Source organism: Excalfactoria chinensis, chromosome 8, assembly GCF_039878825.1.
Source record: "Excalfactoria chinensis isolate bCotChi1 chromosome 8, bCotChi1.hap2, whole genome shotgun sequence".
Taxonomy (NCBI): Eukaryota; Metazoa; Chordata; class Aves; order Galliformes; family Phasianidae; genus Excalfactoria; species Excalfactoria chinensis.
In genome coordinates this window covers 19,607,581-20,150,313 of record NC_092832.1, presented here as the reverse complement: position 1 = coordinate 20,150,313, position 542,733 = coordinate 19,607,581, and the positions used below count along the sequence as shown (strand labels likewise).

The window sequence follows — 542,733 nt, the reverse complement described above, 5'->3', positions numbered from 1 at the left end:
TTTGAGGTTCCTTCCAATCCAAGACACTCCTTGGTTCTATGAGAAAACTAAAAGAAAGGCAAGAGAGTTCATGTTGGACCAGAGGTGTCTGAAAACCATAGTGAAACAATATTTGGTGTATAATATAAGGCTGAAGAGCTGATTACCTCTGTATTTTATTTCCAACAGAGGCAGTAGCAGATGTTTATGGGAGAATACAACCTGGCAGGATTCTCTCTTTGGCTGTGCCATTAGTTGGCAAAAAGTTGCAGTTAGCCCATCAGTAACTGGCCATCAATAATTTCATAAGCAGTTCATCCTCTTCTTGATTTCTGATGTTCTTTCGGTCTCCACACTATCCAATGGCAGCGATCCCTACAGTTTAATTGGGCAGCAAGTAATGGAAAGCTCTGGTATCACTGTTTGAGCATATGCTGCCTGAGATGGTCAGTAATCTGCCTTCAGTCCTGTTCCTCATTGTTTCTTCCAGTTCAGCAGTGAGAAAAGAAGTTTGTTATTCTGTTTGTTTTTTCATTGCCTATAATCAAGGGAAACCTGAGTTCAAACATTTCAATGGCTCAGTTTCACTGTGAATACTTCCAGCTTCACTGTGAATACTGTATGCCGTCCTTGACCTAGCCATTGCACTCCAGGTTTCCTGTTCCTCTTATGTCCAACACAATATCCTGGCTGTAGGCTTTGCTTTGATCATTCAGGAGAATTTTAATAAGGACTTATATCTGCTTACTTTTTCTTTGCTTTTGCAGGCTAAACTTTGTCTTGTCACAATAGTGGGAGCACATAAAGCTCTCCAGAAGAACTGGTACCAGCAGGACATACATACATTGTTAGGACAGGTCACTGTTCTCTTACAGTATCTGACATAGGTAGGACTGCCTGGTGTAACAGAACGTGGCAGGAGATATTAGAGACGTGAGGGCCAGTGTTCAAGTGAGGAAGTAACTGAAAGCAAGTGTTCAGAAATAGGTGAAATGAGCAAAAATTAGAACTAATCCATCTTCCAGGATGAGACATTGAAAAGCAGACTTCTTGCAGTAAACATTGGGCCCAGCTGTGGAGCACCTGGGCACAATCTCATCATTCTCCATCATGCTGCTGAAGTGTCTGAACTCATTTGTTCGGTAGGGTCAGACCTGTGCGCAGTGGCATGATGGAGAACATAGGAATGCTGTGGGCTGAAGAACTGATCAATCTCTGCATCACCTTGGCTGACAGGAGATGTATAGCTGGAGGAGTTGTGAGCAGGATCCATACAACCCATTTATAGTAATGGGAAGTTTCTGACAGGCTGTTTCATTCCGTGCCTGTTGGCTAATGTTGTTCTGCAACTGCTGGTGGATATTGACTGGAATTAAAGCATGTGTTTTGATGAAAGTGTGATGATTCCAATAGATATTCCAGGCTGAAATGAGTCACTAACTGGAGAGTTCCCAGAAAATATTTATTCAGCCCTCTTGAGTCAAACGGAACAATTCTAGAAGAGACCAGCCCATTTCACCATGACCTCAGCAGCTTCTGAAATGCCTTTAAAGCTGTTTCAGGACGATATAGTCAACATATTTCATGTTGGAAAAACACAGCAGAATGTATGGATCCAAAAATCTTGAATATGGGATAGAGTCCTCAGGGTTAATTCTTTGTCTTTTTGCTCAAAATGGATTCTTATCTGATCTGACTTTTTAAAAAGAAAGAAATAAATAAGCAGATTGGAGGGAGGGTTGTTTATATAAAGGTTCTAATGAAAAGCAGCCAGCTTGAGAGCTGCAGGTGTTGGGTGGAGGCTGATGACAGTAAGCTAGAAGTGCTACTTCAAGCAGAGATGATGCAGCCTTGCTGGGAATAAGAGCAGACTGCCTGTGTTAGTCTGCTGCCTTTTTCTGTGTGAGGCATAGTGAAGGAGGCCTGCAGAAATAGGAGAAGCAATAACAGTGCTGTCTGCCTCAGGGCTCAGATGAGTACCAAAGGAGTAGGGATTCTTCCATTTCTTTTTTGGCTCTGTCCTATGACCCACTTCAGTGTACTTCCTCTTATTCTCCCTGCATTGCTCAACATCTGAAAGCCCCACATGTAACCAGGTAAGCATTTTTATTTCTATCTCCAGCACCAGGATAACAGCAAAAAGAGGAAACCACTGAGTGGACAGCAAAGAAAGTCAATTGGGTGATTATTTCAAAACTTGCCTCTTCTACATCACCAACACCAAGCATCGTGTCATTTATAAAACAATTGTAGATGTATCTGGGGTCTTTGTGCTGGGACTGGGTCAGCTTTGCCTCTTATAAGCTGATGCACCTGGAACTGTACATTGAATTAGGAGAATGTCCAAAAATGAGGCAGGTAGATGCCATTGAAGAGTCAGTATCTATGATTTTTCTCAATTGGACATTATAATAGTGTCTCAGCAGTGATCCTGAAGCTCCTGTTAAAGCCTAGGGTAGGTGCTTAGCAATAAGTGAAGCACAAACCTGTAGTATTGCCTGGCATCCCATGTCAGCACAGTCACAATTACTTTGACGTTGTGACCTTAGACCTGGATTGAGTCAAGTGAGAACATCATTGCAGAAGTGCTGCACTTGGCCTTGATTGTTTATCTTCAGCAATAAACTGAACTGGGAGTTAGACAGGCTGACTCCTCCGCTAGGGACTTGAGATTTGATCTGGGACATTCCCTGCCTCATCTTCCCACAGGGACAGAGGTCTCTTTCTCACCAGACTTCCAAGCACCCTTTTTGCTTTTGAATCCACATGAAGCTCAGCTGGTCTGCCTCTATGTAGCTGCTCCTCTCCTTGTTAGGGACTCTCATTTCACATGGCTTTTTGAGTGCCTCAGCAACCCAAAGGTCTTACTCAGAAGGTGCAAAACAAGTTTGGATTTTGAAACCATCCCATTCATCGGTATGGATTCAACCCTCACTCCCCTCTGGTCACTTTTTGCTGCCTGTGTTCCCTCTGCAGGCTGTGGTGGAAGAGATGTGCCTCCAGTTTACAAGGGAGGTGAAAGCGTTTGTCCACTGATAGGAAAAGGGCTTCCTCAGCAGCATCCGGCCATCTGGAAGTGCAGCTGTTCTCACTAATAAAACTGCCCTTTGAAACACCGAGTTGGTTTGGACACAGCTGGCTTTGTCTCTGTTAAACATTTGCAGCGTCTAAAGGGCAGGATCAGAGCACGGGACCCAGAGCATTGAACGGATGTGAGAACCCAATGCCCCGATGCCTCTCAGCATGGGGAATAAACTCCCACATCCGCTCAGCCCAGCGCAGGGGTTGTGTCACAGCTACGTGCAAAGAGCACACCTCTTCCTTAGGAATACTCTGCATGGATCCCAAGAGACTGGGAGAAGGTTTGGGTATTCACAGAATCATAGGACCATTAAGGTTGAACAAGACCACTAAGTTCAACCATCCACCCATCACCACCATGCCCACTAAGCAAGGGTGCCACTGAAAAAGAGCATGGTAGATAACCAGTTTAGTTTGTTATAGCACCATGTTGGGGTTGGACTGGGTGATCTTAGTGTTTTTTTTCCAACCTTATTGCTTCTGTGATTATTTGATAGGGCTCTTGAAGCAGCCTTTGACAGCTATGGGAGCGGGAGGATTTAAAGAGCTTGGTAAGTACCCCACAGACGTATATCCTCTCATCACACCATCCTCTGTGCAGGGAAATCTTGTGCTTTCAAACTGCTTTTTCCCCCCTTTCTTCCATTGTCTTCCTAGGCTACGCAGGAAACAGGAGTAAAGCTGTTTCCTTGCTTCTTTTGTTCAGCAGATCCCACAGCTCTTCCTCCCCAGCTGAGAACTTCCTGCAGTGCAGACAGCCTGCATAAACCTGATACAGACAGGGTTCACTAGCTCTGCATGCTTAACCTGTTGCACTTTTCGGTCAATCATTCTCCACTTCATGCCCCAATGAAGGCACCTCTGCAGAGGTCAGCTTTGGGTTTATAAGCTATTTGCTGAGCTGCAGCGGTGGTTCTGGGAAGAGAAACTGATCTGGGGAGACAAGGAAGCACTCCCTCCTGTCTTGCTTCTCATTCTCAACCCATCCTCAGAGACCAGAGTTGCACAAAGCGATGAGACAGATCCCATCAGAGACAGAGCTGGCTCCTGCTGCTGCCCTTGCCCTTCTCTGCAGTTCAGCAGCAGCCGTAGTGGTCTGGAAATGGCTGGGCAAAAGGCACATCCAGAAGAAGATGGAAGAGACTCGGAGGACCCGGGATGAAGGTGTGAAGAAAATGGCAAAAGCTGTCCAACAGTTCAGGGAGCAGGTAACCCATCCTTGTGGGGAGATAAGACCCACTGGGGTGTCTGCTCATGTTCTTCAGCTCCTCCTGCTAGCTTACCAATCCATAGCTTTTGTAACAAGGATTGCAGGGGAGATGTGCTGGCAGGATTCAGCAAAAGGCTGCTCTTGGAGGAAGGGAGATCACATCTAAAGCTGGATGAGATATGGTGGAAACCTACAGCCAGGGAGATACAAATTACACTTGGAAGAGAGTTGGGACAAAGGTGATGAAGCTTTTGAAGACCTAGAGGATCTGGACCAATGAAGGTCATTAACAATGAAGGGAATCGGCACTTGGTCCAAATCCTGTAGATATTTATGGGTATGAAAATGTGTTTTGCCTGTATGGGTGGAAGCAAGAACTCCTCCTGAGTCTAAGGTAACACATCTGTCCACACACCTATATACTTGGCTGTAAAACCTGGGTCCTGAGTAGCTCTTGGAGTGCCTTCAAAAGAAATGTAACCTGGGTTGCCAGCAACTGAGGCCTCTCAGACTGCCCAGAACCTGACTTACCAAATGAAACACGGGGCACTCAGTGTCACCTGTGAGCTACAAGGAGGTGACAAGTGTATGAATGAGACAGGCAACCACCCAGCCAGCATGGATGTGGCCCTGAAATCTGCAGTACTCATTTCTAACCCCCTTCATTTCTGCCCTATTTACTTCTCCACGTGTTCCAGCTCAATCAACTCAAAATTTACAGCGGTAATATACTGGGAGATAAAGCATACCAGCTATAAATATGTATTTTTAAAACTATCTCCTTCATCTTTCTGTTGCAGGTCCCCAATGACAAGACAGATGCCATCCTGTCCCTGCCCTTGCTGGAACTCGCTGGGAAGCTGCAGGAAGGGTCCCTGTCCCCCAGAACTGTCCTTTATACTTACATACAGAAGGTGAGTGCCTATTTGCATCCTGAAGGACAAACTGCTGTGATGTGTGGGGTGGTGACTTGCTAGAACTGCTGATTATGGCACATCTTTAATATAGAAGATAGCAGAAGAAAGACACAGAAGGATGGGGATATCTCTATCTAATGGGTCATACCCATCACCAAAGAACCCTTTCAGATTGTTTGAGCCCTTTCAGATGTTCTGAGGGATTAGCATTCAAACCAAGCTTCTCACTTTGAAGATCTAGGTAGGTATTGAGTGCAGCCACATCATTTCATTGCTCTTAACTAACACCTCTTTCATCTGTCTGGAAAAGGCCCTGGAAGTGACCCAGCAGACAAACTGCGTGCAGTATTTCATCCCAGAATGTGAAGAGCAGCTCCAGGAAATACAACAGGAGAGGGAGAAAGGACTTCTCTATGGCATTCCTGTCAGCATCAAGGATCACGTTGGTCACAAGGTGCTTCCCTTAGTGCCCATGAAACATCCCATCATGAGCTGGGCTGGGTGGTGAGGTGGATGAATACAGGAATCTCTGGAGGTGCTCAAGGCCAGGCTGGATGGGGCCCTGGGCAGCCTGATTTGCTGGGGGCAACCAGCCCATGGCAGGGGGTGGTCACTGGATAGGCTTTAAGGTCCCTTCCAACCCAACCATGTTATGGTTCTATGATTATGATATTTCTTCCAAAACAGCAGGGAAACCGTGCTGACAATATCTGCTGTCACCTCTCCTTTCTGCAGGGGCATCTATCAACCTGTGGGCTCGTGAAGTTCCTTGACACTCCAGAGCAGGAGGACAGTGTCCTAGTCAAGGTTCTGAAGAGACAAGGGGCCATCCCATTCGCTAAGACCAATGTGCCACAATCCCTCTTCAAGTAACATACATCATTAGAAATCTCTTTTCCTGAACCTAAAACCCAGCCTGTAGGGTGGGTTCTTCCTGTCTCCCGAGATGTTCCCAGACAAATCTGTCTTCCATTTGTTACCAACAACCTCAGTTCAACTGAAAATTGCTTTCCAATAAGATTAAGGGGGAATAATCCCACCATGGCATAACAGAAAATCAAGTGCACATGTGTATGGGAGGTGGCTTAATGGGAATGAGCCACATCTGAAGGATTTACAGGGTGGAAGGAGGGGTTGGCTACATCATGTGAGTCCACTGCAAGGGACAGACAACTAACTGGAGGGGCTTGGCTGCTCCTTACAGCCTACTTGCTGGTTTGCTCCACAGCTATGACTGCAGCAATCTCATTTTTGGCCAGACTCTGAACCCCCTCAACCAACAGAAGACCCCCGGGGGCTCCTCAGGAGGGGAGGGAGCTCTGATTGCAGGGGGAGGCTCCCTTCTGGGCATTGGCTCAGATGTCGGTGGTAGCATCCGTCTTCCATGCAGCTTCTGTGGGCTGTGTGGGCTCAAACCCACAGCCCAAAGGCTCAGGTAGGTTGCTAGGGTCTGTGCTTCCCACTCTGCTAGGAGACTCTTAGCTCACATCCACCTTGTGCACCTACCTGCCATGTTCAGGGAGGGGTCAGCAAGAAGATGGATCTGCTGCCTGGTTATGTAGGGTGTCCTTGGTGAGGGAATGGGAATTCAGACTGAGTCCTTCCATCTCTGAAAGCTCCAAAATCGAACAGTTTTTGGTTAAACAAAGATTTGTTGGGGTTTGGGATTTTTTTGTTATCCTTTTGATCAAGACTTTCTGTTTTACTCAGCTCAGATTTATTCTATTTCGGGACCTGAACTGAAGACTCTAACGATCTATTCAGACACATTGGGAATATTTTGCTGTTACTGAAATATCGATGTACTTTTTTTCTTTCCCTGCAGTCTGTCTGGAATTAATGGCCCAGTCGATGGCATTGTGTCAGGTATGTGAATTTCAGATTGTTTTTCTCCAGGTGCTGTGAAGAGCAGGGAGGGCGGAATGTGGTAGAGGCTGAGGTTTACTTCTATCTGTCTGCTTTGTAGGACACTGATCTGGGTTCAGGAAGCCCAGATGCAGATTGCCATGGCTCCCTGGGGTCACTTCAGTGAGGCTTTGTCATTTCTAAGATCTTCTGTCATCCTCCAGGCCTGAGGAGGGCTGAGATAGCCAAGATTCGTGTGGGGGGCCCATCTAGAACATCCCACTTCATTGCCCAGTGGTTCCTTGCATGATGGCAGACCAGTGCTTGGCACATCCCTTTGTTTACCACAGACATTTTCTCTCATCCCATGCCAGTTCCATGTGCACTGGGGCCAATGGCAAGGGATGTGGACAGCCTGACCCTCTGCATGAAGGCACTGCTCTGCGAGGAGATGTTTCAGCTGGATCCCACCGTGCCTCCCATCCCTTTCAATGAGGAGGTGAGCCTGGTCCTCAAGGGTCCTGCCCGCCTCAAGGGCTGTTATCTTGACAGCACTGGTGTGGTTGTGGTTTATCAGACTGAGACACCCCAGCATGGGAGGAAGGCAGCACCAGACTGGTGTCTCCTTTGCTCCAGGTGTATTCAAGTTCTGCTCCCCTGCGGGTCGGATACTACGACACCGATGGTTACTTCCCACTGCCTCCTTGCATGCGGAGGGCAGTGCATGAAACCAGGGAGGCTCTTCAGGCAGCTGGGCACGAGGTGAGCCCCGCTGTGGTGGTGGGAGGGGAGATGGTTGGGATAGCAAAGGGACTGCCCAGAAGCGTGAGGAGCCCAAGGAGGCTTCTATTCCAGAGGCATGTAAATATACCCAAATATACCCACAGTCAGGCCATGGGAATTATTCACATCCAGCCACCACATGATCTTATGTTTTGATGCAGCTGGTGCTCTTTTCTCCACTTCACATCCACCGTGTCATGACCGAACTGTTTTTGAAGACGTTTTTTGCTGACGGAGGCCGTGCTTGGTTGGATGCGTTGTAAGTAGAAGCGTTCCCCGTGCCCATGAACACAACTCACAGCAAAACAAGCTCTTTTCACAACCCAAACAGGAGATACTCAGCTTTCTGAGATAGGGGCAACAGCTTCTCTGGCACGATCTCCTCTTCTTGTCATCTCTCAGTACAGGAAATATTGTAGATCCGAGCTTAAAACCCCAGGTGAATTTCTGCAGGATCCCAAGGCTTGGGAAGAAGATTCTGGCTCTGATTCTTAAACCTCTGGTGAGTTCCTGGCTTCATTCTCAAAGCTGAGTGGTGTTGGCAAGCCCTGAGATCCTTGAAAGTGTGATAGTACTGGCATATGCCTCCAACTAGCAACACTGGGACTTCAGGGTGAGGCACATACTGTGATTTGGGAAGGTCTTTTCTAGGATCATGCTGGGGTTTATCCAGTGCAAAGAAAAACAAGAACAAGACCAGAACAAGTCCTCATATCCCTAACAGCAACCCCTTTTCCTTTCCAGTTTCCCCGCATGGCCGACTATCTGAATGCCTTGTGTGGCATGAGGTGAGACAGCATCCTCTGCAGGAATGTCTATGGAAATGAACTTTACCTTCTCCTCTGTCCACAGTGGGGTGGAGGGTGCTGGCTTTACAGCAGGTTCTGACCCACTTTCTGCAGGACCTGTCCTTCTGCCCTGGACACTTTAGATTCCAAGAGCTTGTTTTCCTGCTCCTCTGGTATTACACCGTCCCCAGTGTTACACCAAAAGGATTAGGAGACTTAGGTGGGGTCACTATAGAAATCTTCTATCACTTCCAAACACTTGTTGTTTAATGGCCAAATGCCAAAGGAAACTTTGGAGAAATTAGAGATCACTTTATGTAACTGCTAAAATCTCCAGGTTGATAAACCTTGGTGAATTGCTCGAGCACTTTCTCTTCCTCACCGAAATGCTTTAAAATGGCTGTAAAAAGTTGCTGTGATTTCCACTCGCAGGTCAGCGAAGGAGATGTGGGATCATCAGCACCAAATAGAGGTACGTTATGAGGAGTTTTCTCTCCAGCATCATGTTATGAGTTGAGGTTTAAGGGCGAATTCCATGTTTGTGGAGGTGTCAGTATTTAAGGAAGTGGGGTGCTGGGAAGACAGAAAGAAAGGCACAAAAGAGAGCTGAGAATGGCACAGTTGGGACTTTTGGGTCAAGCCAGTCAAGACTTCACTGGCTGCACAGTGCTCAGTGCCCAAATGCCAGTGCTCAGTTGTCCCAGTGCAGTAGGGCCAGCTAAGGAGCAACCTTTCCAATTCCTGTCCATGTTTTGTCCATGTGCTGTGGAGACAGATGCTTATACACTGGATTTTAGTGCATATCTCCCTTTGGGGATATCAGCACTAAGAGACTGCAAGAGCTGGATCCATGGAGTGGGACTTTAGGACTGGGTCAGTAGTGACCTCTACCTGCCGTGGCAGCACTGTGACCTAGCAAGGGTTCCCCCACCATTCGTACTCCAAAGAAACTGAAATGTTCCTGGCATGTCTCCCCTTTCCTCCTACAGGTGTACCGCTCCGAGTTCATCGCCCAATGGAGGGACCTCCAGCTGGATGTCATGCTGTGCCCTGTGCTGGGGCCAGCCTTCACCATAGGGTTCCCTGGGAAACTCCTCTGTAAGTGAACCATAGGAGGGGAGAGGGCTGGCCTTGTAGCAGGACTGGGACTCACAGATCATCAGCCCTATGCAGTCTCATCTCCAAACAGCAGCTGCTTCTCAGGGCCTTTAAAAACACATATAACTGAAGGAACCCAAGCCTGTGGCCACGTGTATTGTCTGTTTTGCTTCTCTCAGCTGCCATCTCCTCCACAATGCTGTACAACGTCCTCAACTTCCCCGCCGGGGTTGTACCCGTCAGCACAGTGACAGAGGATGATGAGGAAGAGCTGAAGCTTTACCGAGGATGCTGTGATGACCTCTGGGACAGGACACTGAAGCAGGTATGTGACACGGGAAGTGCTGGATGTTCAGAGCGAGGGTGTCACTGAAAACAGCAGCTCCTAAACATCCCCTCACCACCCGTGTCCCCATTGCAGGCTGTGGAAGGAGCTGTGGGGCTGCCCGTGGCCGTGCAATGCGTGGCTTTGCCATGGCAGGAGGAGCTGTGCCTCCGGTTCATGAAGGAGGTGGAGACCCTCAGCCGAGCGAAGAGAGCAGCGTAGCCCCTCCAGTCCCACCTCAGCAGGGTGGGGACAGCTCTGCATCACTTCTCCCTTTTGCAATCTGAAGGACACAGAATTACAGTAAGGAGGGAAGGAAGAAAGAAAAGCCATTTCCTGCCCTTCTTCTTGCTGACAAGCACTGATCCTGTTAAAGGACACAGCCATTTCCTCAGTAGCCACGACAAGGGCTGTAAGTCTGCCTTCTTATCCTGTCTTGGCTGAGACACTGCCGGACTTGCCTCTAAATAGTGCAGCAGCTGAGACAGAGTCCAAAACACCAGCATAAAGGCTGCAGCACTTCATCACACTGATGAAGACTTCATAGCACCAAACTTCTTTGTTAGAGGGAATCTTTGACATCACATTGATAACACCCAAAGACGCCACCTGGACACTGCAGCTCCACACCTCACCTGTCCCCCACTGCTCTGCTTCTCATTCCCCTTTTCTCCCTCCCTGCACCAGAGGCTGAAAGCAACCAGTCACTGTTGCTGCATTAATAACTCTGCAGCATTCCCCACCAGCACACTGTGCAGCCACACTAATGCACTAACCAACAACCCATGAACTGCACCTTCCTGAAAGGATGGATGTGGATGGGTGGTCACTTTCATTTCCATCTACGCAGCCTCATGCAAGAAGCAGGGCGAGGATAAGGGAAAAGGATTCCCAAACTCAGTAGCATTTTCTTGCTGGCAGAGGATGCAACTATAGGGCTAACAGCCCTGCATGGAACACATCTGTGTCTATCTACTACTGCACCACTATTCTGCCCACAAAAATAAAAATGTTATTATAAATTTGAGTAACCTTCCACTGATGGATACAATCACATGAGTGCAAGTATTACCCAAAATCATACACTTTCCCCCTGGCCATTACACAGCACCATGAATGCATGGCCAGCACTCACACCCTCTCAGCCTCTCCACCTGGTTGTGGGAGATGGCAACGCATCCCTCTCTACAGCACCGAGCTCTTTCCACCAGCACATCTCAAGCATCACGAGTGTATTTCCAACCCCAGCACAGGAACATTCATCAGAACCTCTTCTTTCAGGATCTTAAGCTGCTTTTTCTAAGAGCAGACAGGAGAGTAGAGACAGACTATGCAGACCTGGAGAGAGCTGGAGATCCATCCCCAGCTAATATTTATTATCCTGAACCTGTTCACGTAAGATGAAAACAATGTAGCTCATCTGAGAGGTTTTAATAAGAAAAATAAATATCCTTTAAAAATGCTTTCTCTGGACATTCAGGGTATTTCATGATAACCAGCAATGGGGAAACAACATCAGTTCCAAACGCGATTAGCCCAGAGATGTACAGTGAGGAAAGCTGAGCTGCCCCAAACCCAGATCTGCCATCCTTTATGCTCGGCGTAACTTGCAGAAATACATGGGCCCAAAGTTGGCTGTGAGGTGAGGGAGAACGAGCTCCCCCAGGCGGCAATCTGAGAAGAAACTAAACGTGTCCTGGAAGAGCGTTCGGAAGTGGCTGAGGTCCTCAACGTGCACAGTGATGTTGAACTGAGTTTCTGCAATGTCTATCGCTCTCTCGACCACGTGTTCGTTCTGCAGCGGAGACAGGGAGCACGTGGAGTACACCACCTCTCCTTCTGGTTTGGCAGCAAGGATCCCGGCCCTATGGACAAGATAAAACAAACATACCACCAGAGGAGGAAGAGGAAAGCATGGGATAACAGCACTGTAATAACTGCGTGTGCCAGCACATAGCCGATATGGAGTGGGGAGAGCTCTTGACTAGGCACGCGTGAAGTAAGAAGAGGTTTCAGTGCTAATACATACAGCAACAAAACAGCTTCAAGCTCACTCACATCAGCAGCTGTAACTGCAGCATTGGCAACATCTGACGCTCCTTGGTTCTTGTTTTGTGGAAGATGTTGTTCTCCTCCTCCATGACGGAGTGCCTGTCTGTTGTGCAGGGCACATCCACAAGGACCTGGAGCAGCACAGATCCCACATCAGCTTTGGGCCCTGCTCTGTCTCAGAAATCCCCCACCATCACCTCACCCAATGCTTCCACCACACCAGACAGACAAATGTAGCCCTCTGTACACTGCCTAACTTATGCCACCAGATAGAAGGACTCAGGATACCCATACTCTCAGATCCTGGAGGAATGGTATAGCTAGAGGAAATACTGCTCTATCATTGGCTTAGCTTAAGCTCTTGTTCAGCATATCAGGCTGTGTAAAACTACACAATCACCCTGTTGGGTAAGCTGCTGTCTCACTTTGAAACAGGAAGAAACTAAACTAGATGTGAGGTGCTGACACAGGCTGTGTCCCAGGTCAGATGGGGCCCTGGGCAGCCTGAGCTGGTGGGGGCAACCAGCCCACAGCAGGGACTGGAACTGGATGGACTTTGAGGTCCCTTTCAACCCAACCATTCTATGATTCCCTTCACTGGTTTCCAATCGCTCACCTTATGAAAAGTTGTACCTTGCAGCTCCCCCCAGTCCCTTCCATCATGCGATGTAACGCTCACAGCCTCCCTGACTTTCTTGGGAATGTAGCTATTGAGAATGTGGTACAACCTCTTTGTTCGGGAAATGGAGACATCATTGGCTGCCAGATGCCCTGAGGTGAGAGATGGGAAACAGCATGCTGAGAAATTCACTCTGGAAAACAAAACCACACCAACCCATATAAGCAGAAAGGACGAACGGAAAGGTATCGCCATGTACCCTGCACTCTCAGTCTCAGCTTTACTAACTACCCCTCCACTTACCACAAGCCCCAGTCTGCAGCAGAGCCAGCATCTTGCCACCTGGAGCTGCACAGAGGTCCAGGACGAGGTCATCCGGCTTCACATTGAGGGCCAAAACGGGTAGGACGGATGCTGCATCCATGAGATAGTAGCTGAGGATCCCAAGAGAGTCTGGCCTGGAAACCACCATTTTGCATATAGAAAACAAAGAAAAATACACAGTTGGAAGCTACGATGGGTATGAGCAAAAGGAGCTGGTGCTAACAACCTGACACTGGTGTAGCAGGAATGATACGTCACAGCTTGAAGCAGTGATGGAGCACCTGGTGGGAAGGCAGGGCCAACCCAGGGGAGCTCAGGTGCGTGCAATGCGGCTGAGTGACTGGAAGGGTTGGAGCCAGGATCTACTCCTTTACAGTCCTCATTTAAAGGTTGGCAGTGGAGGTGAGGGTCTCTCTAGAGAACTTCTAAGGGTAAGTAGGTTTTTTTTTTTCCCTTTGTTTCTGTGTTTGTGGCTGCTGCGTTTGGGCTTGTTCTCATTTGCTGCAGCATAGGACTGTGCCACCCCGCTACTACCACTGTGCTTTCTATCACATTATAGATTACAGTATTACAACTAGCAATGTTGGTTCATAGCAGGAACAGTTATAGAAACACGGACTTATGGAATCATAGTATAGCTGAGTTGAAAGAGACCTTATGGATCGATCAACCAGCTCCAGCCTTTGCTGTGGGCTGGGTGCCCCCCTACCAGCTCTGCCTGTCCAGGGCCCCAGGCGTGGGGTAGTTAATACAGCACTATCAGAAGCCTGGCTGGATATAGGCCGGCACTATTCAATGTCAATAGCAGGAGAACCATCTCACCATGCAGGATGGAAGCGTGAGATGTCGCCCCTGGGGAAGGTGTAGCACTTGATGTTGGAGCTGACAGAGGCACGAAGCAGCTGTGGCGTCTCTGCCAGCACTGTAGCCCCATCTCCATCAGACCCCTCCAGGGTTTTCCTCTTCTCTGCTTCTACCCCCGCGCTTTCCTGCCAACACTGCGCCCTCCTGGCAGCTTCAGAAACAAACTCGGTGGCACCGAGCAGCTCCAGCTGCTGGCCGATGAGGTCGGCAGAGGTGAAGTTGTTGAGCAGGGCGCCGTACTTCTGCTCGCACAGCATCGCGGCTCGCACGGCCGGCCAGAGCTCCTGCAGCTGCAGGCTGTACGTGGTGTCAAAGTGATGCAGCGCCAGGCGCGTGGCCGGGATGCGCGGGGAGGTGGTGGCCTTTGGAGAGAGAGATCCAATGGGTGAAGGGGCTGGGAGCCCAAAACACGGAGCTGGGGGCTGGTACGTAGGAGGGGAAAGGCAGGAGGGCTCAGGGAGAGGAGTATGGGGTGTAAGCTGGGATAAAGGGGTAAGGGGTGTAGGAGGGTGCAATGAGAGCCGCGATGAGTGTAATGGGGAGGGGGGGAAAGTGCATTAGTAACAGAGCTGGGGGGGGTAAAGAGGATGAAATGGAGACAGCAAAAGGAGGTGCGATGGGAGAGGGACTGACGGATCGGAGGAAAGAAAACAAGCGCGGAGCTGCGCCGGTTCTCACCCACTTCTTCTTGTAGAGGTACCGCCGAGGCACGGAGCTCAGCCCACCGCCCCTCCGCAGCAGCAGCACCGCCCGCCCGCTCGGTGCCGCCATGGCTGCGCTCAGCAGCGCCTTCCGGGGCGGGACCGGAGCTCCCAGCCCTCCCCCTGGGTCGAGGCTGCCGGGGACACGCGGTGACGTTCCGGTGCCGGTCGGATGGGGGCCTTACAAGCTGCACGAATAGAACTGTTTGGAGCCGTTAGGGATTGAGCTTGAGAACCCCCAGCAAAAGGATCGCATTGCTGCTGCTGCTCACAGTGCTCCTACAGCAGCAGAGCATCACTCAACAGCTCAATCAATCCCATTCAGACTGGGATGGCACCGCCGCCGTGCCCACCTGCAGCCCCAGGGACAGTTGCTGTGGGCCACAACACAGAGGTGACAACAAGAGGCTCCTCCAACCTCCACTAGCAATAAGGGCAGCTGAGGGCTTTCCCCTGAAGGCACAATAAACAGGAATGGCTTCACCTCATAGCTAATGGGTGAACTGTGTTCTAGGAATCATATTGCCTCCTAGAAAAGGGTCATCCCTTTGCTTCTGGGTGGCAGTGTGTCTAGAAAGACCAATTTAGTCACAAGGGAGAAGGAGTCTCTCCTGGATCCAAGCAGGTGGGGTGGGCTCTGAGCCTCCCATCGTAACTCCGTACCAGTACAAATGAGCACTACAAGGACTACGAAATAAACCGAGGGCACTTCCACAAGAACTTTGTATGTTTAATATGGAAAATTACAGAACATCCGTATGGTTTTTGTGTAGCTGCACATCTTCCATGAGAACAGACACAACGACATTCTGGTGCTCGGTCAGTGCCAGGAAGCCACTTTGTTTGTACTTCACATTGGCGATAAAGAGGCAGAAGCAGCACAGTGAACTGACGGGGCTCTTCTGATGGGCTGGAAGCAGACGGACCATCACTCCTGCATTCACTTCAGCTTGTTGAAGAGTTTGTGGGCAACCTGAAAGAGGAGACACAGCGCTCAGTGCCTTTACGCTCAGCAGCGCAACCAAAGGCCCTTCAGCTCCCGGCGCCGTTGAGCTGCAGGCAGTGACTCACGCAGTGGTCCCGGGCATGCAGGAAGTCAAAGAGCTCCTCCGTGCACTGCTCCTCCGTGCGGGACCGCGAGGACACCCGCGCATCGCACAGCTCCAGCCGCTCCCGGGCCTTCACGCACTTCTCGCTCTGCTCGCAGTGCTCCCTGACGGTGGTGAGGGGATCCTGCGGTGTGAGCGCACACAGCCCCACAGGCGGCGGTTTAACCCCGATTCCTTCGCCTTAAAGGCCCGCACTGCAACCCGAACCCACCGCCTGTCCCCAGCCCCCCTCGCTCCCCGACTCACCACCAGCTCCTCCTCCTCTTCCTCCTGCGGACAAAGCAAAGCACAGCCGTTACCGCTCGCGCTGACCGCAGCCCTCGCCCCGTCCCCGCCCCGCCCGGCTCCGCTCACCTCGGGCTCCCCGGCGTGAACGGCGGCATCCCGCAGCCCCATGGCGGCACCAGAGGACTAACCAGGGTCACTCGCCGGAAGTGCCGCTCTCCGCTCCGGAAGCGGAAGTGTACCGACGGCGCGCTCCTTGACCTTTTTCCGCCCTTAGCGCTTTCCCCTCCCAACATGGCCGCAGCCCTGACCGCTTCAACGTGACTGCCGGTTTTGAGTGAGATCACAGCGCCGCAGCCGGCCGTATTCCCCTCACTGCAGCACTCTGCCTTCTAGCTTACTTTTGTTCTGCCGGCTTGCCCGGCCCTATCGTGAGAAAGAGCAACCCCCGATGCCACCTTCTCAAGATGGCCGCCCGCTCTTCCTCCCCCCCCCCCCCCCATAATGGCGGTGGAAGCGAGGAGGCGTGGCTGGGCGCTCCCAAGATGGCGGCGCGGCGGGAGGCGATGCTGGCGGAGGGTCCCGACACGCTGCAGGCGCTGAGCGCGGCGGCCGTGAGCCGCAGTATGGCCGCCTTGGAGCACGACGTGTGGGGTAAGGCGCGGGGCGGGGTGCCGCTATCGGAGCCGCCCCGCACGGCGCTGCCGTCTCCTTCTCGCTCTCCTCAGCGCTGCCCGGTCACCTCCTGCGGGGGCTCCTGCCGCTGCTGTCCGTGTTCCGGCTGGAGCGAGCCGAGGCCGCCGCTCGGAGGGCAGGTGAGGAGTGAGGGGGGTGGTGGTCAGTGAGATGAGCCCCTTTACTGCACCGCGCTCTGAGCGATGGCTGTAGGACGCGTTCCTTGTCCCACTCTGACCCGCATCCCCTCCGCTTCCATTGCGCGCTGTGGGAGCGCTGAGCAGCACCTCCAGCTGGGGAGGAAGGCTGAGAGGAGCTCCTGGTTTCTTTCTTTTCCAGGGCTGTCCACGCAGCCCATCTGGCGCAAGCTGTGGGATGACGTGATGAAAACCAGGCCCTCCAACTCAGAGGTGAGGAAACTGCACTGACACACACACACAGGTTCTGGTTTTACTCAAGCATGCCACGCTGCTGCTGGGCACTTGTAGAGCTTGAGACCAAGGCACAGCTCTTGTGTAAGACTAATTATGGGTAATAAGCATCTATTGTGAGGGATGAGCCTCGATATCACGTCAGTGAATGTGCTGAAAGAAAACTCTTTACAGATGCATTTCTTTAGGGGAACAAAAGGTAAAACCAGTATCTTGTATCGGGGTTAAACCTCCATGTGTTGAAGCCGTGTGTTGGATACCTGTGTAATAATTTGATTCAAAGAGAGTGAGAAAGATGGTGGCTGACTTGTTGTTAGCACAGCCCTATTGAGTACTTTTAGCTCCCGGTTGACTCTGAGGTGATTTAATTGCAGAACATACGCTGCTGGAAGAAGAAGTTCTTTGAAACGTTCTTCTCAAATGTTCTTCACGGTGTCTTGGATGTTTCCTCTGACTGGCGCCTCAATGACCATCACTTCTCACCGCTGCTCCACAGCTCACCTCACGTGAGCCAGCTGACTCTGTGCAACATGCTGCAGGGCGCGGTGGAGCTGGTTGCAGAACACAACCAAAAAGTGCTTGAGAACTTGGCCGGCTCGTTGCGGATCCTGAAGTTCCAGCACCTCCTTTCCTCTGACCAGTCCATCAGGCGTTCGCTGGTTTTACTCCTTCACCGGCTGATTCACCATGGCTCTGTTAGCCACGTCTCCATGTGTGCCTGGCCTGTACCCGACACGGTTCTTCTTGTTCTCATTTTGAGTATGAGCGCTGGGTTTTGGCGGTCGGGAAATGCTCTTATGTATCACAACAGCCCGTGTGGCCTGTGCAGAGAGGAGGGCGATCCTCAAAGCCAGAAGTCAACACAAGAGCGATCCGAGAAGGGCTGCTGCAGTGAGAGGGAGCGGAGTGATGGTGTACACCAGGAGGAATCTCCTCGAGCTCTGGAGCAGGCTGATGGGCAAGCAGAGGTGGATGGACAGGTGGCTGGCACTGGCCAGAACACTGCCCTGTCTGGACTGAATTGCTTTCCTTTGGAGAACCAAGCGTGTGAGGAGGCAAGCAACAAGGTGTGCTGCGATCACATAAGCAGACAAGGATCTTCTTGCTTCTCAGAGCAGCTGCCCCATCGCTCTGTTCTTCGAAAGACACGCAGACGGATGAAATCTGCGGTAGGGAAGAAACGCCGCTGCCTCAGACGAAGCAGGGGGCTTTGTGCTGACCTGGATGACCTGTATGATTTTGTCTTTACTGTTGCTAGAGAGGACAGCTCAGTGTCAACTGACCAAAACACCACAACAGAGGGAGAAAACGCTGATAACTCGAGTAGCTCCTCCACTGGATCTCTGTGCTGTGGCCATGCTGGTTGTAAAAGAAGAGGAGGATCCACTGGGATCTTTTCTTTAAAAGCTGCTCACCGCTTCCGAAGTGTCTCCACGCTGGAACTGTTCTCCATTCCTTTGACTGGTGACATGTGTCGGACTCTGAGTAACCTGCTGAGTTCCTGGGTGTCTTTAGAAAACCTGGTTCTGTCTTACAACGGTTAGTGGTGCGAGCAGGACGTTTCTTTTCAGCTGGGATTCGGTCTGATTGATTCATTTTTTCACTGAAACAAACATTGTAAATATTGATTCTTGATCTTGAGAATGGCACTAGCAGAGATGTTCAGTGAGAGGGAGAACTTGCTCGAGTGCTAGAAGACAGTCAGGAATATAAGAGGAATCTTTATGTCTGAAATGGTGCTGAGATGAAAACACGCAGCTGCAAAAGCACAGCACATCGGGGGTGCAGAAAAGAGATGCAATGGAAGCCCAGTAGGATGACAAGGACAGGTGGGGTGGCTCAGAGACAAAACAGGTGACAAAACAAACTGGTCAGCTACTGGCTCCTCCTTTGTGGGGAACTGTGGCAGGGCCTGAGCCTGCGGGTTTGTCCAGGAATGTTCGAAGGAATCTGCTGAGCAGTTTTCCATGTGGATGCACAAACCCATTTGGGTGAGTGACAGGATGAATGACTGATAATGGACAGTGGCAATGTGCAGAGAATGAAGCATAGGAAGTTCTGTGGGTATTGAGCTGGGGAAAATAGACCTGTGATAATTTTATATGTCTGTTGGTCTGGACACAAATCTGTCACTTACTGGTTTTGTGTCTCTAAGTGTTGATCTGTGCAGAAGACCAAAGCAAAATACTTAGAAGCCAAATGCTAACTGCATAATTCTATATCCTTGAAGATGTTACAGTCCATTCTAGCAAGAGAGAATGGACCTCATCTGTCTGAGAATAGCCTACAGCCTTGTGCTGAAAGACTGGCCAGAGTAGGAAAGAACTAGATCTCCATCTTCTGTGTAGTCAGTCTTGTGACTTAAGCATGTATGGACAGAGTACCTAGGAGGAACCTGTGAATTTAGCCTTTGACTCCATTGCTTGGCACTGGGCTGGAAGTTCCATTGTTGAATGTGCACCGGTGTCTGTACAGACACACCTAACTCCTTTCTCTATAAATGCTGTTCCAGGCCTGGGTGCTAACATCTTCTGCATCCTCTCTGGGCTCCAGGCCCTCTCCCAACACTCAGACTGCTGCCTCCATGTGCTGCGTGTGAGTGATGTCTTTTCCCACATGCCCTGCATGGAGCTTGTTCGCTGCATCCTGAGCGTCTTTCCCCAGCTCTGCACGCTCTCAGTCAGCTTTGACCTCAAAAACCAACTGGAGGGAAACAGGCCAGAGGGGAATCCAAGCCGCAGTGATTCAGAAATCCCAGGTAGGAAATCGATTCTGAGCAATGAGTGGGATGTGGCACATAAATGAGAGCTGAAGTCTGTATTGTCACAGTGGCATGTAATTAAGTGATTATAGCCTCCCCTTTCAGACTGAGATGGTGATACACTCTGACATTCCCAGTCCATGACAGAGCATCTTACTGTTGCATGCCAACCTGATACAGAACAACTTTGTACAAGGCTGAGCCTAAACTGCTAGCCACGACTGTCCATGCAACCCATAGGGATTGTCCCCACTAGGTCTTTAAACTGTTAGGAGCTTCTGCTCTTCTTATCAATCTAAATGATAGAAAGGCGCACGGATTTTTGGTTGCTCCACAACACAGCTGTGCTGAAGACAGGTACTCCAGACCAATCTCTTTCATTGTTGTTTTTTCTCTTGCCTTAGAGTGCTGCCTGGAGCAGCTGGAGATCCGATTCCCCAGGGAGCCTCTGCACACCGCATTCCTGCTTCCAGTGCTTAAGGCATCTAAGTCCCTTCAGCAGTTGTCCCTTGACAGTGCCACGCTGCCTTCGTCTCAGGAGCTTGGGCTCCTTCTACAGGCACTCAAAGGTACTCTGCTAACACGTAGGTAGTGTCACTTTGATACACAGAATAACTTCCTTGCTGCAATCTCCCATCCCTGCAGCATTGCTGCTTGTCAGTTACCTTGGATTCTGCCAAGGCCTGACTTAGTTAGCCCTCGTTGGCAATTCTGCTGTGCCCAGCTTTAGTCTGGAAGTGTTTCTACCGCACAAGCTGCTGGGGCACATCTGCCTTTAGTCCTTAGTTGCTCAGGTACCTGAGCCTCCTCCATCTACACTCTGAGCTCTTGCCCCATCCATGTCTTTTTAGTTTGGAACCAGCTTGGATGGGTCTGTTCTTTCAGTGGGGAAATCCTTGGAATTAACTGAGAAAATGGGTGCCAGCCATCCTAGTTTTTCTGTTGAACATGTGGATGATCCTGTACAACAGGATGGTTTCTTTTTAATTACCCACAATCCAGCAGTTTATCCACGGTCCGGTACAGTTTCTTGGTGTTAGCTGTTAGTTGCATCAGTTGTTTGTTTTTTTATGCTAAGGCCAGACAGCACTTTACCTGAGAACTTGTTTTGCTTTTAGAATGCAATCCAAATCTGAAGAAGCTGAGCTTTCATGATGTGAACCTGGCTGACCATCAGAAAGAAGTTCTGCTTTTGCTCCAGGATCCCATGCTGCAAGGTACAGCTAACGTCTGGGCACAAGTGCCTAGAAAGGTGCTGCAGGTTGCTGTGTTTTTCTGGCTGGTTGACGGTTGGGAGATGATATTTGGATGTGCAATGTTAAACAAAAGGTCAGGTGTCCCAGGGATAGATCTGTAGATGCTGAAAGAGTGAGAATGTCTGTCTCTCTGCTAGCAGGGCAGAGAGGATCAGCTGCAAAGTCAGCACATGTTTCATAGGAGAGTCCATCAACTTGGCTATAAAACAAGGATTTTTAACCAGCGGAGCAGATCAGCCTTTAACTGGGTCAGCTGGCAAAGTCACCTCCCTGGTGTGAGGATTGTCATCTTTATACTGATGGAACAGCAGTGCTCTCATACATGGTCTGCTGCCAGGGAAGCTTTGTTCTTGCAAATGGATTAAAGTCTGGAGCCGTCTGAAGGATGTAATTGTGGAATAATTAAGCACAAAGGGAGTACTAACATGTACTGACAATCCTTTTCTTCCATAGAAATAACGTTCTCTTTCTGCCGGCTGTTTGAAAGCTGCACTACTGAGTTCTTGTCAGAAATAATCAACACAGTAAAGAGAAATTCATCTTTGAAGAGCCTCAAACTGCCTGGGAATCGCCTTGGTGCGTACCATAGATGTCAGCCTTGACTTCAGACCAGCGTTGTAGGGGGTAGCTTCAGAGTTGTTGATAGGACCATTGCTAGCCCAAGATCTTAGTGTTGAACTTAATGTATTGCATGAACAGCATCAATTTTGTCACCTAGTTCACCAAATGTGAACTAAGAACTTCCCAATTTAGGAAGAATTTCAGTTGCATTCAGCAATGTACTAAGAGCCCAGGTGCTGCATGAGCATTACAGGTGCTTATCTCTGTGGCAAAAGCAAGTATCAGCATGACTCCAGATGCAGCTGAACAGTGAGTGATCTGCTTCAGATGCTTTAACAGGAGCAGACCCAGGAGCAGATGCGTCACCAGATACACTCATCCTGAGGCACAGATTTTTGCTTAAGTTGGGGTATTTTGTGTCTCAAAAGCTTTGAAAACTCTTGGTAGCCACTGAAAGGACAGGACCTAGTAAAGGAAGTTTGCATCAAAGCTGTGGGACCCTTCTACATGATATTAATCTCAGCCCCTTTGCCATTCAGATAGTTAAGATAGGTGCAAGCTGAGAACTAACAGCTGCATTTCTCCCCTCTTAGGGAATCACAGGCTGGTTGCTCTGGCAGACATTTTCTCTGAAGACTCCTCTTCTTCTCTTTGCCAGCTGGATGTCAGGTATTCTGCTGTTCTAAACACACTAAATTCATTTCAGGATGTCCAGAGCTCAGTTAGGCTCAGAATAGCAATGAAAGCCTGAGTACAGATTTTTTTCTCTACTTAAAGGAACCCATGGACAAGAAAAGTTTAAAGAATGCTGCAGTGAGCACTTAAAAACCTTAGGGAACTCCAGTGACTAAGGCCAGGCCATGCTCCCTGAGGTGCTGCACTGTCACATTTATAAATGAATCAAAGTTCCATCTTAAAAGCAGTTTTCATTTTGTGCTCCCCTGCGAGGCTACTGCACACCTTCCTTGCTCTTAAGGCTAGAACTGATGTATCTATCTACACTTATTCATAGCCATCAGCGTGAATAGCTCTTTTCCCACTGCTCCAGCACAGGGAGAACACTGTAATTCCCCGTCAGATCCTGTGAATGCTTCTGTATTCCTTTCATCTTCTTTGGTTTTCAACCTGAATCACTGCTGCTTTATTTGTTTATTGAGCCTGAACGGCCATAAATGCAGGCAGTAACCTTCACAAAGCAGGTGGAAGGTGGCATTTTTGCAATACTGCTTTACTTGATTTTAATCCCATTTACATCCGAACAGCTCAGCTTACTGTGAGTACATAGGCATGAGAATCCAACCATAGCCATTCTTTCAGCTGACTGGCATCCTGAAATTGTCATCTCCACTTGGCTATTACGTGCTAAGATTTAGTCTTGTGAAACTTTCTATCCATTTATGCATCTGTGCAAGAGAAATGATCTTTTAATCTAGAAATATGGGGATCTGACATCTCCTCTCCACACTTTCTAAGAGAGAAATGATCCCTTATTGCTGAGGGCTGCATTGAGAGCTGTGGACTCAAGCCCCTTGGGTCCAGTAAGTTGCTCTGAGACTGAAGGGTGATGACAGAAGCTTGAGTCCAACACGATTTTAAGGTCATAGTGAGGACTAGTCCAGTTATTCATTAGGAGGCCAGGAGAGCAAGCTTCATGGTTTCTTCCCATAGTTTATAAAAGCTTTCAGCCCTTAATACCATTGTGTTTCAAGAGCTGTTGGTTTTTTTTGTTTGTTATTTTCTTTTTTCCCAGTTTAAATTAATGGTTCATTTGTACTCTGTATTGCTGAGGGAAGTTTGCATTGAAACATCCCCACATAGGTGGTTATTAGATGGAGCAGACACTGCTCAAATTACAGCCTAGACTCTTAATGACTTTTTTTGTCCTTTTTTTGGGCAGCTCAAATTGCATCAAACCTGATGGGCTCCTGGAATTCACTAAGAAGCTGGAAGGCTACATCCAGCAGAGAGGGGGGAAGATTCAATTCACCCACTTACGCCTCTTTCAAAATTGGCTGGATCAGGATGCTGAAACAGCTCAAGAAGCACTTCGGCGTCTCAGAGCGGTGTGCAGTGTGGTCAATGACTCATGGGACTCTTCTCAGGCTTTCGCTGACTACATCAGTGTCATGTAAAGGACACAGGGCAGGAGAAAGCTGATCAGCATGAACTAAAACACTTCAGTCCATGGCCACTAAAACAGCACAGATGGGGGTTTTCTTCCTCTGGTTCAAGCAGGAGACAGTTCTTGTCACTTTTCTGTTCCTTTGAATAGATACCCAGTGAAGTGATATAGATGACCATATGGGTCAACAGCTGTATTTCCAGTTAAAGTGGAACAGACATATAAAATAAGCTTCTATGATATCCTGCAGGACTGGGGTTTTTGTACAGATTTCATGTTGGTTTACCAAATATCATATACATAAATATCTCCACCCTTAGAGAAACTTGAAAGCTGCCTGAAAATAGACCCTGACAAGCACACCTAAGTGATGCAGTTTTTGAGCATTAGAGTTGAAGAGGATGGCATCCAGAGGTCCCTTTCAACCTCAGTCATTCTGTTAGTCTGTGATCCTTCAAATAAGAACTTCTCCTTCCACTTAAAATGAGTAGGGAAAAAAAAACCACAACTAAATAAAGCTCCCCACTTTTTGACCTTTTGTTTACCTTATAAAAAAAGCTGCATACAATACAACATGCTGTTTGTTAGCAATCACTAATCAAGGTATCTGGGAAAATGACTGGTCCTGCCCCCATCCACTGTCTGCATCTTTTTTTCAGAGGCTTTGTATAGTCGGGTTTTTTTTGTCATATTTTTATAATAAAAACAGAATTAAGACAACCTACTGAAATGTGAATTTTATTACTGGGTTTTAATGTGATCTAATTAAAATACTTTGCCAGACATGGGGATCCCACCCATAATACAGAAAGTAGTGACCAAAATGGAGCCTCGTTTCCCACTGTCCACATGTTCTTGAAGGTGAGAAGCCTAACATTAAATAGGATGTTTTTGGCACAGATTCTCTTGATCCTGAATAATGAACCAAGGTTTATATTTTGTGACAGAAATGGAACCTGCACGTTTTCAAATGAAGCTACCAATAAAAAACGTGACTGCATAGCAAGTGCTTTAAAACTGCAGGCTTAACATAAACCTGAAGGCAGAATTTTGCTGAGTAGAAGGCACAGCATGGGAACCAGCACCGAATCTGATCAAGCACACAAGATCTCGTTATTCCCAAGATGTTGTCTCTCAGGTTTAAGACACAGCAGCAGAGACAAAGCGATGAACTCACCGCTGTTGCAGCAGATACTGACCAATGCTAAGGGCCTTCCAGCCTCTTAGGAGCCATGCTGTTCTGCTACCCCACAGCCACAAAACAAATCCAGCACGTTCTGCTATCCACTGCCTTTCCCTGAAAGGGATTAAAGACTGCCACAGCAGCCTGCCCTTGCCCCCACAGGGGACAGTAACCTGTTAGGGAATCCCTCGTTGCTCCTCATGGGAGTGGTGATGAAAAGTGAAGGTGACAGCAGCATCCCATGCAGCCTTCAGCACAGAGTCCTGCAGGCCCCGCTTATCGGCACAGTGGTTCCACTGGGAGAGGTCAGAGGTGCAGTCAGACCCTTCAGGAGGTGGCCGTACTTGGTGGCCATTGACACAGCGACGACACTTGATCCTGGAACAGAGTCAGTGCAAGGTTTCTTCTCTGCTTAAGTGTTAAAAATACAGCCCAATAACATCTGGATTGACTCCCTGTCACCTACATCACTGCTAACTGGATTTTCAGACAGGCTGAATTGCTACCACACTTTACTTAAACACACAGCCACTCTCTGGCATGTCTGACAGATAGGAGAAAACAAAAACATTTAAGAAAAACCCCATTTTGTTTCTACTAACGGTGTTCCCCACTACTTCAGGGCAGTTTTTCTAACACGACAAAAAGGAAGACAGCAAGGAAGTGTTAATCTTAAAATGATTAACAGCTTCAGAAGCAGAGACACTTGAGGCCCTCTCTCTTGAACTTCCTCCTGCTAACTAAGGAACCTCAGTAAACCAAGCCTGGAGTTCTTTGCTGACTCCATCCATTACCATATCATATACTCACTTATCATGGGTGTCACTCGTGGTGCTTTCATTCAATGCAAACAACTCCTTGAGCTCCCCGAGTGAGAAGTGTCTTTCTACATCCTGCTCTTCATCCACCACACAGCTGCTGAGTGCCTTCTTGTGGGTCTGGCGTTGAAATATTTTCTCCTCTATGGTCCCCGTCTACAGAAGAGAAGGTCAGAGATGAAACACAGTTGGGATGCCAGTGCAGAACACTATACTAGGCAAGCACTACTGATCAAGCAGCAGCCAGACCATGGAGTGTCTTATCAGACCGGTTCAGATAAGAGGCAAGTGCTACTAGCTGTACTCTGATCACTTCCCTTTTCATTACTCATCTAAACCAACACTGCTTCTCTTGTCTTTCACTGTGGCCACAGGAGTGAATCCAACTGAGATTTGGATGTTTTGTCAAAGTAAAATAACAATTTATCAAGGATCACAAGCTTAAAGAAGAAAAGTTATCCTTAACTAGGTGAACTGAAAGGGGAAGATAAAGGCATGCAGAAGACATTTCTGAGCAGTAATCACTCCTGACACCCCTGATCAACTGTTAGAGTGATAGCCTGAAAGTACTAGTCATCTTCATTGTTCTCCTTACAAAGCAGCTATCTATTAACTCAAAGCCACATTCCAAAAGCTTCTGTAGTTGGTAATGGGGTCATTTTTTACTAAGTAGATACATACTCAGCAATAACAGATCACAGCCAGACTGGTAAACAGCAACTTCAGCATCAGACAACCCATGAAATTAAAGAAGTCAGATGCCTGAGTGATTTCAAAGAAGTAAATATACATTTCAAAAAGTAAACATCTGGAAAGCCTCAATTGTTTCTATTTCTCAGAAGCCAATTATCATTAGAAATCAAGGCCTGAAATAATGACCTTCCAGCTTAAATCTCATTGTTTTCCATGGCAATATATCTAAAGGTAGGAGGCAACCAAGCTCCACTCAGTCTTTGTCACTGACACAAAAGGGTTGTCTCCCTTCTGGTCCCAATTACATCTGCTGCAGCCTGAGCTAGTGCCAAGAACCCCAAGCAGAGGAGGAGAGGATAAAGACTCACTGAAAGCAATCGATAGATGTAACAGGTCTTCTTCTGGCCATCCCGCCACACACGAGCCATGGCCTGTTCGTCATTAGCTGGATTCCAGTCTGGGTCAAACATAACCAGTCTGTTAGCCCCAATCAAATTCAAACCACAGCCACCTGCTTTGCTGCTTAACATGAAGATAAAATCAGGGCTCTGTGGAGAAAAGCAGGCTTGGGTTAAACAACAGAGGTATCCAACACTTTTACTCACGCTCCAAGAAGAGGCAGGAAAACTGCCCATATCTGTTAGGTTCTACTTACTGAGGGGCTGTTAAATCGCTCCACAACCTTTGCTCTCTTCTTAATGGACATGGTGCCATCCAGCCGGACATATAAATACCTAGAATATACAACACTTACTACAGTCTGACTGCTCTGACCTTTAAAGCATCCTACTCGTAAGAGAAAAAAACCTTCCACAAACTGCCTTGCAACAAAGCTTTAGGAGCTTTTGCACAGGGCCAGAACTTTTCTGCCAAGTGATCTCAGTAGCCAGAGCACGAGCCACTTTAATTCCAATTCAGGAACATCTGAGGTACATTACAGGTCAAAAGTTCCTGCTGACAAAAAACTTTAAAAATAGCCATTTTCTTTTGCAGTGTAAGCTGCAAGTACAGTCTTGCAAGATTAGACAAATAAAGCCCAAAGACAAACCTTCTGCTCCTGCAGAGCTTTTCAAATAGGTCCAGTGTCTGAGTGTAGTTAGACACTAAAACCACCTTGTCGTTACTGGTGCTTTTTGTAACAGCGAGGATGTAGTCCAAAACCAGCATCTTTCCTAGATAAAAAGGAAAGAAGAAAAGCAAGCTAGAACAGAAGTTCCCAAATTCCTGACCTTGGAAGGGTCACTTAACAGTATACTAAGCATACTCTCATGGTTGCCTATTAGGCAGAACATCTCTACTATTAAGCTCCACAGTACCTGAAAGCTGGGGCTCCACAGATTTGGTACTGTAGCCAGCAGGGAACAAATCCAGGGCTCCCATAAAACCTTCTTCTTCTTCCACACACTTATCATAAATAAGAGCAGGGTCTGGAGAACAAACAACTCGAAGTCTGTGGAGTGCACATTGAAGACCCAAAAATCCACCAATAGCATTAAAGCCAAACTCTTCATACGAGTGGAACAACTCACGATTGCAGAGCTTCTTCAGGGAAGTGATGGAAGACAGAGATGACACATTGATCTTGCCCTCCTTCAGCTCCTCCACTGGTTTGGCTTGCTTCAGGAAGTTCTTGTAGAGCTCAGCCTGCAAGGGTGTCAGTCTGAAAAAGAGTAAAAGCCCTGCAGTCACTCTACCACCAGATCAACACCATCTCTCCTCCTCCATACTGTGGCTTCATTTTTAGCTGGAGCACACAATTTTTTTTTTAGCTACATCCCAGGCAACCTAAAAACTGCCTCCATGATTGATGGTGCAATCAATGTTGTTATTTTAGCCCAGAGCTGGAAGAAAAGTTCACAGATACTCCGCACAGCCCAGGGATCTGCTGCCCCACAGCTGCACGAAGCATCCCAGTCACTTTGCAAAACCATCAGCTCTGTTGACTACCTCTGCTTCAGGAGGAAAAACAACAGAATGCTGATAGTTACAATCTCATTCCTAGAGCAAAATGGTCACCGCAAGCATAGAGCCTGGGGCTTCTTACAGCTATTTAGTTGTTCCTTCCCTCTCTCAGGCAAGGGCACATGCTTTCCAGTACCTGCAGCAGACCACCTGCTCTATCTTCACAGGCAGGTATTTGGAGAGAATGTCTGAAGTTCTTCGGATTAAACACCTACAAGAAGGGAAATGAAAAATCAGACGCTTAAATGACATTAAAACTCCATTTAATCAGTGTTATTCATTCTTAACACAAAGTTTTGACATCTAACCTCCAAAATCTGTGACAGTCAAACACATGGCAAAGGCTGGACATCCACACTAAGCACCTGTATTATACAGAAACTGGAATAGCCTGTCACCTTCACGACACTCCCAGCTGCAATTCATGAGATTTGGAGGGGTAAAGAATGATCACAGCTTTCGAAGTCCAGTTCCTTAGCAGAGAAATTCAGCCCTTCCTCAGACTACCAACAGTATTCTTAACTGCTGAGCAACACCAGACCAGTGGCGTGGACAGCAAACAGGGAAAGGATTTAGCCACCACACAGAATGCACTTAGCACACAGTACAAGCTGTCAGATTCCCAGGTAACTTATCAGCCATCTTCTATCAAGATAGATTCATTCTGGTCCAAGATTTGAGCTCAGGGCACATCCTTTAGGGCTCTAAAGGTGCCCTGCAGAATAGTTCTACCATACTTCAGAAAATATAAAAAGGACTAGGGGAAAAAAGAAAGAGCAACCAAATAAGAAACAGATGCAAAGACCCAGTTCTGCCAGGAGACATCAAATACGTGAGGTTACAAAATCCACAGAAATCACCGGGGATATATGACAGCCCCCAAAACTGTCAAAGGTTGTTAAAGAAATGAATAATCTGGTCTCCAAACCCGTAAGCAGTAGGATGAAAAGACACAGGCTTATACTGCAGTAAGGAAGATTTAGGTTACATATTAAGAGCGTTTTCTAAGTGCAAAGACAGTGATGCCCTGAAAAAGGTGTCCTGAGCATTTATGAGGTCTCCAGCGTTCTGTGGGGATCATGCAAACAGATGCTTTAGGTCTAACATCCTCTACTTCAATACATCAAGATGGATTATGTGCCTTATCCAGAGCCTTTCAGCCCCAACACCTATGATTCCACATATCTTTGGATCACTATCTCACTTGAAAGCCCCACTTAGTTTCCACCAATTCTCTTGATATTGCCAGTGTGATTCATCTTCTCTATTTGTACGCTGAGATTGTAGGAGAGTAAAGAAAAGGACACAGACCTCAACAGTCAGGTACAAGCAATCCTGAACACACTTTTACACCCTTGTTTGATAAACTAAAGAAATAACCTGCCTCAAAAAAATATAACCTCTTCTCCAAAACTGTTTTTTGTCATAAGGATTTCACAAACCAATCTGAGTCAAGGTCATGGCTATCTCTACAGACAGGCTATACTCAATGTGAAATTCAATTTACCATGACTATGAACTGCTGGATTGTATTTGTGATGGTTGCAACAGCTCAGATTCAATTAAAAAAAAAAAAAAAAGGAAGAAAAAGAAATGATGTCACCCACAATGCTAAGAACTCAAAGGAGTTTCTAATAAGAGTTCTTTGGGGTCAGTGACTGTCAGCAGATGTGGATGCACTGGTTCTATTAATCAACAGAAAACAAAACATAATTAAGCAAATATCAAAAATCAGAGAAGGTAGATGACATTGTACTTAACAGAGTTGCTCCTTAGGGGTCAGAAGTCACATTTCTGATGCTAGTGTTATAATCCCATTAGCCCTACAAAGCCAACACAGCGGTGAAAGTATAAGCTGGACTCTTTTGTGACCTGGATATCATCAATGAACTGAGCAGCACTCCTCATCCTTTGCTGCTCACACCTGGACTGAATGGATCCGTAGTCCAACCCAGTCTACACACACTGCAGTTATGTTAACACAAATAAAAGAATGCTACCTGGCTATTAGATACCGAAACAAAACAAACATAAGAGTCAAACTGTGATTCACATCTGAGCACGTTTGCTTGGGAGTGACTGCAACTAACTGTGCCATTTTAATATGCTACTTTTCAGACTAAGGCTACATACTACGTAGATTTCTTAAGGCAATAAACATTTGCACAATCACTTGCTAAACAGATTTAACTGGCAAGATATTTGCTACAGCTATAACCTGAATTTTAGAAGACATTCGTGCATCAAGGGTTTATGCAAAAGCTTTTCAAAGAGAAGAGGGATGAAGTTCACCTGTTCACGATGCTGATCAGCTCTTTAAGCCTCTCTTCTCCTTTTTGTCGTTCAGCTTCACTTGCGTCTGCATCTCTGCCTTTCAAGATAGGCAGTTCAAAATGTCTTTTAAATTCTTGTGCAGTCCCTGCACAAACAGAAATGAAAAATGAAAAAGTGACAGCTACTACCAAATAACCTTCGATCAACATCCCCACAGCCCCAGCTATCAAACCATAAGGAAGAGGCCCAGCAAATAATACAAACTCTCACCCCACCAGTAGGATTTGGTTTTCTTTCTAGCCAGAAAAGATGTAAACAAGGCTGGCAAATCTGTACAACAGGAGATTGTTTTTAATTCCAACAATGCTGCACTGCCAAAGGTCATACAGATTTTAGTTAAACCTGAGTCCTATCAGGTATGTATTGTTTTTGCTTTCATTCCAGTTACAGTTTTACTCTCAGAATTTGTATCCTTTTCAGCAACAGTGTGGAAATTATGTGCCTGTTCCAAAACAGTCTCTAAACACTTGCTTATTACTGGTCACAGGCTGAGAGAAAAAGTGACCACTGCATGCATATGGCTCTGGTAGAATTATTTATAGTATTAATGTCATCTCAGAGAGAAAGAATTGCAAGTACAGGGAAGCTAATCTGTGCCCAAAGCACAGGTCAAGAGAAAAAAGTCACATCAAATAAGGAAAGGAAAAAAAAAAGCTGAAAACAAGGAAAAAGCAGATGCAGAACATGTACCACTGCATCTCACCCTTCCCTTGAGAAACAGCCCAAGTGTTGTTTTTAAAGCTAAGATTCTGGCAACTAGGTGTTTAACGAGAGTTCTACATGCACTAGAATTAATGAGAAACCTTTTTGACAGGATTCCCAAGTCTGACACAAAGGTGGGTGACAAGATGCAGCAAATAAATGATTTACAGGTCAGTTTATTTACATTCCTTGACAGAAAAATTACTTCTCAACAAAGACAAGCTGCTTCACGCCAGAAAGCAGTAGACCTGCTCCTATCCCAAAGACATAGGAGAGAATGCAAAAGCTACTCTGCTTTTCAAGAAGAAACAGAGCTTAGGAAACAGAGACAGAATATCCTAGTCAGCTACCAGCAACTGTAGAAGGTGTTTGATCCTGAATCATAGAATTGCTTGGGTTGGAAAGGATCTTAAAGATCATCTAGCTCCAACTCCCCTGAAAACTCACACTAATCAGCATCCCTCTTCCAGGTTCTTTTCAAACCCAGGCTCACAAGCCTCCCTTATCAAACAAAAATAAAGCACCGAACTGCAACATTGTACAAACAAAGCACAAAAGCCACGGTATAATCTTGACTCCAAGTTCTAGACATCATCCTTGAATTTCTCTCAATATATTTGAGAGCAGGATGGCAGACTGCCAAAGATTGGGCTTTGTTTGCTCTGTCTTAAGGTACATCATTCTACCTTGCACCAGTCAGTTCAAACTCCCAATCCAAATGAACACAGTGAAGAGAGAAGGAAAAAGCACATCTTCCAGGCTACCTCTGTACAGAGTGCAAGGAGTATGTCATGTAAAACCCTTTTCCCCAAAGCCTCTCCCATAAAGGAATTGTACCTGGCTTAGATTTCTGAATTTACTGTAAGCTGTAAGTGTTGTGGGGAGTACAATTTTGAGCTCGATCTTCCTGCTCAGCAACTCCTGCAGTACCTCAAAATGCACGTTATCAGAGACACTCCTAGCCCCAGACATTCTGGTTGACCATTATAGCTACGTAAGGAGATCAACCATACTGCACTCAGCACCACATGTTCATCTTAATAATTAACACTCTTAAAACATGTTTGGCATGCATACTTCAAATTGAATCAGAGCTCCAATTCTGTACAGCCTCTAGAACAGGAGACCATGACCTAGACTTCCTGAACTCTCTGAAGGAGATTAAGTCTCCAATCTTTCCTTTCTTTAACTTCTTGATTGCTCGTTTCACTAGCACTGGTAACCAGAGGAAGCCTTGCCATTAATTCCCCCTTTCTCATGCCTCACACATTCATTTTTCTTACCTAGTATGCCAGAATTGACGAAGTGCACCAGGCTGAAATATTCAAGCAAGTCATTCTGAATGGGTGTACCCGAAATAAGGACTCGTCGGGGTGTATTTAAGCTGTTGAGAGCCTGGTATGTTTGATTTTCAGAGTTCTTCAGTCTATGACCCTTTGAAAAAGAAAAAAAGAACAGAGCTGAAAATCCAGTGGCCTTGATTGGAAACAGCTTGGAGACCATCATCAACACATATTGTATCTGTCACAAAGCACCTGACAGCTTTCCATTTCCTCATAAAAGAATAAGTGCTTTTCCTGTATTCAGGTGTTGTGACTTCCTTTAAAGGCAAGAAACTGGTGGGAAACCTAGAGCAATTATGTGAAGAGAAATACCATTTCCATTAGAAGCTTCCCAGGCTAGGAACATATGAGTCATACCCAAGGAAAAGAACCTGCCATGAAAACACTGACAATCACAAGTTCTAATTAAAGAATTGTTTCCTACTCAACGGCAACAAACAAGACACCAACCCCACAAACAAGAATGAAACAAAAGTAAGAGAAGAACATTTAAAATCTGCTTTATTTTCCAAAGGCAAACTGTTATATCAACGCTCCATATATAAATACTTGGGACCACTGATACCTCTGATTCCTAAAGGACGACAAACAAAACTCCCTGAAGTGCTGCAAAACACTACCTAGGAAAAAGTAGCCCTTATTTCTATGCTACAGGATGAACTATAAGTGGAAAGATGCTTATTACAAGTGCCACACCACCTCAGAGCTGAAACACAGGGAAGATGCAGAGCCAAGGACCTGTACTCTCAGCACCCCCAGCTGCTGGTCCGGTCCCAGGGGCACTGAGAAGTATAGACAGCCACAGACATAGAGCATAAATAGTGAATGGGAGCAATCACACTCCTGAAGATGATCACTCAAGCCCCTCTCAGTGCTACACCAGCACATAAAGAACCAAACCACTGGATGGCACCACTTTCTAACAAATTTCTTCTAAAGAGGCACGGTTACCTGAGGCCTCCAGTTCCATTATTTCAAAGAGGCACAGGTTTTCTCCTCAAGAATATCTCTGGCTCTCACTACCTATAATCACAAATATAGAATGATAAAGCAGAAAGAAAAAACTCAATTTCAGACAGGTGAAAGCTTAACTTGAAAACCCAGGCATGGCAAAGGTAGATCCCAGCAGTCAACAAGCAGGGAGTCAAGCCAGGTCAGTCCTTGAACAGGTAGCAGAAAGGGTCTCCTTATCCAGATCTCCTACCTCCACTCCAAGCAGTATGCTACACTATGGGAAGAGGGTCCCGCTATGGGTGAATCCTTCAAATTCCCCTACAAGCACAAAAACAAGTCTCCTGAGTTTGTGACTCTAAAGTCACCCACTCTATGCTAAGAGAACAGATGCCTTGGGACTACTGGACAACAAACAAATATCAGCAAGGATCCAACAGAGCAAGGGCTTTTTCAGAGTCACAGATAGGTGGTGAATCTTCTTTCTCTGCATATTTCACTCAGGTAGGTCTTCCAGGAACCTGAGACGTGACCATACTTTCCAACTTTTTCCCTCCCCCATTTCAGCTTCTGAGAACAGTTTCTCACTCAGGCCCACCCAGTAAGGATAAGCTGGATACCCATAGCCTCTCAAACTGGAATGGGTGCTCACCACAGGCAAACCTTGTTTGACACCTCCGTCCTAACTCCCTCCCTCTTAAGAAAGTTGGGCCACTTCTCCCTAAATTTCAGGAAAACATCAGAAATATATTCTCCTTAGAGATTTAACCATACCTCATCACATATGACCAGACCAACACTGCCCTTCTGTAGTGCCTCAGCATGAAGTCGAAAGGTCTCATAGGAGATTATCAGGATAGGTGAAGGCACTCGCAGGCCACGCTGGTTCATAAAGCCAACTGTGGATGGAAAGTAGGAAAAGGATGATGAAAACAGTAACAGAAAAGGATCCAAACTCTGCAGTAAAAATGGTCTTCTAAACATCCAGGAAGACCTTTCCATTTGTTTCAGTGCTGTTGGTTGCTGACAAAGAGCTGATTTCTCTATTAAGAAATTCCAAATATGTCCATGCTTCATTCCCCACAGCTGTTCCCATTTCCATCTCCCTCCTACTTCTGCCCACTCCTACTCTAGCTTCTGTCTGGGAGAAAGATGACACATAGAAACTGCCCTAACTTAAGGGCACAATTGGACTTGGGTTATTCCAAAAGAGCAATTATTACCAAAATTGCAAAGATCTGATCTAAGCATGTTAGAAAAGAGAATTTCAGTCTTGTCAGCTTCCAGAGCTCTAACAACCACTAGGAAACATTCACTTCAGCTGCTGTAAGCTTCTTCCAATGTGAGGTTTCACCCTAAACCAGCCAACCACACCATTTGCAAACATTTCTGTACCTAGTTTCCGGTCAATCTCTTCTTTGGAGCCTCCATCAATGGCCAGTGGCTGAATCCTTCCCCCAAGCCATTTCTCTACTTCGTTGTACCAGTTTCTCACCAGGCTGGAAGGAGACACCACCATGGCTTTCTCGATTTCAGGCTTGCAGTCTGGACTCTGCCGGAGAAGTGTCCACATCAGAGTGATGCACTGCAGGGTTTTGCCCAGCCCCATCTCATCTGCCATGATACAGCCATGACTTCCAGGAATACGCCGGCTTGTCACGCAGTCCCAGAGGAATTTCACTCCCTGCCAAAAAATTGTTCTCTTATAGCAGGATGGGAACATTCACAGAATGACAACTTCATTAGAGCTTTATTACTGCAGTGCACAGGACCGATATTACAACAAACAGCAAATTTGTATAGCACATCCCAAGAGACATGCAACATTCTAATGAGACAGAGGGAAATCACCCAAGACACAGCTAAAATATGGCCACATCTGGTCCGGAAAAACATTGCTGGTGATGACATATGCTTCAAAACACAGACAAAACCATACTGTGTATTAACCGTACTGTTCTAACTAGCTCCCTGACTTAAAATTCCCAGGAATTTCTACCCTAACTAATTTAGTTAGGCTGAAGCCATTAGCTAACCTGCATCAGTCAGTGCAAACATGTTAAGCATCTTAGAAACACCCAATGGAATATCCAAACTCATTTCTACTCCTTGATTAATCCTCCAGCAAACCCTCAGCAGCTCTCATTGTTTTCACCTAGAAGCAGAGAACCACTGTGACTCACCTGAGGACTCAAAGACCAAACCAGATCCAACGTCAGAGAAGAAACAGGGCTGAGGTTATTGCTCATCACATGGCAGAGGCACTCAGCCTGGCTGCTAGGCTCTGACAACATCACCAAGACAGATAAAAGTAGAGAAAAGACTGCAAGGTGTTCCATCATGTGATGATAGTCAAAGAAAACCTGGGGCACTGTCCTGGCAATGGATGAGATCCCCATACTGTCAGCCAAACTAGGAGTGATACAGCCCAAACACACCCTTTATGTTGTACTATACAAGACTAGAAGATTCCAAGTCATTTCCTTTCTTTCTTAGGCTCATTCATTTAAGCCAGCTAAACAATCATCAAATATATTCCGAACTTAAAAAAAAAAAAAAAAAAGAATTTGGCTGGGGATCTAGTTCAGTAAGCTCCCAGTGACATGACAAAGAACAAGGCCATATAACAGCCTGGGAGCATCAAACAAAGGAAAAAAAAAACAGCACAGGAATCTCAGCAAGCAAAAAGACTGACCAGTGACACTAAAACAGAGACTGCTATTTCAGGTATCTAGCTGTCAAAAAACAACGTGCCTAAGACACCAACATAACTATCATCACTTGACAAAATTGCCAGCAGGCACTATCTTACACAAAACAGAGTCCCTCCAGCTATGTAGCCAGAGGCCAGCATTATAATGGCTCACAGGTTAAGTATCAACTCTGAGATAAAAGCATAAACCAGGAGTCCCGTAGGCTGCTGAAGTGCCATCTGAAGATCTGCCATATAGCAATACATACAGCTTGACCTGCTTAGCTCAAAGATCAGCAACAACAGCTTTTACCTGTGCTGCCTCTAGGCTTACATGATAATATACTGCATCTGTGACAAACTTAAAACCCTGCAGATATCCACACTAGACATTTGTGGATTAGTTCCAACTGCTTCTGTATTGTGATGTTCTGTTTTATGACAGAAAATATTTTTAAGCACACTCCACTGGTAAACCCCAAGTCTATGCAGGTCACTTAACAGTTTTCAACTATAAAAGGTAAGCTCTCAATAAAACACACTGAAGTAGGACACCACCTCATAACACATTAGGAACCATGGTACCAGAGAGAACTTCATTGTGTACCAAGGCAGACATTGCAGGTTCAGCTGATTCTGGTGATCATCAAAACAGTGTGGAACAACCTGCCCTGCCCAATGCAAGATAAGGCCTCAAGAAAAGCTATTGCAACTACATCTCATCAGCTTTCACACAGAACTCCAGTCAGAAGAGATTTCAAGTAAAGTCTGGACTTTTAACCCTTACGCTGTAAAATCCCATCTCTCTGCAGAATCTAGTAATTTCCTAGGGCATAAGTGCTGACATAAAAGCAAGCCCACATGCTTCACAAGACCTATGCAACTAGTGCACAAATGCCCACACATTCCTAGATTTCCACTACAAGCTAATCTGCCCTACAAGCCTGCAGAGAACAAACTTCTGCATTAGGCAGTATAATGTGTAGGCTGGGAATGCTCTGACTCTGCTAGATCAGATGCAAGAAAAGAGGAAAAAAGTTCTTACCAACTAGAAAGCAATAAATTCCCACATTTTTAAAGCACCCTCTTGCTTAGCACAGGACAGAGAATATTTGCAGCGTTTAGGCCTCCTAAGATCATGGTTAGAACAAATGTTCACCATACATTTGCAACATGCTAGTCTGCTAGACTGTCTATGTAGACCGCAGTTAATGGGTTGCAATTCCAGCAGAGGACTGCACCTTTCTGAAATGCATCACGTTCTCCAGCCATAGACTCATGTTCCAACAGAACACTTACTTCTCTCTGATGAGGCCGTAAAACACGACTGAGGACAGGATCCACCACAACATGGACAGGTACTTTATCCCTGCAGGAGGTAGTAAAGAGAAAGGTACGATTAATGCACTCAGCCCAGCATATGCTTAGTTGAGGGGTTTTGTTTGTTTTTTACATCTCACTGCTATTCTTAGGACTTTTCTGTGGAGTAAGAGAATCAACTACCAATGAAAGTGAAAAAGAGGATCAATTCAATTCTGAGAATGGAGTTACACAGGACTGATGTACAATCTGAAATGTCAGTGAAACCAGTAGCCGAGTTGTGGTTAAAACAAGGGCAGAACATCTTTTAGAGAGGTATTTTAAAAGCCAGTATTTCCTTAGTCTCAATAACATCAGTGTAATTGCATCAATGAAGAGAGCAAATCAAGGAACCCCTCTCTCATCTAAGATTCAGCTAACAGTCCCTTTCAGTAAAAAAAAAAAAAAAGACAGCACAGAATAAACTATTTAACAATAAAAATTATTAGGCAGGTTAGCATTTGACTGTCAGTCATCTCCTGCCTGTCTCTAGATGCTGACGTATTCTGACTTAAAACTGATCCATATGATTTCCTAAACAGCTTATCCATGCATGCATCCTTATTCTGTGCATCAGGTTTAAATTTTTGATGAGTGGAAGATCAAACAACCTGCGGAAGAAAGTAAACCATTTGGCATGGGTGCAAGCTTTCCTTTGATCATTACCACACCTGAAACAATTCAGTGGCAGAATATTTGGAACCAAGTTTCCCAGCTCAAACACATGTGGGAAGAAAGCACACAAGCATACACATACAAGGAGGTCAGAGCTGAAGCATTTGCGCCAGGTAATGACTCACTTGTCTATTTTCAGCTGCTCGTGGGCACTCAGCAGTGGGGGCTCGTACAGAACCAGAGCTCCTTCCTCAAAAGGATCATGGAGAGGACTCCTCAGCCCTGCCCGTTTAATACCCAGTGCCCGTAAGCCCGTTGGCCCTGAAAGCAAACAAAAGTACAACTTAAAGAACAACATCCTGCTGGAAGAAAGCTGAGACGTGCAGAAGCATCCGATTAAGTTTAGAAATGCTGAATTAATTGCATACAGTGCTGAAGTGGAGAAGACAACCATTGCAGACTGCATTGTCAGCACGCAGTGGATAGCAATGTGGAGAGCAACGGCACTGTCCATCATGTTGGACGCAGCAAAGTGGGAACAACTAAGTGTAGCAGATGCCAGAAATGCTGGCATATAGGAGTATAAGCTAACTGGCAGGATGATGGATCAGGCTGTGGGCAACTTGATCTAGTTGTGGGTGTACCTGTTCACTGCAGGAGAGTTGGACTAGATGGCCTTTAATGGTCCCTTCCAACTCTAAGGATTCTATGATTCTATGTCATGCTAGATCCAAGACACAGTGTTACCACATACATTGTACATACTGGGTCAAAAACTCTTTTTGGATTATCTAACCCAGGCTTTGCAAGAATTCTATCTTTTATATAATATCAGAAAGAGGCCTGTAAATGTAATGGAGTTCTACAGTATCATAGTTAGAATCACATTGCCATTACCTAGTCTAGAGAATTATTCACTCTCTGCTGAGCAATGGCAGACATTTGGCATGACATCAGAGCAGACATCAGAGCCAACCACTCTGAAAAGGATGAGTCTCTTTTCCTTGCGTTATATTTTGATGTCACAGTTTTGGAACGGAGATGAACATAGAAAGAACGTGTATAAAAATGGCTTGTGTCAAAACCCAGCTCAAAGATACATCTGAGTCTTAAGAGGCAACCATGCTCCCAGGAGTGATTTTGCTTGGGGAAAAAAAATCAAGCAGAGTTAATCCCCTGCCACCTGCTGAAATTCCTTGCAAAACAGCAGCATACCACAAGCTGGGACAATGCCTCCACATGAAGAAAGTAAATGAAACGGTCTCATCTCCCAGTTAAGAGAAAAATGTAACAACCACAACAAGAAACCTCTGCAGTTATGGTTCTGTTTCAGACTCCAGACAAATCTACTTTTCCACCAAACAAGAACTAAGCCAAACAAACTCTTCTGTGACCAGCTTCATACTCAGCACCTGCTGAATGTGTCTATAGACGTATCTTAGGATTAACGTTGGAGTGAAACTGACCTGCTCTTCAGTTTTTCAGCTGGAGGGTGAAGGGAACAAATGAGACAAGAAAAGTCCCATTTGTTTCTAGGACCATGAGCTGCCTGATTCAAAACCAGCCGAGGCTCTGAAGTTCAAAATTACCCTTGTTTTGAAGATCACCCTGAGACTCAACAAACCAAATAAAGTAGAAAAAGAACTGGCACATACTGCCTTCTTCACCCTGGCCTTCAGCACAATTTGGGTATTTTTTAGATGATGTGCTTTCATGGCCTAGAATTCATCTTGCTTCTATATTTGTGATGTAGCACTACATCAAGTACAAGAACACAAAACCCAGTTCTGAAATGTAGGATTATCCTAACAAAATACTAGAAAGAAACACAAAGATTTTGCTAATCTGCTGGTATTTTTCTATTGGAATTAAGTCAGGATTTCTGGAACATATGCATCACTCCAAAAAACAACAATAATCCCCACAGATACATTTGACAGGCTAAAGCATCATGTCTTCCCAGAGTCAGACGACACAGATAATTCTTAAACCTTATCATCTTACCTTTATAATTTGGAATGGGAACTTTGAAGGGTTTGGACAAAATGCTGCGGATAAAAGCCTCCTAAGAATTCAGAAAGAAAAAACAAAAACACATCTTCATTAGTTTGAAGTCAGAGATTGCTCAAGACAGCAAGCCTAAAATACATTTTAAGTACTCATTTTTGCCTAGTGCTGAGAGTTCCTCTATTCAAACTGCTCGAGCTCCATCCAACCCCAGCTATTTTCTATGTGCAAAAGGAAGAAAGTAACGAAACAGAACAGCTCCTGGCCTTTACTCCACTTTCCAAAACTGTTTTTGCTTAAGTTTTCTAATGTGTAAAATGTATTTTCATAAATCCACCTACTTAAATCCACTGACAGTATTCACTTCTTTAAATGCAGCTACTTTCTCTTTAGCATTAAGTAATTGAGTCTAGCAATTCTCTCCTGTAAAAGAGCTAGGTCAGCCCTACAGTACAGTACATCCCAGCAAGCCCTCACACAACATCATCTCTACCTTCTCCGGGCTTCTTTGGAAGCTCAGAGAACAAACAGACAGGACTTGAGCCATCAGTGTGGAGAGCTTCCCACATCTGTCAACACAGTCCTTCACCCAAGGACTCCCACCATGCTTGCTTCACAACAGCTGTTGCAAGTGAAGGTCCTTCCAAAGAACCAAGTGTGACCCTTCTGTAACACCATGGATAAATGGGCCCGCAGAAGCGAATGGACTCTCCTGATGAACAAGCTCCATGTGCAGCTCAACCACCACCACGTGCCAACAGCGATGCCCACTCACATGCTGGCTGCTGTCCAGGCAGAGAGGCCTGTTGGTCAGTTGGGTCAAGGGCTTCCGGAACGGCGACCTGTAGCAGTCCCCACTTTCCGCCTCGCTGCCAGCCTTCTGCCTCTTCTGAGTCTGAAAAACAACAAGCAGGCAAAGCCCGTGACCAGATCGCGGTCACGGTCTGTGAGCGCCCAGACACAGCTGAGAGGCGGCTGAGCATCGCGGGGCAGCCCCAACCATCGCTCACCTCAACCGCCCAAGGCCGGAATGAGCAACACCCAGTGCGAGCCCGTTCAGCTGCCGCCCAGCACCCCCCGACACGGCGGGGCCCGACACCCCAGAGCCCCTCACTCACCGCCGGCGGCCGCCACTCGCCGTCCTCTTCCTCGCCGCCCGCCTTCCTCTTGGCCAGCTGGCTGGGGGCCAGGCTCCTGCGCTGTAAGAAGGGCACAGCACACCGCGTGAGGGGGCGATCGGAGCGGAGGGCTGAGCCGCCATCACGGCCGCACTCACCATCGCCTCGCGGAGGGGCTGTGTGTGGTAACGGCCGGCACAAGGCCGGCAGGGCAGGGGAGCAGCGGGCCGCCCGCGCCGCTCCGAAGGCGCGAAAAGCGCGGGAGGTTCCGCCCCGCCCCACTCGCCCCGCCCCTCAGGTACAGCACCAGGCGTGACCAAGCGAGCGCCGAGCGCATCCAACCGCATCGACTCGCTCCGGGTGCCGCGGCGCGGTTAATGTTAATGCATTTATGCCCCTTCAAAGTACAAGCACGGAGCAGAGCGGACCAAAGGCACTGTCTCACGGCAGAACATGGAGGCGGAAGGGGCACAGGCTGCCTGCTGCCACTTGGGAACTCAGCATCACATCCCTCAACTTTATTTCCCCGTCTTTTTCTCCACAGCCCAAATCCATTTGCCAGCATTTGGCTCCTGAAGTGCTCTGAAAGCTCAGTGATGAATGTCAGACGCTGCAGTTATCGGCTCACTTGAGGCGATGCTAACATCAGGGGGCAGCCATGCCACGAGCCTGGAGCACCATGGGCAGCTGCAAGGGTAACCCCTTGTGCTGGGCACAAACATGCTGTGAAACGTTCCTGGCCATAAAGATGTTATGAGATACAGCCAAAAGGCTTTGCTTGGTATTTGGGTTTTTTTGTCTTGTTTTCCTGAGGGGAAGGCTGAAGGAATTGCCTGTGACAAGGTCAGAACAGCAATTCCCAGCATGGCAGATCCCACCACTCTGCACACACCTCCAACCCTTCTCTCCACACTATCACCTTCAGGCAGAGGTTAAACCATCCTCCCCTCTCCCTGCCTAATTACACAATTTACTCCTCCTCTGGCTGCAATCAGCTCCCATTTATCCAACCCAGAGAGATCATAAGATAATCACCACAGGGAATAACCCTGTCATTTCCCTTGCTGTCTCTGCAGGGTGCTGAGTCCCTTCGGTACAAGCAAGGAGAGATAGCAAACATCTTCCCTGGGAACTCTGCAGGATCAACCTGTCATCCTCCTCCTACCTCCTGTTCCTATCCCAGTCTTTGGTGGATGCAATGATTTCCCAATTTGTGGGATCCTCTTTTATTCTTCACCTCTTCCCAGCCTCCTGTCCTCTCTGTGGAGCTTGTGACCTCAGCAGCAGGCAGAAAACAGCATGATGGAGAGGTAACGTGACAGAATGTCTCCTGATGGATGCAAACCTCAGGCCTGATCAAGCATCTTCAGCAGTGCCACGCGGATCTTCCTAGCGAAGCTCTGAAGGGACCAAGGTCTGCAGGATCAAGACCTCAGCCCCACCGGTTTAACTGGGACATATTGAGCTGGGAAGGTAATTAGTTAAATCTCCTTCCAGTTAGTTCCTGCAGAAACCACAAGAGGGAAACTGAGTACGGCCACACCAAATTGCTGTCAGCTGGAGTTGTAATCCCCTTTCATCACTGTCAGAGGCAGCTCAAATGCCCTTCCACCAAAGCCACTTACTGTGAGAGAGGAAATGCTAAGTGCTTTAAAAATATATTAAATTCAAGGAGGAAAAAAAAAAAATATATATATATATACATATATATCCTTTCTCCTTCCCTGAGGTCGGATGCCACTCACACGCAGGCAGGCTGCATGCTGCGTGCAGGATGTAGGCAGAGGTTCAGCAGCAAGGACTCAGTGTTGCAGCTGCTTTTGGCACATTTACATAAGTACCACCCAAAAGAAAACTGAATCATGAGCCCAGCTGGGTTCAAGTTGTGCAGCTGATACAGTTCACATCCCAGCAGTGAGCTTACAGCTGCTGCACAGCACCCATTGTGCAGGTGGGTGCAGCCAAGGCACAGCCCTGGTGTCACCCAGCCTGAGGACATGGCTGCTGCTTGCTTCAGCCTCAGAGCTCTTGGCAACCCTGCATGAGATTTCATGGTGTCTTTTGATTCATTTATGACTGCTGTCCTTTGGCCCAAGTGGTACCTAATCCATATTACTGCTTCTCGAGGAGAAATAAATCTCTGCTAATCTTGTTTATTTACTTAAAAACAAAAAAAACAAAAACCAACCCTATTTCTTAAAGCAGCAAAGACAGAAGAAGCAGGGGGATCTGAGGCTGAGAAACCTCCAAGATGCCTCTCCAGCAAGGTTTGAGCCCCAAGAATGTTGCATTCTCTACCACTATGGGTCTGGTACTTCCTTCTCCAAACCCTTTATTTCTGTGATCACACCAGCCACCCGCAGCTCGTGGCTGGGAAGGGAAAAGGGGCCAGAAGTACAGAAGGAGGATGTGGACCAAAGGGATGAAGGGGACAGCTTACCTTCAGGTAAAGCAGCAGCCTCCTCAGGGGACAAGGGGGTCTGGGTCAAAGCTTCAGTCTTTCTCCTCCTGTATTGTTGCTGCATCAAGCGCTGATCACAGCTCTGTCACTAATATGACACAAAGCAGCCTATTTTTTTCAGGCTTACGATACTGGCTGAAAAGTGATTTTTATTTATTTCCCTCCCCCCCAAAAAAGTGCATGAGTCTGTCTCAGGGTTTGAATCAGCCTAAAGAATTTCTATTCTATTTTGTTTACAAGCTAATTAACCACTCTTATCTGCTTCACCTTTATGAGCACAGGCAAGTCAATAACACAACATGCAAACGTTACAAAGGCTGGATTTAAGAAAGGTTAGACTCCAACTGTATTAGCACTTCCAAAAAACACATCCCTCAGTTTTCAAGAGGAGCTGATGAGGGTGAAATGACTTCCCAAATTCAGCTTTTGATTTTGCAAATTGGTTTAGCCCTTCTGAATGTCCTTTTCTGCAAGAAATTCACAATCAGATGCTATTTTGCCAAGCTCAGACATTTACAGAGCACTCAGCCACAGGAAAAAAAAAATCCAAGTGCAAATCTCAGCCTCGTGAACCAGGAACAGTCCCTGATCACACTGGGTTCTCTCCAACCAACCAGCATTGCTGCTAGAGTGCTCTGGGGGCTGTGTTCATGCCATGGGTACATGTTCATGAGTACAAATGCACTTCTGTATCTGTCCTGTTGCAGGATCAGGATTGAACAAGATGACAAGCATCAGCCCATAACAGCAACCTCCGTCATGTAACTCCTGTGACCCAGAAAGAGTCTCATCACTGTCAGCCTGAAACCAGAAAGCTGAAAGAAAGAACATATATGAATGTATCCTATATATACGTACAGTATAAGCAGTTAGTCTACCAAACAACTTCCACTGTGTTTAAAAGTATTTAAGCTGGCACAACCAAAAAAAGACATCCCTGCAGAAGTTTTTCCCCCTTCAAAAAAGGAGGAAATTCTTACCTCCTTGCTGTTTGAGCCCTGCAGAGAACAGGCCCTTTTCCCCCCTTGGCAGAAGAGTTTGATCTCTGTTTATCACTTCTGTGATGCATACAGCTCCAAGGGCTAGAAGCAAGGCTGACCAGCAGCAGAGATTCTCTCTACACCCAGCACCATATTGGTTACCTGGAAGAAATCATCTTGTTGCCTGGTGGAGTTGCGCCTCTTGAAAGATACCTTTTAAAGTTCACACAGTCCCCCCTGGTGAGCACTGAAGCCAGCTGAATGATCACAACATAAATCACGCAGCCTGAAACTCTGCAAGGTTTACAAGACAAACAGAGCATCAGTTGCTTTGCTAGGGACTGCTTAGCTGGGAAGGGATGTGTCACCCCAGCTTCTGTGCATTGGCTTGGAAGAGTCCTTCCCTTAGTAAGAGACAAAATGTTATTCTCTCTGCCCCTTGATTAAATCTCAGCAGAAATAAAAATATCTGGCTTCTGTAAGTAATGGCTCAGGACGGAGGAAACAGCATTTCATTGGGGCAATTAGTGCATTCTAATTAAACCCTAGTCTTCTGATCAGGCTCTCCTGATTAAGTGGGTTGCAGACACTCTGGATTACATTAACAAAATGAATCAGTTAATTACATGACAATCAATAAGAACCCAAAAGTAGGACAAGCAATTTGCCTTTAAATGACCATCTAAATTCATCAACATGACGAGTGTTTGTAAGCGCAAAGGGAAGGGGCAGATATGACAGATCTGTTAGGCACTGGGATAACTGTATCTGATGACTGCAATTCATGAAATGCAGAGCACTTACAGCACCTTACTGGAGAGAAAGAAAACCCAAAACATTTTCTATACTAGTTTACAAAACAATCGAGGCACAAATAAACTCATCTACTGGGAAAAGAAAAACCTGCAAAAACTCAGCACTTTAATAAACTGAAAGTCTTAGTTTGGAGTTGTGACTTAAAATGATCAGCTTTGCTTTAAACCGGAGACATTGTGGTCTTGAATGATTATCTGACTTAGAGCTCCCATCCAAATTGAAAACCTGGGTGAAGTGGAAGCTGTAAAGTGACATTGTTAGAGAAGCAATTTCTGCCCTGAAAAGCTTAGAGCCTGAATGGAAAGACTTAAAAAATAAAGGGGGGAATCTATCTTTGTGAAATATCTGTTGTTGTCATTTTGCAGGGTCCAAAACAGGCAGACCATGAGGGATTCTGAACTCTGCTAATGAGCGATTTTAAACACACATAATAAAAACAAACAGACCACAGCAGCAAATAGAAAGTGTTAACATGATGGCTATTGAGAATTTCTCCTCTCTGACTCTGACAGCAGCTTTTCAGTCAAGCTAAAAGGCAATAACATTTTCAAGAAGAAGGAAAAAAAAAAAAAAATCAGCAAAAATGTCAGAAAAAAATGAAATATCTGACAAGCACAACAGCCTCTCCAACCTTGACGAAAGGGTTTGGGTGTTTTTTTTATTATTATTATCATTTTTTGACTCCTTGCTTTATGATTTTGGCTGCCTGGATAATGCAGAATTTGGAAGGTGAGTCTTCCTCCTTCCAAAGGTGGAGACCTCAGGACCAGAAAATAGTGCCTGCAATCACAGACTCATCTGGGACCTGAATGAGGAGGGACCTCTGGAACCCTCTGGTCCAGCCCCATGCTCATAACAGTGCCATTGTCAGAAGTTAAGTTTGCTCTGGGCTCTGCCTGATTGAGCTTTGAGGATCTCTAGGGATCAACATAGGGCAGCCCCTAAGCTGTACTCCAAAACTGTCACACCTGGTTTCTCATCCTTGTTTGGTTTTCCTCCTTTCAGCCTGTTAGCAGTTGCATTTCTGAAGGCACAGGGATTGCTTATTGATAGTAAACAGTAAAACAAAAAGGCAGAACTGCACAGCCATAGCCTGCCAAGCAAGAAATCTGCCTGACATGTGTGGGCAATCACTTGCCACGTGCCATCTGGTTTACCTTGCATAGGGAGTGGATGAAACTACCAGGGGATCTTCAGCTCCAAAAACTGCTAGAAGGAGATTGAAACTGCCAGGAAGAAGAGCACATTACAGTGAGATGGCTCTGCTGTCCCAGCGGCAGCTCTTACTGACGCTAAGAGCTTCAGGCTTTTCCCAAAGCCTCTCCAGCCAGCTGCCGAGGTGGAGCCTGCAGGGAGTTGAGGCAAATACCTTTTATCTTTTTCAAGCTTCATTTCTGAAGGAAGCAGAATTATGCCTTCCTCCCCCCCCCCCCCTCCCCCCCCCCTTTTCCTTCCTAATAACTTTTAAATCCTTTGGCTGCTCACACTGATTTTTCACAGAGGTACTGGAGTAAACAAGCATCCAGGGAGAAAAGAGAAACTCTGCTGGCACGAAGCACCTCCTGTTGACAGTCACATTAAACATTCCATCTTCCAAGCAGAACCTAGCCTCTAGAATTACTCTGTGGGATGCACAAGTTCAACCTGGCTGAGTCCCATGCGAGTTGTTCTGCTTCATGGCAGGGCTTTGCAGCTTGCTCTGAGCAATGCTGAAACAAGCTTATGTGCAAGCAGGAGTAAAGAGGTGATTCGTAGTGTGGAAGGAATTTGCACTCAGGGCTTTTTCAGCAATGAACAGCTTGAGACACCCTGCGTGCAGCTGCTGAAGAACTCTGCTATGTCCCGTGTTACACCATGAGACCTCAGATGCACTGAGACATAGTCCTCCTCCACACAGCTGCAATACTGTGCCTGCTTCTGAATATCCAGTTTTAGAAGGCAAAAAGCACTGAGAAATATAGAAAGAAACTGGGAAATTATATGATTGTTTAGTCTTAGAAAAGGGGAAATACGAAAGCAATCAGCAAATTTGCAAAAAGTCCTTGTGAAAAAGGACTTCCCTTTCATCATTACGTGTAGGAAAAGCAGTGGTAGATTTCAGTTATAACCATGAAATATGAGTTAGAAATTAAGGAAAACCTTGCCAATAGGAAGAATAATCCCACCCGGGCAGGGAGGACATCCAATTTTTGCAGTTTTTAAGGCAATGCACTCTGAATCTAGGGCCAAACTTTGGATGGAAGCAACCCCTGGACCTCTTTCATGGCATAATTTCTAATTACCAACCCAATGTCCACATTTCCATAAGGCAGCAACCAACACTGAAGAGACCATTGGCAGGTTTGTGTACTGTCTTAATTAGATGAGCAGGTGTAAAGGCAGCAGAATCTGTCCCAGATATGTATAACAAGAAGATATGACTAAATAAATAAATAAAATTGCTCACCCATACCCAAAGATGCAAGCTCACAGACAAACAATGCAAATGAAGGATTTCCAATGAGAGATCCTTTCTTAATGGCATCAGCCCTTAAAATGAGGTTTAAGAGGGGTGGAGCCTGGCTCCTGGTCACACAGGTGAACTGCCTTCACCTGTGCTTCCAGGGCTGACCGGGTCTTTTCTCCAGGTGCTCAATCAGTGGTTCAGGTCACAACCTAGCAGTTCCCACATAGCAGGATTTGAGCCTTCGAAGAGAAGAAGCCAGTGTGTCAGATTCCCCTGTGTGCATGGTGCTGTGTAAAGCTCATGACAACCCCTTCCTCACTGCTCTAAGCTATGAAGAGGGTGCAGGTTCCATGACTAAGTTCATGCCTAGATACACGCATGTTCTGGATAGTTCTGATGCTCCTCTGAACATTGAGAAAGATTTTCCTTTTCAAAGTCATCCTTATTTGTCTTAGAGAGTCTGCTTTGAAGGTACAAGGACCCTAAGTCAGCTGATGCTGCCACAAAAGGTCTAATCAGCAAACCCGGCACGTTCCTGTAGAAAAGAGATAAAAAAAACCAAAACAAAACAAAACTCAATCACTATTTGCTTTTTGCTTTAACCAAGCCTGCCTTGATCTCACAAAACCCAGGGTGCTTGCAGTACAAAGGCACAAGTTCAAAGAGACAGCAAAAAGTTAATCTGAAAGCAAAAGGTGCTCTTTTGAGCAGGTGGGAAGAAGTAATTAGAAAGCATAGCAATTCCAGTGCTTCAAAATATATCAGGTCAGCCATTATACACTCAGTACAGCCAGAGCACCCTCTACTTTTGTCAGTCAAGAGAAGAAGGCAGACTGTAGACCTATGGACAAGGCTGCAAAGGCGGAAGCTGGTGGGGCTGCTTGTGACACTGCTCAGATGGGCAAAGGCACAGACGCTGCGGGTGAGTAAGGGAACCAGGGGCTTTGGGAGACTACGTCTGTCAAGCCTTTTTTTCATTTAATTGTGCTCCTCATTCCCCTCCACCGTCAGCATCCACTATTGCCCACAACTCCATGAGCTTCCCCATTCAGTAACTGATGTCCTATTTTGATACAGTCCTCCAAAATGAGCTGACAATGGCTTGGGTTGGAAGGGACCTTAAAGGTCCAGTTCAAGCCCCCAACCCTGGGATACCCACATGAGTGTGAGGTGCCAGGCCCTGCTGTCAGCTCCCTATGAGCCTCCCAGTATAGAGCCAGGGCAGCCAGCAACAGTAGGAGCTCTTTCCCCTGCTGTAAGCACTGATCCCTCCTAAAACCTGAAGCGATTGCATTAATCAGTTTGCTTCGAAGTAGGCCATGCTGAATGTGTTTGAGCCTGGCTGATAAAATGGGGAGAGGAAGAAGTGCAAGGAGATTAGAAAATAATCGTGCTTAATTTGGGAACGTCTCTGAAGATTTAGTCCAAAGCATGAAAGCGATGGAGAACGCTCCCGCCCAGAGATTAAAGATGCTCTGACTCACGTCTCAGAGGCCTGACAATAGCTTATTCAGGAGAGCTGCCTGCAGCCACGAGACAGAGGATGAAGTTTTCCCAAAGCATTTCAATTTGTGTGAGAAGAAAAAAAAAGGCTAGATTTCATTAGTTTCACCACACAGCATGAGATGCAGCGGTCCCCTTCAATCCTGCAGCTGGCTGTGGATGTCTGTCCTTTTGTGGGCTGAGGAAAGCCACAGACAGCAGTTGGTCACAGCTTCTGGATTGCCACTTTCTGATGCTTGCAAACTGTGGCCTCCAAAGGAAAGCAGAGCTGGAGAGTGAGCAGAAAGCCATGTGCAACTGGAGTGGAACCCAGCAATCACCATCTCCTACAGAAGCTAAGTCCAGGGGTTGCAGGTGTACAGAGGTTTTATCCAGGTCTCTTACAGGCTGTGGGGTTCTCCTTGCTCTGCAGGCAATGCACAAGCCCCACACAAGTGTGGGTGTGCATCCTCATTCTGCCATCCCATGGCTGGCCTCCTGAGCAGGGGGTATGTGTGAGTGGTACCAGGACCTCAGCATCTCTACCCAGTCAGAACTTGCTGGCTCCATTGTCTGTGCCAGCTCCAAGAGAAACTAAATGCCACCTGCAAGGCATGTGAAGGAACATGGTCTCATATTTTCTCCTTTGCTTTGAGTCTGGGAGTGATGGGATAGCAGCATTAGGGATCTGTGGGATTGCTGACTGCCTGTGCTGCAAGTTCCTGTGGGGTGTTGGTGTTCCTGAGCCTTGGGGATGAGCAAGGCATCTCCACAGCATTGGGTTCAAAGAATTAGTCAACACTTGGCTGATGTGGGGACAAGTGAACATCACCTCTTGCAACCACTGTAAGCACAGCCCCATGTTTTGGTCTTTTGGTAGATAACCCAGTGGAGAGCTTGTAGCTGATGTCATTAGCACCAAAACCACTGGGGCAAAGGCTGGGGTACAGCGGCTTAAGCTGCATCTAGGAGGTGGCAGCTCATTTTTAGGGAGGCTGTGCTGCAGCTGCAGTAAGTGCTGCCCATGTATGGAACTACAGCTTGGGACACAACACTTCACCAAAGAGGAGAGAGGGCATGGCACTGAGCTGCCTGTGCCTGAGAGGTTCTCCTGCATGCTGTGTGCCAGAGCATCCTCAGTACAACAGCACATACAGTCCTTTCTGAGCAGTGATCACTGCTCCTTGTTCTGTTTTCCAAGACAGCTGGAGCAGAGACAAGTCCAGCATCATCAGACTCTCTGCAGAGTTTGTTTTGATCTTCGTGCTGATGGGGAAGGACAGCCAGAGCCTGCTGAACAAAAAAAGGCTGTGTCCCAGCTCTCAGCTTCCAGGTAATTGTACTCATCTTCCATCCATCATCCCAGGGATAGCAGGCTCTGCTGCAAGACCTAATGCCCTTTATGCCATTTCTTTCATGGAATGGGCTTGAAATTGATTCTGAAACAGAATAAAGCATCTGTATCAGTTTTCCCCTTGAAGGTGTGACAGTGTCTGCTTTCAGCCAGGTTCGTTTATTTTTGTTCTCTGCTGTGCGTGTGCTCCCCTCTCTTTATTCACTGAGACAGGTAGAGAGGAGCCCATCTTTCCTCGGTCACACTGCTGGTGAGAGGAGGTGACTGATAACATGTGACAGTAGAATGACAGCCACCCCCACGCTTCACACAGTGTCCATCACCTCCATCCTCACAGGTTCTGTTTCCTGGGGGGAGAAGTTCAAGGAGGAGATCTGAGGCAGATCTGTTCTCTGTGGCTCGGTCAGGTCCTGAGAGGATCTGTAAAGCTGAGAAAGTGCAGAGAGGTGACAGCCATGCCCACAGGACTTCTGTGTGCAGCCATGGAGTGAGGCTGTGATCTCCTGGCTGGAGACAGAGCTCTGAGTCCCAAGAATAGGGATGTACAGCCTCTAGATGCTGAGGAGATTCAAAATCAGGAGGGTAAAGTTTTTTTTTTCAAGTTCCCTGTTGGATTAAATACCAGGAAACAATCAAAATTTCACCCATTCTTCAGCAGAAAACTTTTAGCACCATCTGATCTTGAAGATCACAAACACAGCTGCCAGATCTGAACCCTAGCATCATCACACTTGCTGACGGTATAAAACCCATGCCATTTCTAAAGGCACTGAACATGACTGTGGCCAGTACTGACCCTGGGGCACACTGCTAGATGCTGTCCTCAAAGCAGACCTCATACTACTGACCACCAACCCCAAGGCACGGACATTCAGCCAGTCTTTACAGTAACTTATTCTGCTCATGTCCAGCATTTGAGAGATCTTGCTTTAATCTGCAAATCCATTGTCATCCTTCACTGTTTTTCTCCTTGGGTTTGTTGCTTGGGTTTTTGGTTTTTTTTTTCCTTTCTTTTGAAGCTTCCTGTCATTCTGTATTTACACCTGGCTGGACCTTGGTGCCACATGTGAAGGAAAGCCAGGAGAGATGTTGATTTCATGATTTGCTGTCACTGGAGGGAATAGCCCTGGCTTGTAGCACAGGCTCATTCATCAGCGTCTCACGTCTGTGAATCTGAACCTCTTGTTTTCAGATTACTCTGGGGCTGCCTTTAACAGCGTTCGACTGAGAGGTCTCAGCATGGCTCTCGTAGAATGCTCATGGAGCAGATGGAAATGCTCTCAGTGAGACATTCATGCATATGCAACATCTGTGGGGGGAGAACATCTCAGATCTTATTGCTGCTGCCTGCAATGTTGCCTGTCAGCTTCTGGATGAACTCGTAACGGGATATTTATTTAGGCAGGGGCAGAAAGCAGAATTGGTGGAAAACTCTCTAAGTGAAAATGCCATTGCTGCTTCTGGTAGGAAGTCTTCAAATGCTGTGAATGCCCTATTGAGGCTGCTCTTTTTTGTCACTGACTGTTGAAATCCTGACAAAATGCTTGGGAAAAAAAAAAAAGTCTTGTGGAATATTTTGACCAGATTAATAATGGCAAAGGATGTCTTTCCACTTGAAGAGCACTTCATACCTGCTGGAATCTTAAGGTATGAAATTAAGGTCTGAAAGACTTAGGGAACAAAACTGAGAATATTTTCAGAAAGGACAGGGATTACATCACTGAAAGAAATGGATGTTTGAAGCAGTCTTGAAGTCACAGAGTCATGGTTCTGTTGCCCTTATGTTAGGAGAAAGGAGGGAGCGAGGAAACCAACTGCAAACCTCTCCCACAAGCTGGAAATGGATGCTTTGTCTGATGCACCTGCCCAGCACATGGATTTATACTTAGGGCCAAGTGAAGGGAGGCCCTGCATATCTCCAATTATCTGTAATGCAATAGGCCAACTCTGCTCTCCCTTTTGCCCTTCTTAATTTGTTATTTTTATTTATACTAAGAAAGACATGTTTGCCATCAGTTGTGACTATTCTTTAACCATCATCCTTGATCTAGCCTGACCTTCCATTGGCCGCAAACAACCCTCAGTCAAAATCCTGGTATTCTCAACAAGCCCCCAGGTCCATAAATGTTTTGATTCAGTAGAATTAGAGTTTTTCTGGGCCTTTCACATGCAGGCACAAGTTTCTCTAAATGCTGTCCTGAAGTCTGTGAAGTGCTGAATGCCCAAAGAGCAAGGCAGAGGGCTCAGACGGTGCTCGCATTGATTAGCGTAGCCCTGACTGATGTGTGGATGCTTTATGATTTGTTCTCTAATGTACTTTCAGTGGTGCTAATAAAATTTCCTTTGAACAAGCGGGAACAGGTGATCACACAATTATGTGTGTCTTGTCTGTCTGGATGATTCAGCCTCATGTTGTTGTCATAGCAGCGTGTCCCCATCGCTGGCTCTCACACTGAGGTAGGGCTTCTTTGTATGTGCTGCTCAGCAGTTTGCAAATAATAAACAAAACCCGATCACCTGCTTTATTAGGGGAAGATTTGCTGTGTTGTTAGAATTGTAACTGCATTTGAATGTGGGAGAAAAAAAAAACGAAGCTGATTGTTAGCACCCCTAGCACACTCCTGTAAGGATTTCCAAGGATAAAAACATAGTCTGCTTTTTACTTCAATTCTCAGAGCCAAAGCAAAGAGCTGTTAAATTTGTTGTTGAATCCTCCAGAGTGAGCATCTTGTTCCCTGTATTTCCTATGGGGCCAAAGCACAATGACTGGCTGTGCTGTGTTGTTGCCCATGTAGCATGGACACAGAGCAGACCTTGGTTATTCAGCCAGCTCTGTCTGACATGTGGCTCCCTCCAACACAAGCCACAGACCCACACCTCACAGAGCAGCTAGGGAAGAGCAGAGTGGAGATCCTAGAAGAATACCTAGGAGCAATTGGAGTGTCACTGATTCTCCTTTATTTGCTCCAAGAGACAGAGCTAAATTCAATTCAGATTCTAAGGAAATTTTTGATCATATTTTGAAGAAAGATTGAGGAAATGAGAAAATTGAATGGGGCTGCACTGTGGTGCTGTGACCTCTGTGTCCAAAGCTCTGCCATAAATTGGAAGAAAAGTGCCAATTAATCTGACACTGAGGAAGGCTCAGGCAACAAAAACGTTTCATGTCTGCTCATTTCCCCCCATGACATGCAGTGCTCTCCACCTTGCTAATTGGAGAACACTTGCTAACAGCTTTCTGATGTGGGTTTAATTAAATACCTTTTGAATGCCTCTGAGCTGTGGGGAAAAGCAGTGGAGCCATTCCAAGTGTGGCAGACTGAGGGACTGCTTCAAGTCTGGGGCTGCTTTCTTCATTGCTGAAAAAACACAGATGCTATGGGAGCAGTAGAGGAGTCTCTAATAACAAGCTAGAAACTAAAGGATGATATAACATCTGACTGGGGAAAGAAGAGTCTTCTACATCCCAACAACTATTGTTATGCTGCAGAGATGATGCTTGGTCATCCAGGGAGAGCTGCAGCAAAGGAAGAGTCTGAAGGAGGGAAGAAGACACGCCTATGGGGGATAGCTCTGAAGTGAGGATGCTGCTGTTGTGGCCCAAGAAGAAGGGATTCAGGTCAGCAAGGGGGGTAGAGTAGTGAATGGTGGAAGACATGGTGTTCTTGAAGCGCACAGCCCCAGCAGTGAGATCAAACCCTCAGCCGAAGCCTCAGCCATGAAATAACTCTTCCAATTTCTTTAAGTACCCATTTTCCCCTTCATCCCTGCTGCTTCCTAGGCTGAGTGCTGCAGGAAAGAACTTACAAATAATCTCAGAGCAAAGGAAAGTGTCTATTTAGCTTATCAGAAAGGAGGTCAAGAGGTGATTTGATTACAGTGCATAAGAGTCGTCAGCGGAAGAAAACACCAGTTTCTAAAGAGCTTTTTAATCTATCAGAGAAAGCCAGAACAAGAACCAATGGCTGAGAGATGAAGTCAGACAAATGCAAATAAGACATAAGGCACATATCTTTAGCAGAGAGGGAAATAAATGAGAAGAGCAGTCTCAAGGAGAATGGTTCTCAGTGCCTCTGGGTGCCTTCAGCTCAGAGTTGAGTAGCAGACCTAAGCCAGGGAGAAGCCAGACTGGTTTCAAAGTGGCGTTTATGGGTCTATAGGATATGGGTATGTTTGTATAGGGTAGTCTGGAGCTTCTTTCTCTCTTACAAGCAATTACAGAAAGTCTATATTCCCTGCTAATTGTGGGGTAGAAAAACGCTTGATATTCATGGTTTCGAAGTCAAAACCTTATCTTTGGGCCTGGGATTTCCAAAGGTTTGGTAGTCTGAGTGTTTGACATCCCTCCTGTCAATGTGCCAACCACGTCCTGGTGAGAAATTCCAGCTGAGTGGAAGGAAAAGTTCTGCCATGGGTAGAAATAAAAGCATGGACACATAACACAGTTGAGCCATCTTCCAGGGTTGGATTGGAGAGGGCAAGGAAAGTACATACAAACAGTATGCCAGAAAATATGTCTCATAGTGCTAATCCCAACATCTTTGGGCATCTCTGGCAGAAGGGACAGAAAGCACAAGCCCTAATTTCTATGTTTCTCATCTGAATTCATCCTATTTGATGATAAAGAGTTTCTATGCCTGGATCCTCCAGCAATGACCACACAACTACCTCTTACTGCCACGTTTTCTCCTTTTTCTTTGTACAGCTGCATTCAGTTAAGGAAAAGTTCTAACAAATAAACTGAGCAGGCCCTTTTTGGCTCTGAGGCTATTTCCTGGTGAAACAGGTATTTAAATATTTATCACTTGCATGTGAAAGAATATCCTGGATTGCTCTTCTGGCAAATAAGATAGTTTATTCAGCATCAAGTTAAAGCCATTGTTAAGACGTGGCAATAGTTTCATAGCAGTGATGGGTGCTTACTAGCAATTAGATAAGTTCTACAACAACTGAACCTGTCTTCATTCTCCTTTGCTCTATGGGCTGTCATAATCATAGAATCACAAAGGTTGGATCCTCTAGGATCATCCAGTCCACCCAAATCCACCACCACCATGCCCACTGACCATGTCACTCAGTGCCACATCTCCACAGTTCTTGGACACCTCCAGGGACAGTGACCCCACCACCTCCCTGGGCAGCTGTGCCACTGCAGCACTGCTCTTCCTGAGATCAATTTTTTCCTAACACACAACCCAAACCTTCCCTGGTGCAGTGAGGTTCCATGGGTGGGAAAAGTGGGCTGAAATTGGGTCACCCTGCAGAATGCTTTCCAAAGCCTACTAAAGGCAGATATCTTGGCTCAAACGGAAAAACACATGGAAAAACATTCTGATTCAGCCCACATTCTTTTTTTAATGTGATTCTAAAAATAAAATAATCCAGCCTCGTACATCAATATTTCTTTAATTTAAACATTTAATCTTTTTAATTGAATCAATTTAATTTACACAATGTCGGTTCAAGTGAAGGCTAACGAGTGAAAGAGAAAATAAAACATCTGACTATCTAAAGGAAACATATTGCTTGAGCCACTCTGGGAGTGAAATAGTTTGGGGTGCAACAAAAGTCAATGTTTGGATTTCCAAGGAAAGATTTGTCAGCTCTTGAAAGATACGTTGGTTGTAACAGCTGCTTCCTGTATTTGTCCGGGTGGCATGAACAATCCTGCCTGGATCATTAGGGACGTATGGAAATTTTCCTTACTGTACTTTGCAAAACAGCATGTGCAGAGTTTCCATCTGAAAACAAGACCACTAATTCCCAGCCAAGCAAACTAGAAGATAGTCTTGAGATGGAAGAGGTCTAAATGCGCAGACCAATGATTATTAGTCTTGTTTTAATAAGCAGAAAATAAAGCCCAGAGCCTTAAAAAAAAAAAAGAACATTAATAATTTTAATATTAATTTTCTAAACCAAAACATGAGCTCTAAGTAAATTAATAGTTCATCTTTAATTTTCTCACTTCAGATCTCCTTCACTGGACCAGCCTGGTTGGTTTCCAACTGCTTCCAAACATCAGGGAACATCTGGAATCCTCCTGCAAACTACAAAGCTGGGTCTCCATCAGCAGCACCCAAAACCGAGCAGTTAACAGCAAGAGGCTTTTTAGCAAGCATAACAAAAAAATAAAGGGCTGGGCTTTGGTTTTATTTCTTTTTAAAGGATGCTATTAGTGTTCTGGAAAGAGCCTGGGTTTATATTCATTAAGTCTGTGGTCTCCAAAGCTTTTATGGAGAGGAGAGCATAACTGGCTGAAATTCTTATTGTCGTAGCGAATGATCAATGCACTTATTCGTAGTGCTGTAGCGCCTGCGATTAATTCATAGACAGAATAATAGCAGAGAACCCGCTGTGTTGCTATTACCTTATCGCTACCTCACTGGTAGGATCTCAGGCATGAGTGAAGCCAACCATTAATTACTTGGTTAAAAACCCATCGGCTGCTGGGGAGCAAATGGAATGATGCAGCTGCAAGTCTCAGCAAGCCTCTGATCCAACAACCCTCAAAGCAAGACCTCTCAGGTTAGGCTGCACAGGACTTCATCCAGCCAAGTTCTTATTTCGAGACTCTCCCACCTCCCTGGATCCCTGTGCCATCATCTGACCATTCTCAGGGTGATTTTTTACCTAACTTTTAATGTGAAACTTGTCACAGCTTGCGTCCATTGCTCTCTTCCTTTCATTTGGCATCTCCAAGAAGAGCCTGGCTCTGCCTTCTCTACAATTCTACCCAATTAGCGATTGCACATAGCATTCATTTTTTGTAGAATCATAAAGGTTGAAAAAGGCCTCTAAGATCACACAGACCAACCTCCAACCCACTCCCATTAACCACATCCTTCAGTGCCACGTCCCCACAGTTCCTGAACACCTCCAGGCATGATGACCCCACCACTTCCCTAGGCAGCCTGTGCCAGTGCATCACCACTCTTTAGGAGAAGAAATTATTTCTAACGCACAACCTGGACCTCCCCTAGTGCAACCTGAGGCCATTTCCTCTCATCAGCCACTCATTTCCATGAACTATTAGCCTCATCAGCACCAGAACAGTCCTCTGGTATGGTCATGTGCCTGCAGTGTGCTTCTCCAAGTAGGCTAGGGAATATTCTGAGAGCTGTGGCTCTCAGGGCTGTGCAAGGAGACATTCAGATGTCCTTGGTGCGGCAAGCAGACAGGTTGTTCATGCTGCAGTAGAACATGCTGCGGGATAGATATGATTGCTTCTCAGCCACTCTCTTTAAGGACACAAGCAAATAAAAATGCAGAAGAAAATCAGCCGTGTTACATGGTGATGCTTTTAATTGCCTTAGCTAAATGGGAAATTAAACACTGAAAACTTCAAGTCCTGTTTGATGTTTAGCATTTGTGCTCTGAAAGGATGGGCTCTCCGAGCACAGCTTTGGTACACCCAGGAAGCGTGAAATCACTCCCAAATTGCTCGACGTGTCAGGTAATTGGCCTCCAGCGCCTGCAATGCTCAGGCTGCAAACTGGGAGAGCAGTCATCTCCTCCTGAGCAGGACAGAGTAGAGACCACAGGGCTGTCCATACGCACTGTGGGCAGAGCAGAGCAGACACCATCTCTTACCCAAGTGAGTAGCTCAATACTGGGCAGGGTAGGGGAACCACATTGCTGAGAAAGAGCAAGACAGAAATTTCCTATCAGCCCCAGGCTACTCACTTTGCATTTTCTCTTTGCTATGCTCAATCAAGATACATTTGATGTGAGATTAGGAGGATGTCAGAGAGATTTTTCTTACCAGAAGGGAAAAAATAAAGGGAAAAACATGGGTTGAATGTGGCACGTTTCTGCTTGTCTCTGCCCACAGACTGTCCCACACTGGGAGCTTTGTTCTCTCAAATAGGATCTGTAACAACACCTCACCTGCCAATTTTCTTGCCCACTGGCCACTTCCACCTTCTGCAGTGACAGTGTCCTGTTCACAGGATGTTTATCTCAGCAGCGATAAAGAGCAGCTCATCATCTCCAGAAAAGACAATGCAATTACAGAGCGTCACTGATCAGAGAGGTGATAATCACTAACGTGAGCTCAACTCCTCCAATAGCTCATCTGTTTGTTTGGAAGGTTTCTTAATATACCAAGAGATGGGGGAACTGGTGCTAATCCAAGTCCCAGAAGGATCTTGGCTAGGACTGATGAGCTGTCACCACTACCACATCCTTCTAGACAGACAATATAGAGATCAGCAGCTTTGATAGCACAGGGAGGTTCCCCCAGGCATCACAGTCACCTGCTTCATCCAGCTCCTGTACCCAAACAGTCACCCTGATAAGCAAAGTGAGGAGACCTGCATGTCCCATGCAGATACCTTGAATCAGAGAATGGCTTTGGTTGGAAGAGACATCAAAGATACCTAGTTCTAACACCCTGCCGCAGGCACAGTTGTCAATCTCTACCTTCCCTGAGTCCAGCAGAAAAAGAGCTGTCAGGGCTGCATCGAAAGTCAGAGAAACACAAATGTGAGCAAGCTGTCCAGCAGAGCAGCAGGGTCTCCAGTTTCTGATGGTTTCAGATCACGGGCAGATGCTACTGTTTGCATTTATGCTGGAAGAAATACTCTAGCTGGTCTCAGATGACTGGCTTTAGCAGAGCATAAATGGGATAAACAAAGCCTCCAGCTTGGATGGCCTCTCCAGCTCTGGAGTCACCAGGGCTTCCCTCTCCATGCCCTCACCCAGCCTGAACGCTTCCAAGAGCAGGTGGGCACATCACATTGCAGCATATGTGCTGCAATCCAGCACTGAGCTGGCATGGGTCATGCCCACCAGGCATTCCCAAAAACCCGCACAGTTTTTCTTCTCTTAGCTTTCTTTCTTCCCCTCCTTTTATTTCTGCAGTCACAGTGAATGCAGGGTGTTTCAAAGAGCTCTCTGCCAAACTCTGGCACTTTGAAGCCAGCTGGTAGAGCAGCCCAGGGTGATAGAGAGAGGAGTGGGGCCCAGCTGGGTGAATTCCCAGTAGAACTGAATCAAAGCTAGAAGAGACAGCAGCATGAGCTGCTCTAATTCAGTCTAACTGGAGGTTCCCCCTTTATCACTGAGCCCAGCCCCATGGCCCTTCAGTTTTTATATTAATGCAGCCTTTGCTAAGCTTCAGATTATGTTCCTGGGTAGCCAGTGAAGGTGGCTTGTAGCAAAGCCCAGGTTTCAGCTTAATTACCAGCAGGATTTCTACACTTCTGCAGAAAGTGAGCTGAGAAAAAGCCAACATCTGTGATCCCTGCTGGGGAGCTGAGCACTTGCTCAGGGGAAGGCTGGTAATCAGGGAGGGAAGGGTCAACAGAAGACGATCTCAGTCTTTCTGTACAGACCGAATCTCTAATGTTTACTTAGCCAGATGTCAAGGGTAAAAGCAAGCGCAGAAAATTAACAAAGTGGGAGCATCGGTCCTTTGTTGATCACCAGTAAGAGACTCTTGGTGTCTACATGGGAGAAAGAAAACATTCTCCCTCCAGTGCCTGGGAGACAAGGCACTATGTTTCCAGCAGCATTCTCTAGCTCTTACCAGGGGGTCTCATCCAGAACCTTGCAGCTTTGCTCTCACTCCTGAGCCCCTCAGCTCAGAGTCCTGCACTTGCCCACACAAAGAACCAGAGATGAGGCACTGAGGGATGTATGTGGTGGTGATGTGTTGACAGTTGGACTGAATGATCTTGGAGGTCTCCAAACTTAATTATTCTATGGTTCTCTCGCCTGCTAGCTGGAGGTTTTCTTCATTATCATGGGATTCGAGAAGCATCCCAGTGACCACTCCCCATTGGAGAGGAACGCTCACAATTCCACCCTTGTGCCCACTGTGGCAAGCACAAGTGTCAGCTAGAAAGCAGGGACACCATCTGCACACGGTTACTGGGATATATTTGAACTATGGCAGGGAGCCCAAGGAACTGGAAGCCAAGCCTTGCTGAAAGGTTTTGGAGCAATCAGGAATCGCCTGTATGACATCCTGTGCTGGGCTGGAAATGGTGCCTTTGTTGGGTGATAGGACTCATAGAGGAAGACAGAATGGTATGGGCTGAGCTGCTCACAGCACAAAAGTCTCTGGCAGATCCATGTATTTGCACACCATTCATTTTTCTTTCTGCTCTTGACAAAACATACTGGTCGGGGTGTGCAGTATTCTACAGGTCCAAGGTCACCTTATATTCAGCTCAGAACAGCATAACCTTAAAGGAATGGGGTGTAACAAAAGATCTGGGTGGCTCTGAGCCCTGAGGAATGACAGGTCCGCAAACATCACAGCTACCTTAAATCTCAAACAGCTCTTTGTCAACCACCTTTACAGCTGGCTCCCTGCAACACTTTGCTCCTGCAGTGCAGAGAGCTGGGGAACCCCTCTGAGCTGATGGTGACAGCTGAGGAGGAAAGAGAGCCTGTGTAATGCCATTCCCACTCCAGCCAGCCCAGTCAATTAAAAAATAAAGACAGAGGCGTTTGGTCCGGGGCTGCTGTTCCTATCAAATCCATTATCTCCCCATACTAACATAAAGAGGGCAACCATTCACGTAAGACAGCTAATAATATCTGAGTACAGGACATTGCTGCTAAATTATAGGGAGGGTTTGGGAAGGGAAATTAGTGTCATTTGCAAGCCCAATAATAGGGGCTGTGCAGCATGAATGCCTATGCGGGAGCTGGAGGAGGGTGTATGGCTTATGCAACTGTCCCTGGCATCAGGACACAGCCACCTCCTGCCTGAGCAGGCATCTCCACCAGCATCCCATCTATGGAGCCAATGTGCCAGGGGGATGCAGCATCCCTCTTTCCTCCAGCCTGGTGCACCCAAGTCCTGTGCAGGGTGGTGGGTCCCAGCCTAAGGGATGCAAGGAGGGCAGTGCGAGGAAGTCTCATCACTCCTGTCTCCCTTCTCATCTCCATCACTCACAGACACTTTGACACCAAATATCCCCTACAAACCCCACACTTGGATGTGGACACCTCAGTGTCTGGTCCCCATGGCTCCCACCTTGCCTTCTCCACAACCCCTCCACCCCCCAGAGAATGCCACCTCCAGCCTGCATGCCCATGGACGGGACAGCTCCACATCAGCCCCCTTGCTTGCTCCTGGGGCATGGTTGTCCTTTTCTTCCTTCATCATCCTATCAGTCAGGCTCTGGCATCAAGGTTTCCTCCCACAGCAGCCACACTGGCTTTAGAGAGACACAATTAAAATGAAACCCACTTATTTAAAACTGCTCCTCTCCCAGCACTGCTCTGATGTCATCTTTGATCACTGAAACCAGCCTAGCCCATGGATTTGCAGGGATGCATCTTTTCAGTTTTCTCCCTTTTACCCCCCCTCCATTCAGACAGAGCTAGTTTCTTTCTTCCTTCAGCACTTCCCAATGGTGCTCTAAGCATTTTACAGAACAAAGGATGCCCTATTTTCATGCTGACCAGTGGGAACCTGGAGCCAAATGCTGGGCTTGGACTAGTGAAAGACCAGAGAGGTCGCACACACCATGCTGAGTGCTTGACTCAGGTTTGGCCCAGGGCTGAGTACAGATTGGGATGAACTGCAACAGGACAGGAACACCGACACCAGCACATCGCAGAGGGAACTTCTTAAGGTTACCATGGTGGGAGGGAAGCACTGCTGGGGGATACTGGGCCATCTCCCTTACCTACAGTAGCCAGCTTAGCTCACTCCAGCACCAGCCTGGCTCTAGGCCCCCAGGCATGCCCTGTTTTCACATGTATACAAGAACTGCGAAGATGAGAGTCGTCTAGTCCTCATCGTCTCCCCCTCATTGGATTGTCAGGCATTGAAGCCCCAGCTCTCTCCTGCACTGCACGCATCCATCACGTTGCATTTTCTATTAGACAGGAGGTTTCCTGCTTGTCAGCGCTTCCACCCACGCACAAAGCTCTCTCCTGAACTCTGTCTCCATCCCTCCTCACTTTGCTTCTCTTTTTGGTTAGGGAAATGAAGAGCAGATCCACATGCATCTCCACCCCCCTTCTCCCAGGGTTATTAGGGGTGCCATTTACAGAGGTCCCCGAGCAGACAGGCTCATCTGCCTGAGCCCTTACTTCAGTACAGTTCATTTTGCTCTCCAGGAGAGATGGAACAGAGAGAAGAGGGTGAAGCTGCCCTGTTACAAAACACACCAGTAATTTGCAATTCATCATTAGCCCAGGTGCACTCTGCTGCCATTACAGGATGACACTTTCCTCTAATGCTTACAAACAGCAGCTGTCATGCCACAGGTCTGTGCACAGAAGCTACAGGCTGCTCCTGATCTCTCCAAAGGGCTCAGATGTGGCAGCGTCTGAGGATTTCTGAGCTGGGTCTTGGCTGGAGATGGAGTGAACCAACCACAGCAAGGGTTGGAAATGGATGGGCTTTAAGGTCCTTTCCAATCCATTCCATTCTGTAATTGTAAGATCCTCCCTGCCCTCACATCCTATGGGACCGGCTCTTGTCACTTACAGGTGTGATCAGGAAATGAAAGGTTTTCAAAAACCCTGCTATTAACAACAATAAAAATAATAGAGCAGGAACATATCTCTCTCTGCAGGCCCATCACTTTCTGCTTGCTTGGATTGAAGTGTTTTGCCATCAGAATGTGACAGCATGCTGATACATCACCAGAGCCATAAAGCTGCTGGGTTTATTACTATTATCAACCAGGTTTTCTAGAGAAACAACAGCACACCACATGTAACTGCCTGTGTGTCATTCATTTCACACTCTGCTTGGGAACTGGTCAGCTGCTTTCAACCCAAATGTCTCTGAAGGTGGAAGGTGCCGGAACACTGTTTGTGTGCTTCTGGAACAGAGGAATAGGACAGAGCCCCAGTGATCACTCTATGGATTGACCCTAACCCAAGTCTCCTGCCCAAGGACTCTGTACTCAACTGTTTTTATGGTATTTCCTCCAATCTCACACACAACTCAGCCTCATTGCTAACACCACCATTCCCAGTGAGACCTGATTGGGCACTAACACTAGAAGTCTTTAATTCCATCCCCATGTACTATATTCTGTTAGTGCCCCCCCCCCCAAGAAGTGTTGGTGTTCTCATGGGCTGCTCAGGGAAGCAGGGTAGCTCCGCTCTGGGAAGGTCAGGGCCATCCATCTCCTTCACCAGGGATGTCACTTGCCAGCGCAGGGGGACAGCAGGGAATTTGTCATTTGTTATTACTGCCATGAATTAGCCTTTTTTCCCCTTGCTGGCAGCAAGAAGCGATGATTTCACCCTGTTCAGCAATTTAATCCCTGGCCCATATCAAACTGCTGTTTGCTGTGGCAAAACAGTGGTGTGCACAGATTGACATTTCCTTCTGGTGAGAATCCAAATACTCACATCACCCCCAGGGTCGGGCATGGCCCAGCACCAGACTGCTCAGACAGGCATTAAGAAAGAAGTGGGATCTCAAAAATCAATCTACACCAAAAGGCTTAGAACTGGACTTATCTTCTGGCCAGCGTTCGCACTGGACAGCAGCAAATCCTTAAAGCAAAGCAGCAAAATAAATGAAGTCACCACAGCAGTCACACTTCCAGCATCACCAAGGTTGGGATTTTCACACCTCCCCCTCCTGTGCATTGGATTCAGAGTCCATTTTTTACAAGTACAGACAGCTTGTGAGAAGAAAGCAGGGGGTGATCTCAGCTGTTGCTGTTCCCCATCTCCCAGCAACCACTGCATCTCTTCCACCTTGCTTCCCTTCCACATCTCACAGCTGGCAGAGATCTCACCAGGAAGCAAGACTCCCCACAGTGAGCTCTGCCGGGGAAATGAAATGCTTCAGCCTAAAACCAGGACAAGCTCCCCACCTGAAAAATGGCTCTTGGTGTGCTTCCAGCCCAGAGGAAGGGGTCTGAGAGCTGTGGGGGAGGAGGCACTTTCCCAGGGCTGACCCCAAGAGCCATGAAAGCAGCTCTGAACAACCCAGGCATCACCTTGGGACAGAAGGTGAAACATAGGCATGCAAGACACCATCACGTCACCCTGACTAACTAGTGACAAGATGAGTTCCCTGGGTTTGTTATCACAGTAGTCACAGCTATGCCGAAGAAAAGCTCTCCAGGGAGTTGATTTTGCTTGGAGACCATTCCATGCCTGTGTCAGGAGGGAAATTAGCAGTCTGAGCCTCCTCCAGAGCTTTTCTTTCTTCCAATTAATATATGAGTAATCAGCATAATTTCCTGCCAATTGTTTAATGCTCCTACACCAGGGGCTGTGCTCTCCTAAGCCAACCAGCCCCACCAAGGGGACCACTAGCACACTACCTAACCACTAACTAAAACAACTCCTACATCCTCAGAAAGCACACACACCTGAAAGAACACTGTCTGCAAGTTTATCAGGACCTATTGAACCAAGAAGAGGCTGAAGGTGTATGTTTGTGTGTTCTTCACAGTGAGATTTCCTCTGAGTTTGTGTCAGCATCCACAGGTAAGTACAGAAATATTTCTATGTAGTTAGACTTGTCTATGAGCAGCTGTCCATATGGCCAGCATGCACTACCATCATCAAAACAAAGAATAATAAATATGAAATGCACCCAGTGTGCACTAGTGATTCAGTGTCATCCAGAGCAAGGATATCAGGATCCCTGTGGAATGGTTGTGTTGTCACTAAGCTGCATTCAGAGCAGTTCTAGCCCATGCTAGATTTAACCACGAGAGCTCCAAGTATTTATAGACCACAACAAATATGTGGTCATATCAGAGTTCACTGTCATCCTTCACTGTGGGTGCCCTGTCCCTGGAGGTTCCCAAGATCAGTTTGGATGGAGACCTGCGCAGCCTGACCTGCAGGGGCACACAGCCCATGGCAGGGGTTTGGTACAGGATGGGCTTCAAGGCCATCCTATGATTCACAGTCTTGCAGAAAAAGCAGATTTGGACTTGTTCATACATGATCCGTGATATCACACTCAAGGGAATGCCTTCATTGTTATCCAGGGATGCTGGATCAAGGCTTCTTTGGATGCAAGGCTGCCAACAGAATGCCAGGAAAGTAAGAAGGTTGAAGCAGCCCTGTGGTGACCTGGAGCCATGGCCACCTGCAGGAACAAGTCTTCTGGCCCTGCAGAGCAGCAGAATCTTCATTAAAACACCAGCTGGGCTGGCAGAAATCAACCTCCCAAATCATCCTGCAAAGCCCAAGTAGTGCAGGAGGACTCTTGGCTGTCCACTGGGTGCCCCTGTGAGCATTAGGGCACCTGCTGTCCTCCTTCCCACGTGGGTTTGTGGGCATATCCTCAAGCTGTGTTTACAAAGGGATTTCAGCCTCTTTTAGGCTAAGAGGTTGCTATAGAAACAACAGATAAGAGATTGAGCTCGCTGGGAGAAGGCCTGGGCTCTATTGGCTTAAACAATAGAAAAGCCCAACAGGGGAATACATCTGGCTGGAGTCTGAGTGCAGAGCACAGTGTTGTGAGGAACACATTCTGTTCTTTGGAAAACTGGATTTCTGCAGTACTGGAAGTTTTTCTGTCTTCTGGAGGGCAAGAAAGTCTACTAAATAAGTATTGCAAAGAGACACATGCATCTAAAGTGGGGTTTGGCCACCTAGGAGATTTATGGAATCATTAAGTTTGGAAAAGACCTCCAAGATCATTAGACCAACCCACCCCCCACCATGCCCGCTAACTGTGTCCCTCAGTGCCATATCCCCACTGTTCTTGAACACTTCCAACAATAGTAAGTCCATCTCCCTGGAGCTAAGGAGGACCAGATTTGGGATGCAGATAGATGAATGAAACCAGTGACAGACTGGTGAGGGCCCAGAGGAAGCCAGAGCCAGGATCATGAAAGTAATCCATTCCAATACAAGCCTGAATCATTTAAAAATGCAAACCAAGACAACAGTATGTCACCCCAGGGGTACATTGTCCCAGGAGAAGAGCCTGACCACAGATATTTAGCTGCTGGTTTCCTCTTGCAGTCTACTTCAAACAGAAGAACTCATCACCTGAAAAAACCTCCAAAGAGAAACCTCTGTGCAAAGCCCAGCCAGAGCTCATCAATGCTAGGCTATGATTAACTGCTGAAATAGCAGGGCATTTCCATTTCCAAAGGCAGAGCCACCACACAGTCCTGACAAAAACTCTCCACAATCAGCCTGTGTTGAAACAAACCCAATCAGTTAGACATCAAGAATGAGTGTCCCTCTGCAGATCTCTGCGGGGAGTTGATCTGATTATAGAGTGAGCTGGGGAGGCACTGGGAAGCACCCAGCAGGGGGGACCAGAAGGAAAATCAGAGAGGAGGCTCAGACTGGAGAGCCTGTCAGCAGCAAGCTCAACTGGCTGCAAATAGAGATGCAGGGAGCCTGCCCTATAGCTCTCTTATAGCCTCCTGAGCCTGCCTAGAGCTAGGTTTGTGCACGGGAGCAGTGCTTTGGATGGAATCCCTCTTCCAATATTAGGGGCAAACATCAGCAGAAAGGGCCAGGACATGGTGACTCAGTGCTCAGCCTCTGCTGTCACACTGCAGCTAGGAGCTAAGAAGGACTTTATGAGACAGGCACCAGAGTAAAGCTGTGCAGAATCATCCACAGCTCAACATCTAATAGGAGGAAGAGACATAACCTGAATCCAACTGTCAAAACAATGCAGTATGGATAGAGAGTGGGTTCCTCCCTAGGTGAGGGTCACTGGTTTAACCTTTCTGTTCACCCTTCCCCCCTACCCCCTCCTCACTTGAGCTACTTAACATCAAGAAGAAAGGGAGAGCAAAGGAGCTGCAGCATCCTCTAGAAGTAGAGATCAAAGGACACTGCAGGACAGAAATAGATGCAAAAGAAAGGCAAGGACTTTGGGGAGGAAAGTGTGCTCTGCTGCTGGATCAGGACACCTTCCCCTTGGCCAGTTCCTATTATAGGCAGAAGGACTCAGAGATATGTAAAGACAAACTGACAGTAGTAAAACAAATCCTTCTGGAGTCAGGCAGGAGCTTCCTCCTGCTATTCCAGGGGTCATAAGCAAATCCACAGCCAATTGACCCTTAAGTCAGAAAATGTGCTGCAATCATGTCATAGAATGACTTGGTTGGAAGGGACCTTAAAGCCCATCCAGTTCTAACCCCCTGCTATAGGCAGGGCCCGCTAGAGAGGTTTAGATTCAGGCAATGGGATAGGAAGAATCCAAATAAGGGAAGTGAAAGGACCTTTAATTCCTTCAGTGAATGCTCAAGCTAGCACCTACATCTGTGTATTGGCACATCACAATTCAACTGAAAACAAACAGATTAGGTATCAAGGAACAGCAAGAGCTGAGCTGGAAAAGGTGAGTAGTGGAGGAATAGCAGGTCCATTGACAGATCCAGCAGAAGCAAGGGGCTGAATCAGGCCCAGCGTACACCCAGGAACCTCCAGCAGGAACAGGGGAAAGCTACTTACAACATGAGTCCAAGTAGTATCAAGGGAACAGGTCAGAAACAAAATTAGAAAGAAAAACATCCCTAAAAGAGAAAAATAAAAGTTCAGCTAGAGCACCAGGACCAGAGAGGCCCTGACTTTAAATAGAACCCCCAGACCAATATGGGGTCCCATCTGAAGCTGCTCAGGGCAATTAAAGCATCTTCATGCACAAGGGGGATTTGTTTCACAGGGAAAGCAATTAGGACTAGAAAGCAGGTCCTTGAGAAGCAGCCAGGGACCAGTAAAAGTAAATCTAAATTAGCAAGAGGAGTTTCCCCATCCCTTTCTGTTAGCGCTTTATTGCCGTCTAGCAATGGAAAGGAGGAAAGAATTAACTTTCTGACCATTTCTTCTCAGAGGTGTTGGGTGAGGTAAGGAAATAGAAAATCCATTTCCAAAACACACTCAGCTGAAACCTGGATGTCTCTCCCTGGGTGCCTGTAGGGGAGGGGGGGGGGGTGTTGTGCAGAAGAACTAAAGGAGGCAGGTGAATTCCCTAGGAGCAAAAGCTTGCTGTAGGGATGCTGCCCTCCCTGAGCCTTCACTCTTTGGCACGTTTCTCCCCTTTCATGTAATGCTGCATGTTTCTCCCCTGCTGAACGTATGCTGAAAGGTCCATCTGTTTGCCGGTGGACAGGCAGCTCTTGGCAGATGAGCTGCCAGCATCCACACTTCCATCATTCTGCTGTCTGCCACTGTCTCTCGGATATTAAAAATCACTCACAGAAATGATTTCTCATTGCTCTGTGCTCCCTCCTTTGGTCTGTCACCTCCAGCCACTTGGCAGGTGATTAGCCGGACACAGGAGCGGGGAAGCTGGACTGGAGGAAATGACTATCTCCCTAAATAAACACACAGGCTGAATTAGAGTTTCTCTTGCTGGACAAGCTATTTTGGGATCGCATCACTAAGCCGCATTGGGGCTTTGTGGACTTGGCTGGCCTGCTGGCCTCTTCACTGCTGCTCCATCCTGCTGCAGAGCATCGCTGGCCCATAGCCATGGTTTCTGCAAATCTCTTGGAGTCACACAGGCTTAGGGCCCTGGTCTTGCCTATTGATCCTTCCAAGCTTGATTTTACTGTGGGACAGATGCTCTATCAGACCCCTCTATGTTTGTGACTGTCTGTACTCTGGTGAGACGTCCTCTTCCATCCCTCAAAAAACCCACATAACAAAGAAGATCCAAGAAACCACACTCTGTGTGTTTTTCAGGCAGCTTGGCATTTGGTAAGTATGCTTTACAACCTGAAAGGTCAACAGGATCCATACTACAGCTGTGGCACCTCCTTATGTGTTTAGAAAACCAATTAGCAACATGAGTACTATGGGGGAATTCTCTTCTGTCCCCATGTAGCTTAATCTCTTGTCCTCTGAGACACTCAGGAAAAAATATAGATGGCTCTTGAAAGAGCAGTACTATGAAGTCACGGTGTCAGAGAATCATAGGGGTTGGAAGGGACCTCTGGAGATCATCTTGGTCCTACCCCCACCAGCCCACCCATTAGCCAGCATTAAGGCAATGCTGCAGACGTCAGCATTGTAGGGGAAATAAAGGAAAAAAAAACCAAAAACAAACCAAACACAAAACAACAAACCAACCAAAACTGTTTCAAAGGAAAATCAGCAAGTAAAGAAAAATAACTGTGATATATCCTGCAGACATAAAGTTTTCCTGCTAATGCAGCTCTGCAGAGACATGCTGGGTGAGCAGCAGGATGAAAGGGAAAAGATTACTTCTGAGGCTATGAACAGGCTCATTGGAGCCAAATAAACACCCTCTTTCATGTTCCTTTTCCATACTACTAATAGGTGGTGGGAGAGATGACCAGTATCTCTCACCTGCTGCTCCCCCCACTTTGCCTCCCACTCCTCAGGCCTCCACTTGCATCATTCTTTGTATTATGACCCCATGCACACACTTGCAACGTGACTGATGGTCCCCAGAGCTGGCAGAACATCACACAGCCTGGGTGCACATCCCTACACTCAATGTCCCTCCCGTAACCTGGTGCCATCTGCTTCTGCATAGTCACACTTTAATTTCTTCCTTATTTATAGCATCCCATAAGATTTCCTCAGTCCAAAGTCACAAAGACCAGGACAGCTCTTCAAGAAGGGACAGATTTTATCCTTCAACATAAACACAAAGCAACATCTGGATATGGCCAGTACCTTAAAAGGCTCTGAGCTCCAGCTGGAGCTGTAGGTGTCCTTGTTCATTGCAGGGGAGTTGGACTGGATGATCTTTAATGGTCCCTTCCAACTCAAATGATTCTATGCCTCTATGATTCTAGGTCCCCTTTGAACCCTGGAGCTGGCACACCCTCAGGAGCCATTCAAAGCGGATTAGCTCCAGCTGCTCTGGATGGGTTCAGGATGGATTTCCAGCCTGCTGCCTGTGCGAAGATGTACTAGAAATGACATGAAAGTGAGCTTCTGACTTGATGATCCTTTAAATAACAACACTGCAGAGGGCCACGATTACTGTCTCGCACCAGAGCTCAGATCAAACACGATCAATTTTCAAGTGAAAAAGATGGCTTTCCTGACCATGCTGCTAACAGCACTGTGTCTTGTGCCCATCATTTAAAAATATCATAAAATATGACACAGATTTTCCCATCCTCAGAGCTTTGCACCAGCATCACGCAGGCTGCAGGAGCAATGCCGTGAGCAGGAGGGTTTCTACATGAGCCAGGTATCCAGGCGTGAAGCACAGCAGCAAAGCTCCTGCACACCCTCTGTGCCCAACAGTTCCTTGCTCCTCATTTCAACCCACCCAGTTTGTTTCACTGCTTTTTGTTCTCTGCGGAGAATTTCCTTGCTTGGTGAAAATATTTTGTTCCTTTCCAAATGACTGCGCTCCCTGGCAATAATCATCTGTGTCAGGCAAAGGTCCTAATAGCTGGGATTAAGGAGCGGGGATAAAAAATACCCTGAGTCATGCACAGTGGGGATGCTGACCTGCTTGCTGCTTCAGAGAGAGGGGTTTGCAAGGAACCCCCAGCAACACAGGGAGCTGGTGGGACTCCTTGTCCAGCACACATCCTCTTGCCCCTCCTCACCCCTGCTCTGATGCTCACCTTTGCCATCCATCATCCTTCATCCCGAATAATCCCACATCTTAAATGATGTCAAGCTTGTGCTAAGCACTTCATCTCTGTACTCGGCTTGGCCACATTTCTTCTCTAAGCATGGAGATACTCAAGGTGCTGTACCTATCATCAGGTTTGGAAACTTCTGGGGACTGAGGCCCCACTGGACATGTCAAAAATGAAAGCATGGCCATGAGGTGCCTCTGCACAGAGGAATCCCAAAGGTTTGGAGGAAACTCCCTGCTCTGCAGAGAGCTGCTTCTCTTCTCATCCCATAGCAGGTAGGTATGCAACAGCAGGGAGCATGTATGATTGCTTCAACAGAAGTTCCTGCCATCATGCATGCATTCTCTAGCTAATTGGAAAGCTCAATGGGAGCTGAGGAAAACAAATAGCTGCCCCTTAACACACTCCAGCGCTTTTCTTCTTCAAGGAAGGCTTGGCATTCAAATGAGCTGCTTATTTACAGCTGTCGTGTTTGCTTGCACTGAGAGCTGCACTGCACACGCTGGGGTGAGCCCAGCCAAAGGTTGTCTGCTGCTTCTTCACAGGGAGTGCTGCTGGCAGCCCCTGAGTTCAGCAATCCCCACACATGAGCACAGCAGAGAGTTTCAATTTGTGTGTTCTGAGCGGAATAAGCAACATAGGAATCCAGATTAAGGACCTTTCAGTGTTGCCCTGACCAACCCACCTTCTGCTCTGGGATGCGTCCCCAGCCCTGTGACAACAGCAGCCAACTGGGACAAGTGGCCAAGCCTCATCCTCCCCAGCTAACAGCAATGTGTGCTTCCTTGCAGGAGGACATCCAGCTGAGAGCTGCAATTCTTATTTATCTGGAGGAGAGAGAGGCTTAGGGAGCTCAGTGGCACAGAGAGACAAGCCTTTCTTCTGGGTATGACTTCACAAAGCTTCTGGAGATTTCTTCTTTCCCCTCCTGTTCCAGCTGAAGATGAAAGGTAAAATCTCAGGCTTCTGTGAATTGAAAACTGAAACGAAATTAAAACAAAACCAACTGGTTGGGGTCAATTAAAATGTTTTGTTTCAGTAGTCTCTGAACATGCTGTTAATAATCAGCCTAAATGGTGGAACAAGGGTGTTTCAAATTGCAATCTTGATTGTTAAAGTGGGACCTTTCAAGAATTTCAGGGCTGTTTTTTTTTTTATCTGAGCCATTTGTCGAGCCTGTTCTCTTTTTGCCCTCTGAAAGTTTCAGCTTCAATAAATCTGCTCCACTTCTGACACCAAAAGAGAAAGGCCCGGCTGTCCTTGCTGGCTCAGTCATGTCCAAAGCTGGTGGGGATCCAAGGTCACACTCAAGGACACTCCCTCAATCAGCATCACATCAAAGGCTTGAAACTATCAGATGAGTCCTGGATCTCTCACTGGGTTTTGCTATTAGCTTTCACCAGGATTTTGTTAATGCCTTGAAAACTGCAGCCCAAATTTCATCTCCAGGCATTACGTGCAATCCACATTAACTTCTTAGGAGGTGAATGGGACTATATCATAGAGATGGTGAACATCCCTTCTTCATTTGCACTGCTGATCCAGGTGCCTACTCCATCATGCTCTGTGATTGCCCTACCTGGGCAGCTTGGTTGTGGCTGGAATGAGAAGTGTGTGGAAGAAAACTCCTCAGCGCTGTTTTTATTGCTGAAGCAGAGCACAAGACGTGGTCTAAGACCATTTCAACAAATGATGCTTCAACACCTGAGTTATTGCAAGGAGCACAGTCAGCTCCCTGAGTGAACAGCAGACGTTCAGGAAAGAAGCTGGAGAGAAACTCAGAAGCAGCATGGCAGAAGGAAACACCAGATCTGGCTGCTCAGTGATGACAAGAGAACAGCAAGGAAAGGGTTCCCAGGGCTGCCATAACAAGCACAATTCCACACAAAATCTGCAAGAGAAATTATCATAGAATCATAAAATCATTAAGATTGGGAAAGACCTCTAAGATCCAGTCCAAGTAGTCACTTACCACCAATACTGCCCACTAAAACAAGGCCCTAAAAAAAGGCGAGAGGAAGAGAAACTCCAGGTAAACAGAAAGGGGAAATTCCTAGAAATCAACAAGAAAAATCCTAGGAAACTTCTTGGGGGGTTCCTAAAAAACATCTCAGGACATAAGCAACATAGGAAATTCCTTGGAGGTACTTGGGGATGCTCTCGGAAGGGGACATGGGACATTCCTCAGAAAGGTCCTGGGGTGCTCCTGAAGAATAATGGGGAAATTCCTAGAAAGATGCCAGGGTTTTTTCTAGGAAGTGATGTGGAGATCTGGTGCTGATTTTGAGGGAGAAGAGGGTGAGGGAAGGGGGTGAGAAGAGGACGAGAGAGGTCCGACTGCCTGACAACCTCATGACTTGCTGTTTTTTCCATGCCATTCTCAAATGCCATTTCTCAGCCCACTTCTGCTCAGGGGGAAGAAAAGATCAGAAGAAAGCTGGTGGCATCACTTTCATAACACTCTCCAGCCCAGCCTGCCAATTATCTCCAATAGCCCTCCACACATCTGATTGACTTGCCTTTGCTTTCATGTCTCACACTTCAAACATCGGGAATGGTAAGGCAGGGAGAGGATTTGGTTACTCAAATGAAGCAAGGGCTCCAAAAACTAAATCAGCCTTGTCTGGAAAGCAGAGTGATGCTGGGCGTGGAGAGAGACCTGGAATCTGCAAGAGAAAAGGAGCTCCTACCTTTGCTACTGACCCCAGGCAGCTCCTTTGGTTTGTGCCTCAGCTTCTCCATCCATTCCTTTTATCTAACCTATGTTCCAATGCAGGTCTTCTTGAGACAAGAAGGTACCCAACACAACAACCCCCCCCAGTTCATCAAGCTATGGAAATAAAGCAGTCCTGGTGCTGGAAAGTGGTCACGTAACAGTGCCTCTGAGGATCTAAGCTAATGCTCTTGTCCACTACTGTAGTGCCAGAGGCACCTCACAGGGCCTTGGTTTCAGCATCCTCCCAGCATCACGTGCTGGGCATTTCTGTGGAGCAATGGCTGCTCTCCAAGGGAATTCCTGCTCAAGCAGCCTGTGCAGATCTGCCTGCAGGATGACAGCTGCTGCTAGGGCAGAGCCATGCACGCCCACGGGCTGGCTGCATGATGAAAACAAAAATGCCTGGCTCCTGCTGGATGTTGTTTTTATTGCTTGGCTTGTGGCTGCTGCCATGGGAGTCTCTTTCAGAGGAGCTCACCCAGCATTTCTGTTGCAAAAACAGGAGAAGCAACTGTGGAGCTGAGCTGCTGTGCAGTTGGGAAAGTGGATCGATGCATCTTTGGCAGATCAATCACTGTCTTGGGCAAGGGAATTCTAGCTGGAAAAACTCCCCTGCATTTGCTGGGCCATTATTAGAGCACCATGTTCTAAATCAGGGCCTCCATCTAACAGCAGTACTCTACTTGATTAATGCTGATTAGCCCAGCTTTGCATGGTATGTTGATTAAAAAGCAAGGTTCATTTCCCAGGTTTCCTTCCCAATCACATTCCCTAATTTCTTTTGGCACTTCCACAGCCTCTTAATTCTTCAGCCCTCCAAGAAGCTCATCAGGCAAGGACAATGCTGAGGTACCAGCAGACAAAGGTCAGATGTGAACAGTATCATAAGGGAAGCTCTCTCCTGTGCTAGATTACTCCAGATGGCAGATTGGCTTGTGGCATCTTGACCTTAAGGTCTAACAAAATCCAGCGCCACTCAGGAATTCCTTATGTCCCAGCAGAGCTCTCCTTTTCAGGCCTTCACCTACATGTCTATTTGGTTCTAACTAGATCTGGAAGCAAAGGGATCCATATTGCCCCCTCTCCAAATTGTCAATCAAATTGCCATAGGAGTGGCTTTCTGAGATTAAGATCAATGGCCCACCCAGTTCTATGGCTACAAGAGATGCATAAAAAGCAACAGAAACAGGGAATGTATGAAGTGGTCTTGACACAAACTTCTCAGCTTTGGTGGTGTGTGGTTTTGGAGCTTCATTAGAATCATAGGATCATAGAATCATTTGAGTTGGAAGGATCACTTAAGTGTCATCTGGTTCAGCTCCCCTGCAATGAACAGGGACACTCGCAGCTCCATCAGGTGCTCAGAGCCCTGTCCAGCCTGTCCTTGAATGTCTCCAAGGACAGGGCTTCCACCAGAAGATGCATTCATCTCTTGAAGTTTTACAGCCACCACAGTCCTGTCTAATCCCTCCCTGAACTCACACCAGACACCACAATATCCTGTGGCAATAGACTGGGCAATTCGATTGCACTTCATGGAAAAAGCAACTTACTTGTGTCTATGTCAAGGCTACTGCTTGTTTGCTTTCAGAAACATCTAGTTATGAGGAAAGACAGTGATACTTCCCTCTCAGATATGATATACTATGGTAGATCTCTGTCATTGCCCCTTTAGGCACTGTTTGTTCTAGCCAGGGAGTCAGAAATGATACAGAAATGATTTTGAAGCTCATTGGAAGTTGTTTTAATAAAACAGCCAGAGCTCAGGAAAGCAACGTTCCCATTACTGCTCCACAATAAAAAAAGTGAAAATTCAGAGTATCTGTAAAACACAACCAAGTAAATAATAGTTGGCACCAAGAGCAATGAGTTAATCTAGCATCTGAATATTCACTGCTATTAAATAAGATGAAGGCTTGCCTCCTTCAGCTCTTATGTAAATAGAACTCATCTGTGATGCAGATTTTATTAATTAACTGGCAAATCGAGAAAACCCCAATAGGCTGTAATTGAACTTCATGTTGATGATGGATGAGGAGATGCGTACAGGCCATCCGCTGTGTCTGTGCAGCCGCTCTGGAGCTGCTGCCACCTCCACCATCCTCCCAGCAACATCCTGAGCAAAATCAACAAGATCCCAGTGGCAGACATCTGGATCTGATGGGATGCCTGCCACACTTGCCTCCTGAAACACCCTCTTTGGCAAGGCAGTGCATGGCAGAGCTCAGTGGGAAGGAAATTAATGTATCACTGATGCAGGGGGTGAAGGGATGAAGAAAGGAGCCTCCTGTGAGGATGCTTTGTACGATTCTTGTTGGGGAAATAATTTTCCTTTTATTTTGATAGAGAAACAGTGAGGTGGCAGTGAGGTACCCACCCTCAGAGCCGCCAAAGCCTGGGTTTCTCTCTGCACATAAAGAGGAAGTGGCATTTGAAACAGTGAGATACGAGAAGAGTCTCATTATTGCTCTGGATGGCCCCTTCATTAGAGGAAAGCACAGTACTTAATGAAGGGGAAATAAAACAGGAGCTCCCCACTGTGTCCAGAAAGTCTTCTCTTTTCAGCTCTGTTTTTTTCTTTGTTCTCCTTATTTTTGGAAGTGAGGAAGGCTGGACCTATCTATCCCCATAGCACCCCACCCCTGAGGGATGCTTCAAGGTCACAACAAACCAAAACAGAACTATAGAATCATTGAGGTTGGAAAAGGCCGCTCAGATCATCCAGTTCAACCGTCAACCCATCCCCACCATGCCCACTAACCATGTCCACATGACATTCCACAGTTTTCACCATGAAAAGACAGAATCTCCTTTTTCTTCCTCCTCTCCTAGCAATTGGTTTGTTTTTTAGCAATGTGTCAGTAGACTTCAGGAGCAGAACCAGCCCACATTCCCTTCGCTGGGATAACTCTAGATTTGCTAGGAAGTGAGATGAAAGGAGCTTGCTTTTATCCTAGCGTAAGCAGACAAGAAGTGGAGCATGTACAGAGAAGATGAGCAGAGAAGTAAGAGCTGTGATTTGACTCTGGGTTTCTGCACCCATATCTGCCCTTTATCTCCACTCATAGCTTAGGTCTGCAGTTCCGATTAGGTCCAGAACCCCACAGGCATGTTGGCTGGAAGGGACCTCTGGGTGTCTCCAGTCCAGTGGCTCAATCTGCTCCCAGAATTTCTCAGGATCCCTCATGACTTGTTCTCTTCCCAAAGAGAGGATGTGCCCTGTGGTGAAAGAGCATCCTCCTAAATCCCATTTCCTGGACCTTCCGGAGACTTGGAACTGAAAGAGCACATTTCTTGTAAATTACATTACCAGCAACTACCTCTACTAATTAAAGATTATGAAACAAATTTGCCATTGCTTCAATTAAAATCCATTCACAGCTAATGTCTTCCTCTTTTCAAACGTTATTTATTTATTGAGGGTGGGGAAGGAAGGAACCGTGCTCGGAGTCTCCAGAATTCCTCTGGATTTCGAACAGCCTCAGCTCTGCTTCGTTACAGGGAATAGGTCCCTGGAGAATGCAGGCTGATTGCAGTCTAATTTATGGCATTCATCAACATACGAATTAATGCTGGGGTCTCAGATATGAGATCTCTCTATTTTCCCCCTCCCCCTCCCCTTGGCATCCACACTTCCTTCCATCTAGTACTGCTTCCCTCCTTTGGTAGAGAAGGTTTTGCTTAGAAAATGGATGATTTGAGCAGTTCACCTGCATTTATGAGACCAAATTAAAGCCCAATGAAGCCAAGGAGGATCCAGTCCCTGTTTTGTATAAGTTTGGGACCTGCTGCTCAGTTGCCACATGCCTCAGTTTCTCCATCTGCAACAGGGGGATGCTGTTCTGGTTTCTGTCTATTAATGGGAAAATAAAAGTGTTCTTATGCTGCAGAACCCTGAGTGGATGTTTGCAGAAGGCTTTGCATGTTTTATAGTGGCTCACCTGTATTGTTCTTCCCTTTGACCTTGGAATGAGCCACACAGAAGAACAGTCAAAGCCACTTACATTTTGGGTGCTTGTTGGACACCTGTTTTAGCAAGCCTAAAATCGCAAGGTCTTCCCTAGGTGGCAACTGTTAACCCATAGAGTGACAGGGAGCCCTCAGGCTTTTGACAGAGTGATAAATCAGAAGAGCTGTGTATGGAGGGCTGCGTGCTGCTCCCTGCCTGGAGGCTGGTGCAGGCAGAACGCAGACAGCAAAACAAATATGAGGCCAAGGAGTCAGTCTGCAGCATGCCCTGGGGCAGGAGAACAGGGCTGGGAGCAGAATGAGACATGCAGGGAAGCAGAGCGTGTTCAAGAGAAGAGTTTATCTTTGCTGATGTGGGGAGGTGATAGCTGTCTGCACCCCATACAGGCAACAGAGACTGCAGGTATTGTGTAGGATGGGAGCTACAGACATGTAGACCTATATAGATCTATATATGGTGTCTCATGGCCAAGGTATCTTGGTGAGCTATTAACAACATTAGAGGACACTGAATGCCCTCCAGCAATAGCAAGCAGGAGCACAAGGGCTTTGTCAGGAGTTGCCAGAAGTTGGACTCAGTGATCCTTATGGGTCCCTTCCAACTTGGGATGTTCTATGGTTCTATGATTCTATGTCTCTGTATGGTTAACAGCCTACTAAACAAAACAGTGCCTTGTTCATGATGAATTTCAGTTTTACTTCTAATTTAGCTCTCTTCTGGGGTTTCAGCTCCTGTAGGGAAACATTCATTTGGTGCTATCAGTCAGGCAGACTGGAAAATACAACACACAGCACTATAGTCACAAAATAAGGCAGAAGGGGTGCAGTCCCACCTCTGGCTGCAGATGGGCTGAAAGCTGTTTCAATACTTGTTACGTACACATTTTTGTCTTCTGCTGGGTCTGCTCCTGAGTTTGTTCTATCCTAAAGTCATCAGGCGTTTTGCTGCCACTGCCAATCACAGCTGTCTGCTGCTGACAAGAGAAACATTGCTGATAGAGGTGAAGCACCACGGGGTGCTCCAGGCAATGTCCCTGCTGAGACTGCAGAGCTCAGTCCAGTCTGAAGCTCTGTCACGCTGCTGTCACTCAGTCTGGGGCTGCTGCAGCTTGCCTGGCCTGAATGAAGAAATGGGGTATTGCCATCGCATCCCAACCTTCCTCCAGAAGAGCTGTGTTCATGTCTTCCCTGGGTTCCAGGTCCACTTGCCAGTGGATGCTCTCACCATGACCTGTTTGCACTCATTGCCTTGGAGCACAAGTTGAACTCAATTATGTATCCCTTTCAACTCAAGACATTCTATGATTTTACGTCCTGTGGTGACCACTAGAAGATGAGCATAGGGTAAAACTAGAGCCCCCTCCCTCCACCATCAGCTCCCGTAATGTGAGCATGCCTGGCACCTACAGGGTACTGCATTGGGAAGCAGCAGGTCAGGGTTATGGAAAGCGATGGGGAAAGGGCACCATCTGCAATGCAGAAGAGAGCACTGCATCACCTCTCGGATTCAGCAGGAGATTGATCACGAGTCATGGAGGGTGTTTGCAACCTGTCTGGCATCGCAGCTGCAGTTCACCCCACTGAGATCTTCCTCCACACTTGGAACATGCGTTAGAAGGTGCCAGCACGGAAGCAGGTTTTGCTCTTGGAGGAGAACACAGGAGCAAAGACTTTCTAAGGAATGGTGAAGCTGTGAGCAGAGTGGGAGAGTTCATGGAAAACCCATTGCTCTTTCACCTCCTGTGATGGAGCCTGTCTGTTCTGCTGCCTCTGGGTATCAGATTTACCCATAAATAGGCCCTGCAAATAATTTCCAGCTATTTTTATCTGTGCTGTGGCCAAGCAGTGCTTTCTGGGGCTGCGAAAAGAACACATATCTCACTCCTCCCACCTCACCTCCACCATCACCCCAGGTCTGTTCACCTGGTGAATGTTTCTCTTTCCTTCGTGACTCTTTTCACACCAGGTATTTCTGTGCATGTCCTCAGCCTCCAAATCCAGTGGCATGTTCAAAGGTGGGGAAGTGCTGCAGAATAAGCACCAAGCTGGCCATGATACAGTGCCACATGCAGTTAAAACCTTACTTAGTTTACAATAGGCAGCAGATAGGGAAGCCCCTTCCCAGGCACTGCAATGGAATGTTCATTTTGGTATTTATTATTCAAATCTGGATGGCTTCAGCTTTGGCAGCATGAATAACACAGCATTAAAAAAATAATAATAATAAATTAAAAGGTATTTTTGTATGTAGATAAAGATAGCTCGTTCTGATTCTTCTTGTAAGATCTGCTATTGCTCCGTGTTTGTTTGTTTGCTTCAAGCAGGTGGCAGCTTTGATGAAGATCAGGGCAGATGCGCTGGCAATTGGGCTGGATGATCTTATAGGTCTTTTCTGACCTTAGTCTATGATTCTGTGAGTGGGCATGGTGATGGTGAGCTGACGGTTGAAGAGGATGATCTCAGTGGTCTTTTCCAGCCTTAATAGTTCCATGATTCTCTGTTGGCAGCCAGCACAAGAGAGACGCAACCAAACTCTACGTGGACACAGCAGCATCATCGATGTGTCAGTGTGATTCTACCCGCATGCAAATAAAACACCGTTCTATGGCCGCAGTTACACTGAGAGTAAGCCATAAAGTAAAAACACCATGGAAATAGCTGAAACAAACACTGAACATCCATCACAAGGCATAACATCTTTCGTGATCTTTCATGACTTAAACGTTATTTATTCTTGTTCTCGGGGGCCAAAACACCGCTCTTCTGCATGAGATGTGTGTGTCGTTGTGTATGTGTGCATCCCTAAATTCAATTTCTCCAATTGCATTAGGACAAGCAGCTAATTCTGAAATTCATTTTGCTCCCATAATCAACCCCTCTGCCAAATGGCACTTGGGTGGAATTGTGGAGATTGTGATTTTTATTTAAGGTGATTTATTGATATCATTAGTAATGTTCCCTAAGTGGAACCCACAGCAATCCTTTTAATCTTCCCACCATCACCACAAATGCAAACATTTATTTTTTTAATAACGGGGAGTTTGAAATATCAGGTTATTAAAGCCTCCACTTTTATATTTCTCCCTGCTCCCTCCCTCTGTAATGGGATGGAAATGATAATGATGGAAATAAAGCCTCCCCTTCAGACGAGATTGGCAGAGGGCATAAAATGAACAGTTAAGCATCTATTCTATCGCTTTGAGCCAGCATGGGCCTTAGTGTAAATGAAAGAGGCCAACTTCACTTCCTGCAAGGAAATACAGGAGGAAGAGGGTGTGGGTGTTATTTTGATCCCAATAATGACTTCAGTGCCTGCAGCAGACCTTGGAGAGCTGTTCCATGGTATCTGGGAAGCTTCAGGGGCTGATCCCTGTCCCACTGCAGCTGTCACCACTTGTCTCCAAGGCTGGATGTCCAACAGCTGATTGCTTACTGTGTCATGGGTTTTTTTACCCCATGTAGCACAGGGCAGAGCCCTTGCCTCAGCCATCTGGGTCTCCAACCCAGTTTTACCGGTGTAGGACCTTAAGCATCCCTCTGCCCTGTCTATGCACACACCCCCATGCAAATACTTTGCCCCAGATCACTCTGCTCCATCCCCTCCTGGGCATGGGACAGTGGCACCAACAGCCCCAGGCAGAAGGCAGCACAGGGATGGCTCAGCCCAGCAGGATGCTCTCCCTTTCCCTTGGGTTGACGCTGATGGTGCCATGGCAACTGGTGAACACACAGCTTCAGAGCAGCTGCAGTCCCTCATGACCAATGGGAATACCCTGGGGTCACTCTCTCCCCATGGGGACCCCACTGAATATTGTGTGTCTGAATGGAGAAAAGCCAGGCTGCACCACAGTGCCGCTGCAAGAGCTCAAAACTTGCCTAGTGTTAAAAATAAATAAGTCTTGTCACATTTTCTCTCTTGAACAGACAAGTCACTGCGTTGTGCTCCATGTATGCTGCAAGAATGGGGCAGAAAACCATTTTCTTCCACGTTTCCTTTGCTACTGGTGCTGGACAGTCCATCCACCACTTATGTGAGCGCTGGGGATTCCATTGTAAGGGTGAGATGTTTCAATTTGTTTACTTTCCTCCCATCCTAAAGGCAGCTGGCAGGGCTGCTGCTGGCTGCTGGCACGAGAAAAAATGTGAGTCTATTGCAATAATTCCTCAGAAGATCCGTTAGTCTGCATTCAGGCTAACGTGGTGATTTCTTTGCCCTCATAAGAGCTATTTCTTACATGGGGGAACTGTAGAAACAGAGAGAAAAGTAGATGTGAGAAATGGAGCCGTGATTTATTTTCCCCTCCAAATATAGCAAGACAATTTCCCCCTCTCTAAGGTTCCTTCTTCCTCCTTTAAATAAATCCCAAAGGAGCCAGCATCCCAAGCAAAACCCCACTGCTGAAGTGAATAAAGGTGATGCTCTCTGGACCGGTTTAAAACCAGCATCAAGGTGGCTCTTACCGGCTTTCACAGTGTGGGGAGCGCTCAATTCCTGCAAGCCGGGCATCCAAAACTTGCCTGGGCTGGGGCTCGGCGGGGGAGCACTGCAGCCGGAGATGGGGATGGGGATAAGGATGGGGATGGGGATAAGGATGGGGATGGGGATAAGGATGGGGATGGGCACGGGGATGGGATCTGCTGCCCTCCTCCCGGCAGCGCCCGCGATGTGATCCCGCCCGCCGGCAGCGCAGCACCCGGAGCCCGGCAGCGCTCAGCCCCGGCTGCGGGCGGGCGACGGGGCTCGGCCCCGGCCCGTGGGGCACCGGGGCACCCCCAGCTGCCGCCGGCTCTGCGCCCACGCGTGCACCCGCGCCCACGCGCGCCCTCGGGCTGCTCGTCGCCGCGTCTTCTCCTCCAGCCGGGAGCCCGAGACGAGCACAGCGCTGGGGATTAACTCCACCGAAGCACGGGGCCACGCGGGACGGCGGCACCCACGCAGATCTGGCAGGGAGCTCCGCAGGGAGCACGGCATTAAGCCAGGCGGGGCATCGCGTAGCCGCTCCCTCGCAGAAGTCCCCAAGGTAAAAGCCGACGCTTGGTGCCTTCCGGACAGCACAGGGCTCTGGGTTCTTGGTTTTAATTTTTAATTTCTATTTTATTTTATTTTTTTTTTCCGGGATTTTGTTTTTAAAGGCATCGATCGGGAAATGTGGGCAGAAATTGCTGTTGCTGCTGCTGGGGCCGGGAGCTGTGCACCTCCCGAGCGCACCGGGAGCAGTTGAACTTTGGCACTGGGGAAGATCCATTTCTCCTCTGTAAACACTTTGGGGACGACCACAGCTCATCACCGCGCACCCAGCGCTGCAGCACCCGGTGCCGGAGAGACATTGGGGGGCTCCTCTCTCGCCAAGGACGGACACCTGTATAAGGAGCTGGGGAAGGGCAATTCGTCTTTCTTTTCCTGATGACTGAAAATACCGGCAGAATCGTGGCTCTCTGCTTTCTATCAGCAAGTGGCACTAGGGAGAGGCGGCTGAGGAATGGAAATGATGTTGCTCCAGTTCATCCTAGCATCTACTTTTTCCCAAGGGACTCCATGCCCGTAGGGGTTTGCTTCATGCATGTCCAGCAGTGAGGACAGCGGCACCACGGATGCATCCCAACCAGATCATGTAAGAATTTGATACCAAGAAACCCACCCCAGTGAGAGTTTTCCTGCTGTAAGTATATGGTTTGGTGTAAGCACAGCAATTTTTGCCTATTTCTCTCCATTTTACATCTCTTGGGTTTGGAGATCTCTGTCCTCATTGCAACTATGCTCATTTGCAACATCAGTGCCATCAAAGATTGGAGCACTTTCCTCTCCCAGATCCTCCCCAGCGTGAACAAGACCCTGAACTTGGTGCAGCAAGTGGAGGCCACCACCAGCTCAGTGGTGAGCGTCCTGCAGGACCCTGAACAGGACAGTTACCTGGCTAACAGCCAGCCTATGAATTCCAGCAACTTCACGGCTGGCCTAGACCACTTGTTTCAGTACTCTTACTCTGACAATGACCAGCTGTACAAGGAGTACAAACCCCCTCCTCGTGATGCCATCCCTCTGCCCAAGGCTGTCCTCTACCTCCTCATGGCAGCCCTAGTGGTGGTGGCAGTGGCGTACGCCATTGTTGGGCACCTCATCAAGGACCTCATTCACGACTTTATAGGTGAGTGCAGACCTCGTGCCTTATTGCATGTGCTCAAAAAGATCATGCAAACCATTTTCTTGGTTTTGGGTGGATGTTAGACCAAGCCCTGACCCCTTTTATGTTTTTGCGTGTGAATGTAACCCATGCACTGGGTTCTCTGCATTGAGCTGTAGATTGATCAGCTTTCCAGAGCAAATCCTTGGGCTTAGTCTCTTCCTAAAGAAGTGAGGCTTGCGTGTGCATGTCCGTGTGTATAAATGTGTGTGTGCATACGTCTGTGCTGCCAAATGCTTTTAAAACCCATTTGCCAACTTCATCCGAGCTTGGATTAAAGGCCTCTGACACAAAAAGTTTCATGGCAACAGACACCTGAGCACAGGGTAGCAACCCAACAAGAAAACCTGTGATGTCAGCTTAGCTCCTTATTATCATGGAATAATTGAATCATTTGTGTTGGAAGGGACCCTAAAAAGTCATCTAGTCCAACTCCTCAGCTATTAGACACCAGCAGACCTCCTAGGAAACACAGCTCAGGCACATTGCTGCCTTACGCAGCACCCAACATGGTGATCACAACCTCAGGGGCTTCTGCAACAACTATGTGAGATGACAGTACAGAGAGTGCATATTGCTGTGAGATGTGACCTCCCAGCTGCTTCACATCCTCCTGTTGCTGATGCATGAGGTCCCTTGGCATCAGCCACATGAGTTGGACACTGTTGGCTGCTGCCACTGTGGGAAGGCAGCTGTACTTGGCTGGTTGTGGTTAGCCCTCAGCAGTACTGTTGGGTTTTGCCCCCACATTTGTTTATCAGGTCATTCACACATCCCCTTTATTTCCCCCTTAGTCCCCTTTATTTTTCCTTTTCAAAGCCCCTGGGGCAGGGGACAGGAAGGGGACAAAACCCTGGCAAGGGCTTCAGGGGTTCATGTGAGGCTCAGCTATGGTGAGGGCATGGAGCTGATGCTGCAGGCTGCCCTCACTCCAGCTGGGGGAACAGAAACAGCCTTCAAGTGCTAAATCTAACACTTAATCAGCAGCTTGCTAGGGTTGTTATGTTTTCCACTCTGGCACTCATCTTACTTAGCACTGCCTTCCCAACAGAGGTGGGCATCAGGGGCAGCACCTATAAATACACGCACTGCTGCCCCAGGACCGGGTCAGCCCAGCACCCTATGTGCTGTCCCCACAAGGTGAACTCTGTTGAACTCCATCCTCCGCAAAGCCCTTTGCAGAGGGATTTCCTTTGGATGCTCCAGGGCCATCCCAGGGCTGGGTGGGCACAGAGACAGCACGTTGTGTCTCTTCAGGATCAGCCCCTCTCAGGTTGGATGGTCCAATGCAACCATTCTGAATGCAACTCCAGCCTGTACTGAGAGGGCTGCATTCCAATGAGCGTGCTCCAAATGACTCCACGGACAGAGCGGAAAGACCGGGGCAGTAAATAAGAAGCTGCTCTATTAGCTGCTCAAACACAATGACCGGATTTATACGCTCAGCAGCAGCTCAAACCTCCGCTATCAGCGTTTCTGTGCTAATCATATTTAGAAGGATACAGAGACAGATGGAAATAAGATGCCAAAGGGCTGGAGCCTGTTTCAGAGAGATTAAAGTATGAATAGTTAATCACTGCTTTAAACATTCCCTCAGCGACAGCAGAGAGGATTTTGACTCCCCGATACCTGCACAGCTCACAGGGACTGCGCACAACAGGCGCTGAGGTTTGAGTTGTCCAAAGGGCTCACTGCTCCTTCCCCATGCTGAATCTGAATGGGCAGTTGAGCCCTTTGCTGCTGCTTTTTAAGAATTCAGTGAGAGCTCAGACCTCGTGGGCAGGCAGCCCCAAGGGGAGAAGTGATGCTCTTCACATAGAACTGGCCAGCAGAATGCCCACCAGGGATAAGCATGGGACAAAATCACTGCAAGGGCAACAGCAGCCCCAGCAGCTGGGGCTTCTTCCAAGAATCCACACCAAGCGAGGATGGAGGTGAGCACCTCGAGGCGGGAGGAAGGCTGCATGCTGGGTGAGGATCAGAGCTGGCTAAGACAAATTAGAATGAAGTGTTCGGAAAGCAGCTTAACTCAGAGCGCTGCTGGAGACAGCAGGTGCTGCCTTGGCAGATGAGCAGCCTGTCACCAATGTAGGAAGTGCCTAATTACTGCAATCCTGGGGAATCAGCCTGCCCTTCCTCCTCCCTCCCCAGTTCACTGCAAATTGCCCTTATTTAAGCACAAAGTAAAAGAAGGAGGAGGGAAAAGGGGTTAGAGACAAAATATAAGAAAAGTTTGATTCAAAACAAAGCAGTTGCCATGGGGATGCGTTGCATGGGTGATGGCCGGGGAACACACCAGGCTGTCTGCAAGGGACCCGTGTGGGAAGGAGCTGTTATTTGCGTGGGAGCTGATGCTCCACAGCATCCCCAAGTCAGCCCAAGTCTCTTCACATCACTGATACACAGTGCCCTTCCCCATATCACCCCTTGGAACAGTCCCATGCAGAGCGGGCTCTGGTGGGACAGAGCTGGGTGCTGGCTTTGGGGCTGCTCAAAGCCCTGAGCTGTCCTTGCAGTGGGGTCTTCTTTCTCTTCACCCTTTCACCCCATTGGCTGTATTTTTATTTTTCAGCCTTATCTCCATCCACCACATTTCGTGTTTCTTTCAAGGAGCCGTCTCCTTGAACAAAGAAACTGTGCGTGAATGTATCATTGCTGAAAATAGCTGCTGGGTGATCCTGCAGGGAGCTGGGATCTGCTTTAATTGCTCCCACGCAGAACTGCAGGGCCTTTGGATGCCTCATCCCATGGCTGTGTCATGAGGCAAGGACTGCAAATGGTGTCAGCCCCATCAGAGAGGACTCGTGTCTCCTTTTCAGGATCTACTTTGCAGATGATTCATTTGCCTATCAAAGTTGTCGGAAAAGAATAGGCCATGTCAGGCCCCCCTCTGTGTCCCCATCTCAGTGCTAACCTACCCTCGCCTCAGTTTCCCTTTGGAGCTGGCTGTGCTGGTGCAGAGCAGGCTTTTGAAGTGGAAAAATCTGGGAGATATCTGCAGACCTGTGGGTCAGGACCTGCTTTACACGCGGTGCTTCTGCTCCTGCTGCTGGAACAAGGGCTTTTTTAGCAGCCCTTTTCACACCTGGCTCCATTTGAATCAAATAAAGCACGAGCACGAGGGTGGTTGTTCATCTAACACATTTCCCCTTCCGCTGCTTGTTGCCAGCTCTGCAGGGAGTGTGAACATCTCGCTCACTGGGCTGCATTTAAATTCCAGCCCTTCACTGCTCCCTCTGCCCCTCTCATGACCGCAATTCTCACTCCTGAAGACAAATCCTTGCTCTATCGAGGTCGCAACCAGATCCGTTTTCTTGGCAGCTGGGCAATTCTTTGCTCCAAAACAAGATTTCATTCTTCTCTTGGTAGCAGTTGTGTCCATTTTATGTTGCTTATGTGCCCGCCCGTCAGATTTATGAGATGGAGAGAGAAATACCCATCACGATGCTAAGGGCTTTATCTGCTTTCAGCTGGTAACCACTGTTCTTCTTCTCCTGGCTGCTCTCACTCTCCATTAGCTGGTTACAAATCCTTCTGCAGCATTTGGCACTGGAGGTTTCTAACTCATGCTTCAGTACAATGTGAGGTGCAGTGCCTATGCCTGTCCCTATCCTCATCCATGTACCCATTCCATCCCAATTCCTTTCCATCCCTATCCCATCCCCATCTTCATCCCATCCCATCCCCATCCTCATCCTCACCCTCATCTCTATCCCCTGCAAAATTTCTTCCTTGCCAGAGCAAGTTATCATTGCAAGGGGGCTAAAGACACACATTTCATCCCCTTCCTGGTCCCTGCAGAAATGGGTACCCCATTTTTTCCCTTTCTGTAATTCAGTGCCCACATCCCATCCCAGAGCAGACAAGGATGCACGATATGGGCTGACAGGGATAAGGGCATCAACATCTTTATGGCTGTATCTTCATGAACCTGATGGCAGAAAATCTGCTGCTGGTTCCATGTGGGGCCTCACTGCCCTCCTTGCCTCCCTTCATCCACATACAGCACCAGACTGCAGTTACGGGCCATAAATGGCCACAAATAACGCATAATTGCGTAATTACTTCACTCCTTACTAACAGAGTCAAATCATAAAGGCATTGCAGTAAATGCCCTCTAATGACAACCTAATTACATCTTCCTGCAGATTACCAGGTAATTAGATCCAGCAGGCTCCAGCAATAATTCCCAGGGAAACAGTGGTTGGGATTAGCGCACACAATCCAGTCCTCACACACTCAAGAAGCAGCCAGCAGCCACCTTTCACAACCAGGCAATATTCTCCTAGATGTGACATTTTCTCAAGGAAATGGCTTTTGCTGAGTCTCCCAGTGCTCTCCCCAGAGATTCATCTCTGCACTCCTTCCCTTACCACTGCCTTGCCACGTTGTCCTTTTGCTTCTCCAAGCATGCATCCCCAAGGGCTCTCCACCTGGGACCAATTGCCACCTCCCCTTGCTCAAAGATGTTGTCTTCTCTTCCCATTGCTTTGTGCCCTCTGTACACTGCAACCCTCATCCAACCACTCCTGGGATGTGGAATCAAAGAATCATAGAATATCCCAAGTTGGAATGGACCCACAAGGATCATCGAGTCCAACTCCTAGATAGATATATGAAGACCCATCACCCATCTTTCTGCATCCTCCAGGTTATTCCCCCTTTTCCCAACCAGACCATCTCCCATGGGAGTTTTAGCGCTGACGTCAAGGAAAAAGCCATCCGAGGGCTGTAATAGTGTTTGTAGGAGCTGATCTCTTTATTGCCTTCTGATTCCTCATCATGCCAAGATGCTGAATGAGGAGTACCAGCAGCCTGGGTGCTGATGTGCACCGTGCCCTTGGGGGTGACACAGCCATCTGGTTCAGGCTGGAGAGAAAAGGTAAATAATTGCGTTGCACCAGGCAAATTGGACTCTTGATGCTAATGGGTCCCTTCCAGCTTGGGATATTCTATGACTTTATGATTCTATGATAGCTGCATCAAATTGTTATCTTCCAGGAGACTTTTCCATTTTTCCCAGCATGGCAGTGACACAGTTGATCCCCTTCCACCCCCTATGGGTGGTCAGGCACTGCAGACCAAAACCCACCCCAGAAAGGGTCCCTGTATGACTTGAAGAGGTTTACACTGCCTCCAGCTCCAGAAACAACTCTCCTCTCACCTATCTCATTTTTTCTCATTGCTTTTCTCATTTCTCATTCCCCAATCCCCAGAGCAGCACAAGGAGGGTCCCAAGCCCCACATGACGGCAGTGCATTCTCATAGTGGATGCATCCCCAGCCACCAGCTCAGGCCATTTTTCCTTATCCCAGCAGCAGATGCACTGGGATGTCACACGGTTACTTAATCATCCCCTCCATTCCTGACAGCCAAAAGCCGTGGCACAGAACACATTGCTTGCCTGTGCCGGAGAGCCCAGATGCGCGCCTCGCTTCAGAGACACTTAATTTTAATTTTCAGGATTAGCAGCATGATTTCATTTGCCTGAGCCGGGAGGGCCTCCAGAAAGCAGCAGCCTGAGAAATGGGAAAAAGAAGAGGGGAAAGCACGGGCTGTGGCACAGCACTGTGGTGATGGGATGGAGATGGCACAGAGATGGGGACAGGGATAGAGAGGGCAAGGGACGCTCCTGGGACCTCATACTCAGAGCTTAAGATGCGGTGGAGGATGGGTTTTGGATCTAGGAACGACCAGAGATAACTGTATTTTTTCCTCCTCCACTCCCAGACTGGATCTTCGGCCCCAGCCCAGATGACAACAGCAACAAAAGTGACATCAACTGCATCACCAACAGCGTCAATGAGATGAGCGAGATGCCCGAGGTGCCGCGCCACCGTGACCGCCATCCCCAGGACGTGGTCATCGCCATCGGCGAGACCTGCCACCTGCCACAGCAGACGTGAGCAGCGTGACAGGATGGGCACGGCGGGGAAGGACCAGGGGAAGTCTCCTTGTTCACCTCTACCGCCGACAGAGGATTGTCTGCTGCTGAGTGACCGGCACTGCAGGGATGGGGGCAAAGGGAAGGGGCTGCGGGATGGGCAGAGCCCGCAGGGCAGAGCCTTCCAGGCTCTAAGGACATTGGCAGGGCCACGGGCTCATCAGTCCTGCAGGTCCATCAGCTTCCTTTTTTCCCCCGTGAACAGCAAAAAAAACAAATGGAGAAATACAGTGAGCAGAGGCGAGGTGGAGAGAAGGGTGGTCCTTTGGCATGCGGCTATCCTACATGATGGGAATGGGGCGGTGGGAAGAGCAAGAAATACATGTCCCTCAAACCTCCCTATGCAGGAGAGCATCTCCCAGCACACCCATGCAATTGGAAGGATGATGCTGGAGGGGAGGGCAGGGAGAGGAGAGGCACAGCTCTTTGGGTCCCCATTTAGCTGCATCCCAGGCTCATCCCCTTTGGATTCCTTTTGTCACCTCCAAGCTGGTTGACTCCCTGAGGGTGTGCTAGTGTAATCACAGCCACACATGTGATATTTGAAGCCAGGATCCACCACTTCTCTGCACAGCACAGCGCAGCTCTCTACATCTTTTCCAAATTCATAAAAGGCCGGAGGGGCTGATCCCAGGCAGAAGCAATTTAACCCAGCCCCGGGTACCCATAGCAGGGGCTGGAGCATCATCTGCCTCCTAAAAGAATTTCATGGGGCTGTGGCTGTCAGGAGGGGTGGTGCTGCAATGGGGAATTCCAGGGGAGATGGGGAGCAGTTCTGTGTTGGTGTACGGAGCCAGAGGATGACATGAGTCCCAGTTAATTCTCTGTGTATATGTGTGTCTGTGTGTAAATGTGTGTGTCCCTGCCTGGCGAGGTGGGGGCTGATCCCACCCCTGAGGCTGCTCTGTCACAGCATCTCATTTCTCTGCCCACTGCATTGAGCTGGAGGAATGCTTTGGGGCCAGGGGCAATGCCTGCAATTTTGGGCCCTGGGAGTGCGGCTGCAGCAATGGAACTGGGATCTCAGTTCCTGGGGGGCAGAAGCTTTCCTGGGAATTGCGGGTCTCCTCATTGCCCTGCCTGCGCAGGATCTGCGGATTAGCATCGGGTTCTCCAGGGCTCTCAGCGACAGTGTCCCTCTGTCACCTGCTGTCCTGGAAGGAACACGGCTCCCTCCTGTGGCCGCTCTTCCCGAGCCTCCGGCAGCCGGGACCCCTCCGTGCCTACATCGCAGGGTGGTGGGACATGGCTGAGACCCCAGAATGTGGTGGGAGAGAAAAAGGAAGGGCTCATCCTGCAGAAGGGCACGGCTGCAAAGCGGTACTGCAAGAGCACAGAGCGCAAACTGTCGTATCATCAGCAACTGATGGCAGGAGGGATGTGCAGAGCTCCGCAGCTCCCGGTGATGCCATGTCTGACCCACTGAGACACACATACAGGTTTGGTGAAGCACAGATCCCCTCCAGGTACTGAAGGATGCCACCTGGGTCAGCCTGGAGCTGTGCACGGCTTTGGGCTGAAAACAGTTCCCCAAGAAAGCAATGCTTTTCAATCCAACCTCCCCTAAAGGCTGGGAAGGGCCTCAGCACAGCTCCCTAAGTCCTGCTTTCCTCCCATAAGCGCCTTAGGGAGCAGGGTGAGAGGTGCCAGCACCTTTTATAGCAGCCGTAATCCACACTGCTCACACCACGTGCTCCACCTGCCTCACAAGTGGGAGGTTCCCAAACCCAGAAATAGCCTCAAACCCCCACGGTTCCCAGTAGAGAGATGTGCACAGGATGAGCAAAGAGGGAGACATGAGGGGGACACATGAGGAGCCGGTTGAGGATGGTGGGTTCTTTCCTTCCTAATACCTCCCCTGATAAGAGAGAATCTCTTGGCAGGTGAACCATGCCCTTTCCCATGAGCCTTAGGTGCTGGTGGTGCTCCATGCTGCACATCTGGATATAACACCAACACCTGAGCTTTGGTATTTTATTTGGCCAAAATCAGCCACCAGTCCCAAACTGCCACTGCAGGATGTGGGACTGCAGTTATGCCATGGTCACCTGTGGGCTCCCCACTGCATGTTTCATACCAGCACTGTGAGGGCGCCTGGGCTCTGATCCTGGGGATGAAGGACATGAAATGGAGAAGCAAGAGGCTCCAGGTGGTGCCAAAGGGTGACTGGAAGAAGTGTATCAGTGGCCCCATGCAGGGGACATAACCGGACATCACCATGAGAGGTGACCATGCAGAACAGAGCCACAGGTTCTGGGTGGGTAGGGGTGACTTGACACCCCAATTTCCCTGGGTATGACACCGATCAGTCCTTCCCCAGCCCCCTTTGGCAATCACACCATCTCCCCCATAAGCAGCTCATTTCTTCTCCCCAGCCAAAAGCCCCCAGGCTGGGGCCTGTCAGCAGCACCCAGTGTGTTTTAACCTTTGGTTGTTTCTGAGACCTTGTGCTGCTCATGATGATGCCCTTTTCTCCAGCTCTCAGGAGCAGAGCAACAAGGGAAATCCTGCCAGTTGCTTTGCAGAGATCGCTGTGCCAATTTTTCCCTGCTGACAATTCAGCCCTTATCTCCCACAGCCTCTTTGCAAAGTGTTTACTGTAATTTTCCCTCTAAACACCCCATGGAAAAAACAACAGAGTGGTTCTGTGAGGTCAGGCTGGGCTAAGACGATAAAAGCAGATTAATTTTTCAGGAGAGCAATTCTGATTTTTCCTCCTCCCCATCCCAAGAGAGACCTGAGCAGGGCTGGTGGGCAGAAAACATTGGGGTGAGCAGCGGCGTCAGCCCTAGGATGGCACAGAGTGAAGTGTACCCAGGAACACAGGGGGACACTTCCTAGGCAATGGGTCACAGAGAAGAAGAGGGTGGCAGACCTGTTGTGTAACCCTCAGAGGAGAAAAATGGTAGCAGCAAGCATGGGGATTGTGAATGTGAACGCAGGACCTGGCACCAAGCCTTCCCCCTCCCTGGGAAAAGGTGGTTTGATAGGAGCTGTTATATGGCTGCAGCACTCCAGGGACAGGCCCTTTCAGGGCATGCAGGGAGGGGAGAGCCCAGGGGACTTTCCAATAGCTCCCCTTGCCAGCTATTAAAGTGTTTTACTGCCTTGTTAATACGGCCTAATCTCTGTGTATATCTAAGAGGAAGAATTGGCAGGCAGTGTTGTTGTAACAGCAGTGGGCGTTTTCTGGCACTGCTCAGCTGCTTTATCTGCTTGTTTTCCTGCCCATTCCCAGTGCCCAATAGCCCCGTGACACAGCAAGGGCAGCAGCTCTGCACCCACTGCTAAACCTAAACGCTCCACCAGCAGACAGATATTTCCCCAGGGAAGCTCTGGGACACGACAGCTCTCATCTCCCCAGCTCCAGATCCGAGGTCTGGATTTGAGGGGATGTTCCTATTCTGGAGGGATAGAACCATAGAATGGTTTGGTTGGGCCTTAAAACCCATCCAGTCCCACCCCCTTGCTGAGGGCTGGTTGTCCTTCATCAGATCAGGCTGCCTAGAGCCCCATCTAGCCTGCCCTTGAACTGCTCCATGGATGGAGCACCCACAGCTTCTTTGGGCAACCTATAGAAAAGCTGGTCTGAAGAATGGGCAGGACATTTCACTTCTATGGGTTTTCCTCTTTTTGTTTTATTTTTTACCTAAACCCAGCAGTACATGGGGAAACCCTTCCCCATCCTACTGGCTTCAGCATCTGCCTCAAGAGCTCAGGATGCCAAGGTCAGTGGATCACAGGATCATAGAATCATTTGAGTTGGATAGGTCTCTTAAAGGTCATCTGGTCCAACTCCCCTTGCAATGAACAGGGACACTCACAGCTTGACCAGCTGCTCAGAGCCTGATCCAGCCTGACCTTGAATGTCTCCAGAGGTAGGGCATCCACCACCTCTCTCAGCAACCTGTACCAGTGCTTCTTTATCCTTATTGTAAAAAACTTTTTCATTATATCCAGTCTAAGTCTTCTCTCTTTTAGTTGGAACCACTTCCCCTTGTCCCATCACAACATACCTTGCTAATGAGTCTGGATCAGTGGCTCATGCTCACATTGGATAGGCTGCTGTTCTCAGGGGTGGCAGCTCCAGATTTCTTCTGCCCCTAAACCTCTGCAAGCCCAACAAAGCACTGACAGCGTGGCCTTGGAGAAAAGTTACCATTTATTAAGCCACAGCTATTGTTGCCGACAGCAATTTTAGCAGCACTGGAGGACTTACCCTGTCCTCCTGGGGACTCTCATGCAGAGCTAGAAGCGAAGCCTTGGGGACATGGTGGCCATGCATAGAGCCATAAGCTGCTGGCAGGCAGATGGGATGGGGAGGATTTGAGATGCCCCCAAGTCCTCAGCAGATGCCACCTCTGCTCTCCTGGCCACATCCATCACACTCTGCAGCCACTCCAGGAAGGTGTTGTTTTCCCACTGGCTCCAGGGGATGATGAACCAACTTCCACCACTCCAACAAGGGCAGAGCCAGGATTCAGCTCTCCACGTGTGTGGAAGAACCCTTCCTTGAAGCTATGGAATGCCAGTGTCCTTCCCTGCAACATCCCAAGAAGGGCGCAGATGCTGCCCAAGCAGGCGTACAGCTCAGTGCAAGCCATGCTGTGCAAGCCGGGGGTGCTGGGTACATAAGGGGCAGGCAGTCAAAGGCACAGTGAGAAGCCAAGGCTCAGAGGGCAGAGAGGACATCTCCAGGCTGCAGATCCACACCAGTGGAGGAGCCGTGAGTCTTGGGCCACTCCACCACACAGGGCTTGGTCAGATGGTGGCACAGTCCTCAAACAAACCCAGGGAACCTGGAGCTCCGTGTCCCACTGAGTGGTTTCACAGAGGTATCTCAAGCACCTTCACCTCCAGGAAAGGCTTTCAACACTGACTACCAACCAAGCCCCAGCTCCTCCCAACCCCATCTACCCTTGGTGGGCAATGCCTGGAAAAATACAGTGGAAGTGATGAGTTATGCCCAGCCCATGGCCCTGCCCTGTAGCTCACACTGCACATGCTGGTGGCACCAAATGGGACATATAGGAGTTGCTCCCATTCCCAGCCACACCACAATCCTGAGCAGAGCCCAATGAAGCAGAGCTGGCGGTGCGGGGAGCACAGAGCCACGGGCTACAAGAACGTCACATCGTCCTGAGACTGCAGCCAGAGCCAGTGGGCATCGTACTCCAGGTTCAGTTCACTGTTGAGTTTGCAGTTCTCCAAGTTGGCCTCAGCTTTCCGAACCTTTCCACCCACATTCCCCTTCTCCAACCTTTCCCCAGGCCCCAGTTTGGGCTCTTTGCCCGAGTAGCCATTGGCCACCTGGGGCTCCTTAGCAAAGCGCTGCGGGTCAGGGCAGCTCCGATCCAGGCTGAGGTCTGTGTGGGGCCATTCGTGCTCCGCTCTGCCCTTCTCCTGCTTTGTGAAACCCCGCTCGGGGTCCAGCCTGCCCCAGTCTTGCTCAGCTCTTCCCAGAGCTCTGGGGAGCTCGGTGGCATTTTGGGAATACTCATCCATGTCGTCAGCCAACGTGTCCAGGTAGCTGCCAATGGAGATGCTGTCCAGCTTGTCGGGGGGATCCTGCAAGCTGTCCCAGCTGCCCCGCCGTGAGGCCGTCTGGCTGCCCGCCAGGCTGTACTGGCTGCTGGCCAGGCTGCTGCAGCGGCTGGTCAGTGTGCTCTTCTCCTCCAGCAGCCATTTCACCGCCTCGATGCCCTCGTTGACTGCCACCAGCTGCTGTAGGATCTTCACGTCCACCGCGCGCAGGTATGCCTGGTGGGGAGACAGAAAGCGCGGCTCAGCGAGATGGATGTGCTGTGCCCTCCAGCCCAGGAGAACCCCAAGTCTCAGCTGTATAAGGAAGGGGTAAGGCGGGGACCTGGGGACGTGCTGCCCACCTCCAGATCCAGGTTCCCACTGGGAAGTACGTGTCCCCTTCCTTCCCCTTCCCCTTCAGTCCTATCTGAGACTTGCAGGCAATACCATCAGGGGCATATAGCATTCACACAACCATCCCCAACCACAGCCACCCACACAGGAACAGGGACAAGGGAACAGCTGCAGGCACTGGGTCCAGATCTGAGCCCAGATATACTCCCAGACCCTGGTGGCATTGAGCAGGGATGCAGTAGGACAACCCCCAGAGTAAAGTCCAGTCCCACCTCTGTATTGTGGGCACTTCCCAAGTGATTCCAGATCTCCTCCATACATTCAGAGACCATAGGACAATGGTCCTTTCCCCCATAGGAAGGAAACATCATGGAAGTCTTTGGAGCCCAAGACCCCAGTCACACCCGAAGCTCCCAACCTTTCTAGAAGGTGAGAAAAGAACAGAGGTGGCACAAAGGGCCTGCCCGTCCTGTTGAGCCCATCCTGGAGCAATCCTGGACAGGGGCTGGAGTCCCCATCACTACTCCCTCCCTGCACAACCAGTTCCTGCCCTGCAAGGCCGGGAGAAGCTCTCTGCAGAACCGCAGCTGCTGCACAAACATCTGTTTTCCTAATGGAAAGCTCAGCGTGCCAAGACATTCCTGTCTGTATGATGCTCGCCGCTGAAAGCCACTGGATTTCCCCTGCACGGGAGGAAAATATTTCACCAGTAAAGGGAACAAAAGGGCAGTGGGAGAAGGGAGAAAAAAAACACACAGTGGGACAGGTACAGGTGAGGGGAGATGAGGGGACAGCCCATTGGCTGCTGTGGGCACCATATCTCCAAACACAACCCAAGCTGTATGTGACAAGCTGTATATGACAGTATGCAGTACTCATGCTTTGGGAGCTCAGAGAATGCAGCCCTGAGCATCACTCCAGCCAAGCCCAATGGGAAATGGCAGCATCCCCTCAACAGGTCTCCGGGGAGCCCCGTCTGCATCTCACAGCAGGCACCAGAACAAGGCCACTGGGAGGAGGATGGAGCATGGGAAAGTTCTGTCAAGGTCTTGGCACGGGATGCCTCTCGAGTCAGAGGGTACAGAGAAAATGGGCAGATACTTGCAGGGATCTGAAAACAAACCTCCCTGACCCTCTTCAAAGCCACCAGGCTGGACTGGAAAAAGAAAGAAGAGATGGGAGAGCTGCTGACAGCCCAGATTGGGGCAGCAGCCAGCTCTGAGCTGCAGAAACTTCCTTTCTAGGCAAGTTATTTCACAAACTGCTCCAGCAGGCTTCTCCACACGTTCCAACGAAGCACTGGCCCTGGCACGGAGGGAGTGTGGGACCTCCTGACATTGTCTCCAGGCCCTGAGCAGTGCCATTATTCCCCAGCACATGGAGTGGTTCTGTCAGAGGGTAGGGAAGGAGCAAGGATCCAGATTCAGATGTTAGGGGCTGGGTGCCGATGGGAACACACTACCTGCTTTTGGTCCCCGTTGCTGAAAAGTATCATTTGCACATCTCCTCCCCACAAAGCATCCTTCCCAGGATCTTTCCCAGAGAGACCCACCGGGGCTTCTTGTTCTCAGGGCACCACATCATGCCTCAGTTTCCCTGTTCCATCCCATCCTCCCGGCGCTGCAGTCTCCTATCTCTGCTCAGCACCCAAGAAACCCAGTGGTACTTTTTTCCCTTGGAGACTGCCAGTTTAGGCATAATGTGGTGAAAAATGAGCTAATGAGTGTCAGGGGACGAAGCTGGAGTCGAGATTTCCACCTTCACAACAACTCTGCCCATCTCCTCCATCCCCGCTCAGTCCCCAAGGGCACTAAAGGCTCTTTGCCCTGCACGGGGGCAGAATCCACTCCCCCGCCCCATTCATGCTTCCCTCCTTCCCGCAGAGAGGAATTTGCCCCCAGGGACACAATATCCTCCCTCGGTCAGGGAAATCGAGTGGGAACGCGCCGTCCCCTCCCCGTGCCGCCCACGCGGAGCGAAGTGCCGCTGCGGGAACGGGGTTGCGCGGAGCCGGGTGCGGTGCTGCGCCACATTTCGGGTCCTAATGGCATTTTAACCCCGACATCCGGCCGCAATTGAAAGTCAGGGCCCAAAGGTGCGGGGCAGGCGGCCTTCCTCCTCCTCTCCCTCCTCCTCCTCCCAGCAGCCCGAGCTCCGCACCTTCCTTCCGCGGTCAGAGTGCGGCCGGGAAGCGGGGATGGAGGCGACGTGGGGACAACCAACGGCCAAGGACGGGCCCCCACCCCGCAGCCGCAGCGAGGCCGTTTCCCTATGGAAATGCAGCGTTCGGTGCCCGTGCGTGGGAGAGGAGCACCCCGCGACTCCCGGGGGCGAGCGGCAAAGCGGAGATCCGCTGCCTCAGAGCACAGCGAGCCCCGGGACGGCCCCGTGCCCCCACCCCCGGCACGCTCCGGGCCCCGGCACTCACCAGCTCCAAGCGGAGCGCACGGAGGCGATCGGCGAGCGGCGGACGGGAGCCGCGAACCGGAGCCGGCAGCGGGGACGGCGGGGCGGGGGCGGGCTCGGAGCGGAGCCCCCTCAGCAGCCCGGCGGGCGGCCGGCGGCCCACCTTGCCCGCCAGCTCCCGCAGGTCCGCGGGCAGCGCATCCCCACCGACCTCCATGCGGGTGGGGCGGCGGCGGCACCGCGCGGGGAGGAGGCGGTGGGGCTGTCACCCCGGCCACGCCCCCTGCGCGTTGGCCACGCCCACATCCACTTGGCCACGCCCCTTTACCGACCACCCGCCCCGCCCCCTGCCCACGTACCAGCGAAGTCCTCCGGGCAGCGCAGAGCGGCGCGCGGTGGGCGGAGTTAACGCTCGCCACGCCCCCTCGCGTCTCTGCGGCGCCGGAAGCGGCGCGGCCCCGTTGGTGCTGAGGGGCTGCGGCGGCGCCCGGCCGGGCTGGGCCCAGCCCCGCTCACCGCCTGCCGGCACGCACCGTGAGTAGCGCGGTCGGAGCGCAGCTTCTGGGCCGCGCTGAGCTCTGCGGTCCGCTCCTACGTCCTCCCCGTGGCTCCCCGTGTTCCCCATCCCTTCGGCCTCCTCTTCCCTCTGGCTGTGTGGGGGAGGCCCGGCCTTCTCGCCGGGCCGCGTCCCGGTCCTTTTACCCAGCGGTACCCGGGCGGAGCCGCTGAACGGCCTCTCCCGGCCCCGGGAGCTGCCCGCCCTGTGTCCCGCTATGTACCTGCGGGCTTTCCAGCTGCAGAGTCCCTCCTCAGCGCTGTGGCAGAGGTCCTTTCTGGGCCTTGAGATCGAGGGCTTCCCATTGCCCTCCTTATGGGGTCTTCCAGCGCAGCCTTGTGTCTCTGTGGGGCTGGTGGGGAGGGAAGTTTCATGCAGCTTTCGTGTCGTGTCCTCGTTCACAGCCAGCCCTGGTGACAGGCTCTGGCTGTGTTAGAGAGAGGCTCTACGCCTCACCTTGTATCCACCCCATCTGGGCAGGGTGCCCCGATGGACACACAAGAGGAGCTGAGCGCATCCTGACCCTCACCCCATGCGGCCCTTGTGACTATGGACGAGTGGAAGCACAACCCCATCATCAAGCCCCACAAGAAGCGGAGCTGGTACCTGGCCTGGAAGTACAAGCTGATGAACCAGCGGGCGCTGAGGAAGCTGTGCCAGGTGATTCATTCGCAAGCCTGGGGTGGATTAGAGAGGATAATCTGGGCTTTACAAGCTTATGGAGCAGATGTGGGGGTGGAGGTGGGTCTGCTAGGAGTCCTATGTGACCTAACATGTCGGGGATATATAACTTGTCCCTAGAAGAGCCATCTCATTAGCTTTGTGCTTGTTTGTGGCAGGTTCTGCCATATCTACCAGCTCCTTCTATTTGCAGATGGACTGGTTATGACTGGAGATAAAATTATGCAGGCTTTCCCAGGAGACTTTCAGATGAAAGTGTGCCTGGTCCTATACCTGTGCTGCATGCAACAGGACTCTGCCTGCAGTTAGGGACCATCCATGGCAAATATGATTTGCAAACCAAGCCTGGTGTAAGGCACAGTAGATGCTCAGAGAAAGTAGGCTGAGGAGTGGGATCTTGTGCCCCAGAGGCAGCTGGTGTCTGGGGGAGCTCCAGTCCTGCTTGACTGTGCTGTAAGACAGCTAATCCTCAGCCAAGCTGGCATCTCAGAGGGTGTAAGGACAAGGGTGGGTTTGGCCACAGGGCAGCAAGCTGCAGAAAAGGAGCTGTTCCTGAGATGAGCAGAGCTTGGTGAAAATAGGCAGGTGGTGCAGGGTAGACTCACAGGGGCTCCCTGGGGAAGCAGTCTTCTTGGTCCTGCATCCCCTGGAGTGCTAGAGCCTGTTTGCCCTGTGCTCTGTTGTGGTACTGATAGGAATTAAGACACAGATGAAAACTGAGCTTAAAATGTATAGACCAGAGCTGCAGCTGTAAGTCTAAAGCAGCAGGGCCTCTATCAGCATCTCTAGCTGAACCAACCGTGCTAGACCTGGCTGCTGGTCCTGCTTGATGCTGTCTCCTTTAGCCTGCCAGCTCTGGGAGCATGGACTGCTCCCCTGGTATTAACATGGCTATTAACAACGACCTCTCTGCTGGCTACCGCACACAGCCTGCTCCTAGCAACAAGCCCAAGCTCTGTTCTTGGCCAATTAAAAGCTTTTTGTGCTCAGATCTTGAAAGGTGATCATAATCCTGAGTCAACAGCAAGCTACTGAGCTAAAATGCCATAGTGATGTTTATACTGTCACATTATCTATATGCCCATCTGTTGTTTTATTGCTGTTTTTTTGTCTTCCTCAATTACTTTTGAACCCATTTGGCTGCATGGCAGAGATAGCAGCAGCGTGCAGCTTTGAGGCAGTACATGACAAGGTAGCAGGCCAGTGTGTGTGATCTCACCTCTATACCAGACCTCAGAGAGTCAGCCTGAAGAGAAGGTGTTCATACAAGGTTCCTTAGGAGTAAAGTCATTGGGTGTTTGGGAGCACAGGGAAACTTCCAAAACCAGTCAAGATTCCACATCCCAGGCCAGCACTGCAACTCTAAGACCATTCTGTTGGCTGTGTCCAGCACTACTCTTGCATCTTTCACCTGCTTCCCAACACTGGATGTTTTTAGTCCAAGTCTTCCTGTCTCAAGAGGCATGGAATAGTTTCTGCTTTACTCTGGCTATGAATACAAGGGAAAATACTGCAAATGGGGAAGAGAGGGCAAGATGCACCAGGGCTGTGGGAAGTGGCAGTGCTGCCTTTGGGATTTCTGTGGACTGCCCCAGTCCTTCCTATCACCCCAGCATCCTTGTGAACCGCTACATAGTTTGCTGCAGACTGTAAGGCTGTGAGCTGTTCTCTGCAGCCTACGGCACAGCACAATTTCCTGAAGTTAGACCTGAGCTTTTTGCTGTGTTTTGATCACACAGCATTTCTTCCTCCTTGTGAATATCCTGGATACCTCCTATGGTTGCTGAAGGAGAGGCAAGTATACTGATGCAGCAGTAAGGGCAGAGGCTGAGGTTACTGTGGGAGCTGCAGCTTGAATCACCAAATTCTCTGCATTCAGAGACCTTCAGCCTTAGTATTTTAGTAGCAATCTGCGTGCAAATCTGGAAGCAATAGCACAATAGAAGTGGGTTAATTATCATATATCATATGTTCAGTACTCTCCAGCTGAAGAAGCACCTCACCCTAAAACTGTTATCTGTATTTCCTTCTTTTTCTCTTCCCCTAGAAGAGAGAGGGAAATGCCAGGTACTGAAGATTCCTAGCAAAATCCCCTAGCAAAATACCCTGCAGACGGTGCCAGGGAGGAGGCCTCATCTTGGGGTTGTTACTTACTTGTTGTTGCTAACACAGAGCATCCTGCATTGCAGACAGGTGCCGTTCTCTTCTTGCTTGTAACTGTGATTGTGAACATCAAGCTGATCTTGGACACCAGGAGAGCTGCTTATGAGGAGGAAGAGGAGTCTGCGCAGGACTATGGTGAGGGGCAGGATCTTGTTTTTCATTGAAGGGATAGAAATCAGAGAGAAAGGAGCAATTTCTTTAGGTCAAGTGACACTTGTGGTGAACTGCAGTGTGAAAGACAGGTTTGTGCCTATGTGTTTAACAGAAATTATTAGAAAATGATGCTTCTTGTTCTATCTACTCAAGACTTTAACATATGTGGCTGCAGAGGTCTGCATGGGGATAGCTGGGATAAGACCTGCTGCTGGTTTGGATTTCCTTTACTTGCATTCCCCTTAGATTCTGACCCATGGTCTCATGGACTAGAATGCCTGATGGGCATCGCGTCCTAGAGGTTTGGTTGGGCTAGGGACAAACAGATAAACCAGAGGTGTCTGGACTGGTTCAGACTGGGTGTTCCTTCCCTGTAGATGATGAGATGCTGAACGTGGAGGCCCCTAGACACCCTGTGAACAACAAGAAGGTTTTGGATGTCGAGGTGTACTCCAGCCGATCAAAGGTCTACGTTGCTGTGGATGGGACAACAGTAAGTGATGGGTGCTGGCTGTCCCTGTGGGCAAATGATAGATTGGGGCTGAGTGGGTAAAACCTTGAACTGTGGGCAGTGAGAAGCAATTCTGTAGTTGGCAAAGAAACTGGGAATCTGGAGGACTGTGGAGATGTTGTCCTGCATTGTCTTCTACCCTGGCATTCATGAATACTGTGAGCAAAGCCAAAATCTCAACAGGAGGGATGCTAATGTTTGGGGGCCCTTCTGGGTGTGCAGGGAATAAGGGATGCTGGCTTAAGTTCTTGTCAATTCTCCACTTGCAGGTCCTGGAAGATGAGGCTCGGGAGCAGGGAAGAGGGATCCATGTCATCGTCTTAAATCAGGCTACGGTAAAGCATCCCTGCACATCTACGTGTGTCTTCCTTCCTGAACTGTTTTTGTCCTTCCTGTTTATCTGTTTGATGTGTGAGACAAAGTCCCTGAATGTGTTCGCTTTCAGTTGCCAGAGTATGACATGGTCACCCAAAAGGTCTTTGCAGTGTTTCTCTTGCACTGGCCTAGCTCAGAGAAAGGCTTTTATGGGTTTCTCAAGTAGTTTGGACTTGGTCCAGAAGACTTGTCAACTGCAGTAGAGCTGATGCTGGGGAACATGCAGAAGAAGAGCTGTGGGGTGTAGAGTAAAGCTGTCCTGTGGACCTCAGCATTTTGTATGCTGTGTGAAGGCTGAGTTTGTCTGGGTACTTGCTCCCTGGCATACCAAAAAAAGAGTTCATGTTGTTTTGGGGCTGAGGCTTCCAAGGCAGATTTCTGTAATTCTACTTGTCCTGGTCATATGGAATTTAAGATGCGTCTGATGTTTGAATACCAACAGGGTCATGTGATGGCCAAGAGGGTCTTTGACACCTATTCTCCTCATGAAGATGAAGCTATGGTACTTTTCCTCAATATGGTTGCCCGGGGCCGGATCCTGATCTTCACCATTAAGGTAGATATGAGCTTAGTATTAGAAGAAAAGTTGCTTCAAATCAGGACACCCTCAAGCTCAACTCTTGAATGTTATTGAGCATTTCTAAGGCTAACTGTCACATTTCCAGCTGTGCTGTGTCTCCCTGGTTGGATCACCTGCCATGTCTTCTCATTCTTCCTTGTTATTGCTGTGTGCCCAGCGGGACTGTAGGGCAAAAAGAACAAACAAGTATCAGAGCTTGCAGCCATTAATGAGGTGGAGAATGAACACAAAGAAATGTAAGGGTGTATTGAGACCTGGCCAGGAGATGCTCTGTGCCAGTCCTAAACTATTCCAGTTCCAGGCTGTTTTGGCAGGAGCTGTAGACTGTTGGCTCAGGGCTACTATGTGAGCAACAGTGTGCTTTAAAGCTGCAGGTTCACATGTGTAAAGTATTGGTAGATATTCTGTCCCTGCTTGCGAACAATTTGGTCTCAAGGAAACAGAACTCTTGACTCCTTTGACCTGCACATAGGGTCACAGTGGGGGAAAAAAGACATTAATGGCATAGAAATCTTGGGAACATGCTGTTGAAGGTCTCTGGCTGAGCTGATTTCAGGACATATGGGCTCTGTACCTCTTTGGTATTGATGGTAGGATCTCTTTGTATGAAGACCTCATCTGAGGGGTTGCTTTATTCCAGGACGAAGGCTCCTTTCACCTCAAGGACACAGCCAAGAATGTCCTGAAAAGCCTGGGGAGCCAAGTTGCACCATTTTTAAGCTGGAGAGACATGTGGACATTTGTAGGGAAGAAGGGAGGTAAGTATGAGTCTCACACTGCTTGGGAGATGGTTCATAACCCCTTTTGGGGAGAGAGTGAAGGTAGAAAGTCACAGTCCATCCTCAACACACTGTATGAGAACCAAGTCACAAAAAGTAAGCTGCTCTGTTCTTGAGGATAAGGGAGGGGGATGAAGTCAGGGCATGCCCCTTCAGCAGCTTCCCAGAGGCCAGTGGGGAGAAGATGCTAAGCCACTACCCTGATCTGCAGCCTCTGGTCATGTCTTAGCACAGTTCAGATGAGCCCTTCCAGGCAGTTCTGACCATTTGTCCCTGTTCCAGGGGAAGTATATGGGGAGAAGCACGCCAAGTCACCTGCCCTCTCAACGTGGGGTGACCCTGTACTGCTGAAGACAGAAGTTCATCTGACCTCTGTGGAAGGTAAGGAAGTTAGATTTGCATCTCTGGATGTCTCTGGGGGATGTCTGCATGCAGCTCTTGATGCTTTTGAGTCAGAGCCATGGGTCTGTTAGCAGCATCCCAGGATTGATTTAAGGCTGTTTGTGATGAGATGCTGACTTACAATGTCACCAGCTATCTTTCTCCTGCTTCCATGGCAATTGCAGGCATGATTATAGAGAGAGGTGAGGATGAGGGGCTGAGGACATGATGACCTCTTCAAATTAGGCCTGGTCCAATTGTTTGTGATTGTTGATCTTGAGCAAGGCCCATTGCTGCTTAGAGAGGCTATGCAGATGCAGTGGTTTCTAAATGGCTCTTGTTATGTCCCGTATCCTGCAGTGATGCTTTTTGTGGCAATAACTTGTTCACTCATGGCTGAGTTCAGAGTGGGCCATCTGCATAGCAGCTGGGAGTACACAAGGTGAAGCCGTGGGGTGATCAGTCTGTAAGTTTTTCTCTTGGTGCCTTCAGATGCTGAGTGTCATTGGCCAGATACAGAGCTGAACCGCCGCCGTAGAAGATTCTGCAGCAAAGTGGAAGGTTATGGCAGTGTCTGCAGCTGCAAAGACCCCACGCCCATTGAGTTCAACCCTGATCCTGTGAGTACCAGGGCAAAGTACATGGAAGGCACTGGGAGGAAGCTGGTGGGGTCTCCAACAGTGCTGAGTGGACTGTGTCCTGTATGGTTGGTGTGGCATAGTCTCGCCAAGCCTCACTCACATATTTTCTCTTCCAGCTCAAAGACAATAAAGTCTTCGATGTGCCTGTAGCTGTTATTGCAGGGAACCGCCCCAACTACCTGTACAGGTAACCACTTCAGGGGTCATGGTTTCTCTGCTCTGGGCCACAAGACCATACATGGCTAAGCCTTCTGTTGAGGGGAAAAGTCCAGGGCACCAGATTCTGTTCCCCCACGTTGCTTTTACCCCAACCCAAGGGATCCATACCCCCATGTAGGGTGTCCTGGACTCACTGGGACTGTGCTATGCTCAGACCCCTTGTCTCTCCCCAGGATGCTGCGTTCCTTGCTGTCGGCTCAGGGCGTCAATCCTCAGATGATCACTGTCTTCATCGATGGGTACTATGAGGTGAGAGTGCTCCTGTGGATTGCTGTAACCAGGTTCTTGTTCCCACAGCACTGACAGCACAGTGTGCTCCAGGACAGGCCTTTGGGATCCCAGTGAGTCTAAGGAGCTTTCTAGCTCATCTGTGCAGCAGCTCATAAGGTATTGTCCAGTTACTCTGTGATGAAGTTGAGGAACAAAACAGGCTTGTTCCCTTGCAGGCCTTTCCCACCACTATCAGACTGGGGCAGCTGGTGTGTTTATGCAGGCTCTTGCTGCAGTGCATCAGAGTTGTTAAAGATAGTAGCATCCATTGCCATAGCAACTAGAGCAGTATCCCTCATCTGTGAGGGGGCAGCTTGGATGTTCATGCTGCCATGGTGGATATGAAGGAAAGAGGGAACTGCTGGAGTAATGGGAGCTCCTTCCTTCAGCTGCTACTAGGGGGTAGGATGGGCAGTGTGAAGATGGAGAAGGCCTTGGTGGGACCATCTTGAAGCAGAGGATTTTTAGCCCAAACATGGATTTCTATGGAAGGGGAGACTGGAACTAGATGATCTATAAGGTCCTTTCTATGATTATTCCTTACCCCACGAAGGATGAGGGGGTGTTTGGACAGAGATCCTTCTTGGCAGTTGTGGAAGAAAATTTAGTGGTTTGTGAGCTTGATACTAAGCAGCTGAAGATGTTCCTGGATACACCTGTTTTCTTTCTGCACTGTCCATGGGGGACTAGAAACTTGAAGCCTTTTAGAAATTCTTTGGATACAAGTCTGGGTACAGAAATTAGTGGGGCTAGCAAGGTTATGGCCAGGGGCAGAGATATTTAGAAGCTGAAAGGACCAAGGTGGTTCAGTGAGTTCCTTGCCATGCACAGTGCTGGTTGGAGCCTCACCAGTACACAGGATGACAGCCATGCAAAGGAAATCCTATGGGCATGTTGTTGGTGTTTAAGGGAGCTGATGCTGTGGCAAAGGGTAGGGAGAACATGTCCAAAACCACATATTTGAGCTCTGTACATTGCCATTACAGGAGCCAATGGATGTTGTGGAGCTGTTTGGTCTCTCGGGAATCCAGCACACTCCCATCAGCATTAAGAATGCCAGAGTTTCTCAGGTGAGATACCCTTATCAGCCCATGGGGGAATTATTTCCTGGGATATTTGAGGGAGGCATGCTTAGCCCCACAGTGGTGCCAGGCTGCCCCTCCCTGTGGTGCAGGAGTTGATGCTAACACAGGCAATTATGTGTCTATTCTTGTAGCACTACAAAGCCAGTCTGACTGCAACCTTCAACCTGTTCCCAGTAAGTGAGACCTCTACCTGGACCCTTGGGAATGAGACAGGGTGTCTGTGGGAGAGCAGTGTTTGTGACAACCTGTCTCACAGGAGCTGGAATCTGTCCTGTGGGGCAGGGAGCAGCATAGCTAGTGGTGGATGCTCTTTGGTGTCTCTACGCTCTGCTGGGCCTCTCTCATTCTGACATTTTTCTCTGCCCTACAGGATGCCAAATTTGCTGTGGTTCTGGAGGAAGATCTTGACATTTCTGTTGACTTCTTCAGGTAAAGCTGTGGATCACTGAGCTTCTGTTTGGGTTGGGCATCTGAGATTTTGTGGACTTTGTCCTTCTTTCATTTTTGGAGCTACTGTTCTTGCATGTTTTGCACACATGCTTTTGCCAACAACTGCCACGTCAATTGAAGAGATGGGTTAAACAGTCCTAGTAGTTGTGGATGGCTCCTCCTTTGGTGGGGAACTTGCCTTGGTTTGTCTGTGGGAAGGATGTTTAACCAGAGACTGGGCAACTCTTTCCTCAGCTTTCTGAGCCAGTCAATACACCTGCTGGAAGAGGATGAGAGCCTGTACTGCATCTCAGCATGGAATGACCAGGTGGGTCAGAGAGGATGGTGGTGGAGAGACAGCTCTGCCCTGTGCTGTTCCCAAGTCAGGGTGAGGTTTGAGTGCCTTCTTAAAGCAGGGTTGCCCCCAGCTTTATCAGCCTGAGTGTGTTTCCCCAGCCCTGGAAATGCCCCTGCAAACTGCCATCTTATTGCTGCCTTGTGCTTCCAGTGACTGTCCCTACTTTGTGAGCTGGGAGCCAGTGTAGGATAGGGCGAGTTACTTTGGAGGGGTATGGGGGTGCACTTGGGGTGCTGAATGCTTCCCTTAATGTTGCAGGGCTATGAGCACACAGCTGAGGATCCCTCACTCTTGTACCGTGTGGAGACCATGCCAGGCCTGGGCTGGGTTCTTCGGAAGAGCCTGTACAAGGACGAGCTGGAACCAAAGTGGCCAACCCCAGAGAAGGTGAGTATCCTGGAGGGGCCCTGTCTTCAGCAACACATCTCTGCCCATCAGCAATCCCTGATCATCACTTGGTCCTCATGAGCAGAACTCTTGGAGGATCCCTCCAAGCAGAAAGAATTTAGGATAGGTGTCAACTTGAGGACCGTATAACTAGCCATAGAGTTGGCTGCAGCAGCTCAGGCAAGCTGGGACTGTGTCAGCTAGAGCTTGAGTGGGCATCCAGAAAGTCCCTGTATAGCCACGCTGCTAAATGATGTCCTCAAACAACACAAGCAGCACTTTCTCTTCCCCAGCTCTGGGACTGGGACATGTGGATGCGGATGCCTGAGCAGAGGAAGGGCCGGGAGTGCATCATCCCTGACATCTCACGTTCCTACCACTTCGGCATCGTGGGCCTCAACATGAATGGCTACTTTCATGTGAGTGACTTCCCTGAGCCAGTGGCTCTGCCAGACCCTGTCAGGGTGTCAAACTCTGACCTGCACACCTTTCCAGGTGGCAAAGATACTTGAGGTGACCTCTGAGTACTGTTCGCTCCTGACTGAACCCTGTTTTCTTTGTCTCTTTCCTCTCTTCATACCAGGAAGCTTATTTCAAAAAGCACAAGTTCAACACCGTTCCAAATGTTCAGCTTAAGAATGTGGAGAGGTAAGTGCTAATTGGAGAAGATTTGGATAAAGCAGCTGCACGATCCAATGATTTCTCTTTATGCTGGGAACTTGTCCCTTCCGAACAACAACCATCAGTCACCTCCAAACACCACACATGTGCTCCACTGTGGGAATCTTTGCAGTGCTTTATGGGAGGTTCTGTGCAGCTAACCCATCTTCCAGGAAGCCCAAAAGCAGCCTGAGTGCAAAGTATCCCTTGTTCTTGTTTGTAAGACCCCAGTGACAGTGAAGAACAGACACCTGTCCCTAATTACTCCCTTTCACTGTTAAGGTGCCTGATCCTCCAAGCTTGGCTTGAAACTTAGAGCTCTCAAGTTGCACACAACTAGCCCTGTGATTTGTTGTTGTTTTCTTCTGAAGACGTGGAGTCTTTGTAAGAGGCAGTTCAGAACAGATCTGGTCACATTTTTGCTGCCGCATCCTGCTAAGGTGTATGGCAGTCTCTGCCCTCCATCTACAGTCTCCAGCTTGTCTTTTAGTGTTACAGTGGGGTAACCTTAAGCAAGGATCATTCCAAGATGACTGAAATGTATTGTACTGGCTCTGCTCTGATCTCTGTGCTCTTTTCCTCTGACAGTTTGAGGAAGGATGCCTACGAGGCTGAAATTCATCGGCTCCTGGGGTAAGTGCCAGCAAGAAGGATGGGAGTCCACAGAGTTTTCTGGATGGACCAAGTAGGACAGCAGAAGGAATGGAGGTGGCCCTACCCACTGCTTGCCTCTCCTCATTCTGTTTCCACAGTGAGGCTGAAGTCTTGGACCACAGCAAGAACCCCTGTGAGGACTCCTTTGTGCCTGACACTGAGGGCAAGGTCTATGTCATGTTCATCAAGATGGAGCAGGAAGCGGACTTTACCACCTGGACTCAGCTCGCCAAGGTAAGGCCCTAGCATAGCTCATTCTCACCCCTTCACTGATCTTGGCATTGCTGGAAAACACCTGTCTGCTTTTCTTGGTTGCGTCCATGGCATGGACACAGCTCAGCAAACAGGCTCATGCTTATTTTGGGTGATGGTTAAGCTCTGTGTTTACAGAGGACAGTCATTTTTAGACTGATTCTCGTCTTTATGGCCTGAGCTGTTTAGAATCGCTTGCCTGGAGGTGCTGGTCAAACACACTGCCCTGAAGCAAGGATGGGAGTGGAGCAAGCTCCCCATCTACTCTTGCCAATGATGGTGGGTGGGAGGTGTGTTTCCCTCAGCTGCCCTCATCAAGCTGATGTTCTTGTTCTGCTGTGTCTTGGTGAGGGCAAGGGTGACGGTTCTTGCTGGAAGACACTTGACTGTTGTTTATCCCTAGGCACTGATTCTTCTTCCCTCTCTGCCATCCTAGTGCCTCCACATCTGGGATCTGGATGTCCGTGGGAACCACAAGGGGCTGTGGCGGCTTTTCCGCAAGAAAAACCACTTCCTCGTGGTGGGGGTCCCTGCCTCCCCTTACTCGTGAGTATCAGGGCATAGCAATTTGGGTGATGCCCTACATCCTCATGGCACTGCCCCCTGAATAGGTCACTGTGTCTTCTGCTTCTGTCCCAGCTCACACTTGGGACTTTCTGGCACTTACCTGTGCCATCTCCCATCCAGCCTTCTTACCTGCAGGTCCAAGAAGCCCCCATCAGTGATGCCAATCTACATGGAGCCCCCTGCCAAGGAGGAGGGGGCAGTGGCAGTGCCAGCAGTTGCTGCAGCAGAGCAGACATGAGACTGGCAGCTGGGAAGTAAATGGGGCCGGAGAAGACAGAGACACCCATGGTGCAGAAACCGAGTTGGCAGCAGATCTTGGAGGCTGGTGACTTAACATGGACATTTATTTCAGGCTGCAGAATGAGATCTTGGGCTGCCTTCAGCCCCCTGTTGTGGTCTCCCTCTCCCTCGCACAGAGGCAGGGTCCTTCCCTGTAGATATGCCACTTTCCCATCCGAGGACCTTTTTGTTTGTTTCTTTTTAACACAGACTCTTTACTAATGCTGCTCCCATTGCTCCCCTGGCTGGGCAGGATTGGAGGAAGGCGATGCTCGGCTGGGGGCTGGAGGAGGCTTTTGGAAACACCTCTGCTCCCCTTTTTTGCCCCCAAGTCCTGAGAAGGCAGCATGCTCATGTACAAGTGCTGCAGCCCCCTAGCTGGGTGTTAATTAACTCTTGCCCAGCTGGATCCTTGCCCGGTGGTGAGCTCAGTGGTGAAGAGGGGATCTACCAGCCTTTTTTCTTTTTGTTTTCTCCTGTACAATGGATGCACCTTGAAGACTGCACTGGGTTGGACATCTCACTGTGGACCACCACAGCCGATGCAGCCCAGCTCATGGGCAAAAGGGAATACTGAGGAGGAGCTGGATTTGCTGTGGACACATCGACGATACCCTGTCCCCAACTGGAGGACAGTCAGGTGCCACTTTCCCTGCAGTTCTGGGAGCTGGAGATGACCTGATGGAAGAAGACCAGGCTGTGTGGTGCTGCTCAGACTGTCCTCACCCACTTTCTCCATGGGAAGCAGCTCTGCCTCCCCTGAGTCATAGGAGTAGGGGGTGAAAGTGCCTTGCAGAGCGAGATGGGAGCAGTGAGCGGGGATCCCGCAGCTGCAGAGTCTAGTTGGACCTGAGCTCTCCAGCAACCAGTACTGGAGAGAGAGATGCTGCATCCTGGTACGTTCCTTGCCTGTGGTACTGTAGCCCTGCCTCTCCCTCCTCCCCATCTGGGTAACCCTAGCTCTTTCTAACAATGGAGTGGGGAGATTTGTTCTCTTCAGTCTCCACCCTTACTGTGGTACGAAGCAAGCAGGGAAGCTGTGAGCTGAGCCAGGATGGGCAGCCTGGCTCTCCTAAGGTGGTACGCCTTCTGTGGAGTGGGAGGGGGTCCTTATCTTCCTTCCTGTGCCTTAGGAAGCACCCCAGACCCCCTCTCACCCCATCTACTTGGTACTAATACCCTCCTCCCAACTAGGACCAGTCCTAGTCCCTTGCTCAGTGCACCTCTCTGTCTCATCTGTGCAGCGAGAGATCAGTTCCCTGCCCAGGTCCTACATCCTCAAGTAGGGGTGTGCTCTCTCTTGTCCCTGTGAGCAGAATTTGCTGCTTAGCCCCTTCCCTGTGGTCACAGGGATTCATGTATGTGAGGGCTGTCCCCTAGGGTGCAGCACTCTGGGCCAAGAGCTCATCCCCTTCATTTTCTCACTGTGAACTGAGCATCGGGGTCTCTTGGGAGCACACGCTCCAGCACCTGCTGGGGTTTTACACTACACTCATTTCTTTATTTATTGTTTGGGAAGAAGGGAGGATAGCCAGAAAGCAGCGTGGAGAGCCAGCAGCCCTCAGCCTGGAAGGTTTGTGTCTCTCTTGTCACCCTGGCTCCATCCTCTGTTCTTTTCTCTTCCTTGCCCAGGATGGGGAAAATACATGTTGAACCCAGCAAATCTGCTCAGCAGAAGGATCAGTGCTGCTGGGCATGCACTGCCTGGGACAGGGCGGGAGCAGGAGAGGGATGCCAGGTGCCACATCTGTCCTGAGGGTGCAGGCTGGTGGTGGCACCCTTCAGGCTTCACGGTACCAGCCCTGGGGCTCAGGTTCAACCCTTCCCTGCTCTGCCACCCCGTAGTGCTGCACTTCTCAGGAGCTCTGGTGCGGCATCCCACAGGCGATGGATCGCCAGGCTTTTATTTTATTTTGTAAGCATTAAAAAATAGGTCATTTACGTGCTATGGGAAAGGGACTTTGCCTCCTCAGTGAGAAAGCCAGTTGCTCCCCAGGCACTGCTTTGGAGGAACCTGTGACTCTCTGCTGTGATGCCCTTGGCATCTCAGTTTCCGAGCCCCTGTATCCCTTCCTTAACCCAGTGCCCCCTTCTCTTCTTGTTTGGTGGAGCTCAGGCTGGGCCTGCTTCTCACCCCTGGGCTGAGGGGATGGCAGATCCCATGGGCAGCATCCTCTGCTCTCCTGTGTGCTGCTCCCCATCCTGCAGCGATCATGGAAAACAGCAGGGCTCTCCCCGTGGGCTTGGAGCTCCTCATCCCCTCCCTCTCTGCTTGCCACCTCGAGCTGCTGGGTGCTCTTCTCCGTCCATCCCTGTTCCCTGAGTGAGGCTCCCATTTGGCAGCTGTGGTAGTGCTGGGGGTGAGGGATCCCCAGGGCTCGCCGCTTTCCGAATTGAATTATTTTTTCAAGAATAAACATTGCACAGCTGTTGAGCTGCGTGTGTTTCATCTCTGATTCCGCATACCTTGGGCTCGGATCCCCAGCCATGGCCAGTCTGCCTGGAAAGGATGGACCCACATCCTCCGTGCTGCCTACAGAACTCCAGCCAGGAGCCTGCACTCAGAACTGTTGGTCCAGATATCCTGCTCTGGGTATGTATTTCCTAAGGAGCAGCCCTTAAGGGCTCTGTGCCCCCTGGTATGGTATTTCCTCTGCCCATAATACACGTGGTGATGTCCTGGGAGCAACCCAGTGAGACTTCTCACTGAGCATCACTGGAGCTGTTGCAGCTCAGGTGCCAGCAGAGGTCCTCCAAGCCCTGCCCGGGTGGCTGCTGCACGTTTGCTGCTTTCTCCTCAAGCTTTATTATCTGCAATTCAGTAACCGACGGAAACTCTGCCTATGGGCTCTTGTGCATAAGGAGCCACTACCATCCTCACCCCTGCTTTTCTCCTCAGCTCCCAGCTCTTGTGTCTCTGAGGTGGGGACGGTGAGCAGCCAGCACCAGTCTCTGCTCTATTCCTGCCTGCTCCGTTGGATTTGGGCTTCTTTCCTCTTGGTGAAATAGGCAATGAGGGATTTTATTTTACTTCTATGCCCAACTTCTGCCCAAGGTCACAGCACAGGGAAGTGGTAGCAGGAGGGGACGTGAGGCCAGCCCCATCCTGAGCTGTTATACCTGAGTGTTTGTGAGGACAAAATAAAAAGGGGATGCTCAGAGCCCTCTCCCAGCGTTGCATCCCATGGAGCAGGAAGCTGGTAAAGGCTGGGCTGGGATCTGCGCTCTGGGAAGAGCAGGGCACAAAGGTGGCTGCTGTCAGCAGGACCCAAATGAAACTGGGATGTGGAGGTGGCCACCACCAGCCCCAACCAGCTCAGATCCACCCCCCAGGGTGAGGCCCAGCCTACTCCCATTGCCTCCCAGGGTCCAGGCGCAGCCTTTGGGTTGGAGGTACCCTGATGCTAGAGGCTTTCCCTCAGCTGCAGGTAACCTGGGCTTTTCTTGACAGTGCTGGGACAGAAAAGAGCCGTCATCATACCTCCATTGCATCCACCTTCTGCAGAGACCAATCTTTGCACTGCTAGGACTCCACCAGGTCAATGCTGTGGGACCAGCTGAGCCCCATGGGGTTACAGGGTACCAAATCCCAGCCCTTTGGGAAGGTAGGTGAGTGTGGGTGAGACCACCCCCCTTCCACATACACCAAACCCCAAGGGAGCTATTAGGTTCCTCAGAGCTCCGCTTACATGAGCATGGCAGGGATGTACCAGCTCCCGTACCCCGACCCCCCTCAGCCCTGCTGTCACCCAAATCCTGGTTCCCAGGTCTGAGCCCCGCGCCCCCCCCGCAGCCCGGCCCCGCTGCCTTTGTGCAGCCTTACAAAGGAGAACCTGTCCAGGCTGCTCCATGTCCCAGGAGCTGGCTGATAATTAAACAAAAGCAAAATAGCCTTGGCATGAAATCTGACCTTTCCAGAACTTAGGGGGGGGGGGGGGGGGGGGAAGAGTAATTTTGCATAATTTCTGGCGGCTTTTCTTCTTCTTGCATTATGTTTGTTCTGTAGGCATTTCAGTGCACACAGGTGCTGGGAGAGCATGGTTTGCCCTCACTGTGATGCTGATTAACACTGCCCTGTGGATGGAGGGAGGTGTCCTCAAGGCAAGGATAGGATGATGAAATGATGTCCTGATCCTCCCAGGTGAAGACTTCTCCATGCTTATAGGGGTGTCAATGCCTGGGACAGGCTGACCTTGTCCCCATCCTTGCAAGAGAATCACCCAAACCAAGTTCATCCCAACTTGGAGAGCAGACTTCCCATTTTTACACCCTCTGCTTTACAGAGGGCGCTGGCACTGAGCTCTCAGGGTGGCAAAGTGCCCAAACTGCCCCTAAGAAAGGACTTTTTCCCTTGATTCCAGTAGCAGGGGCCTATCCCCAAGCACCCAGCATGGTCGTACCCCTCCCATGGGCCACCTCCCATCCATATACAACAAAGCCTGGCAGCAAATTAATCTTCAAACCGGGCACTGAGGATTGTTGCTGAAACTTTATTACATCGTGTCCTGCCCAGCGCAGCGTTAATGATTAACCCAGCAGCTCTGATATCAGCTCCAGCACCCTGCATTTCGGCTATCCCTGACAGCATCTTATCTGATAGCCCGGCCATAAATCTGGGTATGGAGCTGCCTGAAAGCACCCACGCCTGCAGTAGCCCCGGGGGGTTATCGGGGGGTGAGAAGGAGGAAGAAGGAGCAGGTGAAGGTGGCAATGCCTCACTTCTCCCATGCCCTTCGAGGGTGTCCTCTGCTCTCCAATGGGAACATTAGGAGGGAAAGGCTTTATGGCTGGCACTTCTTTGACAGGCCTGTGATATGGATGAGTTTGCTTTGTTTTCCATTCACACCCTTTACAGGCACAATCTGTAACAGCTGCAGTTCTTCCTTCTCCTGACAACTGTCACTGACCCCCACCAAAGGTAATTAGAAAGGAGAGGAAAGCTCATTTCCTCCAAAGCCCAGCCCTGCCTGGCACCCTGCCCCAGTGCACGTGATGTTGGTGGCAAACGCATCCAGAACTTCTGGCTGCTGTGCGGCACCTATTTCAGTAGGTGCACCAGCTCCACTCTGGGGCTCCCAGGTGTGAAAGCAGCCCTTCCCCAGTCCGAGTGTGTTCTGTCTTGCTTCCCAAGAAGAGCCAAATTCCCCATTTGAGCCCCAGAAAGCAGCTACCAGGGACAAAGAGGGCGTCAGGGGATGGTTTCTCTTGTTCCAGGTCTTGGGGGATGGCAGCAGATGGGAAAAGGCAGGAGAGAATCAGAACTGGTGGGGTCACCATCCCTGGTAGTGTTCAGGAGCCTCAGGTGGAGCTGTGACACTGAGGGATGTGGTCAGTGGGAATGGTGGGGCAAGGTGAGGCTGGTCTGGATGATCTTAGAGGCCTTTTCTTCATGATTCTATGGTTTCCTTGCAAAAAGCAAACCCTGCTCACATCCCCACCACCAGCTCACTGCTCAGAGCCAAGCGGCCAGAGGGGATGAATTATACATGGCTGGAGGAGGCTGTACCCCATGGTCCAGCCCCATGCAAGGCAATGTTGCTGGTAGCAGACACACCCAGACACACGCACTCACCCCATCAGCTGTCCAGAATACGAGTCCAAGGACATCACATTGGGACAATAAGGAAGATGTGCACCAAAGGTGTATGGCCTCACCCGCTGATGTCACAGCACTGCTGGGGGCACTGGCACAGCTGCCCAGGGGGGTGGCAGAGTCCCCATCCCTGGAAGTGTTTGAGAACCATGGGGATGTGGCACTGAAGGATACAGTCAGTGGGCACAGTGGGCATGGTGGGGTGGGTTGGGACTGGGCTGCGTGATCTTCATGGTCCTTTCCAACCTCAGCGATTACATGATTCTATGATAATCCTGTACACGGGACCAGGGCCTTCAGCCCACAGCTCTCAGGGATGGAGTCCCCACCTTCCAACAGGGACACTCACCCCTGTGGCAGGTTCACACCTTCTGCCCCATGGCTGCCCCACAATGGCGGGAGGAGCTGAACCCCAAAGAGTGAGGGGAGGAACCGGACTCCTCCTCACCTCCAGCCACATCCGGGAGGAGAGACTGGTCTTTCAAGTTCCTGCAGGCAGAGGAGGGGATCACACATCCCAGTGCCACAGAAACTGCATTGCCCGCAGAAACCTCCTGCACCGACACGGCAACGGGCAACACCGGCACCTCCAGGAAGGGTTGGGGCAGCGCCAGCTCTTCCATTGCTCGGCATGGGAGAGTATGAACAAAAAGCGCTGACGTCAGCCCCGAGATCACGGGGTTGTGGTGAAACTGGGACCAGCACCATTGCTGAAAAGGAAGAGGAAGAGTGGCAGCCCTTCCCACGGGGCATGGCCACAGGCTGAGTCATCCTGGGTGGGAGCAGGTCCTGTGCCTGTCCCACTGCCCCACAGCTGGCCCTGATATGGGGACAAGGCCAGCAGCTTGCAGCATGAAAGCCTCATGGGATGGCAGTGAATATGGGTTGAAATCCCAGTTGGGGGGCAGCTGGAAGAGCACAGTTTGCTTCTCATTTGGGGATGCCAGACCCTCTCCCATCCCAGTGGGCTCAGCTCCCAGGAGCAGGGCTGTACCGAGGCTGCTTGCAGGAGAGCGTGGGTTACACAGACACCAGGAAAATCCCTGCAGCTCCAGCCCTGCTTAGAACACAGAAGGACTCTGGCAAAGGGCAGGTGAGCTGCACGGCTCCCAACCGTAACTGTTGTGCAAACACAGCCCTGCTCAGTTTCAGCACTAAGAAGGCAGAGCAGGCACAGGTGAAAGGAAGCTGCAGGAACAGGAGTTTATTGAACACAGCAGAAAGTGATTTATATCCAAGATGATTTTTTTTATTACATTTTTTCTTTTACAGCACAAATCCACACTGAAATGGCAGCAGGGTACAGGAGTAGAGCTATGCTTCATGTCAGGGCAGGGGCAGCACAGAGCAGCGCTCTGGCCAGCAGCACACAGGTGTCAGCCCTCGGGCAGGTACCAGCCCCATGCACAGGGCTGGGGCCAGGGAGGTGCCAGCATGGCACCACAGCCACCTGCCCACAGGGGTTGGGCAGGGCCAGGCCAGTGTCTTTTTCACAGCCCTGAGCTCAGCCTGTGCCCTACCTCCTGCTGGCCTCAGCGAATCAGACCCAGTGCTTCCCCTCCAAAACAACAAACATCTCTATGTACAGATGCATTGTGTCATATCAGTACAAAAATATACAATGTATAAACTCTACAGATCCCAGCTCAGTAGATCAAACCACAGCTATAAATCACAGTGCACGGGACAGCATCAGGCCCAGGGAATGGTGGGGCCCTCAGGAGCACCCCAATACAGGGCAGGGGAGGGTATGGCTTCTTGCTGCCTCACAGGGTCACTTCTTGTCCAGGTAGCAGTACAGATACATAGAGACCACCATGGCTGCAACCTGGGAGGAAAAAGGAGAGTCAGAGCCCCATGTGTGCCTCCAGCATGGGGACACAGCCCACAGCACCCAGTCTAAGCACCCAGGAGGAGGAAGAGGTAGGTATGCCCAGGGAGGAAGGCTCTATAGCCACCCTAGGGCAGATGGTGGCCCATAGGGCTGCCCCACAGGAATAAGGAGGGAGCAGTACAGCAAGGCCTGGGGACTCACCTCCAGGGCAGCAATGCCAGCAGCCACACCACCCACCACGTCTGCGTTTGTCCTGATTTCGTCTAGGATCTGATCAAAACAACCCTGCGGAAGGCAACCAAGTGGTGAGTGTGAGCAAGTGGCTGTGATTCCCCATCCACAGATACCCACTGTCCCCAGGAGAAACAGCAAGTTCTCCAGCCCAGAACTGCATGGCCATGGAGATGGCCTGGAGACTCCAGAGGACAACTCATCTCATCTCCCTGGGGTAGGGAAACTGGAGGATTTAGAAGCAGGCAATGCGAGCAGCACGTTCATCTCCACTGCAAACAGGCCAAAGCCACCACATCCCCCAGGGACCCAACATAATAAAAGGGGCTCAGGCTGGAGGTGAAGGACAGATTCCCCTCCCCCTGCTCCCCAAACTGGGTGCTGCTGGAAGGCCAGAGCAGCTCATGTGTTCATACCGAGACATTGCTCTTTGCTGCTAGATCAGCGGTGCACGGGTCCAGAGATCTGCAACAGGGACCTGGGAAGGTGTCGTTGTGCTCCTTATACCATTGGGAGTCCACAAAGTCTGTGTAGTTTTTCAGGCCACAGCAGTGGAACTAAAAGGAAGAGAGAAAGGGATGGTGAGAGCATCCAACAAGTCTCTGTCCTCGTGGCCCCACCAGACTCTCCCTCCTAGGCCCTCTTTGCCCCATGCAGGAGGTCGCCCCCCTCAGCCCAGCTCACTGGGAGCTCAAGGAGAAAGATCTCACACCACATTCTGGCACATGCAGCTCTCACCCCAGCCTTGGGACCTCTGGACCCCAAGCAGGGTTGGAACGGAATACATCCATCCCACAGACCCACCTGGGGCACCACCAGGCCTATGGCTGGAAGCATCACAGCCCCAATCCAGGGGTGCAGGGCCCTGTGCTCAGCGTACCTCATTCATGGTGACATTCCAGATCTGTGTGACAGCATCATCCTCCCCATACTTCTCCTTCAGGACAGGAGTCACCAACTGGGTCAGGAATGTCTCTGCCTGCAGGAAGAGGCACAGAAACGCCATCAGAGAAAATCCCAGCAAGCCCCATGGAACCAAGGGCTGCCCATGTCTATACTGGTTTCAACCCACAGGGATGAGGCCAACCGGACCACGAGCACGTCACACCACATCCCGTCAGCCCGAGGGCAGCTGGACAACCTCCCTAACCCCACGTTTTGGCAGCGAGGCCACGCACGGTGAGTGAGTCACACAACCCAGGGAGCCAGGAATGACGTTTGCCCTGTGGTTGACTTCTCCTGTGTCTAATGAGCCAGAGTGCATGGGCTGGCAGTAGTCACTTTTCTTCCCAGGTAGATTTTCCAGTGCATAATAAGGGGTTGGTTTGCTTAGCATGAAGCATTAGGGTCGACATCTCCTGCGTGGCTTCTACCATGAGGTGTCCAGCCTTGACTGGTACTAGACTGAGGTGTTTGAAGAAAAGAAATGGGCAAAACTTATACAATAACCCATTTCTTTAGGGCAGTGGGAACCCCCATTCCCTGCTCCTTGGATGGCCCCTCCACATGGCCAGGCCATCCCCACCTGTCCATGCAGGCAGGTGGCTGGCGTCCCTTTTGTTTTCCCAAAGCAGCCCAGCCCAAGAATTAGGTTTGCCACTCACAAAACCTGTGTAGACCAGAACCACCACAGCAGCAGCAATTTCAGCAATGAAGATGATCAGCACCACGGAGAAAAACTAGGATACAGCAAGGGGAAGGAGGTCAGAACAACAGCTGCCCCCTCCTCCCATTTCCCAATGCCACCCATTTCCCAATGGTGAATACCACCCTTCCCAGGGCAAAGCTGGATCTCAGCATTGCCTTTGCAAGGCTCACCCAATTCTCCATGATATGGGAACACCCCAGAAGGGCATTACCTTGGAGAAGTCTATCCCCCAGACCTCCCACACCAGCAACCCACCTCCAACGAGGATTGGTAAAGCATAACTAAGCACTGGCAGGTCCTTACCATCATCAGGAGACATTTGCTCTCCTTCTGGGCACCGCAGCACCCAAGGAAGCCGATCACCACCAAGATGGCTCCAATGACGATGAGGAAGTAGCTCACATTCACAACCTGCATGACGCTAGATGAAAGCGTCCCAAACAGATCCATGAAGGACTTGCCATCCACTGAGACCCAGATACCAATGCCCAGGAGGGTCCCACCACCGAGCTGGGGAGAAGAGAGATGTGTCAGCTCTTGAGCTTGAGGAACTGGGGGGTTCTTGGTGAGAGGAACAGCCCTGTTGCTCCATGATGTTTTGTTGGAGGACCTCAACCCATTGATTTGCATCAGCCAGGTGTGTTTCGCAGGAAGCAGCAGCTCAGTAACTCACATTCCTCACAAGGGCTGCTTCCATCCCAACCCCCTCCCCCCACCAGGCTCATCCTCCTCACCAACCCACAGAGCCCTGACTTCTGAGCCACAATCACTACATACAGAGCCCTACATAGACAAAGCTTAGCAGGTGGGACCCAACAAGACTGCAGGTCCTGGGCACCCCACCAGTGCTCAGCACAAGGACAGACTCGGGTGGCTGATGCAACAAGCACTGCACCCAAAGCCCAGCACTGTCCCCTGCTTCCCCTCATCCTGAGGTTTGGACACGCCGTGGGAGGAGGATATCCCACAATATTAAAGCACGCATGGAATCATTAAGGCTGGAAAAGACCACTACAATCATCCAGTCCACATGGTATCCCAATCCCAGCTGCAGGGGCCCAGCAAGCCCAGGTCACTCTGGTAAGGGACAGCCACCAAAGCACTTACAAATATGGCCAGGTTGAAGAGGATCATCATGACCTTGATGAACGTGAAGCACCCCATGTTTGCACCTGGAGAGAGCAGAGGGACGTTACCAGCGGGATCCCACACGAACACCAGCCTCCCCCCTTGGGGCTTAAAGACATACAGAACCCCACCGAGCCCCTCGCAGCCCCACCAGAGCCCATCCCCGCCGCGGCTCCCCCCACAACGCCCTCCCCCGCCTACCTGAGCAGCGAGCAGCCCCAACAATCCCGACCCAGCGCCACGACTCTGCCGCCCCGCACCACCCCGCCGCCCTTTAAGCGGGGTCCGCCCAAGCAGCGGCCGCCTCCTCCTATGGAGCCCCCCCCACCACCATAGGGCCACCCCCTGGGGCTGGCAGAGCCACGAGGGCCCTCGACCAGGTGCTCGGTGCCTTGCTGCCCTCTGCTGCTCGAACCACCTTGCCCGGCTGCTGCCTGCGCCCATCACCGCCTCCCCTGGGCGCTTGGTTGGGTTGGGTTGGGGGGGAATTGAGGCTATCGCTAAGCGCTGCTCGGGGAGCAGACTTTTGCTGGCACACAAATAATTCTGGCAATTCCATAAACGTTTGCAATGAAGGAGTTCCATTCACAGCCCCGAGGAAAATCCCAGGGTGTGCTGCTGTGGCTGCTTCCTCCCCACAGCTGCCCACGCACCTGGAGATGGGCACTCCCCACTGTCCCATTAGGGATGGGGCTGGATTTTCTGGCTCTCCTGGCCTGCCCACAGCAGGACGAGCCCAGTGGCATTCCTGTGTCCATTCCAACCAGCGAGGCTTGATTGGATTAATGTCCACGGGGGCACTGATTGAGCCGTGCCTCAGTTTCCCTCCTTGGGAAGCACAGGGTAACAAACCCCACGTGGGGCCATGGAGAGCAGGGCACACAGCCTGGGCTTAGTGTGATTTTGGAGTGGCCCCAGCTCAGTGAGCACCAGTTTGTGGCTGGGAGCCCATCTGTCCCAGTACCTGGGGTGCAGGGTGGGCAGGACCAGGACTGGCATCAGCTGGTGTGCAGTGGGAATCAAAGGCTGTTTCTCTTTAATTTCTCCAGCTGGGAACACTCAGCCCCATGTTTGCAGCCTCGTTCACCCCACCACTTTAACAGCCAGGCATTTATGCTCCATTTAGCTGCAGCCGTGGCTGGGATCACACCAGGGTTGCCCAAAGCAAAGTGGGGAACAAGGAGAACTGAGTGGGATGTTGAGGTGGGAGCCATGAGGACATCCCCTGGTGATGCTCACACCAAGGGCCGTCTTCTGGTTGTGCTAATTCCTGTTCTGTAGGCATGGCCCCAGGGAAGGAAGTGCAGAAATTGATGGGATGTGCCTACCTGGCAGCCAAATATTTGCACATCTCAGCCATACCCAAATGTGTGTTCCCAGGCACAAAGAGCTGAGATCTGGTGCTTTCATTGCATGTAGAAGCAGTGCTCTGGGTATGGGCTGCTGTTGGGCACAGCCCTGCATGGCTGAGCTAGGAGCTTTGCTGTTCCAGCCCCCTCCATTAAGGTCTGCCCTATTAAATCTTTATCACTGCCTCGTTCATTTTTAAGGAGCCTCTCTGCATGCAGGAGTGCTGCCTTGTGTTGTTTCATGGGGTGCCTGGCCCTTAACCTGGACTGGGAAACATTTCTGGGTAAAAGGGAGAGAAGAAGCGGAGCATCCCTGGGCTGTGGTTCTCCACGGCAGCTCCCCATGGCTCCTGCATGGCTGACAGGTGAGTACCCAATGGATGGGGTCCAAAGGGTGGAGTCCAAAGGCTGAGTGCCATAGGGATGCGTGTCCAAAGGGGTGGGTTCCCTAGGGGTGGGTGATCAAGGGATGGATACCCAACCATGGACAACCAACAATAGGTGCCCAAAGGAGTTGCCCAAAAGATAGATGCCCAAGGGATGGATGTCCAAGGTGTGAATGTCCATGGGGAGAACGTCTGAAGGATGAGTGCCTAAGGGGTGGGTGCCACTGCATGAGTACCCAAGCGATGAGTGTTCAAGGAGTGAGGAGCATCAGTGTCCAAGGCATAGATACCCAACAGTGGGCGTCCAATTATGGGTGCTTCAAGGATGGGTGCCCAAAGGAGAGTTGCCCAAGGGATGGGTGTCCAAGGGATGGGCTCCTAAGGGATGGGTACCCAGAGCATGAGTTGGATGCTGAGACATGCAGACCCGCAGCCCATCACCCCTACACCCCTAACACCACATTGCCCCCCTTGCTCCAATATTAGGGCTGCCATCAGCTCCAGCCAATCCCGAGGGGACTCTCCGGCTCACCCCATCCCCAGGATCACCTCCTCCCATCACCGTGCGGGCAGGCAGGCGGCATCCCGCCCCCCCCCTCCCCATCATCCACCTTCACCGGCAGGCCGGCCCCCCCCGCCGCGCTGCGGTGCCGGCGGGCGGGAGGAGGGGACGCTGACATCACCGCCCGGCGCTGCTCGCAGGGGCCGGGCCGGCTCCGCTCCCGCTCACCGCTCACCGCTGCCGCCCCCCGGGACCGGGGCAGCTTCAGCGCCCGGTAAGGCGAGGGGGGGCAGCGGGCGAATGGGTGGACGGATGGATGGATGGATGGACAGACGGCTCAGTAACCGCCTGCATCCATCTCCCCGTAGGCAAGGAAGGTGGGGGGGGGGGGGGGGGGAAGGTTGGGGATTTCCCTGCTGTTATCTGCCTGAGGGATATTCGTAAATAAAGAAATAAATAAGAATTAGTCCATTCATATATAGACAAATAAGTGAACTTTAATCCTAGAGGCAGAAGGGGTCTTTCCCTGCCGTCATGTGTCTGAGAGATATTTAAAAGCCATTAAGGAAAAAAGACTAAAAAGAAAAAAAGAAAAAGAAAAATTAACAAGAAGAACAAAAAAATGCAATCACTAAAATCCCGTATTCCTGCACAAGCCGTGTGCTGTTACGAGGCTGCAGGGCGGCTGCTCAGCCCGTGTGTCTATTTTAAAAGCACGTTGCTTGATCTCTTGCCCTACTTTCCAGACTTGCTGTACTTTCTCGGTACAGCAGTGCTGGCCCGACCGTGGCTGTGCCCAGCGCTGGGTGAGGGTACGGCGTGGGTTGGGGGCACTGATGTGCTGCATTTTACCCCAACAGTGCTCCCCAGCACCGGGAGGATGAAGGGCAGAGGGAGACCAGGCTGAGAAGGGGACAGAGTGTGCGTCTGCGGCGTTTGCTCACCTCCACAGCGATCCCTGAGCCGACCTCACTGAGCATCAGCGTGGAATTTTGGGACTGGAGGAGTGCGGGTACCCTGTCTGAGGCAGCGATCTTTTCTTCCTCGCTGGCATTCCCTGCTCCATCCCCATGGCCTCCTCGGAGGGGCTGCAGTACCGTGCGCTCTATGAATACCAGAAGGAGCGGGACGAGGACCTGGCACTGAGCCCCGGGGATGTGCTGACTGTCAGCAGGGCTGCACTGCTTTCTGCCCCCAACTACAAGGATGGGGATGAGCGCAGCCCCCAGGGCTGGCTGCACGGCCTCAATGAGCGCACCAAGGAGCACGGACACTTCCCCGGCACCTACGTGGAGTACCTGGGTCCCGTGTGCATCACCACCACCAAGGCCAAGGCACGGCCATTGCCCCCGCCGCCCACTGGGACCCCTGCGCCCACCGGCCAGCCCTGGGGTGAGTGTGGGGATGGGGGAATCCTAGGATGAATTACAGAATGGCTTGGGTTGGAAGGGACCTCAAAGATCATCTAGTGCAACTCCTGCACGCCATGGTCCTCTCTTCCTCTGGGATGTGACAGAGGAAACATTGCTGCTGTGCAGGGCTGTGGGAGCAGCATGGGCACCTGCTGGTGAGGACTCCATCCCCCTCCAAAATATGGTTCCAGACAGCAGCAGGGGACCACTCAGCCCTTGGGTTGAGCAGGATGTGGGTCTGGGGGTGCACCCACTAGAAGATGGACCCCAATAAGATGCTGGGAGCTGCTTCTCTGCATCCCTCTGAAGCAGAGGGATGGGATCAGGAATAGCATCTACTGCAGGTTTCCAGGCTTTACTTTGCAACTGTTCCCAGTTGTGTGGGATCCAGCCTGGGATCTGGGCATGGAGCATCCCCCAGCTGCCCCCATCCCTCCCCCTCACAGCAGCACTGCCGTTGATGCCATCCTCAGCTGCCATCCTGCTGCCCATGGGCTTTGCCATGCGGTTCCTGCAGCTCCCTGCAAGCAGGGAGGCTGGGAGCCACCTCCATCTTCCCTTGCCAAAATGTGGGTGACCGTCCCCAGTTCATGTCCTGAATGCACCAAGGCAGCCGCAGTCCTGCTGCTCCTGCGGCACTGGTAAGGAGGAGTGAGCAGCTGTGTGCTGCCATCCTGGATGGGCAAACACGGCTGTGTTCCCTTCCCAGCTAAGCCCAGAGGCAAAGAAGCAGCCCTCTCCCCCAAGCTATTCAGAGGGCAGAGCCCTATAGAACTCAGTGCTATAGGGCAGATATCTTGGGATCAAACCTGGTCACAGAGAGGGCTGTGGTCATCCATCACCAGCCTCTGGGTAATGAGAGCTGCCAGCCCACATGGAAACAGCAAGCAGGGGCTTGGCTGCACATCGGGGAATCCAAAACGATGGCTTTTGCCCCAAAAAATCATTGCCTTGCATGTGAAGCCCAGGTGGGATCTCCCACTGACCCCCCCCCAGGACCCAGCATGTCCTCAACCTCCCCGCAGGCCCCTTCCCTCCCACACTGCACATATCAAGGTTTGGGCAAGTGGGAGATCAACTAAAATGAACGACATAGGAAAAACCAAGATGATTTTGCTAGAGCAAAGCCCGCTACCGGCAGGGTTTGGGGCAGGGGTGCTGCCACCTATGGGCACTCTCTGTCCCTGTCCCCACGGCCAGTGCCACCGCATGGGGATGTGAGCGCTGTCTCCTGGCACGGGAGCACTGCGACAGGGGACATCTCTCTGCTGGGCGATGAGTGGTACCATTGCGTGTTGGTTTGAACTCAAATCCTCCAGCTGACGGGATTTTCCCTATAATGAAAACTTCCAAACTTCGGAGGTTTCTTTTGCGGGGCCAGCTGGGGACCCTGGGACCCAAACAGGGTGCCCTGGGTTTTCTCCAGCCAGAGGAAGGGCTCAGCTCACAAGGAGGGAAATGCATTTCCAAGCCATGCCCCAGAGCCAGGGCTGGAACCACAGGAAGGAATGGTCTTCTTAAAATTAAATAGCTTCCTTAAAATGGCTTTGGTATGGAGCCAGGTGCTGTTTGGTGCATGGGGTCTTCCTAGGAGCTTGGAGGCTGTTTTGCCCCTGCCTGGCTGTCCCATGAACATCACCTCCAGGACCTTTCAGTCATGTCTTCTGAATGAAAGAGGGAATAAATGCAGAAAGCGAGCTGGCCACGCTGAGCTCAGCTTCTGTGGGAAGCACAGCACCTTTATTTAATTAACCATTATTTTTTAATGCAGTTCCACTAAAAACAGATCAGCTGGCTGCATAAAACAGGCAGGGGAGCTCCTGAGACATCAGCTTCTTCAGATGTTGTATATTCCCCAGTGGTGGTCCCAGAAGGGACCTGGCATGGCCAAGCCAGGGGTGACAGCAGCACCTTCTGTGCCATCAATGATATCTCATTGAGTCACCCTATATGGCAACTTCAGGTGCATAACCTGCCCAGGTAGAGGTGTTCATCAGAAGGACTGATCCCAAACCAAGCAGCCTGGAGGGGAGAGAGAGATGGATGGATGGTGGATGGATGGATGGATGGATGGATGGATGGATGGATGGATGGATGGATGGATGGATGGATGGTGGATGGATGGATGGATGGATGGATGGATGGATGGATGGATGGAGGGATGGATGGGTGGGTGGGTGGATGGATGGATGGATGGATGGTGGATGGATGGATGGAGGGATGGAGGGATGGGTGGGTGGAGCATCCACAAACAGACTGATGTATCCTCTTGGGAAACGTCAATTACATCATCAGTTGGAAGTGAGAGATTACTAAAGACAGAAAAGGAAGTAAAAAGGACTATGAAGGCAGTTGTTATGGACTCACCTTCTCTCTGGGTGGTGATACTGTGAAAAACTGGGTCAAAACATGTACAGCTGGGGTTATGGTTCTTGTATTACCTAAGGACTCCATTCCTTGAATACTGTTTGAGGAACAAAATCTTGATGTTTAAAGCAGTCTCAGATGTCTCCAAAATTTCTGTACTGAGTACAGAAAAGGCATTTAAATTCCCATTAAAGGATTACTGGGGGAACCAATAGGGAAAATAAATTTGGATGGAAGGAAGGAAAGAAAAAAGGATAGAAGGAAGAAAGAAATGAAAGAAGAGAGAAGGAAGAAGGGAAGGAAGGGAGAAAGAAACAGGGAAAGGAAGGAGAGAGGGAGGGATGGAGGGAGGGAAGCAATGCACACAACAAACAGGAGTGGAGGAAGCTCGCTTCAAGCCCCTCTCCCCATCTCTCCCCAACAGGGCTCTCAGGGCAGGCAGAGCACACCGAGCAGCCAGCACTCCCTGAGCAGGCACTGCTGACCATGGCCAGACTCATCGAGGCACTCGAAAAGCAAGGTATGGGCAGCCAAGGGGCAGCCACCCACTCGGCCCACTGTCAGTGGTACTCCTGGTGCACTGACAGAGCTGTCCCTCACTCTGAGTATGCTGGTACCCCTGCAGTAATGGCAGAGTGAGGGATCCTGCAGTGTGGATCCCTCCTTGCTTCTATCACAGGCATGTCAGAGAGAGGATCTGAGGTTCTGTGACTGATCCCTGTCTCTCTGCTGCTCCACAGGTCTCGACAGTGAGCTGCTCTACCGATCAGACCCCGGTGTGCTGGGTGACGCTGAGCTGAAGGAGGCTCTTCTGGCAGGTGAGTCCATGCTTGCATCCTTCCTTGCATCCCACGCATGCTTGACCCCATCAGCATGGGCTGGGTTAGTTTCCGACCTTTTTAAGGCCCTATGTCCAGATCAGTAAGGCACTGCCCACACTGAGCCCCCCCCCGCACTCATCTGGTCCTGCTGGGATGCTGCCCATACAGATGCAACAGTGGGAATGGGGCAGACTGCAGGGCGCTGGCACCCAGTGTCAGTGGTAGAAAGTAAAAGATTGTTGGTTTTGGCTAGAGCCCTTTACTAGAAGCTGGTTTGCAAACTTCTGAGGCTTCTATTTGAGAAACAGGGAGCGTGTGGGTGCAATAGAGAAAAAGGAAGGAGGAAAACAAAGTTCCTATTTGAGGAGATGGGGGACATGGGGTTTGCTGCTGGAAGTGGGGTGCACCGAGGCACCCCGTGCCCTGCTCCTGAGGGCGGCACTCAGGCTCCAGGCACAGCCCCGCAGTGCCTGAGCCGGCAGCAGCCGGACCGTGTTGCTGGGGAGAAGGGCTGTGATGAAATCGCTATATTAAGCAACATGACCTCATCGCTTCCCTGCTCTCAGCTGCAGAGTCCGTGCCGGGCGGGGGAACAGGCACCGCATGCCCCCAGTGCTCCCCATAGAGAGCGGCTCCACAGGGGGATGTTGGGGGTCCCCCAGCTCACAGCTGGGGGGTGATGCTCAGCCCCGTGCAGGATGCAGACATCACTCCCCCTGCATCTTCCTGCAGGGTTTTGTGGCATTTGGGCTGTAAAACATCAGTGCTTGAAAAGGAGGTTGGGAGTGGGCACGATCTGCGTGTGAAGGTCACACTTGGCCCCGTGCTCCCCATGGTCTCCATCCCCATGGTCTGGATCCCATCTCTGTTGGCAAAAGTCAAGCTCAATTTTAGGGAATGGAGAGAAATGAGATATGGGAACGAAAAACTGCCTCAGCTGGGGAGAAAAGCAGGTCTGGGGAAGAGGTATTGGGGTCCCAGTGAATGCCCTATTCATGCTGCTGTTTGGCAGATGGAGAGGAAAAACTTCTAGAAACCACAAAGAAAAAGGAGAAGGGGCTGCAGTAGTTGGCTTTCAAACTCCCAGATCTTAATGTGTCTGAGAAAATGAAGCATTCCCTACACTACAAGAGCATCTCACATTTGGATAAGGAGGGGGAAGCTCCTCTGGTTGTGCACCCACAGCCTCCTGGCTGCCTCTGTGTCTCCCCCAGAATGGCTCCCATGGGGACTGGTGGTGTCTGCAGTTCTGGGGATGGGGACAGTGATGGGGGTGGGGGTGGAATGGGGATGGGATGGGTTGAAGCAGCAAGTGCAGGTGGGAAGCGGGCAGGGTGGAAGGGGGGACATGTGTCCCCCAGCCCCAGGGCTGCCCCACTGCTCCAACACACTGAAATTTGGGATAGTGGAACTCAGCCCGGTGCTGTCCCCACTGCCACGGGAGTAGGGCAATGTCCTGCAGGAGGGGGACATCTGAGCACAGGTGAGAGGATGGCTTTAGTACAGCTTTCAGATCAGAGATGTTGTGCACTGAACACTGGGGTTGGGGTGATGCCACTGTTTGATGCCACTGCCCATGGGCACGAGATGTGCAAGCCCCTCCTGCTTTGACAGGTGACGTCCTCTCCCCCTGCACTGTCTCCGGGTCCCAATCTGGAGCTGCCTTCTCCTCGTGACTGCTCTGAAGCAGCCACTTGGCAGGAGCTGCCGGGTGCCAGGGAGAATCCCGCAGCAGCAGAGTGGATTGGAGCCGCTGTCTCCAGGCGAGCGGTGCCGTTCGGTGCCATACTGCTGTCCTTCCTGCTTTGATCTCCGGCCCCAGCACAGCACAGTCTGCCTGGAGACACGCTCACGTGCCCAGGAATTAGGTCAGGGCTCGGTGGGGATTAGCGGTGGCGGTGGGCTCTGCGAGCTGCTGCTGGGCAGAATGCAGTGGGTCGGAGCAGGGTGCTCGCATCACTCCCCAGCATCAGTGCGTGGTGGGGGCTGTGTCCCCCCATTCTCTTCTCAAAGGGATGGAGCCTCCAAGAACTCCAGTGTCCCCACACCATGCTGTCAGCCCTGTCATAATGACTTCACTCCATGCACCCCAGTGCCTGCGGCTCTGCTCTTCATTTGTACCTGTAAATAAACCCTGCAGCGGTCAAAGCCTGGGAGGATGCATGAGTTCATCTGTTATATTTGGTGGGGATGAAAGAAGGGTGAATTAGTGGCAGTGGCCGCCCGTGACTCATGCCTCACGCCTTCCCCACCTCGGCTCCAGGGAGGGGTCCCAGCGCTCCAAACCGGGGTACACGGTGGGGAAAAACCCAGCCAGGGCTGCAGGAGCTCAGGGCAGGGCTGTGCCGCAGCCACCAAGCTCAGGGTGACCACAGGGCTGGCACAGGGACGGGACAATAAGGCTGAGTCAAAGGCAGAGAAATTCCACAGGGAAATCCCCCAAGTGGGACGGATATTTGGGAGGCTCCGAGATCAGGTCCTTGGGCAGGCACGGATGGGAAGAAAGGTCCTGATTTAATCTTCATTCAGCTCTAGATGTCAAAGTTTGGGGTACCACTGTGCCACGGGGACCTCAGACCCAGAGGCATCACACTGCAGCTCAGCCCATGCCATTCCCTGCAGATATTGAGCACATGGGATCCCTGAGCTGGCAGTGGGATATGGGATGCAGCCGTTACCTCTGGCCACATGCATGGCACAAATGGGGCAGAATGGCTGCTTCCCAGGCTCCATTCAGTCCTCTTGTTTCCATAACCTCCAGCCCCTTCTGGGCCATGCCAAGCATCCTCCTCCTTTCTTTTTGCCGCAATTTAGGCATGCACCATGGGGCTGCCTTTCTCACAGCTCCCTGCTGCAGCTGCTGGGAGAGATCCTGTCATTTCCCACCCAACCTGACTCAGCCTCAGCCCCCTGCCCCACCGGGGGCTTCCCTTGTCCTGCAATGCAGGGTCTCACATTGCACAGGAAACAAAAGGGAGCCCCCAGCCTTTCTCCCTCTCTGGGGTGCTCCCACGTGCATACTATGCCCTGTACTTAGGGGGTTGGTATAGGGCTGAGGTAGGCTTCTGGGGGCTTGGGGGGTGTTTTCCTGCTTTGTGGTACCAGATGGGGTCCCTCTGTCCTTGCTCATGTGCTGGGGAGAAGACAGGGATCTCCAGGAAAGGGCTGGAACATCTGGAGAGCGTGGGGGACCGTGACTCATTCTGCAGCATCATTAGCTTCTTACGGGGTTATCATCTCCCTGTGATAGCAGAGCGGGGGCAGCTCCCTGCCCACTCTTCTCTTTAACCCTTCCCAGCTGCCAGCTGAGCATCTCAAGGGGCACAGCTCCAGGCACCCCAAAGCCCGCACCAGGGACAGGAGTTAGGGCAGGGGACATGCCCAGGAGGCTGCGGGCACCAGGGTAGGGCCATTTCTATCTGAGCAACTGAGACTGAATGGGAGCAGTCCCACCTGAAAGTAATTGCTGGCAGCAGGGTAACCCCCCTCCGGTCTCCCCTCTGCAGCTCTCTCTGGGTGCAAGGATGTTTTCCAGTCTTGCTTTGATATCAGCTGAGCCTTCCCTTTGAACACACCCCTAAGCTCATGCCCAGTTATGCAAATGAGCTAATTAGGCCACGGCAGAGCCACAGGCTAATTGCCTCGGGCAGCACCCGTTGGCATCCCCTTCCCTGCACAGAACAGGCGGCGGCTGCTCTCCCCAATCTGCATAAGCATCGTTTGATGGATCCCCAGTGAGACCTCCGTGGTGGCATGTGCCCATCCAGGGCAGATGCAGGAGGGATTTTGGCATGGAAATGATGTCTGAGAGCAAATCAACTGGAGGGGTGGAACAGGTTTGGGGTTTGGCTGTTGCTGCCCATTTGCCCGCCATCCTCAAAGCTGAAGTGTTTCAGCCAAACACAGGGGTTGGAGCACCTCATGGGACACTGATGGCCTGTAGGGAGGCTACAATTGTGCAGTTTGGTGATGGGAACGTGGCAGACAAACCCTTCCCATGGGCACTTTTCCACTTCTCCCCATTTCTCCTCTCCCTGCTGGCATCCTGCACATGGTCCCATCCTCATACTATTTTTGACCTGGGTCATGATGGTGCAGTAGCTTTTGTCACAGCCACCCTGTCAGGCTCAGGGCTGGTTTGTGGCTAGCAGAGTGCTCGCTCCTGAAGATGAGGTAGCGTCTCCAGCCTCTGGGTTAAAGGCTTTGCCTTGGGATTGTTCAATCTGTTTGCTTTCCGGTCACTGAGCCAAGAGCCAGGCACTGTAGCCCTGTTGGTAAGGGACTTGCCATGGGTTGTGTTCCTGGAGCAGCTGGATAGGGAGATGGGCACCATCCTGGTGGGGATGTTCTGGGGGAGCTGCTCTCCAAGCACACTCTAAGAGGGGAGATGGGTAGAGAAGACCCAGCTCAGAGTGCTCAAATCCTGATAAGAGTTTGGGTTCCATGGCCTGCCCTTAGGAAATACGGTTTTCCACCATTCGGGGCTTACAATCTATGGCTGGTTGAAGTGGTTGGAGGCTCAAAGCACTTATTTGCTTGAAAATGCTGGGGGTTTGGAGATGGAGCACCTCCCCGAACACTCCTGCTTTCCACAGAGCTGCATCTGGGGATAAAAATGCAGAGAGAGGGGAAAGGAAGGGTGTTCAGGACATGGCAAACCCAATGCCTTGCTTCTAGACCACTGCCATGTAGGGCCTGGAACACCATCATCAAGAAAATGCACAGTTCCTTTTTCTGATATTCTCCTTCAGAGGAGAGCAGTTCAGTTCCTATAAATGCACCGTCCCAATTGGTCCCAAATACCTCGGGACTTCCTCCCCACCCCGCTCCAACATTTCTTCTGTGAGGAACATTTCAAAACCTTCATGTTTGGCTCCAGTTCGGATCGGATCCAGATTTTGAAACCTCAACATCTTTGCCAAAGGGGATGCGTCCCCCCCAGCAGCTGGCTGGGCTGGCACCTCCAAGACAAACACATGAGGCAATGCCTGGACGGACAGCTGAAGTAATGTCCCCTTGGTGAATCTGGCCATGGGGCTCCAATGGAGCACGGGACACGTTTCCCAAGGGCTGACCCCATTTTGGGATGATCTCAGCCTTCCTCACATGCTTTGCCGCAGTCATGGGGTTGTGCAGCATTGCATCATTCCATAGAATCACATTAAGGTTGGAAAAGACCCGTAAGGTCATCCAGTCCGATCAGCAACCCATCCCCACCATGCCCACACACAGAGCCACAGAATCACAGGATCATTAAAGGCTGGAAGATGATAATCAATTGACCCATCACAACCATTGGTGCCTGATGTCTGTAGTGGACTTAGACAGGGGCTCAGCCCACCCTATGGGTGCTGTCCCATGACGGGAGGCTCAGAGCTCCTGCTGGGTCTCTTGCAGGTGTCTCAGATGTGGACATGGAGCTGTATGATGCCCAGACATTGGCAGAGACCCTGAAGTGGTACCTGCAGGAGCTGCCAGCCCCCCTTGTCCCTCCCACACTCTGCAGCGACCTGCTCTGTATGGCTCAAGGTAAGCAGAGCTGGGCTTTCCCTGTGTTTTATGGTGTGGAGGAGTTTTGAGAAACCCCTAGCATTTATTCTCCTCATTCTCCGGAGGCACTGCACCAGGGGCACATCCCAAGGTGGGCAGCTGGCAGCATCCCATCCTACACATGGCAAATTGTGAGGAAGCAAAGTGAGAGCAGTAGGCCACAGGATCCCCAAGAGAGAACCACCTGAGTTGTGAGTCATGGGGTCGCATATCTATGACACTAATACATGCCATGGCCCCCGTGTCCTGAGTGGGGGAGTTGTTTGTGAGGGCAGAAGGGATCATGGGGAAGGCTCTTCCTGAGTGAGGATGTGGATGGATGGCACAGCCCCGTGCAGGAATGGTGCCAGCAGAAATACTGCTGAGTTGGGGGCACCTGGATGCTGCCTTCCCATTCCCCTTTGGAGAGGAGAAATCAAAGGCTGCCTCCATTCCAAGGATAAAGAAGCAATTAGGAAGCAATTAGCTGGGTTAAGCAATTTCAAAGGGAAGCACCTTCCCTCACAGCCCAATATTTCTCCTTGCAGTCCAGTCCTGCAAGGAGCAGAGGCAAAACTCCAGGGCTTCCAGAATACCAAAAAGCAAAACTTTTGGGAGAGGGGTCCTGTGCTCTCCAGGATCCATCCCCAAAATGTGACAAGTGGGAAGGTCCTTTCATCGTGCAATATCTTGCATCCTCATGGCAATGACAGGAGGTCTTTCCTCTGCTACAGAGACCCTGAGCATGGAGGAGTGTGGGCAGCGTGCCCGAGCTCTGCTGGCCCCCCCAGCCCTGCCACAGCCCCACATGCTGCTGCTGCAGGAGCTCATCCAGCACTTCATCCACCTCTGCCAGTCTGCCTGCAAGAACCGGCTGTCAGCACAGCTGCTCGGGGAGATCTTTGGGGAGCTGCTCCTCCGCCCTGCATCCTCCAGGTGAGACCCCTCGGCCATACATGTCCCACAGGTGTCAGGGATGCTGTATGGAAACATGTGGGTTGGGAGGCCATTTCCTAGAATCATTAAGGTTGGAAAAGACCACTAATATCACCCAGCCCAACCCGCCCCACCATGACCACATCCCTCAGTGCCACATCCTCATGACTCCTGAACACCTCCAGGGACAGTGACCCCACCACCTCCCTCAGCAGCCTGTGCCACTGCAGCACTGCTCTTTCTGAGAGGAAATTTTTCCTAATATCCAACCTGAACCTGCCCTAGTGCAACCTGAGTCCATTATCTCTCCAAGCAAGCATCACCTCCTTACGTGATTTGGGGTGGTCGACTCAGGGACCTTTGGGGACACCAAGCTGCTGCCACCCTCACACTCACCCTAATGTCCTTGCAGCACCGAGGCAAACCCTGAGCTCTGTGCCAGGATCATCGAGTCACTCATCGTGTCTAGCGAGGCGGCCGAGGTGCCAGCAGCCCCTGGTAAGTGATACCTGGATGAGGGGACAGAACTGGTGGCATGGCCTGGGGACAGGCACACGTGGTCCTGTCCTCTGTGGGTTTGGGGGAAGGAAGGGGCTCAGTGTGCTGCTTGTCTGGTTATGATTTGTGGTTGTTTAAGCCCCAGCCCTCGGCTGGCCACATCCCAGTGCTGTGACTATCCTGCCTAGTGGCACCTTGTGCTCATCATAGCAGGTGCCACTGATACTGGTCCAGCACCCAAGATGGATGGATACAGTAGGGAGGAAAGGTACTGGTGACCCAACCTGCAGACCCTGAGGACCACAGAGGTCCATCCCTGTGGGATCCCCGTCCCCACACTGAGCCACCCAGCAGCCGCAGCTGCTTCCAGCCTTCCTGCCTTGTAATATGTCTGGTCCCTGTCATCGCCTCAGGTCCCTGCAGGGTGGCCAGGCCAGGCAGGATTACAGCTCCTAATATTGCTCATAAATCAGCCCTTCAGACTTGTCAGCTGATCTCTTCCCTGCTGATCCAGATGTTGGACAGCTGCTGCTGTCCCTGGGCTCTGGGCAATGGTGACATCCCCATTGCTGTCCCTGTACCCTGAGGTGGCACTGATGATCCCTACCCTGCACTGAGCAGGGGGTGGCTGAGATTCAGTGGATCCCCATGACCTTTTTGGGTCCACTTTGCCACTGGGGACACGTCATTATGAGCCAGGACAGTCATGCCATCGTGCTGCGTGCCACCGGACAGGTCCTGCTGCTCTCCATATCCAAAAGGAGGAGGTCATTACCCAACTGTCATCACATTAGGATGTTGGGAAGCTTAATTAAATGCCTGCAAAGCACTTTGGGGAGCTGCGGTGCTATATATAAAGAGCGAAGAATTATTATTAGGCAGGGGCCGTGCACCTTGGCCCAGGCCGTGGCCTCACCCCCTACGTCCCGGCACCGATATTATTTTGGGGTGTATGTGGAGCCGCCGCTTTCTAATTCTCACTGTCAAATGGCTATAAATACCCAGCAATAACACGGCAATGTGTGCAAACAGCCCGGGAATAGGAGCCGGGAGCTGACATGGAGGAAACCACGCTGTGACCTCATCCTGACTCAGGCATAAATATACCTGGTGGCAGCGGGGCGTGGGGCCCCACGGGTATGGGGACAGTGGCAGTGAAGTCACCTATGGAATAGGTGACCCTGGGGGCTCTGCCAGTACGTGGGCTGGGGCTGCATCCAGAGCTCTCCACTGTGCCCTCCAGCATGTCCCCAAAGCCATACCCAGTGCGGGGACATGGGGATGTTTTGGGGCCTGGTGGGCACACAGAGCCTCATGCAGGACCCCAAGCCCTGGGGCTGGTTCCCAGTCTGGGTGAGGGGGAGGGAAGGCAGAGGGAAGCAGTGATGTAAATACCAGCTCAGCTGAAGGAAGATGACTTCATCTCCTTTTCCTCTCCTGCTGCTATTTATAGGCACTTTAATTTACTCCCCTTTGCTTTATTATCTCTCCAGCAAGCCGTTAGCCCTCAGACAGCAGGATGCCTTTACTCACCATGCAGCAAAGACTTGAGAAAGAAAAAAAACAACACAACAAAAACAAACAAACAAACAAAAAACCCCACACATAGAAAAGCCAAACATGGGGGCAGGAGGCAGGCAAAGCAGAGCATCGGGAGCAGGAGCACCGCCATTCCTTGCCCAAGCTTTGGAGAGAAAATGTGACCACTTCAGTTCCTTTGTGAGAAAAAGCAGGGATGAGGTGTCCCCATTCCAGAGCAGGGTTTGGCAGAGTGCAGCCTGGGAAGTTTCCAAGCCCAGGTCCTGCTTGGGGCTGTGCTGCTGGCAGGGGACAGGGCCAGCTGTCCTGGTCCATGGCAGTCACCCCTTCGTCACTGTCTATGTGTCAGTCCTGCAGCCGCGACACACTGCTCAGTGTGCCAGGAAGGGGAGAGGAGCAATGGGCAGGAAAAGGGATTGGAGTTATAAATACTGTGGGGGCATCTCCTGCTGTCCCTGAGAGTGTGACGGAGTGGTGGCAGGGCAGCAAGCGGATGGCAGCGGGGACGCTTTGCTTTCAGGCGGTATTTTGGGATGCAGCCATGAGCAGCCAGAACTTGGCTTGGGAAATCAGCCTCAAAGTGCCTGTGAGACAGCCAAAAGGAAGGGGGTGAGCCTTCCCCTGGCCAGAGCATCTCCAGGCTGCATTGTCCCTCCACTGCCCCTTCCCATGTTTCAACCCTTGGGGTTGGCGGTGGGGAGTCCCTGAGCAGCAGAGAGTGTTAAAAAAATGGGGAAAACTCATCCTAAAACTGCACGGAGTGGGCAAACAGAGGCAGCTTGTCCCATGTGCAGATGTCTGGTTCTGGCTCCCGTCATCTGAAGATAATACAGTGCAAACAAATTAACTCTGGGGAGGGGGGGGGGGGGGGGAAAGAGAGCAAGAGCCTAGCTAGCAACATGAGATAGGGAGAGCAGCTAAAAATAACAGATCCCCCAAGGCACGGGGAGAAACATGACAAGGATGTGCACACTTGCAATCCCAGAAGGAGCCTCTCGCCTCTCCAGCTGCTCTGGCCCGAGTGAAGATGAGGCAGTGAGAGGGGAAAGCCTCTGGGTTGGCCAAGCCTAAGGGATGGCCAAACCTATGGGATGGCTGAGCCTAGGGGATGACCAAACCATCCCAATGCTTCCCACTAGTGCTGGAGATGGCCCCGTTTCCTACTCAGAGTGTGGGGATGAAGCAAGGGATTTCTGCTCACTACCCTGAGAAGCTGAGCTGGGGGAAGTTGTCAGTGCTGTCATTTTAGTGGCTGAGCTGAGCTGAGGTCTCTGTTAGCACTCCCTCTCCTCCATTTTGTCTCAGATTCTCATGCTGTTCCCACAGTATCCTCACAATGTGGATGGAGCCCGAGCTCTGCCAGCATCCCTAAGGATGCAGCAGAGGATGGGGTATCCCAAGCACGCAGGATACCCTAGGCTGGGAGGCATGCCTGACCCACTTGCTGCATTCTTCAGTCAGATGCCAGTGGGAGATCCCAGTGGTGCTGCCTTCATGGCTAATTTTAGCCTGTGTTTAATTAATGATGGAGTGAGGACAGTAGCAGCAAGAAGGTGAGCCCAGCCCCTACATGCTGCTGGAGGAGAGGAATGGGGGTAATGTGCAGGGACGTGGTGTGCGACAGCAGGACCAGTTACCAGCGGAAGCATCACTCTGCTCAGATTGAAGCCCTTTTCCTCCTCAGCCATGTGGCCAGGGCTGATAAGGGGTCAGGGAAACCCACAGTATTGTGCTGCCAAACAATAATGCTGGGGAGGAAGGGGCTGGGGTGAGGGCTGAGCCCCTCCATGCGCTTGGTGGAAATAATTCCCCGCTTTCTGTCTAATGTTTTGGGATGGCTCAAGCAAGTATCACCCTTCTGGTTTGGGGCTGAGCCCAATGTGATCCTGGTGGTGTCAGCGGGGTGGCAGTGGCTGGTGGCTGCCGGTGACACAGTTATTCTCCAGGCCTGCCCAGCTTTAAAATCTATTAACGTCACTTGGCCGATCGAGCCGGGAGCCGTACAGGCAGCTGAGATGCTGGGGCACAGATCAGATCAGAGCAGGATTTCAATTACAGTAATCAAAGGTGACACAGATAAGGAACCTCTGCTCTATGAAACCACGACAGCTGTCCTCTGGCTCAAACCAGTGTGCATTGAGAGCGGCTCCATCAAAATCACTGAAGTGGTACTCGGGTAAAATTGGATTGCGAATCCATTTTCATCTGGCAAGGTGGAAAACGTTTTCCCTGTGCTCCCTGGGGAAGAAAAGCAGCTTCCTAGAGGAGAACAAACATGGCACAGGGGACATTGCCCCACATCCCTGCAGTACCCCCAGGACAGCTGATGCTGGAGATAACCAGAGGCTCAGGTGCATTGAGCTTGGTGCTCTCCAGGAAGCCCTGGCCATGTTTTGGGGTCACCGAGCAGAAAAATCATAGAATCATAGAATCATAGAATCACAGAATGGGTTGGGTGAGAAGGGAAGTTAAAGCCCCCAAAGTTCCAAGTCCTGCCACGGGCTGGATGCCTCTCTCCTGGATACCTGAGGCTCCATCCAGCCTGGCCTTGGGCACCACCCGGGATGGGGCATTCACAGCTCAATGGTCAGCTGTGCTGGCTTTGATCTGTTAGGTAGGAGTCAACTAGAAACAAAGTTTGGGCCATTCTGGATCTTGGTAAAAGCTGGACTCACAGGTTAGGGCACTGCAGAACACCCAGACCGCCCTGCTAGCTTTTTGGTCCAGTGGCTCAAAGGTCCTCAGTGTTGGCTGCTCAGCTTCTGCTCTCTTGGCCGATTTCTTCCATTTGAAGAAACACTGGGAAGGGATCTGCAGTGGTGGGGGTTTTGGTAATGACCCACCTGGCCAACCCCACTCTGTGTTTAGGGACCAGCCATAACCTTTCATCCTCTGCGCATTTATCAGCACAGCTCTGCACCGCCGCCTCTACCAGCTGTTGCCATAAAAGCATTAAACTGAAACATCTGGAGTGCTTCAGCATGAGAAACCCAAGTGTTCTGGGGTCCAGAACAGCATGGATGATCCAAGACAAATTCCTGAGCCATCAGGCTTGACCTGAGCCCGTTCCTTCCAGCCAGAAGCCTATCCAAGTGGCTCCATCCCTGCTGTTAGTGGAGCATCCAGCTCTGACTTTTCCCTTGCAGAAAGAAATAGAACCCCCCCCCTGTGTATGCAGCACATCCCTCCCTAGAGCTCAAGAGTCCCTTTATTTTAAGAAGGGTGGATGCAGGATAAGGGGTTTTGCTATCCGGATTCCTTCTGGGCACCTCCTGCTTGCCCGTGGCCCCGCAGTGCTGCCTTTCGGCAATTAATCCGGGCATGCTTTACATTAACGAATCTCCCCACTTTAAATTATAAATGGCCCTCGGCATGTGTGCACACAAATGCACGTGTGTGTGTGGAGAATCCTTTAAGGCCATCATTAGCCGTAATTAGCGGGATCTGTCACTCATCTTTGGCAGTTAACGATGAAGCCCCGAGTCACAGGGATCCGGCGGCGGATAAAATAAACACGATTTCAAACAGTTTGGAAATAACAAGCCCTTATTAATCAGACAAGCCCCAAAGGGAAGTGCTTGGAAAAGCAGCAGCATCTCTGCCATCTCCACACATGGAGCTGGGGGTTCTGATACCCCATCCTGCTCCATCCCTAAAATATGGGTTTGGGATGTGCTAAGGCTTGATGATTTTGAGCAGGCAAAATCCACCCAAAAAGTGCTCCTGCACAGGTCTTCTCTGGGTGAAAGGTTTGGAATCTGGCCTTGGATGCATTACAGGAGCACACAGGAGGCAATGGGAGCATCCCCAGGGTCCCACGGCACAAAGTAGAGCAGGATCTGGGGACAGGGCTGGCATGAAGAATGTTTCATAGGGAGCAAGGGGAGCTGGGGAGGTTTTTAGCTGTCACAGCTGCAGCTAAATCACAGCAAATAGGAGGGGAATGGGACACACGAGGCTGGATTATATTACAAAGGAGCAGTCCATCATGGGGTATTTAAAATAATCCGCTTAGATGCACAGTAGCAGATTTGGAGTGCTAAGGGAATTGAAGGCGCTGTGGCTTTGCAAGGCTGGATCAGATCTGGTGAAGATGCCACTTAGGACAGCACATCCTGTCCTGCTTCGCAGCTGCAGGGGACAGGCACATGGCCCCATAGCCCAATGAGGCAGCTACCAGGCCGTGTTCAAGGTGACACTGGTGATGCTGGGATGGGTGACGATATCCCATGGCATTTTCCTGGGATGCACAGAGGATTCGGTCCCTGTATGGGTGATGCTGAGCCCCACACATTCAAGCACAGTGAAATGGTTCTACAGTGGTAATGCCCAGAGGAGAGCTGTACCTGTGCTACTGTGGGATGCCAACCTCATCCATGGGCACCTGTGACTCTGCTGGGACTGGGCATGCCCGGACATGGGTGTCAGGGGGCTACATGGGATTGTCAGTACTTCTCTCTGATTAATGGGGAAGTGGGGAAACAGATGATAATGCTTTTCCCCAGCGTGGGCATGCAAGCCCCATTAGTATACTTAAGGATGGACCGCTGATGTCAAGAGCTGGTGGGTTCTCAGCTGGCATGCAGCACCCCAGCAGATCTATAGGCTCTGAGCATCCCTGTGCTGCTCCTCCAAGTCAAGCTGAAAATTCAGCCCCAGGAAGAGGCATTTCCCAAAAGAGCATCCTTCCAACAGCAGATTTCCATCCAGGGCTCACAGCCCCACACCTCTAGACTGATCTCAGGGTTTCATGAAGACAGACCCTGCAGCACCGCTCTGTCACTCATGATGCCCCAGCCATCATATTGCCTGTCCCTTTGGGCCCAGCACCATGCCCACAAAATCCACGGCCACGTATGATTAGGCTATGGGACCACCTGCTCCTCTCCTTGCCCTTCTCCCATGCCCTCTGTCCCCTCCTCACCCCAGCGCTGTGCTCCTGTGCTGCACTCCTGTGGGTTTAACCACTGTCCCCAGCTCCCCTCGGTATTAATCCAGGGGAGGATTAAGGTTAACAAGCTCCTGGAGCCACCTAGCCCTCGTGCCTGCCCAAGTGGACTGATGTGTCCTGGCCACAGAGAGGGCACGGTGCCCTGAGTATTCCTGCAAGCCCAGGAGATAGGGATGGGGATGGGGTTGAAGATGGTGTTCAGGCTAGGGCTGAGAATGGGGTTGAGGATGAGGATGAAGACAGAGGGGCCTCAGGCTCTCCTCCATTTCTTCTCATCCTCTGGTCTCTAGATAGGTCTGGACTCATGATATCCTCACGGTGCTGCCCACCTCAGCCCCCTACTCCAGACTTGAAACCCAGGGGTATACAACCTGTGGAGATAGGGAGGACAGAGTACTGAGGGTGCTGCTGCCATGGGGCAGGATGGTCCAAGCAGAGCTGCCTCCCTCTTGTGCCCACTCATTGCTAACCCTTTTGGGAACAGGGCTTTTAGAAAGAGCAGAGGTGAAATGTTTTTATAGTCATGTATTTTGCTATTTGTATGTGGGATTCCTGTATGTATCACACCCAGCGTAGCCCCCATCCTCTCATATGTTGTCTCACTGATCAGGGGGGCATGGATATGGCTGCTCCCTGGCATGGTGGGGTAGCAGAGTGCCCTGTTCCTGTTACCAGCCCTTTTCATATCACCAGGAGCTGCCTTCACCTGCCCTGACCCACGAGCCATAATCCCCCTCCTGCTGCACCCGCAGGATGCAGACGGGTTATCTCAGCAGCTGGTCTCAGCTGGGTGAGCTGAGGCCAGCACTGGGCCGGTGGCCAGTGGCTTCAGGATAAGGGATGAGGAATGAGTGGTAACAACCTCTGCTGAGGAACCAGGGTGAGTGAGCTCCTACCTGTGCCAGCCCCAGGCTGCCAGCACTGAGCCCATCCTGTAGAGAAGGGGGCACTGGGCGGGGGGAACACAAACAGCACCCAAATTGGGGAGGAGGGAGAGGAAGAGAGGCTCTGCCCCATCTCTGGGGTCTATAAATAGGCCAAAGGAACCAAAAAATGCTGTCCGAAGCTGTGTCTCCTATAAGAAGCAAAGAAGATGCTGGGATAGTGGCTGAGCTGAGCTTTTAACCAGGCAGATTACACTTAGCAGGAGCATTTACCTCTGCCTCTAATCCGCCTCCACAAAGACTTGCTAACTCCTTCCCGTATTTAACTGGAAGGCTTGAACTCTTCGTGCCGCCTATTGCTCCCTGAGCACCCAATGCCCACTCAGGGGACTTCCTGCAGGAGTGGGCACTTCCCTCATTTTCCCCATGCTTTTGCTTTATGTTTGTGGGTGAACACTTCAGTGATGCTGATGATGAATAGCTCTCTGCTGTCAGCATATTCACAGGTTGGGATTGCTGCTGGCTTGTTATGCTGGTGGCATTTCCACTGGGCTCAGCTGGTGCCAGATGGGACAACCAGTCTCTGGCCCCTGGATGGATGAGGTCCTCCTTTGATAGGCCTTTCTCAAAATGTGAGGTTGGACAATGACACCAGCTGTGACCTGCAAAAGGCAAGGACAGGGGGTGGCCATGGGTCACTCACAGAGTGTCTCTGCCACAAGGCACTGAGGTCCTCTCGTCTGGACTTTGCTGAGCAAAAATCACTGCTGCTCACAACTAAAAAGCAAGAGAAAAGCTCTGTCTCTTTGGCAAGCGAAGGCAGTCTTATATTCAGCTGGATTTCTGTAGGAACAGAAAACATTCGCAGCCGGTGTGGGACAGCGGGGGCAGCAAGGGGCTGCTGCCAGGGACAAGCGTGGGGGCTGGCAGGGTGGCAGGAGCCCAGCACGATGCAAAGCAGGCAGTAATTCTGTGCCAGGTCTGCAGGCTGGGATGGAAAGGAAGCATGAGCCGAGGCAGCAGAGCCAGGGCTGAGATGTCCTCTGGCTTCTGGGAAGCAGTAGCTATGGGAAATGCAGGCTGCCCTAGCCAAGGGAGTTATGAATACTTATCCTATGGGATTGCTGCCATGTTGGTTGAAATGAAGGGCTCCCTGTCCCTGCTCCTAGTGTGGGGCTGAGCAGGGATGCTCACAGGCAGCTCTAAATCCCTCAGGTCCAAATTCTTGGCCAATCACAAGCTCAGGCTGCTCTGTGCTATCCCCACATCACCATCCCTGTCTCCATTCACCATCTCATTCATTGTAACAATGAATTAGTTATTTGGGCAGCTTCTTTCTCCCATCGTTGCTTCCATAGGTTGCAGTCTCCATCAAAGGGGCTGGGGGGATTTCTTCTTACTTGGATGTGAGATCAGTGCCCTGCTGAGGTGCTACCCAAGCTATCTTTTAAGGGCAACAGTAGGTGAGGAACATGCCTGCTCCATCCCTTTTCTTGGATGGGTAACCCCAAGCACTTGGAGATGCCAAGAGCTGGCTCAAAGAAGAGTTCCTCTGAGCCCTTGGGATCATATTTTGCATTTACCTGTCCCTTATCAAAAGGATTTTCTCCCTACCCTACCAGAAAGCACCAAGAGTCCCATGTCATCGGTGCATATGAATCTTGGGGCTGCAGACACCGCTGAGACCCCAACAGCCTTCCCATCCCAAGAGCATCACACTGCAGTAGCCCGGGGTGACAGTGATGTGGTAGTTTCCATTCCCACCAACCCTTCATTTAGGCACTCATAACTCTGTCTAATATGTTTTTCTTTTCCTCACTCCTTTGGGGATGGAATTTTTCTGGCTTTGTGCAAAAATGGTTCTGAAGCACTTTGGGAGTGGAAACCTCCCATTACACTGTTGAAAAATAATATTAATCTTCTCCCTCCTTTTATGAAGAGCTTTCTCCCAAATGGCTGGGGACTGAAGGCAGCACTTGATAAGGAAACAGCCCTTGCTGAAGGGATATTCCCCATCCCTGGAGCTGCTCAAGGATAGGCTGGATAGGCAGCTGATCTGGTGGGACGTGTCCCTGCCCATGGTAGCAGGGGTTGGAATCGGGTGGGCTTTCAGGTCCTTTCCAACACAATATATGTTGGGGCCAGTATCAGTTTCTTTACTTTATCCCACCTAACCTCCAAGAAATTAGAATCATAGAATCACTGAAGCTAGAAAGGTCTTCTGAGATCACCCAGTCCAACCCCCCCCCACCATGCCCACTCACCACGTCCCTCAGTGCCCCATGGTTCCTAACACCTTCAGGGATGGTGACCCCACCACCTCCATGGGCAGCTGTGCCAGAGCATCGCTGCTCTTTCTGAGAAGAATTTTTTCCTAATATCCAACCTGAACTGATGCTCTTCTCTTGGAAACTCGGGATTATTCAACCAAATTATGGTGTCCCATTCTCTGGCTGCCCAATGAAGGCATCACATCCATGCAGTGGTTTATAAGCACTAACCCTACATAGGACTGTTCATTTTACTTCTCTGCTCGGCATTGAGAGGCCATTCTTCCTTGCACTTATTTACTGCTAAACAGAGAAAGCCAGGGAAAACGATCTCCAAAGCAAACAGAGCCATGTTTCCATTTGGGAAAAGTGACAGGGAAAGTGCACGGAGCGAGGAGCAGCACACGATGGATTGCATGCATGTAACTGCAAGGAGAGCAGCAGCCAACAAGCCGCCTGCACTGAATTCCTGGCCTGGATTGATGGCCAGATGGACGGCTTCTCACACCCCCAGGAGTCCCTGCCCTGGGTCTATCCAACAGCAGTGAGAGGTGCTGTGCTGCACCATCTCCAAACATGGGGACCCTGAGGTCCCAGGGGTGGCAGCAGTACAGGGACATCTCTGTGTCCCCAGATTTGCTGTCGCATTCTTCTCTCTAACGCTCCCACTGCGATTAAACGACGTGCTGCTCTGTATATTAAAAGGAGTTACGGCAGGAAGGGATTGGGATTATTCCTCTCCTCCATGAATAAAGTTCTACAGTTCCTCTTAAAATCAGACCTGAGGAATTTACAGAGTGGTTATTGTACATTCCTTGCAAAAATAAAGAAATAAATAAAACTCCGAGGGAGCAATGCCAGTGCATTAAAGTAATGAATAAAGGAAGTGAAAAATATTTTAAATTCCTATACAGTGTTACATTTCAAAAACGTCCTGGTTGCAGAACTGTGAGAGGGTGGCTCTTTTCTCCCTTATTTCTCTGAACTTGTTACCAAGTCTCCTTCCATTTTGCTCACCATTTTCAAGCAAGGCCCTGGCAGGGTGACAGAGATGCGAAGTGTACAAAGGGACCGGAGTGTGGTCCGATCCTTCTGTAACTGGAGCTGCCCGAGGCAAAACCTTTTTTCAAGCCAGTGTAAATGGGAATGGGCTGAAACCCTCCACAGTCGGGCTGCCAGGGCTTTTCTGTAACGGATTGCTCCGTTTAACTCTGTTTGTCGCTGGTGAAATGACAAGAGGAATTAGCGCAGGGGGAGATAGAAGGCGAATGGCAGCTTCACGGCCCTGCAGTGCCATAGCGCAGGGTGTGGGCAGCCCTGCCTCTGTGCAGAAAGACCCCAAGTGCTGGCAGTGTGTGGGGAGAAAGCTTCCCACTGCAGGGCTGGGGGTCCCTGAGCATCATGCGTGGCTGCAGGCTGGCACCGGGTTGGGGACGACCCAAGCGTCCAAGTTGCAATCCTTTTAAACAGGATTTGCATTCTGTGTTGGCGCTGCGGTGGTTTGGTTTACGTAAGAGCTGTGTGTTAGTGCTGGTGTTCTGGGGGAGCCGGGGGGGGAGCACTCGCATGCAGAGATGATGCTTGGGGTGGCTATGAGCACATGAGCGTGTGCTGCTCCGGAGATGGTCGGACACCTCCTCTCCTCTGAAATTTGGCCACGATGATGCCCTGAGGCTAGAGATGTACCTTTCGCTTTTCCCATGAAATTCCAACTCTGGTTTGGCTGAGTTATTAAATAAAAAAAAAGTTTGAAAATGGCCATTTCCCTTCTGCTGCCTGCATTCCTCAGGAAAACTTTGGCAGCCTGTCAGCACAATAACTGAACGTGAACTTTCTGAAGAGCTGGCCCGGCACTGCCTGCCAAAGCAGCACTCCGGCGCGCCGTGTCCTTTCCCTCACCCCCTGCCCACCCCTCGTGCCCCCATCCTGGGCACCCCTCTCCTAACCTACACTGCAGTAATTGATTTTAAAGACCTTGTGCTCTTTTTATTTTACTTTATTAATGTTAAAAGAATGTTGTTTACAATGCAAAGCCAAGTGCTTTTAAGTTAGGAAACGCCTAATGTATGATTTCTTGCAAGTCCAGCTCTGTGCATGCATTGTGCTGCAACCCCTGTGTACGTGAGCCCATTTTTTGGCCCCTTTCATTGCAGCGTGCCCAGCACAAGGAAGGGGATGTAGGCTGCCCAGCCAGCTGTAAATAAGACACTTCCTAACATAGAAGTGTTTCATTTAGATGCTTTTGTAGACCGCATATTATTCTTTAATACAGGTTTTTCATGCGATATATAATTTTCAAACCAAAGCACCCTACTTGGGGATGCTTGCCGAGCTTTTCCTCACCACAGAAATGTGGCCACAGCTGGGGTGGAGCAAGGCAACACTTCTGCAGCCTACAACGGCACAAACCAAAGCTTTAAATCATCGAGGAGGAGGTGCAGTCCCTGTTAGAAGCAAGGGAACGTGGGGAGGGAACCTGCTGTTGCTTCGTCCCGTCACCCCAGCACGGCACAGGGGTTAATACCCTTAATCTGGTGGCAAATGCTTTGCAGTCACTGTGGTATTTCAGGGGCTGGGTCTGTGTAATTGCAGGGGAAGACAAAGTCTGCTCCATCCTGTGTGGGATGCAGCCATCAGTTCAGTAGCTCGCAGATCCCAGTGCTTGCACAGTGCAAGTCTGGTTATGGAATGGAGTATGGTCAAGGCTCTGCTTTGTGCCAGCAAAGCCCTAGCAGGGTCTGAGCTTCTGCTAATAGTAGCAATTGTGTTCAGCTCTCAGGAGTGCTCAGCCCACCCCAAAGTCTCTCATCTTTGAGTGAGTCAGGCTGGCAGCACCGTGGGCTCAGTCCCCTTTCCTCCTGCAGTCCTCCAGCTATAGCAGCCTGTTGTGGCCCACATTCAACTGTTGGAGATCACACTATCGTGGCTCAGTAAAGTGGGAACCAAGTGGTTTGGCACAGATGGCTTCTCTGTGTTTGGTGCCTTCCCGTTCAGGGCAATTCGGCATAGCCTGAAGCACAGGGAAGCGCTCAAAACTTCAACATTCAATCTTGACTTGAAATGCAAACTGTCAGGTCCACTGGAAGGGAGCCATTGACACTGGGATGGCAGATATGTTGGAGGGACAGTGCGCAGCGCTCAGATCTTACTTTCAGTCTTGCTTTGCAATGCAGACCTCATGGAAAAGACCGGTATTGCGTTATTTTGGTCTTTGGACACAGCTTTTCCAGATGTGGGGTGACCTATTGTTCAGCCAGAGCACCTCTGTGTGCTCAGAACTCCATCTTGCTCATTCACTCCAAAGGCACCGTTGTGATGTGACACCCGTGTGTCCCTCTGTCCCAGCACGCACACAGCCACTTGCCCCCAGTGCTGGGAAAGGGAGAGCCCCATGTGTCTGCCTTTGGTGCCAAGCAATCCTGGATATATTATAAGCTCAGTTTTGAGAAATAAAAGCACATTAATATTCTGTTCTCTCAAGGCATTATCCTACTGTTTACCATTACACGCAATCCTATGCCTTAAATTGCGTCTTTGATTAAAGCAGCAATGAGAGAAACCAGTGCTAATAACAAAATGTATTCTGCTTTAAATCACTAAAGTGAAAACATCAATAAGCTGTAACCATCAGTGCCGCCATGAAAATGAAGGCAACCATCATGGGAAACGGCAAGAATGAAATCCACTTTGCCAGCATAAAAGCCAAGTAATTAGGTCTTATGTGGGTGGAACTCATAACGAGGTGCAGGAAGGGGGGTGGGGGAACAAATTTCAGCCTCGTCCTCCCTCGTCCCCAAGAGCTACTTTCCAAAGTTCGGGGGTGGCAGTGGGGCCAGCAGCCCCTCAGCTCAGATGGGACTGCAGCAACACAACCCCACCTCCACCTGCACCCTCAGGCTTCCTGCACCCACTGCAGCATCACTAGGGGGAAAGGAGGCTGTTGACAGGAGGGCACCTCACTCGGAGCGAGCTCGAGATGCTGTCTTGCATTAGCACGAGCATTTAATTTAAAAACGAGAAGAAGGAATGCTATCTGCTTATCGCAGATTAATCAGCGTCTGGACGGGGATATTAAATTAATCTATCTGCAGAGGGCTGCGTGAGCCTCAGCGCTGAACGGCCCCTCCAGGAGCTGCCGTGGGAGCAGCGCTGAAGCCGTGGGCAAACCACGGCAGGCCGTGCACAGCCCCGGGCTGGGTGCCACGCCAGGCTCGGCCCCACTTGGCTTTGGGAGCCCAGCAGGGGCTGCGTGCGCTCTGGGTATCGCTAATAACCCAACTGTCTACGTTGATAGCGCAAGGAGAGCACAGAAGCTCGGTGCTTTTTGAGGCTTTTTCCGCCTCCGGTGCGCGGCTCTCCCTGCGGAAGGGCCTTCCCCCCATTCCGGAGGGGCTCTCGCTCTGCCGCTCCTTAGGCCGCTTCGGGCCCAGGCCGAGATGGCCACCTTCGCGCCCCCCGTAGCGCTGCGCCCGATCTTTTTGATGCTGGGGGGCACCGGGGGCACCTCATCGGCCCTCAGACACTGCTGCGTCCCACACCGGCACCCCGGCCGGCCCGCGGGGCTCAGCCCCTCAGCGAGGAGCGCAGCGCAGCCTCTCCCGCACCCCCTCATCCCTTCACCCCCTCTCCCCCTCGGCGCTCGCCTCCCTTTGTCCCGCTTAGTAACCGGGGCTGCCGGCCAACCACCATCGAGCCGGCCGGCTTCGCCTCCATCCGATTGGGCGAACCGCTCGGAGCTCTCCACCAATCCCGGCGCTCGCAGCTCTCTCAGACAAAGGCAGCAGCTCCGGCAACTGGGCTCTGCTCCCCCCGCCCCTCGCGCATGCTCCGTGCCGGCAGCCCCTTGGCGACAGGCCAGCCGCGGGATGCACCACTCGCCCTCGTCCCCTCAGAAGAGGGGGCACCGCTGTGAGAAGAGGGCTGAAAAAGCGGCCGGAAAGGCAACGGAGAGCCGGTAAAAAAAAGCTTATAAAGTGAAGAGACGTTGTAAATGTTCTTTGGAAAGCTCGCTTTCGGGTGTGTTCTGACGGAGTAAAGGCAGCCACTCGCCCTTTTTATTGGCTTCTTCCCCCCACCCCCCCCTCCGCTCTGCTGTGGTACCACCCGCTCCCCGACGCACTTATAAAGCCTCCCTGAGGCCCCGCCCCCTCGCCCCACCCGCGCGGCGCCGTGGGGGGGGCGTGGCCTCGCGCTCGGCAAGAGGCGGTTGGCGACGGTTGGGCCCCACAGAGCCTCTTAAAATGAAACCTAGCGGGGCCGGCGGCGGCGCGCAGAGCGAGGGGCCGCCAGCAGCAGGAGGAGCAGCGGCAGCAGCACCCGCCGCAGCAGCAACAGCCTTTCGGAGCCGCCGGCTGAGTCAGGCCGGGCTGCACGCAGGGCACGGCGGGCACCGCCGCGGGCTGCACGCCCAGCGCTGAGCTCGGTGCCGAGCGCTGCCCGCCCGGCTTCGGCTGCCGGTATTGTTCCCGCAGCCCCCTCCTTTCTGCTCGGCTCGGGGCTCCATCCGCCAGCGGAGTCGCCTCCTCCCGAGCAGCCGCTGTTGCCCCCCTTTTGTGCGGGGTTTTTGTCTTGCTGTCCGCCAGGTGTTTTGAGAAATACCCCGAAAATGGCGATTTTTAGAGAGAATTCAGGAAAGTGGCTTTTCTGTGGAAAGGTGTCTTTTTAAACAAGCAGCGAGAAGCGCTTTATATATATTATATATATTACCTATATCTATCCGTATCTCTACCTGTCTGAGGTCCTGCAGGGCAGCCCTTTTTTTTTTAATTAACTTTAATTTAGCGATTTATTATATATTTTTTTTAGCTTTAATTGTTGTTTTTTTATAGCCGAAGCGTTATTTTAGAGCAGGTGGGTTATTCTCGGAAGCTTTTTTTCCCCACCTTTTATTATTATTTTAAAATAATTAACTGCAAAGAAAGCCCCGCTGCCGCCCGCCCTCCGCGATGTACAACACGGTGTGGGATATGGACCGCGATGACACGGACTGGAGGGAGGTGATGATGCCCTATTCCACTGAGCTCATCTTTTACATTGAGATGGACCCTCCAGGTACGGGGCTGAGCGGGTGCCGCCTCCCGGCTCTGGGTACACGCGGGGAGCGGGAGGGCTGGATGTAAATTGGGGTAGAAGTGGTTTGGAAGTTCGCAGTGATGAGAGCCCGCTGTCTGTGAGTGCCCCAGTGCCGGGATTGGGGTGTGGGCTGCCGTGTGTGGGGAGGTGGGAGAGCTGCGTTCAGCTCCTGAGCTGCTTTTTGTTAAGAAAACCACCTTTTATTGGAAACCGTATATCTGAGCTGCGTGCGTTGCTAGAGCGGCGCTTTTATTAGCCTCTTCACCTGTGTGCCTTTATGTGCCCGTAACACTTTGATGGGGGTGATTTACCAAGCTCCATTCACTTTCAGTTGAATAGTTTTTACGTTTTTAGAGACCCTTTTTCTCTCTCCAGCACGGACAGATTCAGTGTGTGTTGTTTCTGGGTTCCGTCCTTGTGGCCGGGAAGGCTTGCAAATAGGTTGGAAGACTTTCCTTGAGGCAACGTTATTTTCACAACTCTTTCTAAGCTCATTCAAAAGGCTTCAGTGCAACTTTTTTTTTCATTGCTTGCCAGCAATGAATGCGGAGAAATGCATCGTCTTCTTCTTGCCTGAAGTTTTTAGTTGGGGTGGAAAGTTTCTGCCAGAGGAAGGTTTACAAGTGCGAGGAGAACAGGCTGGTTCTGCCTTTGGTAATGAATTAAAATACGCATATGTGGGTGGTGAGGGGGGACCATCTCTGTGCCTCAAGGAGTGTGAGTGGCTGCGAGCAGGAAGGTAACTGAAGAGTCTCTGTGTTCTTAGCTCTCTCATCTGATGTTAAGAATGTATGGCAAAACAGGCATCAGAAATCCCAAATAAGAGCTTGTAAAGTAGAGCGATCTGCATAGCGTGCACCATCAGAGCTTCAAAACATACTTTATAACCCGTGCTTGAATTGTGGCGTCTATCTCCAACGTATCCAGCCTGCTTCAGCCCAGAGAGCTCTTTTTCTCCATAGGTATGTGGGTGCTTGAATCAGAAGGGGAAGGATCAGTTCTTTGGATCTCCGGACCTGCAGTCATTTCCTCTGCTAACTCTGACGCTTTAAAAATTGGACAGATCTCTCAGTGCTGGCCACTGCTCATTAAATTCTTGCATAGCTGACACTACCTATTTTTAGATGCTTCTCCTGAAAGCGTGAAGTTCAGTCAAATCCTTTTGCTCGCTTCTATGAATTTCAAAGGCTATCTTGGTATTTCTTTTGTAAGAGTTTGTAACTGTTTGCACGGTTAATGCTTGTTTCTAGAAGAAAAAAGAGTTCAGTTGTAGGTGACTTCCAACAATTGGGGTTGGGATTTTTTAATTAAAGAAAGGGGGGGAAACAAGCGTGGTGTGAGGAGGCTGCTGTAAGGGGCTGACGTGACTGAACTGGACAGAAAGCACTTGTCAGTATTCCTGTGGAAGCTGCCGTGCAGGCTGGGAAAGGTGAAAGGCAGAAACGGTGCTTCTGTCATTAATAATGCCAATATTTGTATTGTTGTTGGGGATTGAGACTCTGCACGTTCCAAACAGCGGCTCGTGAAGGGACGCAGCGTTACGTGCAGATCCCCTGAAGTGTTCAGTAACTCTGTACTTTTAAATGAGATGAGTCGGAGCTGGAAATGATGCTTGGGATGGTCCCCGTGTGCATGTCCTGATTTGGTACAAGTGTAACTTTTAAATTGCAGAGGGAGGGAAGGAGAGTGTGGCCTCCTCCAGAGGTGAGGTGGAAAAGCATTCTCTGGTCTGAGCTGATAGGTCATCTCTAAGGGGAACGTGGAGGAATTTATTTGGAGGACTCAGACACTGCATACCTTGGGATAAAGTCACTGTGTTTGCACCCAGTAACAACCACAGCTCCATTTGGCCCACCTCCAAGAAAAATTGGTGAAGGTTTTCAGTATAGAATTCCCCCGCGCAGTGACTGGGGCTCCTGAGCAGCTGAACGGCAGCAATATATTTTCTCAACAGCACACAAACTAACAATATGCAGTGAATTACCTGCTGCCAAAGGAAGGCAGTGTGTTCTTTTGTTCACAGAACTTGCATGAAGAGTTCCCCAGCTGGTCTTTATGCTGCAATACTGGGCATTTACTGATGCCAGGAGCCAAATGTCTCAAATCATGCATGACTGCTCGTGATTACGTTTTAGTATCTCAGCTGCAGGCAGAAGACAAAAGCAAGGTGAGCCTAATGTGCGGTGTCACCTGTAACCTCTAAGTCAAGGATGGGGATACTGTTTCTTGTTAAGAGCCAGTCGGCCTTTAATTTATCTTGGCAGGCTGTCTGAGTACCCACCTTAGTGTTGCACAATAATAATGCAGAAATTAAACCCCATGATAGCAGGCAGAGTGGAGTCGTTCCTGTCAGACCTCAGTGCACCTGCAGCAGCTTATCAGCTTGCTCCTGCTTTCCATCAGATGTTGGAGGTGTAAATAGATGCTCAGAGCAAGTCCTGAAGCATGGTTGCTCAAAGGCTTGCTCAGAAGTTTAAATGTGATCAAGTTGATACTTCTCCTGCACAGGAGTTTTCTCCAGCTCCAGCAAATATGGGGTCAGGCAGCAAATGTGTGCTGTTGACTCCAGCAGGCAGCTCAGCACCATGTAGCTGCTCCCTTGCTCTCCTCACATGAGATTAGGGGTGGACCTGCTCCTCTGAAGCTTTACCATGTGCTACAGATGTACCTACTGTTTTGTGGGTTTACCCACAGTTGCTTTGAGGTGTCTCAGCATTGCCTTATCCACAAAGATGCATTAAGGTGTACATTTTCCTGCTTGGCCTTGTCTGCAGCCGCAGTCCTTTTGACTTGAGTTTCCATTGGCATTCCAGCCTGCCCTGAACAGCAGCAGTGCCCTGGCCATCTGTCAGCCCAGGTGCATGGCCATTGCTGATATGAAAATGTTCGCAGGCATAGCAGAGTAAAATGGTAAAAACTATAGGAAAAACAATAAGCAGCCACTAACAAGGACTGCAGTCCAGTATACTGTAAGATAGGCAAGCCCTGCAGCAAGTGCCAGTTAATAGCTAAGTAGATATAACATCTGTAATTTCAGTCTAGCATTCTCCAATCAAATTTATTGTTATATGGAACCCTTTGAGCCCCGTGTTGGGTGACAAAAAGGGATGTTATGGATTGACCATGGCTGGCAGCTCAGCATCACACAGCTGTTCTCTCTCTCTCCCTCCAAAAGCTGTGCATGCTAGCAAAGCAAAACAGGGGATTCACAAAATCAGAGGATACCGTGAGTTGAAAAAGACCCATAAGGATTATTGAGTCCAACTCCAAACTCCACAGAGAAAAAACTGAGAGTTAAACAACGTATCTGGGATCATTGTCCGAGTGCTTCTTGAACACTGCCAGTCTTGGGGCTGTGACCACTTCCCTGGGGAGTTTCCAGTTCTGAACTGCCCTGTTGGTCAACGGGTAGCAAATCATTCACTGTTTCCCATTGGCAGGCAGATGGACAGCCATTTCCAGGAAGGCAGGGCTCCATTGCAAATAACTCTTACCGAGGAAGGCAAATGCAGTAACTCTGAATGTCCTCCCGGCCTTTATTGCTGAGTGCAGTGTCACGTGGCATGGAATATCTGTTTGGCCAACTGTCTGGGCTGTGCCCCATCCTGGCTTCTTGTGCATCCCAGCCTCATAGCTATGAAGGCAGCGTGAGAAACAGGAAAGACCTTGATGCTGTTGAAGTGCTGCTCAGCAACAGCTAGCACAGAAGGGTGTTATCAGCACTATTTTTCATCACAAGTCCAAAACAGAGCACCATATGAGCTACTATGAAAAAGAAGCAATGAAAGTAGAGAATAAAAAGTAAAAGCCAAGGTCTCTACAGATTTCTGGCTTTCAGTCTGTCTCAGGCACAGGAGTGGGACTGCAGATGCAGTCCTCCCTCCTTACAAAACACTCCTTAGAGCAGTACAGCTAATATAGTAGCTAAAGCAAGTGACAGCCAGCAGGGTGACTGCTGCTTCCTTTGAAGTACTTGATACTTTCTTCTTCTTGCTTGTCTTTTGGCATAATAAATGGTATCACTGTTATACGGTAGTAGCTGTAGGTAGCAAATAATGCCAGGTGCAACTAAATAATTTTCAGTATCTACTAAGAAAACTAGAACCATAAATTGCAAATAGCTAATGTAGCTTCTGAACTTTCTGTCAGGATTGCTATAAAATAATATAGCCATAACAGCACAATGCACTGGCATTAGAAAACAGTGTCTGTGGTTCATTTGTGTTTGTTCCTGCTACAGGACGTGTCTGAAAAGACAAGAAAATAGGTTGTTAGATTGAGCTTAGATTTTTTGGTGACATCTCTTCAGATCTGCAAAGGGTATTTACTGCCAGATGTCCAGGTTTTGAACAGAGAATTGACTGCAGAGTTAGCAGAGTACCAAAACCATAACTACTTATGCTTTACCTCACTTCCAATTAGTAGGACTGAATTGTGCCTTTTCCTCTGTAGATCTGGGATATATTATCAGTTGTGTTGATGATAAAAATGTGTGATCACTGAATGCATTTTATCCCAGTTGGATGAAAATCAGTGAGAGTGTTCTGCTGGGATTTCAGATACAGATGTCAGCAAAGATATTTGGCTCAACGATGAATTAGAGGTTAGTTTCACTCGTGTGGATTATGAAGAAAGTCACAAGTTTAAAGTTGGCTTACTAGTGTAGAATGGGCTCTGCTCATGGGCAGGTAACAGAAGAAGTGTCGTGAAGCTGTGTAAAAGCTGCCTTTTGAAGGCTGTTGGGCCAAGTATGGCTGGCTGTGTTCATAACTTGACTCAACCAACTTTTCCAAGAATATTACTTTTCCTTGTCTCCTGTTAAACCACCTGTATCGATTTTCTTATTACAACATCTCTTAATAATGAAGATAGAGAAGGGGAAAGTATTATCTACAGACTGCTTAGGTTCCTCTGTTTTACTAAAGCAGCTCTGCCCTTGTATGAGTGAGACAAGTATCCAAGAGAGAACATGTATTTACTCATTATAGTTTCTATTTTCTTCTCATATACAGTTTGACAACCCTTGTTTTAGGGGAGTGATACTATAATTGTAACTTGGAAAACATAGGATTCTGATCTGAAGGGCAGTGTTTACTTGGATACCAGTAGCACTGTATCATTATCAATGTTATTGTGGAAACTGAATGTGGCTTCTCAAGTTGGGTTTGTGGTATACAGTAGCCAGATGTAGGTGAACGCTGCATGTCTATGCCTGACTGGTTTTCCAGTGGGAGAACAGATGCAGATTTTAATAGCATTGTCAGTATTGTCCTTCAGCTTATCTGAGCTGACTCCAGAAGCTTATCAAAGAAAAATTCTGCTCTTACACATCTTAAAAAATGGGAGTAGTTGTACCAGTACGTGTCATCAACAGCACGGCACTGCAGCAGCTGCGGCTTCATTACAAATTGGAGGTTTGCTGGAAGTCCAGTTTCCAAAATACAGGTGCTGGGGGATGAGAGTTTCTTTATTGCATAAAGGAAGTTTGTGCAGACTGAGCTTAGGGTAGAGGAGGTAAGAAATACAGTTCCATCACTTACAGTCCTGTAGATCCTGGAAAAAGGCTTGAAACAGAGTCTCATCTCCTGTACAGAACATGACATAAAATGCACGTATTCCATTTCTGTTATACTTAGATTTCTCTACCAGCCTTTTTGCTTAATAACTGCAGTTAGCATTTTTAATTTCTAAACTTCCAATTGCATTTTCAGGCTTGCTTTTACATTCCTCGTGCATGGTTTTCATTTTGATGGCTCTAACTGTTAAAGAATATCACTCATCAGCTTTCAATTAAATACACGAATGCAAAAAATAGCATCATTAATATAAAGTAAAACGATACTTTGCTTGAGATGGGAGGGCCTGCTTTAAAAGGCTCACATTTATCTGTAGGCTTCCAGATAGTGTACAAATAGTTGGAGAGGGGAAGGTTACTGAAGGTCTGACTTCACGTTCTGAAAAGGTGTGTGCTTATGCAAAGTAAAACATAGAAGAAGCCATGCTTGTTTGTAATCAGAGCCTGTTCTTATCCCAGCAAATGCTATTTCTGCATTGCTCTGAACAGTTCTGTATCTCATTATGAAACCTAACAGGAGTTAATTGCCATGGTGCTTCCTACTAACTCACCTGCTTAAAAGAAGAAGATTCTTGGAGTTTCCTTTGGGGAATATCATTTTTCCAAGCAGCAGAGTTGACTTCTGTCTTCACCATTGCCTGTGTGATATCTTACTCCAGAATGAAGCTATTCAGGCTTATCTTTGCTCTACAGCTTGGGAAAACTGAGAGGCATAGCTGGTCGTACACATCTGCGCCCGTTACTGAGAGCAGTTGGGTGCCTTACATCATCTCACGCTGATTGTTTAGTGAGTCACTTTTTGGGCAGAGAGCTGGAGAACGCTGGAAACTGCAGCATAAAGAAAACTTTTATCAGCATTTCCCCATATATTTTAATGGTTAGGTTTTATTATCATCAAAAAGACTGTTAGACTGTAGTAACAGGTTGCCCTAAAACTTGGGCTTCCATGGAAGCAATTGGTGCATTCTAGCTGGGTTTTTTGGAAACTTGCTTTTATAAAGTAGGTTGGTGAGTGAAGCTTAAAGAGCAGACTCTGCTTGCGTACTAAATGCCCCTATGGAAATGAGTCAGGTTTTCTTTTTTCTTCTGCTTTTTTATCTCATTCCTTGCGACATTGTGCACAATAGCTAAGTAAGCAAGAACTCTTTTCTGTGCATAATCTGAACTGCAGTATGTGAGCTGGTGATGAGTCCCCTCACAATGTATGTGGATGTTACCTCCTCAGAAGACATTGTTTGAATTGGCCTTCATCCTTGCTGTGTCCTCCACTCAAAAGACAAGGTCTCGCAGTGTTTTAGTGAATATATCCCAGTGGTTTAAGTGATTCTAGTGTATTTCTGAAGAGAAGTAGCTGCACCCAGGGAGTTTTAGGAAAAATTCGTATAGTTCAAAGAAAGCAAGGAGCAAGTGGTGCCTCTTCCAACAGGCCCCCAGCTGCCTTGCTGGATGTCCACCAGCTGCCTCGTGAACCCTGATGCCAAAGCATAATGTGTTCTGAAGCTTTCCTGTGTCTGAACAGAATCCCAGTTCTTCTCTGGCTTCGAGTCCAGCCGCACATTCTAGATGGCTACCTTCCATCCAGCTATCTTTTTGTAAGAGGAGACAGAATACTTCACATGCTTCAGCCTGTGGCTGCTTCCAACATTCATCCAGATTTCATGAACTGAAAAAATGTTATTTTAATGATAGTTCATATATATATGTTACTGTTTCTAAAGGCAGATAATCCTTAAAACTGACACCTGGTTGTGTAGGAAAGGCTTAAAAAACATCATGTTTCTCAGCACAAAAATTGTGTGGGTTTGGACAAATCAAAAGCATCAGTTTGTGTTCCCTTCAACTGTTTGTTCTTCCACTGTAAAATAACTTCAGTTTTGCATTGGCATCACTGTGGGACTCCTGTACTTCAGGTCGGATTTCTCTTCCAAAGCATAAACCTCCTGTTCCCTTCTTGTAGCTACCACCCATGGTTACTTTCCACAGCTTCCTCATGAAAGAAAAAATCTACAGGAGCTGGACTTGTTTTTTAATGCTTATTTTCCACAGCATTATCCTGTGCTTCAGCCTCTATAGGCACTGAGGTCTGATGTTACACCCGATTGTCTTTGCTTTTGGAAGAATTCTTTCCTTCCTTTCATCCACCCTCTCAAAAAAAAAAAAAAAAAAAACACCAAAAAACCCCAAATTTAAAGCCTTGCACACAACTGCATGGATTGGGACTCCTGCTTTGATGCAATGTGCTTCTGGAACAAGGTTCTTCAAAATAATGATGTGTGAATACTTTTCTAACTTCAGATTTGGTTTGATTTGCATCTTCTGATCTAGATTAAAATGGCTCTCTGTCAGCAATTTAGGTGGTGTTGAAATATGTCTACTTCAGTAACTGTAGAAAATATTTGACATATGGCAAGGACAGGTACTGTATGAGAAACTTTTCACATACTGCTGTCAAAGATCTAAACTAGTGGTAAACTGGAAAAAAATGCTGCTCGGAGCAGCAAGAGTCACATGTATTTACAGCTGTATTTTTATTATTTTAAGTTCTCACTAGCACCAAATTATTTCTGTTCTCCAATGAGACCCGGTTTCTGTCTTTGTACCTGCCATCTGGATAGATGGTTAGTCTTTGAAGTAGCTGGGGATAGCAGCCTTGAGATTTTCTTTCATTTAAAATTACTTTTATTTTCTTTTGGCTTTGGTATGTCTCCTAGCTGTAGTGGTACCACACGGCAACCTCACTGGCCGTCCTCTGCAATGAAGACTTTATTCTCTATTACTGAACCTCTCTATCCTTATGCAAGTCACTGTGCTTTCCTTACTCTTTTCCAACATCTATCTCTATGTAGTGACCAAAGAGTCTGTCCCAAAGAGTAACTCCAAAGAGGCTCTTAGTGGTCAGCAGGTAAGGCTGTTCCTTCCCGAGGTGAGCCAAGCCTGTTGTCCAGGTAGCAACAGTCTTTCTGAGTAAGTGAAACATGGCAAAACTTCTAAAGCATTATTATTAATTTGGTGTCTAGGTGTTGATTATGTGCTAATTATGCTTGCTATGTGAAAGAGAGCATGTCCTTTTCATCTTCCTTATGCTGACTTTGGGGCAGCCACCTCAATGCTGTTGGTCGTGGAACCTCTCGCATTGCTGGAGCTTTGCAGCCTTTCACTATGAGCTGGGTTGAAAGGTAAACAATTTTTCATCAAGCAGTGAAAACTGGGAAGCTGGGCCTTTCTTACTTTGTCATTTCATGCAAAGAATGGAATGAAAGGGAAGCACCATATTACTTTATAATACAGAAAAAGATCCCAAAGTCACGTGTCTGACAGTGCACATCTCCCAGTTCTTCCAGCTCAGCCAGTGAAGGGTCAAGCCTCGTGAAGTAGTGATGGGTGCTTGTCGGATACCCCAATGAGAGCTGTGAATGTGAGCCAGCTCCTTCACACCTTGTTGTTGTCTGCAGGTGTCCAGTACTGAGTAACCTTTAACCTGGGCAGTAGCTGTGGATGCTGATGAAGAGCTGAGTGCACCAGAAATTTGGCAGACTGTAGAAGGAGAAACTGTGGTTGGGAGGTGTGGGAGCGGACTGGATGGTTGGGAAGTTTTCAAACAAAACAGATCTTTATCAAAAAAAGTCAATTAATCAAAACTGAAATATTTCTTAAAGGTGTTGGTTTTTATGAAAGTTCATAGAAACACAAGCAAAGCTATAATGGGAGTGTTTTAGTTGGAAACCTGCCTGGCTTCCTGCCAACTTGTCTGCTGTTTTCTGTAATGAGATATTGAAAGACTTCAATTCTCTGAATATGTTTTAGCCTTTGGCGCCTTGCCTGTTTTTAAGGGAGTAAAGCAAAAATGTGAGCATGTATGAGATTCTGTGGCCAGCAGTAATGGGATCAAGTAGCTTCCTTCAGTGTCCCTGCGGAATTTCCCGTGCATGTTAGCTGCCTTTTGGGGAAGGGCAGCTGAGAAGGGACTGATGTTTGGGGCTCAGAGAAAGGGGTCTTGGCAGGAGAACTGACACGGGAGGATGTGCAGCTGCCAAGGTAGCATACCTGTCAGTGCAGGCTGAGCTGCTGTCAGCAGGTGCGTTCAGTTCTCCTCTTTGTCGGCTGGAAATCTCAGCAAAAGTGCAGCACATCACTGCTCTTGCTTGCACTGGGTACACACTTTCATCAAAACCAAGTGCAAAAAGCACCTTTGTTCAGCATATGCTTCTTTCTGAAGTTGTAACTGCCTCGAGGGGGCCTTGTGCGGTTGTGACAAGTACAGGGCTATTGAGGGAATGGAAGATTATTATTGAGTATTATATATACTGAGTATTTGTGTTAGAAGTGTCTGAGAAATTGGGAAAAGAGGTTGAGAAATTGAGTAAGACTAAAACAGTTCAAGATTGGGAGGTTGTAGCTTTTGTTTCATTCCAAGTCCTCATCTGTACCTCCAAAGAGAAAATCTTTGTCCTTGAGGACTATGTCATTATAGTGTTAGCTGGTCTAACCATGGATTACCTGCACGTTTCCATAGTAATGATACTTTCTGGAGGTCTATGTTACAGTCTGTAGGGCACTTACTGTATGTCAGCCTTCCTGAATCTGAATGGCTGTCTTCAGAAATCCTCTGATCTGCCGTCTGCTTGTCAGAATGTGTAGGGAGAGGAGATTGAACGATTCAGAGAGAAGTTTACTGAACAAACTCATGGAAGTGCTGAGTGACTTAAAATCGACTCTATCACAACTTGTAATACTTGTAATTATTTGTAACTGTAAGGTAGAGTTAACCCTACATTTGAACTTATTTTGCTTTTACTTATCTGACCTGCAACCCTTGGAAAGTGCTAGAAGAAGAGTTGCATTCTGGTGGCATTCTTAGACTGAGTGGCATCTGCCTTAGAACTGCATATGAGAGCTTAATTAACTGGCAGGTTCGTCTTGTATGCAAATACTGCCTGACTGGGTGCTATTTGGGATGCAGCTCTTGGAGACTCAAGGCATTCTTAGTTTTAATTCTCCCTGAATTACTGCCATTGGAAACTGTGACGTGTAGGGCTCACTGGCTCTTAAATCACGTAAACCTGAAAATTTTGATTAAAAGCCTAACTGGGAAAAGTATGTATCTCACAGAAGTCCCAGTGTGCTTTACTGAAGTTAAACATGGGATTAGTATAGCCCATTGTTTTCTACAAGAGTCCTTATTTGAAAATAGAAATATACACGGGCGCTAATCCTCAGACCCTTGCCAGTATTCTTTGTTGCCTTGGTGTTGGAGGTGAGCTGAATTTCAGGGAATCATGTCTGTTAAATCTTGAGCAGCCTTTTGAAAAGAAAAGCAATTCCACGCAGTCAAGAAAGCATGAAAAACATTCCCTTGGCACAGGCCAATCGATAGCTTGTCTCTCTGAGGAGCTGCAGCTCGGCGCTGCAGAGCGGCTTGGCTGAAGCTACCTGAGGAGAGGGCACGGCAGCCATCTGGGCCTGACGTCAGCAACATCCGATCCCGGGCCCCACTGGCATTGGCCACTCCGCTGTCTCCATCCCACCGTCAGCTCTTTATTTCCCCCTTCTAAGTAACACTGATCTGAGATTGGGATTTAGCTCAAGAGAGGCTGCTTGGGGAAGCTGGGAGAGGGGCTAGGGATGCTGAGGAAAGGAAAAACAAAGGTGCTGGCTGCCATAAGAGGGGCACCGTCTCCTGCTGTGGCTGCATGCCAGCCCTCAGGAGCACCCAGGAGCAGGTGTCCCAGTTGGCTCTTCCCTCTGGGTTTTGGAAAGGACCATGTGGTAAAGCTGTCCTAGAGACACGGGCACTGGCATGATGTTTCTCTATCTGACGCTCACAATAAGTTCTTTATTAGAACAAATAGGTCCATTGTGCTGTTAATCACTTTGGGTCAGCGTTCTTTCTCTCCCAAGAAAAAGGAGGAAAGAGAACCATCAGGATGGATCTAATCAGAGATTGTTGCGAGATGCATCAAGATTGTGTCTGGGGCTAGATCAGAATTGGGCCCAGTGACATGGAAAGAAACACAGCTGCTCTCGAAGGCATTTCTGTTGACTTCAGGACAGCCTGACTGCTGCAAGATTTTAGCACTCTAATGTTCATCAAGCAAAGTGCATCAAACTGCATGTTTTAAATTCAATTCAAAATGTGTGGAGTCTTTAAGGCTCTTCATCATTTCTCACAGAAACATGATGCGATCTCTCCTAGTGGGGTTATTAGGACTGTGTAGGTACCAGTAAACACTATGCTAGGCTGCCTTTGATAATGACCCTTTGCTCCAGAGCACGGGTTCTGCCCTGCTACAGCAGCCTTGTCACGCTGCCAGATTCTCCTCTTGTCATCGCAGGTTCTGGGCTGCAGCGTCTAAACTGCCTTCCTCCTCAGTTATCTGTTCAGACAGCCCACAGTCATATCAGGCTGAGACGGAGGCAGAAACCACTGAAATAGATGGGCATATTGGCTTGTTGGCAAGGACCTGTGTCTGTAGCCAGGACAGGGAGAAATCTATTACTATTCAAAGAGCTCAAAGTACAGAATTGGATCCATAACTCTTTGGAAACAAAGTATCCGCCCTTGCAAATACTTCTTTTTATTTTTAAAATGTGCAAGCTATTAAAGAGCATTTTTAAAAGTCTATTGTGAGAAGGAGACTGGCTTCCATGAGTCAGGTTTTACAGGAACTGCTCCAAGCTTTATTCTTCTCCCTAGGAGAATTTCCTTCCCATTTCCTCACACAGAATAAAGTTCTGCGCTCAGCCCTGATAGCGAGAGCTGCTACCACCTATTAAGGAAAAAGAGGAAGGGCCCCACCTGTCGTGTGGGCTCTTGGTTTAATGTCTGGGGCTCTGTGTCCCTCTGCAAGCACTTGTTCCTTACCTTTCTGGGCTTAGTTTGCTTCTTTGTGCCCAGTGCTTTGGAGTGAGCCCTGACAAAGCTGCTAAATTATTCCACGGTATATGAGGGAGCAAGGTTTAATCTTACAAGGAGGGCTAGAGGAGTTTTCAAGTACTCTGGAGAATACTTGAAAGCTTCTTCTGGAAAGCCCCTATTACTAGCATAAAACAGGCCCTTACGCTGTAGAATGCCTTGAAGTTTCGGGTCCAAGCTTTAATTTGCTGGGCCCAGTGAAATCATTGCTGGTGCTGGTACTATTTGTGAAGAATTCTCCACGCTGTCATGCGTTTTTTCACATTAATTTTCATGGACTTGCTGATGATTCAGAATCTACAAAAGATTCTGGAATAAATACAAAACAGGTTTTTGAGCTCAAGATTTATTGCCATGTGCAGATACTAATGAGACTCAGAACCACTGCTTCTGTCTTGTTGCTTGTGTAGAGTACGTGGAGTAGCAAAGCCCAAAGGGGAGGAAGAGCAACATGAAGCTCCTTTTTGATTCACGAGCTTTGAATGAGGAAGGTGGAGTAACACAGGACTCCGCAAGTGAAGTTGCTTGCATGGGCTCAAGGCCTCAAGCAAAGCAGGGCTAGAACCGTGTCTTGCTCTCAATGGTACTTTATAGAAGTGGTTAGGTGCTGTACAAACAAAACAACTGCGGTAGTTGAGCTGGGAGTAAATGAAGCCTCCTAACCAGGAAGCTACTTCACTGATTCCGAAGGTTTTCACCTTCCTGTTATAACAAACCCTGTTATTGCCTAGCTAGATAGGCACACACCTGAAAGTTCCCAGCTCACCCCATAAAAAGAACCTGTATGCTTGGCTTTAATACCCAATACCGCAGCATGAATGCTGCTATCTGAATCAGGTGTTTGGTCAGCAACCCCAGGGTGCAAACGTCTGGGTCAAGGTTCAGGTTTAGTTTAGATTGGCTCGATGAAAGTATCTGCTGGTTTGTCTGAGAACACTGAACTTACTGTGTTGGATATTCAAGATGAAATGGTATTTGGAACTGCAGTTGAAACAGTGTTTTTTCTTCTTTAATGTGGGAGGTGTGGCTCGGAGGTGAGCAGATGGCTGGTGCCAAGTAGCACACCTCTCAGTGTTAAGCCACTCTGCACTGGAGCTAGAGATCAAACTCTCCTTTCTACTCGTTTTATTTGTATTTCTGCTTGTACACCGGGCTTGTGGACATCTGAAAGCTAGCTATTGTCAGCACACATCAGCCCTGCTCTCTGATGCTTGTGTAATCTGATGGTGAGAGCGCAGAGCTGGGAGCACAGATGTTCAGGGTCTGACTTGAAAATGTGCTGGCAGACCTGTGTGTGTAGCTGCTTTCTTGCTCTGAATTCAGATGTCTCTGTAAAACACTCCCGTAGTCTCCTGAAATGCCTGACAAATGCTTTGGTTCGGTGGTGGTGTTGTGAGAAGCTCAGTCTCTGCAAAGCAGGGGAGAGCACTCAAGACATCTTTTGTAAGGAAAATAGTGTAATGCGTTTCTGCTAGCAGCCACATCTCTACCAATCTATTACCATGCCTGTGGCTGCTGACTTACTCCTGATAGAGAATTTAACATTCAAGATCATGAAGAAGTTATTTACATAACTGCAAAAAGTGACCGGGCAGAGCATCAGTGGATTGTATGCTGCTATGCTGCACAACGTATTTTGAGCACAGAAGTAAAAGCCAGTTTGTGCCAAACTCGGAATAGGGCATTCCAGGCAGTCATGCAGTGGGCCTATATGTGTGCCTCTCTTTGGGGGACTTGTAGCAGCCCCATTCTTATGGTAAATGATTCAGCTGTGTGAAAAGGATCTGACACTGGTAATGAGCTGATGTCCCATTTCCCCATAACTATCTGTTCAGAGAGTCGTAGCTTTTGTTCCTAGTGGGGAACATGAACCTAGGGACCATGATGGATGTGCTAGTGCCCAGCTCTTGCTAGCAGCATATTTCCCTCTGGAGAAGCACTCACCTGTTTGCTCTCGTGGGTTGCCATAAGGATCTGTGATGCCTTAGCAACTGCAGCTTTTCCATAGCTGTGCGTAATGTCTTGTATGCTGCACCTTTCAGACACAATACACCTCTGTAACTTATTTTGGGGGGTTTAGGCAGTAATAACATTTGTAGTCTCGCCCGAGCCAGACTTCCTTTAGACCAACTCATTCTTTCTCTTACTACTTCCCCTACTTCCTCTGGCATGTTTGGTTAAAGCACTGGAAGGCATAGTAGCACAACACAGAAGTTGACTTCAAATTTCTTTAAAAATTCCAAATTAAAGATGCATTTTCTTCTTACTTTTTCACCATCCTGTTCACCACCGTGTTTCTTAACATTCTAGTGATTGATTTCCCCTACTTACCTGTCTTAAATCTGTTCTTAATTTTCAGCTCTTCCTCCAAAGCCCTCCAAACCAACGACTCCAGTGAATACGAATGGAATAAAGGACAATTCCAGTTTCTCTCTGCAGGAAGCGGAGTGGTACTGGGGGGACATCTCAAGGTAAGCAATATTTTTTTACTAAAAATGGAATGATCCTGTTAGACTTCAGGAGAAAAATATCTATATCTGTTTCAGACAATGTTTTACAGGGTGGGAGTGCTTCAGGATTATGCTTGGCAAAGCACCTAAATGCTAGTGTTCAACTGGATTCAAGGCTTGTGTTTCAGTTACTATTGTGCTGGTATAGATGATGTCAGTCCTGCTGACAGTTATTTGGGGTTTTTAACTTCCTACAGATATATACAAACTCTTTAGAAAAGAATAAATAGAAGAAAGTGCTTCTGAGTGTGCTAGCTAATAATAAGGTTTTGTAAGCATACCGTGCTGGGATGCATGATGCAGTTCAGCAAACTTTCAGTCGGAGGTTTGTTCAAAAGACAAGAATTTGCATTTTTATATTTGTTTTCTTGCACATTTGGTTAAAATTGCATGTGCATTAATTTCTATTACGTGGTAGTATATAAATAACTCTTCCAAGTGCTAACTATCACCAGCTACGTGGAGTCAGTGATACAGGCACGTACCAGATAAACTTCTACCTCCTCAACAAACCCTTTGCTGTGGTTTGGGCATTCAGAAAATGAAGACTGGGTTTTTATGTAACTAATTGCATAAAAAATCAAAAGGATTAAGTCATCTCTTTCTGTCTTAAGGTGCTTCTGAAAAACCCCAAGCTTGGAGCTGCAAGGGGAGACATGATTGTGCTGGGAGTGTGATCAGGAATTGTTCCAACTTCTGCACATAATACTTTGAAACACTTTGTCAGATAAAGGCAAGAATGGCAGATTTGCCGCAGTCGTTCACTGAACTTCTGAAGGGGGAAATAAAGTTTTCATATCTTTATTGCACCACCCTTATCTCTATAAAGCAAACCTGCGTAGATCTTGTTTTTGAAGGGCCTCAGCAGTGATATTTTTCTGTTAATACTAAATCAAAGCAGAGTGGCGATACCTGATCACACTACCCACTAGGCAGGGTTTGTTTAAAGCAGCTCAATAGTGGTAGTTTATTGACTGTGGGTTTGTTCCCTGTTTACCAGTGCACGTGATGGTGGGAGCTAAGGTAGTACAAATCACATTGCAGTGACTATTGGATTAAAATGTGATACGCACACACATAAAGCTGGTATTGTTAGTGGCCTTAAGCCATCAGGTACAGACTGCGTTGGGCTGCCAGGTCAGAAACCATGTTCTTCAGTCAAGAGCTGCATTGAAAGTTTTGTCATGAGCTCCTGGAAGCATTTTGCAGGCAGAAGCTCAAGCACTCAGACTGTCTCTCTCTCTTCCAAAAGGAACAAGCCATTTGAGTTAACTAGGCCCAAGCTGAGTGAAGTAAGCTGATCATGCACACGATAGTTAGTAGGAATCAGTCTTACTAACAGAATGGTTTTCTGCAGGTGGCCAAATCAAAACTAAGGCTTTTTGGTAAGAATGCTTTTGTTCTTTATTGTTTGAACAAAAAAGCCACTGTTGATTTTTCTTTTTCAAATTCAAATAGAGTTTCTATTCCACTTAGATAATGTTGAGGCTACCTGATAAACTTGAGTTTCCAAATGATTGTATTAAAAAGTGTATTAAAAAGAACCTGTAAGGAAGCTGTTACGCAGCGTGATACGCAGTCTGCATGAAATGCTCAAACCTGTCTACAACCTTAACTCTTTAACTGAAAGCATTTTCTTAATGCTTACAGGTACTCGCTTTTGCTAGCAGGTGTCTTGATTTAGCCTAAAGCTCTGCACTGAGTATTCCTTTTGCTTCAGTTGTAAATAAGTAAAAGTTGCACCGAAGCTAGCAAGGTTGTAGTGGTTTAAAACTACTGTAAATAAGATCAGAGTTAAGCCAATAATGAGTCTCTTGAGACAAGAACTGTGCTAAACTCTGGGGACCTTTGAGAGATGATGGTAGAGCCCATTTCTTAAGAGGTCAGGTCTGGCTTCTCAAAGGGCACCTGTTTCCAGTGTGGACTTTTAAGACCTGAGCAGATTACAGTGAAAGGTTGTGAACTCTGAGACACAGCTGCTACTGTTGCTTAAAAGCAGACTCTTTCCTAAGCAGCACTTCACTGCTGCTGCTATTTTTTCTTATAACTACACAAGTTCAAACTTCTTTTTGATGGGAGGGGAGACCAGAAGACCTGAGTGTGAAGAAAGATTGCCTGATATTTTGAAGACTGAACTCCTCATGCATACTGATGTTACTGGCCCCCAGTGGCAATGATGGTCATGTCCTTAACGTTTCTAATTTTACTTTCCATTCTCCAGGGAAGAAGTAAATGACAAATTACGAGACATGCCAGATGGAACATTCCTGGTACGTGATGCATCGACCAAGATGCAGGGAGACTACACTCTGACATTGCGGTAAGCACTGATTAGTTGTATCTCACACAGTAAGACCCCGAGTAGCTGGTTGTGATTCCAGTGGCATCAGTGGCTGTGTAAAGCTGACATGGCTCAAGTTGAGAGGTGTTCCTGAGATGCTGCAAATCACAGAATGAGCACATGAATAACCAGGTCTGATAATCTGTTCTGTGCATGGAATCTTGTCCCTCACTAAATAGTACTGTAAATATCTCTTTGTAAATGAGATAGGACTCAGGGAAGAGAGACACTCGGTAGGGTTTTATACTTTCAGAACTCCTAAAGGAAAAGGTATTTATAAACTAGGACTTTAATTACTGGGAGTGTGTTGAAGATCTCATCAGCATGCAGCTCTGGAGAACTGAACACAGTGTCTTTGTAGGAGTGTCTTGTGCTTTCTGATCTAAAGTTTAGGAAATATTGAACTAGAGCCACGTTCCTTTCTTCATTAAATTTCTTCTGCAGTTAGGTGGCTGATCTCACATGACATGTTGCTGGCCTTGCCCAGCCTGTCCAGCCACTTGACTCTGCCAAGCTCTCAAGACTGGTTGCTGGAGGCAAATGGGCAAGATGCATCCACCTCTGCTGCTACAGAACACCTTTGGGAGTGTACTGTGATGTAGCAGATAGTTGTTCTTGCTTTGAAATTCGGTTGTATTATGGCAAGTTTGACCCCAAGAGTGTCATTTAAATTCTGCTTTGATTTCTGCTTTGACAATCAAGATTTTTGTGCTAAGGTCTGGAATGATTTGGTTATTTTACTGAATGCATGTGTCTTTAGAAACCAAACTGGAGAGAGCATGAAGCACAGAATATTGTCTAAAAAGTCTATTGGTTTAAAAAAAAAAAAAAAAAGAAAGAAAGAAAAAAAGGAAGAAACTGCTGGAATGTGTAAATCTGGATAATGTAATGTCCTAAACTTACAACTGTGTTGTAATCCTCAGGAGATTTTGTTTAGGTTCATGTCTCCTGTGTTAGCATCCATAACTCAGGAGCCTTGTTAATCACTGTATGACTGTATATGCAGTTGTATGTTATTAGTGACTCCGAGTTGAGGGAAAGTTTGGTTTGGGTTCAGTATGGCACTTTTACTCAGCCTTTTGGCATCCATCTTTTCCTTCACAAAACTTTTGGCTGAGTTACGTCTTAAGGTGACTCCAGAATGAACACACAATGAGATAATTACCTTGGTCTTTGCTCGTGTTCAAATAATGGCCAGTGATAATTCTGAGTCTATTGACTCTTAAACTACTGAATATCTGCTAGTATATAAAGAGCCATTATAAAGGTGTATGTTAATCTGTTTGACTTCAAAGACTTAGCCAGGAACTTCACTGGTGTCTTTGTTAGCAGCCCCAGTGCTGAGGAGGATAAGAGGTATGCAGTAAAACTTCTGAATGACTGTACTGCTTTACAGGAAGGGTGGCAACAATAAACTGATAAAGATCTATCATCGGGATGGAAAATACGGCTTTTCTGACCCACTGACATTTAATTCAGTTGTGGAACTGATTAACCACTACCGCAATGAGTCTCTTGCTCAGTATAACCCGAAGCTTGATGTGAAGTTGATGTATCCAGTATCCCGATACCAGCAGGTAAGATCTTCACTGAACCCCAGCAATCATTAGTGCAGACAAGAAAAAAAGTGGAACTCGTATATTATTCCATTTTCTCCACGTGAAGCCTGACGTTTTTTGTTTCACACAAGATTCTTTTCCTAAAAGCTTGCAAAATAGGAGTTTTCACATTTGACCTCACTTTGCTCATTGTAATGGGTCTTTCAAATTGTCTAGCTGCTTAAGCTGCTGCTTCTATCAAGCTTCCAGTCTGCATCTAAGCAGTCCAGCCAAGAAGTGAAACCCTAGCACGTAGCATATTTGAGTCTCTGAGAAGCGTTTTATTTTTCCCCTTAAGCCCATGTGGCTCCAAACAATACTGTTCTAGATGGTGTTGATCTTGAAGCACATAAGAGCTATGCTGCTGCTTGCTCTGTACGTAGCTATGTAGATTTTTTATTAAAATATATATATATTTTATTCAGTAGCCTGAGACATTGCCCTGTTTTAAGGGGAAAAGGCTGCATTTGGAAATGCCCATAATTCCACTTCCCACTGTCTGTAGACTGTGGAATTTGCTGTGTGGAGGAAGGGATTTAGATGGGGATTTTGTGTGTTTTGTGGAAACCTGATTATAAAAATGCTGCAATAGCAAAAAAAATGTGAATATGTACGAGTGACAAATGAATACTTGTAAGGAAAAGCTGCTTTGTTTGAAGACTAAATAGATTTTTGTATATACAGGATCAGTTGGTGAAAGAAGATAATATAGATGCAGTAGGTAAAAAGCTTCAAGAATACCACGCTCAGTACCAGGAAAAGAGTAAAGAGTATGACAAATTGTATGAAGAATATACCAGAACATCACAGGTTGGTTCCTTTTCAACTATCCATAGAGACTCTTTCCAGTTACATAAGAAGTAAAGAAAGTGGTTTTAAACTGCTGTGGCTAGCAAAGTCAACCCAAGGTCAGAAAATACAGGGAAAAAACCTTTATAAATTGTGTAACAGAGCAAAGTGGTTTCAAGCTTAATGGAAACACAATGAATATTACTTATGGCTGTTGGTCATAGAGCTGTGGCATGGTGCAAGGAAGGAATAGGAGCTGAACTTCCCAGTATAAGATAGAGCAATGGCCATCACCTACAAGCTTTGTGTTGCAGACTTCTTGCTTTGCTGTTGAATATTTCCAGATGCTGTATGTGGCAGTGAGAATTGTAGAGAGGTCTGTCCAAGTTCTGTAAGAAGTCAAGTTCAAATAAGATTTCAGATATTATGCATTAAGGAAGCGCGAATACAGAATTTGGACTGATTCTTGTAATGTAAAATAGTTCGTGCAGGGGTAGGAGGTTTGCTGGCAGTCTTACTGCATGCTAAGATGGAAAATATGAGTAAAATGTTTCTGAGGGGTTTGCAGCCTAATAGAGAGCATCATCTGAGGGAGAGAGCTGGACTTGCAGGGAGTAAGTCTTCCCTGTACTTCCGTGACACTACTCAGATGTTTGTCTAAACTTAAACCTGAGTAATTGCATTTTGACTTGGGGAGAGAGTAGTTCGTCCTTTCATTCAGTTCAGGGAACATAATAGAGTCACATGTTGTCTCCATCATGAAAAAAATGATCAAGGACTCTCTCCTCACATAGGAAATCCAGATGAAGAGGACTGCAATCGAAGCGTTTAATGAAACTATTAAGATATTTGAGGAACAGTGCCACTCACAAGAGCGATACAGCAAAGAATACATTGAGCGATTTCGCCGAGAGGGAAATGAGAAAGAAATTGAACGGTAGGCTCTCAAATCATGTTTCTTTCTGAGGAAGAACTGGTGTCCACACTGGCACTCCTGTGAAGTCCTTCTATATTGCGTTATGCAAAACACTTTGTCAACTAAGTATTTTCACTGAGGCCTCTCCCCAAAGTATCTGAACCTTCAGTAAAGCCTTCTTCTGTTGGAAAAAAGAAGGGCCTCATTTGAATTTGCTTTTCTGTGAAGTTACTAGAGAAAAGTGTGTGTGGACCTTTGAAGGAATGCCAAGTACAGTGCCTAACTTGACACAGTGCTTAACGAATCACGGTAGAGGAGCTGAAAACACTTACCCATAACAATTATATTGTACCACACTGGTGCTTCATTCTGACTGGGTTGACCTTACCACTCAAATACTACATTTGTTTGTAGGATAATGATGAACTATGAAAAATTAAAATCACGCCTGGGTGAGATCCATGACAGTAAAATGCGTCTGGAACAAGATTTGAAGAAACAAGCTCTGGACAACAGGGAGACCGATAAGAAAATGAATAGCATCAAGCCTGACCTAATTCAGCTCCGCAAAATCAGAGATCAGTATCTTGTGTAAGTAAAGCTGACCTGTTCTTCTGAACAGTGTCTCTGGTGAACCTGATGAATGACTGTTTTCATTAGGGAAATTATATTTTCTTTCCTTAACTAAAGTTCCATGAGTGCTTAACTACTTTACTGTACCAGAAAAGAGGGCATTGCAGAAGATTATGCGAGGAAGCAGAAGCGCACTTAGGAAATCTGTGGTCCTTCTGTGCCTTTTGCTAATGGAGAGCAAACTAAGCTACCAAGTGTTTATCTGTGGGGTTTTGTGTCTGAACTTAAGCTTGCTCAGTGTGAAAACCCCTGTGCATACTCTGAAGTAACATACTCATGTCCTCTTCTTTTGGCAGATGGCTCAATCACAAAGGGGTGAGGCAGAAGCGAATAAACGACTGGCTGGGGATCAAAAATGAAAATATTGATGAGTAAGTGTCATGCGTAAGGATTTACTGAGAAGCGCTCCGTTGGTAAACAATGCCTTTTGTGGAGGGTGGTAATACAAAGCACCAATTTCTAAGTAGAGGAGTGCAAACAAAGGAAGGAATTCTGTAGGGAGCTGCATGTCACTCGAGGCAGCAAGTCTGCTGAAACATTTAGGATTACATCTAAATTGGAGCAATTAAGTACTGAGTTGAAACTTGCAATCTTAAGGGCTGTCAGCAGATACCAAATGATTGTTAAGAACCTGAACTCCCTATTTTTGTGAGCTTTCTTATATTTCTGCAAAAATATTAACTTATTTTTGAGTTTATTAACTCTTCACTAAGCACTGGCTAGGTTAACAAATTTACTCTCTCTCAGCACTTATTTTGTGAATGAAGAAGAGGAAAACCTGCCACATCATGATGAGAAGACTTGGTTTGTGGGGGATCTCAACCGCATCCAAGCAGAAGACTTGCTCTGTGGGAAACCTGATGGAGCATTTTTAATTCGAGAGAGCAGCAAGAAAGGATGTTACGCTTGTTCTGTGGTGTAAGTGTATTTTCTTTTTGTTATAACTGCTCAATTTGTAAATCTCTACAACAGTTCTTTATTCAGGAGAACAAAAGCTAGGCATATCCTACACCTACCATTGAAATGTGCTGCCTGTTTGCAGGCAGTCTAGCATGGTAAAAGCTTTGTTGCAGAAATCTGTTTTCAAAGTGCAGTAACTGCAGTCCAAGCTGTCTCTTCAGTCACCACAATTACCAGTAAAAAATTCTGAAGTATCCCAGCTTGAAGCTGTACAATCATAAGCAAATCAAGGCCAAATTCTCCAATATTCTTCCCTGCCAAGGAGTACATGAGAAGAATCAGAATGAGATTGTAAAGCTGCAACATCTTCTGTTCTCATTGTTAGACATGCCAAATTTGAGGTGCTTTCTCTTCTGTGTTTAAGATAACAGTGATGCTTCGGAGGAGGCATAATTTGTAAGCAGTAATTTTTGACATTCACACAGCCTTGCATTGATTTCTTGTGTTTCACTTTGTTTTATGCTGGTGTAATGGAGGTCAGAAAAACTCTGATTCCATTATCTAAAAATCCTTCAAGCCTGTTCTCGAGTGCAAAATGGCTTTCACTGATTTATTTCACATGAGGTTAATTGCATCTGAAAGCAAGTCTGGGAAATGAATATGTGAAGGTATATCACCTCAAGGTAACCGAAGACTGTAGTATCTGCTGTGTTTGAGATACCTGTTTGTCACAGTCAATGAAGTGACATCAGATACTTTCACTTGGTTGGTATCACACTACACTATAGCAAAGGAATGGCTTAGCATAACCTGTTCCTACATGTGACTTGGATTGTAAAAGGCTTCAGTATGGGGATTACATAATACTTGATCTTTTTGGCAGATGAGTTATTCTAGCAGCCTTGGAAATACCGTGTTCCAGTAAAAGCATTGCCAAGTTAGGGACTCTGTAGCTATGACTTCAGATAATGAACCAACTTGAACCTATGCCATGCTCAACATTAGAAAATGCACACTGAAAATTAGAGCTGTATTTCATGAAATATTCTGTAGGTCCTAAGAACGTGTGGGCTTTGGCTTGTGCACTTACTTAGTGGAAAGGTTTCCAAACAAGCTGAGCACAAAGTCATTGCTATTTTCAGGTGCTCATCTTCTTGGTTAAAGTCTTGACTTTTTTTCCCAAGAAATGTTTGGAGAACAATGCAGCAGGGAATTGTGCTGCTGGGACAGAGGAGGCTTCTTGGGTGGATTCTTATGCAAGAGTATTTAATCACATGCCCTGAAGCACTGTTTCTTCGCAGACTATTAATCTCCTCTGCTTGCGTCTACTGAGTCCTCCATTATGTAATTTAGTGACTGGCAGTGTTGCTGCATTAGTTAATTGTTAATAGACTGTCACTTCGGGTTTGTTCCTTGGTGTCAAGCTCTCCTGTTTTCTTTCCTTGCAGAGCTGATGGAGAAGTGAAACACTGTGTGATCTACAGCACTCCAAGAGGTTATGGGTTTGCAGAACCATATAATCTGTACAGCACACTTAAAGATCTGGTTCTTCATTACCAGCAGACATCCCTTGTTCAACACAACGATTCCCTCAATGTCAGGCTTGCCTACCCTGTCTACGCACAGATGCCCCCTTCTCTTTGCAGATAAATTTTGGGCAGGAGGAAAGTGTTGGCTATCTTGGATTCTTTTCTACAGTTTTTATTAGAACTCGGAGGGCATTCTTTCTCCTTAGACTGCTTGTTTTGCACAAGAAGTGATTCTGTGAATGTGAATCAAAAAGAGGCCTAGCAGCAACAAGACGACAACTTGGGTGTAGGTGTCCTGGTGCTACCTTAAAAGCTCAGCTGTGCTTTTACACTGATACTTTTGTTTCCTTATGAGGGGAATAGACTCAACAAAACCCATACAGAAATACTGGAAGCAAAACATTGTTTTCTGGAGATGATTTTTGGCCAGGCACCTTCAGTGGAACTTCTAATTGGAGTTTGTTTTCTCTTGTTCTAGTAGAGACAATATGAAGCCTCTGTTTGAGGCATCAGTAATGTCTTTCAGTCTTAAACTCCCAAGAAGCTAGGGAGGAAACTACCACAGCAATTCTTCTCTGTTAATTTTAGCAGCTTCACTGCGATTCAGACGAACTTCCAAAAGAGGGCTTGTCTTGAGGTAGCGTGGAATTTGGTGAGAGAAGACCAAAGGAATAATGAGAAAGCTTCAGGTTTTTATTTAAATGGAAAATGCTTGTAAAGAAAAGTTGCTTTATTTTTTTTTTTTGCCAACAGTGATGAAGTTTTGGTTTCAATGGCACTACAGGTCTTCACTTAAAGGAAACATTTATAACCAAATTGAACACACCAAAACTTTGTTGCTAGATTGAGCACTTATGGGGAAGGTTGCGTTGGCATCCGCACATAATTTCTACACCAAAACTTGAAACAAATAAAAGGAAAAGCTGAAATGTTGTGTGGCTTCAAAACACTAAATTTGTCTGATCTGATGTAACTGCTCACTCCTCTCTTTTATCATCCCTCCCTTCCTCCCACTCCTCAGCATGGGATTCTCTTGTCTGTTGTTAAAGATAGGTGCTTCAGAATGTAAACTAGAATGAAGCTTGCACTCACATGTTGCAGTTGTCTTGCTGAACAATGACAGACTCTTGTAATGCTTGATTTTGATATAGAAGAGGCAGGTGCAATCTCATGCTTCTGGATGGCTTATTGGACCAAGTGATTTCTTGAGGAGTAGCCACTGAGGTCTGTGTAGAAGTGAGCACGCTGATTATCATTTGCAAGCCAGATTCTGAACTTTCGCACCACTGCTGTCAGGCAAGATGTTACAGTGGTATGATCTAAATTCCCTCGTAGTTATTTTGGACATAGGGCAAAACGCAGGAAGGGAAGGAACAGAGCTGTACTCCTCAGTCATTGCGTGTCTGGTACCATCCTTTGGCAAAGGCTGCTGTCAAATACTGGAGAAGGTAGTCCTGGGCTTTGTCAAGTATAGCAATCATCCAATAAATCCCCTCCTTGGACACCATACAAAGCAGCTTATTTCCATTCCTTAAGCTTCTAAAATGAAAAAGAGCTAAGTTTGGCAAACTGAGCCATTTGGCATCAAAGCATAACCGGCAAATTAATTGTTTAGTGTGCAACCTTGAAAGTTACTTTTGTTCCTATTACTGGAAACTGTTCTCTTGAAATGCACCCATTGTACAGGACAGGAAGCAGACAGTCATGCAGATCTGGGAATGCTGTAGACCTGTTTCTGACCCTGTGGCTGATTTCCTGTTTAAATGTGGGTTTTCTGTAATGCGTGGGGAGGAATGCCAGGCCTGTTGATATTTAATGTTTACACGATAAGTATTATTTAACTGAATGTTGTGAATTTGCAAGCAGGGAAATGACAGGCCTGAAGCACTGACAGCCGTTGCAAGGAAGGCAGTCTGGTTGCCTGGCATGCCCGTGAGATGTTTTCTTTTGCACTAATGACTCTGACACGTCCCAGGCACTTTCTAATCAGCCAGCAAGTGTAATCTGCTGGCAAAGAATTGCGTAGATTCCACTTTTCTTATTCAGTGAAACGCTACAAAACTTAACCAAAGCTGAGAAACAGAGAAGGAAGTTCATGTAATCTGTCCTATCAAAGTGCCCCATGTCTGCTCGTGTTCCTTCTGTCCTGCTTCCCCAAGAAAAGGGAAATTGCTGATGTAGCCTTTGCTCTGGGTGAAAATCTGGAATGGAATCCTCTGTTGTGTATGGATGTGGACAGTTTTCTTTTGAAAGAACCTTGCCCCACCTCTTGGGCAATTAGTAGTTCAAATCTGGTAGCTGTGGAGCCGCCGTTCTCACACCTCTTGTGCATCTGATGTTCCCTCAGTGCTGGATTCGGTCCAAATGCATTACATGGGAAATCAATTCAAAGGCACAAATGAGAGCCAGGTGCCTCATTCCTGGGGAAAAGCCTTTGCTACAGGAGTTTGTGAGTGTTTTCTGTGCCCCTGTGATCTCCGGGCTCTCCTTTTACAGTGTTACCATTCAGAGCTGGTGGGCCACGTAATTCTCATCCCTGCTTTTGTCCAAGGGACATCTGCTACCTTATTAGATCGCGCTCGGGCTTGGTTTTGTTCTAAAAATGCACAGGTCTGCTTTCAGCCCATAAGTCCTGGCACACCCTCTCAGTACTGACAGCAGCGGGGTAGAAAAGCGGGGCTGCCTGAAGTTTCCCTGTTGTGGAATCTCACTGATCCTGTGAGGTCTTGGTCCAGGCTCCGGCCCCGGCCATGCCAACGCAAACACTGCGTAATCCCACTGGCGTCTCTGGCAGGATCTTGGCTTTGCAGTGGTGTGAGTGAGTTCAGGTGCTGGCTCGTCTCTCTCAGAGATCTCTTTGCTAATCACAGGTGATGCTTTTGCTGTGAACGCTGTGCTCAGAGCCAACAGCCATCTTGAAGCGTTCTTTGAAATCCTCTTTGGCCCAAACCTTTGGAAGAGGTCTGTACGCAGATGAAGGCTGTGCTGCTTGTATTCACTCCTCCCTATGTTTTGCCCCCTGTGTCTTTTTGTATTTGTTTTAGGCACCCGAAGCCACGCTGCCGGCATTAGTGCCCTGCGACCCTCACGTGCCATTGCACTGATTCTTTTCGCATCAGATTTGCACTCGTATGGCAAGGGAAAAAATGGGTACGAACCAACTGACACGGGGAGCTGCCATCATCGGCTGAGCAAGGGCTTGGTCCTGCTGCCTTTGTGCGCTCAGCCTGCTTCTGTTTGCTCAGCGGCATTGGACCGGGGAGACAAAGCATTGCTTCCAGTAGTTGTGAACTTGCATGGCTGAGAAATCAGAACCAGGCCAGCGAGGTACGGGATTACACCCTCGTACAATAGAACAGCTGGTAAGCCTAAAACAAATACAGGAAATGTGAACATAAAGGCAAAACAAAGGAACTCGAGTTCTTTTAAAGCAGTAAAATGCAAGAAAGCTTTGGTTTCAAGAGTCAGAATGTCAGGAGGAAAGAGGGGGAAGGTCTCACCGGTGTGGCAGCAGCTTCATGTCAGTCTGTGGTCTGAGGAGAACTGATTTCATTGACCCATGTTGTATTAAATATATATGTAGGGTTAAATAAATAACTTTTGCACAGTATTAAATGGGGGCGGGGGGTGGGGTGGGAACGTCGAAACTCTGATATGCACAGTTTCTTCTAATCTGTTTTGAAGTATATTTGCAGGGATCAGGGGTGATTCAGTATTTTGTATTTGGATGGATGGGAATTCGGGCCGACTTCCACAGTTGCCATTGGCCCCGTTACGTCAGCCAAGAGTGCCATGTTTTGAAGCTTGTAAGTTATGATCTTTTCCCACTCATTTCTATACTGGTTTTGAGTAATTTTAGAATGGAAGTAACCAACCCGGTAGCAGAGGGACGTCTCAGGGTGTGTGGAGCAGGAGCAGCCTATGCCCACCCCCCCAGCTGGGATGTTCCACATTCAGGGCTCGTATTGTGTTGACTTTTGTTACAGTTCTCAGCTGCTTTGCACCGCTGGGTGGTTGCAATGCAGAGTGTAGATCCAGTACATCCCTCTGTCTCATGCCAAAAACAAAACCGCTCTTTCCACACTCCTCTCTCTTGATGTGGCAGAACATCAAGAAGTTTTCCATTTAATGTGATGGGCCTGATTCTTTTCTCGCTGACACTCATGTAAGCAAGAGTCCCACAACAGAAAGCCGTGTCCAAGAGAAGAGTTTGTACTTCATCATATCCCAATCCAAGTCATAGCGAGGCAAAAACCAAAGTTTGTCCTTTGCAAAGCCAGGCAACTGTAATGGGGACTGTGGAAATGCAGGGTGGCACTCGGTGCGGCTCTGGGGAGGACAGGGAGCGAGGGCTGCGTGTCCTGAGCCCAGATGGAGTGCGGAATTGCTGCAGGAGTGTCACAGCTTTGGGTGGGAAAAGCCCCTTATTTGGTACTTGAACAATCTCTCTTCTGTTTTTGAATGTCGTGTTTATTTGTTATTTTTGTTACGCTACCAGGGAATAAAAATCTGAACTGTTAGTGAGTCTCGTATGTTTGCTGCACTGTGCAGACATGAAACAGGTACTGCTTGTGGGCCGGGAGGGGTGCGAGGCAGGTTCAAAACGCAGTTTGACAAAGCATTAGGATGGGGCAGGGGTGGTTTTGTTCGGATCATCTTTCAAGTCAGACTTTTATATGCGTAGTTTCCTTCTGTTAATTTGCAACATCTGCTTTTGAATCAGCAAAGTCAAAATACGTTCCCAAGGAATGAAGCAGGGAGGGGAGCAGGTTACGCTTACTCCACTTTAGCATGCGAACAGCCTCGGAGTAGCTTTGAAAAGGGGAAGGGTCAGCATCCCAAAGCTTCCCTGGTTGTGACGTGGCGGAGCAGCAGCAGGTGCTGGTGTGGGAGCTCCGTCTTTGACCGTGAAAGAAAGGGGATGCAGAGCAGAGCCACTCCCACAGTGCAGGCCGAAAGCCTGGGCTTCTTTGTTGTCCTCTGTGTGCACTGCAAGGAGCGGTCAGGAAGTTAATAGAAGTTGTGAAGGATTGCAGCTCTGTGCTGGAAGGAAATGCAGCCGCTGATCCCTGGTTTCCTTTGGCACAGCTCGTGCTGCCAGGAGCGGAGCTGCTGGCCGAAGGAAGGCTGTGCGAGGAGCTGCGTTCTGCTGGGCTGGGGGGAGCTTGGCCAACATTTTTGTCACTCTTGCATTCTGTGGGCAGGAATGTTTTCCACCCAACGGGAAGGGAAAGAATTTCTTTTGAAACCTTTTCAATTCCTTCCTGTTTGTTCACAGATAGCGCCGGGCCTGTTAACTGTTGGGATGGTGGCGGTGCTCCAGGTGTGGGGCTGGCTCCATACAACTGATGCAGAATTTGCAGGGTTGGTTGGTTTTTTTTTTTGAATCCCTGTACTTTAGGACAGCGTTTATTCCAAAAGCTGCCTTTACAAATACAGAACATGGAAAATCCCAATGAAGAATCACCATTAGACAAAGCAGCTTTAGTTTGACCCTTCCCCAATGCTGTTTTTGGGCTGGTGGTGCTCAGCCCAGCCCCGCTGTGCTGTCCCTGCACCAGGTCAGGGAAGGGGCTTTGGGTTGCTTGGATAAAGAGGATCGTGTCCAGCAATGGGAGCGCCAGGGGCGGCCATCAGCCTGCTGCCAGGCTGTGACTTTGGGCCCGCAGGGCTCAGCTGCAGTGCGGCTGTGCGGATGGGTTTGGGGCTGCGTTGTGTTCCTAAGTGTCGGGCAGAGGTCGTTTTGACTAAACCTGTTAATTTTGTATATCTGGCTGTTAATTGCACCACGGGATTGTAATGGTCTGCATCATCTGTGTGTGTGCGTGCGCGTGCGTATCTGTACTGTATGTATATAGATAAATGTACAATATATTCCCATACACATTGATATGCATTAGCTGTAAGTGGCGCTGCCCCCTGGAAACCTTACCAGAACCCACCTCTAGCACGTCCTGCATGGGCAGAGCTGGGCTCATTTCCGCACACGACGAGGAGCTGGTCCTGACCACCTCCAATCCGTGCTTCTGAACTGCAGGACGGGTTTCCTGGGGGGTGCTCCTCCTGTAAGCTGAACTGCACGTGGGTTCCAGCTGTTTGCTCCGAGACACCGCGCTGAAACCCACCGAAAGCAAAAGGTCTGGGGAAGGAAACCCCCCGTGCTGCCGTGAGGGGCAGCGGCGCTTTGTGTGCGGGGCGTGGGGCTGCAGCAGCAGCACTGCTGGTACCGCCTGCGCTTTGATCCTTTTCATTATGATTTGACTCCCATTTTCTTTAAGGGAAACCGCCGCCTCTGTTGGGAACCCGCTTCGACTTCTTTTCTTTCCGTATGAATCCCCAGCATGTAACTTTGGTACAACTTGTTTGTTCTCCGTGTAAAAGCCGTTCTTCTGTCGTTGATGGTGTAGTCAAAAAAAAAAAAAAAAGAAAAAAAGAAACAAAAAAATAATAATAATAAAAAGGAATTCATGTAGTTTAACTTCTAAGAAAGAAACAAAGCGCTTCCTAAGGAAACCAATTGTACGTTGGTGTGCTCGGACAAGTCGTGCTGTAGTTCCTAGATCAGTAATGCGACACTGTACTTGTCACCGGATGTGTTACGGTTTTGCTGTACTTTCTTTTTAATAGATGGTTGGGCTTTTAAATCCCAGACACTAAGCATCCTGGGCCTACTTGCTCTAGATCAAAATGCAATAAAGAATTGCAATAAAGCACATTGAGATGTAATGTTTGAGAAGGACGGACTGGTGGCTCTTTCTAATGAATGCAGAAACGCAGCGTGGTTGGGATGTGCTGCTGCTGGCTGCTCCTTCGGGCAGGACAGGCTGAGGGCTGATCTGCTGGGGCTGAGCCACATTCCAGCCTGCACTGCCCCAATGGGGGATATGGGGACAAACCTGGTGACAAACAAGGGGAGTGTGAGCACCCGAGGGCTCGGGGCCTGGCCTGCACATGCGTGTGCACGAGCACAGTTTGCAGACTGCTTCCTCAGGGCATCGCTGAGCCCACGGCTCAGCATTTCTACTGACCATTTCCTAAAAATGCTGCGCTGGCATTTCCCAAAGCGCTGAGTCAGCCTTTCTGACCGCTGAGTCAGCATTTCTGCACTCCATCATCAGCTCTACGTGGGGGGATCCAGCACCAGAAGGGGCCGCAGGGCAGCGAGGGGTACGGCCATGGGAAACAGCGGGGAGGAGCAGGAGGCGCTCCTGGGAACCTCTCTTTTATTTCATTATCTGGTCGTATTTTATAAGAAGGGCCGATGGGGCAGCAGCACAGGAAGGATGTGAAGCGCTGACGGGCAAATCACTGCTCAGGGCTTTGCCGGGCGCGTCGTTTCATTTAGGAAAACACTGCAGCCGGGAGCCAGCGTAGGAAATTTCCAAGCGGCTGTGCTGACTGGATGGAAAGAAAAACAGCACCCGCAGAAAGGGCACATCCCGGGGTTTTTCCATCCCCAGCAGCACCGCGCCGCTTCCTGCGGGTCCCCGGCTTCACCCCGAGAGCAGGCAGGAGCTGGGGGCCCCGCAGGGCAGGGGCGTGGGATGGAGGGTCGGACAGACAGACAGATGGACAGACAGATGGTCACAGGATGCTGACGCAGGATGTCCCCCCAGGGCTGGGACCGGCGCAGTGACAGATAAATGGCAAGGCTCTTCCCTATGGGGAAAGAGGGCTGAAAACAAACGTGTCAATAGACGGCCCTCCTCAGGCGACAGCCTGATACAAACACAGGGAGGGCTTGGGCTCAGACCTCAGGATTTGGTTCAGCTCATTGCGGACAAGCTCAAACCATCAGGGTTTACTTTGAGAGCCACCATTTGTTGCCACGACCGAGCCACAACATGTTCCCCTGTGCTCTCACACACAGCTGGAATGGAAATACGGATGTATGGAATTGAGCACCTGAGCCCCCCAGCTTCACACCACTCCCAATCAACGGGGCCAAGCCCAGCCCTTGTTCCTGGTTTTCTTCCTGGAGCTGCTGCAGACAGAACCAGCCAGAAAGGGTCCAAGAGCGGGATGGGGAGCCCTGGGGATCTTCCCCCACCTCTTCCCACTCTAACAGCTCAAGGGGCTGTGGTGTGCAGCAAGCAGAGCCCCGCTGCCCCGGGCAGGTGCTGTGCACGCTCCTGCTGCTGCTGAGCCAAGGGAAACACAAACATCCTACCCAAAGAAAGCACTTTTTCATCAGCAACACGGTTCCCATTTTTGCACAGGGCCGGTCTGTTCTCGGCAGCCTTCCCCACCAAGCTGAGCCAAAGCCCGGCCGAGATTTCCGGGCTGGGGCTCGGCCAGAGGCAGCCTTCCCAGCCCAAAACGGGCAGAGGGAATGCCTTGGGGGCTGGGGGGGACTTCAGTTGACCCCATGGGAGATGCTAGAAAGCTGGAGCTTGGCCTGAGAGTCCCTGTGCCCTGGGCACCAGAGCTGGGGATGGGGGACATGGTGGATGTGGGACTCAGGGATATGGCTCATGGAGAGTACAGCATCCGGGAGATTTGGGACCTTGGGATGTGGCACTTGGAGGATGCAGGATCCCAGGTCCTCAGGATTTGACCAGGGGGACCTTTATCCAGACCCAGCTGTCCCAGCCAAGCAGAGCCCACACACCCCTGAGCCTGCAAGAAGTTATCAGAGGGAAATTCCTCTTCTGTGGAGTGGTGCATCTTGAGAAACAGGCCCAGGCAACAAGAATAGCTCTTAAAAAAAAAAACCCTAAACAGGCACATAAGTTTGGCCTGAAGTTTGGGAAGAGATGAGAAGGAAAATCAAGGTGCGGAAGAGGGGCCAACAGGGACAGCAGGGCACTGGGACATACGTCCTTCAGGGTTGGCTGTGGGGACAGAAGCATCACAGTGAGCAGCACCCCGCACCTGCAGCACCCGGTGGCGACGTCGGCCCCATTGGACCGATCCCATGGGGGCGAAGGCAAGGCTGGGAACAAAGCGGCCTTTCACTGCCGCTGGGCAAACACACCCGGGAAGGTTCCTGCCGGAGCTTCCAGCTGCGCGGGGCTTTGATGGCGGGGCTGGGGCTGTTTTCTTCTCTCACTGTGTCACACTTACATATATTTTTTTCTTCCTCTTTCAAGGCGTAATTTTCCTTCACGCCTGTAATTTCTAGGAGGAATTTCTCAGCGCTGGGATCAGAGCCAGATCCCCCAATGGGGGCTGCGAGCGCTCAAAGCACACGGGGCTGGGCAGTGCCTTCACCCCAAAGGCTCCAACTGCCATCACCCCAACCCCCCCATAGAGCACGGGGTGCATAACGGGACCCCCCGTCTGCCCTCATCCCGAATATTTTCCGGCAGGAAGCACGGCCTCGCTGCTGCCAGCGGGAATGGGAGGGGATGTGGAGAAAGAGAGTCAGCGTCTGGAGAGAGCCGGCAGCTGAGGATCAGCCTCCTCCTCCTCCTGGCCCTGCGGATGTTGGCTTTGGACGGGACCCTCTTGCAGCTGCTGAAAAAATGCACAGGGCTCAGTGAGCACCCAGGGGCTTTTCCCCAAAGGAAAGTGTTGGTGCCTCTGGAGCACGGGGGGCTCCTCACCGGGTCATGTTCCCCAGGAGGAGTGAGCGGCTCATCCCTACACCGGGCTGATACAAGAGTAAGGATGGGTGCCAGCACTGACATCCCCAGGGGCAATCAGACCCCAGAGCAGACCCCAAATCCCCACCAGCAGCGGGGATGCCCCACAGCTGAGCTCAGCAGGAGGAGGTTCGGGACAGCTGCTGACACAGGCGCAGCTCGGGGATTAATGGGCAGAGAGATGCGACAACGGGGCTGTCACCAGGGCTGATGGCAGCAGGGTGGATCTGAGCCCATTATCTCCACATTTTGCACAGTTTTATCCCTTTGCCTGCCCAGAACAGCCCATCGCGGCGTGCCCAGGCCATGACACAGCACAGCGGCACAAAGCAGAGCAGGAGATGGTAGCGAGCAACAGAACCCGAGGGCAGCCCCAGCCCTGGCTCAGAGCTTCCTGTCAACCGCAGCCTCAGAGCCATACGGGCACCGGGTGGAGCTGATTCCAGAGGAATTCAGGTGGAAAATACCACATTCCTATTTCCTTTGCAGCCCTGGCTCCGCTGTGGCAGCAGTGAGCTCTGTCAGCCCAGCAGTGTCACCAGGCCCCTGGGAGCCGTTTGTACCCACCACCCAGTGACCGCTTCATTGACAGCACACCCAGCTGAGAACACTGACTGAGCCCTCGTTTGCTGATTGCTAATTAGCTTAACATTCTTAATCCTTCATTAGCGACTGCAAAGTAAGCTCTGGAATATGAGGTCAGCCCTAATCAGTGTTTCAAATCCAAAGCACGCTGGCACGGGATGAAGGTGGGGGTGGCTGTGGGCAGCCCTGGGGGTTTCCAGGGCCAGGGACGTGAGGGCCTGCCTGAGCCCCGTCCCCATCCACCATCACCACAACAGAGATGGCCCTGGGGGCAGCCCAGCTGTCACAGCTCTCACCGTCAGCATTTGCCTCCATCAGGTCAAGCCAACACAACCCAACCCGGCCCAACTCAACCCAACCCAAAACAGCTCAACCCAACCCAGCCCAACCCAACCCAAGCCCCGTGCCGTGGCACGCGTAGCTCTGCAGGGTGAAGAAATAAGAAAGCAACACAACTTTGAATTTATGTAAAAAAAAAAACCAAAAATGTATTTTGGAGGAGGATTTGAACATCGACATGCAGGTACAACATGAATAAAAATTATTGCACCGCTATTATGTGGCAATTGTTCAAGTTTCTAAGAACACAGAGATTCCACACTTCCTCTTATCTAAGTGCTGAGTGAGGCGGCGCGGCGGGGCCCACCCGGGGTGCTCCCACAGCCACCTGATATGGTACCAACACAACGCACGCGCTGCTGTCCAACCTCCCACCAGAAGTACAGCATTATCCTTCACGGCCAGCAAGAGAAAACCAGAGAAAGGCTTCATCTTCCCCTCTTCGGGACAAGAGAATAAAATACTTCAAATCACACCTTAATGCAAAAGTGTGGCAGCCAAACCACGGTCATCCCACCCCGTCCCACAGCGAAACAAGCAGCCAAAGGCCTCCAACATTCAGACCCAGGAGTGGCCGTGACAATGCTAATGTCTAATATATACAATAAATACCATCCATTCCTCTTGGTTTGCAACAGTAAGAGACAAAGGGAAGAGTAACACTGATGTGCTGGTGGGGAGCAGCTCCCGCGCCGCAACCCCACAGCCAACGAGGCAGGAAACACCCAAACCCACCAAACAAATGGGAAAATCAACGGGGAAACATCAGATCTCGATGGCTGTCCGCAGGGCTCGGACACCACGATGCACTCACACCCTGCCACCTCCCTCATGGCCAACCCTGTGCTGCTGTGCATCTCAGGGCACGGTGCCTCTCCTTCCCTCCGCAGCACAGGAATTCTGCCATCTGAGGAGGTATTTCAGCAATTAGCAAGGAATAAATCTTGCTGCCTCCACCTACTTTTCCATCACGGTTTCAGAGGAAGTATCTTTTTGCCCAAACTTTTGAGCTAAGGTGCCCCAGTGTAAACTGGACCAGTGCTGCACCGAGGGGAGCTGCAGGGTGGGCAGGGAGTGGGGACCCGGCTGTCACCAGGATGGCTTTGGCTTTTCCATTGCACCGATCACTCTGTACCACAGCCACAAACAAGGCAGCTAAATGCACACCTCACCTCCTCGTCGGCTCGTTTGGGCTAAAGCAGCAACAGCTGTGACACCAAAGTGGTTTTACAATGCCTAAGAAAGGGTAACTGTACCATCGTGTTCTGGAGCTGAGGAGTAGAAGACAGCAGCAAGCACAGCTAGGGCCTTCCACGGCCACCTCCAACCTGCTCAGGCTGACACAGCCCAGCAGATGCATTTTTCAGCTGCTTTTTCACCCATTTACGCTACACCAGCTCAGGGCCTGGGCTGGGTGCTTGGAACAACCCAAGTTGCAAAGCTCCCTGGTTGTACGAGTTTATCTTTCCCTTGCAAGAGGGAACCAAGAGCACACGAGCAGCCTAACACCTCCAGCAAAGAGAGCCGACAGACAGAACAGGCCCTGCTCTCAATGCTGTCACAGCAAGATTTATTTGTGTGTTATGTGGGAGCTCTGAGGCTTTGGCTAGTGTATTAACAACACCATACATGTTCACACAGACACACAGAGTAAACACTCATTTAAAGATGGTTTTTTAAACAAACAAACAAACAAACAAAACTCAAACCAAACCAAAAGTTGGTCCAGAAATGAAATCCAAGCAGCCAAAATCTCATATATGATGGGAGAAGTACGGTTATGCAGAAAGAAGCAAGGCGAGATTTCAGAGTTTTGTGAACTGGGATGAAATCAAGTTGAAAGAGATGGAGAAAATACATTCCCATATAAAAACATATTTACATTTAGGGAAAGTGAACCAAAACTTGAAGCTCAGAAAAGGCCAAGACAACGAAGAAGGCAGCGCATGATGAAGTCAGACCGCGAGGTGCAGGCTTTAGCTTGAAATACTGCTGCACGGTCATTCAGCTTCTAACAGAGAAGAACAGTGAGCAGGGTGCTAGATCTGCAGAGATACACTCAGACACAACTAGGGTAAAAGCTGAGCACAATCTGGGACAAATGACGGGAGTGTTCATTGACAGTAACCTTGAATTGGATGAACAAATGGCTTACAGTGCTGTAGGTGTCAACATCCACATTACCGGTGTATAATCATGGATCTAATCCTCAGCAAAGAGCACTGTTATCCAGAGTCAGTCACGCTCAAAGCAAAGCAATGCCTAAACCTAAGAGCCAAGAGTGATGTTTAATGCAACCAAGTGGAAATCAACTAGTTATCGAAGCTGAAATCTGAACGTATCACATGTGTCTTGAAGTTTGCTTGCAGCTTGTCCACAGAACTCAAGGAGTCAGAACTCTTTGTAGTTTCTTCCTTTTTAAAATGGGCAGATTTGGAAAACTCTGCAAATTTCCTACACCCCAGTTTAGAAATGGCAAGGAACACCTTAAATCCCAACCTATGGAGACTCATCAAGAGAAGGAAAAGTCTTGAAAGGTCATTTACCATTGAGATACCTTGGCCCAAGACATACCAGTCTACACATTTCCCTACTTTAAAATCAGCCCTGGAGGCAGCCCTGCCCTGGGGTTCCCTTTTCCAAGGCAGGGCAAGGTACAAATTGAAGGCAGAGAACAGAAAATGATGAAACACTGTTAAAATGTTAAAAACAAGGAGAAGTTGCCACGTGTCCTATAAAGGATAAATAAAAAGAATCTCCCCTCCACAACAGCTTACAGATTTCTCTCTGAAAGAAGAATAAAACACTTTCACTTGGTTCAAGGAGAAGACAGAGCTACCTCTCCATCCAGCTCCTCCATTCCCTGCCTCCACATCCTCTAAGGATGAGTGCGTGCCCACGGTGACAGAGGTCTTACTTGAGTTGGAGAGGATTTCTTGCTCTGGAGTAACTTATGGACCAGATTGTATTTTCTTCTCCTTGTTGAAGAAAACCTGATTGTAAATCCAAGGAAATAATTCAGTACCTGGGAACGTCAATGGAATTTGAAAGGGAAAACTGAAAAGCAGGAGATTTTTGAAGTAAGCTGCCTTTTTTTGTGTTCAGAATTTTGGGGACCTCAATGCAGAACTGGAAGGAAAAGCACAACAAGGCAAAACGAAAGGGCAGGGGGGGAAAACCAGCAAACTGCTTCTTTAGCCCTGCTTTAACGATACCCTGTTCTAAAGAGACCTCAAACAGCAAGCATTACTGTGTACAAAAATAGAATAGCAAGGATGAAAAAACACAAAAAACAGTATGAAAAAAACCCTCCCAAAAATAGATGTACACAAGTTCTATTTTATATTAGTGTATATTACAAAATTCAAACATGCAGTCTCTATTTTGAATGCAGAACGCTTCAGTCCACGTGTACCGGGGATGCTGCTATGTTTTCTTTACAGCACCATCATGTGACAGGGGAAAGTCTTGTGTTTTTAGCTGACTTCCAACCTCTTTGCCTCTTGCCGGTGTGAGAGTCCCTTCTTTGCAGGGCCTGGTGCTGCCATCTGGCACAGGAGAGGCTCTCGGAGCTGCTTGTCCCAGAGCATGCGGCAGCTCCTTTGCTGGGGCCACTTTGCCGCTACCTCCCAGTGCTTCTGATGCTTTAGTGCTGCAGGAAGTTGCCTCTTTTTTGGCCACCATAGGACACGTTGCCTCCCAAGGTTTAACTGAGCTTAGTGACTCCGTGCAGGATGCGCTCCTTGTTGTCAAACCATCAGCACTGGATGGTTTGGCCTTCTCCTGGCACACTCCTGCTTGTGAAGCTTCCTGCTTTTTTTGCTTCCCATCTCTCTCTTCTTTACACGAGGCACCCAAGTGGGGGAAATCCTTTCTCTTTTCTGCCTCTCCAGAACCAGCCATACTGAGCTTTAAGGGGCCCAAAACACTCTGTGCCAGTGGCACCAGCTGGGACACAGAGAGTGCCCTCTCAATAGCAGAGGGGACGAGCAGCGTGGAGGTCACGGTGCCTGCTACCATGCTCTGGTTTGCTTTGCTGGCAGATGGAGCACTCTCTGCCTGGGATGAGCTGGGACTTTTTTCAGATGTGTCACCTATAGGAAGCAGAAGTGAGGTGCTGTCTTGTTCTGCAGATGGAAGTGTGCCCTTGTGGTCCTTCTCACCATGATCCGCAGGGCTCACTGAACAAGGAGAGCTCACACTTGCTGTGCAACAAGATGAAAGTGCTGGCAGAGGTTTGGAATCTTGTGTTTTCTGACTGATTTCTGACAACGGGGGGGTTTTCAGGTCAAGTTCACCACTGGAGGCCCCTGCAGTGTCACCCTGTCCAAGCTCAGGGAGTTTGACAGATGGGCACTTTATATTTTCGGTGCAGTCCACTGGTTTTTGAGCACTAGTAGTTCCCCCCAGCTCTCTGACTGCTTCAGAAGATTTGCCTTTTGGACCAAAATGCTCAAACGTTTGGTTTTCTACCAATTTATGTTCCTTTGAAGTGGTTTCTGGCCTTAGGAATGGTTTTGTTGAACCAGCTACGTTTTCTGGAGAGGTTTGTGGAAGAACCTCTGATGGGGAAGGGCGCACACCAACTTGCAGCATCTCAGAAACGGCCTTGGTTTGTTGACTGTTTCCTTTCTGCAAATCTTCTGTACCTTTTGGATCTTCAGGCAGAAAGGCATCATCTTCCATACTATCCTTGCTTTCCAATTTAGAGGAAAATTTATTATCCTCGTTATAAGAATCTGAGCCTTGATCTCCGCTGTCCGGGGGCTTGTCCAGTCTTCTTCCATCCTGACTATCCTCTGAACCATCATCTGTTTCATCTTCAGAAGAATCTACTTCTCTTATGGCCTCCTGCTTCTGCAGAGACTCCCTTCTCTCCACTCTGTCCTGTCGGATTGCACCCAACTTTCGGGATCCCGGCTTCTGCAACATCCCTTTTTCCGCTAGCCCGAGTTTGCCACCCACTGTTTCATTCACAGATTCCTGTAAGCTCTGTAGACTCGGATCTCTCTGTAGCATCTCCTTCTTGAACTCAGAGTGAGAGATATCCAAGCTGTGCTTCCGTGAGGACGCCAGCTTCTTCTCAGAAGAGGACAGTGAGGCAGCTAGTTTCTCAGCTGACTGCACTCTCTTTAGCAAAGGAGATCGAGGCGGCTCAGCACTTTTGGGGCGAGAAATCTGTCTCACCAGTGGTGGAGAGGAGTGTAGTTTTACTGGAAAAGACTGAATAATACTGGAGCTGCCAATTGAGTGTCCTGGTAAAGGAGATGGGGAGCGCTGAGGTGATGTGGACTGTGGTGTTGGTGATGGAGTGTGAGCTAGTGGTGACAGAGGGATATTTCCTGCAGACTTACGCCTTGGAGATCTGTACTGCCTTTGAAGCTTTGGTGCCAGTCCATGCAGTGAACTTGGTCGGATGTGCCCAGAGCTGGCTGGAGAATTGGGAACGCTGGAACTGGGAGAGCTGCTCTGGGAAGAATTGCCACCAACTAAAGAGAGGAAAAAAAAACACAACAAAACAAGACAAAAAGATTAATACATATTGATCATTCAAAAAAGTTATTGAAAACAAGATATGTAAAGTCAAGAGAAAGTGTCACGTTATCATCAAGCAGTGCAGTAATATTAGGAGATAATATTCCACGGTTTATGAATGAAAATTCACACCATCGTCACAACACCAGAATATAGCAAAAAACACCACGCTATCACAATGTTTTTCTGTTAAAAAAACCCCTCTAAATAGATAAGCCACATGTTCCAATGCTATTCATGTGATGTAAATCTCTTCACTGTCAGTAGGCTCAAAATAAGAACACCAATTTGTTTCCTTTTTTTTGCAAAATGATAGAGAAAATGTGTCAAATGGCTACAAAAACACTGCAATTTACAATACATGTTTACATCAAAGTGAAAGGATGCTATAATTCAGCAAGTACGTTCTTAAAAGGGTGTATGGATTTTCATTTCTAAATGACTAAGCGAATGAGAACACATCCATTCTCGAGGTAATCACAGCTGTCGTTTTACTGCAGAAACAGATTTGCTACCTGCTGCTGCTGGGTATTTTACTTCAAAAATTTATCAATGCAAAATCCTTCCCCGAGTTTTGTTTTGTGGGGTTTTCTTTTACCTGAATGTACAGACTCGGGAGTGGATCTATAGCTCTGTGTGGGTGACCGGGGTGACAGGTTGTGAGTTGGAGAGCCAGGCACACTTTCTCCAGAAGACAGAGAGCGGTTCAGTGAAGATAAACTACGGCTGGTGTGAAGCAGTGATGCCTGTTTAGTGATCTTCCTCAGCAGAGAACTCTTCTTCTTACTGTGGAAAATATTAAAAGTTGTTTACAAGCCCTATTTTATATATATATATATTTTTTATCTCTGTTGTCATATTTTGGTTGATTTCATGTCCAAAGAAGAAGAATCAATACAACAAACCTTTCTTGACCATCCTTAGTTTTGCTCTTCTTGTTCCTACGTGCCATCTTGGATTTGTAGCTGGCCTTTCGAGCTGGCCCAACTTTGATGGATGTGTTCTCAAATGGTGTAGTGGAGATGGATACTTTATTTCCACTCTGTCAGAAACAAGAGATGAACACAGCTGAAAGCTCGGCTTTTTGAAGCACATCTGCAGGCCAAGCAGGTAGGCTGCTCGTTCATTACTGCCTGCCATTTTGTAAGTGTTGTAAAACTCCATTTTGGGCACCTCAGTACAGAAAGGACATTGAGGAGCTGAAGCAAGTCCAAAGAAGGGCAATAAGGCTTGTGAAAGGTGTGGAGAATATGGCCTATGAGGAGAGACTGAGGGAACAGGGGCTGTTCAGTCTGGAGAAAAGGAGGCTGAGGGGAGACATTATTGCTCTCTTCCAATATCTGAAAGGTGCTTACAGTGAGAGTGGGCTTGGTCGCTTCTCACTGGTGAGAGAGGAGAAGCGGCCTTAAAGTGCACCAGGGTAAATTTAGGTTGGATATCAGGAGAAACTTCTTTACAGAAAGAGTTACTAAGCACTGGAACAGGCTGCCCAGGGAGGTGGCTGAGTCACCATTCCTGGACGTGTTTAAAAACTGTTTGGATGTGGTGCTCAGGGACACGATTTAGCGGAGGGTTGTTAGTGAGGGTAGTATGGTTAGGTTGTGATTGGACTCAATGATCTTTAAGGTCTTTTCCAACCTGAGCAATTCTACGATTCTATGATTTCCTTCTTTGCATTTCCACTTATCAGTGACTAAGGAATTGCTGAGAGAGGGCCCTCTTTAGTCAGGCTGTCACAAATGATTAGATCAGACCCCAGCTGGTGGCCGGTAAAGCTTCCCAGAGCAGAGGGAACACAGCACCTGACCTCTCCCACTGCTTAATACTTGTTATCCTTGGAAAGTTGAACAAAGTGATATTCTGCCACCAGTCCTATTCCCTGTGCTCTGACCGAAGGCAGGTGTGAGCACAGCAGGCATCTGAAGCTGCAGCACAGGGCACGGCTTGTCTCACTCTTAAAAAATAATTGAAAAAAAAAATTCTGATTGCTCCTCCCTGAGAATTCTGTCTCTTGGAAAGGTCCAAAACTTTGGGTTTTATTTCCATAAATGGATTCAGCCCAGAGGAGGTATCAAAAAGCAAGTCATTTAACTGGATAATTTTAAGACCAACCATTACAAAGCTGCTTTTAAATACCACTGGGAATAATCCTTGAGAAAGCAGTATTAAGAGCTAATAACATTAGCACAGCCTAAAGGCAAGGAAAAAATAAAAAGTAAACTGGAATTTTTTTAAGGCACTTGTTTTGTAAAGTGTTGAGGAAAAGTACACTTGAACCTTATTAACCTTTGTCCTCACTGCTGTCCGAAACATTGGACAGGTTCTTAAGGTCAAAGAGGATTCATGAGTTCAGCTTTAATGACATCTAGTCCATTTTGGAGACTTAGGGATCAAGCTCCAGCAAAATGTTTTTGCAAAACAAAGGCCAGGTGCGCTGTACACATTTGTATTTCAGACAACGCCAATTAGATATCTACAGTGTTTTAGGTAATATGCAAAATATGAGACAGCTTGTTTATTTTCCACTATCTAACAGTGCCGAGTTCCTACCTTCAGGATCAGCTCCACCACTTCAGTGTGCACCAGCCCATGGACCGGTTCCCCATTGACGTGGGTTATCAGATCCCCTTCACGCAGCCCTGCTTCGTTCGCCGGACCACCTTCCTCCACGTGCTGCCAATGAGAAGGGGATGACTGATTTGAGGAGAGGAAAGTACTGGATTGCTGGCCAGATCAAACGCAATGCCAACCCAGCTCATCCCTTGCATTACCTGCTTCAATGGAGGGTAAAGGGAACCACTGACTGGCACAGCCCACCCTTCCATTCCTTCCCTGCTTCCCGACAGTCTCGCCTGACCCAAGGCTGACAGCCAGGATGGTTAGCCTGATCAAGAGACCAGCTCCTCCCAAAGCAAGAGACCTAATACTCTTCCCAAACTTTTCAGTGCTCAGGAATGTTAACTAGATACTCTTGATTTCCAGGCAAGACTTCAATCTTTTTCAGCTTCTTTGTCATTCTACCACATACGTGCTGGAATCCAAGGCTGACCGACTTTTAACTAGGATTGTGCCATGTATCTAGGCTGCCTGTACTGCATTTAATCCCAAACAGAGTGTCATTTTCCACTTTCCACCCTTTACTGACCTATTCAGCTCATTGCCTTTCCTCATCACAGTTCAAAAAGGCAAACCTCCTTTACAGTGAGGTGACATTCATGCTCAAGAATTCTGCAACTCTCCCTCTAACAGCAAAACAATATCAGAATCTTGGTAAAATCAGCATTTTCCCAGGACAGCCAGGAGAAGTAAGGGAAAAATGCAGCTTCAGATTACTTCTCTAGCTAAGAATGAGTGTTAAACAATGACCAAAATACATGAAGCCTGAATTGTCTTAATGAGCAGACAGAAAAGGAAAGGGATGAACCACCTTTCCCCTTACTCTGTTCTCTCTAACTGCAAAAGTCAAATCACACCATGTCAGGGAACAGGTCATTCCTACAAGTCATATACATTAACAAAAGAGGAACACAGAGATCAAGTACCAGCAGTAACAGGGAGAAATAGATACAGACATGGAAACCAGACCTTTTAGCATAGCATGCAACTAAGCCAAGTGCTAAATCCCTCGGCAGTCAGCATAGCAGCAGTGATGCTTCAAGGCTTGTAATCAATTCCAAGTGACTGCTTGGAAAATCCCAGCAGAGTGAGCTGATCCGAAGCAGGCTACAATTGCTAACACAAGTCTGAACAAATTAGCTGTAACTCACCCACATGCAACAACCTCACTAAAGAGAAAGACAGTATGTACATAGAAACATGCTTCAAAGTATGTGCTAGAGAGAAAGAAAGTGAATACATGTAACCAGGGAAGAAAGAAAGAAGAAAGGTTGCTATGGTTCTGTGATGGGCTTAAAACCTGCCACAGTCAAAAGCGTTTCCCCCACCCAAAAAAATGATAACTTTGGGTCCAGGGAAGGAGAAAGAAAACAGGGTGGCAAAGTGCAATTTATAAAGCTAAATCCCATGCTCCCAACTAACTACGTTTCCGGACCCAGGGGCACTCTTTAGAAAAGCAGAGACATACCCAGACCATGTGATGCACAGTGTAGATATCACTGTCACCCATATAGACGCGAATGGCACGCAGAGTGAAACCGTATTTCTTTCCAGCCCGATGGATGATGATTGGTGGTTTCAGGTTTGCGATAGCAGGAGAAAAGTCGCGGCTGGGTGAGGAGTCCCTCGAAGATGGGTTTGAGGATAGAGAATGAGGTGACATTGGACTAGCCAATGGGGAACACGTGTGGTGATCTACAGTGATGACACAAAGGTGTGCAAAAATTAGGAAAGCAGGCCTCCAAAAGAGAGAAAATTCTTGTTAGAGAACAGCTAGGAAATCATCTCTCCCAATGCTCCTAGAGACGGTGATCTTTTCCTGCAGCTTCAACTAATTCATGTTTCAAAATACAAAACCCAGTGAAGTTTCCAGACAGTGTGTTTAGGAATGTGTACCTTGCTTGCCTACAGTTACAGCTGGGTCACAGAATTTACTTCTCCTGTTTCCTGGATTTACAACCTATCACAGTTACTGACTCTAGATTCAGTGCTGAAATACTCTAGCCCAAGGCTGTGATTTATTACCCCACCTTCCAGAAAAGATCAGATTGTTTCTAGATTTTGGTGCAAATAACACATTGGTGCTGCCACCAGTCAAAATCAGTAGTTTTTAAAGAAAAATCGGTTTTGAATATGACAACTGCATGCAGGTTAATTTTTGGTAGTGTTTTAAAACACTCAGCTCTACAAAGCAGTCATTGAAGGACTTTGCTACTAGAAAGCAACATTACAGGTGTATGTCAGAGTACCATTTCCCTAACAGCTGAGGAGCCAGATTCTCCCTGATGTGGCTCAGCTGCCTAAATGTGCCACTTATGTGGCTTAGCCAGGCTGAAGCACCTGGCTGCTCACTAGTACAACAGCATCCTCTTCCGAAAATACAAAGCAAATATGGAGTTCTCACTTCAGAGTGAAACTGGTCAGTATCAGTAAAATAATCCCAAATGGTAGGATTATTAAATGCAGCTGTAAAGGGTAATCCCAGACTCACTAAGAAACACCTGCTGAATTACCCAGCATGTTATTTATCTAGCAGATGAGCACAGCTTTTGAAAGACTTTTGCTGGGTGATTAAACACATATCTTGAGATTTTTGTGAGTCTGTGGTTCAGAAAGCAACCGGTGCTCAGTCAGCAAGGAATGAAATGTGCACCACCACGAGGTGCCCAGAAGCATTTCGGTAGCTGCCTCCAGCTCCCAGTGGGACAGGTAGGCAGTGCTCTGCGGACTTGGCACAGTGGGCCCACTGGAGCCCAGCCTATCAATCTAAGGCAGGTACAGCCCTGGTAATGCAGCAAAGCCTTATGCTCCAGAAAGGGGGATAAAGTCCTTATACGGGGAGAGGGCTGCCAGACTGGTCTGTGGGAGCACTGCCTCCAAGCGCTGTACACCAGTAGTTGGTGCCTGGCACTAGGAATGATCGTGTTATGGCTCTATGTAGAGACAGAGCCAGGACAGCAGCATCAGCTTACACTGTGAGTTATTTACACCATCAAATTCTTGAATGCTCAGTTATATGAGTCATCGAAACTCCCCTGATGCACAAACAAGGCACATACGCACAGTTCCCAAGTAGGATGCCCCCCCACAGATTAAAGAATAGCACCCTGAGGGTTAAAAGCCATTCCACACTGACACACTCCACACTGCACAGGAACCAGTTTCTGCTGCTCCAGGAGCTGCTTCAAACAGACTGGCTTGCAGAAAGCGGCTGGTGCAGAAGCTGCTCTCAGACCACACAGTACTTTGTGGCAGAGCAGCACTGCAATCCCAGCGAGCACTGAACAGTCACCAGCAGCACGGTCAGATCGCTCCCCTCCTGCCAGCGAAGGCATCACTCCCACAGAATGCAAAGGGAAGGATCTGCCTGTGGATCTGTTGAGTGTGCCGGCAGATTCTCACAACTCCCAGCCCGAGGCATTTCTTACCTGAGGGAATCATGAGAGACAAGGCAGTGGCAGACGCTGATTTAATCACTTTATTGACCGGTCTTGAGGTGCGTTTCTCGCCCGATTCCCCGGAGAGCAACCTGTGCCGTGCGCGCCGCACTGCCAAGTCGCTGATGGCTTTAGGAGTGGTGAAGTCTGGGCCTTCGTTGCTGTTACTGCGAGCGCGTGGATCAGAGAAGTCTGCAGTGCTCCCAGCTACGGTTTAAATTAAAACAGATTAGAACCACAGGGAATTCCTAACAGTCTATTCCCCCTACAGGCAAAATACATTAAATCAAAGTCATGTTTACATGTAGTCCAAGAGTAAATTTTCCTAAGAAGAAAGCCCAGGGCTTGAATTTTTATTTACAGAAATGGTGTTATTCTGAACACAGAAAATTAGAGGCTTCTATTCTGCTGGAAAAGCTTGCGAATGAAATCACGCTGCTCAGTGGTGGAGTTACACAGATCCTAAACCCGTGCTGCAGTTCTGCAAGTGAGCCATTTGGATGGAATTGTTCATAGATGAAAACAGCTTTATGGAAAGTGCTCCATTTTTACAATCAGCAAGAACTGTCACTCCTGAAGTTAAGACCTGCCTGTAATAGCTGAACCAGGTTTTATTGGAGCTTCCACATAAAAAAGCCACTTTAAGAGAATATGAAGGTACTAAAGCCAGGGAAAGCAAGAATATGGTTGGAAAGACAACCTTAATTTGCCCCCTTCTGTGTACCACTGCAATGTAGTCTTGAATTACTTAACCTTCTATAATTATATATAAAACACAAAGTAATCTTGAACATCAGCCTGGGCATGCAGCATCAGCAGATGCTGGGGGTGTACATGAGCTCTGTGCCTCAGTTCCCCATCCGATACCTTCAAGGGGCACTGTGAAAAGACATTAATTAGAATTTACAAGGTGCTTGGAAATTAAAGGGGTGAGCATCACTGCAAGTTCACATGGGAAATTAATCATTCTGTCTTCAAAAGCAAGTTTTGAACAGCGTGCAATAAATAAAGCCTAAGGGGCACATTTTGAACAATGAGGACAGAACAAAACATTGATCATCGTTCTTTAAGTGGGCACTGCTGCTCTGCATACTAAATAAAGCAGGAAGTACCACGAAAACGAAAATTCAGAGCACCAGTCTCAAAGACTACCCAGTGCCAGTTCAGCATTTAACAGCCACAGTTAGAAAGCTAAGGTTCCTATCCCATGGTTTTGCTATGGGAGTCACAATGGGTTTCAGAATGTCATTCAAATAAGTACGTGGTGGGTTACTTCCTTCATCCCTACACTTTCTCTCATGAGTTAATGGAGAAAGCGATGGTCTCTTCTGGATGGATGAGCTGTAGAGACAAATGGGAGAACTCTGGAGTAATTTTAACAGACTGCATTGCAGAAGAGGGATAATGAGAAATGGGAATCTTGGGCCACACTCCAGTCTGGAAGCAAATCTTCTTTAAGGTCTCTCCACCGCCAAACAACTGAACAACACATCTTCCCAGTGCCCCTCAGCTTGTCCTTGCCTAGTCCCGCTCTGACTTCATGCTCAGTCACCCCTCCCTTTACAACCTATCCGCAGTCTCTTTGCCTGCTCACTCCCAGCCTCTCCCAGCAACTGGTTTCTTGTAAGGCACCATCACAAAATTCTGCTCAGCCCAGCACTGGGAATTGGCTCCAGGAAAGACAAAGCTTCTGAGTAGTCACATGCTGATTTCTAACACCACTTTGCCATTTTTTAAGCCTGCAACTTGGTTAAATTTAGAGACAGCAAGTAGCACACAAACCCCACATCCCTAGTAAATTTCACAGAATCACTGAGGTAGGAAAAGACCTCTAAGATCACCCAGTCCGACCCCAACTCACCCCACCATACCCACTGACCATGTCCCTCAGTGCCACATCTCCGCAGGTCTTGAACACCTCCAGGAACAGTGATCCTATCACCTCTCTAGGCAGCCTGCGCTAGTGTGTCACTGCTCTTTATGAGAAGAAATTGTTCCTAAAATCCAACCAGAACCTCCTCTAGAGCAACTTAAAGTCATTACCTCTTGTGCTATCACTAGCTCAAGCCTCTACTAAAAACCTTCAGACAAATAATCATAGGAAGTGGGGATCTTTCAGTACAGCCAAACACCCATATTCCAGCCCCAACTCAGCAGTCATCTGCTCTGACTCACACACCACATCATTTTAAGCAGGCACTGATCACATGGATCTCAGCATGGGGAGATCTTTAAGTGACGGACTGAAATAAAAGATAACATTTTGAAGAGATTGGACTGATGTTATATTAAAGGGAAGCAAAGCCATGAAATAGAATAGGATAGAATGGCTTGGATTGGAAGAAACCTCAAAGTTCACACAGTTCTAAGCCCCTGCCACAAGCGGGGCTACCAACCACACTGCAGCATGAGACATGCACTTCACCCAACACCTAAATCCAGTTTCATGCAGTTAGCACCTGTAAGCTAACACAGCACGGTGGCAGAGCATGGCACCATCACACAGGACACATACCTGTCAGCATCGTGGTGCTGCTGACGGCTGTGCAGGGGGTGGTGGACCCAGCATCACCCTCCATCTGCAGCTCATGCTCCACGGGCTGCTCTGGAATGGGCACCGGTGACTGCACGGCTGACAGAAGCATCCCCTCTGACTGAGGCCTTTTGAGCACGGCTCCCTCGTCCTCAGTGGAGATGGCGAAGCGGGGCATGTCGAGGAGCCCCGAGCAGCGCCGGCGGACGGTCAGGGGTGGGCTGGAGTCACTCTCTGTGTGCGAGGATTCGGACATAGACAGGCGCTTACGCAGTCTGAGGGAGAACACAAGACAGAGACCCTCCGTTAAAGCAGTGGGATAATGAGTTTTAAAGGACAAAAGTGCGCAGTCCCAGCTCACACCTCTGAACCCAATTAAAGGTGAAATTTCAAGACTGAGCTGCACCATTAGGACTCAAAATAGCAAAGCTTTGAGGGCATCAACGGAGTTTAGATTTCCAGTATATTCCACTGGTAAGCTTCTAAGAAAGCAAGGAATAAAACTGAAGAAAAATATAGTGCAATAAATATGATAACAAATATTACAAAAATTCACAACTGCAAAATACAAATCACCATCCACGTTCATTTTGGTATTACATTAATTTTTCTTTCAAAGCAGCTGGGAACTTCAAGCCAGGAAGGCCTGATTCAAGAACACCAGTTAAAAGCATAATCTATAAAACGGTTTCTGAATGGAGTCACACAGACTAGATCACAACCACATTTTATGATCTCTCCAATGCCAAATTTCAGTGTAAAAGCTTTACAGAAGTTGTACAAAATGAGAGAGCCCTTTTTGAAGACAAGTTTGACAATTATTTCAGTTATGCTGGAAACATGGTGGCTATCCAAATCCTGCGCATTTGTATGTTTTCCTGATGTTTTTTATTAGAACAAAAGAATTTTGGGGGGATATTCTGAACTTTGGAAACTTTGGACTGTCCTAACGGTTTCTCTAATTTGTGACAAATGACAAAAAAGAACAGACTTTGGATTCTCTGATGTTGAAGAAAAATCTGCCATTGGTACATCTCCAACGCAATGAGTATTTCCACAAATGAAAGTTAGAATTCCTTTAAATTCACTTGAAGCACTCACTGTAAATTTAGGAAAGATTAGTACTTAAATGGATACATATATGGACATTTGTTATTCCACACATTGGCTTTCGCCTGTGGAAATGTATCACGTGAAGCATTCCTGACCTAACAGAGGACACAAAGCTTTGGCACAGGTCGGTCTTTCTCATATACTGCAAGAAAACCAAATACTGAGTCCTGCTGGACTTACATTTCAGGAGACCCAATCACCCAGCTGCGGTCCCGACTTTTCAAGCCACCCAGGCTGTCCAGCCGGTCATCCTTTTCTTCACTCAGACTCCGCTTAGTTGGTGGTGGAGTTTTCCTCTCTTCATGGATGGAAAGGCGTTCCATGCTGCTGTACACCTACACATAGCAGAAGAGCCTTCTGTACAGAGAAAGCACACTTACGTGGCCTCTTCTGATCAAGGGGCACAATCATCTCTCAGAATGGAAGACCTTCCCTGGAAGTATGACTGTGGCAATGCTCTTTGACTAAATAATGCAGTGCAGACATGATGTGCTCAAAGTGTGCCAGGGAGAAAAGGAAAAAGGCAACCTTCAGAAACATTAAATAAATGTGCTTTTCTACAGCAGCACCCAACACCTGTCCTCCGAAAGCAGCCCAGAAACACTAAGATTTTTAAGGAAACTATTTGATGTTTGCTTATAACAGCTCTCGAATCTATGGAGAAAAACTCCACAAGCAGACTCCACCAGTCTGGAAGGCCGGCATCTGAATCTTGAAACCTTACTACACAAATTCAGTTCAGTGATAGGCATCACGCTCATGACCCCATTTCATTATCAGCAGTCTATCAGCGTTGCCCCGAGCTTCTTTCAGAACAAAAAAGTCCTGCCCTCCTCAAGGAATCTACTATAATGCTGACAGCTTAATGAAAGTGCCTTTCTTGGTTTTACAGCCGTCTTTAAATAATTAAATGATTAAGCAAAAAAATTCCATCCTTTTAAAACTACACTTGACTGTGGACCTAATTTACATAAGAAGAGATTAATGAAAATAATGTTATTAAAAATTCAGAGCATCAACAAGATAACTATTAATAAATCATATGGCTGAATTGTCAGACAAGAATTTCAAAATATAATGAGCCTTTTATGCCTCCCACATTACAAATGCTGTATAATTTTCCAGGTCTTAAAATAAATTCATTAAAAGTGAACTTTTTCTCTTTGTGGCAAAAACACTGAACCCTGAAGAAAAGCTTCATTCTAACAGAAGAATAATACTCGTGGTGCGAAAAGACAGAAAAAAGAAACTCTTACATGCTCACGAGAACTTTTTCAAAATCCCAACTAATCCTCAGGTCCAATTTTAAACACGCTTTTGGTCGTGCAAATCAGGAGCAACTCTATAAAATTAATGGTAACTGCTACTTAAGCTACTGTAGCCCATCTGAAGACAAAGAAGAATGAAACAGTGCTTCAAAACTGATTTCAACAGTGAAGACCTGGAGGAACCATCACGAAGAACTTAAATCTTTCAGTGTCCCTCAATAAAATGCCTAATTCCTTCTCCCTAAGAAGCTGGAATACTGCTCATAGAGCAGGCTGGCCTCAAAAGAGCATTTCTCCGTTCTGCCTCTCCCCAGACATAATCTGTTTGATCCAAGCTAATAGTGGAGTTGTACTACTTTGAAATGTCTGGAATAGTAGTTTTCTATTTCAGATCATCTGAAACAGAGCGAGAGAACCGCACTGAGTTCTAACTAACTAACTAACTGAGTTAAAGCATATTGAATCCAGAAAGCATGGCTAGAAGGAGCATCCTTGGGGCATCCTGTCCATTCCCCTGCCTCAGAGCAGAACCACTCTTTTTTAAGCACCTGGCAGATGTTTCTCCAACCTGTTCTTAAAAAACACCAGCGATGGAAATTCTAGCAGTTCCCCAGGCAATCCAGTGCTTAATTAATTTTCAACACTGGAAACTTCTTACCATCTATTGCACAACTCCTCTGCACCCATGTTTCCATACCTATTTTGGGTAGAAGAGGAAGAGCAACGTACTCCCCTTACTCTAGAACATAAATATTTGGAAATTTTTTAGGTTTTATCCTCTGTAGACCTTGGATAATCCTTCTTGCTTTCCTCCTGACTCTCTTTACTGGTCCACATTTATTTTTGAGAACATTTCCCAGAACGGGACAAAGCACTCTAGCTAAGCTGCACCTAAGCACATAGAAAGGATTACTTCATTTGCCTTGCAGAAAACATTCTTTCTTGCTCCTTATAATAGCTGCTTTTTGCCTCAATAGCCTGGCATATTTAACACACGATCCTTTTCTTTCTAACTGTCACCTCATCTTTTGTTCAAAACAATGAATAGCATAGGTGTAGAACCTTGCATTTATTCTTACTGCATGGGATCCCTTTGATATTAGACCACTATTCCAAAATGTCAACATCAGTTTTCATCCTAAAACCACCTTGTCTCCTACTAGAATACACTTTTTAGAATAGCACCGTTCAAAGCAAACAAGCCTTGGACACTCCCTATGCCAGCATCCAAGACACTAGTAAAAACATCACTCAGACACATAAGAGACCTCTGCAATGTCCTGCATATTAGCAAAACACTAAGAAACACAAAATGCCATTCTCCAATTAGCCTTGCACCCACCTTCTAACAGGCCAGAAATTAGCACAGAACTAACACATACAGAGTTCTTTCCTTCCTCATCAAATACTAAACACTGTGTGGTCCCCACATATCATCTGCATGACTAGCCAAAGCCTCTGAAACAAGTGTTTCTCTCTAGATTCCTGTTTTCTACAAGGCAGCATGCTCCTACCTTGCTAAACCTTGGTGAGCAAGAGGAAAACTGCCGAATTTCCACATGATCATCATCATTAGTGTCCTCCTCCTCTTCTGAATCCAGGTGTTGGTACCGTTCGGAACGGGCTGTGAACCAGACATGGCAGATTTCATCAGTGCATGGAGTATCAATTTACTTCAAACTATGTGTGCTTACCCCAGAATGGCCTTTGCATCAATTCCTACTTGTCTGCTTACAAAGAACTTTAAATGTTCATATGCCACGATGTGGATTCTTTATAACAATGAAACATATTCAGGCAGTTTTGCTCATCCTGTACAACTAGCAGCAAAGAATACCCCCTTCCTACTGAATTTATCTTATATCATCAGTTATATTATGCTCGAAATGCTGATACTCAGCACAAATTCTCTGTGTGTCTAATCCTGCAGACCCTTTGTAGTAAGAATATTTCTTCCCTAAGGCATACATTCCTATGGAAAGAAACAAGGAAATAATTCACTGCCCCAATTTCCAATCAACAGCTTTATGATTGTAAAAAGCCTGCCCTGCATACATAGATGCAAGTCTTCTTTTAAAAATAAAAATATTTACCCCTCAAAATATTTCCTCTTCTCCCTTCCAGAACTAGAAAAGGATTAGATTTTATGAAAGAAAATGGGCAAGCAGCCAATATGCAAAGCTATTTTTAATGCAAAAAATCTAAACTGCCTCCAAAGAGATTTTGTGCTATGAGATTTGCAGCACTGTAATTCTAAGCCAGCCACATTAGATTTTGCAGAGGGGGGACGTTAATAAGTTTGGCTACAGAAAGCCGACAGCTGTACCGAGCCAAATTCACTGCACTGTATCAGCCAGAAAGCTACTTTTATAAATTCTAAAATGTTCTGCAATGGGGTTTATAACAGCAGTGCCAGCCTTTATCAGTATCTGTGTGAGATACTTCTTGATGTGAGACTCCCAGCCTTTATACAGTGCTTGCATCAAACTCATCCCATTAACCTGCTGAGCAGGCCCCCTCATCTACCTGTACCCCTAGCCTAAAAGCCTCTCCAACAAACTGGGTTGAGTTTTTTTGTTGGGTTAGCTAAAAATAGTTGATAGGGAAAAACAATACAGCTCAAAAACTCAGGGAAGTTGGATAGACCAAACGCTTTGGAAGTATTGAGATAAACCGAGCACAACAAATACAGCATCTCACTGCTGGGCCACAGCTGGCAAGTTCACAGGCACCACCGAAAGGCCGATCGACTTCAACAGCAATGTTTTTTCATTTAAAACCCATTTGCTTTCAAAGAAGCCTTACTTGGCATTCTACAGAAACTTTCTGAAGTAATTTCCATCCAGCGCTCTATTCAATTTCTAACAATGACTTATCTTTGACAATTTCAGAAATGAAGCAGGCACAAAAAGTATGATGCAGTTTATGCCTAATCTTCAGTCTTACTGTCAAAATAGCTTGTGTCATCCTCGGACTCCAACTGGGGGATGAATTCAGCTTTCTGCCGAAGTAATCCATTCCAGTCCAAATCTTTAAAGAACCGATGCTGTTTCACTTCAAAGGCACTACCTGAAAGAGGAATCTTTTATTGCAGAGTATTTCTTTCAGCATTTGCATAGCAAGAAAAACAAACCCTAGAAAGATCAAGAGTCTACAAGAATGTACCTGAGTACATTTCAGTCGTGCTTTTTCCAGGAATTTTGAGAAACAACTCATCCTTTACCAAAGTGGTTGTACAGGGTAAAATCTGAATGAGATTTCCCCCTTCCTATCTCCTCTTCATATTAATGAAAACACGTGACTAAACTGGCTGGAAGACAGCATCTGCTATTACATTCTACAGCAAATTACAAGATTAGGAACTAATTAACATCTTAATTTAAAATTTCCAAACTCTAAATACCACCTTGTTCATAGCTAAATATAAAGAACAAACTAAAAGATACTTAGCATGTGAGTACCTCCGCTTTCACAAATAAATTCATCCATTTGCTTAAATCAAGGCAGGGGTTCACATATCTTTCTGAATTAGTATCTTTTAACTACTATCTTCTGAGCTATTAACCTCGTGAGTACACAAAAGGAAAACTAAGAAGGATTATCTCCCTGCTAGCATGTGAGCTTATTCTTTTCCAGATGAAATTAATATTCATTAAAGATGCCACTGTCTTTTTTAAAAAGAGAATAGCAGAGGAAAGGAGATGAAAGGTTTGCCGAGTGCCAGTGGCAGTAAGAGATGCCAAGTGGAACAGCAATCTCAGCACTACAGGTATATAAGAAATCAGAAAATCAGTCCATCAACTCGTTTTGTAAGGCAAGAAACTCTACATCTTTTCTATGACAGAAACACCTTTCAAGTACATGGTTTGAAGTAGAAAAAAAACATGTGAAAATCATGTGATTATATTATTAATTCATGACCTATTCATCACCCTCATATGCACGTGTTAGGTCTGCTGAACACACGCCTTTTGTAAATGCTATACATTTTGGTTTTGTTTTATCCTTAAATTTCCAATCAAAAATCCAAAATTGAATCAGACAAATCAAGTCTATGAAACAGACAACCTGTCCTGCAAAGCCACCACGTTGGACAAATGACTTTAAAACAAGAGGGCTGTTAAAGTTTGTTGATATTTCTTTACTACCAGGAAATGAGAAGCACTGGCTTGTAAAACTTCAGATCTGATATTATAACACAAAAAGATTAACATACATATCTGACTTTGCCAAACAGATTATCAGACTTTGTCGTATGTTTGGAGGATTCTCTGGTGCAGCCCTCTAAGAACACAGAAGTTTTCATTTATTTTATTACACCCACGAGTTCACTTCATTGTAGGGGATTAAGCCCCCAGTCGAAGGAATTGCAAAGAAATCTGATTATGCACTGCTTGAATCGAGGCAAAATCCTCAAGCCTTAACTAGAACAGCAGAGATTTGAGAAGTTACGTTGCAAACTTGATGGTGCCTTTTCCTTGTTTTCCAGACAAGACAGTAATATTTCTTATAATCATAGAAAGGTTGGGTTGGAGAAGACCTTAAAGATCATCGAGCTCCAACCCCCTGCTTTGGGCTGGCTGCCCCACCAGATGAGGCTGCCCAGGGTACCATCCAGCCCGGCCTTGGGCACCTCCAGCAATGGGACACTACACTTCTCCAGCAGCCTGCCTGAACTGCATGCACACTACTTTTCAGAGCTTCATGAAATCCAGCATAAGCCTTTCCCCAGCTCTATACCAGCATTTTTCAACATGGATTGGTGTGTCTCACAGCCACGGTAGCTTCTTTTCATGCTTCTGGCTATTTTTTTTCCTATACGCTAGGCCCCTACCTGTCCCCATTCTTTCCAGAGGATTTTGGCGGAGGAGCTTAGAAATGAGGTCCTGGGCATCTGGTGGCAGTGCATCATCGCCTTCTGGCCAGGCAATTTCATCTGAGGACAAAAAAAGACTTGACATTTTCTACCTGCTTCACGACCAATTTGAATAACCATTCACATTCCTACATCATAAAATGCAGTGCTCAGTACTTCCCCAGAATTGCAAATACCTTGAATTCAGCAGCTTGCATACTTAACATAATTCAAGCATTGACATTTTCCAAAATGCATAAAATCCAGCCTCAGCTAGAGCTGCTGTCAATCCAAGCACTGCTTGTGGAGGGAAAAAAAGCATTAAGAACTCTATTAATAAAGTATGAAATGGGACTTCCATGACAATCCATAAACAATGAGACTGACAATACTGTGGCTGTATCTCATGCCCACATATTCCACACTAGTTAGACTTGGAACAGAGCAAGCAATTTGCAGGTAAGCATTTCATACATTAAGTTTATTTCTTCATTGAAGTTTGCTTTTTACAAAGGACATTTGCCAAGTGTGTTAAAAACATACTGTTTCAGAAAGCATTCCCAATAGGAAATGTGTTCAGTGGCATGTTCATTGAGAAATGACAGAACTATTTAGCTAGACAGTACTTAACAATTTTCAATAGCTGGAATCAAGACAGATGTTACTTTGACACAGAGATAAATGCTTGCAAATTAAAAAGCCTTTGCTTTACACCTAGTCTTTCCTGAGCAAACTACTGAACCTCAATATTTTCAAGGATTTACTTTGCAGCAGAACAGGATCAGAACAGAAACATACCACTGATCACTTGTCCAAACAGCTCCTCAGGTGTGTCACCAAAGAAAGGAACGCAGCCAACCAGAAACTCATACAGGATGACTCCCATGGCCCACCAGTCCACTGGCTTCCCATAGCCCTGTCGGAGGATCACTTCTGGGGCAATGTATTCTGGAGTTCCACAGACCTCAAGAGAAACACAGAAGAAAGCAATCAGCCTACAGATCGCCAAATTCAAATCATATTCTGTCTGTATATGTCTGTCTGCTTGACGGATTGTGACTGGTATGACTATATGTATCAGGGACTGAATTTTGACAGAACTTCCACTTCTCTGCATAAGCAGAATTTAGTTCCACAGATGCAGAATTAACAACACAGCATGGTGATAAACGTCATCATTAAAACTTGGGATGTACAGCTGGCATAACGGCTAAGGACTTCATGCCTTGGGCTTCAAAACAACAACAGTAGCAAAACATCCGTAAAAGATATAATACAGCAAAATGCAAGACCATGAACTAGTGACCAGAGAACACCTGCTACAAAAAATACCATGATTCAGAAGCAAAGGAAGACATGGTCCCGTGTGTGCTCTTAGTTTACCACAGGATGATTATGAATTAACACTTGGCACAGAAAAACAAGAAAATTCTGCTGTGATCCTAGGTATTTTCAGAAGAGATAAGCATTTTTTTAATCCCATTATACATGGCACCAGAAACCTGTATCCAGAATATACTATATAGTTCCTGTTAAATGTGTCTGGGGAAGATCAATTCAAGCTGAAACGGGTGCATGGGAGAGCTATTAATTAATCAAATGAAAATCTATCCCAATATCTAAAAGAACCTGGCTGGTTGAGCCTAGTAAAATGAAGGCTAAGGAGGAAAGAGACCCCTAGTAAACACCATGGCAATGAAAATCAATTATTAACCCAACAGACAAACTTACAAGAACCTATAGGAACCTGCCAAAAACTTTTTAAGCACCAGAAAGGGGAGACTGTGAAACAACCTTCCAGCAAAAGCTGTATTACATCCCTAAAAGAACTGCTGCAGCACAGGGCACACCTTTGATGTCCCGAACTAAAAGCTGAAGTACACCACTTCAAAACAAGAATTTGAAACAGAAAAACAATACCAATTTGCGCACAGGTAGAAGAAAGAACTTGTATCTTTTCCTCCCATTGTAAAAACAGTAAGCTCAAGCTTACCTGCTTGTCCAGAAATTCCCTGGTATCCTTTTCAATGTGCCCCTCATAAAGGTTAGTTGTAAGACTCATTAACCCAATTTTAGACAGTCCAAAGTCTGTAAGTTTAATGTGACCCATGGAAGTTATCAGGAGACTAGAAGAAAGAGAAGCAAAATAATCCAACATTCAATTAATTGTTTCTCAAAATGAATTAAAAATATAACAAGGCAACGCTAAGCATGTTCTCAGTGTTCTCTTAAACTCCTGAAATGAACCTCCGATGAAACAGAGCATCATGGAGCAGCTAAGGCAGGCAGAATTCAGGCTGCCTCCTGCCATATTTCAGCAGTGCAGTAACATCTCTGAGGTAATATTTGAAGATGTTCCTCCTATTCCCTCTCTGTGTCTGCTTGGTTCTACACATCAGGAGCAAGAGACTCCCTAAAACCTCCTGCATGTTAGATGTCATCAAAAATCTCTATTGTCTCTAGCCACCGTGTTCTCTTGCCCATGGAGAAAGTCTCTGAAGAACTGGCTCTCATCCTAAAGCTTTGGAAGAGTTCAAGACTTACTTGTCAGGTTTTAGGTCACGGTGAACGATCCCATAATTGTGTAGGTACTCCAATGCCAGAACAGTCTCAGCAAAATACATCCTCGCCATATCAACAGGTAGGGCACCGATGTTCTTGAGAAGTGTCGCACAGTCACCTCCTAGAGGTAAGTTCCAAATATGGCACAGTGAAATGGCAAGTGTCAGCAACAAAAAAGAATGGCTACAGCACTACAGCACTAGATAACTACAGTGAGTTAACTAAAATCTGCCTCTTTCAACCTTGTTATATGGAATTCAAAACTATCTCTCAACTCCCTCTTGAGCTTCAAAGAAATATGAAAATCTTAGTGTTATGGATTCAACTCCAGCCCAAGTAGTCCATATACTCTTCCCTAAAAGAGCATCATGACCTCCTTTGTAGCTGCTGGGTTGACTGATCTCACTCTACATGAAGAAAGAAACAGCACACACCTAAGATATTCTTCCCATTTACTGAAGTCAGAGTGGTGTGCTCATCAGTATTACATCCAAAAGTACATTTCTTATAAATCACTTGGAAACGGCATCCTTTATGATGAGACACGCTGTATATACGCTACGTGTACATTCTAAGAGCCTTTTGCTCTTTGCAGGCTATGACAAACATACCTTCCACATACTCCATAACCATGCACAGATGGCGCTTGGTCTCAAAGGAGCAGAACATGCTGACTACAAAGGGGTTCTCAGCAAACGTCAAGATATCTCTCTCAACAAAAGCCTGCTGGATCTGGTTTCTCAAAATTAGGTTCTGTTTGTTGATCTTCTTCATGGCAAAACGTTGGCGGGTGGTTTTGTGGCGCACCAAATACACCGCTCTAGAAAATAACACACCAAGAAGGAAAGTTCCATGGTCTGTTTGAACTGGTTTCAGAAATATCATGAACATCCCTAAGTGTCAGTGCAATGGGGCTTGTATTTTTCAACCCTATAGTCACCATTTCACTAAAAAAAACAAAAAGTCTAAAAAATGTATGAAATCAGCATGATTTCTTTCCAAACTCCATAAAATTAACTTGATGCAACATCGTCACCAGGGATTTCCTTCAGTATCTCTCACATTTCTATCATTTGCAGATCATTAGATTCCTGCACATTAATAATGCAGTCTGCAAATAAAATTTTCATCCAGTTTCCCTGCCTGATTGAATCAGTACTTGCTTCCTTTTCTCTAGAGTATATTACATTTAACATGGTATTTTGTCTCACAAGCAGCTGACTATAAAACACACCCAGCATGGAGACAGGAATGAGTAAGAGCAAAACTACACCTCTCCCCACTTTTTGCAAATTTATGTTTAAACCATGGGGTCTATGAAGACATATGACTGAAAACATACAAAAGCTTCTCATCTAACAACAGCGGAGCTTCAACATGCTCCATCGTGTCTTTAAAGACCAAAAAATGCACTTTTTCCACTGTTTTCATTATTATTTTTTTTAATTTGCTGTTAAATATGCACTCACTCCAACAAAATACTCAAGCACATGCTTAAGTTTTGTTGGTTATTACCTACCAAATCACTGCTCTTAGTTATAGCCTAATGAATATCCCTGGTAACAATAAAGAGTCAGGAACCATCTTTACAGTTCTGGATAGGTTTGTACAACTAGTTCAGATTTCAACTGACCAGTAGCCTCATCCTGGATTCTTTAATGAATAACAAAATCTAACAGCACTCTTACAGCATGAATTGTTACTGCAGATTCGCACCAATGTATTTCAACAGCTCACAAACAGCCACAAATACATAATAATACGTGGAAGAATGGAAAACTATAAACAAAGCCTTCCTCAATGATCCTGCTGTTTGATTGAGTCACTAGTAACATTTACAACTACAGAATGTAACCCACACCCACTCAGGTAGCCTTCATACAAACAGCAATTACAGGACTTTAATACTCTGCACCAAAGGAAATTCAGGCAGGGGGCCTTGATAAGCAGTAAAGAAGTGGGTACAAAATAATTTTCTCATTCTCTTGAAACTGCCTATTGCTCAGGAAATCCCAAAATAAACTAAGGGGGTGGGTGAACTACCAGTTAAGTACAATGTTAAGGCTGTCATAGACAGGAACTACTTCCAGATATGGGGGTATAGGATAAGAAATCCTGAACACATAAAAGAAATGGTATCTCAACCAAGAATGCTGAAGACATCACAAGTGTGGAACCCAAGGCCACTGCATTCATTTATACTCTGGACTCAACAAAATCCATTCACTTCTCTAGCTTTGCTACAATCCTTTGCTGAGTACAATGATAGCAGTATTTTCTTCTAAAGCAAAGCCTAAAAAGCCTTACCCATAAGCGCCATTACTGATCAGTTTAATAGTTTCAAACTCCTCTTCGGATGGAGTTTTCTTTGACTGGACAGAGGCTCCACGGCTCTGGGGAAAGAAGACAAAGAAAAGGAAATGAGGACTGCAGGAACAACGTCACTGTACATATCACTTCTTTCTGTCCATTTCTTCTTTAAGCATCATTCGTCCAGTCTCAACCCATTTCTAAAGCTCAGGAGCTCTCAGCTTTGGGATAACTGTGAGTATTCCCAGCAGCCCTGCAGATTCCCCCCACAAGCACTGGCACGGTAAATCAGGGGGTTTGGACCTTTCCCCAATATTACTTATTTTAAATACAAATAAACTGAAAAACTACAGATGTTTGAAAATCAATGAGTGATATAACTAGGTTTTTCCACCAGCCGGTATTAATGTCATCTCTCTTCAATTCTCGTCATGTTTTACAAATGCAAATAAAGTTTCTCCTAATGATTCTTATGCGCAACTTGAAGAAACATCAACAAAATCTGATGCTAACGCCTGTTTGCATCTTCAGTGATTTCACCTCCACACAATTGAGATTTGCACGTTTTTACAAGTGTATACTTTAGTTTTAATGTGCACTTTTGAATGTCAGCACTTTTTCTTCTTTTAATTAAAATTACTTTGCATTATCATTAATTCTTTATTGCAGACTACCTTTCTGCAGAGAATGAAAAGAGCGCCAGACAGTATTGAGTGTATTACTGCTTTACCTCGACTGAATCATCTGTCTCAGGAGTGTCTGGGCTGTCATAGCTATTCAGCTGGGCCATTTCTGAAAAGAAAGAAGAGAGATTACTCCTAATGATCTCAATCAAACACTATTCTCTTTGTTTGTACAAGACAAACAGAATTTCAATGGGTGCTTGTAGATTATGAAGGACATACTTCCCAACTCTGTAAAAAGTCACCCCAATTATACATTTCTAACCTTTAACATCCTGTAAACTGCAGGCAATCTTTTATATAGAGGTGAATATAATTAATTGCCCTAATCTCAGCATCACTTATTCTGGATAGTTTCTAAAATAAGCAACAAATGCAAGTTAGGGCAAACTGCTGGCGAGGTAATGTTAAACCTATTCCAAGCATGTTGCCCTGTGGCACCTCTATACTCCAGAAAAGAAAAAGAATTACATTTCATACAGCCTCTCTCCATGAAATGTGTCTGAGTCTGCAAAACGCTGAGTAGCAGCTAACTGTGAGAAATGCAGTTAGTTTAGGCAACTCAGCTGTCTTAGGAGATGCTATAAACTTTGCAGAACCAAATCCTACATTAACTACTGGTCTCTGAACAGACATCACTGACATTTCTGGGTGCCCTCCTTACAGAAAGGAAATAAGGCACCTTGACATCTCCACACATTTCTAAAGAAAATTTGACTTTAGTAAGGGGAATTAGTGATGGAAAGGTTCTCTCCCATGACAGGGATCAAAGAAAATTTCCCTTTAATGTCAGATTTCAACAAATGCTATTAAATTGCATTTAGCAATCTTTGGTATAAATTTTCCTGAAGAGCTCTTCACATGAAGTCAACCTGTCACTGTCATTCGGGTAAACACCGTACAAGTTAAACTAGACCCATCCAGACTGCTAATTTATGTTAAAATTATGCTCTCTTGAGGAAACAAAAAGTACGGTTCAATCGCTGAAATATTCTGCAGCAATCTCCAGTCTCTGTCACACTTTCTATTGTTGCTGAGCAAGCCATGCATGCTCGTAAAACTTGCCATAGGAGAGAGTCGGTTAGCAAAGTGCCAGACAGAAATATTAACTCACAAATTCCAAACTCAGGATCTTATGGGGCTCTCTACATTTACACTGTGTTCACGTTACTGTTTGCAATTCTGGGACCTAGCAGAAAAGCTGTTAGTTACTTCTAAAACATTACTCATATGGGGCTCGAACAGTGCTGTGATCTCACAGACCTGGTCAGACTTGGGTGTAACAGGTAAAAAGCAAATTTTTATGACTCCTTAAAAGTGTATGAAATGTTGAAGTGTAATATCCAACATTTATAAAAGCTGGAAGGAGTAACATAAATCATCTTCATCATAAACTAGACTTGCTCTGAATATAAAATCATGTTAATTATCATAAACTGTCTGAAAAAATATCTTTTGGTAACAGAAAAAAAAAAAAAACACTTTTATATCCAAGAGAAATCCTGATTAACTGACGTTCTGTTTGTAACAGACCTACTTTAGAAAATTCAGAATATATCAACTCTTTGCTGAATCATGCATCAATATTGCTGCTATTCTCGCATGAAGTACTCAGTTATCAGACAATACAATGAGGTACTCTTCCTCCCACTCTGATGACACACCGTGTTGGATATAATTTAGTCTTTTTGGTTTCACTGCTATATAAGATGTAAAAATACAGACACCTCCACTCAAAAATCTGCACGAGAGCTGGCTTCTCATGGAAAGCCACAACTTCTCTCAGAGAGGACAACAAATGGGATGATTGAACCCAACTCACTAGCATTCCAGCAGTGGCAGAACAGAAATAATACATACAATTTTACTGCCCAACAGCCCAGAGAAAACAGTTAAATCATAAAGCCATTTTCTATCATTTTTTTAGCTGTAATATGGGGAGACATTATTAACACCATAAGTAAAGAACTGTCACTTCTGATGCGTGATCCTTAACCCAGCAATACTCCTCTGAGATGTGGGGATGGAAAGGACAGTCTGGAATTTGACAGCAAACAGGAAAATAAGGAAAAATGGCCTAGAAATTAAACTAATAAAAAGAAGAACTCCTTGAGCTTGTGATGACCAGGAGTCAGTGTCTGGAGATTTGGTTATTCTCTCAGTAGTGTGGTGAGTACAAAACTGGAGCTCTCACCCTCCAGGGGATCCCTGGTGAGTCCCAGCTGGCTGATAATGTAACGAGGAATGTCACACTTAATTCCTTGTCCTTCCTTGGCATGGCCTTCTGCTGCTTCTAACAAATGGTAGAACTCTTCTGGATCAAACTCCTAAAGCAAGGTGGTGAGACAGACAAAGAGAGGGGTACATGATTCAGCTTTACAGTTACAAGACAATGTACAGCAAGCAAGACAATGCATTTCATCCTGCTCTGCAAAAACAGCCTACATCTATAGTCTACTGGCTGTGTATCTGCCATTCAAAACATGACAAAGACAGCAGAAACTTTTATGAACAAAAAAAACCCTATCAGATAATATAGTCTTTATAATGTAAAAGCATTAACCTGGACACACAGCCTACTTTTGCCATTGAGATGTCCTAATGAGGGGTCTAAAGAGGGCTGAAGTGCCTTCTGCCCTGTCCAACAGGTGAGATAAGCCAGTATGAAGCTCTCCTGCTTTCAAATATCACTTCTAATCAAATCGTACACCGATTCGCCTCATTTTATAATTGTCCCAATATTAGAAATCACTAATAGAATTGTTAATAAAATCATTAATCTACCAGCAGAGAATATTTCACCCTTTGTATAAGAAATACTGTTACAGGGTAGGGAGTGGGTTATCCTATCAGCTCAGGTTTGGTATTCTTGATTTTTAAGAAAAGCAAAGATTATAAACAGGTGTGATCTCTCTTACCGCACCAATAGATACAGTTAGAAATATAAAACAACATTTGGGTGCAAAAGCACCATTGCAAGATCACAAAATTACTGTAATTCTGTCCTACAGCCCTCATCATTTGCCAGCAATGAGCAAGATTCTTCCAAAATATTTTAGTGAAATGTGAACTCACTGGACAACACTTCCATATTAATGCCAAAGAGTTCACATTTCTTCATTATCTTAATTACAAAAAACAAACAAACAAAAGTAAAACAAACAAACAAACAAATAAACCTATTTAAATTCCATGAGAATTTAAAGCCTTCTCCCGTGTTCTTCATCTCCTCAGGTGTGCTCCCCCAAGGCCCAGACTCACCAGGCACTCCAGCAGTCGAGCTGGTCGTGCTATGATGATCATCAGCTTCTTCACCAGTTGGGTAACAAAGGCAACCTCGGAGCTCTCGGATCGCTCGTGGGCCTGTGGAGAGCAACACATCGCATTATGGTCCTAGTAGAGAACTCTCCATTTATATTTGTCAAAGCTCAGTTGCTGTAATTCAGCAGCAAAGTCATGACGGAGTCAGGCCAGGCAATGATCTCAGCTCACTCAAGGATGCCAAGTTACATATAGCTTTCCCATTCCAACTGACTCTTTTTATCATGCAAGAGCTATTTCAAAGGCTCTACTTGCATTATATCACCTATATGTTATATTTGACATGATGTGGCCTTTTTTTTTTTTTTTAATGAAAACAGGATTACTGACTTTTTCAATTTTACCTTGCACACGATGCTGAAATCTAGACGATGACCAACAGCTACACCTATTTTCAGGCTGTGCATTCAGCTGGAATTCAAACTACTTCTGTTCACCGTCATGAAAAACCTGAACTTTATTTTCCCTCTGTTCCATTTCATAAATCCTGCCTAACAACTCCAGCACTGTACTGCATGCTCTGGTGTACAAAGCACACCAACAAAGAACGTACAGAAACCTCATTTAGAGAATTTACTCTTGTCCTCTCCTTTTAATTTGCTGGACTTGAGTATAAACTCAGTGTTTAGTTTCAAGGGGAAGGAGGGAGATGCCTTTTTACAACAATAAAAGCATTAAAATGGATGAAGTAGAAAGTGAAGTCAAATTTAACCACCAATACCCATCACCCCCAATTAACTCTTCTTTTGCTCAAAACCACTATGGTTATACAGGGAGTTCTGAAGCACAAATAAAAGAATATTTCATTGCAGGGTGATATAAGATGGTTCCAATGACATGAAAAAAACCTCTGAAATGAAGCATAGCGTTTTCTTCCCAAGGTCAAAAAATAGGCTTCAGCACACCCACAAATACAAAGTCCAGAACTTAACCAATGTGCTCATGCTGGCAATGAGCCATTAGTTGCTTATAAGAACGGTATTTTATCAACGCGCAGCAAGAAACTAAAAGCTTTGTTTAGCACTGTTCATTAACACCACCTAAGAAAAAGGCATATATGGTTAAGAAGTCAAAACACACGTGGAATCACCTGGAAGAACAATAAAACACGGGGAGGTAGAAATTCGTAGCTAGAAAAAGCATTTAATTGCTAGTTCATCATCTGAAAACAGCATCAGAGATGCTTCCTGGTAATAAGAGTCTTATAGAAAAGAATATTTTGAGAGCATTGAAATAAATTCAGATTTTTTTTAAAAAAACAATATTTTCTAATTATAAAACAGAAAACAATCAAACTGAAGGTGCTTAGTATTCACCCAGTGCCCCTTAATGCAATATCCAAACTCGTGAGCTACAATACAAATTCTATAAAGAAATTAATGCTTTCATAGCTGAAAAGCCACCCCAGATCACCAGGGGTGAGCTGCTTTGCAATGAATAAATAAAACATCAACAACTTTGTATTATATGAAACACGAGACATGCAATTGGAAAATCCCTTTCCCCCCTACATATTATGAAAAAATATATATATTTTAAAGCATCTGTTTACGGTGCTGAAGCAAACTTATTCGTTTTAATCAAGTCCTTTTGTTTTCTCTCCTTTCTCATCTTCCCCAGCTTAGGCAAAATAATTTAAAAATGTAACTAATGTAATCAGGTGCCTGTGATGAAAAAGAGAAGCCAGACCATGACTGCCAAATGAGAAAGAAAAGGGAAAAAACAAACCAACACAACAGAGTAGAGGATGACAAAAATGAAACACAACTTGGAACAGCCACTCAGCCATCATCTCTGCACAGCGCTGCTCGTCCAAGATCCGTAACAGCACTGCCTCTTCTTGCTTCCTTCTCCCCCAGGACAGCTCAGACATCCCTACAGATGTCTTGTTTAGCAGCTGTCCCAGCAGCATCCCCAAAGCAGGCAGGGTTATATAGCACTGCTGCCTCCTTGGTGTGATGTGGGACACCTCATTAGCAGCTCCCAATGACGACACCGCTTGTCTGAAGGTTGGCAGTGTCATTTCAGGGTCTGACCCCCCCTCCCCCCCCCCCCCCCCCTCAAGGGGAGGGGAGAGGAGCTCAGGGGCTGTGGGAGAGGCTGATGCCATTCCTGCACACATTGCCAGTGACACGTGTACGGGAGGAAGCGAGGGGTAATTTACAAACCGATTCCCTTATCTGAAAGACCCATCCGTCACTAACTGTAGCCACTGGGGCATGAAATTAAAATCACTGTCCTCCCCTGGGGTTTCATGGGACCAGTAACTAGGATATGCAAGTCACAACGTTGTAATTGAGCTAATATACAGATGGAAAACAAAACAATAGACCTGCAGTGCCAAGAAACAATAAATTTACACTTAGGCTCATATTAAGAAAGCAATTCCAATCAGAGTATCAATTTTCCAATGTGCAGTATCATTGAACATGCTGTAATACCAGCACCTTCCTCTTTTTCTTTTGTTGCATGCACAGAAATACCTGCAGTCCTTCATTCCCTCCTCCCAGTGGCTGAGCCTACATAAAGCCATGGAACTTTTGGGTAGTGTTCCTTGTTCTTTGGCACTGAGGCATTTCAACCAAGAAAACAACTCCTGCCACCTTTTTCACTGAAGGAACCTAAGCTCCTGTTCCACCCAGTAAGCCAACCACCCATGGTAATGGAGTCATAGAATCAATAAGGTTGGAAAAGCCCTCCAAGATCACCCAGTTCAACTGTCCATCTACCGCCAATACTCCCCCACTAAACTAGGTCCCTTAGTACACCATCTAAACATTTTTTCAATGCAATATATAAATAATCACACATTCTGTTCTTTTTCATACATTCTTTCTGCTATTTTTTTCAATAACTATTTTAAATTTAAAGCACAGCATCCAAGTTCATGTTTCCCAAAATAAAGAAAATCTATTCAATTTCATTTTTTACTTCAGGATCGTTTCAGTGATGCAATAAGCAATAGCAATGACTAGAAGACAATATTTCACGCTCCAAACGACAAAGTATCTCATTTGCCATAACTAACGAGATTTGTTGGCATTTTATTACAAAATCCAAGATCCAAAAACTTTAAAAGCTTTCTGGTTTGGTATATTTAAACAGCTCATTATTTACATATCCAATTACTCTATTTTACGGATACATCTTCACAACATAAAGTAGCCTCAACCTGCAACCTATTAAATGGAGTGTTCTTTCTGTGGTTTGAATTTCACAGTAAAATTGTATAAAATCTGTGGGCCTTCCTGATAGTTCCTGAGCTACCACTATTCATTTCCTTACTGATCAAGCAGTCACCTTCCCAATCTTTCACATTTTATAAAAATATACCATAGAACTATATACTGTACTGCACAGACTATACCACCAAGTGAAGGACTTTTGGGGTTGGTTTTTGTTTTCTTTTCAGATTCTACTTGGTCTCATTTCCACAGCATACAACTGATCCTAGATCTCCCAGTGACAGCCAATATCTGAGTCTGTGATTTTTGCAAATCCTGTACTCGCAGCTTGCTATCTCCCTAAATCAAAGCAGAGAATTAGGAAGATGCTCCCAAACAGAGGTCCAAACCCAGCAATAAGTAATAGCACTGATTCCTCACAACAGCTACAGCATAATATTAACTTCAAAAAATCTCTTAGAATTTATTTTAAAGGAAAAGAGCAGTTTTAATGAGTAGCTGAAGCATACTGAGCATGCATTAAAATTGTGCCCCCTTGTGTATTTTCAAATGCTTTGAACACCACAAAACACATCGAAGTAGTAAAAAAATAACCCACAACTGGATTAAGTTCAGCTCAAGAAAATCTTTTATGAAAAATTTATAGCAACACCACAGACTGTGGTGTTTTCACTCCTTGAAGGCACTATTGTAATTAATAAGTCATCCCGAGTCTTGAAGTACATGAAAGAAAAGTTCAGTAATTTCCTTCATCTGGATGAACCCAATTTTCATAAATTGTGAAGACTGCCTTTGACTTACTCATATGCATATTTAGCCTTTGTACAAAGATGTACACAGGTGAAGTGACTTGCTTAACTCCACCCATGGTACATCGACAGCACTTTGGAATGCCCCAGGTCTCCTGACACCCCTACCCGCAGCCCTTCCCCTCTCCTGAAATCAAAGCTCTGCCTTATTGTCTACAGCTTCCATCAACATAACATATTCTACTTCTCAAGAGCACTTACATCCTGGAGAAGTTTCTCCAAGTTTTCCTGCAGCTCATAGAAGTAGCGAGAAGTAATGAGACCTTCACGTGATTTATCTAGGCAGTCTCTGGCCAGCTCTATTACTTGATGGTGGATGAAACTTAGGACCCCATCTGCTAATTGCAGCACATTCTCTGGAGCATTGGAGGCAATAAACTCCGCCAGCCGCTCTTCCATCTGCGCTGTGGCCTAAGAGTACAGAACAAACAGAAATTATTCGTAAAATTTGACTATCCCAAAATCTAAACATAAACAAGTGGGGTTCTAAAGTCACATCCTCAATCCCAAAATGCACCGAGGCTTAAAAACTCATCCAAAATACAACGACAGTGTTTTGCTTCAAATGAAAATATTATTCCATAGGCAAAAGCTGCATTCACAAGAACAAATAACAACACTTAATCAGGGAATGCTATTTGAAAATGGAAATGACTATCAAAATATCCTGCTTCTGAGGCTGCATTCCTCCAGAATAAGGATGTGAGATACAAGGCAGCTCTCAGAAATTGTAAGCAAGACCATGAAATCTGAAAATCATTGCCCCGAGCAACAGACAGAATTTCTTTCACTGTAGGCCTCAATATTCTGTCACCAGAGCAACATCTATTTTTACTATTGGTAAAGCAGAAAGGGAATGGTCATATTGACAGCTCTGGGATAGAAGAATGCCTGCACTCATTTCAGTGAGATGTTAACTCTTAAAACTTGATTCCACGGATTTCAATATTCAGATTGAAAAGAAATAAGCAGAAAACTCTCCATTTTATTTTCACAGCCATCATTTCAGTACTGAAATAATTTGCTTTCCTGAAAACTCAAGTTTAATTTCATTGCTTCCCTGGTACCAAAGGCCCCAGTGGCAAACTTTGCTTTTGTCAAAATCTCTAGCATAATTTGGAATGACTTTAAAAGAAAACATGCTTTTCCAATATGTAAATGTAAAGCCTACCAAGACCGAAAAAGTTTGGATTGGTATAAAGCAAACTTAATGTTATTATACAGAGAATACTGGGAGAAAGTTACTCCAAGTATTTTTAAATTACTGTCCAAAATAGCTTGTTTAAAGTACATACAGAATTAAGGAAAGCATCTTTCTTGATATGAGTCAGAATTCAAAGCAAAAGCCAAGGGTTAGTTTGCCCAGAGGGTTGGTGGATGCCCTGTCCTGCAGGATGGATGGGGCTCTGAGCATCTGATGGATCTGTAGATGTCCTGTTCACTGGAGTTGGACTGGACAGACATTAGGGGTTCCTTCCAACTCAAATGATTCTATGATAATATATAGATATGCTGGCCTCAAACGGCGAGTGGAACAGATTGAGTAGCCACAGCATGGCCATTCACCTCATTCCCATGCTCATTTATAAAAAAATGAGAAATTCAGTGAATACAAAATACATACATAAATACACAAAGCCCTTCATACTTTTCCATCTGAATATATTTTATCTACTTTTTTTTTTTTTCCCACTGCAGAATTAATACAGAAATTTAAAGAAAGCAGCTTCCAAACTACACTGCTTAGAAATCAGAGGTAAGACAATGGGTCTGTCACAGCATTACAGATTAACTCAGCTTTGTCACAAGTTCATTGACTGCATTATTCAAAAAGTGATTCCTTACCTTCGGAAACCTTTCTTTGTACACATGGTTCATCATTATTATTTCACTGTCAAAGGAAATTGGGGAGCGACCCGGGCTGGAGGAGAAAAGAAAGTACATCATCATTTACAGGCATCACAAACATTGCTCACCCTGTCTGCAGGGGGCAGACAACCAACTCCTTGCTGTGAACACAAGCTCTAACACATGGCCATGGGCAGTGGGACACACGTTACAGGTACATCTGCCGCTGCTCGCAGTCTCTCATTGCCCTCTGTGGCGATGGCAGCAGGGCTGCACAGAAATCCCTGTTATCTCCAGTCTGCAGTGCCAGGAAGGCATGGAGAAAAGTTCAGAAGGACCCCGAGATGCCTTTGCTGTGCTCTGTGTGCTGCAGCAGGGATGCATGAACAGTGCTATTCAGCTAAATCTCATATATAAATACAACGGCAATAGGAACAGAATGCCTATATGAAAACTGCACTCCCTTGAGACACATTACACAACAGATGCATATGCATGTATGCATAGGTTAACATGCAACTCCCAAGGCACACCAAAAAAAAAGGACAGTAAATCTTGGCCAACTTTATTTATACAACCGTTTGTGTGTTTTTTAATGAACAGTTGCATCTCATTTCATCACATGTGATGGTACGCAGGGCTCTGACTCATCCCAGCACTGAGGGCAGCCGAGTGAGGTAATGCAGATAATCCCCAGCCACAGGATCGCCTGAAGCACCTCGTTTTCCTGGTGACGTTGGTTTAGCAACTGGGACGAGAGAAGGCTCCCATTATTTGGCATATTATATGACTACTGTCCTCACAATTTTAAGAGTAAGGCATATTGCTAAAGATATCTTCTCTACGTAAAAAAACCCAACGCCAACACTATTTGAATCAGTTCAAACATTTTAAACTCGTGAAAGACAAATCTCTCTAAATGGAATAAATGCATTTTAAATTCTGAATGCATTACGGTTCCTACCTTGCCGCTAACCTATTTAGAGGAAAAACATTCTTTCGGGAATAGATATTTACAATTCAGAGAAAATTTAACTGACTGGCTCACAGAATATAGCAATACGAATCTCGTTTCATGCCCGGTGCTGGAATTCCATGAATTACGTTGTGCCTTGGGTTCATTAAGTTTCATTCCTCAGCTTGAGAAAATGCAGTTTGGCCTAAATATCTCACTGAACACGTATGCTACAAGAGAAAATCTAATCTGGGTGCTCAGAGGTTACTCATGCCAAGTAAAAAAACATTTTCTTTAATATATATTCTTAAGAGAATGTATATCTTAGCTTGGTAGATAGCTGTTTTTTATAAAGAAACAATTTCTTTCTAAAGAAGCCTACAATTACATTCACAGAGGATATGTAACATAATAAACATAGGGATTAGAGCTTTTAAAAAGTCTTTTATACATATATATATATACACATATATCTTATTTGGAAGCAAATTTCCCCACACATGTAGCAAAGCGCATTTATTCTCCTATCTCTAAGCTCAAACACACCAGCAGAAATGCACATCTGTCTCCTGGAAGTTCACCTGGAGCAAAACATTTTGGTGAACATAGTTAAGGACGCATTTATTTTTATGTAATGAACTGTTTCTGTGTGATTTGAGTGAGGTATACGTTACAAGGACATATAACTCCTTTGATACTTAGTATAGAAATATGCAGGCAATATATACTCAAGCACCTGAAGATAAAAGCCAGGATGAGGGTTCAAACTCTCATTCTAAATGAAATTCTCCCAGTATAATACGTCAAATTAAATGTCTTGCTGACTGCCGCCCCATGTTGAGCTTGAGCCTAGGAAACTACAGAAATGACTCTATGGGTAAGTGACTAACCAAGGCTGGCTGCCAGGCACTGCTGGTTATTCTACATCACTGTGGAGATATAACCAGAAGAAAAAGAAGCCATGACCAGGTAGGTAATGAATGCTGCCAAGGGAGAATGGAAGAGAATTTTTAAGGAAAAAAAAGAAGTTTTGATACATTGTGCAGGCATGACAGCTTTTCAAATGCAAAAGCTCTGCACATCCATATAGAACGCACAAGATTTCATACGCAGTACAAAAACAGTCTAACATTTCAAGCCTTACAAAGGAACAGATTATTTTCTGTAAAACAGGACACATACTGTGCACGTGCATAACATCTCAAGACAAAAAGCAGGCTGCTTCTCTCTTCCTGGTGCAGACGGGCAGGTCAAAGAAATGATTATTGTCAGGGAGTTTTTCATCTCAGCAGAGCAGACATTAGAAGAATAATACCTGTCCCCTTAAGCTTAACAGCTGAATGAAAAACTGCTCTCTTCTTCCCTCCACTCCATGAAATTATGTTGTAGACTTTCAGCGACATCTTTCTCCCACAAAGGTTTTTAGCTTGTCACAACTCAGGTCTCTTTATCTGACGTTGGAAAGTGAAAATAGCTCACAGACAGCTATTTCAAGGAGCAGCATATTCATAAATTTAATCTCACAAAAATTTAGCTCAACAGTGACTACATATAACCGAGCTGTTTATGAATCTGCATCTTTTCTCTTTGACAGCTGTAATTAGAAAAATGCAGAGCACTTAAATGCTCTGTTTCATTTCCAGAAAGAGAAAATAAGGAATTTTAAAACTATAAAGTTGCATAAAGTACAAACCAAACATGCCCTGCTGAAGGTGAGCAGAGTGCTGGTCTTCTTCCTCCCCCCAAAAATCCATTATCTAAGTACTTGGCCTTGAAGAAATCACATCAGTACTGGGCGTCAGAAAGCTCCCTTGGATAAAGAGAAGGTAAAGCAGAAACACCAGATCCAGCACTACACACAGACCACAGCATCACACCTTGGGCCTAGTCCTGCTTCTGGAAAAGCCAATGACTAAAAGAAAACCAAGCTCAGCAGACCAGGATCCATTTTTGAGATAAAACTGGACTACGTGGGCCACAGGTGTGCACAAATCTAATCTTTGGTCCCATCCTGGACACTTTTTCACATCAGCTTCCTCTGATAACCAGCATTTTCTAGGAATTACCTCTGTACATTCTTAGTGGGAGGGTCTAGCACATGGGAAGCCACATGGAGGAGTGCATTAAAGCAGCACTGCTCAGCCAACTGATGAAGCAGCATGCTTGATTGAGGATGATCTCATCTACTTCAGCAATATAAAGATTCACTGCTGTAATCTTGAATGCTTTTAACCTAGACAATCGTTTCCTGAAATATGGAAAGAGATCAAGAAAACAGGGAAGATTGGTAGGCAGAGCGCATGCATAATGGTAGCTCTTGAAGAAGCCACTGCTAGCTAGCCCTACTGTTATCTCCAGCATCTCCCACTTGTCAGTTGAAGAATGACAAGTGAAGAAAACCAGGGAAAGATGGAGGGCAGCAGCCCAAGTTTAGCATGAGAATTCATGCTCTCCACACATTTTACTCCTGGAAGAGAAGATCTCCTTTGGGTAAAGCCCAGGACTGTTCCAGCGAAGTGAACACAGCCCAGACAGCTCTCTGTAAGCAGTAATTTGAAGGATGTGAAGGTCACATCACATAAAAATAGAACAGTTGAGAGATGGTAGTTAAGAAGTACCTCTCTGGGCAATAAAGAAATATGCTCTTCTACTAAAGAAACACCGTGAACACTGAAATGGGTGCATCATGTGAAGATGCAGCCTTTCATTTAACAGCTGAGTCTGAATCTCTTGCAGACAGATGGGAGAACACTTGCCTTCAGTGACCAGCTCTACAAACATCACTTTTTTGAACCCCGCTGCAGTGTCAGGCCACCTCCTTCCCCTGCATATCAAAGTCATTAAAGGTGTTCTGAATAAAAGTTAACAATCAGTCATAGACATCCGGCCATCTTTTAAATTACAAAGATATGACTGCCTCTTATGGAACCCATCTGATGTATTTTGTTCATCAGCTTTTCGTCAAAGCTGATCAAACAGAACCATTAAGTACCTTTTAAAATATTACATTCTTAGGAAATTCCTGCCTGACTTTCAACACAGCAACTGCTCAGATTTTATTTTTTAATTTTTTAATTAAGTAAAAATGTCCTCTCAGCAAGTGAGCTAATTCTTGTGTGGGCAAACAAATAAGCAAGCTGTGCACTGCATAGGGTCTGGTCTTCACATATGTCAACACTTGTTGTTTACAAGGACGTGCAACCCCCTGCCAAACAGAGTGCTAACTCCTACAAACACTGATACACCAATACAAACAATTGGAGCAATTTTCTTGAGGATCCAGGGCCAGGATGGGATGTTTGTTAGCAGTCAGGGTGCTTTAGAGTCACACAGCTTACCAGTGCTAGCAATAAGCGAAATGAAAAACAAATCAGAAACAGTAAGTTTAAAAAAGAATATGTTACTTCACTCTAAGCTTTGGAATACCAATAAGGCTGGCTATTAACACACTGAAAACTGGAAAACTAGAGAAAGTATTTAACAAATGAATATGAAGCACACAGTCATGACACACTGGATTAATCTAGTCTTGTCACAGATGATAAAGCTATGATATGATAGCTCTGCTTTTAAGTGGGCTTACAGAGATCGAATTCCCAACAAACGGATAATTCATGTTAACAAGAAAAAACAGAATTTGGCTCTTTATTTTATTTACATCTTCCTAGCTTCAGGAATAGTGTTTTATGCTTCTTGATGTCAACAGCGATATGTCTGTGTTAGAAAGGACAATAATTACTTTAGCGATGAGTTGTCTACCTACAGTAGCTGTCCTATCTACGAAGAATTAGTATTGCTACATCTACACTGGGCAGCGATGGCCTGTGTTAAGAGTGACAGCAACAGGACTGAAGTAGGACTGTCATTCAAAGAGACTGGAACAATTTAGTACAAATCACAACACTACTCTCTTACTACACAGCATTTGGTAGAGATTAAGTGTGCTGCTACCTACAGGACTTACCAGCTCTTGTAGATAACTGAGTAACTACACTTAGCAGTTCCGTATGCAATTATCATGCAGCCTGAGCTGTAGTTTAGAACATAAAATAATTACAAATAATCATGACGTGTCCCTTCTGCCATCACATGATATTCACCACACATTTTCTTGTTAACTTTTTCACTTCTACTACAAACTCCCCCTGAGGTCCTGAGCTGGGGCACACTGATTCAGCATTTCCAGCTGACATTGATTTAAAAGCAGTATTACCTCTGATAATATCTGATATTATCAATGATACCCTTGGATGAGCAGTCTAAGGTAGATTTCACCTCTTCATCCCCTGCTCACATGAATCCTTTTTGCTTCATAACAAAAAGTTACGCAGATGCTGTAGAAAGTATGTGTCTCTCAACTTCCATTCACTTGGTCCAGCACTAAATTCATAGCAAAACTCAAGGCTTTTGCCATGATATAAAATGTTGGTGAATTTGGTTTGGTATTTTTTTGAAAGATTGTTAGAGAACTGCAAGAAAGACTGCCCAGTGAGTTTGTGGAGAATTCAAGACCTTTCTGGACATGGTCCCAAGGCAATCTGCTTAAGCAGAGGTTTGGACAAGGGGACCTCCAGAAGTCCTTTCCAACATCTATCATTCTATAATTCTGTGAAAGATTCTTAGTTGCTTCTATTTTTAAGTATGGAAAAAAAAAAATCAATTGCAGAAGGAAACAACCCCTGGATAGCTACCTCCTGAAGAACTGATTCTCTGAAACAGTAAAAATTACCCAACTGCTAATGCAGTTTTCTGTGCTATTATAAAATTGCTCGTGGGTGCAATTCTATTTAAGGTTTTGACTTCATCTACTCTAGTTTTCATTTTACTTTAGAAACCCTGTTGGAAAAGTTACTAACGGTGACTGTAATGTATTTCCTATAGGACTGCAGCAAAAAATCTGAGAAGCAACTTCACTAAAGGAAATATACATCCTGTAGGGTCACTCTATGATGCTTTTGGATCATGTTTTCACAACTCAAATCTTCGGTGTCAAATATTAAAACAAATAATGAAAACAATTATTTTCTGATTAGGCGAGGTGGGGTATAAGCTCATTAATTTCAAAACCATGCAACAACAACAAAAAAACCCAAAACCAACAGCTTTCTCTTACTGTTCTTAGAACTGAAAGCACACATGTAAAATGCAGTACTTGTGCCCAACATCTTAAAAACCCAATGAACACCACCTGAACTCACCTGAGACTGCGCGATCGAGGCCGCAGGGCTGGAGAGTGACGCCCTTCCTCATCAGTGATGCTCTCAGTACTGAAATGCTTTGTCAGGAAATGAAGTTCGTCTGCCGTGGGCTGAAAGGGCAGCTGGTGCAGCTTCTCCTGAGATGAGCATGATGACTGAGTACAGAAAAAAATACAGAAAAGAAATGCACTAAACGCATGCATAGGGGTCAGCTAATGAATGGAAGAGGAACGGATTCTGCCAGACACTGCACACTCCAGCGGAAAAGAAAGCTACTTATCAGACCAGGTGCCTCTTTTGAGCATTCTCAGTAGGCTAAGCCAAACCTTCTGTACAATGACAGAGCTGGTGAGACCGGGACAACTTTGGGAACAGGCTAGGAAAGGAATACACATGATTCTGGAACCATTACATTTGATTGTGAAGGTAACTACCATTAGGAGACAGAAAGGAACGTTCATTAACACCAGTGTTCCCCTGGAAAGGACATGGAGGTTCCTGGAGTGGTGAGCAACTTTCCTTTTCCCTCATGCTCTCTTAGCTCAGGAGTTTCACTAGCATGCAGAATGCTATGGAGCTGTGTAGACGCGAGAGCTTTCACTGATCACTGGCTCTCCTTGGAAAATGCTACATTAAGTAGTCTGTATTTTACTTCTCCATGATCTCCATCTAATTTCTCCCTTTCTTCGCCCATCCTGCTTCCTTTCTAGCCAAGCAGGAAATAATAAAATGGAAGTAGCTGACTTTGCAGAGCTGTAAGATTAATAGTTTCCAGTTGTAAACAGTAAAGCAGTTCATTTATGTTTAAATAAGTTAATGCATTTATATGACGTCTCACGATAAGGATAGATGTGAAACAGATTTAATTCTTGAACCTGAATAAACTCAAACTCAGAAAAAAAGTGTTGGTAACATCAAATGTGGGATGTTCCAGGAGAAAAAGCTGTAGGCAACTATGGGCTGCACTTCTTGTGTGATTTTTTTCAATGTCTTTTCCATTTACAAAGATAAGGAAACAGATTACATAAGGACAATTTATAAAAAGCCCTGAAGTGCCAGAGCAGCACTGAGTAACACCAGCGGGGCTTATGAAAAACACCATACTAGCCTAAGTTCTGAGACTTCACTGATCTGGTTAAATTGCAGAGAAAAGAATCCATCTGAAAGCTTTAGGGTGTGAATGAAATCCTCAAGGATGGCTGGAACAGGGAACCATCAATTCCCATGTCTTCCTTCAGGCAGGCCTAGGTGCACAGATCACGTGAGGAAGTCCTGTCCATCCATATGCATCTAGAGACAACTATCCAGATGGTGTAAAAGCTTACACTGCTCTTATCTACACTGAAGTCACAGCAGAGTGAGTGAGAGCCCCTCTCTTCATAGCTTTTTTGCTGTACACACTGCTTATGCCAAACACAGGAAAGATTCTCTTTATGACAGAATGATGCAAGCACTATTTGACTTCGGGAGCTTTCTTTGATCACCTGTCTTCCACCATACAAAGAGTAGGAAGAAGCAGCTGCTTATGCAAAAACAGCAACACTTTTCAAAGTAAAGGTGTTTGAAATTCGTGATGAACAACACCAAGCCTGCAAAAGAGCAGGAAGACTAAAAGCACAGGGTTATGAAGTGCTGCATTAACAGGCACTCGAGCTCTAGCATTAGAAATGAATCACTTATTCAAAATAAAAATAAACTAAAACTGCCACATTAAGGAAAACTTGCACTCATCAACTCACTAGAGTTAGAAAAGAAAAATCAAAACTGAAATTCCCGAAGAAAACATGTCTCCTAACTGCAAAGCCACAGTCAAAGCTGTATTAGTGAGCTCACGGAGGGCACAACAAATTCCTTCCTCTCTTTAAAAGAAATCAGATCATGAAGTTTGTACTTCCAGGGAATAACTAAGAGTAGCTCTGGAGATAAAGACCATGATGAGAAATGTACTTTCCTCCGCCTTTCTAGCAGCCTTAGGGCATCCAGCTTTCTCAGTAAAAAAGCACAAGAGCAAAGTGAAACAGTTCTGAAATATTGATTTTTTAAGTAATCATATCACTGTACTCAATACTTGCAGCAGCTTAACACAAGCATTCCCCTGGTGTCTTAATTACAGATGCAGAATTGGCCAACTCTTCAATAAAAAAAAAAAGAAATCAAACTAATTATGTAGTACTACACACAAACTCTGCATCTAGAAAATGAATAGCAAATTAGGTGCTTAAAAATAATTGTGTATTGGCCCATTCATGTGACTATTCTGCACCCATTGAACTTGAAAGATCTTCTTAGCTTTTTCAGTGTTGGTCTGATGGAGTCTTCACTATTTTTATGAAAAGGATAAATACGATGGGGTTTATTAAGTGCCAAGTGAAATGGAATTAAAAATTCAAGCAGAACTGACAGGTTTCCACTGACCTTAGAACAGGTAAGTGCCTCGGTTTGTTCACTTGGTTGGTTGGTAGAAAGCAGATCTATGATCACAGAAATGTACAACAGCTCTGCGCTATGCAGAAACTCAGGCCCAGCAATGACACTTTTCTTCTCGATATTTAATTTCCTACTGATAGCACACCAGAAAGAAAGTCTGTTGCCATTCTTCTCTCTTGCTTGAAAATACAATTTAGAGTACTGATCACACCAAATGGAAGCCCAATATTCTGTTACATTCTTATCCACGGCATTAATTTGTCGTGCTCTTCTGACAAACCTCTTGACATCTTCTTACTTCAGTTTTAAAGTCTATACAGGCGTAATACTGCTCATCAACTCCAGAGGTGCTATTCAGATCAATTCAAATTAATTCTAATCTATGGAATACTATGACAATAGTGTTGTCGTTGATAAGTAGTAAGGAGGATTGGCTTAGAAGCGTGGTACAAAGTTTAATGGCTCCAAGACTGCTTCAGTACTTACTAAACACCGCATTTCAATGTCTTTCTGAGAATGTAAGACTGGATCAGGAGGAAGACAAGAGAGAAAAGACTCAGATTTGTAGAAAAAAGAAAAAAAAAAGAGAGAAATTGGAAATAAAGGTTTTACTCTGTTTCCTTCAGGAATGTGAACTGAGATCTACACATGACTATCACCACTTACTTTGCACTACACTCTCCTGCCTTCCATTGCTTACAACTATAATACTTAAACTATTTAGACTGATGCTTCCTATGTGACAAGTCTATCTCTCTTTTATGGAAAAGTTTCAATCAAAAAGAAGATGTAACTGTTTCTGGGAACAAAGCAAGATAGGAATATTCTTTCTTTCCTATGTCAGAAAACTGGCAACTTTCTAAAAGTAGCTTTCATGTTCTTTTTTCACAACAAAGACCAATACATCCACAAATTTATCTTGTTACTTTTGCTCTCTCCATGAACATCTACCCCAAGGCTGGTCAAACTACAATTTCTTGGGAAAACTGCTTATCACACCAGTAAATAAGGACTGAAGACAATGCACGCAGTTCGGTCTCCAACTTCACAGGCATCCCGGAAGCACTCTGTGACTGATTATCAATGATTGGACTATTTATGTCACCCCTACAGAAAGTAACTACATACTTTCCATATTCCAATAAATTGTCACTTGTCCCCTAAAGAGGGCTTATAGTGATAAAGGTTTAAGACTACAGAAGCAAAAGCAGAGCTCCTTTTTAAAAGCTGCTCTCTGGTACTTTGATACAAAGTAGTATATTGTACTGCTTGGCAATGACACCAGGACCACCTTTTCCCATGTCGCTAATGAAATGTTCTCCTGCATTTCTCTTTGCTCCTCTCTACATACCTGTACACACACTTTTCCTCCATCGGGAGGATGAAATCAAGTCTAGTCTCCTTCAAAGGAGAGAAAAAGTTAATAAATAAATAAAATTTAAAAGTCCCAAGGGACTGAAGATAACAAACTGTAAAAATAGTGCAAACCGGAGTCTGCAGGAACGTGTCTGAGCGTATGAAGCAATGAGATGATATTAATGACAAAAAATGAAATTTTAATCATGTCAACTTATAGCTAAAAGGAAAATTTTGACCCCAATCTCTTCTCCTAATATATGGAATGAATTTAACACTCATGTTCCAAGGACCTATGAAGATCAATTTGTACTTGAGAGGGTTTATGGATGAACTTACTAGAACATTTCAGGAAGAAAATAATGATTCTGCACTCAGAGTAAGATTATTACTCATTAAGGTTAATTACTTAGTAAGATTAATATTCATGGAGTACTGAGTCCTAACTAATGCAAGTCTTACAATTACTAGAACACATTCTAACAGTACGTATAAAACAAAATAATCAGTGTGAGTATTATAGAAAGAAGGAATGATATGTGACCATGCTGTTAAGGCACTCACCATTAACACATACATAAAAGCATGATAACTCAAGCCTGACAGGTAACCTTAGCATTTCTAGTCTTTCTATGCATGGCATCGTAAGATTATTAGGTATATAAACACAACTCATAGGCAGAAACTAAAGAATAAGATAAATTGTATGAAGTATCTGAGAGCTATAAGGGTTAAAATGGTGTTGGTGACTTATTGATGTTAACAACATAGCAGCCTTTTGAAAGTAAAGAAGAATTCAAGCAAACTGCAGACAATCTTTCTAATGACAAGTAAGAAATCAAAAGCTACACTAGGAGATTCAAATTATTGAAGCTGAGTTAACAGATGTGGATTGTCAGTTTTTCCTTCTGCTAGCAGATTTTAACACTAAGAACAGGAAAGCAGGCGAGGATTTCATTTCCCAGTTACAAAAAAGCTGAGATCTTGCTGGCAATTATGCACTGCCTCAGAGCCCTGCCATTTCTGACACATCGTGCCTCTCAACCAAGCAGTCGAGCCAAGTGCTACACTGGGATTTCACCAACAGTAAAAGTGCAAGATGATAGGAGCTGGGAAATGGAGGAAGAAGCAGTGGAACCAATAATTAAAACAATTTTTAAAAATAATTAGTATATTTAATAATGTTAGCAAAAAAATGGAGGAAGATCAGATATTTTAGTAAAGACTCGGAAGCTGATTTGTTAGGGTGTGTTTGTACGATCTGAATTGCTTGGAGAAGTCTAGGCCACTTACTGAAACTGTTGAACTGGGAGTGTTTGTTCCATATCCCGATGAGGGAAGGGAGGCCAAGGACCAGCGGCGTCCATCCGTTCTGGGGAAAGAAGCAAAGAAGTTACTGTGATAGATGTACTGTGGTCAATACCTGGAGGAAACAAACATCTACTCCAAATCTCTTAACTCTACGGGTTTTTTAAAGTCTTGAGATATTCAAGTAGACCAGCTATCTTTGTGAAAAAACAGCAGGGGTACTTTTCAAGAGAAACAAATAAGTGATCTGCGAAAAGATAAAGCAAATGGGCATCAGATTCTTGCATTACATGAAGTAGATGCTTTTTAAATATTGCCAGTTGTGCAAAAATGGATGTTCCAGGAATGAACAAATAAAACTCACTTCTTTGAAAAAGGATGTCTTGCCTAAAGTTGTTACACAGTTCCTTGCCTTTCTAATAACGCTGAAAATTGAGGGGGAAAAAAATTGTTTTAAACCACGAACTTAGTGGAATTGGCCTTGTTTGTTTACCCTGTCGTAGCCAATAAACATGATTCCCAAGGACAAAACATCCTGAAAATGCTGTCAGACAGTTCTTGTTTTTAACAACGTTGGAACTGAGGACAGTTTTTCTTGGAGAAGAATCAGTCCTGCACTTCTTGAGACCTTATTCAACCAGTAAAACCCACCTCAGTGAGCTTGGAACCCAAACAATACATCCCAGCCCACCGTGCTTTTTCTGCCTCTAATTTCATCTCAATCTTGAAGGCATTTCGATTCCTGTAATTAAAAATGTGTCTTGTTGCATTTTGGGATGGGTGCTAAAAAAGTATCCCACACATCAGTTCCAGCTCACTCGTTTGCTTTCCTATGGCAGACTATCAGTAGCTGCTCATAAAGGGAAACTGAATTAGAGCAGTTTCTCATTCTAACTGACTTTGGAAAGACTTTGTGGTTTTGGATGCACATCGATACAGTGCATTTCTGCAGGCACACTGTAAAATAAGATTGTTGGTATGGTTCTGAAATACTGCATATAAAATCTCAATTGCTGTCTTTGCAGCAATATTTCTCATCCCACTACGAATACACAATGCTTCAATCTACAGAGGAAACTTCAGCGCACACCCAGACATAAAGACTTGTTTCTTTTCAGGTACTTTGCCATCTATTTTAGAACAAGAGGGGAATAAGCCCATTGTTCCATATTACTGAAAGAGTATTATACCAAAAGAGTTTTTAAAAAGATTCATGCTTCATGCATAAAAATACTCAAGCTGTAATGCAGATTTCTGTGCATGCGTACATTATAGCTAAACCCCATTTAGCCACAAGGGTTCTCCATGGCAAGACAAACATACAAAAGATTCCAGGAGAAATTCTTTTCTTAACCCTGAAAAACCACCAATGTCAGCATTGTAAAGTCACTGTGTCATGTGGCAGCAAATGGACTTCATGAGTCAACTGCAGAGATCTTCATTCAGCTCCTCCTAGAGCACACGGGTGCTGGTAGGACCTACAGGTCAATGATCTAACCTCAGTTTGGACGCTCAGCCTCAAAGAGGGAGAATAACTTCCTATCTTCCCAAAGAGTAGATGGGGACGAACAACTCCATCATTTTTTTGTAAAAGGAAAGCCTAACCCTTCCTTTAGTTATTAGCCTAAAGTGTTCATTGAAATGACTTTAGTATTTTCATTTTGACAATGTTAAAACACATCCTTCTTCATTAGAAAATTACAGGATACCTCTTTATGCTTGGGCTAATTTCTACTGATGCAAGAAATGTGCCAAGCCATCAGGACAACAGGTATCAGCTCTACATCTAATAGAAAGAGGTGCGACAGGAAAGAAAACTTCCAACTCAAAGGTAAAGGGAACAAGACTTCACAATAAAATTTCCTCTCTCATTTATGCCAAGCATTTCAAAGCTGCTGCATAGCTTTGTTAATAAAAATTTCAGAGAGACTTCATGCAACATCCCTTCAGGAAAAGATTCTTAGAAAGTAATTTTTAGGTCTTTTATTTTATTGCTAAATAAACTTAGCTAGAACATGGAAGCAATGAGTTTTGCCTTTTAAATGTCATTTTGCTAAGTTAATTAGGGATTTTTTTTCATGGCAGTTACAATGCTATTTCATGAACACAGGTGAATTTCAAAATGAGGTGTTAGAAGAACAAAGCACCTTCTCACAAAGCACTACCAGTTTAATATTTTAGGTCAAAATGCAAAGTTTTATTCTTTGGTAATCAAAAGCTGAATGCCTAAATGGGGTTTTCATAGCGTGAACTTGTTAGGGACACAGGCCGGAGCTGGGCTGCACAGAAGCATGGTTCATACACACACACAACAGCAATACGACGCGCATTACCTGTCTGCTCTGTGTCCGTGGCTGTATGGAAAAAATTGGACAATGGTAATGAGGGGCAGAGAAGTAAAAGATACACATGTGATTTGAGGGGAAAAATAACAACAAACCTTCATACTTTGTGTTACTGGTATTCCACTAAGAGCCCTTTTACTGAATATAGACAAAATTAACCACGTGTTTTCTTGCTCATACAAGAGAATTTCTGAACACACTGACTTCGTGGGTCTGAAACAGCTGCTGAAATGGCACCTAGTAGAGATTTTTGACTAAGCACTTGTCAAACTAAGGACAATCTTGCAGTCTATTGTAGTGAATTTGGTTTTACAATAGACTTATTCGAAGGTGCTCCCTACTCCAACCCAAGAACCCACTCATCACAAGGTGATAAGCTAAGGAGTAAAATCACAAACCGTGTCCAATTAGAATAATAAATGAAGAAATTGTATCAAATGTAAAAAGCAGAAAAACAGCAAGAAATAATTTCTGTGACGACCATGGGAAGAAATCAGGTACAAACTCTCTCGAGAACCAAACAATGCTGAACAAAAGGGTACAGCGACATATCCATTTGTCTGAGGTAACAGTGCAAAACATTTTGAATTACTCAACTCTGTACTTCCCACAGGTGTTATTGTGATACTCTGCTTGATAATATAATACATACATGTGGTGCTGTTGGCATAGCTATTCAGGTTGTAATACAAGTAGAAAATAGAAACAAACTTCTAAAACAAGCTGAGCTTAAGTGTTCTTTTCAGTGACTGAGAAAGTATGCAGAGCAGCATGCACACTGCAAAATGAACCACAGCATATAAGAGGACAGAACTTTTGTTTCTCTGCCATATTAAGATCAAAATCTACTTCAAGCAGTATTTAAGGACACCAGGTCTTCTAGCAAGCCACTTCACTGGAAAAAAAACACTCCAGAATTTACCCAGTGTCCAGATAAAGGGTTCACCTCCAGCTTCTCTTAAATCCAGCTTGTTTCCAAATCCCAAACCTTCACTCTTCTTTGACATTTTGACACCTATCCTTTCCCTATCTAGTCTTCAAGCTGATCTCTCTTTGACAGTAAGTTTGCTGCCTCTCAGAATGATCACACCTTTCCTGTTCTCAGGTCATCTTAACACAGATAAGAAGCTGGAGTTCAGCAAATTAAAAATATCTTCCTCACACATGAATTGAGCAATCCAGCTTCCCTGCCTAAATTCTGCCTGGGATCTCCTTTGTCACTTTTTTGTTGCTGTTTTGTTCTTTCTCAACCAAATTTAACTTTCTGCATTGTGATCCATTTCTGCCTTCCTGATGAGATACGAAATTCAATACTCCATTTGTCTGCTTCTCCCAGATGTCTTTATTCTTTCTGTCCTACTCCTTGCACTAAATTGATCACTAATAGTATCAGATTTCTTTCCAACAGTTTGATCTACAGTGTAACAAGCATTTGTCTAGCACTCACTACAGGACAGATGATAGCTTTGCATTCAAGTCTTTCAACGCTGCTCTTCTTTTAGCAGTTCTTGTAGACTTGCGATTTCAATTATCAGCTGTCTTCCCTGTCAGAGCAATAACGTATTCCTGACACCAATGCCCAAGACAGAAGAGAGAACTAAAAAGTTGCTACCCCTCAGAAGGCAGTGAATGAATGCAGAGTGCATGCCTGACTTCGGTATGTCTGTGTCTTTGTGCAGACATGGCAGAACAGAAGGGCAGACATACAAAGCACCTCCGTTACTCAGAGTGAAGAGGATCTAGGATTACCACTGAGACAGAGCTATTCTATTCACAACTTAGGCATTGTGACTAAATGGCTTGTTATCGCACACGGTCTACATGTCATCTTCCTGGGAGAACACTGCCTCCTCCCCAGGCTGTATTTACAGCTTTATCAACTTTTGATCATTTCTATGTCTCAAAAGCACCTAATGCATTCTCAGTGTTGCCAGGGCCTAAATAAAAAGGGGATAAAATAGATTTGCAAACATCAGGGAAAGCAAAACATGACATAAAAAACTTGTGAACTGTAGGCAACTTCTAAACTCGAGCACAAACTCTATTTGTTTGCCAATCCAGGTGAATGCGTCCCGACTTACCTTCGGGCAGGAACAAAGGAAAAGTGAGCAGGTGCATTTGGAGAGAAGTTTCTAGGGCTGTCCAAAGGGCTGCCACCTGTTTGAGAGAGCAAACAAATTCAGTCACATTTGTAACAGAGAGCTTCTCACTGTGCAGAAACACCTTCAATCCCAATGCAAATGACTGACAATACACTTTGTGTTCTTGATCATTTGAGCATTAGTTTGCCAAAGAATTTGGTCAAAATGTTACTTCCTTTTAATTTAAGATGCACATTTTCGTACTTATTCTTAAAGAGGTAGCACATTTTATAAACATAACACAGTCACTCAGTTTTATGTAACAATCCATATACAATCCTATACAAAACTAACATTTCTCAATGAAAAACCTGGGTTAGAATTGACATTGATGACACCTTCGGGAATAATAAGTAGGAAGAAAGTATCTTCATACTTACTGTGTTTATCACTGCTCAAGGTAAAATTTACTGAGGGGAAAAAAAACGCCACAGCAACTGCATGTAATAGAAGGATTACAGACACACAGAAGGTGCTCAAGTGAGAAAGTATTAACATTCATCCTAACCACCACCTCATCAAAAAAATACAATGAAAATGAAAGAGCCAGAGACTTCATATGCTGAAGAAAAAATACATTAGATTTTCAATTGGCACAAGAGTCTTTTTTCCCTGCTTTGTCATACGATGTTTAAGCATACAGTTGGTAAGCGGTGCTCTGCAAAGTCTTCAAAGAAAAAAGCAGCCACTTATGGAAGACCTGAAAGCCAGAATCATTTACAGACTAACTGCAGAAACCTTTGAAATTTAGAAGATGAATTAGTAGCTTCACGTCAGCGAGTGTACTCTTTCTGCCAGGCATATTCTTAAGTGGTTTGCTCTTTCAGATCCTTAATACAAGTACAAAAGAGAAACTAGCCATAGTAAGCATATGTCAGCAGCAATTTCTCTGAGTAAACTAACATTAAAATGTGAGCAGGAAAACATACAGATACTGGACAAGCAATGCTCTGCAAGCTACCTGGTCATCAGAAAGGTCTTCAGATGTAGATCTCATATTAAAAAGTCATGTTAAAGGTGAGCATCAGCAATAGGCTAATCCCAAAATGTTACCCATGTACCTTTAGTGTTATGTTGAGCAGAAAGTGAAGACAAGCACTGTGCGCACTGGAAGGTTTGCAGTCACTTCCACCTAACACATACATGCAGGTAGGAAAGGGGAAAGGAGAAGGAACTGACACTTCCAGGCCGTGATGATGTCCCAGAGCCGGGCAGCTCCATCTGGCCTACATGTGCACGGGGACAAGAGCAGCTGGCCGGGATTACAGCAGCCTCAGGCTGACCTGGTGTGTGCCAAGGGGTGATGGGAGAGCTGGGGAGGGAAGCATGATCCAGCACAGTCTGCTTCACTGAGAATGAACTGAATTAAAAACAAAGGGTGTGGGCAACAAGCTTGTTTTCCTGTGGGTCGGTTTTGGTTAGTGTTTTAATGTGGTGTTATAACATATTAGTTAAGAACTAATGACAGCTTGGTGTAATTGTAATATGACACAATGCATGCTTTCACCCCAAACTGACTGCCACCAAACCCATTCCCAGTGTATCCTGGGCAGCAAGGGGATAAACGCCACCAGAAATCAATAAGATGACAAATACTGGCACTTCATTTATTAAGCTTGCACTCACTTGGCTTCTTATGGGCAAAGTGAAAAACCAGAGCCATTTTGCTGCTGGGCTAAGACTAGTTTTCACAGTCTAGATGGCACTGCAAGCTTACAAGAACAGTGAGAAAAGCTACAATAGCAACAAAATGACCAACTCAGTGTGCATAAGAGCATGTTCCAGCAGCAGCACGAGGCTGGGGCTGGGGTTGCCATGTATTTGCCAGCAGAACAAAAAGCTGAAAGAGCAGCTAAGATCAGGAGATGCGGCAGAATGAAGCCTGCAGGAAGCAATGCAGACATCCCAGCAAAGCAAAGGAGTCTGCCTGTCCTGGTAGAAGCCTGGGTGTTCGCGTACCCACCGCAGATTTGCTGCTTTTGCTGGCATCGAGATGATCTTTCTGAACAAAAAAACCCACTGCTGTTATAAACAGGCAGTGAACTGTCATCGTCTGTTTAATATCTTCATCAATCTTTTGTAAACTCTCCACATTATGATCAAAATAGGATTTCAGAGTAACTGAGCAAATTGGGTAATGACAGTTTTTAACTTTTGAAATTAACTATGTGGGTGTTCGAAGTCTTCTGAGCCCGCACAATCTGGTACGGAGATACTATTAATTTTTAAGTAACAACTTTTTCAGATTTCTATAGCATATTTCCTTCCAGACACTGGAATTTTAATTAGATCCCCTGTGAGTTGCTTCAAGTTTTAAAATGAAAAGCAATTAGTTTTTCTACTCAATTCAAGTCTGGGTGAAGCTTTTAAAACAACATCAGGGAGAAGGGGAATTACTACTCTCCCTAAAATTTCCCAGTACTGTTGCATCTGCTCTAGTTGAAGGAATTTTAATAAGAAAAGCCCTACTGCAATGGTCTCATTCACCGAGGCTGATCGAAACTCTATTTATTCTGTTAGCAAAGGTAAATTCCCCTGTTGCTCAGGGGTTACAGTTGGCTCCTTTTGAACCTGAAATGACTGTCTCAGGGGAGGCTGTTACGCAGAATGATTACCCATTAGGTAAATCAACGCAGTTACATCAATGTTAATAATTCAGGCATGAACTTTTACATTTCCTGGACATGTGGAGAAGGAGGTAGCTAAAGCACCTGTACATCTGCTGCCCTGAAACTAGGAAAACAGACCTTACAAGGAAAAGATGGGCAAAAGTCTCAGCTGTCACCTGCAAACATGATGACATCGGATAGGTTAATAAGTCCAAAAGCTTAAACTCGAACCTTTTTGTAATGCTTGCTCCTGAGATTCTGAGAAATACATAATTGATAAATACATTGATAAATACAAAGGTCTTACTGTTGTGGCCATCTACATACAATATACTAATGCTATTTGCTGAATATTAACAGTAGCAGCACAGATCCTACTGCATGTTGCAGAACTTCCTGCATTCTAGTACATACCGATGATAGGATGACTCCGAACACTTCAGCATGAGAATGCACCACCCAGCTCAAAGTGAATGTCCTGGTTTCTGTCTGGCATGCAAGCATCACACACACATAGTGCAAATGAACCGCAGCTCTGATGACCAGGACAGGATCCAGAGCAGCACACAACAAACACTGCTCCCTCTGCACAAGTCTTCTTGATTGGCCACTGCATAGATCCACAGCTTATGCCCTTGGATCCAAGGATCAAGAAACAGCAGCATCATGAACTTTTGTATAGCACTGATACACAAAAAAGAAGTAAACAGGAGGCTTAAAAATAATCTTTTCTTTCTTTGCTTCTTTCTTTTTTTTTAAGCCAGAAGGAGGAACTGAACTTACAGTGAAAGAGCAGAATGATTGAATTCAGTACTACCACGCTGCCTGTGAGCAGCTCCCGCCATACATCATTACAGAAGGGAATAGGGACAAGTGCATCCACTGTAACCCGGCAGCATGGGAAGCAGTTTACAGCAACACCAACTTCCCTCATCGACCTCCAAGAATCTCTGACTTTCCTACTATAAAGATGATGATGCTCCTCTGAATGATCTTAAGCTTTTCATTGTAAGATATAGTCTAAGGGTAATGTATTAATCTGCCTTACAATGTGTACACTGTAATAGGTGTATGTTAGATTAGAATAAAAATAAGTCAAAGAAATACAAACATAGGGAAAGTGTGTGGACACCTTCCTTCCTCTGATCTGAAAGAAATACAAGGAAGATTTTCAAGCCTGTCTTCCCAAAACTGCACTTCAGCCCAGATATGGGGGAGTAAATAAGAACAGTGACTTTCCCATGACATTAACAAGCTGTAGCTGCTCAATAACTCCTGCAGTTAATGCCATAAAGAACTCCATTTTCTGAGCAGAAACTTTTTAGAAAGCCTTCCTGACTTCCCTGCATGCTTGTCACTCCTTTCATTTGTGGAAGTGGTGCAGAATGGACATGAAGAGGAGCGTGTTCACAACACAAGAGGGATGGGAGAGGCTCCAGCTTTTCTTCGTGACTTATCAGTGTATGTGTCTGAACAAACAGATTCATCGATTCTGTTCAAATACTAAACAAATATCACAGCCTGTTCTCAAATTCACACCTCATATATGATATTTCTTAAGAAAATATTTGTGAATCTACTCTAAATTTCATCTACTACTGTCTCTTGAATAAATTACTTGACTCAGGTAAAACTCCTACGCACAGAACTGGCAGGGAACTGAGACTACCAGCAATTTATCTCCCTTTTCTCTGCTTGCAACTCTTGGACGTCACAAAGGATGTCCTTTTTAATTAATAGTTTCCAATCCCATGTGCAACATTAGAACAAGAAATAGAAGCATTTGACAATTTCTGCTAAAGGAAGATGACACACCACTGATTAGCTACTCTACTTTTCCAGAGAGTCACATTTCTAATAAAAGATTAGGCGGTAAAGCCCGAGACAACATCAAAAACACTAAGACTAATTTTTTCATTTGAAAGATGGGAGAAAAGGAAATCAAGAGAAAATACAGGTGTGAACACCTCTGCCTTTGTCTTTTAAGCAATGATCAGATCGACATCTCATTGCAATCTGAAAAGCAAAGATGCTTCTTTCATATTCTGAGGACTGTTTTTCTCCATCATTTTTCTTAAATGCTTTCATAGCTGACACAGAATTTGTTAAATTCAACACACATGTATATTCTTAGAATGAAGTAAGGCGCACAACATTATTAAGCAGAGAATCCCTACCAAGAGGAATACCACATTTTACAAAGCTATCACTATCATAATCACCCATAAGACAGACAAGAGGGTTTGGAGTGAAGTGGAATTCCCCTAGCAAATACAAGCTTTTGGTGTGGTAACAAATGTAACAAACACGTTACATTTGAAAATACTTCATCTGAGTTACCTGAGATTCTGATACAAAAAGAAAACAGCCTCCCTCCACACTTCACTCTGACGACTAACAAGTGGCTGCCCATTTGCCTGGAAACAAGCATTTCACTGTTGCTGAAGTGATAAAACTGGCAGCAACGCATAAGGCAATTTTCAAATATCTCATGTTGCTTGAAGTAGCAGATCGAGACCGCAGATGGCACACTGATGTGGAACATCAACGTGTTTGGCAACACCCATGGCAGGGCTTTGGAACAACATGATCTTTGAGGTCCCCTCCAACCTAAGCCATTCTACAATTCTATGTTCAAACTCAATGCAATGAGCAGCGACATTTTTCCCAATGATTCCCGCATGGCAGCCCTCAGAGTTACCTGCATGTCCATGGAGGGGGGAATGCGGCCGTGGGAGAGTCGGGGATGTGCTGGACGTTACAATCAAACTTTTCCTGTTGCTCGTCCGACAGCTGGAAGAAAGAGATATAAACGATGAGGCAAAACCAGAGAAATCAGAGCAACTGAAGGCTGGTCCTGCAGAACAGCCTTTAGCTAAGGAGAAATAATCTCTCAGATTCAGGTCGACGTTTCTTCTCTCACTCGATTTTGGTATTGACTGCTGGGAAGCAAACATACAGGACCAAAAAGTCAGCAATAGGTGTTTTAATGTGTTAGAAGCAGCACAAACCCTGCAATGCCTATTAAAAACCATGCAAGGTAAACTTCCAACAGCCCTCTGCCCAATTTAGCTCTAAAGGTGATGGAAGTAATCATAATGGGCAAGAGAAACATCCTCATTTCACACAGTCCTGAACAAAACCTACTGGATATTTAACCCCTTTGCTGTGCCATATAGGAATATACACAGTGCATGCACAACACAGACTAAGGCTGCCCAGCAGAGCTGCACGGTGGCTCCTGGGCTGACATCTGCCCCCATCCCGCCTGGAGCAGCCCCGATAAATGTGCTCAGTCTGCCAACAACTGCAACTTAATGCAGAACTGCTTTGCTGCCACAGGATACAGTGTATCTGACTGTTATTATTTGCAAGACCTTTTATTGTTATTCTATAGGAAACTGGAGAACACGAAGCAGAAAAAAGCACAAGGGAACTGCCAACCATAATAAACAGTAATAAAGTTGAAGCGCCATTAACTGCTATTCAGGCTCTTTAGTGTACTTAAAGCATTCCTCAAAATTGTCCAACTGATTCCATACAATCTTCATTTACATTCATGTATTATTCAACAGCACTCCATCCAAAAACTGATTGCCATTGTGTACATCATACAGACAAACGAACTACCTGATGTTAAGAGGCTTAAAATCTCAGTTTATGGATTTTTTTTAATGTGTTCAGTCAGTCTATTCCAGTAACTGTTGAAAAAAAAACCCAGAATACTGAATTCCAACATTAGTAGCAGATAATCACTATGTTTACATCACGATGAAAATCTCCCACAACACCGAAGTGCTGAGTATTCTAATGTAACATAGATGACTATGTGAGATATAAAAAAAGAACCTTGAGCATTTTAATGTAAATTACCATGCAAAAATTGCAGATCTTGCACAGTATAAAACACTAAAACCACGAGAAAAGAGAGCTCCATCCTCTGTGGCTGGATCCTTTCACTAAGAGGAGTTACTAAAACACTTGTGATCACAGCCCCGAGCGTTCTCTGGAAAGTTGGTATATTTAAATCACAGCATAATGGGGAATAAGAGCTGCCTCAAGCTCAGAGCTATTTAACTGCTGGCTGCATCTGCCAGACTGGACCAGGTTTTACAAACCCATTTTCTCTGCCATCATTGCAAAGAGGAGGACTCAGAGAGGGTTAAGTGGCTGGAGAGTAGAGCACAGCTGAGACCCATTAAAACAGGTCAGGTTTGCACCAATGCACCCAGGGGAGGAATGGCTTTTGAGCCGCCCAAGTTAGGAATAGAGTATTCTTTTTATACCCCCCAAATCTGGTAGCTTTCCATTTCGCTGGATCTCTCACCAGGGAAGGAGGAACATCACTGGGCCCCATTCAGCCACTTACGTGATCCACGTGTGCTGGCAATAAGGGAAAGCTCAGACATAAAGACTGAGAACAGAACTTTCAATTTCTTGAATTCATGTTATATGACTGGAAAAAGACACATGCAGACACAAATGCACTCTGGACTGGTTGAGGAGAGCTCTCTGGATAGATACATTGATAGATATAACTTCTAAGAGAACTTGGAATCAATGAGAAATTACAGAAAAGCAGCAATAAAGTCCTCATAGTCACAACAATGAAGAAAATAGAAAGGGAGAAGTGGAGCTGCAGGTGCCCCTGTTTGTTGCAGGGGAGTTGGACCAGATGGCTTTCAAGGGTCCCTTCCAACTCAAACCATCCTCTCATGGTATGAAGAGATAACGTGCAGCCTCCAATTGGGCAGCAAAGCTCAGGAACTCACCACAACAGCATTTAAGCACCTTGTAATGAAGAATAGCTGAATATTAAAGAAGTAAAGCTAGCTTTAACCAGGAACCTGTGCCAAAGAAATTTGAGCGAGTCAATTTAAGTGCTGGCACAGTTCACATGAAGACAAAATGCTTTCCTGGAAGATGCACTCCAGCCAGACAGACGGGGCTCAGCACTGGGCTACACGGCCAATAATGAGCAGATCGTATTATTGAACTCTTACACTACATCATTGCTCATTACTGTTCATGAATTGTGCAAGCAACCCTCTAAAAATAATCCAATCTGCATAAGAAACAGGAATAGGAGAGAGTAGAAAGGGAAAAGGTTAACTATACAACTCAAAGTATACTGACAAGAAAAAAAAAAATGCAGTTCTGAATCAGTCCAGAGAGACTCTGAGCAACACTATGTGTTCGTAAGCCAAAGCTTTCCTACTTTCATTACATGCAAGGTCCCCGACCCTCCTCCTCTCACAATTTGGTGTGGATCTCATTAAGGTTTTTTCCCAGATCCCACTCCATAACTTGGAAAGAGCCAACCCCTGCTGCATGCCCTGTGGGGCCACTGCCAAACTGTAGGAACCTGCAACCCAGGGGAGCACGAGAGCTGCCTGATTTTATTCGGAACAAGCACAGCAAGATGGGGAGTTTACGTGGGGAGGGCTGAAACAATGCCTCTGCCATCACTGAGGAAATGGTGCTTCTACTATGTGTGAGCTGAGATCTCTCCCCGCAATAAAAATAACATTTGTTACGTGCAGTGGAGCGTTCCAAGATGTGTTCTTGAAACTGAACACTGCAGGACATCAGTCTGGTAACTGGACACTGGTTTTGGACTCACTGCAATGTGCTTGGCAGCCAGCAGCAACCTCGTGCGGCAATGCTAACCACGGTGTGTGGGTACCTGTGAGCTGTGTACAACCCCAGCACACCTTGTCCCCAGCCAACAAACCTCCACCAAAAGGCAATTTGCGACTCATCTCCAGTAAGATCACTGCAGAGCTGGTCATGAGGAATGAACAATAAGGAATTTTCTCAAGAAGATAACGCACGGACAGAGAAAACACTCACATGGCAGAAGATGTTGCATATGCAAATAAACAAACTGTACAGGAAAAAAAAAAAAAATATATATATATATATATATGTATGTATATATATATATATAGCTTTAATCACATTTGTTACTAATCATTAGTGTTTATCAGAAGAGCAGTGATGTGCTGGCACAGCTGCCCGGGGAGGCGGTGGGGTCACCATCCCTGGAGGTGTTCAAGGCACGTGGAGTTGTGGCACTGAGGGACGTGGTGGGGTGGGCTGGGATTAGACTGAGTGATCTGAGAGGTCTTCTCCAACCTCAGTGATTCTATGCCCACCTAACCAAATCTAACTAGATTCTCCTCTGACGTTACAGGAGCTTAGTTTCGGTTGATTTGATTTACAAAGACTTCTTTATGAGAAACAAAGATTTTGGAAATGAAAATAAGTATTTAAAATTTTTATTCACAATGGCAGAAAATTTACAAAATCCGAAATCTGCATGTCAATGAATGCAGCAGCTGCACAGCAGTGTTAACTAGATGTGGAAGTTATCGCCTTTAATTATAGTAATTCAAGGATGGAAGCAATTTTGTAAGCTTTAGCACCACCAACAACAGGAATAATTAGTTCTCTAAAATAGATAACAATAAGTAAGCATCTGGTTCAACGAATTATTTTTTTCTACGTTCAGAATGGTTTAAAATTTTTTCATCCTAGAATAACTTGAAAAAAACACATTATTATTCATGGTGGAGGTCTGGTTTGCAGATTCCTACAAAAACCACTTGTTTTCTCTTAAGGAAAAACCATTATGCTCACTGAACATACAAAGGACAAAAGTACAGGGCCATCTTTAGATACTACAGATCCTCCATCATGACAGATTCAGTAGGGGGGGTGAAACTAGATGATCATTGTGGTCATTTTCAACCCAGGCCATTCTATGATTCCACTCCTCCCTAAGTATTCTGGAATTAATGCACAAAAGTAGTTTTGTTTCACCTCAGACAAACTATTTTTTAGATAGACACTTCTAGTTCTTCATTTATAGCTGAAATTTAAGAAACAATACAATTCATGTTAAGAAACTGTGAAGAAATAGCTGAAATTGCCAGTTAGTGTGTAATTTATGTTTAATTTGCCTAATATCTGTGGTTGCTGTACACCTGCCTACACCGTGCTGTGCAGTCCAGGCCTCCTGCATTATTAACAACAGAGGAACACAGGAGCAACTGCAAAGCCAAGCAAAATGAAATGTCACAACAAATTACCATGACTGGCACAGCCATTCCCAACTAAATCAAACCACTCTATTCTGAAACATTCCTCCCTCACAAGTACATTTCAAAACTATATCCATCCTTATGTGATGAGAAAAGAAAATCTCTGATTACAGGAAGAGAGATGACAGAATAAAAACAGACAGTATTTAATGGCAGAAAACATACCCGGACCTCCTCAAGCATTACTATCTCCCACTTCAGTTGTGCTATGCATTATGCTGCCATGAAGTTACATCGCAAAGTGTGAAAGGACGATTTAACGAAAACTAAACATAACCGCATACTTTCATTTCCCGTTTCCACCAACTCTATTATTAAATGCTTCACCTAGCATGACTGCTTTTCAATGGGTGTCTCAGTTGTCACAGAAGATAGATTATCACGTACTTTTTTTGCTTGCAAAAATTTGAGCAAACAAATTCAAGAATGAAATGACAAAGTGCATTTATAGTGTTTGAAAGCTTTTTTTTTTACCCTGTAACTTCAAGGATATACAGACATGTAATAAAACAAACCCATTCTGAACATGGTCTCCAAAGATGCATCCTGAAAACAAAGTATATGAGCCAAAAATGAAAAGAAACCTTTCCCCAACAATTCTGAAGTCAGGGATTTAATAGCAACCTTCTTTACCAGGATATGAGCTGTCATCCAGTTGCTACACAGCACTCAACATGAACAGTTCTTTTTGGTTCAGAGCATTTCCTCCATTTAAGCATCAAAAGATGTTTGAAATTAGCTCTGTATCAGTTAATTGTAGTTTCAAGCTGCAGAGTGACAATACATTACATACCTAATTTCAAAACTATTCCAATAGTACATTATTCTGGAAAGAATCTCCATACCAGAGTGTCTCAGTGGCCATTTCTACATAGAACACAGATTTACACACAGTGGTATGGTTATGCTCTGCACATGTAAACACAGGCAGAGAGGTGCACTGAAACTGGAACTAGCAGTGATTTTTTACCATCTTCCGTTAGTCGCAGAATAGAGGAAAATAGAAGAGAAGGGATTAAATCAAAAGAAAGTAGAAATAGAAGATGGAGGAGAAAACGACTGAGAAGTATTCTGACTAAAAGGGGAAAAATGTAGAACCTCCCCGCAGGCCTCTTCTGCTACAGAACAGCTGGAAGAGTAGGGATGGAACAGTAGAGTTCATGCAGCCCTAGTCAAGCTGCAGAATTTAATACAGAAGCAATACACACAGCTTGATATGTTTGGCATATTCTATGTCTCCAAAACCAAAAGCAGACTTTAAGACTCTTGGAATAAACTCGGGAGTTTTCATTACTGAACTCCTTATTATTCTAACTATACATCTGCTGTAAAAGGTATTACTCTGCAGTCCTGGAAATAATAGCAAAAATTAAAAATAGGTCAGGCTATGGATTGGGAAAAACTATTCAGGGAATATCTGATAATTAGGTACAAGTGTAGAATCAAAATGCTTAAGAAGAGCTTTCCTTCATGCTTAGAAAAAAACACAACAATGTAGTTTCATGGTGAGACGGTGGTCAATACAAAGTGTTCTGCACCCAGCTGAGACTGTTTGCCTCCAAGAAGGTGTACAGATAGAAAATGGCGTATCATACAATACTCTTCACAGTTCTTTAAATGAAGTCTGTTTTTTAAAAGAACATTTTGCCCGAAGGTGTTTTACAGTTCCTAGTTAATGTCAGCATTCAACTGCCATTGAAGTAACGGGAATCCCAAGCATATCGGAGAGCATAGCACTTGGTTTGCTCCTTGTCCAGTCCTACAGAGAGCACACATGTGGGTCTGCAGAGAGGAACACCACTGTGCAGGTTAGAAGCCCCTCACAACTGGAAGTACGTACAGTGTTTAAATGCCAACACATTGAGTTGATCTCACATTCACTCACATTGGCCTCTCCAGCCCTTCCCTAGAACGCTCTGTTACCACCGCAGACACAAGACTTGAGAAGCCAAGGGTGAGGCTCCCCACAACATTATGATGGCCCAGCCCTACTAGACGTCACTCTGCAGCGGTTAATCACCAGACACCAAGCTGACAGACATTCTGCATTTAAAATGCACTTGTCAGAGACAAACAACAGTTGAAGTAAGCAGATGCACAGACACAGTGAGGATTCCTAAACCCAAACATGTCTACTTGAATTAAGCACAAACCCTGCACATTGCAGGCCAGGCGCATGCCCATGTGCACTGCTCCTGTCAAGCTCTCCTCAGAAGGCCTGGCCCCCGACTGCCTGCTGCCCCACTCAGAGCATCCCCTGCCTTCTGAAACCAGACTCTTGCCCCAACAGCCATTTTTTCATGTAAAATCTCATGCTACGTTCAGCCATCTCTCCATGAAGATCCCAGCAATTCATAACATCATCGACAATCTGTGTGTTGCTCAGTTTCCACTCCACAGAAGTTATGACTTGAAAAACTGGTTTGGCCTGGGCAATAGCCAGGTGGTTGTACAAGAGGGTTTCCACCAGAACAAATTGCTTCCCAGGCTCAAAACCTCAGCATTAACCCTATAGGACGCTTCAGGTTTTTAGTCTGAAGAGAAACAATTTCAAATCTACCATACACAAACAGAATTCCTGATAAACGAGAAATTACAAACAGTACAGGCGACGTTCCCCAAATCCTTGCCCTTATTCTAACAGTAGGAGGACCATCCTTCCATTAATTGAAATGAAATTTCCTCTCCAATTAGGGGTGTCAGTTGGAGGCCGTTTATTATGCTGCACTAAGTAAAAATTGGACCTAAGCATTATCAAATTTCCAGATCTTTCTCATCCTTCTCAACAGAGTGAAAACATTCCTTACTTTTCCCATTTAAGCAAGGAAATGTGTGGCGTGACAGCTGTCACTTCAAAGTTAATTATAGCACAAACATACATTTTTATACTTAGCTTTATGTTACCACAATAAGTATTCTGCTTTGCTTTCCTTCACCGGGGCAATGTATGTACAGAGGAGGCAGCATCCTCCTGACATACACAGCCTTTAGTGTCAATCAGCATAAAAAGACACTGAGTGCAGCTCCCCACCTCACGCAACCCAAAAGCACACCTAGAAAGCACCCACGATGTGCTCTGGGCACCCGACTATTCCCCAATCACTGCCTCATACCCAGCAAAACAAAATGTGGTTTCTCCTGTTTTTGTGGATATTTAAACCTTTGAAAACCAGCACATGGCCACTTGCACAACGTCACACTGCTGTTACTGCACAGCTCAGAGTATGTCCAAGAGAAGTCAAGCCCAAAGCACGAGAAACAAAAGGACTGAGAAACAAAGACATTTAAGTATGTCAAAATTACTCCTAATCTCTCCACAATTCAAATCCAACAGGCAATGTCTCACTACAGCCCTATGACAATACTGCTCCACGTGTGCTTTGTACCAAGAAATTCCCTTATTTATTCCACAGCTAAGAATTATAAATATTTATACAGAACCAGTTAGACAGGTAAATCTGATTTATGTTTCTGTCACCCCTCCCATGACAAACTCCTCAGTGTTGCTCTTGACTTCTCCTATCCTTCCGGGAATACACTGAAGAAGAAATGGCCCCATCCCCTGACCAGAGGAGCAGATGGCTCACTTTCCCAGTGCCATTAGTCGTGCCGAGAAGCCCCCAGCTGCACCAGAGAGCTCATTTCAGCATAATGCATCGTGGAGGAAGAGCTGCCCTGCACAACATCCTAATGCAGAGAGGCCATATGGGAGCAGAGCCCTGTAGGATGTTTAGTAGGGATCAGACGCCGTCGTTATAGAGATGTGTGTCACAGCACAGTGGTCGGAATGCTACTAGTGGCCCAGAATTCAGAGCACACAAACCACCATTAACGCAACGAGACTGTATGCAAAAGTTTTCCACAAGGATCATGGGGAAATTTTGGCAAATAACTCATACAGCAAAATATTCTCTGGTGCCAACAATTTCAACTCCATTTAATAAACTTATATTGCAATAACAACTTGTAAAAAGTAATAGATGTACTAAAAAGTACTGAACATTACACTTTGAAAGGGAAGCAATGAAAACAGAAACGTCTTCATCCATTTGATAATATACTTCACTCAAAGTGCAGAGGTGCCATGATGCTGAGAATGCTGTCAAGGACCAAGATGTGCAATGGCTTATCACACAGCCAGCTACTGCTAGGAGTAGTAGTGTGCAAGCATGTCCCTGGGACCAATGCCCCAGCACAAATCCCAGCACAACATGATGTCAGATGAACCAACTCATTCATTACAACGCACATCACAACAACCCAACCTGCCTGCCCATGTCCCCCATGACAGCAGTCACCGAGCAGGGCAGGCTGCCAGCAGAGCATGGCAGAAGGTAATATTCCCAGCAAACTGTCACACATACTCAAATATTTTATTTCCAGGGTTGATTGAAGACTGTGGCTTCTGTGCTGTGCAAAATAGGATTTCCACTGCCCAGCTTGATGCAGCTGGGGCATCTCACATAGCTGTTTGATCACTTTCAAATGTCTAATATTCATTTATCTGGTTAAATCAATAGAAAGTACTCTCTTTTCCATTAAGATGTGCAACAGATTTACAGGTCAATTCCTTTCTTTTTTTCTTCAAATACTAACAAATAAATGGAATTGTAAATTTCAAGTGGGAGGTTTCGAACCAAGTAATTGTGTCAGAAACCTTGTTAGTATCCCCAAAATTGTGTCAGTCCTTGACGACCAATTTCAAATTCAAAATGGCACACTGACAAGGCATTAGAACATAAACATACCTCATTCCGGCTGCGCAAAAATACCACAGACATCCATTCTGCAAGGAAGTCCATGACTGTTGAACCTGCACAAAGAAGCCAACCTTTTTGCATGCAGAACACAGTTCTGAACGGAGTGAGCTTCACAAAAATCACATTCTGCAAACAGGAGGAATAAGGTTGCTCCAGTTGCAGTGGTCTCACAGAGGCGATGCTCCTACAGAGCTGTGATCTCCCTCACCAGCATCAATCCAGCTTGGCATGGAAGCCAGGTCCTACCTGCCTCATCCTTTGCAAACAGACACAGGATAGTAATTTACCTCCCCTTCCTCTTCAGAGTCAAGCTCAAGAAATGTATATGGAAGTAATGAGCTTTACCTCTGTCACTTCTGTTCCTCCTTCAGACTCCTACTGACACCGCTCTATGAGTTTGAAAGGCAGACCAACCAGCAACTGGAAACTCAAGGAGCAATTTTTCTTCTCGGAAAAATAAAAAAGCAATAAGGCTTGTATTTGTTAATAAAATTCCTAATGCGACTCTTTGTGACCAAAATCTAAATTTCATTTTTTAAAGCAAAATCTTTCTTTGTTTCCAGTAAAACTTCTAAAAATCACCATTAGCACAGAAACAAACTGATACAATTTAAAGTGCAAAAACAGAATCAGGAAACAGAGTAACCCCTCTCCCCCTCATTCAATATGTTTCTATGTTGGAGTTACAAAATAGATTAACTTCATTTATGGCAGCCCGTGAACAAAATTCACCCCAAAATCAAGTCAATGCTTATCTTCCTAATCTTAACTCTAACAGCCAGTCAACCAATGAGAAATTGCAATGCTCATGGCAGCTGTTTACTCATAAACCCAAACATATTGTGTTGGTCAGGATTTGCACCTACCTCACTCACCAAGCCCACTCCCCTAGTAAGTTTTTGGGCTGCACGCGTTAAGCTCCACAGAACACCTGATGAGCAATAATTACGTCGCTATTTCCCAGTCTGGAAAGGACACTGCTGTACTGCATTAGAGCTGATGGCAGCTATTAGTGTACAGAATTCAATGGGATTTTTAACCAAAACCCGAAGAGCAACGCGTGACTAAGAGCGCTCATCCTATTTACTACTACAGTAACATATTAACATCTCCAAGAAAAAAAAAAGCCACACAGAACTAACAAGGATGATTTAAAATTTAAGGTGATGGATATCCCTAAGAAAATCATGTACTGTACGTCAAAACACTTGCAAGCCCTGCCCAGTGCTGCCTATATCATCATAATACTGTTTTGCTACTTTGAGTACTGAGGCAGCTTGTTCTCAGTAAGGCATCAATCCATCATTTCATAGAAACAAACCCACATCACACTCACATACTACAAGAAGCGAGGAACGATGCATTCAAATAAATATCTATAAAAAGAACAGACCATGGATCTGAACGGTATGATTTTTACAATGAATACAGCTACAAATCATTAAGAAACTACAGCTAACGTACAAGGAACATGATTTAATCTGTTCATAAAGGAAGAAAGCAAGCCTAAACAGCATTAAAACAAGTAGCTTGGAAAAAACATCGTAAGAATTACTCGCAAAATCCTTAGATTACCTTTTGGATCGTCTCAACATGCTGGTAGCAGGCAGAGAGAAATTGGACAGCACAGTCCAAAAGGAGTCAGACATGATCTTTAAAAGCTTTCATTGCTGGGAAAATACAGCACAATCAAGCCACTAGCAATAAATAAGGAACTAAATAATACCAGTGACAGAGCCAATGCAAATTCCCTGTAGACCTTGCAAGCTGTTCCATTAATGCGAGACAGGCAGGCAGGCGTGCATGCTGCTGCTCCCACCGCCTCCATCCCTGCCTGCCGCTCTCTACCTTAGGAGGCAGTGCAAAATGAGATATTTATTCCCTTCCCATCATGTACACTTTAGAACCGGAGCTGCTTGTATACACAACAAACATCATTTATATACATCTCTCCCTGTTCATCCAATTGCAATCAAAACATTTTCAAGCAAAGCCACAAGCAGGGATCTATCGGTAATGCTGAATAACACGCTGCTTCTAGGCTGTAGCTGCACAGACAGCACCACTCACTGCCGACTTTGGGGTTTTATTTTGAAATGGAGGCCCTCCTGCTTTGTAACAAGGAGAGGGGCTTTTTATGTTTTATTTTTTAATTAATCTTCCATCTTCAAATGAGCCCTACGTTTTTGCCTTTAAATGCCCCAAGTGGATTTTAAATAAATAAATAAATAAAAAGTAAGCCACCCACCCACCCATGTACACGTCAGGCAACAGCAAAGCACAACTCCCGGTGCCACCAAACAGCTCCACCAGCCGAATTTTAACAGCAAGGAGAAGGGAACCATGAGTGATGCACATAGGAGGTTTCTCATACACACCCCCGCACAGCAGCCACAGGTTCATGTTGTCCCCTTCGTGCCTGTCCAAACTCCCTGCCATGTTTTTGCTTTTTCCAGGGGCTGCACAAAACCTCACTGTAGCTGCTGTGCTTTTTGTTTTGTTTTTTTTTTCTTCATTTCAATACGCAATCTATTTTCTTTCTCTTGTGGCTTTTTTAAGCACTTCTGCCAATAGGAAAGCTAATGACGTTCTCATATTTCAGCCTTCTTGAGTGGCTTTTTATCACAGACATGAGGAAGATGACAATCAACAGCTGGCACTGCCTTCCGTGCACAACGCACTCCTTAAAAACACATGGAAACGGCTGGGAGGAAGGAATCCCAGTAGGCTCCCATTAACTTTCCACAGAATTGCATGAAAGAATTAAATGACCTTCCTAGCTCCCCATAAAAATACACGGTTTTTAACACACACATTTATCAAAAATCACACCATCAGATTCAGCAAAGCATCCCCTTCCATCTGAGCTTCAAAACACAAAATGCAACTTTACGTGCTGCGGAAAGCTGAGCTACATCCAACATGGCCACCCCTTCCAGCCTGCTTAGACACCTGCATCAAAAGGATCTCCATCACCTTCTACTTGGATTTCATTTAGAGTGCAACCAGATAAAACTTGGCCCCTATTTATTGCTGATCAGAAAGAAGAAACACAATTTATGGATCACTGAATCGTTAAGGTTCAGAGCCACATCCCCACAGGTCTCAAACACCCATGACCCCACTACTCCCTGAGCAGCCTGTGGAAGTGCATCACCACTCCAAGAAATAACATGCACCAGTCAAGTCTAGAAACCAAAGGACGGCATCACAGCGTTATACTCAGGGTTCCGTGTGACCTTCCAACTCCAACAAACCTGTTTTCTAGAAGGTTTACAAATAGCCAGATTCACACCATCAGCTGAAATGTGAATTGAAATTCCCAAGCAATCATGGAGACAAAAAGCTCTTCATTAACCAACAAAGTAAACCTGACAGCAAAAAAGAAATTCCAGACTGCGTACAGATAGCAAATAAACCGAAACAAGCTCAATCCACACAAATTCATACTTTTTGTGTCTTTTTCTCCAAAAAGTGGCTGAAAAAACCAGCAGCTGAAGACATACCACTCAACATTTGTAAAAATTCCCTACAAAAAAGGCACAAAAAGGAGAAGCCATTTTAGGAGAATATTTTCCATAGACACCAATGGTAGCATCAACCAACTGAAGTTCTGCCCACTCTCTGTGCTCAGGGGGCACCCAGAGCCGCCCAGCTGGGCAGGGCTAGTGGCAGCAGTGATGCCATCCACACCGTTCTGCAGAGCCCACAAATTGCAAAAAGCACTTTGGAAATTAAGTACCTTGGTTCGCAAAAAGCAGGGATTTCTTTAACACTTCTTGTCCCTGCTTTTCGCAACAGTAAAAAACCTCACCTTGCAAATCGGCGTCGGCAAAGCATGCATTTTGGGACAGCTCCCAAGTAGTTAACACAGAGAGGTTCAGAACAGTCTGAACAATACAGGTATGCAGTGATGAGTGCTGATGGGTGCTGATGATATGCAGTGTTCTTACTAGAATAGCAGAGCACACTCAAACTATTAAAACCTTTACAAAAACATGTCCTATCCTAAAGCATTACAGTGTCAACATCTAAAGAATGCACTCTAGCAATAAAAATAAATTAAAAGCTCAAGTATTTGCTAATGACAAATGAAGTCCCTCTAAGTAACTATATTATTGTCTCTGTATAAGCAAAACATTTTGCAGAAGTGAATGTAGAGACTTCTCACTTGTTCAAAATCACAGCCTTCTGCACATCACAAAGCACGCCAACAAAAATACCACAAACACAAACATGTTACCAGATGAGCTTTCTACTTCATTTAACTCATAAATGAGATAATATGTCTTAGTGAATTCCCAAACATGAGCTATTCCCAGCCTGAAGAAACAGCCTTCCTTATAAAACACTCCCACTTGCCATTCAGGGTGTTCATTTTCCATTCATCTCCTTCACCCAATTCATACCCAAATTATTCTCAGTAAAGACCAGAGGTTCAGCAGCTCCTGCAGTGCTGCAGTGCTTCCCTGCTGACCACATCAGTCACCTCCAGGGCCCTCTTGACATGGAATCCATTGGATATCGCATGTCAAAGACTGCCCCAATTTCTCACCTTTCCCATTACCTGAGCAGGACACAAATTAAGCCCGATATTAAATGGGATTACAATTAGGCAAATGGTCCATGTGAAACCCATTACTTCCCAGACTTGTTTCACAGCAACCACATTTCTGACTCACAGACCTTAAATTCACATGGAATAAGACCATGTCAACTGTCCTTGTAAAAGTAAGCTGAACTTACCAAGAAGACCATTGCTGTCATGTTAAAAAAGCATTGCAGAAGTCAAACCTTTTGTGACTGGACAGATTTTAAGTGGACTATTCATCCGCAAATGGTTCCCACAGCATTTCTTCACTGAATTTTTAAAGCATTTCAAATAGAATGAAACTTGAAGTATCCAAAATTTCAAGAGAAAGTGACTTGAGCCATGCAGTAAAGCAAAACCATGTAACAGAAACCAGTTCCCATACTACTTGGGAAAACCTACCTAATTACTGGATCACTCAAACAGTTACATTGTATTAAGAGTCACATCAATAAGTTGCACTCTCACAGTTGACATTTTTGAATACCTCAAATACACAAATGAGGCACTAGGGATATCTAAGAATTAAAACTGTTTTCCTAACAAAAGCTGGATTGTTTGGAGGCATCAAAAATGGAAGATATTTGATTTTATTTTAAACTGTAAATGGCATACTTAGCAAGAGAAGAAAAGCACTGCAACTAATATTAATTAACACAAATAAAAGCGATGAGGATCTGAAGAGATAATGCTGGGTATCGCTAACAGTGCTGCCAAAACTGTGCAATATGAAATAACTCCAGTCGAACGTCGAACTTTCAGTGTGAAGAAAGGAAAGGAGTTCTTCCTATATACCTCCAAAAACATTAAAATGAATTAAAACCAAAAACAGCAAACAAACAAACAAAAAAGAGCGCAGTTCCTTTAAAAAGAAAAGAAGAAAAAGAAGAAATTCATGTAAGACATGTGCTGAGCTATTTGGGGCATCATTATTATTTGAAGAGTGACCTACCAAGCGCCAAGCAGGCTGCCATCTCGAGCCATGTAAGCAGCAGTCAGACAGAGGACATGAAGTTGGGTAAGTCTTTAGGGTTCACATCTCTATTGTTACTCACTAGCTTATACAATCTCCCCTTCCTTCATCTGTTGGCAGAAATCAGCCAAGCTCCATGCACCCCAACTACAACCCAATACAGAACCAAAGACCCACACCCAGATTTCAAGCACTAGCTTCATACAGAAGGACTCCAAAGGACCTATGCTGCTCAAAATTTAACCAACCAGGTTTCCTGGGGTGAAGAATAACCAAACTGCTCTCTGGTGTGCATTTCCCATGCAGATAACAGCCTCCATTAGTTTAGATAATGATTCAAAGGATCAGAAACATTTGCTGAGCTGCAGCAGAATTAGCTATAAGGCATTGCATGCTCATATACCAGAATAAAAGCTGCCAGCTTCTCATGTAACTTTAATCTGGTGCTGCTACTGAACTAACTGGGGTTGTCATCATAGCGAATAGCCTGAAATGCTAGCTAATGCACTGCAGTGTCCCAGAACAGCAGCAGCCCTGTTAAAGCACTGTTAAAGATTGATAATAAAGACATACTGCTAAAACACAAACTTAATTGTGCCCCAAATTCTACAAATGTTTATTCAAATTCTCTCTTTGGATTCCTATTAACAAAAATACCACTTCCAAGTTTGGTAGCATTTCACAAACTGCGCCAGCAAAGTATTGGCTATTGCAATACAACGTTCATTTAATGTGATTTCCAGCTCACCAAATTGATGATTGGGCTCAAATGCCATGGAAAGGTCAATTAGTCCTTTTAAATACGTTACCAGAACTAACATTCTTTTCCTAGGCTGTTTTCTTCATGTATGATTCAAATGTCAGTTATCTTATTTAATCAAACGCACCCTCAACATGCAATTCAAATGCCATAAGAAACGAGGAGTCATTTGGAAAATAACAATACTGAGCATTGGTTTTGAAAACCTCATTTCATTTTATTTCATTTTTAGACAGAAACCTCCTCATGTTTTATCCAAAACGTTCTTGAAGACACTTGGTGACGGCTGTGTGCAAACAGAGCACCTCTCAGTGCTGCTCTGACCTCCAAACCCTCCTGCAAAGATTTTCCCTCCTCTCCGCCAGCCAAAGCTCAGTCGAAAGAAAACATAAATTGAGCCTCCTGTTGCCACTGTGGCATTTTATCATCTTAATCGTGAATAATTTATCACAATGCACTTAAAAGATGCGCTTAAAACATTTATTTCTAACTTGTAAGAGTCTGTTACTGAATTAACCGTGCAACAATATTTGCAAACAGGAATCAGAATCATTAAGGATGGAAAAGATCTCTAAGATCACCAAATCCAGCCACCAATCCATCACATCATGCCCAGACATCTTCATGTCAGCCCCTCCACTAAGCAGCTTAGTACCAACATCTTTCCTCATTCTCTGCAGACTCCTCCAGCACTGGTTCCCTGCCCAACAGGGTCTTGTACATATCCCAGTAACACACAGTCCTTGACAGATGTTGCCATAAACCATCTCAACAAGATCTCAGCAAAGCACATTTGTAAAGCAGGTGTTGCTATCGTCTATTTTATGGGGAAACTGCAGTATAGAATTGAAAGGACAAATTAAAAGAAAAAGCAGCAACAAAGGTACTTTGTGCTGTGCAGGGATGGAAGGGTGAAGAACTACCAGTGGTTGGTTACAACCAGAGACAACATGCAACCAAGGTACGTGAAAGAAGCAAATGGCAAAAAAGATGGGAAACAACACAGCTACTTAAACGGGTGAATCAGACAGATTTTATTACTCAAGACCTCAGCCATCAGCTTCCAGTACCAGACAGGGCTCCCATCATTTATACAAGAGCCCAGCGTTGAATTGGATGAGTGTTACACTCATCCTGCAGCACCATGTCAAATCACAGAATCATTAAGGTTGGAAAAGACCACTAAGATCATCCACTCCAACACATCACCCACACCCACAAACCACATCCACAAAGGACAAAGACCAACACAGCACAGCTGGCAGCCAGCCTGAAGGAGAGCTGCTCCTTTGGGCAGCACATCCTGCAGTAGCAAATCAAGCCTGAACTCCCAAGGCAGTGCTACCACCTGATTTGTCTCTGGGTTTAGTTCCACCTATCTGTCCCAACCTGCATGTTCAGCGCCAGCACTTCCACCCCGCAGCTCACATTTCCTCGCTGCTTGTTTAACACACTGAGGCTCAAAGGGTAAGGATATTGTAAAGCCCTCACATTTACCATGGCTTTTCTGAGACAAAAGGCTTATTTTGTAGGATGCTGGCTAGGAAGAGTTACTCTGGGAGCAAGGGGAATGCTAATGCATCGAACAGACTAAGAGGATGAATTTTACATTTTCAAGCATAAATTCTTAATGAAGTTAGAGCATGGGATAAGAATAGACTTTACAAAATAAGCCACGGTGCAGATGATACATGAGAAATCAAAACCATGAGAGGGAACATCATGAGTGCTGGTATTAAAAAAAAAAAGGATAGAAAGTTCACCCAGTTCTAAGGCAGAATCACATCTTAATTTGGCCATGAATTTTTAACAGAAATCGGTCCCTATTTTAGTTATTCCTTTGGAATAATACGAGTCTTCACAGCAAAAGCTTAGCTTTAATCTGAAAGTCTGTGAAAGCGGTGATAACGTATCATCAACCAGCAGGCAAACAAACTACTCGAGGTCGTGAGCCTCCGAGAAACACACAGCGTGCAAGAAGGCAGATGAACACAAGAACAAGCATGGAACGCTGATTTCTGTATAATTACAGATCGGTACATCTCTGTAAGCTGGTTTACAGTAACTCTGGGGAACCCACTAAGGTGATATATTAGTAAAGGGACACTTCTTAAAATGCACATCATATTTAGAACCCCTGATATACATTTATGGATACGGGTATGTAAAAATTACAGTAAATAGGCCCATACACGTCAGAAGCCTGGAGCCCTGAGACAGGTTTAATAACTTACAATAAATTTGTCTAGAGTTGATTCCTTGCTTGGAAATAAACGGAACTCAATGCTTTAATACCTAAAATTTCGCAATTCTACACTTTATTATGCTGTACTGCAGCACGTTACAAAATGGCATAAACAAATGATACAATTAGCAAAACATATAGCAAAAATATATAAGAGCACCACTGAGACACTCTTAAAACAAACATAGCACCCTCCTCCTCCTCCCCCAACCAACCTTTAGAGTATCTCAGATGGAAGGAAAAAAGAAAATAGAGCTAAACAAGTCTCTCCATCTCACATTTCCTTGCTTTCTCCCCAGGTTTTGGCCAGCAGAGCGAGTGCAGGCTGTGCAGACCTGGTAGACAAAAGAAAATAAACACCTTCTGGACTTTTGACACAAATGAAGGCTTCTGTGCTACCTGCAAAAATGAAACTAGAAAGAAACCCAAATAATAATAATTTCAGCTCTTCGAATATCGTTACACAACACACAAACTACTGAAGAGATAGCAGCGATCACACCCGTAAATGAGCACCACCTGCTTGTCCACAGAATGCACCTTCCGCAGAGCAAACGTGGCTTGCGAAATCATAAAGCAAAGTTCTTCCCAGCGGCGGTCACTTACAGCAGCAGTATGCACAAAGTGGACCGCGGTGTCCTACGGCGCAGCCCGCAGCTGCCCTTACTCCTCACCAGGAGGGAGAAGTTGCAGAAGCGACAGGTCCCGGTGCTGCGCTCCATGGCGGTGCCAGGAGGCTGCGTGCAGACCGATGCTGCAGGCTGGGACACGTCCCCAGGGCAGCTCCTCCATGCCAAGGGTGCAGCTGCAACCAACTCCATTTTGTCCAAACGAATCGCGAGTTCTCTGCCAGTGAAATGCTGACACCTGTGACTTACAGGAATGCTTTCACTAAACCTTTGTGTTGATTCACGTGGAAAATTGGGTGGTTTTCTAAAAGAACCCAACTATTATTTCCATAACTTCTCCTTTTTCTTTCTTTTTTTTTTCTTTTTTAATGCAAACAAACACCTCCTCCAACCCAGAGAGGTGTCACCGCTCTGATGCCCTCCTGACCATGGGTCAGTGACATCCCTGCCCCAGGGATGGGGCTCCAAAGGAAGGCGAGGGCAGGGGATGAAGGAACACGAAGCACACGGAGCTCTTTCACCACTGCAAAGATTACGGTTCGAAGATTTTATTTTAGGACCTTAATAATTCATACTGACAGTGTAATGTAAACTAGGCTAGAAGATTGCACTCTCAAGTACCACACCAGGGATTGAATGACAGAAGAATAAACACTGGCCAAAGAAGCAAAATTTTTGGAGATATATGAGACTGCAAGAGAACCTGGCAGACAAAGATAAACATATTTTAGAGGAAAAAGCACCAACAGAAGAGAGATTAGAAAAAGGATATGGAATCACAGAATCATTATGGTTGGAAAAGACTTCCAAGACCACCCAGTCCCAACCCACCCCATTGTGCCCACTGACCACATCCCTCAGTGCCACATCCCCACGGTTCAGGAACACCTCCAGGGATGGTGAACCCCCCAGCTCCATGGGCAGCCTGTGCCACTGCAGCACTGCTCTTTGGGAGAAGAAATCCTGTGCAAATGCAAGCAGCTGTGTCATGCAATCACTGCTCCTGCCTGGTTCAGGTCTTTTATACAGGTGCTGGGGATTAGCACTTCTCTGTTAGCACTGTGGGCCTGTTTGCACACTCAAAGGTTTCCAAGACAAAGCCAGAAGTAGCACCTGGTCACCTCATAGCACAGCCAGAAACAAAAGGTACGAATCACTCAGCTTATCAATGAAAAGGCCGGCACACATAACTCTAACTCACCAAGGCAGAGGGACACACTCCCCCCTCCCAGAGCCTCTGGCCTAACAGACCTGCAGGTGGTGCTTCCTCAGTCCTTGCAGAGGGCAGCCTGCAGCAAGGAATTCACACCTCCTGCTCTGAGCCTGGGCTTTAACACTTCCACTGCTGCAGCCCCAGGCAGGATGTGGAGACTTCAGCATCTACAGTGTCTCTGCATGAAAAAATTCAGTGACTTCAAACTAGGATGAAGTTTAAGTAGAGAAAGGAAACCTATCACCAATTCTCGACATACCTTGAGGTATTTCAAAACAAAAACATTAAGAATCTCATCAAGTTTAAATTCTGAAATGTTTTTCCCCTTACAGAGAAAAACAGAACTTCTGTTGGCAGGTGCTGCCCTGCTGTCGTCAAACACATGTACTCCTCAGACCGACAGCTTCCTGGGACCGCTGCAGAAATTCTGTCTTTCTAAGAAACTCTATGATAATGAAATTACAGCCATGAGGGTCTTTAGTTACACAACCCTACTACCTCCAGGCACCACAGCCCAGCGAGGACCGTTCTAGAAGTACTGAAACTGATTTATCTCTTGCTGAGGAAGCTACAGTGTGTGGTGCTCCTCAGAATGGAGGGAAGCACGTGCTACTCCAGTCTCAAGGTTCCTCACTCCCAAGAACAATTAAACTCACTGCATCTTGAAAGCAACTCAGTATCAAGAACTGCAGTAAATCCACCTTTAGACTGAACTAATGGACTAATATGTGTGTACAAAGCCTCGCCAACTCATAAAGACGACCAGCTGAGAAACATGGCCTCATACTCAGTAATTAGACTTCCTGGCTACCGCTAAATGAGCACAAGCCAGAATGCAAACACAAGGCCCACAGCTTCAGTTCAATTTTGGACACCATTCTCTTTTCTTCCTAAAGACACATGATCTGAATTCCAACCCACGACTGCCTCAACAACAGCAGTCTTACTTCATCTACTATTTATTTTTATTGTAATTGTGCCACTTTCACATCTTCTGCTCTTTAAAAGGTTTACATTATTTTCAATTGTTAAAGGCTATGCATATCAAGTACTTCTGTTCTCAGCTTAATTGACTCTTTCTGAAGCCAGGAACTTCCATGCTAACTGACATGCTAAATGAACTAACAGTTGTTGACTTGTGCATGTAAAAATATCAAAGGTGCCATGCAAAGAGGGGGAAACTACACAGCTACTTGCAAATGCAATATACTGATGGTAAAAAATGAGAAAATTCAACATGAAGCCATACATCAGTTCCCAGTATTATTTACACAGCGATGGAAATGAGCCACTGCCTGGCTAACCTGGGGGTGTTAAGCTGTGCAGATCAATGACAGCAATAACTTGCCAGGATGAACCTTTGCTCCAAGCAAGCAGCAATGGCTATCACAGGCACTGTAACCAAGTAAACAAAACTACAACAAACAAAGGCAGGATAAAGCTGGATCAAGAGCTGCACAGGTGAAAGCAACAAGGACAAAAATAAAAAGTTATTATAGTAGACCGAAGCTCTTACACAGAGCCATGTCTCTGTGAATCATCAACCACTCGGCATTTAAAGAGCAGATGGCTGGAAGGTCCCCATATGTGAAAAATATTACCAACAAGAAGAGACCATAGTAACAGTGAAATATGACTTATAACTTGATACTGTGACTTTTATATGAATTGTTCTTAATGATAGAACATTGATCCATGCCAGAAGACTGAAAACTGGAGCACACTCTGAGGAAAAAGAGCAGTAAGCACCAAAAAGGCTTTATTAGTCAAAAAATAATCATTAGATCCCCTCACGGAAGGAGCAGCTCTCAACCTACTTTAACAATAATCTAATTTTGATAATTAATTACTACTTACCAGACTGTTAATCGGCCCCAATTCTAAACAGCATTCAATCACCTTTAAGCACCCTTACAAAGGAACACTAGCCAATAGCAGCTTTTATGTAACAAGAATTCCCTCCCAATCATATTGGTGAAAATGACACTAAAACAATAAGAGGCAGCTCTTCCATCACTGCCCATCAGAGCAGCACAGCGAGCTGCCCTCATTCTGCAGGGCAGCAACAGCAGCAGGCCGGACAGTCAACTTTCCTTATGGCAATGCACAGCAAGCCAAGAACAAACACAAGCAACATCTCTATCGTTTGCTGACAGCCCCATTTCCACCCAACAGATGCAATATACATTTCTCTCCATTAGAGGGACAGATGCCTAAAATAGCTAAACTTCACATTTTCTTGTTACTCCTCCCAGAGCCAGCCAGCAGGAGCAATCTCCCTCTGAAATAACAGGCTAGGTTTAGAGGCTATCGCATTACCACCTGATGAGCAGCTGAAATTTGACCAGCTACCTCCACAGCGCAGTATGTGAGCTTCAAAACCAGCTCTCTGCTGGCTCAAGTTTTAAGCAGGTACTGCTTAGCTCCGATTTCATAATTGCACACACAAAGATCTCCAGATCATGTTAGCCTTTGTCTGGGGCAATCTCACTAGGTATCGTTAGTGAGGAAACCAGAGGTTTCCACTGGGGTCTTGCATGTTCTATAATAGCACAGCACAGAGCAAGAGCTAATCCTGAATGTGAAACATGTCAGCCAAGCTCCCAAGCACTTCAGTATAAACTGAGCAGTTTGGGCCTTTTTTTCTTTCCTTTTCTTTTTCTTTTTTTTCCAGTTTACAAACTCCTACCCTATATTTAAGTGTACTGACAGCAGGATTCATTTTACTCATTATCCTTTCTGGACACTGTATTGGAGATAGACCTCAGAGTGCTGACTTCTCATAGAAGCTAGCAAGGATTTACAGTGAACAGAACAGAGTGCAGTAGGTTAGCACAGACCCACAACTCCAGGCAGGGCTTCTTTAGGGCCACACTCTAGGCTGCTTCGCTTTGAAATTGGTTTTCTTAACATCAGTGATGTCTGTGGGGGTTCCTCTGCTGTTTCATACGAGATGAACATCCACATGTAAGGCAGCAAAAGATACAGCCAGGAAATTGCGTGCACACTCAGGCAGGCAGGGCTCCATTCATTTTATCTTCTGGGCCTTGAACTACAATTTAATTAAAAAATGTGTAGAAGCGCAATGTAAACCTGCACACTACAAGGCTGAAAGCAAATTACACATTACCAGGCTCTGCCCTTCTGTTAGGTTTTATTTTCTCGAACAAAAAAAAAGCTGTTAAGTTCATAAGTGGTTACAGCAACACCAAACAGTTCGAAATTCCTAGTTGATACCTCTCCTTACCTCCACTGAAATGGATGGCTGTAGCATGGGCTAGACGGATTGCTCTGGGCTTGTGAGTTCAGGTAAAATACAAGAGGAGATGTGACAAGTGCACAGTCAGCACTAAATGGGAATTTAAGGTGCTGCAGACCCGGAGCAGATGTAGGAGAGAACGTGTGCTGATGAACATCACTTCCTCGGCAGTGGGAGTACAAAGGAGAGGAGATTCTGACAAGGTGCCACAGTAGAAAAGAAAATAAATCAGGGTCAATATCACATCTTCTGTTTATCACAGCAATAAAAGGGAAGAGGGAAAAAAAAAGACTTTCAAAACACGTTCTATCTTCTACCTATCAGTACAATCAACTATGTGGTCCAAGTCAGACAACCATCACCCTAACCAAAATGTACTTGTCAGTCAATATATAGTATCTATTCTGCATTATTTTTCTACTACAAAAATCTTCTGATCTGGAATTACCCAAATCCCTTTTTTTCAGTGATTCCCAGGTTTTCTGGATCACAGGCCACCTTCATTCTTTTGATGTCAAATTTTAGGTGTGAAAAATCAACCAAGATGGCAATGGCACCAGTGACAGACATGGGCCATTCGCAGCACAACCTTCGCAGGCTGCAATTTGGGAGCCATGGTTCTGCACCACAACTATGGCAACAACAGAAACAATCAACAGCAAAAACATGAATTACGCAAACCATTACCTTGAGGACAACGTTTAGCACTGACAATGTTTTAAAACAATTAATTAAGCCTGAGAGCAGCACTGCAAAATGAGTTTATTCAAATTGAGTGGTGGAGAAACTCAGGCATAAAGAGGTTGCGTGACTTGTTCTTAGCACAGCCATGGCAGTATTAGGACTGCAGCAGAGAAGGCTGATTCCCAGCTCTGTGCCTAGTACTGCAGACTGAACTATTACACCGTGCCTAGAGCAGCCAACAAATACTCCTATAAGCAGAGAGCACAGGACATTTCACTAAGGAGCTGCTTTTCAAGAAGCTGCAAACAGACTTCTACATCAACATAAAAAAGCTTAAAGACCTACTTTATTGAACTATACACGATGAGATGTCCTTCACTGGAAATAAAGGAAAAGTTAACTTACAAATATTGATATAATAAAGAAATCCTGGTAAATCAAAGAAAGTATTGTGAAATACACTTATATGATGAAAGCCTTCTGTCCAGATTCCCATAAAGTGACAAGATAACATGTTTGGAACTTTCAGTTATCTGAAAAATACAACAATATGCTGCATTTGTTCCTGTATCGAGTCCTTACAGGCTGAACACATCAGCTGTAAGCTCGGGACAGGATGGCTGTCACCCGGTGGTGACAGGGCAGTGTGGAATGGCTGATCAGCTGAACCCCTCATGGGGTTATCTGACAATAACAAAACTGTTTCAGTACGGCCATTCCTCTGGGAACTTTATACAACTTGCTACCTTTCTTCTAACCACATCTTCTTTCATAAGCAGTGATACAACCACTTCAGTTTTTCAGTGTAAGGAATCCAAATGCAACCACCATCTCCGGTTGGAGTATTTGGGGTGTTTTTTTGCACATAACTATAGGTAACTATATATACTTAAGTAAAGTTATAAAAGAACTGTTTTTAAGCATTTAATATCTAAGCTGTGAAAGTCAGTGTTACAATTCACCTATGCTCATTACTAGAAAACGCAAGTTCTCCACTTCTTACTCCTGCAAACCATGCAGGTCCCTCCTGTACACAGGGAGCACAGCAGGCACAGTACCAGCCATGGCTGCTCTCAGCTATCACTGTACAATCAGCCTTTTCCTCCTTAAAATGTGGGCAGCACTTAACAACATGCAGTGCTGGGCAATGCTCAGTGTGCTCCAGCGTTAGAACAAAGCGGTGCTGCCATATTGCTACAGCTATCACTGTGACTGCAACTGAGGGATGAAAAAAGTTTCTATTTGTTGTCCTTAGACATAACGCCTGGTAAAAAGGAAATCTGGGACGTGCTCCAGCTTTTGTTGGGTATTCAGACATTCTCCATGAGAAGTCCTGAAGCCGAGCACATTTGTTGTGAATGTTCGCTGGTTTTAATTCCCTACTGAATCGGAATAGTTGTTATCAATCAGCAACCTTTAGGTACTGGCAAATCTCTCCAGGCAATCTCTGCTTAAACAGCTGGTGAGCTCTGCAGGCTGCAGAAGGAGGTTAAGCTGCCTCCTGTCTGCCCCTCCCACCCCTGAGCAGGCTCCATTAACCTCACTGCTTATACACACAGCACTAAATAGATGACTTCCTTCCCGTAACCCATGGGAATAATAACACCACTATCAATAAACTGCCATTCTCACTAGTAGATTTCAAAGTGCTTGTAAAGTAATGAAAAGGATTCCATTTTAATTTCTAGCAATAACACATGGTAACGTGTTATCAAATCCAGAAGTTTCCATTTGTCGCCTTAGTTTAAGAAGACAACAAAAGTAGCGATGGTTTCTTTAGATCAGAGCCCTGTGACAGCTTTCTTTGAAGTACTTCTTAGGTTTGGAAGAGCCATCTAATTAGAAAGAGAGTTCCAAACATTTAGCTTCACACTACGTTAATCGACTCCAGGTACAAAACTTAAGCACAATGCATAACGTGTGTCATTTAAAAACGTTTAAATACGGCTCTTTTTTTTCTGGCTGTACTTTAATGGCCCACAGAAATAAAACGCTAAAGTTCTCAAAATCAAATTTCGCATAGAGGCAAACAAGCAAGATGGATAAATTCTAACAGCAAAAAGCAACGTTTCTCAGCACAGAATACTCTGCCTTGTTTTCTTCACTGTCTCCGCTTGAAACGTTTAAGTGCAACTCATTTCTCACAGCAGCCCTTACTGGATCCGCAGCGATGGGGCTCCCAGCCTATGCTTCCTCCGCTTCATCGTGGTGCTCTGTGGTTCTGCCCCCAACAAGAGGCTTCAAGGAGAGGAGACCCAGAGCGCAGGGCACACAGTCAGTGCAATCCCGAGCACTGCGTGTCCCAGTGCCACAGAGACCTCAGGAGTTCAGTAGTGATCCAGATTAGTCACATGGCTCGCATCCAACATGTAATTATTAAAAAAATAATAATCTTCTATGAATCGATCGACCCAGAGAAAGGCAACAAAGCCCACAGGTTTATGACTGGAAGGCACAGAAGAGTCAGACACACACCGACCCGAGCTGCCGGGCTGACAGCAGCGTGCCCAATTCGGCGCTCAGCAAATCACCAAACTTCTCCCAGACTGCATGGGGCAGCAGCTCTCCCCAAGTCACATGGCAGGCACGACATGAAGGCACACTCCAAAGGGTGCTGGCACAAATCCCACATGCCAGCTTGCAGACTCACACCGCGATAGGAACAGAGTCCCCACGTGCACCCAGAGCCTTTGCAGAGTCATCCGCGGTGCAAAGAGCAGCTGTTCTCTGCCGGCGAGCAAACACGTGAACCTGTCCCGTCAGAATCAATCCCCTCCAGCACGCGCACAGCTCTGTACTCAAACAGCCCCGTGCGGCTCCGTTCAGCTGCAGCTCCTGTGGCTGCCAGCACCAGCCCGGGAGCAGCAGGACAGGGGATGTCCTTCAGCAGGGCACAGTGCTCCCCTGCACCACGCACGTCGGCACTCCGTGTGCAGATGGTGGCTGCTATCAGCTCTATAGCAGTGTCAGGCTATTGCAGAAAGCGCCCATCTCCTAACGTCAACTCTTCCTAAAAAGCGTTCTCTGTAAGAAGTCAGCTTCCCAAATAAAATTTCCTAATACGTATCTTTGGTAGATTTTAAAGCGTTACACCGATTTTCTTGAAGCCCATATTTAGGCATGGGAAGTTGCCGCTGTCACAAGCTCTCATCAATCACAGCAGATTCCCAGCCCTTATCTGCAGACAGTGGCAGGCACAGATCGCAGCCCCTGCAGTCCAATCCCATCAGGAACACAGACCGCCAGCCCAGGGTACCCAGAGCATATCCCTTCTTGCGGGAGCTGTGCTATTTTGATAAGAGCATGCCCTCAAACCACTTTTAAAGCCTCGGGTACAAGCAGCAGCGTCCCACAGAGCCCTGCAGGAAGGACTGAGCATATCCCTCCCCCAGGGCCAGCCCCACAGACAGCTGAAAGCTCTGGGTTATTTTTGCAGCCCGTGCCCCATGCAGAAGGATGGAGCAGGCAGTGCATGCCACCTCCCCAGCAACAAAAATATCACAGCAGGAAGCGTTCAGGAAGGCACCATCCCTTACGCTGTTTCCAGACCCAAGTCAGGGCACAAAAGTAGCAGGACTCCTCACCCCTTCCCAGAACCGCTTCTTTCTCCTTTCACCACCCTTTGGCCTCCCCACATTGAGGTGCTGCACTTGGCCCAGCACAGACCCCCATCAGAAACGCCCACCCTCCAAGATGGGCAGCAACCCAATGCTGTCCTCCACTCCTCCGCAGAAACAGCACTTGAGCAGAATGGGATAAAGACATCAGGCAGCACTAAAGCTCACATTTTCTTTTACTGCTATCAAATTTGTTATTTCCAAGGTCTAAGCGTTACAGTTTAAAAAGAACAGAAGTAGAGGACAATATAAACTGGCATCCAGGGAGATGCCTTGGTGTGTTTAAGTGTTATTTTGTCAAGGATCCAGGAGTAAGGTAAACTGCTATTTAATGAAATACCCTGTGAGGTTCCTAGGGCTGCAGAGGTTCATATCTTTGAGTGGGGGGAATATTCCTTTTAAAATACACTCAAAGGAGTAAGGTCCACAGTAAGAGCCTGGCACGTGTCTTTATCATACACTATTATCTTGCTCACCATATTTCATACAGACAGACAGACGTACAGTTCATAGTACCTCCTGTCAGCACCTACCACCATCACAACAGCAGTTGGTAATACCTGAATTATTCAGATCTTTTATTGTTGTGTTCCCCCCCCCCTCCCAGTACCTAACTGTAATTAATCTTACACAAGAAGGCCAGCATTTGGTCTTTGATGACACAGAAATCTCTACAGCCATGAAAATATGCTATTTTGGGGGTTAAAAAAACAAACCTGTTTTTACTGAATACACTCTGGGTAATCATTATTTTTAATGTTTCTTATGTTTCCAGGCTCATTCTCCCCCAGACACGCACTATAAAGGTATATTTGGTACAGATGTCTGACAGCAGGAAAGAATTAGTACCAACATTTGCATCTGAAATTAAAAGCTGGTGTTGCAAATCTAGTTTGCTGAGGAAATTACCCTGTTCATAGTTAGATGGAATTTGGGAATTTTGGGGGTATTTTCTTTCTATAAAACATTACCTTTAGACATCACAAAAATACAGCAATCCAAGCTGGTCAACTGCCCAAAAAAACATGGGGAGTTCATAAAAAAACTTAACCCTGTCAATAAAGTTTGTGTTATGAACAACTGCATTCATTAACAGTGGGACAGCGAATAGGAAACTGGGTGGCCCCAACGCATCCCCAGCCAGATCCAGTGACTGCTGGGCAGCCGAGGCAGCAATGTAAGCAGACAGTGAACACCCACAGTCACCACGTGTTGTGTTACACACACAGACACGAGCCTCTGTCCTTCCAGGCCTGGAGCATCCCTGGTGCACTTTACATGCAGGTGCGCATCAAAAGCACCTGGAAGCTGAAGGCAGCAGCACAAAAACAATCTCTGAGGCACCAAAAGGAGAGAACAGGGTAACGGCCCCGAGTAATTAAACCACTTCCACTAATAGGAAGGAGATCAAAGTTTGGATCTATCACTCGTCATTTGCTGTTTGATATTAAAGAAAATATTCATGAATGGTAATTATTTTTGTGAACAAAATATGAGAAAAACATATCCAATACATTTATGTGCATAATTTATTCAAGGAAAACTTTGAACTCTGATTATTGAGCCACACTAGAGACAGAAAGCCACTACTCATACCTCTATTAATACTTGTATTAACTCAACCTCTTTACAACATGCAACTCAGCTGAGTGAAATTTCTTTTAGTGTATTGAACTGAACCCTCCATAGGAGCACAAGGACTTCAAGCACAATGACAACAAAATGGTATCTCAATAATTGAGTCGCTCTTAGTGATGCCCTGTGCACAACTCCCCCACCTGTTTCAGGTGCCTTCTCACCTTCTATTTAAGATTAGACCGCAAGACCTCCAAGGGCAAAACCATTATGGTGAGCTTGTGTTCCCTTCTACTGATACAGAAGAAGAGCTGATAACAGATTTCTCAGGCTCCATTCTACCACTCCTTTAGTTCAGCTTCTACACAAGACCTTTAGGTGGCAAAATTCCTCAAGCTCTCAGTACTGAGACATCTAACCCCACTTCTTTTCCTCAGCACAAGGAAGGGAAGCAACAGTTGTTCATGCTTACAGTCAGTTCCTGCACAAAAATAGACTAAATAATACAGACTCAGGCAAATATGAAGCAATGAGTCAGATAACGACTAAGTTAGAAGTGCTGTCAGAAAGGGCTCTCCCTTCTTCATTCAGCAATGACAAGTAATCTCACTATTTCAGTCTAAAACCTTTCTGACTTAACAGTCAACCAACACAACGACCTAGGAAGCACAAAGTGGACCACAGGAGGAAGCACTTCACTGCTGCCCAGAGAGGCTGTTGAATCTCCATCCCCAGAGACCTCCAGAAGCTGCCTGGCCATGGGCCTGGGCACACTGCTATCGGTACTGCTGCTGGAGCAGGGGTTGGGCCACGTGATCCCAGAGGTGCCTTCTCACCTCAGCCATTCTGTGAATAATCAAGTCTTCCTTTTACCTCCAGCTTGCTGGCAAATAATGACTAGCTGCCACGAAACGATTGTTTTACAGCAGTTAATGTACCCCAGCCTCCTGACTAGCAGAGAAAATGCTGAGTGGCTACATATTTCTATATAACACGATTGACCCCAAACTGCAACAAAGGCTGGAGTTTGTGCAGAAAATGGATGAACCTCTTGAGGATTCCTGGCTCCGAGCCAGAGGCTGCATCCATCTGTCAATTCCTGCTTCCCTCCTGCCAGCAAACAAAAGTCAGTGAATGACAGCCAGTGACTCCGGGCCTCGCTACATCCATAACCATCCCTACTCCTTAGCTACAGTACAATGCCTCCTCAGAATACATTTGTTTTTGCATATGGTGTTCACTGGTAAGGTGATGCAGGTAGAAGAAAAGCCTCCAGAAGAACTTAGAAAAGCCTACAATACATATCTCAGGGCACATTCTTAGGGCACTCCTTTTGACAAGATGATTAAATAGATCTATAACATATATACTTCATATAAACACACACGCATCATTATTATTGCCCTTCTTGATAAAAAACTTCTCTAATTCCTGATTTAAAGACTAACAGTGGATTATTATTTTATTGAACTTTACATCAAGTAAGCACTCTGATACTGGGATATCCAAATCAGATGCCTCAGCTCCACAGTACCTTCTTCAGTGATCCCATATGCTTATCAATATGGCATCAACACAAATACACATAAGCCATAATGCACCACTGAGTTCTTAAACACACTTCTCAAGGAAAGAGAATTCATTTGGTAGAACTGACAACAAAATCTGGAATTCCAGAAAACAGAAGTAATCAACTGAGCAGCAAATGCAACTAACTGAACATGTTTCAATTCCTCCCAGGCTTTAGTCTCACCAGTAGCTGCAAGTTTATGCTTTGAATTTATTACCTGGGTTGTCTTAACATAGATTGCTATGATGGCAGAAAACTAAGGGATCGAGTAATAAAAGCTGAAGGTGCTCAATCAGTGTAGAAATAAAACAGTCATTTAATCACAATCCAACAAAACATTACACGCTTGAAGGATTTCATTTGTATCTCAAGTATTTCAAATGTAAACGTATGAACAGTTGTGTGCCATACCCATCTCCACACTTGAAGGAAGGGAAATTCTCTGGCATCCTCCATTGCAACTTCACATTTTTTGTTACAAAAATAATGTTGTGTTAAACAAACAAACAAAAACCCTACTGGTAATTCTCTGTTCCACCAAATGTTCAAAGAACCTTCACAATCTCCGACTCATCAGCACCACTTCCAGCACATCCAGCAAATATAGCCAAGCTTGCCTTCAAGGCGTGCTGGCCAAACAGCTAAAAAGAAGAACCATTTCACATTCTTATTTACGTGACTGTTTGAGTGCTTGATCGCTGTCATGTGAACTAAATAAAAAGTTTTGATCATACCCCATATAAAAAAAAAAAAAGCCTTTTGATTCACTACATTGTTCAGGCACTACACAGCATCTTCCAAACACCACCTCTTATACAAAGGAGAGAGCTTGTATTAAATGGTTGAATGTTATTTCTCAGTAAAACCTGAGGAAAAAAGGTTATGTGCTTTTGTGAGCTTCATGTATGTGGCATACAAGCTTTGGGAAGCCATTTCAAATCACAGTGCAGCAGCAGCCAGTTCACATGCTTTCCCTTTTATACAATGCAATCAATAGTGCCATCTCTTGCATAGTAAAACTGTAAGCATAGTAGAAGCTAAATGCACTTACTGTAACTGCTAATTCGCTAACATTTTTTAAACATCACAGTACTAGAAGTCTGCTACTTGTTTATACTTAATTTTAGAAGCCTGCTTATCCCGACATCCGCTGCTTGGTTGGAATATCTCTGTGACACTGAATGCTCTGCATGCACCTGACTGCACAGTATCTGTGCACAGAGATTTCTGCCAGCACAGACTGAGGAGCAGTCATCAAAGCAGTCCATAGCACATCAATAACCAGAGATGGCGGCCGAATCGTTCTGGGGATGTCACAGCAAGTAACACTCAACACTGCCGCTCCTTCCATGGGAGGATCAGCTGAAGCTGATAATTAGCAGTAAGCCTACACTACTGCTAACCTTCCTACTACATATAAGGAAATGAATAGAGGTTGAACCTCAGAGAAATGTAAGCTGGCTGCTTCCAAGTGCATGACAGATTCTTGAAAACACTGACATAGAAAACAGGAGATCTGCCTATCTTTATGGCTTCATCAACTGAACTGCTACACACGTTCAAATCAAACCACATAAAGAATAAAGAATAGTTCTACTTACAAGCTTCCTCTTCTGGGGAGACTGAGCTCCTTCTGGAAAACAAACAGAATTAAAAAGTAGAGTTAATTTCACTTGTTTCTGTATTCCTCACCTAATTCTCAGCAGCAGAGCAGCCCCTAAGGGTCAGGGCCGCCAGGTGGCAGCAGCCAGCCGAGCTCTGGGGAGCATTGCAGCTGCTGGAGCTCAAAAGTGAAAACACAAATACATTTATTATTTGCAAGTAAGAGTTCTCTAAAGTTTGGAATTTATTACGGCTTCGCAGCACTGAGCAGATTTCACGTGTGAATTCTCGCAAAGCTGACAGCTCCCAGCATCGAGGAATAAATTCCTGCCATCAGACAAACTTGTCAAGATCTAATCAAAACATTTCAAGTGTGTGAGATAATAAATTGTGAGCATCTATAACAGGTTGTATGTTTTATATTCTAAAAAGGTATTTCGTCTACTCTCATTTATTAGAAAGAATTAAAAGCTTCCAACTGTGAAGTCTGCATAGCAATGAATGCTCTTTGCCAATGCAAGTGGGTAAGAGGATAAGGTGTAATTATTATATACCTCACACTGCTCCAGGTTTGTGTGTAACGTATATGCATACACAGACATACAAATACACTGGCACAGGTTGCCAAGAGGTGGTGGATGCCCCATCCCTGGAGACATCCAAATGAGGCTCACACATTGCCTTGCTCCAGGCACGAGGGCTGCAGAAAAGCTCTAACACTTCTCATCATTGAGATTCTGCCACAGAGACAAACCTACAGGAATCACGATCCAGTCCTAGGAGCAGCCAAACCTTTTCCTTTCCCTTTCCTCTGCTGGACACTTGTTTTACTCACATGATGAAAGCCTCAATGCTTCCTACACTGTAGCTATTTCAGGATCAAACACACCCAAGGTTAAAAGAAGGATTTGAGCATTGTTCATGAAATCATCTTTTGAAATCTGTCATCAGCCGAGTTTCCAAATAAAGAAGAAAACATACAAGCAGATGACATCTCAGTGCAGCTCAACTGTTTGTTGCCCCGTCCATGCAGTGATCTTTTTCAGCCCTGACATGGCTGTGGGCTTCCAATAGGCTTCCAGTTAACCCAGCAGTGGTGTGGCCACTGGAGATAGCAGCGAGCAGCAGAAGCAGCTCTGCCTCTTTGGAGTCACCTAAAGAAGTTCCATCTCAAAGAAAAAGGCAACACAAAATGGCTGGGGATGGAAGCAAGGAGGGAGAGGACAGCAGTCAGAACTGATGCCCATCTCAGGACACTCCCAACCAAGGAAAGCTGCAGACCTCTAAGGGACGCAGTGCCAGTAAATACCTGAGTGGGGATGTGGTCACAGGGTGGACACTCAGCTGGAGTTTATGCTGGCTTAGGAGTTTTGTGCTGCAGCGGGACCCACTGAGAGCGGGTTCTACAAATGACAGCACAATTTCAAACATGCAGCAGCACAACAAAAATGCTGATTAAATAACTATGTGAAACATAACAGAGAAGTCCAGCAGCATTTCCTAAGTGCACTCTGAAAGTGGAAACTGCTCAGAATCAGTGTTATTGTGCAGACTAAATGTTTCAGATACTAAAAGATGGAGGTGTGATTTGACTGGCTCCCATCCACTCTATAGCTGAGTGTGCCATTACACATCCACCCACCCTTGGAAAACAAATCACATTTAAAGAGTTAAGATAACTCCTAGTAGAGTGCTCAGCTGCAACTGCTTGGTCTGAAGCACTATTTACAGGGTGCAGCTGTAACCCTTCCTGCAGAAGTGCTATTTTCACACTGACCGCTTTTCCAATGAGGACGCTCAGGATTTCAGAAGGCCTCTTCCCAAGGCACACCTGTCTTCCCCAGCACTTCTGCTGCCCATCCCTGCAGACACCACCACTATCCCACAGCCAGCCTCCCTGCCAGCCGCTCTGTAGGGCAACAGCACATCCCCCCCACACAGAGACCTACAGTTTATATTTGGCTAACACTACGCGTTGCATATTTTAAATGACTGCTGCACGTTATTCACAAGGAAATTCTGGTAGTGGAAACAAAGAACCTCTTACACAGATCCCACGTCACAAAAAAAGAAGTGAACCAAATCCTGCAGTACACAAACGGCAGCAACAGACTGCTCTGGAAGTTAATCTTTTGTATCAGATCCATGTTTCAAGGCACAGTTATTAAACGTGCAGCCTGAGCTCCACATGACAAAAGCAGCAGCAGGTTTGCAGACAAGAAGTGAAGAAATGAATTTGGGGAAAGAAATACAGCATCCGAGCATTATTAAAGCTGGTTCTGAGCCCCTTCTTCAAAGGAGTGCCTTATATTTGTTTCCCTCTATCTTATCATCTCCAATAATGCAGACACAAAATCACGCCCTAACAACACGCTACAGTTCTGATCTCATAACAGAACCAGATCCCCATCATTTTTCAGGCAGCAAGGAAGTCAAAACAGAAAATATATTGGTAATTATAGGCATAATTTTTGGTTTACACAATATATGGTTTTCTACATACATACTGAAAACGTATTCCACAGTGATCTCTCGTATACAGAAATTGCCATAAAACATAATTGTTTCACGGAACAGAAAGAGTGCTATCTTTCTGCATGCATATATGCACACTACATGGAATGGAAATAAAGTCTATTTGTTCATTGACCTATGTGACAACCCGCATCTTTTAAACTGATATGTTATAAAAGTGTGAAGAGAACAGGAGCCCATCACTCAGAATTGTCGCTTTATCTCAATCCTGTAATTTGCCCTTGAATATGGAGCCGCACATATGGCACAAACCCACAGGCAAAGCTGGATGCTGGAGCTGCACTGATGGCAGTTTAAATGCAGCCCTTTCAAATTAAAGGGAGAACCACGGCTGCCTTCAGGATGCCTCACACTTTTGCCAGAGCAGCCGGCGTGATTCCTGAGATTGCCTCTGACCTTGGCTTCCTGCACGGCAGCTCACTGTCATTCCAGTTGGGACAATAGACAAATATTTTTACAGCTATACCAGTAAATACGTTTCAGTTAATAAGTTAATATTTCACAGATGATGAAATTCCACTGACACTCGCTGACCTGGTACCATGCACTCATGTTTTAATTTTTTTTTCCTTTGCTGACTACATTTGCTTTAGGGTATCTACCGACCAGCAGGGGATTAATTAAATCTCTTTCTATACATAACCATTTGCATTACAGAAATGATATAATGAGGTTTAGAATCTCCAGTTCTGATGGAAAATACAACCTGGCCAGGCAAGGACAAACTGTAATCCATCCATCAGATTAACAGAAAAGAATTTTTCATGGTGATTAATAAAAAACACAAACCACCACCCACCCCACATTAAACTGCTCTTTTTCCTATCAGAATCAGCAAAGAAAAAGAATTTCCTTCTTTTCACCATATCATTGTAAATGGTTATTAAAACAATACTTCTCAATTTCTCTCTCAGGTAACGATTACATCTGAAATTGTTTGCCAAACTCATCAGCAAAGAATTTTAAACAGCAACACAAACCATGTCTGTACCAAACGCCAGATCAGCCTATGGAACACACTGCAGATACTATTTCATATCATATACTGTCTTCTTAGAAACTAAATTCAGAATCTTATGGCTACATCATCTGCTTAACTACAGTGATGCTTAAAATACAGGAAACAAATGCCCAGACACTCTCTACTGTCATTCAGAACACAGGGAGGACACCGAGCTTCATTCCCAGACCTGACTCAGCACCATACGGGATTTATACCCGCAATCAACCGCACACGTCCTGAACTGCCAAACCCAGTGGTTCTGTTCCCCAAAGTGCCCTCCCTAAGAACTCTCACCTTCATGGCTGTGGGTGCCAGATCCTTCAGGACCACATGCACGGCACTACAATGGTTCGTGGTACACCTGATGCTATCCTAAATACCCTGCACACCCAAAGCAAGCAAAACGCTTTCTTTGGATAAGTTCCCTGCCTCAGCAGAAGTTACCTGTCTGTAGAAACATCCCTTGCAAAGTGTACTAACGTATAGAAACAACGGTGGGGAGAGGAAAAAAAAAAAAGACAGCTGTTGTGCTGACAGATGACCCCATTTCTCTAAATAAACAGTTTATATCAGTCTCGAAACCAATGGGTCAAGAATCAGCCAATGATGCATTTGATGTTTCTAGCATCCTCTGGCCTTTTTGCACTCTTCTGGGGAAAAAAAAAAAAACAAAAAACAAAACAAAACCAACCTTGGGTTTATTTCAAATAATGGCAATGAAGAAAATAAAGCTTAAAGCCCTTTCAACTTCAAACAAAATTCTCAATCACAGCCTATTATTTCCTCGTCCCCCATGAGCCCTTCCTTCCGCCTGGGCAACATAAAGTTCCCCCTTTGCAGGCAAAGTGAAGGATCTGGGCCACATCTGCACATTAACCTCTCAACAATATATGGCTCTGGAAGTTGCCCACTAACCTTTTGTACCACTTAACCTCTGGGCTCGTCATAAGACTAAGGCTACTGGTGATTTGACCTCAAGTAATCACAGAATACATCTCAAAACCACTGAGAATTTCCACTTTTCACAGAATATTCTGAGTGGGCTCCACTTCCATAAATGTGCATGTCATACAGATACATAGACAGACTTTAAAAGTATTCCTATATGTATGTGTATTTCTATCTGACCGTACAGATCGATAAGCATCTGTGTGTTTTTTTATGTGAGCTGGAGTGAGAACTCCATGTTACCTACACCACATCATGTTTTGAAGCCCACAGTACAATGTGATGCAGCGCACCATGGGCCCAACCAAACCTACTCACGTCAGAAAATGCAACCGAAGCCAGACATCATACCTTGGACAGACAGATGACAACACGAACAATGTATGCAAACCACGTTCCCAAGTGGCTGAGCAGTGAGCAGCCTGAGCCAGGCCCACAGCAGCTGCAGCCGAGCTGTGGGTTATGTGCAGCGTGGGCACTCACAGCCAAGGCTTGCTAACAGAATGGTGAATGACTTGCAATTCTCCAAGTCTCATTTCCTCCACAGCGTTCATTCCTATCTCTTATTCGGGACTAGGAGCTCAGGGTCAGTCTAATTTCATACTATCAGTAAAGCAGCAGCCTTTCTTTCACAGTAAAGAAAATAGCTACCTTCATATTTGATCCCAAGCTTTTCAGTTGAGGTTAAACAGTGAATGCTTTCTGAAAATTAAAGCCAACCCCTGAGAACCCCGGTCACATTAAGAAGAGCAGGTACAGTAACTCAGCTGTTCAATCCCGGATGTCAGCGCACTAATTTACCATCAGCTTGATTGTCTTCCCCAAGGCTAACAAAAAAAAGGAAAAAAGAGCCATTGTATGGCAGCAGCTCTCTCCAAATACATTTGCCAAACTTACTTTTAATATGTAGCACATAAAAGACCACAGATATACCTTCATTTGAAGATTACAGCTTACACATTGCAGCCCCAAGAGTTGTAGATGTGGCGCAGAAGCACGGAAAAAGCAGCAGAAAAGACTTGCTCTCATAACAGTCAATATATAAAACACAACAGCTTCAGCGGGCTGTCAGATAACTGACTTCCAAAACGAAGTAGCTGTCCAAATGTATGGACCAACTACATACAAGCCAAGACGCATGGTAATCTTCTGTAAATAAAAGGCAGGCTACAGCTTAAAATCTGAGAACTAACCTACTTAACCAACTCCAAATCTTTATTACCTACATTATATTTCTGCACAGATTAGCCTGAGGGTGAGGAATACTGAGAGGAATAACGCGCACAGCTTAGACAGCTCATTAATCTTTCTCATTACCTAATTCTAGCTATACAAGGCCACAAAGCAGATTACTGATCCAGGCTGTGTGCAGAGCAGGCCGCCCAGCTCTAACTGCCACCCAAATAACAGGAGCGACATTCACAACCCAGCCAGGCCACACCAGCCTGAGAAATTTAAGTCAGAAGGTCACGCTGTGCAAAACTTTGGAAAATGCAGAAAGGAGCGTCATCCCAGAGACACACAGCAGCTCACTATTGTTAGACGCTGCTCTGTAAAGCTGTCTTGACTTGCACCAAAAATTCCTTCAAGACTGGGCATGCAGCGACCGCAAGGAAACGGTCACAGCTGCTAAGAATGCCAAGAGCATTACAAATAAACAAACCCCATTTTATTCCCTCTCTTGTTGGCTCGTACTAATATTAATCTGTGATTAAGTCAGTTGTCATTCCTACAGTACACACACCTACTCCTTAAAAGGCTGTTTCTAAAAGAACTGACGGTCGGCTTCAAGGCTACCTGTCCACTCGTTTTACTTACAAAAATCATCAAGTATCTTCTGTTCAGTTTATAGCTGAGTACTCGAGCCCAGCACTCACATGAGTTACCTTGCATAGAAGCTCTGTAAAACCACGGGTATCTCATGTTAAAACAACTAGGGCTGCTCACCAGATCAAATCCATTCAGTGCATTGGTAATGTAAGCATGGAGCAAGGATCAGAGGTTACAAAGACAATTACATTGAAATATGTAGCTTGAGAGAACTCCGATAGTGAAGCTGGGCCCAAAAAGGTTCACTGTCAGCTCAACGTTAGCATCATCATCAGGCATCTCATGACAGCCAGAAGGGTCCCTGTTATCGTCAGGTTTGCCTCTCACCAAGGCCCCGGTCATGTGCTATTTAAGAAGCAGACAAGCAGGAATGAAGTCAGTTGTGGCATTTTCCCTCCATGTTAGGCTGAGACATTTGACACAGAATTGAAGAACATTCTGAGTTGGAAGCGACCCCCAAGGATCACCAAGTCCAACTCTGGGCTCTGCAGAGCATCACCAAACCCAAACCCGACAGCCGAGAGTTCCTTGAGCTCCTACTGACTGGGGCCATGCCACTGCCCTGGGATCTTTGCAACCATGTATTTCTCAAGTAATTTAGGCACCAAGAACTTCTGTATCAGACCCTGAAATAAGACCAAGTTTGTTAATATCAGATCTCTGGGAAAAAGCCCCGTGGCAGAGGAACAGTACTGATCTTCAAACAGCCCCACACTGCAGGCATCCCCCACCCTGCCAAAAGCTGCACCACATCCCTTCCACATAGATCATGTAAGAACACTCTCAGAAATTGAAAGCATAAGCAATCAATTTTAAAGATATTTAGTAATTAGCCCTAAAAGGGATTCCGAGCATATAAAGCTCCCTTGCCTTCATCCCGTTTATGACTGATAGCATCTGTAACCTCACGAGGCATCCATTAAGTTCAGTAGTTAATTACATCTGCTCTGAGCGGACATTATTTAGAGAACAAGCAGATGTAATTTCTCATTGCTTTGCTCATCTGCACGAGGCACTCCAGCTCACCCCTCTGCAATCTCTGCTTCTCAGCAGCCGCAGGGCAGCAGGAACAGGAGGAAGGTGGTTGGTTTTGAAGGGAATAAAGACAGTCCTGTGCTTTATGAGGACCTCCACGTGCTGGGCACCATATGAAAGTCTGGAACAAGCAGGTGCCCAGCAACATTCGTATCTCTGTGAACAGCCAGCAGAATTCATCTTTCTGCCCTCATTAGAGAACGGTGCAATACTGTTCACGTGCACTGGGCTTCAAATCATAGCCAAGCTGAAACCTAAATCCTCCATACAAGTAAAAGAAGAAAGGGCTTTACTGCTTCATTCCCAGATACTATTTACAGCAAAAGCAAAGAGCCACAGAAAGTCTGTAGTCACATTATGTGCACAGGGAGACATTGATGGCCTGGAAATACAAGGTGTGACTCACCCGAGTGAATACACAGAGTATTTCTACAGCTACCTGCTTAGAATTCATTCTAGAAAACAGTATTTTCAGTGAAAAACAAACATTAAAGTGAAGCAAGCTCTCCCACCAGCTCTTTCACACATGCTTTTAAGCAGGTGTTTTACTTGCTCTGAAATATCTAAATCACCATAACAATTAGAAATAGCTGACAATTATGTGTTCTCCTCAGATCTGATCAGTTAGAGGAACTGTGACAATCACCAACCTTATCCTCATTATAAAACAACAGTCTTGGGCTACCTTCATTTTATGGGAACACTGCTCTCTGCCACGGTCACATGTGACAAGCTGGTGGCAAATAGAATGCAAAACTGCAAAGCAGTGGTAGGCCAAACCCAAGATTAACATACAGATCAAACTGAGCGTGGTGAAAGGTTTATGCTGATGTATGCAGGACAGTTTTGGGCTGGGAGGGGGCAGAGCCTATCTTGGGAAAGCAGCATCTATTGCTTTCGAAATGAAAGCCAGTAGAGCTGGGAATCGCAGGCGCCACCTGACCTCATCCTTGGGCATATTTTTAATCAGCCACATCCAGGCTGTCCGTCAGGTGTATCATAAACTGCACAAATGTCAAGTGAATTAAGGTTTTCCTGCTCTCTGTGATTTCTCATATGAAGAAGCATGTGATCTTCCACAGATTTATTTCTGAACAACCTCACATTTAATACAGTTGGATAATTCGGGCTTCCTTGGTGCCAAGAGATCTGTTTCAGAGCAAAGGAAAATTCATCCCCAATTACAGAACAAGTAAAATGCAGACACACTCCCAAAGCACAGATTTGAGAAACTGCAGACTGTGCCTAATGACTTTAGCTCTGATGGGTGATTAGCGTGCTCTGTAATGGACTGACAGAAACAGCTGATTCTATTACAAGGACATGTCCTGGCCAGAATTTTCTCTCTGTTGCACTTAAATTATAAATATGTATTCTCTTGAAAATATATGGAGACAAAAGACAGTAATCAATCTCTAAAACTTCTGTCTTCTGTCTTTTATAATACTTCAAATTAGAACAAACAATGACTTCATCATCAGGAAAAGACTTTCAAGCATTTGGGACTGCCTGCACAGCCGTTACTCTTCCACACTACAAAGCATTCAGATCTCTTCATCCTCCACGCCTTCCAGCCCTTTGGAAGGACCTGCAAGGTTTTGGTTCATCCAGGTGTTGGCTTCAAAGGCATATTTTAAGGAATATTCCACTTTGTACCTATGAATACAGAAGAAATTTACAAGACTTGCACATTCATCAGAATTTGCCATTCAACAATTCTTTTGCTCCGAGCAGGACTGAGAAAGGGGCTATTCCTGAAGCAGACAGATCACACAGCAGCCGCGCTAATCAGTGTCTCTGTTCGTACCTGGAGGTTCAATTCCAAACATGCTCACAGCACTCAGCCCATGTTGGCTTCTGGGTTGTGAGCACACAGTGGCTTTATTTCAATAGTCATTAACACACTGTTTTCAACTGAATGCCTTTAACATACTTTGGAAGCACTGGAACCCAGAACTAAAGCCCATACACAGCTCACACAACCTACAAAAAGTAGCACTTAAACCTCAATACGAGCAAAACAAAGAACCAGAATGGTGCAATCACAAATAAATAACAACAAAACACATGCTATATCTCTATGCAAGCTTGCTCACAGCTGTTTTTCAACAGTTTCGTTGCAATTTCCATCTGCCCATCCCACCCTTACAATCAGCCCCATCCAGTAGCGCTTCTCAGAGCAGAAGTTATGGTTTTGATGCTCTTACCAGGAGCATTAGAGGATTTTTTTGTATAAAAGGCATATGTAGTAGCTGTTAAAATTCTTAACTGCCATGATAGCTATTAATATAATAAGAACACTCACTGAAGTATTAGTATTTTTGTTTGAGAGGGACTGAACTGCAAAGGAAAAGCTGAAAAGCTCATTTAGTTTAGCGACCATCTGTGAAGAAATAACTCGAGTAGCTTACAAAGAAACACCTTCCAACAGCAACCTTCCACCTGCACACAGAGCGGTATCATACACTGCCTCCTCCATCATGAAAAACCTTGGTTTATTTTGTTTTAGTGTTTAACTCCTTAATCCACCCTTAGACATGAACGCATTCTCTCAGCCGCCATGGTCGATTCTGTAAAACCATTCATTGCCTACAAAAGCACACCTGGATTCAGCTCAGTAATTTACCTCTAGATTTAGCTCTGTTAACTGGTGTGTTTCATTTCTATAAACAGCTTAGACACAGATAAAGTAGTTCCACCATTTTCTGACTGCAACAGGTTCAAAGCTCTTGGAATGTTTTCACTGTGTAATTTCTCACAAAATAAAGGCACAGCAAAGAAAAGCAAGGATGATCCCCATTTTTTCTTCTTCTTCAGAATAAAAGATTACACCAAACTCAGCTCGGTATTTTCAGCGTGTCATTTTATTCCATTGAATGCTACATCAAGAATTCGGAAGGTTTATTTCTAATTTATTTGCTGAATTTGGAATTCTAATAGCAGAAACAAGACCTCTGTCTAGCCCAGAAATTATGGGTGATTGGCAGCAGGGAGATTTAAGCATCATCTATAATAACCCCAAAGTAATCCTAGTGCAGTTTCTGGGGCTATTGCAGATTTACATATATGCTAAGTAGCATTCTTGACTTAACATCTTAAAGAGTCTTTTCTCACTTATGTGACCAAAAAAAGCAGGTTACAAGTAACATAAAATTTACAACATTTACAAAGATTTTTTTCCACTTTACAAATTCTCCACCATCTTCCTAAGTAACAAATCCGACTTTTTTTCTGCCCATCGTTTATTTTCATCATAATATGATGGTCAGGAGAAAAACTGAGATGGCTCACAGGGATGGGACCTATCATAGTCTGATGTAGTGTGTACTCTGTCTCACTAGGAGATGAGCCCCTGTGAAAGTGCTCTGCTTTGTAAACACAGGGCTGGAGATATTTCAGCAACCAAAATCATACTCTCTCCCTTTGCTGTCAGAAACCAGCCAGTGTTTGTGCCTACTCTGCCTGCATTGCAATTACAGCTTACTTAAAAATCAACAGGCATCATAGATGAATACAATCTTATTTTAATTTTCCCAGTAATTCTAACCGAGTATTTATAAGCCTCTTTCTACCCAAGTTTAACAATAAATGCAGATGCACACAGCATTTCAACGCACGCTGATTCTACAGAGCAGAATGTATGCTATAAAACAAACTACGGAGAATCATTCACAAAATACCTAATGAACAGCATTATGTCTTGCTTCTAAGATTAAATACTTTGAGTCTTGTTAATAGCATTGCACTGCCTATTCAGTCATAAAGAGATAATGAACAGGATATAAAGCTAATGAAGCAAAAATAGAGTAATACCTCCAAACATTCGTACCAGGCGAGATTCAAACTGGGCATCAAGAATTTCTTCACAGAGAGTGTGGTCAGGCACTGGCATAGGCTGCCACGGGGCAGGAGGAATCCCCATTCCTGAAGGCATTTGGAGATGTGAGGACATGGCACTGAGGACACGGGTTAGTGGTGGGGCTTGATGATCTTTTTGCTGACTCTCCCGTTCACTGTATGAATTACAAAATTACTCCAACTCTTCTATCCCTGAGCAGGTTAAGCACTCCCAGCATCCCTCAGGCTCATGCAGACAGCTGGGTAATGTTTTCAGTGCGCAAGATATGTCACATTAAGAACAAAAAAAATGTATATTAGAGGTAAGTGATCGATTTTTTTTTTTTCATAGCAAAATGTTAGATGAGACTTCAGTGTTTACCATTAATTCCAGCACGCAGTACATTAGTATATACTGCACAAGAGCAAACATTTCTAAAACTGTGAGGAATTCATTAGGTGAGGAGTCAACACAATGCCAGAACTGATATATACACCACTAAGTGCTCATACTCCTACATAAAGCCAAACTAACACAAATTTCAAAAACAAAGGAATCACAGAATGGCCAATGTGGGTTGGAAGGGACCTCGAGGATCATGAATCTCCAACCGTCCGAACACAGGAAGGGCCATCAATCTCCACATTCAATACTAGACCAGGCTGCCTAGGGCCCCATCCAACCTGGCACTGAACACCTCCAGGAATGGGGCATCCACAGCCTCTCCGGGCAGCTGTTCCAGCATCTCACCACTCTCATAGTAAAGAACTTCCCCCTGACTCCAACCTATATCTTCCCTCCTTCAACTAAAACCATTTCCCCTTGTCATGCTGTTATCTACCCATTCAAAGAGTTGACTCCCCTCCTGTTTATAGGCTCCCTTTAAGTACTGAAAGGCTGCAACTGATGACAATGTACAGCTGGAGGCTGGATAAAAAGCAAATAAGTTGATAGGCAGCATCAAGGACAGGATGGAACTTAATATGGAAATTACTATAATGCCATTAGCTCAGTCAGAAACGAATCAGCTGCTATGATGCCATGCCTGGTCCTGGCCATGCCATTCACACAGACACATCCCAGGCCCCTCACTAAGATGGTGCTACTGTGCTTAAAATTAATTTCCCTATGTAATACATAATTGTGCCTGGAAACTTGGGGGAAAAAAAGAGACAAAACTATCATCTGGACTCCACACACTAAATTTAAGGAGCAGGTTTTTAAAAGAGAGTAAATAATTTGTCCTTCTAGCCAAAAGAACAGAGGTATCTTCAGAGCTCTGCAGCACGACAGCATGGGTACAAAGCTGTGCCTTCCTATGTTCAGAGCAGGAATGTTTCCAATACAACAGAAAGAAAGTAACCTTCCAACACAGGCAGCCAACATCTCAGCAAAAAGAGACTTTGGCTGCAAGTGATGACAGACTCTTGGATTCACCGAGTAAAATCACAGGAAAATTCTCATGGAAAGAAGGCTGTTCAGAACAAAGGACAATGCTGGCCCAAGAACTGATTCATAAAACGGGTGCGTATAAAAGTGCTAGAAACTGAAATTAAAAGTTTATAATTTTCAGCTGACTGCATTTCTGAAACTACTGCAGGCCAGATTATGAAGCATCTACACTCCCTATGGTCCTACAGATACCCAAATGAACACAGTATGCACATTAATCCACTTGTGCGTGTACACACCATGAACAATCTCAATACACATACAATGAAATTCCATTTCCTATAAATATATGGAAAGTTCACACTTGTTCCAATGCACTGAGAAAACGCAAATTCCTGTATTATTTGAAACACTTTCTTTTACAACAGACTTCTTTCTTTGGAAAACAAAAGGTTTAAAAAGCCACAGGCTTCTGGAATGTATTTTCTAGATATGCAATCTACAGAGGCGTTCCAAAACAGCCCACAATATATTTAGCAGGCAAATTGTTAAAGCTTAGTACAAGAGGAATCTTCCTAATCTGCTTAAGGACAGGATATTTCAGTAGCAACATGGCCACTGCAATATGCCTGTGTTTCCCTGCACTAAGCCTGTTTATTTTTTGTTTTCTCTTCAGTCTGATTCTCTGGGGGGGATTAATTGTTTTTTGCTTGTTTGCCCTCATGGTAGGATCACTTTATTATCTGATTTTACGACTGCCGTTGCCATTTTCTGTCGGGACGCTTTGTTGTTTGCTTTGTGGCTCATCGTCAGTCAACCCTCTCTAGTTACGTACAACCTTCTTGGCTTTTCAGCTCCACTCTCAATACACAACAACTCGTCTTATGGGAGAAAAGCTGCACGAGTACCAGCTCCAGTTTTCACCAAGTGAAGACTACAGGAGGATCTGTCTGCTGCTGACACACTGATGTCCCAGCTAAAATACTTCTTCAGCCATGGATGTGTCATTTGGGATGGATGGAGGTAGAGCACCACATCTTTACAAATGGATGCACTCCAGGACTAGGAAACAAACTGCTGGAGAAAATGCTGTGGATCAGGATCTATTTCCAGGAGAAGAAAGAGCCTACCAAGAATCCAAAGGTTTTCTTTTAATCTGACTCTAATTCTACTGGCTATTACTGTCAGTGGTCCTTTAGGGGTTTTGCATCTCTAAACTATAAGGTTTTCACTATTAAAAAAAAAAAGAAAAAGAAAAAAAGAAAAAAGGATGAGCACCTTGATGTCAATTAATGAAAATATTTAACTTGGTTATTATTAAACTTTTACACATTTATGATACAGACTTTGGAAATACACCAGTTGATTAATCTCTACCATTAACAATGCAATGCAAAGAGTGGCAGATCGCTCATGACCAGCTCAGTTCTGAAGACAGAAGCTTTATAAACTGAGAAAGGATCATCTCACACCATCTAGCACTGACTGTTGGATGTATGTTCAGAGAATCAGGATCTTGTAGCACTCCTAAAAATTAAAACTTCATATACTTCAGAAAAAAAAAATTCTATGTTGTTTGCCATCAGGAGACAAAGAGAGTCTATACAATATTTGGCTATTCCTTTAGTATCAGCTTGTTATGTGCTATGCATTAGAAGGTAACCACACATTTAGAAAAAAGCAATTCTTTGTCAATTGATGTTGCTTGTTGATAGCTGGTTGTCTTCTGCTACGGTTTTCTCTGTTTTAAGTTCAAATGGTGCTTAGGTAGTATCCTTATTGAATATTTTGCTGCCAGTAAAGTTCTAATGCTTTGCGCACAAGTCAAAGTTACCACCATAAAACAAAGGGAATATTGGCTGCCCTTACAAACTGAAACGAACTTTTTTTGCATTGTCTTGAGATTGTCATTGAAGAATAACAGTCTTATTTCTCAATTAATTCCCAAACTTTCTTGTTTCTGTAATTGAGGCTGCAGTCAAACCATTGCAAGGATCAGGTAAGGACAAGAAACAAAGCGGCCTCTCAGCTCAGAGGCAGTAGCTAGCTAGATGCACAGCTGTATGTCATCTATAAGCCTTACATTACACTCATTAACTTTGTTAACACTCTCCTGCTTTGGTGAACTCATCTGATGTTGAAAGCTGATTTCTGTATCTAATTGTTCTCAGGTTGCAATTCCATCAGATTTGCAGCTATGCCTTTCATCTTCCAGATCAAAATAGTACGGATGAATCCCTACCTGAATCAGAAATAGAAGACCTTACCCACATTAGTGGTGCTAGCACTTCTACTGTTATTAGTATTAATGGCTGTATTTTTCTATCTCGATCTAATACTGGCTACCGATTCCTTGTGATAGTTGTACTTTGTTTATAGTCAGTCCTGTGGTGTTTTAAGTGTGATGAATGTTTTAGTGCTTGCTTAGCAATCATATTATTATGAAAGCTCCATGTGATTTTCTATTTCTGCTCAAATAGCTATTACACAAGTTCTTTAAGGAATTATGATTCACATCCTGATCTCTCTTACGCTATTTAACATATGTCAAAATAAATAGTAGAAAAATCCTTTTGAATTCAAAAGAGTATCTGCATGGATATTGCACAGACCTTTATCAACTAAAATAGTATTTGAAGATTTCCATTCCAAAGCAATTACCACTCCTGCAGAAGAAAGCAGCTGATGAAACAGGGGGCAAGAAAGATCAGCACTTAATCCATTATCACATCCCAGTAATGCTAATCTAGGTGTAAGATTAATTTGGACTTCAAACATATTAAAGCAGCAAAATAAGATTTGCTTCCAGAAACGTTCAAAAGACAGTATATCCATATGATCAGCTTCAACTCTTATTGCAACCTTTCTTCCATAATATGCATTTGAAGCCAATTTATAAATCATCCTGGAAGGTAAAAAGATAATGCAAATAGCCCACAGAAACACTCTGAAGACTCAAACGTGGATTCTGAAATGGGAAGCAGAACTTAACTGGATCTTAATTTTCTGGCGAAGCAATTAAAAGACAAGAAAAACATTCCTAGAGTAAATCCCTTTAAGTGTTTCTCTCACACAGAATTATAAAATGATTTAGTAGTTCCTATGATTTTTCTTATTCATTTTAATTCGTACCTTTTGCCCAAGAACTTGACTGCTACTCAGTAATTTGACTTCAAGCACACATGGTTTAGGCTGCCTGATCTTAGCAGCTAAGCATACAATTTCCACACCCATTTTTATCAAACAACAGTGCAGCATTCCATCATCTTGATTCTCGGTGGTAGCAGTGAATAACCTCTAAATACCAAACTGTTGCTTTGATTTTTGCTCAGTTTAGGAAGATGAAAACTGCCTAGCAGGTTTGACAAATATCTTATTTGGGGTTTCAATCTGCTCAGTTCGCATACCACTGACCTAAGAAAGAACTCTTTTCAGTGTGAGACTGAGAGGTGACAGACCCTGCTCTTCAAGGACCTTCTGAGCCCTACAACCAGCTTCCCAGATCTCAGGATCCATCTTCCAGCCTGCAGAAACCTGCTGCTGCTTATCAGAGCTCTCCTATCACCTGAACAGTTGGTTTTGCTAGGAAAATCCAGAGAACAATTTTGAACCATGCAGCACAAAGGAAGGTAATGATTCAGGGCTGGGTTCCCACCCTTGGTTTACCTTTTCAATATTCCCATTATTCTATTACCTCAGTGCTTTATTTCTAATTAAAACAGATTTCCTCTGAATTTCATTTAAAATGTTAACCTTTGAAAACCAGAGTCACGTTCAGCTCTGCGAGAGGTTTATCTCTACTTTTACTGATCCCTCTGCTGTATTTTATGATCTTCAGAGCTACTTTGACTCCCTTGATTGCATTTTCCAAGCAGGAGCCTTTAAGTTATGCCTTATTTGGAAAACCTTTACTCATTCAAAGAATTAAGAGGAGTCTCCTACTACAGCTTAGTATATATTTACAAGTATTTTTATTCCTTGCATCATTCCTCATTTTCTGTTCCCATGTGCTCTTCTGGCTGTTATGAAGCGCTACAGAACTTACCAACAAGATATATCCCAAACATGAGGTTCAGAAGGGAAAAGGAATAACTTTTCAACAGTGAAATGAATGTCATTTCAAACTGGTTTTAGAAGTTATCATGTTTATGTACAACTGTTTGCCCGGTTAAAAGACTGTGAGGAAGGGTATCAATGAGAAGATTTGTAACAGCCTAGTAAAGCTGTACAGTTCTGCTCTGCATCCTACCAGAATATTGTGTCTAAAAGCAATATTTAACCGTAACATCAATCACTGTTATGCCAATGAAACGGTTTCGTTCTGTTTTTCCTTGTCTGCAGCTGACACATCCCAGGCAGAGAATGTGGGATGTGGCTGACATTTAGGACCTCATTTTTTTCCTGCATTCATACAGGACGATACAATTCCTGTACCTGCTTGTAACGCAGCCATCAAATAGGAATTCCATTTTTTCTCCCAAGAGTTCCAACTAGGGAATGCTGACTCAGCATCTCCAACTGTTCAGACATTTACTGCTCTCACATACAAAGGATGGGGAAGAAGGGTGGGTGACCCCCATGTAACCATTTCTTCCATACAAGACGACAGTAAATGTATGCCAGTTTTGGGTTCGTGAAAACAAATACTTTTTTTTCCCCCCTTTCTCCTTTCATAAAATAAAAAAAGAGCCCAATCAATTCCATAAAAACACTTTCCAAACATCCAGAAACCCAGCTCACACACCGGGGGGCCTATTTTTACTTTTAGAGCTAAATACCTTGCTCTGATTCTTTCACCCCTTCAGAAGAGCAGGGGGGCTCTTGAAATACTTAACAGACTTATTTGAATGCTTTCTCAAATTCACCTCCTAGGAGCAGAATCTCTCTCCAAGAATATCATGGAGAAATAGAGCTGACTGAGAATAAACAAATACACAACAGCTCCAGACTTCACTTGCTCACTACACCCTGCTGCCAATACTTTGAGTTATTGCTGTTAAACTCCAAAGTTTGCAGGGCTTAGCGCTTCAGGCAACTGGACAAACAAGTACAAAGCCTCTCTTCAAGCCTCCTTATACAACAGGCACTATTCTGATATGTTGTTCAACCTCACCTGCAGAACATTTGCATCTGCATACTGTGGCTTAAATGTACAGTACTGAAGGGAGACGCAGCCCCCATGAAAAGCCTTTTTGCCCACGGTGGCAGAATTTCTGTAAGTTTGAAAGTAGAATCAAAAAAATAAATACATGAGTTTGACCTGATGCTACTGAGCAGCGCATAGAGAGAAGCAGGACAACAAAGTTTACGAGAACAAAATGTACTACTGCCATGATGTTTTGTTCAAAGTATAAGCATCTACATTAATGGTATTTAAAATTAATTGTACTTCATTATTTTTTTAAAATTATAGTTCAAGTTCAGGGAAAGTCGGCGATTCCCAGCAGTCACACGTGAAGAATCTCTCAGGATCTTATTTATTTTTTATTGTATTTTGCTTTCACCCACCTACGGCATCTCCCACTCCTATCGAAAAGAAGGAATTCTTGTACCATCCCATTTTAGGTAACTCATTTCACTAAGACTGCTGCCATCCATTCAACCAAGCACGGTACAAGCTATTCCTCTTGATTCATGGTAAATCAATATTATGTTTCCAGCACCACACAACTGAATTACATCTATTGCATCTGCTGCTGAAAGCTCTATGTAAAGGCATGGTTTTTCTTTAGTATTTCATTTTTATCAGTCCCAACGGTACCACACTGCATTCTAAGCTGTATTATGCCTTAACAGAAATGATTTTACTACATCACTCCATCATCTGTCTAAACTTAATCAAGCACAACATTGCTTTCTGAAACTCCACAGGAGTCCCGTATCCCTGAGGGGCTTTCTTCACGGTAGCCACTTTAGAAGAAAAATATCAGCTCAGCACTGTCAAACTATTAACATTTACAAGCAAGCAGTCACCAGCACAGCAAAACTGTCCCCCCATATGCAGTTATTAAAGATGAAAACTCACTTATTTGCCCACCTGAAAACAACAGGTTTTGGGTGTTAGAAGGAAATGTTTTGAGACACAGAGTGTTACAGAACCAACAGGGTTAAATGCGGCTTTCAGAGAGTTACAGCCAGAAGTGTCAACAGGTGGAGAACATGGAGGTGCAGGGCATTCACTCCTAAAGGCAGAGAAGACAAAGCTAGAAAAACAGTTCATAACTCAAAGCCATGAGAGGGAATAATCCTCACACCAGTCTGAAATGCAAAACCACTTCCACTCCTGTTGAAGCCATGCCCAGTCATTTTCTTTACTTCACCCACAATCCATTCTTCTGGCCTTTAAATTTTTTCTGTCTGTTTAAGATCCTAATCCCCTCCTAACAGGTATCCAGAAATTGCTCCCAGAGGGGGAATCTCTCTTCCAGTCAGTACACATTCTTCCACTTTGGCCAAATGGTTCTCTACAGTTATTAAAAACAAAGTTACATGACACACATTTTCACAGAGAAGGAGACCGTTATTGTACCCCCAAAGCTAGTTAAAGAAAGACAAAAAACACAGCATGGAGCTGGAAATACTTCCTAGTTTTTCCTCCGTGTTTGCTGGAAAGGAGAAGAGCAGGGGCTTGGCTTGTTCTGTTTCGGACTACGCAGCCCAGAGTCAGAGCCAGAATGTGGAAGCCACTGATTGTGGGACAAATGGAGCAGAAAGGACCTTCTGCGTGGACTGCACTAACCTACCTCAATGACATCTGATATCATTGTATTTTTTTGGCTGCCAATACAAGCAACATTTATTAGCCTATGCTGGTATAAAATAAGTGATAAATGTCAAAGCCATTAATATGTTCTTATTTTGATGAAAAGACTTGAAAAATAATTATACAAGGTTTAAGCTATGCCATACAAGAGGCAGTAATTATATTCATCCTCATTCCAAACATGATTTTATCATGCTAATATCCAAGAGTATTTTGGAAAGAGAAATCTCTGGCTACAAACACAACCGCTGCGCAAAAAGAATCTGATTTTAAAAGAGCATGTGTGTTGGAACACAGACCATCAAAATCTTATATATTTATGATACATACACTTACGTTTTGTGTATTTCTGGTAGCTTTTGTTTCATATGGCAATGAAGTTACACTATTTACCCACTTGATAGTTAAGAAAAACAAGGTGAAATGTGACCACTCACAGCCAGCAAGGTCTTAGTAGGTCCACCAACGTCAACCTCATCTCTCTGATTCCTGAAGGAGTATGTAAACCTTCAACAGTTTGTTCCTGTAAGTGAAAAGGCCTCTGAAATATATTCACAGAACTGACAATTCAGAGTATATCCAGACAGCTGAACACCAACCAAGAGGAATACCTGAACTGCCTGAGTTAAGAGCACCACTGCTGCACTTGTGGTGCTCTGGTGGGCACAAAGACTGCTCCTCACACAGCTGCTGAAAGAAGCAATGCAGATGCCTACCAACTGTCCCTGCTGTGCCAAGCACACACACCAGAAACATCTAGGAGGCATCTCTCCAAATTAAACCCTATGTGAAGATGCAGTATCACGTACTTCAGAGAATAACAACTAAATATCACCACTGAGACATTCTGCACAGCCATTTTGGTGTCTATCAGTTACTCTGTATTTTTTATAATAGCTTCTAAATATTTAAAAACAAAACAACCTCCAAAAGCCTATCTTGTCTTGCTTCCAGAAATGCCAAAATCCCACCAACTCACACAAGTCCCATAAATACCAACAGCTTGCATAGAGCAATTTGAAGTACAATAGGAACAACAACTAAATCACACACGAAATACTGCCATGTATTTACAGCTGGTTGTAAATGTCTCCTGACATTTAAGATAGCGTTTCCTGGGTGTTATTAAAACATCACAACTCATCATATACTTTTGGCATTTATTTGTCTAGTAGCCAGGATTTACAAGTATTCAAAATGCAAAGATATTTCATCTTTATTCCTTGAAAATACAAAGGCTGCTACCTGCCCCCAATCAATCCTGATAGCTTTTCAAAATTAGATTTTCACTTGGCATGTTTTACTCGGGTTTCTTCCTACAACAACCGCTGCCCTTCAGCACGTTAGAGAAACTGAAGTGGCAACCATCAGCAGCAGAGCTGACAGGAAAATAACAAAAAGTGCTTTAACCAATTTCAACTTCCAGCCCGATGACATAAGCCTAGAAGCAAAATCCATGCTGCCTCGCTGCAGGACATAGCTTCTCATTAAAGAGGTAAGTGGGTCTGCGTAAGCAGTGAAGGCTATTAAAGATAAGCAGATGAAACAGCGCAGCAGCAGCACGTTATGTCGCTATGTTGAAGAACAGGTTTTTTGTTTTGTTCTGTTTTTAGTGGTTTGTTGTTTGGTGTTTTTTTTTTTTTAAGATTTAGGATTTCTGTCACTAAGCAAGAAGAAAAAGAATCAATACTGACCCACGTGAAGCATCCCAGCAGCTAATGGCTAGGAAAGAAAGCAAAAGCCAGGCTCCACATGGCAAGCCCTGTGACTACCAACAGCAGCAAAAACACCACTGCAATGAGAGAGTTCACTCACCAAGAGGATGCCTTTAAAGCCAAGGAAACGCTGGAAAAAGATTTTACTCTTTATCTTTGGGAAGAGCTCCTTTGTCCAGCACCTACTTGTAGTCAGATGCACACACATACAGCCACTCTTTCTTGCAGTCATCTGCTAACAAAACCTTTCTTCCTGAAGAATTAATTACTGGCATTTTATCTTTTCACACAAGCAGAAAATAAAAAGTTTAGTTCAGCTATACAAGCATTCATGAAGTCCTTGCTGGCAAACTGAAAGCAGTTATTTAAGCATAACTATAGCAAATTATCAGACCAATTTAACAATACCCTGAAGACAGCAGCTAAATAGTATCTTTTCCGTCTGAGCAAACCATTTAACCTTTTATTCTTGCCCATATCTCAAGGACTTTTTATTCTGACAAGCCTTCACATTTTCCCCTCGGTACATTTCTTATGTCTTCAGAGCAGATGCCAGAAGCACGTGCTGCCCAAATGCGGTGCCATCCTGCTCCACTGTGAAGAAACCACAGGCAGCAGGCCTGGAAAAGCCAGCCTGTGTGCCAGCTTGTGGCAGGTACCACTGACAACAGCAATGCTTCTCACCAGCCATCAGTACTACAGTGAGATGTAGTTACGTATGGTATATAACATATGGCACCATGACAGAAGACCTGCATGACAGAAGCTGCTCATGATACATCTATAGCCAATGAATTCCAGCAGCCATGAATCTGCAGTCTGTGTTTCCCAGACCTCCTCCGTGCCCAATTTTTACTCCCCATGAAGCAAGCATTAGGATTTATCCTTAGAATGAGAAACATCCCTCTGCTGGTTTTACACTTGGTTCTGTTTTAGCCGAACGTGCTGAGCAGTGGAAAACACTGGCCAAGATAAACACATTCAAGTAATGTGATGTGTTTTGTGTTTCACATCTGCACTGAAGCCAGTAAAAAAGGCGCCAACAAAGTAATTTAAATAGTTGAACTTAACCCGAATTTCAGCACTATGTTGGAAAACACTAATGAAGAGAACATTGGTGATGAGAACGTCCAACCACATCTGAATACTGCTCAAGTAACACAAATGCTGCAAATAATGTTTATGACAAGTACCTGAAATTTGACACACCACCCTCTCAATTACATTCCTTATTTGCACTTACAAGTAGGATTTTTAGGATAGAAACTCTGATTTCTTACATATGAGAAGAGTAAAAGCACAAAGACAGCGGCTATTGTAAAGCAATCACCCTCCAATTTCACTCTGAGATGATGTTCAAAATACAAGTTCATTTTCGCAGCAACTCAAACGTCCCCAAATGTTTTTTCCCCATTATTTCTCTACATGCGTGAGCAACACCAAGTCCAGATAGCCTCAAACATTTGTAGCTACCTACACCATGTAATTTACATCATGATACATCACAAAGAATAAGTAAAACCACACACACAGATCTCCGCCCAATAGAGTAGAAGCAGCTCCACATGTGCGTTACCACTTGTCCCTAGGGAGCAACTGATGTCAGTAGTCCAAGTTCATTAGCCAAAAAGGAAGTCTACAAATTAAAAGAATTTTCCATTATCAGAAGCACTTTCTCGGTCTTCCATCAATGCTACTGCACAGCTACGTCAGTGTACACAGTATGTTTGTGTACACACACACACACACACACACACAGATACATCCCAAGAAAATCTGGTTTGTTCCTTCTGGATCTTCATTCCCACTATTTTGCTATTTCTTATGGGCAGTCAGCACTCAATGTTTGAGATCAAACAGAATGCACTGAGAACAGACTGAACAAATAAGGAAGGTGATATATACAGGTCACACAAATATAGTACTTTAGCCTATAGGAACAATTGCTGCTTCTTTAGGTTATTTGCTTACAGCACTATGGGGCCACTTACATGGATCGCAGAAGAATACAAAGTACACAGCAGTGATCTCAGGTGTCTTCCAGGTAACAGAGGTAACAGGAAGCATGAGGAAAAAGTGCACACACAACTGTTAGAGAACAGGATGAGGTGGTGACAGCTAATGGCTCATTTAACAGGGCAAAATAGAACCGGATTTGAAAAGAATAAGCTGCCTGTGAGGGAAGAACACAAGGGAACCTGAAGTCGTGCACTGCAGGTCCTTGAACAGGTAGCCACTAAAAATGAGAAAGGAACTGATCCACGGTATTCTCAAATCAGTTGGAAAGAACAAAGTGAGAAGAGCTTCAGAAACAACGCCAAAAAAAGAATAACAGCCTAGTCTGAAATTTCTGTTGATTTGAACAAAGAGTTGGGAGGCAGCAAAAGCACCTGCTCCTTTGGATTGCAGGCTTCTGTACAGCGCTCTCAGCAGTGACAGAGAAAAGGAAAACAAAATGTCTGTTTGCTTTTGTTAATCAGCAGGAATAAGACACAAAAGAGGCGTTTCATCATATTTAGGCTGAGGACTGAGTTGCAGGAAGCAAGTAGAAAGAGGCAGAAGATCAACCAACGATCAACAATAAGCAAGAGTCCACCAACTAAAATGTGCAATGGGCAGGAAGACGTGAAAACAAATAGAACAAAGCCCCTAAAACATTGAAGCCTCGGGGAAACCAGATCAGTAGGAGTCTAAATCCACTCCATTTAAAAATAATCTCAGGTGATTGAGATAAGGCAGAAACACTGCTCACATAGCTCTGGTGAAAATGATTCATTTGTTCTTTTCTATTAATCTGCGAAGTCGATTTATATACGAAATAGCATCAGCAGGCTGACCAACACATTCTTCTCTGTCAACTAAACATAAAGGAAATGAGATTTTTCACAGCACAAGTGGGTAAGTACCAGAACAGGTGCCAAGAAAAGCTGCAAATTCTCCATCCCTCGAAATACTCCAAACCAGTCTGAACAAGACCTTGAGTAACCCGATCTCACTTTGGAATTAGCAGGGCTTTGAGTGCAGGGGCTGGATTATAGGGCCCAATTTAGTCTGGGATGTTTATTTCAAAAGCCACCAACATCCAGATTGAAACGCGAAGTAATTTGTTTTCATCAGTGGCTTTCTAACAGCAAACCACCAGCACCCAGACTCCCAAAGAAGTAATTAAAATGCATTGCCCGGGCAGTGCCAACATAAACCAGCGGTTTTGTAATTCTTCCTAGGGAATGTTTTCAATAGTCACTTTTCTGAGCCACATTTTCTCCTAGAAGCACACCAACAGTCCAAGATGCATAGAAAAGAAATCCAGCATTAACTTACTCTTGGACTTGCACATCTGCCCTACTACCTGCTGTCCTAGGAGTGCACTGTCTCAACCCCCCCGAGCATTCTTGGTGGAGCTGTGAATTACGCCTACATAAACACATGCCATTTACACATACCTACCCAAGCACATACAGACAACAGCCCATATAGACAGTAAATAATGAAGGCTACTCAAATTGTCAAATACCACCATGCTGCACATATTAAACCAGCCCCAGTTTGTCTTTTGCTGTCACTGGCAGATGTTTGGGCCACTCCAGCCTCACAGTGCTGATCAGGGCTCACCTGGAGCACCCTGATGAGTTTCACAGCCCTTGTCCCCAGCTGTCACACCGCACAAGGAGGAGAGATACAGTGCTCAGTTCCAGGGTGCCTCACCTGGCACAAGAGCACACTGAATTAACTTTTATACTCCCTTCCTTCACAGTACCAAGGATTTAAGCTCAACCACATACCTGAAGGGCTGACAGCAGGAAAAACTAAACATTGCTAGAAGCACTTTTAGCACGTGACATTCCACAGAAGTTGTGGGGTTCTCAATTCTAATGGCTGTATTCCCTTCCCATTACCTGCCATGTTCATTTCCAGTTCAACAGCAATGTAAGGTCTTTCAAAGCAACAAAGAAAACAGTTTGGGTTACTGGGATCTTAGGAAAGCTGGAGGTGCAAAAAAAACAGAGAATCACATTAACTCAAATTCTTCATTAAACTTGCAACATCCATGGGTCAGTTCCAGGCTGATTACAGAAATAAACACAGGGACAGCCCCAGCGTAGCAGTTCACTCCATGAGTGTAACAAGCTGCCCTGCCTTTCCTGAAAGCACTTAACATATTTACTCAACTTCGGTGTGTTTCTCACCGTGTTTTAAAACTCTAAGATTTCTTGAGTGAAATCCTTACCAGTGCAATTCACGTTATTCTCCAGTTAGACCCCCATCTATACTGTCAAAATAGACTTTCATTATATAAAAATCCCATCCCGAATTTGTGATATCATATAGCGAAGAACAAAAGTGAAGGAAAAACATATTAGAATAAACTTTTATTTCCAGAGTTAAACCAACTTCTTAAATAGCATTATTATTATTATTATTATTATTATTATTAGGGAATTCATGAAGTATTTTGCTATAATTTCTCCTACTAAAAATAAAAAAGCACACCCCCACAGGCCACACATATGCAACATCTCAGACACTGGAGGTTCACATTCTAAGCTCTGAACAATCAGCACATAGGGAATGATTAAGATTTTCTCTGGTCAGAATCACTTTTCTTAGCGAAGTTCCAAGTAGTTAAAACATCATCACCGAAACAACAGTCCTGATCCTATATACTTCAGCTAAAGGAAAATGGAATACAAGATGCTTTATGCTGAGCAGATGAACCAGCACATCACAGAAGCATTTTGATCAATGCAGCACATTATGTAAAACTAAATTTCAGAAATATTAATAAGCTGACACAAAGGAAAATCAAAACATACAGTTACTAAAACAGTGAGACAAAGCACATTCAGGTAATGCAACAGTAACACCCTGATTACTTTAAAACGTCCCTAAACTATGAATGGTAGCATTTCAAAATGGTGAATTGACTTTCCTCAAAGGAAGAGAAATTAACTGTGCCTGTCAGCTGTTTTGTCTATTGTTTAATGGGCAAGCTTCATGGCCTATAAACAATTATTTATGCCAGCATGTACCTAATAGGCTATATCACATTACAATGCAAAAAAAGGAATATGGTGCTTTCAAGCAAAAATTGATTCCATTTCCAGTTCACACCAGATTTGGGAGCTCTCTCACTTCCAGCTGTTTTACTCAGGAAGAATCGGCTGTGCCGTCACAGCCCACTGACACAGATTACCATATTTGTCACAGCACTGCAATTTCATGAAACTTCACCGGGATGTTAAACAAAGCTTAAAACAAAATGTGGGAGAATCTGTGTCAGCATAATGACGGCTGTTGAAAAAAATATAGATATTACTTGTATTGAAGAATTGCTTTTCTGTAGCATTGTATCTGGTTTGGGACTGCTCTGCATCTGAAGTAATAAACAAGCGTAGCTCTAACACTGATTAAAAATACTTTGCTTTCTCGTTTAATTTCTAAGCAATGCTCAGCTAAAATGGCTACTCTGAGGTAAGTCAGAAAAGTCACTTTGCAGGGTTTAGAAATATCTCCAAACCACAAGTTTCAAATATGAGGTAAGCCTTCCAGCTTACATTGCTTCTTTCCAGAAGAATGTATAAGACTTAAATTTAAAGCAAGTTCACAAAACGTATTTTATTACTTTATGCAAATATCTTACTTCTTATGATGAGTCTCTGTGTCCCAGGTGAAAGCAAGGAAGCTTAAGTCCCTGCACTGCTCACATACTGATTCGACATGATTTACTCTGAAAGACTGTCATCATCTCTGAGAATGCTGCCAGTGCAGGCAGCAGGACAAAACAGAGAGAAGTTGCACTTACCTGCAGCCCTCTCCTCCGCAGGATACTTGAGTCATCCATATCCCGACGGCGCTGCCTCCCTTCCTGCTGGCCAGCTTTGCTCCCTAACTGTTAAACAAGTCCATTATTTTCTAACTTTTTCTCCCCTCTCCGCCCCTCCTCCATCCTCTCTCTAAAAATAGGACGTGGTCTTTCACTCGCCTGTCATGAAGAACCGCAGCCGGGGTCTCTGACTATTTGGATGTCATTTTGCCTGCCCCTCTGTGACAGATTTAGCAGGTCACATTGGAAAAAATCTGTTTGACTTCCCTAAGTCTATCAAGGTTGGACGTCTCTTTCCCCTCATATACATAAACCATCCAGAAATGTATAATAATGCACAGCTCCACATAAGGCCAAAGAGTGGAATTTAAGTCAGATCCCCACACGCTTATTTTTGCTTTCTTTCCATGTACTTCAGCTACACAAGGGATCAGCAAACTACAACAACTGCCTTCAGTTACCGATCATAATAAGCTCACAAAAATCCAGGTCACATTTCCTTCCAAAAAAAAAAAAAGAAAACCACACACTCACACCAATATAAGATTGATTCTGTGGACAGAAAAGGAACGGAGCTGCTTAAAATTAGAAAAATTCACAGTGAAACACTATACAATTTAATTTTCCTAATTCTGAATTCCTCTGCTCCTTTGTACGACAAAGCCAATGTCAGAGATACCATCGCACCCTCTTTTGTTTCTGCTATCTCTGAGGTATGCTGCTCCCCTTCTCACACGCAGCAGGCACGGCGCATTCTTGAGCTCCTCGCTGAGATCTTGCCTCTCTTAGGTGCTGAGGGGTCGGGAACACATGTTGCAAGTTCTGAACGTGTAAGAATTCATTCATCTATTCATCGCTGACAGAGCTGTCTAAAGAAGCCCTTCCCTCTTCGTCATCCATGGCGGAAAAGGGGAAAAAAAAATAGAAAAGGAAAAGCAGCACCCAGCTGAGAATTTTGCAGCCTGTCCTGCAGTTTCTGTTTGCCTGTACCTTCACACAGACAACTCCAGCAAGGTCAAAAGAGGCTTTTTTCCCTTGCTGTACATTATCCACAGTCGCGTTTTAAAATAGGAGCTGTGTTGAAAAAGAAACGGCGCTAAGAGCTCCAGCTACACCAAACAGCCCTGGTATAAACAGAAACCTAGATACGTTCATCCCAATTGCTGAGCATCTCATGGAATCTTGGTGCTACGCCTGTCCTTCCTCTGGTAGAGAGGAAAAAAAGGAAATGCTGCAAATATCGCCGCAATGACCTACAATTTCTTAGCAGAAAGCTAAAGCAACAGATTTCATCGCCAGATAAAAGCTTCAGAAGAGCCTATTTATAGCTTCTGAATATAAACACTGTATTTAAAAGCAGCCCAACTTCTGCCTCTGCAGGATTTCAGCAGCGCACACCAGAAATCAAACTTCACCAAGAGCTGCGTTTATGGGGGGCTTTCAGCAAATGCACCCACAATGCGCCCAGAGCGACGGCTGCCGAGCATGGCTGGATGAAACGCTGCTGTTCCCACAGTTATGACAGCTGCAAACCAAAAACGTCTCCATAAAAGCACACAGGTTGCTGGTGCTTAACGGAGTAGATATTTACATGGAAATCTTTAGCTGATCTTCACGCTAAGTGACCGAGTCACATGAGCTAAACACATCATTGTAAAGTCAGCTGAAAGCAGATACAACTCAATCCCATTCACCAGGCTTTCTCTGATCCTCTGCAGAGCCAGTGTGGTCTTTTATTGTGAGCAGCTAATAAATCCTCATCTCGCCGATACCTCCTTCCATCTGCCGTTTGAAACAGGCGAATGCTGAATGAGGTCTGCGGAGCCTTTGTGAGCTCCCCAGCAGGGCAGGCAGCCACGCAGGGCTGAGCGGGAGCTCATTTGCATGGAGTGTACTGTATGGGATAAAAAGCTGCGCCGCAAACAACTCGGTGAGCCACTTGCTTTTAAAGGCACAGGATCTGCTTCTGCAAATCCAAGTGGGAAGCGCGGTGCCAGACACAAAGCTCCGCGTGCGAACTTGAGAACGTGGCATCAGGAAGAACAGCAGCAGAAAAACGCAGCTAAAGCCCTGTTGAAAAGCAGGCTGAAAGCTCAGGTGATCGCTTTTCTTGACTGCGGTAATATTTTTGAGGCTTCAGTGTTACTTCCTGCATTTTGGCATCAAATAAGCTTCTTCAGAAAATGAATCCTTGAACTACGACTGCGCTTAGCAGAAATCAGCATCCCAGAGAGTCTGTTTTCACCAAAAATCCCACAGAAATATTCAGGCATGTGCATTCACAGACATTTACACTCGTTTTGCTGTTTATGTTTTGTCTGTAATAAGTTTTATGAGTATTTATGGTAGGCCATTAGATTAGCTGGATCATTGATTTTCCTTCTTGACGGAGGCCACCTGCACTAAATAAAATATACTGGGAGGGGAATCAAGCAATCTGAACGATTACACTATACCTTTCACATGGTATTTTCTCCCCAAACCAACCATTAAATCAAACAATATAAGCCTGATAACACAATACATTTACAGTTCCATTATAGAGACATAACTATATCTAATATAAATAGGTTCCACTTATTTCTACAATGAAATTGGAAACATTCTGATTAGCACATAAATATCTAATCCTTCCTGGATTATTTACCTTCATACTCAGGCATTGCCAATGCTCAGAACGTCTTCACAAGTGACTGATAATTGATTGAGGCTGGCACGAGTCTCAAAATACCATGAGAATCATCTGTTCTCTTCCAAGATTCAGGCTTTCTTGGGGAGAACGCTTTTCAAGTTGGCTGCCTGCCACACTTACCCAGCTCCTGCGGCAGGGATCCCAATCAGAGCTGCTGTGAAGCAGGCATGGTTTCTTCCCCAGCTTCCTTCTCCCCTTCCCTTGCTCAGAGCAAACAATTCTGATTGAAATGGCGGATCAAAAACCTCCACAAAAAGATCCCAAATATGGTGACTACCTTTTGCTTCCCTCCTCTTTAACTATTAACAGTCATTCACTCTCCCCTTTTTCTTCCTTCTGTAAAAGGAAGAAAACCCACAAAAGTAATCGTGAAAGCAGGTGGGAGAGGATGTTAGGTGCCATCCTTTACCATTCATTTGAACACACGGAGAGATCTGCAGGTGTTTCCAATCAAAGATGAAAGCATATCTGTAGAAACGATTTCACGAAGAGAAGCATTGCTGCAGGATATTAAGGAAACCAAATACATAAAGTAGAACTTTATCAATTATTTGAGAAGTCATACAACAAACTTTGCCAACAGTTTGCAGATGCAGGCACAATTTATGAAGGGTCCAATATAATGTTTGCTTATTAGAAGAGAGGACTCACACAATCTACCAATCCTTTAAGAATTCAATGTCTACTTAGCACTTAACCTCACTCAAGGATAACAAAGAATTCATCTCCCTCTTTTGCCCACCTTTCTAAAGTTACAGGTAAACCATCTTTGACAAGCTCCTAACTCAACATTTCCTTCCTCTGCCACACTAACTGAGTTGTGGGGAAGATTTTGCTTTTCAAGCAGCAAGGAGAGAAGATGAAGAGTAAAAGTAGAGTACCAGGATCGTTTGGACATCATTAACCAATTCCAGAGCAGATCCTCCTTGTTACCCAATAAAATCTTAAGTAGGGCACAGCTGAAAAAAGACAAGTCCACGTAGAACAATTTACATTCTTTGAGAAACTGCATCCAACAGATGTACTTGTATTTCCCTGTTGTGCTCCAGGAAGGAAAGGCAGAGCTGTGCCAAGGGCTTCATTCTCAGCACTTTTCCAACTAATTAAGAAAAAAAAGTGCCAAAAAAAGAAAACCAACATACACACAACTATTTTCTACCACAGCCTGAAATGGATAGCACGTGACTTTCTGTATAAGCAGAAAATAAGCTTTTTTTTCCAGTGACCTTCTGTATAGAGCCCCAAATAAAAAGCATTTGGCTGCAGCATTCTCTGAAAAAGCTTTTCATTCTTGACTGGAAAACATTTTAAAAAATGGAAAGAGCCTTGACCTTCCAGTAAATGTGCCCCTGTAATGGTTAGCTTGATGAGTAGGGAAGGACAGCTTATCAAGTTTCCAATACCAGGTGAATTAAATGAAGCTATCGGCCATTTCCAAACAAACAGAAGGAGGCGATGCTTTGCACAACAGATACATTGTAGCATTTCTTGCCATTTAAAAAAAACAAACAAAAAAAAAGTTCAGGAGTGTGGCTAAAAGCCTTTGGACAAAGTCCTGAAGAATTGGACAAGAACTCTCAGAACAGAAAAATATGCTGAAGATGACAGAAAGCCACAAATAGCTGCAGGTATTCTGGGAAGGATTCTGCCTTAGCAGCTGATGGCAGGTGTCTGTCATAGACAAGTTAATGGGCTAACCCAGTACGAGTGTCCTAGGCCAGAGAAGCTGTGCGTGCCCCATCCCCAGAGCAAGAATATTAACTGCTGTTTTGGCAATCAGATCGTTACACTGTGCACCAAGACTTTAGTTTAAGTGAATTCAACAGCTGCACGCCTTAAACTCATAACTCCCAAGGTCTAAGCCCATTGGCTATTGACAGCTAACTCCGGTGACACATTAAGCCACTTGGGATATTTAAATCTTGCTACAGAAGCACCAAAAATCCTCCCAACACAACTTGGACCTTGTAATGCAGAGACGTGGAATGGAGGAAGTCAACAGCACATATCAAGAGGATCTAATGAAGATCATCTGCCACACAAAGTGCACCTCTGTTCAAAATTAGATCACACTAAGCACAGCTCTTTGGTTACCTATACATTACTTTTTATTTTATACTTTATCATCAAGAAACTTTTGAAAGAATAATTCCTTAAACTGCCATTTTGAGATTAAAGATTCACATTTTTCGTGATTTAAAACTCATTTTACTTGGTAAAATCTAAAAACAACCGGACATCAAGTAGTGGAAATCCTTAAAGATATAACATTTCCTTGCATAACACATTGCCTGCTGTGAAGAAAGAACACTTTCCAGAAGATTATCAGCTGACAATTTCAATAGAATCTCTCTTAAATCTTTGGCCACGTTTGTCTGTGCAACCAAAATGAGCCAAACGTTTGACTGTCAATCTGAAACCAACGTATTTGGGGGTTTTTATTTATTTCTTTTGATCAAGTTATGTTTATCTGGAGATTTATGAACGTATCCCTTTGAGACAACGTGACAGACCAAAACAAGGAAGGTTGATGAGGCAACTTTAAAAAAGAAAAAAAAAAAGAAAAAAGAAACTTGGCAGTCAACCAAAGGAAACTCGCCTGACAGCTTGTCTGAATTGCTCCTGGATTTCCTGCCTATTTACAAGAGGCAATTTGAGAAACTAAGACCTCTGGAGCAAAGCCCTGCATTAACAATGAACTGTAATAGGAAATCATTCTGAACCACAATAAACTCCGTTATGAGGCTTGGTTGTAGGAAGAAGAAATGAAGAAAAAAAACTGCCTAAAATCCCCGAGGTTTACACCATAATTATGCTTTTGCAGTGAATTTTCTGATTTCAGATTCTTAGGTTTAGATTCCTGTGCAAAACTGCCCCATCCCCCACTCGATCCACAGGGAAGGTGGCACCCACTCATCTGCCATACAAATGTAAATTTGCTGTCGACTAGGGTGCAGCAAATGGTTCACTCAGCTCCAGGCCAACTGTTCTCATCCTGAACCATAGACGGTATAGGCAGAAGAGACACCAGCTTCAGCAGAAGATCCTTGGCTAAAGCCCCCTGGAAAGCCAACCTCTTTGGAAAGGAATCTGCAACTAAACTTTAATATTTACATAAGATGTCATATTCACTACGTAAACATTCTCACTCTGGAGTTAAACTGGCATTAGAACAGAATGGAAACTAGCTGCTCTGATGTTACGTTTCAAATACGGTTCCTATTTTAAAAGGAAAAACTTCACGACTGGTGGAGAAGTTACTGCTGCAAACTGAAACACTAAGACATGGAATTCCTGTTTACTAAGTGTCCCAGTGGCACAGCCAAAGTCAGGGTTCCATTAATAGATTCTAACACAGCCCTTATGCTTTACAGATATGGACTTTAAAGGTATTCATCACTGATGTTAATCAGAGTATGAAAGAACCAAAGCTCAAGGACTCAACACCAACTCTTGTCCCATTTTCCCAGTAAAAGCTATTCACATTTACCGAAAAGTTTATAGAAACAGCAAAACTTGGAGTTTCAAGAATCCCACAGAAAAGACACAGTGAAGCCAGACAGCCCATCGTCTATTTAACCACACAAACTGGTCCTACAAAAGCTACAAAGTACGGATGGATCGCCCATCACGCACAAGGACACACAGAGAGCCCTTTGCAATGCAGGAGACTTCCTCCAGTGTCCTCCTCAGTCCACCCCATCCCTGCGAGAGAGGCTGACTTAGAGCCCTGCAGCATGTTTCTCAGAGGAAAAGTGTGACATCTATTTTTGAGTGCATATGAAAGCAACCTCTTTCCATAAAAGCAGGTAAAAAGTAATGCTTGGGTTTCATATTAAACTATGTATATTAAAATATGTATATCACACTTACTGCAAATTATGATTATGCTTTACTACAAATTCAATCCATGCTCACAATATTTTCCATGACATTACAACACCGCCATGCCCAGCAACCAGCACTTCATGAAAACAAATGTGCTTGGTTATGTATTTACAATCCACGCTGTTTAGGTTGTTCAGACATGACTGAATCACTCACACAACACCCAGCTCCAAAGCTGAAACCAAAGCTCACCAGTACAAAGTTAAAATATGATGTTCATTTATTGTTTGAATTGCCACCTAGGCTTTTGTCTCAAGAACTGACAGGAAATATCAACGTGTTAATTGAAACAAGTGGTATCTTTAGCATGTTTCCTTCTAAGAGCCAAAGAGCTTTCTTGAATTTTTCCAGCACCAGAACCTAAGGATTCCATTTTCAAGCTAAAAATGCAAACAAATGTTGCATGTTTACATCAATATGGATGTTCTCAGCAGTATCTTTCCACCAGATAACACCGTATTTGTTTTATGAACTCAAAAAAGAAATGGAAGTATGGCAACAGTTGCACAAAAGCACTGAAAAAACCTTTAAAGCTGTTTTTCCCTTCACAATTCAAGAGGCCAGAAAAATGAATCAAATTAGAAGCCTAGCTCCATGATGGAACGTTCTTAAAGATGAAGGAGAATGAGCTCGTGGATGTAGCAAGGCAAAGCTCAATACTCAAAGCTATCATAATTTAAAATTAGACATAATTATCCTTAACAAAACCAGGCACTGTGGAAAGGGGCTTTGGAACAGCTGCTCTTCTTCAATTTAAATGCTCATTTGTTTTACATTGACCTAGAAATCAGTATCCTCCCAACCAAAAGCCAATTAGATAATAGTCTCTCTTTCAAGCTTGTAGAATACTTTTTTTTTTTTTTTTTTTTTAATGTCTTAAATACTAAAAAGCAAAGAAACCAAGTGCAGCAAGTGCAGATAATGACAGAAGTTTGCTTTGCTTCAATACATACAACCAAATCTGAGGGTTCCTCTCCTCCCTGCTTTCTGACAGGTCATATTCACAGCCCAGGGAAACCCCTCATCACTTCCCTGCTGTAACCTTTCAAAGCAACCTCAGTGTGGGGCAACCACAGAATGCCGCAAAGAAAGACACACGGGAAGATCTTCCATTTGCTGCATCAGGTTCCTGGCATTCCCTCTACCAAACTGAGAGTAAGGTTGCATTACAAGAAATGTTTACAGAGCTGTCCTTCCAACATTGCCCAAAGTTAGGTCACTAACATCCATGTTTTTAGAGACAGAAGAGTGTGAAATTATTTCAAGTACTTCAGTATAAACAAGTTGCTTCTCAAGCAGCAGAATTAAGAACACCTGGTTTCCTGCAGACTCCATTTTGCCTTTTTATCTTGCTTCCTTCCAGATGCAAGGTCAGCTCTCCCACTTCACCTGCACCAATGGGGATAGCACATCCCCAGCTGACCAGAGGGCCATGAGCTCTGTGGCATTTGTGTCAGCCACTGCTGTCAAACCACAACAAACGACACCACAAAACTCAAAGAGAATGCACAGAGGTGGCTCCTACTCTGTTCCAATTCTTATGAAATTGCAATCACAATTATTTTTGACATTTCTTGCTCTCTTTAAGCCCGGCTAAAAACAGCCAGTGGCTTGGAAGTTACTAGGAATGAAAGAACAATTGTGTAAACTTTAGTTTCCACTGCTCAGTGTTTCTTGCAGTCATGACCATGCACACCATTGGCTTCAGGGAAATTTGTAAGCAATGCCAAAAGTGCACATTCACCCACAGATCTGTTCCAGCTCTAAAGAGACAAGATGATGCTGAGAGACAGTTTGATTACAATCAAATACAAAGCCATAACACTGCTCAGTCTTCTGAGTCTTGGCATCATCCCTAGAGGAAATTCTTTCTGTGAAAGCGGAGTCTTTTCTATACACATCAACAAAAGCAGCTTCTCAGAAAGCTGGTAACAAACTGAGTCTGACAGGATCCACAACAAAAATATGATGGCAAAAAAAATACATTAAAAAACAGAATTCAATTCTACCAACACATTAGGTCTTCATAGAAGAAGAAAACAGACAGTCACCACCAGCAATCCACAGTGATGGGCTGAAAAATCAGCTGCTAAGGCAAAAGGCTTAATATTGAAAGGCATCTTCTGGAACTGCCAACATCGTCAAGTAAAGAAAGCCTATATTGGCAGAATGATCTCATATCAGAATGCAAATCTTTACAGTCACAGATGGAATTTGCAGGAAGGAGACACTTTCCAAAAGAGGCAATAAAGCTGAAGAAGCCTCGTTCTCTTAAGGTTTCCATCTGAAGTCAATGAAGCAGAACACAACTGAACAGAAATGTAAGCTGAGATGGAATGATGCAACAATAGCAGCGTGGTTCTAAATAAACCACAAAGCTATCTGGCATCAGCATCAGTCTGTTGTAGAAGTCCACCCTGTTCTGTGCCACCCGGAGGAGCCTCGCTCCTGAACTCCCCACACTAGCAGCCCTTCTCAGCACTGCCTTTAATGCTCCCACTGCAACAAGAAGCAGAAGGGAAACGGCTAAAAAAAGCCCATTCCTGTCTGGCCAAGCAAGAGTTAAGGAGCAAGCAGATTATCCAGGAGGTTTCAGCAAAGCCCATATGATGTCAATCCCTGGCAAGATAATTATTTTAATCCTCTATCAACATTTCCAATTGAAGTACAAAAGTAGAAATAACATCAGTTGTTGAGATTGATATGGAAAATAACGTTCCAAACAAATCACTGCAGTCTCTGAGGAGAGTTCTTAGGTGCTTTGGGATGGTGTCTGTATGTGTTATATATATATATATATATATATATATATATATATATATATATATATATATATATATATATAATATTGCTTCTGCTGATACAAACTCCATTTCTAAAAAAGTCCCTCGGTGAAACAGCAAAACAGCCCGGATTCAGAACCAGTCATTCCATTGAATTTTAAAAAGTAGCTGTCAGAGGATGAATCACTACTGAATAGAACCATTTTGTGTCAAGAGAACAGTCATGCATATAAGATTATTCAGCATTTTTAACTGATGACCTAGAAATAAATATAAAACCACTGATGACAAACTTACTGTAAGAGCAGAATATAAACTGTGAGATCAGCACTGTCAGGGTTATCCGAATGACTTGGTAAGGCTGCTCTATTCACATATTGTTTACTTACCACCAAACGGGTGGTTACACTGCTAAGAACTGGGATTCAGGCAACTCCAGCACAAAGAGAACACCCACACGTCTGATTCCACAGATCTCTTCTGGATCTCCTTTTCTTCTTTTGTTTTTTAAGATCAGAACCGCCTTTGCCAGTTCTCAGCTACTGAAATTATTTTTAACAATAGGTTACACAGCACAATTAGTAGTTCACATTTCACTCCTGAATTGTTTTTAAAGCTGCGTCAACCTCCTTTAACCTGTGTGTAAACGCTCTGCTTTCCCTTTAACTATTCTTAACTCTCATTTGCAGGTGGGAAGGGGGAACACAGCATTTCCCAGTGCCTCTAACAGGAGATCCTTAACTAGGTTCCCTGGGGGATATAGAGATGCAGGTCTCTGCTGAAGTTCCTTGCTCCCCAAGAATGTGCTTTTTCTTCCTAAGTCAGGTTTCTTCCATGAAGTTGAATTAAACATCAGTGTGCAGTTTTATGTTTGTTTGTTTTTGTTTTGCTTTATAAGCTCTTCCTGCATGTATTTTAGCTGCTACTAAAGGTTGGCTTTTTGACTTACAATTTGAACTAGAACTGAGCACCGCTAAGACTAAAAACAACATTGCCAGTGTCCTGAGTCTACATACAAGTAACTGAAAACTCCCACTAATTTCATTCTACAGAGTCTGAGCCTTCTCAACATGCTGCAGTCAGCATCACTTACCCTGGTCCCCTAGTGGGTAATGCAGACCCCAGGTTACTGCTACTTAATTAGATCCAGCTGAGGTCAGAGGGTTCCCTAAACAAGCAGCAGCACTCAGCCACAATCCCAACACACTTAGCGTTTCTCATATTATTTTTATCTTTCTGAAGACTTCCCACTACTTTGGACTGAGGGATTCAGCAGAAAATAGCTGCTTCTAACAAAAAGGGTGAGCTCAATTATGCAGCTTGGATGAGATGGAGTTTAATAGACTTCATCCATTTTTGTTAGCACAAAATGGAGTTTAACCAACCTTTCACTACATGCTCCAGAATGTGAAATTGCAGTCACCTACTTTTAAACGTCATGAACTTCTAGGGAACTTTCCTGATGTGCAAAGAAAAACGAAGCTAAAAATTACCTTGATCTTCTCAACGCCTCACATTTAAGCTCTGGTGCCATTTTCTTTTTAAAACTAACCTAAATGTAACTGGTTTCCAGATCATCTTTAGCACAAAAAAGAGAATCATTATTAAATTTGCTAGAGTGTCTTCTTGGAATGAAGTTGGTATTTAAATGAACTGCTTTGCTTGTAGATGTTACCTGATATTCCTACATATTCACACCAGCCATGAGGTCTAATCTTCCTCCTATACTCCATGTCTGGTATAAGTCAAATATTTCTCAGTCTGCAAAAACTCCAGCACGGTATGTAAACTGCAGCAAGAAAATAAATATGTCAGCAGACGAATCACTGAATAGAAAACAAGACATCGCTGTCAAGTACACCATTTTAAACAGCTGCCTCTTCAGACAGGATTGATGCTGATGCCTAATCAATACAACCTGACAGTGCTGGTGTGGTACTTCTCCTCTCAGTTCAGACACACCTGCTTGCACACACCAGTACAAACTGTTTCTTTTAAGAACATTCAGTTTATATTGCTAAACTTCTTTCATTATTTCATTGGCCTGTTTTGTTCTGAAAGGATACATCGCTGCTTTTAAAGGACATCTTATATGTGTTTTCAACTCAGAACACTAACTTGATGTTTTGAAAACCACATTTTTTGAGTGAATTAAAGCAAAACAACAAAATTGCCCTAAAACAGCCAGTTACATAATTTTATATTGCAAACTGTCATTTGAGCAGAATCAAAGAGCTTATGGGTCAAAAGCTCACGATTCAGAACGCTGTTCATTTATAGCAAGGAGATACTACAGAAATAGATGTTGTATGAGACCCAGTTACCGTGGGATAAAAAAAGCTAGATGCAAATGTTAAGCAAAACTGTGATACAAGATGCAACGCTATAGCTTTTACCTGAACATTTCCAGTTTAGTTGATGACAGCACAAAGAAGTTAGAGTGGAAAAGCATTAAGGAGGTCACAGAAGAAGTTTTAGCTTGTGCAGAAAGCACTCTGAAATCACAGCTCTTCTAGTTACTCTTGCATGGAGAGAACGGATTTTCTCTGTGGGGAGTTTTGCTCCTGCCCTCTGGAGACAGGGGAAAGAACAGGAAAAACAAAACCAAGAACTCCTAGAACACAGTAGGAGCACGAGAACCAAAGGACCCCAGAAGAGGCAGGAGTCTTACATGGGATCTAACTCACACCACAGACAGCACTGTATGCAAAGCTGCAAACAGGCAGCCAAGGCCGACAGCGCTGATGACATGAGAGCACTCACAAACATCCGACCTTTGTCTTCAACCTTTGGATTCTTGACACAGCACTAAACACACCATGCACTTTCCTTGGCAATGCTCATCAAGTAAATTAAATCAATTATCAATATTTGGAAAATTTAAGATGTAAATTTTCCAGAAGCAGCTCTGCAGTGAACAATTTGCTACAAACAGGTAACGGCGCCTCTACTAGAAGGCAATGAGAAACCTCTGGTGTGCGCTGCAACCACATCTGTGCAAACAAATCTTCTAGCGCTGCTCTTTGTTAAAGGTACCCAAATCCTTTGGAGCTGAGCCCATCTTAGGCTTCAAGTTGCACATTTTATTTACAATCCAAGGCAGAGAATTTTAATGTCAAGTTTCACACAATGATTTATTTTCATGGACAAATTATGCAACTCTGCAACAGGAGTTCACCATCTAACTACTTTTTACTGCTGCTGTACCGCATCCCCACATTACAATAATGAAGTTCAGACATTCATATCTTCAAGTGGGGCTCTGCGGCTTCGAGCAGCTGAAGAACAAATGCTGCCATTAACCCAGACCTCACCCCTCAAACAGGCACCAAATATATTAACGATGTTACTCAACCATGAGGTCATTGTGAGAATGCGCCAGTCTCAGTGGATTCCATTACAAAGCAAAACTGGGGGATTTTAATAGGATATTATTTAAGATACAAAATTAAAATCTCTCATTAAGTTATCTTCTCAGCCCATTTAATTTACCGGGCTCAAGAATTTTTTAAAGGTTATTTTAGGTTAATTACATTTTACATTCCTTTATGAGAGATCTGGAACTCAGTACTTCTTTCAATCCTCTGTTATAAACATTTTCCCCTTGCTGGTAACTTCAAGTTCAGGCTGGAACACATTTCTGCATACCAGCAATGCCGTCTCAACACGACACCATTTTACATTAATGATGTACACAGAATCCCTTTATATTTTTACCCCAAATGGAAACTCGGTCTCTGCAATAAATAACAAAAGAATCACCTCTATCAGTCATTCCACATTATTTGCTGGTCATGCAGCCCAGGTAAATTACTTTGTAATTACTTATTTGGACCAAATGATTTAACCTCCATGTATCCTAGGTTATCAAAGTTCAGGTATCAGAGTTGTTGCATAAGTCTCAGGCTTCAGGGCTCTGCTCCAGTTACAAGGATTGATCCTCTTGGGCAGGATTCTGAGCTACTGCTGGGCAGAGGAACCACCACACTCCACGTTCCTCAAAGCAGTAAGATGAGCCATCGCTGTGCTTCTGGAGCTGTAACTGTTTGCCTGGGAAGATACACGGCATGCTTTGGAGAAACCAAAATACATCAGAGTAAGACACACCAAACAAAACAAGTTGCTCCTACTTCCTACACCATTTCCAAAGCTGCTTTTTATGTTGGTGTTGTTTTAAGCTAAGGACTAAGGGAGTTTTTAATCGGCATCTTAATGCTCAAAACCATTTGCATTATTGGAACAAAGAGGTTTGAAAATTAGACTACCAAACTATTCCATGCTTAAAGACAGACCCTCGTATCCCCTACCACATCCCAACAAACAGTTACCAGATAGAAGAGGTGGTCACATTAAACCCTTAATGCTGACAGCTCACTGACGCTGCCTTTCCATAGCAATACCTACAGAAAACAAACAAAAAATCACCTAAATATACAAAACTACTTCAGAATATTCTAAATTTAAGAAGAGATTTTTGCTGCTTGGTCTGAATAACTCCCAGTATTTTGCCTCAGGTCCCCCAGACCTCTGCAAGCAACAAAGCTCATTTTCCACGCACACTACAGCAGTTTCTCACTTCACACCCACAATAGCGCTGCTGTCAGGAGCGGAACTGACTGCGTGTGCCAAAAATCAATTCAACATATTCATAGACAAAAAGTAACACACGGCATCTGAAGATAATGAGAACTGCAATCATTCAAACTGACAGTCCAGCGCCTCACAATTATCACAAGGCAAGTTATATGAATTCATATTTCCTATGACGACAAGCCTCAGGTTACACAGAAGAGCATTCACATTTTTCTTTCGAGTCTGAAAATCTCTTTGGAGCCAATGAATCCACTCCAAAATGAAACCCACTTCACTGAAATGAGTAAGAAATCTGAAAGCTGACCTGAAAAGGCTGAAGGTTCTGCACAGCGAGATGTATGCACTATACAGGAAGCATAACTTCGGTTCAGAACTTGCCACAATTACTTGCTGGGCTTTACTCAGACACACATGAATTATTTAGAATGACACTTACTGGTGAAAAACCTATCAGGACTATCAGTTGAATGCCACCATGAAGCACATAGTCCTGAATGTGCCATGAAAATATGCAGAATTAGAGCATATGAACTTTAGTTTTCCCACCAGGGATTCCTTATAGCTGTGACAAAGGTAAATCCCTGCAAGCACTCTAAACACTGCCCAGTGCTCCGAATTCTTAATATGCTCAATACTTAATATGCATATGCAATTTGCTTATGGTATGGTTTACCCCTCTGCAAAGTCCTCGTTATCCACTGCTCTGAATTATCAGATCCATTCTTTGAGTCTCATCATTCAGTTCATGACAACACATTCAACCCCCTCCCTGGCTGGAACTTCCTCCCCACCTCTCCCTCAAATCTAGGCCCTTCAAGCCAACAAACAAGCTCAGATGTTGCTTTAGTTTTTCAAGCAACTCTTACCTTCTGTCTTACCTAATTACAGCTGCACCTTCCAAAACATACAGAACTTACAAAGACTCAGTCAGACACTTCATAGTGTAAGCAAATGCAAATTTGTCATTAGTTTGCATAAACTTAGACTTAACATGACCTTAATTTGGAAACCCACTTACTTCCAGTCTCACATTATTACATTTTCCCCCTCAAACACTATTTTAAAATGCAATTTCTGTGACTTAATGCAGTAAAAGAATCCCATCCGTTCATATAACCTATATTCTGCTGTCTTCCAACAATATAAAACTTAAATCCCTCGTTTACAGTCAAGTAATGAAAGTTCTTCACTCTCTCAAACAACTACACGGTTGTCATGAGCTACAAACATGAATGACTGTTTTTCATTCACAGTTTTCAAGCGTGTTCTGCAGGAATTGTCCTTAAGACAGGATTTTTGAAGCAGCATAAAAGGGCAGAAGTTCACGTCACATCGCACTGTGTCAGGAGTTTTCAATTGCTACCTTTTAAGTGATGTTGCAGCTAACAGTAGCTACAGTGCACTGGAGAACAGCTTTTGCCCTTCTTTAGGTAGCAGTGATGTCACTTTCTGTTGAAAAAATGCAACTCACTGTGATGAGATGAAACCTCCAGTACTGCAGCACCACCTAGCAGCTCACAGACCAAAACACAGTCTGGCAATGCAGATTCTAACCCCCAAAATAGGCAAGAAACAATGACATATAATTACAAAATAAAAACCCCGTCTTGTTCTTACCTGCCCCAAACACCAAATTCCTATTAACAAAAAAACAACTCCTCAAGCTGTGGTATTTTGAAATACAAAACTAATTCATAGTCCAGCCAACTAAAAGCAGATTACTAGCAAGTAGTTACTGCTGAAAAGAATCCCATGAATAATATCTTGTGCTGCAGTATCACCAACACTTACTTGTGCCAAAGAACATTTTAGCAATAGTTTCTTAAATCTCGGGGTTTGATTTCTTCTATTTGCCACGTGCCCACCAGCAGATGGCAGAACAGGACCAAAAAACCCTCACCAGGCCTTACAGGTATTAGCAATTGGTTTCATAGTCTTAAAGTGAATGTAACGGGGATTATCTAAAACATCTTAAACAGAGGAGCAAAGAAATCTAGAATATCAACAGTGAACATTCTCTCCTACATCTACTGGGTTCACCTCAGTTTGGACATCAACATTAACATGCTACAGGGGGATCTCCCAGTTACCTCACTTCCAGCAGACCTCCTCACTGCCCTGAGGACTATTTGGCCCTTTCCGAATCCACACAGCCTTGAGTAGGTGAGCGTTCAGAACAGACACAGCTGAGTGGGGAGCATCACAGGCTCAGAGTAATTCAACACAGGAAGTTCTTCAGAGTTAACATCAAGTCCTTGCATGTGAGACACGCTGTCCTCCAGATTACTATTCAAAATCTGAGGCTTTTATTTTGACAAACTACTCCTTTTGGAATGAGATGGGGAAAGGCAAAACGATGCGCTCTACAACAGCACGGAAAACTCTATCATTTCGTTGATCAGTTTTCTAGTTCAAGGGCTAACGGGAACTTCAGTTGTGTGCAGGGAGCAGTTCAGAAAACCACAGTTAGGAAGGAGAGGAGAAAAAGGCTCAAAATTTTTCATGAAAGTATCATATTTTCCAACAACAGGCTTCTCTCAAGTGTTTTCTCATCACCACAGTTGGCAAAAGTAACACGTGTGGTTTCTTATTCTTGGAACATCTGTAATTTTTCCAAGCACTGGACTGTGAGCAATGCATGAAAGATGTCCCTTCCAACTCAGGATATTCTGTGATTCCATGACTGTAATTCATGGTAACACACTGTCAGATGTTTCCTTCACAAAAAGCTGCAGACAGTGCTTGAGCTGCTTTAAGTTGTTGTTGGTAGGCAGGGGGGCAGAAACCACACTTAAAAAATGCCTTTCTCACCACAAATGTCAATATATATTTGACATCAGCATGGTGCATCAGCTGAGCAGTATATCCAGTGGTGACGCATTGGAACAGGTTGCCCAGAGAGGTTGTGGATGTCCAATCCCTGGAGGCATTCAAGGCCAGGCTGGATGTGGCTCTGGGCAGCCTGGTCTGGTGGTTGGTGACCCTGCACATTGCAGGGGGGTTGAAATCTCATGATCGTTATGGTCCTTTTCAAGCCAGGCCATTCCATGAATCTATGATCTTCAGCAATATAAAGGAAGGGAAAATCATCCTCTCTCCATCCACACACACACACACATTCTGGAATATTAATAACATATGGCACTGAAATAAAGTGCTTCTGGCCAAAGTTATTCATTGAGTTTTATCAAAATAAGTGTTAGCAATAAAGACCCTCCCAATCTGCCCCCTCTAAAACAATCATAGTACTGCCCTCTCAAATTTGATCTTTTCTAAAATTAATAGATCTTGAGGCTTTTTATGCCTTTCTTCATAAGAGAATGCACTTTATTTCCAGTGATTCTCATCAGTCAGCTTAAACATAGTCCAAGTTCTAACTCTTAGGATACAATATCTTCAAGCCGAAATTTCAGACAAATGAGTACCCAAACTATTTCCACGTTATCTCTTTCACACACACACACACACACACACACACACACACACACACACACACACACTTCCCCTCCCATCACCATTCTCCCTGTAGTTTTTACTGCATCTGGGTGTTGAGATCAGAAAATGCCCAGGAATTCTCTCCCTCCCCCCATTTACTTCCTTGGATATCTTAGGGATTTAGGAGTCATAAATATGGAATAAAAATCATAGGATGTTCCCTACCAGATGTCATTCTACTACAATGAGAGCCATCTGTCTTACAGCTGATGATGAGCTTTGAAGGTCATCCTCCAAAATCCTCACATACGTAGAAGGACCAGAGATACATTCATCATCTATCACTCCACAACACCAGTGCTCAGCATTCGGTCTCTGCTGGTTTCCTTCTTCAATCAAGAGCCTAATGACAGCTGCTATACAGACACGTTGATCCAGACCATCACACATGCAAAGAGCTGGAAGATGCTAACAATAAATTGCATTTACAAAATTTAGCATGTCAAAATGTGATTTCCAGTTCTTGAGCTGTTGCTAATAATAATCCAGCTATCAGTCTTATTGATGAAGTTGCAAACTATTTCCATAGTAACTATCTTTAGTTCATTGTTCCACTTTGCAAATACTTCAAATTGCCTTTTTCTCCAATTTAAGCACAGCAAACAATCTGTAGGATTATTAGTGGTTAGAAGAAAAAAAACAAACAACGCTACTGAGTGCCAGCAAAGCAATTTAGTAGAGGAAAATACACTGATATCTACAGAACTATCAAGTGGGAACATAATGCACATGGCTTTGAGCACTATGCAGTCCCAGTGCCACACTCCTAGTTTCAATCCAGCTACTTACCTATTGTATTAGTAACAAATAATAGCAGAATTAAATGCTCTAACAATCAAGGCTTGCACATTAAAACGATACCCTGCATTAGTGAACCTATTCATCTCCTAATAGAGCTATTCTTCTAAGAAGATTAATTATACTGGCAAAGAACCTTTTGCTGTTCTAATTTGTGAAACATACTCCAATACCACAAGCATATTAAAAGAGCTACAAACATACAACCAGCACAAGATCCCAGGACATGCTGCATTTAATTAGGTGTTCATCTTATGATGAGCTCTTTAGACATTGCTTCAGAAGCCCATTTCATACACAAAAAATAATTCTAGGCTTAATTAACTACAAGTGTAATTAACATATAGCCCACCATAAGCTACACAGAGGTAGGAAAACAGCCACATACTTCAGTTCCTAGCAATAACACAGAGGAACAAACACTGGATTTATAGCTGAATGTGTCTGCTTTAATTAGATAGATGATGATTTTAAAATAAATTATGGACACTGCATGTCATAGCAGAGCATTTGATAGACAGCACAAACTCTGCCACGGCAAACTGAGAATACATCTTATTAATATGCAGCATTCGCATGCAAGCACATCTGCAGCTCACTGAATTGTGCAGAGCTGTTAGACAACAACGTACCACTCCAAATTATATACATGAGAACAGCACTTTGTATTAAAGAACATCTATTTTCATTAACTTAAGCTATAAAGCTCCAAGGCATTTGCCTATTTGCCTAGAGAATAAGTCTGTTTTAATGTGTTCCTTTTTTCACCCTTAAGTCCCTACCAGAGAAATACATTGATGTTCATGTGATAATTTGTGTCTTCTACTCATACAGTGAAATAATGCACACTGCTAAGAAATGACTTGAGGCAAAGACTGATAGAAGAGTTTCTATGGACGGGCACCAAACTAAAACACAGTACAATCGAATCACTACAGTAGCTCATCTAAAAACACTAAGACTGCTAACATGTCACTGTAAAAGCAAGATTAGTTCTAAGCAACACAAATGTGTGGCTTTTTGAATTTTAAAGACTTAAATTTCTTTTCAAACCCACAGTGCTATCAAACTGCCTAGGATTCCCCCCAGATGTTTGAAGGGTAACAGTCTAAGGGCTAAATGTGAGGTACAACCTTTTACTTAAGGGATCATTGCTTCCCAACAGTCTTACAGCATAGGAGACAGTTACCAAGTTACTCACATGGCCCTAGAAGGCAGTGCAACTGACAGACCATTTCTTCATTTCAGTAATGCTTGTTATACAGACAAGGCATGGAAATTCAACCAAAAAAAGCTTCTAGCCTTGCTTTACATTGACCATTTATCAACCCTTATGTTTCATATATGACTGTTCACAAGCAGCTGATAGATGTCTTTTCCTACTCTTACACTTATCTTCTCACACTTCAGAATGTAAAATAATTAGAGGAAATAAGGAATATTACAGCTATAACCAGTTGAATTTCTTTCCCACACAGAATACTCTTTTCTTAGAGAACGCTAATAGTTCAGATGTAGCTTTCTTCTACGTTCTTCATTTCCATCAAAAGCTTTTGACAGAAACCATGCAGCAAAGTAGATGCCAGCTCCAGATCCCCAGTTCCATGGACAGTTATCCCTTCCAGCTTCAGCCCCATAGCTGCTCTCCAGGGAGATAAACCAACCAAGGGAGCTACTCAGAAAGCTGTTTCCAAATTAAAGTTGTTTTAAATGGTCAGGTTCTCGTGCTCCCATCTCTCTTTCAGACAGTTTAAGAAGCATCAGGAAGGAGATTCCTCAAAAAGAAGTTACTCCTCACACATACATTTTTTCCCTTTTCAGAATAACAAGGTGAATACATTCTCCTTCTAATTCACCTCCAACACAAAAAAGTGTACATACACATGAGTAAAATAGTACACTGAGTGAAAGGGAGTAAAGAGAGGGAAGTAAATAAACCAAAGCACGAGATCACACTGCTTTTGATTTACAGCACAAAATCATCAAGTCCATGCAGAGTTACTCACCAAACCAGCAGTAAGCGAAGGAGCAGACTGTCCCAGAGACTGGTTTCTCATGCGGACCAGGTTTGAGGTGTCTCCAGGTGGCTGCCAGATCGTCTGTCCCACTCCACTGTGGATGCTATTCGATAAGGGAAGCAGCTGCTTTCCTTTAGAAACAAAAGCAAAATACCATCAACTTGTTCACAATAAAGTTTCCAATTTCATAATACAATGCTCAGGGACATGATTTAGCAGAGGGATGTCAGTTAGGGTAGTATGGTTAGGCTGTGGTTGGACATGATGATCTTTAAGATCTTTTCCAACCTGAGCAACTTTATGATTCTACTGCTGAAAGCAAATACTGCATGTGGCAAACAATTAGTAAATAGAAAATGGATATGAAGCTTCAATAAGCTAGAAGCTGTAAAAGAACATTTCCTATGAGTTCATTACCCTTGCTAACTTTTTTTAATAGCTTACTATCATTGTGAGGTAATGGTCAAATTCAAAGCCTTTTAGAAACGGACTTCTCTCATTTTATGCTGTTTATACTTTGCACAGCTTAAAAAGGAAACATCACTTGCTGCCAATTGAACATTTTGTTGCCCTATAGAGAAAAAATGCTCACGTTGCAAAGTCCTTTAAAGATAATGTTAAAATTCTTCAGAAAATATATTCACAATTTAAAATACTACCTCTCCCAAATAACCAAGCCAATCCTGCTTTCCCCACCGCTGCAACGTTCAGCTGTTTACGTAAGAGTATATATTTAATCGTTGTTTCATTTTGAATTAGGGATCAATATTTTCTAACAGAAAATTCACTGGTCAGCAATGCTGTACCATCCCAAAAGCAAAACATTCTGTCACTTTCCCAAGCCTCCTTTACATCTGATTAATGTGGATGCTTCTCTCCCATGCTGTGCACGCAACGAGAAGAGCAGCTCCTATCTCAAGAGGCTCACATCACTGCACCTTACTGCAGGAAGCCCAGGAATCAATTAAAAGGATCTGCTCAGTGTACTTATTTCTAGTCAATATAAAGCTGTTCTTAAAAGCAACAAACAGAAAATTTCCAGAACAAGAGAGAACCGAAGTCAAAGTATTGACTGCACCAAGCTTGACAGTGTCCTTATATGTACAATGTTATTCGCAATAAAATACAGAGTCCAGTGGTTAAAACACAAGTGAAAAAGTATTTAAATTGGGTTTCCATCCTTAGCTTCCAAATGACTTCCTCTGTAACTCTGGTCAGTCAGACTCTACTTCAGTATCACCATCTGCAAAATTTTTCCTTAAAATGAGGATTGGCAGACTAAATTAATGCCTATTTGCACAGCTCAAAGATTAGATGTAGGCTGTTAATAGTGTACTATCTTAGACATCACTTCCCACGCTGAAACAGCATAAGACATATCAGAGGCTCTTATTTATATGGGGGAAAAGAAAGACTAATTCTGAAACAGCGCCCCAGCCCCCTTCCAAGCATGGTGAACAAGGTTGCATTTGACAGATGATCACATGCTCAGGTTGTACGAGAAGAATCACAGGGGACTGTGAGACGTTTGTTGCAATCAGCAGCAGGAAGAAGCCTCCATCTTTAAACACACACACTGCAGAAAATGTGTTCTTCCCAGCAGCCTGTTCTTCTGCAAATACTTGACTCAACCTTAGCATTAAATAGGAAATATTACATTTGCTAATTAAAGCTGCTGCAATGTTTGGGGAGCTGTCAGTGTGATTACCCACAATTCCATGTGGGGGATGCCATTTTTTTTGGTAATTTTGTTGATGTTATTTTTCTGTGAAAATTACAAGCAACGTACCAAGTACACATTAATGGAATGAGTCACAGCACGAGAGATGAAAAGCCTTAATGCCAGTTAGCAAACAGACGCAGCTTATTGGTACCTCATTCTCAGTCCCATTCAAAGCTGCTTACAGCAGCGGACATAATTTGTATGGCTTGCTCATTGCCAAGATTATATGTAAATACAACACCTCCTGTTGTCTGCAGAGCCCAAAAACTACAGAAACATACATTGCTCTATTTATTTCAGTAGAGTACTAGTGAAGATATAACAGCAATTCTAAGCATTTAAGTAGCTAACCATTCAAAATGCTGGTGCATGAGAGCTAGATTAACCTTTAAGTCTCTGTAAGACAGAGCTGCTGGTATCTCCTTTTAGTTCCACAAAGCAGCCAGCATTTAAACAAAACAGAACCTCTTCCAGGAAATCAAGGAGCCGCCAACTGAGTAGTCTGAATTCAAGAAAACAGATCTCCACTGGGAATCAAACCATCTAGTTTGCACGTACAATCTTCCACATCATCTGCAATCACTAGTACTATCTCCAGCCACCATGGCTCAGCCAACAGTTACACAGCCTAACCTCAAACATCAGTGTATTTATCTTTCTCCAGGTAAAGGAAGGAGGGAATAAGATTGGTTGTATTTTCAATTGCTTAAGTCAAGCCCACGCTGCTGCCAAAATGAAACGTTCACTTTCTTCCTCTTCCCCTCCCACCTGAGAATTTCCAGCACTTCTCATTCTTGCTCTAACATGCAAATACTCAAGCAGTGAGCCTAATTAAAGAGGAAACACGTTGAAAGTTAACTGTACAGAACAGCAGCAGTATTCAGGCAGACCAGCCATTTCATTCTAGACTGACCATGCAGCTCTTTATGGTCTAATGCCAGCATCACAGACTTTAACACAAGCTTTAAACTATGGTGAAACTTTCTCCTATCCTGTGCATTGAGCCTTTCAGAAAGAAAACTACTCAATGTTGTTCACCTTTTTTTTTATTCATTACCAGATCATGCTCACTGTGTGGTTCTACAGTAGATATGAACTAAATCTCTCTGATAGAACTCACAATTAAGCTTAGCAGAGAAATCTTTACACAAACTGAAAAAACTACCTTGTTTTTTTCAAGAAGCCTTCTTACACTGAATCACAAAGCTCTGCTTTACAACACTTGAATTAAAAAAAAGTCAACAGTTAGAACATGCTACAAAACTCAGGCTCCTCGTAAGAAACAACACAGAAAAGTAGGTAAGCTTATAGACAGTGGTGACTTTAAAAGAGACAAGAATGTATCATTGTGTTGCCTGAAGCTCCAGCCAATCCTTTAACTCTGCACATCAATTTCAGCTTTTCACTTTTCACTCTGGGCAATCTGCAGGATTTCACTCCAAATCCACTTTCCTCTTCTTTTCTACTAAGATCTTTCTGCATTTTTCTCATATATAAAACCTTGCATGTCTTCCCAACAAGAAATCATCTCTAGTTTAAAAGAAACAACATAGGAGCATCTTATTACAGCTGTTATGAGAACAACTAATACTGAGTCTTTTAATTCTAATGAATTGTCACGTGGTCTCCACCAATTGCCATACCTGACAAAGAACTTGCCAAACTGCCTCTGCGCAGCTTGCAGTCATCTTGACTTAGCTGACGATGGAGCTTATTTTTCCCAGTAGATGAAAAGATGTCAGGATTGCTGAGCTTCCTGCAGCGTAACGGAGCGGACTCTGTTATTGCTTCCTGTACAAAGACAAACAAGAACAAGTTTGTTAGTGACAGCTAAGGTCTCTCTTTTCTGAAATGCATTAACTCTGACTAGAAGAGAGGCACAATGTAACACAGATCTGTGATGTGTGTTCTGCACAGTCAAAGAATGCCTCTTGAACATTCCTGTTGTAAATCATACCATTAATAAAGTCAGGAAAAGGCAGTGAAGCTACAGCAATTATTTCCTATTACAGGGTGTAGGAAGAGACTAAATCCTTCCACAGCACACAGCAAACCTTCAAACAAAACAGATGTAGGTAACAGAAGAGCACCGGACACAACCACAGCTTTCCTCTGCTACATTCAGTGGTTCTGGAGGTGTTACAGTAACTCTCAACCGAGTGCCCGAAGAAAAATGACGAGCACAGCTACCATGCATATGCTTGGATAGATGCACTTGGGCAGTCTCTCCTTCTCTGCAGCTGCACAGCAAGTTCCACATATCTTAATGGATTGTTCCATGTTATCACAAATGCCTCTCATTAGCTACTTCAAGCCAAGCTTGTCCATATAAAATTTCATCTGAGGCAGAAAATGAGCTGCAAACAATTTCCCTATATGATACATTACTACGTAGCTTAACATAACTTTAAATCATGTCTTCTAAATTATGCTTAAATTAAAAAAATCATCTATCACCAGTGGCTGTTAATTAAGATTTGCAGATTGCAGTTGAAAACTATTTCTGAAGTCATTAATGCAAATCTATTCAGCCTACAGTGCTATGCCTCAAACTGTCAAACGCAAACCAGGACTGCACTCAAAAAACTTCAAGATTCTTTGGGGACAGGAAAAAAAGACACAAAATGGCTTTATGTGAAAAAGAAAGATTGGATTTGAAATGGAATCATTCTTAGCCTTTCTAAACCCCATCTCCTTCTGGCACAATGTAACAGTAACCTCACTATTTGTTTGAGGAACAGGAGTGCACTGCTCCACACATGCTTTAATGGTGCACATTTTATAGACTGAAAGTTACTGCTCTAACACCATTTCTTCCTCTGGTTACTATTAGATGTTCAGCTTCCACACCTCCTACACCAAATCAAGAATGAGACCTGGCTAACAAAGTAGTTCAGCTCACTTACCACCAGTTCTTCACCACCCAGCCCTATTCCCTATCCTAGCACTGGTAAACTGCTTGACCTGCAAGCTGCTTTAATCACACCTCACAGTTCCCCACACACCTCAAAGCAGAGGTGCTCAAATTGTCCTTTAGTTCTGAACCTCCCCACAGAGGTGCTGAACACCCTCATTCCCAGCAGCCGATACTTCTGTATTCACTCTACCACATGTTTCAGCTGCACTTTGGAGTAAGCAAAGTCCCTTTAAACTGTGGCCACTGCAGCCTCCCAGCACACCTCTGAGGGATGCAGTGGCCCAAGGGAGCAAGTCTTTGCAGTTTCTATTCAGAAAGACTATAAAATTGCTGACTATTTTAAAGCAAGGGACCCCAATCACACACTGCAGGTTTGTACTGATCTCAGACAATCAAAAGTTTTCAAAATGCAAAACTAAAACACAACAGTTTAAAACTTCATTTTATCAGAGATGTGCATAACCTTGTCAGTGAAATAAAGAAGAGGGAGTTTCAACTCCACAGTGGTTGTCTTTCATAAGGCTGTCATTGGTTTCACACATCCATCAAAATGCAGCTCTAGTATTGCAGTCTGAAAATGAAGTACAGCCGTATTACATTAACAGCCCTAATAAAGTCAATGGGAAAACAACACACAAGAAGAGATCTTCCATGTCCTTGTCCTAAAGCAAGATGTAACACACATGAAGGGCAAAGATCTCACACAACATCCCAAATCCATGGCTAAGGACAACTCTGCAGTGATAACACAGTTTTGTTTACATGCTTTCCAGTTACTAAATAGAACAGAGTGGCTGAAGCATCCCTTACGTGGCACAAACTGCCACAATTTTAAGGGCCCTACTTCTACTTTTGAGTTGAAAAAAGATTTACAGCATTAGAAAATGAGCAAACACCCAACAGAGACACTCTGCTCACACAGTGTGAAAAGGACTCCTTCAATTTCTTCTCAAAGGGGACAGAAATGACATGCATCCTTGAGGACCACAGGCATGAGCAGCCCTTTCCCTGGAGCAGGGCTCCAGGTAAGAACATCACAAACAAACTTCATTTGCCAGGCTGAGATTATTCCTGTCAGTTCTTTCAACAGTACACAAAGATGTTTGTTCACGTAACTTGAAGCAGGAGGACATGAAGAAGAGGAAAGGATTTTCTTGAACAGTGAGGACATCTGCCTTCTTCACCTCAGACACTGAGCACGCTTGAACAGAAACTCAGCACAGTTGTGGCACTGGAAATGCACACAAATCTGCTTCTGCTGCCTGACATCTCACAGTAGAGTTACACTGTGCTCAGCAAGGAGAAACAGACATTGCAGCAGTAACTGTAAGACCAAGGACAAGAAACCAGATGTTCTTCCTGGCAGGTAAGAGTATGCTAATACTTACCTGTATGGAGAGCAGCACAGAACAGCACATGAACACAAGAAGCATGGCCATGTGATGGCACTCAGCGATAAACTTCCCTGAACCAACAAATGAAGTGCTGTAACACACAGCTGGTGAGACCAAAAGGTGGATGGTAGGGCAAAACCCCACTTAGGGCTTGTCTGTAGGGCCTGTGTTGAAGATCCAACATTGCACAGGTCAGCACTTGTTAGATTTGCTTTGTGTTGTAAGTCAAAATGTAATTTGGAAGCACATAATGTTGTATGACCATAAATCTTCCTTAAAAAAAAACCTCTAAAAGAAGCAAAAACATTCAGCTCTGACTACTGAACACAAATCAGTAGGCAGAAACACTTTACTCAGTCAAAAAGGAAAGGTTTCTTATGCCCAGCAAGCACAATAGCCCAGGGCGAAATGACTTCTCACAAACCGCTGAAAGAAAGAAAGGAGAAAGATGACAAATTGGCAAATAATACACTAATATGACCCTGTTTTGTAAGGAAGGCAAGAAATGAGTAACGCCCATCAGCTATAACTGAAATGATTCTTTAAGCAGTAAAAACTGCTGACATTAAAAATGGAAAAAAACTTAAAATCAGGTCCTGTTTATTTAATAAGAGACAGTTGGTTCAGGATTCTGTGTGCCTGTGTCTGAAAAGCATTTTTCTTCTCAGCCTTTCCCTTTGTTTTAATAGTAAATGTGGGTCCTTAACAAAACTAGCACAAATACTGCACCCTGTGCAATAAATCCCAACGTTTCCAAAGGTAAATATATAAGCTTTATTCATTATCAGTGTGACGTTATCAGAACAGCAGAGAGCCCAGCATTATTGCTGCAGTGATACAGTGGCACAGCACAACACACACACGTGTCACAGGTACCTCCAGCTTCTGCCTATAGTCATCCATGCTTACAATGCAGATTACAGAGGAAGGACAAGAAAAACAGTTGAAAGCAAATGAAAATGCATCAGAACACTGCGAGGTACACCCTCATCTTGCTGCTCTGATGGCAAGATCCTTCCCTTGTTAACTCCTCAGGAAACAACTCCAAGGCGTGCTTGATTACAACTAATGAATTGGAAGCTTTCATGTCCTTTCACCAGGAAGTTCATGTTGTTAACTTTGCTGCCAAGTGCTCCCAGCTGCAGGAATGCATTAAAAGCCTTCTTAAAAAGCAGAAGTAAATATTTACAACTATGTGCACCATCACGCCCTTTCTGAAGATCATCAAGAGGCAGAATCACTTTATTCCTAACGGCACCACAGTCTAGAAGACAGAGCAATTTGGGATGAAATGGTATCAGTCTGACTGCTCGGTGCTAACATGGAGATACACAGCACCACAATGATCTACGCAAAGCACTGATCCTACGCCTTAGGAACCCTGTCTGAAGAAGGAAAAGGATAGCGCAGTTCTTGAATTCAAGACCTAAGGTACAATATCTACTACATTTTCTATCTTCTTTAGAAAAAGAGAAGCACTTTCCAAAGGAAAAATGATAGAAGACTTAAGTTTCAGTACAGCCTCAAATAAAAGTCTTTGTTGGTCTGAGACAGAGCCCTTGAAAGCCATCCCAAGACAGAGGGGGACAGAGGAAAGAGACCAAACCCACCTGCTGCTGTGAACCCTCTTCCAAATGAAGCTGCCTACAGAGAAAGGAGGCAGTAACTCGTGAGTCAAACCCGGGCATGAGCAATTCAATTACTAGAGATGGTGAGTAATACAATTTTAAGACCTGATCTTAATTTACTGAATTTATCTAAATAATAAACACTGCACAGGGGAAAAATTTGTATATGCGATGAAAACAGACCATGATTGATGTTAATGTGTTATCATCACTAAGGAGGGTCATTATTTACATCAGGAAAGAAAATTAAATGTTCTTTGTGGTCTGTAAGAGTCTACACTCCAATCTCTCGGCATCACTATTGTTGTTACCATGAACAGCCTGGAATCTCCTCACTTGTTTGCACAGATGAGAAGCACACCAATGCACAGCAAACATAAAAAGCACGATGCAAAGCCTTCCTGAGGAAAAACTCCCTGAAACTCAACAGCAGAGCTGCACATATGATATAGGGGGGAAAAAATCATCCTTTGATTGCAGGACCGTACATAAAGCAACCAATAGCCTTAGAAACAAAGGAGACAGGACACTGCAACTGCAGAAATGAAGTTAGCCTTCAGAAACATAACAAGTACTTAATCCTTACCTTTTCTAAACAGAAATCACAGAATATGTCAGGCAAAGATACTAATTCACAATTCTTAGCAATATCTGCACAGAGAAATTGAGTTTCTACAGTTGGACACAAAAACTTCCCCTCATCAAGTTCCACCCCAGAGAAACAAGAGCCAAGTTCTGTTCCAAGGACAAGCTGTGTATTTCTTCCCTTCTGCCTGAGAACAAAAACAATACCCGATTGTCAGGTCTGTGCACATCAACACGACTCAAGTTCACACTGAAAGCCCACAGTCAGCAGACTCCTCAGTGCATGCTACATTGGCAGAACAGCGCTGTAAACAGATTCTCCCCATCTTAAAACCAAGGATCAATGCAAGGGCCAAAGAACGTCCCAGTAACTAATTGTATACAAAACTGAGCTTTCATAGTCATGTATTTCTGCCATTGTCTCAACACTGGTTCAGTATCAGTCAGTCAACTAATCAGCAGCCTCATTGTTCTGCATGTCACTGCAACCAACTACACCTAAATGCTTTGATGCCCAAACACCTGCTGTCACTGTGTTAACTATGCAACTCCTGTATAGGTTCTCCCCTAAAATACTGACCTTAATTTCTTGATTTGCACACTTAGCATCAGTTCTGATCACTTGGTTCAAACATATCCGAATATCACTGAACTAAGTGCTTCAATAACTTATTTTGCCTTGATACTGTTGAAAACAGTTACAGGGCATAACATGTCAGCAAATATTCCTACAGGGATCATTCAAGAAGAGGTGTGAAAACAAATCAGAAATGAAGCTGCAAAAAAAATCGAACTCAAGTAAAGGCAAGAAGCTGCTTACCTTCAGAAGGCCTCAGGTAGGCAGAGATCTCCAACTATTTCCCCTTGCCTCCACTGCCAACCCTTAAATGAGGTCTGGGAAGGAGTGGATCCTGGTTCCAACCCTTCCGGTCACTGAGCTGCATTGCACACACCTGAGCTCCCCTGGGTTGGCCCTGCCTTCCCACCAGGTGCTCCATCACTGCTTCAAGCTGTGACTTAGCATTTCTGCCACAGTTGCCTGTTTTTATTGTATGTATTACAATGTCCCTACATTATGTACATATAGCATAACAAGAAGTGTTTACTATGCAATTCTGATAGCAGAAACACAATAATCTTTCTTTCTGGAAATAAACAGTACATTATATTTCCAAATAAATAATGGGCTCCCATTAACACTACAGCAATTCCAAATCCTTACAAGCTAGACAACTAGATTTTTTTCTAATTCCTGTTGGGTTTTCAGCCTTGAGATCCCTCCCCCCACTGCACTGATCCGTGTTTTTAACAGAACATTTGAAACTAATTTCTTCAAGACTATTAGATTTAGGGCTCATGAGACCTCAGCTTGGTTAGATAGCCAGCTGTCACAAAGAAACACAGCTTAGAGAAATAACAAGTAAAAAGCAAGTCAGTTTTAAAGCAGGTTTTAAAGGCAATAATACAGCTAATTCAATTAAATAGGGCCCTTCAGATCTTTTTAATACACTGAGATAGTAGAAAGCATCAATTTCCTATAGCCGAAAAGCGACATCTAACATGATACCCAAAAACAAAAAATAAGAAGTAAAAATGAGTCAGTTCTCTCTGCTCTGCTGAAACAGGTTTTGTAGTGACTTGCAATAAGACAGAAGGCTGTTGAGGAGCCGTTGGCCAAACTTCTTCCTCCACTGAGCAGCAGTTTGATCAGGCTTCAAATGATACCACCTCACCACAAAAAAGGCACCACAGTACAACATAATTCAATGTGGAATCAAGCAGTGTGTGACTGTATGACACTCATGTTATTTGTGCGATTTCTCAAAGCAGTCACGAATACTTGCACAGTCTTCCAGGCTTCTGTATATACCCAAACCCTGGATCTTCTACTGCTCTGTACCAGTTCATAGTGGTATGCGATTGTAACAAGCACTCCCACAGCAAATCCATCCCCTTATGACAGAAGGCTCCTCTTGGCTCCTGACTGGTACGCTCCTCTCGGACAGCGAACGCAGGGCACTGCTGAGCCCAGAGGCAAACCATCAGCAACGGGAACATCTACATTCTCATCACCCCTCCACTCTCATTTAGCTGTTCTAATATGCAAGCTGTTCTAATATGCAAGCTGTTCTTCTGCATAAAGTACAATATTTGCTCTTATTCTTCAGTAGTGATAGGAAATCTAAATCTCACATGGACAAGCCAAATCATCTGTGTGATGATGCAACACCTACCGATGTATCGATTATAGAAACATATTAGGTTTGTCCATTAATATTTAACTTTGAGAGACATTATGTTTTTATGGCATCAGACCAGAGAAGTGCCATATGCCCTTTGGCTCTATTTTGCTGTTATCTAACAAAACCATTGCAGAATTGGTCACTTGACTCCATTCCCCTTTGCCTAGTTTTAAATGAGCCTTTTCTTCAGTGATTTTTTTTTTTCCCCTTACTTCTGAACATCAGCATAAGCACACAGGTGAACTCAGCCCAAGCAATACGTTACCAGCAGCTGCCACTGCTGCCTGACCAACACAGAAAAAAGCAGAACCGTGGCTAATGAAGGCACTGAGCAGCAGTAGCTGTGGCATCAACACGAATCTGGAGAAGGCAGCGAGGCACACCTACAGAACCTGAAGGGGTTTGCTCTTTACCTTCTGTTCTTGTTTCCTCAGGAAAATGAGAAAGAAAACAGGGAGCAGGGAGCAGTTCCTTCTTCACCTGCAATGCTCTGGTTTCTTTACTACCTTTTTGGTGTTTTTTTTAACCAAGGAAAAAAGAAATAAATACGAGAAATTAAATTCTTAGATGAATTAAGAACGCCTTTCAATCAAGCACAGGAAGAAGATGCACTCTGGCTCACCATGTCAGAAGCTAAAAGGGCCAAAACTTGGTATCTTCTCAGCAAAACAAAATTGTTCTGCCTTCTTTCTGAAATTAGAAAAAGAGCTGTAAGACAGCAAAGAAAGGGAGAAGGGAAGAGGAAGCCTGAGGTCTAGAAACAGCAGCTCTGAATTGTTCATGGTAAGTCATAGTGACAGCTTTGGTAGTCTTTAGCAATGTCTTCCATAAGTATTTCTTTAGCTCCTTTGATGAAACAGACACAGGACAGAGTTGTCCTACAGTCAGCCCTAAATAGCAGGAACACCCCAAAATATGCAGCTGGGGTATCCCTGTAAATATATGGTTTCTGATCTCCCATAACTCAGCATTAGTCCTTCCCTCCATTGATAAGATGGAGCAATAATGTCCATGAAACATATCAGGCTATTTATAACCTATATTTGCCTTTGTGGAATTTGTAATTTGAATACTAAAACCTGCATTACTCACGATAGATTCATTTGGTTGTTTATTTTGGAGAAAAAAAAACACACAGAACGTAAGTTTTATCCCAGTTTTTGTGCTTTGACACGAAGGCAAAATGCAGAGCATGGTGAGTTGTTGAGCACAGGGCCCACACTGACAGTAGAACAGCAGCTGCAGCACAGCTCTCAGCAGCAGTACGAGAGACAGAAGGGTACACACAGCTCAGAAACAAAGCACCAACCATACTCAAAAAGTTGCTTCTTCACCTATCAAGCAAAAGGGATGACTCACAGCAGGTACAACCAATGAATCCCAAACTGATAGGCAGCGTATACAGGGCTCATCACAACAGAGGTATTGCCTTTAATAGCCCTGAAGATATCAAGATGGAAAAAAAGCAGGAACACTTATTACATTTGAGGCATCATTTCTGAGCAGGACAAAAAAGAAAAGATGCCTTCTATTGCCGGGCTTGCCCCACAACAAGGAAAGCACGGTAACAGCTCATCTGCAGCTGTGGAGGCCAAACAGATCTGAGTAGGACTCTGGGGTTTGGCCAGTTTCTTTCTGCCTGCTGGTTACCGACTGCTTTCCAAACAAATGAACAGGATGAGAAGGCAGTGGAAAAGATCCTTTGCTGTTCCCTAAAAGACAACACAAAAGCAGTGGATAAGCTTTCTAACTTAATGTTTAAAAGCAGCCTAGGAGTGATTTGTGCAAGTTCCTGAAAACGGGCATTAGAAATATCCACACAGACACGACATTGCACAACTTTCTCCCATATGATACACCCAGCTGTGGGATTGCAATCCCTGACAATGCAAGAAGGCAACTATCAAACAGCTGAGCAGTAACCTTGTCTGTGAGCACAGTGTTGGAGGCTGCCAGCAGAACGCTGCCTACTTTTGGTGCACCCACTCCAAGAACAACTGGGGGAAAAGTGCAAAGCACTAAAAGCAAAGGAACTCATCATCTTCTGATCCAGCTGAAGCCAGATCTTACATTTCAAATAGTTAATACATGGAAAATATATCAGATAATAGAGTTCTTAATGCCTATGCTAGCACAGGCATATTTCCACAGCTGAAAGTTGGATATCAGACAAAACAAGCTTTGAAATAAGACGTGGTTTAGTTTCCTAACTGCAGGAATAATTAAACATTGGCAGAGCTTTCTAGAAGAGGTGACAGATTCCCCATGATCTAAGCTTAAGATAAGATCAATTTCTACGTTGTTTTAATTTCTCTCTCAGGAAAGCTGCACAGCCTGAGCACGTGGAGGAATCCCAACGGATGGCCACAATAACACACAGGGGCTGCAGGACCAACACGACTACAAAGCTGCAAAGGCAGGAAGAGAAAGGAATACTTCTGCTACGCTCAAAAGGTTTGCAGCACTACAGTTCCAACTGACTGCAACATTTAAAGTACACGGTCTGGGGAACAGGTAAGGCCTCAATCTCTTCAGCCACCCCAAAATTTACAGCTGGAGACGGTCCATTGCACCACAGGAAGGAGAACGACAATATGAAACTAACCAGGACTAAAAAGGTTTTCCAGTTCTCTCCATATTCTGTATATAGCTTACCTGCTGGCTTCAGCTGAACATCTCCCATACAACAAACACACATAACAGAAGAGTCCCAAGTGTAGCAATACTTCAGTCCAACTCTTGGTCAGGAGCAGCCAAGTTAAGCTTTATACAAGTCCAAGGTTCCATCTAACCCAGAACGCTGCCTCTACAACTTGCGGTCCCCTCTGCCAGTTAATTTCAGTTCAGTTTTCCTCGATAATCTTCTCCACATTCCTGCTACTGTACCTGACCTCTGAGTGCTTTTTCCATCCATAATTCCCAGAGGCAAAACAATGGATACACTCATTACCTTTCACATGAAGGCCCACCTCTTTTTAAGTCCGATTAACTCGGTACTAACGGAAACACTCGGCTGCTGTTTGCTACCTGCCCTCTACATACCAAACATGGTCTCATGTGCCTCCATCAGAAGCCCCTCGAGTCGTATCTTCTGACCATTAAATATTCCTCTCTATGAGAACTTTGATCTTTGACTTCTACCTGAAGTAGAAAACGACAATAAAAGCAACTCTGCCAAGCACAGTGTCACATGCAGGATCTCTCCCAGCAAACAGCACAAAGTATCAAACTATGGAAGCCTGATATAGAAACAATTTAATGCTTACAGTGTTTAAATACTTATTATATACAATTTAATGCTACGGATGAGGGCAACCATAATCCACCTTAAGCATTTCACCTCAACTCCATTTTTCCTCCTTCACTGCAGTCATATATGAGGATTAAGCTGAGAGATCCCTTTATAGAGATCTAAGAGGGCAAAGACGCCACCAGGCAACGATGCTTAACTGCCACGGGATAAGAAGCACAACTCAACTACTAATTGGCTGATTAACAGATAGGAAATAAGAGGTTGGAGCAAACGGCCTTCCCACAAAAAAAAAGGATTGTTAGCAGAACCCCACAAGGATCTGTTCTGGGATCAATGCCTTCAGTGATGTAAGGGAAGACATAGGAAATAGGTGTAACATTTACACCACAGTTTGCTTAGTTACTCAAGGTTAAAGAAGTGATGGACAAGGATCTGAAGTCAACCTTAATGATACATCCTAGGTAAGATGTGAAATAGCAGATAAGATTAGATGTTGATCAGCACAGCTATGCAAATGGGGAAAATAATAATAATAATAATAATAATAAAAAAAAGCACCTAAATTCATATCCACAATTATAAACTCTGAAATGAGAAGATTAAAGCGTAACAGACCCTGCCCCTCTGATCCCTGCATCACTGTGTTTAAGAAGGAAAAGAGCTGCAAAAGATGCCAAATAAACAGTACAGACATTGGAAAGAATAGAATCACTTCTGAAACCTCCTGATGTCACAGGAGCAATGGATTGGTAAATAAGACTTATCAGTCCATAAGCAACACAGAACATGGGTTCTCTTTTTTTGCTGCCTCTTCCAGCAGAGAAACTACGCAAAGTTTCCACACCTACAAAGGGGGGGCGAATTGAAAAGCAAACAAAAAAGAGGAGATTTTTTCCTCTCAGGTTGTGCTTCTGCCATACAGCACTCAGCTGCAGGATGTTGTGGACGCTACGAGTATACACGGCTTCAAATACCGATTGGAGACATTCACAGAAGAAAAACCCACTGGGGGCACTAAAAACAAATATCACCTCCAGCCCCGGAAATCTGAGAGCCACAAATTGCTGGAGGCTGGAAAAGGTATTTCCTCAATACACACTATGCTCTTCTCTAAGCATCTGCTTTTGGCAGCGCAGAAAGACAGGTTAGCGGGCTCTGTAATGGGACCAAGTACAATCAGCATCATCTTCTGAAGTAAGTCAAAAAGAAAGAAGTGCAAACATTAATTGTACGTACCCGTCGGATCCATAAGCACAGCACATTAAAGGATTGGCTTTTCAAAGGCCCAGAAGGTCAGCACGGCGATTAACTACCATGGTCACAGTCTGATAAGTACTTTTTCCAACCCTGGGAGCAGCTTAGTCTTTCCCAACCACAAACGTGTGAAACTGCATGGCAAACACACAGCAAAACCTGACTTCACCGCCAGCAGCTCCCTGCGGCTGTGCACAGTGCTGTGGGCCTGGGACACAATGGCTGCTTGAAACTGAGGTGACCCCAAAGGAAACATTTGTCAAGTTGCATCGGTGGAAATACAGCATCACTGTCTTCTGCATCTCAGAAGGTCTTGCCGTCACCCACTGCACCAGCAGCTCCTGACCTCTGCATACTGAGCTACTGAGACTAAAGGCAGACTTTGTGAGGAAGGCTTCTTTGACCTGTTTATTGATGTTGCTCAACACACCCATTTACTTCAAGTTGTTTACTGCATTTACAGAATCTCTACCACTCCAAATAGAACAAATAAGGGGAGAAAAGATGAGACGGCGTCCTTTGGAGTTCGGGGGGTTCTTGCACAGGCTACTAGATACCAAAATGGTACCTTCCATCACAGCAGCTATCTGCCAGAATAACAACCTGTTCCCACAAGTCAAATCAGCCCTCAGTCAGAGCACCTGAGCTAAGCGCATACTGCCAGTTTCTCCCCTTCACTAAGTTGGTGTGTCTCAAACACTGGCAGTTCCGAATTTGCAGCCTTTCCTGTCTCACGTTAATGCTGTTCTAGTGAAGCTTCCTGAGCATTCCGCACAAGATGATGCGGCGCACTCTGCATACACAGTTTGTAAACACTTTGAGTCACAGCTTCCTTGTCAGTATCACGCACAGCGTCACAACAACGCAGCAAACACCTTGCTGTTGTGTGCAGTAGTTCCACCAACCGTTATACGAGCGGACAGACCGGAGCAGAAGGCTGCCACCTCTTCAGCTTTTACTTATTCCTTCTGTTGGTTGCTCCCAGAGCCCAAGAGCCTGTATATAAAAGGCACCCACTACTCAAAGCCAAAATACCAGCCTACTATAATTGAAGGCAGAATTCGGTTTCTAGGAATCCTAGCAGTATTTTTCCTGTGGAACATCAGGACTGTTTCTAAGCACAGCAAAGCCATGTACCACCAGTGGGCTTTCCGGAGCAGCCTGCCATGGGCACAGCCCTGCAGTAAGTAGAGCCCTGCTAAGCAGCTACATCTGGAGGCTCACAACTGAACAACCAACAAACGGGGCTTCCAAACGCAACTGTAGAGGAATTCCTGTTTCAGACTGGATTATATCTGCCATAACGATGTGAATTTAAGACTCCTTCACAAGAGGTGTCCACCAACAGGACTTCATCTTGCTCCAAAAAGCGGCAAAACAAAGCAAGGAGGGGATCTTTCTATCTGTGATGCTTTCTTCTCAAGAAGGAAAAAAAAGCATCAGTTGCCAGCTACATTTTTCAGCTTCCAGATCTCACCCCTATTGCTCTGCCCTGTAAAACCAGGAACATCAAATTGCCTCCAAAGTGAAGTTTAAGCTCTGCTGGGTCTCTCAGCCTTGTAACCTTAAGTAGGGAACAGACCTTTTCGGTGGGAGGGAAACCCATATGAGTGCATGCATTGACCCTACGATTCTGTGTAAATGCTCTCATTTTTCTGAATTTCTATTAAATAAATCACTTCTGGTGTTAAAAATAAAGACGTTAGATGACACGTACACACAAAAAGCCGCATCATCACCGAAGAGATGATTAGGAGCAACCGGCAGGAGGTGCCCAGGAAGGACCCGCCACCAGCACCGGCAGCCGGCACAGCACAGCGGCCAGCAGAGCCGTCAGCACAGCCGAGCCGTCAGCACAGCCTCGCCCCGCCGGCCACCCTCGCACCGCTCACCCACCCGGCCCCGCTCCCGACCCGCGCTGCACCCTCCTCTCCCGGGTACATCCACCGGGGTCACGCCGCGGCCGCTCTCAGGACGCGCTGTCCGCGTGCAGCAGGGAGCGGCCCGCTGCCGGTCGGCCCCGCACCCTGCGGCAGCCGCATCGCCGGAGGGCGGCAGCGCCACGCGGGGCGGCCGTCGCCATGCCAACGGCCCGGCACCCGGCGGCACCCGGCACCCCCCGCCCCGGCCCCGCCGCCGGCTTTTACCCTCTCCGGCGCCTCCCGGCCGGGCGCCCCCGCGGCCCTGGCGTCCTCCGGCTCCTTCCTGCCGCCGCCCCCCAGCAGGCCGGCTCTCCGCTCCGCCGCGCTGGCGGCCACCGCCCGCCCGGCTTCTCTCCGCGGCGGAGGCGGCGGCGCCGCTTTGTCCCCCCGGGAGCGGCCCTTCCTCATCGCGGCGGCGGCTCCTCAGCGGCGCGACCGGGGCTCCCGCGGCTGGGAGCCGGCCATGGACTCACGGAGAGCCGGGGCGGCGCCACCGGCGCCGCCGCCACCACCGCCACCTGCGCGCGGGGCGGAGGGACATGCCCGCCCGCCGCCGCTCCCGCCGCCCGCCTGTCAGAGAGCGCGGGCGCTGCGGCCGCCGCGGCGCCGCCCCCCGCTTCGCCCGCCCGCCCTCCCGCCGGCCGCAGCTATCGCGAGAGCGCCGGCCTCGCGGCGGGAAGAGGCGCGAGACTTGGGATGCGGGAAAGGGGGAAGCGCGAGATTTGGCACGAGGGGCGGCAGGGACGGCGCGAGGCGGGGAGCGGCAGCGCGGGACGGGAGGAGCGGGGGGGAACGGGGCGGTGCTGAGCCACGGGATAGTGCTGAGCTACGGGACAGTGCTGAGCTACGGGGCGGTGCTGAGCCACGGGACAGTGCTGAGCTACGGGGCGGTGCTGAGCTACGGGAACACCGGAGCTGTACGTGCAGCCACACCGCCAGCGGGGCACACCGGGCACAGCATTAAGGACGTGTCACCGTGCCCTTCCAACCCTGAAGGCAGCTGGAACGTCGTTATCCAGGAGGAATTCACTCTCGGTATTTCTGTTCTGTTTCTAAGGTGGAGGAAATGGCTGCAGCTGCTCTGCACGTTAAACCGTCTCACACCTTCTGTCAGTGATGCACTTGTATGGCACTCACAGTGAAGTCTGGGTCCTTACACTGCAATACCAGCTGGCAATATGCTGTCAGCCTGGTACAGCACAGTACTTTGGGATGCTGTGCTATACCTGCGTAGAATGTCAGTAATGACAAGCAATTATGTAGGCTACACGTCGTTAAGGTGACTCCCGTCTGGTTTTCTAACCACCTCTGTAACATTCTTTGTGCAAGATTCACTTGAAAAGCAGCATGATAGAACTGAAGGAAACGAGGCCCACCTCTCAGTGCTGTGAAGGTTTGGCAATGCATCCACCACAGCAGACAGCTCAATGTTATCAGCTAACCTGCTTAAGGAGCACTCAGTCCCACTGCCTGTGTCACCAACAAAGAGGTTAAGCAGTGCCAGCATCAGTCCCTGAGCAGCACCACTCATGGCTGCTCTGTCTCCACCTGGACACTGAGCTGCTGACCACAGCTATTGGAGCACAGCCATCCCGTCCTTCCTTATCCACTGAGTCCTTTGTCCATCAGATCCGCAGCTCTCCAATTTAGAGACAAGCGTACCATGTGGGCAGGGCCAAGTGCTTTGCACAAGTCCAAGTAGATGATGTCAGTTGCTCTCCCCCTGCCCACCAATCCCAACATAGAAGGATACCAAATTTGTAAGGCATGACCTGCCCTTAATGAAGACATGCTGGCTCTCCCCAGTCACCTCTTTGTTTTCAAGCTGTGAGCAAAGCAAGAAATAAGGGTAAAAAAAGAAGTTACATAAAGTGCAGGAGGAGTAAGATTTGCTAGGAAAGATCTGAGTAGGACTAATCAAATAATCCTTATAGAATGATGCCTCTGTTTCTTCAGCAAAAAGCAAGACACCGATCCCAGTTCTGCCAGGCTATCCCAGCAATGGTCAAACAAACACTAAGAATGACAGGGTTTCCCAAAACAGCGCGGGAGAACGTTTAAATCTGAGACTTTGACACCACCGAGGCCAAATTCACTCACAATCGGTACCTAGTGAGGTGTGCTGTTTGATTAGTCCAATGTGAGACATTGTGTAATTGATAAGAATACCCTTAGTTACAGAAAACATATAAACGTGTTTGAGGGCCCAAGTTAACCACTGAAGAAAGATTAGGAAGGAATTTCTTAAAGGCAGACCATTCAGTAAGAGTGCGTTCTGTAGATTCTGTGTGCTCACTGGAAACCAAGAGCGTTATTCTGTCCCCAGTACTGACAAATGGAGTAAACAAACTGGCAATGGCAGTACAAGATCTGTATATAACAAAAGACCGGTCATAAGAGGATAGGATCCCCTTTCTGGTTGTTATTTTCCTTCATTATATATTGTGAAGAACATTTATACTTGTCTGCAGTGATGCAATGTGTCACAGTGACAGCTTTGTTCTGCTGTAATCTTGTTCTGGATGCCATATTTACATCTGATACGGAGGTAGAAGATGTAAATACACAAACATATATCAGGAGTTAAAGGCATGGCTGTGAGATTTAGCTACCGCACTAAGCCCTCTCCAAGTTAACAGCATTTCTTAGCAACAAAAGCTCATCAAACACATCATAGCTTTAAAGAGACAGAAAGAGATCAATGAAAACTCTGCCTTCACAGTCAGCTTGGACTTGATTTTACAGCAATTGCCACAGTTGAGCTGTTATCCATGGGGCTAACAGAAAACAAATCAGATGTGTATAAACATGCACACTTCTGTGTGTTTTTAAAAGGTCCAGAAAGGCAAACACTTGGGGTACAGAGAGATGCTGGCCAGCAGGAGCAGCACCAGATCCTAACTGCTGTCACCCACTTTGGGCACCCAAACAAAGATGAGTTTTAAGGAGGGCTGGGAGAGAATTACACATGATTTCACTTCTACTTAAGGAAATAACCTTGCAGACGTGAGATGACACACACAAGAAAGCAAGCCATGGAAATCCAGCAGGTGTGCAGTAGAAGCTCGCATTGCAACACTTCTAAAGACTTAACCTGTCTGTACAGAAAGAGAAGAGATAAAAAGGGTGTTGATAAGCTGCACGGGGATTGGAAAAGAAAGAAGGTTTTGATTGACACAACAGAGAGAGATGTGAAAACATACAGAAAGGCGCTGGGAAAAGGTACCTTTTCCAAGAGTGCTGTGGTCAATTTTCTAAGGACAAATTCACCTTGGGGCAATGAGTAAAGCTTTCTAGAACTAATAATCATGCATGGGAGTCATTCCTCACAGAGATCTGCAGGAACACTGCACTGACCTCAACCGTGTCCTACTTAAAACTCATCCCTGCTCTGATGTTAACAGGAAAAGTTCAGCAATGATTAATCCTGTGGTTTCCTGTCAGTGCCTTTTAACATGCTGACCAGTATGATCTCACTGTTACCTTCTGTTTGCATTGTTTCCTTTGTAGACCTGTCGGCTCTACATTTTGATTACAAGGTGTTCAATGTACCAATCAAGAAGAAAAAAGCCAACAGAACAGTAACACAATGGGGCTTTAGTACAAAAGTACTAAAGTACTGCCAGTCCTACCCACCACTCTTTGTCTCTCTCACTGTGATATACCGCCCTTTTCCTCACAGCAACACTACTGTTTCCACAGCTGTGCTATAAACTGGACTGGGAAATTGATTTGGCTAGCAACACTGCAGGCAGGATAATTGCTACATTTCTATTGCTGGATCAGTTCCGCACGTGGTTGGGAGCAAAACCCCACTGGGCTGTGCCAACACAGTGGCAAGAAAGGAGCAATACAGAAAGAAGGCACAGAATGGGGCTGTGGGACGTGGCCACCCATAACCCAGTATCAGCACCACACATCTCACAACACCACGCCTCTGCTTTACACAGGGACATCCAGCATCACAAACAATAATAAAAAATAGTGCCCTAAAAATAAATTCACCGTACACAAGTAGCTGCAAAAATTCAATCCGATATTAACATTCTAACTCAGAGACAGCGTTGCAATTGGTTACTTCTGGAGCACCGGCCAAACTGCACCATGTTTTCTTTGTCACTTGTGAGGGAGCAGATCACAGCACACAGTCAGTCAGGAGCTTTCCAAACCAGAGATGGTTCTTTGTAACAAAAGAATAAAAAGATGTAAAAAACTGCAACAATTGTTGTGGATCCAGGAACCCCACAGTAACAGACCAACAGAACGCGAGAGGCAAATGAAAGAGTAAAGCAAAGGAACAGCATTCAGTTACGCTTTCAAGAGGTTCTTTCAACTTAGTAATGAGCTCAAATAAGTAGGTTTTTGTCCCCTTTAATTCTGAAAAAAAAAAACAACAAAACAACTAATGGAAGGGCTTGAAGTAACATTTTTACAGAGATGATTTTGTTGTTCAGGTTGTGTTTTTTTCAGCACACTGTTCATTATAATCTGTGGGCTTTCTTTTTGTTTCTGTTTTTCCACTGACTCATTCTCTTGGTTATATAAAACTACTGGTGCTTTTGTCATTCCTCTTTTGGGGAACTTGCACAGCAACATTCGCTAAAAAAGCAAGTAAGCCTGACTTCATCCTTTGATGTATTTCTTATACAAATAAAAGGAAAAACACCGTCCGTGCTGAAGCGAACATAAACAAGTTGCACCTTAAATTTGGCAGTGTTAAGATTTGACCTCAGCTTTTTTCTCTTTTTCTGGAGCCAGGAGTGCCAGACTGGGTCCATCTGGAGCGTCTCCTCTGGCATTCAGCTTGACTTGTGACATGATGCGTTCAGCAGGCTTGTGGATATGAACCCACGGTTCTGAAGTCTAACAAAATAAAAGTCAGTCTACGTACTTAACTGGTTGGCAAATAAACGACACTTAGTGCAACTTTAAACACAGTTCTGCAAGGGAGCTTCAGGAATGACACTAAGTTAGAAAACAACCTGTGTTCTTCATTGCATTGCTTGTTACAGTTAATGAGAAAAACACTTCCAAGTTTGCAGGCTCCCACTGAGACATGAGGAGCAAGCAGATTAATTTCATTAGCACGCATCACCATATATAATAAAGCTGCAATAGGCCAAATGCTCCAATTTACACTTGTGAAACTCCATCTCACTCCAGCCACAGTGTTGTTACACTTCCATGTTGCCAAGGAGGGAAACAGATCTGGCAGCTGTCACAGGTTGGAAGCACAAACAATTTTTCCCTTCACCACCACAGCTTTGTGGAGTTAACAAAAATATAAAACCATTAAAGCTTACCTCAGTCATTAAAGAGATCAGCCTCAATAAAAAGGGATCACTGTGCTGAGTTAGGAGATGTCAGTTTGACATAGATACGAACTCAATGGCCAGAAGCTGTGAAGTTAGCAACTAGCCCAAGTTCCTGTATTTCTTTTGCATTTTTTCCTTCATTCCCCAATGGTAGCTCTTGTAGGAGGAATTTATGCGTGCAGGTAGTGGCTCCCGAGAGCTCATAAAGCTGCGTCTGTGGTTTCAGAATAGATACATCCTTCTGCTGACATCACTGGCCACTATCAGATAATCAGATGATAATGTAATAATGATAATTTAATGTAACAGTGCCAGAATCACTGTCTGTGGCGATACCTTTAACATCATGCATGCTTTAACACTCTATAAAAGCTTTAAGAAGATGAATATAAGGTTATAGGACAATGATATTGATGTTAAAAATAAATGGTAACAGGAGTTTGACATGTACAAGAATATTAGTGACTACTTGAAAATAAACTCAGCATTAACAAATGAAGATAATAACCCATTCAAGTATGAAAAGCAATAAGAAACATTAATACATTTCTCAATATAAGACTCACAGTCTTATACTGAGACTTTTTCTTACTCAGAGAAAGAAAAAAAAGAATAAGATGATGAAGATGTAGGGCTGAGATCTCTAGAAGCTCCTGCGCCTGAGCCTGCTTACATCTACTGGTAACCAAAGCCAAGTCTGAGAAATCACAAACATATGACAATTTTCCTCCCTGCTGCTAGAAATTCTGCCTAATCTCCCAGCAAGTGGTCCCATTTGGCTCGTATTCAAAGCTTGAAAAAGATCCCAGTCTCCTATAGCTTAATATAATTTGTGTGTCAATTCCATAAACAGAGGCATTACAAGAAACCTCCTGGCTGCTAACACCTTGACAAGTGTGAATACATTTCTTACAAACCAAGCAGTAAGGAACAGAACACGTGCTTTTCATCAGGTTGGCTAGCACGGCTACTCATCCCTGGGCTGAAAGGGAATGTTCATATGGCACAGTGGCCTTTATTTTGTATGAATGCACTGACTTTAGTAACAAGCAGTATGCACAAGTCCTTTATGTTACAAATCAGCAAGGAGTTCCATTAATTTCAGCCAGCACGAGATCAAGCCACATGAAGTGAAGGCATAAGCAATAAGGCATTGCATTTACTTCAGTTTCTCCTGTACTTACATTATATCTCTTTGTATTTGCTTTAATTAAATTCACTCTGGAAAACAGAAAACACAGAAAACTCAGAAAAACTGCTCTGAAAATGGCCTTGTAAAGGCAGCAGCACTTTTGTCTCAAGGAAGGCTCCAGCCAGGGTAGGAATTGGTGCTTCATATTGTGAGTCTGCTCAGTGAGATTCATTCCACACTTCCACTGTGCCAATGTTTGCTTTATTCAAGGAAAAAAAGTTCATAAATACTGACCCTCATCTACTACTTGACAAACCACTGTTGTGTTTTAAAACAGAAACAAGAGATTTTCCATTTGCATCTAAATAATTGCGAGGTAGTCAGTGGTGTGTTGCTAGTTAGGGAGCTCAGTGAGATTTAACCTATCAAAGTAAGAGCACCAATTTGTAATCACCACATCTGCTTTCTGTGACGGTTCGTGTTCAGACGCTGAATCCCCTCTGCAGAAAGCACACCTCGTAAGGAAGTCCAGTCAGCACAGCTGTCAGTGGTACACACAGCAGTTTCTCCTGGTGTTTGTGACACACATAGGAAAGCACAGACATGGCAGGTAGAGAAAGAAGGGCAAGCATCAGCAGGTTAAAAACGGAATCTTCTGGACAAAGAGCAAAGGCCTGAGAATCAGGAGACCAATTCTCTTTCGGGGGCTGCAGTAAAATTAATGAGTAACCCAAAGCAAACTGATATATTTATGGACAAAATTAAGCCAGTCAGGTTGAAATATGAAGTGTTGTTTGTAATGTCTCTAATTTGGTGAAATCTGTGATTAGAGCTTAATTAAGCTGTTGTAGAAATGAATCTAATAATAATAACAAAAGGAATCATTGCAAAATCAGGCAGGGGCTGGGAGGTATTCGGTATTTTTCTAATTCTAGTCTATGTTTGTACTTCCCTGTTTATTATGTCCACATTTACAAGCAATAAAAGGGCATTATGTGCTGGTCATTCCATCTGCTTTTGAGATAAATCTATGTTAGCATTTCAAAGGGTCAAGGAACTCTCCAGGGCAAACAAATTCTGGAGCGCTGATGCCAGATGGCGCGTATATAAAGTAGAAAGCGAGAAAAGCAATTTACAGTGTTTCTGTTCCAGGGAGAAGTTTCACCCAGAAGGACAGCAAAAGAGGTGAGAAACTACCGAGAAATTGTACAGGCGGTTTTCTTCTGTAACGTGTTGCTTTCTTTGCATCTGAAAAGTTTCGGTACAGAGAGGAGCTGCAGTTCTTGTTCAGACAAAGCTCTTCCAAAAAGATATCAGGAATATTTAACCAAAGAATTAAAGGTTAAATTAATAATGCCTATAAATAATTATGCATTTATTTACGTAGCAGATTCTAGATTTATCTGTATAACTCACTAATATGTAGCTGTACTTACAGAAGCTCTATTCTCGCAGACAAAATGGTTTTTATCTTGCATTTCTGACTGAACTCTAAAAAAAAGAGACAGAAAACAATTGATCAGATTATTAGGTACAAATGAGCATAACTTCAATGAAGGCAAGTTACCCACATAACTTACCCAGCTCAAATGCCACCTTATACGCTACTATTAGCTTGTCAATTCTGTATACAGAAGCACTGCAATTAAATGCATAATTTCCCAGCACACAAAAGAACTCGGTAAGTTTAGGAGCTAATCAATCTTTTCTTCAAATCTAACGTAGCAGTGGGATGATAAATTCATGTCTGCAGGAGAAATTAAAAACCTTTCCTTAAATACTGAAACCTACAACATGTAGCCTGAACTAATGCTCCTCCATCGGCCCAAAATCAAAAATATGCAGCAGAAGCATGTTTAGAGGTGAGCAAAGGAAAGGGAGAATGAGTGTCCTAATATTGATATGCGTACCTCTCTTGAGCATATTTTAGTTGTACATACATGCAGCTTTTTTACAGCAGCCCTTTGTTTTACCATCAGGACTTTTCCTACAAATAAAGGATATCAGTAAAGACTTCTCTCCGTACAGGAAAAGAACTGACCAACAATGCTGAGGTTTGCCATCACCCTCTTTGCTGTCATCACGTCATCTACCTGCCAGCAGTACGGATGTCTGGAAGGGGACACCCACAAAGCAAAGCCAAGTCCTGAGCCAGACATGCACGAATGCACTCTGTATTCTGAATGTAAGAGCGGTTTAGTTTTTGCTGGAGATAGTCTAGAAGTCCAGTTCTGTGCGCACTGATTGTTCTGGCCATTCCTTTAGCTTCTGAAAAATATATTAGATGCAGTATAAGTTGCATTTGAAAAACCTCCCTCAATGTCATTTTGCTGCAAGCAACTCTAGAGTAAGATTCTGATCCTTAATGAAGTCAGCCACAGAATTCCCACCTGCTTTATTTACTACCTGTTTAAAAGGCTGATAGAGTTTACTTTTCTAGAACCTCCATCTGTTTTAACAAGTTCACATTATAGATGGATTCAACCTATTGTCATAAAGTATTAAAATATTTAAAATATATATTTCCCTCCTAATTGTTGTAGTGAATTAACTGTTGCCCCCACTGAATTATTAAAAATGGCAGTGTTTAATTAATTGTAGCAGATTGCAGTTGCATGTAGTTCCCCACACAGATTGCAAAAGGTTGAACTTCCATACTGAGCAAATTATACTGATCATATTTTTTCATTGCATCAATTCTCTTTTCCTGTTCGGTACCTTTTAGAATTACCATCCATCAGTATATAACATCATATAACATCTGGCAGTGCAGTAGTAAATTTCATGGGGCTTCCTGGACACACCTTTACAAAGCAGTGTTCATGCCAGTTTATCCCACTTAACATTTACACTGCTGCTCCCACAAACAAGAACGTCAGAGCTCAGGGTGCATCTTCTGCTTAGTACCGAGAGACTTTATCATGTTACGGACCAAAGAGATTCACCTTATATTTTTAGCCTTCCAAAAAGAGCGTTAAAGAAAATCCTCACTGTAAGATCTTTGTTTCATTCCTAACAGCTTCCTGTTGCTATGCAAACTTCACAGAGCAACTGGCTCATTCCCCAGTAATTAAAGTAAGCAACAGCTACTGGAACAGATGTGGGCAGCTCAGTAAATCGTAAGTCAGCTTTGATGTTGTCTGTGTCCTGGTTCACGGGAGCTATGCTGTAGCAGCCACACAGCTAACATTAACTCCCTGCAGATGGACTGTCCTTACGTTGCCCTAAAGAGAACACCGCTTGGTCCGGTTCCCATCATCACTCCTCTGCACCAGAACAACATCTGGCTCTTCTTTTCCCCTCTCACAAAAGCCCATGAATCCTTAAGTACATACTTATTTATGCCTTTTGCTGAAGAAAGGGCTATGCTTTTTAAAGTTTGCTTTCAATACAGAACCAGATCTAGCAATGCAAAGCAGTCATAAACCCAGTAGGTAATGACCACACTGCACCTCTGCTGCAGAGCAACCATCACATTCCAGTGAGTGCAAACCCGAGTCAATAAAGATCAGCTTCTTTCTCTCTGTTGAGAAAGCAGACCAACCAGATGATTCTATCTTCCAAACAGAATGCACAAGAGACCAGAAATAAAACTTCTGAATATTTAGAATAGAAAATCTTGTAGTCCTGGGCATTTGGTAACCATGGAAAATTGGAGAATGTCTTCATAATTCAGATTTTTAATACCCTGTTAGATGCGAGAGCTGTGAAACACGGCAAGTTAGAGAAATAAAGGAATGAAAGTACCAAACAATTAAGCAAAAACAGATGTGTGGAAGTCACAGCTATTGCCTGCCACTCCCAGCAAAGCAGCAACACTGCTGCTAAGCAATTTCAGCTGGGCTGTGGGAAAATATAAAGATCGGTGAAACCCTTAGACTACAACTTAGAAAATATTTTCTACTCTACTTCTAAACTACATTTTATTGCTGCCTTGAGTCATTTGTGCCAGGAAAACCCAAGGCCCCAAAAGTTTATGGAAAAGCTACACAAATAGAGCTGAAATATGCATGGAAACATTTGTGCACTCTTTAGTTAGCTGTGGTAATTGCACGGTCTGTATACAACACCAAAAGAATGATACAAACAGGGCAAAATGATGCTTTTCTGTTTTTCTCCTGGTCTGTAGTACTGCACCCACATCAAGGCAGGTCTAGAAAATGGAAGTTGTAACCTTAACACTGAGAAACGTGTTTATATGAGGCTTTTCTCACCCACAACAGCTGTGAAGATTTCACAAAGAGAATTGAGTGCTTTTACCGGTGTTCTCCGCATGCTGCTCACTGGATCAATCCCAGACATACTGCTGCTATTCAGTCTGTTCCACTGTGTCAGAGCTTCTGTGATGACTGGTAGGTTCAAATCAGCATCAAAATATCTTTATTGAGCTTTAATATGCCTGTTACTCAGGAGTCAGAGAGCACAGGTGGATGAAGCACGGTCTTCCCAAACGAGGGGCAATAAGATTCCATAGCACCATACTTGTAAGGCTTTTCACTTGTTTTTCCTGCTCATTTCCAGTTTGCCACCTCTACCTTTTCCTCTGTTAAGCTGCTGCCCTGCACAACAATAATGCCCAAAGCAGAAAGAAGGATGGTGTCATTCTCTGTCCCAGTCTTGGAGTAGGAACATTGTATCCCAGCACTCAGAATCTTAAGACTCCAAACTAAATGTTTCTGAAAGGTGAAAACACTTGGATACTAAGGCAACAAAGTTGCCAGTGGGCTTTAAAACAGGTCTACCATGTAGCCTGAAACAATGTAAGTAGAGAAACTACATTGGTAGCAGCACACAAAACAAATTGCTACATTCAGTGAAAATGTAACAATGAAAGAAAAGGGAACTAAGCTTGCTTCGTGTGCACTTAAAATCCTGTTCACAAAGACGAATTGGTTTAAGCCAGTCTGCGTATCTCTGAGATTTATACCCACGAACAGGATGGATCAGTATTATATCACAGGACCTTCAGTGTTGCTTGGATGCTGCCAGGAGCTCCAGGTAAACCGCATTTCTAACTTTTATTGTTAGAAAGCATATGCATGTGTGATGGAGAGCTGCTGCACAGGGACAAAAAGCAGTCCCTTTTCCTGGTAGGGAAAAGGCTCCACTCTAAGCAAGTGCTGAACAATGATCTATTGCCCCTGCTGGCGTCACAGATGCCTGGCCTGAATCAAAAATGTGAAGATGATCCATTACTGTGCATGCCGCTCTGTATGCCTGCCTAATGGCAATGTCAAACCCATTCCCTCACCCTGCTTAAGGCCTGAGGCGAGAGAAGAGCTCGGCCAGAATTCTGACCCTTTCTGGTGATTTAAAGTAACATTTTTTGTTCATGTTCCATTCATTGGAGTCCGTTCAGCGCTGCTAGTGATGTGACCTACTTTCTCCACATGCCGTGAGTGCGCCTGCTGCACGCTGTATGGCTTTGTGGCCAGAAATGTGCAGAGGACTCTGAATGAGCAGTGACTTCATTTAAAAGAAATTCATCTGACTGGCTTGGGGCCTTCCTTTTCTTCCTATTGTCTTACAATTGCTTCCCCCCACTAGTCCTAGAACTATTGATTCTGAAAGAGCCCGATGGAGATACACGCCATTGTCTGATCCACCTGTCGGGTGACCCTGTGCCATCTAAAAAAGAAACAGCTAATTGTAAAGAAACCAAATGAAAAGACAAAAGCTTCAAAATAAAAATATCCCACCCAGCGCGCACAGGGAGCTGGTATATTTGGAGCATATTTTAAATATTTATGTTCAAGAGTCTCACCGGTTATAATTAATGTCTGAAGAAACTACTTATGGGTTTCTGGACAGCAAAAAAATCAAACTTATCAGAAGTCGTGATTTGTCATAAACTGAGCTTCCTAATTACTTCCACAGGGAAGGAAAAACCCATCAAATACAATTACGCCTTGCTGCCTTCTTGTATAACAAGCCATGGGACAGGAAATAATTGTAATTAGGAAACATCTCACCCAACAATTCAATAGGTAACAGAGAACAAAAATATAAATATTTCAATAATCATATTTAATTCAGATTCCCAAGCAAGCCAGAGATACAGCACGGATACCCCAGTTCAGTCACACTCTGAAATACACACTCTTAAGTTTGAAAAGTAAAACTGAAGGTGACGTTAAAAACAAAACAATAACAGCAGTTCTGCCCTCTCCTAAACTCCAACGTTGCTCCTTCATTCCTGCAGCTGTCCCACCCACGTGCCTCAGCACTGCAGAGTGGCCATGAAGCATCCTGGTCAGGGAATGTGTAGGGCTGGGTCACCGAATCCCAGCTTCTCACCTGATCAAAGCTTCAGCGAAGGTCTTGACCTTCAAACATTGATTTTAATGTGAAAATGAGAAGCAGGAACTTCTGCGCTCTACTATAATGTTTCTGTGTGCACTGCAAATATATTTAAAATCACTTTGTCTATCATTGTAATAGAAAGTACAAAAGGTTGGGTTCAAATGCACCTGGTCTACTCACTTGTAATTAGTGCTTGTACTGAGCAACACCTTAGAGCCTGTGTGCTGGCTGTGACCTTGTTTTCCAGGCACTATGCAGTGACAGCTCTGTAGATGTGCACTTTCTTACCTTGCTGCACATTCAAATGTATTGCAACGTGTAGATCCTGTAATTGTGTGACTACATGACAGCCTCGTGTTTCATTTTGAAACATAAGTCTGCTGTCATTGTGATATCAAAGCAACTTTGGAAACATGACCCTAAAGATTAACAAAACAAACAGCAAATATATCCAAAAGCATTAATTATAATAAACACTACTTTCACTTTTTGAAAGCTATGCCTCACTCTTGGTTTTGGCACTCCCAATTAGCGGTGTGAATAGACCGCCCGAAGCCATTGAGACTAAGACTAAGTGGATGTTAACTGATCTGCAGAAAGATCCTTAACAAATCAAGGATTTGAGCCAAAGTTGGAGCCAAAAGTAGAACATCAAAAGGAGTGGAAGGGAGGAAATGATGTGAGGTGATGGTAGGTCACAAGATCTCTCATCACATAGAACAGCCAGTCGCATACCTTACTGATTCCAGGCCATTTATAAGCTTTTCTTTAGATTATTGCTTATGATTTAAAAATCACTTAAAATTTAAACTCACAGACCTACACCTCACTCAGCATTTATCTTTCCTACTGCACTGCAAGCTTAACTTCTCTGAAAATGTCCTGAGGCTGACAGCCTTAGCTTATACAATTGCACTGCTTATAGGTTTTCCTTATTTCTCTGACCAGTTCTCATAGCCATCCCATGCCCAGGAATTACCATTCACCCTTTCCCATGGAAATTCATCAATTTCCCCCACTTCTCTCTCAAGTGACAATTCACTCCCAGGATACCTGCGCTGTGCCACAATGCTGATGGGCAGCATTCGTAAAACTCCCTCCTTCACAGTATTTCCTCTACCCAGTAACATCAGTGAACTTAACCGAGCAGAAAAGATCACCATGAATGAATGTTGCTTCCCAGAACATGGACCACCTACTTAAACCTGTGAGCATGAAGTGTCATGGGTGACCTGCTTAGTTTTCATTGGGATTTAGGTCTTCCTGTTTGGTTCAGAGTTTATGTACATGTCAAGCTAAGATGCTGTGCACATTTCTTGAACATCAGTTGATAAACTGCACGGTGTGACCATACCACACTACTAGAGCAGCCCATGGGCTTTTCAAGTTGAATCCTTGTAGCTCACTGAAAAACACTGAGGGAAATAATGGTATCTTCTATGCTGATCTCCATGAAGGTATGAAGCCTGCAAAGACGATTCCACTTGTGCTTATAACTGGCTGACGGACTGGGAACGAGATGAAAGTGGAGAAAACCACTGTAGGAGTGAATGCATGCCATACAGTAAGGTAAGAAAACATGGACGGTTGGGGCACAAAAAACACAGAGTACTTTCTTTTTCCCAAATACGTGGGTTTAAAATGCAATATGCTCCATAGTTCAAATCCCTAAGTCCTTGCAATCTTCTGATTGTCTCCCTTTTACTCTCCATAGACCTACCATAATTCTGCTGTGTGTTCTCCTTTGTGTGTCTGCCAATTGCTGGACAGAGCTAGCTTTTTTCCCTTTAATCTGTTAGTCAAAAAGCAGCACTGAGAAGCCTTCTGGGAGCTCATCCCGACTTTCTGAGAAGGTTTGGGATGGTTGGGATAACTAATTTTATGAAGAAAAGTGAGAAATTGAAAGGCTTATGGGGCCAAAGTAGCCTGGAACCTGATGCACAGGCTTTCAAGAGTCACGTGGGATTTCTCTCAGGCAACTCAAGTGCGTTTAGGATCAAGGCTAGATTATACAGCTCAAATCATCAACACTGATTAGAATATTATTAACAGCTAAACATCACTGAGTATATAAACCCAGTGCAAACTAAAGAAGTGAACAGAACTTTAGCGTAGTTCTTAGGGACTGGTAGTACGTCTTGCAGAGATCCCAAATGGATTGTTTGGAATTCTGCACAAATTCATGTACATCCAGAAGTTAGTTCAGCAACTGATAAAAGTCACAGTCCAGGATTTGTGTCTGCTCTGTAGCAGTGACACTGTTCAGCAGGGCCAGGAAGATGGCCAAAAACCAAACGGGCTGTGGAAACTTGCAGCTTAGTTTTCCAGATATGTTAAATCATTGGTAGCTCCAGATAAAGTGAAAGCAAAATGATCATTTCCATAAACAATCTTCAGTCCCTGTTTAAGCTGTCCCTAGTTCAGAGGTAGAAGGGTTCAAATTTAAATCCCCATGTAAACATTTCTTAAAGAAAATATATCATCTGCTGGGGGAAAAAACCATGCAGCAAATCCAGAGGTCTTATCACTTGAAGGCAGATGCAGCTATTCCTAAACTAAGTGGAACCACACCCAACACTGCCCATGTTTTTTTTTTTTTGCCAAAAATAGGCGTGTATGGTAAGTATGAATAAATATGAAGTTTTTTCAGAGCAATTATAAAAACATATTTCCCGTATGAAAATGAAATTACATATAAACGCTGGAGTCACTTGCTTTGCACTCAACTCACGGAAAAGAAAGTTACTGCTATCTGGAAGGCCCAAAAGGTTCTCCCATGTCAGGGCACTGTGGGCAGATGCTTTCATCTGACACCCTCAGCAAATGCAGTGACGTATGCAAGTGCTCATAAGGACTACTTGGAACAAACAAGGAGTATTAAGAATGTACGTGGATCGTAGCCAGTTTGGGTCTGGCTAAAGTGAAGCACATTTTATCATTTTTCTCCCAGCAGAGTGCTTCCCAAGTGATGCTAATGCACAGACCAGAACGCCGTCCAAGAAGCTGAACAATCAGAAGCAATAATTTAAGTACACTTTTGTTAAATGGGCTGTGGGCACTGTTTGTTTGCTGAAGCATTCTGGCTATGCTATGATCTTTAAGCAAAGTTTGGAGGAAAGTCAAAATTAAATGGCTAATTTAACAAGTATCAGAGCATGAATGCACATTACAGAACCTGGGGAACACAAGAATAGGATGTGGCCACAACTCCTGCAAATGGACATAAGAAAATTAATAACAGCTTTTACATATTTCCTCACACGACCAGCTAAAAGCAGGTAGAAATCCAGGATCTGTACAGGAACTGGAAGAAAATGTCTCATGCTGCTTAAGAGTACAGGAATAGCTGGAAGAAAAAGCTAAGATCTGCTGCCCAAAGGAGAACAAGGGGAGAACCAAACACAACAACCTCTCTGTTTCTGACCCCACATCTCTCCCAGGGCACTGACCAACCTTCACAGACCTCCAGCAACTGTGGCATCCACAGAGCAAGCTGGTGAGATGTAAAAAGCTGTTTTACATACTACAGCCTTTGAGGCTATTTGGAATAGATTTCTTAATCAAATCTGATGATTATATTTCCTTTCACCTGCCTTCTGCACAACCCAAGCCAGAGTTGTTTGGCTTGTGATGAGACAAGGAGACATCTCATAAGGAGAACTTGTGGAAAATAGGTGGAGCAGAAGCAGCTGCAGGACTACAGATGCCCAGTCCCACTTCCATATAATAGACTTCAATCTATAACCATTAACTGTTTGCACAAAGAACACCTTCCATGCAGAAGTCTTCTGACCATGAACACAGATCACTCTCCCCTAGATTCACAGATCTTTACATGCACTGCTGTGACAGCTCAGAACCCAGAAATTACAACACAAAAGGAAATGCCAAGGGAATAGTGAATCAGTGTCACAGGCAAGGACTGCTTGAGCTGTCACAGATGAAACATGGCTTCCTTCTGAGATATCCTGGTGACAAAGTGAATCAGTGTCTCTTTATAATTCCCAAGGCTTCTGCTCCTGCCATCACTCCCACATCCAACTCCGTTCTTAGCTTTGCTTGGGAAGTATCTCAAGTTTCTTCCAGAAACAGGAAAGAATGAACTTCAGTAACAAACGCTGTTCAGGAGAAATGCAGGCAAGACAAAGTATATATCTTGCCCACTCTGTGGCTGAACATGATGATTCCTAAGCTTACACTCTATGAAAACTCAAGCTGGGAGGACAAAAGATTGTTGCAATGTGAGACTGGCAAACCAGAAATACGTTTGTTGTTTGGCCACACAGGTCCTGTGACAGAGAGGACTTACAAAATGACATAGCAACAAGAACAGGCCAAATTCACCTGCAGAGAGTTGCTGCAGCTCACAATTTCTTGAGGCAATAGATAAAGCTCTTTGGAGGCAGGCCAAGGCCCGCAGTTGTACATCTTCTTTTCATCAAGCAGTTTCTGAGTTATAGCCCTTCTCTTTGCGAGGTTCTGCCTGGTCATGATGTACACTACAGCAGGCACATTGCGATCCCACAGAGCTGTGACTCCACTGGGCTGCCTCTAGCTTGTAAATAGAGTCCAGCTTTCAAAACACCCTGTTTGGCACTTCCAGCAACACTCAAACCCTGAGACATGTCAGAGTGTCCTGACACGCTGCAAGTCGTGCAGCCTCTTGCACACAGCTTTACTCTGTCAGCCCCAGGGTGGAAACAAAGGGCTGGCTGTTCATCACACTGCACTTTGTGTAATTGCTTGCTCTCACAACTGGCAACTCTCTTTTGCCAGTGGTGGGACTGAATAACATTTTAAAGGGATGAAGTACAGCACAGAGCTGTACAAGACAGCGAATGATAGCAGACTATCAAAAAGTGATGTTTCTCAAATGAATACAAGTCGATTTTAACTCCATCCTTTTTGATGTGCGTTTCTCATCTTACACACAGATGTATGCAAATGGGACCGACATGTGCCAGAGTATGTGGGGGGAATCATTTAAGGTGAGCGAATCCTCCTGCCTCTGCTTGCAAATGAACAAGAAGGACACGGTGGCAATCAAGCATCTCCTCTCCGAGAGCTCAGAGGAAAGCTCCAGTATAAGCAGCAGTGAGGAGCATGCCTGCCAAAAGAAACTCCTGAAGTTTGAGGCACTACAGGAAGAGGAAGGGAAAGAGACAAGATGAATTTTGGCGGGTGAATGTCAGGAAGAGAAAAATCATTGTGGAGGTTGGGGTCAGGGCATCACAGCAGCCTGTCTTACCCCTCACTTCCGAGAACACAATAAATCAATGGTTGGCTACATTAATCCTTCTCTGAGTTTTATTTGCATCTGCATCACAAAGCTCCCATGCAAGTTAGCACAGGTGTAATCTTGTGACTTCAATTAGAAGCCTGAAGGTAACTTCTAGGGTTGGTTTTCAAAGAGAAAAGCACAGGCAGTGCTTGCTGATTTAAGGTGGAACAGTGAGAACTAGAGACCTCTGAAAGGCCATATCAGCAATGCACCGCATCTTCAACACGAATCCTTCATTAGCATAGGTATAATCACTCATGTCACAAGTTGCTGTGTGCCAGACTCTGCTCAGACAAGGAAGAAATGTTGCAGGCAGAAACAGGTCAGTAGGTCTGGCTACTGGCAATTGAAAATGTATTTATTTTGTATCACAAAAACATACAACTGTAGCGGGGGATTGTGATGTATTAAATAAATCCCTGGATCCACACATGACCAGTATACAGTATGCATAGGCTGCTGCTATGGGCTTCTACTTTAAACAACAGTAGCAAAAAAGTCTCCCAGACCATGAATTTGAAGAATAATTTTGAATGTCATTAATCCCTTGGAACGACTACAAACAGAATGACCTCTGCATCAGGGAGGACTCACATAAGGGGTTTCCCATCACTATTTCTGCTTTCCAGCATCACTGCTACTGTCAAAGTAAAACCAAAGTCTGCACCAGTCCCAGAGGGACCCATCAGGTAAAGATGAATGAGCTGCTGGTTTTACTTTTGCTTGCATACTTCCTCTGACATCACTGGAGAGCAGAGTTCCATGCCATTCTGTACAGCCTTTCACAGTTGTATCACCAGGGCAGCCATGAAAGGATTTAATTTTGGGACTCACATTATCACCAAGTGAAAATCCACATCCATTCAGTGCTTGCTATGGAGCTCAGTACCTTACAACATGTAAAGATCTGGCCTGCAGCTGAAACAATGACTTGGCACACCCTGTTTCACTAGGAGAATGTTAAAAATCCATCACACTCTTCCCTAGACTGCTTGTTTACTTTAATGGTTTCACACAGCTGCAATAGTAATGCTAGATCCATTAGGTCACGCTCTGCCTCTCAGCATAGTTAACAGTGGCATAATTCCTACCAGTACTGAACTGTTTTTGGAATGATACGTCCTGACGTCTGTGCTTCACAGCTACTCTGGTACTACATTAAGAATTAACAAGCTGTTCTTTTCAAAAAGAAAATGCACTTCTGTAAAGCTCTGCCAGTCTTTTTTTACCCTGATTTACTGAGTTCTTTCCTGTCCTCTTTGATTGCAGAGTCACCTGAATCAGAGCAGAAAGTTTCCTGCTTTTTATTTCGCTATGCAAAATTAATTCAATAATTAATCATTCCCTTTCAGTAGAATAACATCGCCTTATTCTGCACCGCCACTGCCAAACATTTCCTTTATGTTCCTTGCTAAATTTAGCGCATTTGTTTCTGCCTGCATCTCTGCTCTGTTTTTCCCATCTGCCTTTATTCTCGCTCTTCCATGCTTACGTCAAGGACAACCCTTGAGACTGGTCACACACGCTCCTGAGCAGCACTGGATCCTACCGCAACCAAGGGACCACGACAACTGAGGTGTCTGTATTTAATGGCACTGAGATCTTTATCAAGATGGCACAACGGTAGATGAAATACTGTGTGAAACATGTTGTGAAATATATTTCTACACAAACCTGTAAGAACCAGACTTACAAACTTTATTAATAAGTTAACTTGGATTTTCCAACAAGATAAAATCGATAAAAATAAAAGAATTGTGCCAGTTATTGACTTATTTACTATATGACTAAGCATCAGCTTTCATACCGTGCTACCTGGGGCTGGTGTCATGTTAATCATAATACAGCTAGCTGGGTCACTCTGCTTCTTCTGCTTATTTAGTTTTCTTTCCTTAAATATTGGCACAGTCTTCTGAAACTCCACTGCAATGCCAGAAGTTACTACCAACGAGATCCCTCTCAGCAGTTCCCTTAGTGCTCGTTGGGGTAGGTGAGCTGAGCCTGCTGCTTGAAAATTATTGACATTACTTATCATGATGAACTTCAGTTTTGATTACCCACAGACTGAAAAGGACTTCATCATCCTTCTGCAATACAAATACTTAATTCTACCTGTATTTCAGTACTAAGTGTGTTATTAACAAAACTTGCTCCCTGTATCTTGTGCCACTGGAAGGTTTTCTTCATCAGATTACTCAACAGTTCTCACCTTCAGCTTAGTTGTGCCAGCCATGATTTTCTCCAGTATCTCTAGAGCTCTAACTTATTTTTTAGTCCACAATTCCACACCGATATTGTTATGTAGCTCCCCTTTAGAAAAATAATAGATATCAATAATGATGACACTTTCAAGTAGTGTTGCATTTTCACGGGCAGGTTTTACTAAAAGCATTTTATAAGTATTAATTAATCTTCCAAATATACCTGAGAGGAAGACAGGTTGTGAGCAAACTAAGCCGGTAGGATGGAGTCAATAAGAAACTTATCTGATTGCTGCAAGTGTTGCAGAATGGGGACTAGCACAAACATGTTCTCTTTCAGAGACTCATTTCACCCTGGAAATGAAGTTGTGCTTTGCAAGGTAAACCTTGGACAAATGTTATCATGTAAAATTCACAAGAGAGGTTTTATGAAATAAAACACTGCAGAAAATCTGAACTTCAAGAAAAAACAAAAACCCACATAATAAAACGCAATGGAAGAAGTTATTAAACAATGCATTTCCACCTTGAATAATAACAACATGATAAACATTATCACTGTTTGCTTCTTTCAAATAAATAACGTCTAAACAGGCTGATTTTCCAAACTGAGATACAACCAGCCTGCTGGAAAAAAGAGAAAGCTGTAGATGGGGGCTTTTGAAGGATTTTGGTAACATCTGATGTGACACTCTGATAAGGAAACAGAAAACTGAAGTGCAAACAAAAACGCACTAACAGAGGTTCAGAACTGCTTACAAATGAATTACACTGTGTTTATGTTGTCATTAAATTCAGACAAGTCTTTTGTTAGGAAACCCAAAGGGTTTGCTCTTATTCTAGTCAATGAAGCAGACACTTTACAGGCACGTTGTAGGACAAGAGTAGTGCAGAAATGACTTTTTTCTGACCAGAGAACTGGTCTAAGCCCCTAAAGGTGGAACTCTACAAAGGGAAATGAAAAATGCTTGCACTGAAGAAAGGTAAATCAAGGAAAAAAATAAGCAGGGAGATACACAGCAAAGGAACAGCAGAGCAGCCATGGAGCTGGGATGGGTGTTAGTCACCAATGCCATTTACAGTGAAAACATTATACTGGGGAAGCTGTAATCTTTTAAGACTTCAGTATATACAGAACCCTGGATGTCCTGACTCACAGAGCACGCAGATACAGAACTCACAGACATCCTACTAGCAATTACTCACAGCCTTCACAACATATCCCACATTCCACAGAGGCGCTGCTTGTGGAATGACCCCACTACACACACAGGCAGTGGAATGTGGTGGGTATCAGGCAGCGATCCCTGCATACGGAGACTAAACTCCATCCATCTCCTCAATAAAATCAGCTCACACATTCTGTAAATGCAAGTGCAGTACTTTCTGAGAGAAAGAACATGGTCCTAGTATTGCTATAATGACTGTGTAAAATAAAAGGGATAAAACTAATTGAATTTATGTACATTTTATTATTATTATTTCTCCCCCCCCCCCCTTTTTTTTTTTTTTGCTCCAACATTCTGCTTAAGCAGAATTCTACTTCAATGCCACATATTCTAGACTGCTCAGAGGTCTGTTTTGTGTTTCCTCTACTTTGTTCTTGAAGGAGACACAGTAATTTGGACAAGAAAAGTGAACAGTCCAAAAGGCATAAGGATTGCGATCACAATTTGAAACATAGTCAACCTTAATAGCAAAATTAAATGTCCTATGTATCCGAAGACTGATAATTCTCTAGCACAACTCACTGTACTTATTGACAAAAAAGACCTTCACCTTCAGTAAGGTCACCTTAGGGAGCAGGTCAGTGTGAAGCTGCAGAACCACTCCCAACAAACAGTGAATAAAAGAGCCAGCCTACAAAACCAATCACCTGCTTCAGCTAAACACGAAGATGCAATGAGGATCAGACCCAAACCATCTGTCACTTTCCCACACCCCCAGGAAAAGGTTGCAGAGATCCCTTCCTACTGAGATGTAATATCCTACAGAAATGAAAGAGGAAACTCTTCCTGCTGCACATTCTTGCTTCCCTTTAGCTACTAAAAGCATCTCTGTCCTACCTCTGTTTTGATCACCAACTGCTGTCTGAGTCTTAGCACTCTTTTGGCCTCCTTCCTTGGAAACACAGTGAGCTCTCTGTGGAGTTTGCCTTGGTTCCCCTCTCAGACAGCTGTGATTAATTCCATATCCAAGCTCTTGAGTTAATTCACTCATTAGATCACTTTCCTCCTTCATGGAATGATTATTCCCATGGGATAAATGAGAAAAACTAAAACAATATTGTGTTAGTATCTAACACACTGCATCCAGGATGTTTACTTTAAATCAAGTTGCTTGGAACTGTTCCAGACCTTTGGCTTAAACAAGAATCTTCCAACCAGTGGGGAATTGTAGCCACGTGTTGCACAACGTTCTTATTCCACTGGGATTTCAACAAACTTCCTGCTAGGTGAGTGTACCCTGAACACAAACCTCTCCACACAGGTAAGTCAGATGACAATCCTTGAATTGATGGAACACACGTTAAAGATTTTCATTTTTCTGATTGTTTTGTATTGTACACCCGTCAGCTCTAACCAAGACTGTAAGTGCAACTTACAGCACAGTGCCGAAATGCTACCAGTGCTCCTGAAATCACACGCCGCTATCTGTAACATCACATTCCACCCAGAGGCTCTCACAGCTCAGATGTGCTCCCCAGTTGTGCTGCCTGCCAGGTGACTTTGCTGGGCCTGGGTGCCCATTGGAGGGCACGGTCCCATTGAGTTGGCCTCCAGCACAGCCTGCTTCTCGGTGCTAAGTGGATGCTTGGGAGAGTTCCTCAATAACAAGTTTAAGAATCCTAAACCTGTTTAAACTGACAACTCTCCTATCAGGCAGTTACTTTAAAGTCACCCTTACCTGGAGCTGTATTACAGCCAGAGTAATGAAAGTACTCAATCACTTAATTAGTTAATTCCAAAATAGACAAAGAAGTTCACAAAAGCTGAGGATAGGAAGACAGGGCAGGGGAGGGGGAAGAAAACCTCGAGTTTTCATGCAAACCATATGCCTTGGAGCTGCCCATGCAGAAAAGCTAGCTTTGAAGACCCCTCTTGTTCTCCATCTTAGATCAACTCCAGTTGAGATCTTTACCCAACACGCAAATGAATAAGTGTTAAGATTTATTATTTCTTGCAGGACTAAAGTGGGCTCATGGGCCTGGCCCAATCCTACCAAGAGAGCCTCCTCATATCTGGCCTAAGTCTGGAAAACTTGTTATCTCACTGTAAAGCACAATACATTTTCCTACTAAGATGGGAAACGTCCATACCCTGAAGGAAAGCTTCTTCAGCCATTGAGGCTTCAGTATACCTAAGCCAACAAGAAGTTTGTGTGGGTATCTAATTAGAATCTAATGCTTCTGGCTCATTAGAGGCTTTTGACTGAGAGTAGACAACATGATTACCAGTTCCATAGGGACTCATCACACAGCACACAACCCCACCACTTCACTAAGAAAACACGTATTGGCTGAGACTGATGATCTGCATCATTGCTTTATGCATGCAACGGTATCCATGTATCCAGAGCTATAGGTATAGGAGACAGTAAAGCAAAACTGCACTTTCAAACCAATTATTGTTCTCGTAGGTTTTTTTATACTAAAAGCCCTTCACATCTTACGGAGTTCAGGAAAAAAGAAAATCTACGACCTTCCTGTAATAGAAAACTACAATACCCAGACAAGTAACACATATTAGGCACCCATTTTTGCTGCATGTTCAGAAAATATCATCCTGTGCAGACAGCACCACCTGCAGGATTGGGGAGTGGAAGCAGACGCCTTACTCAGCAGAACTCTGTCCAGGTGTTCAGACCAGCTTTCCAGAGAGGCCCCCAACCAGAGAAATCTGAGCAGCCAGGGGACTCTATGAGATACCCCAAGAACGACTGCAGTGCTTTGGCCTCCTGGCACAGCACAGGGTTTTTTCAGGTGAGAGCCTAATAATCTCATTTGTCAGATCGTTCTCACTGAGAGGTCTTGGTATTATGACAGCAGCATTTCTGTGCAGTGGCGTACACAGAGGAATACTGACCATACCTTTTTTGGCACCTGTCCTATAGGTCAGTCAGTACTCAGCTGGCTTACTGGCAAATACCATGTTAGGAACCTATTAAATTAAAATTGAAGTCATTTTTAATTCCTCCACTGTGATGTGCTGTCATTCCTGGTATGAATCAAAAGGCTTCTCACTACACAGTACAATTTCACTCTGTCAAATGTACTTACAGACTTATTACCAAAAAAACCCACAACCCTAGTCCACTTTAGGAGATGCACAATAGCATATGGGAGCATTAGCTCCATCTTGTATGGCCTCTGAGTGGTTATGAAAGAAACACGCTGAAGCAGTGCCCTCTTCCGTACATAGAACTAGTCAGCCACATTAGCACAGTCTAGGCCAGGCCTTCAGGGCAGAATTAGCAGCCTCGACAATGCTATTCTGTGCCTGTAAATTTGGCACTATGGTGTGAAATCCTAATGCTGGCCAAGCATCTAACAGCTGACATCAGCCTGCGCCTGAGCACTGAGAAGAATTCTAAGCCTTTTACTCACAGGCCGCTTCCAGTGAATAAAATGTCAGCACAAAGACAGCTCGGGATTCTTTTACTGATTCATCAATGAAAAAAATCTCAAAGAATGTATCATCCTAGCTTAAAGTCTGCATTGATCCATATCAGCAGGCACCCAATGCATGCACTTGCAGAAACCTTACTTTCCTATCCAAGCATATATTTTAATGGATATTTTTTTAAGACCATCTCAGATGGTCGTTTTACCATTCTAATGTTAAGAATAAAATACTAATGAATGCAGAAAGCAACAGTCTCCAGAGAGTATCACAGTTGAAATCTCTTTTCTGGAAGCACATTTAAAAGTTATTACAACAAAATACTGAATCATGAGAAAAGCCTGAGGGGCCACGACTATTGTAACTGTAAGCAGACATGTTTCTCTTTTCCCATACTCATAGTAAATAGATATGGAAGTGCTCCAAGAGGTGCTCTGTTGTTGTTTTTTGTTTGTTTGTTTTTATTTGGCTACATGTCATGTTGCAGAAATGGTTGTGGAAAACTGAGGAGGGATGCTTTTGTCTCTGAATCAGTGCTGACTTTTTCAGATCCAGGGAATGTGAGTGTGTATCTCAGTACGTGAAGCTCTTCCCTTGGTCAGTGCCCAGCCATGCAGTGACTCAGTGAATTACACAAAGATGGCCCTGCCTCAGGACCAGCTCTGACCCCACACCCCCCCAAGGTACTACAAGGCACTGTAGTGAAGCAGTTGTACTGGAATGAAAAGGAAGGCCCATATGCAGCATGATGCCATACCAAAAGTAGGTGTGTGGGCTGGCCAACCTTCAGGCAGTGCTGGCCGTAATGCCACACTGCTGAGGACACACAGCCCCCACCACTGCATTCTCTGGGACTCCCCCAGGCAGAGGTTAGCCATGGCTTCTCCTCAGAAAAGAATGTAATATAACCACAGAATCATTAAGGTTGGAAAGATCACCAAAACATCCAGTCCAACCCCACCACTGCCCACCGACCACATCCCTCAGTGCTACACCTCCGCAGATCTTGAACACTTCCAGGAATGGTGACACATCACCTCCCCAGGCAGCCTGTGCCAGCACACCACCACTCTTTGGAAGAAATTGTTCCTAATATCCAACCTGAACCTCCAACTTAAGGACATCACCTCTCGTTATCACAGCTACAAGAATAGGCCAACCCTCACTTCACCATGACCTCCTTTCAGAGAGTTGTAGAGAGCAATGAGGTCCTCCCTGAACCTCCTCTTCTCCAGTCTTTAGAATCCCAGCTCCCTCGGCTGCTTCCCATAATGCCTGTGATCCAGACCCCTCATAGCTCCATTGCCCTTCTCTGGACACACTCCAGGGCCTGCATGCCTTTCTTACAGATAGGGCCCATCCTTTAGTGAGGGGCTGTCAGTTTCCCTCTCACAGGCACATTACAGTGGCTGGGAACCCAGCTTGCAGAGGTAGGCCTGAGAGGAGCACGACTGAAGGAGTCTGTAAGGCAATGCAGAAGGCCACTGTGACCACAGAGAATCACACTGCATCCCTTATGGACAGGGACTCACGGGTATCACAGGGTCCGACTCCCAGCTCCACACAGGCCTACCCAAAAACCAAACCACATTTCTGAGAGCATTTTCCAGATGATTCTTGATCTCCAACAGTCTCTGTGCCCTGGGAATCCCCTCAGCACCACAGGTAGAGACCGCACCGAGCAGACTGATTTAAACCAACGTAAAAAAGAACCTTACAGAGAAGGCAGCAGGTCCATGGGAAGGATGGGTGCAGGTGCAAGCAAACAGGCTCCACGGGGCCAAGCGACCAGGCAGGCACACAGACAAAGGACCGAACACTGCAAAGGCAGCTGCGCTTCGAAGCCGGCTGGGCCCACCTCCACAGCCCGGGCCCACCTCCACAGCCCGGGCCCACCTCCACAGCCCCCTCCCGCCTCACGCCTCGCAGACGAAGGCGCGCGCTCCCGCCACCAGCATTGCGCATGCGCTGCGGAACGGCGCGAGCACCGCCCGCCGCAGGCCCGGGTTGGGAAGCTGCGCATGCGCGAGCTCTGCCCCTTGGGGCGGACGGAAGGCGGGCGGTGGCGGCTTAGTTCGCGTCATGGCGTGTGCCGCGGCGGGCAGCGTTGGCGGCAGCTCCTTTTCGGACCGGCACGCCCGCCTCCTGCTGGCTCAGATCAACCGGCTACGTGTCGGGCAGAGCTTCTGCGACGTGCGGCTGGAGGTGGGCCGAGAGGCTTTCTCCGCGCACCGCCTGGTGCTGGCGGCCAGCAGCCCGTACTTTGTGGCGCTCTTCGCGGGCGGCATGAAGGAATCGGGCCGGGACGTGGTGCGGATCGCGGGCGTCGAGGCGGGCATCTTCCACACGCTGCTGGATTTCATCTACACGGGTAACGGTGCTGGGAGGGGTCCTGGCCGTGAGAAGCGCTGTGGGGTCTCTGTGAGGAGAGGGGAGGTCCCGTTGTGTGGAGGGGCGGGGAGGCTGTGAGGGCGGCTGTGGGGTCCGGCTGTGGGCGGGAGCGGGCTCCGGCAGCGCTCGGTTGCCCGCACACGGCTTACAGCGGAGCTCCGCCGTCCTGTGCCCGCCCGCAGGCGTGGTGAGCATCGGCGAGCACAACGTGCAGGAGCTGATCGTCGCCGCGGACATGCTGCAGCTCAGCGAGGTGGTGGAGCTGTGCTGCGAGTTCCTGAAGGGCCAGATCGACCCACTGAACTGCATCGGCTTCTTCCAGTTCTCCGAGCAGATCGCCTGCCACGACCTGCTGGAGTTCACCGAGAGCTACATCCACGCACACTTCCTGGAGGTGCAGGCTGGGGAGGAGTTCCTGGCGCTGACCAAAGAGCAGCTGGTGAAGATCTTGCGGAGCGAGGACCTGAGCATTGAGGACGAGTACCAGGTGTTCCTGGCTGCTATGCAATGGATTCTGAAGGACCTGGGAAAAAGAAGGAAGTACGTAGTGGAAGTGCTGGAGCCTGTGCGATTCCCTCTGCTGCCAGCACAAAGACTCTTAAAGTACATAGAAGGTGAGCACAAAAAGTGAGGAGTATCAGATGTTCAGATATGTATCAGATATTCAAGCAAGCCGTTTTTAACTACATCTTTTCTAATCTGCTCGTTTCCTCAAGGTATTCCAGATTTCAGCCTTCGGGTGGCCCTGCAAACTCTGTTGAAAGAATACTGTGAAGTCTGTAAATCTCCCAAAGAAAACAAGGTCAGCAGTTTTCTGCAAGCTTCTAAAGGTCGTCCACGGAGGAAAGCCAGGAAGTACCTTTATGCAGTAGGTTAGAATGTGGCTGTTTGAAACTTGTGAAACAAATGATGAAGTAGTATTTTGTATTATAGTACTGACAGAAATGCTGGACTACTTTTTATTCAGTGCAAAGGTGCAAAAAGAGCAGTACTTTTCATCTGGCTGAGCTGCAGTTTTGGCTACTTCCTACTTAAAATTGCAGAGCAGGGGAGCATTTGTATTTTGCATCATTATGACGTGGCATTCAAAGCCTAGATTTGCCTTTTAAAAGTTATTTGCCTTGGGTGGAAAGATGCAAATCAGCCAAGGATTTGCTCACGGTTCACTACAGGAAATTCATACTGGCATATACAGATTCCCTGCAATTCTTGTTGTTGTTTTTTTCTTAAAGTTGATGTTGTGTCTGTTCAGGATGTTTATTTGATGGGATACTTGCAATCTCAGGTTTTCACCAGAGCTACAGCATTGCATTGAAAGGGAATACTTTTTTTTCACCCTGTGAGAGGTAACATAACTGTAAGATAGCAAGGCTGGTCTCTGCATTTTACCAAGAATCTGAACGTCTGTAGTGATGTGGTGAAGTGCAGTAGCACAAGTTAACTGACTTTCAAGGTGACCTTTCTTCCACATGAGATGGAGAACTAATGCAGTTTAGAAAAGTCTGATTCCTACTAACAGTAGAGTGCTGCTGCTATGAATTTTCTGTTGGGTTTTCTTCTGTGTTTCCCATATTAAGAGTGTGAGGTTGAGCAGGAGGCTCATACTCAGTTGTGACCTTTCCATTTGCTTTCTAGGAGGGTACACCCGACTACAGGGAGGACGTTGGAGTGACAGCAGAGCCCTCAGCTGTGTGGAGCGATTTGACACTTTCAGCCACTACTGGACTACGGTGTCTTCCCTCCACCAGGCCCGCAGTGGGCTTGGTGTGGCTGTTGTTGGAGGAATGGTCTATGCCATTGGAGGTAACACCTGAAACAAGCACTGACTTTGGGAACCTTCACAATGCTAATTGCAATATACATGTTAAATAAATGTCTATTATATAAAGTATTGATGTTCTTTGAAAGAGAATACCCAAAAAATTGATTGAAGAGCTGATATTCATCAGAGGGAGGAATTGTCCTCTTGTTATGGTTTCAGAAAGATGAATAGATTGTATTTTGGGAATACTTGCCATGTAGTGATAAATTCTTGTTCTTTAATGTAAGAATATGATTTTTGTTATATTCTGATCATTCTTAGGATAGAATTGTTAAATGCAGAGGTTCATTTCCTCTCAAATGAGTGGTTAAGTGGCCAGGATGTTATTGGTGATGTGTCCTGCACTGGTTTACTAATGTGATAGGGATTGGTGCTTTGTGCTTTATTTGTGGACATGTTTATACTTGGGGTTGGGCTGTTTCTTCAAAAGTAAACCTGCAGTATTGCATAGGCCTAACATTGCACAGTCCAAAGTCAACTACTTCTAGTTTACCTGACTGAATTTAAGTCCTTCAGAAATGAAGAGCCTTGTCTGTTACGTAGATACTGGAGAAATCATGGGTAGAGTTTTAGAAAGTTATTTTTCCTCAAAGTGGTACTGAGGAAGCCAGCAGTAGTAATATAAATTCAATAGCTTCAATAACAATTGAATTAGGGTATCTTGGTTCTCGACTGTTGCTGTTGTGAGTGTACTGGTTAGGGTTCCAGCACTGGCCATTTCTTAGTTTCTTTCTTTCCTCTTGTGGTATGGCAACTCTCAGGTAAACATATAGATGTGTTCAGATATACCAAGAGGTGTTAGGTACTCTGCAGGTTTTGTGTACTATGGTAAGTCCATCTCTTCTCTTACTTCTAGTCTAGCAGAAGCATGCAGAGAGGCAAGATATCTACTTGTCTGCCTACCTGGAAAGGCTTGTTATGTATGTTTGCACCAGGATGTGATGAGTACCTCTACCTGCCCATCACTGAGGAATGCATATGTATAGTGTTTTCATCACCACAGAACTCATTCTTTAGTCTTGAAAATTGTCAGTTGTGCTGTGAAATAAAATGTGTATAGCACTGCTTGTTCGCTCCTCTGATGTTTTCAGTTGTGTTTCAGGGAACTGTTGATGAAAGCTCATCATGGTTCAGTTCTGGGTACCAATGAAGCTTTTGCTGTTTATCTAGCTGAAAGGAAAATCTCGTTCTAATGCTTTTTTGTTCTGGGAAGAGTTGAAAAATTTGCATCTGCAGTGCAAAACAGTGTAATTCCCATGTCTCTGTGCTTTCTCTTATTATACAGGTGAGAAGGACTCGATGATTTTTGACTGTACTGAATGTTATGATCCTGTCAGTAAGCAGTGGACCATTGTGGCTTCTATGAACCATCCTCGTTGTGGACTGGGAGTGTGCACGTGCTATGGGGCTATCTATGCTTTAGGTAATTCTTTTTTCCGATGGGGTTAATCTTAGAGGTGTTAATTCACAGAACTTGTCAATTGTTTTGATCTTTAATACTATGGCTTAATATTGCAAATCTGCATTTTTAGCGAAGAGCTGTTTAAATGAGCATTAGTACACCAAGTCTTTGTAGACTAGTTATTGTTCAGCTCTAACTTATTTCCTTAGCAGAACTGTCGTTGTTCTGTTGCAAGACACGTTGTGTTACCTGCAGTTCAGGCACTGCTTCACACCATTAAATTTTTCCCATGTTTGTTGTCATTTGCAGGAGGTTGGGTCGGAGCAGAGATTGGCAACACAATTGAAAGATTTGATCCTGAAGAGAATAGTTGGGATGTGGTGGGAAGCATGGCTGTACCCCGTTATTACTTTGGATGTTGTGAAATACAAGGTGAGTATTGTTAAGCTTGCTTCAAGCTTGTTTCCAAAACCCAGAGCTACTTCTGGACAAATAAAGGATTTTATTTGGTATTCTTGAATCATCTTAGTGGCAAGCTGACATGGGTGTCCTAAGAAGCATTTTCTGTCTTTCAGAACTTTATATTATGAAACTTAAGGTAGGATAAATTATATTTCTACAGGTCTGATTTATGTTGTTGGTGGTATCAGCCATGAGGGAGTAGAGCTGCGTTCTGTTGAAGTTTATGACCCGATATCTAAACGTTGGTCTGAGCTTCCTCCCATGGGCACCCGACGAGCATATCTTGGAGTAGCTGCTCTCAACGATTGTATCTATGCTGTAGGAGGCTGGAACGAATCTCAAGATGCACTTGCTACTGTGGAAAGATACTCCTTTGAAGAGGTATAGTGCAGTCCCCTGCTTTCAGGAATGTAGACTGTGTGAGCTTTGTGTAAAATGCTGTAGAAGCAGCCTGCTTCCTTCCTTTCAAAAGGAAAAATAATCATTTCCAGTTTTGCTTTCCCTACTGGCTGGTAATCCAAATAGGGTTTGGAGAGGTGAAGGGGGAGTTCTATCTAGTGACCTCTGGGTCTGTCTGTCCTAACCAGCCTGTAGAATTCTGCTGATCAGACCCAAAGTGATGTGTTTATGAATACTGTATGCGTGCTTTTGGGAAACTGAAAGCTAACCAAGCTCAGATATTCCATAGTTTGGTAAACACTTGACAAAGTGATAGTGGGGTAGATATCCCCTTCACCTTCTGTGATGGAATGAATTACACTCTCTCTAGAAAGAGCGAGTAAGAGTTGCCCTTTACTGCATCAAAATGTGGTGGTGGTGGTTTCAGTGCAACTAGAAAATTCACTTCGAATGCAGTATTAGTCCTGACTATTATTGCTCATGTTTATATGATGCTCTTTGCAACAGAATCTGGTGTTAAAAGCAGCACATATTCCAGTGTGGCACTCTGTTGTGCAGTGTTTTCCTTGTTTCCCATCTCAAATGCATATTGTTCTCTGTTTTGGAGATGGACTGCATCACGTGGTGACTGAAGAAAGGAAGGGGTGTTGTGTAGGCAGGATGTGATCTGTTCTTTAGAGACTGGCATGATGTGAACCACTTGTGAATGTGTTGGCATTACAGTATCGATAACACTTGATACTGTACATACAGCATGCTCCAACTTGTGATGTTTGCGTAGTTAACATGTTTCAGTCTTTAAGGTTAAAAAGCTGTTTTTATCAGAATTGAGACATACCCTAAAACTACTTGTTGACTCTTTCATGTTCTCATTAGGAAAAGTGGGTTGAAGTTGCACCAATGAAGATGCCAAGAGCTGGTGTCTGTGTTGTGACTGTGAATGGATTTCTTTATGCCTCGGGAGGCCGTGCTCCCAGTCATGACTTTGCTGCTCCGGTAACCTCTGACTCTGTTGAAGTTTATAACCCTCACATGGACAGTTGGACAGAAATTGCTAACATGATTACCAGCCGCTGTGAAGGAGGTGTAGCTGTACTGTAAAATGCATGGAAGAAAACTCATCTAAGGAATGAGTGAACATCTGTCTCCTCAGGTTTCCGGTTTCATTGGCCAGAAACTTCTTCTGTCAGCAGACGCTTCAGTAGAGACAGGGGGATTAGATCAGAGGGCTTTTCCTAAGCAAGAGGGAATATTAAAACTTCCCCATCAAAGTAAACAGGCTTATCCCAGAGTAGGAATACCTCTTAAGACTGGATTAAGATTTATTAAGTGGCAAATTTGCCCTGTACAAATCTGAAGAAATGATTCTAGCACACTAGAAACATCAGATGGGTCAGTCAGTATCTTTAACTGACCCCACAGTCTGGAGGAAGGCTGCTATGGGTGGTTAGGAGTTCCCTGCTGATAAAAACAGGCTACTTGACTACCGTTAGTTGTCCTTTGCTGATAGAAAAGATGGGAGAGACTTGGTACCTCCACTTAAGACCTAGATGCATTTGGGCCTCTGCTGCTGCAGGGCATGGGCTCTAAATATCAATCAGACGTTTACTTCCCTGCCACCCCTGACTTTGATGGTAAGTAGCTGAGGACTTCCTGTTGTGGGCAGTTATTCTTGCAGTTCTAATAATAGTCATTCCACTTCAGCACAGGATTTTTTTACTCAGTGGAGTCAGTGATGACAATAGAACTTTTTTTCTGTATGTTTATGATTATTTTAAGTGGAAATGGCACTTGTTAGATTAGTTACTTTTGCAGTTAGGGTGTCTCTTAGACTAAAAACCTAAGGGAAGCCTTTTGCCCTTTTTTTTTAATTTCCTTTGTTAACTGTGTTTTATGCTGTGTGACATGCTGTGATTTGGCATTGAATACGTGCTCACATACAAGGTTCATCCTTGCTACATCTTGTACCTTGCTTCTTCCAAATTAGAGTGGACAAAGCCTTTTGTAGTAGTAACAGCTGCGTTCAGCATTCAACTGATGCTAATAGTGTGTCTTTCCCTAAGGAATTCATATTTAGCTTGGATACACTTAGAATACTTGCAGGAGTTTGGAGTTATTTCTAGCTTCATCTAATTAACATTGTCTTTGAAGTTGCTTTTTGCACACTACAATCGCATTGTCTGCACAGCCGCGGATGACTCAGATAGGAGTCTGAAACAAAGCTGCTTGAACTCGAGAGACACTGTTGCCCTACAACATAAAATCACAACTGGAATGTCAGGGAACAAGAAGCCTGTGTTATGGAGACAAGGGGGCACCTGTACCAAGTCAGCATCTCTTTCATACAGTTAACAAATTAATGTATGGGTAAAAGCCCCCAGAGTCGGTGTTGCAGGTACATTAAGAATCCACGTTTTGCATTCTAACACAGGACTGAGAGATGGCCAGGTTAAAATGAGCTAGATGATGGAGCATTTGTTTTTTCTGATCCCTCAATCATTGTATGTCTTACTTCAAAAATGACTTCTTATGTGTATTTGTTGTTTTTCAAGTTTGAATTTATTTTAAGCAGTTTTTTTTGTAATAAAATGTTTTCATGACTGAATATGGAACGCCCTTGAACAGGGTGTTTTCCTACCACAGCGAGTTGTATCATTGCTGTTTTCATCCACTAAGTTGTCCTGTTCTTTAACTGGCAGTCCTGTTTCCTGGTAGGATGCTGGGGGAGATGGATTAGACATTTTTGACTGCTTCAAGCTGCAAATAACAAACTTCTGTAATAAAATACTCAGTTTCTCTTCAGTATCAAGTCACTCGGACTTCTTGCAAGTGTGGTTGCCTTATCAGCTCCATGCAGCCCTCTCTGAAATGAAGTTATAGTTAATATTTCTTAAGTTTTGTCATGCTTTAGGAACCTTTTTGAGACACTTGAGCAATACCGCCTTCGCTATACTTTGTTCATTTGGGAACTACATCCATTCACTTCTCCTCCTTTCCCGTAAGCTTTCTGGTTTAGGTTATCTTGAGTAAGTCTGCTGTTGGAGAAGGCAGCTTCATGACAATTCTTATGGCTGATTTTGGTGTAGAGCAACTCTTGGAGGCAGCAGTCACCCCCTGTCCACTACTCAGCAATCTTCCCCTGACTCAGACCCAAAGCAATACTCTTGGCTGGATCCATTTTTTAAAAACTGGCCTATTTAAGCAAGAATAACACTGTGTTTACAAATAAAGGGGGTTTATTTCTTTTATATTCTGAGAACATCACTGTACAATGCTGATTCGGTGAGATGATGCTGTTAACACGTAAAAGGAAACAGGGTATGAAAATGAGAGATTCATGGATATAGCTGCTATTCAGCAACACCATGTAAGAAGAAGATGGCACCATCTCTAGGCAGGTGTCCTAAATTGTTCTTTGAATGAACAGATAAAACTGAAGTTCTGGTAGGTGCTTCATTCTTTACTAATCAACAGTGAAGACAATGTTTTTATGAGTGCTATGAGGATCTTACAAATTGGTCCTAGGGTACATGGATATCGCACTATGGCTTTCTCCTTGCATCTTGTACTGTATTTAAGATAAAAAGCCTATAGTAAATATGCTCACATATGCTGTATTAAGCTTCTTGAAGTAGCTGAGGATAGAAAACATGTATGATGGGCTCTTGTTTCTTCCTCTAAATTATATTATGATTTATGTGTGAAGTTCTAGCAATAATCGGCTACTCCTAGAGAGTGTGCAGGCCGCAGCTGCAGTTGTACCTTCCCAGAGCCTTCCTGTTGAGGAGGGAGAAAACACAAACTTCTTTCAACTCTACTGTCTGCTCCTTTAGTGTTAGCAGATCTGTGTCACACCAAGCAGCAATTGCTGGTACTTTAACTTAGGAATATGATAGTTCTTTATGATTATGTGTTGCAAGCATCTTTGTAGGTTAAGTAACACTAAGACCAAGCAAAATCTGTGAACAGATGGGCCAGCTCTCCTTTTTACTTAGATCTAAATAGTGAACTAATCTTTATTCATTGCATCTCATTGAAGCTAAAAAGTTCTCCCTTCCAGCCTTCCTATGGCAGCTTCATGGTGTACTTTAGGTGAACTTACCTCAGCTTGCTACCACAAACAATCCTTGCCTGTCCTTTCTTTCCACTTTAATCACATAGAACTTAAGCTCTGGACATCTCCTCAGTTTGAAACAAGACAGTTTTTAGTGTTTTATTTTCACTTCCACAAAACAGGAACTGAAGGTGTATGTATTTCTGCACAATTCTTCTCTATTTCTTTCAGTGATAAACGTACTGCTTTCACCTTGACATAGTTTACAACACACACCACTACATCAGTGTTCTCCCTACCACAGAGCGTCATCTCTTTGTAGTCAAACCAGATACTTCAATAATTCAGGACAGAGCAATTCATACCTGCATCACATCAGTCTCCATTTGTAATTCATCTGATTCCACTCAAGAATGATGCTTTATTCTAATGGCAGACTTTGGTCTGCCTTGGACACAATCAGTATTTACAATCCTTCCCTCCTAAACTTGCTATGAACTGAATAAGCATCTTGATCAATACCATCTTAGGACTTCTGAGCACACACAAAAAAGTCTTTATTTCCATATGCCCTCAACACAAATACGTTATTAACAAATAAAGCTTTTCCTTCTTGCTTTATTGTTTTGTGTTCTGCCTTTCAGGTCTGCTGCTAATTAGCTCATTCTCTGAAACCATCTTCACGGCTAAAGTAGCTAACAGTGATAACACTGCCAACACTGTCACCACTATCCTCAGTCCTTTAAACCAAAGAGGATAGGTAGGAAGAAGGGAAAGGTCATAGTGCAGCGCTATCCCTAAGCTCAGAACAAGCATTACTGCACTGCTAGTGATATCTTTAAAAAGCAAGGCTTGCCACGCGAGCAGAGGAAGAACGGTACTGTTGGCCAGGTTCAGCCAGTCCGGCTTGGCTGGGCTGTTTTCTGGGACAGCAAATCCCCACTTCATTCCCCCTATGAAAGAGACGATGACAGCACCATACGTAACCTGAACAAACGCCAGCTCTGGGTGGTATGTCCTTTGGAGAACCATTAATAGTGGCACAGAAGCCAGCGGAATTAGCCCTCCAAAGCTTAGGTAAAGGGCTGGCTTTGGAGAATCCTTGAGCGATTTCATACTCTGTCGCAACAGGCCTGGCTCTCGGGGAGGTTCTCGGGGAGGCTTCTTCTTTAAGAGTGGGAAAGAGGTGTGAAAAGCCTGGAGCTTGGCTGCACACACTGATGCTCCGCTGAGGCTCAGACGTCTTGAGAGGAGACAAACATTTCTCTGCAGAGAGAGGCTGGGAGAGGAGCACCTTGTCATATTCTTTGCATGCAGGAGTAGGCTGGGACCAGTTAGCTTCTGTAGCTGCAATTAAAAAGCTTGTTCTGAGCACCTTACAACACAGGCATTATCGTCCTACAGCTGCCCACGGTATCCACTAAATACCGAACCGAGGAGCTTTTCTGGCTGGATAACCCCACAGCCGCCCTTCCTCTGGGCTTTCTCACGTTTCAACCTAAGCAATGGAACTGGTGCAGCTTTCACAAGCCAGCTGGCGGAGCTGCTCAGCTCTTCCCAGCGAGCAAGGAGACATTATTCACTATGAAATACAAATCACAGAAAAGACAAATAACAGAAAATAACAAGACGCTCCAATGGCACGTTTTGTTATTCTAAAGATAACCGCGACCAAAGCCTGCAGGAACCCACCTGGCGAGGTGTGCGGAAGCAGCAGCGCTGTATGAGCTGAAACATGCTTGCTTTGTCGGGTCCTGAAACAAGCAGCACGGCTGTGGATGGGCTGAGCCGCGAGTAGCTCAGCTGAGCGGTCCGCGCTCGGTATTCAGACGTGCGACCCTCCCCGTGTTGTACGTGGAGGTAAAGCCTCAGCGCGCCGCTTCCTGCGCACCGGGAGCGCTCCGGCAGAGCGACGCCTCGGCGGACCGGGCGGGAACGTGCACGGCGCCTCTGGTTCCGCCGTACGGGAAAGAGCGCGGCCGTGCTCGGCACCCGGCGCACGGCCCGGCACGCGCTAGAAGGGCACGGCGCGGAGCGCAGCCGTCGTACCGCTCGGCAGCCCAGCTAGAGCCGGCCCGAGGACGGCGGGCTGCCGAGCGGTCCCGGCCCGGTTCCGGAACTCTCTCCAGCTCAGGCACGCGGCCGGGCGAGAGGCGCCGTACTGGAATACGGCTCCCAGGCTGCCCCGCGGCACGGCTCGGCGCGGGGCCTGCTGGGACTCGTAGTAGTTCGCTGCTCCCCGGAGGCCGCGAGGACGACGCCGATTGGTGGGGCGGGGGGCGCGCGCGCACCCTTCTCCCCGCTGGGGGCGGCGGGCGCCGGGGGTGGGGGGGGCCGCTCCGCGTGGCCGCCAGCGGAGCCAAGTGGGCGTGTCCCTTCCGCCTCCGGGCCCCGCCCCCCTCGCTCGCTGGCCCCGCCCCCTCCGGCCCCCGGCCGGGCAGGGCCGGGCAGCCATTTTGGGCAGAGCTTTGTTATGGTTCTGGGGCCGCAGGAGGCAGCGGGAGAGGCCTGGCCGGTGAGTGCGGCGCCCACCTCCTTTTCTCGCGCTTCGCGGCGTCTCCGTCTGCCGCTCCGCCGGGCCCGGTGCCGGCTCCTCGCCCTTCGCTCCCCGATCGCTAACCCTGCGGCCTCGGAGCGGCCCGGGATGGGCCTCCCGCCAGGCCGGGACCCCTCTGGCGGCCGCGGCGGGGGGAACGGGGCGGCCGCCTGGGGGAGCTCGGCGCTCCGGGCCGCGCCGCGCGTACGGCCCCGGCCCTTCCGCCGCCACGGAGGGAGCCGCGCTCCCGGGGGGGGCTCCGGGCCGGGGGGGTGGGGGGAGGCGGCCGAGGGGCCGAGCTCCGCGCTTATTGTTTCCTGCCTCGGCGGAAAGTTTGCCGAGGCTGACACCGCTCCTCTGGCGGCGCGCCGTGTCACGGAGGGGCGCGGGGGCAGAGGCCGGGGGTAAAGTCCCCGGGGCGGACCGGGCTTCGTGCGCGGCGGCGCCGCGAGCGCGAGTTGGAAACGAAAGTGGGAGAGTCGGGCCGAGGGCCGAACCGCCGCCGTTCCGTGGTGGTTGGGGGGGGGAGGAGGTCGGCAGCGACACGTGTGCCCGGCCCGGCGGCGGGAGGCCGGGAGTCCCCGGGTGCCGCCGGGCTGCGCTCCCGGCCTCGTGCGGCTCCGGTGGGTGCGCGGTGCGACGGCGGCCGCGGGCAGCGCCGGCCGAGCTGCTGGGCTCCAGGCCGCCTGCTGAGGGCTGTGAGTTTTGACTCCCGCAGCAACTTCCCAGCGGCTGTCTGTACCGGCCGCGAGCTCCCGGGCGGCTCGAGGTGAGCGGCCGTTGCTGAAATCCTTCCGGCCGCGGCGGAATTTCTTAAAAACGTCGGCTAAAAATCGCCTCGGATAAGCTGACCAGGTCAGCCGGCGCCGCCTTCCCTGCCCTCGAGCTCCGAGTGACACAGGCGTTAGTAATGCCGATAATGTTCCGGAAGGTTGGAAGCGGCCGAGGGAGGGACGTAAACACGGGGTGGGAGCGCACCTGGGCGGCTCGGAGCGCGCGGGTGGGGCTGCGGCGGGGCCCGGCGCCGCCTGCCTGCATCCCGGCTGCGGCCCACTGCGCTGCTGGGAGCCACGGCGCGCGGGGGTGGGATTGCTCGGCTCTGCGCTCCTGTGCATGGGGAGCGGTGCTGGAAACGTGCGGGCTGCGAGTCAGGTGTGGGGCAGGACGGAGAGGGAGTAACGTCAGCAGGTTCAACAAAAGTAGCCCTTTTTTTTTCCACGTTACTTCAGATCGCTTATAGAGAAAACGGCCTGATGAGAACTTCTGCAGGCTTTTTTTCCTCTAGAGTGAGAAAGCATTAGTTGGCATTTTCCTCGTTCACTTCTAGGGAAGCACGACCTTTGCATATTTTATACATCTGGTTTGTAGTCTTAATCCTGCGTGGCACAGAAGTTTCCATTGCAGATACTCCGCTCTGACTTGAAGTGAAAATATGCAGGGAACAGATGGCATTTGGGAAAAAAGAAGGTCCCGGTTGGTGGTGGTTGGGTTTTTTTTTCTATGAGTGTTTCTGAAATAGGAAAGGAGCAGCGTGCAGATGTGATACGTATCGCAAAGGGAGTGCAAGCGCACGCTGTGCCGACTGCTGGGAGAGATGCCTGCCTTGGAGACGTGTTTGCAGGTTGTGGTCCCCTTGTCTCACTGATGGCACTGCTCCCTGCTTGGCGCGAGTGCCTCTCGAAATTCGTGTTTTAAATAAAAGGAGGAAGGCGCGGATGGGAACTGATCTTCACAGACAGCTTTGGGAGATGTTAGAAATACCTTGAGAGCTGTGGGTTATCCTTTTATATAGGTGTTTTAAGAAAATAGTGCTGCAGATGGATCTGTGGATTTCTTTGGCAGTGTGCAGTGTCGGATGGCAGCAACAGGAGTGCCACTAAGAGAACAAACGCTTCACTGGATCGAGAGCTGAAGTTGCCTTTTTCAACGCAGTTTCAACATTAGGGGATTTTTGAAGCAGCCGAATGGGTTTGGTTGCGGGGTGCACTTCAGGGCGTGCTTCATTCGTTTGTGTGTATGAGCAGATTGGAAAGGAGCTGGTTGTGTTAAGCAGGGCTAAAACATGAAGCACTCTTTTCAGCAGAGTGCTGGTGGTTCCTGCACCGGTACAGCTTTGTGAGCAGAAGTGTAGGCTGGCTGTTGCTGTAGGTTACAGTGAGCAAGGTCATTGCTAGCAAGCTCTCCAGCTGGTGAGGCACTCTGCGTGCAGAGGAGTTTCTTTGGGGTTTGTAAGTCCTATGCTAACTTACTTGGGGTGGAGTGCTTTCCCTCTGCTTTAGGTGTTGTCCTGCCAACGCAGCGGGGTAAGGAGCTGCTGCAGTGTCACTTGTGCAGCGCCTGGCATTCCGAGTAAGTGGTGCACAGCTTTCTGGAGCGGAGTCGCACCCCTTCGGGTTCTCCTCACTTGTCAGATTTGACAAAAGGCAGCGAGGTTGGCAGAAACGTGGCTCTGCTCAGCACGCCTCCTCAACGCCAGCGTGATGTTCACTGCTGGAGAAGGGAACTTTAAGGAGTTATTGAATGGGCAGAGGGTACATTTACATTTTGGGGAGTGGATTTAGATGGGCTGATAGCAGCCAAATATTCACTGTCCTGTGCGTGTATGTGCAAATGCTGTTGCAGGCTGAGAAGTTTAGGTCACATCAAGGCCGTTAGCCTGGCAGTAAGTGGGGGGAAGCCTATCAGCTACATTAATCGTATATATTAGCAATTGGACTACATGGCTGCAAATTGGGATTTCTTGATTAAAGAGTGCTTAACATTGTTCAGTTCCTGCCTTCTCTAGCTGGGCTTCAGAAGTGTTTGGCAAAGAGAAGGACTTTAATGCTTGATACTTCTCAGGCTTTTCTGTAATTAAGCAGCAAAAAGACTTTGTAGAATGTTGGTGTGTGCAGTTCCCTACGATGAGTAATGTGAAATGGTGGTGCTCCCAAGGCTTGGCTTAAGACAAACCCTTTGAACCAGTGCATCCAGACGTAACTGAGGTTGTGTACAAGAAGCGTTGATCAGGCCCAAATAGTTTGCAGGATATGACCCAGTGCCTCTGGACCACTGTACGCTAGAGGGCTCATCAGGAGCTGCTGAAGTCCTGGGGGTAGGGTCATTCTTTGAGAGTCCCAGCAGCTTTCTGTTTATTTTTAATCCCATCCTTGAATCGGGTGCTGCATTTCAGTTTGGTGCTTCATTGCCTTCCCCTCCACCTTGAAAGGAGCGTCGCAGCTCCATGGTGCGATGTTGGTACCTCCTGAGGGGCAAAGATGTGTGTGCATGAAGTGTTTGTGTAACACCGTCTGGCTTAACGTCCTTGTTTTTTGGAATCTACTATTTCTAGTACAAGAAGTGGTCAAATATTTTAATGAATTTCCCATGGAGCACTTTTATTTACAGCATCTGCAGCAGGTCCAGGAAGGTGAGTGTCAAGAGGAGAGTGATGGTGTGGCCGGGGGTGGATGATGCTGGAGACAGAGGCTTAGTGTGGCAGGGGCTGCTTTCCTGGGTATCTCTGTGACCCACATAGCACACAGCATGTGACAGTGACCGTAGTGCTCTGGAGCTTCGTCATCCTTAGTTCCTAATGAGCAACTCTCTTGTAAACAAAGGGCTGAGTCTGTTGTGGGGCATCTGCCGTTCTTTTGGGCACAGATTATTGATACCCAGAAAGTTGTGGGTGAATTTATAGTGAAGTTAGCAGCAGATCTCCGGCCGGAAAGACTCCAGAGGGGCGTTCTGCCATTGTGTTCTAGTGCTCCATCCATCACCAGGAGATAATCAGTATTCATGTGAGGTGGTCTGAAAACTCCTTCAGTGCCGATCTTAAAAGCTTGAATTCTTGTACCCTGCAAATGTTAAATATATTATGCTCTTGACTTTTGGTTCTGGAAAACTGTCTTTCCTCTATTTTGAGCTCTATTTAAGGAGAGAAATAGCTTAAAGATGCCTTAAATGTCTTCAGATTGGCTGGACCTTATGGAATGTATCCCACAGTACCTTGGGAGCTGAGAGGCTGTGGGGATGGGAGAAGTTCCAGCTGAGGGGTGGTGGGGAGCACATCCACTCCCAATGTTTGGAAAGAGACAGGACAGGAGCCTGTCTGTTCAACTCATCTTGTCACAGGGGGACAAGGGATGAGTGTTCACATTAGGAAGCTCTGCTGGGTCATGTACTGTTGGGTAGCTTTGTTTTCCTGTATTAAAATGCTATTGCTACTAGACCCCCCAGATGGTACCAACTTGACAAATTCAAGAAATGGTCTGAAATCAGTCCTGTTTAGTGTAGGTGAGGTTCAGATTGTAAAGTTTAGGAACATTACCTCATGCAGACACGTAGAAGCTGGTTAGGCAGCACTTCTGTGAGAGAGTATTTGGGGTTTGTAGTGGTTTCTGAATTACCATGAATCAGCAGCGTTGCTATCATGAAAATTCACTTGTCATACTGGAATACACAGAAACATCATAAATAAGGTCATGAAGCAGTTCTTGCATTCCTCTGAGGAGCAGTAAGTCTCCAACAAAAGTGTTTTGTTCAGTTTGTGGCAGTGTCAGCCTTTGAGAAAGGTTATGGCTGGGCGAGAAGAACTGTAATGAAAGCCTGGAAAGGGAACCTGTGGATGAGGATTGAAGAACTGTTGAGCCCTGGCATGCTTCTGTACCACTCGTGGCTCATCAGACGTCAGTAGGTTAAAGTTACCTGCAGGTGGAAGTGGGAGCCAGCTGTCCGCAAGCTGTCAGGTGTGCTGGGTGGGTCATGTTTGCCATTATCACCATCAGTACTTTGAACCTAAATAGCTTCAGCAGTAAAATTGGAGTGGTTGTGACAAGTATTCATGTATTAAGAAAAAATGTGTCTGTATTCAGTCTTATAATGCACTGTTACATCTTTTTTTCTGCTGGGATAAGTACTGACGTGGACAGATGTCTTCAGAGGTGGCTGTGAAAAGAGGTGAGCTTGCCACGGCCCTGCTGAGCAGAGCAGGTAGTTAAGGGCTGAAGAGGTGGCTGGAGGTGTTGAGTTGGGCACTGGCTGCCCGGACAGGCTTCCAAGCTGTAGGAGCATCCAACAGGGGTTGTAGAGATACACCGGAGAGTGCTGATGGACTAGTCTTTTCTTGATGTAACAGCTCCTAAAAAAAACTATACTCCAGTGTAGGTGTGAATACCTGCAGAATGATTTCTAGTCTGCTGGTAGTCAACTTGTTTCTCTGATAATGTTTGAGGCATTTTAGGATTATTTTTTGGACCTCTGCAAGTCTGAAGATGACTGTACAGATTCTCTTGGGAGGTGCCATTTAATTTGTTTTCAAAGGCATCCAGTGTGAGAGAGTAGAAGGTCCTTTAAGCCCCAGGAGAAGAAGGTGAAACCTCTTAGGGTTCTTTCCAAGTGCTTTCCTGGTATTCCCTAGCTTACTGTAGGGCACTGGGGAAGGAGAATGACATTGCTTAACTTTTGACTCACACGGCATACATGCGGAGTGGCAAGGCAGTAATTATCTGCAATAGAAGCAACCTTAAAGACCAACTCCAACCAGTTGAACAGTATGTCGTCAGTATCTCCTTGGTTTCTTTTGTGGAAGTCTGTCAGCTTCATTGCCTGGATCACAGAGCTCTCACCAAACACTGAGCACCCAGAGAGGATCTTCCAATGCAGCAGGTCAGCGCAGGGCTGGGCATCGCTCCTTCTTCTCTTTCATTTTTGAGGCCAAAGCCGAACATATTTATGCAGTTTATTTTATATGCGTAGGACTCGTTTTAATCTGGGTTGTCTTCAGTGATATTTCTGCGCCGGTGTTTGATAGTATTTTATTAGAGAATGAACTGAAGGTTTTAAGCTGCTGGAAGGAAAAAGGTAGCAGAGAGCATTAAGTGTAAAGGATAACATGGGTGCTGTATATGTGCTGGATGAACGTGTTTTCATCATGTCATAGCCACAGATGAGTAAGTGCTGAGTTTCTTTGAATTGCTGTGAACTTGAGGTAAAACAGTTAGGAAATAATCCTATAAGTGGAGGGGAGGTAGAGATGGTGTTAGTCCCACTGTCTGGGGCAGGAAGTAGCAACAACTGGAATGCGCTGCCCTGCCAGTTTGTAGTGCTGGCCTTGTAGGGCTGGGGAGATGGTACTGAGGGGAGGGAATTACCGTAATACCCTTTGGGAGGACGGTCTTTTACTTCTGGATGTCCTTCTCTATTCGTTTCATTGACTTTTTTCTCTTTGGAAGTGACGTGCCTTCTGTTCTTTTCTTATCCTTCATCTGGAATGCAGCCCTGTACTTCCCTGTACGAGATCTATGGTCTGGCTTGCCTTGACACAAATATTTGATATACTCTGCTCGTATTTAATGTTCTTTTCCAAAGGAAATACATTTTTTTTCTCGGCTCCGAACTGAATATATTGAAATGTAAATGTGCTGTGGTGGTTTAAATAACGCTGTTAAAATACTGAGTTACAAAATACTCGTGGGCAACACTCATCCCATTCTTTTAAGGTATCAGAGGACTTTTTGTTTCGTTTCTGCTTGCCATCAACGTCTCTAGAAGGCAGGTAGGCAGGAGGTATGTAGCATGCAGCAGGGAGAAGGCAGTAATTACATATTTGCAATTCTTTCCTTCTGATGAGGAGCATTTCCCCGGTGTAAGTTACTGAGAGTTACTATGAGGCTGTCCGTAATGCTTTGGGCAGGCTGTACAGATGCACCATTCAGTACCACGATGAGGTTTTCTGCTTTGTAGTGTTCTGCTCTGTGCTAATCTCAGGTGCTTTCCAAAGGTCTGTGGAGGAAAGTGCGCTGTGGAATGGGTTTGGGGCTTTTTTTTCTCTTCAGAAGCTAAAGAGACCTTTGGATCTGATGGAAACTGGCAGAATGGCTTCTCCAGTTTTTAAATACCTTACATTGCAGAATGCTAAAACTGTTTGAAAGTTCAGAACACTGTTCACTTTTAAAGCATAACAGTGTTTAAATTATGGGCGTGGGGTGTTATTTTGCTATCGGTAATGTCGGTGGCCACGCTTGTTTAACTGCAGATAGGCATAAAACACCCAGGCCTCCCATCCACACAGTAGGGGACAGCAGTGAGCAGGCTTAGTTGGATAACTGCTGCAGTTCTCCAGTATCAGCAACAGTAAGGACTGCTAAAGGGATGCTAAACAGGAGTGGAGTCATAAGTGGCACAGGAGAGGTGCGTAAGGGGTGACATTATCACCAGTAACTGCAGGGTGTGCAGGCTGAGGGATTAATTGTACGCACAGTACCTGTGTCCCACTCTGTGCCTGTTGGATGCTGAGTCTTCTCGTTTCTCTGTTTAAAATAGTGCTGCCTTTGGACTCGGTGTAAACTCTTCAGATCCCACTGGAATGATTCAGTTGTAAATTTCAAGTTGCAGGTTCACACTTGCTGAGGTTCTGAGCCTCATCACCTTACACGGGCTGTTGTAAAGGCTGCCCAGAAGCAGTCTTTTCCAAAGTGTGCTTTGGGCTTTTGTGCAGAACACAGCTTGCTGCCTCTGGGGGCTGTGTTCAGCTTAGTGCATCCAGTAGCACTGCTAAAGCGGAGTTGTTTGTCAGTGGTGTTTCCTTGCTTGATGGAGAATCTTTCTGTTCGTGCAATCCTAGAAGTCACTTTGGTACGATTTGGTTCTGTTACTCTTCCACATCCTGTGTCTTTGCTGGTAAGAAAGAAATGAACTCCTTTCCCTAGGCCTTGCTGTTGGTAATTATCCATAAGCCCAGGCTGTACAAGGAGTGTAGTTGGGTGGATGTACGTATTTGTTTGAGGAATTCAGAAGGAGGTAGGATTTGGTCAGCATGACCTTAGAAATGCAGTGAGTGTGGAGCTGTTTGTGAGGCAGCGCTGTACCAGGCACCCGTGGGAGGCCTGTGGGTACTGCAAAGGACTTGAAGGTGTAGATGTGTCCTCATGGAGTTTTTTTCAACCTGTTTTCACATCACTGACATTAGTCATCTGCTTTGCAAGAGAGGTCAGATGGGGATCTTCCCCCAGCCCCTACCAGTTAACTCTGGAAAGCTGTCTGTATAAACAGGCTTCTGGTGATTTTGTCTTGGAACACACACATGTTCAGCGCTGCTTCTGGAGCACGGCACAGCTCTGGTGGCTCTGCAAAATAGTTTGCTTTCAACTTGAGAAGTAAGTTGTTCATCTTTCAGCAACAGATGGTTTTCACACACACACACAGAAGGATTTTAATATCTGCATTTATTTGGGAATGCTTTTTGATGCATTATTAGCATTTCAACACGTTATGTATGGTTTTAATAGGCTCATAGTTCCATAGTTCTATGGAACTATGTCCCAAGTCATCCAACTTGGGTGATGCTATGCATTTTTAGATGGTAGGTTTTTTTGGCCAATAGATACAATTCAAACAACACTTCTAAAGGGTATTTTTAGTTAATGTAATTGTCAGTTGTGCTCAGGTAACCCTTTGGGGGTCTGGTTGTGTGGTGCCAGAGACAAAGAAGGGTGGGTGGCAGCTCAGTGTTCCTGCAGTGCACACCAGGATGGGGAGCACTACCAGCTGTGTGGGTCATTCTGCAACACCTATGCTGATCCTTTCCAAGTGCAGCCATGTTTCAGCAGCAGGACGGGCTGCAGATGTGTCTGCACAGTTGTCTTAATGGAAGCTGCAAGCAGGATGGAAGTAAGTTTGTTTTGCAGACGCTTTGTGTAGGTGCAAATAACCCATCTCAACTGGAGAAGATTCAGCTCAGCAGTTGTTATGACAACTCTTGATCTCCTAACGCTGCAGTTGGCTTTTATAGTAAGGCTCAATAATATACGCAGGGTTGGAGCAAGATTTATAATTACGTTATTATGAAATAACTATGTGCACAAATGTGATTATCTTATTTTGAAAAAAGAAGTTTCTATTCATTCCAAGCTGGGTTCTCTCTGAGTTTTTTTGTTTGCCAGCTAACTTACACCTGGAGATGACACTCTGCTCTAAAGAGTAGATAAGTAGGAAGATCTTTTTATGTTTAGGCATATCTGCTCGATTTAATAACTTTAAAAGAGCTGCACTCTGAAAACTGATGAGGGAAGTAAACTCTGTTCTGCCTTATGCATCCATTCAGTTGCTCACTAATTTTTCTGAATGCATTTGCAACCCAGCTGGCATCTGATCTTTAGGAATACTGGTGAAATCCCAGTTGAGTTGATAAAGACAACCAGTTAGGAAAACAAATCTTTTGAAGCAGATGTGTTCTATTTGGAGAAATACATAGGAAGGCAGCGGGGTGGGCTGAAATTGTGGCAGGGATAGACAGATACTGCCTCTGTGAGCTGTTACAGCTGCTGTGTGCTGGATTGATAAATGAAAGGTAAAAGTTTATCCAGTTGTTTTCAGTTGAGGCTCCGAGGCTTGGATTTGCTGCTGCGGAAGAGGAGAAATTGAATTAGGTGCTATGTTTGATAGGACTGTACGTAAATAGAGTTGAAGGGGCCTGAGGAGGCTTGTGGAGAGCACTGAAGCAGGAAAAGCATCCAGTGAAATTTGGAAATGTGCTGAAATACGTAATGTGGACAAAGGCCAAAAGGGCACAGCACAGCTGGCGGCCTCGGATCTGGTCGGTAGCTCAGGGCAGCTCTTCTGAGTGGAAGGAGGAGGTAGGAGGTGGGAGAGGAAGTCATAGGAACAATGCACTGCTGGTCGTGCCAATCTCCACCTTTCCTTACAGCTTTAGAAACATCTTCATCCATTTCTCATTGTACTGAGCTTGGTTCTCTCATCTTATGTTTTTGGCTTATTGAATGATCCCTGGTGCTGTCAGGTTTATGTGGAAGGGTCAGCTTGGGAAAAAGCTTGAGAGATTAACCTGTGTTAAAGTTGCGGGAAAGATTGCAGTGCCTGGAGTGCTGTTAGGAGCTGTAGCACAGAAAGAAACTTAATGGGTGCTGTATTAGGGGATGGGTTCTTGACCTGAACTATGTATATGTACCTACCTTAATCTTTGTCTCTTTTAAACAGGATGTGCCTGTGAGTTCCTTCCATATTCACATTAAGCCTTTAATATTTACTTAGACAAATACACAGTGACATTTAATTGTATAAAATAGCTTTTAGTTTCTTTTTCATTCACTCGTTTCCCACTCCAGTGGCAGAAGTATTTCTGTAGCAACAAAAACTTGGGAAAGGATACAGCTTTCAACAAAGAGTTAAGATTTCTAATGCACTGTGTGAATAATGATCATCCAAATCATATTTAAAGAGATTAGAACTGTTGGCAAGTGGAACCCAAGAGCTAATGCAGAGTTAAATTTGTGTCCTATGACTTGCCAAAAAAAAGTCTGCCATTTGATCAATGAGAAGAGTATTTTGAGGTGCATGACAGCCTTTTTTTCCCCACTAGAGCTCATTACAGCGAATGTAGTTGTTGTGAGAGGAGGTGTGACTTCAGAGTGCCTCCTTGGGTGATGCTCTGCCTCTCGTTTCCAGAAATAATTCAAACATGAACACGTGGAAGAGAGAAATGGGTTAAACTCGCATTGACAAGCACTGTTGGTTGGTTTGTTATTTATTTTTTGCCTGGAGTTGGGAGTGGCTGTCAGGGCTGATCTTTGTCCTTGCTGCTTTCCGTAAGGTGAAGCAGCTAAAGAGCAGATTGGCTGAGCTGTGAGTGCAGGACAGGAGGGCTGGTAGAACTTCACCTTTGGGTGTGTGTGTTTGCTCCACACACGGACCCACCGCTACATGGAGGATCTGTTTGCATGGCTGGCAAAGGTCACTTCAGTTTTGCATGGTAATCAAAGAAAGAAACAGAACCTGATATATTGGGGAAAAAAGATTTGAAGAATGCAGAACTGTGTGACTATAAATTTGTCATGCTCAGACTGCGAGCACTTCATGCAGTTTTTTTGCTAAGGTTGTGAGTGTCGTGTAGAAGAGAACAGGGTGCGGTTGGGCCCTGGAACACAAGGGAACATCCAGTTGAAGCAAGGCTGACGTTTTTATTGCCCCAAATGGACTTTTAGACAAAGCACAAATGAGCTCTGCTCCCTCTCATCTGACACAAAAATGTATGAATGTGATTGAAAACAACAGTTTTACACAGAAGTGCTGATAATAAACTGTAGTACAAACTGGCTTAAATTGTACAGAACCGAGAAGAGATGCTGGGATCTCAGCTGCTATTCATGCTTGTTCTTGCACTTTTCTCTTAATGATTTACTGTAAGTTGCTGTCAGAGAAGGTTATTGATAGACTTTTGGCCTTGCTTGTTATGATTTAGTGATATTGGTGCTGTCAGTGGTATGATAGGTTATAAGGGTTCTCTGTGGATGCATGGAAGGAGTAATGTTGGAAGGATTCAGTGTGTGAGAGAAACCTGTGGACTAATCCTGGAGAATGAAGTGCTTCAGCAGTATTATCTACAGCAGTTCATCTAATGGCAAGCTTTTGCTTTAACAGATAGCAAGCATTGCATTTTCATGTGTCACGTACCTCACTCTCTTTGTGATGCTTCACACAGAGGAAGGTGATGGCTGAAGAGCAGTTTGTCTGATGGAATTAGGAGCCATCTGCAGGCTGTGTTGGCATACAGCCTTCTGTGCTTTGCTCAGGCCAGGAAATAAACTGAGGCACAACTTTAAGTTTCCAATTTGATACCTATCATCTGTATGCCACTTGAAAAGGGTGGAGATGAGCTTAAGCATCTTGCTTGAATTTGCGGCTCCTTCCATGCAGATTTGTGTAAGCCCTCCACTAACGGTGACACCCACGAGTGAGATTATTTCTGAGTAGAAGTTACATAAGTATCAAAATGCTTGTTTAGAAAGTTGGAGAGGATGCAGAGGTCCTTCCTTTAACAAGAGTGAAGTATTTTGGTTTGGTGGTGCCCAGTTCGTGGGCATTGCAAGAGCAGGACGTTTGTAGGACTTAAACAGCGGTTCAGAGTATCACGTCTATGATTTGTACTGGCCTGTCTACGTGCACGTGAGAGATTGCTCCTTACTGAACTGCTCTGATCACTGATAATCCCAGGGGTACCAAAATAGCAGATTAAGAGATCCGAATCTTCTGCGTTGGTGGTTGGAGTTTTGCATGGAGTTTCACCATGCTTCTGGCTGCACTGAGATACAAAGCCACCTGTTTTGCTGACTGCTGATAGGCTCTCTTCCATTTCTGGAAAGTCCTGGAAGCCTTTCTCTGAAGTGAAACCTGGTCACTAATTCAGCTGTGGTTTTACTTCTAAACTCAGACCTCCTTCCTTCTACAAAATGGATACAGAAGTCTGTAGCGTTTATTTATCTGGATACCTTTAAACACAAGGAACTGTTTTGTATGGGTTTTGCTGCTTTGGTCCACCCTTCAGTTCAGTGTGAATCATTCTTGAGGTACATTAAATCAACATCTTAAATGATATTACTTGCCTCTGTCAATAGTTTGACAGGGCTTAATTGTTATGCAGATTGTTCTGTAAAGCGTATTTGTTCAGAGGGTGAAGTAATTAATCTTACATGAATATATTCATCTGTGCACTGACTGTGTCCCTGTTCCATCCTCCACTTACACCAAGTTGTGTGGTAGCAGCCTCTCAGGAGGTCACATCTGAAGGATTTGTGCCTGTGCTGAGTTCAGCACAGAAGGCAAATTGTTTTGTCTGCAGCAGACGTTCCATGCTGCACTGTGCGCACTGAAAAATTACCTGCTAATATAAAACCAGTTCTTGATAGGGTAGCACTTCTGTTGTTTGCAGTGTTGTGACACTTAGGAGATTGTAGTACTGGATGTGGTGCTCAGGGAGCTTCCAGGTCTGTATTGTGTGTGCCATAACTTCTCTGTTCTTTCCTCTTCATCAACAGCAACATCTTGTTTCAGATAGATCCCCTCGTTCTCATATCGTTGTTTTTTTGTGCTATTAAGAGGAAGTACCTAGAGGATAAAAATGTGATGATTCTTACAGTATCCCTTTTCTTTGTATATATTTAGCATGCTCAGCAGAGTAAAGAATGGCATAGCAAATGCAACGAGAACCAGAATTGCTCAAAGAGTAGAACCATACCCAGGCAAGGAAAACAAACCTTGATAAGTCGATTATAAAGGCATAATATGGCCTGCCTGAAGGGATCCTGAGAAACAGAATGGCTTAAAAACAGTAATAAATCATTTCAGATGTTTCAGGCATGGTAGATCTATCAGTTTGCTGCTGGTTAGGTAAGATGGCTGAAGGGAAAAGAAAAGTAGTTTTGTTGTTGTTGCTCCCCAGTGCGGAGGCTCACCTCACCATGAAGTTGAGTTCCGTCAGGCTGATGTTTAGAGATTCAGAGTAGCTGATAAAATCCATAGTAAAAAAATTACCAGTGTCTGGGAGGTGGTGAAATGATGTTTTTGAAAACTGGAAACCAAAGGGAAAGGCTTCAGAGGGCTGTGTTATTGGGGACAGAGACGCTGGGGTGGCTGTAGGACCCTTCTGTATGAGCATCTCATTATTGTTCCATTCTCATTAAACGGTGTTAAAAATTAACAAGAAAAGAACAAAGCCCAGTGTCCTCTGTTAGAAATCCACAGCATGCCCACGTCTTGGACCTTCCATAAAGCCTAACATTTTGAAAAGTTTGAGTTGATAGGTGTGGAGAAACATGACAAGGATTGCCATTGCGTATCCTTTCATTCTGCTCTGTGAATGGAGGCCTGATGGATTTCCAGTCTTAGCCAGTATGCCCGTTTTTCACATTCCTTACAAATGCGGGCTTTGCTGCTTTTGACTTTTAGTAAGACTTTGTTACGAATATCAGGGGTGGTTTTACTTAATAACTTGATAGTTTATGAGGCTGACTTTGAGTTTGTAGACAAAGCTTTCCTATCCTGTCCTACTACTTCAGTGTCCTCTTGAAGCATAGAAGGTGGAGAGTGTGGGTAAAGGAGTTTAACTTCTTTATGGTTTAGTTTTAGGTGATTAAATTATTTCTGCCTTGGTTGTGATCAGAGATCAAATAGCTTTTGGCACATACTCAGTAGTTGCTCTGTTTCTCTTTCTGTTCTTCTCTCTAGTCACAATTTATCATGTTTCTGCTGCTTGTACTGATGGTCGTGTTTTCATTTTTTTCCTCAGTGACTGCAGTTCCTGTCTCACCTCTTTGATGGAAGAGGACTATGACCCAGAAGTGAACTCTCTGCTGTAGAACAAGAAGATCTTGTGGAATAATTTGTCTCCCTTTAAAAGCAGTACCCAGTCTAGAAAAAAAATAGAGTAGAAGAGATTATTTTTTGACCTAGCATTTTTCTGCTCATATGACCTATATTTCAGCATGTAAATGGTGAAAAACAGGAATATAAACATTTGTGCCTGCTTTTGAGCTTTTACATCAAGTAGTGCTTAGCTTTGTGGAGAGTTAACCAAGCTACGTGAAGTCCAGAGTATATCCTAACATTCATCTTAAAAACAAAAAAACACAACAAAAAAATATATATACTTTTTTTTTTTTTTTTTTTTTTTTTGAGCAAATTTATCTGGTAAAAATGAAGTTTATCTTTTAAGAGCACTTTGGCAGATGCTTCTTATTTAGATCTCAGCATTTGGGGCAAGCTTTTTCATATATTGTGATCCTTTCTCTAGAGTGTTCGGGTTGATCTGCTGCAGACCATGAGCTGTCCAGCAGACTTGGGCTTATCTGTTCAGTGTTAACCATGGCGGTGTTCTGAATGCTGTCGTTCAGGCTTGGCAAACCTTTTTGTAATGTAACTGACTTCTGTAGTACCACAACTAGAGGATATTTAATGAGGTGAACGTGGTCGTGGCTTTTTTTTTTTTAATATAAATTACCTTCTTAGGTTGTTTTTTTTTTGTAGTGAGAGTGCAAAAAGAGGTTAAAATGAGCAGCTGAGGGGGTGAAGGGCACAGTTGGCACGAAGTGCGGCCTCTCGTGCTCTGCTTTGAGACGCACTATTGCCTCAAGGCTGGCCTTAGAGTATACTGGAGAAGAAAGGAACCAGAAGGTTGTTGAAGCACAGAACAAGTGGGGACATTGGACTGGAGAGGCCAAACTCTTGGTGAGTGACCACATGTATTTTTTTTCTTTGCTTATGTAGTATTGAGTTGTTTATGGCTGAACTGAAGGTTGTAAAAATCAAGTAAAATTGTAAACTGGGGAGCCTTCTACAAAAGGGCAAAATTCGGTTATATAGAGTAGTAATGGAGTTACATTTGCTTTTAGCAGTGAAAATCACCGTAACAAGCTGGAAAGAAAATTTGGTTTCAGGTTCCTCTGGGAGAAACACATCTGCAGCTCTTTGATGGAAGTTCCATTAAGACACATATCTTTCAACCAGCTTGTGTTCTGCTCCTGGCCACTCAGTTTCTTTGCTGTGAAAGCAGTTTTGACATAGGATGTTCTCTAGAGTGTGGAAGTTGGTGGGCTGGAACACAGTTTTAAGCTGGGATGCAGAACCTAGAGTGTGGGGGATCTTTCAGGGCTCTGATCTTCTCTCAGTGTCTCTGTCAGCATTGTGGACTTGATCATGTTTAAGTTACGCCCTCTGGAATAAAATATGAGGTGATCACTCTTGTGTAGATGGTGAGACAAAAAACAGTGAAGGAATGTACCAAATTCTGGCATGTCTCAGATTTACGGATCAGTGACGTGTGCCGTTTGTTCTGTCTTCATCCATCTGCAGACCTGTCCTATCATGGATTTCATGGGTGTGGTCTTTGAATGGAACTAGAAGCAGGACGTAGGTGGGAATGTTTTAAGTTCTTACCTGTTTTGTTCAGAGGAGCAAAGTCAGTGGGAAAAAAAAGTCATTTTCAAGTGCAGTACAAAAAATTAAGAGTGCTTTTTCCCTGCTTAGTAGTATAGATCAGGTTTGAGGTTCTGGAAAAGGTGACAGTCAGGGAATGTTCTCTTCGTTTGCAGATCCTGGCCATGAGGTTTGATGCCTCATTTTATTGAAGGGAGACACTGGACCTAAATGGCGCAGCATGACTTTGTTCCTGCCTGGCTTAACTTCTCAACACCACAGTCAACCAAGGTAACTGTCACAGGGCACTTGCTCTCATAGCTATTGTAATATTTATATGCTTGCCCCAGTGTTACATTGAACTTACAGTATCTGTTCTTGTTTTGTTGTGTTTTTTTTACCTACTTTTGTGATTTTAAGCAAGACTTTTAGAAACATTGAGGTGAAAATCTTTGTTTTTGTTCGTTTCAACAAATGCATCCCTTTTATTCAGAGAAGGACATTTCCTTTGCATCCAGACATGGAAGTAGTTCAGTGTTATTGTGCTGAGACTTGAGTGGAATTCCAAGTAGAAAATGATTAAGAGTCCCCTTCTTCCCCCCCTGAATATATGTGGAGTGGTCAAGACTTGAGCTGGCACTTGCAACTAAGGATATAATTCTTTGGGTTTGATTTATGAATGTGGCCATTGCTGTGTAGTACGCTGATAACTGGTGGGTTCTAACTCCAAATTCAGAAATACTCACTAGTTTGTTGGGTTTTGTTAGTTTTATTTTTTTATTTTTTTACAACTTAAAAATAGAACTATCTTCTGATTTCAGAAGAAGCTTATGTTGACCCAGGAGGTCTCTTTTCTTCAATGACTTTTGCATTACTTGCGAATGGCAGTGATGAGAAATACTTTAATGTCTAATCAGGTCATGATGGACAAGGCTCAGGTGATTGTTGATGTCAGTGGCTAAGCTGTGCAGATGCTGTATTGAAAACTAGAACAGGAATGTGGGCTTTGGGAGTGTTTTATTACATCACCTTTTTCTTTATACAGTCCCCTGCAGCCACCTTTGAGAAACATGGAGAGCATCTTCCACGGGGAGAAGGACGCTTTGGGGTGAGCCGAAGGAGACACAACTCTTCTGATGGATTTTTCAATAATGGGCCCCTCCGGACTGCAGGAGGTAAGTACTGGATTGGAGTGCAGTCTGAGAGCAGCTGCTTTGGAGTACTTTACAGAATTGAGAATTCTGACGAATAGAAACTTTTTCCAAAACTGTATCTTTCAAAAGATCCCATGAGAAGTTTGCACTGTTCTGTTCTCCCGTGACACATGCCAAGGCCTTTAGGGGGTTCTGTGGAAGCTGTATATGCATTGTACAGCTTGGTTTATTTTTGGGAATAATCACACAGTAGTTTAATAAGCTTGGCCTAGGAGTTACTTAGTGAACACTGACTTAACAAGAATAACAGCCTGTTATTTCCAGTATTGTGCATGCAGTGTTGATGTTTTTTTGTTTGAATACTTATCTCCTTTTGTTTAGACTGCTGGCATCAGCCATCCCTTCTCCGCCATGATTCTGTAGATTCTGGTGTTTCTAAAGGAGCTCATGTTGGGCTTTCTGGCAGTCAGCCTGGCTGGCATGGTCCCTCACGGGGCCATGATGGCGTGAACCAGCGTGGTGGAGGAGGAACTGGAGTTCATCGCCACTGGAATGGCAACTTCCATTCTCGGAAAAGTTCTGCCTTTCAAGAAAAGCTGCCTGTTGAAGCCAGGGAAGAGAAGAAGGAAGACAAAGAGCGTTTGCAGTTTGAAGAAGAAGACTTTGTAAGTGTGTGGCTTCTCACTGCAAGTGGCAACTGTGAGAAGTTGGCTTTTCAGATTTCATTTCTGTTACCACTGATAGATGGCTAGGATCTAGAGTTGCATTCCATTCCACATTTGAGGTCCCAACAGATTTAACAGTGATTCCAGTACTTGCAGGATGCTGATTGGTACCCCAGAGACCTGGAGACTTGATGACTTTGTTGCATTGGTTTTGGCACAGTATTAGATTTTGTGGTTATTTTGAACTTGAAGACTGCTTTGTAACACTCAAGTCACATCTTCACTGGAACTCAGAAGGTGATGCTTTGATCTGCTACAGGAATAGTAGCTATGTTGTTGCCCTTGTGGCTTTGCTTACAGAGCCTTTTTTGCTCTTAAGTACGTCTATGTAGCTTATCTTCAGTCTTCTTGCTGTTCCTGTCTCCTGTTCTGGTACATGCTGGTGTGTGTGATAACCTCCCCCAGCTTGATCATGACGCATGCCCAGACCTTTGCAACCATCTTCTGTAAAACATCTGGAATAGCATTTTCTTGTATGAGATATTTTCTAATTTCTCTCTGTGAATCATTGTTTCTTCAGCCATTTCTTCCATCAGTGTCTATAGTTCATCAGCCTTCTTCTTCCAGCATTCTGCCACATGGCATTGTTAGTTCTAACAGTCTCTTTTATCCTTGCTGTTTTACTGGAATGCCTTTAGTTTTCAAAACTAAAACATTTCAGGCATGAAGGTGTAAGCACCATTTCTGCTTTTTCTTTCCAATTTAGTTTCTTCCTGTGCTGTTGTCACCCCCTTACAGAGATCTAATCTTTATCAGACCATGATTTTTGGCTTTTTGCATCTTATTTCTCACTTTTCTCCAGGCTCTTGCTGATCAGTGTAATGAGGCCAACTGTACCTTTCTGGTAACGCGGTCTCTCCTCCTAATGGGATTCCTTCAACTTCACCTTCAGTGCTTCAAGCCGTTGTTGCCTCCAGTCAAGAGAGTTTCTAGTGATGGTGTGCACGCTTGTATAGATCATCTTGAACCTTTTGCTTCCTTCTTCATTTTTTATTTTTGTGAGGCTCTTTATATCCGAAATTCTCATGGCAGTTCGATGTTACTGCGTCTATTTGGAAGTTTAGAAGTTGGAGTGAAATAATGAATGTCGTGCAGATGCTTCAGGACAAAATGTGGTGTCTCAGCTTAAATTGCTGCAAGAGCCAGTTAACTTTAAACTGCTGGGTTTTTCACTGGAGTGCCTAGGGAGTGATTGCACGCTCTTGTTCAGCTGCTTCTGCTGTAGGAGTGGTAGCCTGCACCAGAGCTCAGTTAACACCTGGAGATCAACGATGAAGCTTACCTGTAGATTTCTGTTAATCTGATTTCTCAAGCATGCCATGAGCTGGTTCTTTAGACTGTCAAAAGCCTCTTGAAATGTAGAAAGTTATTGTAATGATTGCAACTGCACTGTTGTAGTCAATCTAAATCTTTCTCTTCATTCTCTGCAGTACCTTGATAAGTGTCTTCCTCCAATCACATGGCTGTTTTTTCTGTAAATTTTTTTCCTTTTTTTTTTTTTTCTCTCTGAAGAAGGTAATACCTTGTGCCTACTGTCTAGTAGCAAGCTGCTGAAAAACTCTCCTATAGCCTTTGCTGTAGTGGTGAAACTAAGGTAGACTGTGGTTAAGTATGTAGCCTTTAGGCCTGCATGACTGACAGAGTGGGAATGCTTCCCTGTAAAACAGGCTGTTGTTCTGAGTTCTGTGGTGTGAGCTCAACTGCTATAAAGCTGACCTGTAACTAAAAAGTGAAGCACTAAAGCAGGAATTTGTAGGGTCTGAGGAAAGAATTTGTGCTGTGGTGAAGCATTTGTTCCTAATTCTTACAGAACAGAAATGCCTACTACTTTAGGAGCTCATTATTGGAGACTTATTCTTTAGCTGTAGAAACTAACATGAAGAATTCATTAAAAAGAGGAAAAAGATGGCTTTTTTTTTGTTATTTACTGAACTTATTTGGTAAAGGGGAAGAGGAATAGGTAATCAGGAGCACTTGTCATTGAATGCTTGGATTTTCTGTACTCTTCTTTGAGCTTGGACATGTCCTTAGGTGTTCCACTAAGTTCTGATACTGAATCAAAGGTAAGTCTGCAGAGAACAGAGGGCCTGAATGCAACTTTGCTTTGAAAAGTTGATTCTGAAGCTCCATGTGAATAGTTTAGCTTTTCTGTGTATGAATATATAGATTTTTTTTCATTCTTTTTTTATTAGGATCCTAATATTGCCAGGCTGATGATTAAATGCCTGAATCTTTTATGTGTAGTAGAATGCTGAAGAGCCTCTCCTCAATTTTCTAACAGCTCTGTTGGAAATAGTGCAAAAGCAAATGAGAATATGAGCTTCTTAGGTGTCTTCTGACAGAGCATTCTTCTTCTAACTCGGGTGCTGTTCAGAGAAACAGACTGATCTCATAGAAGGATGTTATAGTAATACAAAATCGTTATTTGTTACGTGCAATATAATGAATATACTCTGTTGCATCTTTTGTTTATTTACAGCCATCTTTGAATCCAGAGGCTGGAAGACACAACAACCAGAACAAACCTTTAGGGACACCTTCCGGAGTATGGGGTGGGTAAAGTTATTTACATTGCTGTCTGGAAGGCTGACATCAAAGCAGAAAGTGATAAATATTATGAACTATATAAATTATTCTACTCTTGAAAATGTGTTTGGCCCAAGAAGTTCTCATTGCTTGCTTCACATAAGTGCTGCATCTCTTAAGGTGCAGGGTGCACAAAATATTTTGTAATGAGTTAACAGCTGATCCTTGGTTGCTCAAAAAAGTATTAATCTGTTCTGATCTCTGTTTTATAGCAGAACGTTGTTAGCTGGCATCACTGTTGGTTTTTCACTTCTGAGTGAAGGGAGCTGTTGTGGTTAACTGAAAAAAGATTGGATTTTAACATCTTTGTCTAATATATTTTCTCAGAACTGAAACGGAAGAATATCAGATGTAATGTCTAAGGTTTAAAGGGGAGAAACTGGAGCGTTATGTTAAGCCTGTTAGGAAACAGAACGTTTGTATTTCAAATTCTTCGTTACATTTTTACAGAAAACCCCCCTAGTGCCAAGCAACCTACCAAGATGCTGGTCATCAAAAAGGTTTCAAAAGAGGATCCTGCTGCTGCCTTCTCAGCTGCATTTACATCACCTGTTTCTCACCTGGCAAATGGTAACAAAGCCACCACCATTGTCCCAAGTGTCTACAAAAATCTGGTTCCTAAACCTGCAGCTCCTCCTTCCAAGGTATGAGGTTTTCCAGCCAAGTCAGTGAACTGTAGATCAATGGAAAAGTCTCCCCCTGGACATGGGAATTATGTCTAATAAATAAGAGTTAGAATGCAGTAGTTTCTGAGATACAGGCCTTTACAGTAGAGACCTTTATACCATGGTAGTTCTTCCCTGTTAAAATGTTGTTTGGTCTTTTCCATATAGAGAAATAACCTTTGTTCTGATTATACTGATGTTTGAGTACGTGTGTATTCTGATATGTTACATAAATTGGACAGAATAAGGAATGATGGAGAAGAGGAATGTGTACTAAAGATGCGTTTGAATTGTTCACACCTTAAATAATCCTTGCTAGGTTACAGTATTTTCAATTTTAGGCCTTCGAGAAAATTTGGATGAGTAATTGGTATTGTGCTTGAATTTCACTGAAAAAGAGCGGGTTAAAAAAGTGAGACATTGTTTGTTCCTCAGTTCTAGATTTAATTTGCCCATTTTCTTCAGGGAATTTGCACGTTCGGATGCTCTAGAAATTTTGTAGGATTGATAGTGCAAGTATTTAAGAAGTTAAGGAAAATTATTAGTTCTTTAAAAAACAACGTGCAGATACTCGCGTTCTAAATTGTGTTGTGTTAATTGCTAATGCTGGCTGCCGCATTGCTGCTGGTCCTCCGTGATTGGCATAGAAAGTCTTACACTTCAAAAAGGAAAGTTTAAGAACTTTTTCTATGAGGAAGCAAGTCCAGAATTTCTTACCCTTTCATAACTTGTTCTTAATTCAGATCAAATTCTGCCAAATTGAGGAGGAATCCTAATAGTTAAAATGATTGTGAAATAAGGTAATCCAAACCTTTATTCCTTTACATGGAATAAATTGGCCTAACATAAAGAGTTATCAGTAGAAGAGTTTTCTGTTCACTGAATCAACCCATTACGTATTTCAGTCCATATCCATACTTGTTCCGAATAGCTAAATTAGATGGAGTTGTAGTACAGTGAGTCTAATGAGGCTGTCACTTGCCCTTGTACGGCTTGGTTGATAAACGTATCTATACAGCCTTACCAGTTTTTAGTCTGGATGTTTGAAGTGGTGTTTGAAACAGAAAGCCAAAGGTATTGTTTGTCCAAACCAGCGGACTGTGTCTTTGATTGCTTCAAAGCAAAGAGTACCTTAATGAAAAGGAGCACATACAGCTTTTCTAACTTAACTGTTGTTATTTTTGTGTGAAAAGATAATCGTGAGGTTTGAAAACTAGCACTGGTACCAGCAGTAGAGCTTAAGAGATTGAAATGTACTTCTGAAAGCTGTATAAAGGTCTGCTGTGCTGCTACATGTTTACCCATGGCCTTGAAATTGTGGAAGTCAAACATAAATATTTTCATAGCTGTTAGTTCTTGCTGTGTTGTTGCTGTTGCATTTTGTTTTCATTACTTCTAAAACCCTTTGCAGAAGTTTTCCTGTTAATTCATTGTAGAAGAGCTGCTCTTGAAACTTTTCCAAACTGTTCTCTGAAATTACCCTTTAAATTTTAATTTTTTATTGAAACAAACAAACAAAACCATACAGCAATCTGTGCCCACGGTTGGAACAAAGCCTCTAATTTTCATAGATAATGTCAGGAGTATGATCAGGCTTTTGGAGACAGTCTTGGGACTGTGGTGTGAAAGTTGAACTAATGCTAAAAATGCAGGGTTTGTTTTTGGGGGGGATTTTGAGTTCTGCCATCTTCCTCACTTGTGTTCTAGCTTATACAGCTATATGTAATTCAGAGTTATGGCCGTATGTTACAGTAGCTGCCTCACTTTCCTTTTGGTGAAGGATATTCTGTTCAGAGCAAATACTAGGTGTGGATTACACCTGGATTCATACCATAGATAAGACAAAGCTGATAACACGTTACAAGCTATTGGGCTGGTGGAGCAGGTATTGCCTCGTGATGTGTGGCAGCTCCCAGGAGATCACAGTCGTGTTAATTGTGATATAAATTGTGTTCTCCAGTCGTGAAGTGTGCATGCATTGACACAGTGCTGAGGCTGTAGAGGGAGTATGATACTGCTCACTGGTGGGGATTTCAACAGCTAGGAATTGTGTGCTGTCTCAGCAACAGCTTGTGTGTTAGTGAATGACAACCACTGATAGAGCTAAAGGTGGAGATCTGCTTGTCCGTAGGTAGAAAGCCTGTGTGTGTGATGCCTTCTTCTAAAGGTAGAGACAGAAGCTGTGGTAGACTACATTATTCTGAAGGCTCCTGAAGGTTGTGTGGAAGTTGTAGTGCATAAAGCACTAGAGGAGTCAGAATGCTCCTTTTGACAAAGTCAGCAGTACTGGAAAGCTGTCAGAGGCAAACTGGCTGAAATATGCTTGTTATTTGTACCAGAGGAGGTGAACACGGTGGCAGTGGTGAAAGCACATTTTTCCTTTAGTTGTGGCAGAATTGTTCACAGGTGAGCAGTGAGTGAAGGGCACAATATGCAGGTGATTCCTTTTGATGCTCAGCTGTAGCTGTTGCCCTTGAATCCAGCAGTCTCTCTAAGAAAGTAGCAGTGATCAGTGTTTGAATTTGTGTAAGCTGCCACTTTGTGGAAGGTGGGAGAATAACAATTAGCAGCCCAGAGCCAGATACCTGAACGAGTGCATCCATGTGAATATGCAGAGGGAAGCTTCTTGTTAAATTAATTCCCCACTCCTAAGAAACTTACTACAGGCAATATTGCAGAGACCAGGGTCTTTTCTGGGTTTCAAATAGATGTTTGGAATCTAGTATGAGTGCTGAATTATTTATTCAGCACTGTGGACTACTTCTAAAGTTGGTGTGGAAGGCTATTAATGAGAATGGAGTGATGGTCTCCTCTGGTGATGCGTTTATTTTAAATGGAATAAAATAGCCCAACGGAGAGAGAGATCATAGTGAAATTATGGCTTCTGCTTTCATTGCTCATGGATAGAAGATCTATTTAATGTCAGATACAACTTAATCACACCATGTATGAATTATTTTGCTATCAAGTTGGCTTCAGAAACATAATGGTTCAAAGGAACCATTAAGCCTTAATGCTTTGACAAATGTATTTTTAACACTGCCTGATACGAGTCCTTTGTTAGTGTCACTGTAATAAAAGCTGCCACTTCAGTGTTTGTCCTTGGCTGACAAGACAGGCCCAAGAAAAAAACTCCAAGTAACAAGTTCCAAGTTATCTTGAAGGCTTTGCTTTTCAGCCAGACTGCCATTGTACCTAAGGGACACTGCAGAGAGTATCCAGAGCAAAGCAGTAGGTGCTCGTCCACTTTATTAAACTGCCTACTTTCTATTACTTTTTTTGGCTAAATCAATGCAGTGATGGACACTTCCAGAGCCCTAGGGAATTTACATTCTCAGCTTGGACAGAAAGATTCCTTGAGGTGCTTCTTTCTTGCACAGGGGAAGTTCCTGTCAAGTGAGGCAGACTGTGGCAAACAGTGTTCCTATATGAAACATGGATTTAATTGGGATCTTTGTTTCCTATCTGCTGCAAGATGCACTGATTCTCTTGGTGGTGATTCCAGTTGATGAAGAGCAGCACTGGATTTTCTCCTTAGACTCCAACTGCATTTTCTTGTTAGAGGGTCATGCCTGTGAAGCAGAACTTGCTGTGACTTGGAGGAAACGGGAGATGGTAATGGGGAAGAATAATGTATTTAGAGGTGAACTTGCTGGGAATGTTCTTGGAGAGGGAGGAGAAAAAACCACACAACGGACTTTTTCTGCCAATGCAGTTTTTGCTTTACTGCTTGCAACCAACCCATTGTAGTGTCTTACCACTTCTTGTCTTTTGTGTTCTTTTCAACATAGCCAAGTCCATGGAAAGCCAACAGAAATGAACACAAGCCAGGCTCGCTTTCCTCCAGCCGTGACTCTGCCTTTACCAGTCCAGTGTCTGTAACCAAACCAGCGGTACTGGCAAGTGGCTCAGTCCTCACCTCTCCCAAAGAGGTAAGAAATTGGGTTTGGGTGTAAGAAGGGAACTTTATCACTGTCACCTACTATAGCTTCAACAAATAAGATCTTTTTTGCATGTGATACCTAGCTTTGTACCCCTGAAGGATGACTCACTTGTACATTCTTAGCGCATCTTTAGTGTATCTTTGATGCTCTCAAGTGGTCTGGTTGTAAAGCTGTTGCCATTAGCATTTACCCAAGCATACTAGAATTTCTTCCCAATTTAAAAATGAAAAACCTCATACTTAATAGCCTTGTGTTGTTAGACACGCATGGACTTACAGGACTGCAGATACCAAGAAAAGGTGTGCACTGAAAGATAAGCTGATTCCCGTTCTGTTCTACAGTACTTTATTGGAAAGGAAAGTGAAAGTGACTGCCTTGCTTCTTTTCTGTAGGAAAACAACAGCACAAGCAATGAGTTCTGAGGGGTTCAGCCTGTATATGTGTCTTCAGCTTCATGCCTGTTTTTAGTGTTGGTAGGAGGTAATCTGATGAGGCTAAAGCTGGCTTACTTCCATTTCTGGTCTGATGTGTGGAGAGAATCTCCAAACGTAAATTACTTAACACTTCACTGGTAACTGTGACTTGATGTGTTTTGGCCAGCATTCCTGCGGTTCACTTCATAGCTCGTACACAAAATGCTGTCCTGAATCTTGAAATTCAGTGAAGCTCTATAGAAAAATGGCATTGAATAACTTTTCCTCATCATGAACCAAAAGTTGGTGGTAAGATTTAAAAAGTATTAAAATCAATAATTGACTAAATCAGAACAATTGTAATTTGTGTGGTTTGCATTTCAGGTGTAATAGCTTATGGGGGGGGAGGTTGAAGGGCTTGTTTTTGGGTTTTTTTAGTTGTGCATTTGACTTTCTCCTTTACAAAACCTACTTTGTCATCTTTATGGTTCTCTGCTTTGTGGGTTTTACTTTGAAACAGCCTGTGCTTCTCTGCTTTACCTGCTACTGAGTATAAGAGCAGTCATTAAAAGCATTAGTTAAAAAGCCTGCATCTGTCACTTGGAGGAATAGATCTGGAGCTGCATCCCTTCTCCTTACCTTTTGTCTGTCCTTAGACTGAGTCCTTTGTACTACTGACAGTCTTCCTTTTTGTAAAACACAGTGGAGTACAGACACCTTTACAATATAAGTATGTAAGCCATATTGGCTTTAACCTCAAGGTAGATACCAATGGAACATGTGCTTTCTATCATACAGTAGCAACAACCCAATTAAGTAGTCTGGCTATGGTTTTCTTTCCCTCTAAGAAAGTTGTGGCTGAAACTTCAGTCAGCAAAGCTGTTGGATACTTTTCTGACAGGAGCATGGGGCAGCTGGGCTTTTTGTCAGAGACAGCAATGCTTCCCTTAATACTTCTGTTACCAGCATCAGTCTACTAAACAGAAAGTGCTTAAATTCCTCCCAGCTAAAGTTGAACACTTGCAATATGTTTTTTTCTGAATCTATTGGAGACTGACAGTATGGAAACACAGGGCCATGGCCAGCAAATAATACAGTAATCCCAGCTCTGTGGGACTACTACGATCTCTGCCTTTTTACTTCTGAGATAGGGATAAAGTCTTGTAAACAATGTCTTGTAAACTAAAAGATACTGGGTAGCGCTGGCACTGTGTCTTAGCCAGTCCAAGACAAATTCAGGATTCAGTCAGAAATGCTAAAATGGCATAGGATGACTTTTTTGTATGAGTAATTGCCTCTGCTCATTGGCTGATGTCCGAACAAGCCTGTCGTTATGCATTGTGCTCAGTTAGAGTATCTGAGAGATGCCTTGATATTTCATTCAAATGGCTAAACCTACCTTTAAAAAAGATGCAAAAGACCAACTACTTGTATTACTTTATGTAACAGTCTCTTCAAGTATTATAAAGCCCTCTAGAGAAAGTAATGAATGGAATGAGAACAGAAATGAATTTGTTCCCTTTCAGTAATCTTATTTCTTGCAGAAAGCTCAAGTGCTCCTAGCAGAGTACTCAGAATTACCCACAGATAGCTGGTTTTCATTCTCCTATGTTCACTGCTGCCTTCTGTCACTTGCAGTCGAACTAATTACTGTGTTGAGAGCTTTAAGTACTACAGTAGCTTCTTATCCTAACATTCAGTCATTTGTCTTTTACCATTGTAGGTCTGTTCAATACAGTGTTGAATAGGGCAAACTCTGAGAAGGCTACCTGAGAAAAGTGAGGCATTATGTTCAGCACACACTTCTCTCAAAAGCATCGTTGCACACCAGTGTTTTATGTGCAACAGGCATGAGAAATACAAGCAGCTGTTGCTGCCTGGTTATGTTTGCTAAATATTTTAGTTCCCTTGATCTTTGCTCAGAGCACCGGGTGGTATGATAACACTTCTTTATAAAGGAGATTTATTTTTGAGAGCCTGAATTTACAACCCTCCCACACTAGTTAAAGGAGGAAAGAAAAAAAGGAGGGGAGAAGCTACATGCTTTAGGAAATGGCACTGCTTTTTTAATTGAGAAAAAGGTAACAATCAAAGCAAGTAATAAAGAATGTCTCTGTGCATGAAATTCTAGTGTCAGGTATCCACACAAGTAGCTGAGTTCCTCACCTTAGAGTAGCCAGCCATGAAGACTGTATATGAGCAGAAGATTAGGATACTGGGATGGCCGATCAAAATGACAAAACATGAAATTGAAAGCTCAGCTCATCTTGGTTATCGCTGTTTTAATTGCACTGCCGTGGCTGGGACATTGCCAGTGTGTGAGCTGTTGTGCCTGGAGCAAAGATTGAAGGTAGTTAAGGAAGCAAAACATTGTGGAAGAGCACGTGAGATAACCTTGGGTTCAAGAATTCAGTTGAACGGATTTCCTACAGGTGAATGCCGTCCGTGCCTGGCCATGCACAGAACCATCTGGGCTCCCATGAGTGTTCATAGGCAGGAATCAGCAGCGTGCTCTCCAGGGGAGGAGGCAGAGACTGTGGCTGTTTAATGTCCAGTTGGTTAAAGATGTGCCACTCCCTGAAAAGAGTTTCCCAGCCCAAAGCTTAATTTCAGGGTAGGGGCAGCCAGGATGGCTTAATACACAAATGTGAACAGAGCCTAAGCTCCCTGATTTTATAATCTTTGTGGACTGAGTCCTACATGAAGCTCTCTGCCCACATTTTCTGTTGTAGTCTCCTGCATTACATGGGAGAGTTATGTTGCCAAGGAACAAAATAAATGTATTCTTGGCCGCATTGACACCTAGGGAAAGGAAAAAAAAGCAGAGTTGGTAGTGATAGGTGGGAGCATAATGTGCTGATAAGGGAAGAACTGGGTATACAACAGTAGTCACAGTTTGATGGACATCTGAGATTTCTTAAGGAGTTAAGAGCTAGTCCAGGAACTGATGAGCATTTAATAGTACAGATCCTGAAAAGGGTCCGATCTTTGCAAGAGTGTACCCTTTAAAGTTTCCTTATTCTGCCTTCTTTGTCTAGAGTCCTTCCAGCACCACCCCTCCTATCGAGATCTGCTCTTCACGCTTGACAAAGCTGATGCGTCGCACCACCGATAAAAAGAGCGAATTCCTGAAGGCACTGAAAGATGATAGGAATGGGGAGATAACAGAGAGCAGAGAATGTGACAAGCTGGATGATGTAAGATCACTGTCCTTACTGATCACTGTTTTTAAGGAGTTGGGCACTGAAAAAAGCTGCATATGTAATTCAGGCTGTGGGCGTGGAAATGAATGACTTCCCTTGGTCTGACATACATGCCAGCAGAGGTAGCGAGCAGCACTGTGATGAAAGGAGATGCATAACGTGATGAAATGCTAAAGGATAAGTAATAAATGAGGTGGAAGGGAAGGTGTGACAGATGATGAAGGTAATCTGGGTCTTTGTAAGAGTTCTCTAAGGGATGGAACAATACTGTCTTTGATTGCAAACTTGATGTCAGACTACATTCACAGGAAAGCTGAATTCAGTGCTTGTAAAAGTGTGTAGCATAGAGGCTTAAGCCTCAGGCTTGGACCAGAATCCTAAATGTGAAAGTCTGTGTCTTACTATGTAAGTAAACAGCATCCTTAAGAGTGGAGTTTTTATGGTTTTCTTATGCTGTGGAGGCACTGATGATGGCTTTGCAATGCCAGCACTTACTCCCCTGACATCAAAGTGCAGTCCACCAAAGTGCCATCCATATCGTATTGTATTGTCTTGTCACAGCTAGGTGGAAGCTGCTTTCAGGTCACTGTCAGTCCAGGCCCTGTTGAAAGCCTTGACTCAAAAGATCTTGGGTTACTCCCAAGAGCAGAAGCTTGAACTTGGAAGTGTGATATCATATCATATCACCTCTTTGCACACTTTGCTTTTATTTTTCTTTAGATGGAGAGCAACAGCACACCAGAACCAAAGGAAAACTGGGAAGAGAATTGCCATCAAAATGGCCTTTCTCTCCCTTTGCCAGAGGAGGGGGAAAACCTCTCTCATTCATTGGAAGCAGAACACAGGTAAGGCAGAAGCCAAGTAAGGTGTCTGGAGTAAAAGAGGGCGAGTCCTCGGACTGTGCAAGAAGGAAACTTTCTGGGAAGTACACAAAGCTGAAGTGGAGGTGTGGGTTCCATTTCTGTTTGCTGGAGTGGGTGGTGGAGTCTTCAAGTAAAACAAACACTGATGACAGCTGAGCCAAGACTTTGCCAAGGTCTGTAATTAAATTCCTGCACTTCCCTGGTGCCACATCCTTGTGTGTTAATGCTGCCTGGAGATTTACCTGCCCACATGGTGAGGCAACACAAACCTAGTGTTGTTCAATGAATTCATTACTGCGTATCGCATCCTGAAGGTGGTGATCTGGGTTATGAATCAGATATTGCATGCTCATACATACTGGTTTCGCTCTGTCTACCCTTGGAATACTCTTGTGCTGCTTTAAGTTCTGTAAAGGTAGCAGAGAGTTAAGAAAATTCTTACTTTAGATCTCGGTTTGTATCTTCCTTCAGTGAGTAAGTGGCCTGTGGGCATCTGCTGTAAGCGGATGGTAACTTTTAGAAGCTCCTGAGCTGAGGTGCTGGATTGTCTCACATCAGTGTCCTTGGGTAGAATTTCAGAACTGCTTGGTTGCTTTTTTTTCCTTCTGCCAGACCAGTCATTTACCCACCGTATGGAAATGCTGATGATTAAATATTTGTAGAAGACATTGAGTAAGAAAAATATTGGGTAATCACTAAACATTAAGTGGTCTGTAATGCAAGAGATTCCCTGTTGAATTCAAAGTAATTTAGTATAAAACCTTGTGCTTCGTGGACAGACTGTTCTCACCTTTGCCTTTGTTCCATTGCTTTAATCCCTGTGCCCTTTTTTTTTTGTGTCTATGTGTGTGAATCAGGTTATTGAAAGAAATGGGATGGCAGGAATATCCTGAAAATGATGAGAATTACCTTCCCCTCACAGAGGATGAGCTCAAAGAGTTCCAAATTAAATCAGAGCAGGTATGTTTGTAACTCTTGCCATTTGTGCAATGCCCAGGGTGTTCTAGAAGACTTAGAGCAGAAACGAAACTGGATCGTAGTTGATGACCCTCTGTTATCCATAGGAGAGCACACGTACATACACAAGTGAGCACAGGACCGGTGCCCACAGGTGATTAGTGACAGTTACTCTCCGTACTTGTGCTTATTTTAAAACATACTTTCGTTCCCACAGCGAAGAAGAAACGGATTTGGGAAGAACGGATTTCTTCAGGGCCGCAGCTCCAGCCTGTTGTTCCACTGGAGAAGCACTTTTAAGACAAAGATTGAGGACTCGGAAACAGAAACTAGTAGCAGCGAGACTTCAGATGACGATGCCTGAGAGCGGGCACAAGAAAATTAAAATAAATAAAACCAACCCAATAAACTCAGTTCATAGTTCAACACGTGTTTGGGGTTGTATAAACTAAACAGAGTTTATTCTGTCTCCAGTCTGTTCAGTTTTTTTCTTCTGTTGATACTTCATGCACAAGGGAAATAATTGTATCCCAAAGAAGAGAGAAATTGGCTTCTTTAGCTTTTTCTTTTGGTTTTGCCCTAACGCTTAATAGAAGTTTGTGCAGCTAGCAAATTTTTGACAGGAATCCCTTGTGGGGCAGTGCACAAGTTCAGTCTGGTAAGCAGGATACGAGTGGCTGACTGATCTTTGCAACAGCAAGCTTCTAACAGCGCCGCTGCATTACACAATGCCGTGCGGTAACGATGTGCTAAAACAATCATTGTCAATGACAAAAAAAAAAATGGCTATTGAAGTTCTAATTATGTTAAATTAATGCTAATAATAACATGAATTTTTTTTTATTTTATTTTATTTTTTTTGTTTTTTTGGTGTTTTTTTTTTGGCGGCTCGGGGAGCTTCATCACTTAACCAGGCGTTTGTGGTTTTCTTCTTTTTTTTTGGGTACAGCTGTAAAATATTTGGATATAGGAATTGTTTGTGTTCTTCTTCTTGCAGCCTTGATATTCAGGGTGGATTGTAAAATAGAAATTTTTTGTGAGATTTCAAAGATTAAGATTATTTTGATAACATTATTTACAGATTTAAAAGAGAAAAAAAAAAAAGTGACTATCACATTGAGTCTGTATGAGGGGGAAAAACTACTGCATCAAAAATAACTAACTTGGAATAAATATTTTGCATCAGTTTGCCAATTCTAATTGTCTTTCTTATGTAAAGAAAAGCTTTCCTCTCAAGGGATGTGCAACGCTGGGGTGTTCGAACAGCGCTGGGGATAAAGAGCTGCTTCTCCCACTGTGCTTTTTCCACTTGGCAAACATTGCTGTAGTGCTGGGACTGCAGGAGCTGAACTCTTCCTTTGCAAAGGGAGAAGGGAGAGAACAGCGGAGAGATGACAGCCACTGTTTGTTGGTTTGGTTGGTGTTTATTTTTTTGGTTTTGTTTTGTTTTTTGTTTGTTTGTTTTTTTTAAAGAAATTAAATAATCGGAATTATCTTCCACTCAAGCAGTTTGCTTTTATTTTCCGCTTCATACGAAATAGTGGAGCTCGGCCGGTCGGTGTCACTGCCTGTTCCTGGTGCAATGCTGCTGTCTGTGTTCACAACGTGGCAAGGGAATGTCTGAATCCAAAGCTGTTTTCATTGAAATCTTTTTTAAAGAAAGAAAAAAAAAAAAATCATGAAAACATTTCTATTAGATTAAAAAGGATTTTACAAACAACTCAGGTGTGGCCTAAGCTATTTCAGTGTCCGTTCAGCTGCTCGCACAGCCGTGGGGCGGAAAGCAGGTGGTGTTTGTGTGCGGCGGGGGGTCGGGGCAGCGCTTGTGCCTCAGAGCCGCAGCTGGGCGTTGCAGGGCAGCACGGCTTGGTTACGAACTGGGTGAGTTTGGAAGTCCCTCGGCCGCACGGCCGTGCTGACAGCCGATCCCGAGCAGCTGTTTGTGGCAGCACCGGGCGGCTGTGGGGATCCTGTGTGAAAACGGGCCGTCCTTCAGCTCTGCACCTGCCTGGGCCGGGCCGAGCGCTGTGAGAACAGGTGAAACCAACGAGGCGTTCCCGCCCCACAGAGCCCCTACCTGAAATGGCGGGCGGGCAGCGCGGGGCGGAACGCGGCCTCCGCCGGCTGCCCCGGCCCGGGGACACCGGGAAGAGACGCGGGCGGGACTGCAGGAGCGCTGCGGGGGAGCGGAGCTGTGGAGGTGAGCGCCGGGAAGGCCGGGAGGCGGCCCACGGAGCGGAGCGCGGCGGGACGGGCCGTGCGGCTGGGGCGGAGCGGGGCTCGGCGTGTCCGGCGCCTATAGCAACAGCGGCCTCAAACACCGCCGGAGCGTCCCGGAGCGGGTCGGCGCGGAGGAGGGAGGGCCGCGGAGCCGGGCCGGGCTGACGGGCACGGGTGTTCTGTAGGAACCCGATGGCGGTTGCCGGAGCCTTCGCCTGTCCCCGCTGCCGCATGGCCTTCGGCTCCCGGGCGCTGCTAAGGGCGCACCGCGAGCGGCTCTGCCTCGGGGCCCCGGCGGGCGGCGAGCCTGGGGAGGAGCCGGGAAGAGCAGGGGGACGGCGGGACCGCTCGGTAATGCGGGGCTGGGACGTGTCCGCGGGCCGAGGACGTGGGCGTCCCAGCAGCCAGAGCTCCTCCGGAGAGCAGCCGTGCTGCCTGTCCGCGTGGTGTTGGGCGATTTCCTGCCCTCCCATCCCGTTTGCCTCTTCAAGGTCACGGTGTCCCAGCACGAGGATCAGCCCAAGCGACACCATCTGCTCCTGCTCTCCGAGCTCCCTCGGTCCTCTCAGGGACGTGAGGGCCCGGGGCGAGTCCGTGGGGCACCGCTGGGTGACATCCTCACACCCCGTGAGCGGGCGCTGCTCCGTGCCCCTGCTGTCAGCCGGCCAGCTGAGCAGGTGAGACCAGCCCAGCAGCCCCAATCACCTGTAGCGTAGTGCGGGGTCACTCCCGGCCCTGTGGGCTCAGCCCCTACTGCCATGGCTGCCGCTGTGCCCCAGGGAGAGCCCAACCCACCGCGGGGGGACCCACGAGCACCGGAGCTGCTGGAGGCTCATCAGCGCCACGTGGCTGAAATCCGAGCCAGGACCCAACAGCTAGAGCAGCAGAGAGAGGGTAGGCACCAGCACAGGGTGCGGGGATTAGGGTTGTGGTTCTGGAGTGACCCAGCTGCGCATCCCACAGAGCTGTGCCGGCGCCTGGCATTGCTGTGCAACAAGCGTCTGTCACCAGAAATGAACCGAGTCACGGAGGTGCTGTCAGGCAGAGCTGGACACCAGCACCAAGGGTGAGCCCTACTGCGTGCTGCTCAGAAAGGGGCCCTTTGCCCACTGGACCCCAGTTTGCCCATATCCTCCCCAGGGCTGCCGTCTACCTCGACACCCTCCTGCCACCCTCCGGGCCGCTGGCAGCTGAGGCCAGGTGAGAATTGAGGGCAGATGGGAGCCCAGCAGAGCCTCAGCCACCAGGGCTCATGCCGGCATCATGGCAGGGCACTGCGGCTCTCATACCTGCGTGCTGGTGGCCACGATGAGGCCACCCTGGCACAGCTGTTAGACCTCCAGCTGGAGGCCACGGCACTGGAGAGAAGTGCTGCGCAGATGAGTAAGCACCAGCCCCAGCACAGAGCCCAGAGACAGGACCCCATTGCTGCTGAGGCAGCACGGGGCCTGGATGCGGCACTGATGGCTGTGGAGATGGAGAACCAGCGGCTTGAGGATGAGCTCCTGGCACTGAAGGTCCGGAGGGAGATGCGAGCTGATGTCGGTGGGTGACTGGGAAATGGAGCAACCCCCATTTGTCTGTGAGGTGGCAGCCGAGTGTGTCCGAGCTGTTGTTTCCCAGGATCGCTGGCAGCCCAGCAGCATGCAGAGGAGCTGGCTCAGCTGCAGGCAAAGATGGAGATTCTGCTGCGACGCCAAGCAGAGGGGATGGGGCCGCGTCTGCCCCCTGCCGTCCTCCCACCGCCCGTGGCCCCTCCGTTCTCCCCCCCAGCCTTCGCTCTAGCGGTGAGTCCGGTCCCAGGGTTGCAGGGGTACCTCTCACCTTGAGGGGCGTTCTAGGGTATTGACTTAGTACTTGCTCCCTGTCTGCAGCGGGACGCATTCCCTCTGTAAGTGCCAAACTGCAAGTGCGATTTACTTTGTGCTCCCGGGGCTCACTCCCATAAAAGCTGCCTCTTTCTTTCCCCAGGAGCCACTGAGGCCAACTCTGGGGACAGGAAGCCCCACAGCCTCCAGCCACGCATTTGTGCCCTCTAGCCTCCCTAGCATTCCCTTGGGAGCCCTGGATGACCCCCCTCCTACTTAGGAGGCACCAGCTCAGCACAAAGTCTTGAGGTGAGGGCCATGATGAGCTGTGCCCTTTTCCCTGCTGCTCATTCCATTAGACGCTTTTCAAGGTACATTTAGGAAAAGCTTGACAGGAAGCTTTAAGGCTCAAACTAGGGAGCAGCAAAATCTATGGCAAGATGTTCTCTATCATCATGGAGCCCATGTGATGGGTGTGTAATAAACGGCTTCTATTTGCAGCTCTTCAGCTCCCAGCTTTTTTCATTGTATGGACCAGCAAGTGCCTTGTTTGCAGTCACATCATGCAGAACAGAGCTGTACTATTGCTCTGAAGTCAGATGACACAGAACCAGCACCAACTTCACAGAATGCTCTTCAGCCATAGCAAGCCAGGAGTACAGGGAGGTAACACAGGGAACCGCAGCTGCCTGCAGGAGTCACATAAGTTCTGATTACACCACTGCAGCACAGGGGAGCAGGGAAGGTATCACACCACAGTAACTGGTCAGAGATGCTAACAGCCTTGCCTCACCTGCAGCAGGAGAGCAAAGGAGGAAGGTGCTGGAGAGAGAAACAGGGACAGAACAAGGAATATTTGCTTACAATCTTTATTGAAGTCATACAAAAGTTGCCAAAAAGTGAAAAAATACACTATATACAAAACCATTTTCCTTTGAAGGAGAGGAGTGTCCAAAGCTAAAGAATTATCATACTGTGCTTTCAACTGCGGCCCCTGGTTCTGCTTGTGGCCTTTTCTCTGTCTAGAAGAAAAGAGAAGCATTTGATTTTTATAACATCAAGCCCTGCACTACAGCACCAACTCATGCAGCAGTTTCTCTCATTTCAAGACATAACCATGCATGCTTCATTTATCTCCGGAGCCCAGAACTACTCTGAAACAGTAACAACTGTAGGCCAAATTAAGAACTTTAAACATCCTACAACAGAAATGCTCTGCAGAAGGGCTTTGTGCTGTTGTTCAACCCAACTCAACAGCCCAGCCTATATTTCTGTCCCCCCGCTTTGCTGCAGGGGGCCACAGCTGGAATCTCCCCATCTCACTCAGCATCAGACACTTCAATACAACATGCAGCCTGGCAGCTTGGGAGTATTCCCCATCTTGTGGGAAGCCTATGAAGGCCAACAGGTAATAACACCAGTACGTGAGCAACACACAAAACCATGCCTGAACAGAGGGGGAAGGAAAATAAATATATATATATAAATACATATGCACAGAGTCCTGACTCAGCTGCCCACCTCCTCTTCCATTTTTTCTGCAACCTCATTTCCACTGGGGGCAGCATCACCACCACCACCATTGACAGCCGGTTCTGCTTTAGATTTCTTAGCTTCATTGTCTCCCTGGTGGGTCTCCTCCTCTGGTTTCCTCTGAAGATAAAATTGTTTAGTCTTCACTAAGCACAAATAGCAGTTCCAAGTATTTTTAGAAGGTCAGCATCTAGATGTCATTGTACATTACTTATTTCAGCTCTACTTGCCAGGTTCAAGAACTTAAAAGTGTTAGGATTTAACCAAAGCTCTGAAGCACAAACATCTCAGTCAAAGTATAACCTGAAAGATTAGGCAACTGCCAGTAGCTACAGTGTTGAGTTACCCTTATAGTTTGGCAGGGGAATGAGTTACTGTTGAGCTAAGTAATAGCATCTAGGTGGATAGATGGTATTCACAGTCACCCATGTGAAGCAGATCAAGGCTGCTAACAAACTTGAACTCAAAGCAGCCAGCATAACACAGGGCAGGCTGCATCATAACAGATGTAATATAAAAACTAAGATTCCATACAGGATGATTTGCAATATGAGCAATTCTGGAGAAAACCAATACCTTTACAGGAACCTCATGTCCAATATCCCATTCTCTTAGTGAGAGACAGCTTAGCATGGCTACACACTAGAACTGGCTTTGCTGTTTTTCAAGTCCAATTCTCCATTTCCACTTGGAAAGAAGGGAACCCAACACAGCCTGGTTGTTTGTCTGTATTGTTATTTCTGAATATCTATAGGCTGCCCTGCTCTTCCTGCAGATTCTCAAGAGAGCAGGGCATTTGCTCGGGGAACAGCTCCCAGAAGGCAAACAAACCAGCCCTGCAGCTGCATCAGTGTGGGTCAGGCACGGTGCTGAACCATCACCAACACATCTGGAGGCTGGATGGTTCCCAGACTGATTACCTCCCAGTGGAAAGGAGTTTTAACACACTATTTCTGTTACTACTCTTAAGTGTTCTTCCAGGCATCACAGAAAAAGCTCTAAGCCAAGAAATCCAACAATAGTGGGCAAAACAACAGTACTCCGACAAACTGTTTATTCTATTAGTGAATGCTGGACTCACCTTTTTCCTGACCAGGTGAGAGATGTCTGTAACACACTGAGATGCTCCATCAGCTGCTTTTCTTACTGGAATCTATTAAGAAACAGACACTGACGTGTCAATAGCAGCAAGCCATAATCCTTAAAGCAGACATGAAGTTTCTCAACAACTTTCTCTGTCCAACTTACTGTGGAAACAGAACCGCTGCCTTCGCTTTGTGCAAAACCAGATGTAGTTCCAACCTAGAAAAGCAGAAGAAATAGTTAATGAGCACACCGTCATCTATTCACAAAAGGCCAATACACAGTTGAGGAAGTGGCAGAAAATCAAACTGTGTCTTACTGTGTTCTGCTTCTACACTTATGTATAGGAGAGACAGAAGAAAAGCTCATGTAATGATGTGACACTTGAGTCGCACATTTGACTTACTGCTCAGAAGCTTAACAAATTCAAGTTCAGATTGGAACAATTAATTTTAGTATACCCGCTATTAACCCTTAGATTTTAACTGCATAAGTTCACTTCCTGATCTACATGAAGTCTGAGCTTCTCCCATTACTGGTTTACTTCAAGCCTCACGAAGAACATTTGGGTCAAAGGAAAATGCAGGATGCACTAACCAGAGTTGCCTTCAATGCCAGCTCAGCTACCCTCGCACTCTTTTGAGACTCCTTTGAATCCTCTATTTTTTCTTTGATTTCAGGGAGAAGTCCCTTCAGTTCTTCAATCTCCTTCTCATCTTCAGGGGACCCGCTTTCCGCCTTCTTTATTCGTTCAGTAAGCATTGCTAGAATGACAAAGTTATCGTGGCAAAAAAAAGCCTCAAGGCAAAGTAGCTGCCTCATTGCAAACACCACAGAGGCAAGCACCCACCAACAGATGCTGTTTTGACAACTCTGATGTCAGTACAGGCTGTTAGCAAACATTTGCATTGCAAACTGGTCTTGGGGCAATTTAAAGTTAGTGTTGATCCATGGCAGCTATTGAGTTAGCGAGGCGATTTTAGTGATCTGCTCACCCATTCTCTTGTCAATGACTTCCACGGATTTACCAAACTGCAGAACTGCCTCATCAAACTGGCTGTTGTAGTGGTAGGCCAGTGCCAGCTGGTAGTGGCTTTCAGCCAGCAGGCGGTCATGAGCTTCCAGGTATTTCTGCTGCAGGGCCAGACAGGCTTGAAACTCCTCTATAGCTTGCACGTAGTTCTCTGTAGAAGCCAGCCATAAGGTCTTTACAAATAACACATTTTACATATTCCATCTTACGTAGTCTGAAAACAGAACTATTACTGAATACAGGTTGAGCTCAGTAACAGGATGTTTTCCTGTCATCAAGGGACAGCACTCACAGCCCAACACTGCTTCGAGTCCACTTCCCTTCCTCCTCTCAAGAGGGCTTTGCGTATTTACAACACTGTAATCTAAGGATGCTTTCCCAATTTCTGCAGCTAATCAAATCTCTATGAAACAACTCCATGCTCTGCTCTAACCTGATGGTACACCAGTTCTAACACAAAGCTTTCTTTTGCTGCTCTAGGGAAGCACAGTTCAGCCTTTTTAAGGAACTTCATTGGTTCCTCCATTAAGAAGTTTACCTTATGGCTGTACTGTTATAATTAAACAAACCTGGGCTGTTTTGTTTTTTAACCCCTCCCAAACCTTCTCAGCCTTGAATCACCTCTACTCATTTTCGAGTATGAAATAAAACACAAGACTTAACTTAGCAGTTCATACACAACAATTAGCACTACTTACCAGATTCAATGCTAACTTCTCCTAGCTTTAGATGAGCCTGAGCTGCATGAAGCTGAGCTTCTTTTGTTTCTTGCCTAAATCAAGGGGAACAAAAAGCTGTTTCCAAGTGTTTGAAATACACAGCATTATGCCTTCACCGCCTCCCAACTCAGGGAGCTTCTCTAGCAAGCATTCAAATCACAGCCTCAGGTTTTACCTCTTATAGATGACTTTGGCCAACTCCAGCATGTCCCAGGCCAGCTCAAGATTGCCAATTTCCTCCTCCTCACTTTCCTGTAAAGACCAGAAATGCATAAAATATGAAGCCATTTGGATACCTGTCACATTAAACAACCTTATGCCTTTAATCTGCGTTCCCAAAGAGTACATTTCAACCAAGCTGCTCAAAGTAAAAACACGTGTAAGAGTTAATTATATCAATTGAGACTTTGCGTGTTTGCATGAAGGTGTTTAAGAGGAACATAAGCTTACAGTGTTAGTTGATACAGCCTCCTCTCTCCTCCTGCCCCCAGAAATAACAGGACACTAAGCAGCAATATCATCCTAAAAGTGAGTTTTCCAGTGTAAACTGCTACATCAAGATAATTCCTTAGATTTAAGCAGTGCCACGATTGCCGCTGAATTCCCCATCTTTCTCACCACTCATGGGACTGGCTGCACTCAAACTAAGTAACCAGGCAGCAAAAACTGACAAAGAACTGTTACAATTAACTTCAGTGACAAACCAAGGCTGGACTCCCCTCCACCAGGCTGCCTCAATGACACACAGACCACAAGCACTTGTTTCAGTGCAGCCGAATAAGCACCAGTTTACAGACAAAAAAATCAAGTGACCCTACATGGCACTGATGCCTCTGTTTGGTAACATTGGTTTCACTGCACAGAACTAACTTCCTGTATAGGAATAAACAAAATACAAGTGTGCTTTCATAAGCTTAAAGATATTCATGTGACATTTAGACAGACCATGCATTCAATAGCACCAACATCAGAGCTCAGCAACCTCACCTTGTCTTCCACTGCCAATTCATTCTCCTTATCATCTTCAGCTTTATCATTTTCTTTATCTTCCTCTTCAGATTCTTCTGTTTCTGTGAGGAAAGCAAGATGAATGAGAACACTTGTTGTTACTGTGTCGCTTCACACGGAGCCAGGTGGAGTGTTTTACCCAGCCCTTATCCTTCCAGTGAGAGGTTAGAAGTGTGATTAAGAAGAGCACAGGTAAAATTACTCACAGCAGCAGCCATCTTGCTGAAAACATCAGGCACTGTAAACTAAGGTAGTTCCAGGCAACCTCAGTTTACATTTTAAAATGTAACTTCATAATGGCAGCATGGAAACTTACCTAGAATTGTTCCCACTAACACACTGTGAATCCCCACTGAACCCATGGAATCCCAAGCAGCCCTAGAGGTGCTGGTCAGTTGTTGGGTCTCCATGCTACAGATAACAAGCATTTTCAGCAAGATAACTACCAAGCTGCATATAGATAAGACTGATCCTGAATTTAAGTTCCTCACTTCAGATATTCACAACATTACCAATGAACCTGCTGTCATACGGCGCTATTTGACTTGTGATACTGTGGAAGTTTTGCATCATCTGCTCTACTGGTAGATTTTTGAGGTGTGCAGCTAAGGAATCTACTTTAAGAACTCCTAATTTCTGTGACTACAGCTGCAGGTCAACCAGCTCACCAGACTGTGACCACTGACTAATTCTAGGACAGCAGGAGCTTGTTATGGTGACTAGAAGACCCATGAGCTGCTCAGTTCAACAGCCAAGGAGTCACCAGCCAGAGAGCACCAAAATAATTAAGTACATGGACAGCCTGATCAAATGTAAAACAGAACAGCTGCTGTCAGTGCACCAGACTAGGACGTTCAAGGGTGTCCTCATAACAACAAGAGTCTGAGCAAAAGGAAGTAGCATGTACATAAGCAGTCCTTCATAGGATAAGGAAGAGTGGGTAACTGTACTCAGTTATGTTCAGTCACACTCTGGTCAGACACCTTCCTAGGCAGCTGCTTCATTACTGTGCTGAGCAGTACAAGTCCTTCCAGTATCCACAACTATTTGATGTGAAGAACTGCCTCTCCTCAACAAGGCTGTTCCTGTGCAGCTGAGCTAATGACAAACCAAGTTTCTATTAGTAAAATATTGATGAACTTGTCCAACAGAAATCCACGGCCTACTAAGGCCATGCACATACAGCTACAGCAAAGCATACAGGTTTTAGCAGGCGACTTTAACGTAACCTTGCAAACAGCCATAATGAAGCAGGGAAGCAGAATGGCAGAAAAAGCCAGGGAGCTCCAAAACTGCGCCGAACGGAAGCAGTAAGTCTGCGTTCAACAGCCAGATTCTCACTTTTGATTACTGCTAGGAAGACTCAAACAGAACGTCACTTCCTGCCCTCTGGAAAGCTTATTTTTCACTTTATTATATATTCAGCAGTTCTTATTTGTCTGCTCCACTGTTTTACAGTACGGTTATAACCAGAGGCAACTCATGGTTTAAGTTATTCGAAGGTTAGTGCGTTAAACCCAGATGCATGCAAGTGAACATCCATTCAGTATTCTCCACCAGCCTAGCCTTTACTTACGCATTTCACAGGGCTGTAAGTTTGCTTTAAAGATTTGCTTTGCAGTTAGTCAAGCATTAGTCTAAAGAAACTGAGACTATTCTCTATTTCTTGAAACTTTACAGAAGCCAGTTAGTCGGATATAAAATCCTTCTGGACCCCCTTTTTCCTCATTTTAAGGCAAACAGAAAATCCTGAATGGAACACTTTACCCACTGTTAGCCAAATCCAGCAAGTCAGCCACCCACAAGTACTTTTCTCCTCACTGTTACCTTCTCCCTCTTCCATCTGGTCATCTTTCTCTTCTTTTTCTACCTTAGCACCTTCACTCTCTTCCATTGGGTCATCTTTCTTTTCCTCTTTCTCTACCTTAGCAGCCACTTCAGTCTTTTCTCCTGTATCATTAGCTGGATCTTCACCCACGGCAGACGTTGGTTCTTTTGAGGAATCCAGCTCTTTGGGTTCATCTGGTTTCTGTTCAGGAGCTGTCTCCACTGACTCCTTCTCCTCCACCTTCTTTTCAGCTGCTTCTGCTTGTTCTTCTGCAGCTTCTTTCTGCTCTGCCACGGCTGCTGCCTGCCCTTCTGCTGTCCCTTCTTGTGCCATTGCCTTCTCCTCCTCTGCCTGCCCTTCTACAGACTCTCCTTTTTCCAAAGCTGTCTCAGTTTCTGTTGTTTCTGCTGTCTGCTCTCCTGCCCCTCCCTTCTTTTCAGCCGGTGCTTCTGCAGCTTCGTCCTCTTCCACAGCTGCCTTCAGCTCCTCATCCAACACTTCCTTTGTGCTGTTCCTCCCCTCAGTTGCCTCTGCTTCTTCGTGCTTTGTGTTCTGCTCTTTCTCCTCTGCCTTCTCTTCCACAGCTGCTGCTCCTGCATTCTTTTCCACAGCTGTCTGCTGGTCATGCTCTTCCGAATTTCCTTTCTCCACGGAAGTCTCTGTCTTCTCTTCAGACCCTTGAAGCTTTACCTCCATGTCTGTCACTGTTTCTTCTTTTGGCTTTTTTTCTGTAACATCTTCCATTTCAACATCCTCTCCTTTGATTTCCTTCTCAGTTAGCACTGGAGACTTCTTCACCTCTTCTTCCTCCCCCATGGCATTATATACCTGTTCTCTTAACTCCTCCCTTGCTTCTTCTACATGATTGAGGAAGCATAAACATTTCTTCGAGTTTAGTGATAAAGACATTAGCGGGCACTGATAACACCACCCTCCGACCCTCCAGTGTTGGTCTGTCATCAGGTTAGATGGCATTCCGTTCCTAAAAGCTCTTTTTTTTTCCAGAACAAAAGGAATCTGGATGCAACCAACGTAACTCAAACTAAGCAAACCCCTTCCCCAGATTGCATTATTGCAAGCAGCTGCTCAAGCAGTGTGCGGTTTGCGCGCTAGCGATTTTAGTCGCAGCTAAGCAAGAGATGCCAGTGTTTTAATGGTCTGGATTACAGGAATTCCTGCATTATCTCCAGCTGCCCAGTACAAAGCAAGTATCGCTCCTGGACTTTTTCAATCCTGACCTGTCCTGCTACACACACTGTACTGCCACAAGGTTACAAAGCAGTTCAAGTTGACCCTGAAGCTTAAGAAAGCAAGCTTGAATGCAGCGTTTTAGAGCACAGACATCTGGTGCCCTCTGACACATGCTTAAGCAATAAGTTCACTGCAGGAGTTTTCATCTTTAGGCAAGATAAGAACAACAAAATAGTCCATTTTGGCTACAGAAGTTCCAAGAGGATGATTCTGACTACCCAGGACACCAAAGCACCAACTCTGACCAGTTGGACAAAAACTTGTCTAACTTGTACCTCCATGACACAGCTGACAGCTTTACATACCATCAACAGCTGGCAATGCAGAATTATCTTCAGCTTTTTCTCCTTCCTCTTCAACCTGCACCCCTTCTAAGGCATTTCCCAGTACACCATTTTCCATTCTAAAAGAAGCAAGAGATCATTATCACTTGGCTCTCATAACTACATCGCTTTAATTGTGGAAGCTGCACCAGCACAGCACGTTCCACCCAGCATAACCATAGCTACCAAGGGACAAAGCCCTGCCGCCCCAGCCAGGCTCTGGGTACCCAAGTGTTATGTGCTTCACACACACAGCAGATACTTAGAAGGTGAAGCTATTTTACTAACGTTGCAGGTGTTGATACTTTTCTGGAGGAAAACATCATTTGTTTCCTGCTTCCTAGAAAAGCGCTGCTATTAAGAAACACTGCTTAAAAAGCAGAGAACAAACCAGTGTGTTATCAGATTCCAAAGCAGCGCGGCTGTTTTCTTCCAGAAGCATCATTCCTAACACCGTTTCTCATTCTCAGTTACCAAGCTTTAAACCAGTCACTTCAGGAAGGAGCAAACAGTCCCCGCTCAGCTACAAACCACCCCCCTGAAGGAAGCACACCGTGCACACAAGGACAGTGACTGTAAACAAGCAGCCATTAGCGTACCTTGCCAACTCCAGGAGCGATTTTCCATAATAAAAAAAAGCTTCTGCACACTCATCCGCTGTCTCACCGTACTTCTTACCCCTGAAAAAGTAACAAAGCGTTATTTGCCCGTGCTGCAATAGAGGATTTGGGACCTGAGCTTTACAGACAGAAGCTCCTGGGCAGGAAGCAGCAGTTTCACGGTTCACTCAGCACTGTGAAGGAGAGATGAAAGCCCTGCTCACTTGCACAGAGTTGGCTCTCAGAAGCACCCAGCAAAGCAAGTTAATTAAGAATCCAAGAAGTATCACCCTCAGAGACCGACCGATCCCAGCAAGCATTGAGCGAGTAACACGACCCCATTACTTCCATGTGAACGGACCACAGCAGAGCTGCGCAAGGAGAAGAAAAGCATCAGATTCCTGTTCCTCGTTCAAGGACTGCAGCACAAGACGGCACAGCACCGGGATGCTGTCCTGCACCGGAGCTCACTGCCCAACGCCGTGCTCAGCTCAGCACTGTGACCAGCTCAGCCTTCCGGTGCACACAGCATGCGGGTGTCAAGCAGGCCCTGCCGGGCACACCCAGCTACTTACAGCAAGCTGGCAGCTTCCTGGAAGGCGTTCACTGCGGCCGGGATGTTCCCCATGACCAGGTGCTTCTGTCCCAGCCCCAGCAGCTTCTTGGATTCCGCGTCCACGTCCATGCTGCAAAGAGGAACCAAACGCGGAGCCCTGAGCGCTCCGACGGGAACCGGCGGCGCCAGGCGGGCTGCCGGAGCTCGGCCGCTTCCGCGGGAGCCGCCCGGCGCGGGGCCTCACCTGTCCGTTCTGTCGGCGGACGTGGAGGGGGCGGCCAGGTCCTCTTCCATCCTGCGCGGGCAGAGCGAGCCGTGAGCGGGACGGGACGCGGCAGGGCCCGACCCCGGAGCGGCGCCGACGGGCGCGACAGGCCCGGAAGAAAAGCCGCCCGGTGACCAGCGGCCCGGCCGCCCCTCGCAGACAATGGGCGCTTCCCGCCTTCCCGTCGCCCCGCCCCCACCGTTGGCGCCAAACCCCACGGCGGCTCCTGACGGGCTGAGGGCGCCGCGCCACGTGACCGCGCCCTCCCACCGCCCTCCCCTCCGGCCCACCCCGCCCGGGCAGGTCGGGCGGCGTCGGCCGCCCCCAATAAAGATGGCAGCAGCCGCGCAGGGATCACGTGGTGGCTCCGCGCGAGCCGAGCGGGCCCAGCTGGTCCCGGCGAAGCGGCGCGGCAGGAGCCGGACGGACCCGGCACGGAGGAGGGCGGCGGGAAGAAGGCGGCGGGAAGAAGGCGGCACCGCCAGCACTGCCGGCCCCACGACCCTCCCCACCGCAGGAGAGCCGCCCGCCGCTCTCCCCGCGGTCGGCCGCACGGAGCCAAAGCGGCCCCTTCCCCCTTTTCCCCCTTTCCCCTCCCCGCCCGCCTCGACGCTCCTGGGCCTCCCCGCTCGGCCCTACCTCTCCCGGGCGGCCGACGCGGGCTCAACGCAGCGCGCGGCGGCCGAGGATTGCATGGAATGGGCGGTAGGAAAAGGGGCGGCGGTGCGGCACAGTGCAGCCCCCGGCCCCTCCGGCCGCCTATATACCCCCAGGACACGCCCCGGCCCGCCTGGCGGCGCGCGCACGCCGTACACAGACTACCGCTCCCGGCGTGCCGCGCGGCCGCACTCTGCGGGGCTGTCAGGGCGGCGCCGCGCGGGGGCTGCCGGGAACTGTAGTCTCAGGAGACGGTCTCCGCCGCCGGGCCGCGCGGCGCGCCGGGAAGTGTAGTGAGGAACGCCGCTACGGCGGGAAATGCCGCACAGCGCGATGGGAGCTGCAGGGCGGGACCGAAAGGCACCTCAGAACCGGCCGGCAGCAAACACGGCGCGAGGCTGCAGGTAGGAACGCGGGACACGGATACGGGACCGACCCGGGTCAGCCCAGGCAGACGTCAAAGGGACACACGGACACGAAGTCTCTGACGCTTTATTTCTCTTTATAACCCTACAGGCAGGAACGAACCGCGCCGACAGCAGAGCTCAGTCTGCAGCGGAGAGAACCGGGACAGCGCTGTGCGAAAGGTAGGAGGGAGTTCTCTAAAGTTTGCTAAAAAGTGACTGAGATGTTGTGAGGGAAAGGCCTGGAGCCATCCATGCAGCAGGCAATGGAGATGCCTGCCCTGAAGGCCTGCTCCAGGGCACGGGTTTGTTCTCAAATCAACAGACAAACCAGAAAGAAAAGGAGAGTTTGAAGTCCCACGGGTATCCCAAAGAGGATGATGATACCGAAGCTGACAGCCAAGCAGTTGTTTAGTCTGAAAATTCTTGCTTTTTTTCCCCCCACTTATGGTAATAAGGATTTTAGAACCGTTCAGCAGGCAAACAGCACACCCAGAGCGCTGCCCTAACCCAGTAACTACGTTTGGGACTTAGATTTAGACTCTCCTGCTCTTTATCTAATGCCAAAAGATTTGATGCTCCCCAGGGCAAGCCTGCAGTCTTTGTAATAAACACACAAACTGACATGGAAGCTACAGGATCTCTAGAAAGAAGGTCAATCAAATGTAGCACATTGCAAGAGAACCAACTCGGGAAGGGAGGTTTTGTATAGATGGGGCTGGGTGGTTGTGTGACAAATTACGGCACTAATTACTGTGCAGGAAAAGTATATAGAGGAGCGTGTTATTCTAACACCTCAATTTCTAGTAGTTAATAGGGATCATTGAAGGGATAATGGGGGTGTCCGGCATCTCTTGGCACTGGTTTTCCATTCACCTGTGAAGTAAGCAGACAGACACGTGTCAGAGAGATAAAGATCCATTCTTTCTCTCTTTCAAATTCTAATGGTTTCAACTGGTAAATCTTCATATCTCAAATAGCTGGGAGCTCTTGAGCTTAATCAAGGGTTGTTGCCTCTACTCTTAAGTCCTCTTAGCACTTCTACAAAGAAATACTGTTTGTAGCCTTCCAGCTTCTTAGGACTGAAGAAGCAAATAAGGAATAGTTGAGCATTTTGCCTTGTAGCCATCACTGAATACATGCTGCAGCGTGCACACAGTCACAGAGAAGTCTCAGCTCCTATGGCCCAGCTCTAAGCGCTCACACACACAAACTGCATTGCTAGGTGCATCAAGTCCACTGCAAAATCACTGCAAAATGGGGTAAAGCCTTGCTCTTAATTTGTAACATTTGAGGAAATTTATGTGCAGCATCAGCAAGGAGATGCATCTCCATGGGTGAGCAGCATCGTTCAGCTAAAACTTACACTAAGCACATAATGGCTGAGCTAGAAGTCATGTTAGACACGTGATTGATTTTTATACAACTGTGATGTATCACTCAACGTTATGGGGCAGAGGCAATCACAGGTACTTTTGAATCAAGTATCCTCTAGCAAGTCCCTTTGTGAGCTTTCAGATTAAATCCCATGTTTCAGAGCGACTCGAACCCCTCGTTTACAAGAACCAGGGTCGTGTAAAAACAGTCACTTGGGGGCACTCGAGAGCACAAAACTAGGATGGTTCGGTTTAATATTCGGCTGGTGCTCGGTTTCAAGGAAAATTAAGGTGAAATGAAACTGTCAGCTGAAGGCAAAACTTAAAACTACGGACAAAACTAACTTCGTGTTTTCTCATACGCTTCAGAGAGCCAACAACTGCAAGGTCCTAGAATTCACATTTCCTCCCTCTCCCACGTCCTCCTGCCCCATTTCTTTCCCCTGCATATTTTCCCTGCTCAGCTCTGCAGGTATCTGTATTTGTTAGCAGCATGTCAAAACTGCAGCTGGCAGAAGCAACGTTGTACGCAGCTGTTTCCAGACTACCACAGGAGTCTGAAGGACAAAGGGGAGTAAATCAGCAGCACAGACACTGTAGATCAACAGTAGCTATGAGAAAAGGACGTTGTGTGTATACCACCACCTCTCCTGTCCTGGCTCGCTAGTCATTCAGTTTTGCTTGTGTATATTTCTTAGCCTGTGTTGCCAAAAGTTTGCATGTCAGGCTGATACCAGCTATGGCTAAACAATTTCCAGCCTCTATCCAGATAATGATCTGTTAAAACATCAAATGTCTTAAACTGCCTACATGAGATAGAACAGGTTCACATCAGACTTAGAGCAAAACAACAAGGTGAAGAGGAGTGGCACAGCTATGAAACCCTGTGGTTATGTACCAGTGAGGTAAAGCAAGGGAAAACCGTCTCATCAGTTCTGACACTGCCACATCACGCTTTGAAATCCAGGCACTCTAAATTAGATTCATAAAGGAGACAGGCATGAAAGGTTAGACAGGCATTTTAATTCACAGACGATGACAATTCTTTCTGATATGCCTGGAAGGGATGGGCTGGAGACAAAAGGTTCCGCTTGAGATCTTACAGCTAGCCTAATGTTTTACTTCTCATCTCGCTTCTTCCTGTCTTATTATCCGACAGCATGGCAATACCTTTGAACTCACACCTTTATCTAGCTGGATGGGCTAGCACTTTGAACTGTATTTCATCTCTTCTCTGTGTGTCATTGATCTGATCACATCTCCCAGGTAACAAAAGCACATGCATTGTCTGAGCAGGGCAACGTTTCTGTTACCAAAACAACTTTGTTTGCAGCTGGAGTAGGAAAACGCTTGAAAGAAACATCCTGTCAGCAGCAGGTGTGTTTGTCACCACCACATTCACACACGTGCAGCTAAGCTGGCAGTTCAGTACAAACTCCCAACCCATAAGCAAAGAGAATTTTGATTGCAGGGATGTGGGAATTGATATTTCCACACACACTGAAGTAGCCCTACAGTTAAAAGCACGGCCTTGAAGCTCTCAGAAGCTTTTCTTCTGAAAAGGTATTTCAGCTTAGAGACCCTAAGAAGAGGTGATGCTCCAGCTCGTGCACAGTTCTGACTGGATATAGAGAAAGAAAACTACAGAAGACCTGCACTGCGGCCAAACACACGTAGCCAGAACTGTTAGAAACGTGAGGAGTTTACCGTAAGCATTGGCACGATGTAACGCCAGTTTTTATTCAGGCTTCCAATGTGGCTCACCTCCTCTTCTGTGAGGCTGAAATCAAATACCTAAGAACAAAAGCAAGAAGGTTAGTTCTGTAACCATAACTTTTCACACTGAATTCTGTTGAATTCTGCCTCTTGGTTTCGTTTCCTTTAGAAGCCACAAACATTCCCGTGGGTCATGAATTTCTGCAGCATGAAATTCCACTCCTCAGCAACCCAGCACAGAAGGTATCAGCAGCAGTGACCCCACGCATTGAACTACTTCAGCATTTCATTTCAGGGGGCAGTGAGAAACCATAGAGACAACAGGCACACAATCAGTAAAGCTGCACTTACATAATATTTCTTTGTTCATTTTCAAAACATAAAACCTACGGGCCATATGAGAGTTGCAAGATCCTCGTGTTAAAACCCAAGTAAAAGTACTGACAGCTGTTAGGTTCCCAGTGTCTTAAGAGGCTTTGACTTTGGCCTCAAGCAGAAGGAATTTACACACAGCTCTGAGCAATGGAAGTTTTGCACCTGTAATACCCCGGCTTTTGACAGCATTACTTTGTGTTCTGTTTATAAAGTTGCAAGTAAATAAATGTTACCAGAAACATTGAAACAAAAGCTTAAAAATGGAAGTGTTGACAGCCTTGCCTATTCTAAGCCATCACTCACAGCGCAGAGCTCTCTACCACAAAAATGAACCACAGTGGGACTGTTCTTCTGAATGCTCCCTCTTGAACAAGAGCTCTGTTCCCACACAGGCCTAAACCTAAACTGCAGCAGTGTTCACTGGAGTTTTCTGCAGTTTCTAGCATCATACCACATCTCAGACTTAGATCTAATGTGAGTAACAGTAGCAGAAACAAGTCCTTGCTTAGAAACAAGCAGGCAACAGGAGGTGATTCAGATGAGTTTACCTGGAGGTTCTGCAGAATGCGAGCAGGAGTGACGCTCTTGGGAATAGCGACCACTTTGCGCTGCACTTGCCATCTGTTGGGAGGGAAGGGAGATTTTCTATGCGTGCTGCCCAAGAATCCTGACATGTATTTTGGTTCAACAATGGTCAGTGGCAGCAGTGATGCCATTTATGGTTTCTGCAAACAGAATACCCCGAAGAAGACCAGCACAGCACTGTAGTGTATTGGGATGTAGCAGAACAATGACCACCGGACTGACTGATGAAAGGAAGATGTCCGTTCCTTTGAACAAGCAAATAATTTTCAGGTGTCGAGCCACAAACCCAGGAAACAGAAAAATGCGTGTAACAGTTTTACATCAGTAAAAACACAAAAACCCCACGTGCTTGTCTGGTGACTTGCAAACAAAGCCTTCAGACATGTTTGGCTGACAGGGTAACTTGCTGCTGCCCAAGATTGTGCTAGATATAAAGCCAAACAATGAGGATGGAAACCCAGTGCTATTTGACAAAGTGTTCTGGATACCGCTCAACCACCTTATTTCCCAGTACAGCTTCTGCTACTTGAGCACAAAGCAGCAAACAGTTCTTCACTGTGAAGGAAGGTAAGACCCTTCCACAACCTCTCTTGCTTAGAGCTCTTTTAAATGCAGTAGCAGGGCTGTAAGGTTCAAGCAGCTGGACACATGCAAATGTAAAACAAGCAGCAATTGGGTTTGCTTTTGGCACTTTCTAACTCCCCACAAAAAAACACATATCCTAAAGCAGACGCCTTTGAGCTTTTGTATTCTGCTTTATTTAAGGCCGGGTCCCAGACGCCACCCTCTCTCAAATGTTCTGTACCTGAGGATGATCTGTGCAGGTGACTTCTTGTACTTCTCTGCCAGGTTTTTGATCCCAGGTTCCTCTAGAAGCACAGGCTCATCTGGGTGTTTCCACATGCGATCAGGAGAACCGAGGGGGCTGTAGGCAGTAACAACCAGTCCTCGTTTCTGGCAGTGAGCTATCAGCTCGTTCTGGGCTAGGTAAGGATGACATTCTACCTATTAAAATGACCCACAAAGAACGGAAAATTATCAACACAAAGCTCTAGAGAAACGGGGTGAAAAGCTCAGCAGAATCGAGAGCATCACAAGAGGTCATTGCGGGTTCCTGATGAAGCTGTAAGTACAAGGAAAATGAAAAATGGCATAGTAGCCTAAGATTGTAGTAAAACACATTGCCTAACCTTGGAGTGCTGGATTTATCATCTGACAAGCAGGGGAGCTCTCTATAGGAGGGATTTAAGTTAGTCCCTCAATCTTTTTTGTTCTTTTCCTGTAGACTAAATTGATCCTCACAGGGAAGAAACAAACTCCTCTGCAGAAGAGCTGCCAGATAAATAGGTGTAAATGGCCACAAACATGGATACAGGCCTTCTTCCCATTTAATTCACCTGTCTGGAAGGACCTTGTACATCAGCGCTCCTTGTACTTAACAGGCAGCATTGGTTGTCCTCACTCCCATGAAAAACCAGGACGGTACAACTCCTCCTCTTCTCTATTCATCTCACCTGAAGCACAGCTGGTTTGACAGTAGCCACACTCAATACATCATCAATCTGACGACTGTTGAAGTTTGACAGCCCAATGGATTTCACAAGACCTTTTTCCACCAGCTTCTCCATAGCCTTCCAGGTATCCTTGTAGTCAGTGTAATCATAACGCATCGTGCCATCAGGATTCTTTGGAAAGAGGTTGTCCCCTCGTCTGCAGCATGAAAGGCAAAGTATAAATGCACAAAGCACGTGATTTCTATTATATTAGATCTTCACTAAAAGAAACTTTATTCAAAGCACTCTTAACAATACCAAAGCTTATGTGTAGTTTGGAACCTGGAGTACAAACTGAGCAAATTTCTCTCTCTAATTCCATGATGAAGACAGCCAACATTTCCCACCACAGCATCAGTTTAAACAGTAATGCCTAAACAGACACTATTATCTGTGTTCCATGTTATTATCGAAGCAATGTTTAAATGTTTTTGTCCAAACGACTGTAAAACAAACCTATTTCAAAACAGGGGGAATTCTTAACAGCAGTTCTTCCTCCAGACCAGCCCTGCTTGAAAACACTTCCTCATTCTGTTGTGATGAGGGACACATTTAGAACTGCAGTGTCTTTCCTGAATGTTGTAATGTTGTATGCTTGGAAAAATTCAGTTCATATGACCAGAAGGGGAACAAGTGTGTAGAATAGGCTGAAGCCCTCTGAGTCTGACAGGGCTTCCCCTGGTAAGTGAATGTCCATGCAAACAGCTGGGCAGGAGGGTTTTTTGCTCTGATTTTTACTGAAAAAAGCCAAAACAAAACCCCCCAGTGTCCGTGACCACAAGTAAACAAAGCACTGCCCACCTCTTCTGGCAGGGCTGTAGGATACACACAACTAGCATTTAATATCCCCTAGTTCCTCCAATCTTAGAATGACTGCAATTCCAGTGACACGGGGCCATTTTCATTTCCTTCTCATGCAGACACCACCATGACTCTGCATGTGCTCAGTTCCAGCACAGTGAATGACCAGCAGTGAAAAGTGCTGCCTTCTTTACAAAGCGCTTTGCTTTCATTTCAAAGATAAGTACAACAAATCCCCGGCCAACTCAGATGTGAATAATTAAATAGGAACAACAGTTTCTGTGAAGGAATGCATCAAATATGAGTGAACGTACTGGTTTCAGGTAGAGAGGGGTCTGTGTCTGTTGGACTACACTATAAACCACCCATAAACATCCTGCAGGCAGCTTATACTGGAAGGAAGGCACAGCTCAAAAAGAAGCTCCTTAGGACATAACACCAACCACTAATGTAAAACTGGGGCTTCTGCACCCTGCTTCCTTCCCAGGCTGAACTTACTCGAAGGCATGGGGCCAGTGCATCAGGTACAGATCCAGGTAATCCAGTTTCAAATCTGCCAGTGTTTTTCTTAGTGCCGGTTCAACATCTTCTGGGTGGTGCTTGGTATTCCACAGCTTTGATGTTACAAACAGGTCCTCCCTTTTAATAACCTTTAAGAAAGGGAGGAGAGGGCAATTTACCAGAGAGAGCTGAGAAGGAATTGCAGCAATAACCCCAGATATCTTTAGAATAAAGGAAATAATCTAAGTTTAGAAATAAACCGGTTAACACGTGGAACATGAGAATTATAGCTTTCAGAAACGTGCTAGGTGGAGAACAAGAGCAATATGCACATGTGTGAGCCGATCCAATACAGCAATGCTTAGCAACTCCCTACAAGTTCTGAAACAACAAAACCCTCACACACTTCCTCAAACAAATTCAACAGTTAAAGCCACTACTCAGCCTAAATAAAAGGTTACTTGGAAGCCCTGGGGCATACAGAAAACAGCCTCTCTTGCAGCTAATCACCTAACAAAGAGATCGCCCTACAGCAAAGGGCAGAGCAGCAGAGAAGAAGAAACCTGAGAAGTGTCATTCCAGGGGCTCTGAGGCCTTATGCGCAGTTCTGGCCCCTCGGCTGAACAAGACTTGAAGATTTCACCTGAGATAATCCATAGGAATGTCAGTTACATCCCATTCTGGCCGTGAAGCTCAGTGCAGGCCCCAGAGTCACTTACCAAACCTTCAAATGCAGTTGCTGGTTAAGAAAATCGGTAGTCATGGAATTTGCTGCAGCTACCCAGCACTGCACAACGCTCCCAACTGGCAAACTACAGTAAATTCTCAGATATTTTCTATTATAACTATTGATTTTGGCAACCTCTGCTTTTCAAACGCATCAGTTGGGTTATTGGACGGGGAGGTGTTTATCTGGGAATTCAAAAAAGGCATTTTCTCTAAGCTTCCATGCAAGGATTCCAGGTGATCATTCCGCCTCCTGACAGCCAGCATGATTCCAGTGGAGAAAAAGCCCTCTTTCATTCCTGCCCTGGTTAATCACAAACAACTGGGACAGACCAGAAGGAGAAGCCACAGATGTTAACTTCACAGTCTGCTCTTCCAGGTCACAGCTGTAAATTTCGATACAACATACAGTCCCGGGGTTCTTGTGTTTTTACCTTGTTGGGCCCAAGGCATTCCTGGAAAGCAGCACCGATCTCTGCTTCATTGCTGTAAGCTGCCGCACAATCGATGTGGCGATAACCCACACTTAGGGCATGTTTCACTGCTTCTTTCACCTGCAATCACAAAGGGATTACCAACTGCAGCCAGTGGGAACACAACTGAAAAGAATTGCTAAGGACTTGATGAGGAGCACTGCCAAAGTACAGAGCTACACAAGATCCAAGCAGAGTAGGTAAGAGTGCCCTACGGCCCAACCTTTGTGAGCCAAGTGCTAGCAGGCACTGCAAGTGTAACGTGAAAACAGACTCTGCATGCAGGCCGAGCATGGAAGAACTCACTGCACAGAATGGAAATTCATTCTTAGCTCTAGTTGGCACGCTTTTGTTACAGCTCAGAGCAGCTGTAAGAAGCAATTTTCAAATACAAAAGCATCAAGGCAGTCTTAGTGGAACTGACTGGCCAATCAATCCGTGTTAGCCAACCTTGAAAGGTCCAACCTCTCCCCTAGTAAAAGGAAAGCCAGGTTTCTAATTTCGTAACTTCCAGAGCTCGGGTTTGGTTCAACTATTTGATTTCTAAGATAAGGCCACTTTATGGCACGTTTTTCTTCTGTGTCTCGTTCTCACTGATTGTGCAGCAGCAGTCACTATACTGTGGTTATTAACCCACGGCCTGCAGGGATCCCCTGTTGATGCTCACTTTCACATTTTGCTTTACACACTTGTGATGAAGAAGGTGCTGCCAACAACCAGAATGGCTGGAACAAAGGCACCACACTTTGTGTGTGTTTCTGCTATTGAAAGCTCTAATGAAGCACACTGTATATAATCACATGCTGGCATTAGATATGGAGCAAGGCTAGAAACCAAAGAGGGAAACACAGAATGGCATCTCTTCCAGGATTCTTAAATGGCTTTTGAATAGAGGTTTTCAATGAAAAATGTAGATAACTGATTGTGTAAGCATGAAGAAATTACTCAAGTGTCCCCATCTCCCTTTAAATAGAGCATTAAGTAAAACCCATTGCATTTAACTTCCAGTGGTCAGCATGCACATATTCTCTGTTCACCTCTTAAGTGCTGCAGTCAGAGCACACCTCTGCACAGGGATTTCTATGTAGGGCTCTTCCCAGACCTGTCTGGTGGGACTGAAGATTAAGTTGCTCTTTGTCTGAGGTTTGATACAATGGGGCCCTAATCTAGTTAGAGATATTAAAAACACATCAACAAGGGCTAGAGCCTGGTGGCTTTCTTTCAGCTCAAGTACCAGCATTTTCAGTTTTAAAGCTAACAAAATGATTAACACCAAGTAAAGACTCTTACTTTCATAGGCTACCAAAAAAGGGGGAACAAAATGTGAAAGAGATCTTTCTTCTGCTGGTGAATTTCATTTGCTTTTCCTGTCAAGAACTGCATTAAAAGTAGACACAGGATATTCTGACTACATTCTTTGGCATTTTGAGAGGAAAAGTGGCACTCAGACTAGTTGCCCTTAGCCAGAATGACAAAGCACTTCTATTACAACAGTGACATCAGCTCTTCCTTTCTCTAGCAGGATGGTATTTACAGTCTTTCTTTCACTTTGACAAGACATTTCTCAGAAGGTCACAGGGAAGTCAATATCACAAGAACTCTGAAATCACCTGGGACAGACTAAAGGCTTTTAGAGCTGAATATCCCCCCCATGTTAAGGCAGAAGTCAAGGGGCAGAAGCACACTCTGTTTAATTTTGGGGTGTGACCCCCCCTTTCCCCCCTCCTTTTTATGTTTAGAAGCAGAGCAGAAAGGAAAGGGAAACCAGCGTGGGGTTTTTCTGAGCTAATCTCTCATTTCCTCTATCACGCACTGTTTTTTATTTTATAAATCCGAGCAGGAACTAAATTTGCCATAAAAAACTTTATGGCACCACTTGCAGAGAAGCAGGGGTAAGGCACTCCAAGTGCCTCTGGACAGTCATAAAAGCAGAGGCCATATTTCAGTACCACTGTTTCCATCTGTTTCTAGCACTGAAAAGCCAGGACCATTCATTTAACTACGCTTTGGATCTGGGCACAAATTTCACTTGTGTAAACTATTCTCTGCCTACTCAGACATTCCCACCTGAACTGAGAGGCAAATAATCAAGAGCAAGATGCACAAATAAGAACTGCTTTGAGGCAAATAACTCTTAACAGAAGGATGCGAGTGTAAGAAGAGTACTTTGTTTCTAGAGAAAGTTTTTGTGTTCTTGACATCACATTCAAGCAGGTACATGCATTTCCTGGGGTGGGGAAGACTCAGCATTAGTTAGAGATTCAAATGCCTCGGGGTATTTTGTGCTGTATGGTAATAGCAGCCAAAGGATCCTTCCAGCTTTCCTTTAGTGCAGCCTGTGGAAGGAGCAATTACTGAATTAATTTATCTTCCATTGGTTGAGTCAGACAGCTTAAGTAAAAACAGATCATCAGGCCACATTCAGATGCAGCATGACCAAATAGTTTGCTGTAAAGGAAGCAACTCAGACCACCACACAATCCTTAATCCTTGCTGGATGCAGCTGCTGGCAGTGCTGCTAATGATGGCAAAATCTACCTGAGATAGGCTTACATTATGCACAAGCAGGATCTTTCTTGGCTGTAAGACTGCACTTTCCTCAGGACAAGTTAGTGCACAAGGTAACACGTTGATATTTTGTTTGTTTAGTTTCAGGTGTTTGTTTTAGTACAATGCACATTATCTTGGGCCTGCAGAAATTCATTCACTATGTTCCTGCTTCTTAATAAATGTAATGCAGCTGGCGGCTGATGTGACAGCTGAACATTTACCCTTGTCCCCATTTAGCGAGCTGACAGAGCCCTCACACTGCCTCGGGTTCCATGTCAGTACAGCTTCCATTCCAAACAGGACCAGGTCCTGAGAATCGTTTGGGCAGGAAACCCAATAAGGAGGTGACTGTGAATAGATGGAATTGGTATAGCTTGTTTCCCACCTTCTCCTCCAGCTTGCAAGAAAGAATAGCATGAGGATCACATCACGAAGGCTTTCTGAACTTCCCTGTCACAAGCACAGTTTCACCTGACTTACTCCTGTAACTATCATGAAGCCAACATGGAAGTATAAGTAAGGTACATGTTTACTGACATGCAGTGGTACACAAAGTCCAAAAGGCATTAAAATAAGAATACCAATTAAGAAATCCTCCAAAGAAGACTCTCCTGCTGGACACTTGGTTTACCTGCTGTGAAAGGCAAGGGCTGCCCTCAGGAATTTATCTTTTAACTACATTAGAAAGAAAGGAAAAGACAGACAAGGGAAAGTATTACAACAGGAGGCACAGTCCATAGCATGCAAACATTCCCACAGACAGCAATAAAACACAGAATTTCCAAGTCTGCCATTTACCATTTTGTTGAATTTAGAAACAGAGTGGCTCTCTAATGACACACGAGCCATCACAGCCTGAAAGCGAGGTGACCCAAACAAGTTCTGAGTTCTGCTGCTAAACACAGGCAGACCACGGGAATAAGACTTATTACAACAACTAGAGCTCCTGCCTCCCAAAATAATCCTTTCAACTGAGTCACCAGACCAAGCCAGAGGGCTGCCTGGTCAGACTGGCAGCCTGAGGATTAGAGTCAGGCACCATATTATAACTACAGCACTAATTGGTGTCTTGCTGGATTCATCTCCCAGAGCACCAGTGCCTGAGGTCTGGTTTAATGAGTCTTAAGGGATCTGCTACTGCTGCTACTGTTGTCTTAAAGCCTCTCACATGCATCTCAGTCATGCTTCTGTAGACCTGTGACTAAAGCCATGCAAGTGGAGGATCCAGGATCTTCAAAAGAGGTGTACAGAATGCAAATAGTAGGTGAGAGCACATGATATTCATGTGTGGTTTGGTCCCCACTTACTTGGCCAGGTTCGCTTTTCCAGGTTCCCAATCCTATGAGAGGGATCTTCTGCCCATTGTAGAGTGCAACAAAGTCACATCCTGCGGACATTTTTGCTTCAAGAAGAAAAAGAGCAAACTGAGTTTTTGCATCAATTCAGTAGATTATATAAAATGTCCTTTTCTATGCAAGGGTAAGTAAATAAATTCACACAGGTCTCGGCAATGCTTTAGTTATTACAACGGAACAAAGCTGAAGCAAGGTTTTTACAACTTCTAGTGGTACAAAACAGATCTATAACCTCATAGCTATGAAAGACTAGAAAGAAAGGCTCTTTCTCCTCCTCTTCCTTCTTTTATCTCTTTCTCAGAGCACAGCTGTAAGTACATACAGTCTCTCCCTTCCAAATCAGCAGTGAGCACTGATGATACAGAAAGAAGCTTTAGGACTTCTGCACAAAGTCTTTCTCTTACCAACTCCCTACGGGCTGACTGAGGAACCAAGCTCTGATGACTGCTGCAGCTGGGGATAAACACGTACTTTGACGTGATTCTGGCATATCAATACAAATAGCCACGTGCAAAAAAGCAGCAGGTCTTTATGTATTTGTACATTTTGAGTTCCAAAATGACTTTGTCGTCCTGTTCTTCTCCATCTCCTTGCTAAAGTGGTAAGGGATGTTATCTTTTTAAGAGCTGAAAGGTCTCCTGTTCCCATACTGTGGTTCCATCTGCATGTGAACTCTGCTGGCGATTCAACAACAAGAACTCAACTTGCCTTGTCAAGGACAGACAACATAACAACTAGTATTGCTATCACAGAAGGTAATAGTAATACTGATTTATACAGATTCACAGAGGAGTAGCATTCTTCTATTACTAAAGGGAGAATGTGAAAATACTGCACAAGATAAACACCACTTTGGGCTTGGGCTTCTCTCATGCTAACACCAGGACACGCATGCATTTTCCACGTGAAATCCAATACAGCCCCAGCAGGATCTTCCATTACCTGTTGCTGGCGTTATAGCTGCTGCAGACAGTAATCTGCTCATAGCTTTTATCAGAGAGGAAGCTTTTATACTGTGTCCCAACATCCTCCCAATCTATCTTTCTGGCCGAACTGTTAAAAACAAACCACATTCAGGATGAGCTCCAAAGGCAGCCAGCTGACTTCAGCAGAAGATGAGGAAGTTACTTCTCAAGCTTAGCCGTGTCCAAACTCATGAATGTTATTTACTTAAAAACACACAGACAAGAGCAAGAGTGGGAGAACACGATGCTGCCTAAATGGCTGATTATGCAGGAGAAATGTAGATAGAAAAGTCTATACACCGAATACTGCTCCAATACAGCTCTGCCTTCTCCATAATGCTGTTACCATCTTTTTCCTACAGATAAGCACCTGCTGATGGATGCACTCACACAGGTTGCATTTTCAGCTTCTCCAGCCACAGTTTTTGATACAGAGATCCCCAGCACTGTTAGCCACAGTAGTTCCAGGCTCAAGCAGCACCATCCCTCCCACACAGCGTGGCCTTCATGTCCGTGCTGCACACATCTCACAGCTGCAGGACATGCTCAGCAGAACAGAGCAGCGTGCAGGCAGCTCCTACTTGGTACCTGTCCTTAGACCACCTGCATGTCCTTGCTTTTATCTAACAGAGCAGAAAGTTCTCATGTGAGCGTCTTCTCTGTGTCCAAACTCTGTTTGGCGGTACAAGTGAGTTGTTTTCTTGTAAGAGAATCCTATAACAGCTCCAGTGACCGAAACAATGGGCCTACACAGCACACTGCATGTGTCATGGACAGCTGCTTGATGCTGTGCCACGCAGGGTGCCCAGCAGGTGAAGGGATGTCTGATACCCACACGATTTGCCTTCTTTATGGGGCTAGCTACAACAAATAGCATTTGAGATGCTACTCTGCTGAGTCTGAGTGCCTTTAGGAAAAGGGACTGTAATGGCCCAACACCTTCTGGTGCAGAATAGTTGGACAAGTCAGTCTGGGTTTGCACTGAGATACATTCAGTCCAAATGGTGGCATAAAGGCACTCATCAGACTGCTGGTGTGCATCCATTTTGGGGACGGGCTGTCAGAATAGGATACTAACATTCTCTTCTGTGGTGAAGATTTGCACGGCCATTTTGTTGCCAGCTGTGCACAGCTGGGTCCACTTTACCTGGATTAAGCTGCCTGCATGATCCTTACATCACACAATGCAACCAAGGCCTGGGGGGCTTTCGCATTCACACTGCCCTACAACACCAGACACCAGGCACGTGCTCCGCATTGCCACGCTGTGCAATCATCTTCAGTGCAGCACTTCGCCCAGGAGACAAGGTGCACGTGTTTAATTGCTAACTACCATCAGCGCGTTCTGTGCAACCATCTCGCTTCGTGTAATATCGTTGTACATTAACACTGCAATGAGAGCACAGCTGCGGGCTCAGGAAGAATGCAAGAAAACACTTGTTAATAGTTTCCACTCAGATTCTTCCCCTAGTGAGGAGCTGCAAAGTGTCCGTGACCTGCCGTCAGTCTGCTCGTTATAAGGCAGCAAGGCTCTTTTAAGAAGGGAGAAAATACAAGTAAAAGCAAAATAACACAGAAGGTACAGCCGGTACAAGTGAGACGTGGCTCAGCATCACTCATCTCCTATTCCCACACTGACAATAAGGAGTAAAGCTCAGAAGCACTCAACGCAACGCGTGCAGCCCGGCCAGGAGGATGCATGGTAACACGGGAAGTGCAAACTACGCCCAGCCATCCATCCACCCGCCCACCGTCACAGCTCGCCCCGAACCAAAGCGACGAGCCTGCTGCCAGCAAAACAAGCGCGCACTACGGCAGCAGCGCACGCGTCCGTGCATCGCTACAACCGCAAAGCCGCCTCCGGCCCCTTCCCGCTCCGCCCGCCGTGCCGGTGCGAGCCCCGCGCGGAGCTGCGGGAGGCGACTCGGGGCAGCGCTCCGCACTCACCCGCACCGCCGCACGCTCGGCCGCCGCCGCCGCTCTGCGCTTCCGCTTCCGGCCGCCAGCGGGCAGCGCGGGCCGGGCCTGTGCGAGGTGCCGTGCGGGGCTGCGGGACGGCAATGAGCTGATGGAGCTGCGCTGTCACACGTGGCGTTTGGCTGGTCTCGTGTGCAGCCGGGAGCGGGACGCGGCGATCCCTTCCCGCTCCGGACAGCCGGTGGTGGAGTTTGTTTTACGGGCAGTCCGAATTACCACGAAGTCAGGGAACGTGCCGTGGCATTTACAAGCATTTGGCCTTAGCTTTTGTGCTAAAACGTGCCTAAGGAAGCGTTGCTTCTTGAGCAGACATCGGTCTCCTGCTGCAGGTGCACAAGAATGCACTTCCTTATTTGCACAAGCAGGCTGAAAGCAGCACTAAAGCAGAGCAGCTTTACCACGAGGGCTACATCTGCGGACCAGCAACTCCTGGTGCAGTCACAGCCTGCAGCGACTTCAGCGGGATCAGAGCTGGGTGTGTGGCTGAGATGGATCAGAGCTGGGTCTGTGGCTGAGATGGATCAGAGCTGGGTGTGTGGCTGAGATGGATCAGAGCTGGGTGTGTGGCTGAGATGGATCAGAGCTGGGTCTGTGGCTGAGATGGCTGCTCACGGGGCAGGATCAGCTCTGCTGTACCAGCACTGCGCCTGCTGCAGGGCACGCCAAAGGCACAAACGCAAAGCAAAGTGCCTGGTGGTGGCTGTACAAGTGTGTATTATGTGTGTAAGTGTGAGAAACGAGCACAGCAAATCGTGAGGCCACTGCTGCTTCGTGTGCCGGTCCCATGAGCCGTGGGAGGCTGCCTTGGGGAGGTGTTAATTAGGACTGCCTGGCCTTGCAGGGTGATCCCTTCCCATGTACCTGCCCTGGCAGCGACACCTCAGTCCATAGACCTCAGTTGTGCTGATGGCATACAGATCGGACCCCACGCCTGTACGGCACCGAACACGCACTGCTCTGTTAACAGGCCTGACTTGGCTGTAGTCAGACAAACCCCCATTCACCTAAACGGCAAACACCAGCCGGGTCTCATTCTCCCTCAAAACGCAGCCTGTCCTCTCCCTCTGCGATGACTCCTTATTGCCGCGGCTCGGTTCTATGAAGGCACTAAAGCCATTTCTTGCTATCTGACTCATCCTGCCGCGACCCGCTACAACCATTCCGCCGTCCTGCAGCCGCCGCACATTGCGGGCAGATAAAGGCGCGGGGCGGCTATCGGGGCGGCCGCGTTGTGCCGAGTCATGCTGCCTCTGCGGGCGGCCCGGGAAGGCGGGACGGCAGGAACGGACCGGGAGCGCCGCGCCCGTCTCCTCGCGAGATCCGGCCCGCTATAAAGGGGCGGCGCGGCGGGGGCTGCGGCAGTTCGCGGCTTCCTGCTGGCGTGCGGCTGTGCGGTGCGAGGCGCTTTGTGTGAGTGGGGGCGGGGAGCGGGATGGGATGGGATCGGATGGGATCGGATCGCTGAGGGAGGGGCGGGGGGCGTTGGGGTTGCAGGTTGCTTCGGCTTATGGCTTTGGTCCCGTCCCCCTTTCTCTTTATCCCTGTCCGCGGGGAGGGGTAGAGCGGAGCCCGCTTTCTGCAGCCGTTTGGCGTGTGTTTTTTTTCTTCCCCCCTTCCTTAAAAGAAATGGCTGTGGGGCAGACTGGGGCCGGGCACGGCTCCCTGCGCGCCGCCTCCCGGCCCTCCGCCGACGCTGCGCGGGGAGGAGCGGCGGGGGCCGCTCGGAGCGGAGCGGGGCCGGAGCGGGCCTCGATCGGCGCGCACGGAGCGGTTCGGCTGCGGGCCGCTGTGCGGTTTGTGCCTGCCCCGCTGCGGGGCGGCCCCGCCCTGCTCCCACCGCAGCTCGGTCCGTTCACCGCGTTCAGTGGCGATGTGGGGCTGCTGCAGGGCAGGCTCGCTCCCGTCGGAGTGTCCTCAAGGTATGGATTTGCAGTTGGAATGCAGGCACGGCTCGTTACAATCGTAGCGTGGCGGTAAGCGAGGCCGTGAGCAGCCGTGGCGCTCGGACCTGGTGGAGCTGCGTTTCTCTCGCAGCGCCGCGCTTCTAGAACGACAGGAACTGGCGCGCAGTCTGTGCTCTGCTGCTCGGCGGATTAGGAAATGCTGTGGCTGGAAATCCAAGCAGAACACGCGGCTGTGTGCTGCCTGTGCCTGGGAGAGCGGGCGGTGGCAAATTGCATCTGCTTTCTCCAGAGCGCTTGCTGCAGCTCTTGCAGTAGGATGCCACTGAATCCCATAACCTGATGTTAGAGGCTTGCAGGTTATTTGAAAAGGGACAGTAATTCCTCCATCAGAAAGGGGAAGTAGCGGAGAGCAGTCTGACTGCTTGTATTTGACCCTGGTATTATGCTCCAGGGAAGTGCTGATGGAACAAATATAGGTCTGGCGTAGTACTGAGCAAAAGGATGACCTTGAGCTTGAGTACAGGGAAAGAATGTAATTCCGTGGTAAAACATGGGGTCATGTACTGCAGATAAAATAGGTATTGCTTAAAAGACAGAACTTTCTGGCTGAGGGTCTCAGAAGTGCCGTGCACTGGCAGTTTCAGACTTGCTTCTGCATTTATGGCTCCATGAAGTGATCGGAAGGATTGTTAATGTCATCATGCTAGACCGTTTCAGTATCCTCTTATGAATGCTTTGCAGTTCTGGCTACCTTGGCTCATAAGATTATGTCCTGGTTTGCTGCATTTGAAGGTGAACCCCTCAGATGAGCTGGGAATGTGGAACTCTTTGTATGAGGCAGTTAAACGTGCTGAGCAAGGTGGCATTTTGCAAAGTGAGGTGAAGGAGGGGGTTACTGTCCATCTTCTTGGCATGTGAGAGGAGCCTTCAAATGTTAAACTCTTCACAGAAGCTCTAAATTGATCAGTTTAAACTTGAATAAAAATTCTTATGACATGTGAGGTAATTCTCCAGGAGCTGTGGCTGTGGCAAGGGAGAAGGAGGCAAGAAATGAAGTGTATCTGACCTGTTCTGGAACGGACTTTGTGCCATGCAAGCAGGGTTCTTAAGGTCTTTGAATCTCAGCTTTCTGTAGCAATATGAGACTCAGTAATACTGACAGCTCAGAGGCTTGTGTCTCTATGCCAGGTAGTTCTTTTGCAGCATGTAAAATGGCTTCAGTGAGATCACTTAAAGACTGAGCTGAGGGAATGAGGTTCATGAAGTTTTCTATTTGAATGGCAGTGCTCTGCAGGGATTCTGAAGTGCTGCATCTACAGACAGCAAAAGCGCTGTACAGAACATGTCTAGGACCAGACTTAGGGATGGTGGCCAGAAGTGAACTTCTCTTGGCCTCATGCACACTCCTACTCTTTTTCAATAGACAAATGCTCAGGGGAACCAGCCTGGCTTCACTGGTTTAAGAGTTTGTGAGACTGTAGTTGTTAATGTGAACTGTAGATCAAAATAAACCACGAGCCTTTTGTTTGTAAATAAAACAAGGCTTCTTTGTTTGCAAGGCTGAAGAGTAGTTATGGGGAGAGTTGGTCTCTTAGAGATTAATCAAACTCTGCTCAGAGACAAGGTTTGAGGTCTTATGTTCCTTTGTGATCTTGAACAAGTCTCCTCATTGGAATTTAGGAAGAAAGACTTCATGCTCATCCACCTACTGGAGCTGGAAGGCTTAGTGTGGATACAGCTAAAACTCTAGGCAGCTGGCTCTCTTCTAGCCTGTAATGAGCTGTTCCTGGTCAAAGATAATTGTGTCCTTAGGAAACTAACGTGCCATAAAGAATGCTTAGTAGTTTCATCTGGATACCTGACTACCTGGGTGATGAGCTTAAAATGAGTTTTACTCATAAGCCTTGCTGCAAGATCAGATGCTGATTAACTGCCCCATTGATGTTTAAACTGATATGATGCTTTGCACCTGGAAGTAAGATGTACTCAAACTATTCAGCTATCTAAACTGCACTGTTAATTCTTTTCTAGATTAAATCAAGATGTCTTCAGGAAAGGCTTTCATTGGAAAACCAGCCCCTGAGTTTACTGCCACTGCAGTAATGCCAGATGGGCAATTCAAGGATATCAAGCTCTCTGACTATAGAGGTAGGCTTATGTGCATCTAATTATGCAAATGCAATCTCCCCATGTGCAGGGGTTGGGGGGTGGAGGGGCATCTGATGAAGCCTTTGATTTGGTTTCCAAGTAACAGTGACCACTTGACTAGAGACAATTTACAGTGATTTTGTTCATTGCCAACTGGAATGTGTTTGGGGAGCTGTTGACAGCGTGACTGAGTGTCCTAATTATGGTGATGGTTGTTTATTAGCATGAAATTCCTCTAAAATAAAACTAAGTCTTATCCTGGATTCAGGCAGTTTGAGTCTGACTAACAGCTTCAAAACAGTCGGTGGAACTACAAGATCTTGTTTATCTGTTGGTGGAAAGTAGAATTTCCTCTAACTAATGAAGCTTCTTTCTGCTTAAATACTAGAAAACTATCCTGTCACTCCTTTCAAGTTTGGTACTGCTGTAGAACCTGCTGTAAGAGATTAACTGGTGGCATTGCTCTTCTAGGGAAATATGTTGTGTTCTTCTTCTACCCTCTGGACTTCACTTTTGTTTGTCCAACTGAAATCATCGCATACAGCGACAGAGCTGATGAATTCAAGAAAATTAACTGTGAAATAATTGGAGCTTCTGTTGATTCTCACTTCTGTCACCTTGCCTGGTAAGAATCAGCCTTTTAACCTTATACAGCATTGTGCCTGGCCTCAGTTCTTACAGGAACTGGATTCTGAGTACTCAGGCTTAAGCTTAATTTACTGGTGTATCAAATAAAGGCCTGTCATTCCAAATGCTTCTGAACAGAACTGGGAGTACCGGTCAGTTCCTTTGTTACTTTCTTGCACATTTTGTGCATCCAAAGTGCACTTTGTGTGAACTTCCATTGTACCTTATGAACTGACCTTTTTTTCTTAACACTTCTGCTTTTAGGGTCAACACTCCTAAGAAACAAGGTGGTTTGGGCCCTATGAAAATCCCACTGGTTTCTGACACAAGGCGTGACATTGCCAGAGACTACGGAGTGCTTAAGGAGGATGAAGGTATTGCATACAGGTAATGAGCAATAGGGTAAACCTGTTAATGTTATTGCATCATACGACTTCAATGCTGAACTTGCATGTACTTGAATGCCTGCAGTGAACTGAAGTTCTTTGCTATTCAAGATGTAAGCTGCTTTAAGCTATCACACTTCTGCAAGGAGAGACGTTACTTGTTTAGACTTGGGGTTTTGGTAAGCTAGATAAATGTCTGCTGCTTTCCTTTGATAACAGCATTACTTAGAGCGTTACCTATCTACGTGATGCAGGTGAGCTTATGCAAACATGGCTACTGCAAGATCTGCATAGTCCTGAAAGTGATTAGAGGTATTTAGTGACTAAAGTACAGAGGGAATTAAAAGCCATGACTTATCTTTTAGTCAGCTGAACAGTTGAAGTTGCTGAGGGAGCTGAACTTGTGCTAATTCTTCATGTGATTTTAGGGAGCTAACTGATGGGCAATTGGCCATAGCTGTATTTCTAAGAACTGCGTAGCTTTTTTTCCTCCTTTAGAAGGGATGCTTTAATTCTCTTTTTCCTTGTTTCTTTTGATTTCTTTCTACTGGCATTTTCCTTAAAGCAAAATAAACACAGGAAAGTAACATTTCATTTCATATTTATCTCCTGCCTCTCTTAGCTCCTGTTGAATGTACAATTGTTTAATTATGATGCTGTATTAGTGTACAAACAGGGCTCTCTGCTTTTGGGGAAGGAAGAGGTCAATAATACTATACCATGCCATTACGTTTTATGATAGAATATTCTTTCTGACGTTCACTTCAGACAAATCTGTCCGAACCTGCGTTTAACTTCAGATTTGTCTTTGTAGGGGTCTGTTCATAATTGATGAGAAGGGGATCTTGAGGCAGATAACAATTAACGATCTTCCCGTTGGCCGTTCTGTTGATGAGACCCTCAGGCTTGTGCAGGCCTTCCAGTTTACAGATAAACATGGAGAAGGTAAGGGTTCACTCTGATCTTAAATGAGTCTCTAGAGAACAGAATTAACTAAGCAGGTTAAATAGGTTTGCTGAAAGGTACTAAGTATGTATAGAGAACTGTGCTTCTTGTAATGAAGCTGTTTCTGTAAAGCTGTTTGTTGAAGTGCACCATAACACCATACAACCTTATTCCAGCTAATGGTCCATCAAGTATTTGCTTGATGTTGAAATCACTTAAATCATGTGCTGGGCATCTTGGCAAGTACATAGCAGTAGGTTCATCTTCAGTTAGACAACATTCTTTAATACCCTTCTTCAATTAGAAAATGCTCCGGTGCTGAGGAATGTCTTAGCTTTGCCTGTGGAGGCAAACATAACTTAAACTCAGCTCTCAGACTTGACGCAGTTGGTACTGATTATACATATATTAAGCAGTGTGTTAGAGCATTTAAGTTTCCTGAAAGCCTGCTGGTTTGTGTCCATGAGCACTGAGGCCAAGTGAAGGGGAAAATGGCTACGAGTTCTTGTGCCTATAGTACAAAAGTGATACAAAGGTGCTCGAGGCTGGATGCTTTTCCTAGAAGAAGAATAAAAAAAGCACACTGCATATGAAAGCTTTGATGTGGTTTATGTAAAGCTAGAATTATGTTAGTAGTATTTAGTTGTTATTAGTTAATTGCAGGTGTTGCTATTGGTCATGCCTAATTTGCTTCAGAGCTTGTAGATCCATGTTGCACTTTATTAAAACCAGCTGCTGTTGGTTTTTGTGCTCTAGCCTGAAGAGCATCAATGTTTCTTAACTTGGATGCCATTTTCTATTTCAACTGAGGAGGCATCCCTAATATATGTTGATGGGGGCAGTCCCATGTCTTGCAAATGAAGCCCTTTGAAGTTTGCTGTGCCCTGGAGTAGTCAAAACCTGGCAGAAGCTCTTCTTCCAGAGCAAGCCTGAAGTCTAGGCTAGGCTAAGGTATATAGCAACACTCAGAAGCTGAGAGCTGAAGATAATGCTGAATTGATGAATGCATGTTGCAAGAATCTTCATAGCTATGAGTTGTTGCTAACGTGCTTTAGTGTCTGTATAAAACAGAGCGGGAGTGGCTAGAAAGACTTACATGTTCTTATTGTTTCAGTGTGCCCAGCTGGCTGGAAGCCTGGCAGTGATACAATCAAGCCTGATGTTCAGAAAAGCAAAGAGTATTTCTCCAAGCAGAAGTAAACTTCCATTCTGAGTGGAAACTAGTATGCCTTACATAAAGAGCAAGTACCAGTTACCGAACTTTGACTAATTCATTGCATTTGAGTCAAGGGATCATGCTAGAGGTATAAGCAGTAACTTTTTTTTTTTACTTGAAGGAAAGTTTGTCCTGTTGACAGTAACTTCATAGAAAACCCTAATGATCAATATCTGTACATCGTGACCTATTGACTTTAGTGACGATGCAGTGTATGTGGTTAGCCATGTGTTGCATATAGAACAATGGTATCCTTTTGTAACTATTAAACTTGTGGAAAGAGCACACCGTGTCCTGGTCTTGTGTAGTCAAGAGCTTGAAGAGCTATGCTGGATGTGCTTTGTTTCATTGACAAGTAGTGACAAAGTGAATTCACTAGAAAATACACAAAAGTGATCTCTGTAGAGGGAACTGTACTCCTTCATAGCATATGTGGGTTATGGTGAAATCCTCTGGTTCAGTAAGACAACTTCTAGGTAGCAGTGTAAAATCGTGGTCTCACAGCTCAGTCTCTTGAACTGCTTGTAGACAGCCTAATTCCCAGAGGCCTTCTGCAGCTCTGATAGAATGGAGATCCCAACACTCACTCACTTCTGTGTTTCTATTTATTGTGAAGTTCTTAGCAGAAGAAAAATCTGGGATGTAGCGGAATGCATTTTGACCTGGATCTGTCAGGGTTAGAAGTACCACAGTGCCCTGAGTGTGAAGCCCAGTTGTGGCTGACAGAGACCAGGCATGTCTTTGTGTACAGTATGAATTTATTTTGGTCAAAATGGATTGCATAGGCCAAAGCTCTGGGAATCCAAACATGCAGTTTGAAGACACCAAAGGAGTGGAATACTGGGCTTCCTGGAAATCACTTCTTTTTGTATGTGATGTGGCTTCTTTGGATAAACAACATGGAGCTGGGAGTCCCAGGAGGAGTGAGAACATGCCAATTGATCATATGACTGCAAGGTACTGGAGAAGATCAAAAGGGTGACACTATGAACTAAGATACTTGGATTGGCTCAGCCTCACCTTTCATCTTTGTACTACGTATGCCTTTTATAATATGCTCATAAGGTCATAGTTGTATGCCTTGATTTACTTAATTACAGCTGCACTGGCCGTGTGGCTTCATGGTTAAAGGAGCTATTGCTTTGCAGTGCAAGTGAGTTAGAGCCTTGTGATGGATCTTTACAGGTATGTAAACAACTCTTGAATACTAAGATGTAGAAATGAGTTCTATCTTGCTGAAGTGAGCAGCAACAAAGTTAAGGCCCGGGGCTATTTCAAAGGAGTCAGAAATGGTTGTCAGATGCCTTGAGAAGTGAAGTGGTGAGGTTGGAGTGGTGGGAGCAGAAGGGAATACTGGAAGTGAATCCCTTTGGTCATGCTTAGCTATGATGAATTCCTGAAGGTGTGTGGAAGTGATTCTCAGTTGCATCATTTTGCTTAGTGTTTGGAGCCCATGTGACTCTTCCAGTGGAGACAACAGAGCAGCTTAGTATCTTTAGGCTGTTGCAGTAATGGTTGCAGGGTCTAAGCAAATGTTTGCAGTTAAAGCTGTAGTTATATGGGAGTTGTGCATAGATGCTTGATGAGGCTCAAGTAAGTGAACAGCTACTGAAGCAGTGCTGAACATGAAGCTTTCCCCTTGTTGAAATGGGGGAGGTCAGAGCTAGCTTGGTGTCAGACTTCAGTTGCATTGGGCTGTGCTGACTTTGAAGGAGGAGGGAATTGGTAACAGCAGTCCCGGGAGGGCGCTGTGTGTTTCAGCCTACTGGAACGTTTTGTTTCTCATTTCCCTCCCTGAACTAAAGTCGCTTCCCCTGCAGCCCGGAGGACGCGGGCCCTCCCCGCTCCGGGCCGCCCCCCTCCCTCAGGCGGCGTTGTTGTTCCCGCCCTGCCGGGAGGCGCCGCCCGCCATTTCCCCACAGCCGGCTGTGTCTGCGGGCTGGTGCGAGGAGCCCCGATCAAAGCGCCTGCTGCCTTCGCTCTGCTGACGGCTGCTCTGACGTGCGGGGCTCCCTTTGAACGCCACCGTGTGGCGGGCTGAGGCGCTCCAAAGCGTGGTCGGCAGTGCAGCCAGCTGCGGCCAATGCAAGAGCTCAAAGTCCCAAACGCTTGTTGGGCAGGAGCTGGCGTTGTGCTTATACTGTTATGTGTTCGTGCCAAATAACCAGTTAAACTATGCAATCGATACAATTAGAGGTTCTATTCATCCCTCAGCCACGTGAGATGCTAGCTTTCTAGTCTCCCTGTTCCCTCTATTAGCTGACTTCAGCTATCTACCTTGCTGTGCAAAAGGACTCATTTACAGACAGGTGAAGTGTGGTCTGCAGGTAATCCCTGCAGAATTGCTTGGCATGATTGGTGCACATGCATCTTGGAGATGTTAGGTGCCTGTGAGCCTGTGCTTTCACATGCAGGCTGCTGGTAGGGATGGGTGCGCTGACAGTCACCTGCTGGCAGCGTAACTGCTCCATTTCATACCTCATTTATATCTGAGAGCTGGACTTTGTGTTATATTTCTCATGTGGTACATAATGACTTTCTTAATTGGCATATAGAACTGAACCTGGGCAGAAATCCATAAGGTTTTGTGCATGTCATTTCACAATTAACAGTGCACCATAAGTAGCTTCCTTAACAAGTGCTCCAGCCCTTCTGTGTGGGACCTGTGAATCTGTTATCGCCTCGTCCAACAGATCAATACAGGTCTAAGAACATAAGCAGGTAGGTTATGTGCCACAGATAATGGGAAACGGAGCACTTTGGTTGTAAAAGAATACGTGCAGACCTCAGCAGTTGCACTCTTTACACATCAAAAGAGCAGTTGCATAAAGCATGGATTTTATTGTATCCATAGTACATTGAAAAATGTACTCTATGAAATTGTTACACTGATGTTTAGTAGTGACAGCCTGCCTGAGTTCTGGAGTGTTTTGGACGGATTGAGCTATAGAGGGCTTAGAAGAGAAACTTTGTGATTCAGCTTTGCAAAGGGAACAATAAGGGGCTGTATGAAGGGTGGGGTGGGCAGACAGCTGTGCTCAGCATGTGCTGTGAATGGACGCGCCCTTGCACACACAGGGCAGCTGCAGAGCTGGGTGGATGCATTGCTGGCAGCTCCTGCAGGAGCAATGGGCTGAGGTAAGCTCATCCCACCACACCTAGCGATGATGGCTTTGGTCTTCAATGTGAAACTTGGCTCCTTGAGCTGAAACTTAAATCACTGCAGTTGCTCTCCTGAACGTGACTCTTGAGTTCATGATGTTTCTTTGTAAGATATTCACTGACCGTATATATCTACATGATATTCTTCTGTCAGCACAGGTAGTTCAATGCAAGACTTCATTTGTTACTCTTCCCACTGCGTTTCCCATGACTGTATGCCAGTCATTGGTGAGAAATTACTACTCCTGTTTTCTTCTCTATAGCGCTGTTCTTCCAAGCACTGTCACCGCATGCCTGTTCTCAGGTGCAGATTGAAAACCATTTGTGTTCCTTCCCTGAAAACACAAAGGGGAAGTGCTCTGTCTGCGTTCTGCAGCAAACACATTGAGATACATGGTATGGAGTGAAGCCAACTTAACAGAAACAAAGTCTCATCAATACACTTGTCCATTTTGGTGGATGAGTCTGTGTCAGTTAAGGTTGAGGAGTTACAGCTGGCTCTGTGATGCAGCAAAAAGCAACACCCACTTCCTCTTCAAGAACAGCTTTAGAACCACTGCACCTAGGAGCAGAGTTAACTTTTTAAATGCATGTTTTGCTTGGAACTGAACAGTGTGCCTATAGCCATGGTGGGGCTGACCGGCTGCTGCCTATGGTTTAGACAACAGCATCAGAAAGTAGCTGTGCAACACAGTCTTTAGTGAGTCAATCCAGAGTGCTTATTCTTACACTGAGATAAGAGTAATTGCTTTAACTGGTAGGGGAAAAAAAACAGGCCCTGAAGTGTTTTCCTGTTTCAGAGGAATGATCACCGTGTCTGCTTGTCACCAGATTAGACAGTGCTTTGCATTTAATCAGCATTGTCACAGGTTTAATCTTGATAGAAATCTCATCTTTTATTTTTCTTTATTTCTGAATTCGGCGTTAACCTCAAAGTGTCACTGATGGAGCAGGTAAATGATTAATGTTATGTGCACAAAGAAATGGCAGAATGTTAACTTCCTCACCAAATATTTGATTACCTTGAAATGTGTGGAATATCTTGTGAAATCTGAATTCAAAGGCTTCTTACTTTTCTTTACTGCTTGGGTCTCAATACTCATCCTGCTGCTTATAGCGAGGAAGAAAGGAACTGAAGTGTTTAAAAATAAGAATTTAGTGAAAACTTACATAAAATATGGCAGCTAAATCATCAGGCCAAACATTTGCAATGACTTGCCTTGACATTTGCAGCTGCCTCTGATAATAGTGTCTTTGTGCTGTTGCAGGATCCAAAGTGATCCATTCCTCACCATGTCTGGTCTTGTCTCTAGAGATGAGAACTCCAATGGGTTCTCAGACTCTGCTTTTATAAGGCACAAACCAGCAAGGAGAGCAATTGCAGCTGTGGTGCTTGGAGACTTGGCTGAAAGAAAGGCAGTAGAACTACCAGAGTTCACTCCAAAACTACTATGGTAAGATTGAATATGGGGTTGAATATCTGTACTCTGTTCTGCCTCATGTAACTGTATTGCCCGAAGCATCAAGAACACAGATTTGCCCTTACTTGATGTAATATCACTAATATGTTTTTCAATGAGTTCCAGTAATTACAGGTATTGCTTTTTAGTTACTGAGAGGAAAACCCCTCAGCTGAGTTATTGCTGGATGCCCTGATCTTTTGTTCCTGCCAGAGCACAGGAAGAAAATCAAGGTGCCTTGTCACGTGCTTCTCATTAAAACATCTCACTCAAACGACCTGGTAAAGATCAACATTTATTAGGCTTCATTCCTGCATTTCAGTGTCCCCGGCGAGCTGCCCTGAGTACAGTATCTTTGTGTGGTTAAACACATGGTGGTCAATTTTTGCTTTAACATCCTTAGCTCTCCATGAGGCAATCACTGCATAGCTTAAAAACACTCCCTTCTCAGGACTACTGTACCTTTGTACATTTTATTAACCAAAGTGTCATGTAAAGGAAATAAATTACCAAAAAAAATCACAAAGGAACAGCGACAATAATCTTTTAGTGAGGGTAATAAAACAAAATATTTAATATTTATAAGAAATCATCAAAAATATATATATATTTTAATTTTAAGCCATTATGTAAAACTATAAATCAACTTCCATCCTCTATTTATCCTCCTAAGAGAATCGCTGTTTACCCCTCTGAGGACATCACTGTTTACTCTTCTAAGGGGGTCAGTGTTTTATATACATTACTACTACGAGCCATCAGCTCAAGTCCCTGTTAAACCCCAGTTGAGCTGGGAACCTGTGGGCTGTTAACCAACATTTCAACCAGCAGTAGATCAGTAACAAACAGAATTTAAACAACTGAATTTGATGATTTTGTTCAACTTAAAAGCAGCTGCATTGTCTTGTTAAGTGCTCTGAGGTAAATTAATTCCTCGTTCCCCTGTCACTGTGACCTATGAATGAATCTGACACGAGTCATCTGTAAAAGTCTCTCTGGCAATGTATCAACCAGCAACAGGAGGTGGATTTTGGCTGATTTTTTTTTCTCTACTGAGTCTGAGTGCAGCAACATTTCATGTACTGGTTTTTACATGCATGTAACTTTACGATCTCCTTCATTTAGAAGGTACAGCAGGAAGCTACAGTATTACAGCTGTGGTATTACGGACACGGCACTGGAAAGTAAATTCTCATCCCCCTTTGAGGAAGGTAACAGGGATTGACTCTTTCAGTTAGTTATCTTGCTGCATCGTGCCTGGCTTTCACACTATCTTCCCCAAGGTTTTAGGAGGCAGCTCTGTGCAATGGGTGAGTGCTTCTTACTGACCTAAAACCTCCACCTTGTTCTGAGCAGCTGACCTTGGGTAAAGAGGAAACGTGTCAGACTTGAGCTGTGACCTTCACTCTGTCCCTCTGCCTTCCACAACTACCCTGCAGGAGGCTGCTGCTGTTAGCTGCCTTTTGCTCGCTCCCACTTCCTGCACAGGACCATGCAAACCAATGAACCAGTCCCTGGAGAGTTTACTTTCGGGGTTTAAGGAATGGGGATGTTACAAGATTCCTTGTTTAAAATAAGTCAGCTTCGTGAGAAGTGAGGGAACACAGAAAAATGTTCTTCTGAGGACTGAACATGTATTCCCTAGGGAGGGAGAGTTACAACAGGGGGCAATGAAATGCTGGATGCATCTGAAAAGTATCTGCCTTGAGTTCAGACCAAAAGAAATTACTTCAGAATGCAATAGCAATAAATAACTTTTTTTACTCTTACATAAAATAAAAACGCTGGGAGAAGACATTCTTGAGGAAAAAACAACTTTACAACAAGCAGCACAAGTTCTCCCAGTGCCAGGGTGTCTCAACTTCATCCAGCCGGACAAATGAGTATCTTAATGGGATTCCCAAAACTCAGCAGCAGCAAGGGAACAGACTGTAAGTGCTTCCTCTAAATCTGAGAAGCTGAAGTTTAGATTGAGATGCTGTACACAGCGCTTGGATTTTCAGTCCCTATCAGCACGCCTTCCTTCTCAGCAGTATGGAAAAGGTGCTGGTGAATTACACTTTGCCTGTGCCCAGCACCTTCATGGAACCACATTACTGTGCGAAATGTGTCAGCCCTAGCAGCCTGAATCTCTCTGCTGGAGGAGTGGAAAAGTAGGTTTTCTGCTCCTCGGAGTACCTTTCCTTCACTTCAATGATGTCCCTGTAGCGGCCGTCCCGCCAGTGGAAATTGAACAACTCCAGCAGCTCTGTTCTTTTCTCTTCTGTGCTCACGCAGTCGACAGGAGCAGACTGTTCCAGGAATGGTACCTGAACGTCTGGGAACAGCAGGAGACCCCGGATGGCAAACCAGCCACCATACTTGGGATGGATGCATACGCCAAAGATCTTCTGGAAGTGAAGAAGAAAAATGACTTAGGATGTCTCACTTTGCCTCTGGTAATGGTTAGAGGTCAAGCAATTCCTTATGTTTGTGGCTCCCTGTTGGAAAGCTATCTGGGGAAGAAAAGCCTTCCCTGAGCACGTGGCACTTGGTTTCCATTTTTGCTATTTACATTTCTACAGCCAACAGGTCTTCAATGCTTAAGAGTATTCTTCTAAGTAGGCTTAAGAGATATTCTTCTCCATCTACACATATAACCCTCTAACACACCACAGCATCGCATCTTGGCTGCCTCTGACTCCTGCCTGAAACACTTCATTTATCCACACAGCTATAAGTGATCTGGACTTTGTATTTTCCTGCAGGGAGAACTAGTCAATAAGAATAGCTGTATGGTTTGGCGATTGCAGATTGGTGTCTTCTCAGACTGTGTTTTTGTCTCACCTTCTCCCCCCAGGGATCAAGCTTCACATCCTTCCTCTGGTAGTAATACGCAGCTCCAGCAACGTGAGCAGCTGTTTGTGCCAAGAACTTGGGCCTTCGGCTTGGCAGTATCTCGTAATCGAACATGACATCCACTTTCTGGTCAGGGAATATCTGGGGGAAAAGACAAAACCGTGGAGAAAGATTTGTCATTACAGAAGTGCTGGACACTAGCAAATGAGGCAAACTGAACTCTTACCAGCATGCTCACAGCTTTGGGTGTTCAAGGTGTGACTGTAAAGCACCCTACATAACTAGAGGTTGTTCTGGTACAGACAGAACGTGAGTGATGCTTTGCCCTTTTCAAGAGCAAGGGCAGGAACCTAGAAGGCTTTGTCTACTGTTCAAACCACCTGGATGGTTACATGGCACAGTATTAAAAGGAGTCAGCATTCCAGGCTCTTACCTCCTTCACACTGGATAAATGATGGGACACGCACTGATCCACGGGATCTCTGATTATCTTTAACCGTTCTTTGTTCACAAAAGGCTTGAGGGCTTTGTCAAACATTGAAGGCGTGCTGAGGACAACAAAGGCCAGTGTGTCATCCGGGTAGGGGAGATGGAAGGCTGGCTGGAGAACTGCATTGTACCATCCAACCTTTAGCAAAGACAAGCAAATCTCCATTAACACGGGGACACCAGTCTTCTGCTAGTGGGCATGCAAAGACTTAAAAATCCACCTAAATTTGCAACCCAGATATGCAGCCAGCCAAGTGCTGTCCATTCACACTGAGTGTTTCTGCATGCTGGGATTTAGTTTCTGGAAGGATGTGAAGGATCCTGTGAAGGATCTACTGCATTCAGCTCCTGACTGCCCCTTACATCCAGCTCTGCTCAGAAACCACAGGTGGAAGGTTGAGCAACCGTTCTGTCCCTGGTTAATCTGATGCTTTGGTTGAGATAAAAACTTTTACGGCTGTTTTCTCGCTTCCTACTTGGATCCTGACTTAAGGCACCTTTCCTACTGCTTGTCCTGCTCATAGCCTGTCTGTGACCTGAAAGCTCCGCCATCTGTTTGAACAGGACTCACTTTCCCAGCACTGTGCCAGCAGGAGCAGATTAATCCTGCATGCACGTCCCTGCCTGTAAAAAAGCCTCTCAGCACCTCTATCCCACCAAAGCAGACCTCTCCAAATAGCCCATTTCCACAAGGCCTCAACAGGCTTTCAACATCAGGAGACCTCCTAGGAAATAAAGCACGGGACTGTAGTTTAAAATCAGCTCAAGAGCTGAAGCTTCCAAAGTCCTTTTCAGCTTAAAACCAACAAACTGGAGTGAGATGGTACAAGCTGCAGCGAGCCGTGTCCAGTACAGGAGGGGCACTGCCTATATCCTCACTGGGAAACATCTGTGTGTGAAAAGAAAGGCAGCGAAGCCCGGGGCACACACGAATCTGCACTCCGGACCCAGCAGCAGTCGCTATTTACATCCCGGTACGGTGCTGCGCTTAGATTAAACGTTAAACCCGCTCTGCGGACTTTACCCCCCTCGGTTTGGAGGTTCTCCCGTGCCCTCCCCCGACCTTGGCGGCCCGGATCCGCTCCGCTCGGCGGGGTCACGGCCGGGGCTCCCGGGCAGGCTGCCGGCCACGCGGCCCCATCCCCGCTCCGTGCCGGCACCGCCGCCTGCCGTCGGCCGGGGGGAGCGCTGCGGCTGCCGGCTGCCTTCCCCTGGGGCGGCCGCTGCCTACAGGGCCCCGCGCACCGAGCTCCCTCCCGTCCGACCCGACCCCCCCGCGCCCCGGGACGGCGGCATCGCCCTGCACGACGACACCGAGCGTGACGTCACCGCACGCCGACGTGACGTCATACCTTGAAGGCGTGCGCCTCAAAGCCGAGCGGGCACAGCGCGCCCTGCAGCCGCTCCGCCACGCGCCGCTCCATGGCGCGGGGCACCACGGGAACGGTAGTTCGGAACGACGGCGGCGGGAGGGGCGGAGCCGCGGCTCCCAGGATGGGAGCTGTAGTGCGCAGGGGTTGGAGCGCCGCCATTTGCAAACCGCGTGCGCCTTAAAGCTCCGGTTGGAGGGGGGGGGGGGAGTCGGAGTGTCGTTTGGGTTGAGGATGCGCGCTGTGTTACCGCTGCTGCTGCACGTGCTGCCTGAGGTGGGTTCAGCAGCGGTGCAGACCGTCTGCTTGCTCCCTTTGCAGCCCCCACCGACGGCTGTGGCTGTTGCTCTCCGCTGTGCCCGCCGTGCTGCTCCAGCAGCGATGCCGGCTCAGGCTGAGCCCCCGGCCGTGTCCCGTGCCGTGCCGTGCCGTTGCCGTCCGGCAGGTGGCGGCAGCGGGGCGGGCTGGCGGCATGGTGTGGGCACACCGAACCCAGCCTCAGATCTGGGCTTCTTTCATCTCCATAGCAGCTTCCACAACCCTCCGTTAGTTTAGTGCAGCCTTTTCCTGCTGTTAACCCCGAGTCCTGCTTCAGATCTGCCCGGCCTCTGGGACAGAACTGCTTCAGACATCCAGGTGTCCTTTATGGGGCTCCCTTATGCTGCCTAGAACCCCAGGAGCTGTTTCTTGTATCCGCGCCTTATGGAGGAGGAGGACTTGAATGGCTGCGTCTATCTTGTTTAGCATTAATTTCTTCTCCGAGTTTTCCTGTATTTCCAGCTTATTAGCCGTGCTCCTTCCTGCACTAATTCTCAAGCAGAAATCTGCTGTGGCTCCACGCTGTGCTCTGGGAGAGCTGTGGGAGGACAGCATGCGTGCAGCTTGCCTGCAGGCTCTGCATCCAGCCCTCGCCTTTGGGAGAGCTGTGGGTGGATTGCGTTTTGTTAGGTTTTGCCTGGCAACAGAGATGGAAAGTGGGATGCAGAGTATAGTTTAGCTGGAGCCTTTGTGAGGAGGGCAGTCAGGTGGCCTCAACACGTGTATCAGTGAGGAATAACATAAACATCCTGATATAACAGGTCCTACCGCAGCCAAAATGGAGTGGGTGATTTTTTTGGAGCTGTGGCAGAAAGCGGATGACCTTTGCAAAAGGGAGAATTGGAAAAGATTTGGTAGGAGAATAGAAGAAGAAGAAAGCTAAGGGTACAGGCTGAAATGAGAGAAGGGCCAACAAGCAGACTGTATCTTTTGCACTGAGCAGTATGTTACAGTGCCAGGAGCCTCCAGCTGCAGGAGGATACTTGCACAGCCACATTGGGCCTATAGGACACATCTCCAGGGCATTTCAGGGATTCCCAGCTCTGTGCAGCTCCTGGGCTTCAAGGGCAATGAATACCTGCCTGGGAGCTGCAGGACTGTGCCGCAGCTGGCTGCTTGCCTCTGCCTCAGCCAGCTCTCACAAGGCCTGCGCTGGCAAGCTCAGAGGTGCTGGGGCTGATCTCTCATCTTCCAGCCCTTGTTTGCCAGTTTCCCATATGGTGCCCTTTGTACCTGCCTGAGGAGTATTTGTCCTGTGGGGCACAGTTAATCTCCGTGGCTGTTGTGGTGCTGGTTTTGCTGATGCTGAAGGTCGTCGATTCGTCAGCCCTGCGAGGCGAGGTCTTCTTCTTAAAGTCTGAACTGGAAAAGCTCCAAGTGGGTACGGCTCGAGTGTGTGCCCTGTCTTGTGCAGGACCTCTGGCTGGGTGCAGGCAAGCGTTCAGCCCTGAGACTGGCAGCAAGGGGTTTGAATGGCAGACTAATAGACATGCCCTGGGATTTAGCACCTTCAGCTAATTCCGTGTGGGTGTTGTGAGTGAGTACTTGCTGTTCCCTTCCCGGCTGTCCTTAGAGCTGAGCTGACAGGATTTGAGTTGGCTCACTGCTTCCTTGAGCCGTCTCATCCCTCCCTCACATGCTCTGCTGGTGGGAACTAAACTAGTGCCTCTGACCTCTCCTAGCTTGGCCCCTGCTCCTCCAACTCCCACCCCAGGGCCCTGACCGGCTCCCTGGACATAAGAGTGATGTCTGAGCTTCCTTGTTGAGGTTCTTTAGAGCTTCCTGGCTCTGTTTAATTGTACCCTTATCTGTCTGACCACAGCTGCCCTGGGAGAGCTGTCAGATGTCTGAATGGTCACAGGTTGAGATGGAGATTCGTGTCATTGCCCCCAGAGTTTGCTTTCTCATGCAGCTTCATGTTATGGTAAAACAGCATCCAGAGAAGGAAGCAGTGATGTCGTTTTGAGAGCTCTGTGTCACAGGTGTATATATGCATTTTACTTTTAGTAACACCACAGCACACCCATTCATCTCCCCCAGGCTGGTGCTGCCATTGCAAGGGCGACAGCATGACTGGGTGTCGTCATGTAGTGCTCACACAAAAGGAGCTTTTATGCTCCGTGTTCTCCAGGATGGTAAATAAATATCACCAAACCACAATGCCGCATTGCCTGTAGCATAAAGGATTTTCTTTCTGCTTTCCATCCAAAGCTTTGCAAACCTCTTGCTGACCCACTGAAGGGGCCGTTCCCCTGCATTAGGCATGAGCACAGGGCACAAACCGTGGCGGTTTGGTGACTGAGATGGAGTGAAAGGGTATCTTACTTCCTTGTTTGCTCTCCTGATCTTTCTTGCTCATGACCATAGGCGTGTTACTGCCTGTCTTTATTAGCAGAGAAGCATTAGCGTACACTGAGTGTGGAGGTCAGCACGGCTGTTATTAGGCTTTCTTTGGTAAAGGGTATTGGATCAATTTGGTGAGCTGTTGAATGCAATAATGGAACTTCACTGCAGTTCACCTATGGCTAGATGTCTATTCACTCTTTCTTTCTAGAGGAGCCTAAGGCCTTCCTATGTTATGTCACACTGTGATGTCAGGCTGTGATTTCCTGGGATAGGTCTTGCTGTCAATATCAGCATGAAATGTGCCTACCCCTCTGCCTTTTCCTGCCCTGGCCTCATGGCACACTGCCTCGGGAGCTTCTGCCACTGCTGTTGTTGTGCTGTAAATCTGATCAGAGCTGAGCTGGTTCTAACAAACGCATCATTGTTGGTTTTGCTTTGTTTTGTTGTAATGTGTTTCCCAGGGCTGGCACGACTGAGATAACAGGGTTGGCACAATAGAGATAGCAGAGCTAGGTGTGGAGCGAGGTGTTCTGCTGCCGGATGCTTTCTCTGCTGAAAACAGCACGTCTGGGATGTGATATTCCAACTTTCTGGTTTGGGGAACTCATCGGGTGAGGTGCTCTGTTGTTCCTTCCCAACACGGGCTGGCTGCTGCACTGGAAGTGTTTGCCATTGTCACTGTGGCTTCGAGCAGAAATGAGCTGACCCAGGCTTTGTGTTTTACTCCTGCAATATTTAGTTGGTTGGGGCCATTGGTGTCAAAGACGGATGAAATCCAGTCCCTGTACATTTTTCCTGCCAAGGTTTGTGTATCATGGGATTTGCTGTCTGCTGCCTTATGCCATTGCTTGCACTCGTGCAATAGATAAAATGCAATTAAATCAGAATGGCAGCAGTTTCTCCATATGATAAGAGCTGTCAGAAGAGGTGGGCTGTGGAGATGTAGGTTCAGCAGCTTCATCCTTGAACTTCTGACCTAACCTGCCGCTTCCTTCTTTCTTTTTAAGGGAGAAGCAGAAACTTGCTGAGAGGCAAAGTGGTTTTCTCCATCTTTGGGTGAGAATTCTATCTCTGAATTCAGTTTCAAAGACCTCAGCTCCTGTGGGCTTTCCAGCACTGCAGAGACTGAAGTGCCTGAAGGTGAGTGAAGTGCCTGCACTCTCAAGATGTTTGTCACAGTAATGTAAATGGTAGAGTCTGCAGAAGCTTTTTATGTCTGCTGTTTTGGGCCCTCCGGAGTTCATACTGATGTTCTGATGGAGGCACCTGCTATGTCCAGTAGTACTGGTGGGGATGGGTGTTAGGTGTGTAAAAGCATGAAGGCAGCAGGGTTTGGAGTTTCAGACTAGCACTCAGGCCACAGCTAAACCTTTGCTCTGAGCTATGCCAAAGACAAAGGTAACATGTGTGTGCCTGTGTCTCCTTTCATCCTCCCCCCATCTTGTGTCAGGGTAATGTAAAGCTGCATGTGAGGGCCAATTATGATACTTATCACTTCCTCCGGCAGCTCCAAGATACCACTTTTTAATGTGGCTCCATCTTTGTTTTGGTGCTGACACGCAGCCAGTGAGATTAGGAAGGTGGAAATTGCTTGCTTCGTGAAGGTTCATCCCTCAGCCTCTTTATCCTTTTGGATTCCTGCCTTGTTTTTAGGATATAAAACCTCCTTGTGTTTGCGTTAACGCTCAGCATTAAAGGAAATTGGGAACAAAGGGCTAATGTTCCTTTAAAAGAAAATATTCGTGCCCTACTTTAGTAAGATGCTTAAGATTCTTGTGAATGGAGGCTGTAAGGCATATTAAACTGCCCCGTGTTCTGTTTTCCCGATTTACTAATCCTGCTGACTCAGACTTTACCAGCAAACCAGCAGCGAATAACTGCTTTGTGGCTGCAGCTGTAATCTGACATCTCTGTAAATGTCAGGTTGTTGTGAGGACAGCACCTAAGGAGCCTCCATGTCGTATCAAGGGGTTAGATTTTTTTCCCTGTAGCATTTATTCTGAGGTACGTGCCAGGTATGGACTCCTGGGCAGATCTTTGCCAATCAGATGCTGAACGAATATCCTTCATTTCATAAGAAAAACCTGCTCATCTGTCATTGCACCAGTAGAAACCCTGACCAGTATTACAGCAGAAGCACCCAGTGGCTGTGTTGATACATGGATGTCTATTATAATTCGAACTTGTGTAGTATTTGGGAATGATATTTGGTATTTGTTTCTGTATAAAGATGTTTTTGTATTAAAATTTAACAGGGGTTGTAGTCTACACCGAGCCAGCAGTGCAGGACAGGCTGTCATTTGTTCTTGGGGCATGTGGGGTAAGGAGCCTGAGGAAGGTCCATTCCTTGTTCTGGTGCTGTAGATTGTAAGGCTATCTCCATACTGTGTCTTGAGCTGGAGGAGAGTGGTGCAGGAAAAGAGACCAGAAATATACTGGAGCAAATGACCTCAGCAGTGACCTGCCTTGCCTGAACTACATCTGCATGGCCTTTAATATTCAACATAAAAAGCTTTCTTTAATGTAGAGGACGGAGAGAAGTGCCTGTTGAGTGGGGAAGGTTGTCTCCTACCCGTGGGATAGTGCAGGAGGCAGATCTGTGACATTCTCTTTGATGCCAACTTCTCAGTCAGTATAAAAGGCATGGGGACGTGGCACAGATTGAGGAAAGGGCACAGCAGAGCTTAGCTGGAACTGGTTAGAAAAGCAGCGGATATCAGGTGGGGACCAGAGCACAGACAAGACTGGGTGCAGAGGCAGCAGCTGCTTCTGCGGCCTTCATTTCACTCAGTTGCACCAACAGTGGCTTTTGCTTTGAAGCTCAATCTGAGATCAGTTAGTTTCCTCTCACCAGGGAACAGCTGCTTCCCAGCGTTCAACTGTGCTTCTTATGGTGGACCTGGGTATGTGAGGAGCCATTAGCAGATCATGGTGAGGAGATCAAGGGTGGCTCAGGTGGCTGGAATGTCAGGGCACAGTTCTGTCACTCGGTGTGGGCACCAGGTGGGACAACAGAACAAAGCGAGCTGTTGTGCCAGTGCCTCTCAGCCCCGTCTAAAAGGAGACAGGTTTCCTTTCTGCCAGCCAGCCACAAACAGCCTTGTGCCCAACCACTTTAAGCATGAAAGCTTTGAGATCCTTTAAAGAAATAAGGGGAAAATATTTTATTTCCCCCAAGGTTATCAACAAGGAAATGGAAGAAATGAGGCCAGTGGCTTGTTCCCTGTGTCCCCATATATGACCAGAAGGCACAGCCAGCATTCACGGTTGTCCCTGGTAAAACTCTTTTGAGTCAGAATCAAGTGAACCCCTGAGCCCAGCTGCAAGGCGTGCTCCACAAAGCACGAGCCTTGCCTTGCTCCAAGCAGAACCTATAATTCTGCAATTCAGACATAACAGCAGTTTGTAGGAGCATCCCAAAGAGGGCTGTGGCTGCTCGTCCTTCCTGCAACTCCCAGGAAAGACCGACGTGAAGAAAACCTTTCTATGCCTGTGAGAGTCCATCTGTGGCAACTGGTGTGTCTAATTTCAGAGCAGAAGTACTTCTGAAGGAGAGAGGATTAAAACAGGGGAGGGGAGAAGTTCCCCTGCGGGAGACTGTCAACAGATGTTCCATTATAGTTCAAAGAGCCTTAGCAAAAGGCTTCTGCTGCAGGGATGCATTAATTCTGGGCAGTTCATCACAGGGAGATCTGTTTTATGGTTGGGAGGATACCTGTGGTAACTTACTGTGCTCTTTCTTTATTTGAACTGTGGGTGGGGGATTGGGTCTACCTGTAAACAGAGAGAGAACTGAACAGTAGGAACAGAAACACACTGATTTTCTTGCAGCTGTGACCACGGCTCGTCTGATCGAGATCATGCTGGGTTTGTGGTTCAGGGAGTTATTTGGCTGATGGGGGAAAATTATTGCAGAGGAACTGAGGCTAACCATTGTTGAACTGCTGGTGCATGAGGAGCAAACCTGGGCTAAGGACGTCTTTAAAGTGTATTTATTAGGCAGGAAGTGGGAATAAGCACACAAAGCTGTGCAGGCTGCCATGCAGATCAGTGCATTGATTGCTTTGCCTTTAAAACGCACAAATCTATCAAGTCTGACACCGCCTGGCATCCTATGTTTCTTTTGTGTTAATAGTGATTGCTTATAAAAGCTTATTAACACTAGAAGATCTGCTGTGGCAGAGGATGTAGTTTGCAAGCTGTATATTCCCAGCTGCAATGGAAATGCCCAGCTCTGGCTGATGCTGCTGCTCTGCATTCTCACACCATCCCCAGGTTGTGCTTTGGGGAAGAGTTGGTTTGCTCACATCTGTGGGGAAACAGCATTTGTGCGTGGAAGTATAACCATTCAAATGTGGTTGTATGGGGAAGTTTGAAGACTTTGATCATTTTATGGAGTTCTGGAGGATTACCAGTAAAGCAAAAAAACCCGCAGTGTAGGAAGCCTGATATTGACAGAAACTCTCATGTTAGTAGTCAAGGTCTTCCAGCTTCGCTTTCTGCTCTGTGACAAACGAGCAGGACCACAGATTTGGCTGTTTCGTGATTGGGAACCGTATGATTTCTTTTGACTCTGTGGGGGATGGAAGGGAGGACTGAAGATCCCACTCTGCAGCAATGCAGAGCAGCAGTTGGATGGGAACATCTCTGGCAGAGGTTCAGGAGGCACGTTTATTAAAACTCCTCTCTCTTCCCCCGTGAGAAATCTGCATTTTTACTGAACTGAGTAGTTATAGATAATTGAGTATAAATAACACGGAGGCACGCAGCCTGCTGCTTCCTTCCTTGCTATTTGGAAAATGAGAGTAGGAATTTTCTGTTCTCCCTCAAATACAAGGAGAATGTTGCTTGGCCACGGGCTTCACAGGTTATGTATCATTTCATAGCCTTCATTACTGCAATGTACTGCTGTGCCTCTATGCCTTCCTGCTGCACTCTTGTTCCTACTCAGTGCAACATGTCTTGTGCTCTGCTCTAAGGGGTGGTAAGAATGGGGCTGTTTTCCGCTCTTCAAACCATGAGCCAAGGGAGGGAAGGAAGAAGGGGCAGAGAAGGCAGATGGGTCTCTAGCTCTGATTTGGGTTTCTTTCCCTCCCAGTTGGCTTCAAACATGATTTGATCAATTCTTGTCGCTGTGCTCACAAACTGTAATTGTGCCTTGGCCCAAGAGCTGTTAAAACTAAGCCCCAGGAGACCATCACAAGCAAGTGCTGTGTTCAGAGGAATGTGTGGAAATTGTCAGAACCAGAAAACAACTGTTGCTAAAGCTTTCTTTGCTGTGTGGAGAAGCCCATGCAACTGCTCTGTGGTCCATCTCCAAACCTGGCAGCCTCACCTCAGCTATAAATCTAAACAAGTGTGTTCATTTCAATTTGCTTTTCAGTTTGCACTATAGAAAGAAGCATGGCAGATCATAGAATTGTTGAGTTTGGAAAGATAGCTGAGATCATCCATTCCAACCAGTGCTGGTGCTTCCTAGGTTTGGGTTAGAGTGGCTCTGAGGACATTTCTGTAAATAGAAGGTTACAGTTGTCCTTATTGCCATCTATTGTCAGCTTCAATTGGAAACAAAGGAGAGTCTGAAGGTACATTGGATTGATGTGGCTCTCTTAAGACAGATTTCATCTAATTAAACCATGGCAAAATATGAGGATATGGGGCATGCCTTTGGAATTTGTAACTTTATTGCGGAAAAAAAAAATCCACTATTAACATATCTTACAAAGAAAGTTGCACTTTGGTGTCGGGTGAATTTCCTCCCTCGCCCCTTTCCCCTGCACAGCAAATGGGAACCCAGAGCAGCCAGCCCCTGCCCTTTCTGTTCGGTGCAGAGATGGTTTTCCAGCCTACACCAGTTCCAGCCAGGATGGAGTTTTATTTTCCACCATGAGCTTGCCTCTCTTTGTGCCAAAAAACCAGTAGCACCCTGCCCTGAGGCGGGGGAACAAGCCTGTAGCTAAGGAGATTGCTCTGTGCAGACAATGCTTGATACAAAAGCTTTGGAGCTGTGACAATTGCCCTTCAGTTTTCATGCAATAATAGGAGGAGAGAACCAACCGTCCTACCCCGTTGTACTGGGCGCCCTTACAATAAACAGACACAAGGCCAAAGCCAACAGCTGAACCCGAACTGCACGGCAGCTACTTGTCAGCCTTTTGGAAGGAGGAACTGCTGCTTTCCTTGGTTCATCCATTTGACCACTTCTGCTCCATTTTTGGGCTTTGCAGATCATTTGAAGGGGAATTTCGCCCTTCCCTGCTAAGAAGAATAGTAACAGCACTGGAAAAAGATAGATACTTTTGGTAGTGAGTCTTATTATCCATTGTCTGTGGGCTCTGTGAGCACTGCTACTGAAGAAGAAGAAACAGAGGCTTCTAAGAGCAGAGTAGGGGATAACTGTATGTAACTTCTAGCCCTTGCTGTGTCCCAAGGGAGCAGCTTAGTCAGAAATCCAATGCTCTTGAGAGGGCATGTGCTTCTCTTTACCCGCAATCAAGTGTGAATTAGAAGACAGGAGCCAGTATTCATGACATGAAGCCTTCCGTGCCATGCACTATCTGGTCTGTCTGAAGCAAGGGCACCTGAAAACCCTGAGACTTGAGCTCAGAGGATCTGGTCTCTAGGTTTCCTTGCAGGAACTTAAAGCCTTGCAGTTTACACCAGTGATATTTTGAGGCAAAAGTGCAGAATCTAATCAGACTAACACCGAGAAAGGAAAGGGAGGAAGGCACTACGTCCAGGTTCTGTCCTCGGGACAGGACACTAACTGGCTCAAAGACCAATGTTATAAAGGAGCTTTGACCTTGTGCTGAGAGGAGGGACAGTGCAGTACTAGTTCTGTACAACAGCTTTCAGAAACCAGATCCCAGCAGTAAAATGGGAGGCATCTGAAGAAAGACGTGTCAATCCAGACAGAAAAGTGGACTAAAGCATTTTTAAAGCCTGGGCTATAGCTTACACTGAAAGCAGCAAGCATTGCAGACCCAGTTTCCTAACTGTGGTGAGACTAAGTTAGTGTGTCTGGTTGGCAGCAGAGTGAGTTCTGACAACCCTGTTGAGCTAAAATCACAGTGTCCTTCCAGCAGTTTCTAAGCAGGGGTACTTCTCCAGCAGCCACATAACTGTTTTCCCTTAATGAGGAAAGGTGTGCATGTAGGAAGGAAGCAGGGCAGTTTGTCATCGTCCCAGTGTGTGTTTCAGGGTAGGCAGTGCCAAGCCCAGGACTAAAGCTGAAACGGGAACAACAACAGCAAAAAAAAAAGTGCAAAGAAAAAACAAAACTGAAAAAAAAACAAGTACAGAACAAGAGGGAGCGTCAGAGAACAGATCTCCACATCCTTGGCTCCCTTAGAAAACAGCAGTCTCCTGTGCTGACTCCACCAGTGTAACAGCTTTTGCATGGCTCACTCGTCCATCCCCTCTGAAAGCAGCAGCTGTCAAGATGGACAGAAGAGCTCCATGCAGAACACGACGGTAAAGGTTGTCTTTGCTAATCGGTCACCACACTAAAAGGAGGAGGCACCTCTTTGGGATATCTTTTCTAGGAGAGCCCAGAGGAATAAGCCAGACCTGAGCTCTGATTTCCAGCATAAAGAATTTCAACACTGAACTATTTAAAATGTCTAAAAACCAAAAGCCATCTGAAAACAATCTTTCAGTTGTGTGCAAGTCAGAGCCCCCTCGTTTGTCAGCAGATTGTCTGGGACCAAGTCCTCAAGGCCTTCTCTTCTGGGAAGTTCTGCCTACCAGGCAGAGGCAGCCTGGCTGCCTAGTAGCTGTAGAGTGAGAGAGGGGTATCCTCCATCATGTCATCCTAGAAGCAGAGAAGAATGTGTTTTAATGGGACGTCTGCATGGTGTACGGCCCCAGCCTCACCATCCCCACTGTCACAGCATGGCCATCTGCCCAACCATCAACATCACCCCTTTGTAATGGATCTCTGGACACTTGCTCTGCCATTCTGCTGTGTGTTTTGGAGAGAAGAGTTGTGTAAATGGCTGTGATGACACACACACATGCTTGCTGCTAGCTGTAGGAGGGCATCAGTGCACCTCCACGAGTTGCTGCCTCCCCAGCTCTGAGCCCTTCATATCTTTTTATATCACCAAAGGGTCAAATGCAGACAGACAAACAACCTCCCCTGGAACAGAGCATAAGATTTGCTCTGTCACAGTCACAGAGCAAACCCATCAGAATCCAGGAGAATTGATTAGCAAGGTGGTGTTTCAGGGGAAATTTGGATGGCACTCCCCTCTCTCTCTCTCTCTCTCTCTCTCTCTTTAACCTCTTAGTGTCCCCTGCAGAGTGAGGGGGAAGGCAGAGAGCTTTAGTGGCCATCTGTGAGACTTGCTGTCTCAATGCAAACCCTGGATGGATGGGGAGCAGGATTAGTGATTGGCGTCCTTTCTTCTACAGATACCCCAAACATGGCTAACTCAGTAGAAAGAAAATTGCCAAGCAGCAGAAAGCCAGAAGCAAGGCAGTGCTGAGGCATCGCTCACCATGGGCAGGTCCTGCAGGCGTCGGAACTCCATGCGGCTGTTGTGCTGGCGGTATCTCAGGAAGCCCACCAAGCCCAGGATGCCCACCATGACAATGAAGACAGAGATCACTGCGATTACCAAGGGGTCAGCCCTCATAGGAGAACTTGGGAGCTCTGCAAGGGAATGGGGCCAAATGAGAGTCTTCACAGTTGTTCTGCTCAGTACAACCAAGAGGAAATTAGAGGCACCCCCCAACCTTCTGCCGTGTTTTGCAAGAACAGGGACAAGTGCAGAGCATTTACCTGGATTTTCATCATCACCAACATCCAACACAGAAGCTTTTTCATGCATGGGTTCCAATTGCTGCCCCATTGGAGATGTGCTGGTGGGGCTGGCAGCTGTGCTGGTGGCAGGAGGGCTGGTCACGGGGAGTTTCATCATAACAGTGCTGGAGGTGCTGGTAGGGGATGTGCTCCCTACAGTGGAAATGGGAGCAGAGGGCTCCACCTCTGTGGCCACTGTAGGGCTCATTTCTGGCCTGGTGTCAGCTCTTGCTGCTGTGGGCCCAGTGTTCTGCCCATTGGTTGGCTCTAACTGAGATCTGTTGGTTGTTGCTGCAAAATAGGAACAAACAATTATTTCAAAGGATAAAGTGGAAGTGCATTGTGCTGTGGGAGTGGACAAGGTGGAAGTAAGGTTGTAAAGAAGACACTGGGGGACTACAGGAATAGCAGCTTACAGACAACCCATTGGGTTAGCAAGAGTGTCCTATAGCACAGGCACAGCTGAGCCACTCTGTAAGGCACGGTGCTAGGAAGCCCACTTATTTTTCATATGTGGCCTTCACTGCAAGCAGTCAACATCCAAGCAAACAGCCAACAGAATTAATGCCATGACTAATGGGATTTGCAGGGTGGATGCTGGACTAAGAGCACCTGTAACTTGGTACCCCATCTCCACTTCCCACAGGAGTTCATGGGAGCTGAGCCATTCAGCACCCGAAGTTCCCAGGCTGTGCAGTCATGAAAGGCAGAACCTCACCTGGCACGCTGTTTGAAGGAGGTGTTGGGGTGGCACTGCTGGCATCATCCATTTCTTCAGTTGCAATGAAGGGCTCTGTGACTTTGTGGTCAGACGGGCTTTTTTCCAGGGCACTCACTGTAGAGGCAGGGGAGGGGATTTCAGTGCTGTTAGCTGACAAGCTCGCGTTGTGGTGCTCACGCTGTATGTCTGTGATGCCTGTGGGGCTGGCAGCAGTGGAAGTCTGCAGTCTTTCTGTCTCGGTACCGACCACAGGGGTGGCAGAGATGAAGGCATCCTCTACCTCCGTAGGGTGAACTCCAGTGGCGTTGAGTGCTGCAGCAGTCACGTTTATCTCCAAGCTCGTCTCTGGAACAGCAGTAGTGTCTGGGCTGAGGTCAGAAACTTCCCTGAGCTGATGAGAGGTTGGCACGGTGTTAAGAAGAGGTGACAGCACCGCAGTCTCTGTTGTCTTTTGTCCTTCTCCTGCAGAATAGAGTAATGAAGTGCTGCAAAATGTTTCAGAAATCCCACACCAAGAGACGAAACAGGACAGGACAGGAGCTGAATCTGCCCAGCCTGTTAACTCCAAATCCAGCACAAGTTCACACCTGGGGGAAAGGTTCAAATGACTTCTCTGCTCTTCTGGCAGGGACCTGCTATGGGAAGCCTGTCTTTACCCTCCTCCTTCTCTATCATAGAACCACAGAATGGTTGGTTAGAAGGGACCTTACATCCCCCACAGCCCCAAACCCAACCATTGGCTGGGTGTCCCCACCAGCTCAGGCTGCCCAGGGCCCCATCCAGCCTGGCCTTGGGCACCTCCAGGAATGGGGCACCCACAGCTCTCTGGGCAGCTGTGCCAGGGCCTCTGAGAAAATAATTTCCTCCTACCACCTCAGCTAAATCACTATCTGCCCTGGCCAGAGGAATTGTAACTGGTGTGAGCAGAGCTGTACAGAAGCTGGTGGGATACTTTGGCAGCTGCCTTCATGAGCTATTTATGAGCACATCATCACCATGGAGTGTGACTGCTGCCATAGGAATGGAGAGCCACTCCACCTCCTGTTGGTGCAGACAGGGCTGTGAGCAGGACCTCCCCCTGGATGCGCTCAGCAGTTTGACAGCAAAGCCCTCACAGTGCCAGCTGACCAACGTGGATCCTTTTTGGGTTTCTGAAGGGTGTAAACAGGAAACAAAAAAACAAACAACAGAGAAATGTTGCCACACCAGGTTGGACTCTCCAGAGCATTTGGAAACATCGCATGGTCAGTATTTTTGCTATTTCTATCCCAGATTGCTACCTAAGCCACAGAGGCATGACAGCCAACCGCAGAAGAAAATAAAAGTGCTGAAGGAAATCTCACTTTGTGTCCATTCTGTCCATAGTGAAGGGGCACCCAGGGTGGGTGCCTTAGCCAAGAAACATTCACCCACCAGCAAAACAGCCCACTCTGGTACAAAGGCTTAGGTGAAAAACTCAGCAATGTTTAGAATGGACACAGTTATCACAGCTCTTCTCCGGCTCCAGCACTTACCAGGGCCTAAAAAAAGACACAATACTTCTCTCTCCAGAGCCCTTCGCAGTACCCCAACCAGCTGCAGGATTCCAAACCCCGGAGCTGAGTGACAGAGCCATGATTCCCTATCCCAGGGCCCCAGTCCCACGAGAGCACAAGCAGCTCAGCCCAGCACGGCACATTCAGAGAGTGAGCTCTCAAGAGGAGCCCGGAGCAACTTAAAGACCAGAAGCTTAAGCACTTCTCCCTTCGATGTGTCCAGGACCTGGCTGGCTGTGGCCAGAACGTGCTATGCAGTGTGCTGCCAACCCCGCAGCTGCAGAGCCCTCGCTGGGCAGTGCTGAAGGATCTCAGCTGGGCAGAGGCGGGTGCTCCATAAATCTGCCTCTACCTGCCCCTATGCAGCAACGCACACAGAGCTGCGCTGTTGTTGCAGGATAAACAGGAAAGGCGGTGGCCAGGTGCCCGGCCAGCAGTAAGCTTGGTGATGTGCTGATGTGAATAGCTGGCCTGTGTTGGGCTGCCTCCCATGGGGTGGTAAGCTGTGACTGGGGTAACACGGGGAGATTTTGGGGAAGCTCGAAGGGCTGGGCAGCACTGAAATGCTTGTGCCACTTTTTGGCTAAAAATGGAATATCAGAGGGAAGCAGAGCGAGCCCTACAGAAGAGCTAGCATCCCTGCCTGGAGCTGCTGTACCGCAGGGAGGTTCGTAGTGGGAAGCAGCTCCTCTCACTCCACTAACGCTGCTCTTCTGGCAGAGATGTTAAAATTGGCAAGTTTGGGACAGGTTGGGCAGGGTAACCCACCAAGGGGCCTTTGAGCACTGCAGTAGATGGCACCTGATTAGCGTGTCACTGGGCCCAGCATCCCAGCTCAGGAAACAAAGGAGAGCCAGGAACGAGGCAGAGCCCCAGCCGAGCTCAGACAAAAGCTCCAGCCATTAGGAGATGATGGTGAGAAGATGGAGAACAAGGCAAGACCCATAGGATGGACAAAGAGATGAAGGACAGTGAGTAAATGCCGATCGCTCCCGGGCAGACAGACAAAAGATCGCCATCACCGCGTGTCACCTCCCAGGAGTGGGGGCACAGCCAAAGCCACCAGCCCGGCCTCGAGGAGGCCAAGGGAGGACCCTCATGCGGTCTGTATCAGCTCTGGATGCTGAAGAGCACAAGTACCGATAGGTTTTCCTTCAGCTTTAGAATATAAGTGACCCACCACGGTTCACATTAAGATGTGCTCCATTTCTGCTTTGATTTCCGCTGTTTTGTCATGACAGTGGGCACCAGCTGCAGCCTGCACCCACACAGCTTGGTGCAAGCCCTGCAGAGCAGAGGGGCAGAGGCCAGCCCTGCATCTTTGGTACCCTGCAGCTCTGAAAATCGTGGCCTTCTGCCCAGATGCTGCTGCTCCATCACTGAGCAACGATGACTTCAGCTAATTATCAGCTATTTGCAGAGGTGCAGGTTGAAGCTCATCACTCTGGCATCCTCCTGGAGCAGTTCTGCTTCCTGCACCAGGTGCCAGGGAGGCTGTGGCTGCGCTGCCTGAGGCATCATCCTCTCCAGCTCCTGTGGACAGGAGGAAACCAGGCCCCTCTGCATCAGGAAGGAAAGAAAGGGGAGGACTCAGAGAGCATGCTTCACCTTCCAAGGCACTACAGTGGTCACCCTTGGATCATAAGAAAGCAACAACGGCCATGGTGCAAGTGAAGGAGCCAGGCCAGCTGCCGGCTCACTGGGAAAAAACAGAGCATGCCAGGGCAGGGCAGGAGGGTGTGCAGCTCCCAGCAGACATCGCTGACTGCAGTGACCTCTGTCTGGGAAACGGGGGAAGAGAGCAGCCTTTGGGAAGGAGGGATGCAGCTGGCTGAGAAGCCCCTGTGTCGGATGAGAGTGGGATACACTTCCCACTTGTGGGGAAGAGGAGGCTCCAGGCATCGCTGATGGACCCCCACACATCAGCCTGCGCTCCCACCGGCTCTGGAGCAGACGTGGTATAAATATGCCAGAGTGAAGGAAGCCAGCTCTGCAGGAGACGGGGCTGTTCCTGCTGTGTTCTCCCTGCCCAGGCTGCAGGGCTGGGGCCAAGCGAGGGGCTGCAGAAGGTCTGTACATGGATGTACAGTGTCCTCTGCACCCTCCTTCCTATCCCAGCCAGAAACAGCGGTTCTCCAGGAGCCAAGGCAAATCTGACCCCAATTCACCACCATTTCCAAAATGCCTTTTGTAGTAAGCCTGGGGTGAGAGGTACCAGAGCTACATGCAGTGGGGAAGGCAGTGGCAGCCCAGCTCAGGGCTGCAGGGGAACATAGCACAGAGCGCAGCCTGCAGCCTCTGCTGCAAGAGACTCACAAGGCCCCCCTCAAGAGTTGAGCACAAAGAAGGAAAAGGGTCCATCCAGGACTTTGCAGGGAGCTGTAGGATCAGGCATCCCTGGTGCCTGCAATGGCTCCCACAAGGTACATCACTGCCTGCGCTGCCTGCAGAGCGCATCCAGCTGCCCCTCCCCAAGTGCTATTTTCGTGCCCTAACTGAATCCAGTTCCCATTGCAGTGTAACAACTCACAAACAATGTAGCGGAAAACAAAACTAATACAATGTTTAAAAAGTAACCTAAGTCTGTCTCAGCAGTTACATCCTCTTCCTTAGCAAAGTAGCCCATTAGGTGTAGAAACTATCTTTTGTTGCCGGCTATTATATTTTGATGGTTACCAACCAAAGGTAATTAGAAAAACCTCTTCAAGGAAAGAGAGCTGAAGTATGAATGCAAATAAAGCCAGACAGTGGGATTTAAACCCAAGGCTCTCCATTTCATTGTGTAGCAGTGCTGGAATAGCTGCTGGTTAGGCAGCAGCCAGCCCTGACCTTTACACTGTAACTCAAAGCCCCGAATTAAAGAACCTGAATGGCAGAGGTTTCAGGTAGGGCGATGGAGATGCTATAGAGCAAACCCCCAACTGCATTGAGATCCCAGTCCCAGCCCGATACCTCGTGGGACCTCAATGGAGGTGGGACACCACAAGGCTGTGTTTGTGGCAGGCTGCAGCACTTTCCCTACCAGGGTTGATGCCACAATTGTCCCTGTGCCCATCCTGGCAGACAGGGGCTGAACAGGCTCTATCTGCTGCCAGAGATCCAGGTATGAGCAGTGAACCAAGGGAGCTGAAGCATAGGTGTCAAGTGCCCAGCTCAGCTTTGGGAACCAACCAGGCCAGGCACGCTGCAAAGAGCTGCAGTAAGAGACAGGAATAGAAATACCTCCTGACCCAGGAGCTCCTTGCAGCACAACAGGGCAGGAGGCCTCGAGCTGAGCACGGGACGGGGCTCTGATTAGATATGGGGTGCTGAGCAAGTGCAGCGCTGGCAAAAGACAGCCCAGTGCCCAACCTGCCCAGGCAGGCAGAGGGACACCTCCCCAAGGGTGGTGCAAATGCTGGGCCTCAGGTGTGCGCCCCAGGGGAGCAAAATGGGGGAGCAGGAAAATATCAGTGCCACCACCTTGTTTGGTGGCACTGTGTTTGGGATGGGTGGCAGAGTGAGCAGAAAGGAGCAGCCCTGGAAACAGTGCTGTGAATGTCAAGCATGGGCTCTTCCATACCAGGAGAAAGCAAAGAACAGCACAGACATGCCTGGGGCAGGCGGCAGTGCTGGGAGGTGTGGGGGATGTGTGGAAGCAGGCATCTACAGACCCAGCAGCCCAGGAGTGCACACATCGTGCCAGGATGGGGAGACATGCATGAAGTCATGCTACAGGTCTGCATGGAGCTTTTCCTCTGCTCCCTCATTCAAAGAGGAGGGTTTAGCCCAGGTTCCCCAGACAGCCCAGGCTGTCTGCATGGCCACAGCCACTTCTCCAGGCAGTTATTTTTCTCAGGCTGCATGCAGATGCACAGCACGCTGCCTGGCAGGGAGGTGCCCATACTCCCACGCTGTTCACTTTGTGCCTCAGTTGAGTACTGAGCTGTGATGAAGACTCTCTGCCCAAAGACTGCTCAGAGATTTGGGGACACACGTGATTATCAGAGCCTCGCCTGGGTCTGCATGTAACACCAATAACCACCACAGCAGTAGGAGATCTGGCATCAACCAGCCCCAGCCATGATTACCACAGGAGCCACAGCTGTAGGGGAGGAAGCACTCATGTCATTAGGAGAGAATTAATTAGCCAGTTGCCTTAACAGTGGCCCCATGTCAGCAGGGAACCCAGGCGGTGTGAGCTGGAGGAGCCCAGACACCAGGAATCTCTGCCTTGCCACAGGACCTTCTTGGCCATGGGGTACCAACTGCGTCTGTCCTTTGTGTCTGCCTCTCTCCCCGTGGCATGGAGGAACACGGCCAGAGGAAGTGAGTGCTGCAGCCCTGCACTGTCAGAGTCCTGGTGAGAGGGGGGCACCACTCCAAGGAAAGAACTGAGCTGTGTCTCAGTGCTGGGTGCAGGGAGCTGGAGCTGGCCAGGCTGGGGCTGCCTACCTCCCTGCCTCTAGTTAAAAGTAGTCAACCCCTTGTTATATCTGTAGGGCACTTAGATGGGATTCATATGCTGGTGTTGCTCCCTGCCCTGTGCTGTCTCCTCTGCTCAGGACAGGAGAGATGAGGCAGTGCAGTGCCCAGCTCAAGATTACCCTGGGATTTTATTTTTAAGGCTGATGGTGCTGGAGGAAGTGGATTTCCGCAGGCAGTGAAGAAAGGCTGCATTGAGAGCCAGGGTAGGCAGAGTGCAGGGGATGCAGCAGTGTTTGGCCCCATAGCAAACAGAGTGGGGCCAGTGAGGAGCAGCACCAGGCACAGGGCAGAGATGCATCTGCAGTGTTGGGATGAGCCCAGTTCCAGGCAGGTTTGGCTTTGGGGCCAGGAGCTGGGTGACCCCTTCCACCTCCACTGTGCTGGTGGGGTTCTCTGGTGTCTCATTAAGGGCTGAGCTCTCCATGTGGCTTTTCTTTATTGATGGCAGCTCTCCCGTGCCGCCTCTTTCACAAAATCTTTTCTCTCTCAACTGGATTTGGGATGAGGTAGAGGATCCAAGAGCTGCGAGAGCCAAACTGTATGGGTGCCACTTCCTGGCGCCACAAAGGGATGCCGGGACCGGGACACCGAGCACGAGGCAGCGCAGGAGAAGTGCAGCACAAAATTAACTCGGCCACATCCCTGCGTCTGGCACACGGCAGCCAGGGGCTCTCAGGAGCCCCCTGAAGGCAGCTCCCTGGGATACCCCGACGTGCTCGGAGCCGCGAGATGGGGTGAGCGTTGGGCCGAACTGCTCTTAGCCGCTGGGAACCCCGCAGCCACGCAATGCAGCCGCGCTGCCAGCGGCCGGGAACCTTATGCTATGTGCCTTCCCCACACAACAGGTGGGTCTGGGGCCACTTCCCCGCGCTCAGCCCTAACCCCGCACAAACGGCACCCGGGGCTCAGAACCACAGCCCCGCGGGCAGCACCGATGGGTTCACGCCGCAGCCCCACGGGTGGTTACCAGATATCAAGTTGGTTTCGCGTCCTCGTCCCCAGCGCTGCCCTCGCCGTGCGGTGACCCCCCCGTCCCCCAGGGGGGCTGGCTGGGAGCTTTTTGCTTTATTCCGTTTCTTGTTTTCCCAGCAGCCGAGAAGAGGATCGCTCCCGCTTCCCGCCGAGCCCGCCGCTTTGTCGCTGCCCCGCTTACCGGGACCGCCGGCGGTGCCCCCACCCCCAGCTCGAGGCGCGCTCCCACCGCGTGGCCGCCGCGGTCCACGTGGAGCCGCGGAGCTCCGGCCCGGGAACAGCCGCCGGGACGCGGAGCCGCCGCTTTGTCCCGCCGCTTTGTCCCGCAGCATCCCCGCAGCGCGCGGTGCTCTGCACAACTTTCGGGGCCCGCGGTTCCCATCCCCGAGTAAGGGCTGCCGCTACCAGCTCCGGTGCTGCGAGAGCGGCGGGACCCCCCACCCCTCCCGGCTCGCCGCGGTACCTGGCAGGGCGCAGAGCAGGCAGCAGGCGGCGGCGAGGCGGAGTAGGGCGCGCCGCGTCCCCTCCATGCTGGGCCGATCCGCGCTGCCTCCGCCGGCGGGACTGGGGCGGGGCGGGCGGCACGTGGGGGCGGCTCCGGGCACGGACGCGCGGGGCGGGGGCCGCCGCCACTCCCAGCGCCCCCGGCCCGCTCGGTCCCGGCACCCGCGGTGCGGTCCTTCCCTGCCCCGGGCATCCCCGGTCCTGGTACCCCCGGCGCGGTCCCTCAGCATCTCCCAGTCCGGTCCCGCATCACTTCTGGAGCACCCTAGAACTACGCTTCCACCCCATAGAGGTGTGGGGATGATGTAAAGTGGCATCGCGCTGGAGCCCTGTGCTACTTTGGGTTGCCCGGAGCTGTGGGCGAGGCTGGGAACGGGGTACCCCCGTATCTCTGCCCTGGGCGTTCAGGGTGCTCGGGCTCCTCCTGGAGGCACCCCCGGCTCCACATCCTCCTTGGGCTCTGGGCAGCCCCTTCCAGGCACTGTGAGGGCCTTTCCTCAGATTTTTGCTGGGTGAAAGAAATCCCAGCCCGAGCACAAACCCAGATGGCCGCCAGGTTGTCCCTTCCTTCCTCTGGTGGCATTTCTGAAGAAGCCCTGCTGCAGAGCTGGCCATGGGCAGTCCCCTACGGCCTGTGCTGTTCTCTGGAAGGCCCCAAAATCCCCATGCAGTCCCCTTTGCCCCACTGCTTCCTTTCCAGCCCCAGTGCCCTGCACGCAGCTGCCATGAGCTCCAGCCTCCTGCCTCCACCACTCACAGATTTGGGGCTCTGATTGTGTGCAATCAGTGCCCTCTGCCCATAGTCAGCTTTGCACCTTGGGCTGGTTCCCTTCTGTCCCATGGCACAGAGGAGGAAAGTAGAAATGGGGATTTCATGTCCCAAGCAATTGCTCCTTTTGCACCTTCCTCCTTCAGCATGAGAGTCTCGGTAGCTCTGCCTCCCATCAGGGGCAGGTGGAAGGGAGCAGTGGCAGTGGGACCGTACCCATCAAGTCTTGATGATGATTTGTTTCTGACCACTTACTGCCACCAAAAGAAGATGTACTGTTTTCTGGCATCCCGTTAAAGAAATAACCGGGCCTTTGAAAACTTTCCAGTTCTTAAGGGGAATTATTTTACATGTATTTACAGCATTTTGGTACACTGGGAGAAGTTGCAGAGCAGCCTGGCTGTGGTAGTGCCTGGGGTGGTGTGCAGCAGAAGGGAGCAGATGGGGCACGCCTGATCAGCACATGGACCAGATAGGTTTGAGCAGAGGAGTGGGAACCATTCCTGAAGGAAAGTTTCATATTCAGGAAACACAGCATCGACTTCTGCCTCTCACAGTGCTTTATTTAGCTCCCATCCCGTGGCTCCTGGCCGGCAGCCAGCACAAGGAGCAGCAGGGAATGGCTGTGTCGATTATCTTAATTTAATAGGAAGAAGCGGGTAATTGAAAAGTGGGTAGAATATAGTGGCAGCAAAGGGCCTGGGGGGACAGGGTGCAAAGGGAGGTAGAAGGAGATGCTGGCCTGGGAGAGAGGTGTCGGCTTGGTGCTGGGGTTGTGTCCCCATGGAGCACTGCTGGTCCTACAGGGCTTGGCAGCTTCTGCCCCATGGCACTGTGCAGACCCACGTTTTGGGGATGAATGGTGTTGATCAGCATTGGGCTGGTCATTGGCAGAAGGGATCCTCAGCAGGCAGCAGGCTGGGAGCGAAGTGGAGCAGAAGGGAGAAGCCAAGGTGAGTCATCCCCATTATCCCCCTTGTCCAAGCCTGCAGCATTGAAATTGTATTTTGTCAAAGGCAAATTAAATCTCACAAGTCAGAGCTGAAGAAAGAGAATTTGTTGGAGCAGCAGGTGCTGCTGGGTGGCTCGCAGGCAGGCAGAGGGAGATTGGCTCAGCAGATCTAGATAGGACATCTCTGCTGCTCCTCACTGCGGAGAAAGCTACATCCATCTATTTTTAATAGCAGCGATGCAGGCGATGAGCCTGGCCTCAAGCTGGGAGCTCGCTGTCTCCCCATGCATCTGTCCTGAGTCATCTTCCTCTGCAAGGGCCCAGTGCTGTGAAGGAAGAAGAGGGAAGCAAAATGAGGCCAAAAAAAGTCAATCGGAGAGCACAGCTCCAGGGGTAGTGAATTGCTTGGGGAGATGGATGCTAAACGGCAGGCTGCTGCTGGGGAAATGAAGGGACAGAGAGAGCTGCATGTGGCCAGGGGGCTGCTGAGGAGAGAACAGCAACCCAGAAATGTTTGTAGAGATTCCAAAGGGTTTGGAATGTGACCGAAAGCCTGCAAGGATCTCATGGCTTCTTATGAAACGTGCACCATGACGGGGCTGGAAAAGGGGCAGTGCTGATGTTAGGCAAATTCCGGGCAGTCCCACTGGGGCCTTCTCTGCTGCTGCATGGAGTGACTCAGGATCTCCGCTGGTGTAAATGGAACAGAGTTTGACCGAGGCTGTTTAAACAGGGGGTCTTTCCTTGAGGGGTTTCCTCACACCAAGTATGTCATGGGTTCAGTCTGCGGGCTGGGACACCTGCAGGGCTCTGCCTTTGGTACGGGGCTCTGCCTTTGGTACGGGGCTCTGCCTTTGGTACGGGGCTCTGCCTTTGGTACGGGGCTCTGTTCGTAGTGCTGGGTTCGTGCTTTAGCGCTGGGACAGGCTTCAAAGAGAAGAAGTAACGCAGCGCTGCCGCCAGGTGTCGCCTCGAAGCCAACGAATGGCTTCCGGGCCGGCAGGGGGCGGGTGCGCAGGGATGGAAGTGAAGACAGCGGCCCTTCCCGCGGTCCATGAAGCGCGGTGCGCTCACGCACACGGCAGGCCGCCCGGGGCACCGCGGCAGCGCTGCGGTTCGGAGCCGATCACGGCACGGAGCCGATCACGGCACTGACTGCGCGCCGCCCGACCGGCCCCTCGGGACCGGGCCTGCGCCACCCGCTGACAGCTTCCCGCCCACCGCCGCCTATAAACATACGCGGATTGGCTCTCCTGCCCGTCCGTCAGCACTTGAGCCGCGCTGCTACTGGCTGGCTCTTATTTATAACCCGCCTTCGAAATCTGGCCAATGAGAGAGAGGCGCCCCTAGCAACGCCCCTCTCTCTTTCCTGCCGCTGACTCCCCCGCGATTGTCCTGGGAGTCGCGGTCTCTGCTTCTATTGGTCCAGGCTCCTGCTTCTCAACTGCCCTTTGGCCAATTAGAAGCCAGTACTCACGCGGATTACCTGCGAGACCCTCCGCCCGCCTTCCCCTTCTCCATTTGCCGAACGCCACCGTCCATCAAAGCCTCCCCGACGTCGATTGGCTGCTCAGGACGGCGGCTGGCGGCCGGGCTCCGCCCCTCTCTGTGGGCGGCTCAGTGGCCGCGGGGCTGGCGGCGGGGCCGGGCGCGTGAAGAGGAGGCGGAGGAGAGCGAGGGCGGAGCCGTGGCGGTCGCGGGTCCCGCAGCTGGGTTCTGTCCTCACATGGGGCCCCCTCGCTTACCGCGGCGGCGGGGCAGACCCTCACCGAGCCGCTGAGAGACGAGCGGGTCGCCATGAGTGCACGCGCCGCCCGCAGGCCCCGCTTGCGCCGCCGCCGCCGCTGCTCAGGTAACGGCCGGGGCCGCGGGGGTGGAGCGGTGCTAAGCTGAGCGGGGCGACGGGAGCGGTCCCGGTCCCGCGGCAGCACTCGGTCCCGTGAGGGAGCGGTGTCCGGCAGCACCGGGAGGACGGGCCGTCTGGGTCCCGCCGCCCCCGGGCCGTGCGGTGCGCTCGGGGCGGGCAGGTGCAGGTGGGGGGAGGCTGCGGGGAAGCTGCGTTCCCCTCCCCCAGTGAGGGGCTGTGAGAGCGGGTCGGTGCCCGGACGGACGGGAATCGGCTGCGAAATGGTTGCCGAGCCGGGAGGTGGGAGCTTGGCCCCGGTTTTGCTATTTTAAGTCTTGCCCTACGTGAATCATGGGTTAATGACAGGCCGGAACGTTCAGGTGTGTGTGCGTTATATGTTTGCGCGGTGGCCCTCGGATGAAAGGTGGTGTGTAAATGCGGGAGGTCGCTCTTAATAGCGTGTTTCTTTGAGGGTGAGGGCTGCATTTGCCTTAAGTGCGGGGGACTTTCCTCTTGAACATTCTGACAGGTACGCCGGGAGTTAGGGGAAAGCTGGAACGTCAGCACTGCTGCCTGCAGCTTCATTTATGCTCTTACTTTCCGGTTAGTCCTCTTAAAATGACCGAGAGCTGATATTTACACCAACCCGTGAGCAGCCTTTATGCTCCAGCTGAAATGATTTCTAAAAGAAAAAGCAACTGAAAGTAGAGGTCAGAGCTCCAGGATCTTTTTATTGTGTGCAAAATCACCAGCCTTACAGTTCCATGGACTTAATTAGGCAGTGGAATTTACAACCTAAGATAAGATGTTTTATGAGAAACTCCGATATGCCCAGTGGAATAGTCGTAAACCTTCCTATTTAGTCATCATCTGTGGAAATTATTGTTGCATGCCATATCCTGACAGGCCAATAAAAACGTCATTTTCTGACTCGAGCAGGACTGCACCGTGCAGCTGTAGGCATGGCTGTTATTTCATTGTCCGTTTTGTTTTGCTTCGTGATCAGCTGGAGCTGAAGGTAGCCCCGTGTGTGTCTGTACCTGCTGGCAGTGTGTGCTGCCCTGGTTTTTATTTGCTTGGGACTTCTGTGCTGTTCTGTTAAGGCGAGCAGCTGGTGGTGGGGGCAGAGAGCAGAAGGTAGGGACGGAGCAATCCTCGCTACAGCACTTAATGTATTTGGGACTGCAGAATGAGGCAGTTGGTCCAGATGAGATGTTTTAACACCTTCCAATACACGCTTTTGCCATTGTGATTCTTCACACAAATGACTTCACAAATTCCTGGAAGACACGTAGGGTTAATGGAGGGTTCTGTTCCTCTGCCTGCTGCGGAAGAGAGAAGCTTGTGGTCCCCTTGCATCATAGGTTTCCTTTCTGTATTCTTACGCTAGCCAAGAACCATGCATTTGCACCACAGTGGAGTTTGTTTTTAATCCTTGCAGCCTGGCACAAAATTAAGCCCTCGACTGGGCAAGATCAAAACCAGTCAAAATTGATAATTAATTCTTAGTCATTTTACTGCTCCTTAGTACCCTACCACGATCATTTGAAGTTGTGCATTTGTCAGTAAGTACATCTGATAATCAGCTGCTGTATCCCAGTGGCTCCATCTGTTGTCTGCTGCCAAGTCCTCTTTTTGACTTAGTTAGTAAGCTTCTTTTCATATGGCCCTGTCACTTTTTCTTAACTCCAACACACTCCTGGTAGTGCCCAGCCCACTTCTTTAAATGTGATTGTCCCATCAGCTGCACTGGGGCACTGTAATAGCTCTTGCAGGCAGCCTGCAAGTTACTTGAAACAACTTTGCTTTTGAAGCCCAGTGTCATACGCTGCAGGTCTGGGGCTCATCCTGGTACCCAGAGTGCTTGTAATTGTGTGAAGACCACCAGACTGCAGGGTCTCCAGCGCTGTAACAGCAGTGGAATTGGGTGCCTGTCCTCACTGCAAAGATTCATAAATAAGTTAGTTGAGACCATGTTACTGTTCCATTTGTGCAGCCGGTATCTGACGTAAGCACAGGACTGGGTGTTTCACAGTAACTTGAGCCTTTGGACACAGGCTGGTGTTCCAGCTGTATTTTAATGGTAGATTATAGAATGCTTTTTAAGTATTTGTGAAGATGGTGCTTTTAGATGGAATATATTCAAATACGGACCATCTTACATGACTATGAAGGCTCAGTCAGGCACGACACTTAGCCTGCTTGCTTTATTTTTCTCCACTCTCAATCATTGCTGTTCTCTTTCCTTGCCTTTGCTGTACTGAGTTATCTCATGGCTGCATTGAAACAACTGCCAGTTGCTTCCCTTCCACACTGAGAACCCCTTGGTGCAACAGAGCTGTCAGCCCTTGGCGTACAGCTGGTGGAGAGGCTGAGGGGGAGTCCCTTGGCTACGGAGATGTTCCATTACCTCTGGTACAAGGCTTTGATTCACTTGGTTTTCCTCAGGAGCTAAGCAGTGCCAGCCTGCCGACACCTGGATGGCTGGAGCAGCTCCTCAGCATCCTTACCGAGCTCTGCAGAAGCGTAGGGAATGCTGCTGTTTTCTGAGTATCTTGCTATTTTCCTGCTTTACTGGGTAAACAGAATGTATTGAAATGATCCATCTGAAGCAGCAGCTGTGTATTGTATGTATATATACTTGAGTGATTGTTTGACTCTAACGACGTTATACGGCTGGCTCGTAGTCTGTCTGCACTGGGGCTCAGTGTGGCTGCAGCCAGGCTAGGAAACAAATATGGTTTTGGTTTTTGTACAAGTTAAGTTTTGCCTTATATTTGGACCTGAGAAAGTGTTGGCGGTTCTTTACTATGATCAGGTGTTTTTTGTTTGTGTGTTTTTTTTGCCTTCTAAACGTGTGCCAGCCTTTATACCTGTGCTCTGTGTGGGTGTTTTTAAACCGACAACCTTAGTCCTGAATCCCAGGCCCTGCACTAGGTTAATGGCTCGTCTCTTTCTGGTTTCAAACTTGGCCGCACTCACAAAATAAATGAACTGTTTGTTTCAGCCTGGGCTCTCGCAGAGCTTTGTTTGCATTACAGACCCGTGGTGCAGCTCTGCGGGCCGCTGGTCCCGTGGCTGTGTAACCATTCCTGGGCCAGCGCGGGGCTCCTCTGAGCAGCAGCAGCCCAGCTGCGTGCTGTGTACCGACCTGCTGGAGCTGGGAATTTCTCCCAGCAGGGGGATGCAATTAAACCGAAACGTTTGTGAAACGAAAACAGAAAATGTTGGGTTTTTCGCTTTCAAGTGTAGTGACTTACCTGACTGCAGCAGAGTCTGAGTGAGCAGTGCTGAGTGTCGCACAGCTCTGGTACTCATAGCTGCCCTGTCTGTGCCTGCTTGGTGCTGCCTCCTTCCCAAAGAGTGGAGGCCAAGTTGCATCCAACTTAGTTACTGCTCCTGTGTTAGAGAAATGGATAAGAGTACCCAGGGACAAAGCTGCGTAATGCTTGCTTCTCTTTACCTATTCAGTGTGATTTCTCGTGTTTCCTTTCCAAAGCAATTTTTTCCCCTCTCCTCTCGGTTAATGACCTCAAAGTCAATTCAGTCTCTGGAAGATTTGGTTCTTTCCAATTCTTCGAAGCTTTTCTGCTATTTGCACATTGCTGCAGTGAATTCTTTTTTCCCTTTTTTTATTTCCCCCAGGCTATTTTGCTGAGTGCCACTTGCCAGGGTAATTCCTCCATGTTTCTGTAGTGCTGGGTTTAAAGTTGCGTTGGAGATGAGTGTAAATAGTTAACTCTTGGCAAATGTCTTATGTCAAAGCTTTGGCATCCTGCTCTTCAGAAAACCTTTTCAAATTAATAACACGCATCCACCAGATTTATTGCTTTCCAGGCCGAATGCCTGGCGACAGCCTTCTGTGTCTAAAAATGGCTGGTGTTGTTGTTAAGGCCATCTTTTAGGAAGCTTGGAGTTGGACTTTTAAGCGCAAATGTGCCCGTATTATGAAGACACTGGGGACGCAAAGTATTTGTAATGAGAGGTTTTGGAGAGATCTTGTGTTGTACTGTGGGGCATGAAAGGGGTGTTGGGGTAGTCGAGAAGCCTGACTGGCTTTTGTGCCTACAGGAAGTGTAAAATTGAAAGCACTGCTGGACGTATCTCATTCATTTTGTGCCGGTGTGCAGGATGCACACTTGATGTGCTCTTGTGGGGTATCCATCTTTAGCTGTTTGCCAGCTCAGACATTGGTTTTGAAAGCCAACCCCTACCTAACCAGATAGCTGCCCATAGTGTTTGTAGTGATAATTGTTTCTACAGTTCAAAAAGCAATGAGTTCACGCAGCAGAGAAACTGATCTTCATATAACATTGACTTTTTCAGTTTGTTTTTTAAATTGAAATGCTGGAGAGCAGGAGACTGTGTAAAGTTGTGCTTTTTCAGTCCTGTAATGTGGCCGAGTAGGGCAGGCATGCATTTTGGGATCTGTATTTGTAAAATGCTTTGGCTTGGCAGAGCGGTGTGCGTTTTTGTTGGGGTAGGGATGTCAGAAGAAGTGGTCTGGAAGCTGCGAGTTGATTGGGAAGTGTTTGTAGAGTGCTCCTCGTCATTTCTTAGCTGGGTGTTGAGCACAGCTCCGGAATCTTTAAGCTAAACCAGTATTAAAAACAAACAGAAAACCTGGCCATCCAGCAGCACTTCGTACTGTAGCAGGACAGCCTTGGATTCTGCTCAGCACTTTAATTAATCATACAAGGTAGTAAATTAAAGTACCTCAGACTGACTTGACAGTCAATTAAACCTTGGGTGATTTGACTGAGAATGTGATCATTAGTGTAATTGGCCAAAATGACAGGAGGCCTTCTTGGAATTGTGCCCACTTGAAGTTTTCCTCTAATTCTGTGTATGCAGTCCTGGGCAGGAAGCTGGAAGTCCTGGGCAAGTGGAACTCTGTCCTCATCATTCCCAAGGATTTCATGAAGCTGCCTGGAAATAAGGCAAACCCGAGCAGGTAGGAATGAAGGAATGGATTACTTAAGAATCCAGATGGCAAAACCTTTTGGGGTTTATGTTGTGTGAAGTGCTTTGAATCTCTTCTTTCACTGTGGGATTTGTGTAGAGTTTTGCAAAGTTCACCATGTGATTTCAATCAAAAGGATGTAAATCGAGAGCTGAGCTTTTGCTAATGGTATCTGGATGCTTAAGACAGAGTTAGGCTTCTCTTCCTGCTTAATAACACTTACCTAACTTGATGTCTTCCTCTTGTTAGAAAACACCAGTCTTCTCCCTTTTGTTTCTGGATCTGTTGCTTTGTCTTGGAGCTCACTGCCTTGGTTTGCTGCTTGCTGGACTGCAATGCAGGCAGGTGGTTCTCTGGGTGTTCTGGGGGTGTCTGTGAGCTTCATGGCCTGCTTCGTATGAGTACAGGTACTGCGGTGTCACAGTGGGCATTGCTGGGGCTAACTCTTGTTCCTCCATTTCAATCAGCCTCCAAATGTACTCGCATGCTTTGTTCCAGACAAGGAATGGTTAACACCATTGTTTCTTGCCTGTCTTCCTTCCACAGATAATTCTTCATCTCCTTGAAAAGTAACCAAGTGTTAGTTCACTGCATTCAGATCAAAAGGAATTATTTAAGTATGCTTTGGAAATTCCTGGGCATCTTCTCTGTAGCTGAGGAGGTTCTTGGGGATATTTCTTCTCAGCTGGGGAGATATGAGACTTGATCTTCCCATGGTGCTTCTGTACCTCTTCCAGACCTTCAGGGCTCGCGGGGCAAGAATATGAGGTCAGAAATTGGAAACTGATCTTCTCTGTGGCAGTCGGCCACGCCAGAACATTAGATATGTTGTACTATCATCTGAAACGCTCAGTGAGCTCACGCACGTGGGACTCTGCACGTAAAATGCTGCAGGAATACCACAACGTGGGACTGGATAGATTACATTTTTGTAAACAGGCTCTGGTAAGGCTCTTTAACACAGCCTTCATCCTGACTCATTTAGATAGGTAAGCGATAAGATACTTGAAAGAAAAGCCATCAAACACCTTGGAATTTTTTCTTTTTCCTTTCTGGAGAGAACAACCTCAAACTAATGTCATGCAGCTCGACAGAACTTGCTTCTGAAGGCAGGGGAGGACTTTCTGACATGATGGCACAGAGCATCTCTGAAAGATGCATGGCATGCAGGATGTGTGTAGCAGAACTGCTGTGCATTCAGGGGACAGCTGGTGTGTGTGCCTCTTTGTGAGGTGCTCATCACATTGAGTGTATTGCTCAGGTTCTGTGTCTCCGTGTAAATACATGTCTGCTCGCTGCCCAGTCTGTTCCCTGCTTCCTTCAGGTGTTGTATGTGCTGTGCTGAGTTGCTGTAAGCGGACAGTTCAGCATGGGAAAGATGGATAACCTCCCGAGAGTAAGGTTGAAAGGGGGGAAAAAAAAGTAGGCCACCTGTCAGGTTTGCCAATTCAAGTTGGATTTGATGGGCTCCAGTCATCCTGATTACTTCATCATCCTCTTACAGAGAAAAAAATTCCCTCACTGCATTTGTTGTTTTTTTTTCTTCCCTTGTACTTTGGCAAATGTATCTGATTTCCGGTGTTTTTAGTTGAGCTGAAATTAATAGAGCTTTAAAACGTGTGCATGGGGAGAATTGTTCTGGCAGTTTCTCATAAGAAGACTTCGTTTTTGTTGCAGGTTTGCTGGTGGGTTTTATACATTTGTAGACTAGATCCTTGGTGGATACAGATTTGGGTTACAGTTAAAGAACTGATCTTGGAACCTGCATAGGTGGAACCTTTGGAAAACAGAGGTTTTGGTTCTCCAGCTACTGTTAGTGACAGCGAATAGTTTTTCTTAAGGCAACTGAAAGTTGATCTGTTTTTTTTATAGTTAGAGATCCTTTGTCCAGCCCCTTGTGTGAAATGAGTTCTTGTAATAGCACTGCATTGGTCACCAGCTGCTGCTGAAGCAGAGTAGAGTGTGTTTGTGGGTTTCCTTCTGCTCAGTTGTTTGCTTTAGCAACCAGAACTTGGAAAAAACAACAACAACAAAAACCAAACAAAATAAAACAAGTGGAGGGGCAGGGGGGAGGGGTTGGGTGAAAGCCCTTTGTTATCATTTAAAGTTCTGAGCTCGACACCTATTAATTTATTTGCAGAACATAAAGTGTTTTCAGGAATCCAAAAGAAAAGCTTATTAGATTGTATTTAGATTGTATTTTATAATAATATTGGCCTGGGGGGGGGAGGGTATTTCTTCTTCTTCTTTTTTTTTTTTTAAGCTCTACTTGAGTATCTTCTGCTTTTTCCTTACTCCCTCACACTGGTTAGATTGTGTTGGAGTCCCATCAAGCTTCATTAAACGTGTTTGTAATAATCTCAATTTCTTGCATTTCAGCCCCCAACAAGAGGTGAGAAGACGGCCAAGTACCTAAGATGTGAGAAGTTCTCCCTTAGGGAAAGAAAACCTTGTTTTCAAAATGGACCGAAGTAAAAGGAATTCAATAGCAGGATTTCCACCTCGCTTGGAGCGTGCTGAGGACTTTGATGGTGGCACTGGAGGAGATGGGACTACATCCCAGATAGGGAGAGTTTGGACCTCTTCATACAGAGCCCTGATAAGTGCCTTTTCCAGACTTACCCGTCTCGATGACTTCACATGTGAGAAAATTGGCTCTGGTTTCTTCTCTGAGGTGTTCAAGGTGTGTGTTTAGTTTTTCTCCCAGTGTTGATTGCTTCCTGTTTAGTGTTGAGAACGTATGAGAGTACTTCTTTCACTGAAGTCAACTGTTCCTGTATTTGCATTACTCTAGCTAAGTGAGTGATTAAGAATTTGCAACTCTCAAATACTTCTTCAGCTGTTTTGCATCTCCTGCAAGTTACCTGGGGAGTTGCAGAGGATATCTGGGGGGATTAATTCAAGCTACAAAACCATTGGTCTATCTTTTGTTCTCTGTATTGTAGTGTGTTATAGAATGGCTTGGGTGCAAAGGGACCTTGAAGGTTGCCATTCTTCTGCTTCCCAGTGCTAAATGCACCTCTGAATCGGTGAACGATTTCTGAATTTGAAACTACCAAACTTATTGTACTGAAGTTACAGTACAGTTAGCTGCTCTTCTCTATTCCCTTTTCTTCTTGTTATGCCATATCTCTAACTCAGGTAATGTGAGACTGATCTGTAGTGAGTAGTATGAGCAAGAAAATCTGTGGTTGTCAGTGCCTTGCTGTTAGAGTATTTAAAAAATGGTTGGGGTCATTGAAAGGCAGTTTTAAAGTGCTCTTAGTATTTGTGCTGTCCTGACCATTGTGGTGAGGTCTAAGGTAGAGGAATAGGATACTGAGTTGTGTGAACAAGTATACTAGGTGAAATAACTGTAATATTCTGTCATGGCTTGGTGAGAAACATCACGGAGAAGCACCCTGAGGCAAGATGACTGCATGCCCAGCAGAAAAGTAAGGCAATTAGAATAATTAGGAAACAGAAGAAGGTGGGGGGAGGGAAGGGTGGTTAAAAGCAAATGTAAATTTCCAGGATATGTGGTTCTCGGTTTCATTAGGAAGATTTTATTTTGAGAGCACTTGCTTTACACAAGTAGCAACATATAGAGGTAAACAAGTCTGAGAACTTCTGTTGACTGAGGAAAAATTCTTGCTATGTGATTTACCTTCCTGCGCACAAAGAGGTCTGCTAACTTTAGAACACCTCTCCTCTGCCATTCCCACTTTCAGTAGAACTAAGCTGGACGTCCCGTTGTGTCTGCAGTCTGTGTCATTACTACAAATGTGGTTGTAGTCTTGAGTATCTAGTGTCTGTGTTTTACAGAAACTACTGCAGACCTTCTGCATGGGAACAGTGTTGATACTTTTCTTTCAGATCAATTTAAAAGAGATCTCTCTTCAGTCTTGGCACAAAGTGGCAAGAACACATTATGACCTTGTCTTAGATGTGGTTCCATACTCGTTTAGGCGGGTTTCTGTTCTGCTAGTTTATCAGCGTGACCACCTCTGTCATTAATCTCACTGAGCTGATCAGATTTCTTTCAAGAACCTTGATGTGCTTCCAGGAAGGAGAGCCTCGTGGTTTGACACAGTAAAAGTTCAGTCTGATCTGCAGGCTTCCAGGTAAACATTTGAACTTGAGAACAATCCAAGATAGTTCTAGATTTACTGCGTAAGTAACTTAGAAAAGCAATGAAGCTTTCCATTTAAATTAATCAAAGGTATCTAAAATAAAAACAAACCACCCCCCTTGTATCTCTAGAGCTTTTTAAGTTCTCTGTTTGCCTGTTGTTTTGTGAATATCATGCATCAGGTTCAGACAGTTTATCAAAGAATACTTGCCCTGTTTTGAGGATTTGAGGTCTTTGTTTTGCTGCATAACTTACAACTGTTGTCACAGATTTGTTCCCTTCCATACGTTCTGTGGAGCCTCCTTAATTAATATGGCACAGTGGATAGAAATTGTTTTCCCTGTGTGAATACATGATAGCATGAACATGTGTATGTAATATTTGCTATGAATGGTCTTCTTGCACTTCTAGGGCACTTTAAGTCAGACAAATTAAGCTTTATGGTTTATTTGGCATTAAATTTAAAGCTAGCACTTCAATTTTTGTCAGCCATTATTATGGCAATTCAAACTCACTTGAGTGCTAAATGTTGTAGGAATTAGTTTTGAAAAACAGAACTTCATGAAACCATCAGCAGTGTAGTTTGAAGCAGCTGACTGATGAGTTCCTCTTGTACTTTTCAATGGCAAGTATAGACTTGACATTTGCCCTTCAATTGAGCTAGACAAAGGTTGGTTTTGTAAGTGAATATTAGTCAGCCATTGTCCTGAACTTTTTAATTCTTAGCTGGGAAAAGACCAATAAGAATTGATGGAGGTAGAAGTAATGTAATCGTGGGGGGAGACAAACGTCATAGTGAAACTGTATTAGGAGGCAGATGCTATACATCTTAGAATACATGTGGTAGAACTGAAGTCTGTGATCCTCCTCTATTCACATAAATGTTCTAGTTCAAAGTTGGTACAAAACATTCAAGTTCCTAATGTCTTTCTTGAGGGCTTCTTGTTAGCATTGTGTTCTGTAGCTGGACTTCTGAGAGCCTGGAAATACTTGGACACTCTGACCTTTAAAAGAGGACATTTTTTGCTGTTTATTATTTGATGAAAACAAGGAGCATAGATTCAGCATAGGATTGTACAAGTTCAACATTGTGTTTGTTTATACATTGGGAATGTTGTGTTTCAGTACAGGTGCGGTCACTGGGAGTTTGAAGGTTTTGACTGTTAGAAGAGAATCATCACAAGATGATTCAGTAGGAGGAAAATAACTTGGTTTTGGTTGCTCTGCAGCGCAGGGCTGCCTCACTGCTGTTGTGGTGATGAGTGCAACTGTTCAAAGCTCCCCTATCCCATAGCTGGGGAGTTGGGCGTAGAACAGGGAGAAACGTAACCTGGTTTTGTTGGAGAACGTGTTCTGACATGAGTGTTGGGGCAGAGCTGGAGACAGAACTCATGTCGACTGGGCCACAATCCTGGCCGCTTTGAACTGTGTATTTAATTGTGTGGAAGCCAGGAGGTCTGCTATTAGAGACTTGGCAGGGGGTGAGGGAAAATCCCATGAAGTATTCTAATGTCTGGTACAACTTGTATTTTGTATCACTTCTGGTGCTGTATCTGTAAAGGCATATTGTCTTGCTAGTGGGCCTGAGCTCTGGAATACCTGATGGTGGTAAAAAGGAGTGATATTACTATCGGACTTCTATGAAGTGGCTCTGGGCAGTCTCATCTGGTGGCTGGTGACCTTGCACATTGCAGGAGGATTGAAGCTAGATTATTGTTATGGTCCTTTTCAATCCAGCCCATTCTGTGATTCAGAGTTGGCTCTTTTTGTGCCTTATGACTTTGTTACTACTTCTCTTGATTAACCTCTCTGTCTGTCTGTAACTTTGCAGGCCTTGAGGAGTCTAGTACAGAAGTGCTTGATGTCGAGCAGTAGTCAACTTTCCTAGTTTGGCCTTTGAACTAAGTATGACAGTACTTGCTATCTAAAATAAACAGTGCAGCGTAAGAACTGTGCAAGAGAGTGAGTGACAGAATAACTCATATGGCTTCAGACAGAAGGGTTATGAGAGTATACAGGCCACCTGACAGAAAAGGTCTGTCTTGAAAATAGTTACTCACATGTTAGACTTTGTCCATTATATCTTACTAGATGCTTGAAAGTAAATGCATTATGAACTTCCCAAGCAGTTAAAGCTTGGAAGGGATATTAGATGATCTAAAGGTCCCTTTAAAGGGACTCTAAAAGACCCTCTAAAGGACCCTTAAGCAGTAATTGGTGTCTGCCTCACTTTTCCAGTATAGGTTTAAGCCTTTCCATCATCTTCTCCACCATCTTTGTTTTTAAAGTGGACACCCCAGCTTGCAGCATCCTAGTTTTGTTCCTAACAATGACTTGTAAAAGCACTTTTTGCTTTGCCACGCTCTTTCTGTATCAAGCAGCACTTGTTACTGTAACACACTATTAATTCATGTTGCATTTTTTGTTTAATGGGACTCCTAAATACATTCAGAGGTATATCTCCTGTAGATAAAAGTTTCAGTCTCTGTTTGTAGTGAAGTTTTTCATTTGGATATGTTAATTTTGGCTCAGACGTTCCTCAGATATAGCGTGGCCTTCCCTACGTAGAGAAATAATGAGAACAGATTCTACAGACTTAGAGCTTTTCTGAGTGGTAACTGGCATCAGTGAGCTGGAAGTGAACACAGAATGCTGAGTAACATGAGGCCTAGCTCAGTTCCTCTGGAAGCTCAGTGGAAATCTCTCTATTTCATGCTGCTTTGTCATGCAGAATTCCATCTTGAGCTATCGCTAGTCAGTTTTTGACCTAGCTATAGTGTATTGTGGCATGAAGTCATGTGTCTTACAGAAGTCTGTGTGTTTATGTACGTATATAGATGCTGTAAAACTACCGTGATTTTATACGATGACCTTAAATCTTATCACCAAATTTTAAAATAAAATCCCATCTCAGCTTTACATTTAGAAGAAATCCTGTAGTCTCCTTAGCTCAGCCGGGCTCAAGAATATGTGATCTGTTTTTGGCAGATATTTTCATCCTGTCTTTAAACTTCCATTATTGGAGATTCTGGAGCCTCCTTTGATGTAGCGAAGCTGTGATTTTCTTTTTATTATTATTTATTATTAAACTGTGCTTTTATAGCTAAAACTTTCCAGTTTGGGTTGTTTCTACAGCTGGTCATGTCTATTTGCTTATTGACTCTAAAAGCAACCCCTTACTGACAGAGGGCACAGTTTTCCTATGGCATTTAGTGGTTTATCATGTCAACAGAAGCCTTCTTCAAAGACTAAAATGTCTATGAATATGTGGAAGGAAGAAAGGAACTATTTGAATCATTTTTTAAGTGAGTATGTAGAGAAGGGAATGCCAACTTATATGAAAAGGAGAGTGTGACTACTATTTCTTTTTGAGGTTGGCATCTTTACATAAGATTCTATTTGTGCCACAGTGCCAGAAGTCAGATGAATTAGGGAGTGAGTACAGAAGTAGGGTAATGAGTAGGGAACTCAACCTATTGGTTACCCTTGGTTTTGTAGGCATGGGGAATATACCTAAGAAGTTTTTAAGTGACATCCATTTGAGCAGTGAGTGTCTTCCTTCAGCTGTGGTGTGTTGTTCCACTGATAAATTTGTTCTTTCCTTTTCTTACTGTCAAATAGAGACACTGCAGTGTTCTTTCCTCCCAGAGTGATTTGTTGCTGTGACTGGTAATGGATCTTGTCCCCATGCATGTGTTATGGTCTTGCTTGTTTTTTTTCCTAAGTGAAATCCCAATTTTAAGCTTAAAATCTTCCCTTTTTAACAGCTGCTTTCACCTCATTGAAGATGACAGAAGCAAAAAATATGGGGCTGAATGCCCCTTCTGTGAAGCTGTAGTGTTTAAAAACCACCATTAATTGTTAGCTAGGAATAATCACTCTGTATTGCACGAACTGGCCAAGATGGCTAGAGTAACTTGAAAAACCCCAAGCCATTGAGTTATATCTGATAAGTGGCTCTAATCAGTCTCTTTTTACTATGATATTTGTTGGGAATAGGAAGAAGGACCATTCTGGAACAGAGATGAGGCATAAATACTAAGCAGGATTACTTGTCTCATGCTGTGTGCATCAGCCTTTTGGAAACCTTTTAGCAACTGCCAAGATGCCTTGTATGGCAACCCCTCAGGCAATCAGTTGCCTTTTCTTCCTAGTGACTTTTTGATTATTTATGTGCCAAGATACTGTCATCCTGGTCCTCCTCACTCAATTAGGCAGTGCTTTTAGCACATAGGCCTTACTGTGATGGATCACTAATATATGACTTAAAAACCTCTTCAGTGTAATTATTCCCTCAGGATTATAAAATGCTCATGGGCTTTCATCCCCACTCAGATGCAAGTACCATTAAATTCAGAATTATTTGCAAGGCACTTACACTCTCATATCTTTTGGAATTGAAATTGCTTGGAAAGACAGAGTGGAATGGAGAAATAATCTAAATTAGAAATAGAATTTCTAGATGTTATTGTTACCTACAGTCTTGCTTGACATCACTGTAAGTAAGATCTAAAATTAACAAACAAGCTAAGAAGAGTTTTATATACTCCATGTTTCACTTCACCTGGTTTAGTCAGCTGGTTTCTCTACTGAAGGGAAGAATCAGTGAAAAATGTTGCAGAACTGTTGTTATACTCTGGAAGTAAAAGATTTGCTTCTTTAGTAAGAAGCCAGAACAAGTATGAGTCGAGTAAACATGATGCTGAAATACTGAAAGAATGCTCCATCAGAAAAAAAGGTATTGTAAAATTTTCCATTTCAAAATGGAAAATGATCAGTCGTTTAGAAACCTGGCCTCTTCTAACTCTCATTGAGCAGCTGGTATGTTAAATGGCCGAGGTAAGCTGTCCTCAATTAGTGAGGATGCTTGCAAATGCTGTCAGCAGTAAGAAGAGCACTCTTAATACTGTGACAAGTGGAACCTTGAAATAACAGGTAACCTCTGGCTGGATTTTGTGTTCAGTACAGTGACTTCTGTTGTTCCAGGTCCTTTGGGCCCTTTCTTCTCTTCTGGAAGAGAAATTGTGCCTATCTGAGTATCATTGTGCGGTTTCCCATGGGCAGAGCAGGTGGCAAGATTCCCTTGGCACAGAAGTGTCAGTGGTTTTTTTGTCTCATTTTCCATAACAATTTCTCAAGCGCAGTTAAAAGGTCTGCTTAGTTTTCTGTTCTGGATAGAGATGTGCAGGGTTGGCAGCTCCGGGATTTTCTGTTTTGCCAGCTGGCAAACATGCACATTTGTGTAAGCTCATTCATTGCTGATACTGAGCGACAGGTGCTGATTTACTGTTCTTCAAATAATGGTATTGGCATGTATCCAGCACGACTGAGCCTAGAGAACAGAATACATCCCTTAAGATCTTTGTGGCACACCTCTCTGAATGCTTATTTCTTGGCATTGGGTGGAGTGAGTTCAGTGTATTTCAGTGATGACTGTGACTGTTTTTGTCAGAGGCTGTGATGGTAGCGCATGTGTGTGTGCCACCGAGTAGTTGGAAATTTAAAGATGAGAAATGCAAATTATTACATTCATGGCAATAACAAGGGCAGGTATATTGTTCAAAGTCCCAAATCATTGGGGAATGTTTCCTTACGGCTCCTCAGTAGCCACTGGAGTTAAAGAAAGGAGGTCCAAGACCTGTGTGATAGAGTTAGTCTGCTGCTCATGTTGTTCTCACTTCTGTATGGGGAGCATCCAAAATACCTTGCTTTCAGTGGGTGCTGAGGTCACATCCAAATTGGAGAGACTGCCTCCTCCTGTCCTTGCGACCTTCCTCTGGGGCTGCAGTGGCACTGCAGTGCTTTGGCACCTTCTGGGTGCTGGTTTTACTGGAAGAGGTTAAGGGTTGAGGAGAGGACAGAGCTGTGAAACTTTCCTTTGAGAAATCAATGTAGAGAAGCTTTGCTTTGTTAACTGACCCATAGCAGACCACGTATATAACACAGCAACCTCCACGTAGACAAAATGCAGCTCCTCCGTACTGCTAGTGCTGTAACTGTAATTATGGTAGCAGTAGCTTTTGTGCCAGTGGGCTCTGCACAAAGGGGAGATTGATTTCCTCCTTCTTGCACGAGTAGCATTTATTTGATGGATTTGTGAAGGAAACTTAATTGTTTCTGACCAAAATAAATCTCTCAAGGCTCCCATACAGATTTTAAAAACAAAACCATCATGTCTGTGTAGCGAATAGTTATAAGGACATCACTGATACCTTATGGGGTTGTGTGCTTAGTGGCAAACTGTGTTAGTGCATTGGTCAAAGACTGAAGATGATAGGGAAAGTCAGCATGAAGGATTTTTGCTTGGAGCATCTGCAGATTGTGTAAATGTCACAATCTTTCACACAGGTTAAAAACATGGTAATATGTTTAAAACTGGCAATATTTAGCTGTATATATTAATAAAAGGTAAGTAGGGACTCACAGGTACAGTACTGCATTATGAGTCTTTGCGTGTTACAGGAGTCGTTTGCCAATGTCAATTTTCCATGGCTGATAAATAGTGTCATCACCTCTACTTTATAGACTTAGGGAGAGCAGATGCTTGGAATTGAAGGAGCGAGCTCAGGGCTACTCATAGAGCTAATGAGGCAGCTCACAATAAAGATGTAGAGTAACTGCTCAGTTTTGTAATTGTAGCTCAATATTTATTTCTCTTTTCTAACTGTGACTTTGTTCTTGGGCATAAAGTACGTATCTGAGCTGTACCCTCTGCTTGTGGCATAACAAAACATATGAGGCTCTTCTACATTTTGTAGACCCAGCCCTTTAGTGGTGGGTCCACCTTTGAGCCTTCTGTATTGCAACGGGAATTTTATATGGTTACGTTCTTCTGAACTGGCAACAAAAGAAGTCAACTTCCCCACCCTGGCTGTGCCTGTTTATATCTGATCTCAAGCAGTGGAACAATAGTCCTCTGATTCATTTGTGCTTTCTCTCAAAATAAGACTATGGTCTCTTTTTGCCTGTGATTTAATTGAGATCAAGTTGGTGGCAGAGCTATGCAGAGATTCCTATCGGGAAATGGTTTGTTTAAAGTAAATGGGTGCTGTATTCTGGGCCCTGGTTCTACATTACAGCGGGCAATGAAGAAAAAACAAAATGCAAAAGAAAAATGAGTTTTTTTTGGCACAGGCAAATGGGTTTCTAAAGAAACAACTGTACTGCTCACTAATTATAGGGTTGGGCTTTATTGCAAAAAATTGGAGACTGGCTGGAGGTGTGGAATATGCTGTAGTAACTGAGCGCCTTACTTTGCTGAGTTGGTGACGTTAGAAGCTACTAGAGTTGGATCTTCGTTTAATGACCAATACCACCCCTGTGCACTACAGAGGAAATGGTAAAAGCTGCAGTGTTTTCTGTGTATTTCTCACCATGGTGTTTTTGTTTTGTTTTGTTTTTTTTAATGCAACAGCAATTACTGGAGCACAAATACTGTATCACAATTAGTGCCAAGCTTTTAAAATGGTTTTTTTTTTTGTTTTCTTTTTTTGGGGTGTGTGTGTGTGTGTGAAAAGTTTCCCGTGTATCTTCTGAACCTGTGTGTAAGCTCTTGTAACACATGTTGACTAGTTTTGTTTGGCAAGGCTTTGTTACACTTGGCATGTTTCTCTCTTGCTGCAAGTTAGCGTAGTGACAGTATATACACTGCTGCTCCAAAAACAACCCCAACTCAGTTTCACTCCTTAGCATCAACATAGCAGCTTAATGTTATCTGCGTTGATGTATTTCTTTAAGCTCCCATTTGTCACTACTAATTTTCCTAGTGACGTGGCACTTTTGATGTGATATCAGCATCGCCTCTAAGGATATGTGCATCTGACTATGGGGCACTCTTTAGTGCTTAGGAAAACATTCAAGATGCACAGTTTGTAGAACTGGATTTACAACCTAAGGAACAAGTTTGTTTCCTTAATTAAAGGGAGCTTTCTTCAATCAGAGTTTAGGCATTCCTTTAAGATATTCATCCCCAGGGTGCGAATATATGTCCATGTGAGCGTGGTGACTTGATGCCTTGAGTGTGAGACTTGAACAGAATGCAGCTGACCCTGTGCTGTTTTGGAAGATAACCACAACGAAGTACTTCCAAATCAATATTACTGGTAAACAATGAAAATAAAATGGAAAACTAAGGGCAAAGCTGAAAGCTATGTTGGCAGATTTGTAACATCAGTGTCCTCTGGATGCTCATTTTAAGGACACCTGGAGAGGTAGGGTTATTAATAAAGATCAGAAAGGCTGTGTGAAAGACAAAATCACATTGGTCTTTCCCCTCACCTTCAGTACAGGCAAACAGTAGAATTAATGTTTGGGTATTTAGGAAGCTATGGCATACTTATGACCTAACAAACCATTATTTAAATGATATTTAGTCTTTCAGTGATAAAACAAACAAACAAAAAAATCTTTGTAGCAAGAAGTTAAAAATTAAAAAGAACGATTTTCCTGGCTATTTCTTGTATGAGCTGAATACAATGTTTACATATTGTCTAGTTATTTTGGATGCGAGCTCCCCTCAATTGCTGTTTTCTTTCAAATATGTTACTGTTTCTGTACCTGGTTCCATGATTTCACTGCATACCTCTTTTTTTTTTCAAGAGGTAAGAAGGTCTGGGACCAGAGCGTGGTCTGAAGACCCTGGTCATGCAGGCCATGCAGCTAGCCATAGCCAGGTCAAAGTACTTACAAAGTACTTTGATCCTAGAAGAATCAGAGTGCAAAGGGTCACTTTAACTGCCTGCCAGCAATAAAACAGGGAGGCAATATCTGGTTACTGTGACCTCTGAGTTAGAGGCGCATAGGTAAGCAGACTGAGAGTCTGAAGAGTGTGCAAAGCAGCGTGGGAAGGCTGCTGTAGGACTACCAAAATATTTTCAAGCACAGACGTGATCATCCAGACATCACTGAAAGGTTACTTGATCTCATATGCAAGGAACTCTTATTAATAATAACGTCAACAGCTTTGATAGTTTTACAGCCATCTGCTAGGGATCCTTGTTTATATGTTGTGCATATAGGCATGTGCTGAGGCAAAATGTCCTATAAGCAAATACTACTTTTGATGAATAATGTATCTAAAATCTACTAGGTTAGCTTCTGGAGCTGTTGTCTTATATGCATGTTAGTAGCCTGAAAGGAGATAAAGGTTTAGAAGTAGTTTGGCAAAGTTTTGGCAAGGAATATCAGCACAGACCCCAGTTCAGTTTAGGCTATGAATGACAGATAAGTAGGTGCACAAGGTAGTGTAACTGATAGCTGCAGCTGTAAGGAAGAGCTGACAGCTCAGATGATCTGGAGCTTGACTGAGACCTTAAAAGCAGGACCTGTCTGTCCATTCTTGCTCTGGAAATGCTCTTTGTCAACAGTGCTTCAAAGGAGAGACCACAGTTAGCCTTATATATATTCTAAGTGATTGGTATTGTGTTTTGTAATATATAAGTGAGTATGTAGTTTTTATTCTCAATATTGGCTACTTACCTCTTGAGAAGATGATTTTCAGGTTTCAGCTCTGCTTTTCCCTCCTAACTTGCAGAGTATGTAGTGTGAGATGAAGTCCCTGTTCTCCCACCTCTCCTTTGGTTTGATTTGGTAATTTGATTTGCTATTCTATCAGATTCAGGGGGAATATGACCTCCAACATCAGAACAGTAAACAGAAGTTGAAATAAGGTGACTGGTATTAACTTATTGTCCCCTTAATTGAAACAGAAAGCAACACAGTGCCAGGTGCCTTTTAGAGACCTGTTAACATATCCAGATGGTAGCAACTCAGCGATTTGTAAGTGTGATCAAATGGATTTTACAAAACAAAAAGCCCCCAAAATCACCACAGAACTCACTGCAGCCTATCAAGACCAAAGAGACTTCAGGAATATTCTGAAATGGAGGATGAGAACTATTCTTTACAAAAACTGCTCCTTTCTCTCTGTTCATGGAGTTAGTACTCTTTAAGAAGTAGTTGCTAACCTCTTCCTTTTGCCTGTCAGACCTGAAAATCCAGGAAGCACACAGGGCAATTGCTTCAAAAATACCTTCAGAAGTTCACATAGCTCAAGAATAGAGTCCAGAACAAGGAATGAGGTCCAATGGTAGGCTCTAATTTTACCTAAAAGCTGAGGCAAAAGAACTTGAATTTTTGGCTTGGAATGAGGTGAATTAGATGAATGGCCAAGAGGTAGCTAGCAGAGTTGATGAGAGGCAAATACTGCTCAAAGCCATATTTCATCCAAGTTTCTGCTCACCTTCTATCTCTGTTCATTTCCTATTGGCTGACCTTGGAGCTTCTGTGTCAGTGGAAAGCTGATTTCTGAGGAAGTTCTGTTGAGAGTAGATCTTTGTCTGTATGACTTGAGCTTCAAATCTTTGCCATTCCTTGTAAACCCCAAGTTCCTCCACCACAACACCCAGGATTCCTAACCCTTCTTCCAGAGGAAGTGTTTCTTGTGCTGTTATGTGTAGATGGAAAGTTTGTAAATAGTCCTTATTCTTAATTTGCAGTGGTAGAACAAATCTCCCTTAAATCTATGAAAAAAACTTTTCTTAATTCTGGTTTCCCAGCCAAAGAGTTGATGCAAATAAAACTGAAATCTAAATAAAACACATATTTAAAAATACATGCATATGGAGATGGAGTTGTCCATCTCAACTTGTTCATTCAAATTGGCTAGGTATGCAAAAGCTGCCTAAAATTAAGAGTTAATGAAAGCAGACAATAGACACAGGAAACCTGGCAAGTAACAGTAAACCTCATCACCTTAACATGCAATCATCCCACTTAAAACTAATAAGCATGCCAAACAGGCAAAACAGGTCAAACATGGAGCAAGTCTGGATTATCTTGTTATAAAACTAAAGCTGGCATTTGACTAGTTTTGTTTGTTTGTTTTTAAAGCCAATATTGCCACTGAAAAGAGAAGTCTCAGCTCATCAACTTACTGCTGGTTTCTGCTATCCCTGATGGTTTCTACACCTTTCTCCATCTCCTTTCTCTGATCCTTTTTACACTGGGATTACTGTGTGACTGTGGGTTAGCCAATTGAGGAGCTCATGCATGGGCAGGGGAGGAGCAGGAGAAAATGCCTGAGAGCAATTTTTCATCTTGCTCAGTCTGATGATGATGTTTGCCACTCTTAGCTGAAGTGCTTCCCGTGCTGCCCTATACTTTTCACTGGGATGGGGAGTAGGCAGGTGTCTCCAGCATTAAGATAGACACACATCTAAAACATGACACCCTTTCCCTCCAGTACTTCCCTGTGCTGAATTCGTAGTGCTTCTCATTTAGGTGAAATACTCTTGTTCTTGTAGACAGTGGGCAAATGAAACCTGAAAATAGGTATCACTTGATGCTTTACTCATACTAGTGAGCATCATTGCCAAAAGGCATACCCAGCTTTCTTCTTACTTCCACTTCATCTGGAGTTCAGCTGTTATTGTTTTAACTGTCTGCTTTGCAGTGTGAGTTTGGACAAATGCTTTCTCTCTGCTGAGTGCCTCTAGTCAAAAAGTAAACCTCGACTGTCTGTGAAATTTGCCCTGTAGCTGTATAAGTCAGGGCCTCTCATAACGCATTCTGTGGATCCTTAAAACCAACCACTACCCTGGGAAAGGAAGAGGGATGAGTGGAAAGCATTTGAGTTTCCTAGGATTTAGAGTCGGGAGCTTTCTCTCCCTGAGCAAATAAGTGACTACTTCCACTTGTACCGAGAAGCTGATAATTTTTTTTCAGCTTCTCAAACTTGGTCATCAGTTGCATGGGAAGTGTAAAATACCTTTCTTCATTCGGATGCTGTGCCTATTGAAAGTAGCTGTGTGATAAAGATGAGGGAAATCAGAGTATACATCAAATCAATTGTCATGAAGTATATTTCAGTTGTTCTACAACTGTCCTGGTTTTTCAGCCTTGTGTTTCATGTTGCCAGGATATGTCCTTACTGCTTTTTACTTGTGTCCTGTAGGTGAGACACAGAACTTCAGACCAGGTAATGGCTTTGAAGATGAACACGCTGAACAGCAACAGAGCGAACATGCTGAAAGAGGTTCAACTTATGAATAGACTCTCACATCCAAACATCTTAAGGTATACTGTTCTTCCTCTGAATTGTTTGCAGATGCACTTCCTAGTGTGTCTGGTATCCAATGGATATTAATGACCATCGGCTAATTAAAAATAAATAAATTAAAACTCTTCTTTGCCAGTGCTCCAGAATGTATCACAGCTTTTTACAGGCTATCCGTTCCAACATGCCTACAGTTAATTTCATGATGTTATTGCAAAGGTTCTAGTCGTTTTACTGTTATTGCACTTATGTGAACAATTACTATTGTTGATTATTTGAGACTACTTTTGCTTCTCTGCTGTCCATATCAACTCATTTTCACTTTTACAAAAGCCTTTTAAGGTTTTTATTTCAACCTAGAACCGCCAATACGGAGTCTGGATTAGTCTGACTTTCTTCCATCCGTTAACACTGTAGAGATTACTTACAGATAGGTTTGTGTTTTACCTTAGTGACTGTGGACACTTTTGTGCACACAGTTGTGTCAAGGTGTTTCTATTTCTCTGTTTCTAATAAGTTGTGAAGCAGCAGTTTGGTTTTTTTTAGGCTTTAAAAATAGTTTGTGGGGGTTTTTTTGGCATGGAGTTGTAAGGCTAATTTTAAATAACCCCACTCTCATTTCAGTGTTTCTGTGCTCAAATCCTGCATTTGACCAGCACTGTAGATATCTGTTTTAATCAGAAGACATTGAAGAGCTTAGTTTTCATTTACCAAGTTTCCAGTAAGTAAGTAATCTCTGTGGTAGCATCACAGAGATTCCGGTGGTCAAATATATACATATAAAAAATACCTATTAAAAAAATCTTGATGGAAAATTCATTAGGAAAAGTGAGAAACTAGCCTGCACTAGAGGGTTTATTTTGGCAAAAATGGAACTTCTTGGTTAAGGATGTTTTGGAATAGAAGTTCTTGAAGCTGCATTGAATGGTGGAAAGGGGATTGTGATCTTCTGCATCCCTCTCTCTTGCTTCCTATTTCTATTAGCAAATGTGATTCCAGAGGCAGAGTAGATGTTAACTGTAGTGCAGTAATTTATTCAGTTGCTGTCTTGGTGATCATAAGGAAGAGCTGCTTTTCTTGTTCTTTGTTTACCCCAAGGATCAGATTAGGGATGTTTCAGGAGCAAAAGCAGACTAGTGGTGTTCATCAGTGCTCAGCACTGTTTCTACTGTCAACTGCATTATCTCTTATCTCCATCTCGTTCTTGCATGCAAACTGGAGGGCTAAAATGCTTTTCTGCCTTGGCTTGATGCTTGTCCTTCCTGTTAGTGTGAGATGCTGCTGCCTTCTGGCAGCCTGGCTTATCACATCTTACCTCAAAGAAGATGGTGAGAGCAGGAGTGGAAAGGTGAGCTGGGGTTCTGGTTTGTACCATATAGTGTTTACTGCAGTCATGTTAATATGGGGTGGCTGATACAGAGTAAGACAAATAGCTGGGACTCGTTGAGCCAGAGGTTTGGAACATTTCTTTGCTCCCATATTAGCTAGTATCACATTTAAGTACAGTGCTGTTCAGGGTTTAGGTTAGATCTGCTGCCAGGCCTGGTGTATGCTTCTGAGTGTTTTTCAGCACTTTGATGCTTCTCTGAATGCTGATGTTGCACTGCAGTCATGAGTTTTTGCCTAAGTCAGTAGAAGAAAATGGAGCTGGAAGGAGCTCAAGGAGGCTGTTGCTGTCTTAGAGTCAGGAGCCCTACAGCTCCCAGCCTAGGAGACCTGATACCGTCTCGTTCTGGTTTTGATACCTTTACATTCTAGAAATGTCTTACAAGTGTGTTTTCCTTATTTTGAGAAATGAAGCGGTGTGCAAACACAGATGGTCCAACTCCTGTGCTGTCTGTTAAATTAGTGCATCTTCAATTTTGAGATAGAATTTCAATTTTTAATATCACTACAGTTTTCATTAAAAATACTTCTTTATTTAATCTGTACCTCAGGGACTTCATTTAAAACATCCTGTATGCAAAAAGCCTTAAATTACGTGTTAAGTGCTCTCATGGGAGCTCTTGGAGATATTGCTGTGTTCGACAGTGTGTGTGTAGGCAGACTGACTCGTTGATTGAATCTGCTGTTCTGTGCACACACACACAAAATGTGACATACACGCATTCTCATTCTATGAACTTTAAGGAGAATTTTCTTTCAGCTACTTTTGGACTAATCTAGCACCCTGGAAAGGCAGTACAATTGTTTTAAATGCATTTTCTCCTGTCAAACTTTCCTTCTTGTGAAACTGTGATTGAATTTGAGCCAGTAGGTAGAAGGATGGCTTTTGTCTTTTAGCATCATTTCTCTTGTATTGAGTGATAGTTCAAAAGAAAGGAAATTATTTATTTTTTACTTTTTTTCTGTGTAATGCAGTTATCTAAAGGGAGTATTTTATAAATGCTGCATGCAAAACAGCAGAAGAGAGGATGTGTTGTAATATGTTACAGAAGGGATGGATGAAATGTTTTGCCTCTGTCTTGAATCAAAAAGCAGGTGTAGAAAACTAAGTACATTTTTAGAATCATGCATAAAACATCAGGTAACGTTTAATGCAGACTTAGTGTTCTTTCTTATACTCTTCCCTCTCCAACAATAGCCAGTGCAATGAAATAAGCATCTGCCTGTCTTTTGAACTCATTTCTCTATGTGTTAGTGAGCTTGTATGAAAGATTTTTGTATTGGTGATTTTGGTTTGCTTCTGATTTTTAAAGTTATCTTCAGCCTACCAAATTCTTTTATACAAGCAAGCAGTGATTTCAGAGGGTGTGTTGGACTGTAACTACCGTAGGTTTATCTGTAGAGCAAAGACACTTTCTAGTGAAGTTCTTCCAGTGGAAAGCATGTATGCAATACCTGAATGTCCACAACGGCTCTTTAATCTGGATATTAGCTTGTTTAATCTAACAAAGATGCAAAGATTGGGCACTATGGTTCTTATTCTCCAGGCCTGTCTAGAACTTTCTCCCTGCAGTCTGAAGTGAATGAAAGCACTTTGGATAACTGCCCTCAAAACCATTCAGAATACTTCTTCCTCCTCTTCTTTAGGAGGACAGGTGATACAGACTGTGGAAATGTTCTGCACTGTACTTAGCAGTGTGGACTCAAATAGCATCCCTTATATTTGCAGCCTCTGGGGAAAATTTTCCAGCTGCTGGTTTTGACTTTGGAAGTGATTCAGCTTTCCTGATAAGGCTGGACGTACTGTCTTGAAAAATAAACTTCCTTATATCTGCAAGTAGTCTCCTCCGCTGACTTACTCATTGAAGCTTCTTCCAACTAGAAATGCTTACAGGAAGTGTAACTCTTGGCTGATGAGACATGCTGCTGAAGTTCACCTACAAGCACATTTTGGCTCTGCAGGCGGTGCATCTTGCCAGCAGGACTAATCTCGTCTGTACTGGGCCAGCATGTCAGCTTCCTATCCACAGAGTTTGGGATCTTCTGTGGGTTGAGCTCAGAAATTAGAATCTTATGTTAAACTTGTTAATTGTATTTCCTGGTGGCTGCTGAGTGTATTATCTTTTAGTGAGAAGGCTTCTCTATAGTATTTTGTAGCAGTACTTGGCTTAGCCAAGTATTGCTTGATACAGCAGTTAAGATGACGCTTTACAGGAATCTGAATCACTAGAGGTTTGTTCTATCAATCTATTTTCCAGAGACTGAAAAATGAGATTCTTGACATGATCTTTTAATGGTTTCACTGTGTTGCCTGTAAACTCATTAAGTCTGTTTTATCAGTGTATCTGGTTTCTCTTTTCCTGGCTAATATCTTCCAAAGATGTGGGTTGTATAAATATATTTTTATCCTGCCTTTTCCACATGATTGCAATATTGAGCTTGACTTTAATTTCCAATTTAAGGTTAGAAATGTTAGTCTGTTTCCTAGTAGAAATTCAAGGTGCTGAAGAATTGTTGAGCTCTTACTCTCGGTAACTTGAGCTGCTGTGTCTTTCCTGCCTGATGTGTCGGTTTGCTGAGGCTATGAATACGTTTCCATTGAGTCATCCTTTGATCAAACAGGTCATCAGAAAAGGGTCTACCAGCATGCTGGTGAAAGACATCTCTCCTGTTTGGTAAAGATGGGACGACATGTTTAACAGGATTCTTAATTCTAACCTCAGTTTTCATTGAATGAAAGTACTGTAGCATACAGGATTAACCTCTTCAGTGTGTTTCAGAAAAGAGAAAACACCAGCTCCAAATTTGTGTTATCTTGAATTAAGTGAAACTATTAACACCTCACTTTTTAAGCCTTGCAGAATGCATGGAAGTAGAAGCTTTGGAGAGGTCTACATTTCTTAGTTGTAGGAAGCTTAATTTGTGAACACGTTTATGAAAGAGTTCATACACAGTTGCTGTGTGAAGTAAAACTCAGAACAATGTTTGTGTAGATAATGTATCTAAAACAGCTCTTCTCCCTCTTCCCCTGAACACCTATTGTGCATTATTGCTCTTCATTAAGCAAGAGGAGTTGTGTTTTCACTCTCAAATAAAAAAAAGTTGCATATTTCATTTGGAGAAAGTGATATTTGAGGTAAGAGCAGACAACAGAGTTTAAAGCAAGAGTCCTGCTACTTCTATTTTGTTATAAAAACAGATTTCCACAGCTCAGCTTATGCAAAGAACCTTACCTATGTTATTTCTCTTTTGCTGTTTGTAATTTACCAGTCAGCTGTTAGACAAGAGAACAGTAAGGATCATTCATTTGTTCAGAAGCAGCTTAGCTGAACTCGAACTGTGTGTCTTGCATCATTTTGGTTTTAAATTCAGAAAGTTTGAGGCTAAAAAGAGCCTTTTCCTTCAAACTGATCACTGCAGGATTCCCATTGCATTTAATGGAATTGTGCCTTTGTACCTCCTGTGAAGCGGAGGTTTCTGAACACTATCCAATGACAGGCAATGCGTTTTTGCCTGTAGAGACCAAAATCTGAATGATAATCTAAAAATAACCAAAATCTTGACTGTGCAGGGAGGACTCCAAGGTGCATACAGGTTGTTGTACTGAGCTTTCTCACAGGAGATGTTTATTGTTACTGTTAATTTGCGTTTTGTTACTTAGAAGCTCAGCTTGTATTGTAGAATAATGAGCTTTTAATTATTCCTCTTATGTTTAAATATGGTATTTTCTCTGTCATTATTCAGAAAAGTCAAGGGATTGATGGTCATTTCTTTTAGCAGGAGTCTGAACCTTGCACAGTGGGTTGTGTATGTACCAGATACCATCAAAAGTTGCTTTAATGCAAGTGTTGAAAACAAAAGGGAGGCACAGGGGAAAAGAGAAGTATGCTGCATTCACATGCCCTCACAGTCCTCTGTGGTTAGGAATGGGGTAGAAAGGAACATCTTCGTACTTATTCAGCACAATGAGAAGGGAAGTAATTTGTACTTTATGCAGACCAACAGTGGATTACTTGGCTTCATTGAAGCAGGGAGCTCTGGGGCTGTTCCTTTCTGCAAAAACATTATATGCTGGCCTTTGCTTGTAGTTTAGTTAGTAACTTTCCGTCTTGTTTGAGCAGTTTCCTGTGCTCTCTTGGAACATGTATTGCAGTGTAGGCATATAATTTTGTTTCATGCTGAGACTTTTAAATAATTGACCTTGCATTGTCTGAGGCTGATTATTTTTTCCCCTTTTTCCTTCTTTCTTGTGCTAGCTGCTACTTTCTATTATCCTCGTTTCTTTATAAAAAACAAAGAAAAGAAAAAAAAAGAGGGGGGGAAAAAAGCCCAAACCACTTCTCTTTTTTTGTTTCTTGTAGGTTTATGGGTGTCTGTGTGCATCAAGGACAGCTGCACGCACTTACTGAGGTAAGGCTATTTCATGATACATGCGCTCAATATGAAATTGCTCACAGGCCAGATTCTGCAATTGCTCTTTACCTACAGTTGTAGTTTCTTTTATGAGGCCTTGATAGATAACCACGTGCTGCTTGCTATGCAGAGGTAAGATTGCAGCATCAGGTCTTAGAACTGTATTTCCTGGTAGCCCTTGGATGTCTTTCATCATTAGAAGGTCTCATTAAGATGAAAAAGTCACAGTAGGAACATAAAGTTCCACTGATAATAGTCAGATTAGAGATTTGGGTTGCCACTGAGATGCTCCTAAGTAGTACTTGTTTTGGAGACCTTGCATTGCATTTATGTCTCATTTATTATTCTCTGATTCATATGCATCTCGCAGATGAATCAGGGATATTTCAGCTGGGTGATATCAGTATTCCATGCTGTGCTATTATTCTAAATAACATGAAGATTACATCTTTATCTGAGTTCCATAAAGAGGATCTATTCCATTGCCTCTATTTCCTGGCCGAGGTCTATTTATCAAATGAGAAACAGTTTAGTTCACATGGGCCTTCCCACCAAGTTTCACTGGATTATGTGTTTAATCCCCCTCAGGAAAAACAAACAAACAAAAAAACCCCAAACCAAACAGAAGGAAGGTTCTCTTGCTGTGAACAGTGTTAGCTATTTTGTGTCAAAAATCAAGGCAGTGTTTATTCTGCTGTTTTAGTTTGAGTACAGATTGGGGAGATGCTTCTGTTTTGTAAAGTTTGTGTTTCTTGTTTACATTTATTTTGTAGGAACTGCTTAATTAAAAAATTAACCATTTTTTCTCCTACCTAAAAGTAAGACAAGTGGTAACGTGTATGTTATTACTTATCAATTAAAATGGATTTCTGGTGCATTTGCCAAAGAATTACTTAAAATGTTCATGTTAAAGAAGATCCTTGCAAAGTTTTGAGAGTAAGATTTGCTCTCAGCATGGTGTAAAAGTATGTATAGCAATTACTTGTGTGTAGCTTGTCTCGTGTGGATCAAAGTGGACATGTATAATCCCTTTGATAGGAAAAACAACCTAGGGGCAAGTCGTTCTTTCCCATCCAGTAGTTGGTCTTCAGTTTTATAGAATGAATGGAATTAGATGTGTTTTCTGCTGGTAGAGGTGTTCTTCGTCTTGAAGTGTGTGTGCAGTAATGTTTCTATTCTGATGACTTGCGAAAGTTCAGGGAAGGGGGCCGAAATGGCCAACTGAAAGAGAAACTAGCAAGATGTACATGTTGAGTCACCGTTGCAAATATAGCCCAGGAGGATAAACAAATTATCCATCATCTTGTGGCTTCTTTCAGGCTCAAAAAAGGTGGTCTCCTACCTTCCACAGCTTAACATAGTTGATACTAGTCTGACACTGCTAGCACATAGAACTTCTTCCACGGTTTTACTTCTTTGGAAATGAGCTATTGATTCAGCAGCCCATTCCTTGGTAGGTTGCTCAGGTGCAGGGAGAATCTCTCACTGCCTACCCTGGACCTGTTCTGAAAGGAGCTTAATTATCACTTGTTGTCATGAATTATGCATAGTACGAAAAGTTATGTTTTGATAGCATGGTTGATGATATTTCTAAGTGGAAGAGATGCAGCATCACTTAAAGCTTATGTCTGAGGAGGTGGTAGGAAATCATATTTGTTTGCATGTGCGTGTTTTCACGGTATAAGAAGTTGAGCTCTTGTGACAAATAACTGATGGATTGTATGGGAGATTGGTAATCACAGCCTGAACCTCTGATTAATCAGCTGAGGCAAGTATGGGGTCAGCTGTGGGAGCACAGGTGAGAGTGATGTAGCTGTGCTCCCGGAAGGGGTGGAGCTCGACTCCATCCCCTCTGAGACCTCATTTAAGGGCTGACTCCCACTGAGGCAGCATCTCTTGGAGATCGCTCACCAGTGAGGACTGCCCCAGCTTCTTCAGCCAAGGCACCACCACTGGTGAGTTTTCCTTATTCCTTCTGTACATTTGCTACCATCTGTTTATTAACAACCAATACATGGATGAATTTAGATGACTTGTGCTTAGTAGCCTCTGTGCTATTAGCAGGAAAGGCAGCAGGCCCAAACGTTAGAGGAGCATTGAGCATTTTGTAAGTTAGCTAAGGGGCAGTATTGGTAGCATACAGTACTTACTATTGGAAGACAGTCTACAGTGTTACAGATTTCTCTTCTCATGTCTTTAAACATATGGAGAGCTCAATACAGGGATCATGCAGAGTAGGTTTTTTGCCTAAGGAAGACCTCAGTATGTAGGCCTTGGGTTTTTTCCCTACTGGCAGCATTTTGCATTGCTTTAATTGTCCTTTCTCTTATGTGGCTTTTGGTTTTAAAACTGCTACTTAAGCAGTTTGTTTTGCTTTTCCAACAACAACAAAATTATTTAATTATAGGTTGTCCTAGGGCTTCTACCTTGTTCTAAATCTACAAGTGTATCAGTTTTGAAAATGCAGTATTATTTTTGAAGTTCTGCTCAAACCAGAAGCCTATAGCATGTGCTGCTTTTGAAGTAGTTCACTATCTATCCTTAGAGAAACGGTAATTTAGGGTGGTGGGGACCTCTGTCCTTGAAAGCATGCCTTAAACATTTAAGGGAAGTGGAACTCAGGTAAGTTGGCAGGTTTTAGACTGTCTCACGAACATCAAGCTAATGGGCGTGGATTTACTGTGCTCACTTTCTGTAAAACTGGGAACTGAATATTTCTTAGCACTCACCTCTAGTCTGTGGCTAACGGTTTGGTTCTGAGGCTATGAGTCTGCAGTGCACTTGCATGCCTCTCTCACCTAATTCCAGGCTCTCTTTCAAACTTCTTGGTGTTTTCTGTCCACTTCCCTAATCTAACAGCTCTATTATCTACTGTTTCTTCATCTCCTGCCACACAGCATCCTCAGATGTTGAGAATTTTGCAGAGAAGTACAGGCAGCGGTGTCAGTTGGCATGAGACATAGCTGAGCTTGCAGAGACCTGATAGGAGCCACTACCAGGAAATTAGCAAACACATTTCTTTGTGTTTCATGTTGTATAGGCCCATGCTGTTACAGGAAAGCAAGTAACATAGTTTATGGTCTTGCATATAGCAGCCACTCAGTACCTTTTTGCTGAGCTTAAGTTCTTTGTTGAACCTTGTTAAGCACATTTATCTGAATTGCTGAGAGAGATCAGGCTTGAATACTGTTATAGCTCAATGTATGTATGTGCACAGAGTCATACTGCTTGGTAATTCCTTCATCAAGAAAATGGAAGTCCTGACAGCTGTGTGTGTAGAAAAGGAGCAAGGGAGGGAGAACCTGTTGATTGAGTTATCTCGAAACTGCCGTGCTTTATAAACAATAGCTAATTGCTACTAGAAAATGAAGTATGGCTGTTACTCATTTTGGGTGATAGGAAAATAGGGCATGAATGTTCTGCTGCCACAATTTGAAGCTATAGCTGTGTTTGCTTGGTGTAGAATCTGATGCACATTGGAGCTTTCTCAGACCTAGTGCAGGGCTGTGGCAGTGTGACAGGAGCACAAGGGCAGCAGCTGAGGGCTGGGCGGTGTTATTTCAGCCAGCAGCAGGATGTGCTATCTGCATAACATGCCACTCCAGCACTCTTTCAGTCTTTCTCCTTGACATCCTACCGAGTCAGTCCTCCTGATTCTATCCCAAGCATTTGGTGCTCTGTTAGGTGTTTCATGAGTCCAACGTTCTACATAAACAGCCTTTGTTTTAAGAAGCTGCGTATGTGGCATTTGAATAAATGTGAAATGATTGTAAGGGACAAGCCAGACATTCTGGGCACATGGTTCCTTCAGCAGCTTCCATACCCCATTTGGTGAGTCCTTACCAACAATCTCATGTAGTGTGTCTTTCAGATGCTGCATGCACGAAGGTGCCTTGAACTATAAAATGTCTTGACTTGTTGTTTTTTTTCTTTTAGTAAGTTCTGTGATAACTGAAAACTCTGCTTAGGCCAAAGCTGGAGTGATAGTTTAGGCAAACTGTAAATACAGTAAGTGGAGTTTCAGGCCTTCCTGCTTGTTGTATTCTTTTGCTCTTGGAGATGGTGCTAACTGGGGAGAAAGATATTAACAGCTTAAAATTGTCAGAATTGTTACAATTGTGCTGAATTATTCTTCTACAAGGAAGGGAAAATAAATTCTTTAAGAGGAAGGGTCCTTCCGAATTAAAACTTTGACAGGCAGCATTTAGCATCAATAATGTTTTATTGAAACATCATCCTATCCCTTATTTTTTCCTTCTCTTTTGGTGGAGAGGCTTTGTGTCTGCAATGGGGAAATCATAACAGGATATCCCCTTGGGTATCTTCCTCTAAACCAAAAATGACAGCTGTGCCTTTCCTTCTAAATACAAGTTGCACACTTAAGAGTTTTAAAAGGCCTGGGTACCCCTTTCCTTCCCTGCCTCCTCCTTTCACTGTCTCCTACAGCACGTGCTAAATTGCCTTACTACACTAATGTGACTCACACTGTTTGACTAACTTCAGTTTTACTCCTGTAGTGCTGTAAATACAAAACTCTGCTTTGGTGTTCACAGCAGGTTTAGCCCATCAGCCCTAAGGAACTTAGTGTCTCAGTGTCCCTAAACCAGGGAATCTTCAGGGAGCAGTTGGTGTGTGTGAGCTTCTGTATAACTGAAAAGAAGGTGAAAATGTGTTACAGATTGCACCAAGTAGGAAATTGAAGTATTAAGACTCAAAATTTCATACTGTTAGAAAATAATATAGTAATGCTATTACTATATTAAAATAGTTTAATATAGAGTAAATAGAGTAAACTAAATATACTCTTGCACGTAGTCTATGGTTATTTTTAGTAACTGCCCAAACTATTAGAGAGGAATCTGCCACTGGCAGAAGAATTCTGTTACTTCATACATGTTCTTCAGTATTTTCACTGCTGAGGATATATGCAGCCAAGCCATACTGATGAAAGGCTTCCAGATCACCTTGTATTCCTTAGTGCCCTATGCTATTAGCTACCTTTGCTTACTGAAATTTACCATAGTATCTAAGCACCTGCTATAAAGCATCTTATTTCAGTGTAGTGAGGGCTTCAAGCAGTGTGTTGTGTTACTTACTTCATGGCCTTGTGGAACTGGCAACTCCTGCAACTTTCTGAAACAAACAACTGTGCAAATTTTCTCTTAGGTGTTTTTACTGACATCATGGAGAATATACCTGTTAATTCCAAGAGCCTTGTTTTGGAGGAATTAATATAAAAAGATGGGATTTAAAAAAGAAAAAAACAAATAAGGAAAAAAGATGAACATGCTATGATGACAAGGAGTATCTTTCACCTGACTTCCAGTAGCCAACAGCTGACATTTTTAAATGCTTCCCAGCTCTAGGATGCTGCAGAAGGTTCATTGCTTAAACTTTGTAAGAACTCAAAGTATGCATATAATTCTGCAGATTAAATTGATCCTTATGATCTCTAAGCCAATGAATAGCGTGGTCTGTGGATTAATACGGTAATAAATCTCTACTTGCATGCCTCATTGTTTTTGTCCTTAGTTCAGATACTTCCTGTAGCATTCATTTATAGCTACAGTCTTATTTTATGTACTTCTCTATACGAACAGAAAGAATGGTCATTGCAGTGGTACTGTGCTGAGGCCAGTGCTGGAAAGTGCAACACTTAGAAGCAGTCTGGGCCTTTAGAGCTGTATAACCCAGGTTCCAAAAATGTAAGTGAAGCCTTAACAAAAGTTCTTCAGAAGTCTCAGGTCCTCTGTTAATCTATGATTACTTTGCACCTTCCCTGGAGTGGATTTTGTTATCAGGACTGAGTATATTTAATTTCAGGAAGGTATGTTTTAAAGACAAGAATAGTTATGATGTATAAAACTGGAGTACCTATTGATGATATTTCTTTGATTCTTTTGCTCCTTTCAGTGTAGGACTTGATGTCCAGGCAGCACACATCTGTGTTATTTCCTCAGTTAATTTGGTTGTTTGGGTTCATTAGCTTTTCCCTTACAGGAGTCATTAAGCACATACTTGCTTTGGGGTCAAGAGAAAACCATTCATCTGGCCCCTAGGGACTTGACCTGCAGAGAAAAGTAGTGGAAACCTTGTCTGATGCAGTAGTAGTTTCGTTTCCCTTTAATGACTGGGGACTGCATGAGAAATTCTGTAGGACCCGAGGAGAAGAAGAAGGGCCATGGCAGCACAAGTAGGGGGTTAAAATGGAGCAGGAAATGACTCAGGTGTTAAGAAGACTATGCTAGTCTGTAATATGTAAGGTGAGAAATCATTCCATTTCACTGAAACTGTTTTTTCCAGCACTAAAATAGAATGAATGCACAGCGAATGTCTGCTGGGACTGTTCACTGTCTGCATAGTGCTTTATGGTTCTGTTCTTGGGGGGAAAAAAAAGACTCATTATCTCAGTGTAGAAAAATCATTGCAGTAACAGATACCTTGAAATATTTTGTTACCTCTGCTATAAATCCATTTCAAAATGTATGGAATTGTGGAATATTTTATGTTTCACTTTGAGGAACAGTTTTAAAATGAACATACAAGATGCAAAAACTGTGTATGTGCGTCTGTGAATATGGGCTCAGTCTTTTGAGTCTAAAAAGGTCCCTCAAAAACAGATTGTTTATAGAAAGGCGAGTTTGTTGACTGTGCTCTCTGCTTCACTGTACATGGCCACCAGAGCTTGGTTATGAAGAAATGGAAGTATTGCCTTTGTCATTCAGCAGCTGTCTTGCTGAGAGGAAACAGACATAGGTAACAGGGAGTTTTCTTAGAGCCTGAAAGTTAGGAAGTTTCTGTTTATATTCTGAGATGAATGTGTTTATAACATGGCAAACCAAGTCTCTAGCAATGTCTTTCTGAAACTTTAAAGACCCTAAGTCCTAAGCCTTGGGGTGTGCTTCACATTTCTTATCTCAAAGTAATCTTTTTACATTTTTTAAAGGGATAATTTGGAAAAAAATATAGATATATATATAAATTTGACTACTAGGTGCTTGTATCTCATATACATATGTATGTATGTTATTTTACTAGCTTTGTACAGGGCTGCAGGTAGATCTGGTACTTTTGCATGTCCTTGTGTAGCTTGCAAAATCATTTCTAGTATATCTTTGACACTTGGAATGCAGTTATTTTATAAACTTGCTTTAGTGTAGGTACCTCCCTTCATCTATTTTGTTCACAACAGCATTTTAAAGTACTCGTCAACACATGAGCTATATTTGGTCTTAATTTCTCAGTTTTCACAGCATATGGACCGTCAGTCTCAGTTTTGCTGTAACAGTTCACTTAAGATCTCAGTTTAATTTATACAATGTTGCTGAAGTTGCTTTCAGCCAATGTAGATTGATGCTTGTTGGCCAGCTCTTCCTTTCCCTAAGCTATACAAAGTAGTTCTGTTTCACCTTCCACTGGGTCCTTCTTCCTGTGGATTAGTAATATTAAGAGAAGTAACCCTGTGTCTCCTTTGGTTTGAGAGATTTGCATATGAAAGGCGGAATAAATTTGGTGCTTCACAGCTTGTAGAATTGCTGGGAGCTATTCCTTGCAAGATCCTTGTTAAGAAGTATAGGTATCTCTTTAAGAATCCATATCCATATTAACTGAAGAATGCTGGATTGGCCAACTGTTTTGGTTGGGGGGCGGTGTCTACACAAACTACTTTATTTGGAGGAGATGCATGAAAAAGAGGGGAAAAAACCCAACCTTTTCCATTATTGATTCTCTCCACGTGATCAGTCTTAAGAGAACAGAGTGAGGGTCAGAAGAATGTGAGTACAGTCCTGTTGCTTGATTAGCCAAAGATGTCTCATTTTGTTGACTGATGAAATAATGCTGTAGGTCCTCGTGACAAGTCCTTATGACTGCTCATTCCATCAGCTTAAGAACTGCAGACACGCTGGTAACCCAGGATTGTAGCTTCTACATGAGATAGGAGTTTGGCTGATTAAAGGCAGAAGTAAACTTGACTCCTTTGTATGCACCACTGGATGCAAAATTAAATCTTAACATGGTACATGTAATAGGTAAATTAATTGTAAGACACTTCAAAGTGAGAGTTTAAAAGTCTGTGCCCTAGAGAGGGTAGTGGTGGTATTTGGAAAATGTCGTGCCACTTAAACCTCATGCTGGAACTCCATGAATTCTTTTGTATCACAAAAAAGTGTCCGAGACTCTGAAGTTATTGCACAAAGTACATATTCTTTACTTTGTTTATGTTATTTTCCTTGGGAACCAAATATTTTTGTGAATTAGTTAAGAAGAAAAAAGACTTCAGTCCCAAACACAGCTTGATGCGCTGCACATACCAAAAAAGTCAGTTTAAAATCACACAAGGGGGCCTGGCTTTCAGTGGCAAGAGGCAGGAAATGTAGCGTTCTGGCTGAAATTCCATCTCCAGTTGATACTTTTGCACCCTGATGTTGTGGCACATGTGGTGTGCTTGACCCTTTCATTCTTTCTCCCTTGAAATTGATGCAGGCCTCCATAGGAGTTTCAGCTAAGTCAGATTCTGGGGAAATATGTAAAGAACCTTATTGAAGTTAGTTGATCTTCTCCTGTTTTCATGCATCTGCTGGCTGCTTTTTATGAATGAAAGCTAACCATCTTGTCTGACAGCAGTGATCAAAGACCTGGCGTTTCCAGAAAAACACCAATCGACAGGAATTTTTACCTCCATTTTTGGGTTGGTTATATACCCTAAAGAATGTCCTGTTGTCTAGTTTCAGTTTGATTGGAAGTTCAGTGGTGCCATACTCGGTCACAGCATTCCCTCTGAGAACAGAAGGAAGGCTGCTATTGATTTCTGACTAGGGGAAGCTTTAGTTAATGAATTTATGCATTTTCCCTTGGCTGCACGCCTGCTGTGGTTCCCCTACAGCTCCCCTGAGATGCATATTTTAGAGAGTCATCACACATCCCGTAGATGAGCAGAATAAGCAGTGGAGGTTCAAGTGGGTTCTTGCTTTATCGAAGGGTGGAATTAATGGTCAGAAAGCTGCAATAGAAAACTCTGTGTGGGAAACAAAAAGCTGATAAAAGCATTGGTTTCTGGAAGATGCAAGCTGGCCTTTGAAACTCTGCTTCTGGAGGGAAGTGCTGCTACGTTGGTTAAGGAGAAACCTACTGGAGTTGGTGGTGTCTGGGTAAGCTTAAGTACATTGAGGGCAACTGTGTATAGGATGGCTGTCCTTTTACCAGGAGGAGACAAGCCGTGGGACCTGTGTAAGCACAGTGTGGTGCTAAAGGCAGAGGAAAACTACTGGACTTTTGCTAAGCAAAGATAGAAAGGTGGATTTTCACAGAAGTTCAGAAGTGCAACTACTATAATCAGACACTGAAGAAATCCTCATGTAAAGACAAAGGCCAAGACCTTGAAAAGATGAGCCTAAATTTAGATACACAGCCTGTATTTATGTGTGCAGGTGCCTAGATGAAAAGTGATGAGCAACCAGTTGTTCCAGTGAGAGCCTCTGGATGTGCAAGCTTTTAAATTCTAGTCATTTTCTTAAATGCTTGTGTGTGACCATAAAAGCTCAGACATGGTTAAATGCTTTCTTACTTTTGGCAATGCAGGCTCTGTAGTAGATTTAATCATCTTTTTCTCCCTTATAGGAGGATGTCTGACTTTTGTTCCTTCTGAGCCAGTGCATGAGGAACTTTTTTTCTTTATTATTTTGAGACAGATGTTTCTAAATATTTTGTGTTCTGAGGAAGGCTTGCTAAATATCCTGCTGATGGTAATCTCTTCCTCCTTCTTAGAATGTCCCAAGGATAGGAGAAAGTTAGATAAAAGGCAAATAAATACTAAACTGGAAAAAGGAGCCAGCAAGCTTTGTCATCTTATTCCTTTGCTACCATCCCGGAATGTGTACACACATCACCTGCAGGTGTGTTGGTGGATGTAGAGAGTTGTTTTGTTCATTTTAGTATCACTTCTGAAACTAATTTTAATCCTACTGGACCATTTGCCATTGTTTCCAGGGGAAAAAAAAAAGAAAACCAAAGGAAAACATTCTTGAACTGTAACCCCTTCAGTTCTCTTTCTTTTGCTTTCTGATATCCTGGAAATAGGTCTAGATCAAAAGGAATGAGTAGATGCAAACTTCTGCTACTGTGGTCTGGGGGCAGGGAAGGGAGGAGAACTGAATGTTGTCTTGAGGACTGGATTTTCCTGTTACATGTGCACATAAAGATGAAGCTCAGTTAAACATTGTGATGCTGGCCCTTTTTCCTTGTAATTTACTGTAAGTATGTAGAAGTTTCTCTTCCTTTTCCTCTTCTCTCACCCTGGACTCTGGGAAGCATACTCATGAATTAACAAATGGTTTGTAGTTTCACTTTCTTCACTTCGCTTTGCTTACCAGCCTTTCAGACCACTCAGAAACTGAATCTGAGAAAATTCTGGTAACATTTGCTTTGCACGGCAATGATTATAGGGGATTTTGGTGCATTTTATAATTGTAAATGCAGTATTTGAGTACCCTTGAGTGTCCCACAGTGTCTATTTACAGCTGGAATCTTGAGGTTTGGGAAAGCACTCTGAAGTAGCTCAAAAGCAGTATTCCTTGTGCAGAATGCAAACAATGAATTCACTATGTGAAGTAGTGTACTGTAACTTTTGGATTCGGTAGGTCCTTATAGCTGTATTAATAGTCTTACATGGAGCTAACAGGTTATTTATCTGGAATCTTGTGTGCATGTAATCCATGGACTGCTGCAGCTAGTATCTTTGAAGGTGAGAAAAAGCTTACTTAAGTAAGAGGCACCATGTCAGGAGCTGCAGCTTGCTTCTAGGCAGAACTGAGTGGATGGTGTGCTCAGAATGCTGTCAGTGTGGAGTGAGCTTTCTGCTCTCTAACAAGTGTTACTGTGCAGATGCTGTTTCTCTTGCCTGTCTCACCAACGAGGTACTTTCTCTTCTGTGCCTGTGTGATGATTTATACTGTTGCTAGCTTGCCATATCACAGATTCTTGCTGGCACTGAAACTGTACTTCACTTAGAATCCAATTGGTGTGACTTCAGATTATAAATGTAGTTTTGTGTTAGGCCTTGTTAGCTTTCTGTTTTTCTTACTAATAAAATTACAGGAAAAAGTGGTTATCAAGGTCAGTTTGCAAAGATATACTGGGAGTGTTTTCCGGTTCCAACAAAATGAACTTCCTGAAATATGTCGAACCTGGCTATGAGTAAGCAACGTCCATAAACCTTATTTCATATGTACAGGTTGCAGTGGTGCATTGTTGCTGTGTGCCTGCAGTTGAAGTTTCAATTACACTAATCTGCTTCCATTTTAATTGAATGGAGTGACAGGAAAGGGATGAATTGTGCTTGCTGACCATGAGAGCTGTTGGGTATAGAGAATTAAAGGAAGGCAAATCTTGCCATGTTCTTTTCCCTGCCAACGCTTAAATGTTTGGAATGCGACAAATGGCTTTTGTTAAAGCTCTTTTCTAAGCAGTACATGTTAATTCTTGTTTGCCCTTATGAAATAAGCTGTGCTTGTACATGCCTTCTCAGAAGGAAGAGACAGTGAATTGATTGGTGCAACACCTGACACAGTACAAGAATTGGAGGTAGGTCTGATTTGCTTTCTGGCAGTTGGTCCTGTGTTCCAATGGTAACTATGCTATGGCAATTGCATTGGAAAGCTTGCCTTCTCTCCTATGAGTAACTGACACTTTTTAATTGTCATTAATATATAAATATATATTTAACAAGCAAACTTTTTTTTTTTAACTAAACAACAAAATTGTATTGGTTGGAAGACAGTATCTTCAGCAACCAAAGAGCAGGAAAGAAAAATGGCCCTTAGAGGAAGGCTTGTGGCTTTTTTCATCCCTTTAATCAGGCTGTTTTGCCTTGCCATTAGGACTCTTCTGGCCTCGTGAAAAAATCAGAGCTTTGTACTGAAACGTGCTCCCTTCACCTGCATGTTCTGATGGTCAGTGCTGTGGTTTTCTCCTTGGCAACATCAGTTCACCTGCTGACCAAGAATGTATTTGTACAGCCCAAATTAAACGTCTAACTTGTTCCGACTTACTGCTTAATTTATTTTGTTTGGTGCCATCGATGTGTTAGATGTTCAGTGTAATTGGAAGGTTACTGTTCAAAGGTACTTGTTTGAGGTGGGTTTGCAGACTTCTAAACTGTGCATTTTTCTTAACGAGCAGAGGTCTATAAACAGACTTCAAAAACAATTGCATTTAGTCTGGTAGGCAATCTTGGCATGTCAGCTTGTAGTATCTCATGTAGTCATTCTGAACATACTAATGCCGTATTTCATTTTAGTTCAGTTTGGTTGAAGCTAATGAGAACAGATGGGGGAAACTAGGAAATTTCCAGTCCTCCCACTGCAGCTAATCATGCCAGCTGGGGCAGAAGGGTACATTGGCTTGTTGTCGTAGAGCCAGAAACCTTCAAAGTAGTCACTGCTGGGTGTGACAGATGACTGTTCAAACATGAGATCTTAAGTTGTCCTCCCTGAAATGTGTGGTTTAAAACTTCTGCATAAAGCTGAGTGAAAAGATCTCCACTTTTCTTTATTAGGCATGAGAGTTATCTTTTACTTCCAGCACTGGAGGTGATTCAAATAGGTTGCTGTTTTGTTAGCGAAGTCTGACTTTTTGCTCTGACATCTCTCTGTCTTCCACTCTCTGTGTTCCTGCTTCTCTTTTTGCTTTCTTCATTGAGTTTCTCCAGGATGTTCATCCCTTCGTATCTTGGTGTTTTGTAGTGTTCCAGGGTCCCAGAGCTCATGTTTTTTACTTACCACATTTGAACTGTCATTTTAAGTACACTCTCCACACCTACTTTTCTTAACCTCCTAATGCATTGCCTTTGGAAACGTTTGGGCCACCATACAGAGCTGTCTTGTAATTATTTGCTTTGTGTCACTGTGAAGTGCTGGCATATAAAGCAGAGTAAATAGTAGACCAACTTTTTACTGGCTTTCCTATGTTGTAGTATCTGGTGACTTATTTCTCTTAGACCTACATGTAGAAACAATATCGATTTTTTTTCAGAATAGTGTTGAAAGCTCTTCTCATTTCCATTCTCTCTTCTCCTTCAGACTTGGTGCTACTTACAGTCTTTGTTTTTGAGCTTTAGCTGCAGGACTTGTGTAAATCGAATGTGCTTTTACTTTGAAAACTTCTAGTTTTCCTATGAATGTGTTCATGACTTCTTAAATTTTAAGGCTAAACCCTGAAAGCTGAAGGTTCAGTATTAGTTTCTTGAAATTAATCACATTGTGCCAGATGTAAGTACTATTATTATATGCTGAACTTCATTCCCACATGTAATACTATTATTATATGCTGAACTTCATTCCATTCCTCATTTTACATGTTTGAGTCTGATAATGTGACTTGCAAGTGCTTGCAAGGAAACAGTCCTGTTATCCTGTATGCTTAGATTACCTTATGCCCTGATTGTTGTGCAGGAAAGAATTGTATAGCTTAATGCTACAAAAGCAGCAGTCATACCAGAAGCTTCTCCAAAGCTCTCTGATCTAGAGAGTATTTGGCTGAGTTTCTGCTTAGTTTCTCCTTCAAAGAAGCTACTGACCCTCTTTCCTCAGGTTTGGGAGAGATGGAACATTGAGTTTTGCTGACCTTCCATTCTAGCAACAGAAGCTTGAGTTACTCTTATCATGGACAAATTTGTAGTTAAAAAGGTATTTTTGTGAGCTAAAATGCCAAGGTCTTTTATGCTAATGTTCAATTTGCTGTGTAGAATTCTAGTAAATGGAAAGGTAAGCAATCCTGGATGGTTACTTTTAGATTCTGGCAACCAGATGAACTGCCTATTGGTCTCCTGTTACATGACAAAAAGCAAGCAGTAGGAATAATGGGTAGCTGTGTCACTGCAACTTGATGATACAGAGTTTGAAAAGGTCTAAACACTGCTCCATTTAGCTGTGAGGTCTCTATGAAATGGTGTCCTTTGCTTTCATTCTTGTAGCCTGATCAGATCTCTCCTCCAATTGCTTGAACGCTTATGCAATGCCTGTTGTTGCTTTAGTGGAATAATGCTTTGAGATGGTGTGTGCTTATTGCCTTATTGCTTTTTGTTTGAAAATACCAGCTCTGAAATGTTTCAGGGACAAAAAAAAGAAAAATAGATGTATATCCAATATTCTCTATGGGAGTGGTGAGTTTACCATCCTCTAGGATATTGTTACCACACAGAGCTGGTTTGTGCTATTGCAAGATTGAGAACAAGTATTTTTCTTTCAGTTGCATTGGCAAATAGGAAGCAATCTTTGTAATTTTGTGTCTGCACCGAAAAGGCATTGTTGAAGGGCTCTGAATAAATCAGGCCATCAGGCTGACTGTTTGCATTATCAGCCTGAATGATCCGAAGAATTGGATTACTTCTGTGACACTGAGAGAACACTGAACTCTGTGTGATACTTGCCTTGGGGACAAGTAAGGACTCTACACGTAAAGGTTATCTGCTGGCCAGCCAAAATCTGACATGAGCTAGAGTCTTACCGATGGATATAGGAAGATCTTAGTTGAGTTGTTCACTTGATTAGCCTGTTATGCAGTAGAAATTAAATTAAAGCCAAAACTGGAACTCTCATGTCTAGTAAATGAGATCTGATGTTTACTCAGGTGACAGTGTCTGACAGGAGGCCTTGTGTTTTTTTTTAATGTGCCAGAGTCAGGTTTGAATCTCCTGTAGCTCATGCATGCCGTGTCCTCTGCGTATCTGTTGTTTCGGCTCAGTCTGTGCTAGAATGCCCTGGCAGTAAAATGGGTGAGTGACTTTGCAAGCTGATTTGGCTGGAGAGGTGCTGAGAGAATAGGTACAGTAGGTGTGCTTTACTAGCATGGAAGCAATGAATCATCAAATCAGTAGGCAACAACTTTTCACTTCAGGAGAAAGCAGACAGCTATCACTACCACTTTTCAGTATTTCAATACTCTTATCAATTGCTTGTTTTATTTATTAGCGTTTCTGGAGCAATTATCATTGTGGTATGGCACAATTTAGTCCTAAACAGAACAGGAAGCCAGGTCAGCAATTCCCTTCCATTCACTTGCCAATGAAATCAAGTATGGCAGTTCTATATGTAAGATCTGTTACTGTTCAGTCAGAGAGGAGAAATAGTCCAAAGTAGCTGCGAACTGTCAGTCTGTAACTGTGGTTACTGAGCTAGGTTTTTTGGGCTTTCTATCCCAGGTCAGTCAGTATTGTTCTGATTTGAACATAACTGGATGAGAAGTAGAGCTTGCGCTAGGGGAATATATGTTAAATTAATGGTAAAATATCTAAATTGCTGTTCTTTTCCTTAAGCTTGCTATCATCTTGTGTTTTCCAAATAAATTAAAATTAAAAAAAAGATTTTGAACAATGGGATTTTTTTTTTTTGAGTGCTCTAATGCCATTCATCTGGCTCCCATAGGGGTTCAAGAAAGAGCAGTAAGAAAGATCAAAGTTGCAAAAGCTGAAAGCAGTATTATTTCCAATGCTAGGTCAGGTTGGCTGAGGCTCTGTCTAGTTGTGCCTTGAAAAAATCCAAGGGAGGTGATTGCACAGCTTCTGAGCAGCCTGTTCCAGAGCTGCTGCCCTCCTGATGCGTGACCTTGCAGCATGAGAGCCAGGTTGTTTCAGATCTCTGGCTTGAACCAGCCTTCAGTTTCTTGTTTTCAGAGTACCCATCTGATCAGTGCCCTTCTCTCCATCTCCCAAGCTGCAGTGCTTGGGCTGTAGCTGTGCTCAACTTTTGATTTTCATCATGAGTGTGTTAATACTACAGTAATATATTGTAATATTTTTCTTTGATGTTGCTTCAGTTTAGGGAATTGATAATCTGGGAACTTGATCAGGCTCTGTGACCTACATTTGGTTCCTTAGCCCTTTCATTGTTTTATTCTGCCTGAGAGCCAGTTCTTCATCTTCATTTATTTTCCACACACAGAAATGCAGGGCTAGTGTTATATTGTAGGTGTTTCTTAAGGGTCTATTTAAATACAATTATTTAAATGCCATTGGGTTAATGTAGTGGTGGCTGTTGTGTGCATCTTTAATGCAAAGGTAGAGGTGGGGAAGGGAGATGTTTTTTGCCTCTATTGGTTGGCAAACTTCCTGCCTGCTTGGCAATTAAGGAAAAAAAATGATTTTAATGTATAGCTGAGCCGAAGGCAGTTGTATAATGATGAATTTTACATTTCTGACAATATCTGAAGTTAGTTAATTACAAACGTTGTTTTGTCTTTTCAGTATATCAACTACGGTAACCTGGAACAGCTATTAGACAGTAACCAGCATCTGCCCTGGACAGTGAGGGTGAAGCTGGCATATGACATCGCAATGGGAATCAGTTATCTTCACTACAAAGGCATTTTCCATCGAGACCTTACATCCAAGGTACAGTATATAAAATGAGGAGGAATTTAAATGAAAATACTATAACTCATTGTGCTGTTCTTCCTTCTTCCTGAAGAGAAGCACTGTTATATGTAAGTTGTAAACATTGTAAGAAACTAATTCAAATGAAGTTTATAGGTTTAAAGTCTTCCTCAAAAGCATTGTTTATGCTGGAGCATTGCAGCCTGTGGTTGAGGGCTTTGCTGTCCTATTTAAGCTGACTTAAGACTTGCAACATGAAAGTATTCCAGAATTGTTCTTGTAAAAACTTTATAATGCCACTTCAACCAAAAGCATCCTGAGAAATGCTATCTTAGCTAAAGGGGAACATATTTCTAAGATTAGAGACGCATTTTTACAAATAGAAATGAAGTACAGTGTGTTTCAAAATTGAAGGGACTGCTAGTCTTTCATCCAGTTTTTTAAATCTATCTCAGTGTATTGTTAAACAGATGAAGGACTTGCATTTAGAGGAGTTAAAAAAAAATAAAGAAAAGAAAAGGAAAGAAAAACACTTAATGTACCAGAGTAACTGAGACTGTAGAGTATTTCTTTGGATGGTCTTTCAAATGAAGGGTGCTGACTTCAAGAACGTCAGATTCATGCAAAATGCTCAGACTTGGTGTCATGTCAGTTTGACGTGATAGACTCAGAAAGCTCCATTTAAGTCACCTTGGAGCGTGCAGGTAAGAAATGTGTAAAAATAATTGGAAAGATGAACTGGTGTTCCTGCTTGTTTTGTTCCCAGTTCATGATGAATTGTAGAGCACTTTAGAATGGGGAGGAAGAGTTGCTTGCAAGGAAACAAAGTATCAAGGGGAACTAAGGAGATTGTCTGCAATATTTACCATAAATGCATACTGCTGTGGCTAGTCATATGAAAATCCATTTCCTGAGACCTCAGAGAATGCCTTTGTTCTGGGCTTTGTGTGATTGTATATAGTTCTCTGGAGCTGCACTAACAATTGCTTCAGTGTTATGTGTTGCTGAGTTGCTGTAAGTCATTGTTTGCTGGGCAGAGTGCACGGTCTCAGTGCACCAGCAAATGCATCAGTGGCCACAGGAAGTAAGAAATCCTAAGAAATTTTCAACTTTGGCTTTTGGCTGCTGTTGGAGGAAACACATTTTGTGTTCTACCAGGTTTGTGCAGCTGGTGTGGGATAAATTGTCTTCCATTCTTTGAACAGCGTGTGTATGAAGTGAAAGAAGATTTGAGAGGCTTCTTCCTTGGGAGGGAGAGCTTGCGATCTGGATTGGCTGAGGGTAGATTGAATAGTATCCTGTATTGAGCTTCTTTCTTCACTGAACTTCAGTAGTTGGTGTGATGACTTCCTTGTCTTTGCCCTCGTGTGATTAATGATTCAGGCATTTAAAGTCAGAACAAACACTGAGTTTGAAGTGAAGAGGAAGGTGTTTTTCTGAAAGTGTAAGGACCTTAACTGAACTATGAACTGGATTTGCTACATGGGAGTGTCTTTTTGATTTACACAGTTACTTTTTTCCACTAGAAATTCTCTCTCCAGTATGAATTTTGCTTAAATAAATATTCTGGTTTAGTTGTCCTGTACTTCTGCCTTTTTTCCTGTTTCTGGCAACACTTAGATTTCTTGCAGCTCCCTATAAGAGGTGGTGTGAATGCATGAAGTTTGTTCTGTCGGCAGAGTTGTCTTGCTCTGACTGTAGCATTATATATAATGTACAAGAACTGGACCCACAAAGGCTTGGAAAAGACAGTCCCTGACTGCTGTCAATTGAGGATTGAAGAAGTAATTGTTTTTGACAATGAGTATATGGCAGGATGATCTCTATTCCTAATTGCTCCATGTGGACAGTAACAGCACAGTGTTAATAGTATTGCAGAAAGCCAGAGGGAAAGAATGGTAGTGAGGAGTAGATGTAGGTCAGTGTAGTCAATATGGCAGCCCATAGGGGATGTCAAGCCTGCCATCCTATTCGTGCCCTTACTGTTGCCCTTTTGTCAGAGTGGGAGTCCTTGTTAGGGGAGGGGGAAATACCAGCTGTCTGAGCAGCGCCATGCTGTGAGCAGCTCTGAGTATGGGTCTAGCTGATCATGTTGATCTGCCCTGATCGACAGCAACAGCCTAGCTTGGATCTGTCAGGAGCTGGCCAGTTGGATTGGCTGCTCCCAGCCTGCAGATGGTAGGTGTGTGGGCAGGGTGACTTGTACGTTCTGTAAGCCAATATGGTGTCCTCACTTTTCACTTGTCATAAAAAGATTGATGCGAGATTAAGCATACAGCCATAGATGGGTTATGACAACCAGCCTCTTTGGCTCGTTCCCTGTCCGTATTGTTGCAAGCCCTGTGAATCGTTTCCTATTCTGGGATTGCAGAGGATTTGTGTCCTGGAATCATGTGGCTTTTCTTCATCCTTTAGTGATTCTGAAGACTCTGACAGCCTCAGTCATAGGAGATGCTGTTGTTAAAGTGAAATCATAATGTGAAACACTGGAAATGTAGTGGTAAGAGTCAGTGAATTGTGATAAAGCTTTACTTAATCCAACTTAGTTTCACAACTTTGTCTGCTGTTACCTACCATTAAAATATCATGTTTGAGAAAGCATGGGGAAGATATTCAGTCTGCAAAAAGAGTGCATCAAAATCTTCACCTCTTAAAATAAATATCATATTACTACACAGTGTTCTTTCAGCACCTTGTTTACAGTGTATTTTTTCATATACAAATCTTGTTCTGCAAGCATTGTTAATTTCTTTGGAAACTTACAGCAATGGTTGCTTGATTGTCAAGAGAATTTATACCTGCAGTATCTCTGAGATAGCGGAGATGAATAAACTCAGGTTTACTAAGATGAAAAGCAAGTATGTTGGTGAATATTTGGTGCTTTCAGACTGTTTGGGGTATGTAATATTTTAGACTTAAGTTCAAGGCAGTGCACTTGCCTTAGGGACAGTTGGATGTATGCAGTACTTATAAAATAGTCACATTTTGCCTCTTGAGGCAAAGAAAGTGATAGATTAGCATCAGTCCCTGAAATAGTTTTGCTAAACTAGATTTCGTGACGCAGAATCCTCCAGTGGTGCTAAGGAGGGACAGAATCCAAATCCTGGAGCAGCAGCACAGTATACTTAACCGTGAGACTGAAGACTTCACTTCTAACCCAGTCCGAATTCCTGAAAACAATGGACCCAAGTGTTCTATGTGCAATCCAAAGTCATCTGTTTGAATCTGTTATATGCATTTAAAAAACAAGTATGCCAGGTAGAAAATGGGCTGTATGGTCCTGTAATTAAAGGCTTTTGCCTTAATTCATGTACAGAAGGGGAAGGATGAAAGTTCTGACAACTCTGTCTTCCATTTAACCTTATTTTTTTTTAAGGTAGTTTATGTACAACTGCCTACAACAAAATACACACAAAACATACAACACAAAAACCCAAACTGGAAAAAGCCAACAGGGACATGATTAAATTCATTTACAAGTTAGAAGTCTGAGATGTATGGCAGAGGTGTCTACTTTAGTTAACAATCTTCAAACGTTACTTACTGTTTTTTGAAGTATTTAGTGCTATTGTTAATTATCGTTAATTATTGCTAATACATACAACATGGTTCCACTGCAGACCAGGAGTAGAGAGAGGAACAAGAAGTCTCCGTGGCAGTGAGAAGCTAACCGTCTGCCCTTTCTAAGACATCATGTCTGCTCTGTAATTCTCAGTTCTTTTCTGCTAGCACATAATATCAGCGAATGTTCAGGCTCTTCATCCAGGTTTTTACTTTCTTCTTTCTTTTTTTCCCCCCAGCTTCTACTCCCAGCCTTATGGTTCAGTCTCCTTGTTCAGTTTGCTGCAGTTGGTCTCCTCAGTTAGTCCCTGCCAGCCCCTAGCTTGAACTTTAGTTGGTCTTCTCATCTAATTCCCTCTTTCATATTCTCCACACTGAACATAACCTGTTCCAGTCGACTTTTGGCATACAGAGGTCTCGTTGTACTTGAAGTTGAGAATGTATCAAATCTGGGTATGGTACCATAGGCTAATCTTTTGTCGAGAACTTCCCAAGCAAATGTCTTAGTTGAAAACAAGCTCTTATAATCAATAGTAGGTTGTGAGCAGTTTGGGTAAGCTCCATTAGTGGTAAAATCTGTGAAGGAATTGCAATCTCTAGGCTAGTATATATGTGTCGTTATTGCTGCCAAGATAAGCTTTCACTTCCCTGTAAATGTGTAATGGCTTACCCTTCTCTTGCTGAGAGATGAGTGATCTCAGTTCCTATAGGAGAGAAACGTGTGTATGCAGTTGCTGTGGACCATCTGGTGTAAAATAAATTCATTGCCTTTGGCCTCGAAAGTGGCATACCTTGACTTGCTATGTTGTATGCCATTTTCTTGTTCAAAACAAAATCCAAGCAATGAACAGGACCTTTGTCTGATGAGTCTTATACTTGCTGCTGCTGTTGTGAGGTCCCCTTTGTGCTCGAGTAAGCTGTCGCCTGGGTATTTTGCACTGCAGGAGAGGGTTTGCAGTGGAAAAATTAGCTGTTGCAGAGGATTACTTCTACAATAATACTGAACTTTTACTGGTACTTTGGGACCCAAATGGAGACTGTCTCTGAAACATACTGGTTTCATTTAAAAAGGTGTATGGTGTAATAAACCTCCTTTTGTACATTTGTCAATGATGTTTCTGCTAGGGGACGGCTCTTTAAAAAAAACAGATGATACATTTAACTGTTTTAATTCAGTAACATTCATCAGAGCTTTGGAAATGACGCATTGGTAGCATTTCTGTGTTTTCTGGCCTGCAGTAAAATCTGAGTTAAGTTTGTATGTCATATCTTAAAATAAAACAATGGAGTTTTTTCAGCTAAACTTATTTTTAACTCCAAAACTTTTCAGTCTATTTTTGGTTTTGTTTGTGTAAAAGGGAGAGTAGAATATTGCATTCATCTTAGCAGGATTATGCTGTGCAAAGCAGATGTTAAGCTCCTGTAACACACAAAGGGGGCTTTATATTCTTTCACATCTGTCTCTGCATAAACAGCTCTGTTAACTCTTTAGGACTCATGTACAGAGCTCCAGCTTGTGTTCAGAGATTGCCTCAGGAAGGACTGATGTGATCACCATTTCAAGGGAAAAACCTCAAGAACCCAACTGAAGTCAAATGCTGCAGTCTCTGACCGTGTGAGCTGCCAAAGGAAAGAATATCCTTCTTTATGCAGAGCTCCAAAGAGAGCTTGAGAAGGTCTTTGTGTTTTATTGCTTTGCAGCTTATACAAACAGCACAATAGTAAGTCAAACATGTTTTCTTAAAGCCCATGTTGTAAAGCTGCTTGACATTTTATCTCACGGGCAGTTTCTGAAGCTGTCCTTTACACTAGAGGGGAAGTTGAACTCTTGTGTTTCTGAGCTCAATTCTAGTAATTAAACTTCTTAGCCAATTGATACATGTGGTTTTTTTGGTAGAAACTGAGAAGTATCATGTAGTAGAAAGGATGCGGTATGCTGGGTTGTGCTTTCCCTACTCAGATACCAACAAGCTTAAATTCTTCTCTACGGCCTTTCAGTCTCTAATGAAGCTTTGTCCCATTTTTGATCCTGATTTATCTTGGTAGCAGAATGTGAGTGGTGAGAAATGCCTTTCGCTGGGTGCACATGAACAACCAGTACCTACTTACCGTAGGCTCTGAGTGACCTTTTCATGAATTGCATCTTAAATCTGGTAACTAAACTGTCCACGCTGTGAATTTGGTGCAGTGTTGTGTAATGGCTTTGCAAAGGTGGGAAGGCTGGAGGAGGAGTGTGGTGTTGCTGCTTCCTGGAACATGCAGAGAATCTCAGTACAGAGCAAAGCATCACTGTCTGCAAAACTTCATAATGAGGGCTTTAAAAGCGACATCTGGTCTTGCTGGTATCCTCACAAGGGCTTTACCTACTGATTTCTGTAGAAATAGGCTTCCATCCCTGCTGCACTAGAGCATGTGTGTTAGTGAATTCAAATGTAGTCATTACTTCAGAAATGCAGAAAAAAGACAGACTCCCGTTAATGATGGAGAACAGCTTAGCCTTATTTATGTCATTTAACATTATGCAGTCCCCATAGTGGAATGTTTGCTGAGCGTTTTATATTAGAAACGTAACCCTGAGCTCTCCTCTATTCCTCGTGGTGCTGTCCTGTTCTCTCTGGAGCTGATGGGTCGGCAGGTGGAGTGGGATGTCAGTTCTGTTTGACATCTCAAAAAGCTCGTGCTGAAGGGGAGCCTGACTTCACCTCAGCTCAGCTGGGAAGGAGCTCAGGGCTGTCAGGTAGCATTATCTGACAGCTACGCTGCATGCTCTGTTGGTTTAATTTATGATTTATCCAGGAATAATCTACTTGTATAATGGTTCAGTGCTGCACCTGAGAGCTGACACGGCCTGGGGCTCAGTGTGGAGATAGGATTGTTCCATCTGCAGTGGGAAATGTGTTGCTGTCAAATGGGATGTGATTCTGTAACGGTGAGAACCTGAAGGAAAATTTTCTGTCATGTTTATGTTGTGTTAAAAAAGCTTAAAAATCCTTTTGTTATCAGAGCAGCCCTGTAGATTATTGCAAATCCAAAGCTCAGTACAGAACTGTTTCTGCAGGTTTTCAGATATGCTGAGGATAGCTTGTGGTCTGAAATGTTTGCAGTTGGAGGGTTAACGGGGAATAGCCCTAATAGACAAAACCAGATTATAGAATGAGCTACTGTGGTTTTGCTACTCAAAATAAGCAGCATGTAAACAAAATTAATGTGAGAAGGGAACATAGATTTTAAAAAAGAATTATTTTGAATTATAAATCTGTTTTTTGAAAGCACCAAATTATGAAACATCTTCAATCACTGAAAAACCTGTCAGAAAGCAACTCTGTACTGGTTCATGTAGTAAACTGCCAGCGTTCATGTGCGCTGTCAGACCTCTGCTGTCCTTGTGGGCTTGTTTCTGTGGCACACAATGAAATTCCCCATGGCTGAATCATTTGAGTAAGATTTTTCAGAAAAGTTTTATCCTTCTCAGTTAAGTCCACTAATAGCAAGCAAATGTTTGAACAGAGCAAGCTGAATGAATGTGCTCTTTGATAAATGATAACAAAGCTCATAACTGAGAGGCTTTACTGCTCTCTGGACAAGCATGGTTGGTTTAACTTTGTACATGTTTATGAATCCCCAAAGTAATCGTTCTTATTATATTCGAGTCATGCTAAACAAACAGAACTTTGCACCTCGGGGCTGAGATGTGTTTTACGTGGTTGCGAGTGTCTCGCTTAACATTGCAATAGGCAGGAAGAAAACTCACTTCGTGGCCTGAGCCACAGTCAGCTGTGAGTATGTAAACAGTAATGACCCGAACTTGATCTTTTAGACAAGGACCTCACTTTTTTTGGTAACTTCATTATACAGACAAGCTAATACTCTGGGGTCAGCGAGGGGCTTTTGTAGGTCCCGGCACAATAAAGCTGGAAAGCGTTTCCTGCTGTTCAGCTAATGATTGTAGAGTACCGCTCAGGCAGTGGCTTTGCTGCCTGTCTGCTATTGTGCTGCCTGCAGGAGGATGCGGTAAGGCGTGTGGTGAGGGAATGAATGCTGTCTTGCCCCACCTACTGTAGGACAGGATAAAAGGCTTCAGGAAGTCAACTGTTAATTTGTTTAGTTGGAAGGGAAAAGATGTGGCCCTGGAGTGGTCTCAAAGCATGTTCTGTAGAGTTGTAAATAAATAAGAAATATAAATGGGCAATGCCTTGCATGTGATGTGATGTTGCCAGACCCAAATTACCCAAGGGTGTTCGAAAGCAAGAGATGGACAGCTTTTTCCTACTATAGCCTTTTCCCTTAAATACTGTTTGATCACAGAATTGTAGAGTTTGGAAGGAACCTCTAGAGGTCTTTGAGTCTAGACCCCTTGCAAAGCAGGCTCCCTACAGCAGGCTGCACATGTCGGCATCTGGGCGAATCTTGAGTATCTTCAGAGAAGGAAAATCCACAGCCTCCCTGGGCAAGCTATTCCAGTGTTCCATCACCCTTGCTGTGAAGAAGTTCCTTTGCAGAACTTCCTATGTTCCAGTTCATGGCTATTTCCTCTTTTCTTGTCCCCACAGACTGCTGAAAAGAGGTTGGCCATGTCTCTTTGACTCCCACACTTAAGATATAAACATTAATAAGATCACCTATGAGTCTTCTTTTCTCAAGGCTGAACACACCCAGGTCGCTCAGCCTTATCTCATAGGGGAGATGCTCCAGGCCCTTTTATCATCTTTGTGGCCCTCTGCTGGGCTCTCACCAGGAGATCCCTGTCTTTTTTTGTACCAGGGATCCCAGAACTGGATACAGTACCTCCAGGTGAGGCCAGACCAGGGCAGAGTAGAGGGAGAGTGTTACCTCCCTTGACCTGCTAGCCATGTTCCTTTTAATGCACCCCAGGATCCCATTGGCCTTCTTGGCCACCAGCGTGGCTCATGGCCAACCTGTCATCTATCAGGACCCCTAGGTCCTTTTCCTTGGTGATGCACTGTAGAATAAAGAATTTGATTTGAGACTTACAAAGCATGTGTAGCTTTGCCACATCTTGTGTTTTCTGATGCAATTCTACTGCAAAGCAGTTGTTTCCTTTTAAGTAGTCAATATAGCAAAATATACAAAGGCATTTTTCTGATCTTGTATTCTGGTCAGGTCCAGGCAAACTGGACCTGAAGAGAAACTGAAGATGTCATGGTGAGCTGCAGGGATTGCATACTTGAGTAGTAAGGGAATTAAATCATCTGAAATCTCACTAGAACCTAGCCGGTACGTTCACTGCTGATGGCTGCTGTCTTTATCAGCAAGTTTTTAAGTGGATTATTGATTATTGTAAGGCTGTTTGCAGCATCTTAAGATTGACAGATATGTGATTGCACAGAGGGGAGAGCAGAGGAAAAGGGTGGTGGCTTTCAGCAAAAAGCTTTTCAGAGATGAATGTCCTCCAAATTATCTCTTGTGATCTCGTTCCAGACTTAAACAAAATGAAACAAATAGGATGTGAGTTTCATGCCCAGATAATAACTGTTTTCTTTCCTTTTTTTTCCTCCAGAACTGCTTAATAAAACACGATGAGAATGGATACTCAGCGATAGTGGGAGACTTTGGTTTGGCAGAGAAAATTCCAGATCACAGGTACGTGAACTAATCAAACTATAGCGAGAGCTGCGGTGTTGCTGCAGATCAGAAGGTCTGTTAAGCTGGATCCCTGAGGCCATTTCTGCAAAATGTGTAATAAGTACCTTCAGTCTTCAGCTTAGAACTGCAGACTGGGTGTCCGCTGGTGTTCCACGTCTGGTTATTGTCCATTCTGGTTGGGTGGTGTCATTTATTCTCTAAAAGTGCTCCAGTGAGTAAAGAATTTGTCCAAGTTTTTCAGCAGATCTTCCAGGCAGGTATTTGGGAATTTTTGTTAATAATAATAATATTTTTTTTAAAAGCATGCATATATTATATTAACAAATAAGTACTGTCCAGCATTTTGGATTGGTGTGGTTTTATAATAAATATCCTCTATTGATTCTAAACAATTAGCTATCATCAGCTCTTTTTCTGCCTTGTAAACAACAGTCAGTGGAATTCTACTATATATTTTTTTTCCTCTTTAACTTCAATGTTAGTTCTTAATATTTCCTTTATAAAGGAGAGATGCTAATGTAGTAGCAGCTCATCGCTTTGCTCTCTGTAGAATGAAACTGTAATCTTAACTCATTTGAGTGCACAGATAACTGTCACAAGCTATTGTTGCAATTGGAAATAGTCCTTTTGTCCTTCTGTTAGGGAGGTCAAGGGTTTAATAGTTCTTTCATCTGTATATTGACCAGTGTATTTCAAACTATTCTGACTGGTGAACATGCAGTCAAATTTCCTTCAGTGTGTGCTTCTATGTGAAAATAAATAAAAGCCTTTCAGCTCTTAAGATTGCTAAGAAAACAACAAAGATGATACAAGATATGCAGTTATTAAACTATACATATCCATTCCATCAAGAGTTTGGAAATGAAAGCTTGAAATCTGTGACCTAAAGATAAAACAATAATTATTTAGCATTATATGAACATATATATATATATGTTCAGACAGTTTGGAACTGGAAATACAACATTTTGATTAATAGTCCAAAATCTTGTGTTTCTTTCATCTTCTCCTCCTGTTATTGAATGTTCCCATAATTCTATTAGGAGATTAGAATGAAATACAGTGTTATGGAAGCCACTTGTATGGAGTTCACCATGGTTAAAGTTTCTGCAGATTCTTGCAGTTATGGAAAGTTTATAGCAATGTCTGAGTGAGAGCAGTTCATTAATGGTGGTTGTTCTCTTTCTTCCTGCTACTCACTCTGGTATCTATGTCTGTGTGCAGTGAGAAGTTACCAGTGGTTGGGTCACCTTTTTGGATGGCACCGGAAGTTCTCAGAGATGAACCTTACAATGAAAAGGTAGGTACACATAAGCAGACTCTAGCTGTAAAATGTTTCTGTGCAATATATGCATACAATATTTTAGATTTTTGTAATATTAATTTTTTGTGACATTTCTATCCTTGATGGGTCATTCAGAAGGAATGGTGCGAGTTGAACAGCTAGTGATATTAATTCATGGCATGGTTTCTCATGCAGAATTAAAGTACCTTTAACGTAATTCACTGTTACGCTGTTTCTTCTCTGAAATGCCCCATGTGCTGAAATATGATAATTGCTTGTCTGCCGAACACAGCTTGATTTAACCAGATCTTCTGAGAAATGTCCAGTGATGCTTACTTGTTTTTTTTTCTATACAAAAATGAGGCTATTTCCTTGACAATGGTCTAGTGAAATTAATACAGAAGTAAAAGATCTTCTACAATTACTTAATTTAAAAACAACAACAACATAAATCAGTTTTCAGAGGAGATGCAACTGGATACAAACTGTTCTCCAGTGGCATTTATTCTGTTTGTGACACTGGTGTTTCTTGCACGGGACCATCAGATTACACTAGATTTTCTGAAAAAGTGGTTTTCAACCAACTTGCTCTTGACATAGTTTTTTTTCTGCTGTGTGTAGAGACATCTAGAGCAGTGCAGTTCAGCCCTGCAGCCGTGACTTCTCATGATAAAGCCCACATCCTGTACCTTTTTTTTTTTAGCTAGAAGACATTATTTGTTTAATTGGTGATATTTAAAACTTAGTGGAAGGCAGTAATTACCTCAGTAAGAAAGCTAATCATTACTGTCTCAAAAGCTTTGCTAAGAGTTCCAATTGACCTAAATTAATAATAAAGTACCCAGGTTCTTTGCTAACCCTACAGTAATGGGGAATTAGGGAGCAATTGGGTCTCTATCAGTATGAAAAGTAAGATACGAGCCTGCCTGAGATCTAGGAGGTAAGGGATGCCAGTTTCTGCTCTGTAAGCCTATACTCTGTGTTTTCCTAAATTTTATTACTTGGTAAACTCAGGTGAGTGGCAATCTAAGGAACTGTGCGTCTCCAATTGTGTTCAGATAAACGATTACTAAACCTCGTGGAAATTTACCATGAGGATGTGCTTCTCTACATGGAAAATGTTAGTTATAGTGCAGTCGTTGTAAGGCTGTGGTGTTGGTTTAGTTGTTCCGATAACCATTTGGGGTAAGGAGAAACTCATTGGCAGATAAGAATGGTGAGCGGTCATAGCTGAACCATATGGCTATTCATTTTTTCCTTTTAGGCAGATGTGTTCTCCTATGGTATAATTCTGTGTGAGATAATAGCAAGAATACAGGCAGATCCGGACTATCTCCCTCGCACAGAGGTAAGTTGTTACCTTTATAAAGTTGCTGGGAGGTGATAAGTATGCCATGATAATGGTTGGCCTTTAGAATTTATAGCACTGCTGCCAAAGATACGATGCATATGATGTTACACTAAAATGAGCTTGTAAAAGACTTTTCTTCTTTTGCACTGTTATTGGAAGAAGTTCCATTGAAGATGTTTTGACATACAGGCTTTATAGAGCTACAGTCATAAATGGAAATCCTTTCAGAAACTTCAGACCTGCCCTGAACTGGCAGAATATTGAGGGTGTTGAGTGGCCTTCTTTTTGTAGAGTGATAGCTCACATAAATTTCTTGCCAGTTTACAAACAGAGCACTTTTGGAACGTTGCATCCTTGAAGTAGCCCTGCCTTGTGAAAAGAGCAAGAGCGATGTTAGCAGGAGCTAGAATAAGCTCACCCTTCTTTTTACATTCTGTGCTAATCATTGTCCATCTAAATTAAAATGATCTAATAGAAGGAGATGCTTCTATTTTTTTTTCTCTTGCCTTTTGGCTTAGTTTCATCTGCAAGGCAACTTTTTGCCTTCCATAGCAGTTTTCTGAATTGTCTACCCACCTCCAGTTCTGAGAATGCTTACGTCTTGAACAACAGTATGTAAGAGATCCTTTTGTTCATCTGCCCTTCGGATATTCTCAGAGAAGTGCTCTTAAAGAACTGGCTAATTTGAATCACCAGCCTAGTAGTACCATCCACTGAAAAATTGTTCTAATTGGTTCACCATGGTGAAACATCGTAGTATAGGATATTGCTTCCAGATCCACATGGGCAATGTTTCGGTGAATTGCAGATGAATCCAGGAAGAAGGTTAGGCTTTGAAGTCAGCTTATTCTTTTACAGGTATCTTATATCAAATAATCCCTATTGGGAATGTTGCAGTTTGGAGCGTGCATGAAGTTTGCTCAAAATTCCCTATGAGGCTGCTCAGAGATGGTGTTCATAGTAATTCCTGATAACCCAATAAAGGGAACTCCTGAAAAAGAGGATGCTTTGGGCCAGATGGCAGGTCCTGATTTATGTCTCTGCTCTCTGTGCTGTGTTCTTGTTTGTACAGAATTTTGGATTAGATTATGATGCCTTCCAGCACATGGTGGGAGACTGTCCCCCTGACTTCCTCCAGCTGGCCTTCAACTGCTGTAATGTGAGTATCTTACTTGAAGGGGAGAGGCCCAAACTGGAGTTTACAAAATCCCTCTGACTTTCAAAGGTTGTGCTTAAAGGTTTTACAAGAGAGACTCGCCTATGAAAGCAGTGTACATATATAGCACAGTGTCCCTGACATTTTTCATACCCTTTTCTTTTCCCTTGCAAGAAAGTCTGCTTTGTGCTTTTGCTGTTCTATATTCTGCCATACCAAACAAACAGGTCTGGCACACTGAAAAGCTTCTTGCAGACTGCTCAGTCTGATCATAACCAGTTGTATGTTATTGAGACTGGCTGGCCATCGGGCTGACAAAATCCAGCTGTTACTGTGTACAGACCTACTGAGCTGTGAAGAAAGAATTTTGGGTTGCTCTCATAAATAGGACAAAGTGAGGACAGGCAAACAGAGAACAGGCTCTAAACTACTGTGAAGATTTTCTGCTGCTTTAACCTCCCAAATGTTTAGCCTGTGTTAAAAAAAAATCTCCAAGCTTGGAAGGCAGTAGGACTGCAGGTAACGTCCAGTCTAGAGTAAATTTTCTGCTGGTTATTGGAGTAAAGTTGTGATAGTGCTGGGATACCTTCGTGAATCCTCAGCATGAAAATTACAGGGAAGTACATCTCTTCTTGTGGGTTATTTCATAACAGATGTTACTTTTCCTTTGAAGTAAGAGAACATGAGCTTCCACTGAATTCAGCTGAAGCTGCGAATGTCCGGTTGTCTCACCTGAAGCTGAGACACTTTCTAGAACGTTTATTGCACAAAACTCTACTCAGGACTCCAAGACCAGGCTGTGTTGGAACTAATAATAGTGCTGTGTCCTAGTGAGTGTTTGCAGGAAAACTCTCAGAACAGGTTTTTTTAATTTCTGTTGCTGTTTTTTAGACTTTGTTTTCACATCAGCACTGCTGCTGAGAGAAGCAGTCCCCACTATCCACGATTTTAAGAATTATTTCTGTCCCAAGCTCTCTCTTTACCTTGTATTAGTACAAATGTGCATACTGAAGTGGCAAGTGGAGGAAGGGTGAGAATGTGTGTTGGGGGAGAGCGTAAATTAATGTCGAACATGTTTGTGGAACTTGCACTGAACCAACTGCTTCACCCCTCTAATTTTGCCTTAGTACAGCAGATCTTACTTCACCAGGACAATGGTGTGCCTGACTCATGTTTCTGAAGTGTTGTGACTATGTAAGCACTAAAGGGCTTAGGTAGAAGTAGAGTTTGATTGTGGAAATCTCAACTCCCAATTGTATTCCCCAGAAATCTTAGAGCATCCAATGTACAATCCAAAGCAGTTTTCTACCACAGATGAAATCCAGAGTAAAACAGTACTAATGAAGCAAGGGGGGATGACTAGTCTTATGTTCCCATGAGAAAAAGGACTTTCTCCTACTGATTATCATCAAATGCTGTCTCCTTCATAATAAACGTCCTCTGCCTGAACTGAGACTGGAAATGGCTGCCTTGTGATCAAGACATTAGTATGCTAATTTCAGTGTGGGACATATTGTAGCTCGCTTTCCACTTGTCTAGAGGAAGGAAAAGGTGTCAAATAAATAAGGCCTATATCTTATATTTTCTGAAGCATGTTGTACTCCAGTAACAGGTGATCTGTGTGAAAATTTGCTCCTAGATAAAGACATTTGTATAGTTTTTCATTATTTAATAGGTAAACAATTAGTGTAACCTGATAAGCTGAACTAATATGGAAAGTCTTGGAGTTCTCTACAGCCAGAAAACACATTTTAGGGCAACCATAGGAAAACCAGTGAAAATAGATGTGTATGGCAGTGAATTAAGAGTTCTTTGTTGATAAAGAGTGTTTTTTAAAAAAGAATATGCAAGAAAGTCTGAAACTTATGGCTCCTCCAGCAACTGTAAGCCTACTTGCATGAATCATGCATGAACACGCAGAAGGCTTTACCAGCATGAGCTAAGCTGTGGGGAACTGCAGCCGTGAGGAAGAATCTTCTATTCCATTTGATCAGCAACTGAGTGCTTGGGATGGAAAAGGCAAATATTACTTTGAGTCAATTTTCCATTGGTGTTGTTGTCCCAGATCTTCCCTTGCACTAATAAGATGGAGACCTGTTCTTACTTTCTGCAGCTTGCAGCAATCTTTGGAAAGATTAGACAAATCTATGCTTGTCAGAGTAGAGAATATATGCTTTAGTGTTTTTCCCTTGCCCTACCTTTTCAGTGAAACTGGGAAAGCAGAAAATGATGGGATTTTTTTATGCCAGGCAGTTCCATCTGCTGCATTAGAACAATTTCATTTCTACTTCTGAGTTCCTCAAAGCAAGTGTGATTCTTGTTGCTGTTGTTTTGTTTATCAATGTATCTATAAATTTTCAGCCCTTTACCCTGTGTTATTAGAAGGTGTTCTGTCATTGCCAGTCATGCCAGTTCTTTCCAGAAAGATCCATCTCATTGGCACCTGCAAGGTAGTATCAGGGAGGTTTCTTTAATAGTGTAATGAGGTTAACACTCAACTGCTGAATTAGTCAGTGCTGCCTACTGTATTTCAACAGCTAAGAAAATTAAACGAAAAAGTGTGTGTGTGTGTGTGTAAAAAATATACGTGAAAACTGTTTGTAACAAACAAAATCTCTCTCATAAGCCCTGAATCTAACAGATAACCACCTTTTCTTTTTAAAATGTCTTCATCATAGAGTGTTTTCATCTTGATAATTAAATGAGAAGTATAATAGACATGAGCTAGAACAGAGCACTACTTTTCCTCTTGCTTTATTTAGTGGTTTGAGGTTCTTTTCTGCAATGACAACATGCTTCTAAAAACAGTCTTGAATTTCTCCAGTTCCTTCAAGTTATTCTTCTATCTGCCAACTCTGTAAATAGAAAAGCATGGATAATCCCACATGAAACAATGTGATTCTTGTGCATTCACAGATGGATCCGAAGTTGCGTCCTTCATTTGCTGATATTGTCAAAACACTGGAGGAGATTTTAAACCGCCTGAGAAACGAGGACTCTGAGAGAGACAGAAAGTTTCTGAATCTTGATAACAATGAAAGAAAACCCAAAGGTAAATGTCTGCATTTGCACCAAGATTGCTGCAGGCTGGTAGCAAAAGAGTGCAGTGTTTTGTATTTTGAGGACTGTGATTTCAGATGTGTGGCATTACGTACAGTGTATGAATTGTCTGAAAATGATTCTGGAACAGTGGTGCACGCTTTGCACTGTAGAGTGTCCTTTGGGAAAGAACAGCTGTTTCTTAAGCTTCCTCAAAAGATCGTGCCCACAAGCTCTTAAAGGGAAATTTAGCTTCATTTGGGAACGTAAGCTACTGAAAGTACATGAAAATTCATAAATTCTGCTTTATCCCTGTCACTCTTAGTGCATATACACGGTTTCTTTGGTATACATGTAATGCTTAGAAGCTACATAGATTTCTGCAGGAAGAAAAGCAGAGAAGATGCAAGAGTATTACAAAGTACCTTAGAATATAGAGCTGGGGAACACATGAATTGCAAATCTTCTTGGGAATGCTGGTCTTGAAGGGCTTTCCCTAAAGCTGTCTAGTGCCACCTGGTGTGGGGAGCAAACTACAAGCAATTCTTGTGGAAGAATATTCTGACTTAAATTTCTTCTATATTGACAGATTTTTGGTGTTGGAAACTTAGAGTATAGTAAAAATGTGTATATGTATTTTTTTGTATTAAAATAACTTTTGTATATGGAATTGCACGGAGCACATAAATGTGATGTTTCTCCCCTGTGTGGAAGGCATCCGGTGGATGTAAGTTAAAAAGGAAAAATGCTCTTTCATTTTCCTGGCATTCTTCCTCTAGTTTTGCATCTTCCTGGTGAAATGTTATGTGCAATACTATGACTTGACTTCAAGGTACATGCAGTTGAAACTGTGGCAGTATTTAACCGGAAGAGAAGAAATACATTCTTCTATGCTTTTCAGAGGCACCTTGAGAACTGGTGGCAGCCACGTGTTCCAAACACTCAAGAAGTTAACATATTTTTCTTAAAGAACTACAAATTTCCTATCCTATTCCAGCAGCAAAGCTTTTGCTTTCATTTACTGGCATATGTTTGTGCATTCAAATAAATATGAACACATTAAAAAACAAAAAAACATAAAATTAAACTCCTATTCAGTAGAAAGGAACATCAATATTCTTAGTTTCTGTATCGGATAACATAACCAAGACTGGAATGGAATTAAGGTCTTCATGGTGTCTAGGGGGCATATTTATTTTGGTCTTAAGACTTTTCCCACCCGGGTGAAAATGTAACTTACAATTCCTTTTGTAGTTGCTCTTTGCTATGGTCAGCATCATCAACAGATCTTGGGCAACCTCTGCTGGAAGCCAGGATGGTAAATGTAGAAACATGTAAATCATTCTCCAAGATCACTCTGTTCTCTCTGCTATGTCAGTGTAATGCCAATGAGGAGGTTTGAAGGAGCCCTAAAATACAGGGAAGAGTGAAAAACAATTCTTCCATCCTATCAGATTTTTTACTATTTCCTTTCTTTTCTTTTCCTTCTTTTTCTGAAGACAATTTTGTCTTAGCAAATCAGCATCCTGCATGGTATCAGCAGCAAATTTGAAGATAAACTGTACTGCTTCTGTATTACTTTAACTGCCTACAGAAGTGAGGTGACCGTAACTGTATTTGTGTTTGCGCGATTCTTCAGGATGACTTTTAATTAGTCTGATGTATGAGTAAAGAGGAGAGAATATTTAAAATGCAGTTTTGACTGCTTTTGCATGTAAAAGGTCCTGTGGACAGGGCTGCTAATCTCCTGGTTTGAAATCAATACTGCACCAGTGAGAAGAGAAACATACATCCTTGTATACATGCAGGAACTTGTAAGTAACCAGCAAATGTGTTTGTAGATACTTTGGAAAATCAGAACTGCACCTTTTTCTTTACAGTTATCATGAAGACTTTGAGAGTGAGCAAACGTTCATGCATACAGCTCCTTTAAACTAAGGTTATTTCTCTTCTTCCACTCAGGGTCAATTGAAAAAGGAACAGGAGTAAAACGTTTGAGTTCCCTGGACGATAAGATTCCACCCAAGTCACCCCGTCCACGTCGGAATATCTGGCTGTCACGTAGCCAGTCAGATATCTTCTCCCGCAAGCCTTCTAGGAAGATAAATGTGCAGGACCCCTACTACACACCAAACAAAGGATTAGGCCGGAAGGTTAATCCCTTCAGTGCCCGGGAGGACCTCAAGGGTGGAAAGATAAAATTCTTTGACATGCCAAGCAAGTCTGTGATCTCTCTTGTGTTTGACTTGCATTCTCCGGAGACGGGTGGTTGCCTGAAAACCAGCCAGTCCCAATTCCGGCAGGCATATAGTACAGACTGGCAGGAATTTTCCTTCCTTCCTGGGAGGAGATGCAGATCGCTTCCAGTCTCTCCTGAACTGGCACACAAAGAATATGGCCTGTTTAGTGGACTGTCTTCAACCATCAGTCGATGTGATCCAACCCAGCTAAGCGCAGAGGTTCGGCAAAAGCTCCTGAGTAGCAGTAAATATGGTGTGTCAGAGATTCCCCCCTTTCAAGCCAAGCCTCACAGGCCAGAATTTCTTTCTGTACCAGGACAAGAGGAAGATATGGACTGTTCGGATGGGCCGGTGTCCCAGGAGGAAAATGGATTTTACTCTGAGAATACATGTGAAGATCCAGCACGTAATCAAACATTAGTGCTGGCCCAATCTGAGCCGCTATCTTACAAAGGGCTCCCAGTTGAGAATTCATTGAACTCTGAGGAACACTCCTCACAGGTGTTTGCTGGTTGTCTCCCTTCTGAAGAGATGGAGGTGGAAGACAACCTGCTGAAAAATACACTGCTGGAGTCTACAAAGCCTCTGTTCAGTGTTTGTCCTTCCACGGAGCTGAGGACAGATGCACAGCCATTCAGGGAGCACGATGGGGACAGCACTGCCCCGTTGTCTCAGACATCCTCCAACATCTCAGCAAGTGGCAGCACACAGCCAACTTGTGACATATGAAGAGAGGGTTCAAATGGAGCACGTCCTTGAGGAAGTCATTGTTCCCAGTCACTTAAACTCTGTTCTTCAGTAGCACTGGGTTTTGTGCTCAAAGGAGACCCAGCAGATGGTAAAAATGGGCTTTCAAACAGGTAGCTGTGGACAGCATCTGAACAGACTGATGATTTTATCTGTATTTTCATGCTATGCTTATTTCCTCCCTTGATTTGCTTTAGGAGAGGAAACTACTCCCGCCAGGAATTCCACGTGAGCCCCATACCTTATAGAGGTAGTAGCCAGAAGTAGGCACCACACAAACAGTTTGACCTGGATTCCAGCATGGAGCATTCTGAGGCCTTAAGTTCCAGGTTGAGTGGAAAGAGTGACCCGTAGGTTTTCCTTCCTCCTCTGACTGACCAGCTGCTCTGAACTACTGCAGATTTTGCATTAGCATTCTGCTGCAAGCAGTATATGTGAATCAGGGCCTCTGTTCTAGAAATGGGCACAGATCTTTCAGAGCTGCGTTAAGCAGATAGCAATGCTTTCTTGTCCCAGGGTTGCTGTGAATGCTGTTGCAGCATTGAACAAGCTCTTCTTTCAAAAGAAGCAAAAACAAAACCCCTCATGTTGGTTGCAGTCTGCAGGCTGAGTCACATGATAAGTACTTTCCAGTTAACAAGAGGAATCTGTTCCCTGGTGTTTCATTTTGCCCTGGGATTTGTTAGTGAAGTGTAATGCGTTACTGTGGGGAAGCAGGACTCAGTGAGCACCACTTTGTTTCTTGCACAGCTCTGAATGTACCTCAACCCAGATGTGGAGGAAGGTTTGCCCAGGGAGCAAGAAGGGAACCAGATTCCAGGCACTGTCATTTCTGGGCTTTTTGAGTAACTGCCAGTGGAAGTACCAGTTGTACGGAGTGTTTGGGCTCTCCTCTCTTAAGACACCATAACCTATTTCTGCAGAATAGTTAAAGACAAATTCTAGATCAACAGCTATCACTATGATAAGGAGGGTCACGTTCAGATCCCTCAGATGGACATCTATCTCATTGGTACCACTGCGCTAATGATGGTAGTAATGACTAAAAGCAGACTGCTTGATGGGGGACAGGAATCCCCTGCTCCAGAGAAGCCACCAGTGGTGTTGCAGCCACGTGAGAGCTTTTGGAGAAGAAGGATAGATAGTAGACTCACAGATGGGCTGTTATTTTATTTGGTTTTTCCTGTCACTGAATAGGATCTATCTATTTCTTTTGTTTTTAATGTTTTTCTCCACTCTACCAACAGATAGATGCAAAAGAAGCAGCAGCATCTTCTTTAAAGCTGCTTGCTGCAACCAGCATCAGAGATTGCCACTCTGAGATGTGATGTTGGGGATCTCTGTTCTGTGGTGATATTTGTACAACATCCTGCCCTTTCTGCTGCCGTTGTACACAGTTATGTGGGCTTTTTGTTTCGGTTTGCTGTTGTATTTTTAACCTATATTATCATTCCTAACTGTGAGGTATGCATCGTGTGCAGTGCAGTAGCTATGGGGTATTTGGAGTCCAGGATGTCATCCAGATAATCTATTATTTCTACTCTTGTGCAAGGATGGAAAATGTAAGCTGGTACTCCCTGATGAAAGTAAGGCTTTCTTACTCTTCTCCCGTCATATTTTCTCAAGGAAAAGATGAAGGAGGAAGCCTAAATTTTTCTGTTAGTTTCCTTTGCTGAGTTGCTCAGCTTGTCAGAGGTGTAGGTAACTATTCTGCTGTAACTGTGACTTTGTCTTGTGGAATATGTTTCAGCCCAAGCAGCAGTTGTCTCTTTGCAATGGCTGCAAGTAGTTAAATGAGAAACAGTATCCTTCAGTTACTTAGCACAGTCCCTGCTGTGTTGCGCAGCTATTAGTTTGAAAAAGGCCCATCCTGACCAAGATTGCCCTTTTTGGCACACACCTCTCTGCCCATCAGAGGTGCTGATCTGTAGAGTAGCTTATGTTGTGTGTCCCGTCCACAGTGCTGGTGCCTGCAGAGTGCTGAGCAGCTGGAAGGGCTGGCGCTGTATGGTGTCATTTCCTTTGAGGACACGGAACCAGTCAACAGAACTCAGCTGCCTGCCTGTCTGGTGCCTGCTTTTTTTTTTCTCCTCATATATATTTTTCTTTTATCCAACTGTAATCCTTCAGGAGGGAAATCATCAGCACCAGCTTCTGTTGTCACAAGATGTATTTAGGTGTGTGACTTCAGACAAACAAGCAATAATAAGGAATAGTTTACTTTGGATCACCAGGCTGCAAGGAAGCTGTTCCACAGCCTGCAGCTGCACGCAGCCTCAGCAGCGTAAGTGTGTGCCTCTGGCTGCTCTGTGTGGCTTGTGTTACCCTGCTTGTCAGCACTAACACCTCATTGCAAAGCCTGTAGCCCTCTCTGACAGACTGCAAAATCTGTGTAGTCAGGTGTGGGATATCTCTAAAAACCCATCACAGTGACCTCGAGTGTTCTCTTTCACCACTGGCTCTTAAATGTTTCCCTATCCTCCGTGGCTTTTACAAAGCAGCATGGTTAACATTTTATTTTCTTAAATATCTACTCTGAGCACAGCCAGCTGACGTGCACAGTGTACACCTATCGACTTTTCTAGCTCTTTGTTCTGACATGGGGATGTCGGGAAGAGAAATACCGAGGAATAACAACTCAGGCCTTTCCTGCATTCTTGGTCCACGTGGGGAAAAAAAGGTGATGTGCACGTCAACTGGATTAGAAAGCTGTCTTAAAATAGCTAAGTGCTTGCTAAAACCCAGCATTTCCAAGGGTTTGGATGCAGTTGACACTTACTGTCTTATCCCTTTGGTTGTGCAAAGCTAAATCTAGGTTGCACCTAGCAAATACTCCTAGGTTTTCTGCCCATCTGAGGGTGCTTTTCTACTGGGGGCCATTTTCTGACGGCTACTGATGAACACAAATCTGAATATGCAGTCAGCAAACTCCTTGTTTTATAGTGATGTGACAAAGTTTTTTCTTGTGATTGGATTTTATCATGGTTTTTGACTTTCTTAGAGGAGCAATCGCTCTTTTAAAAGACTTCAGACACATTGCTAGGTTCCCTAAAGAGATCAAAGATGTTTTTAATTCACTTTAAATCTTTCTGTGTTGGGTTCATTTAAATGTCTGTTATAAGCTATTTTTGTTGCGGTTGCAGGTTGATAAAATGCAACTAAGAGAATGCATGTGAACTGCTGCCCCTCACAAAGCAGTGCAGACAAGGGGCTTTAGTAGACTTACACTTGCTGGAAAAACATCAATGTGTTGTGTAACAGAACATTGGTATTTTTTGCCAGTACAACTAAAGACACTTGAATAATTCCTGTTTGCACTTAATGCTGTTGTTTATATTGCATGTCACTACATTTCTATGCAAAACAAATAACCTTTTCTTTGGAGGAGGGGCAGCCAGGTATTTGATTAAGTAAGTATAAAGATCTTTGCAAGATGATCTATTTTCATATTTATGAAGGAGTTTTACGTCTTAATATTTTGCAGACTGTAAATAGCTCAACTTGTAATTAAAGGTTTAGGACGAAGTTTGTAGCCTGTGTATAATAGTAAGTTAACACTGCCAGAAAAAAAGAAACAAAGAATCTTTGCAAAACAATTTTTCTAATATTGTGGATATTTATGGATATGTAAAGAAAGCACGTCTTGGTTTTTGTTTTTGTTGATTGACCTCTTGACTTTTTTTGTTGGAGCAGTAGAAATGGTGTATGTTTTATTGGAACTGCAATAAGAAGTAACCAAAGATGAATCCAGTGAAATATTTTCATAATTCTTTCTTGGTCAGGTTTTGTAAAACTTTCCCAACTTGCTTTCAAAATAAAATGAAAATCGAGGGCTGAGTCTTGTGATTAAAACAACAACTTTGGGGTAAAAAAAAAAAAGCTGATTCAAACGCTCACTTGAGCTGTGGATGATATTAACGCCTGTCTTTCAGATCGTGCCTTTATTACATGGTGCTGAGTTATAAATAAGTGAAACTGTCATTCAGTCTTATTTCTGTCCTGCATCTTATTGAAGTGTCAGGCTATTCAATCCATGACTCAATGCCTTTTTTTTTCCTGCTCTGCCTTATAGCGTTCAGAAGAGTAGGCAGTAACTTGTGACCAACAAGACAAGATGCTTTTGATAGCGCTCAGCCTGCAGGGAGCTTGCCATTGTGAATGCTGTGTTCTAGCTCTGCAAAATAGCTTCAGCAAGCACAGGAAGCAATGCACCAGGATTTAGAACCACACCTGGCGTCAAGTCCCACTGATCTTCCCTTAGAAGTTTAAAGACCTACTATAGCTTGGTTCTGCACGCAGTTACCCTTCCCTAGAATCTGCTAGCCCAGCATCTCTTTCTCCTTTTTTAACTATAGGAGCAAACTATAAGGAATTTCCCTATCAGCGGTGATTGAGAGACTAACTCCTGATTGAACATTAATAATAACGTATGTTGAAGAACCAGCCTGCTTTCTTCTGATGTGTGACAG

The 542,733-nt window shown here is 45.3% G+C and overlaps 22 protein-coding genes and 3 long non-coding RNA genes across 35 annotated transcripts; 13 read left to right on the top strand and 12 right to left on the bottom strand.

The window, feature by feature from the left end:
• Window positions 1-4,073: 4,073 nt before the first annotated feature.
• On the top strand, window positions 4,074-10,606 carry LOC140255463 (vitamin D3 hydroxylase-associated protein-like). The gene is made up of 15 exons (XM_072343075.1): window positions 4,074-4,268; window positions 5,071-5,184; window positions 5,498-5,641; window positions 5,923-6,056; window positions 6,416-6,622; window positions 7,013-7,053; window positions 7,407-7,531; window positions 7,669-7,794; window positions 7,977-8,074; window positions 8,218-8,317; window positions 8,560-8,603; window positions 9,036-9,075; window positions 9,593-9,701; window positions 9,881-10,026; window positions 10,123-10,606. The coding sequence occupies exons 1-15, from the start codon at window positions 4,074-4,076 to the stop codon at window positions 10,246-10,248; spliced, it is 1,749 nt and encodes a 582-aa protein (XP_072199176.1). The 3' UTR covers window positions 10,249-10,606.
• Window positions 10,607-11,363: 757 nt separating this feature from the next.
• On the bottom strand, window positions 11,364-14,708 carry NSUN4 (NOP2/Sun RNA methyltransferase 4). Its single transcript, XM_072343255.1, has 6 exons — window positions 14,564-14,708; window positions 13,844-14,247; window positions 13,001-13,155; window positions 12,695-12,849; window positions 12,085-12,209; window positions 11,364-11,891 (listed from the first exon to the last, which is right to left on the bottom strand). The coding sequence occupies exons 1-6, from the start codon at window positions 14,654-14,656 to the stop codon at window positions 11,618-11,620; spliced, it is 1,206 nt and encodes a 401-aa protein (XP_072199356.1). The 5' UTR covers window positions 14,657-14,708; the 3' UTR covers window positions 11,364-11,617.
• Window positions 14,709-15,295: 587 nt separating this feature from the next.
• On the bottom strand, window positions 15,296-16,162 carry UQCRH (ubiquinol-cytochrome c reductase hinge protein). The gene is made up of 4 exons (XM_072343113.1): window positions 16,050-16,162; window positions 15,942-15,965; window positions 15,658-15,819; window positions 15,296-15,559 (listed from the first exon to the last, which is right to left on the bottom strand). Exons 1-4 carry the CDS (start codon window positions 16,089-16,091, stop codon window positions 15,527-15,529), a joined length of 261 nt encoding a protein of 86 aa, XP_072199214.1. The 5' UTR covers window positions 16,092-16,162; the 3' UTR covers window positions 15,296-15,526.
• Window positions 16,163-16,387: 225 nt separating this feature from the next.
• LRRC41 (leucine rich repeat containing 41) lies at window positions 16,388-24,444 on the top strand. The gene is made up of 10 exons (XM_072343110.1): window positions 16,388-16,574; window positions 16,649-16,735; window positions 16,935-17,005; window positions 17,401-18,565; window positions 19,539-19,784; window positions 20,192-20,356; window positions 20,906-21,004; window positions 21,497-21,619; window positions 22,198-22,273; window positions 23,502-24,444. The coding sequence occupies exons 1-10, from the start codon at window positions 16,388-16,390 to the stop codon at window positions 23,734-23,736; spliced, it is 2,454 nt and encodes an 817-aa protein (XP_072199211.1). The 3' UTR covers window positions 23,737-24,444.
• A 10-nt stretch (window positions 24,445-24,454) lies between these two features.
• On the bottom strand, window positions 24,455-41,768 carry RAD54L (RAD54 like). Its single transcript, XM_072343112.1, has 18 exons — window positions 41,662-41,768; window positions 41,504-41,584; window positions 41,161-41,280; window positions 40,383-40,443; window positions 38,564-38,699; window positions 37,704-37,773; window positions 35,108-35,396; window positions 34,487-34,611; window positions 32,702-32,852; window positions 30,675-30,801; window positions 28,519-28,593; window positions 27,950-28,080; window positions 27,737-27,847; window positions 27,469-27,592; window positions 27,076-27,154; window positions 26,789-26,968; window positions 25,720-25,883; window positions 24,455-25,287 (listed from the first exon to the last, which is right to left on the bottom strand). The coding sequence occupies exons 1-18, from the start codon at window positions 41,662-41,664 to the stop codon at window positions 25,086-25,088; spliced, it is 2,229 nt and encodes a 742-aa protein (XP_072199213.1). The 5' UTR covers window positions 41,665-41,768; the 3' UTR covers window positions 24,455-25,085.
• A 1,147-nt stretch (window positions 41,769-42,915) lies between these two features.
• Window positions 42,916-48,251, bottom strand: LOC140255729 (uncharacterized). The gene is made up of 5 exons (XR_011904536.1): window positions 48,207-48,251; window positions 46,918-47,106; window positions 44,945-45,106; window positions 43,944-44,779; window positions 42,916-43,007 (listed from the first exon to the last, which is right to left on the bottom strand). It is a non-coding gene; the product is annotated as an uncharacterized lncRNA (long non-coding RNA).
• Window positions 48,252-82,067: 33,816 nt separating this feature from the next.
• SMIM44 (small integral membrane protein 44) lies at window positions 82,068-91,264 on the top strand. 3 transcript variants are annotated; one of them, XM_072343252.1, is made up of 3 exons: window positions 82,068-82,289; window positions 83,365-84,377; window positions 90,144-91,264. In XM_072343252.1, the coding sequence occupies exons 2-3, from the start codon at window positions 83,900-83,902 to the stop codon at window positions 90,317-90,319; spliced, it is 654 nt and encodes a 217-aa protein (XP_072199353.1). In that variant the 5' UTR covers window positions 82,068-82,289; window positions 83,365-83,899; the 3' UTR covers window positions 90,320-91,264. The 3 variants fall into 3 exon arrangements, with proteins under 3 accessions (XP_072199353.1, XP_072199352.1, XP_072199351.1); XM_072343251.1 differs by lacking the exon at window positions 82,068-82,289 and adding an exon at window positions 82,943-83,252; XM_072343250.1 differs by lacking the exon at window positions 82,068-82,289 and having other exon boundaries at window positions 82,943-84,377.
• A 114-nt stretch (window positions 91,265-91,378) lies between these two features.
• On the bottom strand, window positions 91,379-98,926 carry LURAP1 (leucine rich adaptor protein 1). The gene is made up of 2 exons (XM_072342743.1): window positions 98,663-98,926; window positions 91,379-96,117 (listed from the first exon to the last, which is right to left on the bottom strand). Exons 1-2 carry the CDS (start codon window positions 98,855-98,857, stop codon window positions 95,476-95,478), a joined length of 837 nt encoding a protein of 278 aa, XP_072198844.1. The 5' UTR covers window positions 98,858-98,926; the 3' UTR covers window positions 91,379-95,475.
• Window positions 98,927-99,044: 118 nt separating this feature from the next.
• POMGNT1 (protein O-linked mannose N-acetylglucosaminyltransferase 1 (beta 1,2-)) lies at window positions 99,045-113,052 on the top strand. The gene is made up of 22 exons (XM_072342742.1): window positions 99,045-99,174; window positions 99,677-99,856; window positions 102,067-102,175; window positions 102,571-102,686; window positions 102,974-103,039; window positions 103,522-103,635; window positions 104,300-104,417; window positions 104,721-104,819; window positions 105,312-105,439; window positions 105,577-105,647; window positions 105,853-105,928; window positions 106,936-107,019; window positions 107,166-107,207; window positions 107,405-107,463; window positions 107,719-107,791; window positions 108,080-108,208; window positions 108,502-108,627; window positions 108,792-108,856; window positions 109,457-109,501; window positions 109,621-109,756; window positions 110,211-110,320; window positions 110,477-113,052. The coding sequence occupies exons 2-22, from the start codon at window positions 99,746-99,748 to the stop codon at window positions 110,577-110,579; spliced, it is 1,980 nt and encodes a 659-aa protein (XP_072198843.1). The 5' UTR covers window positions 99,045-99,174; window positions 99,677-99,745; the 3' UTR covers window positions 110,580-113,052.
• Window positions 113,053-117,443: 4,391 nt separating this feature from the next.
• TSPAN1 (tetraspanin 1) lies at window positions 117,444-121,347 on the bottom strand. The gene is made up of 8 exons (XM_072343472.1): window positions 121,256-121,347; window positions 121,034-121,098; window positions 120,230-120,436; window positions 119,883-119,957; window positions 119,159-119,257; window positions 118,695-118,835; window positions 118,249-118,332; window positions 117,444-118,041 (listed from the first exon to the last, which is right to left on the bottom strand). Exons 2-8 carry the CDS (start codon window positions 121,088-121,090, stop codon window positions 117,988-117,990), a joined length of 717 nt encoding a protein of 238 aa, XP_072199573.1. The 5' UTR covers window positions 121,091-121,098; window positions 121,256-121,347; the 3' UTR covers window positions 117,444-117,987.
• Window positions 121,348-123,425: 2,078 nt separating this feature from the next.
• Window positions 123,426-180,682, top strand: PIK3R3 (phosphoinositide-3-kinase regulatory subunit 3). Of its 2 annotated transcripts, XM_072343470.1 has the most exons (16): window positions 123,426-123,565; window positions 124,152-124,683; window positions 127,495-127,590; window positions 127,811-127,888; window positions 133,289-133,420; window positions 134,155-134,356; window positions 134,769-134,854; window positions 165,418-165,529; window positions 167,790-167,888; window positions 169,306-169,486; window positions 170,192-170,317; window positions 171,091-171,233; window positions 171,627-171,803; window positions 172,142-172,216; window positions 172,593-172,763; window positions 174,194-180,682. In XM_072343470.1, exons 2-16 carry the CDS (start codon window positions 124,362-124,364, stop codon window positions 174,393-174,395), a joined length of 2,202 nt encoding a protein of 733 aa, XP_072199571.1. In that variant the 5' UTR covers window positions 123,426-123,565; window positions 124,152-124,361; the 3' UTR covers window positions 174,396-180,682. The 2 variants fall into 2 exon arrangements, with proteins under 2 accessions (XP_072199571.1, XP_072199572.1); XM_072343471.1 differs by lacking the exons at window positions 123,426-123,565; window positions 124,152-124,683; window positions 127,495-127,590; ... (2 more) ...; window positions 134,155-134,356; window positions 134,769-134,854 and adding an exon at window positions 150,028-150,549.
• Window positions 180,683-186,467: 5,785 nt separating this feature from the next.
• MAST2 (microtubule associated serine/threonine kinase 2) lies at window positions 186,468-338,395 on the bottom strand. Of its 4 annotated transcripts, XM_072343106.1 has the most exons (30): window positions 338,078-338,395; window positions 324,300-324,447; window positions 320,922-321,064; window positions 273,783-273,814; window positions 241,901-241,992; window positions 236,531-236,606; window positions 234,438-234,458; window positions 232,090-232,168; window positions 227,014-227,168; window positions 220,858-220,933; window positions 219,214-219,423; window positions 214,959-215,060; window positions 213,892-214,024; window positions 211,745-211,806; window positions 211,012-211,097; window positions 209,316-209,524; window positions 208,687-208,825; window positions 208,136-208,268; window positions 206,941-207,106; window positions 206,122-206,223; window positions 204,234-204,356; window positions 202,802-202,911; window positions 200,200-200,354; window positions 198,889-199,181; window positions 196,365-196,580; window positions 194,405-194,631; window positions 192,871-192,993; window positions 191,226-191,362; window positions 190,919-191,106; window positions 186,468-190,274 (listed from the first exon to the last, which is right to left on the bottom strand). In XM_072343106.1, exons 1-30 carry the CDS (start codon window positions 338,258-338,260, stop codon window positions 188,212-188,214), a joined length of 5,982 nt encoding a protein of 1,993 aa, XP_072199207.1. In that variant the 5' UTR covers window positions 338,261-338,395; the 3' UTR covers window positions 186,468-188,211. The 4 variants fall into 4 exon arrangements, with proteins under 4 accessions (XP_072199207.1, XP_072199208.1, XP_072199209.1 ...); XM_072343107.1 differs by lacking the exons at window positions 320,922-321,064; window positions 324,300-324,447; window positions 338,078-338,395 and adding exons at window positions 300,646-300,732; window positions 301,354-302,476; XM_072343108.1 differs by lacking the exons at window positions 320,922-321,064; window positions 324,300-324,447; window positions 338,078-338,395 and adding an exon at window positions 300,646-301,030.
• Window positions 338,396-345,435: 7,040 nt separating this feature from the next.
• On the top strand, window positions 345,436-355,893 carry LOC140255692 (riboflavin-binding protein). Its single transcript, XM_072343493.1, has 6 exons — window positions 345,436-345,484; window positions 346,328-346,484; window positions 347,319-347,418; window positions 348,523-348,651; window positions 352,060-352,171; window positions 355,537-355,893. Exons 2-6 carry the CDS (start codon window positions 346,346-346,348, stop codon window positions 355,771-355,773), a joined length of 717 nt encoding a protein of 238 aa, XP_072199594.1. The 5' UTR covers window positions 345,436-345,484; window positions 346,328-346,345; the 3' UTR covers window positions 355,774-355,893.
• An 8,853-nt stretch (window positions 355,894-364,746) lies between these two features.
• IPP (intracisternal A particle-promoted polypeptide) lies at window positions 364,747-371,994 on the top strand. Its single transcript, XM_072343476.1, has 8 exons — window positions 364,747-365,077; window positions 365,280-365,711; window positions 365,814-365,969; window positions 366,733-366,900; window positions 368,205-368,342; window positions 368,631-368,753; window positions 368,944-369,164; window positions 370,059-371,994. The coding sequence occupies exons 1-8, from the start codon at window positions 364,789-364,791 to the stop codon at window positions 370,281-370,283; spliced, it is 1,752 nt and encodes a 583-aa protein (XP_072199577.1). The 5' UTR covers window positions 364,747-364,788; the 3' UTR covers window positions 370,284-371,994.
• A 409-nt stretch (window positions 371,995-372,403) lies between these two features.
• TMEM69 (transmembrane protein 69) lies at window positions 372,404-375,298 on the bottom strand. The gene is made up of 2 exons (XM_072343477.1): window positions 374,929-375,298; window positions 372,404-374,583 (listed from the first exon to the last, which is right to left on the bottom strand). Exons 1-2 carry the CDS (start codon window positions 374,971-374,973, stop codon window positions 373,855-373,857), a joined length of 774 nt encoding a protein of 257 aa, XP_072199578.1. The 5' UTR covers window positions 374,974-375,298; the 3' UTR covers window positions 372,404-373,854.
• Window positions 375,299-375,628: 330 nt separating this feature from the next.
• Window positions 375,629-407,684, top strand: GPBP1L1 (GC-rich promoter binding protein 1 like 1). Its single transcript, XM_072343410.1, has 12 exons — window positions 375,629-375,751; window positions 389,832-390,769; window positions 391,633-391,747; window positions 392,502-392,631; window positions 392,992-393,275; window positions 395,815-395,887; window positions 396,372-396,565; window positions 400,378-400,518; window positions 403,982-404,140; window positions 404,867-404,991; window positions 405,867-405,969; window positions 406,184-407,684. The coding sequence occupies exons 3-12, from the start codon at window positions 391,688-391,690 to the stop codon at window positions 406,328-406,330; spliced, it is 1,416 nt and encodes a 471-aa protein (XP_072199511.1). The 5' UTR covers window positions 375,629-375,751; window positions 389,832-390,769; window positions 391,633-391,687; the 3' UTR covers window positions 406,331-407,684.
• Window positions 407,685-407,892: 208 nt separating this feature from the next.
• On the top strand, window positions 407,893-410,494 carry CCDC17 (coiled-coil domain containing 17). The gene is made up of 9 exons (XM_072343510.1): window positions 407,893-408,166; window positions 408,372-408,537; window positions 408,678-408,863; window positions 408,966-409,080; window positions 409,150-409,252; window positions 409,327-409,386; window positions 409,457-409,731; window positions 409,810-409,973; window positions 410,158-410,494. Exons 2-9 carry the CDS (start codon window positions 408,379-408,381, stop codon window positions 410,272-410,274), a joined length of 1,179 nt encoding a protein of 392 aa, XP_072199611.1. The 5' UTR covers window positions 407,893-408,166; window positions 408,372-408,378; the 3' UTR covers window positions 410,275-410,494.
• Window positions 410,495-410,852: 358 nt separating this feature from the next.
• On the bottom strand, window positions 410,853-420,993 carry NASP (nuclear autoantigenic sperm protein). Its single transcript, XM_072342986.1, has 15 exons — window positions 420,832-420,993; window positions 420,172-420,222; window positions 419,947-420,057; window positions 419,372-419,452; window positions 418,755-418,852; window positions 417,198-418,055; window positions 415,350-415,432; window positions 414,538-414,614; window positions 414,342-414,415; window positions 413,606-413,794; window positions 413,208-413,374; window positions 412,776-412,829; window positions 412,609-412,680; window positions 411,516-411,647; window positions 410,853-411,016 (listed from the first exon to the last, which is right to left on the bottom strand). Exons 1-15 carry the CDS (start codon window positions 420,885-420,887, stop codon window positions 410,963-410,965), a joined length of 2,157 nt encoding a protein of 718 aa, XP_072199087.1. The 5' UTR covers window positions 420,888-420,993; the 3' UTR covers window positions 410,853-410,962.
• A 191-nt stretch (window positions 420,994-421,184) lies between these two features.
• On the top strand, window positions 421,185-443,717 carry PRDX1 (peroxiredoxin 1). Of its 3 annotated transcripts, XM_072342975.1 has the most exons (7): window positions 421,185-421,253; window positions 421,366-421,436; window positions 440,142-440,258; window positions 440,730-440,883; window positions 441,150-441,272; window positions 442,086-442,216; window positions 443,331-443,717. In XM_072342975.1, exons 3-7 carry the CDS (start codon window positions 440,153-440,155, stop codon window positions 443,414-443,416), a joined length of 600 nt encoding a protein of 199 aa, XP_072199076.1. In that variant the 5' UTR covers window positions 421,185-421,253; window positions 421,366-421,436; window positions 440,142-440,152; the 3' UTR covers window positions 443,417-443,717. The 3 variants fall into 3 exon arrangements, with proteins under 3 accessions (XP_072199076.1, XP_072199075.1, XP_072199077.1); XM_072342974.1 differs by lacking the exons at window positions 421,185-421,253; window positions 421,366-421,436 and adding an exon at window positions 437,477-437,616; XM_072342976.1 differs by lacking the exons at window positions 421,185-421,253; window positions 421,366-421,436 and adding an exon at window positions 437,951-438,125.
• AKR1A1 (aldo-keto reductase family 1 member A1) lies at window positions 421,324-436,224 on the bottom strand. 2 transcript variants are annotated; one of them, XM_072342972.1, is made up of 10 exons: window positions 436,177-436,212; window positions 434,207-434,317; window positions 433,217-433,311; window positions 429,321-429,440; window positions 428,158-428,309; window positions 426,820-427,015; window positions 426,111-426,310; window positions 425,269-425,341; window positions 424,337-424,423; window positions 421,324-422,129 (listed from the first exon to the last, which is right to left on the bottom strand). In XM_072342972.1, exons 2-10 carry the CDS (start codon window positions 434,289-434,291, stop codon window positions 422,064-422,066), a joined length of 1,074 nt encoding a protein of 357 aa, XP_072199073.1. In that variant the 5' UTR covers window positions 434,292-434,317; window positions 436,177-436,212; the 3' UTR covers window positions 421,324-422,063. The 2 variants fall into 2 exon arrangements, with proteins under 2 accessions (XP_072199073.1, XP_072199074.1); XM_072342973.1 differs by lacking the exon at window positions 434,207-434,317 and having other exon boundaries at window positions 436,177-436,224.
• Window positions 443,718-448,336: 4,619 nt separating the features above from the next.
• MMACHC (metabolism of cobalamin associated C) lies at window positions 448,337-452,876 on the bottom strand. The gene is made up of 4 exons (XM_072343508.1): window positions 452,734-452,876; window positions 451,326-451,520; window positions 450,881-451,033; window positions 448,337-450,444 (listed from the first exon to the last, which is right to left on the bottom strand). The coding sequence occupies exons 1-4, from the start codon at window positions 452,803-452,805 to the stop codon at window positions 450,148-450,150; spliced, it is 717 nt and encodes a 238-aa protein (XP_072199609.1). The 5' UTR covers window positions 452,806-452,876; the 3' UTR covers window positions 448,337-450,147.
• A 104-nt stretch (window positions 452,877-452,980) lies between these two features.
• On the top strand, window positions 452,981-463,968 carry LOC140255702 (uncharacterized). The gene is made up of 3 exons (XR_011904524.1): window positions 452,981-453,027; window positions 456,423-456,555; window positions 463,831-463,968. It is a non-coding gene; the product is annotated as an uncharacterized lncRNA (long non-coding RNA).
• Window positions 459,844-472,489, bottom strand: LOC140255700 (uncharacterized). 2 transcript variants are annotated; one of them, XM_072343507.1, is made up of 5 exons: window positions 472,380-472,489; window positions 464,940-465,404; window positions 464,201-464,512; window positions 463,917-464,071; window positions 459,844-463,228 (listed from the first exon to the last, which is right to left on the bottom strand). In XM_072343507.1, exons 1-5 carry the CDS (start codon window positions 472,444-472,446, stop codon window positions 463,184-463,186), a joined length of 1,044 nt encoding a protein of 347 aa, XP_072199608.1. In that variant the 5' UTR covers window positions 472,447-472,489; the 3' UTR covers window positions 459,844-463,183. The 2 variants fall into 2 exon arrangements, with proteins under 2 accessions (XP_072199608.1, XP_072199606.1); XM_072343505.1 differs by lacking the exon at window positions 459,844-463,228 and having other exon boundaries at window positions 463,851-464,071.
• LOC140255701 (uncharacterized) lies at window positions 470,640-472,373 on the top strand. The gene is made up of 3 exons (XR_011904523.1): window positions 470,640-470,785; window positions 471,455-471,789; window positions 472,037-472,373. It is a non-coding gene; the product is annotated as an uncharacterized lncRNA (long non-coding RNA).
• Window positions 472,490-475,854: 3,365 nt separating the features above from the next.
• On the top strand, window positions 475,855-542,075 carry TESK2 (testis associated actin remodelling kinase 2). The gene is made up of 11 exons (XM_072343638.1): window positions 475,855-475,993; window positions 483,330-483,633; window positions 497,015-497,136; window positions 502,864-502,912; window positions 519,153-519,299; window positions 528,361-528,443; window positions 529,671-529,746; window positions 530,996-531,079; window positions 532,155-532,241; window positions 535,155-535,290; window positions 537,240-542,075. The coding sequence occupies exons 2-11, from the start codon at window positions 483,412-483,414 to the stop codon at window positions 538,244-538,246; spliced, it is 2,013 nt and encodes a 670-aa protein (XP_072199739.1). The 5' UTR covers window positions 475,855-475,993; window positions 483,330-483,411; the 3' UTR covers window positions 538,247-542,075.
• Window positions 542,076-542,733: the final 658 nt, after the last annotated feature.

What these genes read in the sequence shown, in the direction of transcription:
- LOC140255463 (XM_072343075.1), top strand. Translation starts at nt 4,074, where the DNA reads ATGAGACAGATCCCATCAGAGACAGAGCTGGCTCCTGCTGCTGCCCTT. An exon ending in GTGCCACAATCCCTCTTCAA is followed by an intron (nt 6,057 to 6,415) that starts GTAACATACATC and finishes TTTGCTCCACAG; the next exon opens with CTATGACTGCAGCAATCTCA. An exon ending in GTTCCCTGGGAAACTCCTCT is followed by an intron (nt 9,702 to 9,880) that starts GTAAGTGAACCA and finishes TGCTTCTCTCAG; the next exon opens with CTGCCATCTCCTCCACAATG.
- NSUN4 (XM_072343255.1), bottom strand. Translation starts at nt 14,656, where the DNA reads ATGGCGGCACCGAGCGGGCGGGCGGTGCTGCTGCTGCGGAGGGGCGGT. An exon ending in ACCTCTACAAGAAGAAGTGG is followed by an intron (nt 14,248 to 14,563) that starts GTGAGAACCGGC and finishes CTCTCTCCAAAG; the next exon opens with GCCACCACCTCCCCGCGCAT. An exon ending in AAGGTACAACTTTTCATAAG is followed by an intron (nt 12,210 to 12,694) that starts GTGAGCGATTGG and finishes GTGCTGCTCCAG; the next exon opens with GTCCTTGTGGATGTGCCCTG.
- UQCRH (XM_072343113.1), bottom strand. Translation starts at nt 16,091, where the DNA reads ATGGGGCTGCGGGATGCCGCCGTTCACGCCGGGGAGCCCGAG. An exon ending in TTCACGCCGGGGAGCCCGAG is followed by an intron (nt 15,966 to 16,049) that starts GTGAGCGGAGCC and finishes CTTTGTCCGCAG; the next exon opens with GAGGAAGAGGAGGAGGAGCT. An exon ending in AAGAGGAGGAGGAGCTGGTG is followed by an intron (nt 15,820 to 15,941) that starts GTGAGTCGGGGA and finishes CTCACACCGCAG; the next exon opens with GATCCCCTCACCACCGTCAG.
- LRRC41 (XM_072343110.1), top strand. Translation starts at nt 16,388, where the DNA reads ATGGCCGCCCGCTCTTCCTCCCCCCCCCCCCCCCATAATGGCGGTGGA. An exon ending in CCTGGTTCTGTCTTACAACG is followed by an intron (nt 18,566 to 19,538) that starts GTTAGTGGTGCG and finishes ATGCTGTTCCAG; the next exon opens with GCCTGGGTGCTAACATCTTC. An exon ending in CCTTCTACAGGCACTCAAAG is followed by an intron (nt 20,357 to 20,905) that starts GTACTCTGCTAA and finishes TTTTGCTTTTAG; the next exon opens with AATGCAATCCAAATCTGAAG.
- RAD54L (XM_072343112.1), bottom strand. An exon ending in TCCCATTCCAAATTATAAAG is followed by an intron (nt 38,700 to 40,382) that starts GTAAGATGATAA and finishes GTTTGCTTTCAG; the next exon opens with GGCCAACGGGCTTACGGGCA. An exon ending in CTGATCAGCATCGTGAACAG is followed by an intron (nt 28,594 to 30,674) that starts GTGAACTTCATC and finishes CCCTTCTTGTAG; the next exon opens with GTGTTTAATCCGAAGAACTT.
- SMIM44 (XM_072343252.1), top strand. Translation starts at nt 83,900, where the DNA reads ATGGTTTGGTGTAAGCACAGCAATTTTTGCCTATTTCTCTCCATTTTA. An exon ending in CCTCATTCACGACTTTATAG is followed by an intron (nt 84,378 to 90,143) that starts GTGAGTGCAGAC and finishes CTCCACTCCCAG; the next exon opens with ACTGGATCTTCGGCCCCAGC.
- LURAP1 (XM_072342743.1), bottom strand. Translation starts at nt 98,857, where the DNA reads ATGGAGGTCGGTGGGGATGCGCTGCCCGCGGACCTGCGGGAGCTGGCG. An exon ending in GTGCGCTCCGCTTGGAGCTG is followed by an intron (nt 96,118 to 98,662) that starts GTGAGTGCCGGG and finishes TCTCCCCACCAG; the next exon opens with GCATACCTGCGCGCGGTGGA.
- POMGNT1 (XM_072342742.1), top strand. Translation starts at nt 99,746, where the DNA reads ATGGACGAGTGGAAGCACAACCCCATCATCAAGCCCCACAAGAAGCGG. An exon ending in CGCTGAGGAAGCTGTGCCAG is followed by an intron (nt 99,857 to 102,066) that starts GTGATTCATTCG and finishes CCTGCATTGCAG; the next exon opens with ACAGGTGCCGTTCTCTTCTT. An exon ending in GGAGTCTGCGCAGGACTATG is followed by an intron (nt 102,176 to 102,570) that starts GTGAGGGGCAGG and finishes CCTTCCCTGTAG; the next exon opens with ATGATGAGATGCTGAACGTG.
- TSPAN1 (XM_072343472.1), bottom strand. Translation starts at nt 121,090, where the DNA reads ATGGGGTGCTTCACGTTCATCAAGGTCATGATGATCCTCTTCAACCTG. An exon ending in CAGCAAAGAGCAATGTCTCG is followed by an intron (nt 118,333 to 118,694) that starts GTATGAACACAT and finishes TGCCTTCCGCAG; the next exon opens with GGTTGTTTTGATCAGATCCT. An exon ending in CTGGCATTGCTGCCCTGGAG is followed by an intron (nt 118,042 to 118,248) that starts GTGAGTCCCCAG and finishes TTTTCCTCCCAG; the next exon opens with GTTGCAGCCATGGTGGTCTC.
- PIK3R3 (XM_072343470.1), top strand. Translation starts at nt 124,362, where the DNA reads ATGGCCTCCTCGGAGGGGCTGCAGTACCGTGCGCTCTATGAATACCAG. An exon ending in GCCCACCGGCCAGCCCTGGG is followed by an intron (nt 124,684 to 127,494) that starts GTGAGTGTGGGG and finishes TCTCCCCAACAG; the next exon opens with GGCTCTCAGGGCAGGCAGAG. An exon ending in AAAAATGAAAATATTGATGA is followed by an intron (nt 172,217 to 172,592) that starts GTAAGTGTCATG and finishes ACTCTCTCTCAG; the next exon opens with CACTTATTTTGTGAATGAAG.
- MAST2 (XM_072343106.1), bottom strand. Translation starts at nt 338,260, where the DNA reads ATGAGGAAGGGCCGCTCCCGGGGGGACAAAGCGGCGCCGCCGCCTCCG. An exon ending in GTTTGGACAAGTGATCAGTG is followed by an intron (nt 206,224 to 206,940) that starts GTATGTTTCTGT and finishes TTTTGTCCTCAG; the next exon opens with ATGAAATTGCCTGGCCAGAA. An exon ending in CAGCACCACGATGCTGACAG is followed by an intron (nt 196,581 to 198,888) that starts GTATGTGTCCTG and finishes TTTAAACCGTAG; the next exon opens with CTGGGAGCACTGCAGACTTC.
- LOC140255692 (XM_072343493.1), top strand. Translation starts at nt 346,346, where the DNA reads ATGCTGAGGTTTGCCATCACCCTCTTTGCTGTCATCACGTCATCTACC. An exon ending in TGTGGGCAGCTCAGTAAATC is followed by an intron (nt 347,419 to 348,522) that starts GTAAGTCAGCTT and finishes CACCCACAACAG; the next exon opens with CTGTGAAGATTTCACAAAGA. An exon ending in CAGAGCTTCTGTGATGACTG is followed by an intron (nt 348,652 to 352,059) that starts GTAGGTTCAAAT and finishes ATCTCCATGAAG; the next exon opens with GTATGAAGCCTGCAAAGACG.
- IPP (XM_072343476.1), top strand. Translation starts at nt 364,789, where the DNA reads ATGGCGTGTGCCGCGGCGGGCAGCGTTGGCGGCAGCTCCTTTTCGGAC. An exon ending in ACTCTTAAAGTACATAGAAG is followed by an intron (nt 365,712 to 365,813) that starts GTGAGCACAAAA and finishes CGTTTCCTCAAG; the next exon opens with GTATTCCAGATTTCAGCCTT. An exon ending in GAAGTACCTTTATGCAGTAG is followed by an intron (nt 365,970 to 366,732) that starts GTTAGAATGTGG and finishes TTTGCTTTCTAG; the next exon opens with GAGGGTACACCCGACTACAG.
- TMEM69 (XM_072343477.1), bottom strand. Translation starts at nt 374,973, where the DNA reads ATGTTTCAGCTCATACAGCGCTGCTGCTTCCGCACACCTCGCCAG. An exon ending in GCTTCCGCACACCTCGCCAG is followed by an intron (nt 374,584 to 374,928) that starts GTGGGTTCCTGC and finishes TTTTAATTGCAG; the next exon opens with CTACAGAAGCTAACTGGTCC.
- GPBP1L1 (XM_072343410.1), top strand. Translation starts at nt 391,688, where the DNA reads ATGGCGCAGCATGACTTTGTTCCTGCCTGGCTTAACTTCTCAACACCA. An exon ending in CTGCAGCTCCTCCTTCCAAG is followed by an intron (nt 396,566 to 400,377) that starts GTATGAGGTTTT and finishes TTTTCAACATAG; the next exon opens with CCAAGTCCATGGAAAGCCAA. An exon ending in TCCTCACCTCTCCCAAAGAG is followed by an intron (nt 400,519 to 403,981) that starts GTAAGAAATTGG and finishes TTCTTTGTCTAG; the next exon opens with AGTCCTTCCAGCACCACCCC.
- CCDC17 (XM_072343510.1), top strand. Translation starts at nt 408,379, where the DNA reads ATGGCGGTTGCCGGAGCCTTCGCCTGTCCCCGCTGCCGCATGGCCTTC. An exon ending in TCAGCCGGCCAGCTGAGCAG is followed by an intron (nt 408,864 to 408,965) that starts GTGAGACCAGCC and finishes GCTGTGCCCCAG; the next exon opens with GGAGAGCCCAACCCACCGCG. An exon ending in CCCCAGCCTTCGCTCTAGCG is followed by an intron (nt 409,974 to 410,157) that starts GTGAGTCCGGTC and finishes TTCTTTCCCCAG; the next exon opens with GAGCCACTGAGGCCAACTCT.
- NASP (XM_072342986.1), bottom strand. Translation starts at nt 420,887, where the DNA reads ATGCAATCCTCGGCCGCCGCGCGCTGCGTTGAGCCCGCGTCGGCCGCC. An exon ending in TCGCTCCTGGAGTTGGCAAG is followed by an intron (nt 418,853 to 419,371) that starts GTACGCTAATGG and finishes TGCTTCTTTTAG; the next exon opens with AATGGAAAATGGTGTACTGG. An exon ending in TGGCATTGAAGGCAACTCTG is followed by an intron (nt 412,830 to 413,207) that starts GTTAGTGCATCC and finishes CTGCTTTTCTAG; the next exon opens with GTTGGAACTACATCTGGTTT.
- AKR1A1 (XM_072342972.1), bottom strand. Translation starts at nt 434,291, where the DNA reads ATGTTGGGACACAGTATAAAAGCTTCCTCTCTGATAAAAGCTATGAGC. An exon ending in AGCTATAACGCCAGCAACAG is followed by an intron (nt 433,312 to 434,206) that starts GTAATGGAAGAT and finishes TTCTTCTTGAAG; the next exon opens with CAAAAATGTCCGCAGGATGT. An exon ending in GCATTCTGCAGAACCTCCAG is followed by an intron (nt 424,424 to 425,268) that starts GTAAACTCATCT and finishes TTTTGTTCTTAG; the next exon opens with GTATTTGATTTCAGCCTCAC.
- PRDX1 (XM_072342975.1), top strand. Translation starts at nt 440,153, where the DNA reads ATGTCTTCAGGAAAGGCTTTCATTGGAAAACCAGCCCCTGAGTTTACT. An exon ending in CACTTCTGTCACCTTGCCTG is followed by an intron (nt 440,884 to 441,149) that starts GTAAGAATCAGC and finishes TTCTGCTTTTAG; the next exon opens with GGTCAACACTCCTAAGAAAC. An exon ending in TACAGATAAACATGGAGAAG is followed by an intron (nt 442,217 to 443,330) that starts GTAAGGGTTCAC and finishes TTATTGTTTCAG; the next exon opens with TGTGCCCAGCTGGCTGGAAG.
- MMACHC (XM_072343508.1), bottom strand. Translation starts at nt 452,805, where the DNA reads ATGGAGCGGCGCGTGGCGGAGCGGCTGCAGGGCGCGCTGTGCCCGCTC. An exon ending in TTGAGGCGCACGCCTTCAAG is followed by an intron (nt 451,521 to 452,733) that starts GTATGACGTCAC and finishes TCTTTGCTAAAG; the next exon opens with GTTGGATGGTACAATGCAGT. An exon ending in TTGATCCCTGGGGGGAGAAG is followed by an intron (nt 450,445 to 450,880) that starts GTGAGACAAAAA and finishes CTTCACTTCCAG; the next exon opens with AAGATCTTTGGCGTATGCAT.
- LOC140255700 (XM_072343505.1), bottom strand. Translation starts at nt 472,446, where the DNA reads ATGGAGGGGACGCGGCGCGCCCTACTCCGCCTCGCCGCCGCCTGCTGC. An exon ending in CCTGCTCTGCGCCCTGCCAG is followed by an intron (nt 465,405 to 472,379) that starts GTACCGCGGCGA and finishes TCTATTCTGCAG; the next exon opens with GAGAAGGACAAAAGACAACA. An exon ending in TCCTTCAAACAGCGTGCCAG is followed by an intron (nt 464,513 to 464,939) that starts GTGAGGTTCTGC and finishes CCTATTTTGCAG; the next exon opens with CAACAACCAACAGATCTCAG.
- TESK2 (XM_072343638.1), top strand. Translation starts at nt 483,412, where the DNA reads ATGGACCGAAGTAAAAGGAATTCAATAGCAGGATTTCCACCTCGCTTG. An exon ending in ATCGAGACCTTACATCCAAG is followed by an intron (nt 519,300 to 528,360) that starts GTACAGTATATA and finishes TTTTTCCTCCAG; the next exon opens with AACTGCTTAATAAAACACGA. An exon ending in ACTATCTCCCTCGCACAGAG is followed by an intron (nt 531,080 to 532,154) that starts GTAAGTTGTTAC and finishes TTGTTTGTACAG; the next exon opens with AATTTTGGATTAGATTATGA.